Source organism: Saccopteryx bilineata, chromosome 1, assembly GCF_036850765.1.
Source record: "Saccopteryx bilineata isolate mSacBil1 chromosome 1, mSacBil1_pri_phased_curated, whole genome shotgun sequence".
In the NCBI taxonomy this organism is placed as follows: domain Eukaryota; kingdom Metazoa; phylum Chordata; class Mammalia; order Chiroptera; family Emballonuridae; genus Saccopteryx; species Saccopteryx bilineata.
The window spans coordinates 319,175,785-319,752,500 of record NC_089490.1 but is presented as its reverse complement, the minus strand read 5'-3'; the positions used below and the strand labels follow the sequence as shown (position 1 = coordinate 319,752,500).

At 38.3% G+C, this 576,716-nt stretch overlaps 2 protein-coding genes, 2 non-coding genes and 1 pseudogene across 5 annotated transcripts; 3 read left to right on the top strand and 2 right to left on the bottom strand.

The window, feature by feature from the left end:
- Window positions 1-133,916: 133,916 nt before the first annotated feature.
- Window positions 133,917-428,353, top strand: ARHGAP42 (Rho GTPase activating protein 42). The gene is made up of 24 exons (XM_066248014.1): window positions 133,917-134,607; window positions 200,810-200,905; window positions 246,156-246,217; window positions 306,727-306,798; window positions 358,396-358,497; window positions 368,415-368,525; window positions 379,100-379,204; window positions 381,413-381,542; window positions 386,927-387,027; window positions 388,709-388,818; window positions 391,227-391,305; window positions 392,667-392,706; window positions 399,739-399,801; window positions 401,130-401,204; window positions 402,425-402,509; window positions 403,063-403,121; window positions 405,712-405,817; window positions 410,354-410,513; window positions 411,704-411,848; window positions 413,112-413,489; window positions 413,868-414,024; window positions 416,711-416,773; window positions 422,491-422,570; window positions 423,017-428,353. Exons 1-24 carry the CDS (start codon window positions 134,454-134,456, stop codon window positions 423,103-423,105), a joined length of 2,622 nt encoding a protein of 873 aa, XP_066104111.1. The 5' UTR covers window positions 133,917-134,453; the 3' UTR covers window positions 423,106-428,353.
- Window positions 335,276-335,453, bottom strand: LOC136321351 (small nucleolar RNA SNORA81). The gene has a single exon (XR_010728612.1). It is a non-coding gene; the product is annotated as a small nucleolar RNA SNORA81 (small nucleolar RNA).
- Window positions 428,354-445,295: 16,942 nt separating the features above from the next.
- On the top strand, window positions 445,296-445,483 carry LOC136321116 (small nucleolar RNA SNORA73 family; annotated as a pseudogene).
- A 25,858-nt stretch (window positions 445,484-471,341) lies between these two features.
- PGR (progesterone receptor) lies at window positions 471,342-572,642 on the bottom strand. 2 transcript variants are annotated; one of them, XM_066253669.1, is made up of 8 exons: window positions 571,027-572,642; window positions 569,837-569,988; window positions 544,562-544,678; window positions 522,292-522,597; window positions 491,191-491,335; window positions 484,379-484,509; window positions 476,533-476,690; window positions 471,342-471,497 (listed from the first exon to the last, which is right to left on the bottom strand). In XM_066253669.1, exons 1-8 carry the CDS (start codon window positions 572,640-572,642, stop codon window positions 471,342-471,344), a joined length of 2,781 nt encoding a protein of 926 aa, XP_066109766.1. The 2 variants fall into 2 exon arrangements, with proteins under 2 accessions (XP_066109766.1, XP_066109767.1); XM_066253670.1 differs by lacking the exon at window positions 522,292-522,597.
- TRNAM-CAU (transfer RNA methionine (anticodon CAU)) lies at window positions 548,583-548,658 on the top strand. The gene has a single exon. It is a non-coding gene; the product is annotated as a tRNA-Met (tRNA).
- Window positions 572,643-576,716: the final 4,074 nt, after the last annotated feature.

Here is a 576,716-nt window from a genome sequence, read left to right as displayed (position 1 = left end):
GGAAATAATCCCCTCCACTATTACAACCAAAAAAAAAAGTACCTAGGAGTACATTTAACCAAGGAGACTAAAGACTTGTACTCAGAAAATTATAAAACATTGATAAAAGAAATCAAGGAAGATACAAACAAGTGGAAGCATATACCATGCTCATGGTTAGGAAGAATAAACATCATGAAAATGTCTATATTACCCAAAGTAATTTATAAATTCAATGCAATACCAATTAAAATACCAGTGACATACTTTAAAGATATAGATCACATATTCCAAAAATTTATATGGAACCAAAAGAGAACACAAATAGCCTCAGCAATCTTAAAAAAGAAGAATAAAGGGGGAGGTATCACACTTCCTGATATCAAGCTATACTACAAGGCCATTGTACTCAAAACAGCCTGATACTGGCATAAGAACAGGCACATAGATCAATGGAACAGAACAGAGAACCCAGAAATGAACCCACAGCTCTATGGACAACTGATATTTGACAAAGGAGGTAAGGAAATACAATGGAGTAAAGACAGCCTCTTCAACAAATGGTGTTGGGAAAATTGGACAGCAACCTGCAAAAAAAAAAATGAAACTAGGTCCCTGGCCGGTTGGCTCAGCGGTAGAGCGTCGGCCTAGCGTGCGGAGGACCCGGGTTCGATTCCCGGCCAGGGCACACAGGAGAAGCGCCCATTTGCTTCTCCACCCCTCCGCTGCACTTTCCTCTCTGTCTCTCTCTTCCCCTCCCGCAGCCAAGGCTCCATTGGAGCAAAGATGGCCCGGGCGCTGGGGATGGCTCTGTGGCCTCTGCCTCAGGTGCTAAAGTGGCTCTGGTCGCAACATGGCGACGCCCAGGATGGGCAGAGCATCGCCCCCTGGTGGGCAGAGCTTCGCCCCTGGTGGGCGTGCCGGGTGGATCCCGGTAAGGCGCATGCAGGAGTCTGTCTGACTCTATCTCCCTGTTTCCAGCTTTAGAAAAATGAAAAAAAAAAAATTAAACTAGACCACCAACCTACACCATTCACAAAAATAAACTCAAAATGTTTAAAAGACTTAAATGTAAGGCGTGAAACCATAAGCATCTTAGAAGAAAACATAGGCAGTAAACTCTCCAATATCTCTCGCAGCGATATATTTTCTGATTTATCTCTACGGGCAAGGGAATTAAAAGACAGGATAAACAAATGGGACTATATCAAACTAAAAAGCTTTTGCACAGCCAAAGACAATAAGAACAGAATAAAAAGACAAACTACACAATGGGAGAACATATTTGACAATACGTCTGATAAGGGGTTAATAACCAAAATTTATAAAGAAATTGTAAATCTCAACACCAGAAAGACAAACAATCCAATCCAAAAATGGGCAAAAGAAATAAATAGACACTTCTTCAAAGAGGATATACAGGTGGCCAATAGACATATGAAAAAATGCTCAACATCACTAATCATTAGAGAAATGCAAATTAAAACCACAATGAGATATCACCTCACACCAGTCAGAATGGCACTCATCAACAAAACAACACAGAATAAGTGCTGGCAAGGATGTGGAGAAAAGGGAAACCTCCTACACTGCTGGTGGGAATGCAGACTGGTGCAGCCACTGTGTAAAATAGTATGGAGACTCCTCAAAAAATTGAAAATCGAACTGCCTTTTGACCTAGCCATCCCACTTTTAGGAATATACCCCGAGGACACCATAGAACGGCTCGAAAAGGAGAAATGCACCCCCATGTTTATAGCAGCATTGTTCACAATAGCGAAGATCTGGAAACAGCCCAAGTGTCCATCAGAGGACGAGTGGATTAAAAAGCTTTGGTACATATATATTATGGAATACTACTCAGCCATAAGAAATGATGACATCGGATCATTTACAATAACATGGATGGACCTTGGTAACATTATACGGAGTGAAATAAGTAAATCAGAAAAAAACTAAGAACTATATGAATTCATACATAGAAGTGACATAAAAATGAGACTCAGAGACATGAACAAGAATGTGATGGCAACAGGGGTGGAGAGTGGGGGGAGGGGAAAGGGGGCAAAAAAGGAGAGAGGGGTTGGGGGAGGGAAGGGGCACAAGAAAACCAGATAGAAGGTGACAGAAGACAATTTAACTTTGGGGGAGGGGTACACAGCACAATCAAATGTCAAAATAATCTAGAGATGTTTTCTTTCAACATATGTACCCTGATTTATCAATGTCACTGCATTAAATTTAATAAATAAATTTAAAAAAAACCAGAATACAAAGAATAAAAAAAAAGAAGCTATGACCAAAAAAAAAGTTTTGGTACATATATACTATGGAATACTACTCAGCCATAAGAAATGATGACATCAGATCATTTACAATAACATGGATGGACCTTAATAACATTATACGGAGTGAAATAAGTAAATCAGAAAAAACTAAGAACTATATTAACCCATGCATAGATGGGACATAAAAATGAGACTCAGAGACATGGACAAGGATGTGATGGTAACAGGGAGTGGAGTGGAGGGGTGAGGAGGGGGCAAGGAAGGAGAGGGAGGGAGTGGGGGGAGGGTAGGGGCACAAAGAAAACCAGATAGAAGGGGACGGAGGACGATTTGACTTTGAGTGAGGGGTATGCAGCACAATCAAAAGTCAAAATAATCTGGAGATGTTTTCTCGGAACATATGTACCCTGATTTATCAATGTCACTGAATTAAAATTAATAAAAATAAGATTAAAAAAATAAAAATAAAATAATAAAATAATGTGTATTGTGCTGTTTTGGGATGAAAGACTCTAAAAATATTAAGTTCATTTGGTTTATTGTGTAATTTAAGGCCACTGTTTACTTGTTTATATATCTATCTGGAAGATATATCTGTTGATGTCAAAGGGATGTTGAAGTCCCCTTTAATTACTATATTAATGTCAATATGTTCCTTTGCATCCATCAATATTTGCTGTATAGATTTAGGGGCTTCTATGCTGGATATATAATGTTTACAAGGGTTATATCCTCTTGTTAGATTTATCCCTTTATCATTATGTAATGTCCTTGTTTGTCTCTTATTCTAGCCTTTGTTTTAAAGTTTATTTTATCTAAATTTATATTGCTACACCAGCTTTTTCTTCATTTTATTTGCATGAAATACCTTTTTCCATTCTTTATTTTTAGCCTGTGTGTGTCTTTCAATCTGAATTGAATCTCTCACAGACAGTATATACGTGGGTCCTGTTTTCTTATCCATTCAATCGTTCTGTCTTTTTATTGGAACATTTTATCTCTTTACATATAAAATGAGAGTTTGTGTGTTAGCCTTTTAAAATGACACCTGGGTTTTCAGCAGTTTTCCATCTCTTTTATATGGACAAAATCCCCACTGATTTTCACAGCCAGATGTTATGTGGCTTCTCTTCTCAGCACTGGTGTTGAAAGCTGGGGTGTCTAGAGTGGAACTTAAAACCCTTCACTCCTCAGGAGGAACATCTGCAGCTGAGAAATCCCTCTTGATTCCCAACCACCACATGTGGGTGGTGGGCCAGCCCATTCTGTGTCTCTCGCCCTCCTACCAATCTCAATGTAGCTTCTCTATATCCTTAGTTACAGGACTTCTGTTCAGCTAGTCTTAGATGGTTATACAGGTAGATTGTTCTATAATTCAGTTGTAATTTAGATGTTGTTTGGGAGGGGGTGAGTGCAGTTTCCTCCTATTCCACCATCTTGACTGGAACACTTAACACTGATTATTTCTAAACAGCCTTATTAAATGTATGTTTTCACAGTGTTTGAAACGTATGCCTTACTTCAGGAAATGCACAGCACTATCCATGCAAGGTGTTGTGGAGATTGGTACAAAGAATGTAGTAGTGGCCCTTTACCATGTGCGCATATGAAATATATTGCTTTTCTTCATTTTAAAAAAATCCGTAGGCTTCATAACCTGTACTACTAAACAAAAAGTCCCTGTTCCCTTTTTCTCTTCCCTAATTCAGCAAGATCTCTTCACCTTTCTTCCAAGGTTTTAATTCCCTCTGATGTTTTTCTCTAGTTCCCTGCAGTTACAGCTGGGTTTTATCTTTTCTAGCCAATTTAGGTTGTCCCATTCTTTCTCTAACTTTGCAGAAGCAATGCTATTTGCTGGATCTTAAAGGCATATCACATGGTAGTGACTGACCGAACCATGAAGGGGAGGTGTACCTGCTTATTCTATCCAGAAATTGTCTTAATCTGATTAGCTGTGGTTGAAATTGAAAGTATAGCAAGACATTGCCAAATTAATAGTGTACTTCACAAAACCTATGCTACTGAAAACATGTCAATAGATTTCTATGAAAAAGCTAGGACACCAATAGTGAGAATTTATCATTTTGCTTTTAGAAAGCGATATTTTCACACCTCTTTAAATAAAAAGACATAATAAATTACATTTATTATCATTTTGAGTATCTACATTTTCTAATTATTCTCAAATGATCATGTATTATGAATGGTTGTTAAATTTTGACAGTGAAATACTACCTCTGAAACAGAGGACATTGTATAAGGTTATCATTGTGACCACAAGTCGTCTGTTGAACAAATCATCTTTAACAAGTGTCCATTAGCCTCAGGTTGTTGGCATGACGTAGGTGCCTGGGTGGTATGGAAGTGGAGCCTGGGAAATTCACTCCAGAAGCTTCTCCTTTAGACTTACCTTTTGTCAGCTTTCAGAATTTCCAGGGTTTCAGTAACCTCTACTACCACAGTGAAATCACAGACTTCCTTCTATCTTCTTTTATAACAAAACCAAACTCTCTTCCTGCTTCCCATTTCCTCTTGGGTTTCCATTCCCACTTCCAGACATATCTGCTATTATTTTTAAATGTCAGCATGTCCCTTAGGTTAGACCCAGTTTTTTCTGCCTCATGTAAGATACTTCTATATGGCTCTGGAAAAAAATAAATGGACATGCTTACAAATATTAATATGATTAAGTTTGGTAAGAGCAGAACATAGGAAAAAAACAGGACCACATTACTGCATAATTCTAACCAGATGCCTCTGAAATAGATTCATAATTCATTGATTAGAGAAAAAGGCAGACACAGTCTGTACTATATGATTTCATGGTTTGCCAAAAAGAAATATCAACAATGCTACCTGTAATTTATGTGGAAATCCATTAATTTCTTCCTTATGCTCATTTCTGTTTTCTAATTTTCTACAACCAACTGGTATTATTTTATAATTTTCAATATTTTAAAGAATATTAGCTGAAGCATTCCAGGATACCTTGTGAGGGATGGGACCACACGCTTTTCTAGCTTACTGTGTGCTTCATTTTATTTAACAAATGATACAAACCTAATTAACATTGGGTAGTCACACAGAGCTGGGGCAAATGCAGTAACTGATGGCCTGACTTTCCTCATGCCTGCTTCTCCATGGACCTGGTGATCCCTCTGATTAGCATTTAGAAAACATTTAAATACTTTTATTGAAAATATAAGAGATAACAAATATTGATGAGGATGTGGAGAAAAGAGAATCCTTGTACACTGTTGGTAGGAATATATTTATAAATTGCTGAAGCCAGTCTTGAAAACAATATGAAAGTTCCTCAGAAAATTAAATATAGAACTACTGTATGTTCCAACAACCCCAATTCTGAGTACATATACATAGAATACAAAATCAGTAGCTCAAAAGAAACAAAATCACGACATCTGCACTTACATACTCATTGCAGCATTATTCACAAATCCAAGATATGAAAACAACCTAAGTGTCCATCAATGGATGAATAGATAAATAAAATGTGGTGTGTATATATGTATATTTTACTAAATATACATATATTGGAATATTATTCAGACATAAAAAAGAAGAAAATCCTACCATTTGTGACAACATGGATAAACCTGGAAGGCATTATGTTAAGTAAAATAAGCCAGACAGAAAAATAAGTGCTGTATGGGATCATGTATATGTGGAATTTAAAAGAAGAAGAAGAAGGAAGAGGTGAATAAAAAGAAGAGAAGAACAAGAACAAAAAGAAGAAGGAGAAGAACTCATAGAAACAGAGAGTTGAATGGTGATTTCCAAGGTGTGAGCAGGAGAAAAGGCAAAATGGGGAGATGTTTGTCAAAAGGTACAAACTTGGGAGATGACGTCAGAGTAATGGCGGGGTAGGAAGGGATACCGATAAATCTCCCCCAAAACTCAACAAGATCTTCAACCAGAAACAGAAAAACCTATACTTGGAGCCTCCAGATGCTTCGCAATACACCCGAAGATGCCATTAAGGAAGAGAAAATTGAATATCATGGATACAAAAGAAAGAGAGGTAACACAGCTAGATGAGGAAAAATCTATGGAGAAAAAATTTAATATATTGGAAAGCTTGGAGCTAAATGACAGAGAATTCAAGATAGAAATCCTAAAAATCCTCTGAGATATACAAGAAAACACAGAAAGGCAATTTAGGGAGCTCAAAAAACAAATCAATGAACACAAAGAATATATGTCCAAGGAAATTGAAACTATAAAAACAAATCAAACAGAGATGAAAAACTCAATTCATGAGCTGAAAAATGAAGTAACAAGCTTAGCTAATAGAACAGGTCAGATAGAAGAGAGAAATTATTAGTGAAATAGAAGACAAGCAACTTGAGGCACAACAGAGAGAAGAAGAAAGAGACTCAAAAATTAAAAAAATGAGATACCCCTACAAGAATTATCTGACTCCATCAAAAAGAATAACATAAGAATAATAGGTATGTCAGAGGGAGAAGAGAGAGAAAATGGAATGGAGAACATACTCAAACAAATAATAGATGAGAACTTCCCAAGCCTGTGGAAAGAACTAAAGCCTCAAGTTCAAGAAGCAAACAGAACTCCGAGTTTTCTTAACCCCAACAAACCTACTCCAAGGCATATTATAATGAAATTGACACAAACCAACAGCAAAGAAAAAATTCTCAAGGCAGCCAGGGAAAAGAAGAATACAACATATAAAGGAAGGCCCATTAGATTATCATCAGATTTCTCAGCAGAAACTCTACAAGCTAGAAGACAGTGGACCCCAATATTTAAAGTCCTGAAAGAGAGAAACTTTCAGCCATGAATACTATACCCATCAAAGCTATCCTTCAAATATGAAGGAGAAATAAAAACATTCACAGATACAGAAAAGATGAGGGAATTTATCATCAGAAAACCCACACTCCAGGAATTACTAAAGGGGGTTCTCCAATCAGATACAAAGAACAAAAACAGAGCCACAAGTAAAAGCTCCAAGAAGAACACAATAAAACCAAATTTAAACTGTGACAACAACAAAAAGAAAGGGGGGGGGAGAAGATGGAGATTAACAGTAGCAAAGGACGATGGAGTGCAAAAGTACTCACAAAATAGTTCGCTACAATGAACAGGGTAGGGACCCTTTTCATTACTCAAAGGTAACCACCATTGAAAAAACCACCACAGAAGCACATGAGATAAAAAAGATAAAAACAGAGGAAAGATGTATGGAATACAACCAAATAAAAACAAAAGATAGAAAAGCAAGAGAAGGATCAAACAAGACACAAAATTAACAGAAAGCAAGATATAAAATGGCAATAGGGAACTCACAAGTGTCAATAATTACACTAAATGTAAACGGATTTAACTCACTAATAAAAAGGCACAGAGTAGCACAATGGATTAAAAAAGAAAATCCAACTGTATGCTGCCTACAGGAAACTCATCTAAGTAACAAGGATAAAAACAAATTCAAAGTGAAAGGCTGGAAAACAATACTCCAAGCAAATAACATCCAAAAAAAAGCAGGCGTAGCAATACTCATATCGGATAATGCTGACTACAAGACAGGAAAAGTACTCAGAGACAAAAATGGCCATTTCATAATGGCTAAGGGGACACTGAATCAAGAAGACATAACAATTCTTAATATATATGCACCAAACCAAGGAGCACCAAAATATATAAGACAGCTACTTATTGATCTTAAAACAAAAACTGACAAAAATACAATCATACTTGGAGACCTCAATACACTGCTGACGGCTCTAGATCGGTCATCCAAACAGAGAATCAACAAAGACATAGTGGCCTTAAACAAAACACTAGAGCACCTGGATATGATAGACATCTACAGGACATTTCATCTCAAAGTGACTGAGTATACATTATTCTCCAGTGTACACGGATCATTCTCAAGAATTGACCATATGTTGGGCCACAAAAACAACATCAGCAAATTCAAAAAATCGAAGTTGTACCAAGCATATTTTCTGATCATAAAGCCTTGAAACTAGAATTCAACTGCAAAAAAGAGGAAAAAAATCCCAAAAAATGTGGAAACTAAACAACATACTTTTAAGTGCAGAGATCAAAAGATATATACAGACTAATGAAAATGACAATACGACATATCAGAATCTATGGGATGCAGCAAAAGCAGTGATAAGAGGGAAGTTCATATCACTTCAGGCATATATGAACAAACAAGAGAGAGCCCAAGTGAACCACTTAACTTCCCACCTTAAGGAACTAGAAAAAGAAGAACAAAGAAAACCCAAAACCAGCCGAAGAAAGGAGATAATAAAAATCAGAACAGAAATAAATGAATTAGAGAACAGAAAAACTATAGAAAAAATTAATAGAACAAGGAGCTGGTTCCTTGAAAAGATCAACAAAATTGACAAACCTTTGGCAAGACTTACCAAGGAAAAAAGAGAAAGAACTGATATAAACAAAATCCAAAATGAAAGAGGAGAAATCACCACGGATACCGTAGATATACAAAGAATTATTGTAGAATACTATGAAAAACTTTATGCCACTAAATTCAACAACCTAGAAGAAATGGATAAATTCCTAGAACAATACAACCTTCCTAGACTGAGTCAAGAAGAAGCAGAAAGCCTAAACAGACCTATCAGTAGAGAAGAAATAGAAAAAACCATTAAAAACCTTCCCAAAAATAAAAGTCCAGGCCCTGACGGCTATACCAGCAAATTTTATCAAACATTCAAAGAAGACTTGGTTCCTATTCTACTGAAAGTCTTCCAAAAAATTGAAGAAGAAGCAATACTTCCAAACACATTTTATGAGGCCAACATAACCCTCATACCAAAACCAGGCAAGGATGGCACAAAAAAAGAAAACTACAGACCAATATGTCTAATGAATACAGATGCTAAAATACTAAACAAAATACTAGCAAATCGAATACAACAACATATTAAAAACATAATACATCATGATCAAGTGGGATTCATCCTAGAATCTCAAGGATGTTTCAACATACGTAAAACGGTTAACGTAATACACCATATCAACAAAACAAAGAACAAAAACCACATGATCTTATCAATAGACACAGAAAAGGCTTTTGATAAAATACAACACAATTTTATGTTTAAGACTCTCAACAAAATGGGTATAGAAGGAAAATATCTCAACATGATAAAGGCCATATATGATAAACCATCAGCTAACATCATATTAAATGGCATAAAACTGAGGAGTTTACACCTTAAATCAGGAACAAGAAAGGGTTGTCCACTCTCTCCACTCTTATTTAACATGGTGCTAGAAGTTCTGGCCAGAGCAATCAGACAAGACAAAGAAATAAAAGGCATCCATATCAGAAAAGAAGAAGTAAAGGTATCACTTTTTGCAGATGATATGATCCTATACATCGAAAACCCCAAAGAATCCACAAAAATACTACTAGAAACAATAAGCCAATACAGTAAGGTCGCAGGATACAAAATTAACATACAGAAGTCAATAGCCTTCCTATATGCCAACAATGAAACAATTGAGAATGAACTCAAAAGAATAATCCCCTTCACGATTGCAACAACAAAAAATAAAATACTTAGGAATAAACATAACAAAGAATGTAAAGGACTTATATAATGAAAACTATAAACCATTGTTAAGGGAAATCGAAAAAGATATAATGAGATGGAAGAATATACCTTGTAGGAAGAATAAATATAATCAAGATGGCTATATTACCCAAAGCAATATACAAATTTAATGCAATTCCCATCAAACTTCCAATGACGTTTTTTAAAGAAATAGAGCAAAAAATCATCAGATTTATATGGAACTATAAAAAACCCCGAATAGCCAAAGCAATCCTAAAGAAAAAGAATGAAGCTGGGGGCATTACAATACCTGACTTCAAACTATATTATAGGACCACGACAATCAAAACAGCATGGTATTGGCAGAAAAATAGACACTCAGACCAATGGAACAGAATAGAAAGCCCAGAAATAAAACCACATATATATAGTCAAATAATTTTTGATAAAGGGGCCAACAATACACAATGGAGAAAAGAAAGCCTCTTCAATAAATGGTGCTGGGAAACCTGGAAAGCCACATGCAAAAGAATGAAACTGGACTACTGTTTGTCCCCCTGTACTAATATTAACTCAAAATGGATCAAAGATCTAAACATAAGACCTGAAACAATTAAGTACATAGAAGAAGAAATAGGTACTCAACTCATGGACCTGGGTTTTAAAGAGCATTTTATGAATTTGACTCCACAGGCAAGAGAAGTGAAGGCAAAAATTAATGAATGGGACTACATCAGACTAAGAAGTTTTTGCTCAGCAAGAGAAACTGATAACAAAATAAACAGAAAGCCAACTAAATGGGAAATGATATTTTCAAACAACAGCTCAGATAAGGGCCTAATATCCAAAATATACAAAGAACTCATAAAACTCAACAGCAAACAAACAAACAATCCAATAAAAAATGGGAAGAGGATATGAACAGACACTTCTCCCAGGAAGAAATACAAATGGCCAACAGATATATGAAAAGATGCTCATCTTCTTTAGCTATTAGAGAAATGCAAATCAAAACGGCAATGGAATACCACCTCACAACTGTTCGATTAGCTATTATTAGCAAGACAGGTAATAGCAAATGTTGGAGAGGCTGTGGAGAAAAAGGAACCCTCATCCACTGTTGGTGGGAATGTAAAATAGTACAACCATTATGGAAGAAAGTATGGTGGTTCCTCAAAAAACTGAAAATAGAACTACCTTATGACCCAGCAATCTCTCTACTGGGTATATACCCAAAAAACTCAGAAACATTGATACGTAAAGACACATGCAGCCCCATGTTTATTGCAGCATTGTTCACAGTGGCCAGGACATGAAAACAACCAAAAAGCCCGTCAATAGATGACTGGATAAAGAAGATGTGGCACATATACACTATGGAATACTACTCAGCCATAAGAAATGATGACATCGGAACATTTACAGCAAAATGGTGGGATCTTGATAACAAGATACGAAGCGAAATAAGTTAATCAGAAAAAAACAGGAACTGCATTATTCCATACGTAGGTGGGACATAAAATTGAAACTAAGAGACATTGATAAGAGTGTGGTGGTTACGGGGGGGATGGGGGAATGGGAGAGGGAAAGGGGGAGGGGGAGGGGCACAAAGAAAACAAGATAGAAGGTGACAGAGGACAATCTGACTTTGGGTGATGGGTATGCAACATAATTGAACGACAAGATAACCTGGACTTGTTATCTTTGAATATATGTATCCTGATTTATTGATGTCACTCCATTAAAAAATAAAATTATTAAAAAAAAAGGTACAAACTTTCAGTTATAAGATGAATAAGGTCTGAATATACAGTACACAGCATGGTGACTATTGTTAATAATACTGTATCACATACTTTATATTTATTAATAGAGTAGATCTTTAACATTTTCACCACCAACAATATAGGTGCTAACTATGTGAGGTGGTAGATGTGTGAATTAACTTGACTGGTAATCCTTTTACAATGGAGATGTATAGCAAAGTATCACATTGTACACTTTTAATATATGCAATTTTATCTGTCAACTGTACCTCACTAAAAGTATTGGAGAGAAAACAGTCAAATTTTTGGTGTGCCATTGCCCTTTTACACAGAGGGTTAAATCACCCTTCATACTAAAAACTGATGATCCATGCACATTTTTAAATTAATCAATTGAATTTATTTTTGAGTTGTCTTGGGTTTACAGAAAATTTGAGCAGAAAACAGAGTTTCTGAAGAGTTGTTTAAAGAAACTTCTGCATAAAAAATATTCAAGCACATCAAATTCTCCAAGAAAACTGAGAATATATGTCCACATAAAAATGTATGCACAAAGGTTCACAGTAGCATGATTCACAGGAACCAAAAAATAGAAACTACTGAAACGTCCACCAAGTAATGAATGGCATGTCCACACAATAAAATATTATTCAGCCATAAAGAAGAATAACATTCTAGAGGATCCAAGACAGTGGCAAAATTACTAGAATTACAACCAAAATATAGAGAAAGCAACCTGAATAATCAAATGAAACTATCTGAAGAGAAGTCTTATAACCATGAATTTGCAGAAGAAACTACATCAAATCTGGTAGGAAGAACAGAGACATGAAAAAGGCTGGTCCCACCCCCTTGGGTGTCAGCTGAGATTCTGGAAAGATATCTCAGCTGCAAAGGTTGCCCCTGATAAGTGTGAGGTCTCAACACCAAGCAGGGGCTCCCTGGTCCAGAGTACGGGAGCCAGAAAGAGGCACTCATATAATATCTGGCTGTGAAATCATCAGGGATTCTGCCACCAGGGAGAGACAAGGAGTCTCAGAAATCTGCTAAAGATACAGGCACCCTCTTAAAGGGCCAATGCTCAAAATACTGTTTTCAGACACTCACCCTTGGCTCTAGTGGAGGGAGTAGAGCAGACTGAAGGTGCATTAAGAGAGACTGGGGTTTGTGATAATGAGGACAAAGCTCAAGGGACAGCCCACAAGATTGCTGTGCTGAGTCATTCTCCCACACTGCAGACACCATCATCCTTGGGTGGAGCACTCTACTCCATGCGGCATTAGCCTGGGGGATGCAATTGAACTCCCTGTAGAGCCACCCTGTAGAGCCACCCTGTAGAGCTTGCACCCTGCTGAGGAGTCAGTTTCCAGGGCCTGGACTAGGGTGTAGAGATCTGGGCACACTCAGGGGGTGTCAGTGACTGAATTGTGTGGCTTTGAGATGGGAGCCATTTCCCTCATTTTCCCATGATCCTGACTGGTGTCTCCCCACATAAGAGATTCACTAGCTTCACTCTCCAGGTGGACCCAACTTCTCAACTCCTAGTGGCTCCACCCTGCTGTGGTCTGAATAGAATCCATGACACACTGAGTTGTATGGCTATGGGTGAGGGAAGCCACTATCTCCACCTTCCCTGTAGACTGACTGGTACCAACCCCCATGAATTCCACTAGCCTAATCCTCCTGGCACTTGGTGGCCCTGCCCTGCTGAGATCAGATTCTTGGCAAAATCTGGGACAGACTGAGTTGTGTGATTTTAAAATGGGAACCATTTTTCCCTTGCAACCTGATCAGTACAGAGGCCTCCCTTCTCATGGCCAAATCTTAGATTGTTTGGGCCTGATAAATTTTGCTGGCATCACCCTGATGATTCCTTGAGACCCTTCACCCCACATGGGTATATGAGCACCCAGTAGGAAGAAACTAAACTTGGTTTACTCTGGGACATTTGCTGAGTGACCTCAAAGCCAACACTGGCACCAAGTTTGAACTTGTTTCAATCTGGTGAATATCATTTGCCTCTGCCTGTTGACTCATTGAGAACCTACCCCATGCAACTTCAGTGCCACCAGAAGTTCTTTCAATGACAGAGCCTAACAGAGAGCCAGTAGGCAGAAGGAGCCAGAGGCAAATCTTTGGGTAATTTGGGACTTTTGCCGACATGCCACAAGGCCTAGTGCTGGTAAAAACCAAACTTTTTGAACAACTTGGTCCATACAAAGACATAGAAGCCAAATAACATATTACTAAACAATTAATAAGTTAGCAGTGAGATCAAGGAAGAAATTATGTGGTTGTGTGATAGTAACTGACATATAATTTTCTATTCTATTATGGTGCTTTTGAATTAACAAACATGGATGAAAATAATTAGAAAAAGGGGGAAAAATCAAAAGGTACCTGCAAAAAAAATGAAAATAAGAACACAACAATCCAAAATTTATGAGATTCAGCAAAGCAGCCCTAAGAAGGAAATTAATAGAATTACAGGCCTACCTCAAGAAACAAAAAAAATCTCAAATAAACAATTTAACTTTGCACTTAGAGGAACCAGAAAAAACCAACAAACAAATACTAAAGTGTGTAGAAAAAAATAAACAATAAAAAACAGAGCAGAAATAAATGAAATAGAGTCTATAAACACTAATTCAAAAGAATATATATACCCCATGTCCATTGTGGCATTATTTATAATAGCCAGTATTTATAAGCAGCCCAAGTGCCCATCAGTAGATGAGTGGATAAAAAAAGCTGTAGTACATTTACACAATGGAATATTACTCAGCCATAAAAAGAAGGAAATCTTACCTTTTGTGACAGCATGGATGGACCTGGAGAGCATTATGTTAAGTTAATAAGCCAGTCAGAGAAAGACCAGTACCATATGATTTCACTTGTATGTGGAACCTATTGAACAAAATAAACTAATTAGCAAAATAGAAACAGACTCATAGATATAGAGAACAGACTGACAGCTGTCAGAAGGCGGGAGGAGTTAGAAAGCTGGGCGAGAAAGCTTAAGGGATTGAGAAAAAAACAAAAATTTACAAACACAGACAACCGGTAGGTTGGTTACCAGAGGGAAGGCAGGGACATAGAAATGGGTAAAAGGGAGCTAAATGATAGTAGAAGAAGTCTTGACTTTGGATGGTGAACACACAAGACAATATACAGACGGCATATTATAGAATTGTATGCCTGAAACCTAAATAATTTTATTAATCAGTGTCAACCTAATAAATTTAATTTAAAAAAGAAAAAAGGAATAAAGTTTTATTATGAACTGCAACATGGGTCTTGAAAACATTATGTTAAGTGAAATACAGACACAGAAGACACATATTGTGTGATTCCATTTATTTGAAATGTCCGAAAGGGCAAATCCATAGAGACAAAAAGGAGATTAATTAATGAGTGCTGGCCAGGGTTGAGGAGACAAAGGATCTCAGTGACGGGTGTTGGCTTCAGGGCTTCTTTCTGGGGTGATGAAAATATTCTGCCATTATATTGTGGTGATTGTTGCACAAACTGACAACACACTAAAAAACACTGAAATGTACACTTTAGGAAAACACAGATTCTCTGTTTAGGAAGCAAAGATTTGACTGATTAGGCAACCTTCTTGCTGGGGTGGAAGGGAGAAAATAAAGTCCATGCACAGGGGTCCCCGAGGAGTACCCCCACCTCCTGCTCTCTTGGACCCAGCCAGGTGCAATTCCCCCCCCTTAATCCATAAATGTACACAGGTTTGAGTTTAGTATGAGGATCACAGCCACAGGTTAAATATTGCTGTCAGGTGGAGGTGCTTCTTTTCCACTCTGGCGTCTCTCTTTCTGCACCGGTATTAGACGCTTGAGGAGGGGAAAGATGGTGTCTGTGCCAAGATTTTCCGATGCCTCTTTCTCATGCTGCTAAAGTTTACTCTTCCCTTGAGGTTTCACTACTCTTTTGTGTATTTTTTGCTGTCTTTTAAAATATAACTTCCTTGTTTGAGTGTATTTCTATGTGGCATACAGAACTGACACCGCTGAATTCTGGAGTCATAATAAACAGTGGTGACTCGTTAGGAGCAGGAAAGAAACTACTAATTTTAGTTTTTAAAATCTATAACTGGATTAGCACAGGACATAAGAAAAAGATATTACATTAACAGAACACTTCTAAAATTCTGCTACAGAAAAGATGTTCATGGTTTGTTACGATGGGAAAAAAACAGGACAGAAATAATATGTGCGATGTGATCCTAGTTTTGTATGAAGAGATGGTTATCTTGCTATCTCTAATTAGTGCCACAGTGATTTTCTTCTTTTTAACCTTTCTGTTTTATATTCTTTTCTAAATTGCACATACATCTTATGTAATTCTTGAAATTCAGAAGCAAAATGGTACCAAGAATATTTTTCAGATATCTGTAACAGTTACAGATAAATTATTCTAATCTGATCATCCTAAGAAATCGTCTATTAAGCTCAGAATGAGGATACAATCCTTCCTAGGTACTTGAGGTAAGAGAGAGGTACCAGAGACAGTGAAGGGATGGATAGGCTAAAGTCACGCATGTGGGCTCTGCCCTCCAAGTGTACATTTCTTAAGAAACTGATGCTGTACATCAGAAACAGGGCTAGATCTTCACCAGACTGTCTGCTGCATCCCCTTAGATTCAGTCATTCTTCTATTAAACAACATTTATTGAATGGTCACTTTTTATGACATTATACCCATCTTCAAGAAGCTCAAAGAAACATTGACTTTTTCTCCCACTTTTCAGAGCTTCTTCTCTGGGGTTCCATGTGCTTGTTTCATCTTGTTTATTTTATCGGCATGATGCTATTAGATCCTGCCTAATCTAGACACATTTTAAAAAGTGAGTGATCTGACCCTGGCAGGTTGGCTCAGTGGTAGAGTATTGGCCTAGCATGTGGATGTCCTGGGATCTGATTCCCAGACAGAGCACACAGGAGAAGCATATATCTGCTTCTCTACCACTCTCCCTTCACCCCTTCCTCTTCCCCTCCTCCAGCCATGGCTCCTTTGGAGTGAGTTGTCCCCTGTCACTGAAGATGGCTCCATGGTTTTCACCTCAGGTGCTAAGAAGAGCTTGGTTGCTGAGCAATGGAACAACATCACAGATGGGCAGAGCACCACCCCCTAATGGACTGCTGGGTAATCTTGGTCAGGTGCATGTGGGAATGTGTCTCTGCTTCCCCTCCTCTCACAGAATAAAATAAAAAAAAGAAAAAGTGTGTGATCCTGATAGGGAAACAAGACCCAGAAGAAAAGGAGGCCCCTAAGACACATGTCCTAAATGTACCTCCTCCACACTCACACCCTGTCTGTGGGGACAAGTAAGAGAATATTAACATTAAATAAGCAAACATTTTTTATCCATATCCCCTACCACACATGGGAACCTTAAAATTCCCACTGGCTACTTCAACAAACCCTCAAAGACAAGGCTAGTCTCACATTTCTTCAAGAACAGATGTGTATCTGTACTCTGTCCAGCTTTCTCCCCTGCCCCGGATACTTGGGGCATCCCGATATTCTATACACACCTGGTATGCTCTGGGGAACATCCATGCTACTGAAAATTTGACTTTGAGGCCAATTTTATATACATTTAATTTTTGAAACTTCAGTGTGGAAGATTCAATATTAGAGGAAATTCATAGTGACTCTTGTAAACTGAAGAGTAATTTTATAGCAGACAAATAATATTCCAATCTCAATTTGCAAATTTGCTCAAGTTGAATTGTATAGGAGGTTTGCTTGAAGTGTGGTTCACCCAGGGCTGAAGCAGCCCCAGGGCAGTCACAGAGCTGTGTAAACCTGTGCCTGATGATATTGCAGAAGCGCACTGAGACGAGTGTGTGGGATGCAAAATAAACAAGTGATTTGGGTGATGCTCTTTCAATGTGTCCCTTTAGAATATAATCCACATCTGCCAAGGAGCAGCTTTACTGTGTGCATTTAGTATTTATGCATTTTATCTGCTCGCAAGAAAAGGCAATGGAAACTGAAAATGGCAAGGGTCAATTACTCATCTCTCCCCTTCGCATTCTTTCATACCGTAAAAATGTAATCCCAAAATGACATTTTCCCACACAGATTTATCTCAGACATCCAGCAATGTACACATACATACACAATCCCCACCCTAAATTGTTTCCTCACTTGTGGCATTTCATTTCCTTATTTCTTTAGAAAATAGCGTGGATGTTTTCCTCCGGAAAATAAAATACGATTCCAACTTGAAAGTATAACTCTTCAAGAACATACAACCCCTTTAACATAAAAAAGAAATTCAAGGAAATTTAAGGCCCTTCTAGGTTTTGTTGTTCACAGGATAACATATTACTCAAGTTTCTCAGTTTTTTAGATACTAAAATGCCACTCTAAAACCGATGTAAATTTGAATGTATCTATTTTAAAAATGGGTGTGCCTATCAATTGTTAAAAATGACTACAAATTAACTATATTTTGAACACACAAACATGTGAAATTTCTAGTGCTGTACAAGCAAACCATAAATTGCAAAAGAGAGGCTAAGAACCAGTTTTATACCCTTAGCTTGCGCCATACCTCCAGCCTATCAAAGAGTTGAAGTGGGAAGTGAGGAAAGAGTTTGTGAGAACATTCACCTACACAAAGGAGGGATGGGGTATGGAGCTTGGGGAAGAATGACTCTAGAACAAAATTAGTCTTCTAGAGTTTGGTAGACATGGTGTACTGGGATTCCAAACATGACTGAGAAATCTAGAGTGAGATGCTGATTGGATTGACCTATAGCAGTGCGGTCTCTGGAAATATTTGGGGAGTGAGTGAACTCCCATTGACAAAGTTGCAGGTTTCCTATGGATCATGTGAGGGAGCAAGAGAGCACGAGAGCACAATCATCGTCTCTTTATGACTGCAGCCTCCATGTTCCGCTATTTCAGCATGCTTGTTAATTGATGTACATACAGTGTATCCCCCAATCACCAGGTTTTCTGGAGGCCCCCTTTCTGTGGACTCTATCTCAAATAATTTAAGGCTTCCCTTTTCCTCTACCCCTTAGTTGACTGGCTCCCTGAGGCTGAATTTATTACTGGACTGGAGTGGAGTGGAAGAGAGTGGAGAATTTGTTGGCTCTTGCTATCCTCACCGACTCTAAGAACAGTTATTCCTCAACAATTCTGAAATTATGTTTTCCTCTATGTCTCTATGTAACTCGAACTGAGCCCAATCCTTTCTTATCTTGTTACACTGAGTGGTCAGCTGCCTTGTGCTCCAGAATCTGCCTGGAGATAAGCTATGACACTAGGAGTTTGCTCTGATTGATGAATCTGTCTCAGAAATTTCTGACCAAGAACAGTTTCTGTTTGACGCTTTCCAAGTCTGTTGCTTCAGAGATGGAAGGTGGACCATGCACTCCTCTCTTCAAACCTGTTTTCGTAGCTATTTGAGTTCTTCAGACTTTTAAGACACCTTTACAATGAAAAGCTTCTCTTTTTCCAATATTTTTTCCTCCTGTAGCAAGAACTGGATCCTCTATGGTGTTCATTTTCCAAGAATGTCCCTTGGCCATTTCTCAGTGTTAGTTTGATTTTTTTTCTCTTTTTCTTTTCATTTTGCCTTGAGGTAATTTTATTCCTTTTTTCTTTTCTTTTTTTTTTAAACCAAATATAGAATCAACACTCTGCCAGATAGGAGCAAAGTGTCATCTTCCCTTTCTCTTTTTTCCATTGTTTCATGTAATAATTAAGCTTTATTTATTATAAGCTATAAATGATTCTTTATATATTAGGTGAAATGGAGTCAATATTACAGAGAAATCCCCCAAATTGAAAAGGAATGAAACCAGACCAAGGAAGGGACCGAATATGGTCTGTCTGGGCTCTCAGCCGCAGCCGAGCTGTCTGTCCAGCTACCTGGGTACCCAGGGGGTGGTAATAACTCTCTACGCAAAGAATTTCATTACAAAGATATCTGTGATTAAATGGAAAAAAAGGGAAGGGCCAAAATATCCACCAGTAACCTCTACTAGTTAAGCAAACAATTGCAAATTTACACAATGAAATACTGTGGGTCCATAGCAAATGACATATATGAAGACTGTTAAAACATCAGAAATACTTATAGTAAAATATAAAGTGAAATGCAATTTACAAAATGTATCATAACTGTAGACTTTCTAGTAATTGTGAAAACATATCTAGAAGGTGCAAAACTGTAGAATATAGATGTCATTTTTGTTAAAAATAGAGAAAGCATGCACATTTAATGTTATGTGATTATTCTCAAAAATATTTCTTGAAGGATATACAAAAATAATAAGAGTAGTTATCCATTAGGATTGGGGTGGCATTGAGCATATAGAGTAAAGAAATGGGCAAAATATTTTATTATATAGCTTTCCATATTTTTGAACTATATGAACACATTATTCAAAATATTAAGTAAATACATATATATGTATATGTTTCTGTGTACATATATGGAAGGCAATATACCTAGAAAGTAAAGGTGGTGGCCATTACTCTGTATTGACAAAAGACTTACTGCCTTTTTCCTACATGTGTCATCCAAAATTTCTCTAATAAACAAATGTTTATTTTACAGTTAAAAAAAAGAGAAAGCCAAACATTTTTGTCTAGTTTTTTATAAAACTAATTTCTTGTCAGATAAGCTAAAGATAAAAAAAATTTAAGAAGGAAGAAAGAAACTGTCATTTATGGAATTTCAAAGAAGTGACAATAACTATGCCAAGAATTTCACAAATTTTTCCCTTGGGCAACCAACCCAGCCGGAGCATCAGAAAGGAACCTGGCAGAATGCTGCCTCCATAAGGCTCTTCACATAATTTAGTGTCTATACCAGTCACTTGGGAGCCCGGTTAAAGTGCAGATTCTTATTTCAAAGATCTGGGTGTGGCCTGGGATTCTGCATATCAAACAAGGTTCTGGGGATATGGAGGCTGCTGACCTGCAGACTACACTTTTGAGTAGCAAAGGTTTTGAGTGTCTTTTTTGTTTTGTTTTATTTTTTTCTTTTTCTCTAAGTGAGAGGAAGGGAGATAGACAGACTCCCGTATGTGCCCTGACCAGAATCCCCCTGGCAATGCTGTCTCTGGTCAATGCTCAAATCAACTGAACTATTTTTAGTGCCTGAGGCTAACCCACTTGGACCAACCCAGCAATCCTCAGTGTCCCGGATCAGTGCTCGAACCAATCAAGCCACTGTCTGCAAGAGGAGAAGAGGGAGAGAATGGGGAGAGGACAGGGGAGAGAAGTAGATGGTCACTTCTCTATGTACCATGACCAGGGATTGAACTCAGGATATCTGCACACCAGGCTGATGTTCTATCCACTGAGCAAACCAGCCAGAGTCGAGTGAAAAAGGTTTACTGCAAGGTGTTCCTGCTGCTTCTCATGCAGTAGAGTCTATACCTACAGGGTAGGACTCTGAGTGGCCCACGGACCAATTTGCCTCCTAGAAATGATTAGCAATATTGTTATTTATTTTAGTTAGCTGTCTCATTAAAAAATTTAGAGACAGGCCTTGGCCGGTTGGCTCAGTGGTAGAGTGTCGGCCTGGCGTGCAGAAGTCCTGGGTTCGATTCCCGGCCAGGGCACACAGGAGAAGCACCCATCTGCTTCTTCACCCCTCCCCCACTCCTTCCTCTCTGTCTCTCTCTTCCCCTCCCGCAGCCAAGGCTCCATTGAAGCAAAGATGGCCCAGGCGCTGGGGATGGCTCCTTGGCCTCTGCCCCAGGCCCTAGAATGGCTCTGGTCACAACAGAGCGACGCCCCAGAGGGGCAGAGCATCGCCCCCTGGTGGGCGTGCCAGGGTGGATCCTGGTCGGGCGCATGCGGGAGTCTGTCTGACTGTCTCTCCCCGTTTCCAGCTTCAGAAAAATACAAAAAAAAAAATTAGAGACAAATATAAAAATAAATGAGAGACATCAAACAAAAAGATGTATTTCTTATGGCCCTTGAAACATCATCTCAAGGCTGGGTAAAAGTGGAGTACTTTGGATGAGTGAGTACCTGTGGTTCATTGCTTCAGCCTGGTCTAGGTCTTTAGCAGTAGCCCTTGGCTTGAAGAAGATAGAAGATGATCCTGGCTCTTCTGAGATTAGAAGTCCCTTTCATCCAGAGATGGTGCCAATGAGACACTTAAGTTCTCATCTGAGCTCAGTCACTTACGTACAATATTGCTTTGGGCAAATATTGCAGCCTACTGGCATCCAAGAGTCCTCATTTGTTAAATGTGGCAGAAAAGCTAAGGGTGAGAATATCCAGGTACAATATTTGAGGTTAATTCAACTAGTTGGGCAAGCTGCCATATTTGTACTTTGTCCTCAGAGCCTTGGGGAGCTGTTGAAGGCTTAAAAGTAGAAGAATATTACAATGCTACGTAGCAGGACTAAGAGAATGAGAAGAAATCCCACAGTTTGCCTAAAATTAGCCAAATGATGTTTCACTATGTGCATCTGCCAGATTTAAGGCAAATTTCAGTTACTATCCAGCAGAAGAGAATCATTCTAAAAAGCAAAGCCAGATGTCTGTTTACTCTTCACACAAATGGTTGGTTTTAGCAAATAAAACCTTGATTAGAGGCCATTATGGAATATCAGTTATTGCAAGTATTTAAATTTTTAACGATATGCTTGAATTTTATGACACAAAAATTCCATATCTGTGGACCAAACTCAGGCCTTTCATATGCTAGGGCCTGTGATTAAAGCATAAAAGGTGAGTCTAATTTCCATTTCTCCCTTGAAATGAATAGTAACTGCTGGTATTTAGTAAATAATCTCTTCTGTGCTGAGTGCTTAACAGGCGTTGTCGTACATTTTGCTCACAGCCACTGCAATGAGATAGACATTACTGTCCTTGTCTTATAAAGAAAAGGCAGCTCAGAGAGGTTAATTAACTTTCTAGAGGTTATGCAGGTGGCTGCTGGGCTGGGTTTTGAACTCGGCTCTCTTTGTCTTCTTGACTTTTAATCCAGAGCTGACTTAAAGCAGAAACAAAGGACAAACAAACTTGCTGTTTGTGTGTAACTCAAAATTCACACGGTATTCATCCGTTAACCATCACAAGTGTTCATTAAACATATAAGTTCAGATTGCAATTGCCCATGAGTGCGTCCCATACTTGGTGAGAAGAGTCACAGTTGAGGGACATACCATGTACTTTTAGGATATCTGTCTAAGAATGAGTAACCTTGAATAGAACCTTATGTATTTCTTTAGATTATCAGTTTTATACTACCTTGAAGGCATATAATTAAGATTTTTAAAAATTTTTTCAATATACACCCAAACAAATATGTTTCGCTTTCATATACCTGTATGTAGTAGACATTTGATATCTATGCATCCACTTTTTTCCCATGTGTGCTTAATTTCAGGATCTCATATCTATGTGTAGATCTTTCATAATTGTTTGATTTTTAAAAAAAATAAGGCCACAGACAAATAAATGCATCTGTAATTATATTTCATAGATACCATAGTGACACCTTGTGGGAAAAGCTTGTTGAGTCACATCTGAATATTACTGCTTGTTTTAAAACTACAGTTTTTTTTCTGTTTACAAAGTGGAAACTATAATGGGATTCAGTTTGAGTGCCGACCATTGAAATATAGTTTGGTCTAATACAAATTTAAGATAACAGAGTTTTGTATCTATTTCCAATAACTTGAAAAATATTTCTGAATCAAAACTAGTCTAAATTGGTAGAACTGTTAGAAGTGATCCTGATAGCAATACTGCAACTTTTAAATCAGACTTCTAAAAGTTACTGTTGTTTCCATTTTTCCCCCATTGGTTTGAGAGAGATGAGAGAAGGAGGAGGGAGGGAAAGGGGTAATGAGAGAGAGAGAGAGAAGCATCAACAAGTTGTTCCACTTAGTTGTGTATTCATTGATTGCCTCTCGTATGTGCCCTGACCAAACTTGCACCTTGATGATGCTTTATCCACAGAGCCACCCGGCCAGGGCTGCCATTGTTTCAATTTTTAGAATATAAATGAAAGTTTCCTCTGGACTATATGATTTCACACAGAGGTGGGACACAAAATCAAGACTCGTGGACAAAGATAAAAGTGCAGCGGTTACCAGGGGGAGGGGAAAGGATGAGAGTGAGGGGGGTGGGAAAGGGGAGGGGCTTAAAGAGAAAAAATATATAGGGTGACAGAAGATGATTTGACTTTGGGTGATGTGTATACAGCATAATCAACTGTCCAAATGATGTGGAGATGTTTTCTCTAAATCTATGTACTCTGGTTGGACAATATCACCTTGTTAAATTTAATTGTCTAAGTTTAAAAAAAAAAAAAGAAGAAGAAAGTTTAAGTTTCCTCTGGGAATGATTTCAGAACACAGGCATACTTATTTTATCATGCTTTGCTTTATTGTGCTTCACAGATGTAATTTGCATTTTTAAAAAATTGGAGGCAAGACCTTCCATCATTGAAACTTTAGGGTTGGCTTTATCCTCATACACGCTCTCCTGCAGTGATCCGAAACTGAACCTGCAATTTACTTTGAACAGTAGGCATGCCTCTAGTTGAATTTGAAAGCATCTAGCAAACATTTTCTCCGGGATAGACAGTTTATATTCCTGGAGAATATCTTTAAAAGATTCAAACAGGCCTGACCAAGCGGTGGCGCAGTGGATAGAGCATCGAACTGGGATGCCGAGAACCCAGGTTCGAGACCCCGAGGTCGCCAGCTTGAGCGCAGACTCATCTGATTTGAGCAAAAGCTCACCAGCTTGGACCCAAGGTTACTGGCTCGAGCAAGGGGTTACTCGGTCTGCTGAAGGCCCACGGTCAAGGCACATATGAGAAAGCAATCAATGAACAGCTAAGATGTCGCAATGTGCAATAAGAAACTAATGATTGATGCTTCTCATGCCTCCATTCCTGTCTGTCTGTCCCTGTCTATCCCTCTCTCTGACTCTCTCTCTGTCTCTGTAAAAAAAAAAATATTCAAACAGTCAAGACTTACTAACAGAAGATTGTTTACTGAGTACCAAATAAATATTTATGTGTCCTCACGACATGCAAGGTACTCTGAAAGTTTTTTTTCCTGTGTCCTCAGGTCAGCTGACTAGGGCATGTGTGAAACTGAGGCCAGGGCTGATTTTAGTCATGTGGGGAGAGTTTTCTTACTCTCTTTCTTAGGAAAAAATATGACAACATGGAAAGCCAATGACCTTTTTAATCAGACAAAAACTGAGTGTTTTCCTTTTATTTTTTTTCTCTGTTTATTTCTATTTCATAATCCAGGTCCTGGGTACACACATATTTGTTTCATTACGCTCTATATATTATTTATTAATTTTGTGCATGTTTGTAATTTTACTATTGTTTTAATACTCTGAGACATTTTTAAAAGATGGTACATTAACCGGGAAGACAAAATTATTCTCTATTTCTTTGTTTGATTTGATCTATATAAGTCAGAACAGATGTGGTTACTGACTGTGAAAAGGCCACTACCTAAATTCATTTTATTTTCACCTACGGCGTTGTATCCTTACTCTGTATCACCGCTAGAGGGCATCTGAGGACTGAGCTAAGTACAATTCAAGAGTGAGTAAAACAAACCTCTTAAAATACGACTACATCTTCATTTAAAAAGCTAATTGTGTTTTGTGGCATAGATATTCAAAAATTACTTGATGATAGTTTTATAATGAAGTTAGTAAATATGCATACACTTTCTATTAAAATGTTGAATTAAAACACTTCCTTTTCTTTTTGATACAATGCAACAGCTAATTCTGTAATTAGAATTAAATTTGCAAATGCCAACTATAATAATGGCAATTATGGATCAAATTGTATTTTCAACTGCACCTGCCTACATTTTAAAATTTGGTATGCAATTACCAACAAACTATTGAATATCTTGCAAAACATGCAAAATTAGCTAGGCATGACTGGTCTTAATTATTATAAATGCCCAGTGTGTAATCATTTTTAGTGTATTTCACACAACAATGTATTAAGTACCCACTATGTGTCAGCCATTATCGGTGCTCTAGAGCTCCAGTATAGTCGACGAGATGGACTGTGATCATCAGAGTGCTGACGTGACAGGCGCAGATGAGCTGGGAATCAGGATGAGGAAGATGGGCTTCAGCCCTTCCAGGTAGTCTTCTTTACCTAGGAGGTGCCTGTCTCAGTCTAGAGATTCAGGCTGAAGGATGTGTTGCTGTACAAATTAAGTTTCAAATTCATTTTGGCTTTCTTACTAACTCTGTGACTGACCTAAAGCAAGTCTTTTAGCAGTTCCAAGCTTTACTTTCCTCTCTATATATATTTTTTAAAAGCAGTGGTAATAATAATAATAAGTCTACCATAGTGGGTTGCTCTGAGGACCAAAGGTAATGCCTACATTGTAGTTGATGTAACAATTGGCATATAATAGATGTGAGCTATTGATATTATTGTTACTTTCATGTTATGACTAATAAATAGAACAAATTGGTCCCAAGTTGAGAGAGGCCAAAGTAACACAGAGAGCATCTACTTTCACGCTGTCTTGGTAGATGAGATCTGATGGGGAGAATAAGAGGATCCTCAGGTGAGAGGATTGATGGTTATGTTACCCACAAGAACTTGCCTCCAGGCTCTTGACCCTTCTAACCAATAAGTTTTTGTGCTTTTCCTCATTGAGGGATTCTTTTCTTTCTTTCTTTCTTTTTCTTTCTTTCTTTCTTTCTTTCTTTCTTTCTTTCTTTCTTTCTTTCTTTCATTCTTTCTTTCTTTCCTCCTCTCTCCCTCCCTCCATCCCTCCCTTCCTTCCTTTCTTTATCTCTCTCTCTCTCTCTCTCTTTCATTGTTAAAGAGTGCCAGTGTAGGGTAGAATGATTATTTTTCTCCATTTAACATGGCATTCAAGAATGGAACATGTTTATCTTATATCTGTGAATTGATTTGTGTATTTAATACATGGATCTCTAGCAAAATATCATATCAGTCTTGATTTTCTAAAAATATCAATTTACTTAAAGGGTTGGACTGCTTGATATTCACAAATCATATTGTGCTTTTATTTTCTTAATCTTCTTTTTCATTACATTTACTCAAAACTGGAAAGGCAACCACAAAACCAAAACCAGATGGCAAAAATTAAGCCAAAGGAAAACTAAACCCTGATTACTAATAACTTTTTAAATCATATTTATATCAATCTGTGATTCAGTTATGAAAAACACATATTTTGATAAGAGTCTAATATCTTAAAACAAGACGCTCTGTGTAGGATCATAGATATTTGTGTCATGACAAGAGGATGAAATAATTCAGCAAATTGAGGTGAAGCATTCACAGCTATTTTCCTCCCAGCTTTCAAACTGTTTGCTTTGTAGACCAGTATCATGTGTCCTCTACATACCTCTAGATTCACAAAATTTTCCAGAGTGAAAGGACCTATGGGAAGGTCTAAGACTCTTTTGTATTAAACTGACACGTCAGGGCTGTATTTGGGAAGCAGCAAAGAAGAAAAATAATAATAAATAAAATAAAATAAAAATCTAGAGTGTTTTTTGAGTTCCAACTGGTGTGGGGATGAGGGACTGACCTTGTTTTAAATAAAAGCCAAGTGAAAAGCAATGAAGACCTCAAAATTATCATGTCTTTCCTCTGTGCCTCCTCCCCCGTGAATATCCTAGCTCCCATTTTTTCCAGATGAAAGACAAAAAGGGTTGTTGATACTCCTTTCCTGATCAAATAGATTTGTTTTCAGCTGATATAGTTCAAGTTGATCAAACAGCTTTTTGGTAAAATAAACTTCCCACTGAGAGATCATGGGCTGAGCACAACAGAGAAGGAAAGCTGGGCTGGGAAGAAAGAAGGAGAGAGTGTTATTTGACGATCTATTCTGTTATTTATTTTTTCCCTGTAAAAACAATTGCCGCTAAAGCTATGTCTCTGTCCCAATGTATAAACTAGCTTCTCACAGGCAGTTTTATTTTGGTCAACTACATCAGGAATTTGTTACTGGCAAGAGCTGAGCACACCAGCTCCAGCCGAGACAGGCTGCAGGGGCATCAGGCCAGGGCTTTTATGACCATGACAGAGATTAGAGTGAACCGCTCTAGGTGGAAATACTCCACGAATGCTGCATGTTGTCTGCTCCTCCAGTGATACAGCATAGGACCACGGAAGGAGCAGCCTGAGCCCCGCCTAGCAGGGGTTGATCCCAGCAGCAACCCTGTCCTGGGCCCTCTGCTCAGGCAGCCTGGCCTCGCTCTCTGAGACAGTGATGGGGCCGGGCTTCGCCTGGAAAACACTGATGGTAGTAATCACTGTGCTGGCACCTCTGTGGTTTCCTCTGCATCTCAGCTCTTCTTTAAGTGCTTCTTTCACCCGCATCACTCTTTCGATTCTGAGATTCTGAGAATTATCCAATCCTCTGAGAATTATCCTCTAAATTCTGAGATTATCCGATCTTTTCTTGGGATCAGCAGGGTCCAGCTTCAGAAATTTAGGATTTCTGTTTTTAACCAGAGAATGCATCTCTCTTGCTCTTTCTAGTCGACTGGTTGAGATCTAAGAGAAAACAGCTTCTAAACTTCAATATGTGATTCACCCTGCCTTTGCTCTGACAGCCTTCACTGCATGACCGCGCTCACTCACCTAGCAGCCTGCTACCCGAGAGCCCTGCCTTCTTCGCCACACATCCTTAATTAAAATGGCATGTCTGTTTGGCAGCACCTCATCAAATGTGATTGAATGCCTTCTCCACGCCAGGCAAGGCATTAGGCACTGCAGGGATGCAGAGATTATAAAGTCAGACCCTGGCACTGACTGGCGTTCTCTACTGAATGCCCATTTTAAAGACTGGGGAACTTAATTTGAAAGCTTAAGGATGGAATTCAAGGGGGTGGAGGCAGAAGACATAGATCGGAATTGTGTGTGTGTGTGTGTGTATGTGTGTGTGTGTGTGTACATGAGTGCCTATAAGCATTTTTTTCAGAAGGGTGAACCTTTATTTTCACAGTGTGTAGAAAAGGGTTATCATAAAATACCAGAATGTCCCCTGCCCTCTGTAGTGTAGTGAAGGGACCAGAGGAGAGGTAAGCAAAGGCAGGGCAGACCCAAGGAGATGGAATAAAGAGATAGAGGAGGAACTGTGTGAATACAGAGTATCACAACTCACACGGAATCTACTTCTTCCCCCCCTCCTCCCCATCATCCTCTCAGTGCTGTCAACTGTTGAAAAAAAGTCTGACAAAAACAAAATTCCATTTTATATAAAACATATTTTAAAGGCATATAACTAAAAACACATGTTATACTTATGTTTTGTTATGTTTATGCCTGGCAGCTTTTAAAAATAGGTTTCATAATGCTGTTACAGCTTAACCTATTTCTGAAAAAGATGTTCTAAATAGCACCCCACCCCCAACAAATGAGCATTTCCTCCTCATCAAAGCACCTCGGATAACTGTGGCTAAATGAATTGTATGGAAAGTATCAGACCTGTAAATAATAATAATTTTAAAAATCATATAATTTCACTATTATGTCAGATTTAGGAAGATAGAAATAATATACTAATTAAAACCCTAATTTCTTCAGGGGAAATAAAAAAGTTGAATGAAGTGAGTGAGACCTATCCCTATTCCGAGGATGTTTTTCTAGTTTTATTTCAAGTGGCAAAATTGGATGGGCACATGCCTGTTTTCTTTTAGCCAAAATTGTTGTTTTGGTTGGACTGGCCTGGAGGCAAAAGGCTGGATTGAGCCTGTCCTCTGGGTCTGCACGTGGCAGGGTTCCCCCATGCGTGCGGCCCTACCCGACCTGCTGACCGCTGCTCCAGAGCCTGCTGAGCAGAGCACTTATGCCTGCAAAGGTGAAACTGAGACAGTACAGAGGTAGAATTATTCCCGGGGAAGCCTGTCTCCACGTCCTGTTTGTTGGCCTGGTCTCCTTGCTGACAGAACGTTTGATCACAGCCTGGATGTGTGAGAGAAAGTGTCTGAAGGAGCTGTGCTGAGCATGGCTTGAATCGTGAGTAGCCTGCTGAGCAGCGCTTCTTTGCCTGAGTTCTGATCTTCAGCATCTCCAGGTCTGCCTCTTGGAAGAAGGAGTGCCTGTTCACTGTTCTCTGTGTAGACTCCTGAGGAAAGGCCACAGCCAACTTCCTGGAGGCCCTTGCCCATCTGCAACTCAGCCTTCGTTTTCCTGGGCTATTAAAACCTGTTGCCCTAATTCCTCCCGTTTCTGCAATCCTAGAACTGCTAAAACTGCACTCAAAATGCAAACCTTGGGGATCCTCTCTTCTCTCTTCTTACTTCCTTGGTGCTACCTCTTCGACATTTTCTTTCCATTGCCCTCTATCACCCCTAAGTCTTTCCCCGGGGTCTGCAGAATCTTCATTTGATTGTAAATAAAATTCCCTAAATCTCCTCAAACACTGCCAAGACACTGTCTTCTCTCCCTTCAGTCTTCAAAAACTCTGACACCTGGTGTACTCCTAGTCTTACTGTTATCCTGGGAGATAGCAAGTAGCTTCATCTCCCCCGTTGTTGCCCAAACTCTGTGGTTTGTCTCTTCAGTGATCTTTCCAGCACACCCTCCTGGCTTCGTCACTGTGGCCACTCTCTGAACTCTCAATCTTGCATCAACCCAATCATCTGTCTCTTCTACTCTTACACTTGCTGAATATGACTACAGAAAATCACCCAACTATTCGTGTTAGCATCATTACAAACTATGGTCTCCAGCTACTGTTTCTCCAAACTTCCAACTTCTCAAGCTCCCTCTCCTGGTTTGATCTGACCTCCTAACACACTAAGAAAAATCAAAACTGTTTGGTTCATGTGTTCTCAACTATTATATTTGTAGCTACGTTGCGGTATGTTGGTGTCATAACCTCACATGCATCTCCGTTCCTACGAGCTCCAAGAAAGAGATGTTCCTTGTCTTTGAGGGTAACCAACCCATTCTCCTGAACTCTGATCTTCTCTCCTACCTCTTCAGAGACTTCTCCGTTTCTTTCACACCCCCTTTCCTATAGCTATAACAGCTCTCTCTTACAAATGGTTTTTTATGTCAGTTCATGGATGTATTCTCTTCCCAGTTCTGTAAAGAATACCTTACAATTCTTATCAATTTTGTAACTGCCATCCTTTCATTCCTTCAAAGGAGAGCTTGTTGAAAGAGTAGATGTATATTATTTTATTGCATCCAAGTCCTAACTTCCTTTCACTTCTTGTTGCAAACCACATCCTGCCCTGGGAATCCCACAGACACTGTCCTCATCTCCTTGCTGCTGAGTCATCTTATTCAACTTCCCCTTGCCTCATGCAAGGATTAATCACACCCTCTTACTCCCCTAGCTGCCTTGATGTCATTCTGGCCTTATCTGATACCCACTCTCTGGCCAATCTTTATCAACATGGGCTATTCTTTTTCTACTCACCCCTTAAATGTTGGCTTTCTCAGGTCAGTGCATTTCAAGCTTTCACATCTTAAAACATATATGGATAATGAAATTATTTCTAAAGTGTACTGGAATAAACTGGACATTATTTGGAGGTGTCTAAATGATATTAATAAAAAAATTAATTGCCTTCTTTTTATATTGTGTAATTTGTGATAAGAAAAATAAAATAAACTAGAAAATACATTAAATACTAAATTTGTTTAAAATTCCAAAATATAAGCCCTGACCAGTTGGCTTAACAGTAGAGCATTGGCTTGATGTGTGAAGATAGGTTCCAGTTTGATTCCCGGTCAGGGCACACAGGAGAAATGACCATCTGCTTCTCTACCCCTCCTCTCTCTCGTGGCTCTTTCTCCTCCCCTCCTGTAGCCATGGCTCGAATGGTTTGAGAAAAGTTGGCCTTGGGTGCTGAGGGTGACTTCATGGCCTCAGCCTCAGGTGCTAAAATAGCTCAGTTGCTGAGCAACGAAGCTCAGCCTAGCCAAGTAGAGAATCTCCTGGTAGGGCCTTGCCGGTCAGGGCACATGTAGGATCATGGCTGGGGTACATGTGTGATTCTGTCTCTGCCTCTCCACCTCTCATTTAATTAAAAATAAAAAAAGAAAGAAAAAAATTCCAAAATACTGTTTTAAATTTTTTATTCCTGAAATGACTACTCACAATTTCTTATCAAGACTTTATGGTGATTATTTCTTCATCCTCTGATAGTCACCATGAACAAAAACTTTTTTTATCTCAGTAAGTAATAAAAAAACATTTTCTTAATTTTAACATCCATTCAAATGTTTATAAGAATTGACATATTTCCAGAATATGATAGCTCTTTCTTTTCTTTCATCAACAAGTATAATGTTGAAATTTCTTGTGAAAATATGAGTGAATTTTTACTCTGACTGAATTTTTTCATATCAAGCATTTCAAAATGGAGATGTTCTCATCTGAAGTACTCTCAGTATTAGAGATAGTTGATATAACACACTGGCCACAGAATGACAGACCTGTCCATTGTATTAAAGTCAGAAATTTGAGGCATGACCCAGAGCTGTACCTACCATCCTGTCTGGCATTTCTACAACCCTCCCACCTTCCATCCTACTCAACTGGTCACTCCCAGGGTTTCTGAGGTATTCAGACCGTCAATTTCCTCAGCAATGCCACAATTGGCCACCTTTACTCTGGAAAAAAAAAGTCTGAAATAGATGTTGAGGTGGTAGATTAAATTGTTGACTATATTCTGAGTTTTGCAGAAATACAAATGACATGAGACCCTCACCATGCAAGCCAACTTCAAGAACTGCAACATAAGCTATTAGTAACATAGTGTTTAAACATCCCACTGAGGTGCCGGGGAAATGGCTGCCACATCTGAACAGGATCTGCCTACAAACTCTGGGCACTGATACTTCCGCTCAGCTTTCCTAAACTTGAGGGCATTACTCTGTCATGGAAAAGCAGTACCATGTTACGTCAGGCAGGAAACTCTGCCACTGAACCTCTGTATATGTGGTGCCCTCTTCCCACCACATACTTCTTCCAGAACGATGACATTTGCTTCTATGACTGCAGAAGCCTCCTATATGTTGACAATTCCCTGACCTATATGTCTGTCTTCTAAACTATAAACCTGTTATGTGGATGTCTCCATGTGGGTGTACCACAAGACTAGAATATCCACAATTGAACTGTATTATGTCTGCCCCTGAACTCTATCATTTTAGTGAATGTCCTCTTTCAGTAAATGGCACCATCACTGCCTCAATTACAGAAACTCAAGAGGCATTCTTGGCTCTTCCCTGTCCCTTATCATCCACATCTCGTCAGTCATCAAGTCTTGCCAATTTGCTCTTAAATTTATACTTCCTGTTCTTCAAGTTCTCAAAATGCTTCTACTGGATTATGGATATCACCTCCAAACTGATCCAAATTTTCCCTAGGCTGTCTGGAAGGACAGTGATCTTTCTAAAATGCAAATCTGATCATACAACTCCCAGTTTGGAATTTTTAATGATTCCCCCATTGCCTATGTAATAACGTCCAAGTCTCTTACAAAACCCACTTGAAGCTGGCTCTTAAATCATCTCTCTCTCTTGTGTTTCACCACTCTTTGTGGTTTCTAAAACAAGTTCTGCTATCTTACCTCCATGCCCTGGCCCATGGTGCTAGAAATACCTTTCTCCTGTGTCCCCCTCTACTTTCTTACTTGGAGGATTCCTATCTGTCTTACCAAATTCACTTACTACCTCCTCTGGGAAATCTTTCCTGACTGTTCTAATCTCAGTTGCCTCCGCTAGATGCCCCCATTATACCCTGTTCTATCATAAGACTTAATATATCATCTGCTGCTTGAATGTTCTAAGGAAAATTATAAATATCTACATACCTGGCACAGAGTTCTTACCACCAAGTCCCTACAGCATAGTGTTTGGCCCAGATATCTGGGTATTATAGAGACTCCTAGGAAACTCTTGAATACAAACACGAATACAGGTTTATGTAAGAACTGCATGCTGTATGCTCAGTACAAGAGCCTTGATTTCATGTCTGAAGCTGCCTCTTCTGCACAGTCAGGAGCTAAACCAGCGTCCTGTCATGGTGCTCTTCACCCAGATTTCCTTTTCACCTTAGCCTTGTGTCATTCCATCCATACATTAAGCCATTGTTCCCATCCCAAGTCATTCCCCTACAACTCTTTGTTATGGTCCTACACAAAAGTCACTGTTCTGTATTTGAGGTCATTGTCAAGGAGTTTATATTCCCTCAGAGCCTCTGGGTCAGTTGAGAACATGTAGTCATTCTAATACCGATCCTGCTCTTATCCATGGGCTTCTGACTATGGTCATCCATGCCTCTGCTTGGCCAAACATCATCAAAGAGTACTTCTACCACACACCTGTGACCAGTCTCACTTTGCTATTTAAGCTCAAACATAGCATAACTTGGTATATGATTCAATATCCATTTGCTTGGTGCCTTTCTCTTTTTGGCTCCAGACCTTTTCATTTGCTAGTAAGAAGTGCACTGAACTCTTGAGCACTTGTTGAATGAGTGAGTCCCCTAGCTAGACAAGGTGAAGGGTAAGCTTTGCAGGAAGAAGTCTCAGAGGACAGGCTGGTGCTATTCTTTGAGCTGGAAAAGATAGTAATAAAAAGTAGGTTTGGAATGTGGAAATAAGATCAGTTTACAGTGTTCAGGATTCGCAGTTCCTCTAGGACTCCCACATAATGATATTGGTCATAAACATAGAGGGATGACTTCAAGGAAAGCTGACATTTCTCAGGTCACTATTGCATAATCACCCCAGATAATAACCACTTTTCCTACTGTGAATTTGATCACAGCTTAAGGAAAAACCTACATTTGGAGTTATCCAATAACGGAAAGGACTCCTTCCTGTTGTGTGTTGATAAGGAGGCGGGTGACTGCTTTGAAAAATGTAAAAAGAAATCTTATACTAAGGAAAAGAATGAGCTCAAAAACTGGATAACCCTATAATCATATTATCCAGTGACAATAGGCTTTATTTTTAACTAATATTAAGAACTGCCTCACACAGGGTTCTAAAGAGGAGACAAAATGTGAAGTTTCTAAAATTTTGGCTTGGATGAATGTTGGCATCACGTAAGTTTGACTTTCAGGGCAAAGAAGAGGTACCAAAGTGCAGGGAGGTTTTACAACAATTTCATTAAGTAGTTCAAAAGACTTTATTGAGCATTAATTAATTGTTTCAAGGCAATAATTTGATGATTTAAGAATAAGTAAATCGAAAGCATATGGATTAAATTTTCCTTGAGTTGTAAAGTAAGGAAAAAGGCATTTGGCAAAATCCTATCTGCCTTTGCCAAACCTAAAGTGTTTGAAAAATAATTTGAGAGGTTTTGCCAAACCCCAAATGCCACTGTGTTCTTCCATCCCACCCAGATCTCCAAAAGTGCAACGCTAATGCCTCTACTCAGCATTCCAAATGAGCCTGGGCATATTGGTGGGAAACCAAGATGCTTCTTTAGAGCCTCCAAAGAGATTCCTGAACATTAAAAAAAATCATTTCTTTGAATGATCTCTTGTTTCCCTTCCTTGCTCTAATCTCTAAAATCTCCATCTCAGGATTTTTTAAATTGTCCAGTGGGTGTGCTGTAAAATTAGTTTGGGTTTTAAGCAGAAGGAATTTTGAGCAGAAAAATTACTTCTAAATAAACTTCAGCAAAAATGTCACAATATCTTCTTAATAGAACCATGTGTTGTGTGTGTCTGTGTGTGTGTGTTTGTGTGTGTACTTCCATATGTTTTCATAGTGCTGACAACCCGAACAATCAGTTTTTATTCAAATCATCTCTGAACTAAAATTAAATTTGCAATCAAAGCTGCCAATGGGGAATTCCCAGGGGCCGGAATCAGGTCAGATTGAACCAGTAAACAAAACCTTTGAGAGATCAACAACAAGGATTGGAATGTGGGTGGTACAGGCAAGTCTTTTCACCCTGCAAATGACTCTTTACTTTTGAATAGCAACCTGGGCTATGTTGAATCTCTACCACATAGAGGGTTGCTTTCTTCTGGAAGATTGCCAGTGAATGTCTGTCTAACACACTTTGCATTTGCAAGATGACATTCCCCCACTGAACTGTCAGAATCAATGCAACAATCTTAGAAGCACACAAGGTTTCCAGTTCCCAGGGAAATGATTCATAGTCATTTTATTCGGGGGCTAAAGCAGTTGATTTTCTTCTTTGTTTTCTTACAGTTTATTTGTTTTTAATTTCAGATTAAATTTCTGACATTTTATGACTATTTCATATTATCATGTCTCAAATATTTACTTTTTGTTGAAATTTAGGTGAAAAAAACCCAGAAACGTTTTGACTATTCAGAAATATCTTTTACAGTTTTTGGAACACTTCTGGTTGACATCGTTGATTTTCCTCAGAATTTAAGATTACTTAGAATACATTTTACTCAGGAAAGGAGCGTATTTCTACTTTCTTTACATTCAACTATGAAATGACTGTTCTACACCTTGGACTATATATACCCTGAAGCCCTCTAGGAATGACTTGTCTGTTAGGAGTTAGCTTTCTATAAAAATTATTCTTGCTGGAAGAACAGTTCCATGTATGTTATCCAATCCTGTGTTGCAAGAACTAGCCTTGCTAAGAACATGGTGCCAAGGGCAATTGCTTTTGTTCCACAGATGCTGAGTAGAAGAAATAAGTGATCAGCAACTAGGGATGCTGAGATGCTCTTACAAGGATTATGTGGTTGCAAGGAAGAGAAAATCATTCAAATGATCTCAAACATAAACAGAGCATTTGGAAAGATACCATGGAAGCTTATAGAACCCAAATGCAGAAACATATAGTGGGTCATGCTGAATACTAAGATTTTCATGTAGTTACATCTCAGGATAAAAAGAAAAAGGAAAAAAGGCAGTATCACACTAAACTTCTGTTTATTTTTTGGATATATATATATATATATAACAAATTTTTTGTTTAAATGACAAACTGGTTGGGATTGTTAACTTATGTTTTTGAGAAATTCCACATAAACTAGAGAGAAAAAAGGATCAAACACTAAAATAAAGACCTAAATCTTTTTCATCCAGGAAAGGGTTATATTAAAAAGCCCATGGTTTCTGAGGTTCTTTTGTGAGCCATAAATTGATGCAAGACATTCCCCTTATAGTAGTGATGCAGCTTGTTGGGAATATGAGTTTATAAAATCTGTGTTTTTTTAATTTGTACACTTTTTTTTGTTAAAAATGGCACTGGTCTGTGAAGTTGTTAATTACCTTCCTGCTTGGGAAGGGCCATTGTTATGCTAACATTTGCTGGAGGAGGGGTTTTTGCACCAAAAAGTTTTAAAAAGAAGAGAGAAGAAGGAGGAAAGAAAAAAGCCTTTTTTTTTGCAGAGTGAGGCGGGAGGAGAGAAGCCAAGACTTTGCTGAAGGCAAAGCCAATTTGTGCAGAGAGGAGAAGGGAGAAGGTGTGCAGATGGGGAACCAGAGGTGACTGAGGCTGGTGGGGGTCTTTGATTCTAGGAAAAACCAGAAAAGATTCTCCTGGTTATGGAACCAGAGAATGTGTCAGGGTTTTGGAGCCCTGTGTGTGTTTACTCGCTCATCGGTGCGAGGCTAGAATAAAGGAATGGCTCATCATTTTTTGACTCCACTGTTCCTTTACCGTCTGCCTGAATCTAAAGGGAACCTGCACGTGAATGGCCACAATGGCCGCAAATACTGGGCCTGCCCAGCTCTAGTACTTTAAATTGTAATTTACTGACTAGCCTTAGCCTATCAGTGCTTGGAATCGTTTTTCCCCAAAATTCAAGTCATAGAATTAATTTTGAACTGGGAAGGAATTTAGGACCATCTGTTTTAAGTATTTTATTTTTAAGATAATATTAATTACAGTGATGAGTAAGCTGTTGCTATCCGCCATGCACATTAACTCATGGTTCTGCAGCGGGAAGTGCTTTATATTTTGGAAAAGTAGGAACATGGTTCATTGTAGATACTGTGAGTAGCTGAGCATAACTGAAACAGGGACAATACAAAAGGAAACGTCAGGACATGAGCCTAGGGGGCAGGGAGCCTAGAGGATGATCTTTTGAAGGCACCTAAGGAAGTGCTTTATATTTTATATATAACATGTAGACTGATCTGCTGCCCTGGTTTGCCCAGCACTGAGGGATTTTCCAAGACATGGAGCATCAGGGGTAGAAGAATGATTTAGTCACCCTATTAACCTGCTATAACTAGACCATTGGGGAGTACACATATTTATTCATTCATCTGTTAAACAATTACTGATCACTTATTATGTCCCAAGTAACTTGCTAAGCACTGAGAATTTAACTATGAACAAGATCAAGCCTCTGTCTCTAAGGAGTTTTAGACTAATGAAGAACAAACAAGTAATTGTTATATTTAATGTGACATGTGTTATGTTTGGAGAAATATGCGGTGGAATAGGAGAGCAGATGGGGTGCATCTTAGGATCTTAGGAAAGACTTTCTGAAAGGGGATGTCAAAGCTGAGATCTGAAGGGAAACTAGCAATTGCCCGGGTGGAAAAGTTCAGCAGGTGTGTTCAGGCACAGGAAACAACATGTACAGCAGTGGGAGGGGAAAGCAGGAATGCTGAGTGTACTGAGGCAGGGACAATACAAAGGGATGTGTCAGGACCTGAGCCAGGGGGCAGGGAGCCTAGGGGACGACCTTTTGAGGACAGGTAAGGCACCATGGTCTCCTGCTCCACCATATCCCCCAGGCTATTACTACCAGCTCCAGGAATCTAGTCACAGAGCTTGCTGCACTCACGTCTCTCTCCACACACCTTTCCAGAAAGGGGCTTTAAGGAGAGCATGGGTTAGCCAGCTCAGCACTGTTTGATATTAGCAAAGAAGCACATCATTTGCAACAACCCCCTTGAAAATGTTAAGTTTCTTCACTAAGTTTAGACAAATGTTTGATGAAAAAAGTTATTGGCATACTTGTTAGCATATACTCTTTCATCCCTGGATGAAAAGATATTTACAACTGATGTCTGACAAAATAGAATTGGATATTTTTTCCTCTCCCTAAAATACTTGTTCTATTCTAAACAGCTCATCGCAGTGCATTTCTCCTTGGCAACTTTGTGGTTCCCTGAATACACATCCAAGTACTCCAGTGGCTGCTATTGCACTGTGGCTTCTTTTCACTTTGGGTGGCAGGCCTCTCGGTTCCCTGCTGCTTGCTCTACAAGACATTCACTAATTCCAGAAGTCCTGGGCAAAGAATTCCTCCAGATTAACCATAAGCCTTTTTTTTTTTTCTTTTTTAGTATAAGTGATGTTTGTGTAATAGAAAAATTCCTCCATGTACTTATAGTCATTAGAAATAAGAAAGAGACAATACTTGGTGAATTGTTCCCTCCATCTGGTTAGAGTAAGATTATTCCCCGTGGCAGATTGGCTAAGTCAACTCTACAAACTGAATGAAGTGAAGCCTGCGGCAGCTGTGAATGAAACCATTTTTGAGTGGTTAGTGTAGACCCCTGGACAAGCACTGGTATTGGGCAGTGAGGTCTGTAGCACCTGATGTCCTTCTGGTACATCTGTCAGCAGCTGTGGCCAATTGCTTACAGGATCCAAGGCCAGACTATAAACAGAATGTCTTGGGTTTCTTCCAGTTCAGTTGAATGCATGTGAATATTTGTTTCTGACCTCCTCTAATTACTATTTAAGGTATAGAAAATAAACTTGGGTCTTTGCAACTCTGTTACTTAAGGTTTTTTTGTTTGTTTGTTTGTTTTTTGTATTTTTCTGAAGCTGGAAACGGGGAGAGACAGTCAGACAGACTCCCGCATGCGCCCGACCGGGATCCACCCGGCACGCCCACCAGGGGGCGATGCTCTGCCCCTCCGGGGTGTTGCTCCGTTGCGACCAGAGCCACTCTAGCGCCTGGGGCAGAGGCCAAGGAGCCATCCCCAGCACCTGGGCCATCTTTGCTCCAATGGAGCCTCGGCTGCAGGAGAGGAAGAGAGAGACAGAGAGGAAGGAGAGGGGGATGGGTGGAGAAGCAGATGGGCGCTTCTCCTGTGGGCCCTGGCCAGGAATCGAGCCTGGGACTTCTGCACGCCAGGCCGATGCTCTACCACCGAGCCAAACGGCCAGGGCCAAGTTTTAAGAATAAAAGAACAGCCTGACCAGGTGGTGGCACAATGGATAGAGCGTTGAACTGGGATGTGGAGGACTCAGGTTCGAGACCCCGAGGTCACCAGCTTGAGCGTGGGCTCATCTAGTTTGAGCAAAACTCACCAGCTTAGACCCAAGGTCGCTGGCTCGAGCAAGGGGTTACTCAGTCTACTGTAGCCCCATGGTCAAGGCACATATGAGAAAGCAATCAATGAACAACTAAGGTGTCACAACGAAAAACTAATGATTGATGCTTCTTGTGTCTCTCTGTTCCTGTCTGTCTATCCCTCTCTCTGACTCTCTCTCTGTCTCTGTAAAAAAAAAATAAATAAATTAAAGAACAGACAATAAAGCAAATAAGAAGTACTCTTTAGCCCCGGTTGGATACCTGGATTAGTTGGAACATCATCCTGAAGGGCAGAGCACATACAGGAACAGATTGAGGTTTCCCTCTCTCTCTCTTTCTCCCTTCCTCTCCCTCTAAAATCACCAAATTTAAAAAAAGTACTCTTTATTAAGTGTTTACTATATACAAGCTTTTTGTTAGATGATTATATCATTTCTAATCTTATGACGTGTATAAAGTAGTGATTATCTCCACTTCACAGCTAAGGAAATGGAAGCTCAGAGAAGTTAAGTAACTAGGCTAAGTTCACAGATCTAGTAATCTGATTACAAGATGTGATTTAAGTTCAAGGTTGCCTAACTTTTTAAATTCATGGTCTTTTTACCATGTCATTGCCTCTCAGAGATATTTACCTGTTGGTAGCTCTCCTTTGTTTATTTTGTGTTTTTTAATTTAAATATAATTGAGTGTTTACTGTATGATAATCTGTAGCAATGATTTCCAATCTTTTTCATCTCATTGCACACATTAACTATTAACTAAAATTCTGTGTCATACCAAAAAAATATTAAATTTTCTGCCAATCAGACAAAAAAAACCCGATATAAAATTAATTCATTCACACTAGGTGGGTATTGTTGTGTGGCTGTTGTTATTTTTTATTTGACAATCTAAAGGAAAAGAGGTCAGTGCCCCTGACGAAGTAGTCAGGTTTTGCATGTTATAAAAATTATTGCAGCACACCAGTTAAAAGTCACTGATCAATAGTCTAAAAGAGACAAATAAATATTAAACATGGCTGTGATGCCCAAGAACCTCTCACAAATAAATGAGGTTGGTAAACATGCAAATAGCCAATAAAGAAATATAAAATATGATAAAGTCCATAAAAGTGCATAGTACCTAAGACAATCAGAATGAGAAAGACCTATTCTAAATGAAGTGACCAGAAATGTCCATCAAAGGGAGCATTTAAGGTGGATCGTAACTGTTGTGTGTTCAGATGGTAAAAAGAAGGAAATTCAGGTAGAAGCATGAGCAAATATTCAGAAGCAGGAAAAAGCAAAAGTTTTCCATCTGGTAAACAACAAGTACACTGATGTGTCTGAGGTGTAGGAGATTCCTTACCTGGTCTTTTCCTGTCTTCCTGTTTCCTCTCTGCTTCTCCATTTCTTTCACAAATACACACTCTGGTAAGAATTGTGTGCCTGGCTGTTGAGACACAGCTGCCGATAAACTTGGAAAACAGGAATGAGTTGAGAAATAGACATTATGTAGCATGCATGCAGAATGGGAGAAATAGGAGGGAAAGAGACTCCTGTTAGATCACTCACTTGTCCCTCCCAGTCTTTCTTTCGGGTCCCTAACAAGCAGCTGAACCCTGAAAAGGGTTTTTTAAATCATGCTGAGATGTCTTCTATGAATTCATGCTAACTGATCCCAAATGAGCCCTTACTCATGTTCCACGAGGCTGTCAGTCATCATTCACTGGCTTCCTGTCATATTGCCCTCAAGTGCTGAAGCCAAACCATTTCTGCGAGCATAATGTATCATCCCGGGATATGCACACAGTTCATATGAACTTCTTTGATTTCTTGTTGCTAACCTCAAAACTCTTCTATAATCATAGTCTCCTTTCTGTATGAAATTCCTCCTATTCCTCTCACACAATCCCCTTCTTCCCTCCTGTTTTAGAGAAAAGCATTCATTCATAATCATTTTTCGTAACACTAAACCTACCTGTTTTATTATTATCTCCATCCCTTCCCAGCTTTCGTGGGCCCTTGTTTTTTAATCGTTCTAATTCCTCTTTGGTCTTCCATTTCTTCCTATTTCCTCTCAGTCTACTAACATGCTCAGATCTCATTTATAATTTTAAAAATTAATTATTTTAACCTGTTCTTCATTCCATCAGCCATCATGTTTCATTTTCCTCTCGCTGCCAACAGTTCAAGGATAACACTGGTCTAAGCCTCGGTTTTCTACTTCCTCACTCCCTGAAGCCCTTATAATTTGTCTGGCACTCCCCTCTCACTTCACTGAGGTCACTCTTGAAATTTGCTAGTGGCAATAATTCCACGGCCCTTCCTTCAACATGTTTTTTGATCACCCCTCCAGAAATCTAGCCATACTAAATCAGTCAGAGCTCCTTAATCTGTCATTTACATTCACAGTTCCAGCACTATTTTCTCAGTTGCCTAAAACAGAAACCTGCTCTCACTACCTGTGCTCCTTGGGCCACTATGCTCTTGAATCTCCCTTTTCTTCATTCTCGATGATGCTGCCGTTATTTAATACTCATTATTTCTTGCTTGGATTATTGCAACAGCTTCCTAATTGCACTCTCTGCTTCTTGTCTTGGCCTCTAATAATCCATTATATTAAAGGCTAGTGGAGATATATATATATATATATATATATATATATATATATATATATATATATATATATATATCATGTCACATCCTTCCATTACGTTCTTTACAGATTACTTATAGCCTTCAGGAACTCTTGAGCCTGACATAGTAGGAACTTTTTGTTCTGGTCTGTGACACTCAGTTCAGCCCACTGTCATTTAGACTCCCTCCTCGGCCCCCAACACTTCATATACTGTCCTCCATATCTGAATTTAGTTCTCTGAAAGTGCCAGGCTCTTTCACCTCTCCAAGCCTTTACACATGCTATGTTCTCTGCCTAAATTACTCTCCCTAATCTCTTTCAACTAAGTGACTCACTCTTGTTCTGTAAGAGTCAATTCAGACATTATCTCCTCTAAAACATCTGTCTCTGTTCCAGAGCCTCAAAAAGGAGGTACCAGTCCTATGCAACGCTGTGGTTCTCCCTGGGTATCTCTAGGCTGGTAACCATAACCCTGAGCTCTGATCATCTATAAAAGCTGGTAGTCAGTGATGTGAGTAATTGGTAAGACTACCAAAAATAATTTCAGAAGCGATTTGGTGAGTGATGGCCTTGATATAGTGGTCTAAAAGAGATATTATATATAAAAATTAAGGCATTCCATTTACCCAATTTAAGCTCTGTCAGTAAGGCTGCGGGGCAAGGTGAGATATATTACTCATATATATCCTCTCAGGAGGGTCAAAGAAGGCTAATGTTGCCAATCTAATATGCAGGCTCTGCTGTGCAATGTGTACACATTCAGTGTAATAATGGATCATCCCCTGTGGGTTCTTTGGCCTGTGATATCCTGTTATTATACTGTGTGCTCATTTTCAAAGTGCTAAGATTCTTGCAACAGATTCCTCCCCTAAATTAGACATCTAATTCATAAGCCCGAATGAATAGAAATGGTGTCATATCTGTGCATACGGTGACTACTTGCCAAACAAGTTAATGCTGGTGCTTTTTATTGAGGCAGACAAGGAAATTGGAGAGACCACCTGGGTGTGATCTTCTGTGCTTTGGTTGCATCAAGTGGAATGTCTCCTGTGTGTTCCCAATATAGCTAACATAGCAGTGAGTATGTGGAGGGGCTTAATAAGCGTTCGGTGTTTGACTGATTTCAAATACCATCTAAAGCAGGAAATACATTTTGGAAGCATATTATACACTGGAGACAAAGAAGAGGATGAAATAAGAAATGTCTCTGAAGTTTCAAACCTGAGTCACTGTAAATGATATAGAAAAAATAGAGTGACGTCACGGAAATGGCGCCATGAGAAGCGCGTCCGACAGCTCTCCCCTAAATGACAACAAATTTATCAACTAGAAACAGAAAAATTTATCCTCGGAGCATTCCGGAGTTCCACACAAACTGAAAGCAAAAGGACTGTTATCACTTGAATCTGAGAGACGAGGGTGTGGAGGAAGCTACCGCAGCGCTCATTCAAGCCGCCAGGGAGTGCGCCCGCGGTGAGTCAGCCCATATACTTGGGAACCGCAAGCCACCGCGAGCGGCCGATCGCGAGCCGCCGCGAGACCCCGCGAGCTGCCGCGAACCCCCGCGAACCGCCACCGCGACCTGCCGCGAGCCCCCGCGAACCGCCACCGCGAGCGGCCGCCACGAGCCGCCGCGCGCGCGCCCGGTCCGGTTGAGCACCGCTGACGTTCCCAGCGGCCCGCACACTGCGAGTGGGGGTCGCCGGCCACTGGTGCCCTGAGCGCCCCATTCGCGCGCGTGCCTTGGGCATTCCATGCGCCCAGGGCGCCCTGCTGGCCCGCACACCCAGGGGGCTCCATTATCCTGCGCCTGGTGTGGTCCAGCCGCCAGCAGCAGGGCGAGCGGGAGAGGCTTGGGAGATTCTCTCCGTGGGCGGGGCACCTCACCCAGCCATTCAAGCTAACAATCAAGCGTTGGGGGAGGGGCGCGCGCAGGCAGCCTAAAATACCTTCGGAAACACAGCTACGACCCAATCACTGAAATTAGCTTAACCCATGAAATCTGCGCACCCTCGGTTCTAATTGATAAGATCTCTCTCAGTTCAGCGGTCCAAGACAAGAGGCGTGATATTTTTTAGTGCCTCTCGCTAAAGGGGCGGGGGCAACTTCTGATTGATAGAGCCTCCATATTCAGGGATAAACGCTAACAAGAAGGACTTGGCAGATAATAAGGTCTATACTACACTAGTCGTAAGCAGAGACTAGTGCCTCTTCTTCCCTGCAAAAACAGGCTACAAAGTGTGGAAAGCCTGGGTTGAGAGGACCAACTAAATGATAGGCGCTGAACAGTCACCTTGACAACAATTGACTCCCATCCCCGCCTGATTACACTGGAGGCCCTGACTCTCAGAGCCTTTCCCAAAGCCTTGCACTGAGTGGGGATAGAGTGGGGATTTCCCAGCTCTTTGAGCCTCTTACTCCCCAGGCAGAAGCAGTTGCAGCCTTATAGCTGGATCACCAGGCTGCTAATTCAGAAAGGGGGGACTAGGAGAGAGAATCCAGGAAAGCAAACTCTCTCATCGTTGGACCCTGCAAACGCCAACAAGCCTTTACTTCCAGCAAGACTAAAGCCAATTATATGACATTGCCATAGAATCCCATCAACTGCAAATCCCTAACTAAGAGTGACACAGGGGCAGAGCCTGGGGTACAGAGTCACCGACCAGGAAGAGGGAGAGAAAAGAAAAAGGAAGAAGTTAACCTCTCAAAATCAAGAAAAACCCACAGACTTTACAACTTGATCCACTAATTTTTTTTTTGTTGTTGTTGTTGTTGCTTGTTTCTTCTATCTTTTTGCCTTTATTTCCTCCACCTCGGTCCTTCTATTCTCTGCCCATCTTATGCTTCCCCTTTCTTGAACTACACTACCCATGAGTGTTGCATTTTATTTTTCTTCTTCATCCTCACCCTCCTTTAAGGTTATACTCCAAAACACTTAACTCTCACTCTCTCCTCTTTTGTTTTTTTTTTTGTCTTGCTTTATTTTGTTTTTTTCTCCTCCTATTTTATTTCATCCTTCGTTTTTCTCTTTTTCTTATTTTTTCCTTTCTATTCGTTTTTTCTTTTCTCATTTTACTTTCCTCCCATATAATCCTCAATCACGAACAAATTAGTTAATTTGGGACTCAAGGCTTTTTTTTGGCTTTATTTCTCTTTTTTGCTTTTGTTTTTATTTTTTTTTCTCTTGTTTGTTTATTTTTGTGGAATTTTGGGTCCTCCCAACCCAAGGTCTCCATTGTATTTAGTCTTCGCTCCACTTAATACAACAGATTTTTACTTATTATTTTTATTTTTTCTTCTTTATTATTCTTTTTTGGTCCTATTTTCTGATTCCCTTTTATCCCTCTCATTATATCTCTTAGTTGACCATCACTTACAAGCAAATCATCTTATGCTTGTCTAAGATTTTCTTCCTTTTTTTTTTTTTTTTTTTTTTGCATTTAGTAGGTCCTTACTCCCTTTTTTGCCCCTTGAACTCTTCACCCCAAATCAGGCCCTCCATTATAGGCATGATATTTCCCTGAGGAGGGGAGAGGAGGGAAAGAGAAGAGAGAAAAAAGGGGGAAATAAAAAATTATTACTGTTTTTTTTTGTGGGGTGTTTTACCCTTTTTTTTTTTTCTTTTTACTCTTTATTAATTCTAATTAGTGCTATCTATAAGACCACCCTCAGATGCCGATAAGAAAGAGGAAATCGAATATTATGGATACAAAAGAAAGAGAGGTAACACAAATAGATGTGGAAAAATCTATGGAGAAAAGACTTAATATATTGGAAGCCTTGGAGCTAAATGACAGAAAATTTAAACTAGAAATCTTAAAAATACTCAGAGATATACAAGAAAACACAGAAAGGCAATATAGGGAGATCAGAAAACAACTCAATGAACACAAAGAATATATTACCAAGGAAATTGAAACTATAAAAACAAATCAAACAGAAATGAAAAACTCAATTCACGAGCTGAAAAACGAGGTAACAAGCTTAGCTAACAGAACAGCCCAGATTGAAGATAGGATTAGTGAAATAGAAGACAAACAACTTGAGGCACAACAGAGAGAAGAAGAAAGAGACTCAAAAATAATAAAAAATGAGAAAGCCCTACAGGAATTGTCTGACTCCATCAGAAAGAATAACATAAGAATAATAGGTATATCAGAGGGAGAAGAGAAAGAAAATGGAATGGAGAATATACTCAAACAAATAATAGACGAGAACTTCCCAAGCCTGTGGAAGGAACTAAAGCCTCAAATTCAAGAAGCAAACAGAACACCAAGTTTTCTTAACCCCAACAAACCCACTCCAAGGCACATCATAATAAAGATGACACAAACCAATGACAAAAAAAAATTCTTAAGGCAGCCAGGGAAAAGAAGAGTACAACATATAAAGGAAGGCCTATTAGATTATCATCAGATTTCTCAGCAGAAACTCTACAAGCTAGAAGAGAGTGGACCCCAATATTTAAAGCCCTGAAAGAGAGGAACTTTCAGCCAAGAATACTATATCCATCAAAGCTATCCTTCAAGTATGAAGAAGATATAAAAACATTCACAAATACAGAAAAGATGAGAGAATTTATCAACAGAAAGCCCCCACTCCAGGAAATACTAAGGGGGGTTTTCCAACCAGATTCAAAGAACAAAAGAAAACAACACCACAAGTAACAGCTCCACCAAGAACACAATAAAACCAAACTTAAACTGTGACAACAAAGGAAAAAAAGGGGGGAGAGGATGGAGATTAACAGTAGCAAAGGATGATGAAGTGCAGAAATACTTATAAGATAGGATACTACAATGAATATGGTAGGTACCCTTTTCATTACTTAATGGTAACGACCCTTAAAAAAAACCACCACAAAAACACTTGACTTAAAAAAGGTAGAAACAGAGGAAATAAGTATGGAACACAAACAAACAAAAACAAATGATAGAAAAACAAAAGAGAAGAATCAAACTAGATACAAAACTAACAGAAAGCAATTTATAAAATGGCAGTAGGGAACCCACAAGTGTCAATAATTACACTAAATGTAAATGGATTAAACTTACCAATAAAAAGACACAGAGTAGCAGAATGGATTAAAAAAGAAAATCCAACTATATGCTGCCTACAAGAAACACATCTAAGCAACAAGGATAAAAACAAATTCAAAGTGAAAGGCTGGAAAACAATACTCCAAGCAAACAACACCCAAAAAAAAGCAGGTGTAGCAATACTCATATCTAATAATGCTGACTACAAGACAGAATAAGTACTCAGAGATAAAAATGGTCATTTCATAATGATTAAGGGGAAGTTGAATCAAGAAGACATAACAATCCTTAATATATATGCACCAAACCAAGGAGCACCAAAATATATAAGACAGCTACTTATTGACCTTAAAACAAAAACTAACAAAAATACAATCATACTTGGAGACCTCAATACACCGCTGACGGCTCTAGATCGGTCATCCAAACAGAGAATCAATAAAGATATAGTGGCCTTAAACGAAATACTAGAACACCTGGATATGATAGACATCTACAGGACACTTCATCCCAAAGCGACAGAGTTTACATTTTTCTCTAGTGTACATGGAACATTCTCAAGAATTGACCATATGTTGGGCCACAAAGACAATATCAGCAAATTTAGAAAAATTGAAATTGTACCAAGCATATTTTCTGATCATAAAGCCTTGAAACTAGAATTCAACTGCAAAAAAGAGGGGGAAAAACCCACAAAAATGTGGAAACTAAACAACATACTTCTAAAAAATGAATGGGTCAAAGAAGAAATAAGTGCAGAAATCAAAAGATATATACAGACAAATGAAAATGAAAATATGACATATCAGAATCTCTGGGATGCAGCAAAAGCAGTAATAAGAGGAAAGTTCATATCACTTCAGGCCTATATGAACAAACAAGAGAGAGCCGAAGTAAACCACTTAACTTCACACCTTAAGGAACTAGAAAAAGAAGAACAAAGACAACCCAAAACCAGCCGAAGAAAGGAGATAATAAAAATCAGAGCAGAAATAAATGAAATAGAGAACAGGAAAACTATAGAAAAAATCAATAAAACAAGGAGCTGGTTCTTTGAAAAGATCAACAAAATTGACAAACCCTTGGCAAGACTCACCAAGGAAAAAAGACACAGGACTCAAATAAATAAAATCCAAAATGAAAGAGGAGAGATCACCACAGACATCATAGATATACAAAGAATTATTGTAGAATACTATGAAAAATTATATGCCACCAAATACAACAACCTAGAAGAAATGGATAAATTCCTAGAACAATACAACCTTCCTAGACTGAGTCATGAAGAAGCAGAAAGCCTAAACAGACCAATTAGCAGGGAGGAAATAGAAAAAACTATTAAAAATCTCCCCAAAAATAAAATTCCAGGCCCAGACGGTTATACTAGTGAATTCTATCAAACATTCAAAGAAGACTTGGTTCCTATTCTACTCAAAGTCTTCCAAAAAATTGAAGAAGAAGCAATACTTCCAAACACATTTTATGAGGCCAACATAACCCTCATACCAAAACCTGGCAAGGATGGCACAAAGAAAGAAAACTACAGACCAATATCTCTAATGAATACAGATGCTAAAATACTAAAGAAAATACTGGCAAACCGAATACAAAAACATATTAAAAAAATAATACATCATGATCAAGTGGGATTCATCCCAGAATCTCAAGGATGGTTCAACATACGCAAAACGGTTAACGTAATACACCATATCAACAAAACAAAGAACAAAAACCACATGATCTTATCAATAGATGCAGAAAAGGCTTTTGATAAAATACAACACAATTTTATGTTTAAGACTCTCAACAAAATGGGTATAGAAGGAAAATATCTCAACATGATAAAGGCCATATATGATAAACCATCAGCCAACATCCTATTAAACGGCATAAAAATGAGGACTTTCTACCTTAAATCAGGAACAAGACAGGGTTGTCCACTCTCTCCACTCTTATTCAGCGTGGTGCTAGAAGTTCTGGCCAGAGTAATCAGACAAGACAAAGAAATAAAAGGCATCCATATCGGAAAAGAAGAAGTAAAGCTATCACTTTTTGCTGATGATATGATCCTATACATCGAAAACCCGAAGGACTCCACAAAAAGATTATTAGAAACAATAAACCAATACAGTAAGGTACAGGATACAAAATTAACATACAAAAGTCCATAGCCTTTCTATATGCCAACAATGAAATATTAGAAAACGAACTCAAAAAAATAATCCCCTTCACGATTGCAACAAAAAAAATAAAATACCTAGGAATAAACATAACAAAGAACGTAAAGGACCTATATAATGAAAATTACAAAGCATTGTTAAGGGAAATCGAAAAAGATACAATGAGATGGAAAAATATTCCTTGTTCTTGGATAGGAAGAATAAATATAATCAAAATGGCCATATTACCCAAAGCAATATACAAATTTAATGCAATTCCCATCAAAATCCCTATGAGATTTTTTAAAGAAATGGAACAAAAAATCATCAGATTTATATGGAACTATAAAAAACCCCGAATAGCCAAAACAATCCTAAGGAAAAAGAATGAAGCTGGGGGCATTACAATACCTGACTTTAAACTATATTATAGGGCCACGATAATCAAAACAGCATGGTATTGGCAGAAAAATAGACACTCAGACCAATGGAACAGAATAGAAAGCCCAGAAATAAAACCACATATATATGGTCAAATAATCTTTGATAAAGGGGCCAACAACACACAATGGAGAAAAGAAAGCCTCTTCAACAAATGGTGTTGGGAAAACTGGAAAGCCACATGCAAAAGAATGAAACTCGACTACAGCCTGTCCCCGTGTACTAAAATTAATTCAAAATGGATCAAAGACCTAAATATAAGACCTGAAACAATAAAGTACATAGAAGAAGACATAGGTACTAAACTCATGGACCTGGGTTTTAAAGAACATTTTATGAACTTGACTCCAATGGCAAGAGAAGTGAAGGCAAAGATAAATGAATGGGACTACATCAGAATTAAAAGTTTTTGCTCAGCAAGAGAAACTGATATCAAAATAAACAGACAGCCAACTATATGGGAACTGATATTTTCAAACGACAGCTCAGATAAGGGCCTAATATCCAAAATTTACAAAGAACTCATAAAACTCAACAACAAACAAACAAGCAATCCAATAAAAAAATGGGAAGAGGACATGAACAGACACTTCTCCCAGGAAGAGATACAAATGGCCAACAGATATATGAAAAGATGCTCAGCTTCATTAGTTATTAGAGAAATGCAAATCAAAACTACAATGAGATACCACCTCACCCCTGTTAGATTAGCTATTATCAACAAGACGGGTAATAGCAAATGTTGGAGAGGCTGTGGAGAAAAAGGAACCCTCATTCACTGTTGGTGGGACTGTAAAGTAGTACAACCATTATGGAGGAAAGTATGGTGGTTCCTCAAAAAACTGCAAATAGAAGTACCTTATGACCCAGCAATCCCTCTACTGGGTATATACCCCAAAACCTCAGAAACATTGATACGTGAAGACACATGTAGCCCCATGTTCATTGCAGCACTGTTCACAGTGGCCAAGACATGGAAACAACCAAAAAGCCCTTCAATAGAAGACTGGATAAAGAAGATGTGGCACATATACACTATGGAATACTACTCAGCCATAAGAAATGATGACATCAGATCATTTACAGCAAAATGGTGGGATCTTGATAACATTATAAGGAGTGAAATAAGCAAATCAGAAAAAAACAAGAACTACATGATTTCATACATTGGTGGAACATAAAAATGAGACTAAGAGACATGGACAAGAGTGTGGTGGTTACCAAGGGTGGGGGGGGGAGGGAGGACATGGGAGGGAGGGAGGGAGTGAGTTAGGGGGAGGGGGAGGGGCACAGAGAACTAGATAGAGGGTGACGGAGGACAATCTGACTTTGGGCGAGGGGTTTGCAACATAATTTGATGACAAAATAACCTAGACATGTTTTCTTTGAATATATGTACCCTGATTTATTAATGTCATCCCATTACCATTAATAAAAATTTATTAAAAATTTAAAAAAAAAAAGAAATAAAAGAAAAAATAAAAATATAAGATAGAAGAGTAGTTTTCAGGAATGCAAATAGAGAAATGAATTTGGCTGTAAAATATTATTATATTTATGGTTCTGATAGTATGTTCAGGTAAAGGTATCAGATTTTATATATATGTACACACACACACACACACACATATATATAATATGGTAAAAGAGAACTTTTTATACTCACTACACTGTTGATACCAAATGCATAGATTTTTCCACACCAAACAATTCTCTAACTCTGGATATCATACAATTTCATTCATTCTGACATAAAATGACTACTTGGAGTCAGTACAGACAGGTTAAGGTCACAGTCTCACAAGACTATTTCCCACTTCAGATGCCAATCACAAGTTCTGGGTCCCTCATGTTACCTATACTTCTGTCCAATTTGGCTACAAATTGAAGGTTCCAATGACCCCCTCCTTAGGTTCAATAATTTGCTATAATGGCTCACAGAACTCAGGGAAAGTCTTTATTTATTACCAGTTTATTATTGTCAGCTTATTAGAAAAATACAAATAAACAGCCAAATGAAAAGGTACACAGGGCAAACAACGTCCAGAAGGGTCCTGAGCTTCTGTCCTTATGGATTTTAGGGTGTGTCACCATCCTCACAAGTGGGAGTACCCCAAACTCTTTTTGTTTAGAATTTTTAAGTTTCCATTACATTGGCATAAATGATTAAATCAATGGCTATTGGTAATTAACTCTGGAAATGGAGCTGAAAGTTCTACCCTAATCATATGGTTGGTTACTCTGGCAACCAGCTTCCATTCATTGTTACTTCATTATCATAAATTCAGGTATAGTTAAAGGGGGTTATAATGAATAACAAAAGATGCTCCTTTCACTCCTATCATTAAGGGGATTTTAAGGGTTTTAGGATTCCTGTGCTAGGAGGTAGGCACAAAGACCAAATATGTACGTTTTATTATATCGCAATAGCATATGTAGCATTTGCTAAGAGATGATATGTAAGGTCGTGGACATGGATGATATGTGTGGTCGTGGACCCACAAAGAAAACTATAGAACAAAAATCCCAATTTCTCAGAAGTGAAACATATGTACATATTTGTACTCCATGAAAATTTTAATTGTTCAAAACTATTCATAAACATGGATATTTACAAAAACTGAACACTCCTCTCAGAGTCAATATACAGCAAATTACAAAAGTTAGATTTCCCAAAGACCTCAATTTTGAAAACAAAAATTAATGAAAAACATAGTTAAACAAAACAAAATCACAACAGATTTTGTTAAAGTTATTTATGAGCATACAAACATGATAATATTTATTCAAATATATGAATACAGACAACACATTAAATAAAGGAAACATCAGTGACATTTTAGATATCAATTACAAACAGTAAAAACATCAAAATTACTTTTTATTTACAATTCTATTTTTACCAGATATTTTATAAATGTTTCCCCACCACATCAATAAGTTGCTTGTGAGGTCACTGCATATTATCTATATAAATAAAAATGTAAATGTTCATTTGTTCAAAATCTTAAATTTTCAAAAGTTCTTCATTGATTCCTTTGAAATTTTGACACAATGTTGCATTCAAATATGCACGTTTTAATGTTTTTTATATACCTACTATTATATAGATGTCACACCTGTGACAGGTAAAACCATGCTTTTTTTAAAAAACAGTGCCATCTGTTGAACGTAAAAGCAACACGCGCTATACTAAATATTTTACAATTCCATTTCAATGTTATGGGAGAAATATAAATCACACATGGCTGGAGATATTTTCTGTCGAATACGTAAGGAAAATTCAAATATGAACATGAATTTCACAGCAGAAATCTACAATGAAGTGTTGATAATAATTGAAGATTTGTGCTTAGAAATTGCGAACAAAGTTCTCAATCAATTGAGAATGCCATCACTGAATCGATCTGCTGCTTCTTCGTTCGATGTAGAATTGCGTCGTGAACAAAATTACAACTCGGGTGATCTTTTGTCATATGTGCAATCAAATATTCCTATGCTAATGCTTGGGCAAAAAGGCATTTACGATCAAATAATGCAAATTGTCAATAACAGGGTTGGAGAAATCTTAGATTCGCCAGGAGGAACTGGTAAAACATTCCCAATTAGATTGATTCTGGCAGCAATTTGATCCCAAAATGACACAGCCTTAGCTCTTGCGTCATCCGGAATAGCTGTGACATTGCTACCAGGTGGAAGAACTGCTCATTCCTCTTTGAAATTGCCATTGAACATGCAATTCATTGAAATTCCCACGTGCAACATTTCCAAAGCATCCGGCATGGGAAAAATATTGCAAAAATGCAGACTTATTGTTTGGGATGAATGCTCAATGGTGCACAAAAAATTGCTCGAGGCTCTTGATCAATCATTGCAAGATTTGCGTGGAAACATCAAACTGTTTAGGAACACATTAATATTGCTTGCAGGAGATTTCAAGCAAATATTACCTATAATTCCTCGATCGACACCAGCAGATGAAATAAATGTTTGCCTGAAATTCTGTACTTTGTGGCGACATGTAAAGACGTTAAAATGAACTACAAGTATGTGTGTCCAGCTGCAAAATGATCGATCAGCTGAGATATTCTCACATCAATTGCTGGAAATTGGGAATGAAAAGGTGCTGGTTGATCTGACCTCAGGACAAATTTCATTGCCTCATAACTTCTGCAATTTAGTGACATCAAAAGAAGAATTGGTTGAAAAAGTATTCCCCAATATTCAAACCAATTATAAGAATCACGATTGGCTGACTGAACAAGCTATTCTTGTGGCCAAGAACAAAGACGTCTATGAACTTAACAATATTATTCAGCTTAACATTCAAAGCGAGGTAGTCACAGAAAAGTCTGTTGACACTGTTGTGGGAGCAGATGAAGCAGTTAATTATCCAACAGAATTTTTGAATTCACTCAATCTGCCAGGAATACCACCGCACGTACTGCAATTGAAAATCAGCATGCCAATTATCATGTTGCAAAATATCAACCAGCCAAAGCTTTGCAATGGCACGTGGCTTGCAGTAAAAAATTAATGAGCAACATCGTACAAGCAACAATCTTTTTTTTTTTTTTTTTTTTTTTACAGAGACAGAGAGAGAGTCAGAGAGAGGAACAGACAGACAGGAACAGAGAGAGATGAGAAGCATCAATCATTAGTTTTTTGTTGCAACACCTTAGTTGTTCATTGCTTCCTTTCTCATATGTGCCTTGACCATGAGCCTTCAGCAGACCGAGTAACCCCTTGCTCAAGCCAGTGACCTTGGGTCCAAGCTGGTGAGCTTTGCTCAAACCAGATGAGTCCGTGCTCAAGCTGGCGACCTCGGAGTCTCGAACCTGGGTCTTCCGCATCCCAATCCGACGCTCTATCCACTGCGCCACCGCCTAGTCAGGCAGAAGCAACAATCTTGACAGGACCTTTCAAAGGCGAAGATATCCTCATTCCTCACATTCCTATGATTCCAACGGATATGCCACTTCAATTTAAGAGATTGCAGTTCCCAATTCAATTGGCGTTTGCAATCACCATCATCAAAGCTAAGGGCCAATCCTTAGAATTGTGCAGTTTAGATCTAGACACGAATTGCTTCTCACATGGACAATTATATGTTGCGTGTTCTAGAGTCGGCAAACCAGACAATCTCTATATCTGCACAGACAATGGAACAACAAAAAATATTGTATACCCACAAGCATTGTGAAATTAAACATATTAGAAATGTGCGCTTTCTCTTTTCTTTCTTTTCCATGTAACCAGATTGAGCCACAGCAACACATGGCCGGGTACAGCTAGTAACCAATAAAATGACTAAAAGGCATTTTTCCTCACTCTGGCCTTCCATGGATCTTTCTAAAATCATGGACTTGTTGACTGCTGCTTCCTCAGTTTTAGCTTTTCAAAGTAATCCCCTATAAAAGTCAGTCATAAATCGATCACAATAAATGTGTAATTCCCAAGGCTCCTGCAAAGGTGTACTGATATAAAAGTAATACAATCCTTTCTTGGAATTACAGCCAAGAAAGGATTGTTGCCAATCTCTCATACCTAGTACTAGTCATTGATCAACCATGATTAATTAGTTAGGGTGGTGATATTTAACGGATTGAACTAAATGCTATGGGGAACTATAGAAATGTCCATGGGTCAGAACTCAGTTCTGATTTTAGATTTACATCAAGAAAAATAACTCAGTTTTGAGTTCTGTAAACCCATAGAAAATATACTTTCACAGAGCAAACTGGCTCAAACACATCTCGGGATGTGTTTATTTATTACCTATTCCGAAATTCAGTTTGACCCAAGGATTCATAAACTTGGTCCCAAAATTTTATGAACACTAGAGTTCTTCAGATTTTTCAGATTTTCTTGAAAGTAAGTTTTGCTGTTTGTAAAACTGCATGGTAATTCAGGAACATCCAGGGAACTGCAAAATAATCTAACAATGTGTCTTTTATTCAAAATCTGTGAATGACTTTTGAAATTTTAACATTATATTCAAATAATTCTACATTAGTGCAAAATCCATGATTTTTCAGAGGACTTACCAAATAGAAACTAAGTATAGTCTCCAAGAGCCCTTCGTCCAAATCTGTATAACCAATGTGTGTTTGAATATATGCACTTTCACAAATAAATAATGAACATATAAAATACTGTATCAGTTTGGATGCTTTTGGTTGCAAATGAAAGAAAACAAGTCACAACTTAAACAGTACAGAAAATTTATTATGTCACTTAAATGATACATAACAAGACTCCAGAGCTGGTAAATTCTAGTCCTGATAACATTATCAAGAACTTGGGTTCTTCCCATTTTCTACTCTGCCATCCTCAGAGAACTGTCTTCATCCTCAGTCAAGCTCAGACAAAACTGCTGCCACATTTACATGGTGGAAAAGCTTGTTTCTTGTTAAAGTTTTCTTTTTATGTGAAGAAACACTTTGTATAAATAACTCCAGTAATACTCCTTTATATTTAGTTGGTCACAATTATATCATATGCCCATTCCTAAAACAAATACCTTGCAAGGGAAGTAAACTGGCTTTAGCTAATTAGAATCTTCCCCTGAATTGCGGATAGGTTCACCTCCCCCTGAGCCAAATCTTTATTCCGTTAATAAAAACAAAAATTAAAAAAAAAAAAGTGTTCACTACTAGTGTCCTGACACATCATTTGAGCCAATCAAAAGATCTATCAAGTTGAGACAAAGCAACCTGATTTATTTTCCCAATATTATTTAGTAATACGTATCGAATGGGTCCATTGTGCCATACTCTCTACTAGCTATTTGACCTAACAATATGAGTGCCTTAAAATGAACTGAATTGTTACACTCTGATTCACCCACCTGCAATATTACCATTAACTCTTTATGATTACATGTAGAAATAGGAGGGAAAAATTATCTCTATTCAGTCTTTTCTCACATCAGGTGGTTAAGTCTCGCATGCAGAAATCACAGTAAAGGTTGTGAGTATGGATAAGAAAGCTAGAAAGAGAACTCTGTCTCTGAAAAAAATATATAACCTCTTTAAATAAAATTTTGTTTCTTTCTGTGTGGTTTCCATTTCTGTGGCAAGTGAACGGCTTTTTGTGTTTCATCCAAAAACTTCCAATTTCTTATCATCAGGTGGTTAAGTTGGACAAATTCATGTGGGCTGGCAAATCTTGTAAAACATTTTTGCCAAAAACCTCACACAAATCACAGCACTAGTTTAGATGGCCTGCACTTGACGGCAGGCTCCATGTGGCATGCTCTGGACACTGTGTAAGAGCAGGAATAGAGGCAAAGCCTGTGTTCACTGGCATTCTTCTGCAAATGGAGAAAGAACATCCAAAAGCTTCTTGCATAGCTCTTTCTTGCGATTAAAAGCACTTCCATAGCTCCCATATTTAGACTTGGCGTGTTTCTTTCTCTCCTACAATGTCAGAAACATAGAATCCCTGAGATCATCTGAAAAAACAAAATATACAATAAAACCCACAAAAAAAAACATGAAAAATGTTTTTTATCTTCAAGAAAAACTTGTTACGTGTAAACAATTCTAGAAGAGAAAACACAGAAGCTGGCTCCCACATTTACCCAAACATCTGACAGTTTAACTGAGGATAAACACTGATAAATTACTTATTGTGAAAAGATAATACTTCTGAGGCAATTTACAATTTACCAACACAATTTAGAAAATACCATTAAAATGATGTTTTCATTTCACGCAGTAGAAATCTATAGGAAACTGTAAAAAAGATAAAGAAAGCTCTGTATGTCCTTGATATGAAAAGTTCTTGAAAGTATACAGCTAAACGGAGAGGGAGGGAGAAAGGATCAGTACAGTGTATATATTAGGCCACCTTTTATGTAAAACAAGAAAGGTACAAAATAATATCTACTTATCATTTCCCTGTATATGCATAAATAAATTTTGAAATATATATTTTTTTTAATTAAAGGAAGAAACTGGCTCTGGCCAGGTGGCTCACTCAGCGTTAGAGCATCGGCCCCAGCATCTGGAAGTATCGGGTTTGATTCCAGGTCAGGGCACACAGAAGAAGCGACCATCTGCTTCTCCACCCCTCCAACCCCCTCACCCTTCTTTCTCTCTCTCTCTCTCCCTCTCTCCTCCCCTCCCTTCCCCAGCCATGGCTTGACTGGTACAAGCAATTTGGCCCAATAGTGCTGAGTATGACTCCATGGCCTGTATCAGGGGCTGAAATAGCTCGGTTGCTGAGCAACAGAGCAGCAGCCCCAGAAGAGCAGAGTATCGCCCTGTGGGGGCCTTGCCAGATAGATCTGGTCCAGGTGCATGCAGCAATCTGACTCTGCCTCCCTTTCTCCCCACCTCTCATTTAATAGTAATAATAATAAAAAGAAACTATGGGTGGGACAATGTAAAAATAGGGCAGAAGTTGAACATGAAAGAGAGATTTCACTATATAACTTGCTATAATTTGTTGGGGTTTGTATCATGTAAATAGACTACCTCTGCAAAAAAGTGAGTTAGAAAATTTTCAGACATCAGCTTCCACAACTAAATACTGTACTATGAATTTTATATATAAAATAGATATAAGAAGACCCTGAAAGATTGAGATAAGAAAGCACTCAGTTAGGATAGAGATCATGTGAGGAACCTAGACTTCTGCACACACCCAGTGGAATCAGGGCACTGCTCCCCCTCTGTCAGAGGAGGGCTAATGCAGAGTCAGCACTTTTACCATCAGTGAGCAGTAACAGGTCAGTGTCTCTCATCACCCACCGCTGTGTCAAGTGGAGGACTTATGAGGAATAGCAATGAAGTGTCTCTCTTCCTCCAAGAAATGTAAAATCAACCGATCGAGCAGTAACAAGATGGCACCCCTCCACCCACTAGAGAGGTGTCATAAATAACCCGCTAAAACACAAGATTCAGAATAAAATCCTAAGTTATATACCATAATTCTCGAATTATCCAGGTTTCAATTGAAAATCACTTGTCATACCATGAACCAAGAAGATCACAAACTAAATAAGGAAAACAAACAAAAGACACAAAAACATTATACTGATGCAAATGTTTCCATTATCTGATGGCATTTTAAAGCAGACATAAAAACACTTTAACAACCAATTACATAACTGAAATAAATAAAAAATAAATACATCAGCAAAAACTCTGAGATTTCTAGTAAAGACTAAAAAGGCTTAAAAACAAAAATATATTTGAAATAATAAAATGGAAATTTGAAAGCTAACAAATATAATAGTATAGTAAAAAAAAAACAAAAAAAAAAAAACTCAGTCCTGACCGGTTTATTCAGTTGGTTGGAGTAACATCCCGATGCACCAAGGATGCAGGTTTGAACCCCCAGTTAAGGCACACATGTATGAGTCAGTTGATGAATGCATGAATTAGTGAAACAGCAGGTTGATTTTTTTTCTCTCTCTGCCCCTTCCTCTCTCTATAAAATCAATTTAAAAATTAAAGAAAAAACAAACAGTGAATGAGCTAAACAGCAAAATGGAGAGGAAATAAAAGTCAGTGAATTTGAAGATAGAACAGTAGAATTTGCCAATCCAGACAACAGAGAAGAAATAAGCTAAAAACAAAAACCTGAATAAAGCTTTAGGTACCCGTGGGACTATAACAAAAAATTTAACCTTTGAGTCATTGAGTCTCTGAAAGAGAGGAGAAAGAGGGTAGAGCTGGAAAAGTACTCAAAGAAATAATGGCTGAAGCTTTCCCAAATCTGGCAAGAAACATAAACCTTCAAATTCAAGAAACAGAAGGAGGAGACCCTCAGACATCTCTCATAGCAATATTTTTGCTGATATATTACCTCAAGCAAGTGAAATAAAAGACAAAATAAACAAATGTGACTATATCAAACTAAAAAGCTTTTGTACAGCAAAAGACACTATTAAGATATTAAAAAGACAACCCACACAATGGGAGAACATATTCGCCAATGTGTCTTATAAGGGGTTAATAACCAAAATTTATAAAGAACTTAAAAAACTCAACACCAGGATGGTAAGCAATCCAATTAAAAAATGGGCACAGGATCTGAATAGACACTTCTCCAAAGAGGTCATACAAATGGCCAATAGGCATATGAAAAAAAAAACAACCCAAAACTCAAATCACTAATCATCAGAGAAATGCAAATTAAAACCACAATGAGATACCACCTCAAACCTGTCAGAATGGCGCTCATTAGCAAATTAATACACAACAAGTGCTGGAGAGGGTGTGGAGAAAAGGGAATCCTCCTACACTGCTGGTGGGAATGCAGATAAGTGCAGCTACTCTAGAAAACAATATGGTGTTTCCTTAAAAACATTAAAACTAGAACTGCCTTATGACCCAGCTGTCCCACTTCTAGAAATATATCCTAATAATCCCAAAACACTAATTCAAAAGAAGATGTGCACACTCATGTTCATTGCAGCATTGCTTACAATAACTGAGACCTGGAAACAGCCAAATGCCCATCAGTGGATGAGTAGATAAAAAAGCAGTTGTACATTTACACAATGAATACTACACAGCCATAAAAAAGAAGGAAATTTTACCTTTTGTGATGGAATGGATAGACCTGAAGATTATTATGTTAAGTGAAATATGCCAGGCAGAAAAAGACAAATATCATGATTTCAACTACATGTGGAATCTAATGAACAAAATAAACTAAGGAACAAAATAGAAACAGAGGCGAGGTCACAGAGAACAGATGGACAACTGTCAGAGGAAATGGGAAGAGAAGAAGGGATTAAAGAAGGTAAAGGGATTAGCCAAAAACATATTGTTGGGCAAATAAGTTTGTACAATGTGATTTTTATGCTAATTTTGTTAATAATGGCTGCTGCCCACGTGGGGTGGTTAATTACCTTCCTGCTTGGAAAGGGGCTTGGTTATGCTAATGTGTGCTGGAGGAGGGGTTGTCACTCAAGAAGTTTTAAAAGAGGGAGGAGCTAGGAGGCCATTTTGCCAGAAGGGCCGCAAGGTTGAAAGAAGAAGCAGCCAAGATGGCGAGGTGCTGAAGGAGAAGCCAATTTGTGCAGAGAGGAGATGGGGAACAGAGGTGAATAAGGCTGGTGGGGCCGTTGATTCTAGGAAAACCAAGAGAAAGTCAGTGGCTTTGGGAGCCCAGAATGGAAAGAGAAGTGTTTTCCCGCTGTGTGTATTTACTTGCCCACTGGTTGCAAGCTAGAATAAAAGATGGCTTACCAGTTTTTGGCTCCGCCGTTTCAATACTGTTTTTCTGAATCTAATGGGAACCTGCACAAACCTGGCAGCGGTGAGAGCCGTGACTACTGGCCCTACACATATATACATAACACATATATACAGACAGCAGGGTGGCAATAGCCAGAGGGAAATGGGAATGGAGGTAGTGGGAGGGGGCAAAGTTGGAGAAAGGGAGGTGGAAAGACACTTAGCATGGGGCATGGAGGGGCACAATGTTGTGTGTAGAGTGTGTTATATTGTGTGGAACACTTGAAACCATGTAAACACAATAAATTAACAATAATAATAATAATAATTAAAAAAAAGAAAGAAAGAAAGAAACCATGTGGGCCAGAAGGATATGGCACAGCATTTTTGAAGTCCTGATAAAAAAAAACCTGTCTATCCAGAATTCTAAATGTTTTTAAAATAAAAGAGAAATTATGACATTTCAGATGAAAGAAAGCTAAATGAATTTGTCACCAGCAGACCTACCTTAGGGATTAATGGAATTATATATACATAACACATAGATACAGATAACAGGACAGCGAATCCCAGAGGGAAGGGGGGAAGGAGTTAGAAGGAGGGGGACAAAGGGGGTGTAATGGGGAACATGGGGGTGGGGGTGAGGGTGTTATATTGGGTAGGACACTTTGAATCCAAGTTAACACCATAAATTAAAATTAATAAAAATACCCCTAAAATCTAAAACTAAAAATAAATTTTTTAAAGGTGACAAAAAAAGAATATCCCAAGGAGGAAATTCACTAAACACAAAGAAAATTATAAAAGTAGGAATATTAGAATATCAGGCAAGAAGGAAGAACACATGAGGAGCAAAAATATGGGTAGATATGATACACTTTCATTCTCCTCTTGAGTCTTCTAAACTTATGTGTGACAATTGAAGCAAAAATTATACTATCTGATATGACTCAAAATTTATGCAGAGAAATTATGAAGATAATTACATTATAAGAGTAGGATGAACATAGAGGAAAGTAATACTTGTACACTTCACTTAAATTGGTAAATTGTCAACACTGGTAAACTTGGATAAATATTTTATATATATATTATATAAAATATAATACCTAAAGCTGGATCTGAAAACAAAAAATGATATACTCAAAACACTATAGATAAATCAAAATAGAATTCTAAAAATATCCAAGTAGCCCCCAGGAATTCAGGAAAAAATGTAAATAGAGAAATGAAACCATACAAAAACAAAAAATATAAATAAAATGACACTTACTCTGAATGAGGAGGGAGAAAGCTTGCAGGAATGACTGAGTCAGCCAATTTAATTACAGTTTCCTTATCAGCTTTCTGGGACACCTTGCAGCACAAAACAAGAAAAACAGGATTTTAAATAGTTAAGACAAATGGTCCGAAACTCACCTCACACCCCCTCCCCTCCCAAGACACGAGAGTTACAGATGCTTACAGACAAAGGAATCACGCACCCTGTTCATGAACACTGAAAAGATGTAAGAATTCTGACTTCGGGGAGCTCGTGTTTTGAAGCCTGTTAGGTCTCATGGCTTCACTGACTATATAAATCCCCTATCCTTTAGTAAGTTGCCTGAGCATCTTTTGTCCTCCAGGAGTCACTTCCTGCATTCCTACAACATGAACATATCAATAATTACATTAAACATTAATTGTCTAAATACACCAATTAAAGACAGAGGTTGGAAAAGTGGGTTTAAGAGGGAGAAAAAAAAGACAAAACATGACCCAACTTGTTGTCTACAAGAAGCTCACTTCATATGCATGGATTTAATTCTGGGTCCTCTATTCTGTTTCATTGGTTTAAGTGTCTCTGTTTTTATGACAGTACTATTCTGTTTTGATTACGATAGCCTCATAATACAGTTTGAAATCGGGAAGTGTGATGTTACCTAGGCAGAGGTTCTCAAAGTGTGGTTTCCAGACCAGAGAATCAGCATTTACTGTGTTAGAATGGCAAATTACCTGGCCCCATACCAGACCTATTACATCAGAAACCCTAGGTGTTAAACCATCTATGGTTTAACAAACTCTCCAGGTGATTCTGATGCATGTTAAAGTTTGAGAACCACTGTCCTAAAGAATGGGGCACAGACCACCTGCACAAAATCACTGGGGTGCTAGTGAAATATATTGAGTTCTAGGCCCTACCCTAAACCCACTAAATCAGAATCTCTGAGGTCAGAGCCAGCAACTCCAAGAAATTCTCCTTTCTACTGAAGTCTGAAAATCTGTACTCTATTCTCTCTCTCTCTCTCTCTCTCTCTCTCTCAGAGATTTACTAATAGGGCTTCAGTTATAATTTTTGCACAAATGACCCCTAAAAATCCAGGCTTTGTTTTCAATTTCCTTTTAGTCATGTCCACAAAAATGTTGCTACCACCTCAATGTCAAATAGTATGATCATTACTTCTCTTCTCCTTCCCTCAAAGGACTCGTGACTTTTTATTTCTTTTCCCATTCAGGCCCAACACTCATTAACCAGGTGTTCTCTGTGTCCAAAATAACTCTCATCTTGACCACAAATCTAAATGGTCCTATTGATTTTTATTTAATAACTTTTCTAAAATACTTGTTGCTTTTTATGGATGCTATTATCACGCTATTTCTTGGCTAGAAATTATATCACACTTTCTGTTAAGAACAGTTTCTGGGAAAACAGTAAATATAATTCTAAGATTTGTGTCATGACTCAATTGGACATGGGTATAAACTATGAATTGTTAAATAAAATACTAAAAACCAGGTCTCAGCTTCCAAATCCTAGTATTTTTGCAGCAGACCATGTCCTGCTAAATGTTTGATTTGGGGCTGACCACTCTTTCATTATTTGATGCAGAACAGAGCGTGGTATAAAACAAATCTATCTTGGACTCCAACCATGCAGATTCAGTAACTTCAATCTCAAGTAGGTCTCAAAATATTTTTCCACAAGAAATGTTAGCATATATTATTAGCAGGTAGGGCAACCTTACATTGAGCCTAGTGCATGGTGATTAAAGAAAAAAAGAGTAAACTGTTTCATTGATGAACAGTTTTGGGGGGAGTGATGGGAAAACAACCACATAAACATATGAGAAAACTTCTCCATGTGAAGTGTTTTACAGCATTCATGACATCACTGTAGCATGACCACACAAGCACTTTTATTTTGGATAGCTTTCCTGTAATTATCTCTCACTGCTGTTATTATAATAATTACCGTCCATGTTTCTTAAAGTCACAAATGTTAGGGTTGCAGAGTATTTGAAGGTCATCTATTTCCTACTCTACCTTGTTTTGATGAAGGAAACTTAGGGTAAGGAAGGTAAAAGGACTTGCCAAAGTTATGCAGCTGGTTGGTGACAGAGCTAAGATTATACAAACCTATGTCTCCTAACTGTCGGCCTTTTGCTTTATGGTCTTCCTTCTTGAGCAGACAGGAAACATGACAAACCCCAGAGGAGAGAGGGGCACTGAGGGAGCCGTGGGCAGGAAAAGCTGTGAGGCTGAGTGGAAGACTGGATACGCAGAACACAGAAGAAAGGAAATGGTGTGGCTTAGGTCAAGTATAAGAATATAATTTCAGAGAGGGCAACACCTACATCTTCAAAAGGTCTGCATTCAATTTCACAAAGGCAATAGATAAGACAACAAACCCAAATTACATGGCTTTTGTAAAATAAAAAGCTTTACATGCAATATTTGAACTTCATCCTAAAAATGTCAAGACATTTCTTCACAGCACGTGACTGCATATTTGATAGCCTTCGATGACTGCCACCAACTCTCAGCTCTGTGCTGTGACCAGTGACCAAAATTAGTTCAATAATCTGACCTTCCACAAATGACCTCAAAGGGGTGATTAGTCTAGAAAATAATGTATTTCACAGAAAGATTATAATTATAGAGGATATATAAGGATAAATAATACGTACTTTTTAAAGCCCACAATTATGCCTAGAGTAACATCATATACTCAGTTGCTGCACACTTTATTTTACTTTCCTCACGTGTACATAGATTTTGTTCTGCAACGTTTTTCAGATTCCCAAGTTGGGTACTGAAGGCAACTGTCTTTATCTTTCTCTGCTTTCTATGACCTCCTTCGGTACACAGGGATATATGGGAGACTGTTGCTCATGCCCCCCTGCAAATACTGTCACTAAAAAACAGTGCTCAGATTTTCAGCATCTCTGCATATTCAATGTCATACACACACACTCACACACACTTGCCACCAAATGTTATGCCAATACTCCTTATAACTAAAAATCTTTTCCAAGACATTACATGGGTTCTACATTAAGAAGCCTGGACATCCTCTGAAGGCAAGTGTCCTGGTTGTTACTGCTACTAATCCTCTGCTCTATGTGCTATATGACATTAGACCCAGGAGCCAGCATTGTACGCACCATTTGTCTTTCCGCAGTTTATTATATACTGCCTGGGAGCTCAGAATTCCCATCCTAGTGTTGCAAGGGAACCCTGTAAGGCAAAAGTTCAGAGGCAGGAAATTTGAAGGAATTTTCCATTGCTTTACTGGTCTTCAACCACCTACAATTCTTTTTATTTTTTTAATTAAATTTTATTGGGGTGACACTGATAAATACAATTCATTTTAAATTTCGCTACTGAAGTTGGCTGGCTAAAATACAGATCTAATCAAGTGTCACTTCCATGCTCAGAAACTCAGTAACTCCCCACACTTACAGGATGGAGTTTTACCTCCTTACACATCATTTCAGCTCCTGCTCACCTACTGTGAGCTCTTGTCTTGCAAAATCCCCACCAGGGCTCTTACCACACTCACTGTTTTCTCCCTCACATGCTCCTTGCTTCTCCCTGCACCACACACGTACTATCTCTCTTCTATTTTCACCTGTAGGCGTCACCTTCTATCTTGAACTTGCCCACCAGTTGGAAATAATCTCCTCCTTACACATATTCTCAACTCACTTCTAAGATCTTAGAATTTCTCGATGACACATTCCTTTCTAACAGACGCCAGTGCATGCGTCCAAGTCTCGGGGGTACAGAGGGGGCCTACACAGACCTCAGGCTTGTGGGCTGAGATGTCCGCACACATAGGCATGAGAAACCTCATAGCCTGGAATGGGTCCAAGAGGAGAAAGAAAACATAACTCTTTTTCTGAGCTTGGAGAGGTTGTTTTAAGTATTTAGACACAGGATATAGAGGCCTCTTGCTCTGGGCCCCGAAAATGTTGAGGGCAGGCACACAGAATTGGGAGTTTTGAAAAAATAGCGAAGACCCTGCTTCTGCAAGTGTCCAAGCACAGGTTAGCCAACCACTTGGCTGAGATTGTTCTCCTCCTGCCTTAAAACCTTTTCAAATATAACTTCATGAAAAGCTGGGTTTGAATTTGGAATTCTCACACTTACCTGTGGCCCATGCTGGAACACAGCAGCGTGAGGCCTAGGCTGCCTCCAGACCCGTGGCTGCGGCTCGCCCATATTTTTTTACCCTTATTTTCTTCTCATGCTTGGAGGCATCCCATACTATATATGTGCTCTGTAGAGATACTGTATGTTCAATATTGACAATGTTGCATAAGCATAAAAAATACTTATAATTTCATCGTTCATAAAGATGTATATACACAAATATTTATTTGTTTGTTTCTCGTAGAGCAAAATTAGAAACAACTTAATATCTGTTAATGAGGAGTCAAATAAATGGAGTAATTATAGCCATTGAATGGAATACTATGTTACCATTTGGAATGTGTATTTGACCTAAAAATGCTCATATTATATATAAATTAAAATTTTGGTTAGATGTAATTGCATACTATGGTCCTGCGGAGCTCCAGAATGAGTCACCCCAAGATGTGCCTCTGTGGTGTGTACAGATTGTTTTGAGTTAAAGGCAACTTTAGTTACAAGCTCAAGGGAAACTTCTGCCTCCCACCTTTAACTGCCTAGAAGAATTTGAATTAGAGGGTTTGCCTGTAAGAGATGATGACTGATAACCTTTTAGATCCACCTACGTAGCAGGGCAAACTTTTATTTAATAAACATTGGCTCTTATCATCCTGCAATGACCCTTTGAAATCCCCAAGGTACATTACCTCTTTTCTAGCTCAAGATGTCTAATATACCTCAATCCCCCTTTCTAACTCTGACTATCTCGTGCATGTGGGGTCTCTGACTCTCTCATGTATGTGGGGATCCCATACATATGTATGTATTAGATTTGGTCATTTTCTCTTGCTAATCTGTTTCATGTGTATTTGATTATTAGACCAGCCAGAAGAACCTTGAAGGTAGAAGAAAGTTTGTTCCTCCCTAAAATTTCATGCTTATAAAATGTACATTTTACATTAAAAATAGTCACATTATATCGGTAAATTTAAAAAGCTGGTTAACTGTAGTATGCACAGTGTGATCCCATGGCTGAGTTACAGTGTAGCAACATAGGCACAGGCTTTGGGATTCGTCAAACTTCCAAGGTACCTCCACTTAACTATCTATGGAGGACTTTCTGAGTTCCAGTCTATTCATCTGTAAATGAGAGTAATCATATTTACTTCATAGAATTTTATGAATACTTCAGGAGATGATATATGTAGACTGTCTAGCTCAGTACCTGAAAGCTTAATGAATGATTGTAAAGCCAGTAGCCACAGCCACCATTACAGCTGCCTGGCCAATGCACTTTTTTGATTCGGACAGATGGTAATAAAACAACGGAGCCAAGAACTGGTGGGCCATTAGCTTTAATCCTAGCTTGCACCTGGCAGGTGAGAAATACACACAGTGGGCAAACACTTTCCTTTCCATTCAGGGCTCCCAAAGCCACTGACTAATCCCAGTTTCCTAGAATCAAAGATTTGTACCTCACCAGCCTTATTCACCTCTGTTCCCCATCTCCTTCTCTCTGCACAAACTCTGCACAAATTGGTTTCTCCCTCAGCACTCCACCATCTTGGCTGCCTCTCCTCTCCTCCACATGGCCTTTCTCTGCTCTCCTCTCTAATGCTAATCTCAGGAACCAAGAGCTATCAAGCTCCCAGTCTGCCCATTTTATAGTATAGAAATCCAAACCTTTAATCCAATATACAAACAAGGAAGTCTCTGATACAAAGTCACTTATCTGAGGCATAGTGGGATTCTCATGAGAGTGCACCACCCTGCAACATGCAATCAGTCAAGGATGTGGGGAAGATCTTAGTTTTAAAAGGGTGGGAAAAGCTTAGTCTCAAAACTAAGCCTTCAGCTATAAAGACCCTGCCTGCTTACAGCCTTTCTCCCACACCCAATGCAATGATAATGTTATTGTATGTGCATTATATTGCATACATGAATCAGATTATATTTGATTTGATATCCTCTCTCTCTCTCTCTCTCTCTCTCTCTCTCTCTCTCTCTCTCTCTCACACACACACACACACACACACATTCAAAATACCTGAAATAAGATTGACCAAGAGGTTAACAAAGTGTTACTTTAAAAAAAGTGTTATTTCTAAGCAGTAGGATTTTGAGATTATTTTGACTTTTTTGTTTGTTTTTTCCTTAAATATGTTTTTAAAAGTTTAATGATCAAGTATTTTAGTTATTTATAAAAGATATGTTTTTAAATAAAGTAAAAATGATCATACACAGAGAACACTATCATTGTTTAGATGTGGGGTCATGAATGTTTGAACTAGGGCTGTGGCAATGGGAATGGAAAATAAGGGTGAAATTGCTTAGAAGTAAGTGAGTATGAAAGGAAGGAACAGATAATTCCAAGAATAGTGGAAAAATTAACTCGGGAAAGTAGGGATTGGTTTGAGAGTGGTGAAAATACGAGATTTGGTTATGAGTACAGTATATTGGTTTAACTGACAGAGAACCGAGGGGAAATGTATAAGACGACTTGGCTGAGCACTAGAGGTGGTGGCACATCAAGATATAGACTCAGAAATTTACTAAAAAATAAACTTACACATTTGAACACTCACAGTAGAGATATAAAGGACAGCAGGAAAAGGAAAGAAAACCTGAATCTTGGGCCCAGATTTTGAGCCCAAGCTCAAATATAGAAAGCTGTTAAATCAATGAAGGATGAAGAAAGAATAATTCACAATGGTAACCCAGAGTGGGGAGAAAATGGGTTAGAAAATTTAACACTTTCATGTGCAAAAAACAATGTAGATTTCCCCCTGATATTATTTTGTTCATTATCTCCCACTGAGCTAAGTACCTGGGGGAGGGGTTGAGTGGGAAACATTAACTTGCCTATCAGTACTACATATCCTCAGATAAATACCCTTTCAGACTTGTATTTCCTCTCCCTATCCCTTCTTAATTCTGCATACAGGTATAGGTTATATTTGAGAGTGGGGTTTGCATGAAGTCTGAGACAAGTAAACACATCTCTTTCTAGCTCTGAATTCAGTGGCCTTCTGTCCGTAGCTTGAAATCAGGTGTGGTATGTGGCATAGAAGTTGTCATATGCTGGAAATGAGGACTTTTTATCAGCACGTCATTCTTCACATTCCTTATGACAGTGGACAAGCAGGAGTTGTTTTAATTGTCTTCTAGGTTCCCTGATCTCCTCAGAAATGTTTCTTGTCTGCCTGAGCACTGGTCAGCTTGCTAACAGCCACTAAAGATGCAGCTGGTTAACACAAGACCTAGTCTCTTGGCTTAGTCAGGACCCTGGGGTCCCCCCTTGCTGTCCCAGCCTCACTTTACTGTGAAACCCCCACTATGCCTTCAGTTGGATCTCCTGTTGGCCAGTCTCCTCCCTTGGCCTTTGAAAGGAGTCACCTTGTGCAGTGGCCTACTTTTGTCACTTTCAGCAGTAGGCCTATGCGCTCTCTCTATTCAGCTATTCTCATCTTCTCCCATAGGTCTTGCAAAACTCCCTAGGACATTTATATATCATCTGGGAACTAAAATAGGTTCCAAATTACTAACTTATACTCCATGTCCCCCCAAACACTCTACATCACAATTTGTGCTTCAATGCCACCCCGCCTGATGGTGCAATTCGTATAGTGATAATTCTCTAGACTTCTGACCCAGAAAGAGTGCAAAAGGCCCTCTGATTTGACTTTTCCTTACCCCAGATCTACCTAACATAGCTCTGCCATAAGGTCTCAGGCTAAAGGTGAAGCCATTGCATACACGTCTGACCACTCGTTCCTTTTCCCTTGGCTCTCTTCTTTCCACACCTGCCATCTAGAAGGCTCGGGCTTCTCCTGAGGCAAGGGCAACTTTACATCAGCTCTTTAGATCTCCCTAACTATGGTATGTTATAATCTCATCTTCAACAAAGACTGTTGCTCAAGACTCTTCCTTCCTAGGGGGCAAAAGCAAATGTTACTTGGTAGTCAAAGCAATGCCTTTTCTCTTCTAGTTCACACCCCTTCTCCTGAAGCACTGACATTCACTTCAAAGGTGAGGACCCTGAAGCAACGAGGTATGGAAAAACATCTGGAAATAGTTTTAATATGATCCCATTACATAAATTTTGGAAATGAGCTACTAAACAAAGTTAAACAGATTTCTTTTTTTTTTTTTTTTTTCTTTTTTGTGACAGAGACACAGAGAGAGAGGGACAGACAGGCAGGAATGTAGAGCAGGGGTCCCCAAACTACAGCCCGCAGGCCGCATGCGGCCCCCTGAGGCCATTTATCCCCACTACACTTCCAGAAGGGGCACCTCTTTCATTGGTGGTCGGTGAGAGGAGCACAAGATGTGGCGGCGCCGCAAAGCGTGGCGGCAGCACTTATGTACAGTACTACTTCCAGGGACGCGGGACGTACACGTCACGGCTCCGGAAGCACGTCATATCACTTGTTACGGCTAGCAGTGACAAATATGGAACCGGACATTGACCATCTATCTCATTAGCCAAAAGCAGGCCTATAGTTCCCATTGAAATACTGGTTAGTTTGTTGATTTAAATTTACTTGTTCTTTATTTTAAATATTGTATTTGTTCCTGTTTTGTTTTTTTACTTTAAAATAAGATATGCACACTGCACATAGGGATTTGTTCATAGTTTTTTTTATAGTCCAGCCCTCTGACGGTCTGAGGGACAGTGAACTGGCCCCCTGTGTAAAAAGTTTGGGGACCCCTGATGTAGAGAGATGAGAAGCATCAATTCTTCATTGCAGCTCCTTTAGTTGTTCATTGACTGCTTTCTCATATGTGCCTTGACCAGGGGGCTACAGCAGACTGAGTGACTCCTTGCTCAAGCCAGTAACCATGGGGTCATGTCTATGATCCCACACTCAAGCCAGCAGCAACCCCATGCTCAAACAGGATGAGGCCACACTGAAGTCAGCGACCTTGAGGTTTCAAACCTGGGTCCTCCATGTCCCAGTCTGACACTTTATCTACTGCACCATCTGTTTAGCCTGGTTAGGCTTTTGAATTTTTAAACAGAAGTATAGTATGTAGCATCTTCTAGAAAAAAATTTTAAATAATACGTTGTAGAACTAATTTTTTATGGAGTAAGTTTTTGGAGATAATGAGTTACTTAGGAGAGCCAATATAATATAGTATTAGTGAGAGAACAAGGTAGAATTTTCTAGAGAAAAAGAATAGCTTATTCACGGTGGTCTTTGTCTTCTCTTTTGTTGGAAAAGCCAGAATTATTTCTGTTAGGAAAGCTACACTGGCATTAATTAGACAGATTTCCCAAACATATAGATGGTACGTGCTACTTATTACAGTGTTAAAGACTTTTAGTAGCTTGTTATTGTTTTTTCTGCCATTAGAATTTAACAATTTTGTAAGTTATCCCTTAGAGCATTAATAGTAACCTCACAGATTGAATATATTAATGAAACTTTAAAGGTGCTTGGTTTAATCCTGTTGAGCAATTTATGCAATAGGAAAATCTGAAAGAAGGCAGCTCTATTAGGGATTAGACTAACTCTCTATTATATGCTTTATGGATTACTTTCCTGGAGCCAGGATCACTGTTGTGCTTTTATCTTCTCTGACTTTCTCAATTGCTTATTCTTACTGGGATTCACAACACAGTAGGCACTGGAAGAGTGTGTATGTGTGTGTAGGGGGGTGGGGTGTAAATTGCTATTATGGCAGCCTTTCATTTTAGAGCTGAAACTTTCCTATTATCCTTCTAGCATTCAAATTAATCCACACAACTCCTTAAAAAGTCATTAACTATGCCTAGGGCAGCATAGATTCCACTGCTTTGAGAGTGTGGTCATGATGGTACCAAAGTCAAAGTTTTGGTTGAGCTTTCACTGAAACCCAGCCCTGCTATTCCCCTGGGTCTCCCTATTACGCCAAGGGAAGAGTCAGAGCTATAGTGCCTGTTTTCCTTAGACCACAATGCCATTGTTGCCTCAGCTTGACCTGACACATGGTGCAGGGGCCTCTCACCCAGTCTGTCCCCAGAATGTTGCCATGGAGAGAGTATGCTGGCTATAGGCCCAACCTCACCAACAGGGACATTTAGGACAGGATTGCACGCTTTCACGAACAAAGGGAAACTTTTTAGCATGCAAGACATTCCTTGTACAAAAATACTAATGTTTTAACAACAATCTTCTGCTATTCTTGCTAAGCATTCAAAAACATCAATAGAGTGTCAATAACTATAATTCTGATCCAGTCATTAGCTGCCTGAGAAGCACTAACCTTCACTGGTAGTTCAGCCACATTATTTTTATACATATTATACAAACACCACACAATATGCTTTGTATATAAAAATATTTATAAATATATGCATGACTATGCAAATGTTATATAGGAAGATCTCTATTTAAATGTTTGTGTAGCATTTTTAGAGTTTACAAATTCGTGGCTCAATGACATAAAATTCCACGAAAAAGAAAACTATTCCACCCAGAATATAGAGGACCCTGAACATAGGTGTTAACAAACTCAAAGTGCAACCCAGAAAAGATACTCTGTCATACATCAACTACAGTTTTACAGAAGTACGGGTAACATTATCATGAAAAGAAAGTATATGTTTATTTAAAAGCATTACTGATACCATAGTAGTTTTATGCTTATTGTATATATTTTTTAATCAAAGTACTAAAAATGCAACTATTTTGTGGAAGTATAGGTAATATCAATTTTATTCTTTACACCTCTTTATTTTCTAATTCCTCTAAAATAACTATATGCTACATTTATTATAAAGCAAAATCATTTTTCTCAAAAAAAAATGTGGAAGCCAGTATGATAGGTAGCAAAACTTAGGTAATGAAGCTCATGAGATACAAAGTCTGTGAGATTTGGGGAGTAGGTAAGACTTCAGAGGAATACTTAAGGGAGGTAAAAGCTTAGCAACAGGAGAAGTGAGAAACTAACATTTGCAGTAGATGAAGCAACGTGCACTGTGGCAGGGAGGGTTCTGCCTGGTGGGCCGAGAGACAGCTGTGGCCAAGGCAGGTTTCCTGTGTTCCTCCAGGAGAATGAGACTCACTGCTGAGCAATGTCCAGGTTCAGGAGGGGCGGAAATGCAGTCCGAATACAGCTTTCAGGGAATGAACATCTCCTAGAGGTGCTTGTATCCAGACAGTGACATGTTTTCATTTAAAAGGTCAGTGGGACAAGAAACAACAGGAAAAAAGCAGTGAACAGCTTCTAGCTAGGGTGCTCCTCACAGGAGAGAGGTGAGGCAGACAATCACTCCCAGGACTAAACCGCTTTCATGAAGTGCTCAAGGAAATTCCCGGGCACTTTGGGTTAAATTATATAGCCTCTTGTTCTGCTTAAGGACCTTCACTCCTTCCCCCCACTCTTCTATCTCTTCACATTTCCAAATTGCCTTTCTCTACTCACCTCAGGCACTGAGTAAACCCCTCTGGCCACCCTCCAGGATGCTCCGCCCCCTGGACCGCCACCCCAGGAGTGTTCATCCTCAGGTGATGGGCAAGTCCAAGTGCTCTCTGAAGACTAGAACAAGCTGTCCGAAGGGCAGAAGCCACGAAGGTGCTCCAAGCTGGTGGTCCAGCCTGGGAAACAGATCAGAAGGGCGAGAGGATATTACTGTGTCTCAGACAATAAACTTCGAGCAGATACTCTGAAAGAGAGCCAACTTTTCATTAGTGATGGAGCTGGTTGTGGGGGGTGGGGAAAGGGAAGGCAGACATGGGATGACTCATCTAAAACCAGCAATTTCCATTAAACCGCTAAAGAACAAAGTGAACTGAGATGAATTTCTCATCACCTCCTTTTATATCTTTATTCTCTTATTATTCATTCATGCATTCAGACTGTGTTTAACACATAGTGAATGTCACCTACAGATTACAGACTCCTAGCTGGTCATGGAAATGGCTAATTAGAGAGATGCCTGAAAATAGTACTCTTGAAAGACTTTGTTAATTCTATTCCTTTCTCTTTAATGGCAGCTTTAACAAGTCACAAACATATCTGTGAAGTTCTCTACCTTATACCAAAATATTGCATCTTTGGTGAAATGCTTAAGAGGTATAATGAACATTAAAAAATAAAATGTGTCTCACACAGAGTGATCACATACAGTGATGAAATGAAGCACTGATTCGGTTTGCAATCCCACAAAAAATAATAAAAGAAACAAAGAGAAAGAAAACACAAAAAATAGAACAAAACAGTTTACAGTCTCATACATATCACATTCTATGTGACAGAGTTAGGGAGTGTACCTTCTATAAGATCAACCATGATAAGTTTTCTGTAAGAGGATGTTGATTATCCTGATGAACCACAAGGATTCAAGGTAAGGTCAGACAAGAGAAGCAAAGTGCTGAACTCTATACTTTTTTATGAAAGAGAACAATTTTTTAATTTGCTTAAGTGTTTTGCATGTGCTGGGTCAGATATTGGTTAAATAAACCAAAGGAGACACATACCAAATGCATTTCATTACATAAGCCCCAAGAAACTCAGGTGCAAGCAAAGGAAAGGAGATGCAAGAACCTCAAACGAACCCAGATTAAGTTTCTGCTGTTAGAGGGACTGGAGCTTGCAGTGAAAACGTAAAGTTGAATTTCTTGCCCCCTGATGTTTGAGATTATGATTCACATCTGCTACAATGCTTTCACATACATCATTTCATTTGGTCTTTTTAGTAACCATGTGAGGAAAGTATGACAGATGTTATTACTACAGAAGGAAAAAAAGAAAACAGAAGTTCAAGGATTCAAAACCAGAACTCCAGCCCATGTTCTCTCCCAGCTATGGCCTGTTTCTGTTCTATTCTAATCATCTACTTCCTCCAGGAACCCAACTTTTAGGGCACAGTTTTCTCTTGTGAATGTATGATTTTCTCTCCTTAGCCTTGCCCAAGTTCTCGGTTTCACCCCTAGATCTCTGGAAGAGAAAGGTGTGTTGTTTTGTGTTGCACTGTTTTGGCTTGGCGTGGCTCCAAAGGTTGCCCTGTGTATGGTAGCGAGGATTAACAACGAGCCATTTTGGAAGATAAGTGTCATGGCCCAAAGGGGAGGCAGAAATCACCAGGAAACTGAGGGTAGGATACACAATAAAACTAATTACAGGGTACAAAGAGGAATAGTGAACTTGTCCTTGACTCTACCTACTATTTATATTCTTGGGAATCCATTCTGGGGAGCAGACCCCAGCAACAGGTATCTCTAGGCAGCAGGACTAATTGAAGTCACACAGTCTGCAGCATCACAGTTTAAGAGATCCGTCTGGTGGAAGCAGGACCCTAGCTAGACCAGCAAGTGGAAATATGGAGATTAAGGTTCAGCCATGAAAATAAGACAACTGCTCTGAGTTTAGTATCATGCCAGGTCCTCAGACAAGTGAGTTAACACTCACGACAGCACTGCAGTCTCAGAAAATACAAGGGTGCTCAGTAGGTAATAAAGTAGCCTGGACTTTATTGTTCACACTATTCTTTTTTTTTTTTTTTCCAAAGTCAGAAGAGGGGAGGCAGTCAGACAGACTGGCATGCACCCGACCAGGATCCACTGGACATGTCCACCAGGAGGCAATTCTCTGTCCATCTGGGGCCTTGCTCCATTGTGGCCAGAGCCATTCTAGCGCCTGAGGCAGAAGCCACGGAATGGTCCTCAGCGCCAAAGCCAATTTTGCTCCAATGGAGCCTTGGCTGCGAGAGGGGAAAGAAGAGGCAGAGAAGAAGGAGAGGAGGAAGGGTGGAGAAGCAGACGGGTGCCTCTCCTGTGTGCCCTGACCGGGAATTGAGCCTGGGACTTCCACACGCCAGGCTGACACTCTACCACTGAGCAAACTGACCAGGGCCCACACTGTTCTTGACATGTGACACTGGTCTTCAACAGCAGAATTCGAGTTACACAATGAAAAAAAGTGGCCAGAGCAAACAAAAAAAAACACATAGAAATGCTGTTGAGAATATGGGACTCAAATGTGGGAAGATTATAAGAACCCAAACAGGAAAGAATTAGATATTGTCCAAAAGTGATAAGTCAAGAATTAGAACTATATATACTCATAAATACAAAAATGAATACCCCAAAATACAAAACAGTAAAAAATGGTTAGTCCAGGGAGTGGAACTGGGATATGCGAGGTTCACTAAAGGAAACAGGTAGTTTTTTTATATGGTATATGCCTTACAATACTATTTTTTAATTGTGGTGAAATATACATAACCTAAAATTTACCACTTTTAAATGTATGATTCAGTGGCATTATGTTTATTCACAATGTTGTACAACCATCACCAGTAGGCATTTCCAGAACTTCTTCACTGACCTAAACAGGAGCTCTGTACCCATTAAATAACTTTCCGTTCAGCTTCCCTCCAGCTCCTGGTAACCTCGATCCTACTTTTCATCTCTAGGAATTTACTTATTCTGATTACCTCTTATCAATGGAGTAGTTGCCCCTTTGTATCTGGTTTATTTCACTTAGCATAATGTTTTCTTCTTTATTTACCTTTTCAGCATCTATTTTATTTAACATACTGGATAAAGCTTTTTGAGGATACAAAGAAAGAACAATGTTCTTTGCCCACTGGGAACTTTTAAGTAGGAAGACAGGTTATACAGTAAGCAAAGTTTGATAACAATTTAAAACAAAGCAATAATTTGATTTAATTAACAAAGTGGTCATGGTATATAGCATGTGTGTAATTGCAAAGTGAATGATACACTGTAGGTATTAAAAAAAAAAAAAAAAAAAAAAGAACAGACCACTTGAGGCAGACGTAATCAGAAAAGAATTTACCTAATAGGTAGGTTTTAAGCCAAGCCAACTATCAATAATTGTACAGTTGTGGGCCAGGACTAGAAACAAGTCCTGTTTGGTGTTCGAGTTGACAGCTCTACAGGGATGTTCACCAGTGTAGCTGCCCACGTCCACAGCACTGATCCATGGGGACAGTTTACTGAAGGCTGCTTATCTAGGTATGATGACAGTTACAGGATCAGCATCCTCTTGTGGATTTGGTTGAGCTGAACAGTAAAAGAAGTGCAAATACTTTTTTCAGAAAGTTAAATACTGTCGGTAACAAGCTAATTAAAAATGTAGCTTCTGGCCTGACCAAGTGGCAGTGCAGTGGATAGAATGTTGACCCAAGAAGCTGAGGACCTGGGTGCAAGTACCTGAGGTCACTGGCTTGAGCGTGGGATCATAGACATGATCCCATGGTCACTGGTCTGGGCCCAAATGCTGCTGGCTCGAAGCTCAAGGTCAGTGGTTTGAGCAAGGGGTCACTGGCTCAACTAAAGCCCCCTACCCCGGCCACTGGTCAAGGCATATATGAGAAAGCAATCAATTAACAACTAAAGTGCTGCAACTGTGAATTGATATTTCTCATCTCTCTCCCTCCCTCCTCTTCCTCCTCTCCTTCCTTCCTTCCTTCCTTCCTTCCTTCCTTCCTTCCTTCCTTCCTTCCTTCCTTCCTTCCTACTTGTCTATGTCTTACTGGGAAAAAAATATACAGCTTCTGCTCTGGCTGGATAGCTTGGTTGGTTAGAGCATCAGCCAGTTCGATCCTCAGTCAGGGCACATACAGGAACTGACAGACCGATTTAATGGCAGGCGCACCTGGTGCACGCCCTGGGCCCCAACGTCTGGAGGGTCCCACAAAACCCCAACTTCACACTTTTTTCTAATGACACCAAGTTTGGTTTCATATGTGCAATTTTAACATTAATAGTACATAATATTTTTTACTTGTTTAAAAATATAGTTAACATGTATTTTTATTTTCCTTGTCTCTCTCTTTTTTTTAAGGGACTTTGTGCCAAGGGCCTCAACAGACTTTAATCTGCCTCTGGGAACGGATCAATATTTCTCTATATATATTGATATACCTGTATCTTTCTTTTCTCTCTCTCTCTCTCCTTCTCTCTCTCCCTTCCTCCCTCCCTCTCTCCCCTTTCCTCTTGCATTAAAATCAAAAAATAAAAGTTTCTAAAAATGAATACAGCCTGGACCTTCCAGGCGGCTGTTCTTGTCCAGCAAGCGACACTGGCCGCACTTCCCAGAAGCAAATGGCCGTGCAGTGCACGCCAACTCTGTGGTCTGCAGGGGGCTGGAGAAGGTTTATCAGGCTCCAAATAAGCCAGATCGTGTTGGTCTGTGCACTTAGAGCAGCAAGATTGTAGAGAGAATGTCACCACGCTCCCACAAGAGATGTATCTGTGACAACAATACCTTCAACACAACACTGTGTGTCATTACCCTCTGTGAATACCCACTCTTCTTCATAGAGGGGCATTCTCTTATGTGTTGGTAGCACTGACTTACCCAGAGAACAGGAAGCAGGTTTGCGTAAGAGGTCAAACAGCTCAGCCTGTTTTGGTGAACTTTGACATAAAAGCCAAGTTGTTGAACTGTGCTGCCTTTTAAGAATATATTTGATGGAAAGGGCAGGTTAATGTACTGTATGAACAAAATAACTCTCTCCTAGGAAAACTGTTGGTTCTGGACACTGCAGGTCTGAGATCAGAATGCACACGTTGGGGCTGGCCAGGCCTCTTTAAGCTGCAGATGGCCTTCCTGGTTGCATCCTCTAGGTCACCGGCTGATTGTGAAAGGATATCACTAGGGAACAGCCAGATGAGGAGGTACATGGACGAGGTATGCAGAAAAGGACATGAAGCTTCCATGTCCTCTAAGGCTCCGCTCTCCCCAACCTCACCATGTTCTCCAACCTGGCTTAGTGCTTTCATAGTTCATCCCTGTTGTCGCATGCAGCAGAATTGCATTCCTTTTTATAGCTAACCAGTATTCCATTGTGGGTACACGTTTTGTTTAGTCACTGGGTGGTGGACATTTGGATTGCTTCCATATTTAGGCTCATGGGAATAATGCTGGTATACAAGTATCTGTCTGAGTCCCATTATTTTAACATGTATAAACAATTTTTCATTAATTTTTTTTTCAAATAGTCAAAGAAAGGAGGAAGGAACTGGGAAATAAAGAAAGAAATGAGTGGGCTGGACACTGAAGTGAAGGACCCTGACTACCAGGTCAGCATGCCCCAGTGTGCCAAGCAGAGGCGGCAGTAGTGACTCACACTCCTCATACACAGCCCAGAGTGAGTCGCCAACACCAAGAATGAGATCGGCTGTCTTGGTTCTGAACTCAGGCCAATGGGAATACAGGCAAATAATTTTACCTCTATCATACTCACTTTTCTTACCTGATAAAATGTTTGGATAGCTCTTTCTTTCTTTCTTTCTTTCTTTCTTTCTTTCTTTCTTTCTTTCTTTCTTTCTTTCTTTTTCTTCTTTCTTTCTTTCTTTCTTTCTTTCTTTCTTTCTTTTTCTTCTCTTTCTTTCCCTTCCTTCCTTCCTTCCCTCCCTCCTTCCTTTCCTCCCTCCCTCCCTCTCTCCCTCCCTCCCTCCTTCCTTTCCTCCCTTCCTTCCTTCCTTCCTTCCTTCCTTCTTCTTTTTTCTTTTGCCAAACTTCTATTCAGCCTTCCCTGATATTTGTTACTTTTAATATCAACAAATATTAAGAGACTCTGCATGCCTTTACTATGCCTAGGTTCTAGAGATAAAGAAATAAATAAACATGGTCCATGGATTCATGAGGCTTTCACTTTAGAGGAAGATGGCCTTGGGAAAATTAGCAAAGAATATGCATGCTGGGTTCAGTAGACACATCAGACAAGGATGTCAGATCTGCTCAGGACTGACATATATTGCATTGAACATCAAGTTGTGTCTATCCAGTTTCTCTTCTGATTGGTTAGTGCCCATGCTGTACACATTAAGTTCAGTATTATAAATATCACTGATTTCATCCGAGTATTATGGTGGAAGGTATCAGAGAAGGAACACTTGAACAGAGTGTTGAATGATCAGTGTCATTAGCCAGACGAGTGGAAAGTTTGGGAGGATACTTTCCAAGAAGATGGTATTAATGATCTATAAAGTTGAACACAGAGTCTAGGAACAAAGTTCAGCAAATGAGGTTCTTAAAGAGCTTAGTAAAGGTCAAGAGTCCAGTATGAACTACCTCATGTGCCAAGAAATAAATATTTTCCTAGAAAGTGCAGGGAAGCCGTAGAAGTCTTTGACTGCGAGTCATGGAATGTCTGACGAAAGAGGAGGCCAACTAAGGACTATAGCAGGAGTTTAGATGAGAAGTGAGGAACTCGTGTTATTGACAGAGAAATAGTAACAAGAGTAGCAATCAAAAGGACCCCTGAATGTGCACTGGGCCTGGTAATTACAAAGTCATTTCTGACACTGGCCAGTGATGAAGTGGATGACATACTGCTGAAGGCTGAAGATTAAATAGCTCAAGGCCCATATCATATATTCAACCCTGGGTTTCTTCTACTTTTAAGAAACCTGGGAGTAGCTTACATGTCTCCTAGTAACTTTAGCTCAAAGTACCTTCTTCGGTTGACCTAGTTCAAAGTATAGATTTTTTTTCACTGTTCTGTGCATACTTTCACATTGAACCAAACCTTAATTTTTAACAAATTCTTATCTTGCTTACTCCCCTACAAGACATTACCAAAGCTCTGTTGAGGTGCTGTGCTTCCTAACTGTGCTAAGCAATAAACTTAGCGCTTTTTTAGCAACAGGTAGTATCAGTGATATGGGGGACCCAGACTGACCACCCTACCATACAACTCAGACCAGTTCCTTAGGATTCAGACCTGTTCCTAATTCACATGCACAGATCACTAATATGAGACATTTGTGTAAATAGCTGGCGTCATTAGGTTTGAGTTTACTGTCACAATGCTGCTCAGATCTTACCTCCCCCAAAAGCCTGTGACTTCACACTTATCCTGGACTCTGCAGACAAGCTTTTCTCATACGTACTGTGACTACCAAAAGCAAAGCAATGTAACTCTCCAACTACTCCCTGCCACCACAACCATTGTCACCTGTGTCAGGATCTATCTTTGCAAATCCAGAGAGCTTTCCATAACTGACCTCAACCCTGTAGCTGCCCAGATAATCTGTCAGCGATCTTGACATTTCTGTCCTGAGCTTCCTCACATGGGAAAAGACTGGTATGGATATTTATTTTCCTATTCAGATCTAACAAATTCAGTGAAGGTTCTTAAGCAGAAGTGGCTACAAGTCATTTTAAACTTTAAATTATGAATTTGATATTTTCTTCCATTCTATTTCCCAATATAATTGTTCTAATGGATGTGTGTACAAGCTCAAAGGAGCATAAAGGAAGTTATGCAAGTTGGCCTAAGCAAATCTGGAAAAGCTTCCAGAAAAGCTGAGTTGTGAAAAGTGAGTTGGCTATTTATAGCAGAGGCAACAGCAGTCAAGGGATTAGAGGTTGATATCATTATCATCATCTCTAATGCTTATTGAGTACCCTGTCGGCCCTATTCTAAGCATTTTCATTGATTTAAAACTACTTAATCCTCTCAACCACTACAGGAGGTCAGTACTATTTCATCATCCCCATTTAAAACATGGGGAAAATGAGAGACAAGAGTATTTTACAACTAGCTCAAGGTCACATATGTCATTTCTAGAGTCCAGGATTCAAACCCAGGCGACAAGAGTCTACTCAAACACAATGCAATTCTTGTTCCTAGTACAGGATGAGGTCAAACAAACAAACAAAAACAACAAGGGATCTCTAAGGGGCAGGCAAATCAAACACACAGAAATAAAGGAGGAAGATGAGGCTGTATAGGTTTATCTCCCATCTTTGCGCTTTTGTTATAGGCTTCTTAGATTTTTTTCCTTGTGATTCTTTTCAACTGTTTTAGAAAAAGAAAAGTGCACAGTTCAGGGTCTTTATTTAATGCTAGGACAGGAAAGGTTCCTGTCTCAAGCTGAGATGAGGCCTAGACCTGCAAGATGCAGAAGAATGATTGCTGGATTGAAGTTACAGGACTCGGTGGTGGTATCCAGAGCAAGCTCTGACTCTGGGAGAATCTACTAACTCTCTGGCTAAACCACCATGGGTAGCACCAGGTAGAAAAGGCAACATATCCACCCTCATGCAGTTGGCTGGTTTTCATACATCAAGTGGTGGTGGGGTGGTGGTAGGGAGAAAGATGTAAACTGTTTGGAATAATTGACAACGGCTACAGATAAAGGGGTGGGAAGGGATGAAGCGCTTGAGTGTGGGTTGGTTGCAAAGTCCATCAGGATAAAGTATTTGCTGCTCCTTTGGATTGGTGGCAAGCAAGTTCATGAATAAACAAAAAGGAGAGGTTCCTGGGGTTTGCTGGCGCCTGGCTGTTCTCTCTTTTAGAAAACAGAGGAAAGAAACTCCTGGAAGTTAATGCAAAGTTGCAACACACTGGGGAATGTGATCAGTCTTGGTAGGTGACCCCCAACTATTAAGAGCCTAAATGCTCTGTCTTTATTGTGGTCTCTATAAACTGTTAAATTTAATTGAGAACATCTCAGATTTTTTTATTTTTTATTTTTATTTTTTGCCTGGTTGGAGCTCAGTGGTCTCTGAAATCCCATCAAGTTCTATGTCCATGTTGTCTCCTACCAGCGGCTCCTTGACCTCTCCTCTTGCCTGGTGCCAGCTGAGCTCCCCCTGTTTGCTCTGGCTCCTCCTCCTTGCCCTCTGCTCTGTCCCATCTGCAGTCTCCCACTGTTCTGGCACCATCTGTTGTTTTCATATGTCCTGATAGCTCAGGAATGTGCTTTGACATGAGAAGTTTCTCCTATTTGGGATTAGGCTCTCTTCATGGCAAAGAGACTTTATTAATAAAAAAATGATAAATGTATTCTTCCATTATGGTATATTTTCCCTTTAATCTCAATTTTTCTTCTTTACAATGTTTATGCTATTGAAGATAAGTACAGGTATATGTATTTATTATAGAAAGGTTATAAATTAAGCAAGCCAAAAAAATCGCATATACCCTTCTAGACTCATATATATTAAGTATCTTTTCTTTTCAAATCCCAATCCCTGAAAATTTTGCTAAAACTTCTGTATTAATCGTAAGCAGACTTGCTTCCATGAAATTACAAGAGTCAAAAAGAAAAAGACAGATAGAAGACACACACAAAATATTGAATAAAATTATTTTGGAAGAGAATGGATCAAATGTTGGTCTTAGAAACTCAGCCCTCACTTTATTCTACATCCATTTTAGTCTTGTAAAAAATTAAAGCTGTGCAGTAATTATGCATGAATACCCTGTACCACTTCCAAGAAATGCACAGTACAGTGTAGATACAATCTCATTCCTTTATGCAAATGCTGTTCTTTGCACTTTAGAGGAGTGCTCCTGAACTAAAAGTCACCAAACCTGTTTCATGCCCTAACCTTTTATGCAACAATTCGGGATTAGAAAGAATCTAAAATTCTATTCTCTTTATTCTTAGTTTTCTATTGTCAAAATAACCCCGAGTCTATATAATCTCTCTCTTGAGGGAAATAAATTCATTAGAATTGCAGGACAAGGAATAGATCACAAAAACATTCCGATTTTATTCCAGTCTCATGGAACACAAGCCCTCTCCGAATGTGTCAGTAAAACATTCCTAGGCCATTAGATGAGAGGTGTTACATAAACATGGTTTTAGCTGAGCCTGAAAAAAATGTGTTTACTTACAAACTTTCTATACAATTTTGACTGCTTTCCAGGAAGCAGGCTCCCTTCATCACTACAGGGCTTTCTCCAGAGCCTGCCTGCTCTTGTTTTTCAGCTCTCAGCACGTGACCCTCTCTGAGAAGGTTGTTTATTTATGCTGGGATGCATCATCCATTTTCCCACTGTAAGAGCTGCTTCTGCTCTCCTGTGAATCAGAGATTGTTGAACTGCCCCTGACCTACAATTCTGCAGTGCCCCCTCCCCAACATTTCCTTTACAGAATATTGGCTCTTTTGTTTTTGTTTTTGTTTTTTTTTTACTTCTGCTTTGCCTCCTCCCCTTGTGCTTGCTTTTCTTCCATCCCAAACTTCTCTACCGCTTCTGTCTGCTGTACCCAACGTTTAATCGTGATATCAAGAGGCCATCCCACTTCTCACCGTTAAAAGAAGCTAAAATGAAGTCTCCCTAGGTTCTTGTCTTTGTTTTATTTCCTCAGCATTTCCCAATCCCCAAACACAAAGAAAGAAACAAATGTATAAAGTTCTTACCAGGCGGAAACAATGAATAAGGCCTTGCTTTGCACCCCAGATACCCCTAGCACAATGACTTGCAAGTAGTAACTTATGTTTAATTAGCTCTTGGATTGAATTTGGAGGTATTGGTTTGGCCAAATAATAAAGTGCACAATAAACCATAATAGATTATAATCTGGTCTCCATAGCTCTACTCTACTCTCTCCTTAATTATGATCGTCATTTGCACATGATATACTATTTTCTGGGTTCCATTGCTAAAAATAGACTTTATATACTACAAAATGACAGGATTTAACATTCACTTAGAGAGGCAAAATCTCTTACATGTTAGATGCTCACAAATTCTTTGACATTAAAAAGCATGAAATCACCACATATCTATAATACTAAGACATACCATTCACAATTTAGCATTTCTAAAATTGTGATAAATTTTATAATTGATGCAGACATTTATTGTAGTAGTATTATATTTTCTCCTCAAGCATTAATAATGTTTCAAACAATTAATAAAATTTTAGAATCAACAAATACAGTGTAAAATTTGGATTTCAATGCTTCCAAATGCTCTTTTTGAAAGAATGCTACTTTTTCATATTCCGCTCTACCCAGTGAGTATTTATCTCAGCAGTAAGACTATGCATTTTAGTCCCTGATTAATTTACCCCAACATATGAAATTATGTTACTGCATCATAAAATAACCAATGACACATCCATCTTCCATTTAGTGCCAACACTTGTTTTCTGCATTTTCTAATACTCTGACATGTGTTATGAACTGATATATATTGTTAGGCACTTTCCAACTTGAGCTCCTTCCAGAACTACATTTAACATCTTATTTAATTTAGAGGTTGAGCAAATGCCAGCGGCTGCAGGTTGTGACTACCTGTCACACTGGAACTAATTTAGCCAGAATCAATGTCTTTTGCTTTTCACTTCCCAGAGAATAGTCAAAATTATGGGGATTCTAGAATTAAATTAAGGTATTAAGACGCTGTTTTAGTCTCTTAGTGATATGAAATAAGTGTCGTGGTGCTTAGAATACTGAATTAAAAAATAGTTTAAGAATGTTTTAAAGATATTTTTGCATCTATTAAAATACAGACATTATTATCTAACTTGATAAGAAAGTATGCACATCATTAAGAAAATTACAAATACTTTTGAAAAGAAAAGGATGAGAGATATACTAGGTAACTCACCAAATATAAATGAGCAATACATGTGTCAAAAGAAAAGTACAATATCACTGTTCATCGAAAGCTGATTACCACAGCTATCATTTTTCTTTGACTGCTCAACCTTTCCAAAATAAGTTTTCATAATAGCTTCATTGAGACAAAGAGCATAGCTCAGTGGTTGCAGCATATTCACAGAGTTGTACAACCATCACTATTATCTAATTTTCATACGATTTCATTGTCCCTGAAGAAACCATGTGCCCGTTTGCAGTCACAGTTCATTCCTCATTCCCCCTAGCCCTAGGCAATCACTAACCTACTTCCTGTCTCCATGGACTTGCTTGTTTTGGACATTTCATATAATTAGAATCATACAACATGTGACCTTTTGTGACTGAATTTTTTTTACTCACTATAGTATTTTTGAGGTTCATCCATGCTGTAGCATGTATCAATATTTCATTTTTTGGTTAAGTTTTGACAATGTTCTGATGAAATTAAACTCTCCGACATTATTATCTGGACAATATATTAATTTTGTAAAAAGTTCTTTCTGAAGGGAAGTATGGCAATCCATGTTAAAAAACAACAACAACAACAAAGAACACCTTTTAAAATATATATAATTTTTCACCCAGGAATTCCACTTTCAGCTAATACTCCAAAGAAACCATAGCATTATGTGCTCACAAATCTGCCTGCAGGGCTGTTATTTGCAGTGTTGGGCTTGATATGGAAATGAGGTGGGAAGCAACAATATGCTCAAGATAGTGAATACATTTGATAAACCACAATGTGGCAGTGTTACAGAACACTCTGCAGCCATTTGAAATGGTGTTAGGGGACGTGCTGGAGGATGTACTGGATGTGGGCGTGCCCTGGAGCTCTGGTGTTGCCATCTTGTGCAGCATAGTCTGTCTTCTAATTAAATCAGCTCAGTTACGTTTCTTCAAAATTTAACGTAAAACCTGACTGCCTAATAGCTTAATGGATTATTCTGCTTTAAAAAATATTAGTTTTAAAACAGATTTTATAGGTGAATATTTAAAATTATACAAAGATTTGTGATATAACATGAGTGATAAAAGCAGTTTAATACAGACTATGTACAGTTGAATTACATTTTTTGTAAAAGAAAAAGGAAACCAGTATGTACATGTATGTATGTAAAGTTATATGATATATATGTTAAGAAAAATTTCAACTTTTTCTTGACTCTGTAATTCAAACATATAACACACAATGCTTCTTCTTTTAACATGTCTTTTCTTTTGTCCACTATAAAGACAGTTCTTAGTTTATTGCTCTCAGGAACTAAACTACAGCAGGAGTTTTATTTTGAATCTACTGATTGCACTTCAACATTCTCCTTCATGTTCTAGCTACTCTAAGTATACTATTATCTAGTGGAGTTCATAGATAGAAGCAGCTTTTCTCCCTGTTCCATAAAATAGTTGGTACACACATCCTAAGGAAACTTCGGTCCTCAGAACCCAGGTCTGTGCCTTGACATTGCCAAAGTTTTTTAAATCTCTTAAAAACAAAAACAAAACAAAAAAACAAAAAAACACAGGTCAAAGAATATTCCAAGACCATGCATTATTCTATGACAATGCAAATTCAGGCTGCTCTCAGTAGATGTAGATAGCCAGACTACTTTCTCTATAAAAACATGGAACTACTATTTGTTTTTCTGTAATGAAATATTACTTAATCAGCTGGATCTTACCAAATATCTTAGTAAGTTGGATATTGGAACTTCAGACACACATCTTTTTTCTTCTAAATTATAGGTATCTGAGTAGCTTTTCACTACTCATTGTCAGTATAACATATACAAAAAAATTAACTTTCTACTATTCAACTCAGGCAATACATGCCATTAATTAAATTTCAAGTCAATGACAGCTCCTGAAAACAAATTCTAAAGCAGCAAAATGATGTTAAAGAGAAAATCACAAGCCTAAAATGGAGTCACCTGTGCTAAAGACCATAATGCAAGCCTAGACATAGTACCTGGCTTAATTGCAGTTTCCGTCTACACCAGGAATGGAATCTTAATCTATTTGTAAGTTTCTGGTCAGTACAATAAGATAATCAGTCACGTCAACCCCTCTACATTCCTAAAGGAATTGTATCCTTTATAAATTGTAGATTCCTTATTGTAGTTCATAATAGATATATTTTACTTATTTAATAAGTTACCAAAAGCAGATACACAATTATATAATTAATAAAAGATTGTATAAATGGAAAATTCAATAATCTTCAAAGAAATTGTGTTGATGAACTATATATATTACATTTAGATTTGCTTTTCTGAAATAATATAAAAATGATGAGAACTTTGCAGAGTTTCCAGAAAATAGCAAGTACTTGAAATTAATGCTTTTATTATTAGAACTCTTATTAGCCTCTTATTATGAATGCAATAAGCCAAACACTTGGTGCTGACACAAAGGCAGGCAGCAATTTTTGCTGCCATAGAATTTGCCATTTAGCAAGGGAATACAAATATGGATCGACTTACGACCTATGCAACTTACAACCATTTGACTTTACAACCACAATCGCTAGCCACGACTACTCTGCGTCTGGCAGCGCAAGCATTGCCCAGCTGGGCGTACGACAGTGCGGACCAGGTTCCGGCAGCACTACCAATCTCCACGTGCACCATTTCAACTGTTATCCCAGACTCGGTAACAGCAATTTGTGTTTTGTGTCTTGGATATTTTTCATCAAACCCCTCCCAAGATGTCTACCAAGAGGAAATTGTCCTTGCAAATATTAAACCAGTTGTACTTGTAATGCAGTGTTTTACTTAAACCTGAAGAATGTAAAAATAAGAAACAAAATGGTGTAGAGATGATACAAATGGCATAAAATGAACAAAGAAAATTATGATATATAACAATAATGAAAGAAAATTATGATAAAATATGACTTAAAGATTTTTATAACATCATTTCACAGTACTGGACATATAGCCTACTCAACTTACGACCAAATCATGTTACGACCAGTCTGTTGGAACCAATCGTGGTCATAAGTCGAGCACTAGCTGTAGACATTTATCCAAAATTACTCAAAATGTCCAGATTTACCACAGTAGCACCTATGAAGAAAAGGCAACAGTGCTATGAGAATATAAAGTAAGGGCCCCGAGCTGTTTTGGAAGGTCAGGGGAGGCCTCTTGAAGGAGGTCATGTTTGAACTGAGATCAAAATAAAGAGTAGGAGTCAGAAGACCAAATTTATGAGAAATGGGACTCCTAATAGCATGTTTTGAGCAGTGGAGGTCAGTGAGACTCGATAAACACACACACACATGGAAAACAGAGCAATTTGAGAAATATTTAGATAGTTAAATCAACAAGAGGAAGTTGTGGACTGGATATGGAGGAAGAAAAAAAGCAAGTTGTCAACTGATGACTCCCAAAACCTGGCAGATGCCACCTTAACCAAATAATCAAAGTTAACATCATCAGAAATTAACTAATTGAGAAGAACTCAATGTCACTTCTGTGACATTTTCTTTTTTTTTATTATTTTATTTTTAGATGAGAAGAGGGGAGATAGTGAGACAAACTCCTGCATGCGCTCTGACCAGAATCCACCCGGCAACCTTGTCTGGGCTGATGCTCGAATACCTAGAGTTATTTCTGGTGGCTAAGGCAATGCTCAGACAAGCTGAGCTATACTCAGTGCCCAGGGCCAATGATTGAACCAATCGAGCTGGCTGCGGGAGGGAAAGAGGGAAAGAAGGGAATGAGACAGAAACAGATAATCACTTCCCCTGTGTACCCTGATCAGGAATCAAACCCAGGACGCTGGGTTGAAGCTTTATCCACTGAGTCACCGGCCAGAGCCTGTGACATTTTCATGCAACAGATGGTGCTTAGAACACTGGATATACACAAACATAAAAAGTATTTGGAACCTTAACTATATACTATATATTTTTAAATGATTCAAAATGGATTAAAGGCCTAAAACTATAAAGTTCCTAGAAGAAAACAGGGGTAAATCTTCAGGACATTGGATTTGGCAATGATTTCTTGTGCTATGCCATTAAAAACACAGATATAAGGCCCTGGCCGGTTGGCTCAGCGGTAGAGCGTCGGCCTAGCGTGCTGAGGACCCGGGTTCGATTCCTGGCCAGGGCACACAGGAGAAGTGCCCATTTGCTTCTCCACCCCTCCGCCGCACCTTCCTCTCTGTCTCTCTCTTCCCCTCCCGCAGCCAAGGCTCCATTGGAGCAAAAATGGCCCGGGCGCTGGGGATGGCTCTGTAGCCTCTGCCTCAGGCGCTAGAGTGGCTCTGGTCGCAACATGGCGACACTCAGGATGGGCAGAGCATCACCCCCTGGTGGGCAGAGCGTCGCCCCATGGTGGGCGTGCCGGGTGGATCCCGGTCGGGCGCATGCGGGAGTCTGTCTGACTGTCTCTCCCTGTTTCCAGCTTCAGGAAAATGCAAAAAAAAAAAAAAAGGCACAGATATACAAACTACACCAAACTAAAAAACTTTTGTATATCAAAGAAAACAATCAACAAAGTGAAGAGGAAACCTATATAATAGGAAAAGTATTTGCAGATCATATGTCTGATAGGGTTAATATCCAAAATATATAAGGAACCCCTACACCTCAACAACAGAAAACCAAAACTCTGTTTTAAAATGGGCAAAGAATTGAATAATAGATGATTCTCCAAAGATATACAAATGGCCAATATATCAAATGATGCTCAACATCACTAATCATATGAATAGGGCAGCCTGACCAGGCAGTGGCACAGTGGATAGAGCATCGGGCTGGGACTCAGAGGACCCAGGTTCAAAACCCAGAGGTCACCAGCTTGAGCACAGGCTCATCCTGTTGAGCATGGGCTCACCAGCTTGAGCACAGGGTGGCTGGCTTGAGCATAGGATCATAGACATGACCCAATGGTCACTAGCTTGAGCCCAAAGGTTGCTGGCTTAAAGTCCAAGGTTGCTGGCTTGAGCAAGGGGTCATTCGCCTTGCTGTTGCCCCTGGTCAAGGCACATAGAAGAAAACAATCAATGTACAACTAAGAAACCACAACAAAAAATTGATGCTTCTCATTTCTTTCCCTTCTTCTGTCTGTCCCTGTCTGTCCCTCTCTCTGATTCTCTCTCTGTCTCTATCCAAAAAAAGAATTATATGAATAGGGCAAACCAAAACTCTAATGAGATATCACCTCACATCTTTTATGATGAATACTTTGAAAATAACAAGAAATAAAAAGTGTTGGTAAGGATGTAACTGGAACATATGTAAACTGTTTTGGAGAATGTAAAATGGTATGACCATTATAGAAAATAGTACAGTGGTTTCTCAAAAAATTAAAAATAGAATTATATGTTCAGCAATTTAACTTGTGGAAATACACCCAAAAGAATTTAAAGCAGGACTTTCAAGAGATCTTTGCACACCCAATTTAATTGCAGCATTATTCAAAATACCCAAGAGGTAGAGGGAACCAAATGTTCATCAATGAATAACTGGATAAAGCAAAGGTGATATATACATAAATAGAATATTACATAGCCTCAAAAGAGAAGAAAATCTGTGACACACTGCAACATGAATGAAAATTCTTGGACATTATGCTAAGTATAATAAGCCAGTCACAAAAGAACATGTATTAAATGATTTTACTCATATGAAGTATCTTAAGTAGTCAAAATAATAGAAACAGAAAGTCAAAGGGTGGTTGCCAAAGGCTAAGGAGAGAAGAAAGTTTGATGAGTGCTTAATGAGTATAGAGTTTCAGTTACACAAGATGAGAAAGTTGTAGAGATCTATTGTATAACAATGTGAATATCATTACACTATTGAACCGTACACTTAAAAATGGTAAACGTTGCCTGGCCTCTGGTGGTGCAGTGAATGAAATGTTGACCTCAAATACTGAGGTCTCCAGTTCGAAACCCTGGGCTTGCCTGGTCAAGGCACATATGGGAGTTGATGCTTCCTGTTCCTCCTCCCCTTTCTCTCTCTTTCTCTCCCCTCTCTAAACTGAATAAAAATAAAATCTTTAAAGAAATGGTAAACATAATAAATTTTATATTTTATTATTTTACCACTGTAAAAAACAATAATTGATGTATAGTCTTCAAAAATATCAATGTTATGAAATACAAAAAAAGACTCAGGAAGTAGTCCAGATTAAAAGGGACTAAATAGAAATGACAACCAAATACAACACACGATCTTAGATTTTCTTTTTATAAAGGATATTACAAAAGCCTTAGAGGAAATCTGAATAAGGTCTGTGGACTAGATAATAATATTGTATCAACAGTAATTTTCCGATTTTGATAATGTACTGTTTAATGGGAAAGAATTTCTGTGATTTCAGGAAGTAATGGCTGAAGTTTTTAAGGATGAATCAGCATTCAGTGTACAACTTACTCTTAAAGGGTGCAGCGGAACAAAAGTGTGTGTGTGTGTGTATGTGTGTGTGTGTGTATAAAGAAAAAGATGTAGTCAACTGTTAACATTTGGGAAATGTGAATAATAGTTATCCAAAAATATTTTTGTAGTGTTCTTAATTTTTTGGCTTATCTAACTATGTCATTCACTGAAGTAAGGATTACTATATGAAAGGCTTCCACTCTGCCCCTGCCCAGCAATAACTGGTTCTGGGGCTTTCCATTCCCACCTTCACATTATGATTTGGTGTGTTTGAAGACCCTGGACTTTTGTAAAGAGGGTAAGAGGATAGAATCAAACAACCAGTGTTATTGCTGTAAACAAGGTCCAGTGCTTTCTGTGGAGACACCGGTCTACAGGTTGGATGGCTTTCATGCTATGCTTTGTCTTTCAGGCGGCTCACTGTTGCTGTTCATGAATGAATTAGGCAATGTCCTCATCTTGAGTTCTCTATCTGATGACTGCCATGCACCCAGTTATAAGTGGATTAAATAAGATCTATCTGCCTTGACCTCATCTGAGTTCATACCCTGTGCCCCTTCTCCATTCCCATTCCACCCTCAATCTAGGCATTCTCTTCTATTTCTGCAGAAGCTGGATATAGAGTGATATTTTTCTGCCTCTAATCTTGGTTCAATTCTATTATATTTAAAACCTATGTCCTGTTTTCTCCAATGCAAATTCCTTTTTTTTTATTCAGTGGGGGGGGGAAGCAGAGACAGACTCCTGCATGCACCCCAAGTGGGATCCACCCAGCAAGCCCTCTTGCGGGTGATTCTCTGCCCATCAGGGACCCCTGCTCTGTTAAAACTGGAGCCATATTTTTAGGGCCTGAGGTGGAGGCCATGGAGCTATCCTCAGAGCCCAGGGCCAACTGCTCTAATTGAGCCATCACTACAGGAAGGCAGGAGAAGAGAAAGGAAGAAAGAGAGAGAAGTGAGAGGAAGAGGAGTGGAGAAGCAAATGAGTGCTTCTCCACTCCTATGTGCCCTGACTGGGAATCAAACCCGGAACATCTACACACAGGGCTAATGCTCTACCACTGAACCATCCCACCACAGCCTTCCTCCAATGCAAATTCTTATTCTTGATTTTTAAAAAATCTATCTGGAGATCAGAGGAGAATTCTAGGCTACATTTAAAATTTTGAGTAATGTTTTATAGTTGATAATTGAAGCTTTGTTTTGGATAACTTTGCCTAGGGAAAGAGCAAAGTGTGAAAATTAAAGGGCCGTGAGGATCTCCTAATATTAAATATATTAAATATTTAACAACTTGTTAAATATAGGCATATATATTTTAATATTAAAATTAAAGTCTTTTTATTTTAGGACATTTTATAGTCCTTTCCAACATAGAGACTGTTGGTCAAATAAGTTTGTAAATATGATATATAGTTTTGCTCACTTATAATTTGAATTCGGTGTGGGGGACAGGCTGTAAGCACACAGGGTTGTTATACCCTAAGGCTTAGTTTTAAGACTAAGCCTTTCCCACCCTAAGTGACTTTGTATCAGAGACTTCCTTGTTTTTATGTTGGATTAAAGGTTTGAATTTCCACACTATAAAATGGGGCAGACCGGGAGCTTGCTCTCTCTCGGTTCCTGAGATTAGCATTAGAGGAGAGAGCAGAGAAAGGCCACGTGGAGGAGAGGAGAAGCAGCCAAGATGGCAGAGTGCTGAAGGAGAAGTCAGTTTGTGCAGAGAGAAGGAGATGGGGAACAGAGGTGAATAAGCCTGGTGAGGTAGAAAACTTTGATTCTAGGAAACTCAGATAAGTCAGTGGCTTTGGGAGCCCTGATTGGAAAGGAAAGTGTTTTCCCACTGTGTGTATTTCTTGCCTGCCGGGTGCAAGCTAGGATAAAGATGATGGCCCACCAGTTCTTGGCTCCGTTGTTTCATTACCATCTGTCTGAATCAAATGCAAACCTGCACGGGCCAGACGGCTGTGATGGTGGCCATGGCTACTGGCTTTACAGAGACTCTATGATTTTGTGAGTTACTTTTGGATTACCTGAAAATTTTTTTTCACCCTTGACAGGAAAGAATTGATAAGACAAATGAATCCTCTTGATCAGTTCAACTGACTTAATGACTTACCACAAATACTGTTCAGATGATGAAACAAAACTATAAGGCATGTACAGTAAAGCCAAAATTATGAACATAAGGGGAGGAGTCTAGTCTGGGAAAATTTAGGGGAAGGATAAGATAAGATAAGGATACAGAATCCAAGAAGATCCAGGGAAAGGATTGGATAGGGGGGTGGGCCCAGCACAAACCTCTGAAGAATTAGAAAGAAGATTGGTTAACTTGAAAAAAAGCTTACCATTCCCAAACCCAAGATATAATCAAAGAGATATAATCAGAACTTAACAAAGGCCAAGTCATTTGCTCATTCTCACTCCCTAGCCATTCTGGCCTGTGTGCGGCAGCTGATCAGGGAAGCTCAGCTCCCAAAGCAGGCTGGACAAAAACAGAAACTGTGCTGGACTACTAGAGCCTTGGATACCAGGCTAATGGAAGGGCAGCTCTGGGTCCTGGCCCTCCCCTGGGCTTGGTCTGGTCCCAGAGGTCCACACTTCTTCTACAACCAGACAGAGCTGAGCAACCTGATTGTGGATGAGGCATCAGGCATCTGGGAGCAGTCCTTTGCTTTTACTCCAATAAATGTGACCACTATGCCTCAAGTCCTTCCATGCATGGGTCTCAGAAATGCATGTCCCCTGATTCCACATTATTTCCCCAGGCAACACTAGTATTCCCTTTCTCATTGGCAATGAATTGATATTCAGGACTAAGGATATGACTTAGCCAATCCCAAATTCCATGTTCATGAAGTTTGAGGCAGAGAATCACTTTTGTTATTAAGTACAGAATCAGTCTGAGTTGAAGCAGGAAAATGAAAACCACACTATGTGTATTTAAACAGAAATTGTATTAATTTCTCTTTTGAAATTGATTAGTTATTCAAGAATTGAAAATGTGAAAATAACAGTGTAATTATATCCCAAATTTTATTGAATCCACATTGACTTTAACATGATTATGACTATTGAAATATTTTCATAAAAGCAACTGAGCATAATGAATAAGAGTAAGAACTCTAGAAATAGATTTGAATTTTGCCTCCACCCCTAGCTATGTAAGATCAGTTAAATAATGTCCCCTCAAAGATGTCCTCACCCTATTTTCTAGATCCTATTAATACATTACTTTGCCTGGGTAAAAAGGGACTTTGTAGATATGATTAGGGTAAGGATTTTGAGATGGAGAGATTATCCTGGATTACCAGGTGGGCCCAATGTAATCACCAAGGTCATGTTAATTAAAAGAAAGGCAAAAGAATCAGGATCAGAGACAGAGGATATAAGGTTGGAAGCAGAGCCGGGGGAGAGAAGATGCTATGCTGTTGACTTTGAAGATGGACGAAGGGGCCAGGAGGAAAGGAATATAGATGACCTCTAGAAAATGGAAAAGGCAAGGAAATGGTTTCTGTCCTAAACCCTCCAGATAGAAGCAGACACGACACCATAATTTTAGCTCATGGAAACTTATCTCGGACTTCTGCCCTTTAGTAGTATAAAGTAATAAATTTGTGTTGTTTCAAGAAAAAAAAAGTGAAAAGAGAACATGAAGGTAACATATAGCTAGCAATTTCAAGAAGCCCCATCACCTCGATGACAAGGGGTACAAAGAGAAAAAGATGGAGTAACCGACACCTAAAGCTTGGAGGAGAGGACCCACTGTGCTGGGACTCGGGTCTCTGAGAAGAAAATGCTACCCAGAGGCTGATGGAAACTCAGGAGCTCAAAGGAGGGGCCTGTGATGGGGGAACATAATGTGTTTTTTGCTTATTTTATTTTATATGGTTGTTGTGTGGATTAAATGAGATTATACATGTGAAGCTCTTGGTTATTATTATTGGTGAAGGGTAATGTAGGCCAGTAGTTAAGTCAGACTGCCTGAGTTCAAGTATCATTTCTAGGAATTACTAGCTATTTGTCATAGAAAATCTCTTTGCTTTCTTGTTATCATAATGACTGTAAAATGTATCGGAATTTGCTAAATCTTACTAGAATATCAAACTGGAATATTTATGATAGTGACTATAATTCTCAAAACAACCTTAAAATGAAAGTAGTCTTCTTTTTCCTATTTCACAAAATTAGAAAACTGAGATGTAGTGAGGTCTCATAATTTTCTTAAGGATACATAGCTCATAAGTGGTAGAACTTGTATTGAATCAGGATCCTCGATAACACATCACCATCTAGTACATTATGTATTTTTACTATTTATCTCCCCCTGCCCACTAGGACAGATGCTTCGTGATAATGACTATTTACTTGTTTGTTTATTTGTTATTGTGCCTACTGCTACTTTCCCAGCGTTTTGAACAACGCATAGCACATAATAGCCATTGAATAAATATTTGTTAAATGGATATTGTATGGCCAGTAGTTGCTGCCGTCTCTGCCATTCACACGCAGGTTCTTATTGGATTCGGGTAGACGGTAAAGAAACAGTGGAGCCAAAAAATGATGGGCCATTTCTTTATTCTACTCTTTTTTTTTTAAGACAGTTTTATTTATTTATTTATTTTATTATTATTTTTTTTAACAGAGACAGAGAGAGAGTCAGAAAGAGGGATAGATAGGGACAGACAGACAGGAACGGAGAGAGATGAGAAGCATCAATCATCAGTTGTTCGTGGCAACACCTTAGTTGTTCATTGATTGCTTTCTCATATGTGCCTTGACCGCGGGCCTTCAGCAGACCGAGGAACCCCTTGCTCAAGCCAGTGACCTTGGGTCTAAGCTAGTGAGCTTTTGTTCAAACCAGATGTGCCCGTGCTCAAGCTGACGACCTCGGGGTCCGGAATCTGGGTCCTTCCGCATCCCAGTCCGACGCTCTATCCACTGCGCCACCGCCTGGTCAGGTTCTTTATTCTACTCTTGTACCGGCCAATGAGCAAACACCCAGGGTTCCAAAACCCTGACACATTCTCGGGTTCTACAACCAGGAGAATCTTCTTCGATTTTTCCCAGAATCAAAGGTCCCCCCCAGCCTCAGTCACCTCAGGTTCCTCATCTGTACACCTTCTCCCTTCTCCTCTCTGCACAAACTGGCTTCTCCTTCAACACCTTGCCATCTTGGCTTCTCTCCTCCTTCCACACTCTGCAAAAAAATGGCTTTTGTCCTTCCTCCTTCTCTTTTTTTAAAACTTCTTTGGTGCCAAAACCTTCTCCTCCAGCAACATTAGCATAACAATGGCCTTTCCCAAGCAAGAAGGTAATTAGCAATTTCACAGACTCGTGCCATTTTTAACAATAAAAGTGAGCAAACTCAAAAATCATATTTTACAAACTCATTTGCCCAACAGATATGAACCAAGCACAGGCTCCAGAAAGGAACAACTATAAATGTTATCTCACTTTATAATGGTCACAATGTTGAGCAATGGTAAGGTAGGTATATATTATTTTTGCCTGTATTTGGTATACAATTTTAAAGAGGTGAAATTAACTCATTAAATCACATACATGGAAGATCCTTGGACCCTGGATTATCAGCCTGCAGCTCTATTCTATACTTTTAATTTAGAACAGATGTCAAAAGAGGGTATCAGAGAATGTAAAAAGGAAGGGATAGGCTCATGATGAATCTTTGTGAGCTCAGTGGACTCTGAGGGCCAAAATGTGAAGTCTTACAAGCTGATTGCTGTGGAGAATGCTGTAGTGGGAATAACAAGATATATCTGTGCTATAGTTGCAACGAACTGAACTGTCAACATAGCTTTCTCACTGATCTGAAAAATCTTAAAGCTGTAGTTTCAACTGTAAGTAAAAATCATTTTGTCAAATTTCCTGTGGTCCTTTCCAGAAATCACAAATAAAAACTTTTTTTGAAAACCATGGGAACAAGATAAAAATGAGTCTACTCAAGTTTCGCAGATAGCAGCAGGAGTTATAATCACCAGTTAAATATTCAAAGACTTCAAAGCAGTGGTTAGAGAAATAAGTGGTTAAACACAACCTGGCCATTGTACTTGGCACTTCATAGAGTTTTGTAAATCTCAATTAATTAGTGTTTATAAGCTAGCATGAGATCATTGGATAAATAGTAGATAATAATAATTATGCATTATTACAAAAATACATTATTACATATTAACTCTCATGAAAATTGCTAAAATGAAAATTAAAAGCCAAATGACAAAGCCCATAAAAATAACTTTAAAATGTATATAGCTTCTTCATTATAAGCCACGAAAGAGGCTGGAGATTGGTTAACTGCCAAGAGAAGCTGAAATATTTTGGGGGATGGTGAAATAGAAGCACAAAGAGACACAGAGGGCAGCGAGAAATAAGGCATCACTTTCCTTGATGTCAATCTTCGGGTCCAGCTGGACCTAAGACTACAGATTCATAATTGAGGCAAGACCTACCCACCAAACAAGACAATACAGAAACAGGTTTGCAAATGTTGAAAGAACTAGTTGATAGCAACACGCATAGGTTTTGCTTGCAAAAATTAGCAAACTCTTGTTCTTAAAATAGCTGCTTCTACTGGGAAAGAAGTCAAAGTCCTCACCTAAGTTGGAAACAAATGCATGTCAACATGTCTGTTTGTGAGCCATAAGCTAGAAAGATTTTCCAGTTTTGTAAAATTAAAAGCAATCTTCTGGCTGCAGCTCTCAGATGGTGTATAGAATGAACTGGGATGGTTTGGCTGCCAAGCAACTGCCCAGTTCCTTAGACAATCTTCACTGCAACAAGCTCTTCTCCCTGCATCCCTTAGGAAAAAGAGAAACTTCTTTATTTTTCAAACAGGGGAAATGCCAAGAAGCCTAAAAGAGTTTATTTTTTGTTAGTCTATAGCAATTTGTGCTAATTATGGCCAATACTGTGATCCAATAAGGATTAGGAACCTTCTTTTCCCAACCAAAAATTGGCAAGTTGAAAGTTTATAAAGAGAAACTGATATCAAAATAAACAGACAGCCAACTAAATGGGAAATGATATTTTCAAACAACAGCTCAGATAAGGGCCTAATATCCAAAATTTACAAAGAACTCATAAAACTCAACAAAAAACAAACAAACAATCCAATAAAAAAAATGGGAAGAGGACATGAACAGACACTTCTCCCAGGAAGAGATACAAATGGCCAACAGATATATGAAAAGATGCTCAGCTTCATTAGTTATTAGAGAAATGCAAATCAAAACTACAATGAGATACCACCTCACCCCTGTTAGATTAGCTATTATCAACAAGACGGGTAATAGAAAATGTTGGAGAGGCTGTGGAGAAAAGGGAACTCTCATCCACTGTTGGTGGGACTGTAAAGTAGTACAACCATTATGGAGGAAAGTATGGTGGTTCCTCAAAAAACTGCAAATAGAACTACCTTATGACCCAGCAATCCCTCTACTGGGTATATACCCCAAAACCTCAGAAACATTGATACGTAAAGACACATGTAGCCCCATGTTCATTGCAGCACTGTCCACAGTGGCCAAGACATGGAAACAACCAAAAAGCCCTTCAATAGAAGACTGGATAAAGAAGATGTGGCACATATACACTATGGAATACTACTCAGCCATAAGAAATGATGACATCAGATCATTTACAGCAAAATGGTGGGAACTTGATAACATTATACGGAGTGAAATAAATAAATCAGAAAAAAACAAGAACTACATGATTCCATACATTGGTGGAACATAAAAACGAGACTAAGAGACATGGACAAGAGTGTGGTGGTTATCAGGGGTGGGGGGAGGGAGGACATGGGAGGGAGGGAGGGAGAGAGTTAGGGGGAGGGGGAGGGGCACAGAGAACTAGATAGAGGGTGACGGAGGACAATCTGACTTTGGGCGAGGGGTATGCAACATAATTTAATGACAAAATAACCTAGACATGTTTTCTTTGAATATATGTACCCTGATTTATTAATGTCATCCCATTACCATTAATAAAAATTTATTAAAAAAAAAAGTTTATAAATAGAGGAAAGCTATGAGCAATAGGTGAGCCTATCATCAGCATCCTTCAGCCGGTGTTGTTCCCCTCACCCCTTCCCAGGTGTGCCACTTGCAGTATTTTCAGCCAGTTCCTAGGTGCCTGAATGACCAGTCCAGCTTTAGGCATCAAAGGACTCTCTGGTTGTAAGAATGTGCTTAACTTTCTGGGTGTAAGAATAGAAGAATGCAAGTGTGAATTCAAAAATGAGATTGAGATGCCTGACTGGTGGTGGCACAGTGGAGAGAGTGTTGGCCTGGGACACTGAGGCTCCAGGTTTGAAACCCCAAGTTCACTGGTTAAGCGCAGGCTCACCAGCTTGAGTGGGGGTTTGCTGGCTTGAGCGTGGGACCATCAACATGACCCTGTGGTCGCTGGCTTGAGCAGAAAGGTTGCTGGCTTGAGCCCAAGGTTGTTGGCTTGAGCAAGAGGTCACTGGCTTGGCTTGAGCCCCAACCCCTCCATCAAGGCACATAGGAGAGGCAATCAATGAACAACTAAAGTGACGCAACTACAAGTTGTTGCTTCTCATCTCTCTCCCTTCCTGTCTATCTCTCTCTCAAGAAAATGAGATTAAAATGATAAACTTTTTCTTTTTAACCTTTGGCACTGCTGGTTTTTCTCCCTTCTGATATTAAAAACAAAATTGGTCTGATTTACACAAGAAGAGTTGGCATACTATTAGCTACTGAAAAGTAAGATTTTTTAGAAGTTATTTTGGAAACATTGATAAATGATAAAATAGCCAAGATTAGTATGAAAAGCCCATTCCTCATTTAAAGTTATATTTATGGAGATTCAGAAAACATTTAACCAACACATTTGTTATTTATTGTTGAATATAAATTTACAGACATTGAAAAATCTCTACAGACAGCATGGGGTCAGTGTATTTCTCTCACCACCACCCCCCAAGTGATTGTGAAAATAGTGTTTACTTTAAACACATGTAACATTTCAAAATTGTCACATGGCTGTTTTTTTTAACACTAATAACATTGTCCCCTCTTCACAGTAAAAAGCCACAAGACTATTTTAAGCACTAGGCTATCGTTTTGAGAAGCCTCTTGATTATGTGGTTAAAACGCTTTTATGGCTTATGGAATATTCCTAAATTTTGGTCATTTTTATTCTAAGTCACCTCAAGATATTTGATACATGAATTTGCTTCACTAAAATTATACACTTAAAAAACTCTTGGTTTGATTTTTAAAATAAGGTTTCCCATAAATTCTAACTCATTTTGCTTTACAATCAACATTATATGCCCACTTCAGAGAGTTGCATTTTTTTCCTTTCAGTACAATCTAATACTGGTATTCTCGTCCATTATTTTCTTCACAAAACTTCTATCTATGAGGTTCTAAGTTTTCATTCACTTACTTCTAAATTTCTTGAGATGATAATCATGATGCTTCTGAAGCTTGCTAAACTTTAGAAAGCAAGAAAAGTTAATGATGAAATTATATAATAATCAATATGTTAAATTTGAATATTTAATTATTGATAATTAGGCTTTAGAGATTCTAGGATTTGATGAAGAACAATCCACAGTTACTTCTTGTCTCTAGGAACAAAGAAAACATGTCAGGTATTGTTGTATTAGAACAGTGGGAAGGTAGACATCCTGCCATACCATCAAGAAGCCAAATTAAAAAAATAAAATACTTAGGAATAAACATAACAAAGAGTGTAAAGGACCTATATAACAAAAACTACAAAGTATTGTTAAAGGAAATCGAAAAAGATACAATGAGAAGAAAAAATATTCCTTGTTCTTGGATAGGAAGAATAAATATAATCAAAATGGCCATATTACCCAAAGCAATTTATAAATTTAATGCAATTCCCATCAAAATTCCTATGACATTTTTTAAAGAAATGGAACAAAAAATCATCAGATTTATATGAAACTATAAAAAACCCCAAATAGCCAAAACAATCCTAAGGAAAAAAAGTGAAGCTGGGGGCATTACAATACCTGACTTCAAACTATATTATAGGGCCACAACAATCAAAACAGCATGGTATTGGCAGAACAATAAACACTCAGACCAATGGAACAGAATAGAAAGTCCAGAAATAAAACCACATATATACAGTCAAATAATTTTCGATAAAGGAGCCAACAACACACAATGGAGAAAAGAAAGCCTGTCCAACAAACGGTACTGGGAAAACGGGAAAGCCACATGCAAAAACATGAAACTCAACTACAGCTTGTCCCCTTGTACGAAAATTAATTCAAAATGGATCAAAGACCTAAATATAAGACCTGAAACAATAAAGTACATAGAAGACACATGCTGCAGATGGCTTTTCCAATCTACCTGAATCACTAACAGCTAGAAGCAGCGGTCATTGGGACTTGGATGTGAGCTGCAAAGTATAGAATTGTGACAACAATTCCAGTGCCATGCAGACTTTTCCTGGATGTAGACTTTTCCTGGACTCCTGCTCCTTGTGACAGCTCCTAACAGACTGAACTGGGGTTCGGTTGCTTTTTTCAGGAATTTGGCATGGTGTTGGGACCAACTTGGACTTGGTGAACATGTTAAGGATACTACTCTTTTATGGATTCTTGCTGTATTGGCCAAGAGTTTGCTTTAGGGCTTTAATCACTGTAGAAAAAAATAGAGGACTGGATAAAGAAGATGTGGCGCATATACACCATGGTATGCTGTTCAGCCATAAGAGATGATGACATCAGATCACTTACTGCAAAATGGTGGGATCTTGATAACATTATACGGAGTGAAATAAGTAAATCAGAAAAAAACGAGAACTGCAGGATTCCATACATTGGTGGGACATAAAAATGAGACTAAGAGACATGGACAAGAATGTGGTGGTTAGGGGGGTGGGAGGAGGGAGGGAGAGAGGGAAAGGGGGAGGGGGAAGGGTACAAAGAAAACTAGATAGAAGGTGACAAAGGACAATCTCTCTTTGGGTGATGGGTATCCAACAGAATTGAATGACAAGATAACCTGGACATGTGTTCAGGGTACATATATGTACCCTGATTTATTGATGTCACCCCATTAAAATAAAAATTTATTTATTAAAAAAAAAGTACATAGAAGAAGACATAGGTACTAAACTCATGGATCTGGGTTTTTAAAAGCATTTTATGAATTTGACTCCAAAGGCAAGGGAAGTGAAGGCAAAGATAAATGAATGGGACTACTTTAGACTAAGAAGTTTTTGCTCAGCAAGAGAAACTGCCAACAAAATAAACAGACAGCCAACTAAATGGGAAATGATATTTTCAAACAACAGCTCAGATATGGGCCTAATATCCAAAATATACAAAGAACTCATAAAACTCAACAACAAACAAATAAAGAATCCAATAAAAAAAATGGGAAGAGGATATGAACAGACACTTCTCCCAGGAAGAAATTCAAATGGCCAACAGATATATGAAAAGATGCTCATCTTCATTAGTTATTATAGAAATGCAAATCAAAACTACAATGAGATACCAGCTCACACCTGTTAGATAGCTATCATTAACAAGACAGGTAATAGCAAATGTTGGAGAGGTTGTGGAAATAAAGGAACCCTCATTCACTGTTGGTGGGAATGTAAAGTAGTACAACCATTATGGAAGAAAGTATGGTGGTTCCTCAAAAAACTGAAAATAGAATTACCTTATGACCCAGCAATCCCTCTACTAGGTATATACCCCCAAAACTCAGAAACAATGATATGTAAAGACACATGTAGCCCCATGTTCATTGCAGCATTGTTCACAGTGGCCAGGACATGAAAACAACCAAAAAGCCCTTCAATAGATGACTGGATAAAGAAGATGTGGTACATATACACTATGGAATACTACTCAGCCATAAGAAATGATGACATCGGATCATTTACAACAAAATGGTGGGATCTCGATAACATTATACGTAGTGAAATAAGTAAATCAGAAAAAACCAAGAACTACACGATTTCATACATTGGTGGAACATAAAAACGAGACTAAGAGACATGGACAAGAGTGTGGTGGTTACTGGGGGTGGGGAGGAGAGGCGGTGTGGGAGGGGAGGAGGGAGAGGGGAAGGGGGAGGGGCACAAAGAAAACTAGATAGAGGGTGATGGAGGACAATCTGACTTTGGGTGATGGGTATGCAAGATAATTGAATGACAAGATAACCTGGACATGTTTTCTTTGAATATATGTACCCTGATTTATTGATGTCACCCCATTAACATTAATAAAAATTTATTTATAAAAAAAAAGAAAACATTTAAAAAAATTAAAAAAATAAAAAAGAAATGAGGGAGTTTTTATTAGCTAGCTGCATGCGGACTACATGGAGGCCGAAACCTTTCAAATTGTGTTGTCCCAACTACAGTCTGGGACCAGCTTTTAAACGCAAAATTACATTACTGATTGAGGAATGAGGAGGAGAGAAAGCATAGCAGTAAAACAGAGCAGTGAAACACGCTTTCTTACAATGTCTGTCTATAGGGTTAACTCAGGGAGAAGCATTCTGAGAACACCTGCAACCTTGCAAAGCTAGCCTAAGGCTACACTCTGGGAGACCAGCCTCAAGGCCGGGGTAGGGAGTCCTTTTAGAAAAAGTAAGTTCTGCTAAAAGTCTCTTTGTTTTAGAGAAAGTAAGTTCTGCCAAAAATCACTCGTGCTAAGAGCCTTTCTTTTCTATATTTCAGTATATACACTCAGTTTTTTTGACAAGACACTGCTTGACCTCTTGCCCTTGTTCTTCTGGATCTGTGCTTCCTCTGTGACCAGACCTGCATGAAACTACCTTTTAACAAAAAGCTGCCTAACCTGGTTCTTCCCTTTATCCTGTGTAGTTTTGACCCAACTCTCTGCAACCCCACCCAGGTATTCCAGAAGAATATTAATGGGGAAGTGAGATCAATGCTATAGTAATTTTTAAAGCATACTATGCTATTTTTAGGGGATTTATTTTTCATTTTCTGGTGGTATTCTTTTTAAAATCTATTTTAAAATAAAACTAATAGTAAGATTTGAAATAATAATAATTTGTTTTACAGAATATTTCCAGAAACTAGAAAAGTTACTGCAAAATAGTTGTAGTTCATTTTGGTGTTTTGTGGGGGGGGTTTTCTACAATGTTGTTCTATATTTGTTGTCATTTTTAACCACTTGCAAATGTTCCAGATTTCTTCCTAGGTCATAAATTGAACCAAATTACTCTTTTACTTTGAGATGGTAACTTTACATACCTGTTTATATGTCCCTTTCAAAGAGAAAGAAGAATTTTTTTTAAGTGATTAATGTGTTCTCTTACCTGAAGATCAGCAAAAGAAACCAAATAGATTAGAAGGTTTAGCTTAGCTTTTTACTAGCTGAATTAACTTTGGCAAATCAATCTCTCTAAGCCTCCAAAATAGGGGGAAAAAAACCAATACTTTTTATAGTGTTTATGATAACAGAGTGGACATCTATTGTCATACTTCTAGCAATCTTTTCTCCCTCAGGGAACTGGATCTTCCTTTCTCTTATAGTTCTGACACACTGTTTATTTCTGAGAATCTCAGTCTCTAGAACACAAGGTTTAGCAAGGGACAATAATCTGGCCAATCAGAGTATCCCAACCTTCTCTTTACTTTGATTTGTCCTAGAGATGGGCACATGATCCACAAAGAGCCAATCGGAATCCTTCTTGATCATCATTGCTCTATGACACACAGAGAATCTCTCCTTAAGGTAGCAAGCACTAAGAAAAATGTGAAGCCAAAGCTAGCTCACTTTGAGTTATCAGAGAGAAAGGTTGAGCTGAAAGTTATAGAATTAGAGATAGATGTAGAAAACACCTTAATCCTGCCATGTTTAAAGTCATATCTACCCCTGAAGTTTCCGATTAAGCCTTTACCCTTCAAAAAGATTCCCCTTTCATGCTTACACTAGTTCATGTTGGTTTTTCTCACTTACAACTGAAAAGGTTTTGATTAATAAAGAGGATTGAGTGAGATAAAATATACAAAGTGTAAAGATCTGTGCAAAAATTAAGGGATAACTATCCTTCGAGGAATACCATGACAGCTTCAAAAATTATGAGTATAAATTGGAAACAGAAAAATATAGTCAAAACTGTGCCATGTAGGGTCACTTGATAAATGTGAATATAATAGTTACATGACCTCCAATCATATCTTATAACCAAAAATAAGGGAGTACTTTCTTACTGGAGAATTCTCTGGTTTTTGACAATAATATATAGTCAAAGACAGTACAGGCTGAGCCCTGATAAACCACACTACACGATAAAATTCCAAAAGCGACCTGAAAAGCAATCATTTAGATAAACTGTCTACCACAAAATTGCTCCTATTCCTTTAACTAAAGTTGTATAAACATTGTTTCAGTCTTCAGTGCAACTGTTGAAAAAACACAAAGGGCTGTGACGTTTCGTATTTCTGTCTCTTCTGTGACTGTGATGGCTTTCACCCGCCCCCAAGTATTAAATTGGGTTGCTACCTTAAAAGGAAAAATTTGGTGACTATTTGTCTCTGTTGAAACAGGGAATAAACAAACAGCTGTGGTTAATGCGTAGGCATTTAAGATGTTCAGAATGCAGATTGTGGTTTAGATATCTATCTCAAAAAATGGGATTCCCATGAGAGGAATCCATTTAGAAAAGGACACAGTTTACAGGTAGAACAAAGACATCAAGGAAAACTAGTTTGGAAGGCTAGTTCAGGTCCTTTGTAAGTACAATGCCAGACAGTAAATATGCAGTGATGTTAAATAACCTTCCTCTGACATTTGGGCTGGACAGTTTTCTAACCCATCAGAGAATAAATAGGACAAATCTGTTTGTAGTCTGTGCATCTTCCTCTTTACTGAATGGAAAAGGGCCTGCAGTTTTGTACCAAGGTCTTGTGTGTGAAACCCAGAAGTCAGTATTGGTGCAGTAATAAGAATGCCATGTTTAATTTAGCTCAGTTTCATGAATATTTGAAAACACTCTCATTATGTCAGGGACTGGGTGAGAGAATAGGCATACAAAATGATTAATATTCTATTTCCAAAGAGAAAAATCAGCTGTGGAATGCTAATGTATAAAGTGTATAAAACAAATTTCCCTCTTGGCAATATGAAGGAGAGTTTTGAATTTTTTTAAGACTTTATTCGAGAGAGAGAGAGAGAGAGAGAGAGGAGAGAGAGAGAGAGAGAGAGAGAGAGAGAGAGAGAGAGAGAGAGGAAGGAGGAAGAGCAGAAAGCTCAACTCCCATATGTGCCTTGACTGGGCAAGCCCAGGATTTCAAACCAGCGACCTCAGTGTTCCAGGTCAACGTTTTATCCACTGCACCACCAGAGGTTAGGCAGAGGAGGGTTTTGATACCACATCTTTTGACTCCTTATCAAGTTCTCTTTCCACAATACCATGTATTTAATATTGCACACATCTATATCTAGGTGTTGCTTCCCTGATGAAATCAGGTCAACAAATAGAATGTTGTATATTACGTACCTCCAGGAAGCCTGTACAAGGCATAAAGCTTGCCGGGAAACTTTCTGAATGAAGTAATATCTGGGTAGGGTTTTAAAAATGATTTTTCCTTGGATAGCATATTAGGATTCTCCAGAGAAACAGTACCAATAAGATATATATGAAGATTTATTGTAGGAGTTGGCTCATGTGACAAGGAGGCTGAAAAGTCCCACAATTTGCAGTCTACAGACTGGAAAGCCAGGAGGAGAATGATGTAATTTAGCCCGAGTCCAAGTCCTGGACAAGGGAAAGAAAGGGATTAGGGTGGAGTCAATGCTGTAAGTCTCAGAGGAGCTCAAGGGCGGGAAGAGATGATGGCTCCAGCTCAAACAGAGAGAACCTTCCGTGAACTGCGTTATGTCTACCCACATTGGGAAGAGCCATCGGCTTTTCTCAGTTGACCAATTTAAAAATCAATTTCTTCTAGAAACACCCTCCTATGAGAAATATGTTTTACCAGCCATCTGAACATCTTAGCCCCATCAAATTGACATGTGTACAATTAACCATCATGGACGAGGATGGGCATTCCGGGAAGAATGGTCCAGAAAGAGTAATAAAATCATGAGTTTTAACTACACTTCTTACTGTTAGAGAGTAAAATAAGTAACTCTCAAGGAGCTGGAGGAGAAATCTCCTTCTTTGATTGTTTATTCTAATTAGAGAAATGCTCCATTGAAGTCATACATGAATTAACTTTCCTCCAAAAGCACAGCAATACAAGCTTCTGTGGCTTCTGGGGTAAAAAGGATCTTGTTCTGATAATAAAGTAGCAGCAGCTTTGCACATGAAATAAAAACCTCGTTCTATATATACTTTGCAAGCCCATCTTTGTTCCATCAAAGCTGTTCTCTAAAACAGTATTTGGCCTGACTTGTGGTGGCGCAGTGGATAAAGCATCGACTTGGAAATGCTGAGGTCGCCGGTTCGAAACCCTAGGCTTGCCTGGTCAAGGCACATATGGGAGTTGATGCTTCCGGCTCCTCCGCCCTTTCTCTCTCTCTCTCTCTCTCTCTCTCTCTCTCCTCTCTCTCTCTCCCTCTCTCTCTCCTCTCTAAAAATGAATAAATAAAATAAAATAAATTAAATTTAAAAATAAAACAGTATTTGTATAGTACTACAGTCATATTTGTACATCAGGGACAGAATTGAATAGAATTTACTCTGGGTCCCGGGATCCTCATCCCAACTCCAAACTGACACTGTCCATTATCCTGGTTAATTCAGAGAGATTCTTAGTAGGACATAGGCCTTTATCTATGTAGGCCAAAAAAATTAGTCTCATTATTAAATAAAGTCAAATGTACTTAGGCTATGTCAAACAGCTTCACAACCTCTTCCAGCTCCAGCGAAGGTGCTAACCGAAATCGAATGGCAAACTGAAACATGAGAGAAAACTGAGACCAGAGAACATTCTAGCAGGCTAGTAGGTGTCCCCAAACTATGCCCACAGGCCGCATATGCCCCCCTGAAGCCATTTATCCACTCACCACCCCCGCTGCACTTCCAGAAGGCGCGCCTCTTTCATTGGTGGTCAGTGAGAGGAGCACTGTATGTGGCAGCCCTGCAACGGTCTGAGGGACAGTGAACTGGCCCCCTGTGTAAAAAGTTTGGGAACCCTTAGTACAGTTTTATTCTACAGAACTCAGAGTTGAATGTTGGCCACAATTCCAACTCACCCATAATCTTAAACCATACTTTGGGTGGAGATTTGAGTAAAGATTTTAAGTCTTTTCACTCTATTTTTAGTTCTGATGATGCATTAACCAAAATGTAATCACAATGTTCTTTTCACGATATTTAAAAACTCTCTAAACTTTGACCTCAACAATTAGATCTCTGGAAAATTAGCAAAAATACAGACTTTTCAGCAGATTCTCTAGGAGATGAGTAAGGCTTTTGAATTACCACATTGAAATTAAATTACACATCAAAGAATAGTACCATTATTTTATACTCTTTTTTTTTTTTTTTTTTTTTTTACAGAGACAGAGAGGGGGATAGACAGGGACACACAGACAGAAACGAGGAGATAAGAAGCATCAATCATTAGTTTTTCATTGCACATTGCGATACCTTAGTTGTTCATTGATTGCTTTCTCATATGTGCCTTGACCACGGGCCTTCAACAGACCAAGTAACCCCTTGCTCAAGCCAGTAACCTTGAGTCCAAGCTGGTGAGCTTTTGCTCAAACCAGATGAGCCTGCGCTCAAGTTGGCGACCTCGGGGTCTCGAACCTGAGTCCTTGGCATCCCAGTCCAACACTCTATCCACTGCACCACCGCCTGGTCAGGCTATACTCTATTTTTTTTTTTTATGATAGAGACAGAATCAAAGAGAGAGACAGATAGGGACAGACAGACAGGAAGAAAGAGATATGAGAAGCATCAATTCTTCATTGCAGACCTTAGTTGTTCATTGATTGCTTTCTCATATGTGCCTTGACTGGGGCGGGCTACAGCATACTGAGTGAGCCCTTGATTGAGCCAGAGACCTTGGGCTCAAGCTGGTAAGCTTTGCTCAAACCAGATAAGCCTGCGCTCAAGCTGGCGACCTCGGGGTCTCGAACTTGGGTCCTCAGCATCCCAGTCCAATGCTCTATCCACTGCACAACTGCCTTGTCAGAGTTTTATTTATTTATATTTTTATTCATTTTAATTTATTGTGTTTACATAGATTTTAGTGTTGCCCCGAATACAGCCCCCCTCCCCCATATTCCCATTAACATCTCCCTTGCCCCCCTCCGCATAGTGCCCTCCTCCCTTCCCTTCAGGTTTATCTCATCCTATCATCCCTTTTTCCTCTGTCCTCTTTTCCTCTGGTCGCTTTGGTCTCTCCTCTGTCTCAATTTTGTTCCTCAGTTCACAGTGTTCATTGGATACCTCAAATGACTGAGATAATATGATATTTTTCTTTCTCTGCCTGGCTTATTTCACTTAACATAATAGTTTTCAGGTCCAACCATGTTGTCACAAAAGGTAAGGTTTCCTTCTTTTTAATAGCCCTATACTATTCCATAGTATATATGTACCACTGCTTTTTAATCCACTCATCCACTGACGAACATTTGGGCTGTTTCCAGATCTTCGCTATTGTGAACAATGCTGCCATAAACAGGGGGATGCATTTCACCTTTTGAAACAGTGCTATGGTGTTCTTGGTGTTTATTCCTAAAAAATTTTGATTTTTAATTTTTTGAGGAATCTCCATACTGTTTTTCACAGTGGCTGAACCAGTCTCCATTCCCACCAGCAGTACAGGAGGGTTCCCTTTTCTCCACATCCTCGCCAGCACTTATTCTGTGTTATTTTGTTGATGAGCACCATTCTGACTGGTGTGAGGTGATATCTCATTTTGGTTTTAATTTGCATTTCTCTAATGATTAGTGGTGCTGAGCATTTTTTCATATGCCTATTGGCCATCTGTATGTCCTCTTTAGAGAAGTGTCTATTCATTTCTTTTGCCCATTTTTTTTAATATTTTATTTATTGATTTTTATAGAGAGAAGAGTGAGAGAGAAAGAGAGAGACAGAGAGAAGGGGAGGAGCAGGAAGCATCAACTCCCATATGTGCCTTGACCAGGCAAGCTCAAGGTTTCGAACCAGCAACCTCAGTGTTCCAGGTCGATGCTTTATCCCACTGTGCCACCACAGGTCAGGCTTTTGCCCATTTTTGGATTGGATTGTTTATCCTCCTGGCATTAAGTTTTACAAGTTCTTTATAAAATTAACCCCTTATCAGATGTATTGTCGAATATGTTCTCCCATTGTGTAGTTTGTCTTTTTATTCTGTTCTTATTGTTTTTAGCTGTGCAAAAGCTTTTTAGTTTGATATAGTCCCATTTGTTCATCCTGTCCTTTATTTACTTGCCTGTGGAGATAAATTGGCAAAAATATTGCTACAAGAAATATTGGAGAGTTTACTGCTTGTTTTCTTCCAAAAAGTTAATGGTCTCAACTTACATTTAAGTCTATTATCCATTTTGAGTTTATTTTTGTGAATGGTGTAAGTTGGTGGTCTAGTTTCATTTTTTTGCAGTTAGATGTCCAATTTTCCCAACACCATTTATCAAAGAGACTATCTTTACTCCATTGTATGCTCTTACCTCTCTTGTCAAATATCAGTTGTCCATAAAGCTGTGCGTTTATTTCTGGGTTCTCTGTTCTGTTCCATTGATCTATATGCCTGTTCTTATGCCAGTACCAGGCTGTTTTGAGTACAATGGCCTTGTAATATAACTTGGTATCAGGAAGTGTGATGCCTCCCACTTTATTCTTGCTTTTCAAGATTGCTGAGGCTATTCGTACTCTCTTTTGGTTCTATATAAATTTTTGGAATATGTGTTCTGTATCTTTCAAGTATATCATTGGTATTTTAATTGGTATTGCATTGAATTTATAAATTGCTTTGGGTAATATAGACATTTCAATGATGTTTATTCTTCCTAACCATGAGCACGGTATATGCTTCCACTTGTTTGTATCTTCCATGATTTCTTTTATCAGTGTTTTATAATTTTCCAAGTACAAGTCTTTAATCTCCTTGGTTAAATTTACTCCTAGGTACTTTATTTTTTTGTTTGCAATAGTGAGGGGTAATGTTTCCTTAATTTCTCTTTCTGACAGTTCATTGTTGGTGTATAAAAATGCCTCTGATTTCTGAGTATTAATTTTATATCCAGCCACCTTGCTGAATTCATTTATCAGATCCAGTAGTTTTTTACTGAGACTTTAGGGTTTTCTATATACAATTCATATCATCTGCAAATAATGATAGTTTTACTTCTTCTTTTCCAATTTGATGCCTTTTTATTTCTTCTTCTTCTCTGATTGCTGTGCCTAGAACTTCCAGAACTATATTGAATAAGAATGGTTAAAAGGGTCACCCCTGCCTTGTTCTAGATCTTAAGGGGATTGCTTTTAATTTTTGCCCATTGAGTATGATGTTGGGTTTGTCATAGATAACCTTTATCATGTTGAGGTATGTTCCCTGTATTCTCACTTTGCTGAGAGTTTTAATCATGAATGGGTGCTGAAATTTATCAAATATTTTTTCTGCACCTATTGAAATTACCATGTGGTTTTTCTCCTTCCTTTTGTTTATGTGATGAATCACATTGATTGATTTGTGAGTATTGTATGAGCCTTGCCTCCCACTTGATCATGGTGTATGATTTTTTTTACATATTGCTGGATTCAGTTTGCTAATATTTTGTTGCGGATTTTAAGATCTAAATTCATCATGGATGTTGGCCTATAATTTTCTATATCTGTGTTGTTTTTGCCTGGTTTAGAAATCAGAATTATGCTTGCCACATAAAAGGAGCTTGGAAGTCTTCCTTCCTCTTGAATTTTTTGAAATAGCTTGAGAAGGATAGGAGTTAGTTCTTCTTTGAATATTTAATAGAATTCACTTGTGAAGCCATCAGGCCCAGGACTTTTGTTTGTTGTGAGTTTTTTTTAATTAATAATTTTATTTTTTTTAATGGGGTGACATCAATAAATCAGGATACATATATTCAAAGATAACATGTCCAGGTTATCTTGTCATTCAGTTATGTTGCATACCCATCACCCAAAGTCAGATTGTCCTCTATCACCTTCTATCTAGTTTTCTTTGTGCCCCTCCCCCTCCCCTTTCCCTCTCCCTCTCCCTCCTCCCCCCATAACCACCACACTCCTATCAATGTCTCTTGGTCTCATTTTTATGTCCCACCTACGTATGAAATAATGCAGTTCCTGGTTTTTTCTGATTTACTTATTTCACTCAGTATAATGTTATCAAGATCCCACCATTTTGCTGTAAATGATCCAATGTCATCATTTCTTATGGCTGAGTAGTATTCCATAGTGTATATGTGCCACATCTTCTTTATGCAGTCATCTATTGACGGGCTTTTTGGTTGTTTCCATGTCCTGGCCACTGTGAACAATGCTGCAATAAACATGGGGTTGCATGTGTCTTTACGTATCAATGTTTCTGAGTTTTTGGGGTATATACCCAGTAGAAGGATTGCTGGGTCATAAGGTAATTCTATTTTCAGTTTTTTGAGGAACCACCATACTTTCTTCTATAATGGTTGTACTACTTTACATTCCCACCAACAGTGGACGAGGGTTCCTTTTTCTCCACAGCCTCTGTTGTGAGATTTTTGATAACTGTTTCAATCTTATTTGTCATAATCGATCTGTTTCGGTTTTCTGATTCTTCCTGTTTAATTTTTAAAAGATTATATGTTTCAAGAAATTTGTGCATTTCATTTAGGTTTTCTAATTTTTTGGATTCAGTTCTTCATAGCAATTTCTTACAATCCTTTGTATTTCTGTTGTGTCAGTTGTTATTTCTCCACTCTCACTTTCTAGTTTTATTTATTTGAGTCCTCTCTCTTTTTCTTGGTGAGTCTGGTTAAAGGTTCATCAATCTTGTTTACCTTTTCAAAGAACCAACTTCTTGTTTCAGTTATCTTCTATATTATTTCTTTAGCCTCTATGTTATTTATTTCCACTCTGATCTTTATTATATCCTTCCTTCTACTACCTCTGGGCTATCCTTGCTGTTCTTTTTCTAGTTCTTTTTAATGTAGGGTTAAGTTGTTTATTTGAGCTTTTTCTAGCTTCTTAAGGTATTCCTGTAATGCTATGAACTTCCCTTTCAGTACTGCTTTTTCTGTGTCCCATAAATTTTGAGTTGTTTTATGCTCATTATCATTCGTTTCTAGGATTTTTAAATTTCTTCTTTGATATCACTGTTAACCCATTCATTATTTAATAACATGCTATTTAGTTTCCATGTGTTTTGAGTATTTTTCAGTATTTCTGTTGTGGTTGATTTCTAGTTTCATGCCATTGTGATCAGAGAAAGTGCTTGATATGATTGCAATCTTCTTAAATTTGTTGAGACCACTCTTGTGCCCTAACATGTGGTCTATCCTAGAGAATGTACCATGAGCACTTTCAAAGAATGTATATTCTGCTGCTTTAGGGTGAAAAGTTCTGAACATATCTATTAAATCAAGTTGATTTAGTGTGTCTTTTAAGTCTGCTGTTTCTTTGTTAATTTTCTTTCTTGAGGATCTATCTAGTGATGTTAGTGGGGTATTGAAATCCCCTACTATTATAGTTTTGCTGTTGATCTTGCCCTTTATATCGATTAAAGTCTGCCTTATATATTTAGGTGCTCCTATATTAGGTGCATAGATATTTATAATGGTTATATTTTCCTGTTGGATTGCTCTCTTTTCCATTATGTAGTGACCTTCTTTATCTCTTACTATAGCCTTTTTTTTAATTCCATTTTTTTCTGATATAAGTATTGCGACCCTAGCTTTTTTTTCATTTCCATTTGCATGAAATATTTTATTTCATCCTTTTACCTTCAATCTATGTTCATGTTTTGTTTTGAGGTGTGTCTCTTGTAGACAGCATATGTACGGGTCCTGTTTCCTTATCCATGCAGGTACCTTATGTCTTTTGATTGGATCATTTAATTCATTTACATTTAAGGTTATTGATATATACTAGTTGTTTCTTGCCATTTTATTCTTTAAAATTGCATTCCTCTTTTGCTATATTCTTTTCCCCCTTTGATTTGTTTACAACAGGCCCCTTGACATTTCTTGCAGCATTGGCTTGGTTGTAAATGAATTCCTTGAGTTTTTTTTTTTTGTCTGGGAAGCTTTATATTTCTCCTTCAATTTTAAATAATAGCCTTGCTGGATAAAGTAGTCTTGGTTGTAGGCTCTTGTTCTGCATTACTTTGAATATTTCTTGCCATTTCCTTCCACTCTCAAGTGTTTCTGTCGAGAAGTCAGATGTTATCCTTATGGGGGCTCCTTTATTTCTCTAGCAGCTTTTAGTATTTTCTCTTTATCACTTAGCTCTGGTATTTTCATTATGATGTGTCTTGGTGTAGATTTCTTTGTGTTTCTCTTTAATGGAATTCTCTGTGCTTCTTGAACTTTTGTGAGTTTTTCCTGCATCACTAGTTAGGAAAGTTTTCAGCTATGATTTGATTTAACAAAGTCTTTATCCCTTGTTCTTTCTCTTCTTCTTCAGGAACCCCTATAATGCAGATGTTATTTCTCTTCATGATGTCACAGAGCTCTCTTAGAATTTCCTCAGACTTTTTGAGTATCTTTTCTTTTTGCTTCTCTGCTTCCATGTCTTCGTTTATCTTGTCCTGTAACTCACTGATTTGATCTTCAGCTTCATCCATCCTGCTTTTAATTCCTTCCATTGTAGTCTTCATTTCTGATATAGTATTTGTCATTTCTGACTCATTTTTATTATTTCAATGTCCTTTTTATACTTGCTATCTCTTTATTTTGTTATTCATTATGACCATCTATTGTTGTTCTAAGATCTTTGAGCATCCTCACAATCATTATTTTAAATTCTGCATCTGGTAATTTGTTTATATCTGCCTCACTCAAGTCCTTTTCTGGGGATTTCTCTTGATTCTTTGGGTTGCATTTCTCTGCCTTCCCATTTTGTCTGTGTATAATAATGGTGTGGCCACTGGAGTCCACTGGGTGTGGCCTCTGTGTTACCTAGGTGTAGTCTGTCTGCAGGCCTGCCATTCCCTCTGCCTCTGCCTCTGGCAATCAAGTATGAGTGTTGCCAGTGCCGGCCTGCTGTGGCTGTCACTGTGGTTTTTGCCTCTCCTCCACAGGAAGGGCTGTGTTCATGTGCTCATGTCTATAAGCCTCCGCTGGCCATGGCCTTAGCCCCACCACTGGAGGTGGCATTGTGTGCCACACCCAGGTCCGTAACCCTGGCACTGTGGGCAGAGGTGAGCACCTTTGCTCAGCCGTGAGTTTTCACCTGTTCCCGGGATTTTGCCATGCCCCCATGGGCAGAGCTGTGCTTGTGTTGGGCTATATGCCTCGGCTCTGTGGGCTAGGTAGGGCTGTGTGCTCGCACTTAGCCGAAGGTCTCTGCAGTTACCAGGCTTTTGCCTTTTCCCTCCGGGCGGGCCTGTATGCAGGACTACTCTTGCTTGCCTGGCCCACAACCAGGCCTGACCACTTTTGTGCATCCCCTCATCTGTTACTGGGTGAGACTGAGCTCACCTCAGCTTAAGTAGTGGCTTTCCCGGCTTCCACTCCTGCTGACTGGACAGCGCTTCTGTGTCCCACTGCCCCCTGCCCTCTGGCAAGCCCACAGCACTCTGGGTGGGGGCACTGCAGCTCAGACCCTAGCACTCAATACTGTATTCCTAGAGGCTCCCTCTTTTTAAGTGACTCTGCTCTGAGTGCCATGGGAGAGCTTGTTTGGCTGGTGTCCTGCTTCCCATTGCTGGTATTGCTGGTTCCAGGGGAAATATTCACTTCAGATTTTGGGAGTGACTCAGCCCAGGGTTTAGGATGGTGACCCCTCAAAGTGTTCCTGCCTGTGCCTCCTAAATTACACACTCTTTCTGCTGCTCTAGTCCTCTCCTCCCTTCCCATCCCCCGGAGCCCCAGGTGAGTGGTTGTGAAAGAGGTTTTCTGTGCAGTCCCTTTAAGAAGAATCCTATTTCTGAGAAATCTGTCTCTTTTTCACAAACAGTATCCTGACTTGTTTCACAACTAAATACTGTCTATACACTTCTTCTAGGCTCTGAGGCTGTAGGCTGGGGCTTTGTTCTTGGGGCCCAGGACCCTCCCCTCTCCGCTAAACTCACTTCCCACCACACAAGTCTCTGTGCTGCCATTTTCTCCCAGGAGCTGGGCAGCCCTCTCCGTGTTTCCACCCCACCTACCAGTCTCAATGTGGCTTCCTCAATAATCCTTGGTTAAAGAGTCCTCTTAGTTTAGTCCAAAGTTGGTTTTTCCAGATGATGGTTCTTAAAATTAAGTTGTAATCCACTTTGGTTCTGGAAGTTGGTGCATCCACCTACTCCATCGCCATCTTGTCTATTTTATACCCCCTTTTTTTTTTGCCCACAAATGTGTACATGTGGCATGTTGATACACTTTCTCTATCAAGGAAAGAGCAAGCCAAGTTTTACATCCATTCCTACATTTAGAAAACATTTATTGAGAAAGTATGTTATGCCAAACACTGATCAAACACAATGAATACAAGACCTTTGTCTTTAGAATAGAAGAGATAGCCAATAAAATAAGCAAACATACATAGTCAAGTGTTCAGCGAAGTGTCCCAGATCTTATGAAAGAAATTAGGACAATGCTCCATTTTAATATAAAGTTCAGTATGGGTCTCTGAAAAGGAGCCATAGGGAGAAGGAGCTGTTTGCTAAGTGGACATGGCAGAGAGACAAAATTGACAAGGGGTTAAGAAAGGATACTCCAGGCAGAGGTGATGACAGAAGCAAAGGCAAAGAGATGTGACTTGGCTTAGTCCTGTGTTTCTCAAAATTGTGTCATATTTAGGCCTATTATAAAGGAATACATTTCTCTTATACCTTAGGATCAATAAAATTGTTATCTTAACTATTTAGAAACATCTGCTAAGTATAAATCCTAATGTTTATAGCTATTATATAATTATAAAACCAAAACAGATGGGCAAATTAAATTATAGAATACATACAAAATGAATATCATTCTAAATAACAATATCAATTTAATGGTATGAGTAATATTTCTTGCTGAAATCATATTGTCATCATTGCTATTACTCTTTTGAGCTTAACATATTGATACTACTTTGTGCTAAATAATTAAATTCTTTCAACACCTTTTTTTAAACTAGAACCATTGCCAGATCTTTATTCATATAGCAAACTGTAACATCACTAGATTTTTATTTGTAGTGAATGTATTATTTAAAATATTAAGTCTCCCTTTCTTCTTTATACATTATCCATGACAATGAGACAATTTTGTGATAGTACTCAGTTAGAGAGTGATCATTCTCTGGCCTGACCTGTGGTGGCACAATGGACATAGCACCTGCCTAGAACACTGAAGTCACCTGTTCATGCCTGATTAAGGCACGTATGGGAGTTGATGCTTCCTACTCCCCCCCCCGCCGCCTTCTCTTTCTCTCTCTCTCTCTTTCTCTTTCTCTTTTCTCTCTAAAATGAATAAATAAAATCTTAATAAAGAAAATAAAAGAAAATGATTATTCTTGATCTTTAGTGCACAAAATGTGGCCCACAGAATACTAGCCTGGCCATCACCTCAGAGCTTATAAGAAATGCGTTGGGCCACACAGGATTTACTGGGCAAGTCAACCCCTTAACAAAATCTCTAGATAATTCTTATGTGTACTCAAGTTTGAAAACCACTGATCTAGATGATTCAAAATATGCTTATAGTATTTTAAAAAATAATCATCAAAATTAAAACACAAACTTCTCGTAGAGACCTCTTAAACTTCTGATGATCCCTCTCACTAGTCCATTAAGGGAATTTAAAAAACTGAGCTTGACTGAAGCATAACTCCAAGAGCAAAAGATCAGACAGTCAATAAGGTTTCAGAGATAACAGAGACTGGTTTGGCAAACTAAGGAGTTTGGACTCTACCCATTAATCAATGAGGAGCCACTGAAGTATTTTAAGCCCTGGAGAGAAGGATAAAACTTGGTTTTTTAGAAAGATTACTCTGGCTGCAAGCATGGATTAGAGAATGGCTGACTGGGGCCATGGAGACAACTTACGAGCTTATTTTAATTGCCAGGCAATGAGAGCTGACCTCTCACTGAAGCTGGGACTGGACAAGACAAGGTGGATACCAGTGATACCAGGGAGAAGTCTTGTTACTGCTAAGTTTCTTTCTCAGCCAACTAAGGCAGAAATTTCGATTTGAAGAGCAGGTTTATGAAAAAATATGAGGTTTACCAAAGTGTACATGTTGAGTTGTGGTGTCTTTGGAATAGCCATTGTGGAGCTGTCCAGTGGGCAGCAACTACAAGGGTTTGCTTGGAGATGTAGATTTGGGAGTAGTGAAAGTAATTACAAAAAGAATCACCAAGGAATGACTTATGGGAAAGACACAAAATTTGAAATTAATGCCATACTTTACCATATAATCAACACATTTAAACAGATTCTTGGTGTTTATGAAATACTTACCTCAATTTTGTATTCTTGCACAAAACTGTTGATGGCAAACAGCACCAGATGTTACCGGCAAAGTTACACCTCAGTCCTTGAGTTTGGCTAAGAAAGAATTTAGAGTCTAGAGCTTAAATACTAGTGAAAGTTCATTTAGAAAGTCACAGAGGTAGAAGAAGTGAGCCAGCTGGGCTTCATGCACTCAGGAAACAAGTCAGAAGAAGGACTCTTGGAGCTTAGGAGAAAGAAAACAAAAATATGTGCCTTGAAAGAAAAAAGGGGAAGGAAAGGTGCAGGTGTGCTCTAGAGAGAGATGCCTGAGAAAATAAGGGATAGAAAAAGGTGTGGGCATGAGAGAGAGAAAAGAAAGAGAAGAGAGAGAGAGTGGAGAGAGAGAGCATTGGGTCCTTCATCTTATCGGTTTATAGGGGAGGTCTCAAAGGGACGATCTCAATAGACTATTCATTAACTTTCTAGGGGTGTCCTCTCAGGGTCATGGCCTTCACCAACTGATTGGTGCCAGGGCAGGGGGGTCATTACTCATTGCAGCTGGTCCTGAGGTCAGACACGGACTCCTTTTTACCTGGTTTTGCTGCTTTTCTGGCCCTGGAGCTGAAACATAACTGAGGCTCTCTCTCTGTGGTCCTAAGACCCAAGACTTTTTATTCTTAAGATTATTTGATGCAGGCCAGAACCTCATTGTGCTGAGAGGGCTTAATGCTTAAAGGAGTAGATGTGGAAGGACTTGAATAAGAATCATATGAGGCTATTCTCTGGCCACCTTGTTCTTCCTCTAAGGGGGTCTACCACATAACTAGTGACATGCCAGGGAAGAAAAGGTCAGGGATGGATCCAAACGATGACCAGAGATAGGAAAGGTCAGGGACTCTAAACTGCACAGCCAGTGATATGTTAGGGGAGGAAAGGTCACCCTGGGGGTGAAGTCCTGCTCTAGAATACTTGTTTTCCCAGTATTGCCCGTTGCTAGGCACTTAAAACTTTCCACCCTGGTGACCTTCTGTACGTGTCCTATTGTTCCTACTTTGCTCATGCCTGTCTAACTGCCTACTATTATAAAAATTATATGATACTTTTCATATTGTAAAAGTAAAAATCTTTCCTCCCACATTAATGGAGTAATCATCTTTCTAAAATAAATGCTTCAGCTACTAATAGTTTTTCTTATTTCTGAAAGTACCCTGAAATAGCTTAGAAGGACACTGATTTTTTTTTTCTTAGTTGAGGAGAAAATGTCCTCTTAGGTATCATTTTGTCCTGTTTTAGAGGAGCCTCATCAATAACTCTCTTTTGTATATAAGTAAGCTCTCTGGAAGGGTGGAAGATTGATCATGAGAATATCTCACCAACAGGTGATTAGGGCTGTCCATGGCTTCTGAGAATGGTACAAAATAGTCCTTCACTTTTCCTATTGAGTCATCATCAGTCACTGGAAGTCCACCCGAGACAGAGGAATATCCTGGAAATCCCTCCTCTCTGTTCTTCCTCTCCTTGTCAAACATGCTCTTTCAATAATTTGGTCCTCATTTCAGGTCCTTCTGCAGCTGTCCCATTCCCAGCATGAAAAGAAAAGTCAAGTCATTAGGGTCCGGAGTCACCCTTCTGCCTTCTGAGTGGAGTATCTAATAGACAAGATCCCAACATACCTGTTTTTTTGGTGATACTGACCCTACCACCTGACACCAGGAAGTCATTGCTATAACAAAGGTTCTCCCTTCCCTGTCTTACCTAAGTTTCCCTCTCAGAAGGAGGAATTGGGTCAGGAAAAGAAGCATATCCTGTCACCCAGCTACACCTGTGATTCCCATGCAGTCCTAGGCCCCTCCCCTGCGTGCCTGCTGACCTCTCCTCCAGAACAGGTGGAACTCCACCAGCCGGTATGGCAGACAGTCAGCGAGCAGGCTTCTGTTTCCCTGCCAGTGGCCTGTGAGTGCCTGCAGGGAGCCCCATCTGTGTTGAAGGAACAGTTTAGAATACCTTAAGTGATACTTTGGATCCCTATGATGATTCTTGTCCTGACAGAATACAATCCCTCATCTTGCCTCCAGCCCTTCCCCTCAGTTAGAGAGCTGCCTTGCATTGAGGAAACTGTATAAGTCACATCAGTTCTGCCTGTTTCATTTCCCAGGATGTCACCTGACTCCTGCCAACCTGACTCCTCAAAATTGATATTTTTTTGGATGAGCTGGTTACTGTCCCAGAATGGGTACTCACGATAGCACTTTCTCTGAAACTGAGGTGTCTATGGTTTTAAAACTGGGCACAATGACAGGATAAGAGATTAGACACAGATGAACACCAGTAAAATAGTCTTTTAATTATCATTGCTATTTGAACTGGCTTCCAGGATGTAGCCACAATTTAATTAGATATTTTTTGAAAACAATATTCTTAAGAGTTGTAGACCCTAAAATATAGGAATATGCAAGATCTTATTAGGTTAATTTTTTGCATATACATGTCTTTAATAGAGTCTATCTATTAAAGCTCAGGTTGTCATAACAAAACACCATAAATTAGGTGGCTGAAACAAGAGATATGTATTTTCTTACTGTTTGTAAGCTAAAAAGTCCACTATTAAAGTTCCTGCACAGACAGGTTTCTGGTGAGAGTTCTCTTTCCATCTTGCACACAGAGCCTTACTGTGTCCGCACGTGGTGGAAAGAAAAAGATCTCTGGGGCGTCTCTTTTTCTTTTGTAAAGGCACAAGTTCTATAGGATTGGGATACCACCCTTATCACCTTATTTAACCTTAATCATAACCTTTGGGGTATGCATTGCCCCATAGCTTGTTGTTATTAACTCTGTTGAATGACAGGAAGTGAAAGGGGTAAAGTTAACATAAGCTAGATAATATAAACTATAAGGATTTTAACATGTAAAACAAAACTGGAAAAAGCCTTACTTTTAAAGAAGTAATTGGCCAAAGATCTAAAGGCATAATAATAATATCTGTTTGAAAATAAAACAAGCCAATAAGTAGTTTTTACTTTCACCCACACGTTACCATGAGCCAAGTACTTGGCATTCTTTTTTAAATACGTTTAGTTGTGACTGACCTGTGATGGCGCACAGCCAGCGATATGTTAGGGGAGGAAAGGTCACCCTGGGGGTGAAGTCCTGCTCTAGACTGGGTTTATCCCAGTCCCTATCTTCAATATAGCCACATGGGAGGTTAGGGCTTCAATGTATAGATTTTTTTTTCAGAGGTGACAAAATTCAGTTTGTAACAGAGTCTTAAAATGCAAATTCTATTTAAATGATCATTCTGGAAGGCTTCTTTGAATACACCAAAAAAATAAAAATAAAGTATTGTGAAACTTCACAGATGAGAATTACTTCTTATTAATGTATTATGCAATCTATTTTGTGGGTTGGAACCAGGAATTGTTAGTATAGATAAATAGATAGATCAATAGATCTGCATTAAAAAAATGTATTAATTTTTTTCTATATGAGTTGAGTCAAATAGAACGTATAATATGAATTCAGATTCATGGCTCATGAACACCCACTTGAGTAATGAAACAACAGCAGAGTGACTATGAAAAAGATCATTCAATGCGTCTCTTTCTTATGAACAAGAAATAGCATCATGGCTGAACTATCTGGTCTAACTAACCTCAGACAACTGATATAATAACAGTGTTTCTTAAATGTAAATACATATTTTTAACCCCAGAGAGATTTAGAATGTAATACATGAAAAGTATTTAAAATAATAGAAACTATAGTGTTAAAATTTTAGGTAAAAATTATTTTCTAAAATATTTTATGTTCTTATAATGATTATGAGAGATTTTTATTGTTTGTTTTCTTTAAATAACTCCAATTTAAAAACTTTAATTGTTTGACTTGCAGAGTTAAGCTTAAAGTTTTTAAAAATTATGAGAATATTTAAGATAACTTACAATTGGCCATTTTATAAGTTTACTACTAAATTTATAAGAGTATTTATCATTCAGGAAGATTTTGCTTAGTTAAGACCTAAAAAGGAAGAAGTAAATATTAGATGTTTAAATCGTGGCTCATTACATTGATGTTAATTGGTGCACATGATATGTTGTACAATTGTGCGCCTCAAACCTGTGTAATTTTGTTAACCACTGTCATCCCAATAAATTCAATAAAGAAATAAATAAATTGTCTCTAACTGGAAGGGTGTTTAAATTTGTGAGGCTAAATATTATTCAAAGTTTCCTTAAGAATGATTGCTCCCTAGCCAGTTGGCTAAGCGATAGAGCATCAGCCCAGCATGTGGAAGTCCTGGATTCGATTCCTGGTCAGGGCACACAGGAAAATCGACCATCTGCTTCTCTACCCCTTCCTCGTCCCTTTTCTTCCTGCATTCATGGCTCAAATGAGCAAGTGGGTCCCAGGTGCAGAGGATGGTTCATGGCCTCACCTCAGGCTCTAAAAATAGCTCGGTTGCTAAGCAACAGTGCAGCGGCCCCAGACGAGGGTTGCCGAGTGGATCCTGGTTGGAGCACATGCGGAACTCTGTCTTTCTACCTCACTGCCTCTCACTTGATTAAAAAAAAGAGAATGATTGCTAACATTTGCTATACTTATAGAGAGAACAATGCCATTTGTTAGTTGAATATAGGAACATATGGTAAACCATTTTTTGTGATTGCAATTTTAATATCATCAAATTATTAAAATTTAAAAAAATACTTTCTGATAGTTTTTTCTGTGGAAAAAATACTATTCTCAAATGCACCAAAAACCCCTCACATCAATGATGACAGTAAAAGGAAAATTAGTCCATAACAATAATGACAAACAATGAAATTGCTGGGTGGCTTCTTTGTCTGCTCCTGTGGAGGCCCTGGCTGCAGCTTGCCTATCCTTGCACTGGCAACTAGCTAAACATCTACTCCTCATTCCCTTACCTTTTCTCCCCTGGCTGAATCTTAAAACTATATCCTCCACTACCTTTTCCTAAAATCCCTTCTTCCATATTGACACCTTCTAGGAATTGTTCTAGATCAGCTGTTCTCGAACCTTCACCAGTATCAGGATTGCCAGATAGCTTGTTAAAGCACAGCTACTAGGCCTCATTGCAAGTTTCTGATTTGGCAGGAGGAAGGTAGAGTCCAACAATTTGCACTTCTATTTAGTTCCTAGGTGATGCTGAAGATGTTCATCCCCAGTATTTAATTCATTAATTTAGTAAAAAACTATTCACTGACCACCCACTATCGGCCTGACACATTTTGCACTGCATGCTCTTTCCCTTAGAGCAGTCCTTTCTCAGAAGCCACCAGTAACAAATTCCGGTACTTGAGGATTTGGGAATGGTTCTATTCAGCGCAATCTTCTTCCACTAACTTGATTAGCAAACATTTTCTTCAGGACAGTATCAAAGGAAGCCTCATACAATCTAGGCTCAATTATTCCAAAATCTGAATTAGTAGAGTGATGATTAATAAGCTTGTTTTCCCCCTTATCTTCCAAAGCCATATTTTGCAATTATATAGGACAATGATTAAAACTGAGTTTGGAACCTTGATTAGATCTGATTTTTAAAATTTAAGATTTCGAAAACATTTCTGAAATAATTTGACGATTTTTTCTTTCATATATTAATTTGCTTTAAATTTCAGTTATATTGGAGAACTGTCTTATTCTTTAGTGATGTATTTTGAAACATCTAAAAATTAATGATGTGGTGTGTAATATTTATTTTAAATGTCTCAGAAAAACTATATATATGTGTATATATATACACACATATAGAGAGAGAGAAAAAGAAAGAGAGGAAAAAATATGGCAACACATTGATGTTTATTCAATTCAGGTAGAGAGCATATTATTTTTCAAATTTTCCATATATTTGAAAATTTTTATAATACAAAGTTTGGGAGAAAAGCAAGTTTGAAAGAGTTACAAAAATTCATCAGAGATTCATCTTTTATACCAACAAAATTTTCACTATATGGCAAATGTTATTTTACTTGACACCATAATGTAACAGAGTTAAGAGAGCTTCACAAATCTTTGAAGCATTTTCTTTGAAAGATCACCAGGGAAAGGGTTAGAAGGGTAAAATGTGCAATAAGTGGAATAGAGACTACTTACTTTAAATTATTTAGTAAATTACTAATTTTATTTATTTAGTATATTAAAGTATAATCTTCATTATCCACTCCTGTCTCACAATAAAATTTAATACATTGGCAGCTGGAGGAAAAAAATTCACTAATACAAAGGTAAAAATATGAACTCTACTTTCTGAAAAAATAACTTTGTCATTATTATACACAATTTTGCAAAATTTTCTAATTTCGCTTCAGAATAAATTCACACTGACAGAATTAGGTTAATGTGCATTTTAAAAAATAATATATATTTTACATTATTTCTCATAAAGGAAGTTGCCACTGTGACTATTAGTTGCAGATTCTCTTTCGGAGTTAGTCTTTTTTTTTTTCTTTCCATCTGAAATGTTCAAAGCATGGAGACTGTGGGTCTGTTCTTTTTCAATTATGCTCCTTATCACATTCATGAGTGTGCTTCACTCTGAGTTATGACTGCTCCTTGCTGGGTGTGGAGTCATTTATTTGAGTTAGTTTCCCTAAGCTCCTTCCAGGCGGGTTATTTTCCTCATCACGTTTCTCCCTGCGCCAGCCAGGACCTGCTATAGGGCTGGATGGCAGCAGTTCCAGTGCAGACAGACTTATGGCCTTGGGGTACAGATAATGAGCTCCACTCCGCCTTTTATGCTCGGTGGAGCTCAAGAAACAAGGAGACCTCCTCACTAAATGGGAGAAGCCTGGAGAAGCCTTCCACTGCTCGCCTCCATATCTGCTCAGGGGCCTCTACCAGAGAAGCCAGGAAACGATTTTTTAGAAGACTATAAGGCATTGATGCATTCAAAACATTTATTAGGTATCTTCTGTGGGTTGGTAATATATAAGAAATATACAGAAGGTGGAAGATACAGAGAGTAAGACGTGGTTTAAAAGCTTAGAGTCTAAAAGCAAGGGGTATTAATGTAGAAAAAAACGCTATGTAGCCTGACCTGTGGTGGCTCAGTGGATAAAGCGTCGACCTGGAACACTGAGGTCGCCGGTTCGAAACCCTGGGCTTGCCCAGTCAAGGCATATATGGGAGTTGATGCTTCCTGCTCCTCCCCCCTCTCTCCCCCCTTCTCTAAAATGAATAAATAAAATCTTAAAAAAAAAACACTATGTAAAAAATATAGTATTATAAATTTGTATAAGCACCCTAACAGATATATTCATTATGCTGTGGTACTGGAGTCAGAGTGGGGGGGTGTTACCTGCTGTTGAGCGGGCTCTGACTCTTGATGACCTTGTGAATGAGTTATGTCCACGAAGTTCTGTTCTCAACAGCTCAGCTCCTGCAGACTCAGGTCTGTGGCTTCTTTTATGGAGTCCATTATTTCATATTTGGTTTTCCTCTCTGACTGCTATTTTTCCTAGTACGACTGTCTTTTCCAAAGAACCCATCCTCCTTATGATGTACCTGAATTAGCTTTGTTGTTGTCTTTTTGGTCATTTTTGCCTCCAGCAATTATTCAGGCTTAATTTGTTCTGGACGAGGGGTAGTCAACCTTTTTATACCTACCGCCCACTTTTGTATCTCTGTTAGTAGTAAAATTTTCTAACCGCCCACCAGTTCCACAGTATGCTTATTTATAAAGTAGGGAAGTAACTTTGCTTTATAAAATTTATAAAGCAGAGTTACAGCAAGTTAAAGCATATAATAATAATTACTTACCAAGTACTTTATGTCAGATTTTCGCTAAATTTGGCAGAATAAATCTTTATAAAACAGCTTACTATAGTTAAATCTATCTATTTATTTATACTTTGGTTGCTCTGCTACCGCCCACCATGAAAGCTGGAACACCCACTAGTGGGCGGTAGGGACCAGGTTGACTACCACTGTTCTAGACATACTTGTTCAACTTCCTGGTGGCCTAGGCCCTAGGGTATCTGTAGAGATCTCCTCCAACACTGTGATTCAAGATAATTATGTTTCCCCTATCAGCCTTCTTTACTGTCCAACTTTCATATCTGTACACAGTAATTGAGTCAGAGTCAAGAGTCAACACTATTTACACTGAAGGTTTTGTTAGCTGTGGTTTTTTGTGTGTGTCCTCATCCTCATAAAAGTCCTACCTCCAGAATTAGGGTGACGATGAGTAGCTTAGTGGTAGCCTGTAGTTGCTCATCAAAAGCTTGCCTCCCTTCTGTGTGCCCAGTTGTTGCTATGGAACCCAGCAGCCACCCCTAAAAGGGTTCCAGTAAGAGGTAAGGAGTTACAAAACTTCTTCTTTAAACACAGCTGCATGTCTCTGAGCACACATAGGTGAAGTGTCAAAAATACTACCCATGATTGATTCTCACTGACAGTGTGGAGGAGTGTATCCATTCTGAGTCAGAGAGGCACAGCAATGTGTAACACTGGGCTAAAAAGAACCTAAGTGAAATCATGACTGTAAAGAGCTTAGGGCTCTGTCTGGCACACCACAAGCACTCAACAGATAATAGCCATTATCGCTATTATCCCTAATTTTATACTTGGGAAACCCAGAAGCCTGAAAGGCAAATGCCCCTAAATCTCATAGCTAATAAATGGCCCTTGTGTGACCATTTGACTAATGTCTCTACTATAACACACAAAAATGAAAATTTAATTAAAGCAGGACTGAGGTAAGTTTTTGCTTACCCGTAGATTCTCAGCATCTACCATGGAACAGGCATATAATAGATACCTATGTATATTTGTTGGATATATTTGATTTTGATTTTTTTAAACCATGTTTTGTTGGGGTTTTTTTTTTGCCTCAATAGACCTGGATTGACATCCCAACTCTAGCACCTTCTAGCTATGTTAACCATTTCAGATCATAATTTCCCCACCTGTTGAAAATGGGTCCGACAGTACTTACCTCTTATTGACAGGATTTTGGAGAAGCTCAGATGAGGCAATACACATAAGCACTCTGTGTATCATGCCTAGCCTAGGAGGTGCTCATTACATTTTAGCCTTTACCTTTTGCCATTTGCTTTATAATTTTCTGTCAAAGTTAGCAAACATTATGGTTTGCCACAAGAGGGCAATAGTAAATGGAAATAGAAATCTATGTCTAAAAACAACAAAAACAAAACTCCCCAAACCAAAACAACAACAAATCTCCAAACCAAGAAACTTTTCTAAATTACATAAACTCATAAATTCATTTATCTACTTTCCTATATATCTTTATATCTATCTCCTTTTCGTCTCTGGGTATATGTATAATAGTTAGTTGATAACGGTTTCTTGCTTAGATTTTGTTTTCTTCCTCCATCTTGTCCTTCAGAAATCTGGCATCATAAAAAGAAATTAGTTCTAGAAGGGACTTTAGAAGTCATATTGTCACTGGGAACACCTTCCGACCTCCGTAGTTATTCTTGGTCTTTTAGTTGGTGACCGTGACTTGCTGCTTTCATGGCCCTACTATTAAGCTCAACTCTACACGCCTGAGTCTCTCCCTCAGACAGCACCTCTTAGTTACTCTAACTTTCCCTCACACTTAGCTTGGAAAACTGAGCTATTTACAATTATTCTAAAAAGATAGTACTTCTGAGTTATACAAGCTCAAATCTATGAAAGTTATGTTAGATTCTGATCTCATCCATGCAGTCACATAGTATGTTTCCTTTATATTGATCTGTTTACTGTCCATCTCTTCCCCGTTCTCATGTCTACCGACCTAGTGCAAGTCTCCTCTTCTCACCTCTCAACTGTTTACCTAGTTGGTCTTCCAACCATTATTACATTTATTAGATGATAAGCCCTTGGAGTCAATACACTCACACAATGGGGTCTTATGTTTTATATGCTTCCTAGGAAAGAAGCTTATGTCATAGCTCTGGACAAAGTGAAGTTTCTTTTTTAACCCAGGCTGCATTTATCATTTGTTTGTGTTTTATGACAACAGTGGAAAGGAAAGTGGAAAGAGTTGTATCCATTTGAAAGGAGTTCTGCAATTTATTTTTGGATTGAAAAAACAATATTAGCAAGTCACATAGGCCACTGTCACTAGTGATATAATGTGTATACTTGCCCATCAGAGAATGCAAAAAAAATTATTTTAATAAAGCAAAATAAATAATGCCTGCTATGGATGAGTTTGATCTGAACTTCCTTTTTCCATTAGCAGAAGAGTGCTTTAGAATTTCTCTTGTTCAAAATTTATGTAGGTTCAGATGGTATTAAAAATAAATCTGATTCTTAGTTTTTCTTTGCTTTTCTTATTAGTAGTCATATCATCTAAGTGAGATAAGTCAGACATAAAGACAAATATTGTATGTTTCTACTTATATGTGGTACCTAGAATAGCCTAATTCATAGAGATAGAAAACAGAATAGTGGTTATCAGGAATGAGGGGGTTGGTAATGAGAAATTGTTGTTTAATGGGCACAGAGTTTCAGTTGGAGAAGATAAACATGTTCTAGAAATGAATTGTGCTGACGGTCGCACAACAGTACGAATATACTTAATTAATACCACAGAATTATACATTTAACAATGATTAAAATGATAAATTGCATGTTATGTGTATTTACCACAATAAAAATGTTTAAAAATATTAAATCATATATATTGTTCATGTGGGTTCACCATTATTTTTCTAGACCCGATGGAAGCTTGAATTAAAATGATACAAAAACTACTTTCGCAGAGCATGCTTTGAGAAAAGACAGCACATAGGTGGAAAAGCAAGCAGTGACGGTGTCAGTCTGTGTCTTCTCACTGGAGGAAGAACTCAAGAGTACTGTCTTCTGAGTTGAAGTCACCTCTTGTTTAGTCATTTCTTACCAGGCCTAAACTTAGTCTAAGATTCTGAGTCTGGGAGGCCTAAGTCTACAAAACAACTGAAAAAATAATAATAACCCAATAGGTAACACTTACTGAGTATGTATTAAGGACCAGGCTTAAGTGCTAGATATGATCTAGGTCAAGAAAAAAGTTTGAGGCAGTCTTAAAAATATCAAATATTAGTTTACTCTCCCCAACTCACTATTTTGCTCTTTAAAAGAAACAAACAAAGCTCCACACATCCCATTTCAGGAATAAGAAAACAAACAGACATTTCCCTGTGCCAGTTACCATGCCACAGAGTCTGTCAGCCAATAATATTTGTGAAACTCACCATGCAGCTGAAGGCCCACCTCTTATAAAGTGGAAATTTTTGGAGAGGCTACATTTCAAGCCATTAAAAAAAAAAAAGCTTGCTGGTATAGACACTTTTATTTAGAAAGCCTATTCTCAGAAAGAATTTGGTTCAGTTCTTTGGGTGGGAAAAATAGTACATGAAAACAACAGTTCAAAACAGACCATAAATCTATCTCAAAGCAGAACTATTTCTGGTGTCTCTCAAGTAGCTCAGTTAATGTGGCATAAGACAAAGGCTGACTAACAGGTATAATTAAAGAATGAATCACTAGGATAAGTCATGAGTAATGCTGAAAGTACTTACAGGGAAAAGTGCATTATAACATACTAAACTTTAGAGGCTAAAGGATGAAGGGTAGGAGGAAATTTCCTTATTCCTTTATTTTTTCTTAAGTGAGAAGTGGGAAGGCAGAGAGACAGACTCCTGCATGTACTCTGACAGGGATCCACCTGGCAAGCCCTGTCTGGGGCTGATGCTCTGCCCATCTGGGGCTGTTGCTCCACTGCTTGGCGACCGAGCTATTTTAGTGCCTGAGGCAGGCCATGAAGCCATCCTCAGCGCCTAAGGCCAACTTGCTTGAGCTAATAGAACCATGGCTGTGGGAAAAGAGAGAGAGAGAGAGAGAGAGAGAGAGAGAAGGAAGAAAGGGAGAGGAAGGAGAAGTAGAGGGCGTGGAGAAGCAGATGGTTGTTTCTCTGTGTGCCCTGATTGGAAATCTAACCCAAAATGTCCATATGCCAGGCTGACGCTCTATCACTGAGCCAAATGGCCAGGCTCCTGTAAAGTTCCTTATTCCAGGTGAATGCAATAATGGGCTTGAGTGAAAATATTCATAATGGCATCAGTGCATTATTGGTACAGAGAATATTTTGCCTCATTGTGGGTAATCACCCTCTATGTTTTTCTCTTCTGAGAACTGTTTGAGGTTAGGTGCTATGGTTTGCTCTCTTTATCTTTCCACATAAATAATTTCTCTGCCCAGATCCTAATAATGTAGACAGGAGGTATAAAACATGCAATTACACACATGAATGCGTAAATAATAATCCATATCTCAGAATCTAGAATAAATCTGTCCCACATTTTTAAAGAAAAATGAAAACCAACATCCAACATATTAAGTGGTACTTATCAAAGATTGTTGATGCATTTTTAAAGACTTAATCACAAGACTTTCATTTAATGAAAAACAGGAAGGAATTATTATATTTTATCATGTTTCATATCTCAGCAACTGGCATTGTATTTCGTTTCTTGGAACAGCAACACGGCAAAAGTTGAAAGGAAACTATTTGTTTGGCCTGACTGGTTTTTTGTTTTTTTGGCTGTGTGATGAAAAGATGTAAAATTAACTCAGGTGGAAAACAGCCCTACCACTGCTCCTGTCACTGCATGAACAGACAAATAATAGCATTATTACCCCATCCCCAGCCCAACTACCCAAATGAGTATTTAACTGACAGTCACAAATTAGACACTTGGAGTTAAAATGACTTTAATGGTGATTGACCATTCTTCCAATATTTTGATGTCTAACTATTCAGCGAGGTCTTTAAGTCTAATTTTCCTGACTCAGAAGAATTTAAATCAAAACCATCAAATATACTGTTTACATAATTTTATCTGTCTTCGTTTAAGGTTTATGCACTATCTTTAATGTTTATGTATACTTTAAAAATTTTTGAAACTAAAAGTCTTGACAGTCTCTCAAACTTAATAGGAAAAATGTAAAGAACTTTAATGGAATTTTTCCCATGATCTGTAGAAGAGTTTTTCTTTTCTTTCTTTTTCTTTTTAACTTACACAGATGGTTCAAATGGACAAAGCAGTGAAGACAGAAATTAAAAGCAGATTGTTAAGAAAAATAACTGGGTTCTCAGAAATCCTATAGATGATGGCACGGTTAGATGTAACACAGCAGTTGCTCCTGCTGTCAAGCTCTGGAGAGGACAGAAATTTATTAGGTGATCCTCCACCAGAGGAGGGGTAACTAACTGCCACTTGGTGGGAATTAACTATTCATTTAGAACAACAGCCAACTTCAACAATTTGAAAAATCTCCTTGCTTTTACAGCAGTCCCCTCCAGGTGTCCAGAAAATATGTAGTATTGTGAGGCAAATAGGCTTTCTTCCAGAAGTAGACCACCTAAGTCCGAGGTGGGTATTTGCGGGATGGGGGAGACCTAAAATCTTCCCACCTGCACAACTTGAAAAACGACAGTAAACAGCCCTAAACCTATGGAGCTTTCGCTTTGAAAAAAAAAATATAAAAACCCTGACTTTGTTTTTGGATCAATGAAGTGAGCGGCGGGAAAGAGCCTGGAAAACTTTTCAAAACCTGGAATTTACATGCATTCAGTGGAGACGTGTGAAGTAAAATCTAAACCAGTGCTTTAAAGTAGCATCTTCCAACCAGGCTTCCAAATGTAACCTCAAACTTTAGGAAAAGTGTGCGCTAGGTCCTCTGCCAGATGATTCTAGGGAGTGGGGTGGTGGTGGTGGTGGTGGGGGCCTGGGGAGGTATGTTGGGAGTTTGGGAAGCTTTTGTGGAGTGGAGGACCCCAGAGTGTCACTGTGGGCTACAGGGAGCCTGGAGCCCGAGCGGCCCCGGTGAACGCCCAGCGCGGAGCCTGGGAGCGAAGTGCGGGCGGGCGGGTGGGGGCAGGAGGGTGACCGGGAGAAGGGGCGGGGTGGCGCGGTGGGAGCGCCCGGCAGGAGGAGGGTCTCCCCGCCCGGGTGCTGTTTGCAGGCTCTCTGGGCCTGCGTCCGCGTGGGGGCGGTTCTCCGGGCCGGCCGGAGCGGCGGCTGGACGCCTCGGGCTCGCGGCAGACACGATTGTCAGAGCAGGGAGCGGAGCTGCAGGAAGCGTCTGCGTGCCGGGGAGAGCTCTCCTGCGCCGGCCGCGGCCCGCAGCCTCCGCCGCCCGGGTGCCCGCAGCGACGATGCGCCGTGATGCGAACGCCCTGAGCGGACCAGCGCCTTGGCCCACCCCCGGTGTCTGCGCCCGTCTCGCCGGAAGGGAAGACTGAGCCCCGCGGCGTCCGCGTGCCACGGGAGCCCGGCGCAGGCGGCGGGGCGCGCGGGGCCCGTTTCCTTCGCGCCGTCCCCTCGCGTCCCGGCGCCTTCCCCGCGATCGCGCGTCCCGGCGCCGGCCTCGGTCGCCGACTGTCCCCGCCCTGACTACCGGCCCGGACGTGTCCCCGGCGGCCGCTGGCAGTGCCTTTGCCATGGGGCTCCCTACTCTAGAGTTCAGCGATTCCTACTTGGACAGCCCGGATTTCAGGGAGCGCCTGCAGTGTCACGAGATTGAGCTGGAGCGAACCAACAAGTTCATCAAAGAGCTTATTAAGGACGGCTCGCTGCTCATCGGGGCGCTGAGGAGTAAGTAGAGCGGGCGGCGGAGGGTGGAGACGGCATGGGGGTCCCAGTGTCCCCTCAGGGTGAGGGTCTGAGGAGTGGGATGAAGGAGACGGAGCTTCTTTTGTTTGAATGGGTTTGGGGACAAAAGCTGAAGAGCTCCCCTGCTGGTGGCCAACAAAGTTTGTTTTTAGGTGTTTACTTCCATGTCTGCAGAGAAGGGAAAGTTCAATACTGGACACGAGAATGCACACTGAGTAAATTTGTCCAAAACCCGTCTTTTTGTACCTGAAAAAATGTTGGGGTCTGTTCGTCTGTTTTTTTTTTTTTTTCTTTCTTTCTTTCTTTCTTTCTTTCTTTCTTTTTCTTTTTCTTTTTTGTAATTTGAACACTAAAACAAATCCTTAAAGAAGGAGGCAAGAGTTTGTCATAAATGAACCTAATTTGTTTAGTGATATTCAAAGAATATGATTAATTTCTTATGTAGATCGATGGCTCTTCATTGGACACAATCAATCATTGAGTTGGCTTTTAAAAAAATATATATTTGTAGTTTTACCATTTGGTAAGATGATGGAAGACAGCATGGACCAGTAGCTTTTATCTCTTTACAAGTTATTGTGCATCTTGATTTTTGGTTTGCATTGTAAATCTGGTGTTGGTCGAGTCAGGAAGGATGTAAGTTCAGTAGCTAATGGCCAGTCAGAACTGATCAGCTCTAGGAAGTAAAGCATGACCTCAGGGCTTCTCCTGCCTCCTGTCCCCCACATCTGCTGATCCCTGATCTGGATCTGCACTTCTAATTAGTAAGATTTAGGAAAAGAAACTGTAGAGTTTCTCATATAGCCAATTGAGTGACTAAAAGATACAGCTTAACTTGTTACCTTTCCCAGGACATACTTAGATGTTAACAGAGATTTCTGAATGCATTAGCCACTGACAAGAAGCCCTGGAATCTCTGACCCTCTGATGGCTGGTTAGTGAAGTATTTTCATAAGGTGGAAAGGCCTTTGGGCAATCTAGCAATCCCCAGGACATATGTAAGGGAGCATTATTGTCCATGTCAAGTACAAGTGAAGTAACAACATGATGGGGAGATGTGTTTGCCAGAAAAAGACAACTTTGGCTTCTGATTTGTATTGTGAAGCATATATTAATAATCGTAAGAATGGGCCTTAGCAGGATATATTGAAATTAGTGTGCTTCCAAGACTTCTTTCATTTTAACCATCCCAAATGTTAGAACATTTACTTATCACTTATGTTACTTAAGTGGCTAAAGAAAATATGTTGTATGTCCAGTCCACATTCACTTAATTTATGAATTTGAGGATACTACTGACATGGTGTTTACTGATTTGTGAAAAATATCATTTCCCTCCTGTTCTTTCCATCCTATGTGTAGACAAATGTGAACTCTCCTTCCTTTGGGTTTGCAAATCCTGTTTGAGGTCTTGGAACTAGCCTCTTTGCCTCTTAGAAAGCATGATGCCTCTTCAAAAAGTTTCTCCATCTCAGAGTGCTAAGTGCTGAGCCAGCTCTTGCTTGAGGTGCCAAATGGTCTATAAATGATATTTCTCTACACTGCTTGAGATCAATTTTAGTATTTCAAAAGTTGAAAATACATAGCAGTCAGAGGCGGATTTAACGGTGAGTGCACCTGGCGCATGCCCTGGGCCCCGACTTCTGAAGGGCCCCACAGAACCCCAACTTTACACTTTTTTCTAATGTAAGGAGCCCAGTGTTTTCTTCTGCGCCCGGGCCTCACCAACTTTAATCTGCTTCTGATAGCTGTGTTAAAATCTAAAAGGTACATTTTTTTACTGGTAACATTATGTACTTTTAACAGAGGCCTCTGGATGCTTTAGCCATTGAAAGGAAGCCCTGGAATCCCAGGCCTTGCAAAAATCAGGTGATTTCCATTCTTACAGATTTGTTCTTCCATTCATAAGTGAAGAAATCTTGAGAGCATCAAGTTTCTTAAACATATAGATCCTGCCTTGTTAATTTGGCCGTATGCACTTAAATATACAATGCACTGTCTTTCTAGGATTCTTAGATTTGTGGTGAGAGTGCTTTACAGTCGTGTGCTATACAATGACATTTCCGTCAACAACAGTGGGGCGGGAAGATTATAATGGAGCTGAAAAATTCCTGTTGCTAGTGACACAGTAGCCGTCATAAAGTTGTAGCGCAATGCATTCCTTACGTGTTTGTGGTGATGCTGGTGTAAACAAACCTACTGATGGCCAGTCATATAAAAGTATAGCACGTACAATTATGTATAGTGCATAGTACTTGATACTAAATGACTGTGTTAATAGTTTATGTATTTACTATACTATAGTTTTATCATATTTTATAGTGTACTCTTTCTACATAAAAATAAGTTTGCCGTGAAACAGAAGACCATGTGACACCAGCAGCAGCCTCAGACATCTCCCGTTTATTGTGTCTATTGATTGTATCTTTTCCTCTTGTACTTGATTTAGTCTCATATTGTTTTATAAATTTAGTTTAGCTTAAGTGTTCAGTGTTTATAAAGCCCACAGTAGTACAGTAATGTACTTGGCCTTTACATTCACTCACCCAAAGCAACTTCCAGTCCTGCAAGCTCCCTTCAGGATAAGTGCCCTATACACATGTACCGTATTTTATCTTTTATACTGTAATTTTACTGTACCTTTTATATGTGTAGTTATGTTTAGATAAATATTTCCTATAGCGTTACAGTTGCCTTACGCATTCAGGACAATAACATGCTGTACAAGTTTATAGCCTAGACCAGGGGTCCCCAAACTACGGCCCGCGGGCTGCATGCAGCCCCCTGAGGCCATTTATCCGGCCCCCGCCAAACTTCCGGAAGGGGCACCTCTTTCATTGATGGTCAGTGAGAGGAGCACATTGACCATCTCATTAGCCAAAAGTAGGCCCATAGTTCCCATTGAAATACTGGTCAGTTTGATTTAAATTTACTTGTTCTTTATTTTAAATATTGTATTTGTTCCCATTTTGTTTTTTTACTTTAAAATAAGATATGTGCAGTGTGTATAGGGATTTGTTCATAGTTTTTTTTATAGTCCGGCCCTCCAACAGTCTGAGGGACAGTGAACTGGCTCCCTGTGTAAAAAGTTTGGGGACCCCTGGCCTAGACCATAGAGCACAGGTGTGCAGTAGGCTACACCATCTAGGTCTGTGTGAGAGCCCTCTATAATGTTCCTACAATAACAAAATCAAACTTGCTTAATGACACCATTCCCAGAATGCGTCGCCCTTATCAAGCAAAGTAAGACTGCACTTTAAACGTTTAATTACCACTTCTCTCACTGTGGAAGGAAAACGTTTTATTTCTTGTTAATAGAATTCCCAGCATCAGCTGCCAAATGGGAATGATGTGGGGCAGAGGAACCCTTGAAGTTACATGATGGCTCTGCTTTTTTCCCACAAAGCCACCTTCTGTCCCTTGGGGAGGGATGTTCTGAGGCTAGGATGCAGCTGCTAGCTAAAGGCCTGCTATCTGACTCTGCTAGGATGGGGGGATAGGAGTGTGTTTAGAAGACTAGATGCCTGTTTCGTTCTATCTTCGATTCAGCAAGAACCCCCCTTCCCCCATCCTGCCTCTTCTGTTTTTTTTTCTGCCTGAGAAAGCCTTCTAGCTCCCTATCTTTAAGCTATACTTTCCCATCCTCTATGCCTACTGTTTCAGTAGTGTATTCATTGTCTTTTTCATTTTTATTTTTAGCACTTTGCCTTATGTTCATTAATAATTAATGATTTCGTACTATAACCTTAGTGTATAATCATCAATACATTTCTAAGCATCTTCTATTTCTTTTTCATCTTAGTTAATAACTTTCTGGTGAGAATTTTGGCACGCCCTTTTGTTTAGTTCATGCATGACTGTTCCAATAGGAGTTACATAGGCTCCTTGATCTCTGGTTCAGGATGTAGGTGTCTTTAGTATATATTTGGAAGGATCCATATATAAATGAAGACCTTAACAGGATGATTTCAATTTCAAATATATATAAGAGAATGAACAGATTTTTAAAATGAATTATTGCATTTTGTTTTCACATTGACTCTGAAGAAATGGATGACAGTTTATTAAGTGTATTGACATAGACCTGAGTTTAAATTCTGGTGCCGTCAAATGCTCTCTAATTTGTATGCTACTTAACCTCTCTGAGTCCTACCTTTTCTGTAAAATGAGGGAACATCTATAAAAATCGTACAACTAGGATTATTCGTTCATTTTGTTAAAAGCCACATGGATATTTGATGAGCGATTTTTGAGAATATTTGATTCTGGTGAATTGGATTTTAGTGCATGCTGTTTGACACAAAATCTCTATTCTTTTCATCAAATGTTATTCTGTGAACTTTGTTCTTTAACAAGTGCCAGTCTTAAAACTTGAGTTGTGAAGTCACAGGCTAGTTTTTCTTATTTTCTCCTTTCATATTTTAAAGAAACATTTCAAAATGGCTTTCTCCCTTTACTTTCTCTATACTTTTGTTTTTTAAAGACTTTATTTATTGATTCTAGAGAGAAGGGGTGAGGGGAGAGAAAGAGAGAAAGTGATGGGGGGAGTGGGAAGCATCAACTCATAGTAGTTCCTTCTTGTAAGTGCCTGGACCAGGTAAGCCCGGGGTTTTGAACCTACAACCTCAACATTCCAGGTCGAGGATTTATCCACTGCTACCACAGGTCAGGCTCTCTTTCTTTATATTTTTGAGTTAAAAGAACCATCTTTAAGTGGAGCTTTGTCATTGCAAAAGTAGACACTCTTCCCTCTTTTGGCCCTACCCCACCACCACCAAAAAAAATAAATAAATAAAAATAAAGAAAAAAAAGAATGGACAGAAATAGAATTGTACTCATTGAATTTAATTGATTGGGTGGGGAGAGTGTGTCAACATTCCTGACTCCACCCTGCCCCACAGCATCTGGGCTGTCTCTTCTCTCTTATCTCTGTCTCCATCCTCTAATTGCCTTCAGGTGGAACCATCAGCCCAGCCAGCCCTTTCTTCTGCCTTTAGGGTACCGTTTCTTAAACTTGGATGTCTGTGCTTCTTTTAAGGAAAGATAAAATGTTAGTGGATTCTAATATAGCTTAAATTATTTATTATGATAATTAAATATATATATATATATATATATATATATATATACCAGCATGAAACTATGATTCTTATGCTTATTCATATATTCTTATTTAAAACAAACCAGTTTACAAGTTAAATGTACACAGTACTGTAAAATCAATAAAAATCTTTTTAACTATGTTTAATTAATCTAATGATGTTTTGCTGAAACAAAATTTCCTCTCTTGTAAAGACTGCTTATAACACCGTGTGTGTTGATAATTTATTTTCTCACCATTTTCCCCCAATTGAAACTGCAGTTCTTTGAAATCTTCTTGCCCTGATGATGGCCTTTATTACAGAATTTCCTTTTGTACTGGTCAGGTTGCCTCTGCTCTTACAGCTTAGTTCCTGGCTCTAGTGATCCATGAGACAGTAAGAAGGCATCTAGTTTGAGTGGTAGAAGTTGGTTGTTCATAAGTTATAGAATATGCAGTTAGTGGATACATTAATAAGAGGTCAGCACACAATTTCTTAAAGGTGTTTACCCTCAGTGTCCATAGACCTCAGTTTAAATTACACTGTCATGATGTCTTTGTGATCTGGGGGTTAAGTCATCGTTTATAGTAAAAGAATACCCTAAATGCAAAGGCTACATTGAAATATCTTAGAATTGGTGAGGTAGATATTCCATCCTTTCATTTGCCGTGTTTCAGAAACTCACCTTTAGCCAGGAATCACTTGTTTTTTCACTTTAAGCCAGTCTCTATTTTGTGTGTATGTTCAGGGCCCAATTTGCTACCAGTTTTTGGAAGCAGTTAAGGAGTTAAGTAAAAGCTAAGAAAAAAGACAAGTTTAAGAAATTTGACTTTCTATACTTACAGAGCTATATATTTGATCATCTTTCATCTGTTAGTGAGAACTGCTGTTGTTTTAAGCTAGTGTTGGTGTTTCAATTTGCACCTACGTTTTATTTAGTTTAAGTGGAACTCAATGGATTCTTGCTTACCTTGCAAGAGCTACTTGGCTGCCGCGTGTCCCACTGGCCCTCTCACTTGGTTAGCTGGGCAGCCTAAGCCAAGGTGTGCATGTGGAGTTGCTGCAACCCTTCATTTGGTTCTTCATTAGAATTTGGGTTAAGTGAACAGAAGTTACTGGTTTCAAATGAACTGTGCTTAATTTTAGGAACTGGTAGATTAGGAATGTGGTGCTTTAAGGTTCTGCTTTAGAGGAAGTACAAGTGAAAGCAGTTATACTCACATTCATTTAAATGGGAGCCTTGGGCCTGGTCAGGCGGTGGCGCAGTGGTTAGAGTGTCGGACTGGGATGCGGAGGACCCAGGTTCGAGACCCCGAGGTCGCCAGCTTGAGCGTGAGCTCATCTGGTTTGAGCAATGCTCACCAGCTTAAGCCCAAGGTCGCTGGCTCGAGCAAGGGGTCACTCAGTCTGCTGTAGCCCCCCTCGGTCAAGGCACATATGAGAAAGCAATCAATGAACAACTTCTAAGGAACTGCAATGACGAATTGATATTTCTCATCGCTCTCCCATCCTGTCTGTCCCTATCTGTCTCACTCTCTGACTCTCTCTGTCTCTCCCACAAGAAATAAAAAATAATAAATGGTACCTTTGGCGCTCATCGGAGTGGAATTAAATAGGGCTGGCTGAGTGTTTCCCTCTTCTGGATTCTCTGCACGAGCTTAGTAGGTGCCCCTTAACAGTATGTATCTTTGTCTCCATCGGATTTCCTTTTTTAGAAGGTAGCAATTGAGGGACTGTCCTGTTAGAAGGCCAGGGAGTAGGAGAAGAGAAAATGTTTCCTGCCTAGTGGAGATGGATAGCTTACCAAGAACCATCTTTTATACTGAATCCAATGAGTTATGATCAAGGTACTGTGAAAGTGCAAAAGACTCAGGTAACTACTAAAGTTTAAGACAATAAAAAGGTGCTTTAACAAATATTCTTTCAATTATTAACATTTCGGCCTGACCAGGTGGTGGCGCAGTGGTTAGAATGTTGGACTGGGACAACCAGAGGACCCAAGTTTGAAACCCCAAGGACACTGGCTTGAGCACAGGCTCATGTGGTTTGAGCAAATCTCCAGCTTGAGCCCAAGGTCACTGGCTTGAGCAAGGGGTCACTCGGTCTGCTGTAGCCCCCCAGTGAAGGCACATACGAGAAAGCAATCAATGAACAACTAATATGCCACAATGAAGAATTGATGTTTCTCATCTCTCTCCCTTCCTGTCTGTCTGTCCCTATCTGTCCCTCTCTCTGTCTCTCTCTGTCTCTGTCACACACACACACACAAAAATTAACAATTCTTAGAACACAATGTTAGCTGTGTTGGTGATGCATAAGCGTTACTCCAATTATATAAGAAAAATAATAATAAAGCTTATATTCAGTATTGCTTTGATGTCAAGTGCAGTTTTATTCAAGTAGTGTTTGCACTTGAAACCTATATGCTCTTTTTAACCATCACATACCAGGACATTTATTAAAAAAGGGGAAAAAAGTAGCAGCTTTTCTCTTGATTTATAAAGAGAAATATTAGATTAAAATTCAGTAAATAGTATGCAACAAATAGTTATTATGGACAGATGAGAAAGGGTGAAGGGAAGGGAACTATTTAGTTTTGAATGTCTTTCATGAATATTGTTTCATGCCATAGTTGATGGCCACCTGTTCTGGCCCAGCCATCCCTGCTGTCTGGATGGTAATTTCCGTTCATTTCAGCCTTGTGGGCAGGGGCCGGCCTCCCCTGTCCCCACCTGCCAGTCACCAGTTTTAGCTTGCAGCTCTGCCTGTTTTCCTTTTCCCTCCATCTGGCTGAACATCTGCCCAGCGTCTAATAATCCTGATAGTGTATCCTCAGTGGATCTGGTCTCATCAACCAAGGACTTGTTACCTGCTTCTTGCTGACTTTCACTTTGCAAATTAAAACCAGTTGCTAACCATCTAGTGCATGGAATCTGTGCTCCATCCTCTGCAGCTGCCATGATCTGAGCTTAATGGCTGGGTTCTGTCTACATGCAACTTCTAGAATATGTGTATATCTTAACTGCCCTTGGAGCAAAGAAAAAGGGACTGGATGCTAATAGGACGAGTCAATAGAAATTCACTTATTTGGAGCGTCAGCCGGTGTGTGGATGTCTTGGGTTCGATTCCCAGTTGGGGCACACAGGAGAAGCGCCCATCTGCTTCTCCACTCTTTCCCTCTCACCTCTCTCTCTCTCTCTCTCTCTTTCTCTCTCTCTCTCCCCTCCTGCAGCCATGGCTCAATTGGAGTGAGTTGGCCCTGGGCGCTAAGGATGTATGGTCTCCACCCCAGGTGCTAAAAAACAGCTCTGGTTGCAACAGAGTAGGGCCCTAGATGGGCAGAGCATCACCCCCTAGTGGGCTTGCTGGGTGAATCCTGGCACATTCAGGAGTCTGTCTCTGCCTCCCCTCCTCTCCCTGAATTAAAAAAAAAAAAAAAGAAAGAAAAAGAAATGCACTTATTTGAAGTTTTGTCTTTGGCCATGTGAATTTAAACTTTGGCCTGGATATTTCTGATAATTTGGATCCTTCTGTATGGGATTGCATCAAACTGGAATGTTTTGGCAATTAGAATACACTATTGGTCATATCTATAGTATTCTGATTTTATTATCAAGAATGAAGTTATATTGCTGAAGAAAGTGTTATAGCAAAACACACATGTTCAATACTCTGTGTAAGGAATGTGATTTCCTACAGAAAAAGTGAATTGTGGAATAGTAAGATACTTTAGAGTAGCTAATAATCTCCGTATTTTCCAACCTTTTTTTTCTTTGTTGCAGCGGTGTGTATGCTTAAAAGAAGAAAATATAAACCCTAATTATCTAAGGGTTTGAATCTTTCTTTGAAAGTAATTTGTCTAATTGTAATTTTTTACATGAACATGGTAGGAAAAGGTAGGATAAGACTTATAGTTAACTTTTTGTAGATTATTTTATATTAATTAATTTATATTAATTATATTAATTATTACAGATAATTTAATTTTTAGAATTTATGGTAAAAGTTTCCATTCCTGATGGTATTTTTTTTTTCATTTTTCTGAAGCAGGAAACAGGGAGAGACAGTCAGACAGACTCCCGCATGCGCCCGACCGGGATCCACCCGGCACGCCCACCATGGGGCGACGCTCTGCCCACCAGGGGGCGATGCTCTGCCCATCCTGGGCGTCGCCATGTTGTGACCAGAGCCACTCTAGCGCCTGAGGCAGAGGCCACAGAGCCATCCCCAGCGCCCGGGCCATCTTTGCTCCAATGGAGCCTCAGCTGCGGGAGGGGAAGAGAGAGACAGAGAGGAAAGCGCGGCGGCCAGGGAATCGAACCCGGGTCTTCCGCACGCTAGGCCGACGCTCTACTGCTGAGCCAACCGGCCAGGGCTCCTGATGGTATTTTTAAAATGCCAAGCCATGCCTTCTTTTTTTATGTTGCTTGTTTCATCTGATTAGGATGATTAACTGGTTATAATGGAAAGTGTTTTACATTTTGTGAAGGATGGAGAACCATCCTGGCATAGTTCTAAATGTTAAGTGGAATGAAAAGAAAATTGAGGAAAATGCACCATGCACCTGACTGTGTTACTTTAACAGTACAGATAGCACTCTCCAGAACCTTGGCTTTACTCTGGGAAAAGTGGGTAGACACAAGATGACCCTTTGCATTTGGAAGTCAGACACATTTCTCAGTGGTGGAATTTCTGTATTTCCTCACACGAGTCTAAAAAGCAGTACTGCTTGTGAGTTTATGAAAGACAAGCTAAATAGTATTCCCTTGTGTGTAAACATATACAGAAGCTCATCCAACTGAAAGACCCAGCTTCAGCCCTCTCGTTGGTCCACCAGAAAAGTGATTACTTCATTTAGAAAGCTGGCGGGTGCTCATGTGTGCAGGGGAGTGATAAGCAGCAAATAGAAATGAGTGTCCTGTGTAGTATGTTATCTTTATGCAAATGGAAGCTATGTAAATGGATTTTACTTTGCCATGGTGAGAAATTTCTTTTCATTTATGTAATTTTTGTATTCTTTAAAATGTCTGAATGAAAGATATGCCCCCAACCTCAAAAAAAAATAATAATAAAAGAAAAGAGTGATGGTGGTGGTGAGTGAGATTAATTAGCAAGGAGAAGCAAATTAAAATTACTTGAGAAGACAATTTAAGTATTATTGTTTTGGATCTTGCATTAGACTTTGTGTGCCTTCTATGAAAAAAGTTATGTGACATTGGAGAATCAAAAGAAGAAGAGATTAGCCTTCCAACCAGTTTATTTATTGATTTTAGAGAGACACAGAGAGAGAGAGAGAGACAAAGAGAGAGAGAGAGAAACATCAATTTGTTGTTCCACTTAGTTGTACATTCATTGGTTGATTCTTCTATGTGCCCTGGACTGGGATTGAACCTGCAACCTTAGTGTATCAGGATGACGCTCTTAACTACCTGAGCTGCCCAGCCAGGGCACCTTCCAACTGTTTTAAAATTTAGTTGTGGAAAATTTGAGGGACAACTAAAAATTGTCAACATAAGAGACAATAGGGGTGACTTCTTCTGGGACATACTATTTTGGAAAGCTGCGTGTCCTCATGAAAAAATGATGCCAACATAGGAGGTGATAGGCAGGGATATTTAAAGACTTATACTTACTGCTTGTCAAGCCTGGTTTTCCTTAAATAACCATTTCTAACATTATTATAACTTCCTTGGATCCCAGTTCCATACTTGTACCGTTTTCTCAGCATGTGAGTTGCTGAATTCCTCTTCCATTTGCAGTTATTTCCTCTACTCTCTGAAACGGTGGTGGTGTGCAAGGACTCCTTGTTAGCCCCTTTGCTGTTTGTTTTTCTTGTGCAGTAACATCTGCTCCCACGTTCCAGCCCTGACCTCATTTTTCCGAGCTCTGGGTCTGGTTTTCACCAGCCTACTACCTGTCACCACCTGGGCGTGCTCAAGCACCTGAGATGCCCGCCTGCCCGTGTGTGTCTTCCTTCTCCTCCAGCTTGTTATTTTAGTGTTTGCGTGTGTTCCGTTCTATCCTCATCCATCTGGTCATCTCGGAGAGAAACATCAGGGTCATTCTGACTCTTCCCATCTACTTCAATTTCAATATCCTAGAATTTGGTTAGTCCTGCAATTCTATATCCACAATATCTTAAATTTGATTTTCTCCTACTGTGTGTTTGTGTGTGTGTCAGAGAGAGAGAGACAGAGAGAGAGAGAGAGAGAGAGAGAGAGAGAAGTATTTTTTTCTAGGTTAAAACAACAGGAATGTATTCTCTCAGTTCTGGAGGCCAGAAGTCCAAAATCAAGTTGTTGTCAGGGCCGTTCTCTCTCTGAAGTCTCTACGGGAGGGTCTCTCCTTGCCTCTTCTAGTTTCTGCTATCGTTGGCAATCCCGGATGTTGCTCTCTATGTATCACTCCAATCTGTGCATCTGTAGTCACATGGCATACTCCCAGTGTGTCTGTATTTATTAGATTTTAGTCTTTTGATTCTAAACTTCTAGGTGCCAAGGATATCTAGATTCTAATCAGCTCTGACCACATTGTGGATGCTCAGGAATTGCTAAACATGAACCAGTTTACATTTTGCTAGGAAGAACATGGTATGGAGGAGGGTTTTGAATATCTGTGGAGTGAATAAGCCAGGGAGCAGGGACTACAAGTTTGCCCTTTAATATTACTCCCACCAGGCTTCATGTGTAGCTGGCTCTGGCATGGTTGTACTATTAGGACTGGGTAGTCCAAAGGACAGCAGGGAGCATCAGGACTAGGATTCAGTCCTTGTGTTGCCATTAAGTAGTGGCTTAGGTATAAGTCATTGGTCCTAGACCTTATTTTCATCAAAAGTGGGAATAACATCTGTCCAATATTCCTTGTAGGGTTTTAATGTGGGCTGATGGAAAAAATGCAAAACAACATAATATAAAAAATGTGACATTTTCATTTGCTTTAGGCAGAATCATTGTAATGCTAATAATGTCAGGTTTTTTCAAAACTTTAACAGGTTCTTGTCAATATGATTATCATTCTGTAGAAACAAGATTATTGAAGTGGAGATGCTTTAATTGAATGTTCGAGCATGGGCTTGTTTGTCGACCAAATTAAATCAATTTGGTAGGAAATGATTATAAAATGCGGCATGGTTTTGATTTGGCTCTTTTCTTTTAAACAAATGAATAATTATCTATTGTGATCTGGGAACCCGGAAGGCATTAGGCTGGCATTTGGGGGTTATGAACTGGCAATATAGATTTTGGGACTTCATGGACATTAGCTGCTCGTGCTTTAGTTCTGCTTCAGGTCATTGGTCTATAAGAGTTTATTAAAAATGATGGTTACAACTTGCACTTGTCAGAAGTGGAAAGTTTCACAAAATATAGCAGGCTAAACTACAGATGAGAGATCTTTTTTCCACATTGCTTTCTGCATTGAATGCAGACAGTGGCTCAGGAAAATGGGATACCCTAGGTGTTTCTTGTGCTGTGCAGATGTTTAGTGAATGTAAATTATGTTTGAGGTGAGATCATCCTGGTTATTAGTAAAAAAAGAAAATGATGACATTGGTAGGGCTGGAGGGACAGGGAGTAGGGGGTTTGGGGGGAAAATGAACATTGAGCCTTTCCACATCTGAGCTTTTATAATTTTGTAAAAAGCATGGTGTTCATCACATTTTTTGTTGATGATTTGGTTATGTTGATACAGTAGGCAGTCAGATAGTCATGAGCAGAGTAGGAATGATAGGCCAGGTGCAGAAGGTCACCAGGTCAGAAAGCCCCAAGTGCCTAGCAGAGGGCAAGACTGGGAACACAAGTGTTGTATTGTGGGACTTTACTCCCAGGGTGACTTTTTCTCCCTTAGTATATCACTGGCATGTGGCTTAGACCCCCTGACCTTTCAAATCTCTGTATGTGCAGTTTGGACCTCCACGGACCGTTCCTTCCCTAGCATATGGCTAGTCATGTGGTAGACCACCTTAGAGGAGTTTCTAAATAAACTTTTGCTTGTATTTGAGTCTTGGCTCTGAATTCTTTCTTAGCCAGAACTCAAGGACCAAGGTCTAACATTCTGATGCCATTTGCTGTTAACAATTTACCTGCTTCTCTCCCTAGCAAGTTAGCTCCATAAGAGTTGGCACCAACTCTTACGAGTATGATACATTTTTGTCAATGTCCATTAAAGGACTGGACTTAGAGGAAGTTGTGTCAAACTAATGTTTGGAGATCAGAAGAAGTCCACAGGTTGTCACTAACCACTTAATGTTCGAACTGTTCGAACCAAAGTTGATAGCATATTATGTAGGTTTACCAGGATGAGATTAATTAGAGCAAGCTTATTCAAGGGATTGGTATTTATATTAAAGAATGAATTTTGTCTTGAGCAGTGACAATAGTATGTATTAAATAGAGATATTTCTAAGAAAGTGAAACTGCACAAATGATTTATGTTGTTTCCTATTTGTAAAAAAGCATTGCATGTGTTATTTCAAGATGCCATTTCAGAGTGCTGATTTTTGTTGTGTGTGTGTTTTGTGTAATAGAAGTGCCTTCTATTAAAATACCATTCTTTTTAAAAATACACCATTATTGAGGTATAGTTTAATGCCATAAAATTAATCTTTTAAAAAATGTCTAGTTCAATGTCAGTGGCTTTTGATGTGTTTATAGGGTTGTATAACCATCATCACCGTCTAATTTTATTAAAAATTGTTTTCAGCTTTATTGAGGTATAATTGACAAATGAAATTGTCAGATATTTAAAGTGTACATCAAGATGACTCGACATGCAAATTAATACAGTGTTATCAACTATGTCACTATGTTGATGTTAGATTTTCATACCTTATTCATTTTACAGTTTCAAGTTTCTACCTTTAACAACCCTTCCCTATTTCTCCTACTCCCCAGTCCCTGGCAACCATCAGTCTCCTGGCTGTTTCTATGAGTTTGACTTTAAAAAAAAAATTTCACATATAAGTGATACCATTAAGTATTTATCTTTCTCTGTCTGACTTATTCCACTTAGCACAACGTCCTCATGGTCCATTCATGTTGTCACAAATGGCAGGTTTTTCTTTTTTCTCATCACTGAATAAGATTTTATTACATACACACACACACACACACACATATATATATATATATATTATATATATAAATCTTCATCCATTTATTCATTGATGGACACTTAGATTGTTTCCATGTCTTGGCTATTGTGAATAATGCTGTATTGGACATGGGGGTGCCAATCTCTTTACTATCCTGTTTTTTTTTCCTTTGGTTATATACTCAGAGGTGGGATTGTTGGATCATATGGTAGTTCTATTTTTAATCTTTTTAAATGAGAAGAGAGGAGATAGAGAGACAGACTCCTGCATGCACCCTGACTGGAATCCACCTTGCAACCTCATCTGGGACTGATGCTCAAATCAACCAAGCTGTCCTCAGTGCCCAGGGCCAATGCTTAGACCAGTTGAGCCACTGGCTGTGAGAGGGGAAGACAAGGAGAGGGGAGAGAGAGGGGAAGAGAAGCAGATGGTCGCTTCTCATGTGTGTCTTGAACGGAGATCAAACCCAGAACTTTTGCATGCCAGGCTGACGCTCCATCCACTGAGCCAATTGGCCAGGGCCTATTTTTAATTTTTGAGTAATCTTCATCTTGTTTTCCAAAGTGGCCGCTCAGTTTGCATTTCCACCAACAGTACACAAGGATTCCCTTTTCTCCACATCTATGCCAACATTTGTAAGCTCTTGTCTTTTTGATAATAACCATTATAACAAATGTGAGGGGTATCTCATTGTGGTTTCAGTTTGCATTTCTTTGATGGTTAGTGATGTTGAGCATTTTTCACTCACCTGTTGGCCATTTGCATGTTTTCTTTAGAAAAATGTCTATTCAGGTCCTCTGCCTATTTTTAAATTAGATTTTTTTTTGCTAATGAGTGGAATAAATTATTTATATATTTTAGAATCAGTATGTAATTTTAGAATAGTTTCATTGCCCTGAAAGAAATCCCATACCCAATAGCAGTCACTCCCCATTCTTTCTCTTCCTTAGCCCCTGGCAACTGTTACTAATATACTTTTATTTCTATAGATTTGCTTGTTCTGGACTTTCTGGATAAGTGGAATTATATAATCTGTTTTTTTTTTGTGGCTGATTTCTTTTACTTAGCATGTTTTCAAGGTTCATGTGTATTTTAGCATGTGTTGGTACTTTTTCTTTTTATTGCCAAATATTAAATTATATGACTACAGCACCACATTTTGTAATCCATTTAGGAGTTGATGGACATTTTGGTTAGTTCTTTTGTTTATTCTATTTGAATAATGGTACCTGGTTTCGTGTGGCCATATTTTCATTCTCTTGGATATTAACCTGGGAATGGATTTGCTGGATTATATGGTAACTCTGTGTTGGAACTCACCAATGTAAACAGAAACTTCATAGGTTTATAAGAATGTACATTACATTTTCTATGGTAGGAAGTAGTTTGAGAGCTGAATGTATATTTAAGGCAAAGTTATAACTTCCTGTAACAAATTCAAATATGGCCTTTATATTTGTTGGAAAAAAGCATAATCATTTTAGTGTATCTTTAAGGAGGAAACATTTCCATGGTTTGTTCTTTTTCATTTTCATTATAGATGAATAGGTTAAAATTTCACAATGTAAATATAAGACAATAGCAAATTTTATATATGTGCAAAGAGTGGCAAGAGGAGCGGAAGAGAAAAACACAGGGAGTTAATGCCAGAACAAGGTGTGATGGGCCAGGAGAGACGTGAAGACAGGTGGAATACCAGCTGTGTTTCTCTCAATCTTAAATAACTGACAGCGTCCCTGTGAATTTGTTGTGCTGCAGACAGTTTGGAAACTGTGACCCTACCCTACATAAATAATTAAAATATACTTATCATAGAAAAATAATTAGAAATGACTTAAATAATTTTGTAAACGTTAGCAGCAGTTGCTTATCTAATCAATGAAATATAACTCTTATAAATCTAAGAGAAAGGCAAAGTACAGAATTGTGTATAGGCTTTTGTCATAGGGTTAATTAAGTCTCTTGTGAGATATACCTAGCATAGTGCCTGGCACATAGAAACCAGCAAACGGTCAATATTGTTGGATTCAGAGTCCAGAGTGCTAACCATTACACCATGGGAACTACTAACGGTCAATATTGTAATCACACTATATTTTTTTTAACAAAAATGAAGTAACCTTAAAATGAAAACTGTTTAAAATAGAAAACATTTTCTCTGCCTTTCTATGATAATAAACTTTATTTTATATTTAATTTAATCTTCCAGCTCCACATGAACGCTTAAAATATAAAAACAATAATATATACCATTTATATATAAATGTATACCATTCTATCAAATAGTCCTTGCTTTGGCATATTTTTTATTATTAGCATATTTACAGCTGAAAGTTCTCAGATTGAAGGTGATACTTATGTATAAGTAATTTAAAGCAGTCTACTTATGAAATGTAAGTGTAGCCAGAAAGGGTTACATTTTGAGTAAAGAAACATCTGCAGTTTGCTACAGTTCACCGAAAGGAAATTGGATCATGTATCAGCTATGTGATTGAATACGACTTTCATCTTTTAAAGAATTTTCCTGCCTAAAAATCTACATCCATCTCTTATTCTGAAATGAAGCTTGTGGTATATGCATTGTGACATGGAGTTTGGGGAGCCCCAACATATCCTGTTATTGGAGTGCAGCTGTAGCATCTGCTGAACTTAACTGGAAACAAGCAATAAATATTTTTAAAGCTTCTTCAGGCTCACACATTTAGATTGCTTCATCGTCATCACATGGACAATTCAGCCAGTTCTTGCATGTTTCTTTTTAGGCCTTAAATCATTAGTTTTTAGGAATTATAAATCATGTCATCTTTTATGTATTTCAAACACTGTACTTTTATGGCCCTGGCCAGGTAGCTCTCTTGGTTAGAATAGACATGTTGAGGTTGTGGGTTTGATCCTCGGTCAGGGCATGTCATCAACCAGTGACAGCATGAATAAGTGGAACAACAAATGTATGTTTCTCTCTTTCTCTCTCTTTCTAAGAATCAATAATAATTTTAAAAAGAAATTACTTTTTAAATTAGAGAGGAGAGACTTGTTCCTAGTGCTTCTTTGGGCTTTAGGCTCTCAGTTGTTCTCATTACCCCTGCTGCTCCAGCCCTTCACATTATACATGTATACACATGCCTTAACTGTGGTTTGGGTCTCTTTCTTTGTCTAGTACTCTGCCAGGTACGTATTTATTGTCAGGGAGCTGTCGAATACATGGCTATGTTGAGTTTATGAAAATTTAGCACAGAGATATTTTAAAGCCTAGAACTCTAGTGACTACCTGTCAAATCCGAAGGACAATGTGGTCATCAATTTACTGTATACTTCTGTGGACTTGACCCTGTTAGCCACTCCTTGCTTCCTGAAGCTTGTTGTCCCTTGGCTTCCATGGAGCCACATTCTCTTACCAACCTTTCATAAACTTTTCCACTTTTTCTGCATAGTCTTTAAAAATTCCTTTACTTCTTTCTTCTTTTTGAATGTAGGTGCTCGTATTATCCAGTGAGACCCTTTTCTCAACATATGTAAGCTGGTGATTACATTTATCCACAATCAAAAGGTTAGCATCTGTAAGATCATAGGGGAAGAACAAGAGTAGGGAAGTGAGTGCTGGACACAGGGCAGTTGATTAACAAAAGGGTAAATATAGCTAACTGTTCACCTTTACCAGGAATCAGAGAAGTGCAAATGAATGTAAGAGTAAGCTATCCATTTTTTTTTTACCTATTAAGTTTGTTGAAAGATTTTTTAACTGCCTTTTGCTTATTAGGGTATATTAATCTTCTTACTTTCATTATGCTGCTGATAGCATTATAAAGTAGTAATATGTTCCAAGAACTTGAAAGGGTTTATAAGTACTTCTTCTATATCAGGAAATACTAATTTTCTATCCAGCATATTCAGATGTCCTTTCATCCTTTTCATAAGCACCCAGAATTTGCCTGGGATCTGGTGGCACAGGGGAGGCACAGTGGATAGAGTGTTGACCTGGAATGCCGAGGTCGCTGGTTCAAAACCCTGGGCTTGCCGGGTTAAGGCATATATGACAAGCAATCAATGAACAACTAAAGTGAAGCAACTATGAGTTGATACTTCTCATTTCCCTCATCCGTCTCTTCTCTCTGTAAAATCAATAAATAAAATCTTTAAAAAAATTAAAAAATAAAGAGAAGAACCCGGAGTTTTGTCCAGAATAAAACCCTTCCCCAAATCTGGGGTAAATCTTTATTAGTTGAGTCACTGAAGGTCCTCCGTTTCCTGGTGCCGGAGACTCAGTTCTAACCAAGCAGATATGAGGGATACCAGCTGTGTTTCTCTCAATTTTAAATAACTGACAGCGTCCCTGTGAATTTGTTGTGCTGCAGACAGTTTGGAAACTGTGACCCTACCCTACATAAATAATTAAAATATACTTATCATAGAAAAATAATTAGAAATGACTTAAATAATTTTGTAAACTTTAGCAGCAGTTGCTTATCTAATCAATGAAATATAACTCTTATAAATCTAAGAGAAAGGCAAAGTACAGAATTGTGTATAGGCTTTTGTCATTCTATGAGAAAAAATATGCCTATGGAAAAACTTAGTGAAATCTACCAAAGAGAAATGCTGTATGTAAACGTGCTAGGGTGGCAATGTTAGAAATATGCCCCCCACCCTCCGAGGAGTGGGGTAAGGGAGGTTAGTGAGAGCCGAGTGGGAGGTGCTGGGGAGAGAGCGCTGCTAGTTGCTTCCCTGGCAGGATGTTGCAGCTGTGATTCCAGGTGTGCTCATCCTGTTCTTGCGTGGGGTCAGGGGATGGAGTGGGAGACCACTAGCTCTCAATGTTCAGGCGGTTACAGAAAGTTGAGGGAGAAGCCTGAGATGTGGCAATTTCATTTGCTTTCTCTTTTTCTCATCCAGTTCTTTTTGAGAGGTTTCTCTCTTCAGCCTTTTAGAACTGGTTATAGGGAGGCTGTCAAAGCATTCGTATCCAGGTCTGGGCTGTTCTGTTTGGTTGTGGTAAGCATACTATTTTCCTGTTAACTACACCTGGTGTTCTGTTAAAATATAGTATTAATAATTATAAGGGTCCTCTTGGAAAACAGATTTATGTTATAAAGATGTTGTGAATATATTTCTGGAAGGGTTGAGACTCAGAACCTATGTTGAGTTTGATTTCTTTTGTAAATGTTTTACAAACTATCAGAAGCAAATCTAGATCCTGTGAAAATTCCTTATAGGAAAATATGTCATTATCTCTGAGGTACCAGATACTGAAACAGATGGGGTCAGGGTTAAAAAGAGAAAGTTTGAGATTCAGAGATCATGAAACGAGATTTCCACCATCTGCTAAGAGTCGGCATCAGTTAGAGCAGCCTGGGAATTGATCCTGACTGTATGTCCCGATTACACAACTCCCTAGCTCTCTCTAAAGCTGTTTCCTCTACTTTAAATTTAGGACATCTATTTAATGATTATAAATATTATAATCATTATTATAATAATCATTATTATAATCATTAAATCCATTCATTTGTCAAATAATTATTAATAATCTGTGGACCAAGCATTATGCAGAAACATAGTATTCTAAAGTAAAAGATTAAATAAAAGGATAATTTGGCTTCTCTTTAATTTTTGCTAAAAGTATTTGCAAATTTTAAAACGTTTAGTTGAGAGGAATTTGGTATATAACAAAATATCAGCTATACACTTCAAGTAGTTCTTTAGGGAATCAGCAAAAATTTTTTCCTTTGAATGTATTACTGTCTGTGGTCTGCTGCATTCATTGCCTTTCCATGCCAGGTTTAAATCTGAGCAGATTTTGTTGTATTCTGTTTACTTTGGTAATCCAGGTGTTTGTATTCTTAATGTGGTTTGTATTTTATTGTATTTATTATTCAGCCTTTCTAACAAAATTGTTATGCCACAATCATCTTATCTACTCTTTTTTATTTTTAATGAAAAAGGAAGAATAAAGCAAGAATTTTGGCTAATGGACTCTGGCCACTCTGAACAAGTATGGTTTTGCAATACGGTATCAGTAGCCTACATTTCTGTTATTTAAATCATGAGTAACAATAGTGGGAAGAATGATGCAGAGGTTTCTGAAATCCTGTTTTTGTGAAAATAGGTACAATCTTTTTTAGCAGCGGTTTTAAATGGTCTAGACTCTAGAGACTATGAAATTATTTGCTTAAGGGGGATTATATTGTATTTACCTGTGAAGTCCATTCATTAAAGGTGCAAAGTGAAAAGGTTTTTTTTAATGGCATTTCATGTTCCTAAATTTGCTAAATATTATATAAACACTTCAAAGGATGGACAGTGAATTGAATTTTATGTTCACTTCAGTGTAAAACTCGCAAGTTATTATATGGGGTGTGTGTGTGTGTGTGTGTGTGTGTGTGTGTGAGAGAGAGAGAGAGAGAGAGAGAGAGAGAGAGAGAGAGAGAAATATGAGTAATGCATTGCCAGCTGAAGCAGCCATTCCCCCTAAGCCCTATTTCCAGAGTCGATGGGTCTTTTATCTTTCTCCCACCACGGGGGTGGGGGGAGGAATTCCAAAATTGTAGTGTGAAAGGAATTTTGTTGAGCAGATGTGACAGCTTCTAATATCTGGTGATGGTTCTTGGGCCTGACGAAGAGGTAGTAAACAGCAGTCAGAGAAGAGCAGAGATACCTGGTGAGGCCTCTCAGATTGTCCCGTGGCCCCCAGTCAGGTTGAACTACAGCAGATAGACCTGAAGAATTCTTATTTAACTTTTACTTTGGATTCCAAATCAATTATACCTTTGTGCAGTCTCATTAACTCTTGTCTCTAGTTGGAGGATAGGACAAACGAACTTCCTCTCTCTGTCTTTAAATGTGTAGGCCTCGGACAAGACTGAGAACATGGCGAAAGCAATTATCTGCCTTGGAGGGGGAGAGGACTCCTCCCCATTCCATTTCCTGTTCCACTTGCTTCCTGGGAACGTGTTCTCTGAAGATGGAATGAGAAAGAATAAGCAGTGTAGTTCCTGATGGCGGTTGAGCGTGTTTATCCGGATCTATGGACAGTCACCTCATTTTCACTACCGCTGCTCATACCAAAATGTTTTTTGTATTATTATTAAAACCATACTTGAAAGGGATAACAAAATCTCAACACAAACAAAGCTAAATGTCAATAGGATTTACCTAGTATCTACCAGGAAAATACAACTAGACCAGTTGTTAGGGACCTTTTAAGAGTCAGGAAGTAGTTATTCCTGTTCTTGAAAAGGTTTCAAACTAAACAGAACACAAGTATGTGAAAAGAACTGAAGTGGATGGTTTTAGGGGGTGAGAGGTCACTAGAGGAATTACAGCCAGCATATGTTGGACATTGATGTCTACAGATTGGACTAGTGTCCTGGGAAGAGAGTCTAGCAGTATAGGACAGCATGGGCAGAAGCAGAAATGAATGATCCTGAAACAGGGCTGACAAAATGATTTCTTGTCTTTAACTAAAGTAGCTAACATGTGAGAAATGAGAAGAGGCTGGGAAATGGATATTTATGAATGTTTGTGAAAATTAGCCTCAACTAACAGTCCATGAAGCTTCATCGGCACCTGTGCCTGTTCTGTATTTTGATTCATTGTGGTTTCTGCCTCTTGAATCTGTGCTTGGCCCTTGGATGGTGTGGAGGCATTATGTGTTGAGTATGGGCCATGCCCAGCAATGCAGTGTAGAGCAGTATGTGTTGAGTATGGGCCATGCCCAGCAATGCAGTGTAGAGCAGTATGTGCATTTTATTTTATTAAAATAATTTTTCCAGTGTGTGCACTTTAGTTAAAACCTGTTTTTGATTCATTGCAAGGGCTATTTTTAAGCTTAGATAATTAAGGTACCAGAATTTAATCATATATAAGTACGTAAAAAGCTTTAGTAGATCATAGGTCAATGGAATGTTATAGGCAATTATGAAGAAAATGAAATTGAGGACTTAAGAAATAAACCAATAGAAATATTCTAGTTAATGAATTAACTAAATGTTGACTTCTGAAGCATTGGGTTTTTTTCTCTTGACTTATATGTGTATTATATGAAATAGAGCTGTATTTTATAGTTTTATATCCTTTGAAGTTAAAGAATGTTTTTATTAGGGCTGGAAGATGATAGAAAATGACCTGAGTTTCATCATAAAAATGCACCAAAAAAAAAGAAATTTAAGAAGCAGTTTTTTTTGGACCTGCCCTGTTGTCCAGTGGATAGAGCATCGCCTGGCATATGCATGACCTAGGTTTGATTCCCAGTCAGGGCACACAGGATAAGTGACCATCTGCTTTTTCCTTACTCCCTCTCCCCTTTCTCTCCGCCTTTCTCTTCCACAGCCAATGGCTCAATTGGTTTGTGCATGTCCCCTGACACTGAGGATAGCTCCATGGGAGCAACAGCCTCAGGCAGTAAAAGTAGCTCAGTATTTGAGTGTTGACCCTGAATGGGGGTTGCTAGGTGGGTCCTGGTCAGGGTGCATGTGGGAGTCTACCTCACTATCTCCCCTCTTCTCACCTAAAAAAAATTTTTTTTGTAAGATATGTTGTTAGAGATTTCGGGAAGGATAAGAAAACCCCCTCCCCTGTTTTAACAGTCTCAATATTATTTTTGAGAATGAGTGTGTTGAGTGGGCCAAAAAGAAATATTGAATAATCAAAGGGAGGTAGACAGTGAACATTGGTGCAGAGTCCCTGAACTGAAGGGATTGAATTTCAGGATGAGATCTTGAGGTACTTAGTGCTACAGAATTAAGTATTCATAGGGGAATTCAGCAGCTTAGACATCTGTTGAATAACAAATATCACCAAACATTTATCATCTGAGGATAATTTTGGGTTATGTAGAGGACAAGTTTAGAAAAAGAAATCATGGAGATGCTGGTCTGGTTTTGTTTCATGCAAGTAGGGAAGGAAAACTAATTTGAATTAGATGTAGATTTAGCCCTTACTCTTTACTCTTTACATCTGGGCACTCAAATTCACTCGTGCAGGATATTATGGATTCAGATATTCCAGTGGTTTCCAAACTGTGGGATGTGATCCTGGAGGGTTCTTGAAATCATTTTATTGAGTTGAACTAGTATTAGGAAATGATAGAATAAAAAGGATGGCATAGGGAATGTATTAAGGGAAATATTGTTTAATGGAACTTGTTTCTGTGTTATGAGTACACACGAATGAGTAGGTAACGTTGGATTGTAAAATGTAGTTCTTAACTGTAATTCATGGTGAAAAATGTAAAAAAATCATATGGTTTTTTACAAAAAAATGAGGTACCCTATTTCATGGATTAAATTGTATCCGTCCAGCATGGTAAAGCCTGACTGAGTTTTTTTGGCAGGTAGATGAGTAGACACATTGGGGAAATGCAATTAATTCTCTGGTGTCACAAAGACATTTTGAGGTCACAGAATTTCTGGTAAGTGGTGCATTGCAAGGATCCTGTGAGGCTCTTCAAAGCAGATCCTGCTCAACTCCACGAGACTTAGCTCTTAAAAGGGGTCATAGTCATTGTATCTAGCAACTGACATTAGGGTCAACAAAGAATTTATCTAGTTCTTGAAAGCAGGTATTTTCTCTGCCAACTCCTATACTTCTGAAGGAAACTGTGTTTTTTTCTTTTGTTCTACTGAGAATATTTCAGGATTTTGAAGGAGGATTGCTCGGTTGTTAGAAAAAGGAGGATATACCTTGAGTGAGCAAGTTTGAAAGAAGGCAAAAGGTGATCATATAAAATTTGCAGATGATTATAAATTTCTCACTTAGGGATGGGCTTAAACAGGGGTGGGCAAAAAGTAGTTTTACAGTTGTGAGTACAAAAACCCGGTTTATTCATGTTTTATTATTTATTAATTATTGTATTATTTATTTGTGTTATAACTATAAACTTCCTTTTGCCCATCCCATATATTGAGTGCACAGATTGTCCAAAATCATGTGAACTAATACTGACTCCTACAATTCTAATCTATCATGTAATCTTGTAAATTATTTTCTTGGGCAAGTAGAGGTTCATTATTTTATTTAACATAACTTACTTAAATGTGCATTGTATTTTCTGGCTCTTATGTTATTTGATTAAAGCTTTAAATGATTATTTAATTGATGTTTGTGATGGAGAAAGATGGGAGTTGTGATGCTTCATTATACATTTCTTAGTTATGTGACTTATTTTTTTTTAATTCATTGATTTGAGAGAGAGAGAGAAAGAGAGAGAGAAATATTTATATGTTGTTCCACTTATTTATGCATTCATTGGTTAATTCTTGTATGTGCCCTGACCAGGGATTGTACCCACAACCTTGGCATATTGGGATGATGCTCCAATCAACTGAGCAACTTGGCCAGGACTATTAATGTGACTTAAAGAGTAAAGTGATTCCTTAATAGATTGAGGGGACTACATGTATATCTTTCAAAGAAAACCAATATTACTGGAAAAGGTATTGGAAAAACCATTTGACTAGTTGAGAAACTAAGAATAAGTACTTGGTGCTGGATAAATTTTAAAAATGTCAGAGCACAGCTAAATGAATTCAGATTTCTTGCAGCCAAAACTAGTTCTCTAGCTAACATATTGTCCATTCCTTTTTCCTGAAATGCTGGTCATACTTAACATTACCAGGAAACAATTGAATATTCAATGTGAATTTCATGTTAATCAGGTATGGATTTTATTGAAGACTAAGGCTATGACTGTAGGATATATCCACTTTGAGCTCAGTTGGAACTTCTGGTCATGATAGTTATTTAACATCAGTCTCCTTGGTAACAAGCAGAAAAAGTCTAAGCAAACAAACAGATGGATTCAGAAGAACTTAAGTGATCATCAAGTAGTGGGATCAAGCAGCTGGTCTTTTCTGGGAGGTATAATAGCATTTCCTTAGCTTGCATGTCTGCCTGCACTCCGCAGAAGGCTGGAGGTCAGACCGGTGCTGCAGAGCCGTTGCCTCCAGGTTCTAATGAATGCTCATAGGCAGCCTCTCTTGTCTTTCTGCCTCCCTCTTTCCTCTGCTTCTCCCTTCTCCTCTTTAGTGTGTGTGTGTGTTTGTGTGTGTGTGTGTGTGTGTGTGTGTGTGTGTCTGAGCACATGCTAGCTCAGAATAACAGATGGTAAAACTGGCAGCAAAGGGACCCTTTTGGCCATACCAGCTCTGCCTGTCATTCAGATATTACACATCCTAACTGTTGCTTTACAAAGAAGAAAACTGAAGCCATCTCTCAAATTCACAGAGACAGGTGCTTGAAAAGAGAGAAAGAAGCAGAGAAAGCTATCATCAAAGCTACTTATTACTTCAGTATCCAACACACAATTGCAGGCTGTAAGTTTCACCCACAACCTTGCCTTGCCTCCCACGATGAATTTGGCTGGTGCAGGTCCTGCTGTTGGCTGAGTCATCATGCTACAGTTGGCCTGGCAGGCAAGGTTTAGCCTTGGAATCATTGTTTCTTTGGAGCAAGATCGTTGTCCCTCATCTGTCTTTTTAGGGGAGGTAGCCTCCATGCTCTGGTTGTAATGGGCTCCACGGCATAGTTTCCCTAAATTGGGAATCTGCTGGTGCTGGCTCACACCGTGGTTGCTGTCCCAGTGGTAAGAGGACCTGGTGTATGTGAGACTGGGACAGCCAAACACATCACCTCTTACTGTCGTTCCCTACCTGCTCACCAAATGCTCAGAAACTATAAAATTAAATAGATCATTTTGCTTATGACCTAAAATGAATGGAAGTTTAGTTTGGCCTTAAGGAATTCCATGTTTAAATTGTTTCTCTGTAATGATTGTTAATAATGTTATAAAAATATTGGAAGATAATTCAGACAACTAATTCTTCTGATGGTGAGAATGAAATGATTTTTGTTTTTTTCCCATCTTTCTCTAATGTTTCAGTATGTTTATGTAATAATAGTAATAGTTTTTAATAATAACACAAGAAAACCAAAAAAACTAAAAATGAAAACTCTTTCTGTTCATTTTATTTGACTATATTTTTTGAGGTAACAGTGTTTATTTTTTTTTAAACAGCCTTATATTGACATCTAGTATTCATTGAGCACATACTGTTCTTAACAATTTAAAAATAAATATGAATAGTTGTCTAAGTAGGATTGTATTTTATTAAAAATAAGATAGTGATTTTAACATAAACATTTCACATTTACTCAAAAAGAGAGAGGCTTTAATCAACCACCATGTAATTATCATTCATGTTTTATTCATATTTTTAATACGTTACTTTAAAAAAAATTGAGTATAGCCTGACCAGGTAGTGTGCACAGTAGGTAGGATGTCAGACTGGGATGCAGAGAACCTAGGATTGAAACCCTGAGGTCACCGGCTTGAGCACAGGTTCGCCAGCTTGGGTGTGGGGTCACTGGCTTGAGTGTGGGATCATGGACATGACCCCATGGTCACTGGGTTGAGCCCAAGGTCGCTGGCTTGAGCAAGGGGTCACTCGCTCTGCTGGAGCCCCTCAGTCAAGGCACTTATGCGAGAGCAATCAATGAACAACTAAGGTGCCGCAGCGAAGAATTGATGCTTCTGATTTCTTTCCCTTCTTGTCTGTCTGTTCTTATCTCTCTCTCTCTCTGTCACAAAACAAACAAACAAACAAACAAAACCCCAAAATTGATTATATAATACAGAACTCCCATATTATCCTTCCTTTCCTAACATACACATACTTATATAGTTTCTCCTGTTAACAGCTTAAGTTAGTGTGGTACATTTGTTAGGATGAATGAACCAATGTTGATATTAGATATTATTAGTGAAAGTCCATAGTTTTACATTTGAGTCCACTCTACGTTATGTGGCTCTAAGGGTTTTTCAAATTTGTAATGTCTTTTATCCGCCATTATACTATCAGGCAGAATACTGGCACCACTCTAAAATACACCCTATGTGTCACCTCCCTATGCATCACCTAATAACCCTCTCTCCTTTTCTCCCAAACCACTGGCCACCACTGATCTTTTCACTGCCTCTGTGGTGTTGCCTTTTCCAGCATGTTATATACATATATAGTCTTTTCAGAGTGGTTTCTTTCACTTACCAATGTATGTTTAAGGTTCTTCCATGGTTGTTGTGTGTGTGTGTGCTATGATAGCTCATTTCTTTTTATTGCTGAATAATATACTGTTGTATGAATGTACTCCAGATTGTTTATCCATTCACTTACCCAAGGATATCTTGGTTGCTTCTCAGTTTTGGCAATTATGAATAAAGCTGCTATAAACATGTGTGTGCAGGTTTTTGTGTGCACATAAGTTTTCAGCTCCTTGGGGTAAATACGTAAGGGTGTGATTGCTGAATCATATGGTGAGTCTGTTTAGTTATATAAGAAACTGCCAAACTGTCTTCCAAGTGGCTGTACTATTTTGCATTCCCACCACTAATGAGTGAGTGTTCCTGTTGCTTCACATTTTCTACAGTATCTGGTATTGTCAGTGTTTTGGATTTTGGCCATTCTATTAGGTGTGTAGTGGTGCTATATCTCCTTGCTGTAATTTTCAGTTTGCTATGACATGATGTGGAGCTTCTTTGCCATTTAAATATCTTCTTTGGTGAGATGTCTGTTAAGGTCTTTGGCCTATTTTTAACTGGATTGTTCATTTTATTTGTTTTAAGAGTTCTGTATGTATTTTAGATACAAGACCCTTATCAGATAGATGTTTTGCAAATATTTTTCTCCCAGTGTGTGGCTTATATTTTCTCTTAAGACTGTCTTTTACAGAGTAGACTTTTAAGTTTTAATGAAGTTCAACTTCATTTTTTGCATGGATTGTGCTTTTGGTGGTGGATCTAAAACATCATTGCTAAAGTCAAGGTCACCTACACTTTCTCCTCTGTGCTCTTCTCTAGGAATATTATAGTTTACATTTAGATCTGTGGTGCATTTTGAGATAATTTTTGCAAAAAGTGTTAAGATCTGTGTTTAGATTCAGGTTTTTTGTTTTTGCATAGGGTTGTACAGTTCTTTGAGCATCATTTGTTGAAAAGACTGTCCTTTCTTTCTCCATTGAATTTTCCTCTTTGGTAAAATATTATTTAAATTTAGTTATATGGGCCAATTCTGGGCTCTGTATTCTGTTTTATTGATATATTTGTTTTTTTTCCAGTACCACACTTTCTTGATTATTGCTGCTTCATACAAAGTCTTGAAGTTGAGTGGTATCAGTCCTCTGACTTTATTCTTCTCTTTCAATTCTTTGTTGGTTACTATGGGTCTGTTACCTTTCCATATAATCTTTAGAATCAGTTTGTCATATACACAAAATAACTTACTGAGTTTTTGATTAGGATTAAATCTAAGATGAAGTTGGGAAGAACTGAAATTTTAACAGTATTGAGTCTATCTATGAATATGGAATATCTCTATTATGATCTTATTTTTAAGATCTTCTTTGATGTCTTTCATCAGAGTTTTGTGGTTTTCTTCATTTAGATCCTATACATATTTTGTTGGATTTAAAGCTCAATATTTCTTTTTCTTGGTGCTAATGTAAATGATATTATGTTTTCAGTTTCAAATTTCAATTGTTCATTGCTAATATATGGGAAAACAATTGATTTTTATATATTAACCTGTATCCTGCAATCTTGCAATAATCTCTTATTAGTTCTAGGTGCTGATTCTTTGGGACGTTGTACGTACATAATCATGCCATCTATTTTAGACAATTTTATTTCTTCTCAGTCTGCATGGCTTTTATTTCCTTTCCTTATCTTACTGCATTAGTTAGAATTTTCAGTATGATGTTGAAGAGTGGTGAGAGGGGACATCTTCGCCTTGTTTCTAATCTTATGGGGAAAACCTCTATTTTTTTCACCATTATGTATGATGTTAGCTGTGGTTTTTTGTAAGTGTTCTTTATTAAGTTGAGGAAATTTATTGAAACCTTTCATTATGAATGTATATTGGACTTGGTCACATGCTTTTTCTGCATGTGTTGATATGATCATCTGATTTTTCCTTTTAGAGTATTGATGTGATGGATTACATTCATTGATTTTCAAATGTTGAATCAGGCTGGCATACTTAGGATAAATCCCAACTGATTGTTTTATAATAGTTAGATTTGATTTTCTATTACTTTGTTGAGGAGTTTTGCATCTATAATCATTAGAGATATCAGTCTGTAGTTTTACTTTGTCATATCTTTGTCTGATTTTGGCTTTAGGGTAGTCCTGGCTTCATAGAAACAGGAAGTAGTCTGTTTCTATTTTCTGAATGTACTTGTAGAGAATTGAGTATAAACAGAATCTTAATATAGAAATGAATAGGAGACATCATATCAAGTATTTGAGAACCAGATGCTTGATATGGTGAGAAATTAACTAAATAAAAATGGAAAGTTTAGGCATCATAGGCAAATTAAGTAAGCATAAATAGAGAAATAAGGGATGTCATTGTCCAGAGTTGACTGCTGGGTTAGAGAAGTAGTGTGGGAGGTATGAATTGAGGAGGTGGATAATTCACTTTGTGGTACAGGTGTGGACTTTGAAGGCAGGAAGCAGAGCTGATCCCTATAGACAAATAAGAGATGCCCTAAGTCAGGGTAACTTACCACGGTATCAAAGTGCTAAAATTCAAACCCAGAGTCCTACTAACTGACTGACTTCCCATTCCCAAATTTTCTAAACAACTTGTCCAAATTGTTGATCAAAAAATAGATTATTTATGATTTAATATAACTGAGTGTTAACTGCAGGCTGAGTTAAGGGATACAAATAAAAGGTTCTTACATTACAGATTAAAGTGATGACTTTGGAGGAGAAAGGGAGTACTGTATAAAGCAGTGAGTAGGCTTTTTGGTTCTGCTCACTTGAGAAATTATCCCCCAAGCATTATGGCTAAGGAAAGGGAACCGGAATACAGTTTGGGTCCTGTATCTGTCTTCTAATGAATGTGGAGAAATTAGTGGTGCTGATGGGTAGGATAAATAAGTGATGATGGAAGTGAAGTAATCAAATTAGTGTTTGTCATGTCGCAAGTGCTCATTAAATGGTCACTACTACTATTCAATAATAGTATAAAACCCTAATTCAGCTGTGTGTCACATAATTGTTCTGGGTGAAATATTTTTATACATTTTTAATAAATATAAGCTAATAAGTACAATGGCAGTTATTGCTTTGTTAAGAATTATTATGTAATACAAATGAAAAAAACAAAAGACCAAAACCTTTTTTTTTCCCTTTAACTCTTAAGCAAAATGTTGTTTATTTGCAAAAGAAAGAAATATTATTTGGGGTGCTTATTTCCTTTTTCTTTAATCACATTATATAGATAATTTATTAAATCATGGTAGGTATTTGATTGTTTTCTATTTTGTTTTATTTTTCAGTTATAGTTTGCATCCAGCATTATTTTGAATTACTGTCAGGTGTATAGCATAGCAGTCAGACAGATACACTTTACAGAGTGTTGCTGGGGAGCTGCATTTCTATCTCTGTAAGTCATATGGAACTCTACCAAAGCGTCGTTACAGGGCCCCACAAGGGAAAGCCTGTCTGTTCCAGCTCCTTCAGCAGATGACTGAGCTGCTGCTGTCTGTGTTATTGCGGAGATGCTTGGAAGTACTTTCTCTTAACTGACTCAACTTCTCTGGTACTTTTGATTAGGATTACATCTGAACCAGCTGGGCTTCACTGGGGCTCATCTGACCCTGCTCAATTTGAAGTCATTATTCCAACTGGGAGGTGAGGTGATCCTGGGGAGACTGAAAGTTGAGGAATGTGGCAGAGTTGTTTTGTGGATTTAGAGGAATGATTTAAGAGCATGTTGGTTGCAATTCCTCTGCTGCTCTCAGGGATCAGTGAGAATGAATTCTGCCTGCTGTCATATATTGGAAGAGCCTCAGATGAAAGAAAGGAAAGCTCTGAGGAAATTACTCTTGTTTGATTCTGAAGAGTTTTTCTTTATGTTTTTCTAATAAAGAGTTTAATTTGAGACAGTTTTGTGCAGCAAACCTGGAAAATCATCATTAAAATGTATTGCATGGGTTAATCTATGCTAGTAATTGCTAAAATATATACTGGCTTAGCTGATGCATTTTATTCCCTTCTAAGAAGAAACACAATGTGTATTGATACCTCTCTCAACAAGCCTGCTAGGGTTGAAGCTCCTTAATTGTGCAATTGGCTGTTGAGAGGCTGCACCTGTGCTCCTACCTGCACTAGGGGTAGGGGTGGAGCAAACCATATTGGGTGCTGATTGGGCAGAGAAGTGGAGGCGTATGGGTAAAAGTTTCAGAGCTTTCAAATTTAGCCATAGATTCAGTGACTAGACGGACTTGTTGAGAGGGGTGGGATGACGTAGGGGAGAGATAATAACATTGAAGACTATGGAGTTCCCATCTCAAGTTCTGGACTTCTGAGGCCTCTGGTTCACTCTCCCAGGTGTGCTCACTCTTCTCTTCACCTCTATAGGAGTCGTTGTCTGTTGTAGTTCTTAGAGTGTGCATTGCAATTGTTTACCTTTCACTTTTCTTTGCTATATGCTCTATAGGAGTAGAGAACTTTATCTTTGGCATCAAGCAATGTTTGCACATAGTAGGTTTAAATAAATTTTGAATAAGTGAAATTATACGAACAACTTTCTTTGCTCTGTGTATTTTTTCTACCTTCAGAGTCAGAAAATAAAGTCTTGGAGTTTCTTGTAGTTAAACCATTTAATTGCTAACCTTAACAAAAAATACAGGCCTATTGTAATGCTGGTGGCCAAGGCCAAGCAGGTCCACACTGGATTCAGGCAGATGGTAAAGAAACTGCAGAGCCAAGAAGCGTTGGGCCGTTCCGTTTAATAATGTCTCTCAATGGCGGACAAGCGCACAGGCAGGGAAAAACCACTTCTCAGGCAAACAAATAGCAAATCAGCCCCTCATAGTGGGGGGCAGGCAATCTGCAACCCCCTATCTTTCTGAGTGCAAACACCCATAGCCACTTATAGGCTATGCACACGTGCCTCTGCCAGGTGCTTACACACTAATCAAGAAAGTGCTTGCAGCTGGTACACCAGCGAGCAAGCCTAACACAGCTGCCCCACACCTATATTTGTTTAATTAATGTAGTGGCCAAAGTCTGTCTGGTAACTTTCAGATGATATGACAAACTCACTGAATAGGTATAAAACCTGAATCTTGGCATTCAATAAATGTTAGTAATTGTAATGATGGTGGCTGGGCCCAGATAGGTTCACATTGGAGTTGAGCAGACGATAGAGAAATTGCGAAGCCAGAAAGTGGTGGACCATTCCCATTTATTAGATTCTCCCAAAGGCAGGTGAGCAAACAGGCAGGGGAAAACCTCTTCTCACAGCAGTGGGTGAGCAAAGAAGAAAATCACGCCTCGTGGCAGCAGGCGACTCAACAGGGAAACGGCCCCTCACAGTGGCAGGCAAGCAATCCACGCCAACGGAAAGCACCCACAGCCTTAGATACACACGTGGCTCTGCCACATGCTCACGCACTAATCATGCAAAGTACAAGCTAGCAAGCCTAGCAGTGGTTTTCCCAACAGTAATTATTATGTATTCATTAAAATACAGTTTGTCCGTAAAGTCATGGTGCACTTTTCACTGGTCACAGAAAAGCAACAAAAGACGATAGAAATGTGAAATCTGCACCAAATAAAAGGAAAACCCTCCCAGTTTTTGTAGGATGATTTGGCAGCATGTGCGCATGCGCAGATGATGATGTAACACCGTGTATACAGCGGAGCAGCCCACGGCCATGCCAGTCGAGATGTGGACGGTACAGAGGAAAGTTCAGTGTGTTCTGTGGCTCCCTAAATTCGAATCCATGACCAAAGTGCAACGTGAATATCGGCGCGTTTATAAGGAAGCACCACCACATAGGAATAACATTACTCGGTGGGATAAGCTGTTGAAGGAAACCGGCAGTTTGGTGGAGAAACCCCGTCTGGTAGGCCATCAGTCAGTGACGAGTCTGTAGAGGCTATACGGGATAGCTACCTAAGGAGCCCTAAAAAAATCTATGCATAAGCCCACATCGAACTGCACTGAGTAGGTATGAAACTGGGAGGGTTTTCCTTTTATTTGGTGCAGATTTCACATTTCTATCGTCTTTTTTTCCTTTCCTGTGACCAGTCAAAATGCACCATGACTTTATGGACACACTGTATATAGATTTTTCATGGTAAAAGGAAACCTATGATTCAAAAGACTGAAAATTAACAAGAAAATCATGGCTACTGCCAAGTGAGGAGATTGTGCCCCTGTCATGAATGTGGGCTGGGTTTAGAGAATATGACAGACACTCACATAGTAAGAGGAAGGATTTGACTGAAGAGTTTACATTTCTAGTCTAAGAAGCTATTCGGCTATGCTTCATGTTAGTTTACTCATCACTGATTGGTAAACAAAGCAGCCATGTGCCTGAATTTTATAGATAAATGAAGCTAACTTTAAAAAAAATAGTAAATTTAAAAAACCTCTGAAATGAGTTACTTGCATTCATGTTATCTAGAGCAGGGCCGACTGAATATGTGGAGTCTGTGTTCTCCATGCCCGCAGCGAGCATCGGGACCCTCTTGTGACAGCGGTTTACACTGACAGGCAGCAAAGGCCGCGAGGAGCATGTTGCCGGGGACTCCTTGCTCGGAGCTTCAGAGTCCACTGTAGTTCCTCCATCTCATCGCTTATTCTTTGCTTTCCTTTTTGTTAGAGTCAACTTTCTTGCCTTGGGCTGATCCTCTCATACTGCAGAAAAAAATGTATGCTTTGCTTTTTATTGATTAATAATCCACAGTTAGAACTATTTTACAGAGTAAATCCCAGGAGTTTTTTTGTTTTGTTTTGCTTTTTAACTGGCATTTTACTGAGCTTTACTGTCCCCTTCCTCTCATTCTATAGTGGTGGAGGTAGCTCTTACTTTTAGGGAAATTGTATTCATCATTAACATTTGTTAAATATCAAGATTCGTTTTTTATAAAGAGTGTAAAATCCCTGATTAGTAAATCGGTCATCTAAATTTCAAATCCGATTAATTTGACCTAATATGCACGGTGACAGTTCGTCCTTGGGAAAGGTTTGTTGTGCTGTGGATTGTCGAATTGTGTTTCGCATCTGGTTGCTGTATGTTCCTTTTTCAGGCTCACAGCAGGAAGAGGTGCTTGAACCTCGCCATGTGTTTGCTCCCCAGCAGCTCATCTCTCTGCTTGCTGGTCAGCATCAGCCTCAGCCACAGAGTTCTCTTTGGGAGAGAGACTTGTCTGTATTGCCTCTGGCCTGGGCGGTACACAGGGTCCTTCCACCTTGTGTCTGAAAGCTGTCTGGGTGTGTGGATGAATGCCGGGAGCACCTCTGACCAAGGACGGCCCCTTCAGGCTAGGATTGGGTTACAGCCAGAGAGCCAGTGCTGCTTTCTCACACTGAGATTTACAGTCAGAAACGCTGAGTGTGAACTTCAAAGCTCGAGTTCCTTCACCGTCAAGGACTGTCAGAATGGCATATGCCTTTGATTAAACTTCATGTAAATGGTGATGTAGGCCATGTCAGATGAATTGAAAATTTGGAATTGCATTTTTTCCTTGAAGTGGGTTGCTTAAGTAATGATTTGTTCTTACGCTTTTTCTCTTCCTTCCTTCCTTTTTTTTTCTTTTGCTGTATTAATTTTATATAGTCTTACAGTGTTTTTGCACCTATCAATAAAATAACTTTTTTATCTTTAAAATAACAAATGATCCTTTGGTGCCTTACGATATAACCTAGATTTACATCTGTGTTCATTTAAAGGTTCGAAGTCTAGACTGCGAAGAATTTTTTCTGATGTTTCTAAATAAGTGGGTGGATCTTTTCATTTTGCTGGGAATTCCGCTTTTGTCAATGAAAGATACTGTTTCTGAGGAAGGGTTCTTGAACTTGGTGAGACTGGCTTTTGTGGGTCACTCTGGGGGCCTTGGGTGCAGGATGGGTGGGAGTGTTTGTGTGGGCCTCTGAGTGCATGGGGTTGGCCATTGCTGAGTCTGTACGTGCACTGCTGGGAAGAAGAGAGTCTCGGTGTAGCCAGCTGCCCAATTCAATTAGTTTTTTGAATGCCTGGTTTCAATTTAGTAATCATTGTAGTTCATCAAATCATTGTTCAACAATTGCTTTCTCAGGGAGACCTTCCCTCACCATCTTAAACAAATTTGAACAGCTTTCTTTTCCCCCACTACACCCCCATTAACACATATCACCATCTAACACATTGCACTTCATTTTACTGTCTCTTTTCCACTGAAAGGTAAGTTCCATGAGGGCAGGGTGTTACCTGTTGTTCACTGCTGAATCCCAGTAGCTAGGACAGTGCTCAGTTCATGTCGAAAGAATGATTATTGAATAGCTTTTACTAGTTAGAAGCAGGTGGAGTACATAGTCTCTGTCTCTGTGAACTCATACCAGAAGGTGCATGGCCTTAGACCAAATTTAGCCAAACATATGGGCCTTTAATTGCAGTTGGGCACAAACAGCCATATTTGGCTTTTGGCTGGCAGAATACCTTCTGTAGGTCTTTAGCTGTGGTGACAGTCTTCTTGGGTGAGTCTTTGAAGCAGATGTAGAATGCTCTTTTTTTTTAGAAAGTGGGAGAGAGGGAAGAAGGGAAAGAGATGAGAAACATCAACTTTTAGTTGCAGTTATTCATTGATTGTGTCTTATTTGTCTTATTTGTGCCTAGACCATGGGGCTCCAGCCAAGTCAGTAACCCCTTGCTTAAGACAGCAACCTTGGGCTCAAGCCAATGACCTTTGGCTTCAAGCAGTGACCTTTGTGCTCAAGCCAGTCACCTTGGGGTCATTTTGATGATCCCATGCTCAAGCCAATGACCCCATACTCAAGCTGAGGACCCCACATTCAAGCTGGTGAGCCTTTGCTTAAGTCGATTTAGCCACCGTGCAAGCCTGTGACCTCGGGGCTTTGAACTTGGGACCTCGGTGTCCCAGGTTGATGCTCGATCCACTGTGCCACCACCAGTCAGGCGCCAGGATGTCCTTGCACACAGCTGTGATCAGCTCAGGCACCCAGAACCTTTGCAATAGAGACAGGCCAAGAGGCTGTAAAAAGGTAGAGCTGGGCCTGTGGCACAGACAGTGTTTTATGTCTTATTTAAGAACCGGGAGCTGTTACTCCTCAGCAAATCAAACACTTACCTTAAGCGGTAATATTACCAATGGAAAAATCTCTAATCTTTTTGATACTACTTAGCCCTAAAATATTGATACTTTATATATTAATTAATATCAAGATGGGCTATTCACTTAGGACACTTAGGTTAATTAGTCAACCCCAGAATATTGAGTCAGATTAATTTATTCACACTTCATGTTACTCATAACAAAGTATTTAAACTAAATCATTACAGATCCAATAATAACACATAGGCATGTAAAGCCTAGGACTTAGCACACATTGAATTTATGCCAACCAAATGTAAAAAGAGTGGTTAAGATCTCGTCGGCTTAGCGTGCGGAGGACCCAGGTTCGATTCCCGGCCAGGGCACACAGGAGAAGCGCCCATCTGCTTCTCCACCCCTCCCCCTCTCCTTCCTCTCTGTCTCTTTCTTACCCTCCCACAGCCAAGGCTCCATTGGAGCAAAGATGGCCCGGGCACTGGGGATGGCACCTTGGCCTCTGCCCCAGGCGCTAGAGTGGCTCTGGTCGCGGCACAGCGACCCCCCCCAGAGGGGCAGAGCATCGCCCCCTGTTGGGCAGAGCTTCGCCCCTGGTGGGCGTGCCGGGTGGATCCCGGTCGGGTGCATGCGGGAGTCTGTCTGACTGTCTCTCCCCGTTTCCAGCTTCAGAAAAATACAAAAAAAAAAAAAAAAAAGAGATGATTCTTTGATGTTGAATTCAGATTTAGGTATGGACTCTCCCTAGCTGGGTAATTTATGGCAAGATACTTAACACATTCAAGCCTCAGTTTCTTTATCAAGAGTACTTAACTCATACGATTGTTAAGAGGACTATTATGTTGGCATTCTTGTAAAGCCCATGGCAAAGTACTTATTTGCACATATTAAATGTTCAGTAAATGCCAGCTTAGAAAAAAAATCATTCCTGAATGATTGTTTAAGCGTGTACAGCACTGTCAAGTTAAAAAAGAAGAGAAAACGTGATTCCAGATTCTAAGTACATACTTGGGTAATGAATGGATTGCTCAGTGGGATCCTGTAGACTGAGGATAAGAGCAAAAATATTTAAGATATCCATTGTATGTTTAAAATGAACTTTACACAAATTAGAGGCACATAAGGGCTTCCAGAAAACTCCTTATGGTAAATAAATATACCAGCAATAGCAAAGATTTTAGGATTGTCTTTTCTTTAATTGAACTTTGTCATTAAACCAGAGGATTTAATGTAATCTGGGGTTCTTTATTTTGCTAGGTTTTTTTTTTCCCCCTTCTTTGTTGAGACTAGGAGGAGGGTAAAAAGGAAAAACATAGAGCCGCATTTTCTGGTTTTAAAGTATCAGGCCTGAAAATATTTGAAGGTCATAAAAATGTGGATGTAATTTCTCTGTCTCCTGTCTCTTTATGTGTCTGCCTCTCCCTCTCTGTCTGCCCTACACACATATTTGAGCGAGGCAGCATTTATTTTTAAAACATCAAATTATATAAGTTGTTCACATTATTGTGCAAGTCTAATAACTATTCTGTAAATATTAGCTGTATTGGGTAAAGTTTTTACTCAACAGGATAAAGAACTACGAAACTATAAGATGACACTTTGGTTCTCAATATTTAAAATATTCACTGAGGCCCTAAACTCCAGGGCTAAATCTTATGTCCTTTAGAAAAATCTGCACATCTGTGAAGGCAATCAATGAACAACTAAGGAGACTAAGGAGCTCCGCACGCTAAGGAGACTAAGGACAATGAAGAATTGATGTTGAGGTCTTAATTATTTTGTTTTAAATATGAATACCGAGTCTGCAAGTGTGGCTATACCAATTAGCTTAAAGCTCTGTGAAGTGAGGTGGATATTGAATCCGTTAAATCAACCACTTATACTAAAGGAAAGCACTTCAAGATTTTCAGCGTTTCTCCTACAGTCCTTATACGTAGGTGAGACACCTTGGAATTGTGAAAAAGCTTTTCCCTGATGGCTTCAAAATATCAATGTGTTGGAGGAAAAAAATCACATTTGAACCAATGTGACTTTCATGTTGTCTAATGAATGACTTAATTCACATTTACTGAAAGACAGTTTTGAAGAATAGACTGAAGTTTACAGTTTCTTGTTTTTGCAAGTTTCTAAGTATGCTATGAAACCAAACATGGAACTTTTTTATTTGATGTATTTAGTTTCTGAGCATATAGATGAAGAGGTAGTTGGCTCACAGTGATGAAAGGCAGAGAGTTGAAATGGGAACGAGTCAGAAGGACAGTATGAAATAGCTTTTTAAAAAAGCCACTGCCTGGGGAACTTTGCTCCAGACCCGTCAGGCTCCGTGTGCTGACTGTGGGGTGGAGAGTGGTGAAGTCAGCCCTGAGGAACAGTCCCCCGTTTCCCATCTCGTTCTCTTGTGAATACTTTTTATGATTCCTTTAATTTATTGTGTTTGGAGTTGGGTGCTAAGCCAATGTCAGGGCAAAGGAATTTCTGCCCTGGTACTTTCATTTCTCTCAGTGAGTGGAATCCCCCTTTTTGTCTGTGGCCTCTTTTCTTAAGAGGCTTGCTAAACTCTGAAAGAGGAAATGCCCAAAAGGACTGTAATAGCAAAGTCACTCTACATCATTTTGTTTTTTATTGTTTATTTGGGGAGTGTCTGCATAAACTCCAGTCATACAGGGGTTTTTAGGAATCAAGAATTGGTAAAGGTCAGTGACATGACAATGTTTTATTTATCCCATTTATATGCTTGAAATACTACTGAGTAGGCTATTTCCGTTTGCACAGGTAATGAGGAAGGGCCATACATTGCTCAGAAATCAAAGTAAGGAAAAACAGTAGGAAGGAAAGGGCAATTTTCAGACTTGTGGTATATTTTTCTAAGAAGTCCTGGTTCTATGTTTCTACTGGGCACCGTGTAGAGTGGGGCAGTGGGAGGTGACATACTGTGGTCAGCCCCCGGTTTGGTTTATGGAAACCTGAAGCCTCAATGGGCTTGCAAGAGCAATAGAGATAGAGAGCTTGCACCATTTTGTGGGGCTCTGTGAGCTCTTTCTTGTTCCTCTACCTCTCCATTTTCCCCAATTGCCTCCTGATTTCCTCCCTGTGGATCCATGCCGGAGGCTTCCCGATTATCATTTGAGGATGGCTCTGGTGAGAGGGAATAGTTGGTGGAAATCCCCTTGAGTTTCCTTCCAGGAATAAACCTGGGTTGAGAAACCACAAGGGTTTGGACACAAAGAGTGCCTGGTAGACAGGCCAAGGGGATTCGGCCATCGTATGAAATGTGGCAACTGGGACAGGGCGGCAGAGACAGCCTGCAGCCCCAAAAGGTACCTGTGAGTGTTTTTCTGAAAAGATTTCTCTCTCGGCTAACTAAAACAAAACAAAAACACCCAACAAATTTGTAGCACCTTTTGTAGTAAATAGAATGATTTTAAACACTTAGACCTGGGACCTAGAGAGTACAGATTAATTTCTCTGAAAGGATTTTCTTTCTTTTTTCCTCCCTCCCTCCCTTCCTCCCTTCCTCCCTCCTTTCCTCCCTCCTTTCCTCCCTTCCTCCCTTCCTTCCTTCCTTCCTTCCTTCCTTCCTTCCTTCCTTCCTTCCTTTCTCTCTTTCTTTCTTTCTTTCATTAGAGAGGAGAGAGAGACAGGGAGAGATACAGAAAGACAGGAACATTGAGCTGTTTCTGTATGTGCCCTGACCAGGGATCAAACTGGCAACCTCTGTGCTTCAGGATGAGGCTTGAACTAACTGAGCTATCTGGCCCAGGCTTAATTTTTTAAATTTATTGACTTTCAGAGAGACAGAGTAAGGGAGTGAGAGAGGAAGGGAAAGGAAGCATTTATTTGTTGTTCCAATTAGTTGTGTATTCATTGTTTGCTTCCCGTGTGTACCCTGACTGAGGATCAAACCCGCAGCCTTGTTGTTTTGACAACGCTCCAGCCAACTGAGCTCTCCAGCCTTGACCAAATCTTGGTGTTCTGTTGTAATAAACCAAGCATCTTTTATTTCTTTGATAAAAAATTTTGTCAGTTTGGCCCGAATAAGCAGTTTTCTGTTTAAAGAAAAAGGGCAGGAGAAACACATTTATTCTGGTTTCCCCCTAAGACTAGGGGCCATTCCCACCATGGCCATGCAGGTTCACGTCGGATTCAGGCAGATGGTAAAGGAACCGTGGAGCCAGAAATGGTGAGCCATTCCACTTATTAAAGTCTTGTAACGGCGGATGAGCAAGCAGGCAGGGAAGACCGCTTCCCTCTCTCTCAGCATCCACCAGCCTCTGCAGGGCTCCCAAGCCCTCAGCACTCTCTCTCTTTATGCACTCCCCAGCAAAACCGGCTGAGAGGAAAACCCCTTCTGCAGCAAACAATGGCCCCTCCAAAGCAGGAAGGCAATCCGCAGTTTGCAACCTGCCACCCTGAGAGCGAGCACCCGCAGCCTTCCATAGACTAGATATGCATGACGCTGCCCAATACAAGTGAGCAAACCTAAAATACACGTTACAAACACCCTCCTACCTTTGATCAATCCTCTACACATAACTTCCTGATTCAAGGAAACACCAGGAGTAGAGGAACAAGTCCAGCAACACTTTGGGGAAGCACTCAACCAAATCCCGAAATTGGGGCAGCCTGCGGAACAGCTGACCCAGCATAATCAATGACCAAATATTTGGAACTATTTTATATTAAACAGGACTTAGGAGATTTAAGTGACATAAGTAAATGTAATGAGTAGATTTTGTTAGAATCTTATTTGTAAACAAGCAGAAAACAAAATTTAAAGGTACCTGGGGAAGTTTGAATGTACACTAACTTTTGATATTAAGGAATTATTAATTTTGTTAAAATGATAATAGCCTTCTAGTTTTGTAAAAATGTCTCCCCTGCCCCCTTCCTGACCCCAGCTGCATACAGATGAGGAAAGCCCTTTAATCTCTCTCCATAGTGGTTTCTACATCTACATTTACGAAATGAAGAGGATTACGGTGGAGGATTTCATTTCGTAGGGTTGATGTGGAGGTAGAATAAGATAGTATTAGCACAGTCTGGTTAGGGATTCTGTTCTGTTATATTGCTATAATTATTATTATTACTATGAGTTTCATGTGTCATTTAAATTCTAACCCTAGCTTTTCCTTTAAAACTTCTCTGTTTCCCTTTGTTTTTCTATTGGTGATCCTATTGGTGTCTTGTCAGTCAGTGCTGACAGTTATCCTAGGTGGGCTGCTCCACTAGGCTTAGACATCTTGGCCCATTATGGACTTGCTCAGCATTTTCTCAGCACTGAGTTCTATACCAGGCCCAGTGACTGTCCTGAGTAGAGGCTTAATTATTTGTTTAATGAATTAACTCTACTCTATAAAACTTACAGCAGAAAAATTAATCTTTATTAAAACACTTTTTTTTTTTTTAAGTGAGAGGAGAGGAGATCGTGAAACAGACTCTCGCATGGGCCCTAACTGAGATTCACCTGGCAACCCCTGTCTGGGGCCAATGCTTGAATCAGTTGAGCTATCCTCAGCACTTGGGGCTGACACTCTGAGATCAAGCCACTGGCTGCAGGAGGAGAAGGGGGCGGGGAGAGGAAAGGAAAGAGAAGCAGATGGTAGCTTCTTTTGTGTGCCCTGACCGGAAATCGAACCTGGGACATTTCCACACCAGACCGACCGTCTGTCTACTGAGCCAACAGTCCAGGGCCTAAATCACTTGTTAGTGGTACTAAATGGTAACAGACATGCATTGACTAACCTGCTGGGAGCGTATTTAAAAGGGATCCATCCTCTAGCACTGTTGTCTGGGCACTACTGTTGGGATTTCTCACAGAAGTGTTTCACTCACTAATTTGCTGCCTACAGTCAGGCCCTTCCGTACCTTCTTCCTCAGAAAGTAGTCATGTGGCCATTTCTTTCTTATCACTCAGTAACCTCTTTCTAAGGTGAGGAAGAAATCATACTGGAATCTCTTATAACGCATTGCATGCACATAGTAGGCAGTTGCCAAATTTCAAAAAAGGACTCTATATTTGTACCTGAAATGTTTTTGGATATTTGGACAAGGAATGGGGGAGTTGGGAGAATATTCAGTGCAAGAAATGATTTTTTAAAATAAGTAATTGTACCATATTTCCCCATGTATAAGACGCACCTTTTTGGGAAAAATTTGGAGTATAAAAACTGGGTGCATCTTATACTGTGGTTGTAGTTTTTTTTTTTACTTGCATTTCTCACTTTTTCACTCTTGTTTTTTTGCTAATTGTTGAGGACAGTGATTCATCATCAGGCACAGATGAGGACAAGCTAATGGATGGGAGTTTTGACCGTGATGAGGAGTTGTATGAATTTTATGATGAATAAAACTTGAGTTCAATAACTTTATGTAACACATTTTTTTTTTCAAATTTTCGGCCCCAAAATTAAGGTGTGTTTTATACACGGGAACATCTTACACATGGGGAAATACGGTAGATATATTCTGGAAAACTGTAATTTATAGATTTCAAATACGGATTTATTTATAATTATTATAATACTTCAGAGGTAATTATATATGTTCTTTATCTTGAATATTAATAATTGAGGGTGGGTGGGAAAGGAACATTTCTTTAATGTAGATTTGGCATTCAAATGCAGAAAGAACTGAAATTCATTGAAAAAGAAAAACAGGAGAATCTAGATTCTGATGTTTCAGACAGAGATGTAGTCTGTTCAAAACCTCGTAGTACCGTGATTAATGGGGTAAGTGCTTAATTCTGAATCTAACAGCTAAATGCTATCTTTGTTTTAGTTTTAAAAGGGTATCTATGTAAAGGCTCTGACATTAACCTAAAGACTTACAATATATGTAACTCAGTCATTCTAACAGATGTGTATTTTTTTTTTTCATTTTGCCGTTCAATACGAACACTGTGTGTTGATATTTTACCTATTTTTATGTAAGGAAAGGTTATGATTTTTATCAGTGAGAGTAATATGTGTGAAATTGATAAACAGTGTATTTCCTGTATAAAGTGATGAAGTTTGTTTCAGAATGACTACCACCAACTACTAACTACTAAAGATAACAGCAGGAATATTGTTTCAAATAAAATGAACATGTGGAAATCTGTTTATTATTACATTTCAAGTTTGAACATTTTACTTCCCTTTGTTTAAAAAGAAGCGGGGGTGAGGGTAGGGGTTAGGGGACCCTGCCTTTTGCATTTGATGCCAAGGTCAGTTCTCCAAATTTTGTCTGACTGCTGAATTTAGTCACAAGCATAGATAGAGGCAGTCAGGCCACTCTGATTGGTAAGTCTATGGTTATAAAGGAAGTATGTACTTCAGAACTTAGGAGAAACCTAGTTTGAGGTTTTTTTGAAATGTGTTCATAATTTTCTAAATTACCAGGATTAAAACAAGGAAATAACAGTGACAATGACTTTTTTTCTCCTTTAAATTGAATTATCTTAGAGTTCTCTTTCTTAAAAAAGAGGTAGCTTATATTACTTGTATAATTTCACATTTGTTAACTGGTTATTTTTAGTCTGTAAATTTTAGCAAAGTGATTAAAAAGTGAGGAACTATTGACCTTTGGTACTAAAATGCTCTTGGATTTTGCCCAAGTACAGGATACATTCACCTAGTTCCTAATCTTGTTTTAATGTGAAGAACTCTAGATTTGAAAGTTTGAAACCCTTTGAGAAATACTTTTTATTTTCTTGTGGGTTTATTTTTGTGACAGAGAGAGAGAGAGAGAGAGAGAAGAGGAGAGGAGAGAGAGAGACAGACAGGAAGGGAGAGAGATGAGAAGCATCAATTCTTTGTTATGGCACCTTAGTTGTTCATTGATTGATTTCTCATATGTGCCTTGACCAGAGGGCTACAGCAGACCGAGTGACCCCTTGCTCAAGCCAGTGACCTTGGGCTCAAGCTGGTGAGCCTTGCTCAAACCAGATGAGTCCGTGCTCTTGGGGTTTCGAAACTGGGTCCTCTACGTCCCAGTCCAACACTCTATCCACTGTGCCACCGCCTGGTCAGGCGAGAAATACTTTTTTTAATGACTGAAAAATAGTTTAAAAATTGCATTTTTTCCCTGAGAAAGATAAAGTAGATATGATTGTTTTCTTTCCTAATCAAGTTTCATTTGTGTGATGGACTGTAATGGAAATACTCTCACCTAATTCAATTTATTAAATAGTAAGGGTTAAATATTTTGCAGAGTGATGTATATTATCGAGGCCTTTTAAACTATTTCTTGAGTTGTTAAATAAAGATTTTAAAAGCGTAAGTAATGTGGAATCTGAGCGTATGTGTATGCTGATTTCCCTTGCCCCCCCTTGGTGAACAAGCCCCTTTTCTCGTTCCATTTTGTAAACAGAGTTGCCTATGGCTTATGTACTGAAAATGCCGCCAGGAAGTAGGGTGAACAAAACTCTTTTTCCCATGACCCTCACTCTAATGTTGTTCCAAGGGTTCCCTACTTAGAAATGCCTTGATAACCACATTCATTCCTGACACACCCCACCCCCAACTCACGCAAAACTGCTGAGTGCTTCTGACCCACCCACAGTCCAGCTGCAGCTTTTTAAAACACTCGTGGCGAAGGCTTTTTTACTAAAGCAGTGGATATCTATGTAAAAATTTTGTGTGTGATGTGTTGCATGTATATAGAAAAAAATATTTTTTTCATTTAAGATTCAGTTACTTGGTGTCATCCTGAAAGCTAAAAGTTGATTAGTTTTTTATTTCTTCTAATTTTAGACTGAAGCTGGTATGTATATGTGTGTGTTCATTCTTTTTGAATGATTTTTTGGAACTTTCCCTGTGACAATGAAATCTAAAATAATAAAAAAATTCTTTAGATTCTCTTGTTCCTGACTTTTATCTTGAATATAAACTTTTTAAAAGACCAGGTTTATGCTGTTCACCATCCACCCCCACTCCCCTTCCCATGTTATGCACTAAATTTTTGCTTTCGGAACAGAGGCTGAAAGAGACATATTTACTTAATAAACACTAGGAATTTCTTTAATCTTCCCACCAACACTGTGAAGTAAGCAGCAGCAATCTTTTAAATCTAGAAAATGGAGACTGTGAGGAAAGACACTAACTAGTTTGCTTCAGGTAACAAAACACTCCTCAGTCATGAAACTAGAATTTAACCCATCTCTTTTTTGCTACTTGATGATAGTTCTGTTCATGTGGGGAACATTCTCCTGAGCTGTACGTTCTAGGGGGAGAGAATGGTGGGTGGGGAGGAAAAATGCTTAGAAGGCTGAGTTTTATATAGAGTGGTTCCTGGAAGTGGAGGCAGAGGGTTGGGTGGATATACGGCTCCTGCCAGCTGCCCTTTCTGCTCCCTCCTGTTCCAGTGTCAGACTTGGCTGCTCCAGGGAAGATTCCACCTTGTCGAAGTGAGACACAGGGTTGGGGAAGCTTTGGGGGAAACTTTACTCACTGGATATTAAAACAATATGTATGTAGAGTAAAGGGTGTACTTGTGGTTGTACCTGATTTCCCCTGCCTAAGGAGACAAAAGCTGACAGGGTTATGTGTATGAAGCATAGTTATTTTTGGAGTGAGGACACGAGGCTTCGTTCCAATCCCATGGGCTTGGGTAGAAAGCAGAAAGATTTTTTTTTTTGTATTTTTCTGAAGCTGGAAACGGGGAGAGACAGTCAGACAGACTCCCACATGCGCCCGACCTGGATCCACCCGGCACGCCCACCAGGGGGCGATGCTCTGCCCCTCCGGGGCGTCGCTCTGCCGAGACCAGAGTCACTCTAGCACCTGGGGCAGAGGCCAAGGAGCCATCCCCAGCGCCCGGGCCATCTTTGCTCCAATGGAGCCTCGGCTGCAGGAGGGGAAGAGAAAGACAGAGAGGAAGGAGGGGGGGGGGTGGAGAAGCAAATGGGCGCTTCTCCTATGTGCCCTGGCTGGGAATCGAACCCGGGTCCCCCGCACGCCAGGCCGACGCTCTACCGCTGAGCCAACCGGCCAGGGCCGAAAGCAGAAAGATTCATTTGACTGATTATATGTTACGAGAGAAGTAAAGAAATAATCTATTTTTTTTTATATTTTATTTTTACTATTTTTCAATTACAGTTTACACTCAATATTATTCTGTATTAGTTGTAGGTGTACAGCACAGAGATTGCACAATCATCCACTTTACAAAGTGTTCCCCCTGATATTTCCAGGACTCACCTGGCACCATCCATAGTTCTTAGCAATTATTGACTCTACAGTATTTCCTATGGTTGCCAGAGGGGAGGGGGACTGCGTGAAAAAGGTGAAGGGATTAAGACATAGATTGGTAGTTATAAAATAGTCATGAGGCTAAAAAGGAACCCTTTTCTTATAGTTAGTGAAATGTGATGCCTTGTCAGAAGCCGCAAAGCATGAAGGTTAGCGTGTGTGACCAGAGGATTGTGGGATGAAGGAAATTTCAGTGTGCGTTTCTCGTTAGGGCATGTCTACCATGTGTAACTGACCTGTACACATCCTGTGACCTCTCTCTGTGGCCCAAGCCTACACTGAAGAACCTTGGAGGCCTAGCTTCCTCGTCCTGTCTCAGCTAGTGGGAACCTGAGGATGGCACAGCAGGTAGTGGCTGGCTCTAAGCCTAAATGGACGTGTTAGAGGACCCCTGTTACTGAAACGTGGACTGGGAAGCAGATTTCTCTGTGTGGGAGACATTTCCTAGTGTTCCGTTGTAAAAGCAGTGATTAATTTTGGTAAAACAAGTTAGTGTGAGAAATACTTACATTAATCTTAAAATTGTTATTTTTGTCCTCACCTGTGTTTAGAGGCAGCATTCCTTTGCACGTGTACTAACGCCTGCCTTGTGCAGCTCCAGTAGGCCCCAGCTTAGACAGACACCCACAAGGTGGTCTGCTTTAACCTGAGACTTCCAATCTCTCTATTTTAGTTTTGTGAATGGGGGAAAAAAAACAACTTCAGTGGAAATCTCAGTGATCTTTTCAGGAAACAAAAAAGCGAAGGGCACCTGTTCTGAGTGGAGCTGGAGCTAGTTTTCTCCGCTTTTCTTTCCCTAAGCTCCTACTCAGGCTTCAGACCTCTTCCCCTGCTCATCCAGTTTGATGAACATAAGCTGTTTATTCCCCACCAGGCTAACTCCTGGATGAGCTACAAGCTCTTAGGTCTTGTTTTTTATATGACTAATAGGTAGACTTTTGTGTTATAATGTTAACTGATTATCATTGTGGAACTAGAATCATTGGTTTTCTGCATTTTCTTTGAAACTTTGAAAGGAAGCTAACCCTTGGGCTGCCATGTGGCCACTCTCATTCCGTGACCATTGCCCCCAGCTGATGGTTCTGCAGGAACACAGCGTAGGAACAGAGAGTGAGTTTGAAACTGAAGGTTTTACTTTGCAGTTTTCTGAGCAGCTGTGGTTCTAGGCATGTAACCTGTGGTTGGTGATGGTAATATGTTTGAAGCGCTTTGAATTTGCTTAAGAAAAAAAGTGTTTTATACTTTGAAACAACAGATCCTATTAATTAGAAAGCTTTCTCAGTCAAATTATTGAGCAACTGTTACATGCTAAGCACTTTGCTGTTGATGGCCATTTTGAAAGGACCGTAGATATCACCTGTGGTCCACCTTTTATAGCCTGAAGAAGTCATCACCTAGTCATTTGTCACATAGAGTCATGCTGAGAGGGGAGAAACGAGAAGAATGCAGGAGAAGGGGCCTGCAACGTCTGTGATCCTGTGCTCAAGCCAGTGACTTCAGGGTTTTGAACAGAGGGAGGAAGGGCTCAAACGGCTGACTGAGAAAGTTTGAAAAGTAACAAACCACAACTGTAGTCCCTTTATCAGCTCTCTGAAATAAGCTTGCAGCACCAGCCAGGAAAATGGGATTTGTGAATAGTCAAGGACAGACCGTCCAAACCTCTCCTCTTACTCTCTCCTCTCCTAGAGACACAAAAGTCACATAGGTCTGCAGACAAAGAAGTAAAAGAAATCAGGCACTTGTCATGTAAAAGCTAAAGTTGTAAAGGTATATAAGACTCAGGAAAACTAATTTCAGGGAGTTTGTACTTTGGCACTACTACTAACTTTCTGTGCTTCGCTGGCTACTAGTAAATTCTTTTTCCTTCATTGAGTTGTCTGGGTACTTATTATCCTTCGTTGTGGGCCAATTCCTGCAACAATGTAGTAAATTAATGGCAGTGGAACTGAGACTACAGCCTTTTGCTTTTGACTTTCTGTCCAGTTGTGGGTGAGTAATATTCCAAAGTCTACATATTTTTAAGACCTATGAGGCACAAATGTGTATGTTAGCTGAGCATTTCATTGTTAATCTTTAATTTTGAGTTAATTCCTTTTAGAACTACGTGTAGCCATATGATGAAATGAGTATAAATAAAATTTAAACTGGTTAATTTGGGAGACTTTCCAAAAAATCTTTATCACCAAATTGTTAGGATTCCTGGAGAACTTAGCCATATGTATAATTTTTTTTTAACAGTCATTGTAAACAAGTGCACTAGTAGATTGTGCAGGAGCATGAAAGAACTATTCCTCAATTTGGAATTGAAATACTGAGCCTGGCCCTGACCAGTTGGCTAAATGGTAGAGCATATGCCTGGCGTGTAGGTGTCTTGGATTCAATTCCTAGTCAGGGCACACAGGAGAAGTGACCATCTACTTTTCCACCCCTATTCCCCCTGTCCCCATTTTTTGCCTCTTGCAGCCATGGCTCGATTTGAGCACATTGTTTGTTTCAAGACATCGGCCCTGGGTGCTGATGATGGGTCTGTGGAGCCTCTGCCTCAGGTGCTAAAAATAGCTTGTTGTGAGCATGGCCCTAGAAGGGCAGAGCATCGGCCCCAGACAGGGGGTTGCTGGGTGGATCCCAGTTGGGATTCATGTAAGAGTTTCTCTCTCTATCTCTCCTCCTCTAACTTGGAAAAGAAAGGGGGAAAAAAAGAAAAGAAAAATATTGAGCACTAACTTAGTAATCAGATGTGTTTAAGATTTTAGTGGGAAAAAGGGGGCTTAATAAAAGATCTTTCATTTAACAAGTGCTAACTGTATGATTTATAAAAGGTGTAGTCTATCGAGGATGGCTTCAGTTCATCTGAGAAAGAGACTGGGTATTTTAAGGAACTTTGAGTTCAGGCCATGTCCACCTTTAGGTCGCTGTCTCACTAGCTCCCTTCTCCTTGGCTGAGTTCTGTTCTATACTTGTAGGAAATAAACTGTGAAAACGCTAGTCTTTGGTTATTTGATTCAGGTTAGTTTCTTATTGCTTAACAGTGAAATGCATGACTGGGAAATATTTATTCCTTTTCAGGTGTATTTAAAAATGTGATTGCTTCTGTTGATGATGTTTTAGTTCTGGCATGTACTTCTCCAGACATTCCTACAAAATTACCCCAAGAGGAAACCCTTTCCTTTCTAAACACCTGTCTTCTTCTGCCTGTGATTGTTCACTATATAGCTCCATTCTGTCTACTGCAGGCCAAAATTTTTTAGCTATATTGAAATATATTCCATAATATAGTATTCTATCAGATGTTTTTGTTTTCATACAAAAGTAGTAATAAAAAAGTGCTGCGCTTAGCCCTGGCCGGTTGGCTCAGTGGTAGAGTGTCGGCCTGGTGTGCAGGAGTCCCGGGTTTGATTCCCGGTCAGGGCACACAGGAGAAGCGCCCATCTGATTCTCCACCCCTCCCCCTCTCCTTCCTCTCTGTCTCTCTCTTCCCCTCCCACAGCCGAGGCTCCATTGGAGCAAAGTTGGCCTGATCGCTGGGGATGGCTCCATAGCCTCTGCCTTAGGCGCTAGAATGGCTCTGATTGCGACAGAGCAACGCCCCAGTATGGGCAGAGCATCGCCCCCTGGTGGGCATGCCGGGTGGATCCCGGTGGGGCGCATGCAGGAGTTTGATTGCCTCCCCGTTTCTAGCTTCAGAAAAATACAAAAAAAAAACAAAAAACTGCTGCACTTAAGCTGTGATTTCACTGTAGATTACACATAATCCTATTTTAAGAAGGCCACTATTAGAAGATCTAACTATATTTTAGTCTCATTCATCTGTTTTGTTTGTACAGACTATGTAAATGCTTTTTATGGATCAGGTCCAATCTGTTGAACAGTGAACACAATATGCAAAAATTTGTGTTTTCATAGAAATTATATTCTAATTGGCAGAAACATATAAATAAGATATGTCATAGGGTCAGATGGTTATCATGCCACGAAGAACAGTGAATGAGGGAGGTTTGTGCATAAGGTGTGTGTGTGCATGTGTTTGTGCCCCGCAGGGCTGCTACAGTCTTGGGTAGTTGCCTGGCAAGACCGTCCTAGGATGGTGACCTGACGACCCACAGGGAATGAGGGAATGAGGCTATATTTACATCATTCAAGTACCAATTTTTTCTTAACTTGACAGAAAAGCATTTCATTTTGAGTAAATGCACCCTTACATTAGTGCTTTTTAACTAGTGGGTATATTATTATCACTCATCTTGCACTGCCTTTGAATAATCTGTAGGTGATTCTGAGTGAAGTGGTTTGGCAAACTGACAAACTCTCCTTCGATCTTATTGATCAGGTTTAGAGAAGGTACTATCTTCAAATGTCTTTAATTCTGCAAACTTTGTTTTTCACTTTTCGTTAGCAGTCGAATAGTCTGACATTCCAAATTCACTCTGGTTCCTACTAAAGTGTCTGGGTGATGGGAAGTGGGATCTTCGCAGACAGAGCACTTCAGAAATTGCATAATGCATACCTCTTGGTTGATTAAATGAAACTCTGTGGGAAAGTGTTAATAAACAAACTCCTTTGTTACTTTTTCAATAAGATCATTAATTTGTACTTAAGTGTTTTAGGATTTATTATAGTTGCAAATGGTGCAGGGTTAGAATTTACTCTTGCTTAAGAAAATTATTTCTCCATAGGTGGTGCCAGTTTATAGCATAAAGCAGGGGTCGGGAACCTATGGCTCATGAGCCAGATGTGGCTCTTTTGATGGCTGCATCTGGCTTGCAGACAAATCTTTAATAAAAAAAATAATAACGTTAAAAATATAAAACATTCTCATGTGTTACAATCCATTCATTTCCTACTGCTCCTGTTCATGGTTGTGGGTGGCTGGAGCCAATCACAGCTGTCCTCCGGGACAACACCCAATTTTTATTGGATAATGCGTAACATACACGGGTTGTTGTATGGCCCTCACGTAATTACATTTTAAAATATGTGGCGTTCATGGCTCTCTCAGCCAAAAAGGTTCCCGACTCCTGGCATAAAGTTTTGTTTGCAGGATAATAGTCATGGTATTTAGGAAGAAAATCTCTGAAGCCCTTTAGAAACTACCATTTTCATGTATGTGGTATGCTGATTATATATCAGGTTTACTACCCAATAAAGCTGAAACACCAAGGACTTTTATTTGGTCAATACTTCTTTATTCCCTTTGTTCGAGGGGCTAAGATGAAAGAAATGCACCATTTCATTTTCATTAAAAAGATCTAATAATTTAGACGTTAAACAAGTCTCATATCAAGTGTAACTTTTTGTAATGTTGCTATTATAGTAGATATTAGTCACTCAATAGGCATGATTCCTGGGGAGTCTTATAGAGATATCTGGTTGTATCCTTTACTATTATGATGTAACATAAGTTACTGAATTTATTAGCTAAAGACAGTGTTTAGCCCCATACCTACAACTGATCTGTGGCTGCTCATGTACAAACTGTACTTCATTTATCATAAAAGTCACTGACCTTGAATTACAATGGCTGGCTCCCTATACTGCAGAGCATTGGAACTGAATGTGAATCTTGCCTTATAGAGAATTTGCTATGCTTAAAGTGTTATGGTCAGGGAGCATGTGGAGCAAACAAAACAATTTCATTTCTCACTTGTAAATCCCTTCTTATGAACCTTCATCCTGAAAATACAGAAGACTACAACATCTTTCTTGTTCATTATCTGGTGAGCCCTTGTTAAAATATTGTCCATGATTCTGCTGTTCTGGCATTTCTAGGGGACTCAGGTGGCTTACGTAAGCACACAGCTGTAGGTAGCTCCCTCGGGCTCTTATTTTAAGCTTCAAGTCTCTGATAGAAACTAGCCCAAGGGCCTGGGTAGCTTGAAGGTTTCAGCCATTTAGATCTCCAAGAATGAAAAGCTAAACTAGAGAAAACTAATTTATTTCACACTCTGAGATTGAAAATTTCCAAAACAGGGTTTTCATGGTGTTAGATTTCTGCTGCAAAGAGAGGAATAGGTGATTGAGGACCTTCACTACGTCTTGTTTGTTTCATTGGGTTCCTAGCTCTTTGAGATCAGTGATAATTCTTTACTTGACAATGTCAGATGTTGCGATAGATGTCATTGTTCAGTATGAGTGAAGTATAAAATTCAACGAGCTTCATGGAGCCAACGTTGTACAGTATTTATATTTTAATATCTCTATAATTGGGCAGGAGTCTTTCTTACAATTTAGCATTTTAGAATTGATATGAGCTATGGTAAATGAAAATTAGAATACCTTAAAAATTTTATTAGTTGAGAAACTAATGCTAACAAGTTTTGAAGTAAGACAAAAATAGCAGGTAAGAAGAATGTAACACTACATAAACTTTAAGTTTTTGAATTGTATGGTGACTTAATTATGGGCTGCCTATGTGCTGTCCAGTAAAAGGTTGGCATAAATTGTGTGTATTATTGGTATGAAAAGTCCCTTTATTTGCAGCAATATAATAATTAGAGACAACGTGCATTCTGGAGTGTGGGAAACTCTAAAGCCAGACTTAGTTGCACAAGTTGACACAGTTGGAATTCCTCACTTCTGATTGCTAAATAAAAGTCTTAGCTATTCAGAATCACAGCAGGCACTTGCTGACTCTTGGCAACTCAAGCAGCATGGCATTTATGTGAATGAATTTTAGTTTTTGGAATCAAAAGATTGAGCTATATCTTTTCTGATGAATATAATTAATTACCCCAAAGTAATCATTATCCTTTATAAACATATGATATGTATCTTCCTCAAAGCCACTTAGGCATTTTTATAGTGACTATTCTTATAAATATGTAATACACAGGAAGTGAAAATAGTTACATGATGGTGATACAAGATCTGTAAGAATGAGGGATTATTTTTAAGTGAGAAAATGATAAATAAGTAAAGGAAGATTTTAAACGATCTGGTAAGACATTTTTATTTGGTACTGAGCTTGCCCAGTATGGTAGAATTGTAGATGTGAGAGGAATATTTATTTCCGGTGGTACTGGAAGAAGGTTGACGTGGATGGGGGAGATGAGGAATCCAGCCCTGTGTCTGTTGCTTGGATAAGTCACTTAACCTCGGGCCTTTGTTTCCTCATGTGTAATGTGGAGATAATTATCTACTCAGTCTGTTTTCCCTGTGGGGTTCCAGTGAGGTAAAGGGTATAAACATGATTTGAAAAAAGCTCATTATGTGTATTTATGGTAGTGGGATGGGTGTAGTAAGTCAATTTATTAAAAGCAGAACACTCAATTTAAGTGAGAACAAAAAGGTAATAAAGTGTAGCCCACCCAAGTTATCTTCTTAGTTGTGATAAGTTAAAGATGGGGCGAGGGGTTGGCTCTAAAGTGCACAAGTGACATCTACAGGTTAAAATGAAGTTTTCCTAAAATAACCTGAAAAATTTTGTTGGGGTTTCAAAATGGGTTAGGACAGCAGAAAAATGAAGTCTGTAAACATGTAGGATAACAAGTTTATTGAAAACCACTTACAGAAAACACTGTGTAAATGGAGAATGATGATCTTTGTGCCCTTCCTTCCCTGGCAGCCTGGGCTCCAGCTTTCACAGTGTCCTTCTTTTCTGTTTCTTTTTGGAGGAATGAGGCATGATGCCAGCATACTTCACATGTCGTCCAAGACAGAGGCTTATGTATTCGCCTTTCAATTACTATTCATTGTAAAATATTTCCAGTCTCTCTCTTTCTCTCTCTCTCTCTCTCTCTTTTTGTGAAAGAGACAGAGAGACATACAGAGAGGGGCAGACAGACAGGAAGGGAGAGAGATGAGAAGCATCAATTCTTCATTGATTGCTTTCTCATATATGCCTTAACCAGGGGAGCTGCAGCAGAGCAAGTGACCCCTTGTTCAAACCAGTGACCTTGGGCTCAAGCCAGCAACCTTGGGCTTCAAGCCAGCAACCTTGGGCTTCAAACCAGTGACCTTTGGGCTCAAGCCAGCAACCATCGGGTCATGTCTATGATCATATGCTCAAGCCAGCGACCCAGCGCTCAAACTGGTGAGCCTGCACTCAAGCTGGATGAGCCCGCACTCAAACCAGTGACCGCAGGGTTTCAAACCTGGGTCTTTTGCATCCCAATCCGATGCTCTATCCACTGCACCACCACCTGTTTAGGCAAAATATTTCCATTCTTTAAGAGATTGTTAGTCATGCTGCTATATGAAAAAAAATTATTTTGCCATAACCACAGTAGTCATGTGTAGCTGTGATGTTACATGATGCTATACATTTTTATTTGGCCAAAGAAAATCAGTAAAAATACAATAATGAAAACTCAAATATTACTGTCAAATAAACAGCCAGCCACTGAAGTGGTACTCACCTTCTAAGCTTGTTATTTCATTTAAATTGTGCTTAGAAAATTTTTGGAGGTTCATGGATGTTAGTTTGTTTAGCTTGTTTCTTTACTTGGTTAAACAGATTCCATTATGGGGTCTAGGAATGTTTGAAGGAATCCTGAAAGGCAGATATCTAACCACTGAGATTTCAAAGTTTTAATATCTCAATCATCAGAAGCTATATGACTGTCATAGAACTTTAATGTTGCATGTTGCTAAACAGCTGATTGGAAAATGCACGGAAGTAAATGGTAAACTTGCCCTTTGGAATGAGACAATTGGACTGTAGTGATGTTTATTGTCAATTCAGTGGTACCTTGGTTGGCAGGTACAGAGAGGTAAGCCTAATATCACTCTAGAATATGAGAGCCAGCAATGACCTGTCTTTCTAGTCAGTGATTTCCTACTGAAAAATAATAGTACTGGTAGTTACAATCATGATAGTTTATCTAGCTCCCATTATGTGCTATAATGATTTCATGGGGTCATTACAATTGTGTGAAGCTGGTATATTAATATTGTCTTCATTTTACAGATAGGTAATTTGAAACTCGAAGAGCTTAAATAACTTGTCCACATAACAAAACTGATGATTTTGCTAGTGGTCTGACACCAAAGTCCTTGCTCTTAGCATTTTTAATGGGACTTCTTTGTATTAGAAAGTGATGCAAGGAAATAAGGATTCTCACTTGCTCTCTTCTCTAATGATTTAAGTTTGCAGAACTTAAAAAATAAAAATTTTAAAACTAAATGCTCTCCCTATCAAACTTGATTAGACCACCATAATCATTTTTTCGAATTAGGTGCCTTCTAAAGCAACGCTGAAAAGATAGGTCAGCACCTAAAATACCTGGCTGCTTTGGTCAGCTTCCGCTGCTGTGCTTTTTGCCCAGCTTGCCAAAAGATCTTAAATGACAGAAACTTCTACCATTCTCTCCGGCCCCTCAGATCCATCTATTTGATTTGATGTCCAGATGGCTACATGTGTTTGTTGGCTGAGCCTCTGGCTTTCCTTTGTGCTTCATTGCATCGTTTACAGCTAGAGTCAAGTCTGCCCCAACCTCCTGGCTTCTTATCTCTAATTATTCTTTGCCAGTCCTGGGAAGGCCTTTGCTTACCTTTCCTAAATACATAACTTCGAATTCTGGCATTCTGTTCTGTGTATGGCCAGCGTCCTATTTCCAAGGCCCTATCCTGGATGCAGTCAAGACGGGAGAGTTTCTCTGTCCTCCACGGGCTTCAATGTTTGGTGAGTGTTAGGGGACTTAGGTACAAGTAAAATAACATTAAAAAAATGTAAGGTGTAGCAGTCAACATTCAAAAAAGAGAGAGATTACAATAATATACTACTTCTCAAAATGTTCTGGAGGAAGAGGGGAACTGGACCTGGTTTGGCCCAGACTAGCTACCTCACTAGAAGTAACAAGATAAGAGCTAATTCATATGAATTCTGCTTTATCCAAAATATGTATATTTTAAAAAATGTAAAACAGTATAAAATGACTTAACTTCATTTTCCACAATTTTTTAATATAAGTTGTGGCACCAAGAAGAAGCCTTGGAAGTATCATCCATGGCCGTCCGAATCCCTGGCACACTGCTGTATATGATAAAGCATGTTAGTATTCAGCATCTGAAGATCAGCAGATGCCCTGGTGGCTTTTTTTTTTAGGGTGGCTTTTAGATCAGTTAATCTAGGGAGGCAGTTCTTTAAAAGGATGAAAGGGGCCCTGGCCAGTTGGTTCAGTGGGTAGAGCATTGACCCAGCATATGGACATTTCAGGTTTGATTTGCCATCAGGTCACACATGAGAAGCGACCATATGCTTCTCCTCCTCTCCCACTTTCCCTTCTCTCCCTTTTTCCCTCCTGCAGCCAATGGCTTGATTGGTTTGAGCATTGGCCCTGTGTGCATCAGCCTCAGGTACTAAAAAGAGCTTGATTGATTCAAGCATCAACCCCAGGCAGGGGTTGCCAGGTGGATCCAGTTTGGAACACATATGGAGTCTGTTTCACTATCTCCCCTTCTCACTTAAAAAAAGTAAAATAAAAGGATGAAAGGAAGCTATATACATCATCTTCAAGCATAGCTAGCTGCTCTTGTAAGGTGTGATGCAGTTGCACAGTGGTGCTATGGGTACTTGTTTAGGTGAACTTCCTTAAGGGGTCCAGCAGAGACAAAGCACTGTGTCCAGCGTGGAGAGTGACTGTGTGGATGTTGAGAGAATTAAAGTTCAGTTGATTTGTTTAGCTGGAATATTGAGGGTGCAAACAACAATTTGAGAAAAACGATGGCCTAAAAAACATAGGGGAAAGATGATACACTTGCGTTGCCTAATAGGTGGCAATTTAGTGCTGCGGTACTTTAAGAAATAAATTAAACTAGTCAAATCATGGCTTAACTTTGGTATAGGATGCCAAGAAGGGGTTGCTGAAGGAAAAAGGAAGTTTTAAGAGTTGGCAGTAGGCTGATATGAAAGATAAGGTAATACCAAGTACTTTTTCAGATTTGTCCTCTCTGGTAGACAGCGCTTCAAGCAGTCAGGAGGTAAGCCGGCTGGAAGTGAGGTTAGAACACTAAAACACCTTCTTCACCAAAACTGTTAATAAGAGGCTAAGTTGTAGATTCCTGGAAAACAGTGGGAAACAATTGATTAGACTAGGGAAGAGGGCATGGACAGAAAGGTAGACCAGAAAGCCCAGGAAAACATGACAGGTCATCCCTGTGTTGCCAGGAAGCTTAGGAAAAACTGTGAAGTCCTCTTTCAGGTTGGGTAACTCAGTATTTTCCAGTTAAATAAAAATAATGATCATAATTTTAAAAGGCAAGGGATATATTTTAGGAAATTTTGCTTGGAATTCCAGCATCCAAACTGAAACCACCACTTAGGAGTTGGCTTCATACAGAATCAGATAATATTATTTACAAGAGAGGTGTTGAGGTTCAACACGGTGGCTAGAGGCACACCCCTGGGAAGACTGCGAGGAAGAGAAATCACAGGGGAGGCAGCACAGGAACGCTTACTGAGGCAGGAAGAGAGTCCTGAGAAATTGTAGTGCGATATTGTTTCCTTACCCGCCCCCCCCCAAGTTTTTTCCCCAGGGTAGGAAGACAGGTATTTTATTCATCCTTTGAACTTTCTATTTTTAACTTGGGTTGTAGCAACAATAAAGTCTTTGTGGTACTTTTTTGTTTTCTTTTGTATTGTTTTTAATTTTTATGGGATTTGTAGCTTTATAGAAATTGTGGATAAAATCTGGCCAAGTGTTGGTTTCTGTTTGTTGTTTTTAGGCCAGAATATTTTGGAATGGCTTGCTCGACACATATCATTTATGAGATTGCAAACTATTTGGTCTTCATTAGAAGCTAACCCACTATTTTCACTGAAGTTCTCCAGAAGATAGTAATTTAATGCACAGATTAAATATGTGATGCTTACCATCAAAACATTTTATATTCTGCATTTGCCATCACAGTAAATAGTGGTTTAATAGTTAACATTTGTTGAGAAGCAGTATTTTGAGTTTCTGTTAATTACCAGACACCGTGGTAAGCCCATCTCATGTAATAACATTCATGACTGCCTTGTAAGGGATTAGTATCTTCCTTTTGTAAGTGAGGAACCTGAGATTCAGAGAAGCTAGGTGGTTGCTCTAAGATGTTGCAGTCAGTGGTGGTCACTGGGTCGATGTCACGTCTGTCTGACTTTTGTGCACACGTAATCCATGACATGAAATAAAGATTGATTCCAAAGAAGGGCTTCTTCCCACATCTGAGCACATTTGTCATGTAAGTCTTAAGTTCACCTATAACAGATGCTTTGACTTACCTTGCCTCCTAGAAGAGTGGATGCATCCACTGCAAAGCGGGATGCAGAAATAAGAGCCTGCATACATAGCTGATACAGAACTGAATGAGGCCATCACAATACAGCACGTTAATAGAGTGGCCTGCAGTAATCTGTGCATTTTTTATTTCTGGGGGCATGAAGAACAGCGTTAGAACCATTGGCCTTTGGTGATTCCGTCTCCCCGGACCTCCTGTGAACAGAGCTATGGCTTTGTGGCAGTGTTTCTCAAGACCTCCAAGGAAAGAGAATTCCTTGATTTTATTACTCTTAATCACTCAATTAATTTTACTTCGGCTCAACATACATTTATTGAGTTATTGTTAATATCAAGCTCTGTCCTGTAGCTTCTTTATGAAGACTTTTAATTAATATTGGACAACTATTATTTTGTGGCTATTTATGTAAAATAGAAAATAACAGGGGGTATTTTAAAGCTTTGTTCAAGTCAGAGCCATAGAAATGATTTTTATTGACAAGCCATCCTCATTGTGTTTTTCTTATACCTTGCCACGCCCAGTATTCTTTCCTCTCACTTTTCTCCATCTAGCAATCTGACATTTGCCATTCCCTAACAGAACACTAAAAACATAAACTGCAGGTCTTAAAGAACCAAGACCTATTTAGTACTTCCTTGATATATTCTGCAGTGTACAGTATATATTTTTTTTATTAAGTTAACACATACAGTTATACTCATGTGTGTTCTCAGTACCATAAACTCTTCGGTAATTTATCTATAGTGGATTCTTACATTATGCACATGTCGGTAGTTGGTGTGCACTTTTCTCTTTCTCTTTGGTCCCTCTGGTCTCTTTTGTGTGTTGAACAAACTCAGAAGGAGTCTGGAGGCTTTGCTAGAAATAAATGATAGCTATTTATTCAAGGGTCTTGGAGTTTGCAAACTGGGCAACTAGGCAAAACCCCAGAAGTATTTCAAAGAAAGGAAAGCTAAAAGTTCTTCTACTAAAAATTATGTTCTAAAGAACTACTATTTCTTCACTCTTTGCCCTACCTTGGTCCAAGATGTTATCAGGCAGATGTCAGGCAGTTAGGATGATAGGTACCAGGAGGTCTGGTCACATTCCAGTGATCTGGATAATGGATGTCAGGTAGATGTGCACGTGCGTCCCTCGGGGGATAGATCATTAGAAGGTTACTTGGAGGTCCAGATGTATATCCATGCATTCATGCATGACTGCAAAGTTCAAAAAAGTTCAAGTTCCCAGGCTGGTTAGAACAAGAATGGAGTCCTTCCTTATGTTTGAACCTTCGTAGTATTAATAATTTTAGCAACTTCATTAAAAATGACTCTTCTTTGTATTTCTTATCTTTCCTCTTTCCTCATGTGTTTGCTTTTTGTGCAACACTAAGGGCAAAGAGAGATGAATATATACCTACCTTCAGGAAGCTTAATACCTAGAACATTATTAAGCTATTTTTTGGGATTAGAAAAGTATTTCCTTTGACTTTTAGTGTTGTGTTTCATAATGACCACGTTGTGGTTGCTCATTCCATGCTAATAAGCATGGCAAGCCCTCTCTTATATAGTCCAGTAATGGAGTCTTAGTACCTCAGAATTTATGCAACAGGCAAAGGATAAGGTAGGTGTTGTCTAAAGGTCACGCCCTTCTTGTTTTTATTGCCTGTTGTTTTGGGGAAATTAGCTATGGTATGCATCAGAAAAAAAATATCCAATTTGGGAAACAGAAGACCTACTCTAGCTCTTAGATTTGGGCAAAGTGAGTTATTATTTAACTTTTCAGTAATTATTTAACTTCAGCCCTCATAGGTTTGTGTGAGAATAAAAATATTTTAAGAACTTTGAAATACGTAGTAAAACATCTTACCGACCCTGTTGCTATCATTGTAAATGTATATCAAAGCTTCTTGTAAATAGTAAAACATCTCTATTATTATTGTTTTGGAAAGTGGATAACCCATGTTAACCATGCTTGTGGCTGAAAAAGCCACATGAGGGGCTTGCAAGAATGTGAGGGAAGAAGGGAGGGTGAAAGACATCTGGAGGGTTGCCTTGGGTTTCCTTGGTTTCAACAGTTGAGTTCTGTTGTATGTAAGATATATGCTGGATACTTGGCAGTTTTATAGATGATACAGTCACGTACCTTTACTACACTATTTAAAATAAGGCGGATAAACCATATCTGTGGATAACTGGATGAAAGAAGGCATAACAAGAGAGTCGCAGCACAGGGCGGGAGTGTAAAGGAGACTTAAAGGCTTCTGGAGGAAATGGGGGCTGGAGAGAGATGTTGAAAGAGAGCACGGGAGAATAGTGCAACTGGAGAAGGTGGAATAACAGTACAAACAGAGGTACAAGGGACTGGGCGGTTTGTTTGTGGTAATAACCGGGATCTCAGCTTGATCTGAGTCTTGATAGATACCACTGAGTATCTATCAAAAGGATATGCCTTTTGGAAGAATGTGGACATTTTCTTCATTTGGCCTTGCCTAGTGCATTGTCGCATCTTTCAAGTGCCTGCTTTCATTAATTCTTGAGACGCCTTGCCTAGTGCTCTCAAGCAGAATTGACTGTGTCTTTTTTTTTTTTTTTGGTATCTCTACCTGCAGAGCAGCTGAGCAGGGTGGTTAAATGGGGATTCTGGAGTCAGGTTTCCTGGTGTGAAATTCTGGCTCTGTTATTTACTAGCTTGTGCTGCCTTGGTGAAGCCATTTAACTTCTGTGCCTTAGTTTCTTCATCTGTAAAATGGGACTGACGATATCTAATTTATGTGGCTCTTGTGAGTATTCATGGTTTAATTTACATTAAGTTCATGGAAAAGTATAAGGCACACAGTAAGTACTTTTCATGGTGATGTGTTATTAACCTCTGGTGGAGACTTTATCAATTGACCACTGATAGGATTTGTTTACATGGCTCATGTCCCTACTGGATTCTGTCCTTTTAGAGCAGGGGTTGGGAACCTACGGCTCGTGAGCCAGATGTGGCTCTTTTGATGGCTGCATCTGGCTTGCAGACAAATCTTTAATAAAAAAAATAACAACCTTAAAAATATAAAACATTCTCATGTATTACAATCCATTCATTTCCTACTGCTCATGTTCATGGTTGCAGATGGCTGGAGCCAATCACAGCTGTCCTCCGGGACAACACCAAATTTTTATTAGATAATGCATAATGTACACAGGTCATTGTATGGCTCTCACAGAATTACATTTTAAAATATGTGGTGTTTATGGCTCTCTCAGCCAAAAAGGTTCCCGACCTCTGTTTTAGAGGGAAGGTTTTATCCTGTTTTTACTTTGAATTTCCATTGCTTCTTATTGTGTGCCTTCTGCATGTAGTGTGATGATAATTCTACAACACTGTGTCTGGATTTACTGCTTCTGTGAGTCTTGCTTAAATCTTCCTCAGAGCAACTGGAGTTCAGGAAGGACTGCCTTATACCAGTGGACTGGCTGGTTGTACTTGTTCTGACATAAATATAGCTCACTTCCATAGCTGACATTGTAAAAGTAATTCTATTAACATTTCTAAAGCAACAGGTAGACTCCAGCTCTTAGGTCTGTGTGTCAGGAGTGTTATAATTAAACATTTACTGTTTTGTATTTCTTTAATGAAAGGAAGTTTTAGTGTTTCATTGGCATCATGTAGTCATGGGTGCTACAGGTTAACCCTTTGATATGAAAACATTGTGGAGTAAAGCCCAGTGTGATTTCTTTAAAGTTGTAAATACATGTGAAGACACTCTGCTTGCCTTGCAGTTTGGGCAAATGGAAAGGATGTGGTGTGGACGGTACTTGTAGCACTTTTGCTGTGTACAACCTTGCTCACTAATTAATGTTACTTCTTTACCTTTACCATAGAATGTGGCCGTGGACTCAGATGTTTTTATGTTTGTCCTCAATTTCTAATATAAGCATTGGGTAGAAATAGGGAGAAAAGACATTCTTGCCTAGACTAGGTTTTCTGCTTGTAATGTTTATTCACTTGATCTTTTTTCATTTAAGATAAAATGTTGATTCTATCAATATACAATTTGATACTTTAAAATTCAACAGTAAACTTTAAAACCTTAGGTTTTAGCCTGACCCTGAGGTTGCCAGCTTGAGTGCGGGCTCATCTGGTTTGAGCAAAGCTTACCAGCTTGGACCCAAGGTCACTGGCTTGAGCAAAGGGTTACTCGGTCTGCTGTAGCCCCATGGTCAAGGCACATATGAAAAAGCAGTCAATGAACAACTAAGGTGTTGCAACGAAAAACTAATGATTGATGCTTCTCATCTCTCTACATTCCTGTCTGTCCCTATCTATCCTTCTCTCTGACTCTCTCTGTCTCTATAAAAAAACAAACAAACAAACAAAACACAGGTTTTAAATTCAAGGTCTATATAATCACATGTGAATCAATTTTATTTAAGAAGTTTTAGAACCAGTATATGGTGCAGCTGATCATTGCTTAGAAAATTTAGATTTAGGGAATTACTGTTTCATGTGGTTTTAAAGTCAGTGGAAAGTGCTGGGTTTCCGGTTGAGAACTGCACTCAGTGAGATGGAGTCCTTATTTTACAGATTAGTCAATATGACTGCCAGAAAATATCATAAGTTCTTTACCTTAATTATATTTTGACCTCATCAGTACTTTGAGGATGGAAATGATAATAGTGTATTCACGGTGAACTCTGTGAAAGGACCAAGCAGCTCAGCTCTCTTAGTGAAGCAGGCAGGCCATGGAAAGCAAAGAACAGTCAAGGAAGAAATGATCAGTCATTGGGTGTTGTCAGAAGTTTTCTAAAACAAAGCTTCCAGATAGCTCATGGAGTTTGAGGTGGGAAGAGAAGGAAAGATTCCTGTTCCAAGTTTCTAAGCATTTTCATCTACTCATATAACCCCCTCCCCACTTCTCAAGTCTACTGTGTAGGAATTGCATCTGTGACTTCAAATCCAGTTGAACGTGAGACCTTTATATTGTATGTAGAAAATAAAGTGGCATTAAGTAGAGTGCTTCCCCAGGTCTCAGGGAGAGTACCCATATCAGCTCGGTTTAAACTTATCCTACAAGTCTGCTTGCTTTTTTTGTCTTCTCATAACATCTGGTCTAGGTGTTATGATTCCTCTACCCTTAGCCAGAGCTGGGCACTGTCTTCTGGACAGTGCCCTTCTATCTGGAAGCGCAGTTCACTTTTCCACATTTATGAGCTGGACTTGAATGATAATAACTGAAGCCATTTATTGAGTTGCCTAGTGTGTACCAGGCACATCTTCATTTAGTCTTTATAACAGTTCTGTGCAATAAGTGTTTTCTGTTTTGTAGATAAGAAAAAATGGGTGATTGTTCCATGCTACACAGCTAATTGGGAAAGTCTAGTTCTGATAAAGCCTTTGTTCTTCTCATGGACTGATAGTTCACTATGGCCACTCTCTTCATCTTTCTTCCTGGAAGGCCAAAGTGGGGGCCATTCTTAAGCTGACAGACTTTTCATGCTCTTAAATTGAAAGTGCCTCTCAAGTAGAATGTGAGCTAGTCCCCAAAATTTACCCCCTTATAGGGAAGAAGTGTTAATCTACAAGTAGTATCCTCTTTCCAGAGCATGATTTATTTTTGCAAACAAGATTTAAAAAAGAAAAAAACAAATTCAGTCTCTTGTCTTTGTGTTTATATTTGTTGTTCTTTAAAAGTCTCTCTGAGGCTGAAAGCCTGTGGTCTTCAGAATTAACTTTGGTGTTAGGGCGTTGGTGCATTCTTGGATCCCAGTGGTGCCGAAAGTGACCCACAGATTTGGAGACCTGTTCATGTGTGAATGCTTTCATTGATAGGTACTTGGCTTTGGAGTTTCATGAATGGTAGGTTATCATAATAAGTCATGGGGCCATGTCTAGGCATTGGGCCATAATTGTACTCTTAAAGAAAAAAATATTCCAACACATGTTAAAAGGGTAAGGGAGACTTTATTCAGGACTATTGCAATAGATGCCAAGAGTGTTGCAATGGGTGAGAGAGATCAGGCTCAACTCTGAATACAGTAAGACCAAGTGGAGATTTATAGCCAAGGGGCTGGTTAAGGGTGTTGTAGATGGAAAATCACTAAGAGAAGACAGCAAGGGTAGGAGGATTCTTGGTAAAGGCAGGCCAAGAACTTATTCATCAGAGGTGGGGGATGAGGAGTTTGATCTGATTCCCAGGCTGGGGAGTCTCTCTAAATCGACTTGTCAGTGTTCTTGCTAAAACAGGCCTATATAGGCCCAGAGAGGAAGGGGAGCCTAACTTAGAGACCTACTCAGGAAGAGGGCACCGAGGAGCCTGACTCAAGATTGGTCAGAGAGAGCCATTGTCAGGTCCTATTGCTTGAATTACACGCAAGGGTCCAGATATTGGACTTGAATCCACAGGAGATAACCATAAATGAAGTGTACAGTGAATTCATAAAATACGTTTTCCTATTGGTACAAACTTCTGTGGAAGTGTTGTCAGAGGTGGTCGGAGTAGCTCTGAGAGGCAGGACTTTTTGTGATGCTGCAACAACGTCAGATTGATCTATTTTTAATTGTATTTACCAAACTTAAATAGCGCTTAAATGCCAGATTCTGCTATAAACCTTTTGTAAATATCAACATCATTCTTAAAATAACTCTGTCGGTGGTTATGCCATTGTCACTTTTTACAGATGAGGAGATGGGCCCACAGGAGTGAGATAATTTGCCCCAGGTCACGGCAGTGGCAGGACTGGGGTTTCAACCCTGGCAGCTGCCTCTAGAGACTGCATCTTCTGTCCGTCTGTTGGGTGGCATCCCAGGCTTCTGCCTCCCTGGGATTACTTCTCAACATTCTGGACTTCTCTGTATTCTCTTCAGGAATAAAGAAGAATTCGTCTTTCAGATTCAGCCACACTCCAGACTTTGTTCAGATAGAAGTCAGGATTGAAGAGTATGCTTAATTGTAGGTCTCCTGTAAATCACAAATTATTTGTCAACAACTTTTCCGGTGGCCTTTCCCCTTACAAGAGGATCAACCCCAGTAGATTGCTGATAAAAGTATATTCTGTACCAGCTTCACAGTCTCAGTAGAATAACATCAATGACCCTTTCCAATCAAAGTTCTGCGGCCTTCCGCCCCACGCCCCCCACACGAGCAACCTCAGTAGCATTCCCTCTCTCTCCTTTTTAAAAATATTGTTCCATTTATAGAAAATGAATGGTTAGCCTTTGTTAAAGGCTTTGGGAAGTTGGCTTCCAGATAATACATTACTAGAACCAAAAGTTTCTTAAAAGATCCCCTTTGAGCAGAGCTCATGAGTTCCTGTAATATCTCTTTAGTAGTCTCTTTAAATTCTGCTAGTATTTGTCAAGCTGGTATTTTAAAAGGCTCTAGTATATAGAGTATTAACATCAAAGTTACATAATATTACATGTGGAAACTCAAGTATTTCATGGTACCTTCAATTTATGACTTTTAAACTTTTAATTACAGATCTGTCTATGGCAGTTCAGAAATTTTCCCAGTCACTGCAAGATTTCCAGTTTGAATGTATTGGTGATGCTGAAACAGATGATGAAATTAGTATTGGTAAGTACTAGGTAATACCCTAAAGAATGACTTTAAAAGTCCTACTTAAGATACTGATTTCATTGAAATCAAATGAATTCACAAATATAACTGACTTTGATAAAGTCAGTCAAATAAATTCTGACTTTCATAATGATAAAGGGCGATTTTTGATTATTGTGGAAGAAGAGAATATTATAAATTGTTTTAAAATTGAGTTTGGTTTCTCTATAAGGAAATTTTGTAATCATTCTGTAATTAAACTCAGCCCTTTGAGAATATGTGTATACCAATGTTGGTCCCTGCCTCAAAGTAAATCATTCAAACTTATGCACACTGGACATCTATTATTAAATATACAAAGTACTAATATCTATTATTAAATATACAAGAATTATTTTTTAACTCAGTACAAATTTTCTCTTTTTACATGAGTATTTATTTAGACAGGGAAAGAATCATCAGTCATGAGGTAATAAACCAGTATTGTCACAGGACACAGAGCATTCCTGGGGGTCAGGAGACTTTGCCCAGTAATTTAGCAATCTGACCGTGGGGAAGGCATGCCCCTTCCTGAGTCACACGGTTTCATTTCCCATAAAGTGAATAGGATGGGTTATGTGATCACCAGAAGTTTTATCTGTGTCTGAGTTCACTGTTTGAGGATTGGATTCATGTAGCATTCTTTCTTCCACATTGTAACAATCCCTCTCTGCATGCCAGTTTGTAGATATAGAGTCCATTTCTAGACTAGATTAGAGACATGGCACATAATCAGAAGACTGTATAAAATGTGAGTGCATTTTAGAGAATAATGCTAAGTGTGCTCCCTTTCCGGGTATAAAAATAGAGTATCTCAGGTATCTGGAACAGTGACTCCCAAGCTTTTATGTGCACTTGAAGCACGGGGAGAGCTTTATGAAGTGCAGTTCTGTCAGACGGTCTCAGGTGTAGTGTGCAGTTCTGCATTTCCAACAGGCTTGAAAGTGATGTTGACCCTGCTGGCTGGTGGGCCACACTTGGAATAGCAGAGATTTATGACCCCTGACATGTCTCTCCCCAGTCACACTCTTCTCTTTCCTCTGCCATTTCGTCCATAGTTTTCTCAGTTATATGCATTTTATTATTTTATTTTATTTTTTATTTTACAGAGACAGAGAGTCAGAGAGAGGGATAGACAGGGACAGACAGACAGGAACGGAGAGAGATGAGAAGCATCAAATCATCAGTTATTCGTTGCGGCACCTTAGTTCATTGATTGCTTTCTTTTTTTTTTTTAATTCATTTATTAAATTTAATGCCGTGACATTGATAAATCAGGGTACATATGTTGAGAGAAAATATCTCTAGATTATTTTGACATTTGATTGTGCTGTATACCCCTCCCCCAAAGTTAAATTGTCTTCTGTCACCTTCTATCTGGTTTTCTTTGTGCCACTCCCCTCCCCCAACCCCTCTCTCCTTCTTCACCCCCTCCCCCTCCCCCCACCCCCCATCCCTGTTGCCATCACATTCTTGTTCATGTCTCTGAGTCTCATTTTTATGCCCCTTCTATGTATGGATTTATATAGTTCTTAGTTTTTTTTCTGATTTACTTATTTCACTCCGTATAATGTTATCAAGGTCCATCCAAGTTATTGTAAATGATCCGATGTCATCATTTCTTATTGCTGAGTAGTATTCCATAGTATATATGTACCAAAGCTTTTTAATCCACTCATCCTCTGACAGATACTTGGGCTGTTTCCAGATGTTCGCTATTGTGAACAATGCTGCCACAAACATGGGGGTGCATTTCTCCTTTTGGAGCTGTTCTATGGTGTCCTTGGGGTATATTCCTAAAAGTGGGATAGCTGGGTCAAAAGGCAGTTCGATTTTCAGTTTTATGAGGAATCTCCATACTGTTTTCCACAGTGGCTGCACCAGTTTGCATTCCCACCAGCAGTGCAGGAGGGTTCCCTTTTCTCCACATCCTCGCCAGGACTTATTCTGTGTGGTTTTGTTGATGAGCTCCATTCTGGCTGGTGTGAGGTGATATCTCATTGTGGTTTTAATTTGTATTTCTCTAATGATTAGTGATGTTGAGCATTTTTTCATATGCCTATTGGCCATCTGTATGTCCTCTTTGGAGAAGTGTCTATTCATCTCTTTTGCCCATTTTTGGATTGGATTCTTTGTCTTTCTGGTGTTGAGATTTACAAGTTCTTTATAAATTTTGGTTATTAACCCCTTATCAATTATTAACCGAGAGATGTCGGAGAGCTTACTGCCTATGTTTTCTTCTAAGATGCTTATGGTTTCACGGCCTACATTTAAGTCTTTTATCCATTTTGAGTTTATTTTTGTGAGTGGTGTAAGCTGGTGATCTAGTTTCATTTTTTTGCAGGTAGCTGTCCAATTTTCCCAACACCATTTGTTGAAGAGGCTGTCTTTACTCCATTGTATTTCCTTACCTCCTTTGTCAAATATCACTTGTCCATAGAACTGTGGGTTTATTTCTGGGTTCTCTGTTCTGTGCCATTGATCTATATGCCTGTTCTTATGCCAGTACCAGGCTGTTTTGAGTACAGTGGCCTTGTAGTATAACTTGATATCAGGAAGTGTGATACCTCCCACTTTATTCTTCTTTTTTAAGATTGCTGAGGCTATTCGTGTTCTTTTTTGGTTCCATATAAATTTTTGGAATATGTGGTGTATATCTTTGAAGTATGTCATAGGCATTTTAATTGGTATTGCATTGAATTTATAGATTGCTTTGGGTAATATAGACATTTCAATGATGTTTATTCTTCCTAACCATGAGCACGGTATATGCTTCCACTTGTTTGTATCTTCCTTGATTTCTTTTATCAATGCTTTGTAATTTTCCGAGTACAAGTCTTTAGTCTCCTTGGTTAAGTTTACGCCTAGGTACTTTATTTTTTCGGTTGTAATTGTGAAGGGGATTGTTTCCTTAATTTCTCTTTCTGACTGTTCATTGTTGGTGTATAAAAATGCCTCTGATTTCTGAGTATTGCTTTTATATCCTGCCACTTTGCTGAATTCATTTATCAGGTCCAGTAGCTTTTTAACTGAGACTTTAGGGTTTTCCATATACAATATCATATCATCTGCAAATAATGATAGTTTTACTTCTTCTTTTCCAACTTGAATGCCTTTTATTTCTTCTTCTTGTCTGATTGCTGTGGCTAGGACGTCCAAGACTATGTTAAATAAGAGTGGTGAAAGGGGGCACCCCTGCTTTGTTCCTGATCTTAAGGGTATTGCTTTTAATTTTTGCCCATTGAGTATGATGTTGGCTGTGGGTTTCTCATAGATAGCTTTTATCATGTTGAGGTATGTTCCCTGTATTCCCACTTTGCTGAGAGTTTTGATCATGAATGGGTGCTGGATTTTATCAAATGCTTTTTCTGCATCTATTGAAATTATCATATGGTTTTCCTCCTTCTTTTTGTTTATGTGATGAATCACATTGATTGATTTACGAATATTGTACCAGCCTTGCCTCCCCAGAATAAATCCCACTTGATCATGGTGTATGATTTTTTCCATATATTGCTGGATCCGGTTTGCTAATATTTTGTTGAGGATTTTAGCATCTATATTCATCAGGGATATTGGCCTATAATTTTCTTTCTTTGTGTTGTCTTTGCCTGGTTTTGGAATCAGAATTATGCTTGCCTCATAAAAGGAGCTTGGAAGTCTTCCTTCCTCTTGAATTTTTTGAAATAGTTTGAGAAGGATAGGAGTTAGTTCTTCTTTGAATATTTGGTAGAATTCACTTGTGAAGTCATCGGGCCCCGGACTTTTCTTTGTTGGGAGTTTTTTGATTAACTGTTTTGATCTCATTTGGTGTAATTGGTCTGTTTAGGTTTTCTGATTCTTCCAGATTGATTTTTGGAAGATTGTATGTTTCAAGGAATTTGTCCATTTCATCTAGGTTGTCTAGTTTTTTGGCATACAGTTCTTCTTACTATTTTCTTACAATATTTTGTATTTCTGTTGTGTCAGTTGTTATTTCTCCTCTCTCATTTCTAATTTTATTTATTTGAGTCCTCTCTCTCTTTTTTTTGGTGAGTCTACTTAAAGGTTCATCAATCTTGTTTACCTTTTCAAAGAACCAGCTCCTAGTTTCATTGATCTTCTGTATTGTTTCTTTAGCCTCTATGTCATTTATTTCTGCTCTGACCTTTATTATTTCCTTCCTTCTACTACATTTGGGCTTTACTTGCTGTTCTTTTTCTAATTTCTTTTCTTTTCTTTCTTTCTTTTTTTTGTATTTTTTCTGAAGCTGTAAACGGGGAGAGACAGTCAGGCAGACTCCTTCATGCGCCCGACCGGGATCCACCCGGCACGCCCACAAGGGGCGAGGCTCTGCCCACCAGGGGGCGATGCTATGCCCCTCTGGGGCGTCGCTCTGCCCTGACCAGATCCACTCTAGTGCCTGGGGCAGAGGCCAAGGAGCCATCCCCAGCGCCCGGGCCATCTTTGCTCCAATGGAGCCTTAGCTGCGGGAGGGGAAGAAAGAGACAGAGAGGAAGGAGGGGGGGTGGAGAAGCAAATGGGCGCTTCTCCTATGTGCCCTGGCTGGGAATCGAACCCGGGTCCCCCGCACGCCAGGCCGACGCTCTACTGCTGAGCCAACCGGCCAGGGCCTTTTCTAATTCTTTTAGATGCAGGGTTAAGTTGTTTATTTGAGCTTTTTCTAGCTTCTGAAAGTGTGCCTGTAGTGCTATGAACTTCCCTCTCAGTACTGCTTTTGCTGTGTCCCATAAATTTTGAGTTGTTGTATGCTCATTGTCATTCGTTTCTAGGAATTTTTTTATTTCTTCTTTGATCTCATTCTTAATCCATTCATTATTTAACAGCCTGCTATTTAGTTTCCATGTGTTTGAGAATTTTTGAGCTTTTCTGTTGTGGTTCATTTCTAGTTTCATGCCGTTGTGATCGGAGAAAGTGCTTGATATGATTTCAGTCTTCTTAAATTTGTTGAGAGCACTTTTGTGCCCTAACATGTGGTCTATCCTAGAGAATGTACCATGAGCACTTGAAAAGAATGTATATTCTGCTGCTTTAGGGTGAAAGGTTCTGAAGATATCTATTTAATCGAGTTGATTTGTTAATTTTCTTTCTTGAGGATCTATCTAGTGATGTTAGTGGGGTATTGAAATCCCCTACTATTATAGTATTGCTGTTGATCTCACCCTTTAAATCCATCAAAGTCTGCTTTATATATTTGGGTGCTCCTATATTAGGTGCATACATATTTATAATAGTTATATCTTCCTGTTGGATTACTCCCTTTATCATTATGTAGTGGCCTTCTTTATCTCTTACTATATCCTTTGTTTTAAAGTCCAATTTGTCTGATATAAGTATTGCTACCCCAGCTTTTTTTTCATTTCCGTTTGCATGAAATGTTTTTTTTCATCCTTTTACCTTCAATATATGTGTATCTTTTGTTCTAAGGTATGTCTCTTGTTGACAGCATATGTATGGGTCCTGTTTTCTCATCCACGCAGCTACCCTATGTCTTTTGATTGGGTCATTTAATCCATTTACATTTATGGTTATTATTGATATGTAGTTGTTTATTGCCATTTTCTTCTTTAAAGGTGTATTCCTTTTTTGCTATATTCTTTTCCCACTTTGATCTGTTTACAACAGGCCCCTTAACATTTCCTGCAGCATTGGTTTGGTTGTAATGAATTCCTTGAGTTGTTTTTTGTCTGGGAAGCTTTTTATTTCTCTTTCGATTTTAAACGATATCCTTGCTGGATAAAGTAGTCTTGGTTGTAGGTTCTTGTTCTGCATTACTTTGAATATTTCTTGCCATTTCCTTCTGGCCTCAAATGTTTCTGTTGAGAAGTCGGATGTCATCCTTATGGGGGCTCCTTTGTAGGTGATAGCCTTTTTTTCTCTCACAGCTTTTAATATTTTTTCTTTATCACTTAGCTTTGGAATTTTAATTATGATGTGTGTTGGTGTAGGTTTCTTTGGGTTTCTCTTTAATGGAGTCCTCTGTGTTTCTTGGACTTGTGAGAGTTTCTCTTGCATTAATTTAGGGAAGTTTTCAGCTATGATATGATTGAACAAAGTCTCTATCCCTTGTTCTTTTTCTTCTTCTTCAGGAACCTCTCTGATGCAGATGTTATTTCTCTTCATGTTGTCACAGAGCTCTCTAAGAGTTTCTTCTGACTTTTTGAGTCTCTTTTCTCTTTTCTTCTCTGTTTTCTGCCTTCATTCCAGTTGTCCTCCAACTCACTGATTCAATCCTCAACTCTATCTATCCTGTTTTTAATTTCTTCCATTGTGGTCTTTATTTCTGATATTGTATTTGTCATCTCCAACTGATTCTTTTTTATACTTGTTATTTCTTTATTTAGGTGTTCATAATGACCATCCATTGTTGTTCTAAGATCCCTAAGCATCCTTACAATCATTATTTTGAATTCCTCATCTGGAAGTTTGATTATTTCCATATCACTCAGTTCATCTCCTGAAGGTGTCTCTTGTGGTTTCATTTGGATTGCACTTCTTTGTCTTCTCATTATGTGTTTTTGGGTGTTTTATTTGTAGAGTTGGTTCAGTCTAGGCTTGGTGTTGTCTGCCTCCAGTTTTCAGTTATGTTATTTCTAGGTCTTCTTGGGTTGGTATCAGCTGTTATCTGTAATCCACTTTCAGATTTGGGCAGCTTTGATGTCTTGATTTGTTTGTTTTCTTAACAGGTGATAGTCTTGTTTACTGATCTCAGCAGGGGTCTTCCTTGAAACTGTATCCAGGAATGCGATGGGTGTAACCTGAGACTCTGCAGGCCTCTTTTGCCAGCTAATCTCACTGGGGGCAGGGTGTTTTCTCAGCTTCAGTAGGGGGAGGTGTATCTCAGATCTCCATGGAGACCTGAGTTACAGCCCCTCCTCCCCACTTCTTGTTTTCAGCTGTGTCTTGTTGCGCTGATTGGAGCTGCCTAGATGTCCGGAGGTCTCTGGTCCGGAAGCAGTTCAGCTCTGTTTTGTGAAAGATTTATTCCCACCCCCAGCTATGGCTGCTTCCAGCACAGATGAGTCAGCTTTTTTAGGTTGTCTCTTTCATTCCTTAGCCCCTCACAGTCTGTCTCTCTCTCTTTCCTTTCCACTTGGGAGATAAGCTGGTCTTTTCAACACACCTCGCTCCCTGGTCGCCAGGCAACTGGCTGTGAGCAGTAGTTTCTGCTCTTTTCCCTTGTGTGAGATCACCTCTGGTCTCTCAGCCTCACCACCCCCCCTCTGTTCCTGTAAGTAGGGGAGATTCAGGTGCTCCCTACCAGGTTTGTTGTGGCTTCTTCTTTGCTCCTTGGTTTTTGAGAGCTGTTCTTGCAGTTCAGAGTTGGTTTTTCATGCTGATTTTTCCTAAATTGATTTGTATTCCAGTTTGGTGGTGAGAGCTGGGTGTCTGTGCATCCGCCTACTCCGCTGCCATCTTTTTCCTGCTCCATTGATTGCTTTCTCATATGTGCTCTGACCATGGGCCTACAGCAAACCGAGTAACTCCTTGCTCCAGCCAGCTATCTTGGGTCCAAGCTGGTGAGCTTAGCTCAAACCAGAGGAGCCCGCCCTCAAGAAGGCGACCTTGGGGTCTTGAACCTGGGTCCTTCTGCATCCCAGTCCGATGCTCTATCCACTGCGCCACCGCCTGGTCAGTCAGTTATATGCATTTTAAAATAGTTTATTTTTAGTATTCTTATAAATCTAAGTAGCAGGCCCAAACCTAGCTTTGCAGGGAAGGGCAATGCTATCTCCCCAAAAGAAAGACTAAAGAGTAGATGAGCTGAACGAGTTCTGATTCATTGTGTGACTTTAGCTCGCTCACATTTATGAGCATTTTTTCCTGGAGAAACCATTGAGTAGAGTGCAGAGTCCTTAGACAAGCCGTTTTTGTGTGTGGGATCTGCATTATGCATACGTCATATGGTCAAGTTGGCAGTCTTTCAGGGGTTGTGCCAGGTGCTCACTTTATTAGCTGAGTGTTAGTTCCTCTGAGTGGGGTGTGAAGGTGGCTGGTGTCTTGGGGTCAAAAATGACTTCTTCTGTTCTGTTCTCGAATGAAAGGTGGGTGAGTCATGCCTGTCACGTGCCTGAGGGGTCATTTGGGAGCCTCTAGGAAGAAGGCAGAGAACTATCACAGGGGCTTCAAACAGCATGACTTTTTCCTCTTTTCAAGATGAAAGGGAGAGGACATCAGTGATCATGTACCCCTGACATTTGGAACACTAGCTGTCATTTTGTATGCCACTTCTTGACATTTATCATAATGTCTGTCCCCCAGTGCAGGCTTTGTAACACACATCCAGCCAGACAAAAGCTAGATTACTAAAATATTAATATATTAGCATTATTATTTAAAAAAAAGAAAGAATACCTACATACTCATATAGCTGCAATTATTTTGACTTAGTAATGAAAGCTGTAAATTCCAAGAAGGCAGAGGTCAGATATCTTTTTTTAAAAAAAGTTATCTTTAGTGTCTGACCTATGACATAATCTCTGTTAAATTTCTGAATATATGATAATTTTTGTTATAAAAATTTTTCCACTAATGTGTATATTTTTAAAATAGAATTATATATATAGTTTTCTTATAAAGATTATTATAGCAAATACTTCTGAGTTTTTATAGATATAATTTTTAATAATTTCATGGCTTTAAAATAATCCCATCAGATTCATATACATGACTTTATGAGCTCTATAGTTCATTCAGGTTACTTCTAATTGGTCTTTTGTTATCAACAGTATAGTAAACATACTTCTCTAAATTTCCATGGTGCTTCTTACTTAAAATACCTTCTTGAAGTCACACGTAGTAACTTGCAGAGTTAGGATTTTTAGTCTTGCTGTGTCATGTGGCCGTCAAGGCAGATGTCAGCTGATTTCCCAGGTCTGTTTGTTTCTTTTCACTTTGGCTAAATGGGCATTGCTGTTGCAGCTCTTGCAGATTAGATTGAAAAAGTGTGAATTTGATCAATAGGTAAAGGCTTATTATATGCAGTGAATATTAAATTAAATTATAATATTTAGCGGGTTTTGAGGAGTTAGATCAAGGTGAATACTCTATAGGGTGGGTGTAATATCGTTTCCTACACTTATATCAGGAGACTTACTTAGCTTCTATTACAGGGAATCTGATTTAAACACCAATGCTTTGTTAGGAAAACCTAACTTAGAATCAACATGTGTATAAACATAAATTAGTCAGAAAAACTTAGAGTTAACATATTTATAAACATAAATTATTTCTGAAACAACTAATGTAAAAACATAGATATGTTCCTATATTCTCACCATCTAATACTCTTTATCCTTTTCCCGAGCCCCAACTGCTGTCTATACAGTTAAAAGGTAATGATGTTGTAATAAGGAAATAGTAGACTTAGGAGGATATGGCAAGCTGCTGTACCAAGGCATCCAGGAACCTGTCCCTGAGACAGTGGAGGAGGCTGGTGTGGGTGGAGTGCAAGAACTATCCGTACCCACCTCTGTCACACTCAGCTCAGCGTGGGAAGGTACGGAGTCTCAGCTGTCTCTAAAATAGCTTGCGGAAGCCCCAGCTTCAGCCGCTGCTTTATTCCTCTGATTTAATAGAGAGGAATGAAGTAGGGACAGCTGTGACTCTTAGCTTGTGTAATAGCCACAACTCTCTCTGCCAGAGTTGTCTTGAGACTTAACAAAGGATGTAACCCCTAAAAGAGATGACTTACCAGAAAAGGCTTATTTTAATTTTTTATAAGTGAGCAATGTCAGTGTAAAATAACTTGTAAAATCAGGATGTTTGCAGATTTTCTGTAAGTTGTGGTGATGGGAATGGGGGAAAGGGCAGTGGGCAGATGAGTAAGGAGTCTGCTTTCGATGTGCTTACAGTGAGACAGGGTGGAAAATAGATTTTGAACACAGTCAGGTAAAGAAGAGGCTGTTTCTATATCAATATAATTACCTAAGTAGTGGAAGCTGTTCCAGGATTTTATTTTTATTTTTTTATTTTTTTATTTTACTTACAGGCCTGTGTTTGGTCTGTAAATTGACCCCACTCTTCAGCTGTCCCCTTCTGCTCCCACCCTCCCACCTTTTTGGCTTTGTGTGGCTGGCTTCTCTGTTTGTTTGTTTTGGTATCAGTGAGATGTTGCTGACTTGGAAGGAAGCAAAATGGGAATTGTGGTCTGAGTCGCAGGGGGAATTCCTGTGGCTCCCAGAGCAGGTTCGTTTCCAGAAATAAAAGTCCCAAGCAAGACAACATCCCACACTCTCCTTTTAGCATCCTCCTTTCCATTCAAGAGCAGAAGAGGTCCCTACTCCTCCCTTTTCTAAGGATGAGTGAGCTGCAGGTGAGCTTTTGATGGCTCCCTTGTATCTACCCACTGCAGCACTGGCCTGGTGGGAAGCAGCTTATTGAGTCCATTCAACCTAACTTCCCAGGGCTGCTCTAACTGCCCACCTTGTGTACTGCTCCAGTTTTCAGAACTGAGTAAAGGCATTGAGTTAGGAGTAAGTTAGGAGTTGAGTAGCTGGATACTTGGGGCTTGAAAATGTGTGAAGAGGCAAGGGATTATAAACTATCAATAGTATAAGATTCAACCCTCCTCAAATAATTATATGTGTAGACTAGATACAAAATGTACCATTGTTTCTAAAATCGCACAGTGATATGTATATAAATGCAAAAATACACTATTCACTGTATCAGTCCTGGTACATGTACATGAATGGAAATCAGGTGCCAACGTGAGTCAGTGCCTAGCCTTAAAACCTAGTAAAAAATTAAAGGCTATCTCCATAAAAAGTTAAATCCTATTTTTTTGAAAACATTTTACCATCATACATTTAAACAAGTAGAAGCCCAAAGATACTACTGTGAATCTGCCTATGTGACAAGTTGTTTTGCTAGGATAATTTAGCACAGAGAGTATAAGATAACAAAAGGCTGTAAATCTTAATGTATTAATTCAGAATTTATGTCCACACCAGAGTTGGGGTATGCAAGTTACTATGTTTTGTTCCTGTATTTAGTGCCTATAATTTGAAATTACTTTTAATCAGTCTTAAAAAAAGTCTATATTAAAAAAATATATTATCAAGCTTAACTAGTGCCAATATAAATGTTAGTCATTGATAAGAGGCAGAGCTTGTTCATTCTGCATAATCTTGGAAACCATTGGAAAGTCCAATTATAGTTGTGCGTAAACAATTTGTGTGGTGGCCTGTGTTAACTCTTATGAAAGTCTTGGACAATGTGAACCTTGCACTCAAGAGATTAAACATTTACCAAGAAGGAGAGTCAGCTTGCTAGTAAATATTTTAGGTGGGGACTTCATTCCTTTAGACACACCTAAACAGAAAATTCCTGTGGTAGAGACAGACAACACACAACCACTTGTCAGCTAAGGTTATGGCTCCCAACACTGAGTGGAGAAATGAGGCCATCAATTAGGTAATTCAGATCAAAATATATTTTGCAATAATTGCTCAGATATTTTTGACATAACTCATATATTTCTATTCAAGTATTTACTCCATTTGTATATAGATAGATATACAGACATTGCAATACTGATGATTGATGCTTAATAGTTCTAAAAATGAACATGTTACATCCTAGAAAACACTTTTATATGGAAATCTATATACAAATTGTATGTTTACAGATTGATAGACAGTAAGTTGAACCCAATCCAAGTTTTGAATACTGTGTTGTATGAAATGTACTCGATAGTTTAGATTTTTTTCTGTTCTGTCTTTGGGAGAATATGTTGAGAGGTGAGACTCCAGGAGACCAATTTAAAATAGTCACAGGAACTTTATTGTTTATTCCTGAGTAGGCAGAGCTTTGCCCAGGTGCAAATATTTGGTGTTTGATCACCTCTCCAAAGCTGGGTGTGTGTTAGTGTGATACACTAAAGTAACTTGACCATGAGTCTGAACTCATCTTGTTATACTGACCAAATGTGATCACTGATGCTTGCTTAGAAGGTGTGAAGTAGAAAACATTTTTTAAGGGAGTAGTGGAAACATTTCCTTTGTTTCCTGTTAGAGAAATTACTGTAGGAAAATGCATAAACCTTATGCCAAATAAATCCATTCACTCTGAGGATGCATGTGTTGATCCAACAAAAAGTTATTGTTTGATCCCGTTTCCCAGGTGATCAGTTAGGAATATAGTCTAGCATGGCAGGTATGACAGGTTGCTTCATCTCTTTTGAAGGGATTCCTATAGATTATAAAGACACGTGAAGAGATAGTAACCTGTGTTTCAGGTTAAAAAAAAAATAACTGGCATATTTATAAACTTAGGAAATACACTTAAAAGATCATAAATGAATTTAGCTAAAAAACCCTATTTTCTTCAACTTAAACTAATAAAATTCAACTGTCAACTACTAAGCTATTAAATTTTGAAATGCTTCCGTAAAGATTTTCTTCAGAATTTAGTTTTGAGCTACAAATACTCATCCATACAGGTTACTGCTAATGTTGTCTAATGATAGTGTGATGTATTAGGTGGTGTGTGGGCTTGATCTCTTCTTGAGCATTTCTTTGGACGAAGTTTGCAAATGAGAGACAACACCATTACCAACCACAACTGAAGTCTTCAAAGAGAAACCTGCGATTTTTATTAAATTCTAGGAAACATATTACCTTCTCATGTGCTGAATCAAAAGAAAATCTATCAGTTATTACAGGCCTTCATTGCAACCCACTTAAATGTGGTTATATAAATCAGGAAGTCCTCTTAAAGTAGAACCATTCCAAATGCCTAAGTTGTTTGTACAAATAACATTTTCTTTTGAACTCTGTAGAGAAAGCATATTTTACTTTTTAATGACTCTCAGTAGGACAATTCAATTACTGTTTTCCATTTTTTCCACCCTTATTTTTGCACCCACACAGAAACCACCCACAATTAAGAATTGAAACAGCTGGGAAAGTTGCATATTTCAGGTGGAGTTCTTCTCTAAAACTCATGTCACTTATGAGATGTTTTCATTATATTAGCTGTGTCCTTTAAAGAACATAAATTGATATAATTAGAAATTCAAAGGCTTAGATTTTTTTTTTAAATTTTAGGTTCTGAAAAACAAAGTGAAACTTATGCCACATGCCTCAGAGAAAAAAAATTGTCATAACTTATTAACATATGACAATCCCCTGAAGCCCCTTAATTTCTTTTGTGGTTTCTCCTGGTGAACAGAGTAGCTTAGTCTTCTTCACAGAGAACGCAGCCTCTTTTCTCCTCCAGCACATCTTATGCTCTTCAAGGGTAGAAAGTTTTATTCCCATTTCTTTTCCTGCATAATAATTTAGAGCTTTATCGGTAGCAGAGGCTTAGTAAATATTTGTTGTAATGATAGTCCCCCTGTAAAGCCTTGGAAACCTTTATATATTGATAGAAACAAATCACCTTAAGGCAGGGGTCCCCAAACTACGGCCCGTGGGCCACATGCAGCCCCCTGAGGCCATTTATCTGGCCCCCACCGCACTTCTGGAAGGGGCACCTCTTTCATTGGTGGTCAGTGAGAGGAGCATAGTTCCCATTGAAATACTGGTCAGTTTGTTGATTTAAATTTACTTGTTCTTTATTTTAAATATTGTATTTGTTCCCATTTTGTTTTTTATTACTTAAAAATAAGATATGTGCAGTGTGCATAGGGATTTGTTCATAGTTTTTTTTATACTCCGGCCCTCCAACAGTCTGAGGGACAGAGAACTGGCCCCTTATGTAAAAAGTTTGGAGACCCCTGCCTTAAGGTATATAAATATCCAAGATAGACTAGGTTTAGGAGGATGAGTGGGATGATGAGGTAGGGCCTGTCTGAGGGAGGGCCCCTCTGAGGAAGGGATACTTAAATCAGCCATGGAGAACTGGTGGGTGAAGGGGGTGTAGGGAGAACATTCTGGATATAAGGAAGGGATGAATGAAGGCTTTGAGGAGGAAAGGATATAGCCAAAGGGAAGGTAGCATGAGTGAAGGTTATGGGCAGGTAGACAAGACCCAATAGGCCATGTTAGGGATGTGGACTTTTAAACTAAAGGTAATGGGAAAAGGCGTTACAGGGCATTAATTAGAGAAATGACATCATATTTGCGTTTTAAAAAGGTTAGCCAGACTGTCTCATAAAAGACTTAAAAAGGCTGCCCCAGGTGAGCTTTTCTTTGAACGTTTTACTTCCTCATGGCTTTGGGTTTGTGCTTAGGAGAAAATGGGCCATGGGTAGCCTGACTTTACACTGTGACCTGTGGATCTGTGTGTGTGTGAGTTTGTGTGTGTTACATGTATTTGTGTGTGTGTGTGTTTAATGCACTTGCATTGATCCATGGAGCCACTTTTAGAGTGCATCTCTTTTATGTATGAATAGAATGGTCTTAGTAAATTTGAATCTCGTTGTTAGCCTGTAATTTCAAGCCTTCTGAACTACGACACGCTCTTGATGACGTTTTTGGCATGATGACAGAAACATGTTTTATAGCCAATTGGTAAACATCAGAAAGGTGAAGTAGTGGCCTGTGTGGTGTTAGGTACACAGTTTGCACTTTTGTTGGTAATGCCCTACTTTGTTGACAGAGTTTATCCACCCATGTTGAATATGATGTAAATCCTGCATCTTCTTTGAAAATTGCTCTCAAAGAGTATTGTGTCCCAGTTGTTCTCAGGTGTTTTCCCAGTTGGTGTGGACTAGTTTATATCTTTCTGTCCGTAAGCTGTATCTCTTCCAGGATAATTCTCCTATGTTATTCACATGTAAGGATGAGGAGTTGTCCAGGATATAGTTTTATTTATTTATTTTTTTACTTTGTTTCTTTTGAATTATTAGAAAGTACTACTCCTGATGGAGAAATATTGTCTTGGTTTCTTAGAATCCCAAACTGAGTATCTTAATAGTAGAGACCTTGAAGAACACTGGAGCTATCATTTTGCTTTAGACATAGTGAAATGATTTTCTAAAGTCACACTAAATGCAGAGATCAAAAGATTTATACAGACTAATGAAAATGACAATACGACATATCAGAATCTATGGGATGCAGCAAAAGCAGTGATAAGAGGGAAGTTCATATCACTTCAGGCATATATGAACAAACAAGAGAGAGCCCAAGTGAACCACTTAACTTCCCACCTTAAGGAACTAGAAAAAGAAGAACAAAGACAACCCAAAACCAGCCGAAGAAAGGAGATAATAAAAATCAGAGCAGAAATAAATGAATTAGAGAACAGAAAAACTATAGAAAAAATTAATAGAACAAGGAGCTGGTTCTTTGAAAAGATCAATAAAATTGACAAACCCTTGGCAAGACTTACCAAGGAAAAAAGAGAAAGAACTCATATAAACAAAATCCAAAATGAAAGAGGAGAAATCACCACGGACACCGTAGATATACAAAGAATTATTGTAGAGTACTATGAAAAACTTTATGCCACTAAATTCAACAACCTAGAAGAAATGGATAAATTCCTAGAACAATACAACCTTCCTAGACTGAGTCAAGAAGAAGCAGAAAGCCTAAACAGACCTATCAGTAGAGAAGAAATAGAAAAAACCATTAAAAACCTCCCCAAAAATAAAAGTCCAGGCCCTGACGGCTATACCAGCGAATTTTATCACACATTCAAAGAAGACTTGGTTCCTATTCTACTCAAAGTCTTCCAAAAAATTGAAGAAGAAGCAATACTTCCAAACACATTTTATGAGGCCAACATAACCCTCATACCAAAACCAGGCAAGGATGGCACAAAAAAAGAAAACTACAGACCAATATCTCTAATGAATACAGATGCTAAAATACTAAACAAAATACTAGCAAATCGAATACAACAACATATTAAAAAAATAATACATCATGATCAAGTGGGATTCATCCCAGAATCCAAGGATGGTTCAACATACGTAAAACGGTTAACGTAATACACCATATCAACAAAACAAAGAACAAAAACCACATGATCTTATCAATAGTTGCAGAAAAGGCTTTCGATAAAATACAACACAATTTTATGTTTAAGACTCTCAACAAAATGGGTATAGAAGGAAAATATCTCAACATGATAAAGGCCATATATGATAAACCATCAGCTAACATCATATTAAATGGCACTAAACTGAAGGCTTTCCCCCTTAAATCAGGAACAAGACAGGGTTGTCCACTCTCTCCACTCTTATTTAATGTGGTACTAGAGGTTCTCGCCACAGCAATCAGACAAGACAAAGAAATAAAAGGCATCCATATCGGAAAAGAAGAAGTAAAGGTATCACTTTTTGCAGATGATATGATCCTATACATCGAAAACCCCAAAGAATCCACAAAAAGACTACTAGAAACAATAAGCCAATACAGTAAGGTCGCAGGATACAAAATTAACATTCAGAAGTCAATAGCCTTTCTATATGCCAACAATGAAACAACTGAGAAGGAACTCAAAAGAATAATCCCCTTCACGATTGCAACAAAAAAAAATAAAATACTTAGGAATAAACATAACAAAGAATGTAAAGGACTTATATAATGAAAACTATAAACCATTGTTAAGGGAAATTGAAAAAGATATAATGAGATGGAAGAATATACCTTGTTCTTGGCTAGGAAGAATAAATATAATCAAGATGGCTATATTACCCAAAGCAATATACAAATTCAATGCAATTCCCATCAAACTTCCAATGACGTTTTTTAAAGAAATAGAGCAAAAAATCATCAGATTTATATGGAACTATAAAAAACCCCGAATAGCCAAAGCAATCCTAAAGAAAAAGAATGAAGCTGGGGGCATTACAATACCTGACTTCAAACTCTATTATAGGGCCACGACAATCAAAACAGCATGGTATTGGCAGAAAAATAGACACTCAGACCAATGGAACAGAATAGAAAGTCCAGAAATAAAACCACATATATATAGTCAAATAATTTTTGATAAAGGGGCCAACAACACACAATGGAGAAAAGAAAGCCTCTTCAATAAATGGTGCTGGGAAAACTGGAAAGCCACATGCAAAAGAATGAAACTTTACTACAGTTTGTCCCCCTGTACTAATATTAACTCAAAATGGATCAAAGATCTAAACATAAGACCTGAAACAATTAAGTACATAGAAGAAGACATAGGTACTCAACTCATGGACCTGGGTTTTAAAGAGCATTTTATGAATTTGACTCCAATGGCAAGAGAAGTGAAGGCAAAAAATTAATGAATGGGACTACATCAGACTAAGAAGTTTTTGCTCAGCAAGAGAAACTGATAACAAAATAAACAGAAAGCCAACTAAATGGGAAATGATATTTTCAAACAACAGCTCAGATAAGGGCCTAATATCCAAAATATACAAAGAACTCATAAAACTCAACAACAAACAAACAAACAATCCCATAAAAAAATGGGAAGAGGATATGAACAGACACTTCTCCCAGGAAGAAATACAAATGGCCAACAGATACATGAAAAGATGCTCATCTTCTTTAGCTATTAGAGAAATGCAAATCAAAACAGCAATGAGATACCACCTCACACCTGTTCGATTAGCTGTTATTAGCAAGACAGGTAATAGCAAATGTTGGAGAGGCTGTGGAGAAAAAGGAACCCTCATCCACTGTTGGTGGGAATGTAAAGTAGTACAACCATTATGGAAGAAAGTATGGTGGTTCCTCAAAAAACTGCAAATAGAACTACCTTATGACCCAGCAATCCCTCTACTGGGTATATACCCCAAAAACTCAGAAACATTGATACGTAAAGACACATGCAGCCCCATGTTCATTGCAGCATTGTTCACAGTGGCCAGGACATGGAAACAAGCAAAAAGCCCTTCAATAGATGACTGGATAAAGAAGATGTGGCACATATACACTATGGAATACTACTCAGCCATAAGAAATGATGACATCGGAACATTTACAGCAAAATGGTGGGATCTAGATAACATGATACGAAGCGAAATAAGTAAATCAGAAAAAACCAGGAACTGCATTATTCCATACGTAGGTGGGACATAAAAGTGAAACTAAGAGACATTGATAAGAGTGTGGTGGTTACGGGGGGGAGGGGGGAATGGGAGAGGGAAAGGGGGAGGGGGAGGGGCACAAAGAAAACAAGATAGAAGGTGACAGAGGACAATCTGACTTTGGGTGACGGGTATGCATCATAATTGAACGACAAGATACCCTGGTCTTGTTATCTTTGAATATATGTATCCTGATTTATTGATGTCACCCCATTAAAAAAATAAAATTATTTAAAAAAAAAAAAAAGAAAAAAAAATAAAGTCACACTAGGAGGAGAACTTTGTTTGCTTGGCTTGTAGGTCATGAACTTCGAGTGTACTGGTTTACTCAGTGCTCCAGTTTCAATAAAGCCATATCAAGTTCCTGTGATTTTTCAGATGCTGTTGGGTGCTGACACGCCAGTGTGCAAAAGACAGGAAAAAACCCCATCCTAGTGGGTTTGCATTTGTTGGAGGAATTAGATGGTAAAATATTTAAGTTGTATGTTAAGTTTAACTGTGATAGTGTTCTTGGAGATATGAAAAAGAAGGGAGATTTTAATTTTTTTTCTTCAGTATTTTTTTAAATATACAAATATCTATTTTAAGATAGTGGTATTATTACACACTGCCTATAAACTGAACTTTGATTTATCCTTTATTCCCTGTGTAATTAATCAAATTGACACAACAGTGTAAATATTGACCCTATTTCTTTTTTTTTCTTTTTTAATTTTTTTATTGATTTTTAATTTGACTTGGTTTTACATAGATTCTATGTTTACATAGATTCTAGTGTTTCCCCGAATGCATCCCCCCCTCGCTCAAATTCCACTCAACATCTTCTTTAATCTCCTCCCCACACAATCCACCCTCCTTTCCTTCAAGTTTATCTCATCCTATCTTCCCCTTTTCCTCTGTCCTCTTTTCCTCTATTCCCTTTCATCCCACCTCGGCCTCTATTCAGTTCCTCAGTTCACATTGTTCATTAGATTCCTCAAATGAGTGAGGTTTTATGATATTATTCTTTCTCTGCCTGGCTTATTTCACTTAGTATAATAGTTTCCAGGTCCATCCATGTTGTCACAAAAGGAATGATTTCTTTCTTTTTCATGGCCCATAGTATTCCATTGTGTATATGTACCAAAGCTTTTTAATCCACTCGTCCACTGATGGACACTTGGGCTGTTTCCAGATTTTCACTATTGTGAACAATGCTGCCATAAACCTGGGGGTGCATTTCTTCTTTTGAATCAGTGATATGGTGTACTTGGGATATATTCCTAAGAGTAGAATGGCTAGGACAAAAGGCAGCTCCACTTTTAAATATTTAGAGGAATCTCCATATTGTTTTCCACAGTGTCTGCACCAGTCTGCATTCCCACCAGCAGTGCAGGAGGGTTCCCTTTTCTCCACATCCTTGCCAGCACATACTATGTGTAGTTTTGTTAATAAGCACCATTCTAACAGGAGTGAGGTGGTATCTCATTGTGGTGTGAATTTGCATTTCTCTAGTGATTAGTGATGTTGAGCATTTTTTCATCGGTCTATTGACCATCTGTATGTCCTCTTTGGAGAAGTGTCTATTCATTTTTTATTGCCCATTTTTTTATTGGATTGTTTATCTTCCTGATGTTGAGTTTTACAAGTTCATTATTAATTTTGGATATTAACCCCTTATTAGACATATTGTCGAATATCTTCACCCATTGTGTAGTTTGTCTTTTTATTCTGTTCATATTGTCTTTAGCTGTGCAAAAGCTTTTTAGTTCAATATAATCCCATTTGTTTATCCTTTTATTTTACTTACCCATGGGCATAATCAGCAAATATGTTGCTGCGAGAGATATCAAAGAGCTTATTGCCTGTGTTTTCTTCTAAGATGCTTGTTTTTATGACTTACATTAAAGTCTCTTATCCATTTTGAGTTTATTTCTGTGAATGGTGTAAGTTGGTGGTCTAGTTCCACTTTTTTTTTTTTTTTATAATTTTATTTTTTTAATGGGGTGACATCAATAAATCAGGATACATATATTCAAAGATAACAAGTCCAGGTTATCTTGTCGTTCAATTATGTTGCATACCCACCACCCAAAGTCAGATTGTCCTCCGTCACCCTCTATCTTGTTCTCTCTGTGCCCCTCCCCCTCCCGCTTTCCCTCCCCCATTCCCCCCTCCCCCCCGTAACCACCACACTCTTATCAATGTCTCTTAGTTTCACTATTATGTCCCACCTACGTATGGAATAATACAGTTCCTGGTTTTTTCTGATTTACTTATTTCGCTTCGTATCATGTTATCTAGATCCCACCATTTTGCTGTAAATGTTCCGATGTCATCATTTCTTATGGCTGAGTAGTATTCCATAGTGTATATGTGCCACATCTTCTTTATCCAGTCATCTATTGAAGGGCTTTTTGCTTGTTTCCATGTCCTGGCCACTGTGAACAATGCTGCAATAAACATGGGGCTGCATGTGTCTTTACGTATCAATGTTTCTGAGTTTTGGGGATATATACCCAGTAGAGGAATTGCTGGGTCATAAGGTAGTTCTATTTGCAGTTTTTTGAGGAACCACCATACTTTCTTCCATAATGGTTGTACTACTTTACATTCCCAACAACAGTGGATGAGGGTTCCTTTTTCTCCACAGCCTCTCCAACATTTGCTATTACCTGACTTGCTAATAACAGCTAATCGAACAGGTGTGAGGTGGTATCTCATTGCCGTTTTGATTTGCATTTCTCTAATAGCTAAAGAAGATGAGCATCTTTTCATATATCTGTTGGCCATTTGTATTTCTTCCTGGGAGAAGTGTCTATTCATATCCTCTTCCCATTTTTTTATTGGATTGTTTGTTTGTTTGTTGTTGAGTTTTATGAGTTCTTTGTATATTTTGGATATTAAGCCCTATCTGAGCTGTTTTTTGAAAATATCATTTCCCATTTAATTGGCTTTCTGTTTATTTTGTTATCAGTTTCTCTTGCTGAGCAAAAACTTCTTAGTCTGATGTAGTCCCATTCATTAATTTTTGCCTTCACTTCTCTTGCCTGTGGAGTCAAATTCATAAAATGCTCTTTAAAACCCAAGTCCATGAGTTGAGTACCTATGTCTTCTTCTATGTACTTAATTGTTTCAGTTCTTATGTTTAGATCTTTGATCCATTTTGAGTTAATTTTTGTACAGGGGGAGAGACTGTAGTCCAGTTTCATTCTTTTGCATGTGGCTTTCCAGTTTTCTCAGCACCATTTATTGAAGAGGCTTTCTTTTCTCCATTGTGTGTTGTTGGCCCCTTTATCAAAAATTATTTGACTATATATATGTGGTTTTATTTCTGGACTTTCTATTCTGTTCCATTGGTCTGAGTGTCTATTTTTCTGCCAATACCATGCTGTTTTGATTGTCGTGGCCCTATAATAGAGTTTGAAGTCAGGTATTGTAATGCCCCCAGCTTCATTCTTTTTCTTTAGGATTGCTTTGGCTATTCGGGGTTTTTTATAGTTCCATATAAATCTGATGATTTTTTGCTCTATTTCTTTAAAAAACGTCATTGGAAGTTTGATGGGAATTGCATTGAATTTGTATATTGCTTTGGGTAATATAGCCATCTTGATTATATTTATTCTTCCTAGCCAAGAACAAGGTATATTCTTCCATCTCATTATATCTTTTTCAATTTCCCTTAACAATGGTTTATAGTTTTCATTATATAAGTCCTTTACATTCTTTGTTATGTTTATTCCTAAGTATTTTATTTTTTTTTGTTGCAATCGTGAAGGGGATTATTCTTTTGAGTTCCTTCTCAGTTGTTTCATTGTTGGCATATAGAAAGGCTATTGACTTCTGAATATTAATTTTGTATCCTGCGACCTTACTGTATTGGCTTATTGTTTCTAGTAGTCTTTTTGTGGATTCTTTGGGGTTTTCGATGTATAGGATCATATCATCTGCAAAAAGTGATACCTTTACTTCTTCTTTTCCGATATGGATGCCTTTTATTTCTTTGTCTTGTCTGATTGCTGTGGCGAGAACCTCTAGTACCACATTAAATAAGAGTGGAGAGAGTGGACAACCCTGTCTTGTTCCTGATTTAAGGGGGAAAGCCTTCAGTTTAGTGCCATTTAATATGATGTTAGCTGATGGTTTATCATATATGGCCTTTATCATGTTGAGATATTTTCCTTCTATACCCATTTTGTTGAGAGTCTTAAACATAAAATTGTGTTGTATTTTATCGAAAGCCTTTTCTGCAACTATTGATAAGATCATGTGGTTTTTGTTCTTTGTTTTGTTGATATGGTGTATTACGTTAACCGTTTTACGTATGTTGAACCATCCTTGGATTCTGGGATGAATCCCACTTGATCATGATGTATTATTTTTTTAATATGTTGTTGTATTCGATTTGCTAGTATTTTGTTTAGTATTTTAGCATCTGTATTCATTAGAGATATTGGTCTGTAGTTTTCTTTTTTTGTGCCATCCTTGCCTGGTTTTGGTATGAGGGTTATGTTGGCCTCATAAAATGTGTTTGGAAGTATTGCTTCTTCTTCAATTTTTTGGAAGACTTTGAGTAGAATAGGAACCAAGTCTTCTTTGAATGTGTGATAAAATTCGCTGGTATAGCCGTCAGGGCCTGGACTTTTATTTTTGGGGAGGTTTTTAATGGTTTTTTCTATTTCTTCTCTACTGATAGGTCTGTTTAGGCTTTCTGCTTCTTCTTGACTCAGTCTAGGAAGGTTGTATTGTTCTAGGAATTTATCCATTTCTTCTAGGTTGTTGAATTTAGTGGCATAAAGTTTTTCATAGTACTCTACAATAATTCTTTGTATATCTACGGTGTCCGTGGTGATTTCTCCTCTTTCATTTTGGATTTTGTTTATATGAGTTCTTTCTCTTTTTTCCTTGGTAAGTCTTGCCAAGGGTTTGTCAATTTTGTTGATCTTTTCAAAGAACCAGCTCCTTGTTCTATTAATTTTTTCTATAGTTTTTCTGTTCTCTAATTCATTTATTTCTGCTCTGATTTTTATTATCTCCTTTCTTCGGCTGGTTTTGGGTTGTCTTTGTTCTTCTTTTTCTAGTTCCTTAAGGTGGGAAGTTAAGTGGTTCACTTGGGCTCTCTCTTGTTTGTTCATATATGCCTGAAGTGATATGAACTTCCCTCTTATCACTGCTTTTGCTGCATCCCATAGATTCTGATATGTCGTATTGTCATTTTCATTAGTCTGTATATATCTTTTGATCTCTGCACTTATTTCTTTTTTGACCCATTCATTTTTTAAAAGTATGTTATTTAGTTTCCACATTTTTGTGGGATTTTTTTCCTCTTTTTTGCAGTTGAATTCTAGTTTCAAGGCTTTATGATCAGAAAATATGCTTGGTACAACTTCAATTTTTCTGAATTTGCTGATGTTGTTTTTGTGGCCCAACATATGGTCAATTCTTGAGAATGATCCATGTACACTGGAGAAAAATGTATACTCAGTCACTTTGGGATGAAATGTCCTGTAGATGTCTATCATATCCAGGTGCTCTAGTGTTTTGTTTAAGGCCACTATGTCTTTGTTGATTCTCTGTTTGGATGACCGATCTAGAGCCATCAGCGGTGTATTGAGGTCTCCAAGTATGATTGTATTTTTGTCAGTTTTTGTTTTAAGATCAATAAGTAGCTGTCTTATATATTTTGGTGCTCCTTGGTTTGGTGCATATATATTAAGAATTGTTATGTCTTCTTGATTCAGTGTCCCCTTAGCCATTTTGAAATGGCCATTTTTGTCTCTGAGTACTTTTCCTGTCTTGTAGTCAGCATTATCCGATATGAGTATTGCTACACCTGCTTTTTTTTGGATGTTATTTGCTTGGAGTATTGTTTTCCAGCCTTTCACTTTGAATTTGTTTTTATCTTTGTTACTTAGATGAGTTTCCTGTAGGCAGCATACAGTTAGATTTTCTTTTTTAATCCATTCTGCTACTCTGTGCCTTTTTATTGGTGAGTTTAATCCGTTTACATTTAGTGTAATTATTGATACTTGTGAGTTCCCTATTGCCATTTTATATCTTGCTTTCTGTTAGTTTTGTGTCTTGTTTGATCCTTCTCTTTCGTTTTTCTATCTTTTGTTTTTATTTGGTTGTATTCCATACATCTTTCCTCTGTTGCTATCTTTTTTATCTCATGTGCTTCTGTGGTGGTTTTTTCAATGGTGGTTACCTTTGAGTAATGAAAAGGGTCCCTACCCTGTTCATTGTAGCAAACTATTTTGTGAGTACTTTTGCACTCCATCGTCCTTTGCTACTGTTAATCTCCATCTTCTCCCCCTCTTTCTTTTTGTTGTTGTCACAGTTTAAATTTGGTTTTATTGTGTTCTTCTTGGAGCTTTTACTTGTGGCTCTGTTTTTTTTTGTTCTTTGTATCTGATTGGAGAACCCCCTTTAGTAATTCCTGGAGTGGGGGTTTTCTGATGATAAATTCCCTCATCTTTTCTGTATCTGTGAATGTTTTTATTTCTCCTTCGTATTTGAAGGATAGCTTTGATGGGTATAGTATTCATGGCTGAAAGTTCCTCTCTTTCAGGACTTTAAATATTGGGGTCCACTCTCTTCTAGCTTGTAGAGTTTCTGCTGAGAAATCTGATGATAATCTAATGGGCCTTCCTTTATATGTTGTATTCTTCTTTTCCCTGGCTGCCTTGAGAATTTTTTCTTTGCTGTTGGTTTGTGCCAATTTCTTTATGATATGCCTTGGAGTAGGTTTGTTGGGGTTAAGAAAACTCGGAGTTCTGTTTGCTTCTTGAACTTGAGGCTTTAGTTCTTTGCACAGGCTTGGGAAGTTCTCATCTATTATTTGTTTGAGTATGTTCTCCATTCCATTTTCTCTCTCTTCTCCCTCTGATATACCTATTATTCTTATGTTATTCTTTTTGATGGAGTCAGATAATTCTTGTAGGGCTATCTCATTTTTTTTAATTTTTGAGTCTCTTTCTTCTTCTCTCTGTTGTGCCTCAAGTTGCTTGTCTTCTATTTCACTAATCCTCTCTTCTATCTGACCTGTTCTATTAGCTAAGCTTATTATTTCGTTTTTCAGCTCGTGAATTGAGTTTTTCATCTCTGTTTGATTTGTTTTTATAGTTTCAATTTCCTTGGACATATATTCTTTGTGTTCATTGATTTGTTTTCTGAGCTCCCTAAATTGCCTTTCTGTGTTTTCTTGTATATCTCGGAGGATTTTTAGTATTTCTATCTTGAATTCTCTGTCATTTAGCTCCAAGCTTTCCAATATATTAAATTTTTTCTCCATAGATTTTTCCTCATCTAGCTGTGTTACCTCTCTTTCTTTTGTATCCATGATATTCGATTTTCTCTTCCTTAATGGCATCTGAGGGTGGTTTTGTTGATAGTATTAATGAGATTTAATAAAGAATAAAAAGTTAAAAAAATAACAATAAAAAAATAAAAAATCGAAAAGAGTTATTTTTTTTTAAAAAAAATTAATAATGAAATAAAGAAAAATAAAATAAAAATTAAAGAAAAGGAAATTATTCCCCCCCTCCTTTTTTCCTCTCCTCTCCTCTCCCCTCTTTCTTGAGAAAATCTTGTGGTGGACTGTGAATTATAACAAACAATGCCTGTGATGGAGGGCCTGAATTGGGGAAAAGTAATAAAGGGGCAAAAAAAAAAAAAAAGAAAAAAAAAAAAAGGAAAGAAAAAAGAAAAAAAAAGAGTGTATGGACCCACAAAAAGCAAATAAGGAAAAAATTTGGGTCAAGAATGAAATGATTTGCTTTTAGGTGTTGGTTGTCTAAGAGTTATGATGAGAGGAATAAGAGGAAAATGGAAAAATGGGGGGACAAATTAAAAAATTACTATTGTATTTAGTGGAACAAGAACTAGATAATATGGAGAGCCAGGGATGAGAGCACTGCTAGTGAGTTAAAAAGGTGAAGTAAAAACCCCCCAAAATGCCAGAAACATAGGTTTGAGTCCCAGATAAGATAATTTGTTTGTTATTGAGGTTTGAATGAGAGGAGATGTAAAGGAGAAAGGAAGAAACTAATATAGAGGGAGAAAAGAAAGAGAGAGAGAGAAAAAAAGAGGGAACCACTAAAAGAAGAAAAAAGAAAGGAGAGAGAGAGAGAGAGAGAGAGTTAAGGGTTTTGGAGTGCAACCCTCATAGAGAGAAAGGAAGAGAAGAGAAAAGATAATGGGAGATGTAACACTTATGGGTAGTGTAGTTCAAGGAGAGGAGAGAGTAAGACCGGTAGAGAGTTAATCGGCCAAATTGGAGGAGGAAAAAAAAGACTCAAGAATGAAGATAAGAGAAACAAACGAACAAATATAATAAAATGGGATAGGTTATAAAGTCTGCAGATTATTCTTGATTTTGAGAGGTTATCTTCTTGCTTTTTCTTTTCTCTCCCTCTTCCTGGTCGGTGACTCTGTACCCCGGGTTCTGCCCTTTTGGCACGCTCAGGTAGAGGTTTGCAGTTGATAAGTCTCTATGGCAATGTCATGTATTGTGCTTTAGTCTCGTTGGCAGTCGAAGCTCAATAGCATTTATAGGCTCCGACAGTGAGAGAGTCCGTGTTCCTGGAGCCTTTCTCCTAGTCTTTCCTTCCTTAATTAGTAGCCTGATAATCCAGCTATGGGGTTGCTGCTGCCTCTGCCTGGATAGTAAGAGGCTCAAAGAGCTGGCAACTCCCCACTCTATTTCCACTCAGCACAGGGCTCTGGGTAAGGCTCAGTCAGTCAGAGCTGCTAGCATAATCAGGCGGGCTTTCTGCCCACTCAAAGACCTCTGGCTCTGCCACTCTGTCCGGTAACACAAGCAGGCGCCCACTTCCGGGGCGCTTGGAGGAAACTCTCACTCACTGTCTGCGACCAGGATATCTGGCCAGGAGTCTCACGCTCTGAGTGAAACCCCCAACCGCAGGGAAAAGTTGTAGCGTTGGAATTGAGTCTCACTCCGTCCCCGTGTGCGGCTTTTGCAAGGCGCTGGGGCGGCTCGAGATTCCCCTTTGGCCCACACAAAGGCCCCTGACTCTGCCCCTCTGTGCGATAACACGGGCGCGCACTGCCGAGGCACTCGGAGGAATTGCTCACTCCTTATCTGTGTGCGCAAACCAGGATATGAGGCCGGCCGCGGTTCCCTCTGAGTGAAACACCCTCCAGCACGGAAAATCTCCACCGTTGGAATTAGTTCTCACTCCCTCCCGTGCGTGGCTTTCCCAGGAAGAAATTCTCGCCCACTAACTGCGCACCGACCAGGAGACCGGGTAAAATGGCCGCTCTGCTTTTCTTTCTTTGTTTGGGTTTGGCGCAAGTGTTAGCTTGTATTGCCCGGGTTGCCACAGGATCAGATTTTCCTCGGCTTGGATCTCTGTGCCACAGCCTGGTTCGGCCGTTTGTGCTGCGGCGGCCTGGATCTATTCACCCCCTTTGCCTGCCTCAGTTTCTATATTCACAGTTACCAGAGAAAGCCGCCCTGTTTAGGTTAGTGAGGAAGGATGAGCATTTCTTACTCCCTATTTCCTTCGGGGTTTGGTTATATATTTAGCCAATTTTTCACTCAATCATACCTTTGGGTGTATTGCGAAGCATCTGGAAGCTCCAAGTATAGGTTTTTCTGTTTCTGGTTGAAGATCTTGTTGAGTTTTGGGGGAGATTTATCGGTATCGCTTCCTACCCCGCCATTACTCTGACGTCATCACCTGACCCTATTTCTGTATTGAAACCATTTGGTACAACATAGATTGTCAGTACTTCTGAGGTCTATTGCCCATAATAGCCCTCGATGTTTTTTCTGAAGCATTTAAAATGTTGAAGCACTTTTCCAGTTCTTTGTTTTTTTAATTCAGTGAGAGGAGGAGAGGCAGAGAGACAGACACCTGCATGTGCCCAACCAGGATCCACCCAGCAAGCCCACTAAGGGGCAATGCTCTGTCCATCTGGGGCATTGTTCCATTGTTTAGAAACTGAGCTTTTCTTAGCACCTGAGGCAGAGGCCATGAAGCCATCCTCAGTGCCCAGGGCCAACTTGCTCCAATTGAGCCTTGGGTGCGGGAGAGGAAAAGAGAGAGACAGAGGGAGGGAGAGAAAGAGAAAGAGAAAGAGAGAGAGAAACAAGAGGGGATGGGGTGGGGAAGCAGATGGGCTCTTCTCCTGTGTGCCCTGACTGGGAATCAAACTTAGGACAACCACACACCAGGCTGATGCTCTACACTGAGCAAGCTGGCCAGGGCCCATTTTTCCAGTTCTGTATTTGACCACTGCATCCTTTTGCAGTAGACCATGTACTTCTTCCCTTGCTTGGACATCTTTTGTCTGACTGTGTACTTGAACATTCATTGTCTTGATATGTGCAATATTGCAGAACACTGACATATAATATCCTCTTAGCTGGAATACAAAGATTGAGATTCAGAGCATAAGCAGAGAGGGGCTTATGTCATGGAGTCTAAAGTTTAATTTGCATGCTCTCAGGAGATGCTCAAGACGTTGACTGAAGTTGCCCTTTAGGGGGTTTTTCTGGCATCAGTATATGTGACGAATTCTAGCATGGAAATCTTTGCCAGTTCAGGATGAGTTAAAGATTGCCTTCATCACTAAATCTTTGATGAACCAAGAGAGAACATTTCTAAATGTGAGTGAAATAATAAGAGTGCAGTTTCAATTTTGACATAAAATGTTTGGACCAGAAAGGCAATAGTTCTGAAAACTGTGTCTGAAATATGTGAGTTAGGAGGCAAGGCCTGGACACACAGGGATTCGTGGAAAACTTATTGGCAGAAGGTAAAGACTAGCGTGTGAGCAATGAGGAGGGACTTGGGGGCGGAGGGTATGGGAGGCCAAGATATGCAGGATGAAGTTGAAAAGAAACAAGAGACTTGAATAATAGGCCTAAACAAGAAAAAGAGAAGCTTGCCTTGGATAGTGATCTAGGAATATGGGCCTGAGGGAAAAAAGGCTAATTTCAAATAATTTTTCTGTCACAGATAAAATTCAGGATGGTGTTGAGTCATGACTCAGAGGGCTGTGGAGAGAAGAACTTTTTGGTCATGCTTGATTCTTGAGATTCAGATAATATATTATTTCCTCTATAATCACAGGGTCAGGAGTACTACCTCTGCCATTGAAAGTACAGATGAGTTTCCAGCAAGCAAGTAGAGATGGTCCTTACGCATTTTATTAAAATACATACTGTTTCTTATTGAAATGTAGTTTGAATTGTTAATTCCTTACCCAAAGCATGCATCCCACCCCCACCCCCTTGCCAAACTGCCTACTGTCAGAATCAAGTATGAGGGGGACTGTAGGGAAAACAGGCTTACTTGCTTGCACTTTGCAGGATTAATGCGTGAGCACGTGGCAGAGCTAAAGCTGTGGCTGCTTGCCTTCAGGGCAGATTGCTTGACTGCCATTTGGAAGGGGCCATTTTGCAGATCATTTGCCTGCCACTGTGAGGGGCCACTTTCCTGTTTAATTGTCTGCTGCTGTGATGGGGTGAATTTGCTATTTGCTCACCCACTGCCATGAGAAGTGGTTTTCCCCTGCCTATTTCTTGCCTGTTGCAAGAATCTACTGTTGCAAGAATCTATTAAACAGGAATGGCCCAAAGCTTACCAGCTCTGCAGTTTCTCTACCGTCTGCCTGAATTCAGTGTGAACCTGCCTGGACTTGGCCACTGGCATTATGTCTGGTGCTGTGAGCAGGATTTGGATCAGATCGGTATGGAGCCACTGAAACCCTTGAAGGGTTGGATAGAGGAGTGGCCATTGTTATCCAGCATATGGTTCCCTATGGCTACTCCTTTGGGAACCTTGTTCTGGGTTTTTTTTACAGCTTGGTGAACAGAAACTAAAAGCTGTGTGCAAGGGGCTACATGAGTTTGAGAACTCCATCTTGTCCTGGAAGCTGAATACTGGCACCAGTAGTTGTTAAAAACATAGCTGTGGGTTCAAGTGCTCCAGTTTCAGCTTCAGGCTGAGAGCCAGCAGCCACAAGAGCTGAAGTGGTCACTAAAGAGGTGCCGGTCGAGGGACTCTTGAGTCAGCAGTAGCAGACTTTTTCAATTACTCATCCTCTGAGGAAAAGGTAAAAACCCAGCAGCCAGAAGTGCCTCAGGGGCAGGCACAACCCCCTCCACAAGTAGTTGAGCACTCTGTGGTTTGGCCCTCCACCCAGACAGAGTTGATAGAGTTAGGGATGAAATTCAGGAAGAAACCCACCAAGTCCTTGGCAGTTTGGCTGCTGTGGTTGTAGAACATAGGCGTGGATGGCATTATGCTTTCCAGAACAGAGCTGGCGAAATTAGCCACCATTACCATACAGTTCCTGAGGCAGCATCTTCAGAACTGCCATGACAACCCAGGAAACCATATCCTATTAGAAAGGGTGATGGCTGCCATTCGTATAGTCTGGCAGAATGCTGGAGACTTACTGAGGGCAGTGAGTCAGTGGCAGTCATATACTGAGCTGCAGCAAGTCTTCCAGAAACTAGGTATGAGGAATGCTGCTTTCAACCTGAGGTCCTGTGGGCCAGATGAGGAAATATTTAAGGCAGGGATGAGGGACCTTATTCTCTGTAGTGTCCTGTCAGCCCTTTTTTGGGTCACTAGTGGCTATCTTGAGCCTCTATGTGGGACAGGCCATCAACACTGTTACACAGATGGTGGCAGATTTGGGGGAGGTGGAGGCAGCATGGAACCATAAGATGGTGCTGGCTGCTGCCTATGCTGTCCCTCCAACTAATAAGAGAAACAGGTCTGTAAAGGTTACCTGAACACAGATGTGTGTAGATTTTATTATAGCCAGTGCAGCGAGGGAGAAATTAGATGGCAAATCTAATAAAGTTCTTTTGGAGCTTTGGCAGCAGCTTAAACCAGAATAGAGATTCCAGCTGCTGAAACAAATGACCCCAGCAGCTGCCAATAAAATGGTTTATGCTTGAGTGGCACGGCTGCAAGATTACTTGGAGACAGCTGAGGGAGAGGAGAATCCTGAAGACCTGTTCTTCCAGTTTGAAATGGGGGAATGCTGAAGGACCCTTTTAACAGGGATAGGCAGGGACCATGAAGTTGTGTGTGAAATAGGCAATCCACTAGTCCTCTTTTAATGTGCAGTGGTGTTGGCCTTAGAAGATAATATGTGGTTTTTTGTTTTTGTTTTGCAGCTAAGAGAACTGTCAAGGCAGCACAGGTTTTGAATGTGTTAGAGCCCACTAGGCCCTGTGAGCTTATTGAGGGGTTTGAATGGGGCTTGTGGCAATAGAGTGCTTATAGAAAGGCACTGAGTTCTGTTAATAAAGAGCTATATGGCTAGTTACCTGTAATGGACCTTTACCTTGGTGATTTGCACAGACAGCTGAACTGTCATAGACTGATCATTGAGTGGTATAATGGACTCTTGAAGCAGGGGCAGGCACCAGCTCCCTTACTGGATGGACACACGGCTTGTGGATGGTACTTCGAATTATGAATGAGAGACCTCAGTGGGGCGGGGGCTGCACCTGTGGAGGCTCTCCTGCACTGTGTAGCTCAGGGGTCTCAAACTCAACTCAGCATGTGGGCCGCAGAGCAAGATCACAGCCATTCGGCGGGCCGCACTAGGTCTATAAAAGGCAAGTGTTACGCAACACTTTTCTCACTGCAGTTGAAAACAAAAAAAAAATCAGTACAACAGGCACAATTGTACATGCAGTTTACTCAGTGTCACAAAACGACCAGAAACTGTAGTTCACATCACAACTGCTATTAACTAAGCTAATATCTAGCTAGGATGCTAGGGAAATGAAAAATACAAGTAGGCCCCTAGGCTTACTTAATTTTATCCAAAATATTTTGAACTTCGTGGATTAGTCTGCGGGCCCTACAAAATTGTCGGCGGGCCGCGAGTTTGAGACCCCTGGTGTAGCTGCTCCTATCCAGTTGAAGAGATGTACCAAGGATACTTTTTTCAATGACATGGTCTCAGACTTTACAGGCCCCATACCTACAATGGGTGGCCTTGTTGGCACCATGGGGTAGGAAGCTAGAGGTGGGCCTCCAGTTAACTCCCTGGGCAGAGTGCTTAGGGAGACATTGTGAAGGGCATTTTTGTTATAGCTTGTGCCTTTGTAATTCTGTTGCTGTAGTCTGTACTGCTTCTGTTTATGTGCTGTACCTCACTCCTCACACAAGTACCATCGTGGACCTGTCATGTAGATTGTGAGATGAGCAACCTAAAGGGGTGGAATTTAGGGAAAACAGCTGCCTGATTAGTGCATGAGCATGTGGCAGAACCACGTGTGTATAACCCATGTAATGCTATGGGTGCTTGCTCTCAGGGCGAATTGCTTGACTGCCACTGTGAGGGGCCGCTTGGCAGATCACTTTCCTGCTACTCTGAAGGGCTCTGTTCCTGTTCACTCACCTACCATTGCAAGAACTTATTAAACAGGAATGGCCCACTGCTTTCTGGCTCCAGAGTTCCTCTACCATCTGCCTGAATCCAATGTGAACCTGTCTGGCTTTGGCCACCAGCATTTTAGGGATCTTAAAAATTTGATTCCTGGCACCATCTCCAGACTTGAACTAAGGTGGGATCCCCTGGGTTGAGGCCTTAGGAGCTTTTCATTTTATGGCTATTATTGGTGTCTGATGCAGCTTGTAGGAAACCACTACTCTCAACAATATCCTTGTGGTTTATATCACGGTAGGCACAATGGGGAAAGTAGTAAAACAGGGAAAAAGTCTTTTCCGGGAAGTGTGATTTTTTTTGCTCACCAGTTCTCTGACGCCCAGTGTTTAGCCAGCTGAGCCGTTAAAGCTCTAGCAGCTACGTGTTTGTAGGGAAAACTGGTCATTTGTTGCCACATTATCTTTCACATCCTGCAAAAAATGTTTTGGTTGATGCAGAACAAATTGATACATACCCTGATCACAAAAGATGGTATTCACGGGTTAGTTTAGGTGCTACGCAAATTTTCCAGGGATGAAAAAAAATATCAACTTTTCAAATTCAAGTCACATACAAAATGTGACTTAGTTCATGCTGATATAGACTTTGCATTCTCTAGAATTCTCTGCCAATAATGAATACCTTCTGCGTGCAAAGAACCTTATGGGTAACTTAGAACATGAAATCATAAATAAAGGCTTGAATCCTTATTAGGCTTATAAAATGCAAGGAAGTAAAAAAAAATAGCTGTATGATATAATCACAGTAATACTAAGGAGAATGTGCTGAGTGCTTTAGGTACAGTAAGAACAAACGTGCTGAGAGAGCATGACGGCACAAGAAGGGGCTTCCGGCTGGGCACATACATCGGAAGGTGCGGAGGAGGGTTATTTGTGCTCTGTGCTCTGTCGTAATGGTTAGAGAAGACGTGGCTGAGAAATGTAGGTAAAGGAAAGACAGAGAAATGGGAAGCTATAGGAATGTCTATTTTCAAAGTGCTAAGTTAGAGATTAGAAATAGCATCTCAGGCTAAGATACTTGGAAAGGTACCTATGGCCCCACCATGGAGGTCCCAAATTACTTGCAATGTGGAGTTTGGGTTTTATTTACTGATTCAAGGGTTTTGAGTGGAATAATGACATAATCATAGGTGCTTCCCTTTTAAACTTGAACCATCAGTACATATGATGCGTTAGAGCCGTGGAAGCTGGGAAACCAGTAACTAGGCTGCTGTCATAGTACAGCAGATATGAAGTGGTGTCCTTACGTAGACAGGAGGGTGCAGAGGGAACAGCAGCATTCTGTGAGGGGCTGCATGGAAGGAAGGCTAGTCCGTCTCTTGAGTCACCAGGAGCATGGTGTTGTGAGCCCATTTATCAGTTTATGTGTGGCCAGGGTCCTGAAGCAGAATTATAAGTTAAGGTCTGACACGTGAGGTTTCGAGATGCAGATAAAATCCCTTGTAGAGCCCTGGCCGGTTGGCTCAGCGGTAGAGCATCGGCCTGGCGTGCGGGGGACCCGGGTTCGAGTCCCGGCCAGGGCACATAGGAGAAGCACCCATTTGCTTCTCCACCCCCACCCCCTCCTTCCTCTCTGTCTCTCTCTTCCCCTCCTGCAGCCAAGGCTCCATTGGAGCAAAGATGCTGGGGATGGCTTCTTGGCCTCTGCCCCAGGCGCTAGAGTGGCTCTGGTCATGGCAGAGCGACGCCCTGGAGGGGCAGAGCATCGCCCCCTGGTGGGCAGAGCTTCGCCCCTGGTGAGCGTGCCGGGTGGATCCCGGTCGGGCGCATGCAGGAGTCTGTCTGACTGTCTCTTCCCATTTCCAGCTTCAGAAAAATACAAAAAAAAAAATCCCTTGTAGAATTTCCCAGGAGGTAATTGGACTTGTTAAATTTAGGAGAGTGAGTCGGGGCTGGGGGACTGTGCCTGGAGTAGTGGGAAAGGGTGTATGTACATTTCAGGTGAGCTAATTTGGGTTCGAACCATAGCTCTGCAAGTCATTAGTTCTGTGACCTTGCATCTTATTTATTCTCTGTATTTCAGTTTCATTATTTAGAAAATAAAAGAATAGTGAGAGAAGGTTTGGGTGTTTGACTCCTGAGCTCCCTATGGGGTACTGTGAGGATTAAGGAGCTGCACGTATCCGATAACTCTTCTACCACTCTTCCTTCCTGTGCAGAAAGGAGTACTCTGGAGTGAGATTGTGGACCTGGGGAAGGAGGAATTGCTAGTATGAGGAGAGAATAGTGATGATAGAAACGAGAGGGGAAGAAACAGAAACACAGTTAAACAGAGGAAGGGCTGTGACTAGAATCTTTGTGGCAACTCGTTAGCCTTGGAGAGGAAGAGGGCCTCTTTTCTGAAACAGGCAAGTTTGAGGGGAAGATAATGAATAAATAAAGTGTTGATCAGAGGGTCTTGAACTTCTCTCAGATAAGCAGAAGGCTGGGCCATCTGGTAGGAGGAGGGAAGTTTGGGGCTGGGTTCTTGAGAAAGGAGAAACTTCTTTTTAGATAGCCACTGTGGGAACTAAGATTAGGAGTCAACTAGAGTTGAAGGAAGGGATTGCCAAAAAGCGAAGCCAGGGGTTAGATAGTTTGAACTCTTAGTGTCCTTCTGGGTGTGTGAGATTACAGGGGAGAAGGTCGCCGGAGGCTAAGAGGTTGCAGAAAAGAGAAGCCGGGTATTGGACTCGGAAGCGGATGTTGAAGTTTCAGGAGGGTGGTGGCAGGAGGATTGGGTGCAGAGGAAGAGTGTGAATGGGTGCTTTGGTCTTCGTGGAATGTGAAGGAGTGCTGGGAAGTCAGTTCCTGATGATAGTGGGTGGGGTGGGGGGCTACTTGGTGTAAGTGGTTGTTTGTCAGCAACAGATTACTGATTGCCCTTTGAGCACAAACAGCTCTGACTCTGGTTTAAAGATGATAAGCCTGTTCTTTCCTGTAATGTAGCACAGTAAGTAGGCTGGCACTACTCTCCACTATAACTACCCCCCACCCCCACCCTCACCCCCACCACAGTAATGCTTTGTTGGAAGAAAATAGACCTTGATATCAAGTGATCAAATTTAAATGCATGCTTCTCTACTTTCCTAGCTGTGAGGTCAGGAGGCAAGCTCCTCAGCTGATTGACCCTTTTCTCATCTGCAGAATGAAGGTAACACCTATTTCAGTACCTCATATCGTTGTGCGGATATTAAATGAGATAGCACGTAACATTTTTACCTCCTGGTAGATGTGCTCTGACATACGAGTACTCTACAGCTCAAGAAAATGATTTCTGAATTAGGGGTTGTTTTGGCTTTGGGAAATAGGTCAAACACCACTAAAACAAAAGCAATGTTAAAACAGCATGGTTCTTTAATTTCTAACATGTTATGCTTGGGAAGAAAACAAAATAAATATATGTGACTTGCGGAATAAGTTTTACACAATATTTATTGACTTCACATAAAATCTCATAGTAAAAGATCTTTGCTAGAATTCGGACAAAATTTATGTGAAGTAATACAATACTGTGATGAAGTCTGGAGAAAGGCCAGCTGGAATCAAGTTTTGGAATTGTGTGAAATTGAAAGGCAGTCTTTCTTTATTTGTATGTATTCAATTGCCAAAATTTGGTCTTATTTGAATTATATAAATACACACACACACATTACACATGTACATGTTACATAACATATAAGCCCAATATGTATGTGTGTGTGTGTGTGTGTGTGTGTGTGTTTAATGAGTATACTTGAACTCTCAAACAACCTTATAGTTTGGCAGTTTCAAAGCAGATATTACTAAAATATCCTATCTCAGTTCACAGAGAGTATACAAAGGACAAACCATTAGATACATAGTCTAGAATTATATCTGTGCATCCATTGTGATTTTCATCTTGGAGTCATTTTTTTTTTTTGACAAAGACAGAGTTAGAGAGAGGGACAGATAGAGACAGACAGACAGTAAGAGAGAGAGATGAGAAACATCAATTCTTCCTTGCGGCACCTCAGTTGTTCATTGATTGCTTTCTCATATTGCCTTGACTGGGGGACTACAGCAGAGCAAGTGACCCCTTGCTCAAGCCAGTGACCTTGGGCTCAAGTCAGTGACCTTGGGATTCAAGCCAGTGATCTTTGGGCTCAAGCTAGCGATCATGGGGTTATGTCTATTATCCCATACTCAAGCCAGTGACCCCATGTTCAAGCTTGTGAGCCTGTACTGAAGCCGGATGAGCCCGTGCTCATCCTGGGTCTCAAACCTGGGTCCTCCACATCCCGATGCACTATCCTCTGTGCCACCGCTGGTCAGGCTGGGAGTCATAATTTTTCATTTTAATAGGTAATTGTAATCAGTCTACAGCAGCAGTAGTAGCTCTTTTATAGGTCAAGTCCCTGACTTACAGAAGGTGTCTTTTTTTGAGTCCAGTCCAGTTGTTATTCAAGTGAGGAAAAGAGAAACTAGACTGATTATCCAGTTGACCCAGAGAAGAGTGAAAGATTGACAATTTGGCCACAGTTGCTGACTCTCAGCCCAAATGTGCAGTGTGAACAATGCTGGGATACATGTTGATAGATTAAATTGAAGTATAGCACAGATTAGGGCCTGGGGTCCCATGGAATGTGAAAACCCAACTGTGGAGGGATGCGCTAGGAACAGAAGTTGGGAATTTAAAAGAACATTGGATTAATGGTAATAACTGCTACAAAGAGTCTGGGTGGTATGGTTAGAAGATAAATAGGAACAACAGAAAGCATAAAGAAATTGCTTGGTATTAAGCCTGTGGATTCCAAGGTGGGGATTCTGTCATGTTTCTTATTCAAAGTATGTATTGACATCTGAGTACTGAACAGACCAACTGTGGCACAATTGATGGTATTAGACAAGGGATGGAGAAGAGATGAGGCTGCTCTGAACTCTGTGCAGAGTACTTGGTCAACTTGATAGAAGTTCAGTTTTATGACTCTTTTCATTTGTAGATGCCATGCACTTCTTATTCTTTAATGCTTAGTTAGCAAATTGTGCTAGAGTATTAAATAACATTTTTTTTTTTTTTTTAGAGATGTAGAGGACAGACTGGGACAGAGAGACAGGAAGGGAAAGAGATGAGAAGTATCAACTCGTGGCACTTCAATCTTTCATTGATTGCTTTCTCATATGTGCCTTGGCTGGGGGATCCAGCTGATCTAATGACTTACTTGCTCATACCAGTGATCTTGGGCTCAAGCTAGCGACCTTGGGCTTCAATCCAGTGACCTTTGGGCTCAAGCCAGCAACCTTGGGATCATGTGTATAATCCCGCACTCAAGCCGAGGACTCTGCGCTAAGCTGGCAACTTTGGGGTTTTAAACCTGGGTCTTCAGCATCCCAGGTCGACAACCTATCCATTGTGCCACCACCTCGTCAGGCTAAATAAATTTTTTATGTAAAGTTTTTTTTTTTTAGTTACAGTTGATATACAATATTAGTTTCAGGTATACACCCCAGTAATTAGACATTATATAACTTATTAAGTGATCATCCCAATAAATCTCACACACCCCTGACACCATACAACTTTTTACAACATTATTGACTATATTCCCTATGCTGTACTTTACATCTCATGACTATTCTGTAACCACCAGTTCATAACTTAGTCCGTTTACCTTTTTCACCCACTCCCCAAATCCTCCCACCTGGCAACCATCAAAATGTTCTCTGTATCTATGAATCTGTTTCTGTTCTGCTTATTTATTTTGTGGGGTTTTTTTAGTTTCAATTTGTTGATATGTATTTACTGCCATTATTGTTTATATCCTTTTTTCCCCTTATTCTTCTTAAGTAAAACCACACCTGAATGCAGTGCACTCTAACATTGGTAGGCTATAGAAGAGTTTAAATGCAGGTACTCAAGGACTTGTTCTCAAGATTAATATTTTTTATTTTAATTTTTTATTTTACTTTTCAATACAGTTTACAGACAGTGTTTTGTATTAGTTTCAAATGTATAGCATCGTGGTTAGACTATCATTTACAATAATTAATATCTTTTTGATTTGTGTTTAGTGATTAAAAAAGTAAACCGAACCCCCAGTAGAACATTATAGAGAATCTAGCTTAGTTACCTCAAAGATAATTACATTTCCATGTGTTTTCCATGTGTTTTTCTTGAGACCCTGGACCCCAAGTGTTGTGAATAGCTAGAAAGACCAGTGCCTCTGAGTACTGGGGTTTATTAGTGATCTGTCAGCGTTCCATGCTGCCCTGTGACTTCTTTTTTGTTGGTTTAGGAAGCAATTTATTGGCTTTGCAACTAGGCTTCTGTGAAGCTTGAAGCCACAGATGGAGTGGAAAAATCTTATTTGATGTTGTGGTTCCCAGAGAATAATAACTAGAATTTGTGGTTGCAGATAATGCCAGTATTGCAGACATAGTGGACAGACCATTAGTGGGGTGTGATTTGTTATCAAAGGCAATATGTGGTGGGAGAGCTGGTGTCAGTTTTTATATCACTTTGTCTGTTTTTCAGATTTAATATTTATTATTCTGGCATACCACAAGCTGATTGTGCTTCTTGCTTTGTTTATGGGTTAAACTGTTTCTGAACCAAAACTTCCCCATGGATACCTCAATCCGTATGCAGTCAGCATGCTACCTCTGATCTTTAACATGTACCAAGTCTTAAAACACTTTCCTGGGAGGTCTAAGCATGGACTGCTGATGTGACACCTGCTAGGTGATTGCATGCTTGGTGGCAGTTGGCTAAGTAGGCACAATCTACTTTTATTTTTCTCTTTATGGCCAGATCTAGAAGGATATGACCGTCACCTGCTGTGGTTCATATTCTTATTTAAGTGTTGATCTTTTATTACAGGGTTGGCAAAAGTAGGTTGAATTACCAGCCATCATTACCTAAAAGATAAATCAAGAGTAAAGATATGAAATAATAGCAATAATACAAATAATACAAGTAATACAATAATTATATAAAAATAAATAAGAATGCCGGAAGAAACTCTGCTTTTTACATACTCACAGCTGCAATCCTGCTTTTTCCCACCCCTGTATATTGCCTTTCTTCTACTCTTCATGAGAAGTCTATGCCAGAAGAATACTACAAGAGAGTGACAGAGCCTACATCTCACACCCAAATAGAAAAATAAAGTGACTGTTGGGACATCATCTGGATTTATAAAATATGATCACGTCAGTTTCTACTAACCTTTACAGGTTTTCATTGAGATTTAACCAGATCTAAGTCCTCCTGCTAACCCAGTTCTCCCCTATTTATCAGCGTATCTGAACTTCAAAAATGATAGATTCATTCTTATAAAATGTGTTGTTGACATAACATTGTGTGTATTATGAATTCGTGATTTCTACTTTTGTTTGAGTATGTATTTATGAGATTTAGGTTTTAAGAAGGACTTCTGGGAGAAATATTTAACATACCATTTTCTGATGATGTTGTAAATGTTGGATGCAAGTAAAGATATGCTTTCTCAGTTCTTCTAGTTGTAAAATCTGTAAAGCCCTGGCTGGTCAACTGTTGAGACATTTACTAGTATAATGCTTAGTATTTGAGGTAGTGGAGTTATGTCAACAATGAACAGTGAGTTGTTTTCTTCCTTCTATCTCATTCTTACTTCCAGACCTAAAACAGGTTTTTCACAATCGAAAATAGTAGGGTGAATTTAAGCCTGCTGGAAAGATTAAGTTAGGAAATCAGTATTTTAGACATTTCAGGAATGTTTTGGAATTTGTGATGTTGGTAAATAGAGAAGCCATTATCATACTTCTCACTCTCTAAGTGTAATCCAGCTGTTGGCTTTGTGAATGTTTATCCTCTCAGGATCTGTCATAAATACACCTGAATAATTGATTTCTTTTCTTTCCAAAAGGATTTTTTTACAATCACATTGTGGAGATAAAAAGGAAAGCTTATAGCAATATTCTTGACCTCAATAATTTGTTGGAAAGTTTAAATTTTTATGTGAAACTATATTTTGGTTGCTCTCCAGTAATCTCATGGTTCAGATGGTCAGGAAGGGAAAAGATGATTAGTGATGAATACAGCCAGGAAAGTTTCATACAGGTGACAAGAATGTGGATAGCTAACATAATTTTCCAAACTATCTGGCTATTCTTTTCATAATACTTTATAAAGCCTAGGGTAAGAGTTGGTATGTTTTCCCTTTTGGAATAGACTGTGGTAATGTATTGTTAACTCATTAATTCACTTAACAATCATCTGTTGAAAGCACATTGTGTATTAAGTATTGTTTTTGGAATATTGTTCTCACTAAATCAAGCTCCTCTTGCACCACCTCTAATTAATAAAAAATAATAACAATAAAACATGCCATCAATGCTTTATTTTCCTACTGGCCTAAATTTTAGGAGGATATAGATCACATATATTAATAAGTTTCCCTTAGAGTTAAGTAAATATCTAGCACAGAGAAGCCTGTCAACAAGTATTTTTTGAATAAAAAATAGTATATGACTTGATTTTAGAGTGGCAGGACCAACTGTTACATTCAAAGTTAGTTTGGACCTCCAAAACCAGATAGTGAAATGTTTAGGTAAATATTAATATTGATAAATAAAATATGGAGCATCACAAATAGTTACTTACAAAAGAGTATTTGAGTATTAACTCTTTGCATGTAATAATTAGTTTATGCTTTTGCTTAAGTAAAATCTTAGAAGAAAAGGCTCAAGCAGTCACAAGATCAGTAGCTGTTTATATAGGCACTGTGATGGGTGCTGGAGGAGTCATTTTGTATATATTTTCTGTCCTCGGTCTGGTTTTCAAGGTCCCTTTAAGGCATTTGTGGCTTCCTAGCACCCGAGATTCTATTCTTGGCTTCTCATGGCCAGACAGCTGCCGGGATGCTCTGGGCAGTGTGTTTCTGCCTGGCCACCACTGCCTCCTGCTCTACGGGCCTTGCAGCCCGAGCCCCGGCCTCTTGCTGCTGCTGGCTCTCTAAAACGTCCAGGGCATGCTGCAACTCATGAACCTGTGATTCCTTCTCCAATGGCTCCTCCATTTCCAAGTGAATCTCATGAACCAGGTCGGTCTCCTCTGGTGCTTGCTCCAGGTCCAGGTTCGGCATCTCTTTCTCCCACGTTTGCTCCAGCTCATTCCACTGCTTGGTTTGCAGGTCCCAGACAGCCTCTTCCACAGAGCTCTCAGTTTCCTCACTCATGGCTGTAAAAGTCAGCCAGCCTACAGTCCCCAAAAGGACAACCATGGGAACCATAACAGCAGCCAGTCCTCTACTCCACCACTCAGAGGTGGTGTTGGCTCCATACCGATCTATATCGAATCCTGCCGACTATGCCAAATGTAAGGCCAGTAGCTGCGGCACCATCACAGCTGCTTGGCCCATGCAGGTTCACATTTGATTTGGACAGACGGTAATGAAACAATGGAGCCAAGAACTGGTGGGCCATCAGCTTTAATCCTAGCTTGCTCCCCGCAGGCAAGAAATACACACAGTGGGAAAACACTTCCCTGTCCATTCAGGGCTCCCAAAGCCATGGACTTATCCCAGTTTCGTAGAATCAAAAGTTTCTACCTCACCAGCCTTATTTACCTCTGTTCCTCATCTCCTTCTCTCTGCACAAACTGGCTTCTCCTTCAGCACTCTGCCATGGTGGTTGCTTCTCCTCTCCTCCACATAGCCTTTCTCTGCTCTCTTACAGCTTGGGCTCCTCTGCTCGATTTTATAGTGTAGAAATCAAAACCTTTAATCCAATATACAAACAAGGAAGTCTCTGATACAAAGTCAGTTATTTGAGGCATAAATGGGATTCCTCATAAGAGTGCACTACCCCCTATCATGCAACAGTCAAGGATGTGGGGAAAAGCTTAGTTTTGAAAAAATCTTAGTATTAAAAGGGTGGGAAAGGCCTAGTCATAAAACTAAGCCTCAGGGTATTACAGGGGTCTCAAACTCGCGGCCTACGGGCTGCATGCGGCCCGCGGAACAATTTTGTGTGGCCCGCAGACTAATCCACAGGCTTACTTAATTTTATCCAAAATATTTTGAACTTCGTAGATTAGTCTGCGGGCCGCACAAAATTGTTCTGCAGGCCGCATGCGGCCCGTGGGCCGCGAGTTTGAGACCCCTGGGCTATAATGACCCTGCCTGCTTACAGCCTGTCCCCCACACCCAATGCAAACTATAAGTGAGCAAACATATATGTCATATTTACAAACTTATTTGACTTACAATATATAGCTTTATTTTCCCAGGACTTAGTAATTGCCTTATTTATTTATTTTTTTTAAAAAAAGAGGATTATAAATATCCTGTCATCACATTCAGATACATCAGGATATTGATCGATTCTGCTTTTTTCTTGGGAGACATTTCCTGGAGCCCTCAACCTATTTGCTCCCATCTAGATGAGATTCTCTCTGGACCTTTTGCACAACTGTTGTCCAAGAATATATATCTGTGTCATCCTGATAATTCCATTAGCTTCTTTTCTTTATTGGATCTCCTATTTCTAAATTCCATATCCTCTTCTCTTGCTTTGTTCCCATGTTTTGTTAGAATGCATCATCTAATACATTCCAATAAAAGGAAGCATATATGGGTAAGGTTGTCCTTCTTTCTTGTCTCTCTCTCCCTCTCCCTCCTTTCCTCCCTCCCTCCCCCCTTTTCTCCCTCCCTCCCCCCTTTCCTCCCTCCCTCCCCCCTTTCCTCCCTCCCTCCCTCCCTCCCTCCCTCCCTCCCTCCCTCCCTCCCTCCCTCCCTTCCTTCCTTCCTTCCTTCCTTCCTTCCTTCCTTCCTTCCTCTGTCTCTCTCTCTCTCTGCTTCTATCTTTGTGATCTTTATTAAATATTTTGAAGGCACTGAGTTAAACATCTGGGGTTAAAGTATTTCTTTCAATTACAGTGGCCCCTCGTCTATCGTGGTGGTTAGGTTCCAGAATCCCCTGCTATAGGCGAAATCCATGAAGTAGCGACCTTATATTTATTTTATTATTTATATATATATTAAGGCTTTATAAACCCTCTTCACACTCTTATAAACCTTTCCCACACTGTTATTAACCTTTCCCACACTTATTTTGCCGCAAAGTAATTAAAATAATAAATATAGAAAAATACCTCTATACCACAAAATTGCGATACAGAAAAAATTTAAGATAAAATTAGATATATACGATTTAAAAATCCGTGATACAGTGAGACTGCGAAAAGTGAACCACGATATGGTGAGGGACACTGTATTTTTCTATTTATATTTCTTCTTATTCTTCATGTGCAGGAGGGCCTGCTGCCTCCAATTCCTGTAGCCCAAACTGACTAACCTCTTAGCTTCTTTCTCTGTAGGCCTGTTAATGTGCCCCCCACCACCCAAAGTTTTGTTGACTTTTTTTTTTTCAGGCTCACACACAGAGATCTTCAATGGCAGTAGATAGCTGTTAGAATGAGGACGGAATGCTTTCTTTATAATATAACATTATATTTCTTTAAAATATAATATGTTATTATGTACTCCAGTTAAAAACCGATGTATTTGGAAAATTTCTGTCAACTTAGTATTGTCACATTGATAGAATTATTTTTGCAGAAATTAAGACTTTTAGCTTTTAAAAAAGTTGTCCTTACTCTGAGTCCATTAATGTGCTTATCAGATTACTCTGAGTCTCCTAGGTAACCTTTGATTTCTGTTTTGGTAACTGAATAAAACTTAATGTGAAGTAATGGTTCGGGATAGCATTTCAAACAGCTTAGTTTACTGGAAACCTAGCTGTGCTGAAAAGAGGAAGAAAAAAAAGTCCTAGATTGGAACTTTAAATTCTTGAATGGAAAACATTCTTTTTCTTCTTTAATGAGTTCTGTTGATGTGACTCTTGCTCTTTTTCCCTCACCTGCTTGCCTTTGTTGTGGGCTTTATGCCAGACTTACGAGACTGTTCTCATAGCTATTGTCAACATTAGTATGGATGAAGGAAGGGGCTGAGGAGAGCCTAAAGAATTAGGGGCATAGAAGGGAAGAGTCAAAGTTTAAATGAAAACAAATTTTAGGGTAGCAAAACGTTTTGATTTTAGTTAATAATTCATATTAAATATAAGCTACAAAAATTGATATGGATTAATTAGTCCTCACAATAGCCATTTAGCACTATGCATTTTTAAAGAATAGGCTATGGGACTCCCTCTTTATTTTTGGTTTACTCTTTTAATGTTTCTGAATATTTATTTGCTCCTTTCCCCATGCCACAGCAACAAGGGTTCAGGTAGTTTTCTAAAGCAGTTCTTCATATGCAAACTGCTTACCTGGGGATTTTGTTAAAATCCATATTCTGGATTGGGGCCTAGAGTCTGTATTTCTAATGAGTTTCCAAAATGCTGATGCTAGTGGTCATTCAACCACACCCTCTAGCAAAGTTCTGAAATACTGTGGATATGGAAGGGTTACGGAAAGAAGTCAGCAGGGGACCTTGCATTACTGGCTGTTACTAGAGACATCTAAATATACTGGATTTATTGTTTCTTATAGAATTAATATATTTTTTATTATTTGTAGTATTCTGTTTAGAAGTGATTCCAGTATTCTGCTTAATAATGTGTGAGTTTTATGTGTTAAATATATAAACCATATTTCCCTAGTGTCTTTCAAGAAAAGAATATTGTACTTGATATGTTTAATCTGTAGCGGACAAACATCTCTTATGTATAGCTGTTAGTCATTGCGATTCTATTGTTTATACTTTTTTATGCTTATAAAAACATAAAACCATAAAATATATACACATTTACAACTAGCTTTACTGTAATGTTTATTCCTGTGCAGTTAGATATTAGCAATGAAGAAAGGTTAATACGTCTTTCTAAAATTTGTCTTAAATAGCTCAGTCACTAAAAGAATTTGCAAGACTACTCATCACAGTGGAAGAAGAAAGGAGAAGACTGGTGAGTTTGTTAACTCATTTTTTAATGGATTTTTAGAGAGAGGAAAGGGGAGAGAAAGAGAGAGAGATTTGTTGTTCCACTTATTTATGGATTCATTGCTTGATTCTTGTATGTGCCCTGACTGGAGATTGAACCCACAACCTTGGTATTCAGGATGATGCTCTAACCAATTAGCTACCTGGCCAGTGCTGTTACTCATTTCTTAAGAATAATGCATTTGTTTGGATAAAAATAAAGGAAAGATTAGACCTTCTGAATCAGGCTTAGCCATGTTAGACCTTATAATCTGATGCATGTACTAAATGTTACAGAAAAGAATTGTATCATTATTGAATATTGCTAATAAGGTAAGCCATTTCTATTCACATCATTTGTTAAACATATGTCAATTACATTCATTTTGCTTTTCAGTTAATTTTTCTGAGATTTAAAAATATTGAACAAACTGCCATTAAGAAACCCATTCTAATTGAGCAAACACCTAAATAACCTTAGTGTTATAAGAAAGACACATGGCAAGTGTTAAAGGCAATTCATGGAAGAGCACCTAACTTTATCAGGGCATTAGCAGAAGATTCTTTTAAAAAGGCCACAATTGAATTGGGTCTTGAAGGTTAGGAGGATTTTGCTGGGCTGGGGAGAAAGGGGAAGCCACTCTAGGTTGCTGGGTTAATTTATGTTACAGTGTCAATGCTCAGTTATTAGTAATATACATTTATCCATTTGCAAATATAATTTTGTATCCACTGTGTTCAAATTTCTGTGACATAACCTGTCTATGACCCTTAGTCTTTCCATTAGTATAGGGAAAAACTAGTTTGACATAGCACAAGGATTGGTGTAATGTAGCAGCACCTAGCACATGATAAATGTTAGTGGTAATAAAAACATTGATTGTCAGTTACAGTGAGGGTTACACATTTCTTTACAATATCATCTGTGATATCACAGTACTTCACCATCCTGTTAGTGAATTACACACACATAATAAACACAAGTGTGGACGAAATGTGCTAGAAATGCAGCACAGTTTGGTGTTGTTTATTAACTGGATAAAGGAGAGCAAATTGAGGAAGGTCATTTTAAGATGGCCTTGACTCAGGAGGCATTGCCTGAGCCAGGGAAGAATCACATAGCTAGGATGTGGCAGTCATATAATGAGCCTGAGTAGAGGCTGCAAGGTGGGAGAAAGTAATACATGTATTTGTAGGATAAGTCAGCTAGTTCTTAGGCATTTGTAGAAGATTGATTGGTAGTTTGGGTTATGTATGGGGCTTCAGAAAAGGGCTAAGAAGTTTTGGTGTTTGTTATAGGCAGCAGGAAAATTCTAGAAATTTTTGAATAGGAAATGAGAGGATCAGTATGCAATTTAGGAGAGATTAATTTGGTGGCCATTTAGACAAAGAGAGAAGGTGTGCAAGAAATGTCTGGGAAAGAGGATTACCATATTTTCTTAGGATACATCAGCCTACCCTGGGTCTGGTCCCAGTATGAGGGAGAGAGCCATACAATGTCATCTGTACTAGAAACATATAAGCCATTATGGCAGACTGACTGACCCATTTCGGGGAGAGCAGAGAGAGCTTTTCTGTAAAGGTGACTCTGATTGGAATCCTGAGGCTAAATAGAACTTTTGCTTTATACATAATACTCAGTCCAACTTTCTGAGATTACACAAAAGAAGTCCAAGTTCCATGGGGAGATGTAGGTAGTGTGTGCACTTATAGCCCAGAAGATGAGATGCTCACAGAAACAGGGAGAGAATTGTTAGAGATATATATAAATAAAGAATTGGAGATGGCATGGAAGCCCGGGGAATATACAGTTCTGGGTTGAGTGAGGTTGTGAGTCAAATTCTGTGTAAATAATTCAGAAGAGCGATAAGCCAACAAGCAGGAGCCATAACTTTAGAAAATGTGTTAGTGTGGGAAACTGTGTTGTAGCTTTCAGGGGCAAAAAAAGAGTGAAGGCACTGTTCCTACAGCACTGAGGAGACCTGTAGGCACCAGGTGGGAAAGCTCTTCCTCTGAGCTGGAAGAAAAGAAAGCAAATTGGTTTAAATATGCACTTTGGACAGTTGATTGGGCAGATTGATAAAAGTGTTAGAAGGGAATGATCATTTGCTGTGAAAGGAGTTTGTAGAAATAGTTTAGAATAGTTGGGATCATGTTATAGAAGAGAAAAAGGACTACTGGTCAGTGATAGTCATTGAAGTTAGACATTATAAATATGTCAAATAAAGACCAATTACCATGCTTTCATAGATTTTTCTAGCAATACCCAGCACCTTGGACTATGAGCAGTAAGAACAGTTGGGAGGTCATATTCTAGTTAGTGGTGCTAGATGATGGGACATGAATTTGTATAATATGACAATGGGTCCTGATTGAATATAATGATGATTGAAGTAGGAAGACCGTACTGATAACCTTAGAAAACAGAGAGGCCAAGCATGACTATTAGTCATATTGAAGGTTCACTAGGGACAGAGGAGATGCTAAGAGAGGACAGGGAAGTTGTGAGCAGGAGTGGGAGTTGAAACATACTGAACTAGCCAATGGAGTTGGTCCAGATAATGAAGTTAAGATGTGGCTGAGCAGGAAGTCAAACCTGAGGAATAAAGAAGGCTGAACTCAGAGGTTTGAATGTTTTATGAGCAGGATTTTGAGACATTCAATAGGATGACAGGATAAAAGACAAAGACCAAGGAGAAGAAATGACTGAGGAATGAAGTAGAGAGTCTTATAAGCAATGGAGATGGAGATTAGACCACCAACTCTTAGTGTTTCTAGTATTGTTTTTTCCTCCAGCCATGTTTCACATGTTGGACCAAGTAGGAAATTCTTCATTTATGAGCAAAGTCATATTGGTTATCCTGTTGTTTCAGAGAAGGTCTGAAATAACGCATGCAGAATAATGTGGAAAAGTCTCTACAGATAAAAACCTAATAGATTGCATTTCCACAAAGATTCTATAAAAGTAATCAATAAACACACAAAGCTAAATGTTGGAGCAATGTTATGTTACTATAACTGAAGAAATAGCAGATAGATTTTGTATAAAGATGTGCTGAAGGATTTGTGTTTTAAAAGCTAGTGCTTCATTTTGAAAGTAGAATATTTTAAGTATATATACTAGGGACGTGTAAAGGAGCTCTGTAATTGTATAGAAAGCCATTTAATCATTGTTTGTTTGCTTTTTCAGTGATAAATCATGACTTTCATTATTGGATTTGACCAAAACCTAAGTATGTCAGAACAGTGACTGAGCAAAAATAAAAGCTCAAGAAGATGAAAGAGTTCACTTAACAGTTTAAGAAATTATTCACATCTTTACTGATTAACCATAATTAGTAAGAAGACTATATCTTCTGGGTGACCTTAAAGACTGTTTGCAGAAAAAGAGACCAAAGAAACATTGAATTTTTTTTTTTAAGAAATGAAACCTCATTTTTGCTTTTTATTAACTTTGAGGTTTTTTTTTAAAACTCTGCTAAAGCCAACTAAAAATGCAGTTTTAATGCAACAAAAACATCTCAGAAAAAGTGGAAGGAAGTACTCGATTCAGATACTAACAAATGCTAACATACCAACAGAACCACCTAAGGAAGCATGAAATGCGCAGTTGAAGCGTTCTGGAAGAGACCTTGGTCTCCTCTTGTTATTTGGATTGAAATACTGAGTTTGACTGTTGCCTCCAAGCCTCTGTACTTGCCATTTCCTCTCCTTGAATTCCTGGAAGGATACTCGCCCTCCTAGTCCTCCCTTCTCCACAGTCTCCCTCTTGTACCCTGTTCCTTAGCCACAAGGCCTTTAGATTCTACTAGTGTGTCCCTACAAGCTTCTTTTGGATTTAGATCTTTGCATTGTTTGCATCCTCTGCCTTGAACATCCTGATCCATATCTTCCCATTGGTTTCATCTTGTCATTCAGACCTGACTCCACACATCTCTTCTGGGGCCTTGTTTTTCCATACAGCCTACATTAGTCCCCTTTAGTCCTTATATATTGTGACAGAAATGCCTGTTCATGCAGCTTGCATTCTACTGGGGAGAAGGAGGCATTATAAATGACTTATGTCTTATAGTAGTAAGTGCTAAAGAGAAAAAATAATGCAACTAGTAGATGTTGCCATTTATTGAGGTGAAGAAGGAAATAGGGAAGAAAAAGTTAAAAATTTGAATTTATTTTGATGCCTACTGGATAGCTAAGTTAGTCCAGTCTAGGAAACAGCTGGATATATGAATCTAGAGAGTTCAGGGGTAGCGGATGGGACTAGAAATATAAATTTAGAAGTTGTCAACTTGTATTTAAAGCTATGGAGATGTATGAGAGAGTGCAGACAGAGGAGAAAAAGTGGCCAAATTGAGCCCTGAAATGTATTGAGTCCAGAGTCAGTCAGATGAGGTCCAATCAACAAAGGAGATTTAGATCAGTAAGAGAAGCAGGAAAAAGCTGTTTGGACAGCTTGCTTAAGTCCCATTTATTCACTTGGCTATAATGGGGTTGTAGGATGATATTAAATAGAAAGTTACAGGATGTGGACTCAGTGGCTATAGCTGTTTTTCAGGATAGAGGGTCAAAATTATCTGATTCACCCTATGCTACTCTGAGCATGCCTGGGGACTCTTCTCTTTCTGGGTATTCTGAGTCCCTAACCTTGACAAATTGTGTGTGTGTGTGTGTGTGTGTGTGTGTGTGCGCGCGCGTGCGCGCATGCGCTCGCATGTGTAGCAATGTAGTATTTTATGTTTTGTTTTGTTAGCTGTAACTTTTCCACCAATTGAGGAAGCCTTAAATTCATAATATTTTAGCTTATGTTTATCTTGAAGAATTTATACAGATACACTTACCTTTTGTAGTTTTTATTTTGATTATTTTAAAACCATGGTCACTTCCAACATTTCACATTTATATTGGACCTCTGCCGTGTGTAAGTTTACAGATTTGCTTTAAGTTTCCCAGGATTTCAATTCTTTCAACTTTAATGTTTGTTTCCTTTTTAAGAGTACTAAAACTCCTATTTTCTTTTTTTATACTTTTAAAAAAAGCATAAGCAGGACTAAGTAAGGGTTAATAAAGGGCAGAATCAAAATGATATTAGATTTAAAAAAATTTATTTAGAAAATTAAACATGGTGACATTGATCCATAAGAGTACATAGCTTTGTGTAAACATTTCTATAGCATTTGAACTGTTGATTGTGTTGTGTGCCCGTCATCTAAAGTTAAATCATTTCCCATCACCTTATATTTGTCCCGCTTTGTACCCTTCCCCCTGCCCCTTAGATGTTTATTTTTAAAAAAGGAAAGTGTCAGAAACATAAGTTACTTGATATTGATACAAGATTTTCAACTCTTATTAGTCTCAAGAGATTTTAAAAAAAAATATCTGTGATGCTCTGTACATTAGACACTAGTCATATGAGGCTATGAATACCTGAAATGTGTTAGAAATATAATTCAAGCCAAGCAATAACAATTGGGAAACACTGCTGCAGTAATTGCTTTATATTTTTAACTGATTTAATCTGCCAGCAACTCTTTGAGATGTATGCTCATTAAATACCCATTTTAAAAAGGAGCAAACTCAGACATATATCTGGTAAGTGGTATGCCAGGCTTTTCACCCAGGTTTTGTGCTCCACAACCTAAACATAATCCCTAATGTTTCAAATTAAGGCTCTTTTAGTGAAAAATTATGTAATAATAATAGCAAACAAGTATTGTTAGTATAGTATTGCGATGCTCTATTAAATGCTTTAGTTGTATCCTTTCAATATCCTACAAAAATTAAGGCAGAACAGAGGAATTTTAAGTGTTGGAATTAGATTAATTTTCAAATTCTTTGTTTTTATTTCTTTGATTGAATTCATTGGGGTGACACTGGCTAACATAACTATACAGGTTTCAGGTGCCTAAATGCACAACACATCTCTGCACGCTGTACTGTGTGTCCCTCCCCATCCCGAAGTCATATTTAAACAGGCACATATTTCAGCAAAAACTTAATCCATTAACCCATTGACAGTTCCCATATCAAATTTTGGCATGTGAGAGCCAAAAATGTTCAGTTTACCTACTTCAGTTCTTTCTTACCCCCTCTTTGAACCAAGGATTCATGAAATCGGAGAATATTTTAAATGTTGAGATAATTGCATGTTCTCGTTCCTTTAATGAAAGATTTTTTTTTGTTCAGTGTTTGCCATACATTTCTGCAATGCACATAAGCCATCGGTAAGTGCTATTGATTAATTTGTACTTCTAGCATTGATGTTTTTGTAAGCTTAAGACCAATTACCTGTGAAGTAATTATTGTCTCTGCTAAATGAAGCACGCTATGTTAACATGCCACATGCATAAGTATGGTATGTCTTAGGTTAACGTTTATTAGACACAAACTTGAGGAAGGCTGGCCTGTATACCAGCAATTGTACAGTGATTTCACCTGAAATTTAAAAGAAACATCTTAATGTTCTCTGTATGCTAAGCTCTCATTTTCACATTTATTGAATTATAGGGGCTTTCCCTGATTTCCAGTTATCTGGTAAAATACTGAGGTAGAATTGAGAGGGGGCAGACCATACTGCCAAGATGGTGGGTTTTATTTTTCTCAGTAATTGTCTTAGTACTTACTTGTATTTTTTAAAGTTTGCAAAAATGCTCTTATATTAATTTCTTTCAACTGAGCAGACTGTAAATGAATGACTCAGGATGACAGAAATGACTAGTAAGTGACAGCTGCAGATGAATGAGTCCATGTCCGGCCTTTGGACTGGCCTTGCAGCTCTCTGCGCTGCTGTGTCCTGTCTTCCCTTTTTTATTAAATGTTGAACACGAGTTCGGTAGAGGCCTGGTCTTTATGTGATTCTTTTTTTCCCTTGTATATATTAGGTGTTCCGAAAACCATCTTGGTTGTCCAAAATTTGGTATTTGGTAATAATGAATACAGATCAAGCAAAGGTGGTTGTTGGGAATTATCACAGCTTCCCATTTTCCATTTCTCAGGTTGTTTGACTTAATTCATTATGGTTAAATTTAATAGAGAAATAAGCTTTCTTTGAGTAAAAATTCATTACTTTCGTGAAAAGAACTTGATTAAGGTAATTGCTAGGATTTCAGAAAATATAAGGTCTACCGGAAAGTTCTGTTCGTTTTTGGAATAAAACAAAATACAAATTCTTCTGACTTAATGTATGTGGCACCCATCTTGAATATTTCCGCACTAATCCTATCTTCCGAATATGGTCCGAAATGGTTTGCTGAGCTGAATTAAGCCTGTCTGCGATCTCCGATGTTGTCAGAAAAGGATCTTGCTCCAACATGGTCTTAACAACATCGTCCTCCATTAAAGATGGTCGCCCAGAAAGTGGCTTATCAGAAAGGTCAAAATCACCTGTTTCGAATTTTTTGAACCATCTTCTGCATGTCCTGTCAGAAACTGTACCTTCACCAAACACTTTCAATAAATTTCTACATGCTTCTGTAGCATTTCTTCCTTGTTGAAATTCGTAAAAATACAGTGGCGTAAATGAACTTTATCAGTAGCCATGGGTACACTATTGCTTCACACATAAGACTAACATGAATCAACTTTGTTTTAGTTAATTTGCTACGTCAGTATGTATACATTAAGTGATAAAAATAGAGAGGCACACATGCGCCAAATAAACATGTACTTACGTGTTGAAACTTGTGATAGAAACGGACAGAACTTTCCGGTAGACCTTATACTTCAGTGTTCATATTTGTGAATTTTGCCTTTTGATTCTAGAACTAAATAAGGACCCTTGATGACAACTAGAATGTCTGTCAGAATTCTAAAAATATTTCAGAGTAGGTTTGACATGGTGGTCAGACAGCAAAGCCCATTCTGGAAGGTTGCCTTATAGTCATTTCGCTGCTCGTTAACACTGCTACCCCGGAGTGTAGCAAAGGGGAATGAAAGAGATAAAACCCAGACTCAATTTTCATGCTTCTTATGAGCTCTTGCAAAAGAATAGTTGGAAAGGAGCCTGACGTTCCTCAGTGAAATGAGGTTTGTGTGCCGCTCAAGTTCTGCTGCCGTGGCTAGCCATCAGCAGAGGGAATGAGTGAGTACTAAGTTTTAATTGTTTCTATTTTGGTATATGATTTTCCTTAACATTTTGACATGGATGTTTTCTTCCCTTGTGACTGATGCCATCCACACAGCTGGTGTTTTATTGGTACATATCAAATTGCTAGATTTAAAGATGTATAAATGAGTACGTGACAGTAAGTATCCAGTCTATATTTTCCTGTTTCCCAAGACCCCTTTATTTTTCTAAGATTAACCATGACTGTATGGAAGGATTTAAAGGGAAATTTTCCACCACATAGTGCTATTTTAAAAACAATCAATTTAAAATAGGGTACTTGAATAGAGAACTTTCAAATTTTCTTTTTCCTGTCAAGATATTAACTGAATTGAAAATGTATTTTTCAGTTTATTACTTTGTTACTTTGGCATAAATCTCTGGATGTTAAGGCTTTTGTCACACGCGGCTGTGAATACTCATGGGGCAGCAGTGACAGCTGCAGCCCCACCCCCCCATTTCCAGTTCTTTTGTCTTCCTGCCTTGCCATTTCTCCCGGTTGTATAGGCTTTACTTTTGGAGTCATAAACTTGTACATCATACTGAAATCTTTCTATTTTTACCTCTGAATTTTAAAAAATGTGATTACCCTATGGTGTCAGTCATCATTTTTTGTTGGTGCATTTGGGGATGGGCTGATGTTGGTCAAATAAGTTTGTAAATATGATATATATGTTTGCTCGCTTATAGTTTGAATTGGGTGTGGGGGACAGGCTGTAAGCTGGCAGGCAGGGTTGTTATACCCTAAGGCTTAGTTTTAAGACTAAGCCTTTCCCACCCTAAGTGACTTTGTATCAGAGACATCCTTGTTTGTATATTGGATTAAAGGTTTTATTTCTACACTATAAAATGAGGCAGACCGGGAGCTTGTTCTCTCTCTGTTCCTGAGATTAGCATTAGAGGAGAGAGCAGAGAAAGGCCACGTGGAGGAGAGGAGAAGCAGCCAAGATGGCGGAGTGCTGAAGGAGAAGCCAGTTTGTGCAGAGAGTAGGAGATGGGGAACAGAGGTGAATAAAGCTGGTGAGCTAGAAACCTTTGATTTTAGGAAACCCAGATAAGTCAGTGGCTTTGGGAGCCCTGAATGGAAAGGGAAGTGTTTTCCCATTGTGTGTATTTCTTGTCCACCAGGTGCAAGCTAGGATTAAAGCTGATGGCCCACCAGTTCTTGGCTCCATTGTTTCATTACCGTGTGTTCGAATCAAATGCGAACCTTCACGGGCCAGGCGGCTGTCATGGTGGTCGTGCCAACCGGCCATACAGCTGATTTTTACTACATGGTTTGATGGTATTTGGTGTGTGTGTATTTGTGTGTGTGTGTGAGCATGTGTGTTTTAATAGTAAGCAAAAGAATGCTTTGATATAAAAGATGAATATATATAAAGTCATCATGTAACCATTCCCCCAAACATTTTAAGCTCTTGATAGGGCATTAATTTTAAAGGGCGGAGAAAATAAATCTAAGTAAACATAAAATAGACAAGAAATCAGCAGTAAAAGATATTAAAGGAAATTATAAATAATGTAACAAAGCAATGGATGATTGGAAAATATCAGTTGACCAACAAGACATTCAGAAATAAGAGGCTGAGCCTGACCAGGCGGTTGTACACTGGATAGAGGGCCGGCCGGGGATGCGGAGGACCCGGGTTCAAAACCCCGAGGTCACTGGCTTGAGCTCGGGCTCATCTGGTTTAAGCAAGGCTCACCAGTTTGAACCCAAGGTCACTGGCTTGAAACCCAGGGTCACTGGTTTGAGCCCAAGGTCGCTGGTTTGAGCAAGGGATCACTGACTCTGTTTTAGCCCCTGGTCAAGGTACATATGAGAAAGCAGTCAATGAACAAATAAGGTACCGCAATGAAGAATTGATGCTTCTCATCTCCCTTTCCTTCCTGTCTGTCTCTCCCTATCTTTCTCTCTCTCTCTGTCACAAAAAGAAAAAGAGACTGAGGTTTTCAGTGAGCAAAGGTTTTGTTTCTATGATTGTATCATATTCATAATGTTCATGCATTATCGAGGGAATTGCAAATTTAATTACTATTAAGAGAATTAAGCTTTTTAATTTAAACTTTAACATTTTGAGATAATTATCAATTTTAGGAATCCTGTGTTATGTTTGTTCAGTTTCTCCCAGTAATGATGTTCTGTAAAATTATATTAAAATCGCTGATTACATTTTACTTTAGTTATAAGACTATATAATTACAATAATAAATTATTCATGAACTTGCTGTTTGTCTTAGAATCTAATTCTTGGAAGACAGAAGTCTCACTCTTAGTGGATTTTTATCAAGATGCATTTTGTTATGTCTGGATGAGATTTGTTATTTGTATGTTACCCAGGACACTCATTTGCAAATGAAACCTAAAATCTGCTGGGGAGACACTGAGGCATCTCATTTATATGTAAGTGAGATTCAGGAACAGCTTGAGTCATGAACTCTGAGGACTCTGAGAGACTTTTTGTCTCTGCCTTTTATTTGCATATCAGCTTCATTCTCTTATTTGGCTTCTTCCACTTGGTAAGTCATAAAAATTGCCACCATACTTGACAGAAATGATTTTGGGAGGATTATTTTAAGTTCCCATGGTAAACTTAAAAAAAGAACTGAGAGCTCTGATTGGTCCAGCCAATGTCATTTAAAGACCCTTGACCAATTACCCAAGGTCAAGGGAAGCAAATATGTTGCATGTGTTTCTCTGAATATCAGCATTTTTTTCAAAAAACAAGGGAATTATTGTGATTTGGATAATCACCCAACTGTTGTCTATTACAGCATGTTAATGGCCTTAAGAAATTTCCAGTTAACATTGTTATTTGAACAGAAAATTATGATAGTGAATTGTCTGAAATTTTACAGGAGTTAGAAAACATATGGTATTCATTCATCCAAACATTAGAAACATTCATTTTAAAAACCAGGAATCAGCCTGACCTGTGGTGGCGCAGTGGATAAAACGTCAATCTGGAAACACTGAGGTTGTCGGTTCAAAACCCTGGCTTGCCTGGTCAAGGCACATGTGGGAATTGATGCTTCCTGCTCCTCCCCCTTCTCTCTCTCTCACTCCTCTCTCTCTAAAAAATCAATCAATAAATAAAATATTTTTTAAAAAAAGATCTAAGACTTAGTTTTGTTTTCCCCCTATAAAATCCTAAATAATCTACAGAGAACTTATTAGAAATAATAAGAGTTTAGCCAGGTTGACAGATATAAATCAGCTTATATAAATCACCTCAAAAATTTGTTAAAAGAGAATACAATGCTTAAGAATAACTCAACAAAGATGTTCAGGACTTTGATGAGTGAAATTACAATGCTTTATTTTAAGATAGTAAAGGAGATCTGAATAGAAAAACTAAACCAAGTCAGTGGAAAAGAATGATTTTAACCAACATTCTTCTTTTCCCCCAACTATTCTAGACAGGAGAATTTAGTGTAACAATCTAATAGCAATTTGATTAATTTTTTACTAGTGTAGTGGTAAACCACAGGCTGGTCCTGAGATAGTGTATTTCCCCTTTTCACTGGGAAAATATGGTTACCTTATAAAGACCTTACTTGAACCATATTTCTACACTTCTTGCCAAATCTTTGGATGTTTTAAGCTATTTTCAACACAAACACTGCTGTTTGAAAAACCAATGTATTCTTCATTCGTATAACCATAGTTAACTACCTTGGTGGCAGGAAAGTGCTCTACATAATAATTAAGATATTTCTATTTAAGTATCTTACCGCAAAATAAATTATCCTCATTGATTTGAGACATTTAATTCTGTTCACTTTTTATTTCTCTCACAGTATAATTTTTGCTCGTCATACATAACAGCACTATTTAAGGGATGCAAATAAAATGTATTTTTCATAGTCAGCATGAAACCAGAAGACAGAGTTGGGAAAGTCTTGATTCCAGTTAATTGTTGACATCAAGCAAAGCACTAAGCCCTTGGGATTTTGTTTTCTTTTTTATACATGAAGAGTGTTCTGCGTTTCTCAGACTAGAAAGTAGAAACCACCAGCAATGTGTTACATCTTACGTTTTAGTAATTCCATATTTATTTTAACGTGGTTTGGATAAAGAACAACTCCAGATTTAACTGAAATTACTTTGTAGGAGTCTCAGTAAAAGAAAAGAATAAACTTATAAGGAAAAAAATGTACAAAGGATATCACTAAATCCTGCAAGTACTATGTGAGTGATGGCAGTTTGGGAATCTGGAGTAGGTGATCTGTTTGCTTTAGATATATTAAGTTTTGATTGTCCCCTGTGACTGTATACTCTGTTGGATATTTCCAACAACTAGCGTCCAGGCTCACTGCATCATTTATAGGCCTCATATTAAAAAAAATAATAACTATTCTCATGAAGCTGTCAGATTTTGCTTCAGTTTCTTATGAAAGAATAAACCTTCAGATAGTAAAAGCATTAAAAATGAGGTTAAGCTAGAGTCTGCTTATATCAGATGCTGAAAGGTCAAAGCTGCCAATTGTAGAATTTGGGTACCTTTACAGCAAAGCAGGTGGTAGACCAGGTTTCATTTTTATTTACAAAGCAAAACTTATGTGATTTTCTACATTGAAATACTGTAGTTGAAAAGAATAGCAATCATTTAGTCAACATTTAGACTAGAGCTGTGGGTAAAAAGTATTTATCTTGTCGTTGGCAGATATAGGCATACCAAGGAAGAGTCAGTATATACTAAGAGGTGGTAATAGGTGCTCTGGAAAAGGAAGATAAAGGATGTGTAATAGAGAGGGTGAAGGTGTGGGTGTGTTTGAATGCTAGGTGATGGGGTAGGCCGCAGCCTTAGGTGTCATTTAAGCAGAGACCAGACGGAAACAGAGTGTTAATCTGCAGATCACTGGTGGAGTGCTTTTGCAGTAGCTCAGACGACTGGCCCCTGAGCCTGGAAAATGGGGTGTTTGAGAAAGAGCAAAGAAGCCAATGTGGTTAAAGCACTAGAGCAAATGGGAAAGTGGGAAAAAGCGAACTGGGGGCAGGTGTGGGGGAGGATGTGCAAAGTATGTAGCAGGACCTTGTAAGGAACTAGCTTGTGGACAAGTCTTTTCAGCAGAGGAGTGACATGAACTGACTTATGATTTTACAGGATTACAGGGTTGGATGCTTACATCCTACCTGTGGAGACAGGTCAGGAGGCTGTGGAAGTTATTTCATTAGATTGGAGATCAAGGTAATTCACACCAGGATTAAAGCCATGGAAGTGATCAGTTTCTGGGCTTATTTTGTGTGTGATACTAAAAGGATTTGCTGATTGATCAAATACAGATTGTGAGAGAAAGGAGGCAACTATGCTTCACAGACAGGGTTTCTCCACCTGAGATATTTTTGGCCAGGTAAATTTTGTTCTGCATGTTTGTCCTGTGCATTATACACTGTTCACTGACACCCATAGCCTCCTTATTCTTGAAGTACCCTTCACCTTCCCCCAAGTTATGACAACCAAAACTGTCTTCAGATGTTTTATCCCCTGAGAGGCAAAGTTGACCTGTTGAAAACCACTTATCCAAGTGTTGAAATTCTAAGATGCAGTGATAGTAGTGGGAGCAGGTATGTTGGGTGTTCTCAAGATCTTTATTTCAGACATGTTAAGGATTAGAAAGTCACGGGAGAAGTCAGGCTGGACAAAGAAATTTGGAAGGCATAAATGTAGATATGGTATTTAAATCCACTTTTGAGGCTGGATGAGATTGTGCAGGAGTGAGAGTAAAGTGAAGAGTTATAATTGACAAAATTGTAAATAGGTAGAGAATTTATGGTTTTTAAATTGTGGTAAAATACACATATAATTTACTATCTAGTATGATAGCAATACATTCACATTATTTTGTAAGCAATCTCTAGAACTTTATCATCTTGCAAAACCAGAACTTCATACTTTTTTTTTTCTTATTTAGTGAGGAGGGGAGGCAGAGACAGACTCCATATGCTCCCTGACAAGCCCACTAGGCAAACGCACTAGGGGGCGATGCTCTGTCCATCTGGGGCCCCTGCTCTGTTGCAACTAGAACCATTTCTAGTGCCTGAGGCAGAGGCCACGTAGCCATCCTCAGTGCCTGGGGCCAACTCGCTCCAGTCAAGGCATGGTTTCAGGAGGGGAGGATTAGAAAGAGATAGAGAGAAGCAAGAGGAGGAGGAGTGAAGAAGCAGATGGGCACTTCTCTTTTGTGCCCTGGCTGGGAATCAAACCTAGGACTTCCATATGCCGGGCCTATGCTCTACCACTGAACTAACCTGCCAGAGCTTGGAACTTTATACCTATTAAACAACTTCCTATATCCTCTCCACCAACCCCTGGCAACCATCATTTTTACTTCTTGTCTCTATGAGTTTGACTATGCTAGATACTTCATACAAGTGGATTAATACTTTTTGTGATCATTGTTTTTGTGACTGGCTTTTTTTCACTTAAAGTAATATCCTCCATGTGAGTCCATGTTGCAGCATGTGTCAGATTATATTTATACTTTTCAGCACTGAATAATATTGCATTGTAGATATATACCACATTTTGTTTATCTGTCCATCTGTTGATGGACACTTGGGTTGCTTCCATCTTTTGGCTATTATGAATAATGCTCCTATAAATACATGTATGTAAATATCTCTTTGAGACCCTGCTTTCAGTCTTTTTTATTTTTTTAATGAGCCCATCATACTGTTTGCCATAGTGGATGCACCATTTTACATTCCTACCAAAGATACACAAGGGTTCTGGTTTCTCTACATCCTACCCTAACTCTTGCTGTTTTCCAATTCTTGTTTTGTTTTGTTTTGACAGTAGCCATCCTAATGAGTGTGACAACTTTGGGGTTTTTTAAATTTGCTTTTTGATGTGGTTGGAGTGGCTGAGGATGTTATATGGTATATCTTTGAATTTACAAGGTTAATAGACAGTGAATGTTTTAATGCAACAGGAAATACTGACCATTCCAGAAGACACTGATGCTGAGCTTACTTCATGGTAGGGCAGACATGTCAAAACAAAACAACAACAAAAAAAGCAAGGAGGCAGTTTTTATTTTTTACCATGTGTTTTAAGTTGTTAATGACCAGGGATAATGATCATTGTGGAAACAGGAGTCTGATCTAAAGTATGTTTATACAATGGGTGATTCAGATATTTGCAGCTTCATTATTTTAATTGGCAACAGTTAGATAACGGTGATTTCTTTTACCTTTTAGCCTTTTCAAGCGAACTTTTTCTGCAGCCCTAGGCAAACTATAAAAATGAGAATAGTGTGATATTTTCGTGCAAACCTCCCTTTGTGTTGTAACTGGAGCTGGAATGGGGATGAGATGATCCACAGTGGAGGGTAATAAAACCAGGGCTTAGGCAGCTTCTTAGGGTGTCCTCATGTTGGGCATGTGGTGACACGTGGAAGGGAAGGCCTAAAACACAAGGAGGGAAGGGAGCCATTCCACAACACTGGCAGAGTTCTGTCCTACAAAGGCCTCAGGAAACCTATCCCATGAGAAGGAAATCACGCAGTGGGGAGGGCTGTGGGGCCTGGCACTCCAGGCAGAGTCCTTTACAGTTGGAGGAGAGCAGGGATTCTTGATTGGGCACTACTGAGGGATTATGCAGAATGATTCCTTGCGGTGGAGGACTGTCCTGTGCCTTGTAGGCTGTTCAGCGATATCTCTGTATATAGCATTAAGACTATATATTAATTATGTCTGCCCAACATAAATGAATCTTTGCTAGAATTAAGTGACAAAGTTTCATTTAAGGGTTTAGAGATTTGCATATTGGAAATCAGTACCAGGTAACATTCAGAGTGTTCTGAAAGAAAAGTTGAGAAATCTTATAGTAAAAAGTTCATTCCTGAGGAGAATCAGTTCTGCATTCTTAGTTCTGGATTGGTCTAAAATGGGAATCTTTTAGGTGTTTGGTGGTCTGGACACAAGAACATTCTTTCCTAAGTTTTTCAGAGGGTTATCTGTAAGATCTATCTATCTATCTATCTATCTATCTATCTATCTATCTATCTATCATCTATTATCTATCTGTCATTATATATATATAATATATATATTATATATTATATATTATATATTATATAATCTCCAGACATTGGAGCATAATTAAAAAGTTCAAAAGTTTAAGTTCTTAGGCTAGTTAAAGTAAAATAAAATCCATTCCTCATGTTTCAGAGCATTTTTTTAAATTTTTTAAAATTATTAATTTTAATTTATTGTGTTTACATGGATTCAAATGTTCCACCGAATACAACTCCCTCATCCCCCACCCCCGTGTCCCCCCTCTCCTCAACACCTCCCCCTTTCCTCTAGAAATTGCTGTCTTGCTATCTATATCTCTGTATTATGTATATATAATTTCACGAATCCCTTTACCTTCTCTGGCCCCATCCCCTCAGCTCCCCTTCAGAACATTTTGATTTAAGTGGTTTTGTTAGCTTGGCTATGGTGACTCCATTTTGTTTCTTCATTTTTTTCCTCAATTACTTGTTACATAAACATTAAAGCTGTATAATTTTTTGTTAAGTAACATCAAATTACTTTTCACGTCTTTATCCAAATCTATAGTAATGAAGGGGATTGAGGTTAGATCATGAATGACTTGATTTTCAAGCCACTGAGCTACACTTTTTTCTAATACTCAGGAATTCTTGACTTACAAACATTTCTTTTTAGTTTAGTTGCATAGTACTGCTTTTCTATTCTTGACATTTCACATTTGTTTTTGCAGATTAATATTTGGATATTGCTATATGATTTCTAAAATTCTCACTGATAATTTTTGGTGCAGGATTTCAACCTGCTAGTACTGCCATCATATTTGTTGGCAGTGGGTAGCAAAAACTATGAAGAGCCACAATAATTCTAGAGTTTCATGTTTACATTGGTGGTTCCTAGGCAACACTTGCCATTTAACAGAATGATTGTGATGATAACAACTTTTCTCTAATTTTGCATATAGCTCTTAATTTTTAAAGACGCCACTTTCACTCCTACTCCTGGGCTACCACTGAGGTTATTTGGTAGTTCTCAAGTGGGGAGAGTTACATTAGAAGAAGGCTGAAGTTACAATATGATGTCCTTAAGGTGTTGCAAGGCTGCTGGGGTCATATTTACCCATTTGCTAAGTGATGTCAGTTGGACAATATTATTCTCATCTGTAGAGAGACTCTTGGATATTCTTCCCTGCCATTTGGAGTGTTACTGAGAAAAAAGAAGGCATCTGTTCAAATTTCCCTGCAAAGTTTTAAAGAGGCTTTAGAAAGATAAAGGAAGCTTCAACTCTAATCCTTCTTTAAAAAGAACCTGCATTTTTAAGAAGGAAGAACAAGTAGTAAAATGATTCTTATAGCTAATAGAATCATTTAGGCTCAATCAAATTTATGATATTGTAGAGTAGTATTTTGGTATTATTTTAATCTATCCGTGCTTCATAACAGTACACTGTGACCGTGAGTGTATATATAGACAAATACTTGGGAGTTAGAACAGAGTTTGACTTAAAAAAAATAACATAGAGGATTAGAGTGGTTACTTACTACTTTTATAAAGTATTAGTGCATCTTCTGTCTTTAAATGTTTTTAAATATGAATGTAACTGTTAATTTCTAGATTGGTCTAGTGCATAAAAATTTACTTTACGATTGCTTAGAATGTATTGTAACAACTCATGGTGTTTTGGAAGAGAACTGTTATTTGATTAAATGTCAGTTATGAGGGGTTTTTTTTTCTTTTAAATCATTAGTATTAATTGCTTCTCTTTTCAGCTGTCTGGGAATATGTGAGATAAGGATCTGACTTAGCCTTGCAGTAAGGCCTACTGTCTAGTTACATAGAAAAGCGTAGTATCAACATGAAACATTTAGAAAACACTGACGTGTTGAGTTGGGATGGAAGTACAAAGGGGACCTTGGAGGTGGCCCTAGGGAGATGGACATGGAGCAAAGTAACCGGGACTTGTGGTGACTCGGACAGGGTAGGATTTTACTTTTAAAAAAGAGCAGGTAGATTCTAGGCTATAGGGCAAATGAGTTTGTAAAACTTGTATTTTTTGAGTTTGCTCACGTTTAGTAGTTAAAAAATGGTGCTGTGCAGTGCCAGGTATGTGATCTGTGAAACTGCGGATGACCTTCCCGCTTGGGAAGAGCCATTGTCTTGCTAATGTTTGCTGGAGGAGAGGTTTTCCAGTCAAAAAATTTTTAAAAGAGAGAGCAGGAGAGGAAGAGAAGAAGCCATGTTTGCAGAGTGAGAGCCCAGCGAATGCTGGATGCTGAAGAAGAAGGAGATGGGGAACACAGGTGAGGGGCTTTTGCGAGCTCTGCTGAGACTGGTGGGGCCTTTGATTCTAGGAGAAACCGGAGAAGATTCTCCTGGGTGTGGAACCGAAGAATGTGTGCGTGGTTTTGAGAGCCCTGAGTGCAAGGGAAGTGTTTTCCCTGTGTGTTGCTTGTTGGCCAGTACAAGACTTTAATAAAGGACGGCCCACCAGTTTTTGGCTCCACTGTTTCTTTACTGTCTGTCTGAATGTAATGGGAACCTGCGTGTGAATGGCCCCAATGGCTGTGACTGCTGGTCATACATAGGCCCTTTCAGGTGGGACATCCAAAGCCCTGAGTATTCCAGGAACTTCATATCTAGTAAAGAGACTCGCCCCCTTGAGCCCAGTGTGGCCAAGGGAAAGAAGTGGGTGGCTTCTTTGTTATGTAGTTTGGAAGTGCCACCATCTCCCAGTTTCCAGATCATTACATTTTGAGTGCAAGTGAACTGTTGGGCGTGGGTAGAGGGAGAATAGTTTTTGGTAAGCCTGTTTGAAACTTAAGTATCATCTCATTTGATCAAAGGGAGTAAAATGTAGCTGTAAAAATAGTGCTCTTGTGCATGGTTAAGTTAACCCCACCCCCACCCCCTCTGAAAGCGCGGAAAGTAAAAGAAAGCCAAAGAAGCAGCAGACATAGTCTCTCCCTTTTATTGCCTTCTTTTGACTCAGATTAGTCATCCTTTTTACTACCTTATTTTTCTACTTAATATGCTCTCCTATATATTTACATTTCTTTTCCTTCCAGTGCAGTTTGAAGCACTCCGTTATGACAGCTGAAACATCTTGAGCAATGTTCGTGTGTTCACTCCTATTTTACCTTTCAAAACCACATTCTTCAGTGGTGAACACTGGGCTTATTCCTAATGACTCTAGATTTAAATAATTTTAAGATCAGGAATTATATTTTTCTCTTGATTTCTTCATCTACCTGGATACTGCTACTGATAGTGAATACATGACGACTGTCCTTGAAGTACAGAGAAACATGAGAAAAACTAAGAATTTTTTTTTTTAGAGAGAGAGACAGACAGACAGGAAGGGAGAGAAATGAGAAGCATCAACTTGTAGTTGCGGCACTTAGTTCTTCATTGATTGCTTTCTCATATGTGCCTTGACCAGGGGGCACCAGCTTAGCCCGTGACACCTTGCTCAAGCCAACAACCTTTGGGCTCCAGCCAGCTACCATGGGGTCATGTCTATGATCCCATGCCCAAGCTAGGGACCCTGTGCTCAAGCTGGTGAGCCTTTGCTCAAACCAGTGACCTCAGAGGTTTGAACCTGGTTTCTCAGTGTCCCAGGCTGACTATCTACTACACCACCGCCTGGTCAGGCAAAATTAAGAATTTATGATGGTTGAGTATTTCTCAATGTATTTTGTCATTTATTTTTCTATTATCATTGCCCAGATAAGTTTCTGTTGAATCACTATTGGATAATGGGGTTAGGTAGTCAGTGGTTGTGTGACTTTTTAATATTAATAAATAAAACTTTCATAATAGTGATAAATAAAACTGACTTCTAATTCAGTGTCATTTTCCACAACTCAATTGATTTTTTTTTAAAACAGTTAATTGAATATTCCAAATTTCCTTCTGAAAACCATCCTTCAATTTCCTCAGTAATGGTAAACATGAGTGATTGGTTCTATAGTATGTGTGAGTTGGGATGATTTAATCCAGATGCTGAGAGGAGCGATTATCTGTCATTATAAAATGCTTTGCTCTGTGCCCACGTGGACTGTGTGGTCTGAGTCTACAGGGTACACAATTTTATTTTTTCCAGAGCAGAAAGTTTTGCAATTAACAAATGTGATTACTTATGGCCAAAGAGTTGGAAATCTTTAGTTAATTTAGTTGCAACAAAAGGTGATAGGATCAAGCAAAGAAAAACAACAACTCATAGACACAGACAACAGTATGGTGCTTATAAAAGGGAAAGGGGGTCGAGGGAGGTAGAAGAGGGTAAGGGGAGGGTCAGAGTAATGTCAGGAGACGTGAGTTGGGGTGGTGAACAGAACCGTGAGAGGTACAGATGACATCTTATAGAGCTGTACACCTGAGACCAATATAATTTTATTAACCAGTGTCACCCCAATCAACCCAATGAAAAGGAAGTTATGAGGTATATATAAATATATATTATATATACACGTAGTATATCAATGTTAAATATATACACACATATATAAAATATATGTATATATGTGCATATATAATTATATGAGTATATGCATATATACATATAAATAAATACATGTATACCATATATATATAAAACACGTATATATGTATATTTACAGTGGAATGTTATTCAGCCATAAAAATGAGGGCAAAATACTAAACTCATAGAAAAAGATACACAATTTGTGATTGTCAGAGGTGGGGTTAGCGGGAGGGGGAATGGTAGGAAGGGGGTTAGAGGTACAAACTTCCAGTTGTAAAATAAATAAGCACTAGGGGTATACAACATGATGACTAGTTAAGACTGTTGTAGAATATATTTGAAAGTTGGTAAAGGATAAATTTCTTTTTTTTATTGTATCTCTATGAGATGATGGATGTTAACCAAACCTATTGTGGTAATAAGTTCATAATATATGCAGATTATATCATCATCATGTACACCTTAAAATTATACAGTAATGTATGTCAACTATTTTTCAATAGAACTGGAAAAAAATGGAAAGAAAAGAATGAATTAACAAACCCACGCCTAAGAGTCTGATACAAAAACTATAAAGTTGCTTGGTTAGCCAAAAGTGAATGAGGGTTAAAGATGATTTTAGAAGTAGCGGCCCTGGCTGGTTGGCTCAGCGGTAGAGCATCGGCCTGGCGTGCGGGGGACCCGGGTTCGATTCCCGGCCAGGGCACATAGGAGAAGCGCCCATTTGCTTCTCCACCCCCCCCCCTCCTTCCTCTCTGTCTCTCTCTTCCCCTCCTGCAGCCAAGGCTCCATTGGAGCAAAGATGGCCCGGGCGCTGGGGATGGCTCCTTGGCCTCTGCCCCAGGCGCTAGAGTGGCTCTGGTCGCGGCAGAGCGATGCCCCGGAGGGGCAGAGCATCGCCCCCTGGTGGGCAGAGCATCGCCCCTGGTGGGCGTGCCGGGTGGATCCCGGTCGGGCGCATGCGGGAGTCTGTCTGACTGTCTCTCCCCATTTCCAGCTTCAGAAAAATGCAAAAAAAAAAAAAAAAAAAAAAAGAAGTAGAGAGCATGCTGGTGTTCTCAGTCAGTAGGCGGGGTACATACAGCTGGTGGGGTTGGAGCCGTGACTGGAGCCGCTGGGTTTCCAGCTCTTTCTGTCTGGTTCTCTTTCTCACTGTACTATGTAGCCTCAATGCTTTATTTTTTTTCCCAAACTATGCTATGGCAAATTAAATTTAGATATTAAGCTTGGCTGCCCTGACGGTGGGTAGGTTCACATTGAAATAAGAAAGAGTTAGAAACCAACATTCCATTTAGGTCAAGGAGTACAGTTTGCTTCATTTACTTTGGTTTGTTTTACTGTAAAATTCACATAAGATCTTTCCCTAAAGAACAGCGTGCAGGATCATCTGTTGGTTTTACTTTTACCCCAGGCTTCCCTGAGTTGCTGGGACCACCTCTAGTAGCTACAGGGGTTCCCCTGGGAAAGGATTAGTATTCCAGAGCCATTTTAGTAGCTAAAGTTAGTGCAGACAGTGTGACAGTAGGTTTTCTTCCTTGGTTGATTTCCCTCCACCAAATGTATGTGATTGAGCAACTAACACCACATGTGTTCAACTTTATATTAAAGAGACTGAGTCCGATTGGGGCCTGCATTTCCCTAGTGTCTTAATTGGCCAAAACACCCAAATCACCATTTCAATCCAAGTGTTACTAGAGGGTATATTTTCTTTGGAGTGTTCTGCAAGCCCTTGAACTAAGCAACAGCCAGTGAAGTCTCAGATATTTTTCTAACTTGGAAAAGCCTCTGTTTTATTAACCCTAACTCATGAATCTTACAGACCGTCAATTTAAAATATCGAGATCATTAGGTTACAGAATATACAGCATGATTTATTTGTCTTCATAAGGGCTGCCCTCCTTTTAGAAGATCTACATTTAGACCTATGATTTGTCTCTAATAATCCTTTCTTTCCCCTAAAGCCAAATCCACATTTAAAGTTCATAAATGTTGTTTTTGAGTCCATTTAGACAGAATGTGATATTCTGATGATAATTTAAAAGCAAATTTGTAAAACAAAGGATTTCAGTAAGTAAAGCATTGTTGAAAAACAGAAGGGCATAATTTGGCCAAGAATTAACCACTGGTTCATTAGAGTTTGTTTGTTGTAATTAAAACAATGTTTGTGCTTTTACACACTAACCATTGCTGGAGACAGGCAGGGATGGGGGCGTGGCCTTTGGAAGTAAAGCTACAGGAATGTTTGTGAGAAATTTCCCAGGATAGCATACAGTTAGTATTCACTTGTAAGGTGGCCACATCTTTTCGGCATATGCTTACAGAGTTGTGTGGTCTGCCCTTGGCCCTTTTTATTTCCAAGATAAAGTTTAATGGTGCTTACTTTAAAGTTTTCCTCATTGTTTTTCATTCATAGACTGCTAATGACTTATTCCGATCCTTTCTACTAGAAGGGGGATGACAAGAGAGGTTAGGAGACACAGTTGAGAAATGAGAAGGAAAGGACAGAGCCATTAATATTTCAGAGGATCAGAGCATAGAGAGTGTTGCAGCAGCTGCTAGACTGGAATTCTGAGTGTAGATCTAGGAAGAACATGAATTCAATAACTAGTCTGTGTGATGTTGACTTCCTGTCACATTTTCAGGAACTGTGAAATGCAGCTTCATGTAGAGAAGAGAATATATATGCTTACGTTATTTTAGCTGAGACTACGCCATTGATCAACTGTGTAATTTTGGATGATGGATTTAATTTGGAAGTCCATGCTCTGTAATATTGGGATTTTAAATATATTTTCTCCCTCCTTCATTAGTTATGTACAAATTTAAATAGTGTCTATGGAAACAGCTGGGATAACTTGTACTGTAGGGCATTTCTTGCCATGTTTCACAGTCATTGCTTACTTGTTTCCCATTCTATGTTATAGTCTGCTTGAGGCTGTATTGCTTGTTCCAGAAACCTCAGTTACATAGCCTGGCTGGGTTTATTCAGTATGATTGTATAAATGAACTAATAGAGAAACAAAGCAAAACAGTTCATAGGATTGGGTGTATGGCACATTAATCATGAGAAAACTCTGAGAATAATAGTAATAGATGTGCTTGTTGGAAAAATTTTGCAGCATTGTTTTTACTGATAAAATTAAAAATGGATAGCTCCTGGAAACTTGGAATAAGTTGTAATTAATCAACTGGTATAGATTAGCTACTTTCATTTAATAATTGTTAAATAGTAGAAACACAGCTTTCAAATACCTTGTATTCATATTATATTCTGTGTTTCTCACACCTTGTGTCTAATCCAGTTAGATGTTAATTCTGATAATGTTAGCAGAAGAGAGCGTACCAGTTTAATAATGTAAAGGGTTAGTGCAACTGTAATTTAACTTTATAGGGCAATTGAGAATATCCCATTTAGTTTTTGGAAACGTTAACTCTAAACCCATTAAGTGTAATGGCATTAAAATATATTGTTCGTATTAGCTATTCAAATAAAAACAAAAATTATATCAGAATAAAAGCACTTTTACTATTTCTTTAATGCCTAATTTGCATGTAAAGAATGTTTGGATCTTGGCATCTGGCTTGTGCTACCTAAGGATAGAGAAAATATGAATGTGTACTACTTCTGCTCTGATTCTCTGTTGGCTGCCTGTGCGGTCCTTTCTGTAGGGATGAGATGAGGATGCTGTGTGTCTATTACACAGTGTGGTCCTTAAATCTTTCCGGAAGTGCCCCTCCCAGATTTCTTCTGTTTTTCATTCTTTCGCTGCAGTCTTTACAAGTCCAGCTTGTGTGGGCATGTACCCACATTCAGTGTGCATGTGTTTTGTGGCTTCAATTTAGGCAGCTATTTTTGGAAACAGTCTTTTGTGTATATTTATTTATTGGTTTGGTTTTGAAATGCTCAACATTGCTAGAGAGCTCTGCAGATAATTGGATGAGGAAAGCTGTGTGGTGACTGAGATTCTGTTTTTGTCAAATGTTTCCTTTCACTAGTGTCTTTGATCTCGACCACAGAAGCTTGCATCCGGGAGTAATGAGTCCAAGTGATGAGTTATTTTTTATTCTAGAGGGTATAATGCTATTTTTCTTTTCTCCTTCCTTCCTTCCTTCCTTCCTTCCTTCCTTCCTTCCTTCCTTCCTTCCTTCCTTCCTCCCTCCCTCCCTCCCTCCCTCCCTCCCTCCTTCCCTCCCTCCCTCCCTCCTTTCCTTCCTTCCTTCCTTCCTTCCTTCCTTCCTTCCTTCCTTCCTTCCTTCCTTCCTTCCTTCCTTCCTTCCTTCTTAGGAGGATGTGATGTTGAAGGAATCTAACAAGAACATCTGGGTTTTGCTGATTCTGTGCAAAGAATTTTAAGTAAATTTTGTGGCTTAGTGTAGAATACATCCTGTAATTTCCTGTTGGGAAAACACATGAATCAGATGGTTATTAAATATATATAATATCCATTTTGTGGCCTTTCTGTAGTTTGATTTTGAAATCCTAACCTGACCACCCCTACAACTCAGAAACCTTCTGAATACATTCACTCCCTCCTGGCCCATGTGACTCCTCCTTAGAGGTGTGTACTCTGGGTATCCAAAGTAACCTCAGTGTTTCCCAGGGACAATTCCATTAGAAAGTGAGTGATAATTATACTGAATCACTTAAAACATTTCAAGACCAAATATGTATAACTTTGCATCATTTGTGGCCTTCATTGATGTGCATTATTGAGAATTTATTATTATATTTTAGTAAACTGGATTTATATAGCTCTTACCAGCCCTTAAGTATTAAAGAAATTGTATTAACAGTAAAGTATTAATGAAATTATATTAAGAGTAGTAGCTTGTGTTTTACTGGTTTATTGCCCCAGTCCTCAGATTACATGATTTCCAGAACCCCAATGTCCAGTTCTCACCTAGTAAATTTTGGAAATCCTTAGGGACTGTCTCATATGTTCCCAGAGAAATCCCTGCTGCTGACATCACCTCTGCCTCTCAATTCTTTTTACTGCCCAGTTGGGAAAAATATTTTTCCATTGGCTATACGTAAGTGACATGCCAGAACATTCTACACATTTTCAAAGGGAGTTAGCAAAAACTAATTACACAGTTCTCATATTCCACGTGGATAAACAGCAGTGGTTATGGAGTGATTTTGTGAGAAGGATTCTTTGCGTGAGCTTTGCTGTCTTACATGTGTATACAGACTGACCAGGGCCCTTGGTGGAACCACTGTCTTTTATAATTTTCCAGCATTTAGGGACACAGTGGTGTGGTTCCAGCTCGTACTTTAGGAAGCAGATGTAGTAGTCTGCGACTTGCAGAGCAGACAGCCGAGCTTCTCAGGCAGTGAGTGCATTCCTAACTGATAGCATGTCAAAGATGCATGGATACCAAGGTCCTGTTGGGCAATCCAGGTTGGAAATGTTTACTTGGAGCCATTTAAAAAAGGGACCATGCCAACAGGGAGGGAACCCCATGGGTAGGAGGTCAATGAGGTGTACCTCTGGTCTGGAGTGGCTAGCCAGAGGAAGGGGACACACTGCCCACATTGGAGGAGCCATAGATGGAGGGACCCTCTAGGTAACCGAGTTTCCAAGGGACCTGTGAAACAAAGCAAACATGAGAGGGATCATTTTATTCATCTCCATGGCCAGAGAGCAAGAATACTTTGTTAAGTGTCAAGCAAGAATTTCCTACACAATACCCCACAGTAATCCTGGAAATGTTCAATAACAACAAGAAGTATAAAGGAGAAATGTGGCTAAGGAGAAAGAAGAGAAGTCAGCTAGAACCTACCTTTGACAGAACAAAGGTTCTCCCATACACCAGGTGGGAGTGGATGGGCAGGGCATTTAGAGGTTTTCCTGGCCTGAATGCCCAGAAAAGTTGTGGGGACTGCCTACAGTCTCATCCTGCGAGCAGGTGAAGGACTTACTGCCCTTGAGCAGATTTAGGGATGAGGGGAGGTAAAAGTCAACTGAGTCTTCACATGACCTTCCAGGAGTCCTGCTACGTAGGGTTCCTGTTCTATCTGACGCTGTCATTCCCCAGCTTTCTTTTTTGACCAAAGCTGACATCTAATTAGTGGCAAAACATGAGGGTAATGCTTTTCTCCCTTTGTGTTATACTCTTTAAAAGAGTCTTAAAGGATTAAAAAAGTTACTTTTTTTCTTCAATGCTTTGCATGGAAGAGTTCTTACAGATTTTACTGAGAGCTCTCTTTATTTCAGGCCCTGTAAGCTGAGCCAGGGACAGATTTGAGAAATTGCTGTCAGGCAGTCTGTGTTAGTACAAACTTTTTTTGTACTAGAGTACATCTTGGTTTTAAATAGGCATATGCACTGTCTCAGCAGGAGGAGCAGATAGTAAGTCACATTTCCCAGGCTTGACCAGCATCCTGCTGAATGGTCTTCAGTAAACACTGTCTGTAAGGCGGCAGCAACACATTCTGGCAGGTGGTAAGTAAAATACCAATTTGATAGTAGCAGCTCAGACAAGGATACCAGCCTTTTAAGATTCATGTTGGCAAGCTGTGGCTATCATTGAAGTGTTTTATTTGCTGCTGTTATTTGAAGAACACACCTTTTTCTTGTTTTGCATTAACTGAAAGGTTGCTACTGGAAGTGTGGACTGTGGGGCAGCAGCATCAGAGTCAGCTGATCGCCTGTTAGAAATGCAGAATTGCAGGTTTAGCTCAGCCCTTAAAGAGAACACAGGTCTGTGCTGTGCATGTTCAAGACTGCAAAGCCCTGATCTAAGATAACATCCCAAGTCCTCTCTGATATCATCATTCTTATCAAAGTGTTGCTTGGGTAGAATTTCAGATTTTGGTGAACAGAGAATGAACTAGTTATCTACGTGGCTTAGTGCCAACTATAATAATAATGCCATACAGTGAACTGTCAGCTGGCATTGTTGGGAAGCGATGTACAGGCAGACAATTCATCAGCTCGGGCGAAGTCAACATCCTTCTTAGAGCAACCTCAGAGGGCACCACCACAGGTTACTATTTCAGAACCAAAAGGAAAAAACAGAGGGAAACATTTTTCTTGGAACATAACTTTTTTTTCCCTTCTCAAAATACTGTGAGTAATGAATGTATGGGGCAAGGGAAATATGTATGGGCAAGGGCAAGGGAACTGTGGAAGGACCTGATTTAAACGGGTGTTTTTAGTTCTGTCAGTGGGATTCTCTGTGCTGGCGTTTTGGAATCATACCTGCAACAATGGAATCCTTTTTCCACTATGTTCTAATCGGGTGAACTTGGGCACATTATCAAAGTCCCGAAGCCCGAGTTTCTATGTGTGTGAACTGAGGTCAGTACGACCTATACCTTGCAAGGCTATCACGGGGATTAAATGGATTGAACTTTCTAAGGCAGGAGTCCCCAAACTTTTTACACAGGGGGCCAGTTCACTGTCCCTCAGACCGATGGAGGGCCAAAAAAACTATGAACAAATCCCTATGCACACTGCACATATCTTATTTTAAAGTAAAAAAAACCAAAACGGGAACAAATGCAATATTTAAAATAAAGAACAAGTAAATTTAAATCAACAAACTGACCAGTATTTCAGTGGGAACTATGCTCCTCTCACTGATCACCAATGAAAGGGGTGCCCCTTTCGGAAGTGTGGCGGGGGCTGGATAAATGGCCTCAGGGGGCCGCATGCGGCCTGCGTGCTGTAGTTTGGGGACCCCTCTTCTAAGTGGTAGTTCTATTTACTATCATCAGTGTGTTCTCATGAAAATCACTAGGACACTAAAGAAGGTTTTAATTACACAATGGATTTCTGAGTTTTTGAAAGAAATTCATCTGTTCAAGTAGAATGTACATAAAAGTTAGCAAAAACACAGAACTGACTTAATTTAGATGAGATTGGGCGCGTTCAGGGTGTTATGGCCGTAGACGAACTGACTTAATTTAAAAGGAATTATCACATTATTAGGACGTTACAACATTGCATTAGAAAAAGTAATTAATAGGATTTGGGGGGGTATTTATTTATTTATTTATTTAGGTGAGAGGAGGAGAAATAGACAACCCCCTGCATGTACCCATCTGGCAACTCCATCTGGGGCCAATGCTTGAGTACTGAGCTATTTTTAGCACATGAGGTTGATGTGCTTGAAAGGAGCTATCCTCAGTGCCCAGGGCCAATGCTCCAACCAACTGAGCCACTGGTGTTAGGAGAGGAAGAGGGAGAGAAGGGGGAGAGAGATGGGGAGAGAAGCAGGTGGCTGTTTCTCCTCTGTGCTCTCACCAGGAATTGAACCTGGGAAGTCCATACACTGAGCCAATGCTGTATCCACTTTGCTACTGGCCATGGACTTTTTTTTTCTTTTTCTTTTCTTCTTAGTCAAGAAAATACCAGATATAACATTTTTGTGTAAGTGACTCACGGTATTTCATAAACACAAATGGCCTTGGGAAACTCACACTCCTGTCCTCCGAGCTGCTGTGATTGTGGAGGACTTTGTTCCTCTTCTCTGTGCTTCTCTTGCTGATGATTGCTGGTGAAGAATTTCCCATTTTTGCCCCTAGAAAGAACCAGGGCATGATAGCTTAGGTGGTTTTTACTATTTCTGATCCACTGGGAAAAGATGGGAAGGGCATTCTCAACTTACATTCTTCAACTATAAATAGTTTAAATGTACCAAGAGCTAATCTGGGCACATGGAAGTGTATTTCTTTAATGGGAAAAATGCACTCTATGATTCCTATGTCCTAATTATACTTTAAACTCAAAATTGACATAGGAGTAAACTTTTAGAACAATATCTACTTGGAAACTGAGGGATTTTGTTACTAATTAACCAAATAGACCATTTAATAGATGATTTGCATTTTAGTGGACTTGGAAATTGGTCTCTTGTTTCCATTAGGTCCATTTCCTTTTCTGCAGCTCAGGTTCTGAGCCTGTTATGGTACTGGGACCCTCTTGTCAGATCTGGCTTTGAGAACCCACATCCCGGCCACCTAGCATGCAGCATTCCCTCGTTAGGCACGTGGCTCAGCCGGCATAATCAGGCAGACAGTAAGTATTTAGGGTTTATTGTGTGGTCAGAGGTGTTCTGTTTACTCTACCAGAACTAGAGTAGGAAGGACATAGGCTTTTGGTGACTCTCCTGCAGGGAGCTGTGGGGTGAAGCTGACATTCTGGGCAGCAGAGTGCAGATAGAAGGAACCTGACTTTTTGATGTTATCTTTGAACTTTTAGATCAGCCAAACCTGAAGCTTATCTTATTTCCAATTCTTCTGTTACTTGGATTGATATATTTCTGTCTTGTTTAAACTTTAAATTGGGTTTTTTACTCTCAACAGATATAAGAATTGGAATGAAGTCTGCCGAACACAACATGCAGACTAAACCTTTTATGATCTGGTCATACTTATAACAGTCATGAATTCTCTTAGGATTTTAAAAGTTCAGTTAAAAGTTACATTTACTAGACTCTCTGACAAACTTGTATGAATATGGCAGCTAAGTGCAGTTTGGTTTCTCACAGATTATTGATTATATTCTCTTACTGTTGAACTTCCCTATCTCTCTCTGCGCTTCCCTGCTATCCTGAAACAGTTAGCTCAACAGGGTATGAGTTGGAAGGAAGCAAACCTATTGGAAATAAATGCCTTTCACTGAAATAAGGCTGACCCTTATCCAAGTAATTGATACTGACACGTGGCGTGGGAGGAGTCTCAACTGATGTGCTGAGCAGCAAGCGGGGTCCCGCTTTAGTTTCCCAGAAGCCAGGTGTGCGGCTTAGCATCATAGGCAATGTGAATGTGCGTTTTATAGCCTGTGAGTGCAGGATGCTGACAAAAATCTAATTCTGTGGGGTTTTTTTTTTTGGTTTTTTTTTTTTTTGGATATTTCTACATTCTGAGTTGTCTGAATACCTACTCTTTTTTTGGTCAAAAGTCATTTTGACTCTTAATGTTTTATTCCTGCTGTAAAATTCAACATTGAAAATCAAGTTACTGCCTGACCAGGTGGTGGTGCAGTGGATAGGGCATCAGACTGGGACATGGAGAACCCAGGTTCGAAACCCCAAGGTCGCCAGCTTGAGTGCTGGCTCATCTGGTTTGAGCAAGGCTCACCAGCTTGAGCACAGGGTTGCTGGCTCGAGCAAGGGGTCACTCGGTCTGCTGTAGCCCCCAGGTCAGGGCACATATGAGAAAGCAATCGATGAACAACAAAGTTACCACAACAAAGAATTGACGCTTCTCATCCCTCTCCCATCTTGTCTGTCCCTATCTGTCCCTCTCTCTGTCTCTCTCTGTCACAAGAAAACCCCCCAAAAATCAAAACATCAAGTTACTATTCACAGTGGAAACTGAGGTTTTTACATTTTAATTGAAGCAAACAGGACCAGCTTGCTGCTAAACTTTGTTGGTCTTAGGGAATTTTTAATGCTTTCTTAGTGATTGTTACTTTGTTCACGCTTCTAAGTATCTTATACTTGTGTTGTCCAATATTTTAAAGAAGATATGGAGAAGACAACAGTCTGTTTTTCCAACGCTGTATAACAAATTAACTCAAACATTAGTGGCTTGAAATGATACCATTTACTTTGCCCATGAGTGGGCAGTTGGGGCATGGCTTAGACAGGATGGCTCATCAGGTTTCCACATGGTGGAACCTGCGGAGGCCAGAAGGCTGGGGGCTGTGGTCATCTGAAGGCTTGTGAGCACGTCTTCTGGTAGATGCTGAGCTGACTCAAACAATAGAAGGCTGGCATTGGGTTCCTTGGACATTTTTTTCACGTGGTCTCTCCAGCACAGTTTGATCCTTTAGTCAGACTTTTTATGTATGGGATCAGGACTTGCAGAATTCATTTCCTAAGTAAAATGAGAGCCAGGCAGAAGCTCTATTGTCTTGTTTGATGTAAGTCTCTGAAGTCAACACCTCTACTGCTTTCTGCAGAGTAGAGCTGAGTCACTTAGACCGGCCCATATTCAAGAGGTGGGAAATTGGATTCTACCATTTTTTTAAAAAGCTTTTTTTTTAATGTTAATATTCTATTATATTTTAAGTTTGTGTGAGCACTTAGCCAGACTTCGAATGCAGTAACAGTAGAATAAACTGTTTTTAGATAGTCTATGCATTGTACTCTTATGCTTATAACTTTATTGGTATATAATTTACATACCCTAAAATTCAATCATTTTAAATAGATCAGTGGATTTTAGTGAATTTACAGAGTTGTGTAGGCATCAGCACAGTTTTAGAACATTCTCATCACCACAGTAAAATTCCTCATGCCCTTTGGAGTAATCTGAGGCCCAAGCAAGGACTAATCTACATTTTGTGTGTCTAGATTTGCTTTTTTTGGAATATTTCATGAAAATAAAATCATACATGTAATGATGTGTGACTCATATATTTTGGTTTTGGCTTTTTACATTTAGCACAATGTTTCTGGGATTCATCCATGTTGTAGCATGTATCAGTACTTCATTCCTTTTTATTGATGAACAATATTCCATTATATGGACAAACCAATATTTAACCATTCACAGTTGATGGGCATTTGAGTTAATTTGCATTTTTTTCTCATTACGAATAATACTGCTGTGAACATGTTTGTTCAAATTTTTATATGGACTTATGTGTTCATTTTTATTGGGTAGACACCTAGGTACGAGGTTGCTGGGTTGAATAGAAAATGTCTAACTATTTTAGAAAATGCTTAAGTATTTTTAAAAGTATGTCTACCATCTGCATTTCTTCAGTAATTTATGAAGGTTCTTGTTAAATGTTTTTTAAAAGTGCTTTGAAGGTGTTCTGTGAGTCAAATGAGGGCAGATTTGTGAATGAATTTAGTCTTTGGGCAAATATATCTCTTGTTATTTTCAGGAACAGATGGGTGAGTGTGGCCACTTTCACAAGGAAGATGAAACAGGAAAGGAAGGAAAAATACAGTGGAGGGAAAGAGGGATACCTCATCATACGTCCTGAGAACAACTATTTCATTTTTGTGTTGTTGATAATTTTTTTGTTAATTTAGGTTTTCTTTTAAATTTGAGATAATGGACATATAGCATTATATTAGAGGTATATAACATGATATTTGCATGCATTGTGAAGTGGTTACCACAGCAAGTCTAGTTAACATCCATTACTGAACATATTATATTTTTTTCTTGTAATGAGAACTTTTAAGATACCCCTCAACAACTTTCAAATATACAGTGCAGTATTATTAACTATAGTCCCAAGTTATACATTACATCCCTTGGATTTACTTATTTTATTATTAGAAGTTGGTACCTTTTGATTTCCTCTTTCTCCCACCTCCACCTCGGACAACTACCAATCTGTTCTCCATATCTATCAGGTTTTTTTTAAAGATGTCACTTATAAGTGAGTTTAAATTGTTTTTGTTTTCTCTGTCTGAATTATTTCACTTCTGTGTTGCAAATGGCAGGATTTCCTTTTTTATGGAGCTATTTTTTATATAAATATATAAAATTTATATAGAGAGATATATATATATATATTATCTTTATTGATACATCCAACCATAAACACTGAGATTATTAGGCTGCTTCCATATCTTGGCTATTGTAAATAATGCTGCAATGAACATGGGGGTGTAGATACTTATTCGAATTAGTCTTTTCATTTCCTTTGGATAAACACCAGAAGTGGAGTTGCTGGATCTTATAGTAGTATAGTGGCTATACCAGTTTGCATTCTCACCAACAGTGCACACAGGGTTCTCATTTCTCCACATTCTCTTGTACACTTGTTATTACTTGTCTTTTTTGATAATTTAGCCATTCTAACAGGTGTGAGGTGATAGTTCATGGTGGTTTAGATTTCCATTTCCCTGATGACTCTTGATGCTGAGTACCATTTCATGCACCAGTTGTCCACCCGTATATTTTCTTTGGAACAATGTAAATTCAGATCCTGGGCCAATTTCTAAATGGGATTGTTTGTTTTTCTGCTGTTGACTTGTATAAGTTCTTTATATATTTTGGGTACCAACCCCTTGTCAGATACATGATTTACAGATATTTCGTCCCATTTGGTGGGTTGCCTTTTCATTTTGTTGATGATTTTCTTGGTTCTGCAGAAGCTTTTTTCCCCCCTCAATGTAGTTCTACTTGTTTATTTTTGCTTTTCATGTCAAATGTAAAAAATCATTACCGCCTGACCTGTGGTGGCGCAGTGGATAAAGTGTCAACCTGGAAACGCTGAGGTTGCCGGTTCAAAACCCTGGGCTTGCCTGGTCAAGGCACATATGGGAGTTGATGCTTCCTGCTCCTCCTCCTTCTCTCTCTCTCTCCCCCCCCCATAATGAATAAATAAAAAAATAAATAAATAACAAAGATTTAAAAAAAAATCATTACCAAGACCAATGTCAAGGAGCTTACTCTGTATATTTTCTTCTAAAAGTTTCATTCTTGTATCAAGTCTTTTAATCCTCTTCAATAGCTGTTTGTATATGGTGAAATATAGGGGTCTAGTTTCATTCTGCTGCATGTGGTTGTGGTTTCCACCTTTTGATGGGTGGAGTGTTAATGAAATGGAAGATTTCTTTTTAAAAATTACATTAAGTATCATTAGGAAGTTGTAAGTTTCTTGCATATGATGTTGTTTCAAAGGCTCAAAATAAAACCTTATGTTTGGAAAAATAAAATTACATATGCAATATCTAATAGTTACAAGGTCAGTGTTTTCTATATGGTAGGCATTGTCATAGAACTTTTTTTTTTTAATTTATTCATTTTAGAGAGGAGTGGGAGAGACTCCTCCCCCCCCATTTTAGAGAGAAGGGGGGAGGAGCTGGAAGCATCAACTCCCATATGTGCCTTGACCAGGCAAGCCCAGGGTTTTGAACCGGCAACCTCAGCATTTCCAAGTCGATGCTTTATCCACTGCGCCACCACAGGGCAGGCTGTCGTAGAACTTTACATTTAATCTCATTTAAACCTTTCAAGTCATCATTTGCAGCTATATGAAATAAATTTTTAGTAAAGATAGTACTATACCCATTCTTTAGCTCATAAAATTTGGGCTTAGAGAGGTTGGATTACAGTCTTAGCTAGGTAGGCAGGGAGGAGTTGGGTTTGCACCGAGGTCTGTCTACTCCAGAATAAGCTCTGCTAGCCAATGTGTTATACTCTCTAGCCAGGGTATTTCTTTTATGAGTTGTCTGTGATTAATAGAGAATTTTTCTTTATATGGTCAAAACTCTGTCTGTGCTCTTTTGATCCTTACAGTGTGGCTTCATAATGAAACAGTTACAGAAAGCAAACCTGGGAGAAAAGGAGTGGTTGTTAGGTACTCAGGCTAACCTAGGGTCATAACAGCAGACTGGAAAGACACAGCAGGACTTCAATACTAAAGGCTAAGGCAATGTTGGGGACTGGAAGTTCAAGGTCACAGCATGAAAACCTACTGGAGGCACTGTTAGTAGCAGAAGGAAGTAGGCAGGAATTCAGACCAACTGAAATTAAAGATTGTACATGCCATGACCAAGATATGAACAACATGACTAGTGGATGAAAGCTGTGACTGTGTGTAGGGTCACCCCACTACTCGAACAGGGGGATTCTGCGAACATTTTTGGGTGCTGGATCTAAGATACTGAAGTGATTATTTGACTCTCAAGTAGGCCTTCCTGTGTAGAGAGTTTGCTTTTTAACTTGCAAAGATTTGTAAATTTATTTTCGGATAACTTCATTTATCCAGTTTCACAAACACATGATACTTTACCTGAGTGAAATACTATTTTACATTTAATTGCTCACTTTCACAGAAAGTGTGAAATTAATCAACTAATATAGAGGTTCATCTTTATATCTACATATTTTATACTGTTTTCAGGGGAAGTTCCTGTCCCTAAGGTGTTTGGACAGAAAAGTGAGGAAATCTAACTGTGAAGTTCCACCTCTTCTATGGTGTGCTCTTCCGGCTTGCTCTCCCCCAAAAGACCTCCAGCGTACCATTTGTTGTTGTGTTTCAAAGGAATTGAAATGAATTTCCATCATTTTATATTCTCTATATATTCTCCCTTTATTCACAGTTATACATGGACACTGTTATTTAATTCAGTCTTAAAGATTCTTTTACCACACAGTACTGAGGCTACGGTGATCTTCACTTTGTGTCTCATATTCTGACATGAGTTTTCTGATGGTGATGCTTGTTATTCTTAAATTCTGCTTTGCATTGTAACTTTCTTTAAGATCATTTTTTCTTTGCTAGGTTTATTTCATAGATATTTGAACAGATTAACATAACAGTCTTAGACTCAATGAATATGTTTATCAGGAATCCCATGATAATAGTACCTATCACAAGTATAGTACATATTACTGCTCACAAAAATTAGGAGATATTTTATATTAATTTTGAAATATTCTCTAATTCTGCTCACAAAAATTAGTGATATTTTATAGCTTTATATTCACTTTGAAATATCCCCTAATTCTTGTGAGCAGTATATATTACATATATCCTGAGAAAGACTATTCCAGAAGAGATCATCTTTACTTTATTTCCTTATATTCATACTTCCTTTTTATTCAAATTAAATTTTTAATTTTCGGCCCTAGCCAGTTGACTCAGTGGTAGAGCGTCGGCCTGGCATGCAGAAGTCCCGGGTTCGATTCCCGGCCAGGGCACACAGGAGAAGCACCCATCTGCTTCTCTACCCCTCCCCCTCTCCTTCCTCTCTGTCTCTCTCTTCCCCTCCCACAGCGAGGCTCCATTGGAGCAAAGATGACCCGGGCGCTGGGGATGGCTCCTTGGCCTCTGCCCCAGGCACTAGAGTGGCTCTGGTTGCGACAGAGTGTTGCCCTGGAGGGGCAGAGCATCACCCCCTGGTGGGCGTGCCGGGTGGATCCTGGTCGGGCGCATGGGGGAGTCTTGTCTGACTGTCTCTCCCTGTTTCCAGCTTCAGAAAAATACAAAAAAAAAAATAAAATTAAAAATTAAAAAAAAATTAATTTTCATTTGGTTATGAGTTATGTGGAATATATTTTTATATATTCATATTACTTACATGTATTCAATTGAATTTTCAACTGAAGCAAAAACTAATTGCTCTTTCCTGCTTTTGTCTTCCTCCTCAGTTTAAGTCAGCATTTGTCAAATCTGACTTTCACCAGCATGTTTGGATGTTTCTTATCATATGTATAATTATGGGTTCCAGGCTTACTCTACACCTGTAATTATGCATTGGTGTGATAATGAGTGCAGCCAAAGGAAGGAAACTTTTTTGGTATTTTGAGACATTCATGAAAACCAGGACAAAATAGATAAAAGCATACTTAAAGAGTGACAAGTCATTAGCAGTGGTTCTTAAACTTTTTGAAATCAGGGCGCATTTCAAAACCTACAAATAATTATAGACACACTATATACAAATTTTTGAGAAATATGTTATAATAATTAAGTCAAATATTAAAGAAAAAATATAAAGTCCAAGTGTGCTTTTATGGTAATTAAATGAAATAAATACAACAAATTTAAATTTATTCTGACATTAAAAACATTTTTATGTTACATTTTTTGAGTTATACTTTTTAGAATTTGTAAAAAAGGGGTTAAAAATAAAAAAAATGACAAAAGTTATTTTTTTATATATATAGATACATTCTTAGTAAGATTTAGTAAATTCAGCAGGTCCTGGCGCAAATGTGTTAAGTTTTTTTATTCTTGTGTTTATAAGAAACATGAGCCTAATGTGTCTTAGCAATTTCTTCAATGTTTGGGCATATCCTCCTCAATACATTAAAGAATTCCTCTTTTTTTACTCTTAATTGTGTTGAAGGTAGAAAATTCTAATTCACATAAATAGGATTTTGAAAATTGTAGTAAAATGTTCAAACCTTTTTTAGATATTGCCAGATATTCTTCTTTTATAGAAATCCAAAAGGCTTCAAGAAACAATTCCTATGTTTAATCATCAATCCACGATCAGTGGATATAGCTACCAGTTCTTCTTCCTCTGTTAATGTTAAACCTAAATCACTTGAAGCTTCCATGAATGGTTTCTAATCCAATCGTATTGTTCAGTGTTAAGTGATGGAAAATGCTATAAATTAAATTCTGCCCGTCAGCCTTCAAGTCCTATTTTATTTACACTTAACTTTTGCTCACTTCGAGAATTGGATTCTTCAATATCACACTTCTTTTTGAGAAATCTACCCATTTTATTTGGGTGTATTTATCTAAAAATAATATAATGATGTGTTAATAATAAATATAATAATGATGTGTTAACAAAAAGAGTGGTATTTCCGTAATGAAATGGTATAATAGAGTAACTATATTTATTTTTATATCTGGGCACATGCCATGAACCAGCACAGCTAGTAATTCCAGTTCCCTAGTGGGAGCAGTGCGGAATTAAGAAGATACGCAGAATTTAGAAAATACGGGGTTGGGAGGGCCCTGTAATTACTGCTGGCAAGAACAAAGTGCGCCCAAAACCTGCATCTTGCTTTATTTATGGGGCAAAGTTAAGCCATTAGCAAATCAATGAGATCTCTGATCACGTTTCCAAGACAACCTAAGAATTTTACCAAGTGCAGGAAACCCCCACCATACATATCATCTTAACTTTACACCAAACAAAGGATAGAAGAAACTTCCCTCCAGTCTTTCCAGGGAACATGGGGATAGTGTAAACAATCCAGCACGACAGTTTAACAGCCTTTTGCAATCTAATCAGGCAAGTGAAGTGGGGGATTGGGTCGACTGTCAGCTTACAGTCAGTTCCCCACACCTCTGTCCCCCAAAAATCTAAACTCCAAAATCCCTGTTGGTTTTTTGGTCCCCAATGGGCAAATATTTCTCTGGAATACCACGTGGTAATCTTGAGAACCACTGCATTAGGTCTTGATAATGACTTTTAAGAAATTGGTCAAATCTCATTCTTTTATAGATGAAGAAACTGATCCTCAGAAAGGTCTAGTGGCTTGCCTAAGATCATTCAGGCAGTTATGAGTAGAATTTAATCTTCTAATTTCATAATCCAGACTTTTCCTGTAAAATGTTCACAGATTGTCTTTTAGTTTTCTATGCTAATGAAATTTTATAGTAGTATAAAGTGGCATATTAAAACTTGTTATTGGTTCTTGAGGAAAGGTTAGAATTTAATTATACAAACATTTTACCAATAGAATACAAAACTTTCCGTCACAGACTATCAGCCCTTTGCTATGTTAAATGTCAATTTTTAGGTCTAATTTACCACACAATATTTATGATGTTAGGTGAACTCTGAATTAAAGGAGAACTGTGAAGTATACTTGGAAAATATCAGGTTTAATTTAGTAGGACATTATGTTCCATTTTTCACTCTCCTTTTCCCAATAATTTAAAATTACAGATAAACTTTGCTGTAAATGGTGCTTTGTAAAAACTTTTTATGTATTTATGCTTTTACTGTTTATTGTGGAGTGATTTGTGTTCTCTTTTAAATATAAAACCTGATAGAGACAGGCATTTTTTTTAAGTTCAAGTAATTGAAAGACCTCAAAATACACATACATTATAAAAGATTGGCCCTGGCCAGTTGGCTCAGTGGTGGAGTGTCGGCCCAGCGTTTGGAAGTCCCAGGTTTGATTCCTGGCCAGGGCACACAGGAGAAGCACCTATCTGCTTCTCCACCCTTACCCCTCTACTTTCTCTCTGTATCTCTCTTCCCCTCCTGCAGCCAAGGCTCTATTGGAGCAAAGTTGGCCCGGGCGCTGAGGAAGGCTCCCTGTCCTTCGCCTCAGGTGATAGAATGGCTCTGGTTGCAAAAGAGCAGAGCCCCAGATGGGCACAGCCCCTAGTGGACATGCTAGGTGGATTCTGGTCAGTCACATGCAGGAGTTTGTGCCCCCCACTTCTCATTTTGGAAAAATACAAAAAAAAAACAACCCCACTAAATATAGATGGGACAAAAGTAGGTTTACAGTTGTTTGGAGAATAATACAGGAATCAAGAAGTAATAACACAAGAATAAGCTCTATGTTTTGCATACCACAACTGTAAGCCTACTTTTGCTCCTCCCTATAAATACCTTTTGTAACGTAAATCACCTTGCTATTATTTTCAACTTTTCCCTTATGTACAACTTGTATATTGCTGATTGTTTTCTTTTCTTTTCTTTTCTTTTCTTTTCTTTTCTTTTCTTTTCTTTTCTTTTCTTTTTTTTCCCTTAGATAAAGAGAGAAACAGACTGGAAGGGAGAGAGATGGGAAGCATCAATTTGTAGTAGTAGCACTTTAGTTGTTTATTGATTGTTTCTCATACGTGCCTTGACTTGGGATATTTAGCAGAGCCACTGACCCCTTGCTCAAGCCAGCAACTTTTGGGCTCAAGCCAGCCACCATGAGATCATGTTGATGATCCCATGCTCGAGTCTGTGACCCCTCGCTCAATCTGGTGAGCCTGTGCTTAAACCAGATAAGCCAACACTCAAGCCAGCGACCCCGGGGCTTCGAACCTGGGACCTCAGCATCCCAGGTCGATGCTCTATCTACTGTACCACCACCAGTCAGGCTGTTACTGATTGCTTTTTTTTTTTCTATTCTCTAGAACTAGATCTATCATAACTAACTAATCGGTTCTAGTAAAATATTTTTGGTTTTAAGTTTTTCATATTTTCATTAAAAAATATTTTAAAATTTTAACCTTTTTGGGGGGGAAATAATTTAATGTTTAGTATTTGAGGCTATTTTTTTAAACTAGTTTGATTATATAAGTTGATGTTTAGAATATTTGATGAAGAGAAAATTTGACCAGGATCACACCTACCCCTAAACCCCATAAATTGCCACTTGGAAGGGGTTTAACAAAAGGAAGAGGAATTGTTTTAAAGCTGAGTAGCTGAGGCATTCATCTTTTAGGATTGTAATATTTTTGTAGTAGAGTTTGTGTAAAGCTCTCTATCTCTGATCAGGTGCCTAATTGCTTCTTGATAATGTGGAAGAGTGTTTAAAGTTGTTCCCAAATTTGTATTAAAATTGTTAGTAAGGCCCTGGCCGGTTGGCTCAGCGGTAGAGCGTCGGCCTGGCGTGCAGGGGACCCGGGTTCGATTCCTGGCCAGGGCACACAGGAGAAGCGCCCATTTGCTTCTCCACCCCCCTCCCCTCCTTCCTCTCTGTCTCTCTCTTCCCCTCCTGCTGTCAAGGCTCCATTGGAGCAAAGATGGCCCGGGCGCTGGGGATGGCTCCTTGGCCTCTGCTCCAGGCGCTGGAGTGGCTCTGCTCATGGCAGAGCGACACCCCCGGAGGGGCAGAGCATCGCCCCCTGGTGGGCAGAGCGTCGCCCCTGGTGGGCGTGCGGGGTGGATCCCGGTCGGGCATATGCGGGAGTCTGTCTGACTGTCTCTCCCCATTTCCAGCTTTAGAAAAATACAAAAAAAAAGAAAAAAAAGGAAAAAAAAATTGTTAGTAGGTGATCACTGATTGAGGAGAAACATGAGTTCATTCCAGTTCAGCTAGATACACTGCTAGTGTTGGTTCTATTACATACAAGGGTCCTCGGGTTGCAACACTGTTCCTATGACAGTGATGTAACCCAAATTTTGGCATAAGTCAAAACACACGTTAGCCTAACAGAGTGGTCGGCAAATTCATTAGTCCATAGAGCCAAATATCAACAGTACAATGATTGATATTTCTTTTGAGGGCCAAATTTTTTAAACTTAAACTATATAGGTAGGTACATTCCTTATCGAGGTAGCACCTGCACATGGTGTTTTGTGGAAGAGCCACATTCAAGGAGCCAAAGAGCCTCATGTGGCTCGTGAACCGCAGTTTGCCACCCAGGGGCCTAACACAAATGAACACTTGCGCTTTTAACAATCCAAAATGGCATAGGTAAGCGTCCTGGAGGACGCCAACTCCCTCACTCATAGACCATGTTACTGTGTGTTCTTCTGCCACAAACAACCAAACTAGTTTGCCCATGTAGTCTGTAGGTATGACACTAATGGCGTAAGCTGACACACTCACGTCTCAATTTTTTAAAGTTTTTATGGGAGTGAGCATCCTAACCTCGAAACATTGTATGTTGAGACTGTCATAACCTGAGAATACCCTGTATCTGGCCATGTTTAACCTTTTAGGCTTTATTCTCCTTACATCTAGAAAGGACAATAGGGGATATGATTATCTCAGTGCTGCCCCTTAGCTCTAAATTAATTTCTATCCACGTAGTTTAACATTGACATATGAAAAATATTCAATTTTTAGATATGCCATAAAATAGTCTCTTGACAAGTCAAGATGTATATACTTTTTTGTGTACATTTATGTTATAATTAGATAACATTGAATGTGATAAAGTCACCACTAAGGTGAATTGATATTAAAATTTTACCCTAGAAAGTAGTTGCTTTAACCCTGTAAGCTCTTGTCTGTGTAGAGTCATAGATAAAAGCTATGAGTATTTGGGTTTATTTGATAGGAAGTTCTTGGCAGTTAATACCAAAGGGTTTTTCCATAGTTCTTTGTTGTTTTTGGTTTGTGCAGCAGTTGAGGTCAATGTAGGGGCAGAACTTCCCTTCAAATCTCAGTGGATTTCACTCTTCTTTGCAGTGACGGTGACTTTAAAATCCTCAAGAGGTACAACAATTTCATGAATTGTAATGGCATGTAGTGCAAGTGAGAAGTCTGTGTACAATATAATTTTCATTCCTTTATCATTAGCACATTCTGTACTTCTATGATCTCAATTTCATGCCATGCTTTCCAAGGCTCTCCATGCTCTGGACTCTCCTTTGCTCTCAGGCCATTCTCTATTGCCTTCACTATGCTTTAGTCTTGTGGGCCTTCTTTTCCTTCTGTCAGCAAAAGCAAGTTTCTGTCATAGGGTGTTTGCATTTGCTGTTTTGTCAGCCTGAAACTCTTCTAGATCTTTGGGTGGAGTTTGAGGGAGGTGGTGAGGAGTTCTTTATAATTCATGCCTCAGTTCCAGGGGACCTCTTCACTGAGCCCTCGGTTGACCACTCAATTTAAATCAGTATCCTCACTGCCATCATTTTTGTCACATCAACATTTTTTTTCCATGGCTCTTATCATTATTTTATATTATCTTATTTTTGCTTATTGGACTGTCTTTCTGAATTATAATAGTGCAATCAGAACAGGGTCTTTGTCTTCCACAATACATATTTGCTTGAAACCATTAGACTATGAGGTAATTATAGCTTAATGGTTAAAGTATTGTCAACTACATCATTGGAAATTTCTAGGTTTGGTTTATAAGCAATTAATTTGTGATTAGTTTTAAAATTTCAACTGAGAACTTATGAAGAATAAACTATTTGCTTCTGGTTGGACAATAACCGTGATTGGGTATATACCTATTAATCCTACATTCAGTGTCACCTCTAAAGCATTATTACCATGTTAGCTTGATATGAACCTGAATTACAATAAAGTTATCATTGCTTTTGACAAGAACCCATTCACATTTGGCCATACATGTAGATATAGTAGGCAACTATTTCTTCACCAACCCAATAATCTCTTGTTGGACCCTCTGTGGCACTGAAATATCCCCATTACAGCTAGTGCTCGACTTACGACCATGATTGGTTCCAACAGACTGGTCATAACACGATTTGGTGGTAAGTTGAGTAGGCTATATGTACAGTACTGTGAAATGATGTTATAAAAATCTTTGTCATATTTTATCATAATTTTCTTTCATTATTGTTATATATCATAATTTTCTTTGTTCATTTTATGCCATTTGTATCATCTCTACACCATTTTGTTTCTTATTTTTACATTTGTCAAAATATAAAACACTGTATTACCAATGCAACTGGTTTAATATTTGCAAAATATACAAAATTACAAAATACAGGTGCATACAAAAATACAAAATACAGGTGTAAAAAATACCATAGGAAACATTTTCCCAATTGCAAAACATATCAAAATATATAAACATGTATGAAACATTTTATTGGCCAGCACTGTCATATGCCCAGCTGGGCGACGCTTGCGCTGCCAGATGCGGAGCAGTCGTGGCTAGCGATTTTGGCCGTAAAGTCGAATGGTCGTAAGTTGCATAGGTTGTAAGTCGATCAATACCTGTATTGGTTTGTCCTGCTGTCTTACATGTCCTTAGGGCAGAGAGCTTTCAGATTACAAGAAACATATATTAATACTTGTCAGTAAATCACATTTACTAGTTGTTAGGAAGCACAGAGAAAGGTCTTGATGAAAGAAACCATTATAGTAATATTCTATTCATGGACCAAAGGCTGTGGTAATGGTTGAAAATATTTAGGATTCAGATCCCCTGGGAGCATAGTCCTTAGAGAGGGTTTCTAATGGGAGAGAAAGGGAATGGTGGTAAGTGGCCTGAATAAACACACTAGGAGAAGAAAAGGTCAAATAGTCTAGTTAGGAATAATGGAAGAGGTAGAAGTTTCTGAAAACAAATTTTATCTGCTTTATAATTTGACCTAGGCTTTCCTTTGCTTTTGCCTTTTGGCCCAAGTGCTCTCATTGTTACACAGTAATGTAATTTGGTACCTTAGTAATGGAGATAGTATGTCCCCTGGCTGGTAAGCTCAGACCCCAAGAGGCTTTTTTTTTCATTCCTCATTCTTTCAAGAGTGTTTATAAGCCTAATTGAAGTCTTGGCACAGGGTAGCAAGGCATCAGCCAGTGATAAGATGGCAGACTGTTGCTTATTCACCCCTAATAAATATCTAGGGGTGAGTTGTTTTGCCAAACAGCACTTAGCATGCCTATTCTCCCTACCCTGTCCCAGTGCTTATTCAAGATTCATTTCCAAAATGGTCACTAGAGTTGATAAAGAACCCTAGTAAGTTTCAGAAGTTAATCTCATTCATTCACCTTTTAAAAAGTAGAAATTGAGACTCTAGTGACATTATTAACCTTTTGTTTGCATGGATAGTGAAAATCATGCCCACATAGAAGATGGCCTACTTTCATGGTCTGTTAAAATTCTCACTTTTTCCAACAGAGTCCTTAATATTGAAATCCATATGCTTTGTTTTTACTCGTCCTCCGTGGTTTCAGAACACTTTACATTCAGCTGGCACATGAATGAATGAATGGACTACTGTTTGAGATGGAAACCAGTACATATATGAATAAGAAAATGACATTTAGTTTGCATGAATGCAAAGTCCACCATTGTCCATTTTATTTCAGTTGGATAGTGTCATTTTTTTATTCTTCAACTTCTCTTTCAACTCCTCTCACTTACACGCCCACCCCCACTTACAGCCAAGAGGCTTGTGTCAGGAAATGTGTTTTGGCCTCAGTTACTGCTTTAGGCCCCAGGAGTATAAAGGAAAATCTGGATGCATAGGAATTTCCTAAGAAATACTCCTAATTTGGTTGGGAAGACAGATGAGCACAGTGTGGCCTGCCGAGTGCTGTGAGCTGCTGTGAGAGTGGCATGATCACGATCCTGTGGGGACTGGAGGAAGACCCTTTCAAACTTGCACTGGGAGTGTCAGGGAAGGTGACACTCGGGCTGAGATTTAAAGGATAAGTAAGAGACATTTAGGTGAAGAATAGAGCAGGTGAACCAGGCAAGGAAAGCTGGAAAAGATCACAGTGTGATCTAGGGTTCATAAGTCCTGTTATTTAATCAAAGAGGAGACTTCCCGTGTGAGAATGACAGCAAGGAAGGTTAATGGGAGAAAGGGAGGAAGGGAGGGGCCCCGTCATTAAGGCTGTTGGGATGCCAGGCTAAGGAAACGTTTTTCATATAGAAAGTTGTAGAGAGATGATAAAAGCTGGGAAGTGACCTACTCTTTATTAGGGAGACTCTTCTGGCAGCTGTGTGGCAAATTAAAGACAGGTGGTTGCAAAACGGATGCTGAGAGATGTGCAAGGTAGATGTTGCCATAAACCTGGGGCGAGGTGATGGGCTGCATGGGTAGACAAGGGGCAGATCACGGATTGGTGGGTGAAAGGTGAAGGAGAGGCCAGAGTCTAAGATGTGGGGCAGCTGGCTGAATTTGGTGTCATTCACTGAGAGGAGATAAGTTGTGTGAGTGGGGAAGGCAGGGAGCTTATCTTGAGCACGTGTTTTTAAGATGCCAGTGGGAATGGGGCAAACACTGGGCTTTATAGCTAGGGAGCTCAGCAGAACTGTCTGGGCTGAAGACAGGAGTTGTAAGTCATCACCTGATATTTGAAGTATGAAGCCACGTTAGGTCACCCCTAATGGTGTGCAGAATTCTCTACCATCTTGAAATGTAGCATAAGGGTCAGTTAGTTGAATCTGTCTTTGCCACTTTTACTCGGCAAGAGAATTCTTGAAAACTGATTAGAGCTAAAGGCCACTAGGAAATGGCAGCAAATCTTCCTGACTATGTAAACTGGGCATCTGAGGAGCTAACTTTTCTTCTCCACTAAATACAGTCTCTTTTCATGTTTAAAGAGAAAGCATAAAAAAAAAGAGATTGTTTATATATCTTCATAATCATGTAGGATGACGTGGGTGCTCTGTAGCAAAATGTTACTGCTTGGCATTATGTGGGGTCGTGCTCATCACCTCGCATGCGCCAGAGTCCGAATGTCTCAGGCTGTCTGCTGCTGTCAGGAGGAAAGTAGTTTCCAAGCTTTATTTTCTGGGGAAGAATCTTAAACATCCTTTTAGCCAGTTCTGTGAACTGAAAGTGATTCAAGCCATGGCCTGAAGTTAAGACCAAAGAGGTCAGATGTTAATGATTTATGAAATGATTGTATTTCTCTGTGGGGACATAGTTTTCGCAGATAAGGAAAACTGTGTGTGTGTGTGTGTGTGTGTGTGTGTGTGTGTGTGTGTGTGTGTGTGTTAATGTTGTTTGTCATGTATGGTGAAGAGAATTTCTCTAGTATTGACATCACTCATATTTCACATGATATAGAACCTCACAGAAAGGGCTGAAAGAGGTTCTTTACTTGGCTGGGTAAGAAAGTTTTTGACAGTTGTACAGTGTGGAAAAGTGGCCCATAGTTTATGACCAGACCTGGCTTCGGAGGAGACCAAGGACAAAAGTTATAACATATGGAACTTATTTGAGAAGTAATTCCTGGCCATGACTAAGAGCCTGTGCTCCAATGCCTGGGAAAGTTTAAAAGGAAATCTTTGCAAAATAAATTATATCTCTTGTTTGCTAAATTGTAGGACTTAGATAACTTTTGGGTACTCATGGACTTCTGAAATTCTATATTAAAGCTCTGAAGGTTTCTCTTTTAATTATTTTTTCCTGGTTTTATTTTTAACAACACAGTGATTCAATTTGTTGGTTTATTTAATTAAGGGATTATTTATTTCAAAAGATTATTTTCTCTTCCCCTAACCCCCAGAGGTCCTTAAAATATTCACATTAAGCAGTCACTACAGGGATAGTTTATAGGAATGATATACTCTGTGTGTGTTAGCTTCTGATACTTTTTTTTTTAACTGTACTAGTTCCAATTACAATGTTTCCTGTGTTTATTTATATCAAGATAGGATGTGACATAAACAGCCCAGTAAGTGTTGTACTAGGGAAAGTGGACTAGGAAAAGCAGCACTGTTATGGTTGTTTCAGAAAGATAATACCTCCCTCCCTCTTTTTTTATTTCCCAAACTTTAATTGTGTATGTGGGAGAAACGCTCCTATTTTAAGTTAGTAATTGCTATAATCTCTTCCTAATCTTCTCTGTGTCCATGCCGATTCTTACCTCACCATTACATTGTTCAACTAAGCATTTCATAAGCCAAGAAAAATCATTATTACTCAACTCAGCTTGACTTTTTATCACACATAAATATTGCATCAGCACAACAGTGAAACTGTTTGAGGATGCAATCAAAACTACATATCACTTTTCAAAAAAAATTTATAATAGGGAGAATATCTACGTTTTAAGATTTAGAGATTAGAAAATAAAAACTCACCCCATCACTCTAATCTACAACTATTTTGCTTGTTGGTTTGTTTTCACTTTATTTTTTTTATGAGAGCCATACTCACATTTCATCTAATTTGTTTGGGGGAAGGACTTATGTTTGGTCCTGCAGTGTATTTTTTATTGCCTGATAGTGTTGTGATTGATATAGTAGAGCATTAGGAATATGGACCCTAAGTCAGGCTGCCTGAATTTATGTTTGTGGGCGTGGGCCAATTACTTAGCCTCTATAGGTCTCTTTTCCTTTTTTTTTTTTTTAATTCAGTGAGAGAAGAGGAAGCAGAGAAACAGACTCCCCAATGTGCCTCAACCAGGATTCACCCAGCATGCCCACTAGAAGCTGATGCTCTGCCCATCTAGGGCATTGCTCCATTACTCAGCAACTGAGCTCTTCTTAGCGCCTGAGGCAGAGGCCATGGAGCCATCCTCAGCGCCTGGGACCAACTCACTCCAATTGAGAGAGAGGGAAAGGGAAAGAGAGGGGGGGGAGAAGTAGAGAAGCAGATGGGTGCTTTTCCTGTGTGCCCTAAGTGAGACTGAAACCTGGGACATCCACCTGCTGGGCCGACTCTCTACCACTGAGTCAACCAACTGGAGCCTGGGGTCTCCTTTCTTTATCTGAAAAATAGGGATAATAATAGTACCTTTTTGGTAGAGCTGTTGTAAGGATTCAAAGAGAACTCTCTTGGCTCATAGTAAGTGTTCAGTAATTGTTGTTATGTGTCTATTACTCTGCAATCTATTTCTCCACTTACCTGATGGGAGTGACTTGTTTGCTTTTCTCCTCCTAGGTTTCAGACCTGTTATTCTATAACTTACTCCCCTACCCTAGACCCCTTTCTCGGGTGCCACCTAAAATCTAACAGAGCCGCCATATCATTTTTTTTCTAATTTCCAGTTCAACACAGCCATGAAATGAATCTTCAAAAAAAAAAGGGGTAGGGGCCTGACCTGTGGTGGCGCAGTGATAAAGCGTTGACCTGGAAATGCTGAGGTCGCCGGTTCAAAACCCTGGGCTTGCCTGGTCAAGGCACATATGGGAGTTGATGCTTCCTGTGCCTCCCCCTGTGCTCTCTCTATCTCTGCCTCCCTCTCTCTCTCCCCTCTCTCTCTAATAAAAATGAATAAATTAAAAATCTAAAAAAGTAAATAAATAAAAAAAAGAGTAGGGAAAATTTGGAAGCTGATTGGTATCTCTTTTGAGGGATTACTGTTCTTTTCACTGATATTGGTCAGCCCTTTGTAAAGTTTGGTTTGAAGTGCAATAGTATATATATATATATTTTCCCCAAACCAATTTATAAGTAAAGAACTTTGCGTGACGATAAAATGTCATTGTAAATTATAGTGTTTTTTTTTGTGTGTGTGGTTTTTTTGTTTGTTTTTTTCTGAAGTTGGAAATGGGGAGGCAGTCTGACAGACTCTCGCATGTGCCCGACCGGGATCCACCCGGCATGCCCACCAGGGACGATGCTCTGCCCATCCAGGGTGTCACTCTGTTGCAACCAGAGCCTTTCCAGCGCCTGAGCCCTCAGCACCCGGGCCAACTTTGCTCCAATTGAGCCTTGGCTGCTGAGGGGAAGAGAGAGACAGAGAGGAAGGAGAGGGGGAGGGGTGGAGAAGCAGATGGGCGCTTCTCCTGTGTGCCCTGGCCAGGAATTGAACCCGGGACTCCTGCACGCCAGGCCAATGCTCTACCACTGAGCCAACCGGCCAGGGCTATAGTTTTTTTTATGACTGACTTTTTTCCTAAAAATAATATCAATAGGCTAAGCTTCATGTTGCTACCAATATAGATATATTTATACATTGCTACCTACATTATACCAGATATATCAGAGGATATATTACAGAAATACTTTCCTTATTTAAAAAAATATTTAGTTTCCTATAAGTAGGTTGCCATATTCCGTAATGTTATGAATAACAGTATTTGGTACAGTAACTCATTTTAGGCACTCATTATATGGCTATCAGAAATAACTTTACTTGTCAGTTTAGTGATGGTTTGTGGATGTCTGTATGTCAGGGCACTTTGTCAGTGACTATTAAAAAATCAGTAAGACACTATTTTTACCTTTACAGGCTAGAAAGATAGATATTTAAATAAATAACACTCAGCATGTGCACTGTCAGTCTCGTTAGCAAGAGACATTTATAGCCAACATTTTTTGCTCATTCAGTCTCCAGTTTCAGCTGCAGAATCCTTCTCAACCCCGGCAGCACAGCAACCTGCTGTGACTCAGGCTTGGGAGGCGAAAACTGTTTATCATCAGTGACAGAGTACAAGTTTGTTCAGGGCGTTGCTGCAGAAGGCCACACATGTAAAATCCTAGCTTGTTGTAAAAGTAAGTTTCAGTGTAAAAAAGTAGAAATGAGTTTCATCTTTTGTGTGTTAGGAAAGACATAATAACCTGGAAATTGTAAAATACCACAGATACATGTTTAGAGAGATGCTTTAATAACTAGCTAAAAGGAATCTTGTGAAGTTAGCACATTTTCCTACAGTTTGTAGTTTAATATTTGTGTCTTCCAAAAACATGTTTCTTTTTCTAAGCAGGGATGTGCTGGTAAAAAGTTAACTGCTGTCAAGCACTCAGATGTGTCTATGTATTTAACCCTGATTTGTAATGCCTGCTGATTTCCATGGTGTACATATTTCCTCCCCAGCTGATTTCCACCCCAGGTCACTCCCTGGAAGGAGGTTGGGAAGAGATGCCTGCCGTGGTTCAGGGGCACCAGGCGCCTGCTGCAGGACAATGATAGACCCTCAATGCATCTTCGTAATCATTCTTAATCACTTCCGAGACTAGCTAGGTCCCTCTCTACTTTGCTTGTGTGCATCTCTGTCCAGCCTCATTTGTTCTCCCTTCTTTCCTCTCCCCTCTCTTCCTCTTTCCTTCCATCCCATCCCCTTCATTGTAAAACTGCAATCAGCAATTTAAGAAATTGCATATACATTGAGATGTCTTAAATCTTTCTTAAGATTTTAACAATCTGCATTACATAAATATTGAATAAATATGATTAAAATACATTAACATTCAGCTATTAAAAGGTAATGGCTGTGAAATGACTGACTGGGAATTTAATGGATTTTCATTTTTTAATATAAATTCTCAAAGACTATTAGATGTTTGCTTAAATTCACAAATGAAGAATTTAAAACAGATGAGTGATTTTAATTTCTCTCCTAAGATATATTTAGTATTGAATACCAACAAGGGTAGAAGAATATTAGCAAGAAGAAATAGCATTAAAAGGGAGGGGGAGAAAAACATCAAATTACATAAACTACCTTTCCTTGAAGCTCTCTCCACCTGTCCTCACACATAAAGGTACTGTGATCCCTCAAAGCTAGGAGGTAACACCTGGAAAGAAATCTCTTGAGGCCATAATTGACTCAGCTGATGATATCTAGTGTTTCTGATATTTGAGGTTTGGGAAGGGGACATATATTTTCATTAGAATGAGAACATTGATTTACACGGGAAAGCTGTGTAATGGGGAAGTTTTGGGCCATCTCTTATAGTGTTAACAAACATGTGAGCATCGCTGGAACCTCATAGCAATGCCACAGAGGTATACAAGTTCAGCAGAGCTGGATTTCCTGAGAATTTCCAAAGGTAGAGGCCTGATGAAGTAGCATCAACAGTATCTTTGCAAAATTCAGGAGTTGATTAATTAATTTGTTGAAAGAACTGAGTTTGTAGCATTTATTATATCTTTGGAGCCTGTATTCTCAAAGGTAGATTTAACTTTAACATCTTTTTGTATGACCTTTGAGGTAAGACAGCCACATATTCCATAAAAGTGCTTTGCTAAATATATACTTTTTGGTCAAAATCGATAGCAAAGTATAAATATTTGTCACAGGAATATATGTTCAGAATGTTGGGGAGTGAGTAATTTTAGTAGCTTTTAAGATGTCAACTCTAATTTGACCCTTTACATGTCTTGTGATTTATAGTTGAAAAGCAGCTTTACCTTTTTATATTTTGGCTGATTTTTTAAAAAGTCTTTATTATTTTAGAAGATAAACAAGTGAACAAATAGTAATCAGGGTGGCAATAGTAGATATAAGTGTGTGAGGAGGCAAGGTATGGTTATAGCTGGTGTTTGCAAATGTTTTCCACAATGCTTGGATGATTTATAAATATTCTTAGTTAAGCCTCTTATTAGAGATTGCTGGGTAGAAGAAATGAAGCAAATGTAGTTCAAGAACAACAAATAAGCAGAAATAAATAGCTTACCTTTCTGGTTCAAATAACAGCATTCAGAGAATTTTATTTGGAGTAACCTGGAAGGTGTGACATTATTAGATCACAATGGATTATGTGAAATTTTGCAATTTAGCCCCTCCTCTATTTCTCAGATAGAGTCTGTGAAAATGGCCAATTCCTTCTTGGATGAATGCTTTCCTCTTCGGAGTATCGATGGTTTTATTAAAAAATAGCAAACTTTTTATTCAGGACAGCTGTAAGCTCTAGGAGCAGATGATTGCTCACTGTTTGCCCTGGTAGCCACCTGTTCCGTTGACAAAGCCTTGATACCTGATGTGTGCTGCTGAGATTTCACTCCTGTGCTGCGTGACTGCAGGAGCTACTGCGTATGTCATTTTATTTTTATTTATTTATTTTATTTTTTAAAACAGCTTAGTCACTTTTTTTTAACATTTTTTAAAATTTATTTATTCATTTTAGAGGAGAGAGAGAGAGAGAGAGAGAGAGAAGGGGGGAGGAACAGGAAGCTTCAACTCCCATATGTGCCTTGACCAGGCAAGCCCAAGGTTTTGAACCGGCGACCTCAGCATTCCAGGTCAATGCTTTATCCACTGCACCACCACAGGTCAGGCCGCGTACGTCATTTTAAAGAATGATATTTACATGGAAATTGGCCTGCTCAAAAGAATGTATTTAACAGGAAGCAAGTACAACTTTATATTGAGAAGATCTTAGGATCATTATGCATAAAACTTAAATTTTAACCTTTGTTAACAGGTTATGAGATAAAGGCACATTATCATCTTCCTTATACAGAAAGGGAAACTGGGACTTGGAGAGTTTGTGTACCCTCAAGATTGGACAGTCGTCAGGGTGCAAGCTAACAATTAAGTTCAAACTAGTGTACTCTCCTGGAAAATGTGCTACTTATACTTACTTATCTCCTGAAATAAAAGAAGGGATCATATAGCACCATTCTTCAAAAACTTAAATTTCTTTTCCTGATATAGTCCCATAAGAAAATTATTTTTACTGGTAAAGGTAAAGAAAAGATGAAAATATTATTAAATTTAAATAAGAATTGGATCTAAACCTATGAGGTCTAATGGAGTAGGGTTCATAAGGATCACTGGTTTAATAAGTAGAATCAAAACACTCCATATAGAAGTAGCAAGGGACATTCAAAGTAGAAATCAAATGGAAGACTGTGGTACCCAGATAACCATACATAGCATTTTTCTTAAAAGATAAAGACATGTTTTTTTGGAGTAATTTGCTCACATTAAATGATCTAAAATACAATGTACTTAGTCTTTGACTTTGTATTACTTATTATATGAAGGTCTTGTTTATATGTCCATCCTCCATAGTTTATGTGAGTTTTGGCTTTTGAATTCTAGTTTAAAAGAACTGTGGGTTTACAGATCTAGAAATGACTGTGTCTTGCATAGCTGTGGAGAGTTACCCTGACCACTGTTCAGGAAGGAGCCTCAGGTGAGCCTTACACCATTTGCCATAACTTCATCCTGGGAAATGTTTGGTAGGAAGGAACAGGGACGGGTTGGAACAAGGCAGAGGAGAGTATTTGCCTATAATCCCCAAATGAGTACTCTGATCTGATTTTCCCACTTGCAAAATACAATAGGAAAATGATATGTTCTTGGCCTGGCCAGATAGCCCAGTTTAGCTAAAGCGTCATCCTGATATGTCAAGGTTACAGGTTCGGTCCCCAGTCAGGGCATATATTATACAAGAATCACCCAACGAATCCATGGATAAATGGAACAAGAACTTGATACTTTTCTCTTTCTTTCCCTCCCTCCCTCCCTTCCTTCTTTTTCCCTCTGTCTCTCTTTCTTCTTCCCTCTCTCCCTTCCTTCCTCCATTTCTTTCTCTCTCTTTCTCTTTCACCTTCTCTCTCTCAAAAAAAGTCAACAAATTAAAAGAAATGATCTGTTCTTATTTCAGAGACTTTTTATTGGTATCTTCTGTATTGATTAGGTTCAATTTACTTATTACAACCTTTGTGATCCTTCCACTTTCAACAAGAAATTATTTTTGCAGTGAGCTGTACCATCTGTATAGTTCTGTAATTCATGTGTTCTGTTGTAGCTGTCTCAAACAGTTGCTTTAGATAGCACTGCAGAATATTATTAAATCTTCTCTTCAAAACTTTAGAGTCCTTTGGTACTTTGTTTTTGTTGTTGTTTTGTTTTACTTTGAAAGTTTGAGGTGCCGAGTTGTAATTTTTTTTTTTTTACAGAAACAGAGAGAGTGAGATAGAGGGATAGACAGGGACAGACAGACAGGAACGAAGAGATGAGAAGCATCAATTATTAGTTTTTCTTTGTGCATTGCAATACCTTAATTGTTCATTGATTGCTTTCTCATATGTGCCTTGACCACGGGCTTTCAGCAGACCCTTGCTCAAGTCAGCGACCTTGGGTCCAAGCTGGTGAGCTTTTGCTCAAACCAGATGAGCCCTCGCTCAAGCTGGTGACCTTGGGGTCTCGAACCTGGGTCTTCCGCATCCCAATCCAATGCTCTATCCACTGCGCCACCGCCTGGTCAGGCCCAAGTTGTAATCTTAATATCCTGGTGCTATTGAGTTGTTGCCGATAATGGGACACTGTAATCGTTGATTAATGGTGAGCTGTGGCTGGCACAGACACTAGAACCAACACTTGGAAAGGGGCAAGGAAGTAAAAGTATGAGGTGAATTCCTTTCAGATTTCTTTTAGTGCATTGCCATGCACTTTGTTGATTCTCAGCAGTGAACAACAAGCACTGAAAATTCCTATAGAATAGCACTTGAAAATTCATGGTCTATAGAAAATTATAATTTATGTATACTTAGAGGGGGAAAAATGCAAACATGTTTGGAGAATCATTTGTCTAACCACATCAAAACATTTCTGACCATTAGTTTTGAGTGATTTATGAGCACTCCCTTATGGCTATTTATTAGAACCACTTGAAATGGCAAAAGAAAAATGACAGGAAAATGAATGGCCCGATTTAATGTAATGCACCCACAGTTAAAGTGTGTCTACCAGCCAATGAAGTATTGGAAACCATTAGCCAATATTAAATTTGCTTCTCTGCTATAGAAAATAAGTGAAATAGCTGGTAATTACTTTTGATCCATAATTTAAAGGTGTTTAAACCCAAGGTTTAGGTAATGGTTAAAAGTTGTAAAATAGTTAATAAGATAATTGCATCTTAATTGCCAAAATATGACCTTTTCAACAACTTATATGATCAGTATTTAGGGAGAGTAGTACTAAAATTGCTTTTGTATTTTTCCTAAAGCATCTTAAGTAAGGGTCATTCAAAGTAACACATTCCAGAAATATTATGGGATCTTGAATCCCTGAACTCCGTGACTTTATTTTCTCCGCAGTGTTACCTTTTAGAAGAAGTTTTATCAAGTTTTTTGTGCAAATTTGGGGAGAAAGAGTTCTACCAGAGCCAAAATTGCATTTCTGTAGATTAATAAAAAAACAAACAAAAAAACAGCAGCAGCAAAAAAACAACAACCAAAAAAAACCTTGTGAAAATTAAATCACCAAATTGCACCCTGATTCAAATTTTTAATTGTGGGTTCCACTTATGTGTGTCATTTTCCTTTATTTTTCAGTAGCAACAATAAGCCTTTTAAACCTATAAAAATGTAAACCACCTTCTTTATGTTACACTTGAATTACTCCAAAGTTGAAGAATTGCATCCACGTGACCGAGCAGTGTGTAGGGTGAAAGGTATGCGGTCCCTGGGGTATGTGCCAGATGCAGCCAAACTGGGTTGTAAATCCACTTTGTGCCCTGTGAGTGTTGCCATTCCCATTTTAATCTCTTGAAGTTAGACTCACATATTGTGAACAGCAGTCCATTGGCTGCACACAAAGGGGTCATCATATTTCAGATGTAGAACCACAGATGTGTTACAGTGGTTTATGGAAAAATTAGCTTCCTAGTTAATTACTATTGTAGATGGGTACTCTGGATGGGAACTGTTCTGTTACATTAATTGGGATTTTATTTTCTGCCTTTGAGTAACCACATTTTAAATCACCTCGGGGAGTTCTAAGACTGCTTGTGATAATTCTGAACACATAGACATGATGAGTTCAGTGAGGAAGCAAACATTTATTGAAAGTCTGTTATATGCCAAATGCTTGTTATTTGTAAAAATATTTTTTCCTTTAATTTTTATAAAATCCTTAAGAGATATAGGGGTGAAGACACTGAATCTTAGTGATTTTGGTGCTGAGATTCCCGTGGAACTGGGTCGAACCTGAACACTAACACTCAATATATTCCAGATGATTTTTAAATGTTGAACGTCATTACTCACATAAAATTACCTTTAATCTCGATATTGTGAAGAGCTTTGCGTAGTACTTGGTACATAGGAAACACTCGGTAAATCATATCTATTGTTATCTATCATTCTTGTGTGTGTTTCCCTCCCCTCCTTCCTCATTCTTCTGTTTATTACCTCTGGGACTTATTTTTTTATTCTTTCCGTTTTACATTAATAGAATGAGAAGGGGGGAAGAAAGAGAAAAAATATGAGCAAATCTGAAAACAAAAGAAAAACTAAAATACAAAGAATACAGATAGGAAATATTGTAATGCTTGCTCCTAGGATAGTTGTTAATGATCCCAATTTGATATATCTCCCCAGGTTTTATTTTATTTTCAGCTTCTATTTAGATAACAGCAGCCTAAGGCATTTGTCAAAGATTTAAACTACTACATATGAATGTGGGTGCCAATGTCTTAGTATACTTATCTACTCCTTTTCTTAATCTTTCTCATCCCAATAAAAACCAATTCATTCTTATTCATTAGTTTTGTTTTGAGGTGAGATATTCTGCCAAGGTGGTTCTTAGAGTCTTCCCATGGCATCAAACTAATAGTTCCAAAGTAAAATGCGTTGTCTTAAATTACTTCTCCACCAAACATACCCTCTATCTCAGGGGTCCCCAAACTATGGCCCGCGGGCAGCATGCGGCCCCCTGAGGCCATTTATCCGGCCCCCGCCGCACTTTCGGAAGGGGTACCTCTTTCATTGGTGGTCAGTCAGAGGAGCATAGTTCCCATTGAAATACTGGTCAGTTTGTCGATTTAAATTTACTTGTTCTTTATTTTAAATATTGTATTTGTTCCCATTTTGTTTTTTTTACTTTAAAATAAGATATGTGCAGTGTGCATAGGGATTTGTTCATAGTTTTTTTTATAGTCCGGCCCTCCAATGGTCTGAGGGACAGAGAACTGGCCCGCTGTGTAAAAAGTTTGGGGACCCCTGCTCTATCTCTTTACCCTAGTTCTTAATATGGTGCCAAAGTTTCAAGTGCCTGGGGCAGAAACCTTGGTGCCACTTTTAATTCCTTTCTCTTGGTTCTCCAAAAAAAAAACCAACAAAAAAAAAAACCCACTGTCTCTGCCATTCCCTACCACTCATCTGTCAACACTGTGGACACCTGTTCTAGTTCCTCATCACTTCCAACTTGAGCTTCTTCCCCAGCTTCTCCATTGGCAAAGTATGTCTTCCTTTCTTCCTTTTCAAAGCATCCTACGTGTTACTGGCTTCCTAAAACAAGTTCCTGTAACATTAAAAAAAAAATCCTCTGTTTAGAAGCCAACAGCATTCTATATTCAGGCTGCTTTGCCCTATGATGGGTATACTTCAACCTTTTCTTACTTATTCCAATTGCATTAACTACTAATAATGTATACCTCTTCCCTCCAGTTAGAGAATGTTCTTATTTATATTATTTAATAATAAGAATATATTACTTCTGTGGAGCCTGCTTTGTGCCAGAACTGTTGGACATGCTTCACATTCATTCTGCTATTCTCAGTTTTAAAATGTTAAATGAGGGCCTGTAACAGGTCAGTGCCCTCACAATTCTGACTGATTCTATGATTGCTTAATAAATGCCCTCTCTCTCCGCTGCACCCCCTTCCCTCATGCTGTGCTTAGTTCTCTCTTTTTGCCTTTATTTATGGTGTTCTTTGTTCCTAGAATGATTTTCCCTTTTGGTGTATCCAGTTCACATCCGCTATCCAGATACTACATCTACTCATTGAGTTCTCATGGATCTTTCTGTTATAAGTAGTTCAGCATAGTTAACCATGTGACTCCTTACAATGTAGTCAGTTTTGTCTTTCACGTTTTTCCAAAAATTTTAACAATGTTTTACAAGCATCAAATGCTTGTTGAATGAACACATTCCCCCCTTCTCAAGTATACGTTAACTTTCTGGAAGGTTTGGCCAAGCCTTGACTTTTTCCCATTCCTGCAGATTTCAGACGTGGGCTTGGCGCACATATAAATACCTAGTGACCGGATGTGGGAGAGTCCAAGCCATCTGTCTTTTGGAACAGTCATGGGAAAATTTCTTTGTACACTGTGCACGTCGATACACATCAACACAAAGGGGAAACATAGTAGATTCAGAGATAGCAGTGTGTCTACTAGGTAAATAAAGAATGAGATGCATTATCTATGTTTATTTGGAGATAGTAAAAGCTATAAAATTTGAGCAATTACTATATGTAAGGCAGTGAGCTAAGTATTTTATATTCATTATTTTAGTTCTTAGAGCCCAATTATTGGGTAGACAGGCAGCAGATGCTCAGAAGAGTCACATTGCTTCTTATAAGCATCAGAACCTAGTTTAAACCCAGGCATTTTTTTATTTTATTTTAAATGCATGTCCTTCAGTGTTATACTGTATATCATCTTAATCAGCCTCATTGTTGGAGTTTTCACCCCTTGAGAAATAGCTCCCTGTTGAAGTTAACTTGTTTCCAGCATAAACATTCAGTAAACCTTAGCCTTTATATTTACTATTTTTCCAAATTACACTAAAGTGTTCATGACATTGTCATTTCTCCTTATGCAAACTGAACTTGAAAGGCAGAACCGGCTCTTTATTATGTCTGTGAAATCTGGATGTGGTGTGTGTATGTGAGTATGTTTATATGTATTTGGGCTCCCATGAGAGCAAAAGGATTTAGAGAATGAGAATGAAAAGTGAGCTACTTTGCTACTGTTTCCAGTCATCTCCCTCCAATAAGGGGCCTGCACGGTGTGTCTGGAGGGATGCTGGTGGAGCTCACAGAGGGGAATGAGGTGGTGGGTGTCGGAGGTGTTCACAGATAGCTCCGCAGAGGTATCCAGACACCTCAGTTTTGAGGAAGAATCTTGAACTATTGATCTACTTTGTGTGTTTTTAAAGCACAGGATGTTAGGTTGTCTTTTTAAGGTTGTGTCATCACATTTTTCTGCAAATTGCAGAATGACAGAATCATGGAAGGCATTAATACTGTAATTTTATTTTTCTTTGTACTGTCTCAGTGCATTTAGATTCTTGAATTTAAGAAATTAAAGTTGACTAGAAAATAACCACTTTAGTGTAAATAATTAAAAATAAACCCTTTTATTGTACTTTTAAATTTTTGATATAATTTTGGACTTACAGAGAAGTTATAAGAATAATATAAGGAAACAGAGAAATATATTACAATTTTTTTTTTATCTTAGCATTTGGTAATTATATAATAGATCATGTTGTTGCCAAAATGATAGAAAAAATTTTGTTAATGGGGCCTGCTCTCTCCGCACCCCAAGCTTCATTGAGATGTAATTGACATATAACAGTGTGTCAACTTATGGGGTTCACGTTGATTTGATCCTTTTATACACTGCAAAGTGATTGCCACCATGGCATTAGCTAACACCTTCATTCTGTCACATAATTTCCATTTCTTTTTGTGGTGAGACATTCAAGATTCTACATTTAATTTCAGTGCTTTCTAAATGATTTTTTAAAATCAAGATTTCCTTCCAGCATAATGTTCTCTTAGAAATGTTTATCTTGCCCTGCCGGATAGCTCTGTAGGTTAGAACATCGTCCCACAACACAGATCCCTGGTCAGGAACGGATTGATGTTCCTGTCTCTTTTTGGCTCTCTCTCTTCCTCTCTCTAAAATCAACAAAATAAACATGGTTTTTAAAAAAAGAAAGAAATGTTTGTCTCCTTATGTTCAGTTCCTGGCCCCTGTACCTGGAATCCTCTCACAATGTTTTTACATATCAATATTAAAAGATTTATGTTTTGAAGTTTTAGGGAAATTCCTGTTTGGAGCTGGGGCTAAAAATATATTGAAAAGAAATTAGATACTTATTTTAGTAGGGTTGGAAATAGGAGAACCTTCAAGCAGATCCCAAGTGTAAGGATTCTAATGAAATAGGAAAAAGAACAAGCTTATTTTATTTTGCAGTTATGCAATTTTAACATTCTGATAGTAAAATGGAAGAACTTTTATATGCATCAGTAAAAAATGATTCTTAAATTGACTACATTAAAACAATGTAATTAAATGTATTTGTATATTTAATATTTAATATGCTTATTTCTTAGTTGTAGCTTAAAATAAGAAATTTAAATATTTAAACTAAGTTCTTATCACATGTACTTGTTTTCACATTATTGTTAGGATCAAGTGACATAATTTGTGAGAGCAACTTAATTATAAAATAGAAAAAAGCTACATCATGCGAGGTGTTTTATTTCATTTATAGAAGTGAACAAGAGGGAAATAAGCTGTTTAAGTGAGGTGAATCAAGGAGCCATCTTTTATCAATATTTGTGTGAAATTATACAGAATTTAATGTGAACAAGAGGGAAATAAGCTGTTTAAGTAAGGTGAATAAAGGAGCCATCTTTTATCAATATTTGTGTGAAATTATACAGAATTTAATATATTTGCATTTTTAATTTCAGATTCAAAACGCTAATGATGTATTAATTGCGCCACTTGAGAAATTTCGAAAAGAACAGATAGGTGCAGCAAAAGTAAGTGTTTCACTTTATTATTCTCCAGATATTCTCCTGGTAATTAAAGATGACATAATTTCAGATGTTAATGTTTTTGGAATTAGAATGACCTTTTAAAAAATTCTGTACGTAATTTTAAACTTTTACTCTGAGCCTATTAGAAAGACCAGAATTCTTTTAAACATAAAAGATCTTCTTCAACTGAACAGAGAAAAAGTCAGCCTAAGTGATTTTTTTCTATCCCCACAATTGTAGGAAATTAACTATTTTAAAAAGGGTGGAGTTATGATAAAATTATGATTAATTATGGCAAAATTTGTTCCTACCACCTATAAAATAAAAATTGTGCACAGGGTATGTTGAAAATTCAGGCAGTTATTATAAAAGAACTTTTATTAGTTACTGTATGTTTTTTCATTGTTAATGAAGACGTGTTTGTGGGAAAACATTAGACATGTTTGTCAAGCCTTTGTATTAATGTTTAGTTGATTATGTACCAGTTTAAAGTTTCCCTGAGCCTGATATTTTCTGAAGTTTACTTGCATCTTTTTTCTTAGGTGTACATTTTAACTACCTCCACGACATTATGTAAGGACATAAAATTTAGAGCTTCCAAAACAGAACTCCTCATCCCTCCTTGCCCATCTTTTCTCTGTGTTGGTTTTCTATCTGGTCAGTGACAAACTCCTTCTCCATTTGAGCAGTACTATCCATTCTTTCCTCCTCTTCTGTCAGAAATTCTGAAATAACATTGTAGCTGGTCTCCGTACTCCCATCCTGATCTGTTATCAAATCTTCCCATCTTTGTCATTCTTCGATGGTGAAACCTTTCAATTGTTTTCCTCGAGAGACAGCTAATCCTGATATGAAAGTTCCCCACACTGGCCCGTTTGCTGCGTTTCAGGACACCTCCCTCATCAGGCGCTGTTGTCTGCTCATCAGTCTTTGTCCATGGCCCAACCTTTTATTCTCTCCCTGGGATATTTCCTACCCTTCTCTTGTTAAAGTCTTGCTAGCTCTCCATGGCTTATCATCCAGCAGCAGGAAGAAGCCTTCCTGATACAGACCTTTCCTCATTTGTTCCTCTTCTAGAATTGATTTCTTTTTCTCTCATAGAATTCAGTACTCCTTATGCTTATATCCTGTAAAAAGCTATCACAGTCTGCTTTTTTTTGTACTCTTCTGAACAGTCTGCTTTAAATTAGTTTTATGTACCTGTCTCCACCAATTATGAATAATTATCAAGCCAAAGACTAAGTTGGGACCCCTGTTTGTGTTAACTAATGCAGCAAATATTTATCAAAGTCAGGGTTGGACTACTTGTGGCAATCATGGTGTTTAGGACTCAGGGATCCAGCTATAAACAAGACAGACATGCTCTCTGCACTTGTGTCCCTTTATTATCTTTTGTGGAAAACAGACACCAGAGTAATTGCACATACACTGAGGATTGTGATCTTGAAGTGCAGGGAGCTTCATGAGAGTATAATTAATGGAGCTGCCCTTGTCCCGAGAACCAGAAATGGCTTCTGGAGGAGATATTGGTTAAGCAGAGCAATCAAGGATGAGAAAGAACTAGCTCAATGTTGGCATATAGGGCTGGAAAAGGCAGAACCGCCCATACATACTTAAAGAAGGAACAGAGTGGGTATGGCTCAAGGCCTTGAAGGAGGGAAGTGGCTGGCATTTTAAAGAAAAAGGATCTCATGTGTTTGAAGTATAGAGGGCTGGGGCTTGTAGGACATGTGCACTGATTTGTTAATGTTTCACAGTTTTTATTCCTTATTTTAAGGGCCAAAGAAAAGTTGGAAGTCGAGGAGTGATACTAGATTCACATTTTAAAATAATACTGTAGTTGCATGTCATGAATGAAGCAGAGGAGAACAAGACTGCTTTTGTGGAAACAAGTTTGGGGGCCATAGCATAGTGAGTGTCTTTAGGTTCAGGTGACAGTGGCTGTGGGGACAGTGTAGTTCAGGGGTAAAATGGAAAGGGGTAGGAAATGGGTTACGTATTGAGAAGTGAGGAACAGGACGTTGCAGAGGTGACTCCCTGGATCTGGGTGTATAATTGGGCAGCATTGAAGCCACTTCCTGAGATAGGCGATATTTGTATTTTGATGCAAGGATGATGATTTTGGCTTTTATACATAATGAACCCAAGGTCCCTCTAAGACACTGAAGTGGAAATGCTGAGTTGGCAGGTGTGTAATCAGCTCTGAGTTAGAAATATATCTTTGGGAATTACTGTTCTGTAGGTGGTAATGGCATCCATGGGTGGGGGGGCAGAATAGGTTTCACTGTGAAAGAAGAGTGAGAAAAGAACCCTATCCTATATAATCTGAGAGCTCTCAACATTTGATGTTTGGGGAGAGAAATATAAGTCAGGTAAAAAGACTGAGAAGCAGAGGGCAGAAGAAGAAAGAACAAGAATGTCGTATTTCAGAGCAAGGAAGAGTCTTTTCAGGAGTAAAAATAGCTGATCTTTCCTGACATCCATATTGCAGGGGTTTTCACTGAACTATTAATCTGTGACCTGATTAAGTTCGCAAAGCCACCTGTGATGTGAGTAAGGGTGTTGTTACACTTGCTTCACAGCCAGGACCACGATGCATGAGGGCCACTAGATCACAGAGCTGGGAGGTCAGACTGTGGAGCTAAAACCAAGCCTTTCTACTTCACAGCCTTGATTTACAGCATTTTACTTCATCAAGTTAAAAAGCTTTGGGAAAAAAAATGATTTTTTTTTCTAGTGCAGGATATGACAGGTTTTCTGGCCCATCTAAAATACTGAATTTCATTTGTATATGGATTATTCTTACATAAAGTTTTAAATTAGCTACAGTTGTATGAGGAATGATGCCCATTTTATTTTTTAAACATCTTCCTTGCTGGACAGACCAACAGAGAACACACAGTAGTGTGTTCCACCCGTGCCTGCTCATGAGAGGGTTCAACCTGTGGGGCAATGAATTCAAATGGAATCTTGAGCATAGAGATTATTGCACTTGGTCTTTTGGTGGTGGTGATTCTGTGTATTTTATCTGTCTGATGCTTTTAATATCAAATTGTTTCTAAGTTTCCAAATAGTCTTTTTTTTTTTTTTGTAAAGTGAATTAAAAAACCAGGCATTCTCTTTCAAAATAAACATTTGAGTCAGTTTCCTTTCTTTTGCTATTGCAAAAACATCATGGTAGGAATAGAAGTCCTTGAAGGAGTTCATTTTCTTTTCTGTTGCTTTACACCCTATGTTACTTAGGTATTTTCTTACTTGGTAAATAAAGTTAATTCTACAAATGACACTCTGCCGCTTTTCACCGTCTTTTATGTAGATGTTTCCCACAAGTGCGTTCAGGCCGATGAGCCAGCTGGAAGGCAGGAGTGTCTTATTAAGCGCAGAATCTTCCAATGCAGTCAGCAACCTCCGTAGCTCAGTCCAAGTGGAAAACGCTGAGTCAAAGCGGCCCTCTCCTCACCACCAGTCACTCCTATTTAATTGGAGTGGATAAAGTCCATGGAAAGCAGGCATTTCCTTTGTTGTGTGCTCTATGGCACTTTGAGACACCTGATACTTTGCTATGGAAAGTGAGGCCCTGAGTGAGTTACAGTTGTGGGAAGAAAGCACCAGGAGTCTGTGAGAGGCATTAGAAAAGGTTAACGGCGGGTCATTGACCTCAAGGACAGAGGAGATGGGTCCTGCTTTTGGAATAGCTAAAGATTAGAAGAATTATCTATAAACAGTTGTCAAGAATGTGTTTGTTTAAAGGTTCTTAGTTTAATGGTATTTGCAGAATGGAATTGTATTGCGGGCCTGGCACGTTATGTATGTCTGAGTGCAGAATTGAATGTTTGTGTCTTTAATTTGCCTTGATACACTGCTGCGTAGGTTTTCAGAACTTTTAATACTAAGTAGAATTTTCATGATATGACTATATCTAGGGCATCATTATAATAGAGCAGGATGAATTAAATCTGTTTGTACACTTTTTGTATAAATTGACAGCTACATTTCACTGACTATATTGGAAAAATCCTTTCCCCCAGAGAGAATCAATTGTAAGTCATATCTATACTTTCTATAATTGTTTCTACACAAACTGACTTTTACCAAATACTTGACGGGGAAGTGTGTGTATATGTATACGGTAAACATCTGTGTATTATATGTTTTAAGAGCTGGACTGACTCTCAGGAGGCCAAGCACTCATGTCCCACGTATAAAGAGATTGGGCATCTATCTATCTGGTGGCACAGTGAGGGCTAGAACATAATTCCTCAGACCAGTGTCCACCTAAGAATGTCTAAAAGTGTAGAGAACTTTTAGGAGTTTATTTGAACCCAGCAGTATCTGAAATGCTTCCCGGAATGACAGTCTGCACTTTCTTTCATCCTTTTGTAACTCAGGCGAGAAAGTAAGGCAGAGTACATGGAGGTGGGTAAAAGCAAAGGTCTGTGACTGGCTTACAGGATAGTTAACAGGATTATGTGCTCTTTTGAGGGTGATTCTACTTCTGAAGTGTTTAAAAGAGGGGCATTTAAAAGGCGTGATAATCTTTTTTATAGGCCTGGGGCATGGCTACCCACCATTACCTGCCCAGTGAGGAGTTTATGATCGGATCATCCTGTGAGGTTACTCTTGGTCAGATTTATGACGGCACCCTGTTTCCATCCACACCAACTGTCTTTCAACTCCTTCAGGCTACTCTTTAGAATACTCTTTTGGGAGATAGTTTATTTTCTTTACCTGTAGCAAACAAATGATTTAGTGAAATATAATTATTACAAGGTTTCAAATGTGTGCAAGCCTGCCCACTTTGAATCAAGTGATTTTTTTTTTTTTTTTTTTTTTTTACAGAGGCAGAGAGAGTCAAGGGAGAGGGATAGATAGGGACAAACAGACAGGAACAGAGAGAGAGAAATGAGAAGCATTAATCATCAATTATTCATTGCAACACCTTAGTTGTTCATTGATTGCTTTCTCATATGTGCCTTGACCGTGGGCCTTCAGCAGACAGAGTAACCCTTTGCTCCAGCCAGCAACCTTGGGTTCAAGCTGGTGAGCTTTGCTCAAAATAGATGAGCCCACGCTCAAGCTAACGAACTCGGGGTCTCAAACCTGGGTCATCCTCATCCCAGTCCGACGCTCTAGCCACTGCGCCACCACCTGGTCAGGCAAATCAAGTGAATTTAATATATTTTCCTTGATTTAAAAATCCCCACCTCACAGTAGGGACTCAATACTGATTGGTTTCATTAGTGATAAAAGAGAGTCGAGAAATATTGCTCACAAAAGATAAGTTTTTATTTCTATGGGAAATGTTTTTCAAGACTGGTTTTCACTTTTAATTAGACCTTAATATAAATCATATAAACATTCCTCTATGGTTTAAATACAAAACTAAACAATATAATATAGTCATTTTCAAAATAGAACTGGAGTCTCTTTACATTGATTTCATGTTGAAGACGGTGATAGAACCTGATGATTCTTGTCCCTTTGTCTGTCTATCAGAGTTTGGTTCTGTCATTAAACATTTATTTATTATTTTGAAATATATCTATTTTAGCATTTGGTATTTCAAAATTCTATGGAGAATTGTCATGTTTTTTAATTAATTCCTGATATAGCTTTAGATTTCTTTCCTTTATATGAAGAATGGCTGGACTCTAATTTGTTGTCTCAGATATACAAATGGTTTAGAGAGATTTTATAAGGATTACAGATGCTGTACTTATTCCTAATTATAACATTTTTGTCAATGAACTGAGTTATTTATCTAACTTTATGGTAATACTTTGGAATCATGATGAGAACCATCCCAAATAATATAGTTTATAGGGCCAGACTATGGATTGAGGTCACTGTATTTCTCCTATTGTCAGCAAGTACTAAGAGAATTGCCAGGGTCTGTTTTTCATGTCCTGCTGACAGCCACTCGCTGAGCCTCTGTCGCCTGGTCAGATGCTCTCTGGCAAGGACTGTATTTGGGACTAAATTTTCTGGGCAAACTATAAACCATTTTATAGTTGTTTTGAAACTACTTGTAATTCCCTTTATTGTACATTCAGTTGGTAGAACCTATTATGTTATACAGAGTTGCAGAATTACTGATTTTTGTTACTTGATCTTTTAAGCAGTAATAATATTACCCTTTAGAATGGATAACCAAGTACTGCCCTAAGCACTTTAAATGTAAACTCATTTAATCCTCACAACCAACATATTAGTTAAGAAAACTATTCAATTCAAGAAGAAACTGAGGTGCAGAAAGGCTGAGTAAATGGGCTGAGGTCACCTGACTAGTGAGGTGTAGAGTCAGGTTTTAAATAGAAATGGGATAAAGCCTGCAGAGTTCTTTAGTAGCAGCACCACATGTTCGGTGCTCAAGTGATATTTATTCATTTTAAGAAAATTCTCAAACGAGGAAAATAGGCTAGTTAGCTCATTTGGACAGTAAGATAGTGTCTTGTAGTTATTTAAGAGCAAGTTCTATAGCTGGGGTCCCCAAACTACGGCCCGCGGGCTGCATGCGGCCCCCTGAGGCCATTTATCTAGCCCCTGCTGCACTTCCGGAAGGGGCACCTCTTTCATTGGTGGTCAGTGAGAGGAGCATAAGATGCATCCGCATCCTGTGCTCCTGGAGTACTGTATGTGACAGTGCCGCAAAGCGTGGTATCACTCACATACAGTACTACTTCCGGTGATGTGGGACGCATGCATCACGGCTCCAGAAGTGCGTCATATCACTTGTTACGGCTAGCAGTGACAAATACGGAACTGGACATTGACCATCTCATTAGCCAAAAGCAGGTCCATAGTTCCCAGTGAAATACTGGTGGTCAGTTTGTTGATTTAAATTTACTTGCTCTTTATTTTAAATATTGTACTTGTTCCCATTTTGGGTTTTTTTTTTACTTTAAAATAAGGTATGTGCAGTGTGCATAGGGATTTGTTCATAGTTTTTTTTATAGTCCGGCCCTCCAATGGTCTGAGGGACAGTGAACTGGCCTCCCGTGTAAAAAGTTTGGGGACCCCTGTTCTATAGAGTCATACAAACTTGAGATCAAGACCTGGTGCTCAGTACTTATAGGAAATATAAACTTAGGTAAAAGGATTACCTCTTTAAAGCCTTAGTTTCCCCATCTGAAACATGGAGAAAATAATAGAACCGTTTTAGACTTGCTATGATAGTATGACATGACATGTCATAAATCGCTTAGCGTAATTTCTTCTACATAGTTAAACACTAACACATTAATCGCTTTTGTTTTATAATTAATAATGATTATTGATATTATATACTTTCTGTCAGTATTATCCAAAGTGTTGCAGTAAAAATAAGGTTATTGTTCAGTATGTAGGTTAGTTTGACTTATTTTGTTTCATGGACAGAGAGAGACAAAGCTGAGTTGATGATTAAATATCGATAAGTATAGTTCTCAAGGCTACCACGCAAGAGAGCATTAGATGAACATTACCAATAATTAATAATACTATACAATTTATGGATCACTAGTATTTAAAGCAGTCTTACAAAGTAGGCATTATCATCATTTTCATACACATAACTAATCCGAGACCCACCCACCCTCAAATTAAGTAGCATTGCTAACAACCCAGGGGTAGCTGAGTTCTCTAACCGGGACTCAACTCCAAGTCTTCTGACACCTACGTCAGTAATTTTGGCACCATGCCATACCTGCCTTCATGTAAACTTTTTGTAGTTTCTAGTGTGTTTTCACCCTCCTTACAGTATTTGTGTGGAGAGTATCAGCACTGTTTGACCTCACTGCTGTCACTAGAAAAACAAACCAGATCACATTCCCCAGGGACAGCACGTCGGCAGTGGGCTCTGTACTTGGCAAGTGGCGCCGTTCAGTGTCTCTGCATATTTCAAAAATTGCCAAGGTATCATGTTTTCGTGTACATTTCAAACCTTGCCACTTATAGGGAAAAGCTGAGCCTCCCATAGAGTTGGGAACCTGGGTAGGGACATAACCTGACAGCCAGTCTTCTGAACAATTTAAGTCAATTTATAAACATTATATCATTATATGTTAAATGTGTATGTGTGTTTACATACATATATAGATGATTCAAACATTGTTAACTGGTTACTGTGTGCTTATGTAGAAGGATAAACTCTGCTGTTCTAATTTGTTTTTAATAAATTATAGAGAAGATTATTACAATGTTCCCTCCAAATTATTCTTAGGTTGATGCCTGAAGACTAATACTTAGGAAATGTTTTAAGGCTCCTCAAAATGTGTATTTTTACAAAAGATCCTTATGCTAATTTTTAGATCAGTTTTTAAAAAGATTAATGCAATTTACAATATTATACATAAATTGTAATTGATGAAATGTAGTGGAGCCTCACTAATTGATTCCAAGACTGAGTGATATTGATAGTGAAAACTTGCTATACACTAAGATTATTATCATTTTTCAATGGTCAGCCTTCTTAGATAAGAATCAAGTCCTTTTTCTTGTAATAAAGTCTTCTGTAGCAAATCCAGTTACTTACATTTAACCTGGTGGAGGGAGATATTTTGACTAATAAAAAATTTCTTGGTCTCTTTCCTTTAATAGAGGCAACAGTGAGAAGTTCAAAAGCTCCACTTGGAGTATTCCACACAGCCGATTCCCCATGTAAACTTTGTATCTTCTCTAGAAAACTAGGTGGTTTCCTTGGTTCAAGAATTGGTGGTTTGTTTGTGTTTCTTTGTAGATACATCCTTTTCTCTACCACATCAGCGGGCTGCCCTACTATAGAAGAATGTTTTATGTCATAGTTAATCCTTCTAGATTGGTCCATTTCACGATATGTACTTTGGCTCTGAGCATTGCTATAACACATCACTATTTTTACTGACACCTTCCTTGTTCAAGATCATTGTCTTTTCAGTGGTCCCTGAAGTGGTTGGGAATCTTATCAATGATTCCTGCTTTTCAGAGTTAGATGTGTAGAAATAATCTGTAACACTCAGACTTCATATTGACTTCTGTGGAAAACTCAAACAAGAACACAATAAAATTGGGAACACTTTATTTTACATTTACATTTTAGAATTCAAAGCAAGTTGTAGATAGAAACAGGAGTACATTACAAGCTTGAAGTATAGGTGGGTGTGTAGTATGTATAATTTGATGTTAACTATGGAGCTGTGATAAATGACTACTCTCAGTGAATTAAGCCATCCTGTGTCTAACTCTACTACTGTAATAGTTACTTGTTTGTTGAGAAAACACTAAAAAAAAATATTAGGGTAATCTGGAAAAGAAGAGAAGAGATTAAAGATTTTCCAAATCATTTTCAGAAAATACTAATTTTTGCACTTTTTTAAAATCAATTCTTTGGGTTTGTTGCAAATGTATTATGCCAATATTTGAGTTTAATTGTGTTTTACTGGGCTGTTCCTATTGCCCTTACAAATATTTTATCTGTATTTAATTTGAATTCAAACTTTTTAAGCATATGGAAGTAATGGGAAACTCTATAAAACCTATGAATCAATGAGTTGAATATTTAGGATACTTACATAGATTTAAAAACAGAATTATGAACGACTTCAGTCTACTTTTCCTGTAAAATCAAATAAAACTTTTTGTTACATCTGCAATACACAAATTTTCATGTCTAATCCACCAATTAAAAAACTATGCAGTGCCAAATGGTTAGTATTGATCAGGAAGCTTCCACATTTGCTGAACACCTGTTACAGTTAGTTATTCTTACTATGGCATTGTTTCAACTCTTGTTTTCTATAAACAGCTTCAATTTTATTTTATTTTTTTTTAAATTTTTTAAAATTAATTTTAAATTATTGTGTTTACATGGATTCAATTGTCCCGATCAATATAACACCCTCACCCCTCAATTACGTGTCCTCCATTACACCCCCTTTGCCCATTTCCTCCAACTCCCTCCCTGCCTTCCCTCTGGGATTTGCTGTCCTGTTATCTGTATCTATATGCTATGTATATATAATTTCACTAAGCCCTTCACCTACTCTGATCCTGTCCATTCATCCCCTTTCCCTCTGGCAGCTGTCCCTCTGGTCCCTGTGACCCTACCTCTGCCTCTATTCCATTCCTCAGTTCACTTTGTTCCTTAGATTCCACATATAAGTGAGATCATATGATATTTTTTTTTCTCTGCCTGGCTTATCTCATTTAGCATAATAATATCCAGGTCCATCTATGCCATCGCAAAAGGTAGTATTTTTCATGGCCATGTAGTATTCCATTGTGTATATGTACCACAGCTTTTTTTTAAAATTTTTATTTTATTTATTCATTTTAGAGAGGAGAGAGAGAGGGAGAGAGAGAGAGAGAGAGAGAGAGAGAGAGACAGACAGGGGGGAGGAGCTGGAAGCATCAATTCCCCTATGTGCCTTGACCAGGCAAGCCCAGGGTTTCGAACCAGTGACATCAGCATTTCCAGGTCGACGCTTTATCCACTGTGCCACCACAGGTCAGGCTGTACCACAGCTTTTTAATCTACTCATCCACTGATGGACACTTGGGCCGCTTCCATATCTTGGCTATTGTAAACAATGCTGTAATAAACATGGGGGTGCGTATCTTCTTTTGAATCAGTGATTTGGTATTCTTAGGATATATTTCTAAAATTGGGATAGCTGGGGAAAAAGGAAGTTTCATTTTTAATTTTTTGAGGAAACACTAACACTATACTCTTCTCCACAGCCGCATTAGTCTGCATGCCCAGCAACAGTGCAAGAGGGTTCCCTTTTCTCCACACTCTGTCCAGCACTTATTGTGTGTTGATGTGTTAATGAGCGCCATTCTGACAGGTGTGAGGTGGTATCTCATTATGGCTTTAATTTGCATTTCTCTGATGATTAGTGACATTGAACATTTTTTCATACACCTATTGGCCATCTGTATGTCCTCTTTGAAGAAGTGCATATTCATTTCCTTTGCTTAGTTTTTAATTGGATTGTTTACCTTCCTGGTGTTGAGTTTTAGAAGTTCTTTATAAATTTTGTTATTAACCCCTTACCAAATATATTGAATATGTACTCCCATTGTGTGGGTTATCTTTTTATGTTGTTAATGGTGTCCTTGCTGTGCTAAAGCTTTTTATTAATAGTTTGATATAGTCCCATTTGTTCATCCTGTCCTTTATTTACTTGCCTGTGGAGATAAATTGGCAAAAATATTGCTACGAGAAATATTGGAGAGTTTACTGCCTGTTTTCTTCCAAAAAGTTAATGGTCTCAACTTACATTTAAGTCTATTATCCATTTTGAGTTTATTTTTGTGAATGGTGTAAGTTGGTGGTCTAGTTTCACTTTTTGCATACATCTGTCCAATTTTCCCAACACCGTTTATTAAAGAGACTATCTTTACTCCATTGTATGCTCTTACCTCCTTTGTCAAATATCAATTGACCATAAGGCGTGGGTTTATTTCTGTGTTCTCTGTTCTGTTCCACTGATTTGTGTGCCTGTTCTTATACCAGTACCAAGCTATTTTGATTGCAATGGCCTTGTAGTATAACTTGATATCAGGAAGTGTGATACCATCCACTTTATTCTTCATTTTTAAGATTGCTGAGGCTATTCGTGGAGTTATTTGTTATTTTTCCATATAAATTTTTAGAATATTCTATATCTTTGAAGTATGCCATTGGTATTTTAATAGGAGTTGTATTGAATCTATAGATTGCTTTGGGTAGTATAGATTTTTTTTGTTTGTTTGTTTAAAAGGTTGGTCACTTCTAATTTAATTTATTTATTCATTTTAGAGAGGAGAGAGAGAGAGAGGGACAGAGAGAGAAAGGAGAGAGAGACGGGGGGATGAGCTGGAAGCATCAACTCCCATATGTGCCTTGACTAGGCAAGCCCAGGGTTTCGAACCGGCGACCTCAGCATTTCCAGGTCGACGCTTTATCCACTGTGCCACCACAGGTCAGGCTAGTATAGATTTTTTAATGATGTTTATTCTTTGAATTCATGAACACTGAATATGCTTCCACTTTTTTGTATTTTCCTTGATTTCTTTTTTTAATGTCTTATAATTTTCTGAGTGCAAGTCTTTTACTTCCTTGGTTAAATTTACTCCTACTTACTGTATTTTTTTGTTGTTGCAGTTGTGAAAGGGATTGTTTCCTTTATTGCTCTTTCTGACAGTTTATTGTTGGTGTATAGAAATGCCACTGATTTCTAAGTATTAATTTTATATCATGCCACTGTGCCAAATTTATTTATCAGGTTTAATAGTTTTTTGACTGAGACATTAGGGTTTTCTATGTACAGTATCGTGTCATCAGCAAATAACGATAGTTTTACTTCAGTTTTTCCAATTTGGATGCCTTTTATTTCTTCTTTTCTGATTGCTCTGGATAGGACTTCCAGAACTATGTTGAATAAGAGTGGTGAAAGGGGCACCCCTGCCTTGTTCCTGATCTTAAGGGGGACTGCCTTTTTTTTTTTTTTTTTCATTTTTCTGAAGCTGGAAACAGGGAGAGACAGTCAGACAGACTCCTGCATGCACCCGACTGGGATCCACCCGGCACGCCCACCAGGGGCGACGCTCTGCCTACCAGGGGGCGATGCTCTGCCCATCCTGGGCGTCGCCATGTTGCGACCAGAGCCACTCTAGCGCCTGAGGCAGAGGCCACAGAGCCATCCCCAGCGCTCGGGCCATCTCTGCTCCAATTGAGCCTTGGCTGCGGGAGGGGAAGAGAGAGACAGGTCGGAAAGCGCGGCGGAGGGGTGGAGAAGCAAATGGGCGCTTCTCCTATGTGCCCTGGCCGGGAATCGAACCCGAGTCCTCCGCACGCTAGGCCGACGCTCTACTGCTGAGCCAACCGGCCAGGGCCAAGGGGACTACTTTTAAATTTTGCCCATTACGTATAATGTTGGCTGTGGGTTTATCATAGATGGCCTTTATTATATTGAGGTATGTTCCCTGTATTCCCACTTTGCTGAGAGTTTGATCATAAATGGGTGCTAGATTTTATCAAATGCATTTTCTGCATCTATTGATATAATTATATGCTTTTTATCCTTCCTTTTGTTTATGTGATGAATCACATTTATTGATTTGTGAATATTATAACAGCCTTGCTTTCTTGGAACAAATCCAATTTGATCATGATATATGATCTTTTTGATGTATTGCTGGATCTAGTTTGCTAACATTTTGATGAGAATTTTAGTATCTATGTTCGTCAGGGATAATGGCCTATAGTGTTTTGTTTTTTTTCCTTTTTAGTGTCTTTACCTGGTTTTGGAATGAGGATAATGTTTCTTTTATAAAAGGAGCTTGGAAGTCTTCTCTCCTTTTGAATTTTTTGAAATAGTTTGAGAAGGATATGTGTTAGTTCTTCTTTGAGTGTTCTGTAAAATTCCGCCTGTGACTACTATATCTGGTCCAGGACTTTTGTTTGCTGAGAGTTTTTTGATAACCGTTTCAATTTTATTTGTTGTAATTGGTCTGTTTAGGTTTCTGATTCTTCCTGATTGAGTTTTGGAAGATTGTATGTTTCTAAGAATTTATCCGTTTCGCTTAGGCTGTCCAATGTTTGGCATATAGATCTTCATTGCATTCTTATAATCCTTTGTATTTTTGTGTGGTCAGTTGTTACTTCTTTCTTTTTTCCATTTCCAATTTTATTTATTTTAGTCCTCTTTTTTTTTTCTTGATTAGTCTGGTTAAGGGTTCGTCAATCTTGTTTACCTTTTCAAAGAACCAACTGTTGATTTTATTGATCTTTTGTATTGTTTTTAACCCCTATGTCATTTATTTCCACTCTGATCTTTATTATTTCCTTTCTTCTATTTCCTCTGAGCTTTATTTGTTCTTTTTCTAGTTCTTTTAGATGTAGGGTTAAGTTGTTTATTTGAGCTTTATCTTGCCTTCCCCCCCCCAATATTCAATTATTTATTTATTTTTAAATTATTTATTTTTATTCATTTTAGAGAAGAGAGACAGCGATAGAGGGGGGGAGAGAGAAGGGGGTAAGAGCAGGAAGCATCAACTCCCATATGTGCCTTAACGGGGCAAGCCCAGGGTTTTGAACCAGTGACATCAGCATTCCAGGTCGACGCTTGATCCACTGCGCCACCACAGGTCAGGCTTATCTTGCTTTTTAAGGTATGCCTGTATTGCTATGAACTTCCTTCTCAAGACCACTTTTACTGTGTCCCTTAACATTTGCAGTGATGGTTTGGTTGTAATGAATTCCTTTAGTTTTTTTGTTTGTTTGTTTGTTTTACTTTTGGTCTGGAAAGCTTTTTATTTCCCCTTCAATTTTAAACAATAGCCTTGCTGGATAAAATAGTGTTGGTATAGGTTCTCGTTTGGTATCACTTTAAATATTTTTTGCCAGTCCCTTCTGGCCTCAAGTGTTTCTGTTGAGAAGTCAGATGTCATCTTTATGGTGGATCCTCTGCAGGTAATTTAACTGCTTTTCTCTTGCAACTTTTAGTATTCTTTCTTTGTCTCTTAACTTTGACCTTTTAATTATGATATATCTTCATGTAGGCTTCCTTAGCTTCCTCTTTGATGGGATTCTCTATGCTTCTTGAACTATTGTGACCATTTTCTTCATCAATTTAGGGATATTTTCTGCTATAATTTCTTCAAAGAGATTTAGAGATTTTCTATCCCTTGTTCGTTCTCTTCTCCTTTAGGAACCCCTATGATGAGGATATTGTTTCTCTTCATGTTGTCACGGAGGTCTCTTAGAGTTTCCTCACTCTTTGTGCACCTCTTTTTATCATGCAGCTCTTTTTCTGTGCTTTTGTTTATCTTTTCCTCTAAATCGTTGATTTGATCTTCTGCCTCATCCAGCCTGCTGTTGATTCTTCCTAGTATAGTCTTCATTTCTGATATTGTATTTGTCATTTCTGACTGGTTCTTTTTTATGATTTCAATGTCTTTTTCGATGCTTGCTATCTCTTTATTTAGGTGTTCATTATGTCCATCCACTATTGCTCTAAGATCTTTGAGCATCCTAAAAATCATTATTTTAAACTCTGCATCTGGTAGTTCAGTTACTTCCATTTCATTTAGTTCTTTTTCTGAGGTTTTTCTCTTGTTGATTCATTGGAGAATCATTGTATTTTTTTGTGTATGCAGTAGTGCTGTCTGACTTTGAAATTTATTAGTGGTGTCTTTATGAGGAAGATAGGCTCAGTGGTACTAACTCCAGGCCACCTGATTTTCTTGCTTTATGAGTGCTCCTTGAGGGTAGTATTTTCCCTTCTGTTGTATGTGACTATTGAGGGCAGTGGTCCTTTCCTGGGTGTGGTTATCGCTTCAGGCTGGCTGGCTCTATGGGTCAACCTTGATCATGTGTATTAGACACTGTACAGTGTCTGTCCCATTGGGTTTATTTCTTCTCCATAGTGTTTGATGCCTGCTGGCTTCCTCCTTTAGGGGTGCTGCTTGTGTAGTTAGCTGAGTCTAGGGTTGATACTGTCTGCCATCCACTTCCGGTTGTGTTGGTTCTAGGTCTTCTATGTTGGCATCAGGCCGTTCTTTGTAACCTACCATGGGCTACCTGTCTGCAGCTACTGCTCTTTTCATTGTTTCTGTCTGCATTGTCTGTGCCTGCATAGTGGGGGAGGGGCCAACCGATGTATAAGGATCAGCTTTCTCCTGCTTAGAGATGACAGCAGCTCCATAAAAGCCCAAGCTCCATAAAATTTGTCTCCACTTATCAGCTTCTCCTCCTCCTCTTGCAGCTGCCTGGTCTTCCCACAGAGTCTTCTGTAGAAAGACTGTAGGGTGGGCTCAGACTGGCCTCACCCAACCAACCCCTCTATAGGTTGCAAGCTTGGTGGGTTAGGGCAGCTGAGGGTGAGAATATGTTAGTGGTACCCCCTACTTCAGGGTTCTCCTGGTCAGGAGCTCAGTACACGGAAAGTGGCTCCTACTCCAGAGCCTAATCCCTCAGCCACTGTCGGATGCTCAAATTTTATTTCTCCCCTGCAAGGTGAGAAGCAGGTTCAGATTGAGCAGGGCTGACAGTCCTCTCTGCAGAAGTTCTTACAGCTGGTGAAATCCTGTTCTCAGAAAGGAAGACTGAGATAGTCCTCTTCTGGAGCTGACTCCCCCCCCGCCCGAAAGTAGCTAAGCCCCTTGACCTGACTCACAATAGGCTCACAGGAACCCATCCTTTAAATGTCCATCCTCCAAACCTCTCTCACTTCCCCCTGTGGAATCTAGCCCAGCAGGGGAGGACATCCAGCATTTGGCACAGCTGACTGTGAAGTTCCACCCTGTCCAATGCACATGAGCTACTGTGCAGAAGCTGATCTCAGAACGTGGAACTCGCCTCAGCTGGGTCAGGTATATGGAGCCCTTCCTTAGGATGCCCCACTAGCTAGGCTTGTTAGGTCCTGAACCAATGCTCTCTGCAGCTGTTCATTGAATGTGCCAGCTCTGGACCTCCCTGGAGGGAACCCAGTGCAGACCAGTGGAAGACCCTGTTCATGACTGACCCTCAGCAACCTTCTTGATGGTACAAGCAATCCAGAATTTGGGGCTGCCTCTGCTGGGCCCAGGTACACATAGAAATACCTAGCTGCACACCTAGGCTGGCTTTTACTTACTCTGGGCCTGGGGGAAGGTCCACCTAAAGAGATAAGGTTCCTTGAGCCCTGCCTCCTACAGCCTCTTTCTGCTGGCTGCTTGTTGGGCTTGGCCACCGAGAAAACCTGTGGTGGAGCCTAGAGCCTGCAGCAGTTCAGGGATTAGGAAGGGTGGTGGGTGTAGCTTCACTCCTTGGCCCCAGATGTCACTCTGTCCAAACTTTTCCACAGACCTCTGTAAGGTTTAGCCCTAGGAGCCTGGTGGGTGTGGCCTCTTAGACCCAGAGATGTGGTCTGCCTGCAGTCCTACTGAGTCCTGGGGAAACACCAGTCATAGACTCTGGAACGTGCAGGGAAAGCTCCAGCCTCAATGCCAGCTAACTGAGTCATTGACGTGCCTTCTGCTTTCTGGTGGACTTATCAGTTCTGCCAAGTCTGCATGGGGTGGGCAAGAGGGATCCACGAGTATGGAGCAGTTGCTTTCCCCCAGGTGATATTGCACAGAGGGGATGCTCTGCCCAAGAAAGATGGCAACTGCAGTATTGGAGAATGATTTGGCACAGGGGTTCTGGTGGCTGTCCCCCACAGTGTCTCTTCCTGGGCCTCCAACTTTACACTATACTCACACAACTCTAGTACTCTCAGCTCTTCATCCACTGGAACGCCCGGTAAGTGGCTGTGAATGAGATTTTATGTGCTGGCCCTTTAATACGGAGCCTGAGTCTCCGAGAGATCCCTTCTCTTTCCTGCATACAGAAACCTTAGCTCTTTTCACTGTCAAATGCTGTGTGGGTGCCTCTTTTTGGCTCTGGGTCTCTAGGCTGGGACACCTAGCTTGGGGCTGGGGAACCACACCTCTCAGGGTGACCTTTCCCACAGTGAGAGTCCCCCTGAGCCCTCCACTGCCAATAACTCCTGGGAGTGGGGTAACTCTTTCCACATCTCTGCCTTTCATACCAGTCTCGATGTGGCTTCTTCTGTGATCCTTGGCTATAGACTCCTCTTCATTTAGTCGAATAAGGTTGGTTTTTCAACATGATTATTTTTTTTTATTTTTTTAATCTTATTTTTATTAATTTTAATGCATTGACATTGATAAATCAGGGTACATATGTTCCGAGAAAACATCTCCAGATTATTTTGACCTTTTTTTTTTTTTTTGGTATTTTTCTGAAGCTGGAAACGGGGAGAGACAGCCAGACAGACTCCCGTATGCGCCCGACCGGGATCCACCCGGCATGCCCACCAGGGATGATTCTCTGCCCACCAGGGAGCGATGCTCTGCCCCTCCGGGACGTCACTCTGCTGCGACCAGAGCCACTCTAGCGCCTGGGGCAGAGGCCAAGGAGCCATCCCCAGCGCCTGGGCCATCTTTGCTCCAATGGAGCCTTGGCTGCGGGAGGGGAAGAGAGAGACAGAGAGGAAGGAGGGGGGCGGGGTGGAGAAGCAAATGGTCGCCTCTCCTATGTGCCCTGGCCGGGAATCGAACCCGGGTCCCCCACACGTATTTTGACCTTTGATTATGCTGCATACCCCTCACTCAAAGTCAAATCGTCCTCCGTCACCTTCTATCTGGTTTTCTTTGTGCCCCTCCCTCCCCCCACTCTCTCCCTCTCCTTCCTTGCCCCTTCCACACCCCTCCACCCCACTCCCTGTTACCATCACATTTTGTCCATGTCTCTGAGTCTCATATTTATGTCCCATTTATGCATTGGTTCATATAGTTCTTAGTTTTTTTCTGATTTACTTATTTCACTCCATATAATGTTATCAAGGTCCATCCATGTTATTATAAATGATCTGATGTCATCATTTCTTATGACTGAGTAGTATTCCATAGTATATATGTACCAAAGCTTTTTAATCTACTCGTCCTCTGACGGACACTTGGGCTGTTTCCAGATCTTCGCTATTGTGAACAATGCTGCTATAAACATGGGGGTGCATTTCTCCTTCTGGAACTGTTCTATGGTGTCCTTGGGGTATATTCCTAAAAGTGGGATGGCTGGGTCAAAAGGCAGTTCGATTTTCAATTTTTTGAGGAATCTCCATACTGTTTTCCAGAGAGGCTGGACCAGTCTGCATTCCCACCAGCAATGCAGGAGGGTTCCCTTTTCTCCACATCTCGCCAGCACTTATTCTGTGTTTTGTTGATGAGCGCCATTCTAACTGGTGTGAGGTGATATCTCATTGTGGTTTTAATTTGCATTTTCTAATGATTAGTGATGTTGAGCATTTTTTCATATGCCTATTGGCCATCTGTATATCCTCTTTGGAGAAGTGTCTATTCATTTCTTTTGCCCATTTTTGGATTGGATTGTTTGTCTTTCTGGTGTTGAGATTTACAAGTTCTTTATAAATTTTGGTTATTAACCCCTTATCAGACATATTGTCAAATATGTTCTCCCATTGTGTAGTTTGTCTTTTTATTCTGTTGTTATTGTCTTTGGCCATGCAAAAGCTTTTTAGTTTGATATAGTCCCATTTGTTTATCCTGTCTTTTATTTCCCTTGCCCATGGGGATAAATCAGCAAATATATCGCTGCGAAAGATGTCAGAGAGCTTACTGCCTATGTTTTCTTCTAAGATGCTTATGCTTTCATGCCTTACATTTAAGTCTTTTATCCATTTTGAGTTTATTTTTGTGAATGGTGTCAGTTGGTGATCTAGTTTCATTTTTTGCAGGTTGCTGTCCAATTTTCCCAACACCATTTGTTGAAGAGGCTGTCTTTACTCCATTGTATTTCCTTACTTCCTTTGTCAAATATCAGTTGTCCATAGAGCTGTGGGTTTATTTCTGGGTTCTCGGTTCTGTGCCATTGATCTATGTGCCTGTTTTTATGCCAGTACCAGGTTGTTTTGAGTACAATGGCCTTGTAGTATAGCTTGATATCAGGAAGTGTGATACCTCCCACTTTATTCTTCTTTTTTAAGATTGCTGAGGCTATTCGTGTTCTCTTTTGGTTCCATATAAATTTTTGGAATATGTGATCTATATCTTTAAAGTATGTCACTGGTATTTTAATTGGTATTGCATTGAATTTATAAATTACTTTGGATAATATAGACATTTTCATGATGTTTATTCTTCCTAACCATGAGCATGGTATATGCTTCCACTTGTTTGTATCTTCCTTGATTTCTTTTATCAATATTTTATCATTTTCCGAGTACAAGACTTTAGTCTCCTTGGTTAAATGTACTCCTAGGTACTTTATTTTTTTGGTTGTAATAGTGAAGGGGATTGTTTCCTTAATTTCTCTTTCTGATTGTTCATTGTTGGTGTATAAAAATGCCTCTGATTTCTGAGTATTAATTTTATATCCTGCCACCTTGCTGAATTCATTTATCAGGTCCAGTAGTTTTTTGACTGAGACTTTAGGATTTTCTATATACAATATCATATCATCTGCAAATAATGATAGCTTTACTTCTTCTTTTCCAACTTGAATGCCTTTTATTTCTTCTTCTTGTCTGATTGCTGTGGCTAGCACTTCCAAGACTATGTTGAATAAGAGTGGTGAAAGGGGGCACCCCTGCCTTGTTCCTGATCTTAAAGGGATTGCTCTTAATTTTTGCCCATTGAGTGTGATGTTGGCTGTGGGTTTGTCATAGATAGCTTTTATCATGTGGAGGTATGTTCCCTGTATTCCCACTTTGCTGAGAGTTCTGATCATAAATGGGTGCTGGATTTTATCAAATGCTTTTTCTGCATCTATTAAAATTATCATGTGGTTTTTCTCCTTTCTTTCATTTATGTGATGAATAACATTGATAGATTTGCGAATATTGTACCAGCCTTGCCTCCCCAGAATAAATCCCACTTGATCATGGTGTATGAGTTTTTCCATATATTGTTGGATCCGGTTAGCTAATATTTTGTAGAGGATTTTAGCATCTATATTCATCGGGGATATTGGCCTATAATTTTCTTTCTTTGTGTTGTCTTTGCCTGGTTTTGGAATCAGAATTATGCTCGCCTCATAAAAGGAGCTTGGAAGTCTTCCTTCCTCTTGAATTTTTTGAAATAGCTTGAGAAGGATAGGAGTTAGTTCTTCTTTGAATAATTGGTAGAATTTACTTGTGAAGCCATCTGGCCCAGGACTTTTCTTTGTTGGGAGTTTTTTGATAACTGTTTTGATCTCATTTGGTGTAATCGGTCTGTTTAGGTTTTCTGATTCTTCCATGTTGATTTTTGGAAGATTGTATGTTTCAAGGAATTTGTCCATTTCTTCTAGGTTATCTAGTTTTTTGGCATACAGTTCTTCATAGTATTTTCTTACAATCCTTTGTATTTCTGTTGTGTCCGTTGTTATTTCTCCCCTCTCATTTCTAATTTTAGTTATTTAAGTCCTCTCTCTCTTTTTCTTGGTAAGTCTAGTTAAACGTTCATCAATCTTGTTTATCTTTTCAAAAAACCAGCTCCTAGTTTCATTGATCCTCTGTATTGTTTCTTTAGTCTCTATGTCATTTATTTCTGCTCTGATCTTTATTATTTCCTTCCTTCTACTACATTTAGGCTTTACTTGCTGTTCTTTTTCTAGTTCTTTTAGATGCAGGGTTAAGTTATTTATTTGAGCTTTTTATAGTTTCTGAAAGTGTGACTGTAGTGCTATGAGCTTCCCTCTCAGTACTGCTTTTGCTGTGTCCCATAAATTTTGAGTTGTTGTATGCTCATTATCATTCATTTCTAGGAATTTTTTTATTTCTTCTTTGATCTCATTCTTAATCCATTTGTTATTTAACAACCTGCTATTTAGTTTCCATGAGTTTGAGAATTTTTGAGCTTTTCTGTTGTGGTTGATTTCTAGTTTCATGCCATTGTGATCGGAGAAAGTGTTTGATATGATTTCAATCTTCTTAAATTTGTGTAGAGCACTTTTTTGCCCTAACATGTGGTCTATCCTAGAGAATGTACCATGAGCACTTGAAAAGAATGTATATTCTGCTGCTTTAGGGTGAAAGGTTCTGTAGATATCTATTAAATTGAGTTGATCTAATGTGTCCTTTAATTCTGCTGATTCTTTGTTGATTTTCTTTCTTGAGGATCTATCTAGTGATATTAGTGGGGTATTAAAATCCCCTACTATTATAGTATTTCTGTTGATCTCGCTCTTTATATCCATCAAAGTCTGCTTTCTATATTTAGGTGCTCCTATATTAGGTGCATAGATATTTATAATAGTTATATCTTCCTGTTGGATTGCTCCCTTTATCATTATGTAGTGGCCTTCTTTATCTCTTACTATATTCTTTGTTTTAAAGTCCATTTTGTCTGATATAAGTATTGCTACCCCGGCTTTTTTTTCATTTTCATTTGTATGAAATGTTTTTTTCCATCCTTTTACCTTCAACCTATGTGCATCTTTTGTTTGGTGTGTCTCTTGGAGACAGCATATGTACGGGTCCTGTTTTCTTATCCATGCAGCTACCCTATGTCTTTTGATTGGATCATTTAATCCATTTACATTTATGGTTATTATTGACATGTAGTTGTTTATTGCCATTTTATTCTTTAAAGCTGTATTCCTCTTTTGCTATATTCTTTTCCCACTTTGATCTGTTTACACCATGCCCCTTAACATTTCCTGCAGCATTGGTTTGGTTGTAATGAATTCCTTGAGTTGTTTTTGGTCTGGGAAACTTTTTATTTCTCCTTTAATTTTAAATGATAGCCTTGCTGGATAAAGTAGTCTTGGTTGTCGGTTCTTGTTCTGCATTACTTTGAATATTTCTTGCCATTCCCTTCTGGCTTCAAGTGTTTCTGTTGAGAAGTCTGATGTCATCCTTATGGGAGCTCCTTTGTAGATGATAGCCTTTTTTTCTCTCACAGCTTTTAATATTTTCTCTTTATCATTTAGCTTTGGTATTTTAATTATGATGTGTCTTGGTGTAGGTTTCTTTGGGTTTCTTTTTAGTGGAATTCTCTGTGCTTCTTGAATTTGTGAGAGTTTCTCCTGCATTAATTTAGGGAAGTTTTCAGCTATGATATGATTGAACAAAGCCTCTATCCCTTGTTCTTTCTCTCCTTCTTCAGGAACCCCTATGATGCGGATGTTATTTCTCTTTATGTTGTCACAGAGCTCTCTAAGAGTTTCCTCAGACTTTTTGAGTCTCTTTTCTTTTTACTTCTCTGCTTTCATGCCTTCATTCCAGTTGTCCTCCAACTTGCTGATTCGATCCTCAGCTGTATCCATCCTGTTTTTAATTCCTTCCATTGTGGTCTTCATTTCTGATATTGTATCTGTCATCTCTGACTGATTCTTTTTAATATTTCAATATCCTTTTTTATACTTCATATTTCTTTATTTATGTGTTTGTGATGACCATCCATTGTTGTTCTAAGATCCCTAAGCATTCTTACAATCATTATTTTAAACTCTGTATCCAGAAGTTTGATTATTTCCATATCACTCAGTTCATCTTCTGAAGGTCTCTCTTGTGGTTTCATTTGAATTGCACTTCTTTGTCTTCTCATTGTTCCTACCCAGGGTGTTTTCTTTGTAGAGCTGGTTGAGTCTAGGCTTGGTGTTGTCTGCCTGTAGTTTTTACTTGTGTTTTTTCTAAGTCTTCTTGGTTTGGCATCAGCTATTATTTGTAATCCACTTTAGGATTTGGACCTCTTTGAAGTCCTGATTTGTTTGTTTTCTTAACAGGTGATTGTCTTGTTTGCTGATCTCAGCAGGGGGCTTATTTGAAACTGTATCCAGGAATGCAGTGGGTGTGACCTGAGGCTCTGAAATCCTCTTCTGCCAGTTAATGTCTCTGGGGGCGGGTTGCTTTCTCAGTTTCAGTAGGGGTAGGTGTATCTCAGCTCTCCATGGAGACCTGAGTTACTGCCCCTCCTCCCCACTTCTTGTTTTCAGCTGTGTCTTGTTGTGCTGATTGGAGCTGGAGAGATGTCTGTATCTCTGTGACCGGGAAGTACTTTTGTATTATATTTTGCTTTGTGAAAGGATCAGCCTCTCCCCCAGTTATGGCCACCTCCAGCACTGAATAAGTCAGCGTTTTATGTCATCACTTATATTCCTCTCCCCCTCGCCATCCGTCTCTCTCTTTCTCCTGTTTTTGGAAGACAAGCGGGCCCTTTCAACACACCTTGTTCCCTGGTCACCAGGTAAGTGGCTGTGAGCAGTACTTACTGCTCTCCTCCTTGGAATTGAGGGCCCAGCCTCACCCCCCCCCCATTCCTGTAAGCAGGGGAGACTCGGGTGCTCCCTCCCAGGTTTGTTGTGGCTTCTTCTTTGGTCCTTGATTGATTTTTGAAAGCTGTTCTTGTAGTCCAGATTTGGTTTTTCACGCTGATTTTTCATAAATTAGTTTATAATCCAGTTCGGTGGTGTGAACTGGGAGTCTGTGCATCTGCCTACTCCGCTGCCATCTTCAGGTCTCTCAATATGATTATTCTTAAATTAAGTTGTAATCCAATTTGGTCCTGGGATGTGGCAGTTGGAACATCTGCCTACTCCATTGCCATCTTGGAATCTCCCAACAGCTTTAATTTTTCATTATTCTGATTAAATTTAGCAGGAAGAGATGAAAATGCAACCCCAGAAAAGCATCAATATTGAACAATAAAATGATTTAACTTGTCACCATTTATGTCACATTGTTTATTTAGATCCATACAAAACCTCAGCAGTTCTTAAGTGGACCTCTTTGATTCCATCGTTCCCTAAAAGACCTTTTGCATTTGATGGTGAAACTTTTACTGCTTTAGTTACTTCATTCCAAAGTAGTGAGATCTTTGGCATCTAGATTTTATAATCTAAAATATTGATATATTCTCCTCTACTACCTCATTCTCCTTTCCCAATCATGAGTCATTAGAAATTTTATTAGCATGCTATCATACATCTTGTCTTAAGTCACTGATACATATACGTTCATTCAGTGTCAGCAAACTCATTAGTCAACAGAGCCAAATATTAACAGTACAACGATTGAAATTTCTTTTGAGAGCCACATTTTTTAAACTTAAACTATATAGGTAGGTACATTCCTTATCGAGGTAGTGCCTGCATGTGGTATTTTGTGGAAGAGCCACACTCAAGGGGCCAAAGAACCACATGTGGCTCGGCAGCTGCAGTTTGCTGACCATTGAGACAGTTTTGATCTGCTTTGTATTATATCTGGGGCTAAGTTTTGGGGAGGCGAAAATAAAATGTGATACTTGCCTTCATGGTTCTTCCAGTGTAGCAGAAAAAACCCCAGAGAAACATAATTACAATGGAATGTGATTAGTGATGTATCTTAAATATACCCTTAGTATTTTATAAATACAATAGAAGAGACACTTCACTCTGCTTAAACAGGGGAGGCTGGTGGACTTCAGTGAAACTGTAGCATTCAGCAGGTGCAATTTAAAGGCTGGCAGAAATGGTCTATTCAGTGCAAGGAAAAACTGTATGCCAGGCAAAAGAGAAGAATCATGGTGGTATAAACTTTTTTGAAGTGGCTTAGAATTTTGATATGCTCTGGTGTGATTAGAGCTATATTTTAAAACATGAACCACACACACACAAAAAAAATGTATTTTACATCATAATTGAGTGATTATATTTGCTAACATACTTCTGTTTCTGCATGTGATATAATTTGGTGTTTTCAATTTACTCTGATCCATTTTGTTAAAACGAATGCTGGTGGTTATAACCCAAGAAAATGATCGGAAAACCCACCTGTATTTCATAACCCACAGTATGAATAAATACTGGGCCAGAGGTTGGCAGATGTATGGAAGTGGAAGATGAAGTCAATTGAGTGAGAAATGAGGCAGGAAGTATCCAGCTGGGGCAGAATAATGGAGAGTTTTGTGCTGTGCCAAGACAATTATTTTATTTTATTATTTTAATCAAAACTATGATGATTAGGATTTAATAGATAGTCTGTGTGTCAGAGAGTATTCTGGGTTGCTCACTATGTTTATATTGATCTTTACAACAACACTGTAAAGAAGCGATTGTTTTCACTCTCTTCCTACCAGTGAGTAAACTAAGCCTTAGAGAGTGTGATATAATATGCCTAGGTCTAGGATTAGGCAGCTAGTAAGACACAAAGCAGGCAGTTTGGCTCTAAGGCACATGTTCCTAATCACAATGCTACATTCGCTTGGCACTCGAATTTTGAACCTATATTTCAAGAAACTAGTTTATGGGCATTATAAAAGCTGGAGTCAGAGAGACCAGCTACTAGGCAATGATTCATCATTATTTGGGTTAGAATGCACATGATAAATTTTGTTCTGCCATTGGGGGGGGGCAATCATTTCTTTGTACCTGCTGGCCACACAGACTTGCTGACCAGAAAATCCCACCAGCAAGGGAGCAAGGGGAGACCACCTCAGGCCTGTGTTACATCACAGAGTCTTTGACTCAGTTCCCACCAGTTACACTCTAGTAAGTTACAAACTGGTCTCTTCCATGGGGTTCAGAGATGAGCCTCTTTAGCCCTTATGTTTCTTCTGTATCCTTAAGGGCCTCATCGCTCTCATTTTCTGTGTTCATTCAGCAGTACCTGCCATGGGCGTGCTTTTCTAATAACTTAATAAGAAAGCTCTAGTAACTACATCTTCTTAACAGTTTACTTCTGTCCTTGCCTTCGGTCAGAAGAGGCTTATCTCCCCATCTGTGAATTCCTCTGTTATCAGGTCTCCAAAGGAAGAAGAGCACAGGACTGAGTCCACCATTCTGTATGGCGTTTTTAACAATTCTATCACACTAGCTTAGCTCAGAGTGTGTATCTCAGTGAAGGGTCCAGGGGACTCTATTCTCTTTCACCTCAGGCTGAGTGTTCCACCCTCCTCAGTGGAGATGTATTCTTTGTTTCCTCAGCTGAGAATGTTCATTTTTCTGCGTTAAGATCAGGATCAAACTGCAGGACAGATCTGGCCAGCTGCCTGCTTTTCTGTGGCTCATGATCTATGAATGGGTTTTACATTTTTAAATGGTTTTCTAAAATTAAAAGAATAATTGTGACATGTGACAATTTTGTTAAGTTCTGATTTCAGTTCTGATAAATAAAGTTTTATTAGAACACAACATTACTCATCTGCACATATGTTTCCCTTGGCAGCTCTCATGTTACAATGGCCAAGTTGGGTGGTTGTTTCCAGAATCATGTGACCCACAAAGAACTGAATGAATATTTATTATCTGGCCTTTTGCAGAAAATGTTTTGCAAACTCCTGGTCTAAGGCCTGAAACAAATGTCACTTTTCACCCTCCTGCTATCTTTTAGGTCTTCTTGTAAATGGGACCTCCTCTAATATTATAGCCTTTGTAATGCGCATTTGATGAGCTGCCTTCCCACCTGGGAAACCACAGAGTTTATAGTAACATTAAATTGGCCATGACCTGGAACAGATTAGTAGTTGAAAGTCATCTTTGTAACATAAACACCAAAATTTTTTATTTTAAATTTATTTATCTTCATGGAAATCTTTTACCATTGAAGCCAAATTTATATTCTCAGTTTAAAGCCATGGTTTTGCACACACGTTTAGAAGAAGAATTTTTTTTTCTTCTTAAATAGGATGTAGTTAGATATTTAAGAGAAGGCCATGTAAAAACCACTTTACAATCTCATGCTTTGGTTTAGGTGTTGCATTGCAACGTGAACTCCAAAATATGGTAGATATCTCCACAGCAGTGCTTTAAGTGGGAACATGGTAAATATCCTCATGGAGCCTGACCTGTGGTGGCGCAGTGGATGGAGCGTCGACCTGGAAATGCTGAGGTCGCCGGTTCGAAACCCTAGGCTTGCCTGGTGAAGGCACATATGGGAGTTGATGCTTCCAGCTCCTCCCCCCCTTCTCTCTCTCTGTCTTTCTCTCCTCTCTCTCCCTCTCTGTCTCTCTCCTCTCTAAAAATAATAAAAATAAAAAAAATTAAAAAAAAAAATATCCTCATGGATTTAAATTTCTTTTGGCCATATGCATTGTTTCTACACTATAAAAAAAAACAGTTGGTGAATAATGAAACAAAAAAATTATTTTGCTTTTGGGGGGATGTGTAGATGACTCCTTCGGTAGCCAACATTATTGGAATTTGTGAATGTATTTGTATAGACTCAGTGCTAGATAACAAGAGGTGTGCTTGAAACATTGAGAGAAATAAGGCAAGGTCTGCCATTTTTATTCATAAGAGTAAACATCTTTCATTGACTTTATTAATAGGTTTTGCTTACTATAGCTTCCTACCGTTCTGTCATTAGAGTACATTCTGCATCTCTCTCTTCTCTATACACTCAGTAAAATGAACGCTCTCCAGAGATCATCAGCCCACGTTTGCATGGAGTGCCTGGTGATTTACTGACTCGGAATTAGGGAGATGACCTCTACAGTTCCTGTAGAAAACCCAGTGAGAAGTGAAGTGATCTCACTACAGAAAGATTTCAGGCATTGGAAAAACTGGCCTTATTTGGTAAATGTGGTTAACTGGTCCCAGCTGGTTATGCTGGTGAGCTCATTGTGAGATGCATTGTCTCTTTAAGCCAAATTCTTGTATTTTTTTTTATCCATTACAATTAGTGTTAAATGGTATTTGTTTAGATTTTCTTGATGTGTTGGACTAAATCAAATCTGAAAGAGCAACGTTTTATTTAAAGCTAAAAATCATTGACACTTTAAAAAGGTTCTATTTGTATTTTTTAGTCTATTATGTTATTTAGCCTGTTTAAACTGTGGGGAATTTTGGGTTAATTTATGCTTTGAAGAACAAGACTCCTTTGGGAAGCAAAGGCATGCCTACTCTGACTTTACTATACTCTAATACATGCTTTTATTAGTTTACTCTGTACATTAGAATTTTAGGATAGAAGCTGTCGACTACATTTTCTTTCATAACTAAGTAGACCTCTGTGTTGTTGATGAAAGAATGTCCAAACCTATAGAAAAATATTTTAAGTGTATTTATTTATTTATAACATATTGCACCAGATCTTAAGACAAAGGATACTGGACATTAAAAAAGAGGTCTGCTCCAGTCTTTACAATCTAGTGCATTTACTTGTCTTCTTGTGTGTACTCTGCTAGCATTATTACAAAAACCAAGATGTGATCCTAGTTTCTGTGATTTTAGCACAGTGCTTATACAAGAAGGCATTATGAGTTTATTTAAGCCAAATTTTGAGGACATCCCTGGAGCTAAGAGCTCATGTCTTGAGAAAATGTTGCAGACCATGGGAGTTTTGCAGTTCAGTTTATACATTTAGACTCAAAGGAGGAACCAAAAGGAAGAGCCATCAGTGGTGGATTAAGGAAGGTAGGAGGACAAACCCAGTAAGTCTCGGGTTGGATCAAGCAGAATAGAGAGACCCTTCTTTTACATTGGTGGGAAGAGGATAGTTCACAGTTAACAATAAATAGTGGGTATGTGGGCAACAAGAGAGCTATGAAAAGTCATGTGGTCTCCTGTTCTGGTGATTTTGTGCTGGTGGTGATGCCTCCAGGGGGGCTGAAAAGGAAAGTTACTCTGACCTGTCAAAGGAGTGTTATCCTAGTTACTACCTAAGAACAACAAATTAACAGGGCTAACTTACTCAGGATCGCCCTTTGCTAAGGAAGCCACAGGCCTGGGACGGGACTACCGCTGTGCCCTGCCCACTGAGGAATTTGTGATCAGACCAATCTCCGCAGTCACTCTGCTTGTCTGGCCTGCCAGTGAGTCCCCTGTGCTGGTCAGGTTTCCTACCAGTGAGGGGAATTCACAATGTGTAGAAAAGAAAAGACTGTGGCTTCTCAGGGCTTCTCCTTAACATTTCTGTCTCAGGTTTGGCTTTTCTGAGAGTCATCCTGAAGTTTGCTCTTTCAGAGAGTCAGTTTTTGGAGAAGAAGCACAGGCTTTAAAGTCCAGCAGGGCTGGGTTTGACTCTTGGCTCTGCCATGTGTGAATTTGATAACTTCAGGATAATTCCTTAACTTTTGTTACAGTAAAAGGTGATATGTATTCTTCCCAGAATTTGTGAGAATTAATATATGTATGTGAAGGTGCCTGGTACTAATTAATAAGTGTCAATTTTCCATTCATTCCATTCCAACAGTGGACAGATTTCTTGGCCTCGCTTTTCACCGCCTCCTTTTGGATCATATCTGTCTCTGGTTGATCCCTCTGTCTCTGTCATCAGTTTTTCTTGTGGTAGGAGGAGAGAAAGGTTCTCCATAGTCTTATCATTCAAAACAAATTCCAGCCACATCAACTAGCTCATTAGAAATGCAGACTCTTTGCTCCCACCCCAGACATAACAAATTACTATCTTCATTCCCACCAGATCTCTGGTTAATTCACAGGAACGATAAAGTTTAAAAAGCACTGCTCCATATCACTTACTTGGGTTCCACAGCTCGAATGAGGAATGTGGTTCTCTTCGTGTTGGATATCATCCTTGGGTCATGAAGTGCTTGAATGAGTTCAAAAAGGAGACTCATGAAAGAATTGTGGAAGAATTATTTCTCTGTTCTTCTGTGCTTATCAGTCAGTTCCCCACATATGTGAACCTCTCTGCCTGTCTTGCCATCTTGCTTGACTGGACTGTGATTGTCAACTCCTTCTGAGAAGGACATTCTGTACTGTTCTGTTCCTGTAAAGATAGTAAGTGCTTATATATGTTGCTGTGGGTTTCTTCCTGGGACAGAGTCTAGCAGAATTTGATATTACTATTCTTTTCTGTCTGATTCTCATCTGCCACTCTCAGTTCCCCAGTTCACATCATCTACTTTGTTATTTATATCCTTTGAGCTGGTGCTGGGGGCTAATTTCTCTCCTCCCACCATGGTTGTTACTACAGGAGCTTTTACTCCTTGCCTTTAACAGTTGCTGATCACTTCTTCTTCTCTCTTCTAGTTTCCCCACTCAATGTTTTCTTTCACTTTTTATTTCTTTATGTTCTCATGGTTTTTAGGTGAGAAAGTCATTTGGCAAAGGGATTAAAATCTAAGAAATCTTTGAGCCCAAATGATAAGACTACCTCTTAGCCCAGGATCTGTGGGTTATCGTAGTTACTGACTCCATGTCTCACCAGGTGTACAGTCTTTGAGGTGAGCTATACTTTATCCTTCTGCCCTTTCCCATTTCTCAGCTGAGCTCCTGAAAGACACATTTATTCATTTTTACTCCCCCCAGTGTCTAGCAATATTTACATGGTATAAATAATGGAATTGATAAATCATGTCTGTTTGCTCATTAGTGGCAAAATTCTGTAGACTGAAAAGACTGGATGCTTGATTTGGGAAACTGCATAGAAAAGATTGTTAATAAAATACTTATTCAGACTAGAAGAAGGGGCAGGTTTAGTCATTGGGATCTATATCAAGGAATGGTAGGACCCCCTGTGGGTATGAATGGGGAGCTTGAATAACCCATAGATGAGTGTTGTTCTCAAACGGCAGTATGTTTTTAGAAGATAATAACCAGGATACTTAATCATGTCTGGACAACACTAAACATTTTGATGCTAATAATTGACAGTGATGACCATTTGTGTATGGTTTTCATTCTTAAAATTAATCTTATGAGTTGAATGTTACTTTAGGTATAACTAGAATGAGAACTCAGATGGTAGGTATTTCCATCCCTGCATGTTACCTTTCTCTTTACTCACCTGTTCTAGGTGGTTATGCCATTATATGTGGTTGTCTTGTATGCCCTCATTAAAGGATATATGATGGTTTAGTTTCTTGATCATAATATAAAACCTACCAACTTGGGTTTGATATTAGTTGGTTTTCTCTAGTTACTATAAATTGTTCAAGTTACCATTACATGAAAATGTATAACAATTGTTATTAAAACTTGTTTTTAAAGCAGTAAGGTTTTGTTGTTAATGGTAGTGGTTTAAAATAAGCCATATCAGTCCTTTTACTCTAAATATCCCCAAATCCAATCCAAGGCTTTCGTGGAGCATTCATTCTTTTCTCTGTCATGTTTATTTTCAAGAGCTCAACATTTAGAAGCTAGGAATTTATTTTCATAAACAATTCAATAAACCTAATAAACTCAAAAGATGTTGAAAAGAATAATGTAATACTAGCTGGTAAATTGTCACAAAAATGTTCAATAGAAGCCAGAATGGAATCAATGGATGATGAAGTCACAAAGATGGAAATGTCACTGATGAAACAAAACAGTGCTGCCACACTTGGCCCCTTAATCCGAGTTTTGCCTCCATCCAACCTCTCTGAATTTTTTTTTCCATGTGACTTAACTTTATAGTGAAATTTATTGTTCACATGTCAGAATATTTCTGGGTACTTTCCTCTATAGAATTAATAATGAGACAAAGCAATTTCTGGATTCAGGAGAGATGTGGCGTTTTCATATGGTACAAAGGGAGCCAATTTCATTGCAAGGCCCATCCCAGAAAGAATGCTAAACAGCAGTCAATCCAGAAAGTGCCAGAGTAGAGAGAGAGCATGGGTGGTCATGACAGTGAAAAATAAGAAATTTTGGGATTGTGTATCTTTTGGGTGTCATTGTAGATTCAAGCTTTTTGTGTCTGTCCCTGCCTGACCATTAGCCAGGTTGTGGATGCAGGAGTGGCTTACCTTAGAAATGTTCCTTGTTCATTGAGTTGCCACATGAGATCTGACAGCACTCAAAGATGGCTTCCTCTGCTCATAGGTGAGGGGGAATTTTGCAAATAGTGGAGCCTGTGATGTTCTGCAGTGCCCTGTGACAAGAGCTTGAGGAAAGTAAACAGCCACTTTCCCTGATGTCTGATAGGGCATGGGGCATATCAAGGTAAACAGCCCAAAGTTTGGGTCATCACATTTCGTTATCTTGATTGCCACTAGAGAGTTTAGGGAGCAAAATAATATCGGTTATGTTATACTGAGTTTATTTCCTATAGAATCTTACAGAACCTTTAATGACAACAATTTTCTTAGGTTCTTTATGTAGCTATTGTCCTGCTGCCTGAAACTTATACAAAGCAAGGTGTCCAATTCCATTTACCATGGAATCAGTTTAAATCAATCCCATACTTTTCACTACAACATCAGGTACTTTGTTCTATCTTCTACTTTATTTGCTTTTTCTTAAATTTTTATTTTATAGAGACAAGACAGAGAGTCAGAGAGGGACAGATAGGGACAGACAGACGGGAAGGGAGAGGGATAAGAAGGATCAATTCTTCATCGTGGCATCTTAGTTGTTCGATTGCTTTCTCATATGTGCCTTGACTGGGGCTTCAGCAGAGTGAGTGAGCCCTTGTTCAAGCCAGCGACCTTGAGTCCAGCTGGCGAACCTTGTTCAAACCAGATAAGCCCACACTCAAGCCAGTAACCTTGGGCTTAATTAAGCTGATAAGCCTTACTGAAACCGGATGAGCCCGCGCTTAAGCCAGCGACCTCGGAGTTTTGAACTTAGGTCCTCTTTGTCCCAGTCTGATGTTCTATCCACTGCACCACTGCTTGGTCAGGCAATTTTTTTTTTAATTAATAAAAAGACAAACCTGTATTTGCTTTTGAGCCTATTTAAATTTGAAATGGTCTCTAGAGTTCAATTCATAAAAAATATTTTACAGGACTATATTTCTCAAAATCTCTTCAACATATTTTGTAGACATATCATATATAAATACTTGGATCAATTTTAAGAAGCAAAGAGTCTCATTGTTTATAAACTGTCATTACCAACATTTTTTTTTTTTGTATTTTTCTGAAGTCGGAAACGGGAAGGCAGTCAGACAGACTCCCGCATGCGCCTGACTGGGATCCACCCGGCATGCCCACCAGGGGGCGATGCTTTGCCCATCAGGGGCGTCGCTCTGTTGCGACCAGAGCTATTCTAGCACCTGAGGCAGAGGCCATGGAGCCATCCCCAGCACCCGGGCCAACTCTGCTCCAATGGAGCCTCAGCTGTGGGAGAGGAAGAGAGAGACAGAGAGGAAGGAGAGGGGGAGGGGTAGAGAAGCAAATGGGCGCTTCTTCTGTGTGCCCTGGCCAGGAATCGAACCCGGGACTCCTGCACGCCAGGCCAATGCTCCACCACTGAGCCGACCGGCCAGGGTCCATTGCCAACTTTTGATTGATTTTTTAAAAATAATTTTGTTGCACATGCATAAATGCCACTGAAATAATAAAATATTTTTTAAAAAGATTACTGGAACCAAAATTAAATTGTAAATTTTTATAGAAATACAGTGTGTCCGTAAAGTCATGGTGCACTTTTGACCCTTCATAGGAAAGCAACAAAAGATGATAGAAATGTGAAATCTGCACCAAATAAAAGGAAAACTCTCCCAGTTTCATACCTATTCAGTGCAGTTCAATGTGGGTTCATGCACAGATTTTTTAGTGCTCCTTAGGTAGCTATCCCGTATAGCCTCGACAGACTCATCACTGACTGATGGCCTACCAGAACGGGGTTTCTCCACCAAACTACCGGTTTCCTTCAACTGCTTATTCCACTGAGTAATGTTATTCCTATGTGGTGGCGCTTCGTTATAAACGTGCCGATATTCACGTTGCACTTTGGTCACGGATTCGAATTTAGTGAGCTACAGAACACACTGAACTTTCCTCTGTACTGTCCACATCTTGACTGGCATGGCCGTGGGCTGCTCTGCTGTATACACGGTGTTACGTCATTATCTGCGCATGCGCACATGCTGCCACATCATCCTACAGAAACTGGGAGAGTTTTCCTTGGATTTGGTGCAGATTTTACATTTCTGTCATCTTTTGTTGTTTTCCTGTGACCGGTCAAAAGTGCACCATGACTTTACAGACACACTGTAGTTTGAATTACAAATATACTTTTTAGATTCCACAAAGAGAACTAAGTAAATGCTTTGGGAAAGGAAGTACACTGTTTCTCTCTAAAAGCACTATGTATTAAACTTATTTTCAGTGGAACAACTTTAGATCCAAGAGCACATCTTGACTTTTTTTTTTAACCTCTTTAGTAGGTGGCATCTCCTACATGTGTTCAGATCCTTAGAAGTCTGAGCTCTCCATTTTCCATTCTAAGGCTTTATAGTTGGATAACTTTGGACAAGTCAGTATGAAAGGATACAGATTATAGCCATTGCTTTATATTTTGAGAGAATTCAATAAAATTCCTAATGTGAAATATTTTTGTGAAATCTGAAGTGTCATCCAATTGTTATTTATTCTTCTCCATTGTAACGAACATATTTCCAGTTTATCTTTTTTTTCAAAACAAGCAATTTTTCAAAATTTGGTTTTATCTAAAAAGCGTAACTGTCCTTCAGGGAACTGGCTTCTTGAGAAGTGGTGAGGGAACAACGTTCCTGCAGGGGCTGACTAATATCTGTGGGGAATATGGAACAATACGTTTCTTCATAGAGTTGAACTGAATGACCTCTTAGTTTCCTTTAAACTCCTGGGTTCTCTGATTGCTTAATTTTTAGTTATGTAGAAAGATCCTTCCTTTTGCTATTCCTTGGTTTAGAAATTATCAGAGGACTTCTGGAAGTAGCTCTTTATTCCTTATAATTTTGAATGATAATCACAAAGAATTCCATTTGGTATCTGCACTGGTTTTACTTAGCACAATGAAAGCCATGTTCCTGTTTGCAAGTTACATATTATTGCAATAATCAATGCATTATCTGTGAAATGTAACATGAGAAATGACTGTTCATCAGTGCAGGTCTACACTGGATAACCTACCTAGAGCCAAATTAACAACAAGACTTGTCACTATTTGCAAGATGGCAATGATAGTTTAACTTCTTTGAGAAGAAATAAAAAATAGAGGGTAGAGCACTGAATTCAGTTTAGACTTTATGTTGACCCTCTTTGATCTCTTTCTGAGCTGTGTTCAGTTGGATAGTTTAAAAGAAAAGCACTAACTAGAAATTAAAAGACCTAGAATTATGAGTCATCATATCATTCAAATGGGGGTTATTAACCTGTAGTCCAGCTACCTGTCTGACATGTAAAGCCCTTTACAAACCCTCCACTTAGTCGTCACCTGTCTTATACTTAGGCCAGTGAGGCAGACACTACGTGTGAAGACACCCATTCCATGTGTTTGCAGCTCTGAGTTATAGTTCTTCCTTATTGATCATTTCATCTCTGTTATAGACCTAGTACTGTACTGAGTATTGGACATGTATTTATGATAATACACATTGTGATTATCCTTGCTCTCCTGTTCACTGCATTTAGAACCGTGTCTAAAGCAGTTTCCCATGATGTCCTATCAGATATTTGTAAGATCCCCATTCCTAATCTTTACTTGAACTCTTTGAAACCTTTCATCTTTATTTTCTACTTTTTTGAAATGAGGAGATCAGATCATTTCTCTGGGCCTTTCTAGTTCACAACTCCTTATGGTTCTTTTTGTCTCCTTTTTATTGAGTTTATTGGGGTGACACTGGTTAACAAAATTATACAGGTTTTAGGTGCAACAACTCTATAACACATCATCTATACATTGTGTTGTGTGGTCACCACCCCAAGTCAAGTCTCCATCCCTCACCATTCATCTCCCTCCCCACCCCCGTACCCTTTGCTACCTCCTCTTTTTGCCCCCTCCGCCCTTCAGCCACCATACCAATCTTTATGTTTCATTTGAAGCATTCCTCTGAAGATGTGAGCTTTGATGCAGTATAATCCCGTAATGGACACAGAAATGCTCCACCCACTCACCCCCTTCAGGGACAGGAGTGCTGTAGCCTGCAGAGGCCAGCGACTGTCAGCTCCTCCCCGAGCATGCTTGCCTCTCTTGGAGCAGGCCAGGACTCAGGCAGCTCACATCCAGTGAGTATGGGGCAGGGCTACAAGGTGCAGCCTGTTAGACTCACTACCAGAGAGTTTTGAGAGGTGATTCGAGCTCCAGAGGGCGCCACTGAGTGAGCCCAGCCCGCCTCCATGCACCACAGTCTGACATCACCCTCGAGCCAGTCCCGACGCTGGAGAAGCCAGGCAACAGCAATGTGGTTTGTAAAAATGCTTTGTTCCCCCCCTCAAACCCTGTATTGTATTAAAAATTGTATTTTTAAAAGGCTATTTTCATAGTGGTCGAACCTTTCTCCCAGTGAGAAGGGGTCATTACTACAATGAGACATGCCAGCAGTTCCAATGAGAAGGAACATGTGGCTGTGAGCTTAATGCCTCCGACGTTATTTAGAGCTTTGATGTCTGTGGCTGCATGGAAAACAGCCTTTCTTTTTAAAATCTTGTCCTAATTTCACTTGACATGTATCCCCAGGCCTCCAACAAACTGTTTACAAGTAAATGATAATTTCGTTCCTGGTCAAGTGACTTCAAAATGAGAATGTAGACTTTTATTTTAGAGAAAAATGCGGTTTTGTAAAGTGTTACACAGGGAAGAATGGAATTACTGACCTAAAACAAAATGGGTCATGCGGTGATGATGTGTGCAGAGAGGTGTGAGTGGGTGTGTTTGGGAGTGATCTTTCTCCTTTCAGCTCTCAAACTCTGTGGTCTCAGTTCATGTATTAGTAAATCAATTGGCATTCATGTCATGGCATTAAACATGAATCTGTTGACCAAAAGTAACCAATTTCCTGCTTTTATCATTAAATGCATAAAATGACTTACTCCACATAATTTACCTTCCAGAGTCATAAAAATAACAAGAGTCCAGTACTCTTTATGGAGGAAGAGGGACTTAGTGTCGATCTTGAAGAATGTGTAATATTGTAGAAGCAGCACCGGCATGGTCTCCGTGCTGTGTGGGCTGGTGCTGCCAAACAGCCGTGAGGCATGTCTGTCTCCTCAGTGGGCTTCCAGCATCACCTCATGGTTAACACTGTGTTAGACTCTGGGGGGTGCGGTGCTGTCACATGTGTCCCTTTTCCATCCTCCTAGTAAGGCTTCTAGCATCACCACAGCAGGAACCGATCTCATCCTCGAGTTCCAAAGCCCTTTTATCAAAATGCTTCTTACGACATTTACTATAATCATTTCTACTTTGCATTGTGGCATTATATTCTCTTCTCTAATGATGAGACTTTGCAACAAAGACCATATCTCAAGTAGCACAATTAGAGGTGTTCAGGAAATATATAATGAATCCCCGAGGGAGTTGACTGTATCGGACAGCGTGGTTACAGATGAGGAAAACGAAGATCAAAGAGGTTGTCTCTCATGTAATTAGCATGTTTACTAAGTTATCTGGTGTACACCCTGTTTTTCTGATTTAATCCAGTGCTCTTTTTCTGTTAGCTAATAGATGTTATGCATGAGAAATGATCTCCGGAAGAAGAAAGTCCGACCAGTCCTGACAGCCCCGCTTCTCCCTGCCATGTTCCCTCACTCCTGGCTGTGTGCCCTGTGCCCTGTGCACACAGCACTCCCGCTGCTTTTCCTACCCCCCCCCCAACTCCATTCTTGGCCCTCCTTTTCTACCTTTCTATGACCAAACCACTCTCTATAGTCCCTTTTCCTTGATCTGGGTCAAGTGGCAGATAGCCAGTGCCAGCTTTATATGCCTTTACCAGGCTTAAGGGATGGTGTTCAGCGTCAGAAGTGAAGTCAGTTAAGAAATGGGATGCTAAGGAACAAATACACAGAAATAAGACACAAAATCCAGGGAAACTTCAAAGGCTCAGTCTTCGGAGACCTAAGGAACAGAGCCAGCATCCAGAGGATGGCAAACATGAGGGGTCTGGGGGCAGAGTTGTCCTTTGCTGTCATGTCCTCTGAAGGTCCACATTTCTGCTTCCATCAGTGTCCCTTCATGGGCTGAAACTCACTCAGCTCTGTGCAGCCAGCACCAGACCTCCTGGAGATGTTCCAGAAACCGGTCTTGTGAAAGTTATATTGTATTTGTTTCCTTTTCACATCTTAATAGTTTAATAGTTTTTGATGGCTTTCTACATTATCCTATAAGGTCTGTGAGGATTGAGCTGGGAGATATAAAGCCCTAAGTTATTGCAATGATTTTTGAAACAGAGGTGGCAGAAAAATTTGAAATATATTTTGAAAGCAAAAGCCATGGGTAGAACCTATAGATACGAATGTTTCGGGAAAGGAAGGAGTCTGAAAGGATGACAGGGTTTCCTAACTTAGTTCATACAATAACCATACAAATGTTTGTTTTCTCTATCTAGAAACCTTTGTCATCTTTCACACCTATGTCATTCCTCATGGCCAGAGAGTCACCAAGTCATGAAAGATTTCATAAATTGGTACCTTTGTACTTACTGTATATTTTTTTTAACTCAGGCCCTAGTGATCTCTTGCCTATACTGTCCTTCTCAAATGCTTTCTTCATTTTGTTTGCAAAGTAATCTCCATTAAAATAAATCTGATCTTTCTCTGTCTCTCAACCTCCCTTTGAGTAAAAAAAATCTCTGAATGACCTAAACATCAAGTTAGAAGGCTGAGGGCCTTAAACTTTTCAGGATGTACAAAATTGTTATTCTTTGGAAACTATAATTTATCTCCCTAATTGCCTTTTATGTACTTGAAGATGGTCTAATAATTTTTTATTCTGACCCTTGTCATGTTTACATTGATCATGAGTGATCTCCACTGCCTGGCTGATACATTTTATTGTATTTTTGTTATGCTTTGTCTCTTTCTCCTACTAGACTGGAGCATAGGCAGTATGTCTCGTTCATGTCCATTTAGTCTTCTGAGTGTTCAGTATTCACTGAATAAAGAAATGAGGATGTTTTGGCGGAAAGTGTAGGCTTTCTTAGATCACCTCCAGAGAAAAGTACTAAAGAAAACCTACATAGTAAAATACCCTGAACCAAAAACCCTGTGTAATATGGGTAGCCTCTGGACAAGTTTCAACAATCTCAATACCGGAAAGTTAAGCCTTTTACATTATATATTTTGGAACTAGTACTGTTGGGTAGGCTAGCTATGTGCTGGGAATAGTCTGTTGTTCAGAAAACAAATGCACTAATGGGTCATTATTTAACATCCTTGATAGGTTCTTGGAATTGTGGCGGGAAAATATATAATGAAACCAATTTTACCTTAGGCTTACTGGTATAAGGAAAAGTTAAGTTCCTACAGCATCTTTTCTGTGTTGCAATGAAATAGTGTTGAACAAAACAGTGTTATTCAAGGACCTGCTGTACTTTGGTGGCTCCTGATCTGTATCAAATTATAACCAATAGCAGTATGCTTCTCGAATATTCTGTTTGCTAATTTATTAGTTGTATTCTATTGATTCAAGTTCTAAAAAGTGCTGCTGTAAGCTTATCTCTGATTCATACTATAAAATCTGCTGTTAGGCCTGCGTTTAGAAAATATGATAAAAAGAAGCTATCCTTATAAGTACAAATGGAATTGATTATACATTTTATCTGTAAAAACTAAAAAAGAAAATGACATTTCATGAAGGATGCCTAATAGATGCTTCTAGAAAGGCTTAAAATGTCAGATTTCTAGTCAGTCATTATAATTCCCAAACACTGTCAAGTTAGCTATTGATTTCTATTACCCTTAAAACAGAAGTACATTTTATTTCTGGTTTTTCATATACACCTGTGACCGAGCTCTCGGAAGGAAAGATTTCTGACTCAGCTAGTCACATTCCTTAAGTGTAATTACCTTACCTCATGTCTTATAGCATAGTCAGGTATACTGAGTAGTTTAAAAATTCTTCCTTATGACTAAACTAAATATCTCAGATTCAGTCCATTTCCTTCTGTTATTTCCTCAACTGAAGATGGAGAACAGGTGGTCACCATGTGACATACTTTGGATTTTACAAGCAACAAAAACAACTTGTAATTTTTTTTTGTTTTCGTTTTCTTTTTTTTCTTTTTATTGAATTTATGGGTGACACTGGTTAACAAAATTATATAGGTTTCACGTGCACAATTCTGCAACACATCATTTGTACACTGTATTGTGTGTTCACCACCCCAAGTCAGGTCTCCATTCATCATTCTTTATTTCCCCACCCCTTCCTCCACCCCCTCTCTTGTCTCCCTTCCCACCCTTCCCCAGGCAATCACCACATTGTTGTCTATGTCCATGAGTTTTTTCTTTTTTTTTTACAGTGTTAGGTGTGATAGCCCTCATTTAGTTTGCACAATTATAAACATACTCTATCTAGACTTTAGTGACCTGTAGGAATGGTAACATTCACAAAAGGCTAAATAATGACTCTGGACTACACAGACTACATTTCACAGGCACTCTCACCACATTTACATGATACAACAAAGAGGCTTCTTGATTATAAAGCAATAGTGATATGTAGCGATTTAAACTTCTGGTACATAGATGAAAATAAAGTGGTTACCAGTAGGAGGGAGATGTGGAGGAGTGGTAGGGGAAAGGAAGTAAGGAGGGACAGATATAAGGTGATGGAAAATGATTTGACTTTGGGTGACAGGTCAAATTAACAGTTCAAATGCTATAGAAATGTATACCTGAAACCTATGTAGTCTTATTGATCCGTGTCACCCTGTTAAATTAAAATTTCTGGTACAAACTTACAGTGAATACTGAAATTTTTAAAAAAAAGTATATTTTGGTGAATGAAAATTAAGATTTGTTTCTGAACTTGTGGCATAAGCCATATGACTTGTTAGTAGCTAAGTGCCAGCCTTACCACTCAGCCTTCACTTTTACCTACCAAGAGGACAGCTTTCAATGCCAGCAACCATTGACACTTTGAATTCTTCATTGCTCTCATTAGTTATTATGAAATATTGAGAATGGGATTGTGTCAGTGGAGTTTAAAACCCCAAACTAGTAAGGCTAAGGAGCAGTTGAGATAGCAGTAGCTGAAAATGCAGGAGTAGGTGTTTCTTATGGTCCCCCATGTCCTGACTGTTGACGTTGCTGCCGTTAGGTTATCTTGTTGCATCAGGGGTTGTTTGCCCACTCACCGGGTCACACCACCAGTGGTCATCAGCCTGGGGTATGTCTTATGATGTGTGTGCCTAGGAAAAACTTATGCAGAGCAATAACAGAGAAATCACCTTGTTTGTGCTTTAAGTCGGCTATTTTCTGTATATATTTGCATCTAGAATGTTTAAGCTGAAATCATTGAATCCAATAGTTATTCACTCCTAAGTTAACCATGGCCCCAGAGTGGTTAAGTGTCCCAGGTAATACACCTAGTAATGAAAACCAGAGGGATGGCTATGACTGTTTGACAATGTTTATAAAATCGGCAGATTATATTTCATTCAGCATTTCTGCATTGAGCCTTTTTTATGTGGGAAGTACCACATTAGCTTTTAGTCCAGACCAGCATTTCTCAACCTCTGTACTGTTACCATGTTGGGTTGGATAAGTCAATTAAAAGCGATGTCCCATTTTCTCTCTCTGACACACATACAACCCTGTCTTTCTCCTTCATGTTTATCCTGGGGAGCCCTTCAATCTGGTTGTGTAAATTAGAGTTTAGACAGAAAATCTGCCATAGTGAGTTTGCTCCTAAAACCACTGTGTGAGTTCTGGCAGCTCTGGGTCACAGGCTCAAAGGCCCCTCCCATCACCACTAGACTCCTGATGGAGTAAGGAGCACCTGGGCTGGTCCGCTCCCACACTGCTGGACGGTCCAGTCTGAAGTGCCAGACAATTTGTATCCCATGGGGAAAATTTTGACCAACTATTGGTGATAAATCTTGCTTCCTCCTTATTTACCCAATGAAGTCCTGAGGTGTGTTGGTTTTGTGGAGATTATTCCATAACCTCCAGGTACCTGGCATAATGCCTGAGTAACTGGATGTTTTTCCTCCTCCTCCTTCTGTGGTCAGTTCAGTAGTAAACACTTATATTTCCCTTTTCTCCTAGTCTGTCTTCCCATTTTCTCCTCACTTGGCTCCCCAAGGATTGTAAGCAGACTTCAGTTGGCAAGCCTTGCCTTGGGCTGTTCTCTGGGAATTTTGGATGAAAATATTATATTTAATATAATATGTAAAATTAACTTGTATTTGCTATTGCTTTCACCCTAGGAAGTAAGGAAGAGACAGCTCCTGTGTTGTCGTGAGATGCAGTAGTTGTCATAAGCAGTCTTTGTCACATGAACTCTTTTGAATCTTCATATTTGGTCTGAGGATGGAAAAACAAAATGCTCTGGTGTTTTTCAAAATGGTTACTTTTCCTCGTGTACCTGCAGGAATAGGAGGAGATTTCTCTTTAATCTTCACTGTGAGAACCTAGTAGAGCTCCTGGAGGTAAAACTAACAAAACTGTGAAGGGCGCTGTGTAGGAGGGACCCAGGGAGATCTGTCACTCAGACTTCCCCATACTCAGCCTCCTGCAGTTCTCCACTCACAGTTCAGGGGTTCCCATACCTGTACAGACTCCCAAGGGGCTTGCTCCTCCAGTAAATTGGGATTATCTGCTTCTGCCTTGCTGGCTCTCCAGTGTTAGGGGCAGTGGTTTGCTTTGTGACCTCACTACTCTGGTGGATATTTGTACAATTTTCAGTTTATTTCTCTTTATACTTCTTGTTAGGACAAGGCAGCCAGAAACCAGAAGTCACCTCTGTTCTTCTATTCTCTTTATTTCCCATGAAACCTCACTCCCTGTGTTTTTTTGTTTATTTGTTTGGTTGGTTGCATTTTGTTGTTTGTTTGTTTGTTTCTAAGGGGAGGAAGTTAAAATGAATTTCAGGCTTCTTCAGGCTGCATTTTACTATCCAAATAGCATGAGCTTTGAAAGCAGGCAGTTGATTTGGCCTGTCCACTTTATGCATGGTAAATTCTGAGATTTTGTTCACATTACTTTTCTTCTTTGATCATACATTTATGTTTGTAAAATGAGGATAATTATTCCTACCTTGTGATCTTGTGTGCAGAAGCCTACTATGCAAAATTATTTGTAGCCACTGAAGAAAGTTTGGTTCCTTCTTTCACTTTTAACCTCAGTCTTGGTTGACCCAGGCAGCAGTTCTGGTCAGAAAATGACCATTTACTAAAGGCCAAAATGAATAAAGGACTCATAGAAAACGAATTTGTGGGTAAGCTGTCAGTATACTGGGATGACTTTCTCTTTCCGGTAATCTAATTTCTGTTCTCTTGGTACCCTTCCAACTTCTGTGTTTCTCCTTCTCTCTGTATATAGCTCATCTCTTTAAGTAATTTCTGCTTTCCCTTCCCATTTCTTCTGACTGAATTTAATTTTTATTAGAGACATATATAGCTTTTAACAATTTAATAATATGAAGTGCTTACCAATTATAAAATAAGTCAGCTCCCAACTCCATTCTTCTCCTCCAGAGGTGCACTCACCAAAGACAACCACATATAATTTTTGAAGCTGTTTTATATTTTCCTCTGTTTTACTAAATAATATACTCACTCTCATTTTTCTTTCTTTAGTTTTAGGTATTATTAAGTTATTTAGCTACCATAGAACATGAATATTTAGCACCTTTATCACACCACAACCACCACTACTTGGCAATATATTTCCTCTCCTACCATCCTCCAAATATATATATAGTTAAATCACATTTTCAAAAATCAAGGGTCAGTGTTCACATAATGTTAATTATTGTTCATAGATGAGCCATGCCAGATTCTTTGATTATGGTTTCTTTCTTGCATGTTTGTTTTATAGAGTAAATAATTGTCTTCTAAAATTTACAGAAAATTCTTTGTTTCCCAGTGCACAGGTGTGATTGCAAACACATCTTAATATGTTCAAACACATTAGATATCTTCTCCACTTTATTTTCTTTTCTTTTTTTTTAAATAAATTTTTATTAATGTTAATGGGATGACATTAATAAATCAGGGTACATATATTCAAAGAAAACATGTCTAGGTTATCTTGTCATTAAATTATGTTGCATACCCCTCGCCCAGAGCCAGATTGTCCTCCGTCACCCTCTATCTAGTTTTCTCTGTGCCCCTCCCCCTCCCCCTAACTCTCTCCCTCCTTCCCTCCTGCGTCCTCCCTCCCCCCACCCCTGGTAACCACCACACTCTTGTCCATGTCTCTTAGTCTCGTTTTTATGTTCCACCAATGTATGGAATCATGTAGTTCTTGTTTTTTTCTGATTTGCTTATTTCACTCCTTATAATGTTATCAAGATCCCACCATTTTGCTGTAAATGATCTGATGTCATCATTTCTTATGGCTGAGTAGTATTCCATAGTGTATATGTGCCACATCTTCTTTATCCAGTCTTCTATTGAAGGGCTTTTTGGTTGTTTCCATGTCCTGGCCACTGTGAACAGTGCTGCAATGAACATGGGGCTACATGTGTCTTTACGTATCAATGTTTCTGAGGTTTTGGGGTATATACCCAGTAGAGGGATTGCTGGGTCATAAGGTAGTTCTATTTGCAGTTTTTTGAGGAACCACCATACTTTCCTCCATAATGGCTGTACTACTTTACAGTCCCACCAACAGTTCTCCACTTTATTTTCATCTTTCCTCTAGAGACATTGCTTTCAAGTTCATCACCTTTCTGGTCTGTTTTCATGGACATTTATATTATACTGTATGTGGCTGGAATATCCTGGGAATTCCCATTGCCACCTGGAACCGATGTTTTCCTAGATCTGATGCCTTCCGTTTTGGGTTTATTACTTCCTTTTAGTGGACCACCTCCCTCCGTGTCCTTCCTGAGAAATGATACAGAGCTGGTAAAATTTTGAGACCTTCTATACTTATAAATATTTTTATTTCACCCTTAATCCATACTGACATTTGGACTGGATGTTGAAACCGAGGGTTGGAAATGATTATTCCCCAGAATACTGAAGGCCCTGCATCTTTGTTTTATAACTTCCTGTGAATTTGTTGTGGAGTTTTCTGATGTTTTTTGTTTGTTTGTTGTATTTTTCTGAAGTGAAAAGTGGGGAGGCAGAGAGACAGACTCCCGCATGCACCTGACCGGGATATATTCAGCATGCCCACCAAGGGGTGATGCTCTGCCCATCTGGAGTGTTGCTCTGTTGTGGCTGGAGCCATTCTAGCACCTAAGGCAGAGGCCATGGAGCCATCTTCAGTGCTCAGGCCAACTTTGCTCCAATGGAGCCTTGGCTGTGGGAGGGGAAGAGAGAGACAGAGAGAAAGGAGAGGGGGAAGGGTAGAGAAGCAGATGGGCGCCTCCCTTGTGTGCCCTGGCCGGGAATCAAATCCACGACATTCACATGCCGGGCTGACACTCTACCACTGAGCCAACGGGCCAGCGCCTCTGATAGTTTTTATTTGCCCTTTGCTTTTAGGTTTTCATTTTTATCCATAGTTTTGTAATATTTTATATCTTTTGGGTATTTTCTCATTTATTGTACTTTGCATATATTGTATCATTTTAATATGTAAACATTTTAAAAATCAGGTCTGGAAAGCTTCATGTATTTTTCAGGTAATTCCTATACTCCTTTTTTCCCTCCAGTAGTTCTATTAGTCAGATGTTGGGCTTTCTGGTTAAACTCCTAATGGTCTTATCTTTTTTCAGTTTATTTTCTTTTTTAGTTCACAGCCCTCTTTTGTGTTTTATTAATTTATTCATACCTCATTCACATTTTTCTCTCATAGCAACCATTCATATGAGTTTTATGTGTATTTATTTTGTTTTATGTTCTTGTAAAATTAGTATCAATTTGTAGGCATGGCTTTTTAACTTCCATAAATATATATTTTTTATTTTTCACTGATAATTGTATTTTAAGATCCATCCACCCATAATATTTTATTCTGACTTCTGTGTCGCTCTCCATAGTGTACCTCTAATTCGTTTCATGTCCACTGATGAAGATCCTGGCTGTCTTCTTGTTCCCACAGGTGCTTGTCCTCATCCCTGTTTCCTTATGGACTTTTCTATAAGGATCTTTTTAGAATGTACACCCAGAAGCTGGTCTTGGGCATCCAGGTGGCTACTCAGTAGCACAACATTTCTCTCTAGAAAGGTGTCACCCTGCTACAAGCCCCTCTTAGTACCTAAGGCTTCCTGTATCTCCGCATGCACTCAACATGTAGTGTCATCCAACTTTCTGACTCTTGCTGGTGTCAGATAGATATGATATGATATTGTAATATTTTAATTTGCTTTTCTCTTGCTATTTATGAGTTTGAAAACTCTCCATATGCTTGTTACCCTTTTGGCTTTCCTCCTCTGTGTATTATCTCTTCACATCTTTCACACATATATTTTTCTTGGTTTTTCTGTCTGCCTAGTTTGTAGGAGATCCTTATAAATGCAAATATGAAACCTTCAGTTCTTATGAATCTGATCACCTGGTGGTGACAGTGGTGAGGTCAGTGGGACCAGGAGAGATATGGTGAATAATGCTAATGCAATTAACTCTGGAAGGAGCCCTTTTGGAATGTCTATATTTCAGCATATTGAGGAGGAGGAAGGACAGGATGGAGAATGGGTTGGAGAGACTGGGAATCTTTGGGTGCAGTCCCCACAGGGAGACACTGCTGTATAAGCTTACTGAGAGTCTCAACAACTTGGGCTTCTGGATACCAAGAATCTCTTGGGCCTCAGGAAACTCCTACACAGTATGTGGTTGGAGTAACCTACCATCTGGCCATTTTGGGGCTTAGAAATAGTGATGTCACTCTGGGCCACCATTTTAGGCAGTGAGTTAACCCCACCATCAGAACAGGAAGAAGTCTAGCCAGGATTGGTGTAGTCCTCTCACAATGCAAACCACAGTGTCAGTTTACAAGAATTCCACAGACTTTTGAAATAGAAATGTAGCCATTGGCATTTATTACTCTTCATATTACTTTTTCTACTACTATGAAATCTTTTGAAGGGATTTTCAAAATATACTCGTAGGGCTTATGGTTACACTGACATGGTGACACATTTGCATGGGAAATTTTGTAGTATCTTGTGTCTCAATTATAGCATGTGGGCTGTCTTAAAAATCTGATGCATAAATTCTAAATATGTGCTCCATTTAAAAATAAATAGAAAATAAATTGTCCCTGCCTTCATTTAAAAATTATATAGCATGATAACATTAAAATAAAGGTTGCTAAGACAAATTGTTTAAACAAAACTCTGTAGTAGTCTTTTATAGAAAAAATGCAATTAAAAACCCCAAGAATTTCTATTTATGATTTTCTAAATGTTGTGGTTGATATTTATCTTTGTAAACCTCTTGTGGTCTATGGAAGGCATTGGTTTGGTCTAGTTTTTAACAATTGTGTATAATTTAACATTTTTATCTGTATGATATACCTATAGTTAAAACTATTTTACTGTGTTTTGTTTGTTATATGTAATAGAATTGAATAAAATTGACACCTGGATTTCCTCCTGTAATGATTTCCTCCTGTTGTAATGGTTTCCTCCCATTCCTCACTTCAGTGTGTAAAGTGAAGGTGTGGCATGACCACAGCTGCTAAGCTTAGAAGCTCAGTGACAGTATGATCACTATGCTTAGAATAAATGCAGTGTAGTTTGGAAAACAAATTGTAGACTCAGAATTTATCTCATATGTTCTCCAACTCTAATAAGGTTGGGAATCAGTTTGCCATTTCTGAAGATCTGTTTTTAAATATTTTATCACGTACACACTTATCACACAAGCATACATCCATGTCTTCATTTTTTAATAGTTCCCTAGTTCAAATCTACTCACAGTTGATTTACAGAAAATGTAATTAGTATTTTATGGATCATGCCACAAAAATAAGAAGACAGTTGACCATGCACAGCATGTAGTAAAAGTTCATGGGTTATTTTTCCCTTCCCTCTGCAGCACTGGTTTCAGAGGAAAATCTTAGGTTGATATCCACAACAAGTAAAGAGAGACAAGTTAAGTTAGTAAGTTCAAATAGACTTGGCTTACATGAGCAGTAAATTATGACTTTTAGGGGAGATGCGAGTTACAAGAAGTATGTATTGTTTTCAGGAATATGCTTCTCTAGATTATAGTTGTCCTTCATGTGGTCTACTCTTCAAACTTAGCTCTTTAATTTTATGCTAGACCTGAGTGTGTTTTGTTGTCTTTATCATGGGAACCTTTGAATAGACCTTTTTTTGCTGGCTCGATGGTGTGAAGGGCCTGGTTTTGGACAAGAGTCCAAGAAGTGCTTCTGGGAATAATTTTTGCATTGCCAGGAATGCTGATGTGTTGGCCCTGAATTAACATTTCCAAAAATGCCATCAAGCACTGACCAAAAACAAAGATGCAAGTGTAGTCACCACAGCTGTGTTCTCTTCTCCTTCAACCAGTTTATTCGTCTGTATACAGTGAGAACTGTTAAGTCCCCATTGAAAGACAAAAGTGAACCACTTTTATGTACTATTCTGTAATGCAGCTGGTGGCCCCCAACGGTGTATATGCTATTGGGTTTGAATTAAGGCCATTCATGCAGAATTGTCCCTTGTAACACGGACATTGGCTTTTTGAACAAATGGAATGTCAATGAGGCATTATGGTTGACCAGTGTTATAATGGAAAAGTTTTATTTTTCCATTAAATATTTATTGAGCACTCTGAAATATTCAGTTTTAAGGGGAATAAGGTATACATTAATTTCTCTGCTACAATGTAGAACATGAACAGTATGAGAAACCCATAAGCTACATGAGCATTCCCAAGGGAGTGATGATGGAGAAAAGAGGTTTATTTGAGTTGGATACTGAAAGGAGATATAACTTCAATATGTTGAAATTTGAAGAAATGAGCATTTATATCAAAGGGAAGATGACTTGGAGAGGAGGGAAACAAAGGAATAAGAGCTCAAAAGGGATTAGTGAGAGAGACTTTTGGAGAGGTAGATTGGGCAGGTGAATTGTGGGCATGAAACACCAGTTTAAGAGTAACACCACTAAGCAAAGGATGAAATGTTCAAGCCACTGTTCCCAGAGTGGAGAGGACAAGGCCCTCCCATCCTGACCCTGGGGCTTTCTGGCTTCTTTTGGTCTGCACAGTTTATATGAGTTTCTCAACATTCCTTTTTTGGATTTATTTTTCATTAGTATTTCTCCTACTAGGACCACATTTTCTCCTTAGGTAATGAAAATTCTTTGAGGGTTTTGACTCCCCCCCTTCATCTATAGATATGATATTGTAAAGTACAAACATATCAGTGCTTCTTAAATGGTCTGAAAGTGATTTGAACTCTTCAGTGCAGCTTTACCAATTAACTTTCTAACATTCCTTGTATGGAATTAGGCCATGCTGAATTCCTTGAAATATAATTGAGGTATAAAAATTTCAGAGTGCCATCAAGATAGAATTACCTAGATGTATAAACCTGGATCTGACAACCTCAGAATAGTGGGAAAGACAGTCCAGAGTTCTGTCTGTATTTTCCTCCCTTTTTCCCTTCTTTCCTTCCTTGCCCCATCCATCCATCCATCCATCCATCCATCCATCCATCCATCCATTCACTTATCCATTGTTTTTAATTAACCTCTTCCAAATACTTATGCAAATAATGAAGCAAAACATTATGCATAATAATCATACAGCTTGTTTTTTAATCTTTCTTTCAAACACAGCTGGCACACAAGCTTATATTAATTTAAGGTATACAACATAGTAAAGCTTTTTTTAAAAAAACAATGCTTGAATTTCTGGCTGAGAGAAATAGGAATCTGTATTTTGAATAAGCTTAAAAATACTCAACTCTAATTAAAGTGGTTCGGAGATTGTTCTTCCAGAAACACTGAAATAAAAGCAAAGAACAGTACTACTTTTTAGCCAGTGAAATTTGAGTGTGGTTACCTAGTATTTATTTCATATGGACTCATAAATGGAAAAAGCATACATATTTATGCCTGGAGATTATATGCCCATGCATGTCCTGTTCCTTTTAGGATTAATTTCATTTGCATTTCTATAGAAGCTTGTGTTAGGATGAAAGATAAAGTCCTCCTCCTGCCTGACCAGGCGGTGGCGCAGTGGATAGAACATTGGACTGTGATGCAAAAGGACCCAGGTTCAAGACCCCAAGGTTGCCAGCTTGAGCGCAGGCTCAACTGGTTTGAGCAAAAGCTCACCAGCTTGGACCCAAGGTCGCTGGCTTGAGCAAGGGGTTACTCCTTCTGCTGAAGGCCTGCCGTCAAGGCACATATGAGAAAGCAATCAATGAACAATTAAGGTGTCACAACGAAAAACTGATGATTGATGCTTCTCATCTCTCTTCATTCCTGTCTGTCCCTATCTATCCCTCTCTCTCTCTCTCTGTCTCTGTAAATTAAAAAAAAAAAAAAAAAAAAAAGTCCTCCTCCTCCTTTGCAAAAGACCGAAAGACATCCTGGTTATAGCTGCCCCTTCAAAACAAAAACGTTATTTTAGGGGTAAGTGAAGGTCAGTTATTAGTTATGTTGAGTATATGATGCAGATACTGTTAATCCTTTCGATTTGACTTTGAATTAGCTGGTTTAATAATTTTACGCTTTTTTTTTTTTTTTTTTTGACAGAGAGAGGGATAGATAGGGAGAGACAGACAGGAATGGAGAGAGATGAGAAGCATCAATCATTAGTTTTTTGTTGTGACACCTTTGTTGTTCATTGATTGCTTTCTCATATGTGCCTTGACCGTGAGCCTTCAGCAGACCAAGTGACCCCTTCTCGAGCCAGCGACCTTGGGTCCAAGCTGGTGAGCTTTGCTCAAACCAGATGAGCCTGCGCTCAAGCTGGCGAACTCGAGGTCTTGAACCTGGGTCCTTCCCGCATCCCAGTCCAACACTCTATCCACTGTGCCACCGCCTGGTCAGGCTGATTTTACGCTTTTAAAGTCTGTTTTCCTTCACTGTTGAGAACAAGTTTTTTGAAATATCAAGTCTTTTTATGCCTGGCAAATAATGATTTCTTTAAAAGACTCTGCACCAGCAGTTCTCCAAAATGATTATATATTATCTCATCCAATCACCAAATAGCCTAAATCAGATATTTTCTCTTGTTGTAAATGTGCTAAATCAGCATCTCTAATTGAGAACCAGTTATAAATTGCTCCAAGGGATTCTACTGTCTCCAGTCTGGCCCCCTCCAGACATACAAGTTCCATGAGCTTTTTTGAGAGAACACATATTCAAATGACTTGGTTTTTTGTCCTTCTTTCTATTCCATGTAGTCTTGCACATAGATAGAGCTCACTAAAGATTTTATTTGATATTTGATGGGATTGGTAAACATCAAAGTTTTCTTCAGGCTCTAATTTGAATATTTCATTATTATTGTTATCTCCTAGGATGGAAAGAAGAAGTTTGACAAGGAGAGTGAAAAATACTATTCTATTCTTGAAAAACATTTAAATTTATCTGCAAAGAAAAAGGAGTCTCATTTGCAAGAGGTAAGCTTTTCCAATTGAAATGTGGAAAGGGCATTAGCACTAAGTCATGTGAAGTCCAAATTTACAGTAGTAGAAGAATCTCAGAATCTGCTACTCTTTAATTAAAAAAAAAGAGGAACAGGTAATTGAACATTTACTATGGACAAGCTCTATGCTGAACATTTTGTATTTACTACTAACAGTGCCAAATGAAAGATAAGTATTTCCTTCAGAAAAACAATGGAACAATTTTTTTTTGTTTTCTTCTCTTGGGTATACATAGCTTTTAAGTGAAGTTGAAAATACTTGTTTTTAAGGTATATTTTCAGCATTGGGGGGGAGGGGACTACAGTTACACATTTTAAAATGTCAATTATTTTACATCGATTTTCTTAAAAAAACAAGGCAACAAAAATATTTTACTAACATGGATGCAAACAAGCAGTCCAGTTCTTTCTTTCTTTCTGAAATATCTGTCCTTTTTATTTGTAGTGCTTTAACTATAATTAGTAAAATCTTCTAGGCCTTTTACTAAGGAAAAATGCAGTTCAAGTTCCAATGATGGGATATGTTTAAAAAAAATTGGACTTTGTCATTTTCTTTTTTTATTTATTTTTATTTTTATTTTTTTCTGAAGCTGGAAACCGGGAGAGACAGTCAGACAGACTCCCGCATGTGCCCGACCGGGATCCACCTGGCATGCCCACCAGGGGCGATGCTCTGCCCCTCCGGGGGCATCGCTCTGCCGCGACCAGAGCCACTCTAGCGCCTGGGGCAGAGGCCAAGGAGCCATCCCCAGCACCCGGGCCATCTTTGCTCCAATGGAGCCTTGGCTGCTGGAGGGGAAGAGAGAGACAGAGAGGAAGGAGGGGGGGTGGAGAAGCAAATGGGCGCCTCTCCTGTGTGCCCTGGCCGGGAATCGAACCCGAACCCGGGTCCCCCGCACACCAGGCCGACGCTCTACCGCTGAGCCAACCGACCAGGGCGACTTTGTCATTTTCACCTCAACAGCAAAGATATCTTGACACTCTGCCCACCTTTCCCCTGAATCTACCATGGTTGTCTCAGAGCATCAAGACCGGAGTTAACATCCTTTCACCTGGCTCGTTACTGCTCTTCCGGCTGTCCTAGGGAGTCTTGTACCATGCTGAGTCTCCTTTAGTCTTTTTTCCCTTCTCCCTCTGCACTTGTAGGTATCTTTTAAATGCCTCATCCTGAGCTAGCAAAACCAATGAGCTGCTTTTCCAGATCAACCTGGTCCTCTGCATTCTGTGTTCTTTCTTTTGTTTCTCTTACCTCCACATTCATCCACAGGGGTGCTTGACCTTGTGAGAGTAGGACTAGAGTTTCACTGTGTCAAAAAGTCATTCAGGGGTTGGTTTTGCTTCTGATTCCTTTCTTCTACACTCTCATGAACTCTTGAGGGATTTGAACTTTTTCACTTAAATGGATTTAATTTTGGGAAGTTTCGTTATTTAAACATGCGTTTATTAAGACCTATATTTTGTTTATTAAAACAGAATAATTGAATGTATAATTGTATGCCTGTGGAAAGCTTTTGCAGCTAAAGTGAAATAGAAAAAAAATCTGTCATTAAGAAAAATTAATATTTTTAATTTTCAAGGGTATTTTTAATCTTATGAGGTATTATGTTACAATTTAATATTATGTTGACACATTCCATACTACTACTACCTCTTTTTATTCTCCTTTTTCTTTCTTTTCTTTTTTTTTCTTTTTTTCCTCTTCTGACTCTTTCTTTACTCCATGCTTTGGTTATATTAACTTTTGATCTTGCCCAAACAAGCCAAGACTGGCATGCCTCAGGGCCTTTGAACTTACTGTTTGTTCAGCCTGGAAACTCTTACTATGCCTGCATTATTCCCTTCTCAGTTTTTCTTATTTTTAAAATTTTTTCTCCTCTGTCCCATCCTCTTGCCCCCTGACTCTAGCAACAACCAGACTCTTTATTTATGTGCTTTTATTTATTTATTTATTTTAGATTCCACATATAAGAGAGATCATATGGTGTTTTTCTTTCTTTGTTGACTTTTCATTTAGCATAATGCCCTCAAGGTCCATCCAGGTTGTCAAAATGGCAAGATTTTATTCTTTATTTATTTATTTTGACTGAATAATATTTCATATATAATAATATTATACATTTTAAACATATGTACCACAATTTATTTACTTATTCATCCACCTATGGAAGTTTAGGTTGTTTTCATGTCTTGGCTATTGATACTAATTCTGCAATGAATGTGCAAGTGCATACATCTTTTTTCTTTTCTTCAGATAAATACCCAGAAGTAAAATTGCTGGATCATATGGGAGTTCTATTTTTTAATTGTTTGAAGAATGTTCATACTATTTTTCATAATGGCTGCACCAGTTTACATTCTTACCAACATTTGTTATCTCGTCTTTTTGATGGTAGCCATTCTAACAGGTGTAAAGTGCTATCTCATTGTGGTTTTGACTTGCATTTCCCTGATGATTAAGGATGCTGAGCATCTTTTCATGAACCTCTTGGCCATCTGTATGTCTTCTTTTGGTAAATGTCTGTTCAGATCCTCTCTCCATTTTTTTAATAAAATTGTTTTTGTTTTTACTATTGACTTGTATGAGTTCTTTATATATTTTGGATATTATCCCGCTATCAGATATGTGATTTGCAAATATTTTCTTCCATTCAGTACATTATTTTTTTATTTTGTTGATTGTTTGCTGTGCAGTGGCCTTTTAGTGTGATCTAGTCTCACTGATTTATTTTTGCTTTTGATTTGAGATTCAAAAAGTCATTACCAAGACCTATGTCAAGGAGCTTATCACCTACATTTTCTTATAGGCATTTTATGGTTTCAGGTCTTATATTCAAGTCTTTAATCTATTTGAGTAAATTTTTGGTATGGTGTAAGATAGTGATTGAGTTTCACTTTTTTGCATCTCTTTGTCCAGTTTCCCAACACCATTTATTGAAGAGACTATTCTTTCTCCACTGTATATCCTTGACTCCTTTCTCATAAATTTATTGACCATTTATGTATGGATTTTTTTCTGAGCTCTCTAGTGTTTTCCATTGGTCTGTTTTTATGCCAATGCCATATTGTTTTATATACCTTAGCTTTGTAATATAGTTGAAATCTGGGTTCCTGGTACTTCTACCTTTGTTTTCTCAGATTGCTTTGTCTATAAGGGATTTTTTGTGCTTCCACACAAATTTAATAATATATTCACCTATTTCAAATTTCTTTTATGCTCACAGTTCTCTAAACATTGCACTAGAATAAACCTAAGAGAGAATGCGGTATGTAGGGGAAGTCATGTGTAGACAGGCTTCTGTAATGACCACCTACATACTGCACACCAAGCCAAGTGTCATGGCCAGGTGCTATTTTAAAATTTGCCTGCCTCAAAATCAAGAGTGATTTTTAAAGTCTCTACAGGGTCAGAGGTTCACCAGTTGTTGGTGAATATGCAAGGTCACACCTTGACAGGACACTGCTTAAATCTTTTAAGCAAATGCTAACTTGATTCTAATTTTACTGTCCTCTAGAGGATATATTTTCATTTTCCCTAGACCAATATATAATACTTTGCTTATGAGTAGTCTTCAGTCCCTTAGGCTCTGATACTGGCTCAGTACTGCTCCTCAGGCTGTCCTAGGGAGTCTTGTACCATACTGAGTCTCCTTTAGACTCTCTTCCCTTCTCCCTCTGTACTTGTAGGTATCTTTTAAATATCTCATTCTGATTTAGCAAAACCAGTGAGCTGCTTTTCCAAATAAACCTGGTCCTCTGCATTCTGTGTTCTTTCATTTGTTTCTCTTACCTCCACATTCATCCACAGGGATGCTTGACATCCTGTGGTTTTATCCATTCTGGCTTTATATGTAATTGGAAGTTAGTAGCATGGTTAATAACCTCTGCTTGTCCCACTCCACACAGTCACATACAAACATATACTCACGCATGTGCATACATGCACATATTTCTTTTCCAGGAGGCACAGCCTGCTCATCTGGCTCCTTGTTCATTTTTATCATGGGAAATAAGTGGCTGCCCATTTCCAGGATTGAATGAGGAATCAGTTGTGTTGGTTCATCTCCAAGACCATCAGTCAGGTGGTCATTGGAATAAGCAGAATTGGAAACAGACTTGTCAAGATTTTAGATTTTACACTAAATGTAAAATACTAATATTTAATACGTGAGAGTTTAATTTCTTTCTAAGCATAAAATAAGAGGAAGAGATCATGAAATGTGGAAAGACCAGAATACATAAAAATAATGTCTGTTTTAGAAGAAATTAAATTAAATTAAATTAAAAGCGAAGTGTTAGGGAATTGATATAGCATAATGGATAGGGTTACCATCAGTTATACCCAAGATGTGTTTGCAAATCAATGTGAAATTGATAGTCTTCAGTTGAAAAAATAGGCTAAGAGTATGAATGGGCATTTCATCAGAGAAGAAATACAAGCCATAGTGAATATTGTATGTTTCAACATCACATGTATTAAAATAGAATGAAAATTAGTAATAATGACAGGATGTTAAGCTTATTAAAATATATCCACTATTGGTGACGGTATTGGAAACTGAGCACCCTTTTGTTTGTCTGGTAGAAACAAAATTATTCAATCATTCTTGAGGTAAATTTGATGGCATATTTCAAAAAATTTTAAATGTATGGGATAGTGAAAATTATTTCTATTGATAAGAATTTACCCAAGAGAAATGGTCAGAAATGAGCATAAAAATAAATGGTGTAAATATGGTGACCCAAGATCCCTCTTGCAATGCAAAAAAATTAATCATTTTTATGTTTTAGTTATAGCTGACATACAATATTATATTACTTTCAGGTGTACCACCCAGTGATTAGACATTATATAACTTACTAAGTGAGCATCTTGATGTCTCATATCCACTTGACACCATACTAGTTATTAGAATATTACTGACTATATTTCCTGTGCTGTACTTTACATCCCCATGACTTCTGTAACTACCAATTTGTACTTCTTACACTCTCCATCCTTTATATTCATTCTCCCCAACCCCCTTCCCATCTGGTAATGATCAAAATGTTCTCTGAATCTATGGGTGTTTCTGTTGTGCCTTTTTATTTTTTATTCTAGATTCAAACATCTGAAATGATACAAAAGAATGATTGGGGTAAATACAAGAATATAGCCTGATGAAAAATGAAATGTGATTTGTCTGGGATACAAAACTTTTATTGGGAAAATCATTTAAAGACATTGGGAAATATTCATTAGCTTAAATGGCGGGGCAGGGGGCAGGGGGAACAAAATTTAAAGCAGAATGTACAGACAGTATTATTTAGGTTTAAAGTAGCTTTGTGTGTGAGTGTTACACATTAAAATGTTAATGGTGGGAATGCAAGCTTTATTATCTTTATATTTCTTTGTTATAGTAGTAAGTAATGAATAAATTTATAAAAATGAATGTGTAATATTTTTATAATTAGGAAAAAGTGAAGAAGAAAAGAAATCCTTTTAGAATCTCAGATTTTGGGTTTCTACGTATCACTAAATATGCTTCGAACAGCTCCCTCTAATCTCTACCTCCTAAATGAAAGCAATCCCTCAGTTTCTGCCCTTATACTGCTATTCTTATCCTTCAGTCTGTGTCCCCAGCATCTCTTCTATCCATACTGTGTGTAATATCCCGAAGATGTCTCTCGGTTCATGATTTTATCACGCCTGACCACCTTTCCACTGCCCAGGACTTGACCCACGTCTTAGTGACACATTGAAATCTCACACATCACCATTTTCTTAACTTTCCTCTGACTTCTCACTTCTTTCATTCTGTCAGTGCTGGTATTTCATGTATTAGAGTTATCTTTGACATTTCCTCCCTTGTTTCTCACACCTGCATCCTCTTTTCTTCTCTTTCTTGCTGAGATATACCAGACATCTTCACCCTGATTAAATAAGCTCTTTTACTGAATAAGAGGTCTCCTTATATTCACATGCGCTCAGCCACACCATTGAATCAATGTCTTCTACACTGTCCTCACACTCATCTTCTTGAGATTCTGCTTTGATCTTGTCAACACTTGACTCAGGCTTTTGCAGTATCTATAGTATGAAGTTTGCGCTCATTCTCTCTTTTCTGCCTTGACTGTCATTTCTGACTGTGTCAGGCAAACTTTCTGGTCTACCAAAGCAGAACTTTCCTGAACTCTCTGTTCCCTCACTCAGACTCTTCTCCTTGTGTCTCCACCTAGTCAAACCTCCCCATTCTTCAGTCTACCTTAAATCTTTTTCTCTTCTGAGAAAAGAGTTTTGTTTTTATTTTCTTCTCTATTTTGAATTGAGATAGCTTATTGTAGGTGAGGGCTAATTTAGCTTTCTGCAGAACTCTCTGGTTTTCTTATATAATTAACTTGGTTTTATCCTGGGATGACTTTACTGTCCCCTTTGCCCTGTAAACAACAATTTATACCTGCTGTTCTGGCCTAGTTATTATTGGTGCTCTCTTTTAGTTTGAAGAGGTTGGTCAAGCCCTGGCCGGTTGGCTCAGCGGTAGAGCGTCGGCCTGGCGTGCAGGAGTCCTGGGTTTGATTCCTGGCCAGGGCACACAGGAGAAGCACCCATCTGCTTCTCCACCACTCCCCTTCTCCTTCCTCTCTGTCTCTCTCTTCCCCTCCCGCAGCCAAGGCTCCATTGGAGCAAAGATGGCCCGGGCGCTGGGGATGGCTCTGTGGCCTCTGCCTCAGGTGCTAGAATGGCTCTGGATGCAACAGAGCGACGCCCCAGATGGGCAGAGCATCGCCCCCTGGTGGGCATGCTGGGTGGATCCCGGGCGGGCACATGCGGGAGTCTGACTGCCTCCCCGTTTCCAGCTTCGAAAAAAAGAAAAAAAAAAAAAAAGAAAAGATTGGTCAGTAAGTGATATGGTTCTCCTACTTGTCCAGTGTAAAATACAAGGCAACAGGCGCTAGTGAACAACACACTATGTGAGTTTCAATATTAATGGGACTCATCTCAAGTAAGGAATGTCTTTCAAAAAATTGTGCACTGAAAAGAAATTAAATTGTATGCTTGAAGCACTGCACATTGTGGCTGACCTTTCAGAGCAAATTTGGTGTAGCAAATTCATCTTGATAGGAGACAATGGGCAATATCTGTGACTGGCAAATGGCAGGAGTCACTATTTCTTTTATCCTTCTGTATGCCCCACACCCCTTTGATGAGATGGGGTTGTGTATGGCACATCAATCTCTGAGGAAATAATAACCCCAGATTTAGTGATTTGCTAGGACTCGTGGCTACGATTTATTACAGTGAAAAGGTACAAAAACATCAGCAATGGATACATAGGGCGATGTCTGGGGGAGACCAGGCACAAGCTTCCAAGGGTCCTTTGCCAGGAGAGACACACCGCACACACTTAATTCCCCCAGTAGTAGTAAGTTTGAAAAAAAAAACATGTGAAATGTTGTCTATTAGAAACTCCTTAGACACTGAGTGCCCATGGCATTTACTGGGAGCTGGTCACATAGGCACTTTCCATTTGTCATGTACCCAAATTCCTGACTCCCATAAGGAAAGCAGGTGTTCAAAATAAGCCATATTGTTTGCACAAACAGTTTTGACAAAGTGAACCACTCTTATCAATTAGGGCAGTGGGAACTCACCCAAAATCAACATTTCTCAGATGCAACCAAGAGCAAACTCATAAACCTGCCTTCCAGTGGGTGGCATCATGCCTGCTGTGCTCTCTTCTGCAAAGCTTTGTTGACAGAAATAATCATGTGTGTTACAGAGGTGGCTCAACATTCTAGTTTGTCCATGTGTGCTCATTAGAGCAATCAGTGACATTATCTTTAAAGTAAATAAAACTTTCAGAAATAACTTGTGCACTAGGATGATATATATTATCTCTGGGACTAGAAATAGTCTGTATCCTTTGCCTCCAGTGCTGTCCTGGTGCTCTCAGAGAGCTGGGCTTCTTTCTCTCTTTCTGACCCCTTCATTCACTGATGTTGGCTTTGTGGTTTGGAACTGCCTGTTTTGGGAATATTTACACCACAGAAGCCAGCAAATATTGCAAATCCAGCTTTCTCCCCTCGAGAGCCAGTGGTTAAACATCTATTAGCATACCACTAAATATGCTTCCTTACCATTCCTTCTATAAATAGCGCAGTCTTCTAAGCAGTTGGTAAGAACCAGTATATGATTTGTGTAGACAACTGATTGCCTTTGTGTTGATATGTATATCTTTTCTTGTTTAGAAATTATGTTTGGGAGCTGAAAAGCTTCTGGTTCACATTCCCTACCTGATTTATACATTCTTTTCATATGTTGTTTAGAAACTTGTAATTCTCAACTTTAAAAAAAATCCCTATTGAGTTGCTTATAATATTGGATTATTTTTAATTACATGAATAAATGCATAGCAAGTATATGTAATTATTTTAAAAGGTGTTTCAAATGAATTTTGAAGATGCCATGATATCCAAACCAGCAAACCTAATTTTATCTTTTTTTTAAAGCTTCTGTTGTGAAATCATCATTGTAAAATGGCTCCAAATCAAATAGTCTACTCCCAAATTGTTGTTGGCAGATGCTGAGTACTCCATAGGGCCCAGTCTCTTTTTTTCCGTCTGCTTTTAGTAATGTCATCTGGCAGTGGGGAGTGTGTAACTGGACAAGAAAAGTAAAATCACGCCTCTCTGTTGAATCCCAATCAGGTTAAAATAGGACTCCGGGGATGGCTATGGCCACAGAAGAGAGGAGAGAGGTCATGTCAGAAAGAAAATGAATTACCTCAGTAATACTTTTCACACACTTAACAATAGAACCTTACTGTAGTCGTGAAGAAGAAACGTATGTGGCATCGATGGAGAATGAATCATTAGGTTACAACCATTCAAGTTTTTTGGCTCTGCTGCCAGTATTATCTTTTTAAGACCTCATGATGTGGTTCGCTGCTTGACATTCTAAGATGATTCTTCTGGGGTGAAAATCCAGATTTGCCAGGCAGTGTTCGAGATCTTTCATAGGGTGATGCTAACATTACTTTCCCTTCACTCATTTACTCAGTGGACAGACTCTGTCAAACCATTTCAGGCCTCTTTTCATCTCTATGGTAGTGACTTTTCTTTTTAAATCTTTGACGACTCACTGCCAGTTGTTCATCTTAAAATTCAACTCAAACCACCACCATTTTCTCCTAGAACTTAAGTCTCTTTTTCTGTGATCCCACTGATTTTCAAATACATTTATATACCTTTCCTGTAATTATCTTTAAAGTGAACCGAATGTGTATGCTTATTCTGTTTTTCCTTTTCCTCCTACCCCATATACTATAAACTCTTGTGGGCAAAGACTGTGTTTTCCTGGCTTCTGTATTCATGATAATAATTGCTGTAATAAAACTTTTGGCGGCACATAATGTTTAATAAAGATTTCACGCTAGAGGCCCTGGCCATTTGGCTGAGTGGTAAAGCGTCGGCCTGGCGTGCAGAAGTCCTGGGTTCGATTCCCAGCCAGAGCACACAGGAGAAGCACCCATCTGCTTTTCCACCCCTCCCCCTCTCCTTCCTCTCTGTCTCTCTCTTCCCCTCCCACAGCCGAGGCTCCATTGGAGCAAAGATGGCCCGGGCGCTGGGGATGGCTCCTTGGCCTCTGCCCCAGGCGCTGGGGTGGCTCTGGTCGCAACAGAGCGACGCCCAGGAGGGGCAGAGCATCGCCCCCTGGTGGGCGTGCCAGGTGGATCCTGGTCGGCGCATGCGGGAGTCTGTCTGACTGTCTCTCCCTGTTTCCAGCTTCAGAAAAATACAAAAAAAAAAAAAAGAAAAGATTTCACACTAGAACCAGATTTGGGTCCCTCTTTAACATAGAACCATCGGCAGTTACTCCCCTGGGTCATGATTTGCCTTTTTTGTGCTCTTTAGGCAGACACACAGATTGACCGAGAACATCAAAACTTCTATGAAGCATCACTAGAATATGTCTTTAAAATTCAGGAAGTTCAAGAAAAGAAGAAGTTTGAATTTGTTGAACCGGTAAGTTTTAATTTCCTAATAAAATAGTAAGTTCGGTATATCCTGTGGGAAAAATAATGCAGTGTTTTTCTATTGAAAATTTTGATTCTTTAAAAATAAAATGGGAGGAAGGAGTGGGGGAAGGGCAGATAGGGGGAACACAGGGCACTTTTAGGGCAATAAAACTATTGTATTTGACACTGTACTGGTCATTATAGGTTTGTGAAAAACAATAGAATGTATGCACAAAGAGTGAATCCTAATGTAAGCTATGGACTTCAATTGGTAACAATGTATCAGTATGGGATTATCATTTGTAACAAGTGTGCCTCACTAATACCAGATACTAATAACAGGGAAAACTGTGCGGAGGGTCTAAGAGTATATATGGGAACCCTAATTTCTGCTCAATTTTTCTGTAAACCTAAAATGTTCTAAAAATGGCCTATTTTTTTAAATGGCCTATTTTTTAAAAATTGAAAGTTAAAGGGTATATATTAGATCTACCTAAGCAGATAAACCTCACCGCTAAAGTGACCAAAGGTTTGGGTGACAGGAAAAAACATAAGGCTGTGTTTCTTCCTTTGTTCCACCCCAGTTCCGTGCAGGACTGGAACCTGTCTGACTTTCCAATGAAGTCATTTATTTTCCAAGTCGGTATAAAAAGTAATGGATCCCCTGATATAAACCACATTACAGAAAAGAACAGGTGGCTGGTCTTTATAAGCTTACTTCATTTTCTTAGCATTTTCCTCCCAAATAATACCCTAATATGTTCCAATATTGGCTAAGTAGGCATATTCATGAGGCATCATCTATGATAAATAAGGTAAGTTCTATAATCAAGATAGTCTTCTGTTAGTATACAATGCCCAGTTCCCATGAGATGAGAGGACAATGATAGTAAAATATGCAAGTAATCAAATATATAACGTAAATCATACTTTTCTTCCTATGTCAGTTTTTTTTAAATCTACTTATAATAAAATACCCTCTTCCCATTTTAGTGGAAGTGATGGGAAGAGGGAAGGAAAAACACATTTTAAAATATATTTGCCAGATTTTATCCCGAGGGAGACCCTCCTGGGACTCCCTAAAGATGATGGACACTGCAACAGACAGAGGCCGGCAGAGTGGCCAGTCCCTGCCTGGCTCGCAGCACCCCGCTTTCCCTCTCTCCCTTCGGCCTGAACACCTGATTTCCTTTGTAAACCGGGCACTTGGAAAGGGTTAAGACCAGCCCTTCAGCTAGGGGGATTTAAGGAACTGGAAGCCACACACAGGCTCAGGGATTAACTTTTACCTTTTATTTGGGAGAGCAGCCTTAACTTCAAGTTCTGTTTGCCAAGCAGCCGAGTCCTTAAACCTCTCAGAATGACTTTGTAACCTCTATGTAGCAGATGCTTTGAGGAGCTGAATAAACATTTTTAGTGGCCTTCTGAGGCTCTGGGTTTCTTGGAGAGCTGGTCCACCTAATAGCCCCGTGCCTGGGATAATACGACTCCTCCTTCTTAGGAACTCAGTTCTGCCTCGGAATCCTGCAGGGTTTTTGACGCCTCTCTACTTAGTAGCATACTTCTTCCCGAGGGCCTGCCTCTTGGGATTTCTGAATTTTAGCTCTTCTCAACACCAAAACATTAGAGTCCTCCCATTAATTCTGATAGTCTTCCTTCATACTTCCTTTCCTGCTCCCATTCCCTTCAGATACTGTGCCCGTTAGCTGCACTCTCCTTCCTCACCTGGAATGATCCCTTTGCACCTGTAATAACTACTTTTACATCTGTAACACCTCTCTGTTCTGGACGCACTTTCCCACCTAAGCCTCTTTTCATGGTCCATCCTGTCTGGGAACAGACTAGACCATTCTGTCATATGACATCAGGTCCATAAGAAGGAGCCTGTAAAATCGTTTACTCACAGGTGACAGAGGAATGGTAAGCCTTTATGACTTCCTGTGATAACACATGTGGAGAAGTGGAAACTGTCCTTCAGCTGAAACGTGTTTCCTTTCTTCCCTACCATACCCCACACGGGGACAGTCTGACAGGCCTTCTGTAAATGCATGCCTTTCTTGTGACACCACAATCAAAATTGAAGTTTAAAATTTGTCTTTCTTCCAAAATATTTTCTTGGCTGCTGTATTTTTTTCTATTAGAATGTCTGGCCAAATCAGACAGTCCTGTCAGTTTAGTCTCGTTTTTATTTCTAGTCACAGAGTATCTTCCGTGGGGTTTTACTTCGTTTCCATTTCAATAACGAGAAGTGTGGGGATGGAGGCAATGAAACGTGGGCACTGGCTCTTTAGGTTGTGCAGTTGCAAATTAATGTGGAGGAAAAAAGTTTTTAAAATTTCCAAAACAAAGCTCCCAGGAGCTATAAACATAAAGACATATGAGGATACTTTAATATCTTCGCAGTTTTTATTCTGCAGAAATCCAATCCTGTTGCATTAATGTTTCATATTGCGGAAATCTGGCAGTCTATTCTAGTTTAGCCCCAGATTTACTTAACATGTATTAGAGTAAAGCAAAATACCCTCAGGATGTGACTTTATAGAGATTGTAAGATACCCAGTGGGTAATATAAAGAGTCCTGATGATTCACATTAAATAACATTCTTTATAACGAGCATTTGAGATTATTTTACATGGTTTCAATTAATATCAAGATCCCACTGCCTGTGATAAAACTTCTACAGAATATTTAGAAGGTATTAGAAATGAAAAAAATACTTCTACAGCATCATTATTTTAAGGAAGGGTTTGGGGGAAAAGCTAAAAATGGAAAAAAGGGGGGCATTTACATATCTTTAAATAATACACTGTTTTATTTTAAAGTATACAGTAAATTAGCTATTTAAGCCCACTTATCCATTTATTATATAATTTTAATGGCAATCTTTATTTTCTATGGTTTATCACATTTTACATAATTTTTTTTTATGATATATTGCATTTTATAGAGATGGTAAGTGTCTGGTGATCTCCAGACCTGCACTATTGAGTGTGCTAGCAACTCTCCATGCATGCTCTGGTTACTGAGCATTTGAAATGAGGCTGCTCTAGACTAAGATATACTGTAAGTGTGAAATACTATTAGATCGCAAAAGTTTAGTACAAAAAAAAGTTATCTCATTAATACCTATTTTATATTAATTACATGTTTAAATAATAGTATTTTGGATATCTTGTGTTAAATAAAATACCAAAATTAATTTCACTTGATTTAAATTTTTTTAAAACATGACCACCAGAAAATTTAAAATTTCATACATGTGGTTCCCATTGTGTTTTGGTTGAACAGTGATAGGCCGCATGTGCCCAGGTTTGCCAACAGGATATATGAATTCAGGTCTATAACGAAGGGAAGAGAACAGAGAGGAAGAAACATCTCTTGACCTTTAGATTGTACCATCTTGCCCCTTCTCAGAGTTGCCTGGAGTTTATGAGAACTTTGAGGAATTAGGGGAGAAAGCTTGAGACAATACATAGACACAAGGAGCTTCCATAGGAGAGTTAGCCCTAGTACATCATAAGTGTATTATGGTGCATGAAGTTTTGTGGATCAGAAAACTAGAAGAATCTTTATATGACTGAACTCACTTATGGTTCATTCAGCTGCAGTGTATGTGTATTTTCATCCTGTCCTTTGAGCCTACTTTGCTGGGACTAATGTTTCACGTGCCACTACTGTGTACTCTGTGTTTTCTTACATAAGCCCCACACCACTTTACTGTTAGGTAGCTGTTGTCCTTTCAGATGAGGAAGTTAAGTCACAGAAAGGTAGTTGTCTGAGTTCACAAACCTAAAGAAGGGAAAAGTCTGGGGTCTAGAACCCAAATCTGAAATAACTGTTTAGTATCATTGATTGCCTTATTGGCTGCTTGATTACAAAAATTAGTTTTTGTAATATTTGCTTTGACCAAATGAAATGGATGATCCCAGAAAATTGTATTGTAAAGCTATTACAATTTTTTAAAATTAGAAAATGATAGCAAGAGATTGACTTTTGCTTTGATAAAGGTAATTGACTCAGTGCACATATCTATCCATTCATCCTTCTGTCCTTCCTTCCTTCCTCCTTCATGCTATTTTTTTTATTATTTTTTATAAATAAATTTTTATTAATGTTAATGAGGTGACATCAATAAATCAGGGTACATATATTCAAAGAAAACATGTCCAGGTTATCTTGTCATTCAATTATGTTGCATACCCATCGCCCAAAGTCAGATTGCCCTCCGTCACCTTCTATCTAGTTTTCTTTGTGCTCCTCCCCCTCCCCCCTCCCCGTAACCACCACACTCTTGTCCATGTCTCTTAGTCTTGTTTTTATGTCCCACCAATGTATGGAATCATGTAGTTCTTGGTTTTTTCTGATTTACTTATTTCACTTCGTATAATGTTATTAAGATCCCACCATTTTGTTGTAAATGATCCGATGTCATCATTTCTTATGGCTGAGTAGTATTCCATAGTGTATATGTGCCACATCTTCTTTATCCGGTCTTCTATTGAAGGGCTTTTTGGTTGTCTCCATGTCTTGGCCACTGTGAACAATACTGCAATGAACATGGGGCTACATGTGTCTTTATGTATCAATGTTTCTGAGTTTTGGGGGTATATATCCAATAGAGGGATTGCTGGGTCATAAGGTAGTTCTATTTTCAGTTTTTTGAGGAACCACCATACTTTCTTCCATAATGGTTGTACTACTTTACATTCCCACCAACAGTGAGTGAATTAGGGTTCCTTTTTCTCCACAGCCTCTACAACATTTGCTATTACCTGTCTTGTTGATAGAGTTGTCACCCCAGGCCACCAATGACCAACTGCTTTCCATGTAAAGTCAGGGAGGTACAGAGGCTGAGTAGGAATAAGATGGAATCTGGCTCCAATCCTATAGCTGTGCAATTGTGGCACACTTTTAAAACTCTCTGTGCTTCAAGTTTTTATTTATAAATTGTGGGTAAAAATTGTATGTAGTTTCGAAGATTGTGGTGAGGCTCAACAGTTTGTGCCTGGTGCACTGTTAGCATCTGGGAGGTACTGGCTGTATGAGCTCTCACCTGGGCCACTATCACTAGATATGATGGCTACATTTATTAGTGTAACTTCAAAGCCAGGCATAGCTTTTCAGAAACAAAATTTTAAATTTTTCATGTTTCAAGATACACGTGTAAATTCTATAAGAGCAATTTCATATGAGAGCATTCTTTTTAGACTTAAATCTTTTTGTTTTGTTTAAAATTAATGTAAAAATGAAAATAAGCCATGTTATAGAACCTAAAACATACCACTTTTGATCCCTTCCCTTGCTCTACTAAGTTTAATTTTACATCATTTGCTGAAGAAAATTTCATTTCACTTGCTCAGTATACTTTAGCTCTTTAGCTTATTGCATTATGAGGTATACTATAAAATACCTTTTGGGTTCTCTCAAAAAGGTTAAATAATTTAGAGCAGTGGTTCTCAACCTGTGGGTCGCGACCCCAGCGAGGTCGCCTAAAGCCATCGGAAAATACATAATGCATATCAGGTATTTACATTCCGAATCATAACTGTAGCAAAATTACAGTTATGAAGTAGCCACCAAAATTATTTTTTGGTTTGGGGTCATTGCAACATGAGGAACTGTATTGCGGGGCCACGGCATTAGAAAGGTTGAGAACCACTGGTTTAGAGAGTGAACCACAGCCATTTGCCAAGTGAATAAAATGTCTATCAGGTAGTGTGAAGACCTACAGGTCTTGAAAGTTAAAACTTTTTGTATTCTTTTTCAGTCAGAAAATTTAAGGTAAATCAAAATGAGCAATAAAACAATAGCATTCTTTAAAAAGCTCTGTTGGCCTAAAGATTAAATTCCTATCCTGCTAAAAACCTAAGTGCAGTCAATCATTCTATAAAATTAAAACAGTAAAGCTCTCTTTAGGTCATATGTACACCTTAAAATAAAATCCATATTGGCCCTTTTATTTAATTCTAGTACTATTATTTAAAAATCTGAAATTTGCATTAGTAGTTAGATAGTTCATAAAGTTTTGATGAAGAAAAATCCATTCTATTTGTTTGGCTGACTCAAGCCTCAGAACTTCATTTTAGAACGCCATCATGGACAGATTGGGTCTACATGTCGTTTCTGCTGGACTTGAATTACTTTGCTGGTTACTGTACCCTCTCCATTTCTGTTGAGCTAAAAAGATAAGCTGACTTTATTCTTCATCGCTTCTGTTTCTTTACCGTAGAATTTTGCGTCTGGCCACATCATCTGAATTCCATCCCTTTGAATGCTTTAGAAATACACCTTTAGGAACTCCTGAGGTTGAAATTGTGTATATAATCACAACTTCAAAAAAAGTTTTTTGAAATAATTGAATCAGCATATATATTTATCTATTCATTTATTTTTTCTTCCATCCTTCTTTCATCATCCTGTTTTAAAAGTTGTCAGGCCAGACTTCAGTGGACCAACTTCTTTCTATCCTTGGCCGTCTTTTCCTTTCAGATTTCTCATTTATTTGGTTAGGTTTTAATACTCACTCATTGCCACTCAATAAATTCCTCTGAACATCTATGTATTAGACTTAAAGTACTTTATACATAAATACATAAATACATAATGACTTTATAGTCATTTTGAGGCTCTCCTCTAAGATATTCATCCCTAAGTTTCCTCTAAGTACAGAACAGCAGAGACTACAGGCTGAACTCAGAGGCACAAAACATGTAAGAATTGATGCCTTGCCTTTGCTCTACTTTTCCAATCTTCTTAGGGGTTTCAGTAGACAAATGTAGAGGGTTGCATAAGGTTTTGATATCTTTTAGTGCATTCTAGTGCTCTGTGTATGAGAAGTGTTTATTTTATTTAAAAGCAGTCTTATTGGGATGTAATTCATGTATCATACAATACACCTATTTTTAGTTAATTTTTATCTGTGGTGTAAAGTCCAACTTTATTCTTTTACATGTGGCTCTCCAGAGGTCCAAGAATTATTGGTTGAAAAGACTATTCTTTACTCATTTTATTGTTTCGGTTCCTTCATTGAAAATAAGTTGACCATAGGTATGTGTGTTTATTTCTCGACTATCAATTCTCTTTCATTGTTTTATTGGACTATCATTGAGTATCACACTGTTGACTACCATTGCATTGTATTAAGTAAGTTCTGAAATCAAGACATGTGAGTCTGACTTTGTTCATCTTTTTCAAGATTATTTTGACTGATTTCAGTCCATTGTTTTTCTATATGAATTTTATAATCAGTTTGTCAATTATTATAGAGAAGTCAGCTAGGCTTCTGATAGGGATTTCATTGCATCTGCTCATCAATTTGGGGAGTATTGACATCTTAACAATATTGTCTTCCAATTCATAAACATGAAATATTTTCCTTTTATTTAGTCCTTTAATTTCTTTCAACAGTGGTTTGTACTTTTCATATTCTAAATTTTGTACTTCTTTTTAAAGCACTTATCCCTAATTATTTTATATATATTTTTGAAGCTATTGTAAATTGAATTGTTTTTAAATTGCATATTCAGGTTGCTCATTGCAAGTATATGAAAATATAATTGTTTTTTGTATATTGATTTTGTATCCTGCAACCCTACTGAACTTGCTTATTAGTTCTAGTAATTTCTTTAATGGAGTTGTTAGGATTTTCAGTGATTAATTTCGTAGGAGATGAGGACTGAATCACGGTATGAAAGCCCTTACTCACCACGTGCTCTGCTCAGTTTGGATCACAGTCATCTGCAGTTACTGCAGCAGGTGCTTGGGGTTCTCCCCTCACTCCCATGCCAGCCGAAGCCCTTTCTCACTTTTCTTTGCCATTCACAGTGTCACTGGGAACTGTGAGCCCTGAAAGCTTGAAACCTGGTGATTAATGGTCTGGGAAATGGTGAACATTTGTTCCTTTGCTGAGTTGTAATGGGTTTTCTAAATGATTACTTATCTATAAATGCAGTAACAATTTTCACATTTGGTCAGGTTATTGGAATGACAAAATGTATTTGATTCTAAAACCCTTGGGAATAATAAAGCGCTACATGACATTTTCTTGATGATAAAAGTGACTGACTTCCTTAATATTATGATAAAACCTAACCTATCTAGTAGTTTGTAGTTGTTATTGTTACTATAGTGAAGGTCAGGACTGGTCTCAATGCGATAGTCTTTCCCCACCACTCTACCCACTGAGGCGGACTGAGCAATGAAAATGACGTGGGAAATGCAATTCTTAAAGATTCAGGCTGTCTTATTAAGTTCTTTTAATTTAGCCTCATGGAATTTGTTGTGGAGAAAATGAACTTGTATGTATTTAAACCTAAAAAAAAACAAAACCATTTAATTTTGCTACCATCTAGAGGCAGTTATTTCATGCATGCTGTCTTTATTAAACTTTCCCAAATCCTGTTTGCAAAGTAGATGTGAAACAAAAGGAAAAGGTAGGTGGTTCTTTGAATATAATTTTTCTGTACCTTCCAAAGAATTGTATATTCTCTAATGGAGACCCTGCATGAATTGTGAGAGTAAAATATATTTATGTGCTACTTAGAGCATCTGAATTCTGTTAGAACATGCAAATAAAGACATTTATTTAGATGGGTCTCAGGGAATTGGGTGTTCTATAGAAAGGTTTATTGCAGATATTCTTAAAATATATTTTTGTTTCATTCAACTCTTTGTCCTTAGGATGGTATTAGAATAGCATCTCCTTGTATCACATTTAGTTCATAAGTCAGCCTAAATTTGGATTAATTATAAAACATGAAATAATAGCCTGACCAGGTGGTGGCACAGTGGATAGAGCATCGGACTGGGATGCAGAGGACCCAGGTTCGAGATCCTGAGGTCGCTAGCTTGAGCACAGGTTCATCTGGTTTGAGCAAAGCTCACCAGCTTGGACCAAGGTCGCTGGCTCAAGCAAGGGGTTACTTGGTCTGCTGAAGGCCCACAGTTAAGGCACATATGAGAAAGCAATCAATGAACAAAAAGGTGTTGCAACAAAAAACTAATGATTGATGCTTCTCATCTCTCTCTGTTCTTGTCTGTCTGTCCCTATCTATCCCTCTCTCTGACTCTGTAAAAAAACAAAACAATAAAACATGAAATAATACTCCTTTTAACAACTTCATAACCTGTTATTTGGATATTTAGAACACCAATGTTCTCTTTTTACTTCAAAAGTATTTTCTTATTTTATCTCTGAAAAACTGTACATCTACATATCCAATCCCAAATTAATTAAAAGTATGTTCTAATTCAGTTTTATAAGCTATAGTTCTTTTTAACTGGGCCACAATGTGTGCAGTTTGTATATTTTAAGTTACTGAATAATTTGAGAAATATCATAGTATCACTTTAGTAAAGGATAATCTATTGACTTTTAGTTTTGGTATTAATTTTCAGTTGGTATAAAATTGACAGTGTAAAATAGTTCTCAAATTGACAAATGATATACTTCGACAACATTGTTAGGAACTGTTGAACAAGAGATGCACAGTTTTTAAAATATAACAGCTTAAAACCAATCTGAATGCTTCCTGAAATGAACATAATATTGTACGTTGACTTGTGATAGCAATTAAAGCATACATTTGTTTTCAGATGAAACCAGAATTTATTTGTTGCAAGTCTTAACACACATACCAGTCAATGTTTAGCTCAACTTCCTTGCTTTTCCAGATGTAAATAATTTCAAATGGTTTCTTCCTTAATTTAAAACAATAGATTACAGATGTATCAAGCTATTTGAATCAGAAAATCATTAGCCACTTCTCAGAAATATTTTTAATTTTATTGTTAAAAGAGGTTGAGGTTGAGATTGAATTGGTGGACAAGTCTGTGGAATGAAATCCTAGTGAACTAAATTTAAAAAAATAAACAATTTTTCAGTAATAACTTATCAACAATTTTGTCCTATAACTGCGTAGAGAGTCACTTTCACTGCATGAATTAAAACATTGTAAATAAGCATATAAAAAGGCAGTGATTGTTGAAATTGTGGTTTTCTAGGAAGTGTTTTACTTTATCTCTTACAAGAAATACCCTATCTGTATCTGTCTTATCTTTCCTGGTTTGCCCTCTTCCCACTCCGAGGAAAAATACGTTCCATACCCAAGTCAGTACTGCCACCTTGTGATGCTTTCCTTCATTTCACCTGGCCAAAGTAATTCCTTCTCTCGGGTGTCTCTTATCTCTAACTTCCTATTTCGTCTTCCTCACATGCACGTTTTATTTCCCTGTTTTGGTTAGCTCTTCCAGAGTAGAACATCTCTCTCTCTGGTCTTCATCGCCAGTAAGGGTCTCTCCTCAATAACCCATGTATTTGAATATTCAAATATTTAACATGACAGCTGTCCATGGCAGGACTAAAAAATTAAATCACTGTCTGCTAAAAAGGAAGTAAAAATCAGCTCTCGTGGTTTGTGTTTCACATCCATCATTTTAGTGCCAGCTTTGTCAAAGAGATTGAAAATCTGTTAGCTAAGGAATTCAAATTAAGTGTCTTTTCCCCAGTTTATTACATTTGATGGTCCTTTTTTTAAAGAACATGTTTTTATGGTTTCTTTTTTATCTCTTTATTTTTGCAGCTTTTGTCATTCCTTCAGGGTTTGTTTACTTTTTACCACGAGGGATATGAACTCGCCCAGGAATTTGCACCATATAAACAACAGCTGCAGTTCAACTTGCAGAATGTAAGCCTATCCCTGTTCTCACTGCCTCCGCTTGGCGAACCGGTGAACACAGCGCAACTAAGTTACAACCAAGCCAAATGGTGGAGTCTATCCAAAACGTAGCAAAGTACAGTAAAACCTCACTAATTTTGAAAAGCCACAATATAAGTTTATTTACAAATATTTTGATTTCTAACTATTGGTTGAAAGTACACAAGGAAAAGAGCCGATCTTAATGTCAGAACAATGTATGGTAGAAAATATCACAAAAGTAAAGACTACTGAGATATAAACACCTGGAAATATGGAAACTTTTGCCTTTATACAGTGTTCTCATTACTTAACTGGGTGACCTTGGGTAAGTTTTTTTTTTTTTCTGAGAGGGCAGCATTTCTATATTTATAAAATGAAGATTGTGCTTCAGCACTTTAAGATCCTGTTTCTGTATGAAATTGCATATAATATATCTGATATTTTTATTTTCAAATAATCTGAACATAATTTGAAATATTTAAAACTAACTTTTAAAACTGAAGTGAGAATTATTTACAAATATTCTATCTGCTTTTGTCAGGGTTTATTATTTATTATTTTTTTTCTCACTGATTTGAGAGAATGGGGAAGAAGGGAGGGAGGGGAAGAGAGAGACAGAGAGAGAAGCTTCAATTCATTGTTTCACTTAGTTGTGTACTCATTGTTTACTTCTTATATATACCCTGACTGGGGATTGAACCTGTGACCTTGGTGTGCAGAACAGCGCTCTATGTACCAAGGCTAGAGCTTATCAGGGTTTATTTTGTAAAGTTGTCTAATCAATTCTTTTAGTGTCTGATTACAGAGTTATATAAATTATGGTTTGCAGCTGCTGAATACCACATTAAAAAAGAAATATTAGCCAACCCATTTTCTTATTACCAAATGTGACAAATAATAAATTTCTGATTATTCAGGATTTTGTATAAACGAAAAGCTATTTCTGAAACCCTGTCTACTACTCTATAGCCAACATAATTTGGAATGCTCTCACTTAATATTCAATAAAAAGCTTGGCAATAGAAAGCTTGGCTTTCACTGTTTATCGGATTTTTGCCATTGTGGAGATGTCCAATAAATAGAGCTACAAAGTTGGAGTGTCCCATGAGCAATATGTAATTGGATTTATTCTACTTGTGTTTTGAGTTTTTCCTTTTTATTTAACCTAGATTTTCTTGCAGAATCAATTTCACATGCATTTCATTCCATTGTTTTTCAATATGGAATGCATTTGGGCTTTTTCAGTAAATATTAAAAGAGAAAATTATTAAAGTCAAAGTATTTTTATGATTTATCTTCCTACTAAATGCAATTATCTTAAGATTCCTGGGATTTGACAACAGCTAAGGAATAAGAAAAAATTCTGATCTTTATGTTGAAAAGAGTATAAAGTAGCAAAGGTGGCAATTTAGAAAAATCAGTTCTTTTATTATGGACCAAAGCAAAGTCTTAGAGTTAGGTAGTGATGATTTTTATGATTCCAAACATGCATTGTTGAGATAATGTGGCTTTAATACAAAAGACCTTTTCGTAGAGAAGCCTCAGGCTTTCTATTTTTTTACCCTAAGTAAACTTGCTGTAACATGAGTAAATTATTAGTTGCAATACAAGAAGTTAGACCTTGAGTACCTATTTATTTTTATTAGTTAATTTATATCCTGATCTCTTGATAACTATGTTAGGATTTCTGGAAATCAAGCTAAGGGATATTTTTTCAAAAGTGTTTGGAATAAGGGCAATGAATTTATTTTTTATGCATGCTACATGTATAAAAATATGTGAATTTAATTTGCTTTTATTCCCCAAAAGAAATATAAGTCCCTGTGCATCTGCTTTTTTTTACCCTGATTGTTAGTGATTAAAAAATTTTATTTAATAAATATAGCATATTTATAATGCTTTAATTGGTCACTAAGTAGTAATGTTAGAGTAGGAAATAGGAAGAAACATATAACACACACACAGATTGCGATCAAGATTGAGAAATTTGATGAGAAGCATGCAGAAGTTTCACTAAAGCCATTCATTCAAAATTAGCTGTAAGGGCTCAACACAGCGGGTCATGGATGTGGGTCAGTAGTGCTGAAAGAATCAAGGCTATCCTTTGCGTAATTTGCAGTTTTGGAACTTGAGATTCTCAGTTCTTCCAAGCAGGTAGGAAATAATGAATGAAATTGTTCTTTTTATTTACTCAAGACAAGAAATAATTTTGAAAGTACTCGACAAGAGGTAGAGCGGTTGATGCAAAGGATGAAATCTGCCAACCAAGATTATAGACCACCCAGCCAGTGGACGATGGAAGGCTATCTTTATGTCCAGGAGAAACGTGAGTCACAAAGCCATACCTTAATGCCTCCCATGGTTAGCATCCCGTTTCCACTCTATGTGACTTGGTTGTATTTTTTCCTTTGAGTAGGAAGCCTGGGGTCCCTTCCAGCTTTGTCTTATTTAGTCTGCTCTGCCACTGTCACCACCCCAGTGGCAACGTTTTTTCACATTCAACTCTCAGGATCTCCCTAAGTTGGTATATTGTTGAACTGGGAACTTAACCTTTTACTGATGATAGGGTACCATGAGTTTGGTTTTAGAATTTAATTGTGATATCTCAATTAAAATTTTGATGGACAATTTAAAACCAAAGCCTTTATCCAGATTGTATGGCCTGTGGCTACCACCATCATGGCCATTCACATGCAAGTTCCCATTGAATTCGGACAGATGGTAAAGAAACAGTGGAGACAAAAAATGATGGGCCATTCTTTTATTAAAGTCTCGCACTGGCAGACGAGCAGACACACATTCAGAGCTCCCAAAGCCCTGACACAATCTCTGGTTCTACAACCAGGAGAATCTTCTCCGGTTCCTCCTAGAATCAAAGGGCCTGCCAGTCTCAGTGGGGTCACAAAGCCCCTCAGCTCTGGTTCCCCATCTGTACTCCTTCTTCTCTGCAAAACTGGCTTCTTCTTCCACACTCTGCATATTCTCCTCTCTTTTCAAAACTTTCTGGTACGAAACTTTTCCTCCAGCAAACAGTAACAAAACAACGGCCCCTCCCAAGCAGGAATGCAATCCTCAATTTGCAATCAACTGTCCTGCTCTGAGGGAAAGCCACACATGGCTGCTCAGCGCCATTTTTTAACAATAAGATGAGCAAACTCAAAAAATACAAATTTTACAAACTCATTTGCCCAACACAGATGAATTGTTCCGGTGACTGTGATCATTGTTTTCCCCTCCAGCAGCATTCTTTCATTGACTTCTCTTTTTCTCAGTTTTCAGGAGTGAAATTGGCAATTGCATAATGTCAGACTGGCACCTTTTACTTCTTCAGGTTAGGAAATGAGCATTAGACCCAATAGAGCACTATTATCCTTGCCTCATACACACTAAGAAAGTTTTTCTCACAAAAATAAATAAAAAGCCATTCAAAATTGTTTTTACGAGAGTCCTTTCTGCATGATACTTGTCACTAAGTGGAACCTGTCTGACTAAATCAGCTATTTCAAACCAGATATACCTTAAAGCCCCATTCTCATACACTTTGTGGTGATGGAACAACTTTTTTCCCCCAATCCATCATGGACCAATTTCTTGGTAAAACACAAAGACACGTGCTTGGATTTTGCAATAATGTCAAATTGCTATAAAATATTTGAAGTGCTTATTTGCACTTGCTGTTCTTTTCTCAATTTTTGGGACCTACCAACCACATGAAATAGCACTGCCCTAACGTCTCTCTGCCATTTTGGTTAGTACTATATTATAGTTAAAGGATTCGGGATGGGAAAGCTGGAGGTAGGTCAGCTGTAAAAGTTTTTGACATAGGGCAACATGATCACTAAAACGCAACCCGTTCCCCTTTGACATGCTCAGGTGGTGCTTGCTTGTTGGTAGCATAGAAGCAAATGATGATTCGATCCAGCAGACTTGGAATTTATTACTGCGTGGATTAGATGGTAGAGGGCTGCTGGCCCAGGAGGGCTGGGGTCTGGGGCTTTCTCTCGTAACTCTCTACCTTGAGCAGTCTGTTTTCGGATGTTAAAATGCCAGCTCTGATGCCCTCCTTGATGGCCCCTCAGCAGTGCGAGGCATGCAAGGCTTCCACGGTCAGACTCTGCCTCTCTCTTTAGCATCCTCTTGTTTTATGTTTCCTTCTTGCTCCCAAGACTCTTTCTATCTTAATTTTCTCTGTATCCCCTGCATTATTTTTACAGCTTTAGTGTGCTTCGATTAACAATTAATAAATTACATGTTTAAAATGTACAGTTCAAAAAGTTTTGCCGTAGCATGTACCTGTAATACTATCACCTTAGTCAACATAAGGAACATATTCCTCACCTTCAAAAGTGTTGTCAAGCCCTGATATAATCCCTCCCTTCTTCATTTTCCCATTTATCACTCCCCTTCCCCTTCCCTAGGGATTTAAAAAGAAAAACTAATGGATTTATATGCCTTCAGAATTATTTTTACATGAGGGACAAATATTCAAAGCCCCTTTCCATTGGAAGTCTTTGAAAACATTTGTAATTCAATACTTTGACCGGTCCACTAAGATGTATCTATTGTTCTGTTGCTATCACTGAGAATAAGTTCTGTGGGGGACAGAAAATGAGATGAGGAATACAGCTTCAGGGTGTTTATTCTGTAGTGAAAGGCAGAAGGCAAACTCATGCAGTCAGCAACCAGTGATCAATAGTAACTCTCAGAGCTGTAAGTTGAGTGACAAATGGAGATGGCTGTGATGGGGCTGAGACTGATCATTACAGTTTGGATACAGAGCTCCACTTTGTCTGAAGATGTGGTTTCTAGGTTACCCACCTCTAGGCACGCATTACATTACATTCTCACAGACTTGAATTTAACCAGGAAGAGCATGGGTTCAAAAGCCAGACAAAACTACATTGGAATTTCATGCCTGCCACCTGTTAACTGGGTGATTCTGGGCAAACAGCCTTCTGAGCTCAGTCTCCTCATTTACAAGAAGGAGACTTATGTCTATCTTGTAATGATGTTGCGGCAAGAATTGGAGAGAATGTCTGTAAAATGTCTCTATTAGCAGTAGTGTTGCATAGTAATACGACTCTGCTTACCATGAGCTCTAACTCTGTGCAATTTATACTTACTACTCTGTGCAATTTATACTTATCTCATTTAATTCTTATGACCACTCTTGAGAAATAGTATTCCCTAAAAAGAACAACTGCAACCACTTGCTTTATTGATGAGGGAAGTAATACCATCTGAAGCTCTGATGCGGTGTGTGTGTGTGTGTATATAAATACATGTAAAGTAATATACATTATGTGTGTGTGCGCACATACACACATACATAGGTATATATGTAAAATAATATACATAAGATCTGACCTAAAAAGTTCTTAGATAAAATTTTGGCACTTAGTAGGTATTCTGTGAATGTTCATTTCCTCCCATTTTGTAAACAGCATCTCAGCAATCTCAGATGATTATTGGGTAAGATAATTAAACTTGTTTTATTTTGCAAATTCAGAGTTATAATAAATTTTTATTTTTCAAGACTGGTTTTTTACGGACTTCGAATTGCTAGTCTAAGGATATCTGCCCTGGCCTAGTGCCCGGCAAACTTTAAAGCGAGTCGCATGTGTGTGTTGCAGACTTGAGGATTGAATGCTTGAGGTTCTGAATTTAGGATGGAGGCTGGAAAAAACAACTGAGGTTTAAAGCATCACCAGAGCATTATAGCAGCCTTGCTTCAAAATGATGGCTAATATTGCTTCATAAATCACAAAGTAGTAGTCACTGTAAGGATTTCCATCCAGCCACTTCTGGCTAATCAGCTCTAAGCCTTTGAGTATTTTACACAACATGTAATGGAATTATCAACAAGTATTGTTAAGTAATATGGTGTAAAATGTTTCCTAAAACAGAATTGAGGTTAACAGCAATAATCCTTTATGATTGCAAGCATACAGCTGAACCCACTAATTTAAAAATCTGTAGTGGTTTAAGTGCTAAAGCCCTGACACCAAGGGCACTGTTATTACAGGGGGAAAAAATTCCAATTGCTCATGAAACACGTTTCTCAAGAGGTGCACTTTTACACTTCCATTTCGTGCTTTAAATATATGGTTGTGAAACCAAAGCAGCAATAATATCGTATGTAATTATTGCTGGAAAGATCCAGGTGTTGAGCAGGATGGGTCCCTTAATGGAGAAGTTTCATAGAAAACAAGCTACACTTGTTTCAACCCACTCAGCCACTGTGCCATTCGGATACAGGATCAGTGGCTTGTCTATGCGAAAACTGAAGGTCTCCCACCTTGGTCATGGGAAAACTGAACTCACGATGCATCCCTACACCCTGGTGAAGCAGCAGCATAGGGAAAACTGAACTCACGATGCATCCCTACACCCTGGTGAAGCAGTAGCCTACCCCTCCTTAAGGAGAATATAGGATGATAACATGGTGTGCTGCAGGAAGGGTCGTAGAGTACTTATGGGGGAAAATTGAACTCACGATGCATCCCTACACCCTGGTGAAGCAGTAGCCTACCCCTCCTTAAGGAGAATATAGGATGATAGCATGGTGTGCTGCAGGAAGGGTCGTAGAGTACTTATGGGGGAAAATGTGAGCATTATACATATAAAACTTTCTTGTTCTGTAAACAGTGAAACATTTTCATTTTACAAAGTTATTTGGATTCACTTTTTTTTTCAGATTAGTGGTAACAGCAAATAACTCCAAAATCAATAAAGTCTTAGAGAAAGATGAGTGATTCATTTCTTCATTTGTCAAATATTTATTGAGCGACAACTATATATCTGGAGCTGTTCTAAGGATTAAGAATATATCAGTTAGCAGAACCTCACATTTTCCTGCTCTTAGAGACTTAGACTCTAGTAGCAGAGAAAAACAATAAATAGGATAAATCAGTAAAATTTATCATATTTTAGACAGCGATAACTGCTAAGAACGTAAAGCAAGAAATACCAAAGTGTGGGTGTTGATAGGCAAGCTATCTCTACAAGAAAGGTAGTATCAGGAATGTGACATTTAAGAAGAGACCTGAAGGAAGTGACAGTGCAAGTCATGCAGATACCTGAAGGAGAAGCAGTGCAGCCTAGGGGAACAGCAAGTTCAAATGCCCTGGAACAGAAATGCATTCACTGTGTTTAAGGAGCAGCAAGGGGCCAGGGTGGCTGGAGCTGAGTGTATGGAGCAGAAGGTAGTAAGATGTGAGGTGAGAGCCACAATGAGGGATAGTCATAGGCTCTTTGATATTTATCTGGAGTGACATAGGAGACCACTGGAGGGGTTTTCACAAAGGGGTGAAATGATCAAATTTTAGCAGGGTATTTCTAGCAGTTTCAAGAATGGAGGACAAGAAGGAGACCACTTATAGTAACTCAGACTGTTATTTCTCATTCTTTCTACTTCAGTGCAATATAAATATCCCACGTTTACAGATGAGATAACTGAAGTTCAGATCTAAAGGAACTCTTGACTTTACAGAGTGTCAGAGCTGCTAGTGAAGCCAAATTGTTTGATTTCAAGACACTCTGCCCTCTATCACTCTCCCTCCATATTGCCTTTCTCACTCTCACTCAGTAAAAGTTTCCAACTGACTTAGTCTATGGAAATGCTCAGTCGTGTATCATAGCGTCCAAAACTGTGCAAACTCGATACCAGTCATTTATTAACAACCCACACTGTTTGTTTCCTTCCATTAGGACCACTTGGTTTTACGTGGATTAAACATTATTGCACATATGATAAGGGAAGTAAAACATTCACAATGAGTGTTTCAGAAATGAAGTCCAGCGGGAAGATGGTGAGTTTTTGTTCTTTGTTTTTATTTGTACTGAGGTTATTTAAGAAATAGAAGTAAAACAAACAAAAAATTCATGTGTACTTGTTTTTCTAATAAACATGTATGTAATTTATAACAATTAAACATTAAAAAAGAGTTTCTCTCACTTTAGTGACCTTGGTCACTTAAAAAAATAAAGTGGCCAGGATGTTGTTTGTTTGTTTGTTTGTTTTACCATGGCCATGGGATGTTTATAAGCAGTTGAATCAAAGGTAGGGATCATTCAATAGACTACTGAGGTAACATCTCATAACCTTGGTAGCAGATTTGTTCCTGTGCTGTTGCTTGGCCAGTAGCCCAGGAGGGACTGTCAGTGGCTGGACCAGGCCCAGGGATTGTGCATCTTTCCCCCAGATGGCCTCTATGGGAGGCCGCTTCCCCTCTGCAAGCCTATCACCTTCCGCACTGTTGTGTACTGTTTACTGAAATGCTGGCCAATGAAGTTTGTCAGAAGAAATCGATCGACGCTCATTTACTCCAAGAGTAAATTGGTCCCTGAATGGCTTGCATGGCTAGTGAACAATATGGAACACAGTGTGCTTTAAAGATTATTTAGTCTGGCCTTATTTTAACAGATTAGAAAATCAAGATGATAGAGAGTAAGTGACTCGCCCATCATGTGGTATGGATCATGGCAGATAAACTTTGATCCTTAGACACATGCTCAGATATGTACATCATTTGAAACTTCTTGTGCTTGGTATTCTTTAGAGTTTAATAATTCAAGTGGAGAGACAAAAAGTAAAGGACAACATACCAGAGGAAAACTTAGATTGCCACCATCATGAGAAGTCATTAAATGCTATAATCACTCATAGTTTCTACTCTAAAAGTTTCATGAGAAAGATTGCCAGAAATTTAGCTCATGTGACAGTCAGTGAGCTAATATCAAATAGACCCAGCCATAGTTCTCTTAATAAATCTAAGACTTTTGCAGGCAGAGAAAGTAGAATTAATCAGCCATTAGGCAAACATTCCTCTTAAAAGTGGCATCTCAGGTATAGAAGAAAATTCCTATTTATTGAGCCTATGTTGGATCCTGTTCAAAGTGTCTTAGTGTTAGTAGCAGAGTAGCAGTTGTTACCAACAAAGAAATCACATAGTATGTATGATATAGCAATAGCATCACAGCAACTATATGTGAGACCTATATTATTTTAGTAGCTCTCTTAAGGTTTTTTGCCAGCTGTCCTTTAATATTGTAAGGCTCTAATACAGAGACACACACATACACATACAATAGTAATCTCTCAGCAACCTAGGAACTTTTGATACAGAGCAACAGTGTTGTATCCTGACAGGCATTCTGGATATCTAATTGTGACATTACTCTAACTCTAATTTCATGCCTTCTCTAAATCTGAACTTAATATTATAAGTAAATATATTGAAGTGTACTAAACAGACATATCACAGACTTTGAATAAATATATACATAAATGCAATGAATTTGTTAATTAATAATTTGGTATATTATAATTGGGCAAAATGTCTCATTCACAGGACAGAGTGTGATTATGGCCTTGAGACATAGCCTATACTCTTAAGTTTACATTTCAGTACAGTGCTTTTAGGTGGAAGATGTAATATTTTTGAGTTCACCTTGTCATTGTATCAACACATGTTCCCCTTCTTGTTTCAGAATGGCCTTGTTACCAGCTCACCAGAAATGTTTAAATTAAAATCTTGTATACGTCGAAAGACAGATTCAATTGACAAACGATTCTGCTTTGACATAGAAGTAGTTGAAAGGTTTGAGCTTTTCTCTTTACTTTATATTTAGTTGTTTCTCTGTTTAAATATAAATGTGAAACACTATACAAGTGCTTATTCCAAATCTCTTTTTAAAACTATACATGTTTGTTTCATTCTTTTACATGGCCATTCAACAAATGCATATTGCATGAAGCTTTCAAAAAAATAAATCAAATACCAGATGCTAGCAAAAAAGTAACATTACTCAAAGAAGAATCTGGAACAGGCGTCCCCAAACTGCGGCCCCCTGAGGCCATTTATCCGCCCCCGCTGCACTTCCGGAAGGGGCACCTCTTTCATTGGTGGTCAGTGAGAGGAGCACTGTATGTGGTGGCCCTCCAGTGGTCTGAGGGACAGTGAACTGGCCCCCTGTGTAAAAGGTTTGGGGACCCCGAATTCTGGAAAATCAGTATAAGTGACCGCATTCAGGGAAGTCCATCACAGTGAAGGTGCCTGAGAACATTGGCAGAACTCCTGGCTCAGCCTCTCTGTAGACTCTTTTTTTTTTTTTTTTTTTTTTTTTTTTAGAGACAGAGAGGGAGAGGGAGGGAGAGACAAGAAGGGAGAGAAATGAGAAGCATCAACTCATAGTTGTGTGACCTTATTTGTTCACTGATTACTTCTCACACTTGCCTTGACTAGGGGATTCAAGTTGAGCCAGTGACCCCTTGCTCAAGCCAGCAACTTTGGGCTCAAGCCAGTGACTATGGGATCATGTCTACAATCCCACACTCAAGCTAGGTACCCTGCATTCAAGCAGGATGAGCCTGCTGAAGCTGGCGACCTCGGGGGTTTTGAACCTGGGATCTCAGCATCACATGTCGCTCTATCCACTGCACCACCACCAGTCAGGCAGCCTGTTTGTAGACTTTTGTGAAGCCTGAAGGTCTTGCTTCCAAGGACTACTAAGGCACAGCTGAGAATTTCACTAGCTCCTGCAGCCAGTGAGATTCAGTGTGGACCCTGTATAAAGCACTGTCCTGGACATCCTTAGCCACAGGATATTGGGAGAGACATAAGTTATACCCGAGGTTATAACCTAATGAGAATATTTAACTCTACTCCTTTCTTGGATCAGTATAGCAGAATAGAAACAAGAAGTCATGTACTTTTTGATTTTTGTTCTATTTCATGATCTGTTTCTCCCCTTTTGCATTACCGTATTTTCTCAATACTGTAGCTTTGTGTGTGGCCTCTATATATACTATGACATAATATATACACTTCTACATACTGTATGTACTGTTGCTTACGTATATGATAGCTTGTACTACCATAGTGCAAGACCCCCATTCTTATGCGTCTTTAATATTGTGTTACCTGTTTTGGACCTGTGTTCTCATATGTTATGAAACCACTTACTAAGTTTCTCTTCCTCTTCAGAAAACTCCTTTGGGATTTTTGACCGGTGTTACATTAAAGTTATTAAATAATCAATGGGGAATTGAACTCACTTTGGAGAGTTACATACTATTTTTTAGATTTATTCTGGAACATTTTCTTTTTATTACAATTTTGACTAGACATATTTTCATTAGTAGAAAGTCTTTTTCTGTTTAGATGGTTGGTTGAGACTATATTATATAGATAGGTTATTATTTGCCATGTATATCAATTCTTCTTGATGTTCTCATCATGGAGCCCTCTAATTTCCTGTTTAAATTTATTTTCTGAACAGTCTGCACTGTTAATTACTGCATTAATTCCACTGTATTTGGATCACATATCTTTGTCTTTCTTGTATCAGTTTCCTCCCTCTCTTTGTCCACTCTGTTTCTCTTGAAGTACATCCTCAAGTAATTATTTCAGAGTGGGTGCATGGGAGATAATTGTTTTTAAATGGGTAATTATAATATTGTGATCATGCTTTAGTTAAACACTTTAGTTTTAGTATCTTCTTATTAATTAGATAGTTACGGTATGAGGCTTTCTATATTGCTATATACTCATCGTAATTATGATATTTTTAGTGACTAGGTTGTACCACATTGGGATCCTAACCTCAATTATTCTCATATTGTAGAACGTTTAGGTGGTTTTGAAATTGACTGAATTTAGCTATCAGCCTTTTTGGTAGTTTCAGGGAAATAATTTAAAACTACTTCCTTCAGATACTCTTATACCTAGAACATTAAATTGCTTTACCACCTGTGATCAGTAGGATTAAAAATATTTGTGTGTGTTGGTGTCTACAGTGATTTTCTGAAAGATAGGTGTAGGTCATCTTTTTTTTTACCTTTTTAAAATGTTTTTCTTCTTTTCTCTTTTCTATCTTTTTCTTTTTTTCTTTTTCCTGATTTTTCTTCAAATTTTACCTTTATAGTTAAATAAGAATTTTAAAAATGATGAATGTGTAAAGACATAACAGGAATAAGTTGAATATATAAAATATGTGTTTCTATTAGGCACGGGATCATCACATTGCAGGCCTTCTCAGAAGCTAATCGGAAGCTCTGGCTCGAAGCCATGGATGGGAAAGAACCAGTAAGGATATAATACATTTTATTTAGGTTTTACTGTTTTAATAATCACAAAGGACATCTGAAAAAATGCATCTGAATTTTTTTCTATGTCTGTAGTGTATTTGAAAATATTAAAAGAGCAAATCAGAGGAGTGGAAGCCTACTGTATTCCTAGTGTTGTCTCAGTACTGACACGTCTACCAACTCTGTGATTTGTTTCTCAGGAGGACATGCAGGATAGATTTAAAACCCTAAAAATTATTTTTTAAATTCACTTACAGCCATTAATTTGGTTGCTGATTGGATTATTCTGTTCAGCTAATGGTTATTGAGTGCCCACTCTTTGCAAGTCCTATCTCAGCTTTGTTATCAGTGTGATAAACAAATTCAGGATAAGAACTAGTCCTGTAGTCTTACTTGATAAAACTGCCTGTGGGTTGACACTTTTCCCCTCGTCCATATCCTTATTTTTCTAATAGCTATTTTAATGTCAGCGTGCTAATTTATAATTCCTGGGAAGGCTTTTGTAAATAGGAATAAACTATTAACCACTGTTTTCTTTATGAAGAACATGGCATTAGATGGTCAGGTGGGTGAGCCTGCAGAGCCAGTGGGACACCACATTCTGTCCCTTGGAAACTGTCCTTGGATGGTGAAGAACCTGTGAACAGTCTCATGTAAAGTACCTGTGTAACAACAGAGCTGCCCAAAGGGCAGCCTGCAGACCTTGAGACCATCCTTCTCAGGGGTACTGGTCCCTGGCAAGATGAGGGCAGAAATGATGTTTAAGCATCTGGAAAATGTAACAATTTGAAGAAACCATTTTGTATTTGTTCAACCTCACAAAAACTTTGGACTCTGCCTCTATTATGTTTTTAGTATTTATGTTATTTTAATTGTATGTATTGTAATATGCAACAACAGCAGTCAATGACAGATGGAAAATTAAACAAAACAACTTTTCACCACTAAATTGAGAGGCAAGACCTGCCCTAGAGCAGATTCAGAAGACAGTGTGATAGCTCAGCAAGTACCAGTTAACATTGTACATGTTGAGAGGAAAACACTAAGTGAATAATGCGAGTAAAAAGCAACCAGGTAAACTCCATCATGACCTACTTCCTCAAGCAGGGCTATCATACATTAGGAGAATGAGATGCACAAGTCAGATGGAAAGAGGTAGACTTCTCCCCAGGCCAGGGCAGTCAGGGATGGAAAGGGAGGGGAGGCAAGGTTAGGTACAGGGTGGGAGGTGGCACTGTGGATGCAGCAGCTGTAGGACCTTGAAATCAAGACAGGCTCTCTGTGTATCATTGTACCCTGGTAATTTTCTCCACTAGGTCATTAACTGCAAGTAATTGATTGACTTCCTGTGTTTTTTAGATTTATACCCTGCCTGCCATTATGAGCAAGAAAGAAGAAAGTAAGTCATTTTAATGATTATTTGTAATTTTATCACAGTTATTTTTAGTTTTTTAACTCAATTGACTCTACTCATAATGTCTAAATTTATTCTTTAAATAGACTTGATAACCTTGACTTTTAAATTAATAAAAACTGATTTTTTTTTCAGCACTCATCTGAAAGTCATAAATGCTGAGTGTCTGAGAAAACCCATCATTTTAACTGAATAAAATTATTGGTAGTGATTAATTTCAAAAATTATCAAAAGAAAATATATGATTTAAAATCCCTTTAATATTAAAGATTAAAGAAATATTTCCAGTGTTTCGTTTTGCATTTCTTTCTTTATTGCTAATCAAGGAAAGTGATTAGTATAAAAGTCTTTTTGCCCTGGCCAGTTAGCTCAGTTGGTTAGAGCATCGTCCCAAAACACAGTTTGATCCCTGGTCAAGGTACAAACAGGAACAGATTGATGTTCCTCTCTGTCTCTCTCTCTCACTAAATTCAATAAATTAAAAATAAAAATAAAAACAAAAAATTATTTAAAAAAGAAATTCCATTACCCTCTTGTATCTAATCACAGAAACATTAACCAATGAATTAAAGACTTTTGTAAGTATTCAATGTTCAATCTAAACCATTACCTAAAAAATAACCTGTTATATAATTTGCATTTGAATATAGTTTGAAATGTGTTTTCTAACATTGATTTCATTGCATATCCATTATAAAGACAGTTCTTTCAAATTCAAATGACTTACTCAAGGATGGACCCTTAGAACACAACTGAATCTAGACATGGTATTAAATAATGCTTTCTCTGGAATTCTTTGTTGGTGCCATGAGCCTTGTCACCGGTCAAACATCAGTTTTGTGTGATTATTTTTTTAGCTGATCTTTCTACTCTTCGTCTGGAGAAAATGAGAAGTGTGAAAGAAAATGTTCTTATTTTCTCATGCAATTCAATTCTACAATATGTATTCCATTGTGTACCTACTTTATTCCAGGCATCTGATCATAACTAGGAAGAAGGAAGTCCTCTCAAATGATGTTTCTGCTAATTAAAGTCGCAGTGAAAGTGTAATGACAGGCAGCTAACGTTTGCTTCTTATGTACAAAATCAAAGCGATTGGACCAGAAGACACGTTCATAATTTCCCAACAGTTCTAAGTTTCTGCCACTGTGTGCTTCAGTGACTTTCCCCAGGTGTGCCTAGGGAATGTATTGTCCCAGCAGTAAACAGAAAGGTTATGCTCATTCTCCATATCCTAGGCAACTGACATCTGTCACAAATGTTCCTGAGCTTCATACTGCTGTTTAGATAGTTTAGTTCTGGAGGTTCTCAGACATCCATTGGTTATAGTTCCTCCTTCACCACCACCCCCACTCCCACCCCCAACCCCAGGCCACTGATCAAATACAGTTTTGTTTCCACCACTGAGACCCAGGCAGAGGGGCAGATAGTAGGTTCTCTTCCTGAGCAGAGCAGGAAGAAGGAGCATTCTGGGCCAGGTCCATGGAGAGTTACCTGCTTATCCCTTAGGGAGAAGAGAAAGCATCCAATGGGTTTCACAAACACCAGGAGATGTGCTCATTTCTCTTTCCTGTTTCTTTCAAGTCACATATAGTGCGGTTGTCCATGATCAAGGGCCTTTTAATCTGGAATGGAAGGTTAGGAAAGTGAATTAGAAATTTAAGACAAGTATTGTTTTGTTTTGTCAACCCTGAGAATGTACTGTAAGGCCAACTAGATTACATCTGTAAGGACATGCTGGGTTTTTAATTACTGGAAAATTGAAAGTACAAGGACTTTTGCTTTGTTAGTTGTATGGATGACTATTCTTTTTCTTTTCCTCATGGCTGTTTGAATTCTGTTGAGATTAATAGCTTTTGTGCCGCCAAACTGCCTATAGAAACTTTTATTTAGTTTCAATAAAAGCTTTAGCCCTGCATAGTTTCAGCGGGGAGGGGAGGCGACAATGTTTACACTTAACTTTCAATTGAATAAAAATGTTTTTAAGTTAACCTGTCTTCTGTTTCTACCTCTGAAGTCCCGGTATCATTAATATTACAGAATTTCAGTTCCTAAAATTTGGTGGTAGTTGAATTCTGTGTAGTCCTCTGGTCCTCTCTGTGACAGGGAGATACAGAGCAAGGGTAGGGGTCCCGGTGAGGAGTTGATAAAGTCGCTCCTGTGAGGTGATAAGCACTAACCTTTATAGAAGCCACCAGAGAAGGTACTTGAGTAAGCCAGGTACAGACCAGTAATTACGAAGCCGTCAGTCAGTAAGCACTCACTGGCCATCTGCCCAGGCCGGGCACTGACTGACTCAGCAATCCCTACTTCCCTGTCCTCTGCTGTTGCGGCACGAGTACCTCCACCTCTACTCCAGGAGAGTGGTGACAAATTATAAGCCTTTCACAGTGAGAGATATGATTTGATTTACTAATACTTTTTTGTTGACATTTCATTTGAACACTAAGGAGTTCCTAGTTTCTCCTTTTTAAGCTCTAGAAGATGTATTTTTGTTGAATTTACATTAGCATTGATATTAAGTCTAGTAGTCCTTTCGTGGCTTTGGGAAGTCACTTGTTTTCCTTTCAGAGTTTGTGTGTGCTCCTGACTTCCCTCGGAAACAACACTCCATGTGGCCACCTTTCTGCCAGTCACCAGGGGACAGGGTGTGCAATTGCCTGTTTAAGACACGTTGCCCTCTTCTTGTGCGACCTGGGCAGAAACGTCTGGGTGCTTAAGGGAAAGCACTGTTAAAGAGTAGTTGGCAAGGCAGCCATGAGTAGGCACTGCTGCTGCTGTCCTTTGCTGCCTTTTTGTATGACTCGGTAAGTCAGTAGCCTAAAACAAAAAGATGTATTTCAGTTAAGCATGGAACAGTTAATGGTATGGTACAGCCTTTATTTAATTTATTCCTTTCTGTCACAGCAAACTGTTTAAGTTGTACAATATTAATTTGAACTGGCCAGGTTATGCTGTGGTAACAGATGATCCTCAAATCCCAGAGGCTTACCACAGTAAAGGTTTGTTTCCTGACTGTAATACGTGTCTATTCAGGTCAGCTGTGGCTCCGGGTCTCACACATAGTGGTCACTCTGGCACCCAGGCTCATGAAGTAGCCTCTCCCTGTGTCATTGTTGATCTCGAGCCAGGGAGAGAAAGACCTGGCAAGCCCCACACTGGTTCTTGGTGTCCACCGGATGACACTGGCCACTTCCATTCCTGTTTCACTGGCTAGTGCTTACGTGTGGCCATGCTATCTCCGTGGGAACTGGAAAACGTAATCTTCCTGTAGGAAGGTGCAGCATATCTGGGTGAAGAGTAATTCCAGACTACTTCAGTCTGCTCAATTCCAATGAGAGGATATGTTTGTTCATTGTGATTTATTAACGGATAATGAGAATATAGGAACTTTTCTTAATATACAAGTTACTTTTTTTTCAGTAGCCAGCTAGATTCACAGGGTTCCGTAGGGGTTATGCCTGATCTGTGTTTATTTAAAGAAACAGAGTTTTCCTCTAGCACAAAATATTTTAAAAATAATAATACATGTCTCTTTGAAAAAATAACAGTCCTGGCAGATAATTCCTCAAGCCTCAGGGACTACAGGCATGCCCAGAAAATACCTTGTTCATGTAATTTACATATGTAGGTATTTCTATTCTCCCATAGCCAATAATGGTGGCGATGGCAGTAGCCAACACTCTGTAGCACCTACTGTATTCCAAGCGATATTCTCGGAGTTTTGCAAATGTTTCGTCTGAAAACAGCCCTCTGAAGAAGATACTGCTACTGTCCTTACTATTTCGAAGAGGGAACTGAGGCCCAGAGAGATTAAAAACTATGCCTAGTAATACAACTAGAAAGTAGGAGAATAACTACTGTCCCTTTCATCTGGTTAGAACTAAGGATTGACATATTTATTTCTTTTATTTTCATTTGTATAGCAGTGATGTGTGGACAGGTGCACATGGAAAAGGAAACTACTCTTTATTTAGGTTAGTTTCCATGGTAGGAACTCTTCAGTGCTTCATGAGGCTTTATCTTTATCTTCAACAAACATTTAACATGCTTTATTATCAATATTTCCCTTCATTGTATAAGTGAAAGAACTAGGGTTTATAAAAATTAGTAAGCATATTCCCATTTATAGTCTAAACTAGAGCTGAGATCCAATGCTGGGTTTGCCTGGCTCCAAACAAAGGCAGGTGCTATCTCCACACTACAGAACCTCCCTGTACTCTTTCAAGCAGTAGCAAAGCTGTTCAAAGGAAACAAGCAAAAGCATGGATATTTTTGCCGGCATATGATACTCTTCCACATCTCTGGATTGATTGATGGCATTTTATTTAGTCAAGTGGCTAGAACTAAAGCACAAGATGCATTGGACACATCAGATAATGGCGCACAAGGAATGACCTGGCAGTCACACTGAATGCAAGATTGCATTCTTCATAATGAGCCTGTCCTGTTGGTAGATTGAAACAGGCTGGGGTTTTGCTGCCAAAAATCTCAGTGTACCCTCAAATACATATAGCCTTGTTATTGCTTATTTTTCTCAATGTGGATACTTAAATTCTGTTTTCTATATCACAGTTATATTCACTCATTTTGTCATGGGCAAGTTTTATTGAAATTTTTAAAAAATTATTTTCTTTCACACTTTTATTTTTATCAAAAAGTTGAACAATGTGACCTTAGGAACCAACCATTATAAATGCCAGGAACTTGCAGTTTTAATTGATACAAAAATACTACTATATTGTTTTTACCTAAGATTACATTTCTGGGCTTGGTTTTTGCTGTTAAAAATGAAAATTAATCATTTCTTTCTCATTTTTAAAATTTATTTTATAGTAGTTCCTCACATCTTCATCCACTTGTTTTTCTATTTTCCAGTAACTACTTTAAAATTTTCTGAACGTATAATGTATAAATACGTAGCACTTTGAGTTATTGGAAACAATCACTTCTTGGTGTTCAAATGGAGCTCCACTCTCGTGTAGGTTGTCAACTCATGTTCATGGCCGTTCATCTTTGTATGTTGAGCTCACCCAGAGCATTCAAGTTCTGTTCACTTGACCTGCAGACACATAAATAAATGAGCCAGTTCTTATTTGGTGACAGCACATATTTTAGTTTTGGCATATTTCTTAATATGTTTTTTTAAAATTTCTGAACTATTTATTTTTTAAAATATTAGATAGTTCCTATCCTGCAAATAAAAATGAGAATTGCTACATTTATCCTCTTCTTTTTTTTTTACTTGTAGTTTGCAAGTAAAAAGTTAGTTTTTTCCTAAGAAAAAATATTCTCAAATTATTACATATTAATCAAATTGGGTCATATCATGCTGTGGATTAGTTTTTTCACCTAACAACACATAATAAACATTCTTTCATGTCAGTACCTATAGTTTTTTGAGCCATAGATTTTTCAAACCATTCAATTATTCAGTTTCAGTGGTATTCTATGCGTAGGATTGCTTCAAGTTTGACTGTTGCTGGTGCCCCTTGTGATTTTTTTTTTTAGCATAGTTTTCTTTTTTTTTGAGAGAGACAGACTGGCAGAAAGGGAGAGGGATGAGAAGCATCAACTTGTAATTTCAGCACTTTAGTTCATAGATTGCTTCCCCTACATGCCTTGACCAGGGGCTCCAGCAGAGCTAGTGACCTTGGGCTCAAGTTGGTGACCTTTGGCTCAAGCCAGCGACTTTCAGATCATGTCTATGATCCCATGCTCAAGCCAGTGACTTTAGGATTTTGAACCTGGGACCTCAGTGTCCCAGGTCGATGCTCTATCCACTGCACCACCACCGGGTCAGGCTAGCATAATTTTATGATACATATGTTTTTTTTGGATCTGTGTTGAGTTATATGAATATATTTAACATATATTTAAATTGAAGCCTGTTTTAATTTTTTTATTAGTTTGAATCATCTTCAGATGTTATTTGGTAATATTAAGAAATACCGTATCTCCAGAATGTGATAAAAGTTTTCATTACATTTCATAAAATTTTTGAGTTGTTTTTTCCTGAGTGTTACTTGGTATTCTTAAATTCTTTCTTTTTAAACAAGTACTATAATTTTATCAGGACCCAAAACCTTAAAAGAAAGTAAACTGATTTAAAGAAAATCTGACATAAAGCAATGAAAATAAATTGTTACTTCATTGTGTAATAATAATCATAATAACCTTTGGGGATTTTTAGTATCATGACTAAGGTTATTTTGAATTACTTTTTTAAAAAAAATTGTATTTAGAAAATTAAATTTAACAGGGTGACATTGGTCAATAAGAGTACATAATATGATACAAATTGCAATAGCAAGAACATTGGGCTTGGAATCGAGAAACCTAAGTTAGAATCCTGGCTCTAGAGCTTAGAACAAAGAAAATGAAGTTTCTAGCAATCCAATGAATCATTTTAAGATTGTAAAACCTTCTCTCTACTTCATAATGTTGTTTTGAGAATCCCATGGGAAAGAATATATGAATAGCTTTGTAATATAGTTATTAACATACGAGAAAAGTTTATTCTTATTGATTTTGCTTTTGTTATCTGTAAAAACCTGTAGTGAAGGATATTGCTAATTTTATGAAAAATGGATAGGTAAATGTAACTTATTTATTTATATATTTTAGAGAGAAAGGAAGTACGAGTGAGAGGGAGAGAGAGAGACATTGGTTTGTTGTTCCACTTATTTATCCATTCATGGTTGATTCTGGTATGTGTTACCAGGGATCAAACCCGTAATCTTGGCAAATCAGGACAGTGCTCTAACCAGCTGAGCTACCTGGCTAGGGCTCAGTGTAACATGTTTACTTTCTAAAAGAATTTGTATTTCTAATGAAGCAAGTTCATATAATAACTTTGGTGAATGTGAACCATCTTCCTCCACTTCTACCAATGTAGAAATGTAAAAATTCAGACTCTATCCAGAACTACCATTAAGTCATAAACCAACAGAGCCAAATGATGGGGAAATGTCAGGTTCATCATAAACACCTAATATGATTTTCTTTTAATTTCAGTGTACTTAAATGAAGCAGGGTTCAACTTTGTGAGGAAATGCATTCAAGCTGTGGAAACAAGAGGTCAGTATAGCCTGACAAACATATGGTTACCATAGTGTGGTCCCCATTCTTATATAAAAATGCTCACAAAATGAGAATGTATTTAGCCATTAACATGAAATTAATTTTAAGAATTATATGAATATATAAAATACATAAACACATAAATAGCTCTACTTTCAACTTCAGTTTATCAAAAATCATTCTATAAACGTATTTCTCTTAGTGACATTTCCCAAAATAGCCTCAGTGTACTTCTCCTTGATGGACTCCGTATTGTTTGTTATTGTATGTACTTCTTTAGTTTTTTGGATTTTTTTTTCAAGCTATAGGGAGTTCAATAGGACTCCCAAGTAATTTTTCTTCAGCCCCTCCTTCCTACATGAGTTCCTTCAGTGACATCAGTCACTGTCCCAATTTCAGCACCTTTTCCTCCTCTGCTCATCCCCTCCCTCCTGAAGCCTACTCTGATTACCTGCTAGACAATTACACTTCCAGGAAGACTTGTCTAAAGCAAAACTCATATTGGGCTTTGCAGTTCTGTAAACTTTGGTTCAAAATTTGATGCGGCCACTTAGAAGTTTTGAGAGGTTTAAGTAGTTTCTTAAATTCTTTGAATCTGTTTCCTCATTTTTTTTTATAAATTTTTATTAATTTTAATGAGATGACATTAATAAATCAGGGTACATATGTTCAAGGAAAACATCTCCAGGTTATCTTGTCATTCAATTATGTTGCATACCCATCACCCAAAGTCAAATTGTCCTCTGTCACCTTCTATCTGGTTTTCTTTGTGCCCCTCCCCTCCCCTCTCCCCCTCCCCCCCCTGTAACCACCACACTCTTGTCCATGTCTCTTAGTCTCATTTTTATGTCCCACTTATGACATCGGATCATTTACAACAAAATGGATGGATCTTGATAACATTATATGGAGTGAAATAAGTTAATTAATCAGAAAAAACTGAAAACTGTTTCCTCACTTTTAAAGTGAAGATTTAAATGCCACAAAACTGTTTACCCTGCAGAACTCCATGACTGAAGAAATAGATGAGCAATGCTGTTCATCCCTTTCCATGTGTAATACATTTTTTTTATTCAAATAGTGGTGAGTAGGCAGTGTACTTTGCTACTTCGAACGTCCTCAGAGACTTTCAAATCACTGTTCAATGTCTGCTCTGAGAAATGTATGTCTGGTGGGAACTTTCCGGGTAGATTTTCTAAAGTTAGATTACAAAATTGGATAAGTAGCTTTGAAATTCTGTGTAGGCATGTGTCTGAGTCTTTAACATTCTGTACTTGGGAAGTTGTGTCTCAATCCATTTCTCTGTGGTTTTTCTTTCTCATTAGGCATCACAATTTTAGGCCTCTACCGAATAGGAGGAGTGAACTCCAAGGTTCAGAAACTCATGAACACCACATTTTGTAAGTTTTGGATGAAGCTGTTGCTTAATTAATTTTTATATTCTTATATATAATTTAAACCATGAGTTTTTTTTAGATAAAGACTATGCTTGTCCTAGAGTTATTTTCAAGTAATATTTAAAATTAATATTTGTATTCAGTTTTCACTGTTTAGTTATAGTGGATGAACAGAATTGAGGGAGGGGATCTTTTTATAACATTGGTCTTTTTTCTCAAGTGTACTTTGATTAGCTAGAGCAGGGGTTGGGAAACTTTTTAGCTGAGAGAGCCATGAACGCCACATATTTTAAAATATAATTCTGTGAGAACCGTACAATGACTCATGTATGTTACGACGCATTATCCAATAAAAATTTGGTGTTGTCCCGGAGGACAGCTGTGATTGGCTTCAGCCACCTGCAACCATGAACATGAGCGGTAGGAAATGAATGGATTGTAATACATGAGAATATTTTATATTTTTATCGTTTTTTTTTTATTAAAGATTTGTCTGTGAGCCAGATGCAGCCATCAAAAGAGCCACATCTGGCTCGCAAGCCATAGGTTCCCAACCCCTGAGCTAGAGGGACCAGATTTCTGTATGCTGCATTCAGATTGCAGCTTGAATCCTAGCTTAAAGCTTTGTGATCTTGGGTAATTTGCTTAACCTTTCCATGCCTCAGCCTTCTCATCTATAAAATGGAGACAATAATAGTGCCTGCCTAAGTAAGAATTGTGAGGACTGGAAATTTTTTTTTTTATAAATTTTTATTAATGTTAATGGGATGACATTAATAATTCAGGGTACATACATTCAAAGAAAACATGTCTAGGTTATCTTGTCATTAAATTATGTTGCATACCCTCGCCCAGAGTCAGATTGTCCTCCGTCACCCTCTATCTAGTTTTCTCTGTGCCCCTCCCCCTCCCCCTAACTCTCTCCCTCCCTCCCTCCTGCGTCCTCCCTCCCCCCACCCCTGGTAACCACCACACTCTTGTCCATGTCTCTTAAGGACTGGAAATTTTAATTCATCTGAAGTACTTAGAAGCATGGCCAACACAAGGCACAGCTCTGTGATATTAGCAATTAGCAATAATTTGATTTGGGTAACTGTCATTCCACACGAAATATCTGAGATTGAGTTTCTTTTTCTTTGACCTACTTATTTATCTATTTTCTTAATGGTGTGAGTAATATTTTGAATTGAACGATTGAAACATTTTATTTTTACTCTTTTTAGCTCCCAAATCCCCTCCTGATATGGACATTGATATTGAACTGTGGGATAATAAGACAATAACAAGTGGACTGAAAAACTACCTCAGGTGAGGAAGGTGGGGCTCCTGGCACTCGCCCGTGACCTCTCCCGGGCCTGGGCACCGCCGGCCATTCCGATCACCGGGGCTGCACTGGCTCCTGAGGTCTAGCGGGGAAAGGGTGCCAGGTCATAACGTGTGTGTGCAGTGTTCTGGAGCTTGTCCTTGACTTCTCGAATAATAAACTTAAAAGGCTATGGTAGTTTATGGATACTAAATAATGTCTGCTTCATATTAAATTTAAATATGGGGTCCATGTGTAATTTTAAAAGTAAGTTGAAATTGGAAGTTATTTTTCTTAAACAATTACCCCCATATCTGAGAGGAATTTTGTCACCAAGTGAAAATAAAGTGTCTCTCAGTATTTTTTTTAATGTGATTGTGGCAAGAAGTGCTATAGGGGGCCTGGTGTCTCTTGGAGCTGCATTTTCGCTCTGCCTGGAGCCTCCCCAGCCAGGACTTTATCCTGCAGCTCCATCCCCTCATTCTCAGGAAGCTCTGAAAGTTCAGAGGAACTAAAAAGATACTGCCTTTCTGAAGTGTGCTTCATTCTCCATTGTAGGTGCCTTGCAGAACCACTGATGACTTACAAGTTACACAAAGATTTTATTGTTGCTGTCAGTAAGTATGCTTCCATCAATGTCATTTTAGGCTGTATTACTTAGAGGCCTAAGTTTAAATGAGCTGGTTAAGATTTCTCTAAATATTGTCCAAGATATTGTCAATCCGATACTTAATAGCTTACAATATGGCTTATTAACAGATAAGAAATTGCAGAATGAACTAAAATATTTGATCATTTCATAAGACCTCAGTGGGGTGAGTCTGGGATGATTAGAAGGAGATGTAATTATTCTAATTACATTTTAATTTGATTGATGGATGTCATTTTTTTTTTTTTTTGCAAGAGCAACTTTGGTTAAATAGCTAAGACTACACATATGTATGCTCAGTTATGCCTCTACCATACACATACCCACATACTCTATCCCAGTTACTGTTGGCAGGCAACAGATACTTCCATCAATCTCCTCTCCCCCCATATTATATTTACAGTATTGGTGATCACATAGCTATGTCATTTCTTGAGATCTGTGACTGTTAAAATATGTTGTGATAGGTTTAATTCACATCTGATAGGTTTAATTCAAAACTGGAGGGGCAGTGGGGATAAGGGGAATCTGTGAGGAACTTGTAATCTGAGAAGTTAGAAATACTTACTTGTAAACCATTTGAACCAGAGTGCCAAGGCGCCATCAGAGCCCATCACAATGAGCTGTAACAATTAGGGGTTGGTGTTGCATTGTTAAAATGTATGAGGTGTGACTGTAACAAGAATATTTTTCACAATCCAAGAAAGAAATCAGTGGCATTATTTTATTACCACACATTGTAATGTCACAGGAAATGTTGTTTGCTGATAAAAGTGTCAGATGAAGTTGAGTGACCTTGGTTGGTTTTTAATCCAGCATACATGACTGACCACATGATCTTGTAAATAGATATATACTGCTATACTACTAAGCTTTCTCCTGAAAGCTATCTACTCTACATTCTCTTCATAAAAATCTATCTTTATGAGATGAACAAGACCATAGAATGTATATAATCCGACATCTCATTTCATTGATTAAGAAGTCAGGATCTAGAGTGGACAAAAGGACATTGTCTAAGGACACTAGTAAATTCATGGGAATACCAGAATTACAAACCAGTTTGATGGACTCATAATTTAGAACTCTTATAAAAAATTTGTTTTAATAACAAATGGCATTTGAACCTCTTAGCTAAAATGACCCAGTAAGCTGGTGGTTTTGATACAAACATTTTTTTTTCTACTCTGTTCTCTGGCAAATAATGATCATATTATTCACTACCATGATCCTTAGAATATGTCCTTGTCTATAAGAATTCACCTCTTGTCCGGGTCAAGGATAATCTTACTTTCTAGATGTTAAATTAATAAAAAGTAGGTATTCTTTGGTTTCCAGCCACAGAAATCTAGCTCAGTAAAAAGGGGAAGTTATTGATAGGCAAGTGGTGTTGTGCAGAACTCCTTGGCAGAGGCGGGGTTGGCTGCCATGGGTCTGCAACTCAGAAGTGCAAAGTTGGGCATTGACGTTTCTCTCCCCCCTTTATCTGAAGGGTCTCTCATCTCTTTGCTTCGCTGCGTATGTGCCTCAGTTTAGTCTCCGTTTTGAGTCGTATTTTCTTGATTGGAGCACATTTGTTCGTGGCAGCCTTGGTGTCCCATGGTCTGCCTTTTCACGTGTCCAGCAGACAGCTCAGTTTCAGTGACGTCATTTTACCTCCTGGGAGAGCGCATGTCTGGTCCAGCTTCTCCTCACTCCTTTCTGTACTCTTCTAGGCGATCCCATAAGAGCCCCATTGGTTGGTCAGTTTCCAGAGAAGGGTCTTGGTAGTGTGGACAGTCACCCCAGAATTTATTAAAAGAATGTTAAATAGCTTCCTTACTCTGAAATGTTAGGAGTTTGTGTAGCTAAGTTGTTTTCAACTATTGGTCCACCAGAAATGTCAGGCTGATCTGCAAGAGTTAACCACCCTGTTGCTGTATGAAAATGATAGAAAACTTCTGTTCTAGTGGACATGTCTGCATCTTGATTTTCGGCTGGCTGATTAGACTTGCTGTGGATGATTCTTCACTTTTCAGATTTACCATTATTAACATCGGCTTAAAATTGACCAGGTGTCTGTTTGCACAGTGATTCTACCCCTCAGAAAAATAACTCCTGGTTGTTTTTGAATCTGTAAAATTTGGAAAGCAATGCCTGCTTCCCCCAGTCTGATGGAGTCACTGAAGGTTTCAGTGTGATCAAGTGTTATGGTGCTTGACACATTAGGCAGGTTGTGACAATTGCTGTGATTACTCACATTGTTAAAGGTTTGGTTCTGTACTTGTGTAGCAAAACCAAAGCAGGTGATGAATTCTGGTTGTATGGAAGTATATAGGTCCGTGGCTAAGAGTGCAGGTGTGGATTAGGTAGACCTGGACTTGTTAACTTTCTTACTCACTAACTTACTAACAAGTTACTATGCCTGTCTCAGTCTTAGGGAATGATATGAGATAATACCACATGAAGCAGCACTTTTATGGCATAAGGGGTAGATGTGGTTATGCTGACTATTCATGTTTATGTACTTATCTGAGTGCAGTTAAAACTTGAAATTTGCAACCTTTTTTATGTTACAGAATCTGATGACCAAAACTACCGGGTAGAGGCTGTACACGCACTGGTGCACAAATTGCCGGAGAAAAACAGAGAGATGCTGGACATCTTAATAAAGCACCTTGTCAAGTAATTCTCTGACTTTTATTATTTACTTAACTACTTGTTCAGCTGGTAAAGTTAAGCTTGTTCAGGTCTTATAGTGTATGATGGTGCTGTGACATTGCTATTGCTATTATAAAGAGAATCCATAGAATGTGCTTTAAAAATAACTGGCAATTTATTTTTAAGATATATCTGTACGTATGTGTGTATAAACCTATATATAGCTACAGTACACAAACAATTATATCCTTTGCAATGCAAGGCTAATGAAGAAAATTATATGTCAACTTAAAAATATATGTATAAGTATATAGTCCCTCCTCCCCTGCAGTTCTTTTAGATATATTGTAATCTCTAAGTTTGAAGACTAGTTCTTCATATTACCAGGATCAGCAGGTTCTGCTAGGTCAAACTTCCATTTTAATATTAGCTTCTTTCTTTTGATTCATAGTATCTCTTGGTCTCTGAAGATTTCTCTGACTCTGCTGTTAGTTCATTGATATATTTTAAAATCTCAATAAATAGATATTATAGTAGTAAAGTTTCTCTAGAGAAACAGAATGAATAGGATGTGTGTGTATACGCACTTATATATACACCTATATACACATGTGTATGTGTGTATGTATCGATTGATTGCAAGGAATTGGTTTACATGACTAGGAGACTAATAAGCTTGAAGCAGCAGAGCAGGCTTGAAGGCCCGAGACCCAGGGAAGAGTGATGTTGCAGCTAGAATTCAAGGCAGCCCAGAGACAGAATTCCCTCTTCCTTATGGGACCCTACTCTTTTCTCTTAAGACCTTCAACTGATTAGTGAAGCCAGCCCAAATTATGCAAGACAGTCTGCTTTACTCAAAGTCTACTTATTTAAAGGTTATTTTTATGTAAAAAAATACCTTCACTGAAATATCTAGAATTATGTTTGACCAATTATGAGGGTACTGTGGTGTAGCAAATTTGACCATAAAACTAGCCATCACATATCTATCTATCTAGAAATTTAGACATTCATGTATACACACACACACACACACACTCTCACTTAATCCAGAAATTTATTTGCCATGCTTCTGAAAACAAAAGTCCAAAATCAGATTTTAAACTTACTTCAGAATCTCCTTACTATCTTGTATAAATAGACATTTTCTATATTAATGAATACCGTGATTCACAATCAAATGATTAACCCCTTCTTTGTTTGCCAGAAGTAGTAACCCAATTTCTGTTAATATTAGCTGTGTACATTTGAAATAATTTGCAGGCTTTCAGATAATATGAATTTCCTCATAGGAACCCACTTGCAATGGCACAATTTCAAGCGCATTGTTAACTATTGCTCATAGCAATACCTCTTTTACCTAATGAGCAAGGACGTATCCTTGGTCCAAATTAGTATTGAATTATGTTTCTGAATTGTGTATAACCTCTTTATGAAATTTAACCACACTGTATTTATTGAACATTCTCTTGCTATATTCAAGCTAGTTTTCTAGTAAAGTCTTTTTAAATATGCTTTTAAAAGTGACATGAATGTCACATAAAAATGTTCTTGTTTAATTATCCAGAGTATTAGATGAATACAAACTTCACCCTTAATTTGAGTGTCTGATGTTCTGATATAGGAAATAGCAGGACAGAGTATCTGGTCCTGGAAGACTGCTTAAAATTCTCTTGCTCATACTTCACTACCATTCCGGGCTCTTTTTTTTTATTCTCAGTTGTTTACTGACTTTTTGAAACTAATTTTGTAAAGTCTCTATTTTAAAAAAATAAAATTTATTCAATTAAAAAAAACAACACCAGTTCACCCATTTTTCCCACCCCTGTTCCCAGATCCTCTTACAACCACCAATCTGTTCTCTATATCTATGAGCTCTTTTGGTTTGTACCTTAAAATTCGACATATAAAGGAGACCATCTGGTATTTGTCTTTATTTGTCTGACTTATTTTCAGCATAATGCTCTTAAGATCTCTTCATATTGTCATAAATGGCAAGATTTCATTCTTTCTTATGTCTGAATAATAATCTAGTGTTTTATATAGCACAATTTCTTCATTAATTCATCCATTAATGGACACTTAGGTTGTTTTTGTGTCCTGGCTGTTTTCAATAATGTGCAGTGAACGTGGAGGTGCATCTGTCTTTTCAAGTTAATGTTTTGCATAGGTGGAATGTTCACCCATGCCACTGATGGCTTAAATAAACTGTAAACAATGAATGACACTCGTGGTCTCTAGCAACCTTGTATGGCTAAAAAAGAGAGAGAAAGAGAGAGAGAATTTAAGACCTGTGACCTAGCTTGGTTACTGGTCAAAAGAAACAACAGCTTCATGACTAATTCCAAATCCCCATTAATTAGCTCTGAGACATGATATAAATCTTCTAGTTTGAGAATCCTTTTCTTTATCTTAAAACAAGGCCATCTGTGGTCTCTTCTTTGATTCTAACTTTATATATCCCAAAGTGCCATTGAATGTCATTAGCCACAGGATGTGAGGGAATGAGCCACAGAAATGGATGAAATGTGGGTGATAATGGTTTATGTTACCTCGGTAGCCCAGCAGAAGGAAAATTCAATGGAGAGTAAATTGGTGACCAAAATGTTCCAACTCTTGAGCAACAAAATCATCAACTGTGCTTTTCAAAATAGATCAATTTTTTCAGATTTCTAAATTTAGTTCCAGTGAGCTTAATATTAATCACTGTCCAGTTTACTTACACTACCAAGCACTTTTATATTTTAGCAAAAATGCCTAATGCTAATTTAATTACAGGAAGAATATTTTGATATATTTTACTTCATTTAACTCATTATTTAATTTTCTTAACCCTATTAGGATTTTGTACTTAATAAATGAGGAAACTGAAGCCTAAAGCTATTAAATAACTTGGCTAACTACACCCCACTTCCAAGTTGGATGGATCCAAGCTTTGATTCCAGATAGACTCAGTGCCTTTACATACTATTATCTTAGTACATTCTCTAATACAGATCAAACAATCTTTACATATATATTTAGTTATGTGAGAAGGAAACTTGGAATGAAACTCCTTTTACTCTAACCCAGAACTTTCTTAGACCGTGCTCTCATGGGCACAGGGAAATTTTCAGTCAATGGGACAGTCAGCCTTCCTGTCCTAACCTAAGAACTGCACAGTTAACCCCAAATCCTGGATTCCCTATAAAATTTTACTTTTGGTTTTAGAAAGTAGTTATTTATGCCTACTCAAATATAATGTAATCTTGTGCTGTGCTTATTTCTAGAACTTTACATTCAAAAAACCTGGCCAAGAGTAACAGAAAAGGCAGTGGTTAACCCAGGATATTGGTCAGATGCATGTGATTTCCTCTTAAGAATATATCCAGCCTGAACAGGTGGTGGTGCAGTGGATAGAGCATTGGCCTGGGATGCAGAGGACTCAGGTTCTAAACTTGAGGTTGCCAGTTTGAGTGCAGGCTCAATAGCTTGAGTGCAGGGTCACAAGCTTGAGCATGGGATCATAGATATGACACCATGGTCGCTGGCTTGAGCCCAAGGTCGCTGGCTTGAGCAAGGGGTCACTGGCTCAGCTGTAGCTCCCCAGTCAAGGCCCATATGAGAAAACAATCAATGAACAACTAAGATGCCACAACAAGGAATTGATGCTTCTGATCTCTCTCCCTTCCTGTCTTTCTGTCCCTTTCTCTGTCTCTTTCTGTGTCTTTTTCTCTAAAAAAAAAAAAGAATAATAAGAAGATAACCAGTTTTCAAATTAGTTAATAAGCCAAAGTAATTTTTGATACTGAGATTACTTTGCTAAGGTCAATAATATCAGAAGTTTTTGTTTCATTTCCATTTGCAAGCCAGCACTAATGCTTTCACATTTCCTGGTATGACCATTTGTCTAGCATTGTGCCCAGCACTAGGTAGGCACTCAGAAAGGCTTTGGGAGGATGAAAACATGCATTGACCAGTTGTCTTATGTGGAGGGCTCAAGGAAACCTTTGACTTGTAATCGGGAGACCTAAATTGAAATAGCGTCTATGTCGCTAATTTGCTGCGACCTTGAGTACAACATTTTTACTTTAAGAACTTTGGTTTATTGTACCTGTTCTTTTGGAAAAAACTGACTGCCTGGGAGGATTAAATGCAATAAAAACTGAAAGTGCCTGGAAGTAGGTTTTCAATAATATGTTTGGTGAATCCAAAAAAAAAAAAAAAAATGCAACCAGTCCACTCTAAACCATCTATTTCAAAGAAAGTATAGTACTGTACACAATGCCAAAGCTGATCATCTATCTCTCTAGGGTGATTGCACTCACTTTATAAAATCAATATGTTTTTCTTCAGTATATTAACCTTCGTAATTATGTTTCACTTTGGCTATATTAACTTTTCATATCATTTTAGGCTATGCTCACTAATGCCATTTGGGAGTAACTGTACCTGACTATTCGGAAAAATTAGCCTATAATGGAATACTTTACATTTTATTTATGTTACAATGTTGGTAGATAAGAATGTTTTACAATTATTAAACATCTAACAAGATATTTCTGTTGCTCTTATTTGCAGAGTATCACTACATAGCCAACAAAATCTCATGACTGTCTCAAACCTTGGTGTCATATTTGGCCCAACTCTCATGAGAGCACAAGAAGAAACTGTGGCTGCTATGATGAATATTAAATTTCAGAATATTGTGGTTGAAATTCTGATAGAGCACTATGAAAAGGTAGGCTGAATTTTCATGTGGAAGTATCAAATTTTGAATCTTGCATTTGTAGCATCTGTGACCTTCACATTGTGATCACAAATTCTTGTAGTGTCAATCCTGTAAATTTTGTATAAATTGGCTCTTCGTGAGGACTTCGGTTTTCTTCTTTCTAGTTCAGATTTTAAGCCCTCCTCTATTATTGCTCTGGGCAGATGGCTTCTTTTCCTTCTCCATCCTTTACCTTTCAAGACTTCCTTTTCTAGCATTTGTATAATCAGTTTTTTGCTCATATTCAGAGAATACTTTAGAATTACTTTGTGGTTAAGTCTATTTTAACCTTTTAACCTCTCTGGAATTAGACTCTTAATTCCATAGCGGAGGTGATATTCTAAACAAAACTAAAGAAAAAATTCAGGGAGCGGTCTTGAAGTCAGTCCCTAAGGAGGGTTTCTTTATTATAGTGAGATCTAACTGTGGAAATTGGGAAAGCCAAATTGATTGAGTTATTTAATGAATTTGACCATTGAGGATTTAAACATTTTGTGATGCTTTTATGTCTGATCTAGTCCTTGTGTGAGAGAGAGACTATGCCTCTTCCCTTCCCTGGACCCCTTCCTGGTGCCTATGGAAGGCCATCCTTAGTGCCTGTCTCCAGCTGTAAGCCTCCTCACAACCAAAGAGCACATGGCTGCCTCCTGTAGCAGTGCTCAACCTCTTCCTGCAGCTTGTCACACTTGACAGTGAAGAACCACAGCATGGCAGCACCTTCCCCTAAGAAACAAGGGCCCATTCTGCTGGAGAAGTGACACAGAGTGAACCTCTTCCCCCAAGGCTGTGCTCAGCATGAATGGGGAAGGACGATGTCACAATAAAAAGAATCTATGTACCTTGAAAGAGACATTTGTTCTTACTTGAAAAGTTCCTTAAAATTACTGGGAAATCTTCTGAATTTCACTGTTGGGGAGTGGGAGAGCATAAAAGGAAACCCAGAGAAGAGGCATTACTCACTGTCAATGGAAAAGAAAGTTGTAATTATTCTGGGATTTTTTTTGTTGGTTTGTTTTTGTTTGTAACAAGCCTCTGTTGCCATTCAATTGATTAAATAGCATATAATTCTAAGATTATTTAATAACTCTCAGAAGTACTTTTAGGATGAAAATGACTATTTCACCCTTTTGTTGACCTCAGTCTGTGCTTTTTCTCTGTAGATTTTCCATACTGCCCCAGACCCAAACATTCCCCTTCCTCAACCTCAGTCTCGATCTGGATCCCGAAGGACACGTGCGATCTGCCTCTCCACGGGCTCCCGGAAGCCCAGGGGGAGGTACACCCCGTGCTTGGCGGAGCCTGATAGTAAGTACACCCGCCTTAGGGAGGAGCTTCCTTCATTCTTTAATTCAGCCTTTCCAGTACTAATTTGGTAGAAGGAGCAGTTGTTTTTACTGATGCAATCATCCCAGTACCTCCCTTACTTCTAGCATTTCTCTGTTCTCTGGCAGTATAGTTTGTAGGCTAAGGTGGACAAGCAAATTCATTACTGCCATGAAGGAAATAATTAGTTGCTCAATGTCATGTCTCCCCCCTCCCCCCGCCTTTTTTCTGCAACTTTGATTAAGTACATGAGGTGCTACTTTGTAGAAGGTTTGTCCTATTGTTGCAGTGATAGGGAAGAAAGCTAGAGAAAGTCTAGCTGAAGCAGTCATTTTCTTTCTTCCTTTCACATTATGTTCTTAAAGCACCATCTCTTAGGTATCAGAGTATCTCAAAGAGAGAAAGGGAAGAAATGAGGGAAACTGCAGCACACATTATCATCAATTCCCTGCTCTGAGCCAGGCCCCAGATGAAGCGGGTGCAGCTTGTGCCCCGAGTATGTGTTAAACTGTGGCACTTTTTGTTTTATTTTGTACCCTGAAGCCCCACAATTGTTTCACAATCAATATTTAATGGAAAAAAAACACACTGTTTTTAAAGGTAGACGTGTGTAAACACTCTATTATGGTTTCTATGATTTTTTTCTTATACCTTATTTTTAGGAACATTAAAAAATACACTCAGTTAACCCAGTTAAATAGCCTGTTTATTCTGTTGCTGTATTCTTAGCAGGAAAAGTCCTTTCTTTAAAAATAGGGAGCAGCTTATAATTTGCAGCTGACATTTAATGGTGCCTTTGATGCACTGTAACTCAGAATCACCTAAGAGCAGAAAAGTAAAAAAAAAAAAAAAAAAGCAGAAATATGTCTCTAATATTACCCTCTTTCATTGATTTTTTCTTTTTTTTTTTCAATACCATTATGGAATCATTTTTCTTACTTGTGACTCCTGTTTTAGAATTTTGCCTGAATTCAAGTCAGCCCATTCATACTTCAAAAAGTTACATTATTGCATAGGGGCAGAATACATATAAAATCTCCCTTGAATAGTATTGAAAAATGCATCCACCAAGTTCACATGGGTATTCTAAAGCCTTTCTCCAGTGTTGAGGACAGTTCTCCATGCCAGGTAAAGGCATCACTTCATGGCCACAGAACACGTGTGAGCGGGAGAATGGAAGGGTTTTTGGTGATGATGTTCTCAAGCCAAAGCCACTATTCTTTCCTCTCTCCTGCTCCTGCTCAGGCGACTCCTACAGCAGCAGCCCAGCCAGCACACCCATGGGCAGCATCGAGTCCCTGTCCTCGCACTCCTCTGAACAAAACAGCACTACCAAGTCTGCTTCCTGCCAGCCCAGGGAGAAATCTGGGGGGATCCCGTGGATTGCATCCCCGTCCCCTTCCAATGGACAGAAAAGCCTTGGTCTCTGGACGAGTCCTGAATCCAGTTCCAGAGAAGATGCAACCAAAACGGATGCAGAATCTGATTGCCAGAGTGTTGCCTCCGTCACTAGCCCAGGGGACGTTTCCCCACCCATGGACCTGGCCAAGAAAGGGCCTCATGGGATGTCCGGACTGAAAAGAGCCTCAGCTACCTTTCTCAGGTCCATCTCTACCGCTGAAGGTGAGCCAGCGCGGAGCCTGTGCAAGATGTTATCTCTATGTCACTTGTCTGTGTATTCAGCATGATTGAGCACAGGAAAAGTTAATGGTGAAGGGACTGATGAGGCTTTTCTAGGTTGTTCCAGAAATAGAATTTTTCAGACTCCTCTGCGCTGTGGCTTCTTTCCTGGCTCTTTCTTTATCTCTGTGCGGTGATGTCTTTGTAATTGCCATAGATTCTGATTTCCCTGAGCGATGGGCTGCTCTGCTGAAAGAACATTCTGTACCTTCTCATTTGGGCTCAGAAAAGAATGCTTCCTTTTGTTAGGCACGTGTGCTGTGTTATTGCTATTATTTTGTCTAATAACTCCTTGCCCATTTTCTTGGGCTTTCTTTTTAGGAAACAAGAGCTACAGTGGTTCCATTCAAAGCTTAACTTCCATCAGTTCCAAAGAGACGCCTAAAGCCCCACCAAACCCAGACCTGCCTCCAAAAATGTGCAGGCGGTTAAGGCTAGACACTGCCTCAAGCAATGGCTACCAGCGACCTGGCTCCATGTAAGTGAGCTTGTGTTTTCTGTGTGTGCTGGGGGCTGCATAGGGCTGAGACATCCAGAGGAGCCGTTGGGACTTCCCCAGCTGAATGTCTCATCTGTGGAGTGGGTACAGTCAACTCTAGGATCTTGTCATCTTCCTAAAGTGAGGTGTAGGTTAGAGTAGGCTTAGGATATATATATATATATATATAAACAATGTCATAGGCAGACACTTCAAGTAATTCCCTTAGAAGCAGAACTGTGGGTTAATTTAAGGACATGAAGATAGACATATAATATAGTAGTTATGGCTCTGAAGCTAGAAACCTTCCTATAAAAGCTAAACATCAGCTTTGTAGCTGTAGCTGAGGAGACAGCTATGCCCTGTCCAGATTCTAGCTCCACCCCTGCCCCCCCCCCACCTCTCCGTTAGAAATACAACTGCTTTCTGGCTATGAAGGTTGGCTTTCTTTCTCTTCCTCACATGTCTCGCCACCTGAGAACTCACCAACTTAAACAGGCTCATAGAACACAAGGAACATGATAGGCAAAAGGGAGCCAGTCCTTCTAATCAAAAGAAATGCCCTGGAAGTGTAAAGGCCGATAAGGTTGGGGTGCATAGAAGCGAACAGAAAAGGGGTCAAAGATGAGGAGATAAGAACCTGGATAAACAAACCCCAAAGAGGAGAAATCTCTCTCCCTTTCAGTTTATTTTGCAGCATTTGAAAATGCTATAGTGGCTATTATTAGGCAGCTTTACATATGTTATCTCTTTTAAAGTCTGCAGTATCCTTGTGGAGGAGGCAGTGTAAACCTCATCTTAGAGATGATGGGAATCAATACGCAGAAAATTTAAAAATTACACAATGTTACATGGCAAATTAATTCAATTAAAAATAATAAAATAAAATTTTAAAAAGAGAGTTTAAGGAACCAGTCCACATACTCTCAACTAGGAAGTGAGAGAGTTGGGGTTCCAACCCAGGGTTCTCTAGCGTGAATCTGTGCTCTATTATGCTATGCCCATTTTTAATATGGTGGTAACCCTGACATTTAAATTATTCCTAAAAAATCCAGTTAGACATATTCCTAAGCTTGTTTCCATATAAAGTGTCTTAAATTCATGTGTTTCTCCTTTTTTCTGATTAAAAAAACCTTTTGATTTCAGAGTGTGTTTAAAATACATTATTTCTCTTGGTCAGATATTCATCTATCATGATACAGGCAAAAATATGTGTAAATCTGCCTACTCCTCAGTATGTAAAATTCTAACCACTAAATAAATTAACTTTTTATTAATTGATTTTAAAGAGAGAGGAAGAAGAAAGGGAGAGATGGAAACATCAATTTGTTGTTCTACTTATTTATGCAATTATGGGTTGATTCTTGTATGTACTTGACCAGGGATCAAACCTGCAACCTTGGACATTAGGACAATGGAGCTAACCAGCCAGGGCCAAGGAAATTAAATTACATAATAATACAATTTGTCAAGGAAGATGGGTGAAGAGCTTCTGTTTTGTAATTATACTGATAGTAAAAAAAAAAAGTAATGAGAGAGTGTATGTTCTGTGTTAGGCATACATGATCCTTGATATTATCAAATGGTTCATTTCTGGGAGAAGTTTTTCAAAGAAATAAAATAGACTTTAAAAAATCTAGACTATCATCATCAAGGAATATGATATCTCTTCTAATAACTATAGAAACTTTTCTAATTTTGAGGGTACCTTAGCTTTCATTCTTCTCACTCTCTAATTATCTCACCTCTTTACAGACCTTCCCCCCATCATGATTTTTTTTATGTGTGTATTTTTCCGAAGCTAGAAACGGGGAGGCAGTCAGACAGATTCCCGCATGCGCCTGACCGGGATCCACCCGGCATGCCCACCAGGGGGCGACGCTCTGCCCCTCTGGGGCATGGCTCTGTTGCAACCAGAGCCATTCTAGCGCCTGAGGCAGAGGCCATGGAGCCATCCTCAGTGCCCAGGCCAACTTTGCTCCAATGGAGCCTTGGCTGCATGAGGGGAAGAGAGAGACAGAGAGGAAGGAGAGGGGGAGGGGTGGAGGAGCAGATGGGCGCTTCTCCTATGTGCCCTGCCCAGGAATTGAACCCGGGACTCCTGCATGCCAGGCTGATGCTCTACCACTGAGCCAACTGGCCAGCGCTCCCCCCACCATGATTTGAACCAAGACTTCAATCCTCATATTTGTTTTATTGGCCATATTTTCAGAATTATCTCTTTCCATATTATAGGAACTGTGTCCAAATATTAAAGAATATATGAAAGAATTTTAGAATTGTTTTTATGTTAACTATCAAGATGAACAATGATTCTTTTGTCATGTTAATTTGATTTTTTTCTCTTGTGGCTTCACAGGAGTCAATAATATTGCTGCTGGAGCAAAGTAGGAAGAAAATGTTCCTTTTTGCTGCTCCCAGGTTCTGAGGTAGAGAAAAGAAGGACAGTAAGGTCCTCTGAGGAGGTAGCTCTAAGTTTATTACAATTTAACACTCTGGGAGCTGGAGACTAGAGCTAAAACCTTCTTCCACATTATACCTTAAAACAAAAGTCAGGTTATATTTTGGGGGACAGTTCTTAAATAATCATTTTTGTTTTGGTTAACTGATAACTCTGAATTTCATTTTGAACTGAATGATTTTCTAATTGACTTATTGAAACTTGCATTCAAAAATTATTTTTCAGTGTGGCAGCAAAAGCCCAACTGTTTGAAAATGTTGGTTCAGTTAAGCCAGTTTCTTCTGGGCGGTAAGTTTTCAAAACAAAGTAAAAAATAAAATAGTGGTGACATTGTTACCTTGTGTTGACATGGTGGGTCATCTTTGATAGTTCTGCCCCTTCATTGTTCAGATAGTCAAGTTGACATTCACTGTCTCTTTATGGGGAAGAGGTCATGTCCATAAACAACACTTAGTGTCTTAGACTGTTAAGGTGATGCTTTATTTGCTAAAATCTTCACAAAGGAAGGGTTCCAAAAAACAGTTTTCTAGAAAGGCACAAGTTGTTGTAACCTTAACCCTTTGCACACCACAGACTCCTTTCATAATAGTTCGTGGAAATTTTTTAAAAGTATCCTCTTGAGTTTGAAGCTTATAGAACTTTTTCTGGAAGAAGCTCTCTCCCTCTCCTCCAAAGCCTAGAAACTGATCCTATGCATTAGTGTTTTTAAGTCTGCAGCGTTGTTACCTTTCTAGGATGTTGGTTAGTACGTTGCATTCTTATAGCAGATTTCAGAGTACTTGCATGGGTCTCACCTGTGCTGTAATATCTTTACCTTCTTCCTATTTTATCAGGGCATGGTGAACACTAGGCCCTGTGCATGTCAGAGCAAACATTTAAATCTGAAACTGTTATCATTCTTAGGCCTTAGTGGAAGAAATTTGACCTTGCTACTTCCGTCTGTCCGTCTATATGGTTGAGTTGTTCCACTAGATGGAGCCCTTTTATTATCTGTTAAGAACTCAAGTACAATACAGTACTCTGATCAAAGAAGAATTCTAGAGCTTTAAAAATGCAAGCTATTGAAGTAATTAAAAATGCTGTCACACCATAAAGATATACTCAGATATTCAACAGTCTATGCATTTTTAATATGCTTTTACATTCTAAATACTACTCTAAATCAATTTCTAATGGCTGTCAGCATAAACTTAGAGCTCATTCAGTAGTACATTGGAAATTATAGTCTTTGTCAGTTCAGACACAGCACTGTGGACCATGTGGTAACTTTTCACCTAGAGACAGGGACAGTGGAACACAATGTACCTCATTCAATTATTAGTCTACCACTTTCTATGTGTATAACCTTGGAGTTAACATATCTAAGTTACATAAATCCACTGTCTTTATAAAATGAAGGTCATACTTGTTTTTGCCAAATTGTAAATTTTAGATACACACCAATCTTTTGGTAAGCTCTCCACAGATGGTCTTTATAATAACAACTATTGTTATGATAATTTTTATTGAAACTACTTTCTAAAGATATTCAAGTGCCTAATCAATATGCTAATTATATTTAAACATTAACTCTTAACAGCCACTACTACCTTTTGGTACCATTAAATACAACTGAACAATAGAAAGAAGTTGGAAGTATTTCTATTACTAATCTCCTACACTGCTTATTTTGCACTTCTTCTAGGGAACTCAGGTTACCCTTGAACTGGACCTTGAAGAATGATAGAACCAGTAGTGGGTAGTAGGAAGACTAGCTATCTTTTTTTGAGACCAATCAGGAGATTTTAGTGGATGACCTTGAGCAACAGAAAAGTAACATCTCTGGAAGTCACTGAATTCTTTGGGAGCCACTGAGCAAACGGGTGATCTAATCAGTTCAGATGCACCTGAAGAGATCATTCCAAGTGGCGTTCCTAGTGGTTGTAAATAGGAGAGTACCGTCAGCCATGTAAGATGGAATTGGTATGATTTAAAAGGCCTTAATTAGGGCAGTAGCAAAAGCATGAAAAGCAATAAGGAGAATTTTATAGCTAGGATCAGGATTGGGCAACTGCTTTTGACACCAGGAGTGGAAGACAGATAAACAAGATTCCAAGTCTTCAGAAAGAATGACAATTTGTTTTCTGGTCTCAGCTTGTAAGAAGTACATGGGGGAAGGGGAAGTTTTGGCTATAACGTTTGAGAAGACTGAGGAACACTGAGAGGCAGTTAGAAATGTGCAGGAAACCAGGAGAGTGTGGGGTTTGCCATTTGAGAAACTTCTGCACAGCAGTCCCTCTGTGTAGATGAAATTGGGGCTCATTGAATATAAAGGAAAAATAGTTGAACACTGATCAGTCTTTGGGGAATGGTCTCATGTAAGGGTCTGGCAAAAAACAGTGTGAAGGACTGATCAGAAGGAGCAGGCATAGTCAACATGGTAGAAGCTGTGAAAAAAAAAACTGAGGAGATCATTAGAGGAGGACACTGGGCTTAACCTCTCAGGCATGTTATTTCTTTGGGATTTAAAAAAATATTATCTACGTGCATTTCTACTTCTGTCAGTGAAACTCAGCACACAGGAAGTGTGAGAGGATATGTGTGTATGTATGTTTATCATTGTTAAATGACTCCCCAGAAATTGTATCCATTTCAATTTGATAAATTTTTTATTTTTATTGTGAATTTTGCAAACTGACCCTATCAAACCTTTGAAAATCTACCCATCAGCATTAGACAGCATATAGCTTTGCAATGGGGCATGTGATCAGATCAGCTTTCATATGATAAGGGGAGAAATGGCTTTCAGGACAGTAAATGTTATTACCTTACTCTCCCATGCAGTAAGAAGCAGGATTTTTAAAATCCTTTTCAAAGGATATTAGAATCTTCTGAAGAGAGACTCAATAGGTGACAGTGTTATTTTCACATCTTCTTCAATACAGCAAGGCAGCAAAAGAGGAAGCATTAGCGCCTGGAGAGAAAACTTCACTGTCACAGAAGTCTACATTAAATCATCAGAGCTCTCTGCTGAGTTAACACCTGTAGTTACAGAGCTCAGCATAAGAAAATTATACCTGTCTAGACACATGCACAGATAATTGAAAAGCCATGGCAGATAGTTTTTGTGCTGTATATTTTTGACACATTTAACAATATCCATTTATTTAGTGATATAATTATTCTGCTTGCTTCTTTCTGCCATGTAATCTTATAAAATACTATTAAGAGAACTTTCAGGTCTGAGATATTAATAAAAATAGTTGAGTCGCCTCTTAAAATATACTTTTAAAAATTATATGATTTTAAGGATTATTATCTCAGTGATTTCTATAACTCTGGAAGTTGTTTCCTTATGCTACTCTTAATTTATTTTAAGCAATAAGACAATATTTATTGAAGGAAATTGTTGCTGTTAGGAAATATGAATTTTTGAAAATTATTTACATATTTTTAGAGAAATGGCTCTGCAACCTTTAATTATTTCAGATATTGGATCAAATGGTTATATTTATAAGGAAAGATTAATTTTTGAGGGGGTGACAGAGACAGAGGGACAGAGAGAGGGACAAATAGGGACAAACAGACAGGAAGGGAAAGAGATGAGAAGCATCAATTTTTTGTTGTGGCTCCTTAATTCATTGATTGCTTTCTCATATGTGCCTTGACTGGGGGGCTCCAGCAGAGCGAGTGACCTCTGCTCAAGCCAGCGAACTTTGGGCTCAAGCCAGTGACCATGGGGTCATGTCTATGACGCCACACTCAAGCCAGCAACCCTGTGCTCAAGCTGGCGGCCTCAGGGTTTTGAACCTGGGTCCTCTGCGTCCCAGTCTGATGCTCTATTCACTGTGACACCACCTGATCAGGCAGAAAAGATTACATTTTTGTACTTAAGTTTACCATTTTATGATTCTTAGAAGTCTTCAGAACTTGGTAGCATCTTTTCCCTCATGTCTCAATCGTGTCATCCACACATCCATGTGCATGCACACGTGCACTCACGCACACACAGCTCAGCCAACACTCCCACGAGCATGCAGACATGCAGATGTGCACATGCAGCTCACCCCACACCCACGTGCATGCAGACATGTGTGCGCTCATACACACAATTTAGCCAACACACCCATGTGCATGCAGACATGCACAGTCACACAGACACAGATGCTCTTCTTCAGGATATAGCCCTGTCTTTATCTGGGTGCCTTCATTTCCTCACTTCTTCCTAAGGCAATGTTTCATTGGAATGTAGGTCATTCCCAAACCTGACTGCTGTAGGCTCCCCTAGCAAACTTTCTGAAAGTACAGCCTGAGACTCACCTTGTATGAAGCAGACTCTGGGGGCAGGGCCAGGATTTTCTTCCATAAGCTTTCCAATCTTCAGCTAGCCATTTGGGAACCCTGGTTTAAATGCCCTCGCCTCATTCGGGAAGTGTAGAGGTAAGACCTGGGGTCTAGCTCCACCAGGGAAGTGAAATAATGTAACACCTGTGCTTTGAGGGGTCTGCAGTGGCAACTACTGCTCTTGCTTGTTTGCAGATACTGGGACCAAAGAGGGGAAAGTCAAGGTGCCTTGAATTTCTAAAAGGACTCACTACCATGTAGAACAAGAGCCTAGAGCATTTTCCTTTTTTTTTTCTACTCACTTAATTAGGAAATATTTACTGAGTTACTACTAGGTATCAGGCATTGTTCATGGAGGTTACATTCTGATTAGGAGAGAAAAAATACCAATAGTAACAACAGAATAACAGATGTTAGCACCATGCAGACTTAGAAGGGTATAATTGCCCGGGCAGCCATTTTATTCAGAGTGTGCGTGGTCGGGGAAGACGTGACCTTCAGCAGGCAATTTACAATGAACTAGAAATACATCGCCAGGTGAAGATCAAGAGGAAAACATCTCAGAGCAAGGACTCAGCTGCCCCAAGGTGGGGATGAGTTTGGTGTGTTTGAGGAGAAAGTGGGCAAACGAGAATGGAACACAGCAGGAGAGCAGAGGCAGGTGCAGGAGCACTGATGGGCACCTGACTGTGTGGAATGGAGCTAGAGTTGGAAGCCAGTTAGTGAAAGGGTTGTCACCAGGGAAATAACATAATCATCAGAACCTTTTTCCAACTGTCCTCTGGCTGCTCGGAACAGGATAGATTGCAAGGGGACAAAACAGAGAGCCTAGAATTTTTAGGATGATAGGAAGCCATTGAATAAGTCACAGAATACCAGAAATAGTTTTGGCTTGGACTCTGGTGGTGGTAGAGGTGATGAGCAGTAGGCGGAGTCAGGAGGAGTTTACGTCTTACCAGGTGAATGGATGTTGCAGAGTAAAGGTGGCTTGACTGACGACTTGATTACCAGCCTCAGATAATGGCCTTTTAGTGTTGGCTCAAATATTTTTAAATAGTAAAGTCACATAAAACTCTGAAATTCTGGCTTCTGTTAGAAAACTAGAGTATCTGTGTCTGAGGAGCCTGAATTCCCATATGATACAGGTGTTGGAAGCTGAGTGTTGGCTTCCCTTTCCAAGAGATGGTGTTCTCCCTTGTTTGCAAAGCTTCTGTATGTCCCCATTGTCTCCCTGACGATAAAGCTGTTGTTGGTTGCCATTTATCATCAACTTATCCATCATGCTTATCTAACTAATTTACTAAACCTTGAAGACCTTTTAATTTGGTTATCTTGCCTCTGGTATTCTGAAATGAAAATGGAAAAAAGCCTATGAACCTCAATATAGCTGTAAAAACAGCCTGTTGACTAACAGTTAAATAACAGCATTCTTTAAAACAAACGTAGGCTATTTAATGCCCTTAGAGGCATTGCTTGGAAAACATAAGAAGGGCTTTTAGTTTGCTATCAATGTTTTCTGATTACATACGTGTGTTCAATTTGCACTTTGCACACTTACATATGCACTTTAGATGTGTTACACTCCAACTCCAACTAAAACTAATATTCTTAAGAATAATGTGAAGTATAGATGTATTTACTTTGATTGCTGTGGTTTTGACCATTGTCCTTTGCTCCTTCAGCCAAGCCAAAGCCATGTACTCCTGTAAAGCAGAGCACAGCCACGAGCTCTCCTTTCCACAGGGGGCGATCTTTTCTAATGGTAAGTGCACCTGTCGCCTCCCCTGCAGGAACAGGGGAAGCAGGAGACTCAGAATCTAGTCCAGGCGCTGCCTGTCATAAGCTGCACAGATGAACACATCAAATCCCTCTGGATCCCAGTTGCCCCTGTGGTGTGTGTGTGTGTGTGTGTGTGTGTGTGTGTGTGTGTGTGTGTGTGAGAGAGAGAGAGAGAGAGAGAGAGAGAGAGAGTGTGTGTTTGGGAGGGAAGGGTGGGGGGATCAAGGGTGGTGGAGGGAAGATGCGAATGATTATTACATGAACCAAAGGACATTTTCAGCTTTTAAGGTGCTGTGACATTGTTTTGATGAGTGGATGCATGTAGTCCGATGTGGATTCTTACCCATTTGTGTATGTAATTATTTGAAACTAATGTTGATTGAGCGACATTAATTTTTTATTTTATTTTATTTATTTATTTTTTGCCAGTATACCCATCAGTGGAACCAGGATGGTTGAAGGCAACTTATGAAGGCAAAACAGGACTGGTCCCAGAAAATTATGTTGTCTTCCTCTAATATTATTTAGTGGATGGCAGTATCTTCATGGTATCCATGGTAACACATAATACGTGCTATGATTTTATCTGACACAGATATGGGGATCAGCCCACTAAATGAAAACAGACAATTTCTATCAAGTCCTACACCAGCAGACTATGTAGCTCCCTATTAATGGAAAGGAAAAAAAATTATTTGCCATTCTTTTTATTTTTGGCTGGTTTCTTATTTAAAATAATCCTTCATTTTGATAAGTAACTCTCTACAATGTCTCTTCCATAACAATTAAGAATCTCCAATACTGTATAAATACTATACCCCAGAAATTTGAAGACTAGAAATCTGATATAAGGATTTAGGGATTCGCCCATAACTGCCTGGCATTCTCTGAGGAACCCTGAAATTATTACTTAAAATTGTAATTTAAGTAGTTCATTTACTATATTTTCTTAAAAATATACTGCTTTTATATAATGATTGTTTTGCTGGTCCTAAACATTTCAAGGAGATACTTTCTTTTTAATGTAACTCTATTTTTGTTTACCAAGTAGATGATAATACTCAAAAACAATGTTGTATATGATGTCTATAAATGAAGCCAAATTAAGTCATACACTGAGTCCACTATAAACACTCCATCCGGCATTCCAGACACCTTTTGTTGGCTTTGAGTCAGCATCAGCAAACTATTTCTATAAAGGCCTGACAGCAAATATTCTGTCCTTTGCAAGCCCTGTAGTCTCCATCACCGTCCTCACATCTGCCACTGGAGCACAAAGCAGCCAGACACAATAAGTAAACAAGTGTGCGTTGCTGTGTGCCAGGGCCGCTTTCTGTGTGGACCCTGACATTTGAAGATCATAGAAGATCATATAATTATCAAGAGACACAAAATAGTCCTCATTGACTTTTTAAAATCCACATTAAAATCTAAAGGCCATTTCAGCTGATGGATCATACAAGAAAGGTAGCAAGTCAGATGTGACTCATGGACCATGGTTTGCTGACCCTTGACTTAAAGGATGTGTACAACTACCTTTATAACTTTGGGATTTTTATGAAATTTTACTACATTAACATAAATACTGATAAATCATATACATATAACTTCTGCTAGTAGCGTTATAATGGCATCACAAAAGTATAATATTACCATAGAAGGAAAACAATGTAAAAGTGTAGTATTAGGGCATACTGATTATACTTGTAACACTAAAATTTAACTAGTGTTAAATTCTATTTATAACACTAAAGGGTCAAAGAATTTTGATACCTGATTTTGCCTGATGAGAAATTCTCTACAAATGACAAGGAAGTTTGAAGACACCAGTTGAGAAATTATGCATTCTAAAATCTATGCTTAATTGAAACAATTTAAACATAAAGGTACAGGATTCTTAAATTAATTTGAAAGGCCAAATTTTTCATTGATTTTTATCATTTTTAGCAGGAATAAAGTGTGTACATGATTCTTTTAAAAATGCCATTTAATTTACAGTCTTTATTAGGAATTTCACTGAATTTAAAGAGTATAGAAATTTACCACCCATTTATATATACATATATACCATCAACATCTGGTCACACATCAACTTTTATTTCTGTTATTTCAATAATTCTAATATATTATTTCTTTAAATATTTGCATGTGGGAGAGAGCCTTTCTTCTCAAGATTCCTAAAAGCTGGTTTTACCTGTCATTCAGCGGCCACAGTGCTGGCCCACTGGGCTGCATTTTACTTGTCACTTCAGAGTTCTGCACTGTACAGACACTCAGGTACTGACTGTATAAAACTCCTTTTATGTGATATTATAATCTGTAATCTCAATCTCTTCTACTTTAAATTAATGTTTCCAGAATTAATAGATTATATGCTCACACATACACATGTACACAACCACACCTTAGAGCATTTATGCTTTTATAATTTAAAAAAATGGAATAATAGAGTAGAATTTAAAAGTAAAGAAAATAACAGTAGGTGGAGTCACAACCAGAAATCAATATCAGTGCATTGGAATGAAAAATATTTAATATTATAAAAATTAGTAATATAATGAAAAAATCTGATGGTTTTTTTTTTCTTTGCCTTCTGCTGTTCATTTTTGTGCACAACAGTTGGGTGTAGCTAGAGCTTCTTGATCTCTAGCTCCTTGGTGGTGGCCCTTACTGGTAATAACGGCATTGCTGACACCCTTGGCTACCCTCTGCTGGAACAGAAGGTTGTCTTTCCTGTGTCCTTGTCCCTTAGTCTTGACAGCGCTCTCCGTTTAAGCACCTTGCCATCATTTGGCATCCTACTAGATTAGAACCTCTTAAAGCAAATTGGTTTTCTTTCAAAGACCAACTTGACTCAGAAAAGAGATTCAGAATTCTACTATACTTGCTGCTGCATAAGGAAATCTCACTCTTCATTTTATTTTAACACAGACCAGAGTGTTCCTGCCTGAGTCGTCCGTGAGCTAATTTTCCCCAATGCTCAGTCAGGAATTAAAGCTTTTGTTGTTTAGGATGTGGGTGCGGAGCCCACCTCTCTCTCCTGGTGAGGCATGTCTGTGGCAGGACTTGCTGTGGTCCTTATTTTTTCCCCTTTTTTGGAAACAAGCTACAAAATTGCTTCTTCAGATTATGTTTTTGTTTGAAGTTTTAATCTTACAGATTTATGAGGATGGTCCTTTTTCCTTCATACCAGTTCTGTGGGTAAGCAAGTCGTGGCCAAATATTGCAGATAGACTAAAGCTGCTTTACTCAAGACATAAATTTCCTGCAGAGAAGGCATTTATGAACGTAAAGAAAATCAAGACATGTGCTCATTGTTAGTTACACAAGAAGATGCCAGTCATTGGAAGATCATACTCAAAATTGTAACAGCATTTCAATAATGAAACCTTTTTTCAGAGACAATGCGAAGTTATATAAGAATCTCTACATCCGCATCCTCCAAGCACAAAATGTGGACCCCCTAATCACTGGTTACAGTATAATCGATAGGAAGATGAGATTGAAGAGTCTTAAGTCAATCAATCAGCTTCTGTGTTGTGTGAAAATACCCCCAAGTATAAAACATTTATGTATTTAACTGGTGACTCCTGTGCTGTAACTCTACCAAGTTAAAAGAAACTAGTCCATCAACTGAAGATTTTTTCTGTTGTGTTATGTGAATATATATGTCTGAACAGTGAAATAATGTTTGTATTCCTGTAAAGTCTATGAAGTATGAGGAAGTGCCATTTCTCCTTGTTTGATGTGAGTGGTTTTGCTAATTGCGTCGGCAGTCTGTGCTTTGTAATATGAATGAGCGTAACCAGGTTTCTCAACAATGGCTTGATTGCTGGCTCTTTCAGGGATGGTGGAGGGGAAAAAATGTACCTTACAATCCTGAACGGTTTAGGTTTCCAAGTAGGAAAAAACAAAGATTCATAATGACTTTTATTCTTATTCTATCTAGATACTTGGTTTTACATCTTGTAGCATGCTTTCTAAATTTCCACTATGTTGTAAGGAAAATAAACCTGGTACCTTGATCCAGTTGAAGGTAGCACCATTCTGGCCTCACTGCCGTCCTAAATCTTTAGGTCTGTGTGTCTGATGTGAGAAAGGATATCACCCACCTGGATGCCGACGTAGGAGACTCTCGTAGAGCGTTCTTCAAACAACTTCCATTTGTAGTGAACCCCTAAATTATGTATGCAGGATGCTTTCAGTAACATTTAAAATTCCAATTTGATTTATACTTTATTGACTGAAGTTAGAAAGTTAGAGGCAGAGTAGTTTAGGAACAGATTTTGTTTTTTAGTTTTACATTATTTTTATCATTTGCAGCTGTGACTATGACCTAAAATCTCTTGGGTGGGACCCAAAAAACATATCTTCTGGCAAAGAAAAAAAGAGAGAGACTTGACAATTGTCCAGAAGTTACTTTACTCTTAACTAGAGCTTTTTCACTTGGTGCAGAAATTGCTGTTTAATTTTGCCTCCTACCTTTTTGTGGTTACCTTCCAAAATCAAAACCTATTTCATAAATAAGGTTAACTTTTCAGAATAATATATATCCTAGCTGTCTTGTGTTGATCCAAACTTAATAGCAGGTATTTATCAACTAGTCTCACATCTCCTGAACACACTCATTGTATCCATTGTCACCAGTGTCTTCCTGCTTCAAATGTACAGGTTCTACTTGGTAGTAAGTAGCCTTGTACAAAGTCAAGCTTATGAATGTCATGGGCTTTAGAGGAACAGATCAATAAATAAGATTTTTCATTCACTTTAGAGCAGCTGCATCTAAGGAATCTCAAATAAGAATTGTTGACAGCATTCACAGCAAGCCATTTGGCGGAAAACTGATCTGCATATTCTAGAGCAATGCTTAGAAGCAGTTGTATGAGGTACAGAGTCCAATAGGTCACTACTTCTTCCCCTAGCACTAATGAAAGAGATTCCAAGTTGAGAGGTGAATATTTCTTTGTGCTTTAGTGAGAGATGGAGTGTGTGTGTTTACTGAGAAATCCCAAAAGGCAGGGGCTATTTGCAATTATTACAGACATAGATATGCACCATCATCGTAGATGTTCGTGTATAGGGCTATGTAAAGAACTTAAGGGTTAGAGGTGAGTGGGACTGAAGGTGCCAAGACCACCTTAATTAGAAGACTACTTTCTCCCCTTTTGTATCTTGTGCCACTTCTTAGCAGTCTTGATGCTTCCAGGGTTGGGAGTAAACCAGCTTTGCCTTGGATCCGCTCAATCTGTAGATTAAAGTGTGCACTGTCCTACACACGGCAGCGTTGTTCAAGGTTTTGTATCTGCATCTTTGTCTTCAGTCACCCCTTTGTTACAGAGCACACTACCTGCACATGATGTATGCTAAACTCTGAGTTATCGCCACATATTGAGAGCTGTGATTTCAGGAGTCTTCTTGAACTCAGAGCTGAAACCTTTACAAAGGGAGTTTGTCAGGGAAGACAACTATTTTTTGTTTAATTCAGAATCCTATTTATATGCTGTTAAAATTTGAGGTACTATAGTTTATATAAAAGTTGAATATTTAGATATATTTCAGCACTAGGAGTTTCTTTGTAATCATTAACATACAAAATTAATGTGATGAAAATGGTTGTCAGTAAATTATCATATTGAATTTTTTGTTTATTTTGTAGTGTTTCTGTATTTGCACTTTGTGTGTATATATCCATATCTATATACATACATACACAAATATGTAAATAACTTCATGCTATTCCTAATCTAATTGCCACAATATCTTTGATGTATGTTTACACTGTATTTTAAATTACTTTTAAAATAAACAATGTAAGTACATTTTAATTTAGTCTTTGTATTTGAAGACCTACTCATTAGAGAGCAGCTGTCTTGGATTCATATGAAGAAAAAAACAAAGTTCAGATACTGTGAATGGTCATTTTGGTGTGGCTGAGTGGAAAAATCATAGCAGAATTAATAACTTTTTCTTGACAATTGAACCATTTCCCGAGAAATTAGCATTATGAGAGATCAGGAAAATGTTAATGTTGGCACTGACTAATAAAGCAGGTGTCTACAGAAGAAGGAAGTATACAGGCCATAAACAAACTAGCAACCATAATAGGTATGCAGGCATACCTGAAAATATATTTGCCAAAGTTTACAAGCGTGCTGTGGAAGTATCAGCATACAAATACCCCCTTAGATTGTCATTAATTTTATGTCTCTCTTTGTCATTATTTTACTTCTAGCTAAATGCTAAATTTTTTTTTCTGACTAAAAACAAAAAAGAATTATGTATTTTGTGATGCTAAACTGATTGTGAGAGTGCAGCATATCAGCTAGCAAAAACTAAGCCTGACAGGTTAATAACAGGGCATCTGGGCATAGAACCTGATTTCCCCAAATGGATTATAGCTGTCACCAATATGAGAGGAGAAACAGTAAAATCAAGCCACAAGGAGATGGTCCCATCAACATGGCAGTGTAGGTAAATGTGGTACTCGAATCCTCCCACCACCACATTATGATTACAACTAAACAAGGGGGACAACTCTCATTCAGAAATACCTGAAACGCAGCCGAACAAAACTAAGGATATAAAGAAGCCACATCAAGACTGGCAGCAGGGGCATGGAGACACAGGCTGGTCCCACACTCACATGGAGCAGGTAAAAATCAGATGGATATTTTGGATGCAGAGGTTCCCCATGAGGAATAAGGGGTTCCAATTCCACCTCAGCCACCCCCCCAGTCCAGATTTCCAGTGCCAGGAAGAGAAACCCCCCATGACTATTGGCTGTAAAAGCTAGCAGGGGTTGTGGCTGAGTGAAGTGGAGGGCTGCTGGAGTCCCTGGACTTCTTCTCAAAGATCCCACACACTGACTGACTTGGACTTACTTGCTCTGACTTCCAGGTCTGGGGAACCAGGGGCTTATGGGGAAGAACTGAGTTGTGTGTCATAAGACCAAGAGCTGAAGGGGCCATGTTCTCCTAGACAGGATGCTAACTGAGGCCATTGTTCCTTTTCTGGGCCCTCCCCCCGACAGAGCCAGCAGGCAGGTGCCATATCTGAGTCCATCAACCAGGCTAACACTGAGCCCCACCCTGGCGATTCCCTGAAACACTGCTACACCCAACTTGTGGGCCCACCAAGCTGTTTCCAGTGACTTTTCCATACAAATTGCCTTTCTTGTGTGGAATCAGCTCTTGCTTCAGGCTTTCCTAAAATCCCTCCAACAAGAAACATCAGACTATGGCTTGCTGTGCACCTCTCGCTAAGTGGCCCCAGGCCTGACACTAGTGGCAGCCAGCATTGGTTTGCTGCTTGTCCTCTCCTGGACACCTCCAAGTCCAGCACAAGTAGCAGCCATCTGCAGGTCACTTTTCATGCCGGGTGGCTCCAGGGCAGGGCACAGGTGGCAGCTGACCTTAGCTATCCCCTCCCAGGAGACACCAAAGCCAGTGTACCTGGTGGACAGCTTTAGGCCACGTTGGAGCACCACCCAACCTTCTTCATAAAGCACACACAGGGAAGGGGTGGACTCAGCAAGCACCAATAAGTTCTGTTCCCTGTGGTCAGCTTGATCCTCCATGGCAGTCACAGCCTGTCCTCACAGCTAATAAGCCTGGAGTTGAATCCCTCCCATTGAGGTGCCAACAGTGAACACGGCTCAACTATACATGAGGATATACACACACAGCTCACACAGAGGTGCCCCTGAAGTGCATAACCCAGGTGAGTGCAGAGGCAGTGCCACTGGGCCTTATAGGGTAACCGCTAATAAGGCCACTGTACCAAACCCGGGAGACGTTGCAGCTCTACCTAGTACATGGAAAAAACACAGGGACACAGCCAGAATGAGGAGGCAAGGAAACATATCCCAAATGAGAGAACAGAACAAAACTCCAGAAAAAGAACCAAACAAAATGGAGACAAGATGCAGAGTTCAAAACACTGTTTTTATAAGGATGCTCAATGAACTTAAGGGAAGAGTACATGTACTTAGTGAGAACTTCAACAAAGAGATAGGAAACATAAAAACCAAGATTAAAAAAAAAAACAAACAGAAAAGAACCAGTCAGAACTAAAGAATGTGCTAACTGAAATGAAGAATATATTACAGAGACTCAACAGTGGAGTAGATTGATGGTTTCCAACTGCTGGTCCACAGACCAGTACCTGTCTGCCAGAAATCTTGTGCTGGTCTGCAAAAGAGTTAACCACCCTAATGTCATATAAAGATCATAGACTTATTTCTGGTTAACTGGCAGTGGTCCACAGACCCACAGTTAAAAACCACTGGAATAGATGAAGCAGAGGGTCATATCAGAGATTTTAAGATAAAGAAGCAGAGAACATCCAATCAGAATAGCAAAAAGAAAAGAAGAATCTAAAAAAAACAATAAGGATAATATAAAGAGCCTCTAGGACAACTTCAAGCATACCAACATTTGCATCATGGGGGTGCCAAAAGGAGAAAAATCAAGAAATTGAAAGCCTGTGTGAAAAAATAGTGATGAAAAACTTCCTTAAACTGGTGAAGGAAATAGACATATAAGTCTAGGAAGTGCAAAGTCCCAAACAAGATGAACCCAAAGAAGCCCACACCAAAACTCATCATAAATAAAATGCCAAAGGTTGGAGACAAAGAATTTTAAAAGCAGTAAGGGAAGAGCAGTTATCTACAAGCGAGCTCTCATAAGACTGTCAGTTGATTTCTTTACCAAATCCTTTCAGGCTAGACAGAATTGACAAGAAATATTCAAAGTGATGGAAAGCAAGAACCTACAACCAAGATTACTCTACTCAGCAAAACTATTATTTAGAATCAACGGACAGATATAAAGTTCCCCAGACAAGAAAAAGCTAATTATCCCCACTAAACTAGTGAAATATTAAAGGATCTTCTTTAAGAAGGAGAAAAAGGTAAAGAATATGAATAATAAAATGGCAATAATACATACCTATCAACAATTACTTTAAATGCAAATGGCTTAAATGCTCCAGTCAAAAGACATGGAGGCTGAATGGATAATAAAACAAAACAACATGCTGTCTACAAGTGACTCACTTCAGATCAAAACATACACAGATTGAAAGTAAGGGAATGAAAAAAGATATTTTGCCTAACCAAGCAGTGGCACAGTGGATAGAGCTTTGGACTGGGATGCGGAAGACCCAGGTTCGAGACTCCGAGGTCACCAGCTTGAGCACGGGCTCATCTGGTTTGAGCAAAGCTCACCAGCTTTAGCCCAAGGTTGATGGCTTGAGCAAGGGGTTACTCGATCTGCTGAAAGCCTGCTGTCAAGGCACATATGAGAAAGCAATCAATGAATAATTAAGGTGTTGCAATGCACAACAAAAAACTGATGATTGATGCTTCTCATCTCTCTATTCCTGTCTGTCTATCCCTCTCTCTGACTCTCTGTCTCTGCAAAAAAAAAAAAAAAAAGATATTTCATGAAAATGGAAACAAACAAAAGCTGTGGTAGCAATACTGACACTAGACAAAGCAGATCTAAAAAACAAAATATGCTGCTCACAAAAATCGGGATATTTCAAAATGAATATGAAGTGATAAAATATCCCCTAATTTTTGTGAGCACTGTACATGAACAAGCAGGCCAGACACAGGCTAATAGATACGGAGAACATTTTGATGGTCACCAGATGGGAAGGGGATTGAGAGGATGGGTGACAAAGATGAAGGGATTAAGAAGTACAAATATTAGTTACAGAATAGTAACGGAGATATAAAGTACAATATAGGGAATATAGTCAGCAATATTATAACGATATGGTGTCAGATGGGTACTGGAAATATCAGGTGATCACTTAGTAAGTGATATAATGTCTAATCACTGGGTTGTACACCGAAACATAATAGTGTATTTCAACTGTGATTAAAAATGAATAATTTAAAGTAAAAAAAAATAATAATGACACAAAACCTGTTCAAATAAAAAAGATTAATGTGAATAATTTCCAGTATAATTAATACGAAAAGACTGTTAGGATAGGTATTAGGACCTATTGTGGAGCACACTGAAGGAATTGGCCTAGATGAAACCTCTTATAACTGTTAATATAGAAATAATAGGCCATGGCCAGTTCGCTCAGTGATAGAGCATTGGCCCTGTATTTGGATATCCCAGGTTCAATTCTCAGTCAGGGCACACAGGAGAAGTGACTGTTTGCTTCACCACCCCTCCCCCTTCTCTATCTCTCTCCCTCTCCCCCCATCCCACAACCATAGCTCAATTGGCTCAAACAAGTTGGCCCTGGAGGATAAAGATGGTTCAGTGGCCTCACCTGAGGTGCTAAAAAATAGCTCGGTTGCCAAGCAACTGAGCAATGCCCCATATAGGCAGAGCACTGACCAATAAAGGTCTTGCCAGGTGGATCCCAGTTGGGGGCATGCAGGAGTCTATTGTCTCTCTGCTCCCCTGCTCTCAATTAAAAAGAAAAAGAAAAAGAAACTAGCTCCCAACAGCCAAAGCTGTTAAATGTACAATAGGAGAAAAAAGACAAATACTCCTTAGAGAATAATTACAGATAATAATTGCAATTGCACGACTCTTCCCCCTAGGGAATAGAGTTTCACCATTCTCCATTCGAGGATGGGCTAGACTTAGTGATTAACTTCAAAAAATAGAGTGTGGAAAACTATCGTAACTGCAGAGAAGCCTGACAGATGCTATCTTAATCAAGCGGTAAAGATTAACATTAGCATATCATGTGGTTATCTTGTAAATCATAATATGATGTGATAGAAGAGCATATCATTTCCCCCCAAAACTCATAATTCCAGTATAATCATAAGAAAAACATCAGACACACCCAGATGGGAGACATCCTATAGGACAGATACTAGGCCAGTACTTCTCAAGAATGTTAAGGCCATGAAAAATAAGAAAATGCTAAGAAACTCACAGATCAGATACCCGAGCACAGTGTGGACCCCTGGACTGGATCCTGAAAAGGAAAGAAGACATAAATGATAGCACTTGTAATGTCCAGATAAAGTGGAAAGTCTAGTTAATACTGAAGAAATTTAACAACAAAAAGTAGCCACAAGATAGTGACATGAACTGAGGACACCTAATCTGCATTTTTGAAATTTAAGCTGCTTTTATTCAAGACTTAAATATTTTCACCTTTCCCCACTAAATCAGGACCTGTGGGAAGTACATGTCCCCCCATCCCGTTGATCATTGCTGAGTCCAGGCACTAGGTCAGAGCGTGGTTTATAGTAGGGTCAGCCCCTTTCATTAAATGAATGAATTCATTAACAAAGGAACCATCATTGTAAATATTTTCCAAATTTAGAGGATGCATTTGCAGGCTTGTGTTGTTTTTATGTCTGTGCTTTCTTGCCCAGGAATAGTGGAATTCATTCTTTAACATTCTGCTTATGCATGGTTCTGGAGTTTACCATACTGATGGAGAAATATATCCCCAAACACATGAACATGACGTGTTCTTAAGGACAGAGATTAGACACAGATTGCTCTTCTCATTGCCAAACCTATAAAAACTTGGTTGATGACCTGGATGATTTGGGAGTGATGTTGAAAAACTCAATTTTCTAAACAATTAAATATAAAATCATCTTAGTATTTGAAAATTAATCTGTGTTAAATTTATAGTTGAATTTTTTGGACCAAAGAAGTTGTGTTGTTAAAATTGAAATATTGCCCTGGCCGGTTGGCTCAGTGGTAGAGCGTCGGCCTGGCGTGCGGGGGACCCGGGTTCGATTCCCGGCCAGGGCACATAGGAGAAGCGCCCATTTGCTTCTCCAAACCCCCCCCCCTTCCTCTCTGTCTCTCTCATCCCCTCCCGCAGCCAAGGCTCCATTGGAGCAAAGATGGCCCGGGCACTGGGGATGGCTCCTTGGCCTCTGCCCCAGGCGCTAGAGTGGCTCTGGTCGCTGCAGAGCGACGCCCCGGAGGGGCAGAGCATCGCCCCCTGGTGGGCAGAGCGTCGCCCCTGGTGGGCGTGCCGGGAGGATCCTGGTCGGACGCATGCGGGAGTCTGTCTCACTGTCTCTCCCCGTTTCCAGCTTCAGAAAAAAAAAAAAAATAGAAAAAAAAATTGAAATATTACACAGGCAAAATTCAAGAAGCAAAAACTTTTCTAAGTTTCTTTCTCATACAACAGCCCCAGGTGGGGGTTGCCAGGTGGATTTTAGTCAGGGCACATGTCGGATATCTGTCTCTCTATCTCCCTCTCACTTGGAAAAACAAAAATGTGTGGATGAAAACATATGAAATCTCTGTATAGGATACCCTTGAGAACACAAATCCCAAAACTACCGATCAAATGCTTACAAATGCTGTTTCTGGGTGTTTTTGGGTAAAGGAGCCAAGCAAGGCAGTCAGCCAAACTCTATTGACAGAACTAAGTTTTCTGAAATATTCTACCTCTCCAAAGTGCCAGGAGCCAGTCTACAAAAAGGGATTCCCAGAGTCAGCCTGGGCTAGAGAAAAGAAAATGATCACATCTATCTACAAATTATCATAGGTTTTAATAATATTCACTGAGTCATCTATCTACAGACAAGCAGATTTTTCACAGATTGAATCATAAGTTACCTTGGCAAGTTCCAAACATTTTCACACCAACTGGAACAATTCTGTCCTCAAATTTTACTTGGAACCCAACATGTTAAACAAATACAAGTTAAGCTACTAGTAAGTGCTCCTACCCGTTTGTTAGAGAATGCCTTCTCTTCCTCCCCCCAGGCGCATAGCCTCTGTGGCATCTTTATAGAAGCCTTAGGCTTTTTAGAGCAAGGTTTAGAAATGACTTAGTCTAAACCACTCATTCTGCTAATTAGGAGACTGAAGGTCATATCAACATGTTTTCAGCACAGTCATGGACTCCTATCTCTGCTGTGATCTGGCCAGTCACTTTTGAATATGTGAGAAAGGCAGGCAATTTCTCATATGCTTTGATCCTTGAAGAGTCTAACTTTATTTGCAAAGTCTCTATACGGGGCAAGAAGGCAAAAGGTATGATTCAGCCAACCTTGACTGTTAAAAAAGAAAGAAAAATATTTTATTTTTGGTATGTGAAAAAATTTTAAAAATAGGTATAAAATATCTAGCCTGGTGCTTTGTACCTAAGTGGGTGTTACTGGGTAGCAATTATTAGAGACTTGAGGAGTTTTATAGTAGAGTTTGCAACTTCTGATGCACATGGCAAAAGAATTGGGGAACCCTTAAACTGCAGTAATAGAAGTTCAATAATGGCTCCCAAACTTTCGGGACATAGCCACAAATCTCACACGTTCTCCCTACACTGCCACACAACCCTTTGATCCTCCCAACAATCAGACACAGTCACTGGGTGTGAAAAGAAAACAGACTGAAAGTTTAATTTCTCTGACTTACCTGAATGTCACGTAGTTGGTCATGGCAGAGCTTGGACTGCAGCCCAGGTGTCCTGCTTTGAAATGGCGCTCTCTACCAGGAACCACCTTGTTACCGCGCTAAGGGGAGGGTGGGAAATGTCACGTACCACCACACTTGGAAGATGGCTTTGGCAAACTCAGCCTTTTGCAGAAGAGGGATGAAGGTGGTGAGGGGACAGGAAGCCTGATCCTGTGAAAACTGTTTTAGGTCAGAGCATTGCTACTCCAACTGTGACCTTTGGACCACCTAAGAGTTCATGAGAAATGCAGAATCTTAGACCTTCTGAATCAGAATCTGCATTTTAACAAAATTTCAAGATGATTTGTATGAACAGTGCAGTTTGAGGCCTTTGGGGATATCTGAGGACAAAGAAAGACAGGACTTAACATCGTATTTTAAGACCAAAGATAGGACCCATTGGAAGAAGTCACAGAAATTGATGCTTAGGTTTTAAAAAAAGTAATTTTTATAACCAAGTCATCTAAAAATAGAACCTAGGAAACAGCTTTTCATCGCAGGGAGTGTTGAAGTGTGTCTGGATGATCGACTGTTTGTCAGGATTTCACAGCAGAAATAGAAAAATAAAATGAGTATTTAGATAAGTCTCAATTATTGCGCAACAGGACCTAAGTCATTGGCTATCCTGAGTAACTCAGATACCCTTACTTTCAAGAAGACCTTATTTTATTGGGATAACAGATAATTAAAAGTCAATGAAATGTAATATGATAAAATGCTAAAAAAGAGGAAGTATCGGGTACCATGGGGGCACAGAGAAAGGGCACTGTTCTGAATTCAAGAGACGAGACGGCCGAAAGGATGGGAAAGAAGACAGGCTGGGTACAGAGAAAAGACTGGGAACAATGGTCCCTGGGTGGAGGATGTCATCATCCAACCCAGTTTTGGCCAAAGTGAGAAGCTGCAGGGAGTAGGGCTTTCTGCATGCACTAGGTCAGGTTCCACCTTGCATAGTGGAGGGGCGTAATGAGGGGCGGTGGGGAGGGATGGAATAAAGCAGATGATAGGGAAGGGCTGGGGTAAGCTGCATTTATTCTTTTTCCATGTTTTTATCCTTTCAGCTAATATAGTGCCAAACACTCTTCTAATTGCTTACCATTTTATAAAGAACAAGACAGTCTTTGTTCTTAAGGGCTTCATAGCTCAACAAGGGAGGCAGACATAGCCACAAGAATTAAAAACTGCAGTGCAAATGAGGTAAGTGAGATAGAGGCACAAAGTGTGAAGGGAGTAACTGTAAGGTATTTTCCACCGAGGAAGAAAGAAGGACGTAGCCAGCAAGCGTGGACAAGCAAAAGCTTTATTTAGAGCGCTCCTGGACGAGGTTCACTGGTCTGCAAGACAGGGGCCAGGGAAGTCGTGCAGCTTCTCCCGCCCAGGGGTAATTTATAGCGTTGGTAGGGTGGTGGTGGGTGGCGAAATTTCATTGGTTGACAGACAGTTGTTCTTTTTCAAAATGCTCCTGGGCTTTCCTTTGGTGGGCATGGGTGTGGCCATTTCTTTTGGCAGTCATGGGTGTGGGTGACCTTCCCCCATTGCCAACCGTCCTCACAGTAACGATAACCCAGAATTTAGAGGGAAAAGGAAGTTAGGCAGAAATTAGTTTTTATACCTGAAAAGAAACATCCTAAGAAGACCTTAAGGGATAGGGCATTGAGAGGGAATGAAGGTTGCAGAGACCCAGAGTCTTAATACTGATGGGACTTCTCATCAGTTCTAAGTAGCTGGGAAGTTGAATGCTTGCACTGATGTATTGGCAGGAGACTGTGGATAAGATGAGAGAGAAATGAACAGGAGGGATTGCGTGAGGGCCAATCTGGGGAAGTATGGAGGGTACAGGGAGCAGAATGCTGTGATCAGGTTTACCTTTAAGAAGAACTGGAATGGAGGAGTGAGGGTGTTTGAATGTAGCATGTGTGTCAGACACCACAAGAGTGGAGCCGGAGGCAATGTTGCATAAACCTTAGAAAAGATGAAGACGGCCAGAACAGGGAAATGACTCATTTCAGAGGTCAAAGTGACATGACATGGCCACTATTTTTGAATGAGTAATTTAGGGGATTCAAATATGTCTCAGATGTCTGTAGGATGCTGAACAAGGATCAACAATAAAGAATGAGCCTGCCCAAGTATTAACATATAAAATCGTGAAAAACAATAAATCCTTTTAAGCCACCAAATTTTGACATAGCTTTTATGGAACAATAGGAAATTGGAACAATAATGACAAGACCATAGCATTGGAAATCCCTGAGCTCTTCTGGCTTGGAGTTGAATGTGATAAGATTGTTGGGTGTTTCACAATGCTCTCAATGATTGCTTTTTTTCTCACAGTATTAGAAATCCCAATTTTTATCTAGTGACATAGCAGTTCTGGATAAAGGTGTTATATTATCTAGCCTCTTTTGGTGTTATATGTGGCCATGTGACTAAGTTCTAAGCAATGGAAAGAGAATAAATACATAAAACTCCCCTTTTGATTCTTAAAGATAGAAAAGCTGTTCTTTGCTGCATGCATTCCTTTATCCTGCTGCTTGGAAACGTTTTACCACACAGATAGGTGCACTCTGCAGGTCTGATGGAAAATAACTTAGAAGTCTGGGTCCCTGCATGACTTCATGGAGCAGAACCAACATTCGACCGTCTGCTTATTTCATGAAAGAGGAACTAATATTTGTTCAAAAATCTCTGTTCTCTGGGACACGTGGCCTAATTTGTGTGCTAATAATACATGTGGTTTCTGCAGACCTGGGAAGCAGTAAGACCCAGGAGATGGGTACAAGAGCTGCCCTAGCAGCTTTCCATGAAGTCAAAGTACAGTAAAGGAAAGAATTTGGAAGTAGGTATGACTGGCTACTTAGCTTGGGCAGTTAGTCTCTAGCAAGTGTGATCCTCATAGGTAAGGAAGAGCTATGTGCTCCAGCTGAGTGTAGATAGTTTCACTGTGTGCTGAATTCAGGCAATGCATTCTGGATCTCATCCTATTCAGGTATCTGCATGACACCCCTCTTTTAGTTTCATCGAAGCATATAATACATAGGTTGTGTCTATCTGTTACCTGTTTGTGATCCACAAGAATGTGAGCTCCATTAAATCATATTCTATGGGCTAGGCAGGAGCTCTATATAAGTTGCCTACTAAAACCTGGTCTTCTTTATTCCTTAATGAAACTTGGACAGTGTTTAAAGTGACAATATATACAGTTGAAGAACTGTATTTCTTAAACTCCTTCACAATGTGGAGATTATCTGATACAATTTCTGCCATTGAGATATAAGTAAAAGTCATAAATAGAAAATTTCTGTGAAAGTTTTGTTTTCTCTTTCTCTTTCTTTCTTTCTTTTCTTTTCTTTTCTTTTCTTTTCTTTTCTTTTCTTTTCTTTTCTTTCTTCCCTCCCTCCCTCTCTCCCTCCCTCCATCCCTCTCTCCCTTCATCCCTCCATCCCTCTCCCTTCATCCCTCCATACTTTCCTCCCTTCCCTTCCCTTCCTTCCTTCCTTCCTTCCTTCCTTCCTTCCTTCCTTCCTTCCTTCCTTCCTTCTTCCTTCCTTCCTCCATCTTTCTTTCTTTCTTTCTTTCTTTCTTTCTTTCTTTCTTTCTTTCTTTTCTTTCTCCCCTCCCTCCCTCTCTCCCTCCCTCCATCCCTCTCTCCCTTCATCCCTCCATCCTTTCCTTCCTTCCCTCCCTCCCTTCCTTCCTTCCTTCCTTCTTTTCTTCCTTCCTTCCTTCTTCCTTCCTTCCTTCCCCTCTCTCTCTCTCTTTCTTTCTTTCTTTCTTTCTTTCTTTCTTTCTTTCTTTCTTTCTTTCTTTCAGAGGAGGGGAGATAGTGAGACAGACTCTCACATGCGCCCCAACCAGATCCACCCCACAACCCCCCCCATCTGAGGCTGATGCTTGGACCAAACAAGCTATCCTCGGTGCCCTAGCTGATGCTCGAAAAAAATCAAGCCACTGACTGCAGGAAGGGAAGAGAAAGAGAAGGGGGAGAGGGTGGGAAAAGAGAAGCAGATGGTCACTTCTCATGTGTGCCCTGACCAGGGGCTGAACCCAAGCTCTCTGTACACCAGGCCAATACTCTGTCCACTGAGACAACCAGCCAGGGCCAAAACCTTATTTTTTTTAAAGATTTTATTTATTAATTTTTTTAGGGAGAGAGCAGAGGGCAGGAGAAGGGGGGTAGAGCAGGAAGCATCAACTTATAGATGCTTTCACAAGTACCTTAAATGGGCAAGCCCAGGGTTTACAAGCAGCAACCTCGAAATTCCAGGTTGGCACTTTATCCACTGGGCCACTGCAGGTCAGGCTTTCACATTCTTATAAATAACTGTGATCCTCTTCTCCCCTGTTATCATCCTCCTATTCTTCCTGACTAGAAAATGAAGAAAAGTTGGAGGTAGAGCAACCATTTTGTAGCTGTAAAAATGAAAACAAGAAGAGACCTGAGATATTTGCATCACCGTGGAATGTGGACTAACTCCAGATTGTGCTGTTTTGTGAGAAAAGCCCATATTTGGTTAGTCACTGTTATAGAGTTTTTGTAAGAGTCAGCCAAGTGAAATACCTTGCTTCCTCGTCATTTTAGTAAACCAAACCATTTGCCCAACTAAAGAACATTAGTGATGGAGAAATGCCATGTTAACATACATGGTGGCTGAGTTCTGATTCCAGCTGTGTCTCTCAGGAACCGGAAACTCAGATATAGAAGGGTCTATGTTTGTGAGCTGACTTACCATACATACCTATGGTATATAAATGTACACATTTTAGACCTTCACTGAGCCACGTTTCTTCCCATTTATATGTTCTGTGGCTAAAAATCAATCCAATGATATATATAGATTTGTATACCTTTTAGCCTTAAAAATCAATGTTTTATTCATATAAAGAGTTTTGTTTATGATTCTATGAGAATACAATGAATTTGCTTTAAAAGTTATGCATTACAGTAGATGGCTCATAGCAACACAGTGCATCTTGATACATTGTATGTAATAAATACTTGGTCAATCCCTGCCTAAATACTTTCCAGAAGGCTGCCCTCCATGAGATAGACAAGATAGACCTGCGGGCGGGAGAGCAAGGAAAACATTGGAGTAGGAAAAGACTGACTTGGGAGACAACACAGTTGAAAACATTTAGGGGCAGCAGAGTGACAGAGATGAGGGGTCTGAACAGGAGATGCTACCATTTATGACCAAAGACTGTTACGAAGCTCTGAGCTCACACGGAGACACAGAGTGAGCAGGAGAGCTTTTTGAGTGTGAACACGGCTGAGCGCCGTGGAGGGGTCTGGCACCTGCTCCCTCCCGGCTCTCAGTTCAGCGATGCTCTCTACACCTGGGTAGCTGCAGCTCACCTATTCCCAAGGAAGATGCATTTCTCATTAGCTTTACATAACATTTCAGCTAATTTGTCAGTATAAATTGTATTTTATTCTTCATTCTACTTATCTAAGTATAAAATGTGCTTATTCTTGTGCACATTTTGTTCTCATACCTTCACTGGTCAACAAGAATTGTAATTTAATGGAAATGGAGCTGGGCTTGGAGTCATAAAACCTAGTGGGAATCCTGGTTGTTTGCAATTCTTATCTGTAATTCTCAGTTTTTCATCTGAAAACTAGAGATAATATCTATCTTACAGTTTATTTCAAAATGTTTTGAAAAATAATGAACGGCTCTTCCCATGGTGCTCCCCAGCAAAATTGAAGAGATGAAAGACAGAAACGTTAGACAGGAGGTGTGGCCAAAACAGGGTGGGTTAGCAAGGTTCTCATACACAAATGCCTGAGTCCAGACAGGTAATTTAAAAGTGTCAAGTGAGGCTGGGATGACTTAGCAACTCCTGGCCCTAAATGGCACAGACTTATTAACCTTCAACTGATTGTTAACATGCAAAAATGCAAGCTAAGAATTTCTGATTTTTAAACAGATGCCAGAAATCTGGGTGTTTGTGTGTAATCCTTTTTCTTCAATATATTAGCAAATACTTCAGCATGTTAAATGATTTGTTGGTCCAAACACAATTTGTATGTAGCTAGTGGGCTGTCTGTTTGTGGTCTATGGTTCCAGCAAATTTTAGCGTATTTTCTTTTCTTCTGGCTGAAGAATAGGTCCTCTTGAATGAGGAAAGTTGCAGATGTCTGCAACTCTTGTCACCAATACAGCTTCATCATTCACCTTACAAGTAATCAGGCTCCATTTAAAAAAAAACAAAACAATTTCTTTCTGACAAAGTGCTGAATGCAGACAGCTGCTAACAAACAGGAGAGCTCACCTTTAAAGCTTTAGATTTAAAGGTGTTGGGAAGTCGCATTATTTCATGGGAACAATGAGAGAGCTAAGGAAATATTGGCTCCTATGTTGGAAGTAAGGATGATTGCATATGGCCAGGAAGTGGCCAAGAATATGAACATTTAAAAGAGATGATCTAAAATAGCCTCACTGGGGCTTCAGAACAAACTAACAAACAAAACCATGAATGTTTTACCCAATGTCCAGCATCTTTTAGTCTGAGATCCTCAGGTTTAGTACCAGTTGTCATTATCCTTAGGTCTTTGTGAATATGAAACACTTTAGTTGTAATCGTATTGCCTGGACGTTTTCATCCTGCTCTCTATTTCTTGTTTTATTTTTAGGAGCACACTTCAGAGGAGAGATAAGTTTTCCCTGCTGTTGCTTTGTTCTGACCAGGAAGGCCAAGTACTCATGCTGAGGTGGATTTCGCACATGCTTCTCTAAACATAGATCAAATCTATTAAAATCAACCTTGAAAATCCAGATTCTTGGTGATGTGCAATTGCATGTTTCTGAGTAGGATTAGAGCAGTCATGGGGTGAGAAGTAGCCATGAGAAAAAAAAAGAGGGTGCTGACTCTGTTCCAGGTCCAGTGCTAGGTCTGTCTGCTGTGAGAATTTCACTCCTGGTGTGCGGACTTCTGCGGGACCTCCCCACTAAACTTCCGGGAGAAGAAACTCCGCAGCTGCTGCTTTCTTTCTTGGTCCAACAACAGGAGGGCTCGATAATAAAAAAGGGGGGAAACCTTTCTGTTTTATGAATGAGAATTTCTGCCTATATTTTCACAAAATCCTCCTTCTTGCATTTTTTTAAACTCTTTCAAGAGCCTCCCTCTATTGATTGTTTTACTCTGTGCAATAGATGATCTGACAGGGTGGCAGATGCAGTCATAATTAAACTCTGAAAATGCACTTTCTGATTATCATCCTGTTTTTCTAAACCTCAACACCCTCACCTGAACATGGAGGAACTAATAAAATACCTCCTAGATGGTTACTATTCCATAAAACATGATCTAGTCCTTGAGGAAGAGTAGGTATTATTCTTATTAATTAGTCCTTTATACCGACACTAGAGAATAGCCTAAAATTCACATTTTACAAATGTGAACACAATTTAAGAAACTGCAATAACAAGAAACTAAAGGAATCTTAAAATTCCTTTATTTTTTCTTTAGAACCAGTGCCTCTCATGAGGGGTTACTGATTTCCATTGCTGCTTTTAGCCCCAGTTTAAGGAACAGAGTTTTCACGAAGACGGACGATAATGTCCTGTTCATGGTGATGCCAGAGCGAGGCAGATGGTGTGCTGGGTTTCTTGTTTGAAGCAAGTGATTTGGTTTAAAAATGCACAGTTCGAAATATAAAGGTAGCAGGTGCACGTTGGCAGGTGCAGTCAAACCCGCTAAATGAGCACCTTCCGTGCTGCTGGCACTGCAAGGTGGGAGCCCGTGGGTGAAGAGGCGTAGTATCAAGTATCAGACTTCCAAAACAAAAGGTATTTGTTTAAAGCAGTCTCAGTTGTTTTTAAAAAATTATAGAAGAGAATTTGACATGGGATACATCTCTGTAGTAGACAGCTTGTGACTGGCAGCCAGTGTCTCCCTATCAGGTCAGAGGAGAGAGTTCTTACTGTTTTCCAACCTGACCTGCTAGAAAAAGGAAGAGGCTAGTGCAACCTCTTGGCAAACGTGGAGCTGAGAGACAGAAAGGAAATGGGCCAGGAGAGTGGCCAAGACCGCATTTTCCTCTCCAGCTCAGCTATTGCCTTTGATAAGACACACTATCTCTCTGAGCTTCATTTTCGGCACTTCAAAACAGCAGTGGTAATAAACGCCTGCTTTCTACCAGGGATGTTTTTTTCGGATGAGATAATGTACATGAGACAGTGATGGTGAAAATGTTCCAAATGCTAGAGATCAATACAAACAGGAGTTATTAATAGTTCAGCTGCAGCTTGAAAAAAAGCAAAGAAGGCAAAGTAAGTTAAATTTTTATTCTAACGGTATAAGATTCCCATAGACATTACATAGGGCCATAATTTGAATTACTATTTCTATGTCATTATAAGATTTAATACCTATTTTGTTTTTATTTCTGCTGCTTTACACCTCAAAGGTATCTGAGCCTTGTCATAAATGAATCAGTAATTATATAGCAAATACAATGTTAACAGATGAGTAGAAGAAATAATATGAGGAAGGAAAAAACCTCTTTATATATTTAGATCATAAGCTTTAAAAAAAATAAAAAATTTGTAAGCAAGCTAAGAATCTTATTTGCTAAAACATTTCTATGCTTAATAGATATTTCATGCAATATTTTAATAAAGAGACATATTGTTTAGGAGAAGCAAAATTCACCCAGGAGTGTTGGCCCCCTAGTTCTCAACAAAGTCTCTGTACGGTCCTATAGGCCATGCAGGTTCTTATTGGATTCGGGCAGACGGTAAAGGAACAATGGAACCAAAAAATGGTGTGCCATTCCATGTATTAAAGTCTCGTGATGGCAGATGAACTAACAGGCAGGGAAGACCATGTCCCTTTCCGGGCTCCTGAGCCCCGACTCGGTTTCCAGTTTTGTACCCTGGACTCATTCTCTGGACTCAGCTTCCAGACTCCTCTCAACTCGCTCTCTCTCTGCACTTTAGTAAAATAGGCTAGGGTACACAACCCCTTCTTCAGCAAACAATAATAAACAGCAGCCCCTCCCAAGTAGGAAGGCAGTCTGCAATGTGCAATCTGCCCTGAGAGCAAGCACCGCAGCCTTCCATAGACTGTACACACATGATGCTGCCCCAGTACAGGCCAGAAAACCTAAAGAACACTTTTCTACCCAACAGTCCCTTTGTCTTTCATGTCAATTTTCTGTGGCCGCCATATTTAAAAAGGTCTTCTTAAAAAGAGATGAATTCTTACTATGAGGATTTAAAAAATCATTATAAGAAAGGAAATTTTGATGTAATCCTTGAAGGATAAAAAAGGTTTTTTAAAAAACAAACAGCACTCCCTGGGGCTCTGTCCAGGTGGCGAAGGGGAGCATAGGGCTCTGCCCCATGATGTACAGTCCCTTTCCACAACGTTGGAGAGAAAGCTGGGCCCTGAGTCTGCGCCTGCATATTCCTACAGCTTCTCAGAGTCCTGTGGACAATGACTGAGGAGACAAACCATGCAGGAAACATTCTTCTAGAGCACCTTGTGTGGGTATGGGTTGATCAGAAGTGAAAGTGTAATCAATTGTATTGTTCCACTGGATTAAGCTCTTTAAAAAACAAACAGCAGAGCAGAAGAAAACATGCTAACTTATAGATACATAAATATTCTCATATGTGCCTTGATCATGCAGCTACAGCAGACCGAATGACCCCTTGCTCGAGTCAGTGATCTTGGGCTCAAGCTGGTGAGCCTTGCTCAAACCATATGAGCCCATGCTCAAGCTGGTGATCTCGGGGTCTCGAACCTGGGTCCTCTGCATCCCAGTCCAACGCTCTATCCACTGTGCCACTCTCTGGTCAGGCTAGATACATAAATATTCTGACATGGGGGAATTTTATCATTGCTTTTATTGTTCCTTTTCCTTACCTACTTTAAACTTAAGAATTATATCTAATTTAGTATGTCTTACTTGTACATTTTTCCTGGACACATGAGCCATTGACATAAATTATGACTTACTTTTATGTAACCAAATGCAAGTATACTTGAGTTAAGGTACTTTTAAAAAGCATATTTCTAATTGAGGCACTTCATTTTGACCTTTAAGAAGAATGGAAAAACAAAACAAAACAAAAAAACATCACCACTCACCAAAAGCTCCAAGGATAGAGCAGATGGTAGATATTGGTGGCCACTCAGAGATCTGAGCTGCATATTGATTCACTCTGGAGTATACTTGGTCCTTCAAAACCCAACTCATTGTACCTTCAAACCTCTCAAGGGTAAAGGATAAGGTTCGATTTTGGTGTCCTTTAAAACATCCTCCAGTTTTAATTATTTTTCTTCCTTTTTTTAGAGAAGACCAAGGAGAGAGACAGAGAGACAGGAACATCAAGCTGTATGTGCCCTGACTGTGAATCAAACTGGTAACCTCTGTACTTCAGGACAAAGCTCCAACCAACTGAGCTATCTGGTCAGGGCTCAATTTACAGAGGCAGAGAGCGGAAGGGAGAGAGAGGGGAGGGGGAAGGGAAACATTAATTTGTTGTTCCACTAAGTTGTGCATCCATTGGCTGCCTCCCGTGTGTGCCCTGACCAGAGATCAAACCTGCAACCTTGTCATTGTGGGATGATGCTTTAACCAACTGAGCTGACCAGCCTGGGCCAAGTGTTCAATTCTTTATACAAAAGACAAAGGAACGGTTTCAGCCCATTTTTTTGCTCTAGAGCCTGTTATTTGTAAGATGTTTGGACACTTCCAAAAAATAAACAGGAATTGTGGACTCTCAAACCTATTGAACTGCCTCATTTATCTCTCTAGATCTCAAACAGACCTTTAAGAAGTAAATACCAATTGTATGTAGAAGTGTCATCGGGGCCCTCTTGTGGGTGAATGCATAGATATGCGCAACATTTTGAGCCTCACTGAAAAATATCTTTATCTTCTCTCAGGGCTGTAATCGGAAAAACATTCAGCTTTTATCATTCTCAAACAACTTCTAGCTATATAGTTCCTATCATCCACAAAAAAAAATCGTTTCAAAACACCTTTTTATTACCTGAATTCAAAGACTCTACCACCCAGAAATCTTTTCAAGAGGCTCGTGCCTTGTAACAGAAATACAGCATTTCCTATGGATAGATGAACCATGTTTTCTTTTAACAAATGCCCCAAGAAGGTGTATAATTTTGTTTCCTTTCTTTTTTTTTTTAAGTGAGAGGCAGGGAGGCAGAGAAGCAGGGAGGCAGACTCCCACATGCACCCCTACTAGGATACTCCCGGCAAACCCACTAGAGGGTGATGCTCTGCCTATCTGGAGTCACTGCTCTGTTGCTCAGAACAGAGCCATTTCAGTGCCTGAGGCGAGGCAATGGAGCCATCTTCAGTACCTGGGGCCAAATTGCTCAAACCATTTGAGCCATGGCTGCTGGAGTGGTGAGAAGCAGAGAGAGAGAGAGAGAGAGAGAGAGAGAGAGAGAGAGAGAGAGGAAGAGAGAGAAAAGAGAGAAGGGGGAAGGGTGGAGAAACAGATAATAACATGTCTTGTGTGCCCTGACCAGGAATCGAACCCAGGACTTCCACATGGAGGGCAGATGCTTTACTGCTGAGCCAACTGGCCAGGGTCACTTTTATTTACTTTTTAGATAATTGATTGAACAGCTATTTCTTAATGAGGTAATTCTAAGAGTGTGGGTTTGCAGGGAGTGAATGTGGACAGGTACAGGTGTGCAGCAAGTTAGGCTGTGCTGGGGAGAGGCTGGTGCAGCCTGGGGCTGACTCAGTTTACAGGGACCTTGCAGACACGTGGCCAATACCCTCAGGAAGAAGAGGTGACAACCAGGCCGTCATGGGTGAAAAAATAAATCTCTACTTTCATAGCTGTCTCTGGGATCACTTCTAAGTCTTTGGGTGCCATTTCTAAATGCATTCTCTAATTCTTTAGCAATAGTGTGAAATTAGCTAGCTTTCAATTGTATTTAGAGTAACAACCTAAGAAGCCCAGCTCACCCAAAGCCACTTCCTTTGCCAAAGTTCACATTGTGCTTTTGTTATAAACACGCAAAGATTCATGGGAATGCTCATTGACCTTCAGATCTAGAACACAGAGGAGACTTAAAAGTACTGTACATAGGAAGCTGAAACCTTTGTTAATGTAATTGAGAAGCTGAGTTGTTAGATTTTCTTTCCATTGTTGTTCCTGGCAGTGAATGAAATGTGACCTTATAAGGGACCACAGTCTGCTAGGAGCCTACCGCCCACCACTTGGTGCATGTACGCACTCTCTTTTCTCTCTCTCTCTTTCTGGGTGGGCTGTCCTCAGAGAGTGAGTTGCTGCTCTATTGATTTACTGTAGTTTGAGTTCCTCAGATGGTGAAATTTTTGTTTGGGAAGGAAACATAAAAATAAGTCATAATAGCAGCAACAGTTTCAAAAAAGAAATAGCTATTCAATAATTTCTAAATGAAATGCCATTGCAGATGTCTGCAGGGGCAAGATTGTTTACCAATTTAAAATTTTCAAGTTCTAAGCTTTCTTTTCTCATTCAGCATTTCATATTTTTCTCACTTATTTACTATCTTTTTAATAATACAGTCCAACCGTGGTAGTTTTCCTACCTAGGATGTTTTAAACCCCTCTTGCTAAATTAGCTTACTGTTGTTTTCTTTATAACATGAAGTTCTCCGGTAGACATGTTTTCTATTTTTATTGGCTCTTCATTGCCTTTTTCTGAAGAAAGTTTGCACCTATGAAGAGTTTCATGCCATAATTTTGACTTGCTCTCTCAATTTTAGTCAACTATCCAACCCCAACAGACCCAGTTCCAGACTAGGTTTCTTTGCTTTACACTAGCCTTTCCCTTCTCTGAACGACAACACTAGAATTAAAGTCTATAATTTAAGATTTATTTATATGATGGCTGAAATTTTCTTGAATTTCTGTGTATAATATTCTTCATCGCTAAGAAGACCTTGCTTTAATTGTGAGTGAGCATTGCCTTCTACTTATATAACCCTGTAAATTCTCAGATGGTAAATAGTAGGAGCTCAGTGCATGTCAGTGCCTTAGAAAACAGAGGAACAATTCTTACTGTCATTTTCAGGACCTTCTTTGGTCTGAAAAAAATATTTTGTATTTTATTCCTCCCATCATTTTCATCTAACTTCGGACTTCATTCATTAAAATAGAATTTAATTTTAATGATCACCAGATTAAGCATTTAAATACTAACCTAATCCTTCTTTTTTTTTTTGGAGCATGGTCACTTTTGAAAGACAATGCAACTTCAGTCTGCTTCCAGGCCTACTCAACTGTTTTAAATAGTTTAAATATTTTAAAACAAAATGTATAGTCTAGAGATCATTAATCACTTCACTGTATATTTGGAATCACCCCCACTGACTTTTGTACAAATTAGTTGACGAGATATGCAGATAAGATGTAAAGTTCCAGAAATGATAATCTCTTTATTAAAGCTTTATTCTGACTTTTGTTTTTGTTTTGTCTCCTCTCTAATCACAAAGAATAAGAAAGAAAAGATTACACATATTTACTAGTGAGCAGGTTACAGATTATATCATCAGGAGTGCAGAAACGCCTGCTACTATTATTTCTTTTGATTGAGAAAAAAGAATAATCAGAAGTTTATTGCATCCCTAAAGAATGCCATTTATCTGCAGAAATATAAGTTCATTTCAATTTTACATATATTCACATTTTAAGGCATAAAATATGGATAACAAATTATAATTACATTATAGTTTTAGTGTAATATTGTGATGCTAACTGAAATGGAAGGTTAACTTTACTACTTCAGTTCTATGTGAACAAACTTAAGGGAACCCACAATTTACTGCCTCTTTGTCAGTTGGTAAACTGATTCTGTTGGGAACTCTACTATATCAGCAACGTTCTGTGATCAACCTGTAGATCAGTGCCTGGATCCAACTCTTAACGTTCATACACTCTATGACCTTGGATGACTTGCATGCTCACTTGAATCTCAGATTCTCTATTAGTAAAACAAAGTGGTGAAATTGATTTCTGTCTATATTGTTTTTTTGCTGACCTTTCTGAGAAGTTAATGAAAGCAGCGGATTAACACATGTGCACACAGGCACCAACATTATACATGGACTGTGTTGGGATTTCGGCTGCTTCAAAGCCAGTCCTTGAACCACAAAGAACCCATGGACCAAATGATTCTTGGGGTCTCTACAACTCTAATGTTCCTATGACTCTCTGGCCATATTTTTATTTTAAATCAGCTCAAACAGTATACTGAGAAGAACAGACAAAAAATAAACATACAATATTTATAAGTAATAAAATATTTCAAATGCAACACATAGCTGAGTTAGAGGAATCAATTTAGATACTAGATTGTGGAGTTTGAAATGTAGTAAAACTGTCCACTGACCAGGCAATGGCGCAGTGGACAGAGCATTGGACTGGGACATGGAGGACCCAGGTTTGAAACCCTGAGGCCACCGACTTGAGCGTGGGCGCATCTAGCTTGAGTGCAGGCTCACGAGCTTGAGCGTGTGGTCGCTGGCTTGAGTGTGGCATCATAGACATGATTTCATGGTTGCTCGCTTGACCCCAAAGGTTGCTGGCTTGAAACCCAAGATCACTGGTTTGAGCCCAAGGTCACTGGCTTGCGCAAGGGGTCATTTGCTTTGCTGTAGCCCTCCACTCAAGGCACATATGAGAAAGCAATCAGTGAACAACTAAGAAGACAAAGGAACCGCAATGAAGAATTGATGCTTCTCATCTCTCTCCCTTCCTGTCTGTCCCTATCTGTCTCTCTGTCAAAAAAAATTTTTTAAACTAATTTATACAGGGGGTAATAGTTCTTTGCTGTTGTTCAAAAATTTCATATAGAAAAATTTACTTTAAAGAACAGATTAAAACACGACTTTCAAATTAATACAGGAGACACTATTATTTGAAATACATATTTTGAAAATGACTTGAAGAAACTAATTTTTACATTTAGCACACACAATGTCAAAATATTTAGCTGAAGTTATTTCACAATTAATTTTGGTTTGATCAATAAAAACTTTTAGGCTCTGGCTGGTTGGCTCAGTGTTAGAGCATCAGCCGGCATGTGGAAGTACCAGGTTCAGTTCCTGGCCAGGGCACACAGGAGAAGTGCCCATCTACTTCCCCACCCTTTCCCCTCTCCTTTCTCTTATTTCTATCTTCCCCACCTGCAGCCAAGGCTCCATTGGAGCAAAGTTGGCCCCAGCACTGAAGATGGCTCCATGGCCACCGCCTCAGGCGCTAGAATGGCTCCAGTTGCAGCAGAGCAATGCCTCAGATGGGCAGAGCATCGCTCCCTGTTGGGCATGCCTAGTGGATCCAGGTTGGGTGCATGCAGGAATCTGTCTCTCTGCCTCCCTGCTTCTCGTTTAAGAAAAATGCCAAATAAATAAATAAATAAGTAAACTTTTATATTTTTGTTTAAACAGCTTATCCTTGGGGTATAGTTTAAAGTTATTTACTTATTATTTTAAGCAGTTAAAATAATGGCATTATCTTTATTTTATAATTAACATTATTTCACCACTGGGTTAAATCCTTATATCTTAAGTGTCACCTAGAAGCATTATTTTTGCAATTGAGTTGTTCTGAAAAGCCTTTTAAACACAATATTTACAAAGAAAATAATAAAACACAGGCATGAAAATAAAAAACAATAGCATTGTCTGTAAATGACTGGGAAGAATTAAAATGAAAGTTAACATTTTGAATTGTAATGTCAAATTCAATTTTAAGGAAGTATAATGGAAAACATGATTTGCTCTTTAGAAGCAATGGTGCTATTAAAGGGAGTGGGTAAAGAGGAGATGGAAAGACGAAGGAAATTTGTTTTTGCATACCAAACAAATACATCTAATAAAGGATAGTTAAAATTTACTAAAAATAGAGTACAGAGCAAATAAGATTTAATACAGGGAAAATACATTAGGTTTCAAAGTATCAAAAATTGAAGGATAAATGTTTTAAGATTCATTAGTGTCGTATGCTATAGCTAACCAATTTTATAATGGAATGGGAAAAACTAGCATAAAGTGTTTGGGAAATTTGTAAATACCATAAATTGCTTCAAATTATTAATAAATAGGTAAGAAATAAAAGGCCAGAAAGGGTAGGTAAGTCACACCAGCTCAATAAAAAGTATCAGAGTGTAGCTTAGAATCCAGGATTTTTCATTCAAGTTTCCAAGCTCCCCTGTCTATTAGCCTGCTTTGGTAAGTTGTTCTCTTGTAAAAGAGATGTTTACGTTTCTCTAGATTGCTTTGTACGTAATTTTGCACTCATGCATTCATGCGGAATTAAAAATAGATATTTTCAGCCCTGGCTGAGTAGGTCTCAGTTGTTTAGACCATCATCTGGGTAAGCTAAGGTTATAGGTTCAATCCCCCGTCAGGGCACATACAAGAATCAATTGATAAATGCCTAAGTGGAACAACAAATTGGTGTTTCTCTCCTTTCCTCTCTCTTTCTTTAAAATTAATTTTAGAAAAGAATACACATTTCCCATTCCAGATTAATTTCAATGTAAGCCCTAGCTAAGTAGAGAGAACTTGGGATAGCAATAAATTAGAGAACTATAGCTCCAGATGATATATGTAATTTAATTCCATGCAAAAAAAAATTTAAATATGAAAATTATGTGAGGTATGAATAACCTCTGAATGTAAGTTCAACATTTCCTTAGTTCCTGAAGAAATAGATTTTGTAGCTCTGCAGTAAAAGTGAAATAAACCACCAGACAAGAATCCTGTGAATCCAGCCCAGTTTAGATAGCCAAATGAGATAATTTAGGAATGAACAATAACCTCTTCCTGTCTCCAGGTCACCTGCACATAGGCCAGTTTCCACACAGCAAACACACACAAGATGGAGCAAAAGTAGGTTTCCAGTTGTGAGTACACAAAACAGAATTTATTCCTGTGTTATTATTTATTATTATATTATTTTCCATATGAACAATTGTAAGCCTACTTTTGCCCCACCATGTATGTGTTGTTTAGAAAATATTCTATTAACTGAGCTACTTCTAGGGAATATTTTTGTTTTAAAGGATATACAAACGTTACATATGAAATGTGTTTTTGTTTAATGTTTATTTGAGTGATTTTAGAGAGAGCAGGAGGGAGGAGAGAAAGAGAGAGGAACATCGATCTACTCCTGTATGTGCCCTGACCAGGGATCAAACCTGCAAACTCTGAGCTCCCAGATGATGCTCTAGCCAACCAAGCTGTCTTACTAGGGCAAAATATGTTATTTTCATAAAATTTGCTTAAAAATGAAGGTCTCTTAGTAGTCATGAATATGGTTCTCTATGTGGAAGGAGGAAACTAAAAGTTCAGGCAGATGTGCAAACAACCATTTTTGACACCACATTTTCCAAGAAGCAGCCCCTCAGCAATCTCCCATTGCAGGGCACGGGTCTATAGGGACAGTGGCTGCTCAAGCTGCAAAGGAGAGGAGCCCGCCAAAGGGCCCAGAGGACTTGAGGACCCCGTCCTGGAGACGGGCTTCCGCCCAAACGGCCTTCTCTCAGTGCCACGACTTCTTTGCCAGGTGAGCATTCTAATTCTTTTGGAGGGAGGGAGGAAGTCACAGTATTTTAGGGGTTTAAAATAGATAGGTAGGTGTATCAGTAAGTTTAATGGTTTTGGTAATTAAAACTCGTATGTGGCCCTGGCCAGATAGACAGTTTGGTTGATTGAACTTCATCCCAATATGCAAAGGCTGTGGTTCAGTCCCTGGTCAGGACACATGCAGGAACAGACTGTTTCTCTCCCTTTCTCTCTCTCTTTCCCTTTCTCCCATTCTCTCTTTAAAATCAGTAAATAAATTTAAAAAATCATATATTCATTTAGTGACTAAGATTAATTTATTAATGTTATCTACTTACCTTGTGGAATGTACGCTCTGATAACGATTTTTAGAGTGTACTTATCTACTACTTAGAAAATTTATATTTGCCTAATGTTTTATAGTGTGCAAAGGAATTTTACAAGCACTATTCATTTAAACAGAAAACTCTTTTTTGAAATGTTCTCTCCTCATTGAGGAAGACACTGAAGTTCAGAGAACTAAGATAGACTGCTAAGATCACAAAGCATTACATTTCAGGGGAGTGATAAGCCTATTTTGCAAGCCTGAGTGGCATACAGATGTTTGTTTTCCTACATGGATTTCAGTGCTAGTAACAACCGTTTGAAGTGGTTCTTAGGCTAGCTTGGTTGATTCACAGGTCTGTATGGTCTGGTTCACTAGTTACTTCCATTCATACTATATACCTTAACCTTTTATCAACCAGGTTATTGTTATTTTACATGTTTTAGAAATTTTTAGTGAGAATTATCTTTTAAGAAATCAACAAAACAAATATTTCCACCAAACTTCAGAAATTTGACCAACCTAAATGTAAACACCTGCTGGCTAAACTAATATGTTTATCCACATAATAGTTTTTCCCTCAGTTTAAATTTTGTTGCATAATTTATAATTTTTCACCTTAGTTATTGTATATTTTCTCAAGTTTTGTAGTCATTTGCATGATATGTTTCTTAACTATGAATAATTTCAACATGTGAAATGTCATTTAAAAACTTGAATAACTTTATTAATGGTTTGTTTGTAAGTCATAAAAATTTTCATGAAAATAGAACCATTTCTTGACATTAGTCCATTTTTAAAATTAAGCTTTTCTTTGATGAATTCTTCATGACTCTAGATAAAACATTACATCCTTTAAGCATTGTGATCATTAAGAAATGTGTAAAAATCAAAATAAATCTGACAAGTTAAAGCATTTCCTGTGTTCTATATCATCTGTATTGGTCAGATTTAAGTCTTATTTAAGGAAAACATTTTTATTGTTTAGTTCTGCTAAAACTGTTTTAATAAATTAAGGGAGCATTCCTTTCAAAATTTAAATATGAATTCTATGAATAATCTGATATGTATTGCATTTTTCTACTTGTTCAGTATGTATGTGGACCAACTTTAAGTGTTTTTCAACAGAATTATTTGGTATCTATTTGTCTTACCTTTAAATAAGTATGAGATGGTTGTTTATCTTAACCTGGTACAGAAGAATTAAAACATAAAGAAAGGCTGGACCTGGACAGTGTTATGCTAAGTGAAATAAGCCAGTCAGAGAAATATAAATATCATATGATCTCATATGTGGAATCTAATGAACAAAATAAAATGATGAACAAAATAGAAACAGAGGCATGGATACATGGAACAGACTGACAGCTGTCAGAGGGGAGAGGGGAAAAGGGAACTGGATGAAACAAGGTGAAGGAATTTGCCAAAATGTATATACGTAACACATAGATACAGACAACTGTGTAGTGTTGGCCAGAGGGAAAGGGGAGGGGACTAGATGGAGGTGGGCAAAGGGGAGAATGGAAATGAAAAGCGACTTTGATTGGGGCGACAGGTGCATGATGCACTGTTTTATCAAGCTGTACAGTTGAAACCTATATGATTTTGGGAACCAATATCACCCCAATAAATTGAATTTAAGGTCATTAGCAGTAATAATTTTTGGCCTATACATCTCACAGGTTTTTCCAACTCATATGTAAAATATGGAAAGAACTTAAAATAGGAAACTTATAATATGATACTAATAAAAGTCTTACCTGCAAATATTAAAAACATAAAGAATGAAAACTTCAAAGTAGGACAAGCATTAAGCCATCAATTTTATCTTATGTGGTAAAAATAATAAATACAATATTGAAAATATTAATTTATCCTCAAATTTCTACCCAGCAAAAACCACTTTTTTATCAAGTCGTTTATTTGGAGCTAGCCCGAAGCTACCAGTCAAATCAGAGAAACTGACTTTCTAGAATGATACATTTATTCTGTATAATGTTCTAGCATAGGCTGTGGTCTAGTAACTATAGCTATTTATATTTTAGTTTCCCCAGAAAATTGACTTTTTTCCCTTAGAAGCTTTTTATAGGTTTATTAAAGATTACAGAGATGATTCATTTTTATGAAGCTTAAACAAGCAGCCCATTTATTAATATCAATTAGTTTAAGTTTCTAAATTTTTTTCAATAAAACAATTAGAAAATATTCAATATGTATTCCAGAAAAAAAAATTAATTTGGGAAAGTGACAGAAACTCCTTTTCTTTTTGGAAGACCAATAATGCGAGAAATTGTTTTTCAAATTTAATGAACTATTCTGAACCTTTCTTTCGTCTTCTGTAAGATGAAACTCATAATATTTAGATTGAAAGATTACTGTTAGCAATGAAGATAATATACATATCACTCCTTCTGTGTACAAGGTTTGGTGCATAGATCTACTCAAATAACTAACAGCTAAAAAAAGAAAATACCAGTAATACCTATTGAATGCATATTGATGACTGGTCTATACTAAATAGGAATTGATATTAACACAGATTAAAAGAAGTAGAAGCAATGACATTTTAGGAATGAAGATTATGCACAGCATTTCATTGATGTTAGGGATAGTTTTGTGCCCTACTAGGTGGTGTCAAGAGAAGGTTTTCACACAGCTGGGGATGACTTCCACTTGGCTGAGCTCATTGTAATATAACATGAATTATAAGATGCATCTCGGTTTTAGATATCTTAAAATGTGAAAAAAGTCAATGAAAATGTGTACTAGTTCGCTTCCACCATAGGAAGAATATAAAATACACTAGGCAAATCGAGAAATATGCTACACACATTATCATACACCGTGGGTAAAATGGTTCATGTTAGATATTATTTTATTCTTCTTTAAACATATTTTATTCACTAATCTGACCCATTTTTTAAAATGAATATTTAAAATTTGCAGGCTGTTTATCATGTGTAAGAACAAAGAACACAAAACATTTTTCTCAAAATAAAAACATTTCTTTTTGGTCCTATAGTAATTTTGTTGTTGTTGGGTTTTTGTTTTTTTTCTGCGTTTTTCCAAAGTTGGAAACGGAGACAGATTCCCGCATGCACCCGACCGGGATCCACCTGGCATGCCCACCAGGGGGCGATGCTCTGCCCATCTGGGGTGCCGCTCTGTTGCGACCAGAGCCATTCTAGCACCTGAGGCAGAGGTCATAGAGCCATCCTCAGCACCCGGGCCAACTTTGCTCCAATGGAGCCTCGACTGCGGGAAGGGAAGAGAGAGACAGAGAGGAAGGAGAGGGGGAGGGTAGAGAAGCAGATGGACGCTTCTCCTTGTGCCCTGCCGGGAATCGAACCCAGGACTTCTGCATGCCAGGCCGATGCTCTACCACTGATCCAACCAGCCAGGGCCTCCCATAGTAATTTTTAAGATAAATAATATTGAAGTCCTTTAATACCAACAGAAAAAAAAGTTTTATTTATTTATTTATTGGTTTTAGAGAGAGAGAGAGGAAGGGAGAAAGGAGAGAGGGAGAGAAACATCAATTTTTTTCCCCATTTATGTTTGCATTCATTGATTGATTTCTTCTTGTGTGTGCCCTGACCGGGAATGGAGCCTGCAACCTTGGTCAATCAAGATGATGCTCTAACCAACTATGATACTCAGCCAGGACCCAGAATATAATTTTAGATTTATAATTTAAAATTAAAATCGGTATTTTGCAAGTAGATTTCCCAATATTATTGTTTTATTGAGTATTGTAATACATTCAAAAATTGTTTTTTTTCTTTTCCTACATACCTTTTTTCAAAGAAACATTATTCATTAAGGAGAATGAGAAGAGCTGCTATAGATTTGGTTAGTCCAATCTACCTTAAATGTAAACTGTCTCAAGTACAAGAGTTGAAGAATTGTGGCTATGCTGGTAGATAGTTTTATTGATTTATATGTGACTGTTTTTCATTTGTAACAATCCATCCTTAATTACATTTGCTGAAAAAATTTTGTTTGATGAGAACCATGCTATTGAATTTCACATAATGTAGAAAATTACTACTGCTTATGAGTTTATGTAAGATAAAATCTAAATGTCCTCTGAATCCTTAATCACCTATCTAGTACAGAGAAAGCCATTCAAGTTGGACAAAACACCTACACAGTGTGTACTATGCCAGGCAGAGTACTTATACTAACTCATTTAATCCTTTTTACATAAAACTTATGAGAGAGATACTATTAATGTGCCCAGTTTAAAAATAAGGAAACTGAGGCAGGGAGGTGGAGTTAGCAAATGGTGCAGCCTGAGAGCAGACGGACAGGCTCCAGGATATGTGCTCTGACAGGTTTAGATCACAGCAGCCATGAGCAGCTGATTTAATTCAGACGGAAAAACAGTCTGCTTTTTCATAGTGTGCTTCAGTTGTTTCAAGTTTATGAATTCCAAACTGCTGAAAATAACTTCTCACAGATCTCTGTATTTTATAGAGTCAAAGTATTCTATTTACTTGATTTAGATCATTTGTAAGATGAAATCTGACCTCATCTGATCAAGTAAATATAACATTCTACTATTTGAATAAAATGTGGCTTTTAAAAAATAGGTAGATGTGGTGGCGCAGTGGATAAAGCGTCGACCTGGAAATGCTGAGGTCGCTGGTTCGAAACCCTGGGCTTGCCTGGTCAAGGCACATATGGGAGTTGATGCTTCCAGCTCCTCCCCACCTTCTCTGTCTCTCTCTCTTCCTTTCTCTCTCCTCTCTAAAATGAATAGATAAAATAAAACTAAAAAAAAAATAGGTAGAATGATCTATCCCCTTGTTAGCTTGTTATAGTGACTCTCACATCAGAGAAGAGTCACACATGTACACCCAGGGCATTTAACATATTCTTCTCTTTATTCATTAGTTAACTTAAATGTAAATTACAAAATGCTCCACAAACTTTCAAAATCAGATATTTACAAGAAACATAATACACTGTTTTATAAGCAAACAAGTTTCTCAACATCATTTAAGTTTGTAAATCTGAATATGACATGTTTAATTAAAAAACAGAAAACAGCACTGAAGAATAAATGAAAACAATTTTAATGTTATAGGAACATTTTCATGGTCAAATAATCCAATAAAACTTTCTGGTTTCTGCAGTCTACTCCAAATGTAGCTTCTTGAATAAGAAAAAAAGTACATTGAAATTTCAAACAATATCTGACATCTTTATCACCTGGAACTTAAAAGCAAGAAATATGTTTTCCTCTTTTATCTTCAGGTCTCCAAATTCCTAGCATTTAAGGCCTTAAATAGGTTCCATATACATTCTTATACATGAGGTTTCTCATACATTCTAGGCACTTATTTTATTTACTAAAGAAACATATTTGCATATTTTCAGTATTATATTGGAATATATATAAAATATATAAAAATTATATTCTTAGTAATGAAACCAATGCACAATAGTCTGAACTAGTTTCTTATTAAGTTAGGTTACATTCTCTTTCACTTTAATGTTAAGTACATTAAATTTCATATGAAAATTTATATATTTGTATAAAAATATCAACCTTTTTACTTTACCAATGTAAATACCAAAAAAAGTGCTTTATTAAAACTTACTAGATACCAGTTGAGTGTATTCTTTTCATGAACAATCATTTGAATTTAATTGTCTGAAAATCATTTCTTGCTTCACTAAAATGTATACACAGTCAGGATATTAATAATATTCCAAACCACCCATATTAATAATATTTCACCTTATGCCATGTATACTATTGTACAAACTGAACTATTGGTTTTAAATTTAAAGTGATTGGTAAAGAAGTAATGTACCAGTGATTTTTAAGTAAGTACCTTGTATATAACTATATAATTGTATCAAGGTTTGGAACATTCTAATTCATTAATAAAAAAATATGTAGAAATGAGTTTTCTTTCTTATCCTGCAGAATAGTAATAAGAGTAATAAGAATTAGTGGTAAATTATTTTTAAGAAAATAAGTTATTTGAACATGATTCATTTCAAACCACTAGCCAATATAATGTAAGACACTCATCATGTAGAATAGACTGACTTAGTTTTCTCATGTAAATCACAAAATAATTTTTCCAAAAGCCACCTTAACTTTAAGAACAGAAATTAGATCGAAAATAAGTATATGATAATGTTGTTAGATACCCACTATCAACTGAATATTTCATCAATTTCAACCTAACAAATGTAAAAATTTGCTATGTGCAAAGAAGTCTGTTAAATATTTTAGGTGAAGTACAAAACACTAAATTGAAAATAAGCATGTGATGATGTTGTTACACATCTATTATCACCTAATTTTTCTATGATGCCTTTGTCACCAGCCAGTGCCAGAACTCTTAGGCTTACACAGATGACTGGAGAGTCACACCTCTTGATAGAAAACCTTATCTGAATTCCCAGAGCATATCAAAAGAATATATTTGTTAAAATATATTACTCTTTGTGTTTTTCCTTTTATCACATGACCCTTTCCTGTTCAGTTGGAAGCAGTCATGTTGTTCTAAGAATTAGGATTGTTACAGCAGAAATGCTTAAAGAAAGTCAATGTTAGCTCTGCTGCCACACTGGTCTTTGAGATCCAGAGCAAGACAAATCTGGAGAATGGGGCTTTCTTAAGAGGATAAACTTCTAAGTCTCAAAGGTATCCTCAGGAGGGAGACTCAACAGGAAAGTTACTAGAAATAGGTGAAGAGAACTCAGTGTGAGACCCAAGGGAAGCCCGGGACAGACAGGAAGAGGAAGTGAGAGTCTTCTGTGATTCAGAAGAAGGAGGGTGTAGGATTAGGTCAGATGACAGTGTCCCAGTTTTGAAGGATGTGGACTAAGCACAGAACATCTGGACAAGTAATGGGGAGTCCAAGAGAATGTGGCTTTTGTACATGGTGTAAAATCTGCAAGCTTCTCAGAGAAGCCTGGATTCTGCATGGTGCCAGCTGGAGGAGGACTTAGCAGGTGGTGAAGTAGTGAGCCATGGTTCTTCTCAAAGGGCAAGGTATCCCCACCCAGAGGCCAGATGGGGAAAGCAGCTGGGCCTAAAAAGGATGTGCTAAGCCAGCAAGGAATGGAAGGTATCAAGTTAGAGAAGTACAGCACCTACCAGTACTGAAGAAAGCAGGTGAGTCTATTGAGCCATAGACTTGACTGTGAGGTGTCAGCAGTGGGTTCTATGAATAGACATGACAAGGGACTGACAAGGCCCATGAAGATGGGGAGAAAGAAGCCCCCTTCTCTCTGCCACTGCCTATTTATAATAAGCTTTTTTCTCTTCCAAGCTGGCACTGGTTAATCGAAGAAGAGAGGAATAGTTCTTGATGGAATTTGAATGAAGTCATCAAAAATAAGGTCTGAAACTAAAAGAGATGGATATGCTCAACTGCCAAGTTTATTCCCATTCTATCAGTCACCAGTCTCCCCATACCCTGTAAAGAATTCATGAAATCAAGACCCCTTACAGAGAATTAAGCATTTTTTATGTGTACCATTTTATAATTATACTAGATAATGACATCTGAAGAAGGAATCTTTACAAGGATGTGTTTATTTTTTTTAAACTCAGTTTTCCTTCCTTCCCCATTTGCTGAATTATGGGCCATTTCTAGTCTTTGTGCTGGGACCATGAGGTTCAACAGACATGCAAAGGTGGGGATGGATATTAGGGAAGCCTAAAGATTGTTTGGTTAGATAGGATTCTTGAACTTAGTGAACTAAGTTACTTACTTTTTATTGTCTTTCTTGATTTAAAAAAATCTGAAATTTCAACATAAAAGAATAGGTATCTGATCTTGTGTTTGACAATTTATTAGGCATATTTAACCTATGTTCCTAAACTCTGTCAACACTGTTATGTTTCTAAAAACTTCTGAAAAATCAAGGAGGGGGTTATGAACATCTCCAACTTGTCATTGTTTATGACTATCATTTTCATCAAACTATTGCAACTTCCTCAAAAATTCTACCTCCAGATTTAGCCATTTCAAATTCTTTTCTCCATATTGCAGTGAGAGTGAATTTTTTATATATATATACTAATCTGAATTATAGAGACAGTGCTCTCCTGTTTACAACAGAATTAAGACCATACAACCTAACATGGTGTACAATACCTCTGATGAGCTGGACCTTGTTTTCTTCTTCAGCCTCCTCATCAGCCCCCACTCTACACTCTCTCTCAGCAAGTGTGTGCATATAACTGTTACCTCTGTTTGGAATAATCTTTTCCCCTTGCCTTTGACAATCATTTGACTCTGCATGCTCAGCTAATGCCTTTGCCCACTCTTATAACAAGCCAGGTGTCCCCCTGAGGTGCTCCAATAGCTTCCTGGATTTTCTCCATCATGGTACCCACCGAACAATATTATAACTATATTTACCTGTCCCTAGTCCTTATCCAACTGTGGACTCAGAGATGGTAGTAACTAATATATTCACTGGTTATCTCTACAACCTGGCCAAGTGGCACACAACTCAGTAAATGGTCATAACTAGTTGTTGAAGAATAAAATGATATCTAAAGTAAGTCTTTTCAACTTTTCAAAACAAATCCACTTATTCTTTCAGGGAATATTTTTCTTTTATTAACATAGGTAAGTGAGACTTGAGTACTTTATATTGATGTAGATTATTAACAGAAATTTGTAGTTTCAGACTTGAAAGGCTGTCTGCTTTTTCTTTCTTCTTCCCTCCCTCCCCTCCCTTCCCTCTTTTTCTCAATTTCTTTTATTTCTCTTCACTTTTCCTCTTTTTTTCTGTTAAAACACCCAATTAACTGGCAACTAAACAGAGACTTAGAGATTGTGATTTTTTCCCCTTGACCATGTAGTCTTAAATTTAAAAATGAAGTATTTTCTTAAGAAGCAAAAAGCAAGTCTCTGAGCATATTTACATTTTGTTTGGATAGTGAGTGATGATTTCTCTAACATTTAGTTTGTTAATACTATAATCACCCATGTTTTATGTCATCTACACAATTGTTTACTCAATACTCAGGGGGAAAATATTTAAGCTATTGCTTAGAGAAGCTCTCCATTTCACTTTTGTTAAGTCATAGTTACTTCTTCAAAAATACAAAGAACTGCCTGACCAGGCGGTGGTGCAGTGGATAGAGCATCAGACTGGGATGTGGAGGACCCAGGTTCGAGACCCAAGGTCACCAGCTTGAGCGCGGGCTCATCTGGTTTGAGCAAGGCCCACCAGCTTGAACTCAAAGTTGCTGTCTTGAGCAAGGGGTCACTTGGTCTGCTGTAGCCCCGCCCCGGGTCAAGGCACATATGAGAAAGCAGTCAATGAACAACTAAGGTGCCGCAATGAAGAATGAATGCTTCTCATCTGTCTCCCTTCCTGTCTCTGTCTGTCCCTCTCTCTGTCACACACACACACACACACACACACACACACACACACAAAATACAAAGAACTTTTCTATTTTTCTTCTGTTTTTTTATCTTCCAAATTTCAATAAAAAGCTTTTTTTTAAAAAATCTCTTTAGTTTTTTGTGTGAATTTGCACATATCAGGAAAGTTAAAGTGCACAAAATACTCAGGTCATAAAGAGATGCTTCATTAGTTGAAGTAATGAATTCTAAAAACTGCCTTGTGAAAATATCTTTGCACTGGTAGTTATCACAGATACATTGCTGACCATTTAAAGAAAATTCTGGATCAGATTCTTACCCTGTGGTAAACAAGCAGAGCTGCATATCTCTGTTTTGACAAGAAGGCAGCATGCTTATATTAACTCCTTATAAAAGTTTTTGGTCTTTCTCATGAGTCTTAAAGTCTGTAAAAGAATAAGACTTACTTTTTATATAATATATTATGACCTCAGATCTCTGCCTCTTAACCTGTTTTAGGATTGCTGGGATAGATGTTCGTTGATTATTTGGCTATTATTTCCCCCTTCAATTTTGTATCTACTAAGTTAAAGCTGCATAAAATATATCAAATCACTATGAAATTCAGTGTTATGCTGCTCAACAGCATGAAATGACATGTCTTTGAATAATAAAACATAAAGAAAACAAAACCACCATGTCTTAATAAGAATATAGTTTGATGGGGAGAGACTTTAAATTATAAGGTTTTCTGAAGGAAGAGAATAGCAAATGATATCTATAGTGGCAAAAAGTTTAAAACAACTGCTTTCTATAAATAATTTTTAACAATAAGAACTCATAGGTAAGTAAACATCATAGAAGAGATGTTAAGCTTTATGTATAAATGACTAAAGAGAAACATTTTTAACTGGGTTTCATTTAAAATAATTTGTTTGCTAAACTGGATATATCAGGGTTTGATGTATTAAGATCAATTTCAAAAGATTATAAAAATAAGCTACAGTGTATGACTTGACAACTATTTACATTACCATTTAAATATTTTTCTCATATCTATCTAAATATTGACCATGATGCTGATGTCACATGGCAAAGTTAATAACACCATACATTTTCTTTAAAGAAATGGACAGGGCATGCTTTCTTAGTTGCTTAATTTTCATTTCCCTGAAAGTGCTTTGTCAGTTAAAGCTTTCAACTGGCTTAAAAGTAATGCTTTTCCCATTCTCCATGAGTGGAAAAAAAGCAAACAAACTTGTGTTTCACGGTAAGGTCAGCATGACATAAAGCAACAAGAGCCAGTAAATTGAAAATGAGGTTGACATTCTGGGACTAATCCAGCAGTCCAGCAACAGTCTTCCAGACTCCACAGCTGCACAAGGCTGTGACAAGCCCAGGCGCAGCCTCCAGGCATGTGCCCGGAGCCGTGCTCTGGAATGTGGTCAACTCTAAAGAGAGAAAGAGACCTTCCTTGCATGTTTTCCCTTGCTTAGACTATAGGATATTCAGAGAGCGTAGGTATTAAATCACTGTTACTACGACCTGTTGCTTTTTAACTTATCACCAACATTTCCAAAATTCTTAAATCTTCTCTAGTGACAGAGAGGACAAATTATTAAACTACTTTTGGCTTCAATATTTTCATAGCCACATTATTTCAAGCTAAAGTTATATTAGCCCTAGGTAACTTAGAGTCTATAGGGCCTTTTATTTTATTCTTATTTAAATAAGATTGGATGTGATTCTGATTGTTCAGCCTGGCTTCAGATTATGGATGTAGACCAGCCCAGGTTGAATCAGATTCCATAATATTGGGCCAGTAGACATTTATTTTACTACTTTTGTTCAATTTTTGGATTTGATAAGGTCCCAGGAGTAAAAAATAATGGCCATCAAATAGATAGCAGATACTAGGCAGAGATAGAGACTGCTGTCCTTTCCATGAAAACTTGAGTGAAGAAAAATAACAGTTAAACTACAGACCCTGAGCAATATTTTCATTGAAATCATTGCATGACTTAGATTAGTGAAGATAAGCAATTTAGAATTTGGCAAACTTTTGCTAGATTATCTGGCTATGTATTTCCGGTACAATTTAAGGGATGTGGAAATTCCTCATATCCAGCAGCTATTTAAAAGGCATACTTTGGTGCCTGACCTGTGGTTGTGCAGTAGATAAAGCATCGACCTGGAATGCTGAGGTCGCTGGTTCAAAACCCTGGGCTTGCTTGGTCAAGGCACATATGGGAGTTGATGCTTCCTGCTCCTCTCTTCTCTCTCTCTCTCTCTCTCTCTCTCTAAAATGAATAAATGAAGTGTTTAAAAAAAGGCATACTTTGGGAAAAAGAAAGTTATAACTTTCCATGGGCTGTCTCCTTGTCCTTTTCACTTTATCAATAAAAGCATGGTTGTTGAGTTCTTGAATACAAAGATGAGACAAATTTAAATTTGAAGAAATAATTTCTTTGAGTGTTGAGTGATTATACACAATGCTCTGGAGACTGTAAAGATCTTTTTTTTTTGTATTTTTCTGAAGTTGGAAACAGGGAGGCAGTCAGACAAATTCCCGCATGCGCCCGACTGGGATCCAACCAGCATGCCCACCAGGGGGCGATGCTCTGCCCATCTTGGGCGTCACTCTGTTGAAACCAGAGCCATTCTAGCACCTGAGGCAGAGGCCATGGAGCCATTCTCAGCGCCTGGGCCAACTTTGCTCCAATGGAACCTTGGCTGCAGGAGGGGAAGAGAGAGAGAGGAAGAAGAGGGGGAGGGGTGGAGAAGCAGATGGGCGCTTCTCCTGTGTGCCCTGGCTGGGAATCAAACCCGGTACTCCTGCACGCCAGGCCGATGCTCTACCACTGAACCAACTGGCCAGGGCCTGTAAAAATAATTTTAAGAAATTCATATTCTATCCTAAAATCTGGTTGTAAAGGATAGTACGAATGAGAAATTAGGCATTCACAGCAAAACTCCAGAAATATAACAGCCATCTCCCCAAAGGAACCAAAAACATCAGGTCCAGGCAAGCATCAAGATATCTTGTGAATATTTTGTATTATAACGTTCTCAAAAATAGGAATGTTACTTTTTTTGGGGGGGGGTTGATGATTTCATCATGATTTGTAGACCTATTGTTCCCTTTTGTGGAATTACTACCATAGTAAAAATAATCTGAGCATGAATATATAACATTGAATTTTGGAGGGGCTATGTACTAGTCAAGCTCTCTATTTTAAAGAGATATTTAAAAACTGTCAAAATCACTACCATTATTCTTAATATATTTATAATAAAAAAGTGATAAGCTCTTCTAATAAAACAACCCCCAACCTCCAAAGACTATGAAAAAAGTAATTGACTACTTCTAGCTCTAGTTTCAAATAAAATACATAAAATATTCACATGTACATAGAGATAACAAACAGCAATTGCATTTACTAGATTCCTTGATTTCACTATAGAATATACCAGATTAACTTGATAAAATAATAACTAAGGCTTAATGAAAACAATAGAGTTACCATTTCTGAACACTTGTATGCTTTTTTAAATTTATCACAAGACAATTCAGCAAAGGCAGGTTTAATCAGAGAGGTTAAATGAACTTGTTCAATCTCATTCCGGTAGTTGATGCCAGAAAGGTGGGGCACAGGCCTAGGTCAGCTGTTTCCACAATATCCATCATAATTATATCACTGCAGTTGGGATTAATTTAGAAGTTACAGATTGACATGCCATAACAATATTAAAGGCATCGTTTTGGCAGAAAACACATTGCCTATCCTATTTGTCTATTATCTGTGTAGCAAAAATTATTTTAATGTTAAATAAATGAAAAATAATAGCATTGGCTAATTAAAAAGTGTCATTTTAATGAAAACATACAGAAAAGTTGTTACATAGCAACTGATATTGAAGGTACAATTGCTTCATACTCAAATGGCTTCTCAAACCTTTTAAGGGGGAAACATTTCATTAACTCAATAATCTATTTGAGTAACCAAGTATTTTATGATATATAACCTGTCTTCTCATGATTTAATTTCACTTTAGAGCTACCAGAAAGAATATGACCTATAAAATAAAATTTATAATGACTTCATAAAAATAGAAGTATTAGTAGTCAGGAATTTATACAGGAAAGGATTTAGAGACTAGATATTATTCATTTGGTGATGTCATGTTGTTTTTCAGAAGCTTTTTTTTTTTTAAAAAAAAAGATTAGCCCAAAGTTTTAAATTCTAGTATATAGACATCTACATTGTGAATTAAGATAACATTAAAAATATCAAACATTTTCTAAGGTTGTAAAACAATAATAAAGACAAGGAAACTCAACCCTTTTGATCACCACATTCTGTTGTCTCATAGGTGAGTAGAATCAAGAAATTAAAAATTATATTAAAAAATTTAAAAATTACGTTGGAATTTAAACTTGTGATGAAAAATATTTGTGTCATCAAAATATTGTTTTAATTCAAAGTAACAAGATAAGAAAACAAAATGATCAATCATATCATTAACTGTTCTCTTTGGTCCGTTTTTTGAGTATAAAAAACTACTGATTTGTTTTTAATTTTTTGGATAAACCTACATTCATTTACATATGTTACATAATCCATTCTGAAAGGTATCACTCCCACATTGGTAGATTTCCTTTATTATGTATGGAAGAAATTTAAAAATGCATTTATTGGGATGAAATTTCAACAAATACACACACAGATTCAATGCAAATTAATTTCTGATCTGACTAAACTAAGGCATTATTTGATATTTACTTTAAAGTTAGTATCTTCTTTTGTGCTTCATTTGCCTCTAAAAAGTTATGCATAAGCAATGCTTTGAATCTATCAAGTACACATTGTATTTTCATTTGTAAACTCAACAGATATTTGAGTGCCTACTATCAATATTTACCAAGCACTATAACTTATACCTACTACTGGACTGTAACTTTCTTGAGTTACAAGGGAAAATAACAGAATAATAATGCTTATTAGCACATTTTCTTGTGATAATAGCAGGTAATCACTAAATATTTGTTGAATGGGATCAGATATAAGGAAAATTTGTATATTGAGGTTTATAATACAAAACTATTTAGGGCTACCTAAATATAAGAAACAATTATATTTTATTTGTAGCATTTTCTTAAGGATGGAAATAATATTCCATTTATTCAATTTTAAAATTTAGAACAAGGAGTATAAACTGTTCTTAATAAGTACAAAATTTGCCTATGTTAAAATCAGTCTCCCATGTTAAAATCAGTATAAAGAGAGATCCCACCAAGTATTGAAGAAAAGAGTGAACATTTTAAAAAGATAAAAAGAAATGAAGAGCCAGACATAGGGACTGTGGGAAGAGAAGGTGATAAAGTCATGTGTGCAAAGACACAGAGTGATGTAACAAAGGAATGACAGAGATCCATGGTAAAACCGACAGAGAACATGCCATTGAACTCAGTCAAGAAATGTTATTGTCCCATCTCAAACTGGCTCCCAGACTTGTAGAAGAGTTGGAATTGTAGAATAACACACTATTATAATTCAATTGTGCACAAAATGCCCGGTAAACCTTTGGAGGAAGCAAATAACTATCTGGAAGATGCAGGGAAAATATTACAGAAATGATGTTTGTCTGAGTCATGAAGGTTGAGATACAAATGGGAGAGGTGTCAAAGGGTGAAAATTTAGGCAGAAGACTGATTTACATGGCAGGAACAGAAGATGAATGATAAAAAGAAGCAAGGTATAAGAATTGAGGTTTAAACATTTCAGATTCCTACTATATGCTTGCGTTAATAAGAGAGATAGACCAAGTAAAATATAATCTCTAAGGAAGGAGCTCAATTAAGATTTTTTTTAAAGCTCACTTGGAGATTCTAATGTGCAGTTATAGTTGAGAATCACTATAATAAGTGACTGGAAATCAGTGAATGTTTTAAATGAATAATTGCACAATTAGATGATTTTCAGGAAGATAACTTTGGCCTGGATAACGCAGAGAGAATGAGTGTGTGGGTGTATAAAGACTTTGAAAAACTGAATACCAGTGGAGGCTATTATAACAGACATGTATTCACAGAAAAGACATGTAGACAGACATACTAAGGTTGAAACCACTTTTATACTGACATTAAGACTATTTAGAATATTTAGGTTAAACTCTTATTCAATCTTATAACCAAGAGTTATACAATTTGCATATTATTTATTATATCTGCCCCATATATCTAATAAACTCAAGTCAAGGACCTTGGTTGGAGCTTGTTTTAATGCTCATTTCAAATGTCTTATGAGCATTTACTATTTATAGATTCTCATGGCTAATTCTTTTTTTGTAAACCTAAGAAATTATTGTTAAGAAATAATTATGGTAACACTATTTTACCAATTTTTTTGATCAGATGAAACCACTTTATCTTATTTTCGGGGTTATACTAGTATTAATAAAATTATTCTATGTTATTGTCCCTTGGTAAAGTGCAAGTATTTATCAGTTAAAGAAAATGGGTAGTTAAAAATGCATTAAGAAATCAAACTTCAGTGCTTTCTAAATTGTTTTCATACTTTGATTTTCTCATTAATAAGTATTAATTTGCATATGGTGGTATTTTTATTTGTAAGGTAATATATATTTTAAAGAAACTTAGAAAAAGAATTAAGTCTAGTTTCTCTGAGTTGTTAAAAATTATATATGTATCATATATATGATTTGCAATAGGTACATATATGTGCCTAATATTGGTATAAATTTATCTAGAAAAGAAAACAATGATTGGTTTCAATGGAATTTTACCAATGTCATAATCTTGGTTCTTCCTGTTTCTTTCTATCTATCTATCTATCTATCTATCTATCTATCTATCATCTATCTATCTATCTATCATCTATCTATATAATCTCTCCTTTAAAAAAAATAGATCTCCAGTCACTCACCTCAGGAAATAACTGTTGTGTGTCTTATAAAAGAATACTTTCAGTTCATATGGCAATGTGAATTGTGTTTCTTCTAGTTATTATAATTGGTTGCATTATTTTAAGACAGTATCTAGTACTCCCTGAATATCTTTCTTAGAATTAGATCAAAGGCACTCAAAGTTTCAACCTGTGATTAGTCTATTATGCTTCACTGAGCAGAGATAGAGAATACTACTCTTTTTTTCCCCTTCCCCTCCTCTTCCCTTTCTCCCTCCTTTTTTTGCTTCTTTTATTTGAGATGTTAAGAAGCTCTAATTAAAAGGAAAATTTTGCAGTAAAGATATTATTACACCAGTATTAAAGGTGAGGAAATTGAGAATCAATCAAGTGACTTTCCACATGACCCCGAATAAGGAGTGGAATTAGGCAACTGACTCTTCTCCTATTTCAATTCATAATACCTTATTAGAGGACAACTCCCAAAAAAGGTTAGTAAAAAACTACAAAACCCACAATACTATTGTCAGAATGATATGGCTCTACTTAATAACTTCTTTAAAGATTTATGTTTCCAATCTGGGAAATGAGCTACTTTTCCTCATTTGAGAAACACCAATCTATTTCAAATATTTTTAAACTTTTTCTCTTTATATTTTTTTTGTATTTAAAAACTCTTAAAAATCTGATAAAGGTTATAAATGTCCTTCTAACAAAAATGTATATACACTCATATAGACAACATTTTGCATACCATTTTCTAGGTCCATTTCTGTAAAAATAATCAAGGAGATGAGGGAACATATGTCATAGCCTTTTAGGTAAGATTTTTCTCTCTCTAAAGCAGATTCGTTACACAAAAGTTTCAACTGTCACCTAAATGGCATGAAATAATATGGATAAGATTAAGTTTACTTTAACCATCAATTTTAGTACTTTTTCAAACTTGTAAACTCTTAAAGAAAATATGAGTACACAAAAACACTTAAAAATTCTAATTGTACTATCTAAAGAAAACAATTAAAATCTCACAATTTTCTCTGGAGTTTATACAGTAAGTATGGCATGATATGAATATAAGGCTTTGAGAACATTGTAAGAACTTGAGACCTCACAATCCTGACTCAAACAAAATCAGACATATCAGAAAATGGAATGTTTTAAAGGTAAAAATGCCATTCATTTTTTATGAAAAAGAAGATGTTTCACCATCCCTGCCAAGATTTTGGGTAATTGTGCAGCAATAACTTCAGACATCATTTCTGGAAATTCAACACTCAGTGCCCGGGACTGGATAAATGTATTCAAGCAGTACAGATGAAGTTGTTTGACAAGCTGTTGATTTAACAAATGGATAAGAAATATGTAAGAAAAGTAATAAATTCATATACTATTCAAACATGGCTACTTATTTTTCTAACAATATAGATACTTGCCAGGATGTTTTTTTCTTACCAAAATGAAAAATTACTCTTTTCTATTATCTAGAATATATAAAATATCACATACAATAAAATGCTGTGATAGTACAAAAAGATTTTTTAAAATGAAAGTAATTCATAGTCCCACAGGATAACCAATATGAATATTTTGGCATATTTCTTTCAAGTTTTTTTTATTCAAGTATACAAACATACTGAGGTATAATATACAATATGCAAATATGCATATAATTTTTAAAAATAAAATTATATTATAAAGTCTATTTGTTAATCTAGCTTTTTCATAATACATTATATTGACTTCCTATGTCAATAAAAACCTTACATAATTTATTTAACCTAATTTTAATTTTTGTCAAAGTAATTCATATACATAATTTTAAAAGTCAAATAGTATTGTAAGATTTATAACAACAAAAACAACAGCAATTAACTATATTCCAAGAAACCAGACAACCTAGAAGAAATGGAAAAATTCTTAGAAACTTACAACCTACCAAGACTGAATCAGAAATAAATAGAAATCTGAGTAGACCCATTGATAGTAGTCAGATTGAATCACTAATCAAAAATCCCCCAATAAAGAAAAGCCCAGGACTAGATGGCTTTATTGGTGAATTTTACCAAACATTTAAAGAAGGATTAACAGCAATACTTCTTAAACACTTTTAAAAAATTGAAGAGGAGGAATGGCCACAAAAACCTCAAATAGTCAAAAAAATCCTGAGAAAGAAGAACCAAGAAGGAAACATTACACTTCCTGATTTAAAGCTATACAATAAAGTGATAGTAATTAAAACTGTGGTACTGGCATAAAAACAGATAAATAAATCAGTGGCACAAAACCAAGAGCCAAGAAAGAAACAGAGCATAACAATCAACCAATATTTGACAAGGACTCAAGACTACTCAATGAGGAAAGACAGTCTGTTCAATAAATGGTGCTGGGAAAGCTCGATAGTCACAATGTAAAAGAACGAAACTTGAGCCCTATCTTACACCATTCACAGAAATTAACTCAAGACCTAAATGTAAGACCTGAAAACTCATAGTAAAACAAACAAACAAACAAAACAGGAAAAAGAGTTACTTTGAGAAATCACACCTAAAGCACAAGCAACAAAATAACAAAAAGTGGAATTACATCAAATGAAAGCTTCTGCATTGCAAGAAAAACCATCAGCAAGGTGAAAACACAACCAAAGGAATGGGAAAAATATATGCAAACCACATAACTAGAAAGGGGTTATTATCCAAAAAATATAAAGAACTCCTGTAATTCAACAGCAAAAATTTATTTTCAATTAAAGAATGGGCAAAAGACAAACTTTTTACAAAGAAGATATATACAAATGCCAACAGATACATGAAAAGATGTCACTAGGGAAATGCAAATGAAAACCACAGCAAGATACCACCTTTCACCTGTTAGAATAACCAAGATAAAAAAGACATGAGATAACAAAAGCTGGCATGGATGTGGAGAAAACAGAACCCTTGTACACTATTGTTGGAATTGTAAATTGGTACAGCCTCTATGGAAAACAGTATGAAGTTTCCTCAAAAAATTAGAAGTCTAAATATCACGTGATCCAGCAATTCTACTTCTGAGAATATATCCAAAGGAAACAAAAACACTAACTCAAAAAGATATCTGTATCCCCATGTTCATAGCAGCATTATTTATAATAGCCAAGACATAGAAACAACCATAAATGTCCATCAATGGATAAATGGATAAAAAAGATGTGGTGTAAATATAATATATACACAATAAGATATTATTGAACCATAAAAAATAAGAAAATCCTACTATTTACAACAACATGTATGGAACTGAAAGGCATTATGCTAAGTGAAATAAGTCAGACAAAGACAAACACTGGATGATCTCACTTATATGTGGAATCTAGTAAGGAAAGAACCCACAAAACTCACAGAAGAAAAATATCGAATTTCTGGTTACCAGAGTGCAGAGATAATGGGGAAGTTGTAGGAAGATGGTAAGAAAGTACAAACATTCATTACAGAATAAATACTAGGGATGTTTTGTACAACATGATGACTACAGTTAACAGTGCTGATGAGATATAGGAAATAAGATTTTAAGTAGATTCTGAGAGTTCTCATCACAAGGAGAAATGTTTTTTTCCTTTTAGAGAGAGAGAGAGAGTGTGTGTGTGTGTGTGTGTGTGCATGATGACAAATGTTAACTAAAGCTTTTGTGGTAATTATTTCACAATATATGTATATTAAACCATGATGCTGTAAACCTTAAATTTATAGAGTGATGTATGTCAGTTACTTCTCAGTAAGACTGGAAAACAAAACAAACAAGAAAACCCAACAGCGACAACAGAACCCAGCAGTTTCCTGATGTACTTCTTTCCATCCATATTCCAGCAACCACTCTCAACTTTTTTAGCCTATTCCTTTAAAATTTATCTCTGTATTTCTAATAAATTTTGTTTTCCAAATTTGAGTTTCTATTCTGAAAAATGAGATTCCGTTCTCTAACACTACATACCACCCTCCTTAGTTTCTTTACTGTCCATTCTCTTTGTAGCTATATTTTAATTTTTGGCTAACTTAATATCCAGCATTTATATTATAGAGATTTTTATTATTTCCTTTTATATTACATTTCCTTATTTATATAACTCATTTTTATTTTGCTGCAGCTAATCACCTTGTGTTTTCATTTCCTTCATTTTCTCTGTATTTATTGTAAAGTCATAGTCAAATTCTCTGACAGAATTATAAAACTCATGTCAATACATTCATACATACTAGTAATCTCTCAGTTCCCTCTTTTTCTAGGTACTAGGTCCTGAAACCATACGCATTACTTCTCCAGTACAGCCTAATGATTGCTTAACACAGTTAATGTGCTAGGACGTCCCTTTGCATCTCTCTCAGATTGACTTTGAATTCTTTGGTTTACTTTCAATTTTTCCTGTGAGACATCTTGTAGACATCTTTGAGAAAGACTGTATTTGAGGAAGCTCTATGGGACCTTGCACATCTGAAAATACTTTTAGGGGTGCTAGTCTACTTGTTTGATAATTTGGCTGGGTCTAATGTCGATGAAAATTTTTTGTTTCTTAAAAATTCTGAAGGCTGTGAGCCATTGTTTCTGGTTTCCAGCATTGCTGTTGAGAAGTCCAGCATTTTTCAAATCCTGTAAATTTATGTGACTTTTTTTTTTCCTAATTGGTATACTTTAGGATATTTTCTGAAATGATATAATAATGTACCTCAGTTCAATTGTGTTGTGCCTGCACACAGGGCCTTTATATTCAGATAACTCATATTATTTAGTTTCAGCAACTTTTCCTCTATGATTTATTAAATAATTTCTTCTCCTTGATTTTTTTCTATTCTTCTAGAAATTCCTATTAATTGAAGAATGGAACTCTTTGGATTAATCCCTAAATTTGCTCTCTCATCTCTATTATTTTCAGATCTTCATTTTTTTTTCTGAGAGTTTATTGAGATTCTTATTTCAGCCCTTCTGTTGATTTTTAATTTCTGGTCTTCTATAGTTAATTATCCAAAAGTATTTTCTTTCTCAATGTTCCTTTTTAAGTGTTTCTTTATTCTTGTTTCATGGATACAATATCATTCATTTTTCTGAGTATCTTAATTTTAAAAATATCTTTCTACTCTTCTCTGCATTGATGTTTTCTCCTTTAAGCTGCTTTTTTTTTCTTGCTTTACACCATTTATTTTGGAGGCTTTACCTAAATGGCTAATAATTCTTGGCTGTCTGTTTATATTCAAGAGTAAGGTCTCAAATATAACCTGGTAAATAGATAACTTCTTTTATTTCTTTACTGTCATTCAGTGTGGTTTCTGAATATAGCAGCAAGAAAAGCTTATATTTAATATGTTCTGACTAACCACATAAATCTTGTTTTAGTAATGCAGTTCTAGTGTTGGGCATTTCCATGGCTTTTTCTCTTGTATAAGCAATGCTATAGTGCACTTTCTTGCATAACTTATGTAGGATAAATCCTAAAAGTGAAAATTTAACAAGCAGCAAATTTTAAATTTTGCTATATACTGCCAAATGTTCATTAGTATTGTGTGAGGTTCAGATCAAATCACCCATGATGTGCCTCTATGGCATGTGGAGATTATTTTCAGCTAAAGGCAATTGAGACCTTGCAGTCTCAAGAGAGACTTCTGACTGCCCCCCCATCCATAACTGTCCTAGAAGAATTAAAATCAGTGGTCTTGTTCATAATAAAAATTGTTAGATATGACCTTTTTGACCTATCTGCATGGCAGGGAAAACTACTAATTTCTGAACCTCTGCTCTTCTTATTGTCCCTTGATTACCTTCTTCCCCTCTAAAGACCCAAGGTACCTTACTTACTTACCTCATCTTTGGCTCAGAGTGCCATATATACCTCACTTTAACTTTCTGTCTTTGAACTTCCCATGTATGTGGTGTCTCTGATTTTCTCATGCATGTACATATGTAATTAAATTTGGTTAATTTCTCTTGTGAATTTGTCTCATGCATATTTAAATGTTAGACCAGCCAAAAGAATGTTAAAGATTAGAGGAACATTTTATCCTCCTCAATTGTTATTAACTTATAATTCCATCCAAGATGCTATGAGTGTTATTTTCTATATCCATACTTTTGCTTTTCCTGTATATATGAGTGTGTATATATGCAAATTATACAAATATATAAAAATTATATAGGTACTACCATAAGAATATTTTGGTGCTCTACATCAAAAATAAAAAAAGAAAAATATAAATTCTGAGCAATATAACTCAAGCACTGTTTTAAAATATAAGTACAAATGTAAATGTGAGAAAACAGTAAAAGTAAAAATTAGATTTAATAGTTTCAAAGTTATAGAAATTCATAAAATAATCATAGATATTCTAGAAATCAAAATACTTACATCATGCAAGTTATCAAGAAACTTTGTAAGTTGGTAGAAACGCTGTGAACTAGAGACAACTCCTTTTTGCCTCAAACCAATCGCCTTGATGAGCTCTCTAATGTAGCTTGATCTCATTTCTTCAAACTGGTTTTGACTTCTTAGTCCTTCCAAAGGAACTGTAAAAAGACAATTACAAGTGTCAGTTATGTTTAAAATGATGACACAAGCTATTTATAATATTAATTTTTGAGCTGTATAATTTCTTTTGATATGTAACTCTAGATACGAACATCTTAAATAGGAAATAGTGTTACTGATATAGTTTTAGGACATACAAATTCCTAGTTCTCTGGAAGAATATGATAAAACAAGGAAATAAGATAAAAAATGTTTCAGATTACCTATTTTAGAGCTGTGTCAATATATTATGTACTTGAATTAGAATTTGCTTAATTAAAAGGGCACCTGAGCCTTGGCCAGTTGGCTCAGTGATAGAGTGTCAGCCCAGCATGTGGAAGTCCTGGGTTCAATTCCCGGTCAGGGCACACAGGAGAAGTGCCCATCTGCTTCTCTACCCATCCCCCTCTACTTTCTCTCTCTCTCTTTGCTTCCTGCAGCCAAGGCTCCATTGGAGCAAAGTTAGCCCGGATGCTGAGTATGGCTCCATGGCCTTCGCCTCAGGTGCTAGAATGGCTCCAGTTGCAATGGAGCAACCACCAGATGGGCAGAGCATCGCCCGCAGTGGGCTTGCCGGGTGGATTTCTGTTGGGTGCATGCGGGAGTCTGTTTTGCTGCCTCCCCGCTTCTCACTTCAGAAAAATACCAAAAAAAAGGGCACCTGACAGTATTCTACAATTTTGTCTTAAATACTTGATTTAATTTACAATAGCATGTAGTCTTTTCCCTTTCTTTCCTTTTAACAAACACTTGAATCTCTCTGTGAAGTCTTGTTTTCTACAGATGAGAAAGGTGTGCTATAATAAATCTAACAGAAAGTAACCTTACAAAGTTGTTCTGATCATACATTCTAATTGGGCAGGTCATAGTGAGTAGTCAAGCCATGGCCTATAACTTCCTTAGTGAAGGTTTTTATGCCAGCCTTACCCACTGTTCTTGTGCAACTAGGTTAACACATCTTTAATATGCTAGAAGTTATCCTCTTTTCCAGACCACTGGAAGGTGTAACCACCCCCAAGAGAGCACATAATCTTAACTATCCTGTACCTTGCTTCCTCCCACCGTCATATAATCTTCTTTGTTCTCTCCTTAATTCAAAATGCATTTAGAAAAACAGACAAACTGTGAACTGTCATTCTCTGGAGCATTTGAGATCTGTGTCCTGGCAATTGTCACCCGTTGGCTCTTACTGTAATTGTTTTATGCAATTGTCTAGAGATTTGGATGCTTCTTATACTGACTTCATATAAACCTCAAATATTTCTCATTAAGATTATTTCTGGGTAATTTATCTTTTTGTTGTCATTTTAACATTGCTTCATTATATTTTCTTTTCCTTTCTCTTCTCTTTTTTAAGTGAGAGGAGGGGAGATACAGAAACAGAGTCTTGCATGCACCCTGACTGGGATTCACCTGGCAACCCCTGTCTGGGGAGATGCTTAAATCAACCCAGTTATCTTCAGTGCCTGAGGCTGACACTTGAACTATCAAGCCACTGGTTGCAAGAGAGGGAGAAAGCGAGAAGGAGAGGGAGAGAAAGAGAAGCAAATGGTCACTTCTCATTTGTGCCCTGACCAGAGAGATCAAACCCAGAACATCTGCATGCTAGGTGGTTGCTCTATCCACTGAGTCAACCGACCAGGGCATGCTTCATTTCCTAATTCCTTCCTGCTGATATGGGAGGAACTATTGCTATTTGAATATTTCCCTTACATCCAGCCACTTGATTATACTCTATTTCTATTTTATTTTTAATTTATATTTTAATTCTGGTTAGGTGTTGATTATCTTTTGTTTTCTTGGTATACAACAATAGTATATTCAAATAATATCTTCATTTTCCTCTTTCAAATACAGTCATGTACCACAGAACGGTATTTCTGTCAACAACAGAGGGCATATACAGTGGTGGTCTCATAAGATTATAATGGAGCTGGCCTCGTGATGTTACAACACATTACACAAATAATTATCTGTGCTACAATTACCTACAGAATTTAGTACAGTAACATGCTGTACATGTTCGTAGCCCCAAAGATATAGGAGAAGAGAATTTGACACCAAAAAATATGTCTTTTGCATAAGGATTATTTTAGGCTGATTAATTTTAAGGAACAGCAGACATGGGAGAAACTCTGAAAACCCAGTAGAAGTTACCCTTTGTAAAAGACACTTACATTTCTAAGGGACATCTCCAAAGGGTGTCTCTTGCTCTCTGTACCAGGAGGAGGGGGATGATTTTATATGGAGAGGCTCTTATTAATGCAGAATCCAGAGACTTAAATCTGCCTAACAACCTTCACCTTGTTAATACTACTTTCCTGGTTACCTCCCATAACTGACTTCCCCACCCCCAATGTCTTTTGTCTCAGCTGAAGATTGTATTTAAGGTGGTAGTTTCAGCCATCTGGCAAGTTACTCAGTCTTCCTGGGTTTATCCTATGTATTCAGGAGGGATACTTGTTATTAAACCTTTGTTTTTCTCCTTTGAATCTGTCCTTTATTATAGGGATGTCTCTGTTGCTGCCAAGAACCAAGAAGAGTAGAGGGAAAATTATTTTTCCTCTATAGAGCTGTAGGCTATATCCCATGTAGCTTATCTGTATAGTAGGCTATGCCATCTAGGTTTGTAGAAGCGCACTCTACAACGTTCACACTTGATGAAATTGCCCAATGTTCTTATAAGCAGTGCCTGACTGTAGCTGTAGCTCTTATTTCTGTTTCATGATTCAGTGCATTGTTCAGAACTTCCAGAACAATACTAAATAATAATAGTGATAACAAATGTCTCTTTTTTGATGCTGATTTTAATGGAAATAGTTCATATTATGATGTTAATTGCTAATTTAGATATTTACCTCAGAAATATTTAATTCACATGTATAGATCCTAGGTACACCTTTCCATTCCTATGGCTTGGTACACTACATTGTTAATTAACCTACATCTTTTTTCTTAAATCTATTAGGTCCTTTTGGAAGTTGTCTGAGATGCCCTGGTTGATTTCTTCTTGCTCTTCTTCCTTTTTTTTTTTTTTTTTAATCAAGTGATAGGCAAGGTGGCAGAGAAATAAACTCCTGCATGTGCCCCGACTGGGATCCACCCGGCAACCCCTGCTTGGGGCTGATATTCTACACATCAGGGGCCACTGCTCCATTGCTTGGCAACAGAGCTATTCAAGTGCCTGAGGCAAGGCCATGGAGCCATCCTCAGTGCCGGGGGCCAACTTGCTCATTGGAGCCATGGCTGCAGAAGGGGAAGAGAAAAAGAGAGAGAGAGAGAGAGAGAGAGAGAGAGAGAGAGAGAGAAAGAAGGAGGAGGAGAGAGGCTGAGAAGCAGATGGTCACTTCTCCTGTGTGCCCTGACCAGGAATCGAACCTGGGACTTTTACATGCCAGACTGATGCTCTACTGCTGAGTCAACAGGTCAGGGCTGTGATTTCTTCTTTTATGTATTTTTCTGCTCTCTCTTTCTAGACTCCAACAATTTGTGGGGTGAACCTCCTTCTTGACTTTGATTTTTCACATTTTTTTATGCCCTACTTTTGAGACATTTTTTCAATGGTGTTTTCCAATGCCCCTACTGAGACGTTTAAATTCTGCATATATGTGTATGTGTATATAAAATGTTACATTACATTTATATATAAATTTACATATATAAGGTCTACCGGAAAGTTCTGTCCGTTTCTATCACAACAAGTTTCGACACATAAGCACATGTTTATTTGGCGCATGTGTGCCTCTCTATTTTTATCACTTAATGTATACATACTGACATAGCAAATTAACTAAAACAAAGTTGATTCACGTTAGTTTTATGTGTGAAGTGATAGTGTACCCATGGCTACTGATAAAGTTCATTTACGCCACTGTAATTTTTACAAATTTCAACAAGGAAGAAATGCTACAGAAGCATGTCTGTCGCATCCACCATATTCCCCGGACTTAGCATCCTCTGACTATCACTTGTTTTTGTCCTTACAAAATTTTTTGAAGGGCAAAAAATTCAAGAATGAAGAAGATATCAAATAAGCACTGGTTCAATTTTTCGCATCAAAAGATAAAACATTTTTTCAAAAATGGGATATACAAATTGCCCTCACGCTGGCAAGAAATCATTAATAATAATGGCAATTATATTATTTAATAAAGTTTATTGACGGTAAGAAAAATTTTGTATTTTGTTTTATTCCAGAAACAGACAGAACTTCCCGGTAGACCTTATATATATAATTTTAGTGTTTAGGGCTCTTTTTGTTATTCCTTTTATCATAGTATTCAGTTCTTCATTTTAGCAGTACACCACATTCTCTTATCTTTCTAAGATGGGTGAACTTTCTTATTTTTCTGAAGTTTTCGTCTCCATGGTTTCCTGGTCTCTATCTCCTCCAAGTTCTTTTTTTCCTGTTTTATCTTTGTCTTTGATGTCAAAAGTATCCATCAGATGACTTGGTTGTTTACTTATATTCAAGAGTGGAAAACTAAAAAGCTGATTGACAGTTATATTTGAATGGGTAGTGTTTATTGACTGTGAGCTTTAGTGCAGGGCAATCTGTTTGAGCTATTCCAAAGAGAAATTCCTGCTATTAGCATATTTAGTTCTTTTGTTTCTGGCTAAACAGATTCTGCAAAGAAGAATCTTTCATTCTGGAGGATCTCAATTTAGAAGGCAATGTACTGGGAGACATGTGGGAGATGTGTGCTGTCTCAATCTTTGGTCTATAAATCCTCACTCTCAACAGTACCTGTGGTTCACCATTACAGCTTTCCTCCGTTATAGCCTCTTCAGGGTATAAATTTACAATCTTTGTCCCAGTTGGAGAGAAACAACTGGCATAGGTGGGTGATACTTAGAAACAAACTTTCAGCAGACATTCTTGTTTTTAACTTAACCTTCATTCTACTTTCAAAATATCATTAATGACACCAACTGAAGAATGTGCCAGGGGTTCAGTGATACAAATAAAGGTGCTTCTTGGATTTTCTTACTTTGGCTTAGAATTCAATCTTCTTAGGTATGCTAAATTGCTTCTGCTTGCTGGCTTACAAAATTTTATTGCTATTGATTCTTCTCTCTCTCTCCCTCTTAATTTTTATTTTTAAAAATCTTATAACTAATATTTTAGTGTAGTTTTAGAGGAATCAATGGAAAATGTCTCTGTTCAATTTACCATATCTTCCTGGAGATTTCTATTTTAGTTTTTCATGGCAAATGGGGGGCTTAACTTCTTATGTATCCAATCATCAAACTTTCTTTCCCTTTGCCAACTTTCTCATTATATTTGCTTTTAAAAAGGTATTCCTTATTTGAGATGCCAAAATTATATATATTACTGTCAGTTTATTTTTTAACAATATAAGTATTCACATATAACCTGATTATCTGGTATTTATTTTAGAATATAATTTCAGCTAAATATCCAAATGGAGTTTTTTTAAAATATACAGCTATTTTTTCCCAACAATGTTTATTCCATTCTCATTGATTTGTGATGTTTCTATTACACGATATGAAGTTCAAATAAACACTAGCCAGACTTGACTAACAATCCAAAATACCTATATTCTTTTTATTAATTATTGTAGCCTTTTAATTCCCTTCCCTGCTCCCAAATTTTGTAATGCTTATCTATTTATTCTTTTCCTTTATACTGCTCTAGTGATTGCAGAAGCATATGTCAAGATATAGCTTTTATTTGCCTGAGCACTCGAGTGATAACAATGAGCAGAGCCCTCCTGTTGACTGGCATTAGACATGTAATGAGAAGAATAAATACTTAGAATTTTTTTGTTGTTGTTGTTAAATTACTGGGATTTTGGTATAGTTTGCTCTACAGCATAATGAGCCTATCCATAAACACAGAATTATGTTAATGTGTTTATGGATATGTGTTTATGGACTATCTAGGACATAACAGCTATCAGATTCATTACTATCAAGAAAGAAATTAACTGCATAAATTTAATATCACAGAAGTTAACTTCTTTCTTGACAGTAATGAATGGTATAGCAGCTATATCATACATGATACATAAAGTGGACTAAGCTTATTGACATAAGACTTCATGTACTTTATCAAATTAAGCTTGAAGGTCTTTGCTCCAAATAGGGTTTTCAAGGGGGAAATAATGCTATGGTTCCTTAGATTCTGAATTGGTCCCTGTCTTTGCAAAAATTTCATGAGGGTTTAGCTTTTCTGTCTTTCCTCCTGATGTGTTATTCCTTTACCCCCCACCATTTGAGACATGTGCCACTAGGAAGAAGTTCTGCAAAGATACTGCTGAGAAAGACCCTAGGCTTCCCTTCTACCTAAGATCTTAGCTGTCTGTTGTTATCCTTCAGATTACAATGAATAAAGGAAAGATCCATTCAGAGTCAAGGGCTGAGCTTACCTGTGCATGGAAAGGGCACAGAAAAGGGCAAAAGGTAAAGCAGTTTTAAAATTTTTCTTACCCAGACCCTTGTGGATCCACCGTGGCAAAGGTACATGTGTTCTTTTTTTTTTTAATAATTATTATTTTTAAGTGAAAGGTGGTAGGCAGAGAGGCAGAGACAGACTCTGGCATGCGCCCTGGCTAGAATCTACCCGGAAAACCCCCTACAGGGCAACACTCTGCCCATCTGGGGCTGCTGCTTGGTTGCTCGGCAACTGAACTATTTCAGCACCTGAAGTGAGGCCACGGAGCCATCTTTAGCGCCCAGGACCAAATTGCTCAAACCATTCAAGCCATGGCTGTGGGAGAGGAGGAGGAGGAGGAGGAGGAGGAGGAGGAGAGAGAAAGAGAAAGAGAGAGAGAAAGAGAAAGAGAGAGTGAGAGAAGAGGGAAGGGAAAGGGTGGAGAAGCAGATGCTTGCTTCTCCTGTGTGCCCTGACTGCAAATTGAACCTGGGACTTCCACATGCCAGGCAACACTCTACAGCTGAGCCAACTGGCCTGGGCCCATGTGTTCTTTGTGTATGAAAAAAGTAATGAAATAAAATGCCTCTATCTTCTGGTAACCAATGCTGTGTTTTATAATGTACTATTTTCTTTTTCTTCTGAGTTTACAGCTCTGGTGCATTTCCATGCCTCTCTTGCAGTTAAGGTGGGCCATGGAAAGTGGTTGTAAATGTCACAGATGCTTCCAGATTACCCTTCCAAACCTTTTCTCACTTAGTATTCATCTTCTAGTCAGAGCCAATGGAAGACTCCAAGCTGCTAGAGAGGGTGGAGTCCCTGCATGAAAGGAGCATGGGTTTTCCTGCTAATCCACTGCACTATGACTGTGAGTGATAAACCACTACTGTATTATGCTGCTGTTCTTCGTAGTTATTTGTTTTAACAGCCTATCCTGACATAGGGAATATTCCCAAATTTGTGTAGTTTATATAGGAAATCCTTTGTGGGATGGGGTAGAGAGAATCATAGGCTGTGTTTATGCAATATTAATTAGTTTATAAAAAAGCCACTTAATAATTTTTTTTATCAAAAAATGAAATTGGTTGAATCGATAGGTTATTTTAGTATTATGTGATTGGTAAAACCTGGGAAATATGAAGAAATTTTATTAATGTCTATGACAGTACATTGGGTGTTTCTCCTTTGCAGTTACAATAGAAGATTCATATCTCATATACAATCGTATGATCATATAGTTGTTTGGGACTTTCCTAATGAATTAAAAATTAAGTTACTTATACTCACTTGTATTAAGAAGCAGCAACACTTTCATACAGAGAAACTCTTCTTGGCTAACTTGAAGCTTCACAAACTCTTGTGGAATCTGCCACATGGTAAGGCATAATGAATAGAACGATGATTCCTTCATCCGCTGTCTTCCATCACACGCAATATCCCAAAGAAGAAGCAACAAGAAAAAACACACACACAGAATGTTGGCCAGTTTGTGTAATTTGTCAAAAAAAATATGAGATTTAGTAATTATCTTCTTTATTATTGAAAAGAACTTTAATAAAGAAACTCAATATTTGGGATCTTAAATGTCAATTTTTTCATAATACTGAATTGTTGAAGTTAATAAAATTTAAAGTTAAAAAATCATATTAAATACACAGTGACCAACGTTAACATTTCTCGTTTTTATCATCACAGTTTAGACACCTAAACCAAGAAGCTATAGGACTAAAAAATATGAAGCTAAGGAATGCTCAGCAAATTATTTACTAATGGATCCTTTTTTCCTGTGCAAAACAATACATGAAATTTGGTGTACAATCCAATAGAAAAATGGATTTACTTTACAGAGACTACCGTATGTTATAGTTCAGTGTGCACCTGACCAAGTGGTGGCGCAATGGATAGAGTGTTGACCTGGGATGCTGAGGACCCAGGTGTGAAACCTCGAGGTCGCCGGCTTGAGTGTGGGATCATAGACATGACTCCATGGTCACTGTCTTGAGCCCAAGGTTCCTGGCTTGAGCTATAGGTTCGGTAGCAGGATTCAGCCAGTTTGCACTGGTTTGACAGAACCGATACCTAATGTTTTGTTGAGTTCTACGAACCAGTTGCTAAAATGGCACTTGTAATTAGGGTTCTCTTTAAGGTGGGCACCTGGGCAGCCGCCCAATGTGGAAATCATAAATTCACATTCCTTACTCTTTTTTAATGTTCATCTGCACAACAGTGTATTCTTCTTTTTTACCCATCACCCAAAGTCAAATCATCCTCTATCACCTTATATGTATCCCTCTTTATGCCCCTTCCCATCCTCATCCCCCTCCTTCCTGCTTTTCCCTTCCCCTGGTAACCACTGCACTCGTATCTATGTCCACGAGTCTCAATTTTGTATTCCACCTATGTACGTATGGAATCATACAGTTCTTAAATTTTTCTGATTTACTTATTTCACTCAGTATAATGTTATCAAGGTTCATCCATGTTATCTTAAATTATACTATGCCATTGTTTCTTATGGTTGAGTAGTATTCCATTGTAATATATATATATTACAATGGAATACTACTCAACCATATATATATTACATATATATATATATATACACTATGTCTTCTTTATCCCATCCTCTATTGAAGGGCACTTTGGTTATTTCCATGTCTTGGCCATGGTGAATATTGCTGCGATGAACATGGGGATGCATGTGTCTTTATGTACCAGTGTTTTTGAGTTTTGGGGGTATGTACCCATAGAGGGATTACTGGGTCATATGGTAGTTCTATTCTTAATTTTTGGGAAACCACCCTACCTTCTTCCATAGTGGTTGCTCTAATTTACATTCACACCAACAGTGAATGAAAGTTCCTTTTTCTCCACAGCCTCCCAAATGCTAGTTATTACCTCTCTTGTTGATAATAGCTAATTTAACAGGTGTGAGGTGCTATCTCATTGTATTGTAGTTTTGATTTGCATTTCTCTAATAGCTAGTGAAAATGAACATCTTTCCATACATCTATTGGCCATTTGCATTTCTTCTTGGGAGAAGTGTCTGTTCATATCTTCTGCCCATTTTTTTTATTGGATTGTTTACTTGTTTGTTGCTGAATTTTGGGTTCTTCATATATTTTGGATATTATCCCCTTATCTGAGCTGTTGTTTGAAAATATCATTTCCCATTAGGTTGGCTGTTTGTTTTGTTGTCAGTTTCTTTTGCTGTGCAGAAGCTTCTCAGTTTGATATAGTCCCATTCACTTTGCCTTTACGTCCCTTGTCTTTGGAGTCAAATTCATAAAATGTTCTCTATTGCAAAGGTCCATGAGTTTAGTACCTATGTTTTCTTCTATGTAATTTATTGTTGCAGATCTTATATTTAGGTCTTTGATCTATTTTGAATTAGTTTTTGTGCAAGGGGACAAACTGTAGTCAAGTTTCATTCTTTCACAAGTGGTTTTCCAATTTTCGCAGCACCATTTTTTTGAAAAGAAGAGGCTTTCTTTTCTCTGTTGTGTTTTTTTTTTTTTGCTCCTTTATCAAAGATGATTTGTCTGTATAATGTGGTTTTATTTCTGGGCTCTCTGTTCTGTTCCATTGGTCTGTGTGTCTATTTTTCTGCCAATACTATGCTGTTTTGATTATCGTGGCTCTGTAGTATCCAATATAATTTGAAGTCGGTATTGTAATGCCTCCAGCTTCTTTTTTTTTCCTCCCTCAGGATTACGTTAGTTATTCGAGTTTTTTTTATGGTTCCATACAAACCTGGTGATTTTTTGTTTCATTTAAATAAAAATGACATTGGAATTTTGATGGGAATTCCATTAAATATGTATATTTCTTTGGGTAATCGGGCCATTTTAACTATATTTTATTCCTCCTATACAAGAACATGGGGTATTTTCCATTTCATTGTGTCTTTTTTGATTTCCTTTTAATGCTTTGTAGCTTTTGGATATAGGTCTTTTACAGTCTTTGTTATGTTTATTCCTAGGCATTTTATTTATTTTTTGTTGCAACTGTAAAAGGGATTTTTTTCTAGTTCACTTTCTGAAGTTTCATTGTTGGTGTATATGAAAGCAATAGACTTCTGTATATTATTTTGTATCCTGAGACCTTACTGTATTGGTTTATTGTTTCTAATAGTCTTTCTGTGGAGTCTTTGGGGTTTTCTTTTTTTTTTTCTGAAGCTGGAAACAGGGAGAGACAGTCAGACAGACTCCCGCATGCGCCCGACCGGGATCCACCCAGCACGCCCACCAGGGGGCGACGCTCTGCCCACCAGGGGGCAATGCTCTGCCCATCCTGGGCGTCGCCATGTTGCGACCAGAGCCACTCTAGCACCTGAGGCAGAGGCCACAGAGCCATCCCAGCGCCCGGGCCATCTTTGCTCCAATGGAGCCTTGGCTGCGGGAGGGGAAGAGAGAGACAGAGAGGAAAGCGCAGCGGAGGGGTGGAGAAGCAAATGGGCGCTTCTCCTGTGTGCCCTGGCCGGGAATCGAACCCGGTCCTCCGTACGCTAGGCTGATGCTCTACCGCTGAGCCAACCGGCCAGGGCCTGGGGTTTTCTATATACAGAATCATGTCATCTGCAAATAGTAAAACCTTTACTTCTTGGCCCTGGCTGGTTGGCTCTGTGGTAGAGCATCGGCCTGGCGTGCAGAAGTCCCGGGTTCGATTCCTGGCCAGGGCACACAGGAGAGGCGCCCATCTGCTTCTCCACCCCTCCCCCTCTCCTTCCTCTCTGTCTCTCTCTTCCCCTCCCACAGCCGAGGCTCCATTGGAGCAAAAGATGGCCCGGGCGCTGGGGATGGCTCCTTGGCCTCTGCCCCAGGCGCTAGAGTGGCTCTGGTCATGACAGAGCGATGCCTTGGATGGGCAGAGCATCACCCCCTGGTGGGCGTGCCGGATGGATCCTGGTCGGGCGCATGAGGGAGTCTGTCTAACTGCCTCCCCGTTTACAGCTTCAGAAAAATAAAAAAATAAAAAAAATCTTTACTTCTTTTTTCCTGATATGAATGCCTTTTATTTCTTTCTCTTGTCTGATTGCTCTGGCTAGAACTTCCAGCACTATGTTGAATAGCAGTGGAGAGAGTGGGCAGCCTTGTCTTGTTCCTGATTTTAGAGGAAAAGTTTTGAGTTTTTTACAATTTAGTATGACGTTAGCTAATGGTTTGTCATATATGGCCTTTTTTATGTTGAGGTCTTTTTATTCTATACCCATTTTATTGAGTGTTTTAAAATAAAAAAAAATGTATTTTATCAAATGCTTTTTCTGTATCTATTGATAGGATCATATGTTTTTTGTTCTTTGTTTTGTTAATATGGTATATTATAATAATCGTTTTATGTATGTTGAATCATCCTGGTGCTTCTGGGATGAACCCCACTTGATCATGATATATTATTTTTTAATGTATTGTATTCGATTTACAAGTATTTTTGTTAATTTTTATTAATTTTAGTTTAATGTGTTAACATGGATTCAAGTGTCCCACTCAATATATTGATAACTCCCTCACCCCACTCTCTTATCTCCCATTACCTCCTTGATCCCCTTCACCCTAACTCCCTCCCCCCTTCCCTTTGGGATTTGCTGTCCTGTTATCTGTATCTATGTGTTATGTTTATATAATTTCACTAATCCCTTCATCTTCTCTCATCCATCCCCTTATCCCCCTTCCCTCTGACAGCTGTCCCTCTGCTCCCTGTGACCCCACCTCTGCCTCTATTCTGTTCCTCAGTTCACTTTGTTCATTATATTCCACATATAAGTGAGATCATATGATACTTTTCTTTCTCTGCTTGTAGTTTTCTGTTTTGTTTTGTTTTTTTGTATGTCCTTGTCAGGTTTTCCTATAAGGGTTATGTTAGCCTCACAAAATGTGTTTGAAAGTATTGCTTCTTCTTCAATTTTCTGGAAGATTTTAAGAAGGATGGGAACACATCTTCTTTGAATGTTTCGTAGAATTCACTAGTGTAGCTGTCTGGCTCCAGACTTTTATTTTTGAGGAGGTTTTTTGACAGTTGTTACTATTTCCTCTCTGCGTATGGGTCTATTTAGGCTTTCCACTTCTTCATGATCAGACTAGGAAGATTGTATAGTTCTAGGAATTTATCCATTTCTTGTAGATTGTTGAATTTGGTGGCATATATACAGTTTTTCATAGTATTCTACAATGATCCTTTGTATGTCTATGATAACTGTGGTAATTTCTCCTCTTTCATATCAGATTTTATTTATATGACTCCCTTCTCTTTTTTCCTTAGTGAGTCTTGCCAAGGGTTTCTCAATCTTGTTGATCTTTTCAAAGAACCAGCTCTTTGTTGTATTAATTTTTTCTATAGTTTTTCTGTTCTCTATTTCATTTATTTCTGCTCTAATTTTTATTATTTACTTTCCTATGATTTTTTTGGGTTGCCTTAGTTCTTCTTTTACTAATTTTTTTTTTTTTTTGGATTTTTCTGAAGCTGGAAATGGGGAGAGACAGTCAGATAGACTCCCACATGTGCCCGACCGGGATCCACCCGGCACGCCCACCAGGGGCGACGCTCTGCCCACCAGGGGGCGATGCTCTGCCGCTCCGGGGCATCGCTCTGCCGCGACCAGAGCCACTCTAGCGCCTGGGGCAGAGGCCAAGGAGCCATCCCCAGTGCCCGGGCCATCTTTGCTCCAATGGAGCCTTGGCTGCGGGAGGGGGAGAGACAGAGAGGACGGAGGGGGGGTGGAGAAGCAAATGGGTGCTTCTCCTATGTGCCCTGGCCGGGAATCGAACCCGGGTCCCCCGCACGCCAGGCCGACACTCTACCGCTGAGCCAACTGGCCAGGGCCCTAGTTCTTTAAGATGTGATGGTGTTTACTTTGGCTTTCTCTTGTTTTTCGATCTAAGCTTATGATGATATGAACTTCCTTCTTATTACTACTTTTTTTACAACAGCGTATTCTAAGCACCCATAGTAATTCCATCCATAGGTGAAAAAAGTTGCAAGTGAGGATGCCAATCAAGAAGCAATATAGAATATTTTAAATAACAGTTTTATTGTTTTCTGCCAGGTATTAATATTTTTATTAATATTTTAAAACTCTTATAATCTAGTTTTGTATACCTCTTTTATTATTCTTATTTAAGTATTATATGCATGAAATAATTACCTTTTGGTATATCCTTTTTTTATACTTAAAACAGTCATTAGGGCAGAGAACCAGTTGATAAATTATTTGAATCCCACCACTGAATGGGTTACTGGCTTGGCTGGAGCCCTCCAATCAAGGCACATATGAGAAATAATCAATAACTAAAGTGCCAGAACTACAAGTTGATGCTTCTCATCAGATCTCTCCTTTCCTGTCTATCTTACTATCTCTCTCTCTCTCGCTCACTTAAAAAAATAAAAAAAAGGTTATATATAGAAAATTAACCAGTGTAATTTAAATGTAATCAAGCAAATTGGGATATTTATCTTTCAGTTTTTCAAATAAATCCCCAGTATGTTTTATCCTCTAAAGAGAAATGTCTACCTTTTGAAGGTAAATCAGTACTTTCAAGCAAATTATTTAGAATTACTTTATTATCTTCATTAGTACCAAGTTATAAAATTTTAATTTGATAGATTTCATCTTTAAGTGCATTTCTTGAAACATTCTTAAAAGTTCAAATATTGTCTTTCAAACAACTCTATAATGAAACAAAAGGAAAACTCCAAATATCAAATTTACTTATAAAATTGTAAAATTTTATTAATATTGTCAAATCAAGTTGTAAGTGATATGATGTAGTAATATCAATTGATATGAGGTAATTCTAAGAAACCTTTCAGGAAAACTAAATTTGTGATTATCTCTTGAAATGTAATTTTCTTTTTTTTTTTTAAATTTATTTATTGATTTTAGAGAGAGAAGGGGGAAGAGAGATAGAGAGATAGAGAGACAGGAACATCAATTTGTTGCCGCACCTGCCCTGACTGAGGATCAAACCCACAACCTTAGTATAGGGGGATGATGCTCCAAACCACTGAGCTATCCAGCCAGGGCTATTAAAATGTAATTTTCAAGATTATCCTACATATTCATTTAGAATAATAAGAACAAAAAAAGTCATGTTACTACTTACTCATTTAGTATTAGATCAGGTGCAAAATATAGCATCTTCCCACTGACATGTTTATAGGATCTCCAACCTAGTCCAAATACCATTAAGCTCATCCAAGAATACTGTATGAGAGTTATCTGGTCATCAATATGTAAGTTTCTAAAGCCTGTAAAACAAATTAAAAAAATGAAATGATCACTTGTGTCAAAGTGTTGAAAATACATAGAAAATGGAAAATAAATATAAGTAGAGTAATATAATATTTTCAACTTCAATATATTCTACATTAAAAATCATGTAACAAATGATAGATCCTGAAAAATTTAAAAGGAGCAGCAATTTTGAAAAACATTAAAATTAGTCACTGTGATTTATCATTTTTGAGAATTCACTAATTGAATCAATCATCCATCACTCACTCATGCAACACACATTTATTGAGAAACATTTGTGTACTGAGCATTATGTTAAAATGCTTGGGTTACAAAGATGGATCAGATGCATCTTCTCCTTATTTTTTTTATTCATTTTGAGAGAGAGAGAGAGAGAGAGAGAGAGAGAGAGAGAAAGCAGGAAGCATCAACTCCCATATGTGTCCCAACCAGGCAAACCCAGGGTTTCAAACCGGTGATCTCAGCATTCCAGGTTGATGCTTTATCCACAGGCCAGACACATCTTCTCCTTAAAAGAATCTCACAAGTCAATAGAAGAAACAAGCTCATGAGTGCAGTGATAGAGAAGGTTAGAGGGAGTACACTAGGAAATTGGAAGATCAGGGAAAACGCACTAAAAGAGAAAGAGATAATGCCCAAGCAGAATATAATCAGTTTGTTGAGGAAGCTAATTTTTTTAAAGAATTAAACATAAACTGATTTCATAGTATAAAACCACTGTTTTTAATTGTGCTGCATCTAACTTTACTTTACATTCCTGAATTATGAGTTGGGTAGATTGCATAGTTTTCTGGTCATTCATTTATTTTTTCAGATGGTTTAAGATGTGTGGAGATGTGTGTGTGTGTGTGTGTGTGTGTGTGTGTGTACGAGCCGAGAATGCTCTGGTCTTTCATACCTTCACAACCTCCTTTTTTAAAAACCTTTCTCCGGTATTGCTGGCAGAGGGAGGATAACAGAGAAAAAGAAAATGTATTGTGATATAAATGATCAAAGTCTTCTATCATCTCTTTCCAATTCTCTTTTTCCCTTCTTGGATGAAGATCACCAGCTCAGCACCGATGCATTTAAAAGAGGGAGAACTAGAGGTAAGCTTGGAGATGTAGGCTAAACTAAAGTCACATGTGGATAGTCTTTATGTCTATTAAAGGAGCAATGAGAGACAAAGAGTCTAATTTATATTATGGATGCTCCTTGGTAGCTATGTGGAGGGTGATTTCCAGGGAATAAGCCTGGAGTTAGGGAAAGAATTTGGGAGTATTGGCAAAGGTCAGGTGAGAGATGATAAAGCCTGATAAATGTCACAGGTAGGAATAAAGAAGACAGGGTGCAAAAAAGAAATAAAGAGTAAACTAAAAAAAATTTGGCAAATGAATGTATATAGGTAAGAGGAGAAAGTTGCAAATAGATTTTTCAGTACTTTACTTGAGTGAAAAATTAATGTGATAAAGAAGAAAAAACAGGCTAGAAAAAAAAAAAGTAAGTTTTAGATATGTTTGAGGGACCTCCGGAACATCCAGATGGTAGGTGGACATATGAACTAGAATAATGAAGAAATTGCTGAGCTAGAAATATAAATTTAGAAATTATTTGTATTTGAATGTAACTGCAATAATGAGAGTGGATGAAATCTTTTATTATAGGTATAGAGAACAACAAGTGATTTGGCACATCAACCACTTTCCATAAAGCTATTTAATAATGTCTATTCCCCCTAAGAATCCAGAATCCATTGAAGTTCATCTAAAGTGACCAATTTAAAAAGTAAAACCAAAGCAGCCCTGGCCGGTTAGCTCAGTTGGCTACAGTGTGATCCTGAAACACCCAGGTTGTGGGTTTCATCCCTCATCAGGGCACAGAAGGGAAGGAACAAATGAATGCACAACTAAGTGGAATAACAAATGAATGCTTCTCTCTCTCTCTCTCTTCCTCTCTTTGTTTCTCGAAAATCAATAAACAAATAATTTTTAAAAAGTCAAAGCAAAGCAATTTCTTAGCTCTCAAGGGCAAAGGATATTTATTTCCTGATTCTGTTAATCATCTCAAGCTCAGTGACAGAAAAGGTTATCTTCTCTTCCTACACACAAATAGCCCCATCTTCACATGAATAGCAGGAATGTATATATTTCATATATATGTTATATACCAACAAATATGTATTTGTCCAAAATATATGTCCAGAATATATTTCATATGTTATTAGAGATATATAACAAATTATTATATTCACAGCAAGTTAGGTTCAATTAATCAGATGTATTAAAACATTAACATATTTTCACCATCATTTCTGATATATATTTTACTCTCTGTACCTTTCTTTTACTTCTTGATTGATTTTTGAGAGAGAGAGAAAGGGAGATAAAGAGAAATATTGATAAGTGTTTCACTTATTTATGCATTTATTGGTTGATTCTTGTATGTGACCTGACCAGGGGTCAAACCAGCAACCATGGTATATTGGAATAATGCTCTAATCAGCCAAAGTCTCTGTACCTTTCTTAGTCAATGTTATAATTTTCTATAGAAAGCAGTACATGTAATTAAGTATTAGACTTACTATACATACATTCTTTTTACTCTACAGCTTTGTTACATGTTAATCTGAGTAGTTTTAAAAATCTGACAAAATTATGTAAAAATTCATTTGTTCTTTAAACAACATATTTTGCTTATATTTACATACTTGTATTTATTTTATCCTTAAATTTTTTTTTTGCATTCTGGGACTATTAAGGCCTAGATGTTATGAAACAATTTTATTATAATACAAAAAGCAGATCTTGCTGAAATAACATAAAACTTATAAAATTATCAATATTTATAGCAGAAAGTGTACTGTTTTCATTTAGCAGAAAAAAATATGACTCAGAAAATAGCTTTATTCACTCTATTCTTTAGGGAGCTTATCTGTGAAAAATGTACAAAGTTAAACTGATTTGAACATGCATAGTCCAGAAGTGAAATTTTTTCCCAATTAACTACAATACCATTTATTACTTTATACTGAAACAAAGACGGGAACACTGAGATCAAATTCCTATTGATAATGATCAGGTAAACTCAATAAATCTGAGATGATTATCAAAATGAAAACCTTCACATAGAGAAGTGATGGATGATCCCTAATTGTGTTTACTGAGTTGTAAAGAAAAATACCCCCTTCTTTTGTGTGACTTGACCTGAATAATTTTTGACAAAAGCCTTGTTACAAGCTGTCCAATACTTAATATTTTAAAATATTTAAAATTAAAAGAGTACAGAAAAGACATGGCTCATATAACTTTCTAGGTTCTCCTATCTTCCAGAATTCTGATAAAATATATAGGTTTGGCTTCTGCAGAAACTGTCATATATTGAAACAGTAAATGTACAACAAAGGCAGAGCATTAAATACCTCAGCACCTTCTGACACAAAGTGTAAACTTTGAGCAGCACAAAAGAGTTTCAGCACAGTAAGAGCAATCACTAACATAGGTGTGTGACTTATTAATTAAGAACAAAGACTGGATGCTTAATGGTCTAAGGCAGCTCAGTTCTTTTCATATCAAAGCCTTAAGTTTCATAGATAATCTTTAAGCACCTTTTTGAGATGAAGCATTATGCTTGAAACTAGGCATAACGATTGGGAAGATGCTGTTTCTGTCTTTAACACTGGTGGTGGTGAGACAGACAACAAAAGGTAGAACATAACTGCCACTCGGAGCAAGAGTGGTGTGGTTGGTAAAGGTAAGGGTGAGGAAGGAGAGCAGAGGTCCTTCGACTTAGTCTGGAGGCTCAGGAAAATCTTCCTTCGCGGGAAATCACAGGTGATTATAATCCTGAAGGCAAATCAGGGATCAGCCAAAAGAAGATGTAGGAAAAGGGAAGGGACTTCAGGTGTCCCACAGAAGCAATATGGGCAAAAGAGAGCAGGAAACTGAGCAAATAGCATTATGGGACCTGAATCTTAGAGGTGTTTGAAACACTGCAAATTCAGGAGCCATATCACAGAAGGGCCTTGGATAATAAAAGAAAGAATTTTGGGCTTTATTCTGAAAAGGGTGTAATATAATTAATTACTATTGTTTTAGATGATTTTGAGGGCAGGATAGGGGATTATTTCGGGACAGTGTGGAAACTGTCTCGTTGTGGTAACTGGCTCATTGTGGGTGAAGAGAAGAGGGGTACAGTGCAAATTAAGGAAAAAATTATGAGGATCTAAACTAAGGGCAGTAGCAGTGGAAGTAGCATGTATAATGAATCATATAATTAATAAATAGAGATGAAAGAATTTGATAACTCACTGGACAGAAGGTGATGGAGAAAAGTGAGCTGAGAGATATAGTCAAGATTCTATCTCAGGGTGCCATTTCAAGAAACAGAAAATGGTTTTAGGTTTATGGAATAGGTTTTGGCTGACTTGGAAGTTCATCCAGGTGGAAATGTAAAATAACCAGTTGAAATAAGCTCAGTAGATGGTCTGGGTTGATACTATATATTTAGGACTTACCAGAATATGATTATTGAAGACAGTCTAGGAATGAGTTCATTCAGACTGTGTAGAGTAAGAAACTAATGCCATATTTATGGTGTGCGTGGAAGAACACATCTACAGAGGAAACAAAATATTTAAATTGAGAGAAACACTATCTACCTCGAAGGTAAGTGATGAATGCCAAAGGAATAGTTTCAGCAAGAAATGGTTTTTGTCAATGGCCTAAGAGGCATGTGGAACATGGTAAGGACTGGTAGTATTTATTTGATTTGGTAAATAATAATTTTGTTAACACTGGAAAAAAATAATTTCAGTAAAATAAGATGTTTGGAAAATCATTTTTTGAAAGTCTTTATAAAGTATTATTAAAGCCTAACTTTACTCTTTATAGGCTAATCTCATTTCTTTCCCATCACTTATTTTGGGGGAAGTAATTTGATTTATTCATTACATTTCGGAGGAAAAAAACCCTTTGTCAAATATGCAGTGGCTGTCACTGACTCAAAAGATATTTTGGCATCCTTCAAAGGCAGAAAATGAGGCAAAGGACTGGTCAGCCTTATGGTACTGATGATTACAAGCAGTCTGGCTGAGACCAAGAAGTACTTATTCAAAAATGTAGTCTTTAAATTTGACAAAGCATTGGCCTGAATAGACCTTTTTAACTAAATGAATAGAAGAATCAAAATCAAATTTATCAAAAGGAAATAATATCCCCAAACCTCCTGCTACAATCTATTGATATATAGGATGAAGAATATGTAACAGTGAAACTGATTTAGGAATGAGTACCTATTAATTTAATTATCAAAGCCTACCCTGACTTGTAAGATTCTGCTTGATTTACCCATCACTATGCCACTAAATTTATGTCTGCTACTCTCTCCAATATAAATTTATTTTCACTGTTTTTTCTTTAGTACTTGGATGATAAGACCCCCCCCCCAGAAGGCTAGTACTTATTGTAGTCATGTTTGAGCAATAAGCACAAATATACTTTCTCAATCAGCAGCTAAAGAAGGTTGTGATATTTTTTATGTTATTAAGGAACTCTCATATTTGAAAAAATTGGGAACCATTATGCTGGTCTGATTCATTCTTCACTAAACTAACACTTTCTTTATTTCACATCAACAGCCCCAGTATTCCTTCTGTCTGCAACATTTTCTCTTCTCTTCATGAGTTATCAAAGTCTCATTTCCTTTTCTTTTTTTATTAAATTTAATGCAGTGACATTGATAAATCAGGGTACATATGTTGAGAGAAAATATCTCTAGATTATTTTGACATTTGATTGTGCTGTATACCCCTCCCCCAAAGTTAAATTGTCTTCTGTCACCTTCTATCTGGCTGAAGGTCCAATTTAACTGACACTTTGTCTCAAAGACTTCTGTAATCTGTAATCCCTGAAGCCAAAAATGTTCTTCTGTCCCCCTTTTCTTTTTATCTGTATCTTATGTCACTTTCATTATAGTTGTTTGGGTATCTTATCTATCCCATTGGATAGAACATTCCTTAACAGAAATGTATGTCTTGTTCATTTTTAAAATTTTGCAAACACTTGTGTTGCTTCACTCTCTAAATAAGAATTATTAGAGAGTGTTGCTTCACTCTTTAAATAAGAAAATATTATCCATTGAAGTTACAGCAAAAAGTATATGTAAAGTTATTCATATATGGATATATTTTGTCAGATGCAATGTATCCTTAAAGGTCATTTGTAAATGTGCTGTCTTGAGGCTAAAGCATCCTTCAAGTCTCCATTAAATAGTGACAAGGGGAAAATTCTGAGATGTCCTAAATTAAATTATAGTGGGCCAGAGAATGAAAGAAAAAGTCAAGAGTAATCAACTAGTTATTAGTTGTAGGTCAATTAAGCCACTGCTTCACATTATGTTGGAACTTTGAATCAACTACCAGGTGGCTATTTTTAAAAAGGTAGCCAGCTATCACTTCATCCTGCTTCCGCAATGACTGTTGCACACAACCAATCAAAAGTAGTAAATGTCTTCCTTATGGACTGTACGCCAATCCTAAAACTGCCTGACCATCAGGTTTTCCTGCCCTCCCCCTTATCTGTTGTCAGTGTAAATTGTCAAAAACAACTTATATCTTTCTTCCTGAAAATGTAAAGCATAAAAGAGCCCCTCACCTTTAGGATGGCGGACATGACTTCTCCATGTAGCCCTGCTGTTGAAGGGTTATACTTCATGCCCCAGGACCTGGTCTTTTTCTGACTACCTTTGGCTAAATAAACCCTTTCTTTTAGAAATGCTTTCAGCTGTGAAAGTTCTTTCTGTTTGTTAACAATAGAAACAAAGATATCTCTGAAATACTATGAGAGAGATATTAGATAAACTACAATTAATCTAACAAGTCCAAGAAAATAGAAGAGCTAGACAAAAAAGAAATGAGGAAGTCTTGACCTGGCAGCAAGAACCCTCTCAGGGACCTACAGATCCATGCTCTGGTGCCCTCATGCCTACTGTCACCATTGTGATGGTTCTCATCTATAATAAATCTGATCTTAATCTAACTTCCCAAATACATTTTCTTATTGTAAAAGAATGACCTGAATGTCTAACATGTTTTCCTAACAGTATCTCTTTTGTTTGTACTTTAAATAAGTAAACTGACATTCTGGTGCATTAGTAAACTTCATTTAACAAAGTCCAGCTTTCACAGAGCAATAACACATGAGTAAATGGAGATTCAAACAGAGTCAAGATGGCAAGAGTAGTTATACTCTGAACTCACCACCTCTCACAAACACAGAAAATTACAACTAAATTATAGAGTAATCATCACTAAGAACTTCCTGAAGACTAGCCCAATAGAATTTCTATAACTACGGATATAAAGAAGCCACATTAAGATGGATAAGAGGGACAGAGACGTGGTCTAGACAGATCCCACAACCATGGTGTGATGATTAATAAGTGGGAAGAACAGCTCAACTATGTAGGTCCACCTAAGGAGTGAGGGGTCCAATCCCCAGCTTGGGTTTCCCCCCTGGGGCACCTGAGAAGTTCCATAACATTTTTCTTCGAAAGTCAGTGGGGATTATATCTGAGAGAGACAAAAAGCTGCAGAAAATGGAGACACTACTATTAAAGGATTCACACACTTAGTTACTCCTGTAAGTTGCAGGGCAGAGGCAGCAGTTCAAGAAGCACCTGGGTCATGTAGGGAAAGGAAATTAACTAACTTTAAGTTGAGGGCTGGTGGGGCAGAATTTGAATTCTCAGGAGACAAAAGCACTGGCAAGCACCATTGTTTTTTTTTGCTGATCTCTCCTCTCACTCAGCTGGCCCTGTGAAGGCTGGTACAAAATGTGTCACTGTCCATTAACCTAATACCACTTGCCAAGCCCACATCATTTTCCCAGCCTTGGCATCTCCTGAGACACTGCCCTACTCAATCTGCTTGCCAAGTAAGAGCCTCTTCCAGTAATTCTAGACCCTCCACATGAGCGGTGGCTTGCCTAGGCTCGGTTTTCAAATAGTCTCAAAGGTCTGCAAACCCCACACAAGTGGCAGCCGGACTCACATAACATGGTAAACTCTCCCAAAGGACCACAATCCTCATACAAGTGGTGGCTAACCTCAATTGGAATTGTAGTTCCCACCAAGTGCCCCCAAAGCCTGGCACAAGTGGCAGCCAGTCTCATATTTCAAGGTAGCTCCAACTAAGCAATGCCAACCCAGGTTCAAGTGTCAACCATACTCATTGTAGCTTCTCTCAAGCCCCTCCAAGCCTGGCACAAGCAGCAACTAACTACAGATCATGTTGTAGCTCTTACTAGGCAACCCCAAACTTAGCAAATATAGCAGCTAACTTTGGCCCCCACAAGAGCCCCTGAGAAGAGCCTCCATACCCTACACACCTAGAAGCTGGCTTCAGACTGCACCAGAGCCACGGCCAAGCAGCTCCACAACTGATAAACCCAAACAGCAGCCATGAATAGCAATATAGCTCTGCTAAAGTGACCCTCACTCCCTGGAGTCAGCACCCACACAGCAGCTCATCAAATGTAGTCACAATCAATCCTTAAAGTCAGCCTCCTGAGGGTTAACTCACCCACTGATGTGCCAGCAGCAGTTGAGCCCAATTATAACAGGAGGACACAGGCAACCCACACAGGAAAAACAACTTGAACACCTGACTCAGGTGATAAGAGGTATTGTACTACTGGACCCCACAGGATACGTTCTATATAAGGCCATTATTTCAAGCCTGAGAGATGTATTTCATATACCTAATCATAGAAATAACTACACAGAGCCAGCCAAAATGAGAAGATAAATATCTCCCAAGTGAAAAAATAAGACAAAACTCCACAACATAACTAAACAAAATAGAGACAAGCAATATGGCAGGTCAAGAATTCAAAACATTGATGATAAAGCTGCTCAGAGAACTCAAGAGAATAGATAAACTCAGTGAGAACTGCAACAAAGAGACAAAGAATATAAAAAGAACCAATCAGAAGAATAACTGGATTGGAAAAAAAGCACAGTAGAGGAAATCAACAGCAGACTAGATAAAACAGAGGATCTAATCAGTGATCTAGAAGGTAAGTAATGATGTACACCCAATTATATAGAGACAGAGAGAGAGAGAGGGACAGTTAGGGACAAACAGGAAAGGAGAGATGAGAAGCAGCAATTCTTCATTAAGACTTCTTAGTCTCCTTAGCTCTTCATTGATTGCTTTCTCATATGTGCCTTGACTGGGGGGGCTGCACCAGAGCAAGTAACCTCTTGCTCAAGCCAGTGACCTTGGGCTTAACCCAGCGGCCTTGGGCTTTAAGCCAGTGACCATAGGGTCATGTCTATGATGCCACGCTCAAGCCAGCGACCCCTGGCTCAAGCTGGTGAGCCTGTGCTCAAGCCAGATGAGTCTGTGCTCAAACCAGTGACCTTGGGATTTTGCACCTGGGTCCACTATGTCCTAGTCCAATGCTCTATCTACTGCACCACTGCCTGGTCAGGCCACCATGACATAAATGTCCATAAATGTCCAGGCCACAATGTCCATAAATGACAAATTTATGGAACAAAACAATATTAGTCTAAGAGGAAAATTCCTAGCAATTCAGGTCTACCTCAAGAAACAAGAAAAATCTCAAATAATTTAACCATATACCTAAAAGAACAAGAAAAAGAACAACAAATCCCAAATTGAGAAGTTATAAAGATTAAAGCAGAAATAAATGAAATGAGTCTAAAAAAACAATAGAAAAGATCAATTCAACTAAATGCTTGTTTTTTCAAAAGAAAGAATTGATAAACCTTTAGACAAACTCATCAATAAAAATAGAGCCCAATATATATAAAATCAGATATTAAATAGAAGAAGTGACAACTGACACCACAGAAATAGAATGGATTGTAAGAAAATACTAAAGACAACTATATATGTCAACAAGTGGGACAGCTTGGAAGAAATGGATACATTTCTAGAAAGATACAATCTTTCAGAGTGAATCAGGAAGAAACAGAAAATCTGAACACACCAAATACTAGTAATAAAGTAGAATCAGTAATAAAATATCTCTCAATAACAAAAGTCTTGGACCAGATGGCTTCACAGATGAATTTTACCCAAGAGTTATAAAAAAGAAAAAGAAAAAAAGAATTCCTACCTTTTTGAACTATTCCAAAAAATTGAAGAGGAGGCAAGGCTCTTAAACTCATTATACAAGTCCAGAGTTACCTTAATACCAAAAATAAAAATATTACAAATATAAATAAACAACAGGCTAATATCCCTGATGAACATACATGCAAATCTCCTCAAAATAATCTTAGCAAACAAAATTCAGCAATACGTTAAAAGGATCATAGTTCATGATCATGTGACTTTTATTCTAGGATGCAAGGTAGGTTCAATATCCACAAATCAGTTAATGTACTATATGTATCACACTAAAAAAAAAACCCCAAAAACCAGAAACTCAGCAAAGTGGGAATATAGGGAATATACCTCAACATAATAAAGGCCATGTATGACAAACCCACAGCCAACATGATGCTCAGCACTGAAAAGCTAAAAGCTTTCTCTTTAAGATTAGGAACTAGATAGGTATGCCCAATATAATCACTTTTAATCAACCTAATAATATCCTAGCAACAGTTTTAGAAAGAAAAAAAAAAGAGGCATCAGATTGAACAGGATCAGGCAAAACTATCATTATTTGCAGGTGACATAATACTATATAAAGAAAATCCTAAAGATTCCAAAAAGAAACTGTTACATCTAATAAATGGATTCAGTAATAAACAAGATACAAATTAATATTAGAAATTGGTTGTGGATTCCAAGATGGCAACAGAGTAGGCAGCAGATGTACCAACTGCCACCTCCCAGGGTCAAATAGGATTACAACTTAATGTAAGAACAATCATCTTGTCTATAACCAAGGATCACAGAGTAGCCACAATGAGACTAGTAGGAAGGGTGGATATGTGGAAAGGGCTGCCCCGATCCCAGGAGCAAGTGGTGGCAGAGAGTCCAGTGAGAATTTCACTGCAGGGAGGGTCACCCTGGGAGGAGAGGGTCCTAAGCCTCAGGCCAGGTGCCCCAGCCTAGAGCCCCAGAGCCTAGAGGAGGTGCCCACACAGCATCTAGCAGTGAAAAGAGCCAAGGTTTCCTTCTGTGAGAAAGAGACAGGACTCTTGGAAATGCATGGTCCATCTTAAAGGGCCAGCACAGAAAATTTCATTCACAGTCACATACCCGGGGCTCCTGCAGGGGAAGGCTGAGGGACTAGAGTTGCGTGAGGAAAGGGTAAAGTTGGTGTCCCAGGGAGAGACTTTGTGGGGTATAGCCACTGGAACCCCTGTGCTAAGAAATTCTACAATATTGCAGCTGCCATCTTTCTATCTTTCTTCTCAGAATGACAGGGCCATTTTGAGAAGTCAGCCAGGAAGGAGGTGGCGCATCAGTGACCCAGTTCTCTGGCATTGAGACTGGCACTTTCCCCTGCATGCTCCCAAATATATGACTGGTGCTTTCCCTTCACAGGAGACTCAATAGAAACTTTCCGGACTTTAGCCAGACCACACCTCTGGGTGTCTGAGGTCATACCGACTGGACTCCTGGGCCACACTCTACTGAGGTCTGGGAATAAGTCTGGACAGATTGACACCTGGGCGGAGCCACAACCACCACCCTTCCTGATCCATGAATTAATGCTGACTCTAGAATATATCAGAAGTTGTTTCAGTGGCTGAACCCAACAAGCAGCCAGCAGACAGAAGCTGCAGGAGGCAGGACTCAGGGAACCTTGGCCTTCCCCCCAGCTACAGTGTGAATAAAAGTCAGCCTAGATGTTCAGCTCAGTATTTCCATGAGCACCTGGGCCCAGCAGAGACAGCCACAAACTCTGGATTGCTTGGGGCCCCAAGAAGATTGCTGAGGGCCAGTCATGGGCAGTGTCTTTCACTGGTCTGCACCAGGTTCCTGCCAGGAAGGCCCAGGGCTGGCACATCCAGTGGCCAACTACGAGAGCATCAGTTCAGGACCTAATAACCCTTGCCGGTGGCATGTCCTAATAAAGGGTTCCTCACACCTGGCCCAGTTGAGGCAAGTTCTGCTTTCTGTGGTCAACACCTACATAGCAGCTCATGAGCACTGGACAGGGTGGAGCTTCACAGTCAACTGGCCAGGGTGCTGAATGTCCTGCCCTGCTGGGCTAGATTCCATAGGGGGAAGGGACAGAGGCTTAGAGCATGGACATTTAAAGTATGGGTACCCACATGCCCATTGTTGAGTCTGGTTCAGGGACTTAGCCACTATCTTGGGGGGCACAGTCAGCCCGAGGAGAAGACTCTCTCAGTCTTCCTCTCTGAGAACAGGGTCTCACCAGTAGGAAGAACTTCTGCAGAGGGGACTATCAGCCCTATTCAATCTGAGCCTGCTTTCACCTTGCTGGGGGGAAATAAAATTTGAGTATCCAGCAGTGGTGGAGGGATTAGGCTCTGGAGTAGCGGCCACTTTCCCCGTACTGAGCTCATGACCAAAAGACCCCTAAATTAGGGGGATCCACTAAGATTGTATTGCCAACCTCAGCTACCCTAAACTACCAAGTTTGCAACCCATAGAGGCGTTGATTGAGTGAGGCCAGTCTGAGCCCACACTAAGCAGTATTTCTACAGAAAACTTTGTGGGAAGACCAGGCAGCTAAAATAGGAGGTGGAGCAGCTGAAAAGTGGAGCCAAATGTTATGGAGGTTGGGGATTTTATGGAGCTGCTGTCATCTCTAGGCAGGAGGAAGCTGATCCTTATACACAGTTTGGCCCCTCCCATACTACCCAGGCACAGGAAACACAGATACAAACAGTGAACAGACTGGTAACTCCAGACAGGTAGCCCACGGCAGGTTATAAACAATGGCTGATGCCAACCCAAGAAGATCTAGAACCAACACAACTAGTAGTGGGTTGCAGAGAGTACAAACACTAGACTCAGCTAGCTACACAAGCAGCACACCTAAAGGAGGAGTCCAGGAGGCACCAGACACTGTGGAGAATAAACATGCCCAACAGGACAGACACAGCACAGTGTCAAATACACATGATCAAAGTTGACCCTTAGAGTCAACCAGCCTGAGGGGATGACAGCACCCATGAAAGGACCAAATATATTCAATACTGACATACAACAGGAGAGTAAATACTAAGCTCAAGAAGCATTCCTAGAGCAAAAAACTCAGGTGGCCTGGAGGTCAGTACCACTGAGTCCATCTTTCTCATGAAGACACCACTAACAAATTTCAAAGTCAGATAGATCTACCTAATACACAGACAAAATGGGCAGACAAAGAAATATGACTCAAATGAATCAACAAGATAAATCCCCAGAAAAAGAGATAAATAAAATGGAAGAAGCAAACTATCAGATACAGAGTTTAAAATAATAATTTTTAGGATGCTCAGGGATCTTAGAGCAACAATGCATGGTTATAATGAGAACTTAAAGAGATAGCAAGCATCAAAAGGACACTGAAATCATAAAAAAGAAGTAGTCAGAAATGACAAATACAACATCAGAAATGAAGACTGCACTAGAAGGAATTAACAGCAGGCTGGATGAAGCAGAGGATCAAATCAGTGATTTAGAGGACAAGATAAACAAAAGCACAGAAGCAGAGCAGCAAAATGAAAAGTCTCAAAAAGACTGATGAAACTCTAAGAGACCTCTATAACAACATGAAAAGAAACAACATCTGCATCATAGGGGTTCCTAAAGAAGAAGAGACTGAATAAGGGATAGAAAGTATGTTTGAAGAAATCATAGTGGAAAATTGCTCTAAAGTGATGAAGAAAAAAGTGACACATGTTCAAGAAGCACAGAGAGTCCCAATAAAGAGGAACTCAAGGAGGCCTACATCAAGCCACATCATAATTAAAAGGCCAAAGTTAAGAGACAAAAAAAAAAAAAGATTACTAAAAGCTTCAAGGGAAAAGCAGTTAAGTACCTACAAAGGAGCCCCCATAAGGTTGACATTTGACTTCTCAACAGAAACACTAAGGCCAGAAGAGATTGGAAAGAAATATTCAAAGTGATGCAAAACAAGAACCTACAACCAAGACTACTTTATTCAGTAAGGCTATCATTTAAAATTGAAGTTGAAATATAAAGCTTCCCAGACAAAAAAAGACTCAAAGAATTCATTACAACCAAACCACTACTGCAAGAAATGTTAAGGGGTCCATTATAAAAAGAGCAAAGGAATAAAGAAATCAAAGAATGAGCATTGTAGATTTAAAGAATAAAATGAAAATAAATAAGTATATGTCAATAATAACCTTAAATGTAAATAGATTAAATGCTCCAATCAAAAGACATAGGGTAGCTGCATGGATAAGAAAACGGGACCCATACATATGCTGTCTACAAGAGACCCACCACAGAGCAAAAGTTACACATAGACTAAAAGTGAAGGGATGGAAAAGAGTATTTTATGCAAATGGAAATGAAAAAAAAAAAGCTAGCGTAGCAATACAGTGGTCCCTCGTCTATCATGGGGGTTAGGTTCCAGAATCCCCCACGATAGGCAAAAATCTGCGAAGTAGCAACCTTATATTTATTTTATTATTTAAAAATATTTTAAGGTTTTACAAACCCTCCGCACACTCTTATAAACCTTTCCCACATTTCCCACACTTAAAACGTTCTATGCTCTTAAACACTTTCTACATTCTTAAACCTACACCCAGGGTACTGAATACAGTGCTGTGGTTGGTCCCCTCCCATACATCAGCCAATAGTGTGCTGTGTACGATCTCATGTGGGCAAACTAGCTCACTTGGAAATGGCCGTAGCTGCGTTTTCCATAAGTGCAAGTCTTTGTCTACTCATCTGCTATACGCTACATATTTTATTTCAAGTTAATATATATTTTAATGTGTTCTAATTAATATTTTTTATATATTTTTAATTGTTTTCAGTTTTAGGCTAGAAAATCCTTATTTTACCACATAAAGTTAAAATAATAAATATATAAAAATACCTATATACCACAAAATTCTGCAATACAGTGAAAAATCCATGATACAAAATTAGATATATACAATTTAAAAATCTGCCATACACTGAGACCATGAAAAATGAACGGCCACATGGCGAGGGATGATTGTAGTTATATCTGACAAAATAACCTTTAAAACAAAGGCTATCATTATAAAGGACAAAGAACGTCACTACATAATGATAAAGGGAGCAATACAGCAGAAAAATATAATCTGTAAATATTTATGAATCTAATAAAGGAGCATCTAAATATATAAAGCAGATTTTGAAGAACATAAATGGCAAGATCAACAGCAATACTATAGTAGTAGGGGATTTTAAACACCACTAACATCAATGAATAATAGACCCACCCAACAGAAAATTAACAAAGAAACAGTAGCCTTAAATGACACACTAGATATACTGGATTTAATTGATATTTTCAGAACATTTAACCCCAAACCAGCAGAATTTTTTCATGTGCTCAGGGTACATTTTCTAAGATAGACCACATGTTAGGACACAAACACAAGTCTTAATAAATTTAAGAAGATTGAAATCATATCAAACATCATCTCTGATCACAACGGCATGAAACTAGAAATCAACAACAGAAAAACTGAAACACATTCAAATACTTGGAGGCTAAAAAGCATGCTATTAAATAACAAATGGGTGAACAATGAGATCAAGGTAGAATAAAAAATTTCATTGAAACAAATAAAAGTGAGCATACAACAATGCAAAATCTTTGGGACACAGCAAAAGCAGTCTTTTGAGGGAAATGCATAGCATTACAGGCATACCTTAGGAAACTAGAAAAAGTGCTATAAACCACCTAACCCTGTAACTAAAAGAATTAGAAAAAAGAACAACAAATAAAGCCCAGAGGAAGTAGAAGGAAGGAAATAATAAACATCAGAACAGAAATAAATAACATAGAGGCTAAAAAAAAAGTACAAAAGATCAATGAAACCAACATCTGGTTCTCTGAAAAGGTAAACAAGATTGATGAACCTTTAACCAGACTCATCAAGAAAAAAAGAGAGAGGACTCAAATATGTAAAATTAGAAATGAAAGTGGAGAAGTGGAGATGACGTCAGAGTAATAGCGGGGTAGGAAATGATACCGATAAATCTCCCCCAAAACTCAACAAGACCTTCAACTAGAAACAGCAAAACCTATACATGGAGCCTCCAGATGCTTCGCAATACATCCGAAGGTATGGTCGAGTGAAAAATTGGCAAAATATATAACCAAACCCCGAAGGAAATAGGGAGTAAGAAATGCTCCGCCTTCCTCACTAACCTAAACAGGGCGGCTTTCTCTGGTAACTGTGAATATAGAAACTGAGGTGGGCAAAGGGGGTGAATAGATCCAGGCCGTGGCACAAACGGCCGAACCAGGCTGTGGCACAGAGATCCAAGCCGAGAAAAAACTGATCCTGTGGCAACCTGGGCAATACAAGCTAACACTCGCGCCAAACCCAAACAAAGAAACACAAGCGGGGCAGCCATTTTACCCGATCTCCTGGTCAGTGCGCAGTTAGTGGGTGAGAGATTTCTTCCTAAACCCCGGGAGTGGGTGCCCGTGTTACCCCACAGAGAGGCAGAGTCAGAGGCCTTTCTGTGGGCCAAAAGCAGAATCTCTGGGCAGCCCCAGTGCCCTGGGAAAGCCGCGCATGGGAGGGAGCAAGAACTAATTCCAACGGTGGAAATTTTCCGTGCTTGTGGGGGTTTCACTCAGAGGGAAACGCGGCCGGCCTCATATCCTGGTCTGCGCGCGCAGATAGTGAGTGAGAGATTCCTCCGAGTGCCTCGGCAGTGCGCGCCCGTGTTATCGCACAGAGGGGCAGAGTCAGGGGCCTTTGTGTGGGCCAAAGCGGAATCTCGGGCCACCCCAGCGCCTTCCAAAAGCCACGCACGGGGACGGAGCGAGATCCAATTCCAACGCTGCAACTTTTCCATGCGGCTGGGAGTTTCACTCAGAGCATGAGACTGCTGGCCGGATATCCCGGTCTGCGCATGCAGATAGTGAGGAGAGTTTCCTCCAAGCGCCCCGGAAGTGGGTGCCCGCCTGTGTTACCAGACAGAGTGGCAGAGCCAGAGGTCTTTAAGTGGGCGGAAAGCCCGCCTGATTATGCTAGCAGCTCTGACTGACTGAGCCTTACCCAGAGCCCTGTGCTGAGTGGAAATAGAGTGGGGAGTTGCCAGCTCTTTGAGCCTCTTACTATCCAGGCAGAGGCAGCAACAACCCCATAGCTGGATTATCAGGCTACTAATTGAGGAAGGAAAGACTAGGAGAAAGGCTCCAGAAACACGGACTCTCTCACTGTTGGAGCCTATAAATGCTAATGAGCCTCGACTGCCAATGAGACTAAAGCACAATACATGACATTGCCATAGAGACTTATCAACTGCAAACCTCTACCTGAGCGTGCCAAACGGGCAGAACCCGGGGTACAGAGTCACCGACCAGGAAGAGGGAGAGAAAAGAAAAAGCAAGAAGATAACCTCTCAAAATCAAGAATAATCTGCAGACTTTATAACCTATCCCATTTTATTATATTTGTTCGTTTGTTTCTTTTATCTTCATTCTTGATACTTTTTTTCCTCCTCCAATTTGGCCGATTAACTCTCTGCCGGTCTTACTCTCTCCTCTCCTTGAACTACACTACCCATAAGTGTTACATCTCCCATTATCTTTTCTCTCCTCTTCCTTTCTCTCTATGAGGGTTGCACTCCAAAATCCTTAACTCTCTCTCTCTCTCTCCTTTCTTTTTTCTTCTTTTAGTGGTTCCCTCTTTTTTTCTCTCTCTCTCTTTCTTTTCTCCCTCTATATTAGTTTCTTCCTTTCTCTTTTACATCTCCTCTCATTCAAACCTCAATAACAAACAAATTATCTTATCTGGGACTCAAACTTATGTTTGTGGCATTTTGGGGGATTTTACTTCACCTTTTTAACTCACTAGCAGTGCTCCCATCCCTGGCTCTCCATTTTATCTAGTTCTTGTTCCACTAAATACAATAGTAATTTTCTAATTTGTCCCCCCATTTTTCTGTTTTCCTCTTATTCCTCTCACCATAACTCTTAGACAACCAACACCTAAAAGCAAATCATTTTATTCTTGACCCAAATTTTTTCCTTATTTGCTTTTGTAGGTCCATACCCTCTTTTTTTTCTTTTTCTTTTTTCTTTTTTTTTTCTTTTTTTTTTGCCCCTTTATTACCTTTTTCCAATTCAGGACCTCCATCACAGTCATTGTTTGTTATAATTCACAGTTCACCACAAGATTTTCTCAAGAAAGAGGGGATAGGAGAGGAGAGGAAAAAAGGAGGGGGGCAATAATTTCCTTTTTTTAAAATTTTTATTTTATTTTATTTTTCTTTATTTCATTATTAATTTTTTAAAAAAACACAACTCTTTTCAATTTTTTATTTTTATTTTTTAACTTTTTATTCTTTATTAAATCTCATTAATACTATCAACAAAACCACCCTCAGATGCCATTAAGGAAGAGAAAATCAAATATCATGGATACAAAAGAAAGAGAGGTAACACAGCTAGATGAGGAAAAATCTATGGAGAAAAAATTTAATATATTGGAAACCTTGGAGCTAAATGACAGAGAATTCAAGATAGAAATCCTAAAAATCCTCCGAGATATACAAGAAAACACAGAAAGGCAATTTAGGGAGCTCAGAAAACAACTCAATGAACACAAAGAATATATGTCCAAGGAAATTGAAACTATAAAAGCAAATCAAACAGAGATGAAAAACTCAATTCACGAGCTGAAAAACGAAGTAACAAGCTTAGCTAATAGAACAGGTCAGATAGAAGAGAGGATTAGTGAAATAGAAGACAAGCAACTTGAGGCACAACAGAGAGAAAAAGAAAGAGACTCAAAAATTAAAAAAAATGAGATAGCCCTACAAGAATTATCTGACTCCATCAAAAAGAATAACATAAGAATAATAGGTATATCAGAGAGAGAAGAGAGAGAAAATGGAATGGAGAACATACTCAAACAAATAATAGATGAGAACTTCCCAAGCCTGTGGAAAGAACTAAAGCCTCAAGTTCAAGAAGCAAACAGAACTCCGAGTTTTTTTAACCCCAACAAACCTACTCCAAGGCATATCATAATGAAATTGACACAAACCAACAGCAAAGAAAAAATTCTCAAGGCAGCCAGGGAAAAGAAGAATACAACATATAAAGGAAGGCCCATTAGATTATCATCAGATTTCTCAGCAGAAACTCTACAAGCTAGAAGAGAGTGGACCCCAATATTTAAAATCCTGAAAGAGAGGAACTTTCAGCCACGAATACTATACCCATCAAAGCTATCCTTCAAATATGAAGGAGAAATAAAAACATTCACAGATACAGAAAAGATGAGGGAATTTATCATCAGAAAACCCACACTCCAGGAATTACTAAAGGGGGTTCTCCAATCAGATACAAAGAACAACAACAAAAAAAACAGAGCCACAAGTAAAAGCTTCAAGAAGAACATAATAAAACCAAATTTAAACTGTGACAACAACAAAAAGAAAGAGGGGGAGAAGATGGAGATTAACAGTAGCAAAGGACGATGGAGTGCAAAAGTACTCACAAAATAGTTTGCTACAATGAACAGGGTAGGGACCCTTTTCATTACTCAAAGGTAACCACCATTGAAAAAACCACCACAGAAGCACATGAGATAAAAAAGATAGCAACAGAGGAAAGATGTATGGAATACAACCAAATAAAAACAAAAGATAGAAAAACGAAAGAGAAGGATCAAACAAGACACAAAACTAACAGAAAGCAAGATATAAAATGGCAATAGGGAACTCACAAGTATCAATAATTACACTAAATGTAAATGGATTAAACTCACCAATAAAAAGGCACAGAGTAGCAGAATGGATTAAAAAAGAAAATCCAACTGTATGCTGCCTACAGGAAACTCATCTAAGTAACAAGGATAAAAACAAATTCAAAGTGAAAGGCTGGAAAACAATACTCCAAGCAAATAACATCCAAAAAAAAAGCAGGTGTAGCAATACTCATATCGGATAATGCTGACTACAAGACAGGAAAAGTACTCAGAGACAAAAATGGCCATTTCATAATGGCTAAGGGGACATTGAATCAAGAAGACATAACAATTCTTAATATATATGCACCAAACCAAGGAGCACCAAAATATATAAGACAGCTACTTATTCACCGTAAAACAAAAACTGACAAAAATACAATCATACTTGGAGACCTCAATACACCGCTGACGGCTCTAGATCGGTCATCCAAACAGAGAATCAACAAAGACATAGTGGCCTTAAAGAAAACACTAGAGCACCTGGATATGATAGACATCTACAGGACATTTCATCCCAAAGTGACTGAGTATACATTTTTCTCCAGTGTACATGAATCATTCTCAAAAATTGACCATATGTTGGACCACAAAAACAACATCAGCAAATTCAGAAAAATTGAAGTTGTACCAAGCATATTTTCTGATCATAAAGCCTTGAAACTAGAATTCAACTGCAAAAAAGAGGAAAAAAAATCCCACAAAAATGTGGAAACTAAACAACATACTTTTAAAAAATGAATGGGTCAAAGAAGAAATAAGTGCAGAGATCAAAAGATATATACAGACTAATGAAAATGACAATACAACATATCAGAATCCATGGGATGCAGCAAAAGCAGTGATAAGAGGGAAGTTCATATCACTTCAGGCATATATGAACAAACAAGAGAGAGCCCAAGTGAACCACTTAACTTCCCACCTTAAGGAACTAGAAAAAGAAGAACAAAGAAAACCCAAAACCAGCCGAAGAAAGGAGATAATAAAAATCAGAGTAGAAATAAATGAATTAGAGAACAGAAAAACTATAGAAAAAATTAACAGAACAAGGAGCTGGTTCTTTGAAAAGATCAACAAAATTGACAAACCCTTGGCAAGACTTACCAAGGAAAAAAGAGAAAGAACTCATATAAACAAAATCCAAAATGAAAGAGGAGAAATTACCACGGACACCGTAGATATACAAAGAATTATTGTAGAATACTATGAAAAACTTTATGCCACTAAATTCAACAACCTAGAAGAAATGGATAAATTCCTAGAACAATACAACCTTCCTAGACTGAGTCAAGAAGAAGCAGAAAGCCTAAACAGACCTATCAGTAGAGAAGAAATAGAAAAAAGCATTAAAAACCTCCCCAAAAATAAAAGTCCAGGACCTGACGGCTATACCAGAAAATTTTATCAAATATTCAAAGAAGACTTGGTTCCTATTCTACTCAAAGTCTTCCAAAAAATTGAAGAAGAAGCAATACTTCCAAACACATTTTATGAGGCCAACATAACCCTCATACCAAAACCAGGCAAGGATGGCACAAAAAAAGAAAACTACAGACCAATATCTCTAATGAATACAGATGCTAAAATACTAAACAAAATACTAGCAAATCGAATACAACAACATATTAAAAAAATAATACATCATGATCAAGTGGGATTCATCCTAGAATCTCAAGGATGGTTCAACATATGTAAAACAGTTAACGTAATACACCATATCAACAAAACAAAGAACAAAATCCACATGATCTTATCAATAGACGCAGAAAAGGCTTTTGATAAAATACAACACAATTTTATGTTTAAGACTCTCAAAAAAATGGGTATAGAAGGAAAATATCTCAACATGATAAAGGCCATATATGATAAACCATCAGCTAACATCATATTAAATGGCACTAAACTGAAGGCTTTCCCCCTTAAATCAGGAACAAGACAGGGTTGTCCACTCTCTCCACTCTTATTTAATGTGGTACTAGAGGTTCTAGCCAGAGCAATCAGACAAGACAAAGAAATAAAAGGCATCCATATTGGAAAAGAAGAAGTAAAGGTATCACTTTTTGCAGATGATATGATCGTATTCATCGAAAACCCCAAAGAATCCACAAAAGACTACTAGAAACAATAAGCCAATACAGTAAGGTCGCAGGATACAAAATTAACATACAGAAGTCAATAGCCTTTCTATATGCCAACAATGAAACAATTGAGAACGAACTCAAAAGAATAATCCCCTTCACGATTGCAACAAAAAAAATAAAATACTTAGGAATAAACATAACATAGAATGTAAAGGACTTATATAATGAAAACTATAAACCATTGTTAAGGGAAATCGAAAAAGATATAATGAGATGGAAGAATATACCTTGTTCTTGGCTAGGAAGAATAAATATAATCAAGATGGCTATATTACCCAAAGCAATATACAAATTTAATGCAATTCCCATCAAACTTCCAATGACGTTTTTTAAAGAAATAGAGCAAAAAATCATCAGATTTATATGGAACTATAAAAAACCCCGAATAGCCAAAGCAATCCTAAAGAAAAAGAATGAAGCTGGGGGCATTACAATACCTGACTTCAAACTATATTATAGGGCCACGACAATCAAAACAGCATGGTATTGGCAGAAAAATAGACACTCAGACCAATGGAACAGAATAGAAAGTCCAGAAATAAAACCACATATATATAGTCAAATAATTTTTGATAAAGGGGCCAACAACACACAATGGAGAAAAGAAAGCCTCTTCAATAAATGGTGCTGGGAAAACTGGAAAGCCACATGCAAAAGAATGAAACTGGACTACAGTCTCTCCCCCTGTACAAAAATTAACTCAAAATGGATCAAAGATCTAAACATAAGACCTGAAACAATTAAGTACATAGAAGAAGACATAGGTACTCAACTCATGGACCTGGGTTTTAAAGAGCATTTTATGAATTTGACTCCACAGGCAAGAGAAGTGAAGGCAAAAATTAATGAATGGGACTACATCAGACTAAGAAGTTTTTGCTCAGCAAGAGAAACTGATAACAAAATAAACAGAAAGCCAACTAAATGGGAAATGATATTTTCAAACAACAGCTCAGATAAGGGCCTAATATCCAAAATATACAAAGAACTCATAAAACTCAACAACAAACAAACAAACAATCCAATAAAAAAATGGGAAGAGGATATGAACAGACACTTCTCTCAGGAAGAAATACAAATGGCCAACAGATACATGAAAAGATGCTCATCTTCTTTAGCTATTAGAGAAATGCAAATCAAAACGGCAATGAGATACCACCTCACACCTGTTCGATTAGCTATTATTAGCAAGACAGGTAATAGCAAATGTTGGAGAGGCTGTGGAGAAAAAGGAACCCTCGTCCACTGTTGGTGGGAATGTAAAGTAGTACAACCATTATGGAGGAAAGTATGGTGGTTCCTCAAAAAACTGAAAATAGAACTACCTTATGACCCAGCAATCCCTCTACTGGGTATATACCCCCAAAACTCAGAAATATTGATACATAAAGACACATGCAGCCCCATGTTTATTGCAGCATTGTTCACAGTGGCCAGGACATGGAAACAACCAAAAATCCCGTCAATAGATGACTGGATAAAGAAGATGTGGCACATATGCACTATGGAATACTACTCAGCCATAAGAAATGATGACATCGGAACATTTACAGCAAAATGGTGGGATCTTGATAACATGATACGAAGCGAAATAATTAAATCAGAAAAAAACAGGAACTGCATTATTCCATATGTAGGTGGGACATAAAAGTGAAACTAAGAGACATTGATAAGAGTGTGGTGGTTACGGGGGGGAGGGGGGAATGGGAGAGAGAAAGGGGGTGGGGAGGGGCACAAAGAAAACAAGATAGAAGGTCACAGAGGACAATCTGACTTTGGGTGATGGGTATGCAACATAATTGAAAGACAAGATAACCTGGACTTGTTATCTTTGAATATATGTATCCTGATTTATTGATGTCACCCCATTAAAAAAATAAAATTATTAATAATAAAAAAAAGAAAGTGGAGAAGTAACAACTGGCACCGCAAATACAAAGGATTATATAGAAAATACTATGAAGATCTATATGCCAAAAAATAAGACAACTGAGGCAAAATGGATAAATTCCTAGACAAAATCTTCCCAAACTCAATCCGGAAGAATCAGAAAACCTAAATATACTGAATACAATAAATGAAACTGAAACAGTTATCAAAAAACTCTCAGCAAACAAAAGCCCTGGACCAGGTAGCTTCACAGCCAAATTTTACCAAGAATTTAAAGAAAAAGTAGCACCTATCTTTCTCAAGCTACTACAAAAAATTCAAGGGTAGGGGAGACTTCAAGTTCCTTATATGAGGCAAACACGATCCTAATTCCAAACCCAGGTAAAGACAGTATAAAAAAAGAAAACTAGAGGCCAATATCCCTGATGAACAGAGATGCTAAAATTCCACACAAAATATTAGCAAACCAGATTCAGCAACGCATCAAAAAGATCATACGTCATGATCAAGTGGGGTTTATTCCAGGTAGGAAAGGCTGGTACAATATTTGCAAATCAATAAACGTGATTCATCACATAAACAAAACAATAAAAATCATATGATAATATCAATAGATGCAGAAAAAGCATTTGATAAAATCCAGCACCCATTCATGATCAAAACTCTCAGCAATGTGGGAATACAGGGAACATACCTCAACATAATAAAGGCCATATATGACAAACCCACAGCCAACATTATACTCAATGGCAAAAATTAAAAGCAATCCCCTAAGATCAGGAACAAGACAGGGGTGCCCCTTTTCACCACTCTTATTCAACATAGTTCTGGAAGTCCTAGCCAAAACAGTCAGACAAAAAGAAGGAATAAAAGACAATGAAATTGGAAAAGAAAAAGTAAAACTGTCATTATTTGTTGATGACACATAGAAAACCCTAAAGTCTCAGTCAAAAAGCTACTAGACCTGATAAATGAATTTGGCAAGGTGGCAAAATATAAAATCAATATTCTGAAATTAGTGGAATTTTTATACACCAACAATAAACTCAGAAAGAGAAATTAAGGAAACAATTCCCTTCACTTTTGCAACAACAAAAAAATAAAGTACCTTGGAATAAATTTAACCAAGGATGTAAAAGACTTGTACTTAGAAAATTATAGGACATTGAAAAAAGAAATCAAGGAAGATACAAACAAGTGGAAGCACATACTGTGTTCATAGTTAGAAAGAATAGACATCATTAAAATATCTATACTACCCAAAATAATCTATAGGTTCAATGCAATTCTTATTAAAATACTAATGACATGCTTCGAAGATTTAGAACAAATATTCCAAAAATTTATATGGAAACAGAGAAGGACACGAACAGCCTCAGAAATCTTGAAAATGAAGAACAAAATGGAAGGTATCATACTTCCTGATATCAAGTTATACTACAAGGCCATTGTAATGTAAACAGCTTGGTACTGGCATAAGAACAGGCATACAGATCAATGGTACAGTCCAGGGAACCCAGAAATAACCTATGCCTTTATAGTCAATTGATATTTGACAAAGGAGGTAATAGTGTACAATGAAGTAAAGACAGTCTCTTTAATAAATGGTGTTGGGAAAATTGGACAAGTACATGCAAGAAAATGAAATCAGACCACCAAGTTACACAATTCACAAAAATTAACTCAAAATGGATAAAAGACTTAAATGTAAGTCACAAAACCATAAACATCTGGAAGAAAACACAGGCAGTAAACTCTCCTATATCTCTCATAGCAATATTTTTGTCTATATATCTCCACAGGCAAGTGAAATAAAGGACAAAGTAAACAAATGGGACTATAGTAAATAACAAGCTTTTGCACAGAAAAGGACACCATTAACAAAATAAAAAGAAAACCCACATAATGGCAGAACATATTGTTTTCACTGATATGTCTGATAAGGGGTTAATAACCAAAATTTATAAAGAACTTCTGACACAACCCCAGGAAGGTAAACAATCCAATTAAAAAATGGGCAAAGGAACTGAAAAACACTTCTCCACAGAGGATATACAGATGGCCAACAGGCATATGAAAAAATGTTCAACATCACTAATCATCAGAGAACTGTAATTAAAAACCAGAGTGAGATAATACCTCAAACCTGTCAGAATAGCTCTTATTAACAAATCAACACACAACAAGTGCTGGTGAGGGTATGGAGAAAAGGGAACCCTTCTGCACTGCTGGTGGGAATGCAGACTTGTGCAGCCACTGTCGAAAACAGTATGTCATTTCCTCAAATAATTAAAAATGGAACTGCCTTTTAACTCAGCTATCCTAATTTTAGGAATCTATCATAAGAATTCCAAAACACTGATTCAAAAGAAGATATGCACACCATGTTTATTACAGTATTGTTTATAATAGCCAAGATCTGGAAACAGGGCAATTGTCCATCAGTGTACGAATGGATATAAACCGGTGGTACACATACACAATAGAATATTATGCAGCCTTGAAAAAGAATGAAATCTTACCTTTTGCAATGGTATGGATAGACCTGGAGATTATTATGCTAAATTAAGTAAACCAGGCAGAGAAAGAAAAATATATGATCTCACTTATATGTGGAATCTAATGAACAAAGTGAACTGAAGAACGGAATAGAGGCAGAGGTGGAGTCATGGGGAGCAGAGGGACAGCAGTCAGACAAAAGGGGGATAAAAAATGGGATCAGAGAAGGTGAAGGGATTAGTGAAATTATATATACATAACACATAGATACAGATAACAGGACAGCAAATCTCAGAGGGAAGGGAGGAGTTAGGAGGAGGGGCAAAGACGTGTAATGGGGGGCATGTGGTTGGGGGTGAGGGTGTTATATTGAGTGGGACACTTAAATCCATGTTAACACAGTAAATTTAAAAATTTAATAAAAGAAAAAAAAAGATTTTGGTTGTGTTTTTCCACAATAAAAATGAACTATCCGGAAAGAGAAATTAAGAAAACCCTACTTGCCACAGCTTTTTTGAAGCCTGTATAATTTTGTTAATCAGTGACTCTTCATTAAATTCAATAAAAATAAATAAAATTTAAAAGAAGCATTCTATTTACAATATCATAAAGAATAGAATAACTAGAAATAAATTTAATAAATAGAATTCTCATACCCAGCAATTTTACTTCTATTTATCCAAAAATATTGAAACACTAATTCAAAAAGACATATGCACCCTTATGTTCACTGAAGCGTTAATTACAATAGTCAAGATATAGAAGCAACTTAGGTGTCCATTGATAGATGAATGGATTAAAAAAATTGTGTTACGTATTTAAAATGGAATATTGCTCAACCATAAAAAAGAACCAAATAAGATAGAATTAGAGGGTATTATATTAAGTGAAATAAGTCATATCAAAAAAAGACAAATACCATATAATTTAACGTATACGTGGAATTTGAAAAATAAACAAAAAAAAAAACAAAATTCATAGATACAGAGAATAAATTGATGGTCCCAAATGGGAAGGTATATGGGAATGCGGAAAATTTTGAAAGAGATTCAGAAGCTCAAAATGCCTATTTTAAATGCAGTTTTAAAAATAGTTATAGGAAGTAAGATACTACAAAGAAAAATATAGACAATAATATTGTAATAACTATTATAGTATCAAATGATTATATAAATAATTAATCACAATGTTATACACCTGAATCAATATAATATTGTATATTAACTTTTATTAAAAAATAAAAGAAAATAAAACAAGTGAGTGGATAAAATACGTTTCTCTTAAGTGAAAACTGATGACCAGATACTAGGATGTGGTCTATCAAAATGCATTCCCATCATCAGCACAGGCTTCTGGCTTCTATTTCTAATACCACTGTGTATTAGGTCCTGCCACAGCAGGTAAGCAATAAACATTTATTGAGTGGATCAAATAAATAAAACCCATACTCTGGTTTAAAGTCAACTGAAAGGCTTTGAATAGCTAACGATACCACATTACTTTGCTTACGTATGTCCATCCAAGTCCTTTCATTCTGGTTCATTAGCCATTTTCATCACTCATTCATTTGACTTACTACCAGAATGCAAATATTAACATCATGCGATACCCAATACTTTGATAATCTTAATGCTTTCCTTATTGTACAGTTAATGAAAATAGTAGCAGTACATGTAATACTGGTAATGCCATCATTCCTATTTACTTACAGATTAATTATATTATGCAATATTAAAAACGTTGCCACCAAATTCAATGTAAAATTTTTCTCTTGCTCTTTTTGAGGGTGTGCACAGGTTAAAAATCTTGACAGATAACAGGATTTCAACTTTAAAAGCTCACTCAGCTTTTAACCAAAGTTAATAAAAATTATCTTTTAAATTGTAGCTGGTTATTTTTGAACTTTGCTAATTAACAGCAGAATTTTTTCAAACAGTAAAGAACCTCCAAAAAAAAAAACAACAAAAGAAATATGAGCTTTATTAACAAAAAAATCAAAGAAATCACCCGTATTATGGAAAGGTATACCTGAAATTTATGTAATGTTATTAATCAATGTCACCCCAATAAAGCTAATTAAAAATAAAAGATAGGTCCTGGTTGGTTAGCTCAGTGGTAGAGCGTTGGCTCAGCATGAGGATGTTCTGTGTTTGATTCTCTGCCAGGGCACACAGGAGAAGCGCCCATCTGCTTCTCCACCTTTCTCCCTCTCGCTTCTCTCTCTCTCACTCTCTCCCTCTCCCCCTCTTGTTGTCATGGCTCAATTGGAGCAAATTGGACCGGGCACTGAGGAGATGGTTCCATGGCCTCTGACTCAGGTGCTAAGAAGGGTTTGGTTGCTGAACAATGGAGCAACGCCCCAGATAGGCAGAGCATTGTCCCCTAGTGGGCTTGCTGGATAGTTCCCGGTCGGGGTGCATGCGGGAGTCTGTTTGCCTCCCCTCCTCTCACTGAATAATAAATAAATAAGTAAATAAGTACATAAATATAGAAGACAGGCCCAGGATGAGGGGGCTAATGTCATACCTGGTCCCTCACATAAAACAAGCAGCAACAATATGTTATTACACTGCTCACTAAAATTAGTGAATATTTTATTGCTTAACATTTATTTTGAAACATCCCTAATTTTTGTGAGCAGTATATTTACATTGCACTCAACTATTTTATGCTTACAAAAAACCAAGTTATAATATTGAAACACATTTTTTCTTGGAAATAATTTTCAGAGTTAAACTATTATCAATGACCTTCTGAGAATACACAGTAGTCTGATTTCATTTATCTAGGCATAAAAAATCTATAATGGCAACTAGAGACAAAATGGATGTTTTTATTTCACATTTGCAAAATAAGTAAACAAATTAATAACAGAAAAACTAAGAGAAGTTAAACATACATTTAAACACTTTTTAAACAGAAAAAGTTAATTCAATTTTAATACTTTTATTTAATAAAGATTTATTAAATTTGACAACCACTGTACTGTAAGTTTTAAACATTCAGCACTTTTCTAATAGAAAAAGTATTACATGTCCAAGGCCTTTCAGCAAGACTGAAGTTAATAAGAACCCAGGCATTTTAATTTTTCTATAAAACATCTCTATTACAAAATGTGAGTTTTATTAATTTTTCTTAACATGGATTTTCTAAAAGATATTCAAAAACCATGATCCTGTTTTTCTTTATGTTTCATGTAACCTTGAATTTTCAATAACAATTCATCTATTTATTTCAACCTTTTCAGGTAGAATAATAACTGAGAAATACATTAAAGCAAATTGGAAAGAAATTACATTTTTAAAAGGCCAAATGGATGCTCAAATGACATCATATGTTTAGTTCTTGATCAGATATTAGAAAAATTAATTAGTCTAAATGAGTCTAAGGATATTACTGGTGTGAACAGAAGTAATTTTTTTTTTTAAAAAAACTTCTATTTCTCATTGCAGGATTAATACCTCCTCAAGTAATTGCTACCCACACCTTCTCCTCACTCTGCAGTTTAAGATTTAGTTAAACAAGCAGGGCATCCTTGTAATTTTTTCAATCTCTTAGCTCCTAGAAAGTGGTGCTGAGGGAGCAAAAATAACTTATGAGACAAAATCCTTTCATAATATGTTTAAATTTTAATTGTCATCTCCTTTGGGAATAATTTAGGGAAAATAATGTCTGGAGGTCCATTTTCCTTTGTCAAAATTATTTATGGTTAGAAATTTTGTTTCTCAATTGCCTGTATAGACTGCTGTACTCTGAATACTATTTTGATTTGTTATATAACAGATCTGTTCAGTTTTATTTTGAACCAATTGAGCTTGGTCGAATTAGGGTTTAGAATGACATTTTAAAGAAGATGGTTAATTTATCATTCTCCAAATTACTATAATTTCTGTGGTTTAACACATAAACTTATGCTGTTTTTAAACTGTTTGATGTGTGTAATTCTTTTATTTATTTATTTATTTATTTATTTATTTATTTATTTACTTTTGACAGAGAGAGGGACAGATAGGGACAGACAGACAAGAAGGGAGAGAGATGAGAAGCATAAATTCTACCTTGCGACACCTTTGATTTCATTGATTGCTTTCTCATATGTGCCTTGTCTGGGGTGTTACAGCAGAGTGAGTGACCCCTTGCTCAAGCCAGCAACCTTGGGCTCAAGACAGCAACCTTGGACTTCAAGTCAGTGACCTTCGAGCTTAAGCCAGCAACCATTGAGATCATATCTATGATCCCATACTCAAGCCATTGACACTACTCTCAGGCTGGTGAGCCTGCATTCAAGCCCATGCCTGATGAGCCCACGCTCATGCCAGCAACCTTGTGGTTTTGAATCTGTGTTCTCTGCATCCCAGTCTGATGCTCTATCTACTGTGCCACTGCCTGGTCAGGCCCTAGATAAATATTTTGAATTGCTGAAACACATACTATAACTGGCTGTTGAATTACAGTTTAATTTACTAGACTGACTTATATTTAACAATCGACTAGTTCAACAAACATAGTAAGATGTGTTTTACTTGGTTCTATTTACAAATGATTCTTACCTGGCAGTGACTTAGACCACTTGACTACTGAAAGAAGTTGTCTCTCCCCTAGTTGATTAAGACTTGTCAACAAAGAACTGGAAGTATCAGGTTTGGTGTTGTCATGCCCTGCGTAGACCACGTCTGGTTCAATGTTCATCAGCAGGTTGATCAGTGGAGGCATCAAGTGTATATCTTGACTTGGTGAAAAAGAAATTCTCTGGCTTAGGGCTTGGCTTTCATTTGGAATGCCCACCGGCTGTGGGAGAGCAACGGCATCCAGTGCTCTCATAACTCGGACTTTATTGAACTTTTTAAACTTTCGACCTACATAGAAGAAAAAAAGTGAATGTAAATACATAGCAACTGAATTGTCCAGCAGAATATTATGATTCTAGGATTTCAGAACATTCAGCATCCATCTAACAAAATATAACTGAATAAGAGAAAATGTTACGTCTTAGGCTGAGGTTAAAGAATTAATTACACCAGCATTAATTGGGTTACTGTGGTGTAGGTAATTACAAAATTATCCAGCAGGAGGCTACAGACCATTGCAGCAACACATATGAAAAGACAAATGGCTTTTAGCAGAGGCCAAACTCAGTCCTGCTCAATATTGTGATAGGACTGCCTCCCAAAAGCAAGTGCTACAGACTACATTAATTTAAACAGTCTTTAGTAGCTGTTGAATCTTTTTATGGGGTTTAATTCCTTTAAAAAGATCTACAGATATGTATGCAAACCCCACAAAATTTTGTACACAATCTTAAGTGGGTTTGTAGATTCTGTGAAATGCCTTGAAATAAATATTTATGTACTATTATGAGATCTAAGAACCCAAAATTAAGAACCTCTTTTCTTAATAGAAAGAGAAGAGATAGTCTACACCACATGTTGATCAGGCCACATTTGTATTTCTAGACAATTTCTAGAATTTATGCTGTGATAAATTGTGATATATCAGTAAGAAGGAAAGTCCAACGGTGAGATGACTAGAGGATCTGCGTCATGAAGAGTGGTTGAAGGAGACCAGGATGTTCAGCTGAGCTGATGCCTGTTGACAGTTGATAGGTGCCTTGGGCTGAATTAGAGAAAGTACTGGTGATCAGAGGACAGGCTTGGATTTCAGTGATCCCCCCTACCCTGGTGTTATGCCAGGCAGATGCTGCTTAACAGTAGAAAGTGTCTGTGCTTGTTACCTAGGAAAAAAGGGTAAGGGAGGCATGATAACTGTTTGCAATGATCTAAACAGAGGATGCAATCGGATGGTGCTAATGCCTAATCTGGCCCATGGACATATTTTGTTTGGCTCATACAGTGCTTTCCAAAATTATGAAAACAGCTCTGAATTATTTAATGGCAGTAATCTGTTAAGTGTTGAATTGCAGCTGCTGCTTTTGAATGGTACATGGGCACTTCAATATGCCCTGGTTCCTAACAAAAAATGGTAGTAGGTCATTTGTCAGTTTTCTTCAGTCTTTCTACCCAATTATGTTACCTGCCCAGTCTCTCTAAGCATTTGCCTTTGTGATTTCTGAGCTCAGGTATCACCATAAAGAAAAAGATTACACTTTGTATAAAGTTCCCACGGATTGAGCTAGAATCTGTAGGTGAAAGGGAAACAAATTCCAGGGTCAAGATACAAAAAGGATTTAGACTGTTTACAGGGACCAATTTGGGCTCCCTGGGAAAGGAATGAATCACTAGAGGGAAGGGAAGTCACATTTGGGTAAAATGGAAATTTTAAGAGAAGTAAAAGCTGCTAGATAAAAAGTTTAAATAACTATTTTTACTTTGTCTAGATCCTCCACTATAAAAGTTTCTAGACAAAACTGGAAATAAAAACAATTAAAGTAACATCTATGGAGTACCTCCTATATATAGGAAAGGTAGGTATTATTAACTCTTTGTAGACTAAGAAATTGAAGAGTAGAGAAAGTGGCATGCCCAGTGTCAGATTCTAGAGCTCAGATTTCTGAGGGACTACATGTTCATTTGCTGGGATTCTGGAAAAGAGGTATAGACAAGATATCTGAGAAAGAGCACAAAGGTTGAATTAAATGATTTTTAAGGTTCCTTCCAATCCTAAAATACTATGGTTAACAGATAATATAACATACACCTTCCCCTCTCTTTCTCTGCAATAAAACCTCTAAAATGTCTTTCCTTCCAATTTACTTTAACCTCTTGTCTCCCCCCCTTTCAGTTCCTTTTATCAGGATTTGACTACATTATGAAATCACAGAATCTCATTGTAAACCAAACAAGTGTTTTACACTTTGATCAGATTTTAGAGTCTTATACCCAAAATAAATTCCAAGATAATTTCCTAACGTGCTGACCACAGGAAATGCAGTCTGAATTAATATAGTCAGTATTCATTTTTGCTTTTGATACAGTCTTTTCATGAGTTCCAGTGGGGAGAAAAAGGGGAATATGTGCTAAAAGCACAGTTGAAAGGTAAATTAATATTGAATTAGGCCATTTATATATCTATCTTATTTAATTTAACTTGCAGCTCAACCCTTTGAAATAAGATTACCATTTCAATTTTAAAGACAGAGAATAGATTTAGAGAGGCTAATTGGCCAGCTTGTAAAGCCAATAAATGCCTGAGCAAAGATGTTAATCAAGGGTTATCTTCCTTTATTGTTTTCTTTCATTCACTCATAAAACATTTATGGAGTGGTTTTATGTGCCACACACGGTTTAAGGTTCTGAAACTACAGCTGTGAACAATCAGACAAGGTACCTGCTTTCAGGGAGCTTATATTCTTGGAGAAAGATTGAGAGGACCACTACAAAATAGAGTAGAAATACCAGACAAAGGGATGCACTATGAGTAAAATGTGTATAATGTAATAGTGATTTGTGAGACTGGGGCAAAATTAAATAGTATGGTCAGGAAAAACTGTGGTCTTTCTGTATCACACTACTGCTCCCTCAAATAGCTTTTATTTCTCCAAATCTTCAGGCTATTGATTCTTTTGGAGCTAATCAAACAATGTATGTCAATGGATGACTTTGGACACCAGGAGGATTATGTTAAAAAAATGTATTATTAAAGGTGTTTTCCTAAAGTGCTGAAATTGCTACAATCTTGACACCTCTACACAATACCCAACTACAATAAATGTCAGTTTGTTCTTCCAAAAATACATCTTAAGAGATATAATTACTCTTTGGCTGTATATGGGTATGAATTCTGTCATTTAAAAACTTTGTACCTGGATGGATATCTTTACTAGTCCAGATATCACTTCACACATTTTTTAAACAGAGCATTTACCTCTCAATACCACCATTAGCTAAGATAAGATAATACGTAACGTTCTGGTACAGTGCTTGGCATATAGTAGACATTTTATAACTTGGTTGGAAAGATGTGAGAGTTATATAAAAATATAACTTTATTATGCATTTATGGTATTAGTAAGGGTTCCTAACCACCTATTCTCCCCTACCTCCAAAACCCAAAAAACAAATAACAAAGGCTTCTATGATCATATATATTTAATCAATGCTGAATTAGAAAAGTTAGAGAAATATCCTTACCTTACTTCAAATATCGCAGAACTTTTCAATATATTGTATGTATTATGAATCTCTAATATACGATAGAATAGTATTAATATGTAGTATTTTTACTTTATGAGAAACCTATTTCTATCTTATGGAATTAACAGTTTAGAAAATACTATTTTAGAATACTTTTCTCTATAAAGTTTTGCATTTCATATCAACCCTATTGTTTGGACCTCATTAGTTCCATGGTCAAGGATCTAGCCACTGTTTTTCTCTTAGTGAGTTAAGTAAAAACACCTACCTTTTATTAAAAATGTAGTTAACCTTAACTCCTCTTGACATTATATAAAATAGAAATTGTAAAGGCATGCATACATCTGCACTCATCTTACTTTTAGTTGTCTTTATCATCCATTACAGTGAAATACAAAAAGGATTGGTTTCCTTTATTGTTGCCACAGCTGACAATTTTAAGTAAATGTCTAGAGCCCCAAAGTGGTTGAATTTAAATGTAGAAATTTTGCAGCCACAAACACAGTTGTAAATAGAAATCAGATCCTCAAGGGAAGACAATATAAATAGAAAAAAAAGGTTCAAGACAAAGATTCCCTGTCCTTGATTGTGATCTTCAGTAAAAGTACCACCTCTTTCTCAGCTTTATATCTTCTTTGGTGCCTCAATAAATGTCTGCTGCGTGAATGAAAGGATACATGATGATGTCTTCCTGAACCCCACTCTCAGCAACTTCCTTGTTGTTAGCTTCTGTTGCTGCATGTTTCCCTCAGAGCACCCAGCCTCTCCCACTAGGCTACAAATGGCCAACAGATACATGAAAAGATGCTCATCTTCTTTAATTATTAGAGAAATGAAAATCAAAACTACAATGAGATACCACCTCACACCTGTTAGATTAGCTATTATCAACAAGACAGGTAATAGCAAATGTTGGAGAGGCTGTGGAGAAAAAGGAACCCTCATCCACTGTTGGTGGGAATGTAAAGTAGTACAAACATTATGGAAGAAAGTATGGTGGTTCCTCAAAGAACTGAAAATAGAACTACCATATGACCCAGCAATCCCTCTGCTGGGTATATACCCCCCAAACTCAGAAACATTGATATGTTCATTGCAGCATTGTTCACAGTGGCCAAGACATGGAAACAATCAAAAAGCCCTTCAATAGAAGACTGGATAAAGAAGATGTGGCACATATACACTATGGAATACCACTCAGCCATAAGAAATGATGACATCGGATCATTTACAACAAAATGGTGGGATCTTGATAACATTATATGGAGTGAAGTAAGTAAATCAGAAAAAACCAAGAACTACATGATTCCATACATTGGTGGGACATAAAAACGAGACTAAGAGACATGGACAAGAGTATGGTGGTTACCGGGTGTGGGGGAGAGGGGGGGCATGGGAGGGAAGGAGGGAGAGGGGGAGGGGCACAAAGAAAACTAGATAGAGGGTGACGGAGGACAATCTGACTTTGGGTGATGGGTATGCAACATAATTGAATGACAAGATAACCTGGATATGTTTTCTTTGAATATATGTACCCTGATTTATTGATGTCACCCCATTAACATTAATAAAAATTTATTTATAAAAAAATAATTGCTGATAAAGATGGGGAAAGGTCTGCTTTATTTATCAATGTAGACCTGAAGCTTTACAGTCTATCATGCAGTGGACTCCCAGTAAATATTTGCTGATTATTAACATTGTTTTGGCCTAACATAGAGCTTTAAATAAGGCTATTACAGCAAGAATACTAAAAAAAAAATGTGAACAGAAATGAGCCTTATTAAATTGATCTGGTGGATTTTATATAAAATATTGTTTTTCAAAGAAGTGATTCCTAAACTTCATGTCTAAGAGTCACTATTCAATGGTATAATAAATACATAAATTTATAGAACTTCATTAAATTATACTTTTAGAATTTGTTGATTGAGAAAATAATGTCAGAAAGTACTCAGAATTCAGAGATAGTTTTAGAATGACTTTGGTTAATTACAATACTATTTATGTACTTCTGAAAAATCATGGCACTTGGTGTTTTGGGTAACCAGAGTAGAGACTAGGTGTGTGGGTCTAGGAAGCACCTTCACCTTACTATTGCCCTCCCCCTGCAACATTTATCTTTAGGACATGATATGCATGAGAGCTTTCACTGTTTTGTTGGAAGAAGGAAACACTTAGGCTTAGACACTAGGGAGTGGACATTGGGGTATAGGAAAGCAGATGGAGAGAATGACTTAATAGTTGTCTTTCAACCTAATGGGTGCTATTTTGAAAGATTGACTCAGAAGCAAAATAACTGATTTTATTTTTGAGGCTTAGGTAAATAGAAGACTTAGCCAGAGACATATCTTTTTGTAGTTCATCTACAGTGTGGGTGCTCTTATACTCTGCCTTTCCTATTGTTACAATGCATTAAGTGCCTGTGTTCCCATTGTTTCAGCACTAAAATTTACTCCTCACCTAATCAAGGACTTTGCTCTGATATCACCTGCCTTCTTGTCTGTGTTCTTTAATAGATCCTCTTATGCATATTCCACACCATGGAGACACATGGCTCTCTCCATTTCCTCTGTTTCTATTTTCCCTTGAATCTACACTAATTAGATTTTTCTGCTCTCTACTTCAACAAAATTGTCCTCAGCAAAGACACCAATGATTTCTACCTGTCAAAAAGCAATGGGCAAGGTCACCAGTGATTTTTATGTGTCAAACAATGATCAATTTTCAGATTTCACCTTATTCTATCAGGGGTACTTGATACACTCTGTCCTTTCTTTTTTTTTTTTTTAACACGTTGCTCATTTGGGTTCCACATAATTCAATCTTGTGGCCACTCCTTGAGTCTCCCTGGCTGGCTCTTTTTGATCTTCTTGATTTCTAAATCTTGGAAAGCCCGGAGCTCAATTCTTAGACTTCTCTTAGATATCTACATTCTCTTTCTAGTTGTTTGCATCTAGTCCTTTACCATTAATCTAGATATGGATAATTAACAAATTTATAACTCCTACCTCAACTTTTTCTAGGAACTCTGGACTCAACTATTCAACTATCTATTCAGTTTCTCCACCTGAATGACTAAAAATCCCCTCAAACTTAATACTGTTTAGAGCTAAACTTGGATGCACTCACCCCATAATTAGAGATTTCCATTTTCATACCTGCTCTGGCCAAAAACTCTAGAGGCATCCTTGATACCTCACTTAGTTTCTCACCTCGTATCCAATTCATGAGCAAATCCTGGTAGATTACTATGAACATATAACCAAAATCCAATCCCTTTTCCTCATTGCCACTTATTCCACCATAACTTCAACCACCATCATTATAGTTGGGCTATTCCAACATGTGCTGTTTTTTCCAGTTTTCATTGTTGTATTTCTATAGTCTATTCTCTACACAGCTGGTCTTTAAAACCTAAATCATATTATGTCATTCCTTGTTCAATACTCTTAGTGTCTTCTCATTATGCTTAGAATGAAATCCAAATTCTTGATATCAAGTCTTACAAAACCCAACATAATCTTATAAATAGAATATAGTTTCTCTCATATTCTTCCTCTTGCTTTGTCCATTTTGACTCACATGTTCTTGGAATTTGCTAAGTGTGTTCCTGCCTCAGGGCCTTTACACTGTTTCCCCTGCCTAAAATGAGTTTTCCCTAAATATTTGCATTGCTTGCTTTCTCATGTCTTTTAGATTCATGCCCAACTGTCACTTTACCAGATAGGCTGTTCTTTCCTATTCTAATTAGCTATTTGAATATATATATCCAGAATATACAAACTGTTTCTACAAATCAGAAAGAAAAAGCATACAAAACCATTTCACAGAAGAAAAATAAAATTGGCAACAAAAATATAATCTCATTAGTAACCAGAGAAGTGTAACTTAAGAGCACAGTGAAATACTGCCTACCCGAAATGGCAAGGACACATAATACAGCAACTTTCATACAGAACTGTTGTGGAGTGTTAACTTGTACAACTACTCCGAAAACAATTTGGCATTATTTTAGTAAATCCAAGTTAACATATGTTAAAATCAGCAATTCTACATCCAGGTATATATCATACCTGGAGAAAGTGTTGCACATAAGCAACACTTATGGAGACAAGGGCAAGAATGTTCAGAGCTATATATTATATATGTAATAGCCCTCGAAGTAGAAACAAATGTCTATCAAGGTGAGAATGAATGAATAATAAATATTCACAGGATGGATTAATATAGTGCAGTAAGCCTGAATGGTGATAGTGCAGTGCATAGAGCATCAACTATAGATGTTGAGGTCCCTGGTTCAAAACCTGGAGGTTTCTGGCTTGAGCATGGGCTTGTGAGTTTGAGCAAGTGCTCACCAGCTTGACTGTGGAGTCATTGGCATGAGCGTGAAATCATTGACATGATCCCAAGGTCACTAGCTTGAGCTCAAAGGTCGCTGGCTTGAAGCCCAAGGTCCCTGGCTTGAGCAAGGGGTTGCTGGCTCAGCTCAAGGCACATACAAGAAGCAATCAAAGCACAACTAAAATGAAGCAACTATGAGTTGATGCTTCTTACTCTTTCTCACTCCCTTCCTTTCTATCTCTAATATAAAACAGAATAATGCACACCAGAATGAAATGATATATAATGTTTGGGTAATAAGATCAAATTGCATAAATATACATATTATATGATATTTATTTTTTTTAATGAGAGGAGGGTAGATAGAGAGACAGATTCCCATATGTGTCAAATCAACTAAACTATCCTCAGCACCTGAGGCTGACGCTCAGACCAAATGAGCCACTGGCTGCAAAAGGACAAGAGTGAAAAGGGGGAGAGGGAAAGGAGGAGAAGCAGATGGTCGTTTCTCATGTATACCCTGACCATGATTGAACCCAGGATGTCCACACACTGGGCCGATGCTCTATCCATTCAGCCAATCAGCAAGGGCCTATATTATTTCAATAAAGTAAAAAAAAACCCAAAACCTTCAAAACTAAAGAACAAGACTGAATCAGGAAGAAAGAGAAAATCAAAACAGACTGATAACTACTAAAATCAAGCCATTAATCAAAATATTCCCAACAGAGGTCTGGACCAGATAGCTTCACAGGTGAATTTTACCAAACATTCAAAGTAGAATTAATACCTATCTTCCTTAAGCTATTCCAAAAATTTGAAGAGTTAGGAAAGCTCTCAAACTCATTTTATAAGGCCAGCATTACCCTAATACCCAAACCAGATAAGGATACTACAAAAAATAAAAAAAGAAAGAAAGGAAATTTTAGGCCAATATTAGTGATGAATTATAGATGTGAAGATCCTCAATAAAATATTAAAAAGCTGAATTTGTCAATAAAATTTAAAGGATCATAGACCACAATCAAGTGTGATTTATTCCTGGAATGCAAGGTTAGTTCAATATCTACAAATCAATTAAAATGATACACAAAATAAACTGGAGGATAAAAATCGTATGATCATAACAATAGATGCGGAAAAAAGCATTTGGCAGAATCCAAAATTCATTCACGATAAAAGAAAATTTCTGCAAAGTAGAAATAGAAGAAACTTCAACATAATGAAGGCCAAAAATGACAAGCCCACAGCCAAATCATACTCAATGGTGAAAAGCTGAAAGCTCTACTTTAAAATTAGGAACATGCCAAGACATAAATCTGTTGTATTTTTATACACCAATAACAAACTATCAGAGAAATTAAAAAAATAATCTCATTTACAACTGTATCAAAAAGAAGAAAATACTTAGGTTTACATTTAACCAAGGAGATTAAAGACCTGTACCTGGCAAACTGTGAAACATTGAAGAAAGAAATAGAGGAAGATACAAATAAAGGGAATCATAAATTGTGCCATTTGGAAAAATTATATATCATACTTCTATTAAAAACCAAAATTAATTTGGTACATAACACTTTCTAATTAAGTCCTTAACCACGAGAAAATTAACATTAAATTAATCATGTAAACGTTAACAAAAAACCCACAATTCTTCACATCAAAATCCATGGGATGCAGCTAAATGCAATACACTTTCTATGGCATTGTATCATTTTGTTGCAGACTTCTGGCCTCCAGACCATAAGATAATACATGTATGGTGTTTTAATACACTAAATTTGTGGCAAGTTATTACAGCAACAATTGGAAACTAAGTAAAGGCTTTTTGTTAAAATCCAGGAGCCATTACTAAAAAAAAAAAAAGAAAAAAATAAATGTAGACACATATCATATAAATACCATCTCCCTAAACCCAACAGCAAATATTATATTAAAAATGAATACTTTAATTTCAGATATGATTACATATCTAGAAACCTGTGTAATTTTATCAACCGATGTCACAGCTAAATTCAATATAAAAATTAAAAAAAGAAAAAAACAGTGGTCCTTCACTGATGAAATCAATAAGGTGTCTGGAAAAATAAAATAAAAATTCTCATAGCAGAGACATTCCCTTCATAAGGCCACTCAGGTTTCAAAAAAATAACATGAGTTTATAATTCAAAATTACAAAGGATAAATGAAAGTAGCAGGAACAAAAAACAGTGTGCTGAGTTTGGCTCATACTGACTTGTAAAAATTTATTAAGTATTCAAAGACTTTTAAAGCCAATTGTTAGAAACCATTGGTAGCATAAAAATTTTTTTTTCCTTTTTTTTTAATTTAATTTTATTTTTTTGTATTTTTTATTGTATTTATTTTTAATGGGGTGACATCAGTAAATCAAGATACATATATTCAAAGATAATATGTCCAGGTTATCTTAAAGTTCAATTATGTTGCATACCCATCACCCAAAGTCAGATTGTCCTGTCACCCTCTATCTAGTTCTCTTTGTGCCCCTCCCCCTCCCCCTTCCCTCTCCCTCTCCCCCCTCCCCCCGTAACCACCACACTCTTATCAATGTCTCTTGGTCTCACTTTTATGTCCCACCTACGTATGGAAAAATGCAGTTCCTGGTTTTTTCTGATTTACTTATTTCACTCCGTATAATCGGAGCATAAAATTTTTTATAAGGGATTATTTAAACCACAAATCATTGAGAAACTATAAATAAAGTGTTTTGTTTGTTTGTTTTTTTACTACCAGTATACTACAATGACACAACTAGATCCTAAGTTATGGGACTTTAGAATTATTGAATACAAATACTTACAATAAGCATGTTTATAAGTATGTTTATAATTATTAAAGAGACATGAAAAAGAATAAAAACAAGAAAGGGGAAGAGAGGAAAAAGAAACAGACAAATTTATAAATAAATCAAATAGGACATCTTTTTAAAATACTGTCACTAAAATGAAAGAATGGTGAACTGGAAGACAGCTGACTAAATTACACAGAATACAGCACAGACAGGTAAATATATGGGTAATATTAAATAGGATAAAGAGATATGAAAGATCAATGGGCTAGCCTATTCTATGTCTCATACATCTTCTGGAGATGGAAAGAGGCAATGAGAAGGAAGTAATACTTGAAGACTACTGGGATGGTTTTGATCCTCCTGGTATTTATGAAAAATATAATCTCGTATTTAGAAATCATGATGATTTCCAAGTAAAAATAAAACTACACTTATAACTTAACATTTAGTAAAATTTGAGAACTAAGTATAAACACATTTTATACAAATATAGAGAAAATCTTGCCTCAAAAAAATTATTAGATCTACAGGAGAGTTCTCAAAATTAAAAAAAAAAAAGATACAAAGGAGAAGATATATGTGGAGAAAAAACAATCTAAAATTTTATGATCAGCAATATCATTGAAAAATGAAGTTGAGGCCCTGGATGGTGGCTCAGTGGATAGAGCATCGACCTGGCATATGGACATCCCAGGTTCAATTCATGGTCAGGGCACACAGGAGAGTGACCATCTGCTTCTCCCCCCTTCTCCTCCCCTTCTCTCCCTCTTTCCATCCAGTGGCTCTATTGGCTCAAGAATGATTCCATGAGCTGAGAGGATAGCGCCGTTGGAGCACATCAGCCGCAGGCACTGAAAATAGCTAGGTACTGGAGCATTGGCTCCAGGTGGGGTTCCCAGGTGGATCCTGGCCGGGTTGCATATGGGAGTCTACCTCACTATCTTCCCTCCTTTCACCTAATAAAATAAAATAAATACATAAAAAATAAAATGAGATTGAAATACAGTATTTTCAGTGGAAAAAATGAATTTATCATGAACAAATTTCCACACACACACAAAAAAAAACTTAAAAAACCACTTATTTCAAAAATAAGGAAACTGAGTGAAGGGTTGAGATGGAAAAATACTGAGCAAACAAATAGGTAACTATGTAGGTAAAACTATCAGATTGAATAAAATAATGACTACTAATTCTGAATATTGTTCTGAAGTGCTGTTTATTTTGCCATGGCCTTTCTGCTATTTGTTTTTATTTCTGGCAAAAATATTTTATATTAGATGATATAAGGTATTTTTGTGATAATGCTGGACCTGTTGCATAGAAGCAAAGGGAGAATATTATGTTGGACATTAAAATGTAAATTGTATGGCGGCCAGAGGCTTTCTGGGAGTTGGATGAGGAAACAGAGGGTAAAGATCAGCAGGTAGTTAAGGAATGGTGCAATTCCTTCTACATTATGAAGCTCATAATAAGAATCGCTGTAGTTTGGAAGGACTTGTAGGTAATTATCTCAGCTTTAGCTGCCAGAAATTATGTAGAGTTACATGTTATTATCTTGAATTAGCAAAAAATGATGTTGCTAGAATCAGTGCAATGGGACCATACTCTAAAATCTTGGAGTACTAGCTTTAAGCAAAGAAGTGAGAAGAAATACTCTAAAGAATATCCTTATTCAGGGTGTGTGGGATGGCATTTAAGATGGACAATCAGGCAGTGACCAGAAGATATTTTTTGTTTAGCTGTAGGTTTCAACGCAGTGAAGTGGGGGAGCAGTATGAGGGGTTCTGCCTCTGGGGGAATCTGATTCAGAGAGACTGAGTAGGAGAGGCTCCTAGGTGGAAGACGATGAGAGGTCTAAGGGGGGCAGTGGCAGGCATCAGCCACAGCAATTCTGCATTTAAAAGAGTACAGATAATTTCAGTTTTTGTAGTAATTAAAGGCAAAGATTAAGCTTCTACTCTCCCAAAAAGGTACTGTTGAGTGTCCCAAATTCAGGAATTTTGGACCCCTTCAGGAAAGGAATTGAGGTGTTGTTGGTTTCAAGTAGAGTAGAAGGGAAAAAAAAGACAACTTTACTACACAGCCCATACTCTGTAGCTCAGAAATATTACTCTCTTTGCCAAGAGAATTGGAGGTGAATCTAGATGTAGGAGGAGGTAGGAGAGAAACTGGCTTTCTAACCTAACCTTTTACAATGTGAGGATAAAGCTCTCTACCAAAATAAAATAAAATAAATAACAAACCTATAAAAATACTCAGAAAAATTTTTGTGAGTCAATACACAAAAATGTTTTCTAAAGGAAAGAAGTTAGAAGCAGAACTCCTAAATTAGAAAATATATTACCACCTTTCAGGGTATAACTATCTTTCTAGCTCAGTATTGTACAATGAACAAAATGCAAAAAGATCACAGTGACCTGATAATGGTAAGGGAAGTGATTCATTACAAACAAGAATCATATGCAACTATGAAACCAAATAACTCAAGCATAATTCTTATAAGAACATAGCTGTTGTAGCCAATTAAGAACCTGTAAAATGTATGCAGTGACATATCAAAAAATCAATATTTTGACCTCTGATATTCTACCACAGTTTTTATTAAGTCTTTTAAGTATTTTTCAGTGTTCTCTCTTATTTCATTCTTTTATTAATCAAATTCTTTCTATATCAGAAGTGAGAAATCTCAAGAAGGGGTAATGAACAGGAAGGGATGAAAAAGAAAGGGAGGGAGGGAGGGAGGGAGATTAGGTGCCATTTTCAGCAGTGTGTAGGCAATTATTACCTCAGTGAAACTTCCAATTATGGAAGAGTTCAACCATGAGCAACACTGATTATCATTCCAAAGAAGGCTCACATTCTCAGTAGACCACAAATATACCCCCACACACCTTACTCCAGAAATTTAATACAGAATCTAATCCTATGAACTACCTTCTTCCAGGTTTACCAGACCAGACTTTTGCCACTGCTTCTCACAGGCAGAGCAATAGGACCATGATATATCAGAGTGTGTTGCCAGCTTATTTCCAATAAACCTCTGTGCAAATCTACTTATGAAATAAAAGTACCACAGTTACATTTATCTATTTGTGATGCTGACCATAGATAACACTAGAATTGAACCAAATTTTCTTTCATATAAGGCTGAAATAGTGTAAGAGCTTTTTAATCCCAGAATTAGCTCAGAAAATACTGTATGTTATACTAGTCCTTAAAAGCCATCTATATTATGAAATTTCTAAATTATTTTTAATGACAATAAGTTGTTTGGGAAAGAAAAATGAACCTGAAATAACTTCAGTGGTAGTTTGCAAAGTCTGTAGAGTTATCTGATGGGAAAAAAAAAGAGGCAAAGAAATTTGATCTATAACTAATTCCTAGGGATAAGAAATCATGGTTTTAAGTGTTAGATACTATTGTGAATAATCCTTCTAAGCATAATTTTAAAAGAACCATATAGAAAGTCAAGAAAAGCCAACAATTTGGAAGAAGTGTAACTTAGGGAGAATTATTCTACTAGGTATCAAAATGGATAAAACTATATTATTTAAGATTGTGTGGTAGTGCCTGACCTGTGGTGGTACAGTGGATAAAGCATCAACCTGAAACACTGAAGTCGCTGGTTCAAAACCCTGGGCTTGCCTGGTCAGGGCACATATGGGAGTTGATGCTTTCTGCTCCTCCCCACCTTCTCTCTGTCCCTCTTTCTCTCTCCCCTTTCTAAAATGAATACATAAAATCTTTTTTTAAAAAGTATAAATAAATAAATAAATAGACAGATTGTGTGGTAGGTATTGCAGGGGTATGCAATGGAGGATAAAACAATTTCACTATGTAACCCATACTCTGTAACACAAAATCTTGTAGAGTGTAAAGGTTAAAGAAAGCAGGAAGAGGAGCAAACCCATATGGAAATTTGACATATAACAGAGGTGGGACTATACATTCCAGTGGAATTTGTAATTATAAAGTATCTTTATAAAAATATCACAATTAAAATTTTTATTTTTAGTAAGGAAATAAAAAGAAATTAAGCATCATAACATATAATTTGATAGTAGTGAATATGTATCATTTACTTGTAAATAGACCTATGTTGGGGATGAAAACTCTAACATTTTTACTTATGTAGAAGTATACTATCAAAAAATTTTAAGCCTGACCAGGCAGTGGTGCAGTGGATAGAGAAAGAGTCAGGAAACTTTTTGGCTGAGAGAGCCATGAACACCACATATTTTAAAATGTAATTCCATGAGAGCCATACAACAACCCGTGTACATTACGCATTATCCAATAAAACTTTGGTGTTGTCCCAGAGGACAGCTGTGATTGGCTCCAGCCACCCACAATCATGAACATGAGCAGTAGGAAATGAATGGATTGTAATACATGAGAATGTTTTATATTTTTAAGGTTATTATTATTATTTTTTATTAAAGATTTGTCTGTGAGCCAGATGCGGCCATCAAAAGAGCCATATCTGGCTCGCGAGCCATAGGTTTCCGACCCCTGGGATAGAGCATTGGACTGGGATGCGGAGGACCCAGGTTCGAGACGCCGAGGTCGCCAGCTTGAGCACAGGCTCATCTGCTTTGAGCAAAGTTCACCAGCTTGGACCCAAGGTCGCTGGCTTGAGCAAGGGGTTACTCAGTCTGCTGAAGGCCCATGGTCAAGGCACATATGAGAAAGCAATCAATGAACAACTAAGGTGTCGCAATGAAAAACTGATGATTGATGCTTCTCATCTCTCTCCATTCCTGTCTGTCTGTCCCTATCTATCCCTCTCTCTGTCTCTGTAAAAAAAAAAAAAAATTAAGACTATTATGTCAATAAGTGTGTTGCAGCAATTGGTTAACTATATGGAATATAAAATAAAGTTATATTTGTGCCTGTCTACATAAAAAAATAAAAATAATTAAAAACATGTAGACATTTTAAGTATATAAATGTGAAAAATAAACTTTTTAAAGATTTTAGGTGATTTTTTAGATTATCTGCATGATTTCAGGGTATAAAAAGATATAAAGGGAGGTTATTTATATATATATATATATGACATGTAATTACAGTACATTAAAATTAGAAAAAAGAACATCTAAAGTGAGGTAAAAAGTAAACTCCTAGACTACATGTGACTAACAAAGAATCAATATGGAGTATAGATGTAAGTTGTATGAATGAATCATAAGAAAATGGACAACCTAGTTGAAAATGGCCAATGGATATGAACAGCCAATTCATGGAAGAGGAAAATAAATGACCAATAAATATATGAAACAATGTTTACCCTCCCTATTCATTCAGGGACACAAAATTAAACTAAAATTAGATATCAAACTTATGTTCATTAAGTTAGAAAAATTTGAAAGTCTGAAAATAGCAAGTATAGGTGAAGATACATATTAACAAGAAATCTCATACATTGGAGGAAATAAACACTTGGGATAGTGATTTGGTGATCAGGTAACATTCAGTAAGATTGAAAAATTTTAATGAACCAGAAGTTCCATTTCTAGATATATAGCCTAGAGAGGTTCTCAAACATATACACAAAGATACAGATACAAAAATGTTTATTGGAGCACATTTTATAATTATAAAAAATTAGAAATAATTATCCATTAACACAAGAAAGGAAAACACGATGGAATGCTCATAAAATATATCACAGAGAAGTTAAAATAAGACCCTACTTACATGTATATATATGAATAAATCTCAAAACCACAATATTAAGTGAAAAAAGCAAGCTGAAAATGTATATTACATCCCATTTATATAAAGTTTAAAAAGATTCAAAATAATACTATATTACCTAGGGATTCATACACATGAGTTACAAGTATGAAGATTTAAACAATAATTTAACAAACTGATCTATCTGTGAGGAAGAAATGGATCTAATGGCTTCAGAAAAGAACACACTAGAATGTTCAAAATATTTTTAATATTTCATTCCTTATAAAATATCAATATATTCAAAATAAAGAAATTATTTAAAAATGGTCTGCTGTTAAAACTGAGTAATAGAGACATAGGTGTTTAGTTTTATTTATTTACTTATTAATTTTTTATTGATTTGGTGAGTACAGAGACAGAAAGATAGAAACAGCAATCTCCTTCCACATGTGCCCCATCCAGGGACCGAATCAGCAACATCTGTGCTTCGTATGACATCCCAATCAACTGAGCTATTATGCCATGGCTAGGTTTTTTTAAAAAAAATATTTTTGGAAGGCTTAATATATTTCTTAATTAAATAATGCAGTAAATTGTTATATTATGGGGAATCACAAAAATATTACCTCTTACAGGGCAAATATTAATGTTTTTATATACATATTATGTAAATGTTCTTAGATTAGATTTTTAATTAGATCAATTGAATACATCAGTTAAAAAAGTACTATATATTAGACATCTTAGAGTGATGAATGCTAAAGAATGATTAGCTGACTTGAAAAATGGCTCTACTTAAGCAAAAACCTTGCTGCCAATGGATTGTGAAATTAGTTTGAATAAAATTGTTCATGAAATGTGAGAGCAGAAATGCAATACTTTTAAATTAATACTTGTGTTTAACTAAATTTAATATACAATGTGTCCGTAAAGTCATGGTACACTTTTGACCGGTCACAGGAAAGCAACAAAAGACGATAGAAATGTAAAATCTGCACCAAATAAAAGAAAAACTCTCCCAGTTTCATATCTATTCAGTGCAGTTTGATGTGGGCTCACGCACAGATTTTTTAGGGCTCCTTAGGTAGCTATCCCGTATAGCCTCTACAGATTCATCACTGACTGATGGCCTACCAGTACGGGGTTTCTCCACCAAACTGCCAGTTTCCTTCAACTGCTTATCCCACCGAGTAATGTTATTCCTATGTGGTGGCGCTTCGTTATAAACGCGCCAATATTCACGTTGCACTTTGGTCATGGATTCGAATTTAGTGAGCCACAGAACACACTGAACTTTCGTCTGTACCATTCACATCTCAAATGCATGGCCGTGGGCTGCTCTGCTGTATACATGGTGTTCTGTCATCGTCTGTGCATGGGCATATGCTGCCACATCATCCTACAGAAACTGGGAGGGGCCCTGGCCAGTTGGCTCAGTGGTAGAGCATCGGTCTGGCATGTGGGAGTCCCAGGTTCGATTCCCGGCCAAGGTACACAGGAGAAGAGCCCATCTGCTTCTCCACCCCTCCCCCTCTCCTTCCTCTCTGTCTCTCTCTTCCCCTCCCACAGCCAAGGCTCCATTGGAGCAAAGTTGGCCAGGCACTGAGGATGGCTCTATGGCCTCTGCCTCAGGCGCTAGAATGGCTTTGGTTGCAACAGAGCAACACCTCAGATGGGCAGAGCATCGCCCCCTGGTGGGCATGCCACGTGGATCCCGGTCGGGCGCATGCGGGAGTCTGTCTGACTGCCTCCCTGTTTCCAACTTCAGAAAAATACAAAAAAGAAAGAAAGAAAGAAAGAAAGAAAGAAAGAAAGAAAGAAAGAAAGAAAGAAAGAAAGAAAGAAAGAAAGAAAGAAAGAAACTGGGAGCGTTTTCCTTTTATTTGGTGCAGATTTCACATTTCTGTCGTCTTTTGTTGCTTTTTTGTGACCAGTCAAAAGTGCACCATGATTTCACAGACACACTGTATTAATATTGATATATTAAATATTATATAAGTAAACATTTGACTGGTTCATTTACATCTCCAGAAATTTTGGCCAGAACATATTTGTATATTTTAGTGGGAAAAATGGGAGAGCTTGCCCTATGGTCCAATTAGCCTGGGAAAGTCTTGGTTTACATGTTACCCCAGTTTTAGTTATTGATAGTACTCCATTTCATTCTCAGAAATGTACTGGTTGGGATGATAAATTTTGTGGTCATCACCCATAAAAAGTGGTTCATTTGCTGAAGTAAATTTCTCAAGGGGAGAAAAATCCATAAGATTTCAGGAAAATTGGGCTTTAGGACTGCCCCACAGAACCTTGGGAAAGTGATGGGAAAACAGTAAAATTAAGGACAGAATGATTGGACAGTGATAACTGTCTGCTAATATTTCTGCTTATTTCCCATTCTAATCTCTGAGGCTGGGTCTATTTAGCTCTGGATTAAACTCTGCCCTACAATGAAACCAGTTTTGCTCTGCACTGAGATAATATAAGAAAACTGAAGTCAATGAAAACACCTTTGCACCAATGAGGTGCTGCTGGTGACCCTGCATTCTCCTCTGAATGAATCCCGGTGGTGTTTCATCATTTTACTTGGCTTGTTTTTAATTACTTTTCTATTTCATTAGTAAGGTGATTAAAATAAATGCAATTGTAGAATGAAAGACTACCTCAAGAATTAGTACCCTTCCTCAAAAAAAAAAATCCAAAAAACAAAAACAAAAACAAAAAAACAAAAACCACTACTGGAGACCACTTCCCCCATCCCATCTTTAAACACTCTTTCAGTGTCCTGGAAATGACTTCTGGTGGATTTTATGTTCAGGAATGTACATAGACCTATACTTCAAATGACTTCAAAATAATAGTCACAAATATGTATTGAGCACTTAATCAAATATTTAGGTGATGAGAACATTAATGAAATTCCTGCTTTCAGATAACTCAATCTTGGATAAGGAAAAAATCCTTGAATTAAACCCAATAAATAGTTATTAAACAGTGAGGTAAGTCCTATAATAAAGGTGTATAAGAAACTATGGTCAGAGAGAGAGGGAGACAGGGAGAGAGGGGTAGAAGACGGGCTGCGATGTGGGCTGAGACAGGGTAGGGTAGCTGCATTTCATCAAATCCACTCTAGCCAATTCATTCATCTTCCATTTTAAGAGAAGGAATGTTGAAGTGAATAAAGTCAGGGCAAGGGCCTGACCTGTGGTGGCGCAGTGGATAAAGCGTCAACCTGGAATGCTGAAGTTGCCGGTTCAAAACCCTGGGCTTGCCTGGTCAAGGCACATATGGGAGTTGATGCTTCCTGCTTCTCCCTCCCTCCCCCTCTCTCTCATTCTCTCTCCTCTCTAAAAATTAATAAAAGTGCCTGACCAGGCAGTGGCGCAGTGGATAGAGCGTCGGACTGGGATGCGGAAGACCCAGGTTCGAGACCCCGAGGTCACCAGCTTGAGCGCGGGTTCATCTGGTTTGAGCAAAAAGCCCACCAGCTTGAAACCAAGGTCGTTGGCTCCAGCAAGGGGTTACTTGGTCTGCTGAAGGCCCGCGGTCAAGGCACATGAGAAAGCAATCAATGAACAACTAAGGTGTTGCAACGTGCAATGAAAAACTAATGATTGATGCTTCTCATCTCTCTCCGTTCCTGCCTGTCCCTGTCTATCCCTCTCTCTGACTCACTCTCTATCTCTGAAAAAAAAAAAAAATTAATAAAAGTAAAGTCAGGGCAAGGACCAATCCAGGCTGTTTCAAGGGCTTTCAATCTCCCAAATATGAAAAGCACTACGTTAATTCTCCACAAAACCCCTGCCCCTGCAGTGACTGGGGAGATGGGGAGGTTTCTCACACACACACACACACACACACTCAAAATCATGCAAGAACAAAAAATGAAGAATAAGTGTTATAAGAAGCAAAGGGAGAATAGTGCAGGCAAAATAAAAACAGACTCAAGGCCAGGTGAAGGAGCGTAGCATTCCCAAAGGCTTGGTGGGAGAAGGGCTCAGGAAAAGAGTGCAACTTCTAGGTCTGTGATGGCGAACCTTTTTATAAAAACCACCCACTTTTTTTTTTTTTGTATTTTTCTGAGGTTGGAAACGGGGAGGCAGTCAGACTCCCGCATGCGCCCGACCAGGATCCACCCGGCATGCCCACCGGGGGGGGGGGGTGCTCTGCCCATCTGGGGCGTCGCTCTGCCACAATCAGAGCCATTCTGGCGCCTGAGACAAAGGCCACAGAGCCATCTTCAGCGCCCGGGAGGGGAAGAGAGAGACAGAGAGGAAGGAGAGGGGGAGGGATGGAGAAGCAAATGGACTCTTCTCCTGTGTGCCCTGGCCGGGAATCGAACCTGGGACTCCCGCATGCCAGGCCGACACTCTACCCCTGAGCCAACCAGCCAGGGCCAAAACCCACCCACTTTTGCAGTGCTGGTCAACCTGGTCCCTCCTGCCCACTAGTGGGCGGTCCAGCTTTCATGGTGTACCAATCATGGCGCCATTTGGTTGCTCCGCTATGCCCACCATGGAAAGCTGGAATGCCTACTAGTGGGTGGGAGGGACCAGGTTGACCAGCACTGCAAAAGTGGGCGGTTTTTATAAAAAAGCTCGCCATGACAGTTCTAGGTGATGAAAGGCCCCATGTCCTGCATTTAGAAATCTGGGCTTTATTCCATGGATGGTTCACAAGTAGTTTCTCAGAAAGATCACTGGTTCCATTGCACCTACAGAATAGAGTTCACACTCCAGATCCCTGCTGGTCCAAGGTAACTTTCAAGTTTCATTTCTTGCTGTTTCCATGAAATAACTGAAAAGTCATCACTGGAATGCATGTTGGTTTGTTTTTTTCAGATACTCAGGATTTTCACTGTGAATACCTTACTCTTTCTTCACTTACAAAGTTTCTATTCATTCTTTGACAGCCTCCTTTCTGAAGCTTTTGCCAATTCCCTCAGATAGAATTAGATTTTTTACTTTTCTCTATTTGCTAGCAATGTATGGGCAGCAGGACAGAACTAAGCAGGTGCTTAACACTGTAGGCACTCAAAATATTAGTCTAATACACTCTTCTTCAGAAGGTAACACAAACTGTTTATAGTACACTAGCTGTTTTTAGATGGTATATTGAATATACATTTAAATAGAAAAATTTTAAATGTGTTTTAGAAAAATTATAACTACCACATCAAACTCAGAATTTCAGAAATATTATTCCTTAGGAAATAGCTAAGTGAAATGATACTATATTAACCAAAAAAAAATGTTCAGGAATGAGTAACCTCTCGATATTCCTTATTAACTCATCCTGCTTACAATTTTCTACAGCGCTTATTATTGCCCTATGACATATAAATTTATCGCTCTTCCCTGCCCCCTCCCCAGAATGCAGGCTTCACAAAGTCAGGAGTTTGGTCCATTTTGTATGGTTCTATACTCTAGAACTTGAAATAGTACCTGATAAGTGTAGGGGCTTAACATACAGAGAACAAGGGAGGTATTAATGGAGAATGAGAGGGATAGAGATTAATGTACTGGACCAATCCACAGAATCAGTTTTTGATCTGGAAGGGACTTCAGTGCTCTCATTCTACAGATAAGGAAACTGATGCCCAGAGTGGGTTGGTGGCTTACTGAAGGCAGTGAGTGCAGAGCCAAGACTCCAACCCATATCACTTAATGAAAGGTTGGTGAACAACCCATAACATCTACTTATAGTCAATATAGACAAATGAAGGTTTATTACTTCTCATAACAGACCTTAACAGTCTGGGACTCCATTAAGAGAATGAGATAGTATCGCTTGCTTCATTCAAGAACAAAGATGAACGAGAAAACTGGGATTTTCTGTCCCACAGTTTTCTAGTAAATACCAGTAGATTATTGATGAAAACATCAGCATTACCTCCAAGGACCATACCAGCCTGACAGCACTTTCTTAGGCGACATGCTGGGCAGTTTTTTCTGCGGATTTTATCTACAATGCAGTCGTTTCTTCCAGCACATAAATAATTATGCTGCCCTAAAAATATAAAAAGGTAAAAATTATTTACATGATCTAAAGACCAATGAACATCTTATGCAATTACAACTGAAAAAGAGGACATGTACACGTTAGCGAGTGTATGACTGTCCCAGCCAGCCTCTTGCTTAGCATAACTGAATGTTGGTAGCGCTCCACTCCCACTCAATACTTCACCTGTGCCTTTGGGAGCCTCACTGAGGTGAACACAGCTGAGAAATCAATTCCAAAGTTCCTTTAAAAATCTTTTGTTCGAGATTTGTGTATCTTAGTGGTGTCAGGATCAGAATGCCCTTAGACCTTTTGCCATGTCAAGTTGCTCATAAGAATTAGTCATATATGTTGCATACCCATCAACCAAAGTCAGATTGTCCTCTGTCACCCTCTATCTAGTTTTCTTTGTGCCCCTCCCCCTCCCACTTCCACTCTCCCTCCTTCCCTCTCATGCCCCTCCTCCCTCCCACCCCCGGTAACCACCACACTCTTGTCCATGTCTCTTAGTCTCATTTTTATGTCCCACCAATGTATGGAATCATGTAGTTCTTGGTAACTGAATGACAAGATAACCTGGACATGTTTTCTTTGAATATATGTACTCTGATTTATTAATGTCACCCCATTAACATTAATAAAAATTTATAAGAAATAAATAAAGTCATGCAGATTCTTCCATTAAAAAAAAAAGAATTAGTCATATAAAATAGTCAAGTTCCTTTTTCTCATCCACTGTTGATGGGAATGTAAAGTAGTACAACCATTATGGAAGAAAGTATGGTGGTTCCTCAAAAAACTGAAAATAGAACTACCTTATGACCCAGCAATCCCTCTACTGGGTATATACCCCCAAAACTCAGAAACATTGATACGTAAAGACACATGCAGCCCCATGTTCATTGCAGCATTGTTCACAGTGGCCAGGGCATGGAAACAACCAAAAAGCCCGTCAATAGATGACTGGATAAAGAAGATGTGGCACATATACACTATGGAATACTACTCAGCCATAAGAAATGATGACATTAGATCATTTACAGCAAAATGGTGGGATCTTGATAACATGATACAAAGCGAAATAAGTAAATCAGAAAAAACCAGGAACTGCATTATTCCATACATAGGTGGGACATAAAAGTGAAACTAAGAGACTTTGATAAGAGTGTGGGAGGGGGGAATGGGAGAGGGAAAGGGGGAGGGGGAGGGGCACAAAGAAAACAAGATAGAAGGTGACAGAGGACAATCTGACTTTGGGTGATGGGTATGCAACATAATTGAATGACAAGATAACCTGGACTTGTTATCTTTGAATATATGTATCCTGATTTATTGATGTCACCCCATTAAAAAAATAAAATTATTTAAAAAAATAGTCAAGTTCTATTAAAACCGTTCCTTTTTTCTAAAATATAAACCTTCAAGGAAACAGATACAGACTACTGAATTAAAGGAGTCTCTAGAATAGACCTTGGATAAACTGGTGTTTAATTCTATTGAAAAACCCTGGAGCTAGCTCACTCTTAAAGAGTCTAATGATCATGAATAGCATGTAAAGAATGTCACTAGTTGTACTGACTTTGTTGCCTGGTTTATCTCGGCCACAAATTAGAAAACAAGATGAATAGAAATAAAGATAAAAGGAGAACAGTTTAAAACAATGAAAAGTACTCAATGAAGGAGAGGACAGAAAAAGTATAGAAGAAATATGGATATATGACCCCAGGGTTATTTTGTGTAGGGGAAACTACATTTACCCTTAAAAAAGTCTGGAATATGAATTTACTATTCAACAATGATAATTTTCTAAACGAAAAATGTGTTCTTTTTAATGAGTCATGGAACAATCTAATTCAGTTTGAACAAAAATGAACAAATATTTCAGCTTAAAAATGTAAGCATTAACTAAGTGGAAATTTCTATAAAACAGACTGTGAGTCTTTTAATGTTATCAGCTTACTTATACTTCTTAAACATGAAAAATAATTTAAAAATATTATAGAATTTTCCTATAGTATTTTATATTACTTGATATTAAAATCAGATTCATTCTTCTGGTGGAAGGAACACAGAGGTACCTTAAATGTGTGCTTAACTAAGTGGGAGAAAGGATCTGCTCAAATGGCAAAATGCAAAAAGGCGAAATCTATGAGACAGCTAATAAGAAAACAGTCCTTAACAGAAGCATTTTTGGAAAAGCACAGATAGTCTTTTCTTAAAAAGATATTCCTCTATGAAATTATGTTCATGTACTGTAAGGTATTTTTCCCCGCCAAGAAGGAAGTAACAGGGCTCAGAGCCACGAAGTGTGGAAAAATAAAAGGCTTTATTAAGTACAGAGCGCGCATCCCACCCGGCAAGGTTCCCTGGCCCCGAGGTAAGATGGAGGCCAGGGAAGTTACACGGATTAAACCACATGGGAGATATTTAAAGCAGGGGTCCCCAAACTATGGCCCGCGGGCCACATGTGGCCCCCTGAGGCCATTTATCCGGCCCCCGCCGCACTTCTGGAAGGGTAGCTCTTTCATTGGTGGTCAATGAGAGGAGCATAGTTCCCACTGAAATATTGGTCAGTTTGTTGATTTAAATTTACTTGTTCTTTATTTTAAATATTGTATTCGTTCCCGTTTTGCTTTTTTACTTTAAAATAAGATATGTGCAGTGTGCCTAGGAATTTGTTCATAGTTTTTTTATAGTCCGGCCCTCCAACGGTCTGAGGGACAGTGAACTGGCCCCCTGTGTAAAAAGTTTGGGGACCCCTGATTTAAAGGGTCCCTCTAGGGAAGTGGAGCTAACATAACATGGTGAAATCCCACTGGCTGGCAGACAATCGCATTTTTCCAAACGGTTCCTGTGAAGCCTCCTTTTGGCGCACTTGGTTGTGGGCGGTTCTAGCCAAAGTTCCTGGGTCTGAGTTCCCCACGTGACCATCCCCCATTATCCACCGACCTTACACGTACTACATACATACTGTCGTTCATTCTTTTGCTTAGGAATCCTGGGCTGTGCCGAGAGATTGAAGAAAGAGGCTGACAACTCCAGAATTAGAGAGTTTATTCAGGAAACTTATAGACAAAAAGAAGCAGTTTCTAGCAACAGCAAGATGGTAGATCTCACTGGAAATCCCATGGGACTTGCTAAATAGAGCCAAGTGGCATGTGCTAACACTGGTGGCTTGAGCCATGTGGCACATGCTTCTTAAGAGTTGAATAAACCAAAGCAGTAAAAAACTTATCAGGCCCATTTACCAATGCAAGAATATGTCCTTTAAGTGATATGGGCAACCCTTCCTGGTGTGAACAGATGCTCACTTTGCTCTGTAAAATGGTTTGGGTCATGTTAAGTACTCAAAATCTTGTGTCCTTCCTCCCTTCCTTCCTCCCTCCCTCCCTTCCTTCCTTCTTTCCTTCTTTCCTTCCTTCCTTCCTCCCTCTCTTTCTTCCTTTCTTCCTCTTTCTTTCTTTCTTTCTTTCTTTCTTTCTTTCTTTCTTTCTTTCTTTCTTTCTTTCTTTCTTTCTTTTACTTTTTCTTATTTCTCTATCTATATCCAGCCATCCAGCCATCTCCTTTTATCTAGACCCTACACTGGTTTCTCACAAGAGGAGAGAACAAAAATAAGAACAAGATTTTGCATCCTATACAAAGGACAAACTTAAACAATATACATGGATATAATTGTTTGAAAGAATGCTGTCCTATTCTATACTCCTATGCCACAAATATCCAAGGGGAAAAAAGCCTAAAACACCAACAGCTGGAATACAGCAGGCTAGTCTCATTTCTACTTCTTAATTAATTTTTAAGAGTATCTCATTCTTCAATGTCTCAGAGAAAGACTGCCCCTTTGCCAGGACTCTCAGAGTATGTTCTTAAAACCATTTCTTCCTGCCTGCTTTCAAATCTTCCCATCAAAGCCCTGGCCGGTTAGCTCAGCAGTAGAGTGTTGGCCTCATGAGTGGAAGTCCCGGGTTCAATTCCCGGTCAGGGCACACAAGAAAAGCACCCATCTGCTTCTCCACTCTTCCCCCTCTCCTTCTTCTCTATCTCTCTCTTCCCTTCCTGCAGCCAAGGCTCCCTTGGAGCAAAGTTGGCCCAGGCACTGAGAACAGTTCCACAGCCTCCACCTCAGGAGCTAGAATGGCTCCAGTTACAACAGAGCAACACCCTAGAGGGGCCGAGCATCATCCCTGTTGGGCATGCCAGGTGGATCCCGGTTGGGTGCATGTGGAGTCTGACTGCCTCCCTACTTCTAACTTTGGAAAAATACAAAAAAAAAAAATCTTCCCCATCAATCTCCCATTTTCTCTTCTAAAATCTTCAGTCTCTTCTTCCTCTCCAGTGATGTCCTAGTGTCTCCTCAAGTTTTTCCATTCCCAAAACTCTAGTATCAAGAGGAAAAAGAAAGGAATTCTGTAATTCTGTCTCATTCTAAATTTTCACATCCTCTTTTTGTCATCTATGTTGTTGCAAAAGTCATCTTAATATGCACTCTAACTACCCAACTTTCTTTACTCCTTAGCAAAATGTAATTGGTTCATAAGGCCCTGACCAGTTGCCTCAGTGGTAGAGCATCGGCTCAGCATGTGGAGGTGCTGGGTATAAATCCCGCCCATGGCACAAAGAAGAAGCGCCCACCTGCTTCTCCATCCTTCTCCCTCTCCTTTCTCTCTATCTCTCTCTTCCCCTCCTGCAGCCAAGGCTCCATTGGAGCAAAGTTGGCCCGGGTGCTGAGGATGGCTTGACGGCCTCCACCTCAGGCACTAGAATGGCTCTGGTTGTAATGGCGCAATGGCCCTGGTGGGCTTGCTGGGTGGATCCCGGTTGGGCACATGCGGGAATCTTTCTCTCTGCCTCCCTGCTTCTCACTTCAGAAAAAAAAAATTGCTGTTTTTCACTCTCATTATAAAATAGTTTAACATCATCAAAGATTTAATTCCTAAGTAATGTGGGTTCTTTCCTGAGCTCTGTGTAAGTTCCCACTGGCAATTTCACTCCCCACCTGCTCTTCTGATTTGTTTTTTGGGAGTAGGACTCTTCTTCTGTGTTTGCAACAGTCCCTTTGCCAATCCCTCTTCCTCTGACTATTCTTTGTATGTTGTTTTCCATTGTAAACACTATGTGGGTAGTTTCATCATCTTCTTAGTGTTCCAAAATCTCATCCTGAGCTCTGTCCTTCCAGTCATCTCTGTAGATAGCTCAAACTCAGCACATACAAAGAAGAATGTAGCAGTTATATGGTTAAAATTTTGATTTAATAAATTGTATTATTAGAGAAATTTTGTAGCAAATTAAGAAAATTCAAAATGAAAAATCATCAACAACCATATTAGCATGTGACTATTTTCAGTTTCACATTTCCTTTCAACCTGCCTATACAGACCTAAAGAGTACATACTATCTATTTGTTAATATTTGTTATGTGAATGTATATATAGTTTTACAAAACCCTCATTGATTCAATGAGTATTGTTTATCAAATATATCCCAACACTATTTTTCAAATAGTCACTTTTCCCCACTAAATGAAGATGCCATTTTAATAGCTGATACTGGATGTTGAAGAACAGTTATTGAAGTCAGACTGCTTGTTCAAAGCTCAGATCTGTAGCTTTCTATCCATAAGATAATAATAGCAATAGGCAATTTTTAAGCACTTACTATATATTAGGCACTATTATAAGATATTTGTATATATTAACTCATTTAATCATCACAGCAACCTTTGAAAGTTTTATATATTATATATAATGTAATTATAATATATAATGATATATATATATATATATATCTCCCATTTTATAGAAAGTTAACTGAGGCACCGAGAAGTAACATGCTTAAGACAACACAGAAATTTTGGCTTATTATCTAGTATAGGAGGTTAAGAGTAGGAAGTAATATTGTGTAAGTTCAAATTTCAACCCCACTATTTACTAGCTGGGTGACCTTTTTTTACCTTTTGGTAAGTTAAATAAAGATAATACTAGTATCTAGGGTTGCATTAAAGGATTATATCAGCTCATGTAAGATCTTAAAATAGTCTGGCACATAGCAAGAACTTAATAAATGTCTCCTATAATCCTGATTATTACCTCATCCCTAAATTTCAAATATAGTTAGATCTGTCTTAGACATAAAAGAATTCTATACCTAGTCAAGTTATTCAATTTTAAAAGCAACTGAAAGACACTTTCAAATATGCAGAAAGTCAGAAAATAAGGCCCTGATATATTCTTCCTAAACAGTGTCCTAAAGATGCTACTTAGTCAATAAATGAGTGCAATAGAGAATGCATGAGGGAGAAAGGCTGGTATGAAAGAACTAAAAATGAGTCCTATGTAAATTTAAACATATACAGATGCTCTTTGACTTATGCAATGGGGTTACGTCCTGGTAAACCCAATGCAAGTTGAAAATACAGTTAAATTAAAAATACACTTAATACATTTAACCTGCCTAACACATAACTTAGCCTAGCCTACCTTGAACATGCTCAAAATACTTACATTAGCTTATAGGGCAAAATCATCTAAAACAAAGCCTATTTTATAATAAAGTGTTAACTATTTCACAAAATTTATTATGTACCATATATTGCTTTCACACCATTGTAAAGTTGAAAAAATGGTAATTGGGGCTTAAAAATCATGAGGGGCTAGAATTTGTAACCTCAGGTCCACTGTGAGAAAGGGGAGTGAACTGAGGTCTGCATAAATGGGGAGACTCAAAGGCTGTCTTATCCATGGAAACAGCACTAGAAAACACTACAAAGACATGCCAATGAAGCCAGGGGTCACTTACAAGTTTGGGTGGGGAGAAGAGTCATCCATGACTGAAAAAAAAAAAAAACCAAAAACATTTTGGGCTTCATGTGAAGTAAATTTCCACTCCTGCATGGTGTTATCTAAAGAACAAATACCAGTCTAAGTCCATTGAAATTCCCAGGGTTCTGGGAGGATCAAATGCAAAACTCATGCATAAGAACAGGTATGCACATATGGAGAAAAAAAATTTATACAAGAATATCTACAGAAGCAGTGTTCATAATAGCCCAAACTGAAAACAACTTAAATAATCATCTATAATATAATGTATAGAATGTATAAACAAATTCTGCTTTATTATTTATTCAATGCATTATTAAACTGTAATGAGAATAAATATCTCATCCATGCAAAAATGTGGATGAACTCCCGTGTAAAGTAAATAGACATAGAAAAATACTGTATGATTCCATTAAAATAAAATTCCCAAACAGTCAAAACCATCTATGATGTTAGAAGTTGTGGTGGAGGTTACTTCTGGGAGCAACTGGAAGGGGTGCAAGGGAGCCTCTGAGAAATTACTTATTTTTTTTAATTTTGTGACCTGGGTGATGTTAGTAACATGGTTTAATTTATTTAGTGATAATTCATTAAGCTGTATAATTTTATTTGAGAATGTTTCTGAGAATATTAGTGTCAATAAAATGGTTCCACCCAAGAGGACAGCCTACATTGCAGTCCAGTATAGGCTGTCTTCTGGAAGACACCACGTATGGCTGACCACTGGAAGAGCAGAGGCTGAGGGCTGGAGTCAGAAATGTCCAGAGAGAAGAGAGGCATCACCTGCATTCTCAATAAAATATCCCTAAGAATCCCACCAAAATGTATTGCTAGAGAATCAGCTATAATCATCCATTAAAGATGGAGAATCCCAGTGACCTACCCTACCTGCTCTGTAATGCTGTCCCCTCTCTGTCAGCCCTCTACCTGTGCCATCATCCTGATCCACCTCTAGTGAGTCTTAGGAGTGTGAGCAGGGTAAACAGAGAGGAAAAGTGTCCTTGTTCTTTTCTTCCCTGAAGGCTTCAGGCCCCAAGTAGGACTGAGCTGGGGCAACAGAGAAACCCTCAAGTAGGTGAGAATTGGAAGTTTGACAATAATGCTGACCTGTGCATTTTGATTACTAAAATGAGATTATTCTTCTGATTAAAAGCTATGTGATGAGCCTAAAATTTTATGCAGAGAATGAAAAACTAGCCCAATAAAGCATGTTTTGATAGATGTGTTGCTGAAATTGGTATTTTGAAAGATATATATATTTATACACAACTGGATAAAACAATTAGGGAATTGTTTTAAGGTTGCTAGAAATGTAAGTGTAAACAAGTGGCTCTCAACTAACTAGAGGCAGTTTTTCCCCCTTACCCGAATCTCGCTCTTGAATATTTCACAATGCATAGGAAAAACTTGGGTGTACAGAACTGAGGGGTAACTGCTACTGAGGAGATGCCAGGGATGCTGCTTAACATCTTACAATATACACAGGACAGTCCCTACAACAAAGGATTAACTGGCCCAAAATGTCAGTAGTGCCAAGGTTGAGAAATGTTGGTGTAAAGTCACGATCATGCCATTTTTAAAACAGATTTCTTTTCTAGGTCTGTCCACTGAATATGTCCAGAAGTAAAGACAAATGTAGCAGCAATAGATGCTAGGGTCCAGATTGTTATGTCTAATATTTTCACCTAAAAGGAACCAGGGCTCCTTAGAGACATGGCTGGGACTGGAAACGTACAAGTTGACCTTGGGATACTTTGTTGTGACACAATTTGATGTTATTGAGAGCTAATAAAATTTTGTAGAAGACAAACTGACCAAAGATAAGACAATATGAACATAAAAAAAGAATAGTTTAAGTGAATGGAACACAATGACTATATAAAAAGCCACAAGTACATATAATATGAAAGAAAAAAAGAAAGAAAAAGAAAAAAAAAAGAACTCACTAAAAACTACTGGAGGTTGCTAGGGCACAAACTCATTACTTTAAAAATTGATTTATAACGTGAAATAATTAAATATCTAATAAGCCTTCCAGCAAAAATTATAATTTAAGATTATAAAATTACTTTTGGAAGAGAACAAGAACTATTAAAAAGATTTACAGCCTATAAAATTAGAAGAAATATAGTAGAATATCACCCTTTAGCAATCCTTAATTAAAAGACCTCCACTTCTCAAATCTAAAAAGACAAATTACTTCACCATTTTCCAACTAGTCATCTGTGTGACACATTTTCTTCATACACTTCAACCAAAACAACAGATTGCAACAGACTGATGTAGATGAAGGTATGAAATACAGATGCATTTTATTAAGGCAGACATTAAAATGACCTATAAAAATGTAAAACAATGTTACTCTGTCATTAACATTTTTTGGTTTGAAAACTGAGCATCTAATGAGTTTGCTTTTTTAAACAAGTTAATAAAAAGTTTGAAAAATATGTTTTCATTTATCATATGATAAATATTAATAGATATAATCCATAAAAACAACTCTTTAGGTTCTTAATAATTTTTAATTATGTAAAGGATACATGAGACCAGATGTTTTGGAACCACTGGCCTGTGTAAGATTCTTGCCAGGGTGTTTAATCTGAGTCTAATAATGTGGAAAAAATCAGACAAATCCAGATTGTGGAGAATTTCTACATAACAGCTGCCTTGACTCCTCAAAAATATCAATGTTGTTAAAGACAAAAAATGATGATAATTCTTTTAGATTAAAGAAGGCTAAAAACCAAATGAAATACAAAGTTCTTGATTTGATCCTGCTAATAAAATAATATATAATTGGGTAAATGTAATATTGGCTATATAATAGATAAAAGTATTATATCAATGTAAAATTTTTGGGTATAATGATATTGTGGTTATATTGCAGAATGTTCTTCTTCTTAGGAGATACAATTTGAAATCTTGGGAGGTGAAATTTGATGTCTACAACTTACTTTGACATAGTTAAGTATGGATATTCACTTTACTACTTATTCAAATTTTCTGTATGTTTTCTAGAATACAAAGTAATCTAAAGACAGAATAACATATAGGTTTGAATCAGTGTTTCATATTAGCCAATCTGGAATTGGTCATGTAGAAAGTGAGTGAAAATGGAGAAGAATGAATATTTGGCAGAGTGTGAAAGAGAGCCAGATGATGCAATTTTGAAAGTATCTTAAATGTAAGATTCATGGGTTTCTAATTAAAGTCAAAGAAAATGTATAGGGGCAGAAGAAGAAAGGAAACAAAATTTTATTGAGAATACTCAGGGCCAGTGTACTAGGAATTTAACAGCTTTATTTCATGTAATTCATATAACAAAATATATATTATATAGATATTTAAAAGGTACACGGAAATACCTATGGATGGGGTAGACATAAAGATTCTTGGTCTGGGAACAAAGTGGGCACAAGATATGATCCTTAATAAGAGAGACATGGGCACTGGGCACCAGATATGAACATATGACATCTGAAAAGAGTCATCGGGAGAGTTAATCTCACTGGTGGGTAGCCAGGGCAGAGAGAATGGCACCTCCCATCTCTGATAAGAGAACATTAATAAGCTTTATCCTGAACAAGAGGCCACCCCAGGAATTCAATTTCTCCCAAGTATCAGACAAACATGTACTTCAGTAGAGACTGGGCATATTCCTAAAACTTTATTCGTGTGTATGTGTGTGTGTGTGTGTGCGCGCGTGCGCGCGCGTGTGTCTGTATTGCTTTCACCCAAGAATGAATGGTGGCTCACCTTAATAGAATTCTTGCCAATCTCATCACGTAGTGTTTCAAAGAGAAAATCTAATGTGAGCCCAAGTTGTATTTCTTGGTAGGTAACCTGTTTTCTTCCTGTTTAAAATCATAGAGGGTATTTTCGTTCTGTGTGACACTAAAAATTTTTCAATGCCTGTGGAAGTGTAGCTTTATTTCATTATATTTGTTTGGGACAATATAAGCCCTTTTGATGTATAAAGTAAAATTTTTATTTAACTGTTAAATTTACTTCTGCTATCCAAGTTCTACCACCTATTAACTATAAGACCTTGAATAAATCATTTAACCTCTTAGTGTTTCATTTTCTTCATGTATAAAATAATAGTTCAAAAGTTGTTTGAGAGTTAAGTAAAATGTGTTAAAACATGTAGAACTAAGACAGACTAAGTGCTTAATAGGTATTATTATGATAGTTCAGTAAACAAATATTTTTTTTATATCTCCCATATCTGACATTGTTCTGGGTGCTAATGGTGAGATATTAGGAGGTTACTTTCCACAATCAGTTAATACTTTTGCTAAACTTATTTTTTGTTTATTTTCCAGAAACACTGATTATTTATGGTTTGAATATCTGTTCTGTTTATGTTTGCTATTCAAAAGCACAGTGATGAGACCATATGCTTTATAATCAAGTGGACTTTCACTCATATTCTAGCTTTATCACTAACTAAACCTTGAGAAAACTATTAAGTCTTAGTTTACCCATCCATAAGATGGAAATAAAAGATAAATGGTATATAATTAAATGAGTCTAAGTTAGATAAATTACTCAGCATCTTGACTGGTACATTGTAAAAATACCATATCTCCCCATGTATAAGACGCTTCCCATGTATAAGATGCACCTTAATTTGGGGGCCAGAAATTTGAAAAAAAAATGATTATATGAAGTTATTGAACTCAAGTTTTATTCATCATAAAATTCATGCAACTCCTCATCACTGTCAAAACTCCAATCCATTAGCTTGTCCTCATCTGTGTTCAACAATGAGTGCAAAACAAGCACGAAAAAACGGGAAATGCAAGTAAAATAATCTACGAGCACTGTATAAGACACACCTAGTTTTTAGATGCAAAATTTTTGAAAAAGGGTGCATCTTATATGTGGGGAAATGTGGTAATAAACCATAGCTTGATATATGAACTCTCCATAACTGATTTTATTCTCCTCTCCTTATGGTTTCCAATATAGATTTTAACTCTGCTACTATGGTTTTTGGACTTTTACCATTTTCTGATCTCATCATCTATGTTTTTATTTCACCTCGTTGTTTCCTTTGACACTTCCTTGTTCTGTTGTCATCTTTTGTCTTAATACCTCAAAATACATTATTACCTAAGTTTTCTTTTGTTTCCTTTAGCAAATCAAGTTTAAGTATTACTTTTCCTAAAATCTCATCTACTTATTACTGACAGAGGAGTTAAATCAAATAATATGACAATATTCTAGTGGGGGAATGTGACTATTAAATGAGAGACTGGCAGTTTGGTATGTTCCGGGACACTGACCACAGCTGAAAATTAGAATGAGCTGGATGAATGTGGAGTGTCAGAAAATGGAATGAGAGAGGAGAGAGTCAATTTTCCAGACCCTGAGAGGTGGCCTGGATTGTCTGAGGGAACTAATAGGGTTGGAGCTGACTGAGCCAGGGAGAACAGGAGAGGAAGGGAGGTTCAGAGTGTGTCTGGAGTTAGTGGAGACCACTAAACACTTTGATTTTTCTCTGACAGAAATATAGAGTCATTGCATAGTTTTGAGCCAAATGACATGATCTGGTATACACTTTAACACCAATCATGTTGGCTCCTAGGTTGAGTACAGATTCTAGTAGGGCAAAGGTGGGTACAGTTAAGAGGGGGGTAAATCCAAAGGAGAATAATTGTGGCTTGAACCAAAGTGGTCAGTGGAGGTGGTGATAAGAGGTCAGATTCTGGGTATATTCCAATAGAGGAACCAAGTTGTTCATAGAATCTTACTATGTAACATTCCAATATTTAGTTTTTTAAAGTCCTCCTCAATGTTACCATTCAAAATTATTTCCTCTTTTTTCTGCCTTTTGTCTCTTTTAAATTTAATTTCTTTTTAACTGTGGGTCAGTTTCTCATCTATCCTTCCTAAAGCTAGCCCTACTGCTGTCTTTATAGACAAAATAATGCTTGTGGATCTCTCCTAAACTTTCCTAATTATTTACATATCTTTTAAGTTGGAAAACACCAAATTGCATGCAGCATCTAACTACTTGCATCTACCCTTCCAATTACATATTTAGCTAACAAGTAGGCATTTAGGGGAGATAAGAAACTACACATAGCATTTTAAAAACCGAAACAACTATCTGACCTAGAGAAAATTTCATATACTATTGAGTAAAGAGGTGTGTAAAACATTTATATAACACATATGAAAAAGTTACAAAACTATATGCTAACAAGGTTATTTAAATCACTGTGTGACTCTGATGTAAGATTATGACTTTTTACATGTATAAATGGTTTTTCCTCATTTATGAAATTTATTTTTATGCAATTTATTTTTCTTCTGCATATAGCCATCTCCTGGTAAGTCAACAGGAGACTGGACCTAGTTTGCACAGTGACAGGACTGGCCTTGAAGAGGAGCACAGATCCCTAGAAACAGGAGGAAGAGTCAATGATATGGCAGATGCCACATGAGAACATGTGGTGGTAGCAGTTTCATGGAGTTTTTGTAGAAAATGAGGAAGCAAGGTCATCAGAGCAGAGTAAGGATGGGACAATGCTGTCCAGCTTAGAAGAAAGAGAGAGAAGGGGAAGATAGTCATCCAGACACCAGGGACAATGAATGAATGACCCATATGTAATGCAAATTACTTAGTCACAATAAATGTTTTTCAATTTCACCTAACAATTATGCAAAGCTTCTTTTCCCCTAAAATTCAGCCAACAAATTTCAACCCTCCCTGATGAAAATCAGTTTTCATTACAAATAATTAGGACAAAGAGACATTAGTTAATAATAAGATGCAAGGTAGTGAATAAGAGAGAAGGTTCTTTGGGTTCCAATCTCAGCTCCGACATTGCTTTGCTATTTGTCTATGCAAACGATTTAACCTCTTTGTGCTCAGGTAACACAAGTAGCCGAGTACCCGCTATGTGATGTGTTGCAGGAATGCCACTATTATTAATAAATATGTATAGAACCTAATCATTGATACTCTTTGGAAGGTTTTTTTTAAGAAGTTAGAAAATCCTATTTCTAAGTGTTCTAAGTATGTAGTTATGAAACTTTTTCTCTATAATATACTTATAATGCCTTCACAACAAAATCAAGTAACAAGAGTCATCTGTAGATACTTGTTTTTCAAAATGTTCTGTACATCCCAAAATGTCTTGCGAAAGGGAGTGACTTTAGTTTTTCTATCAAAAACATTGTTTTTAACCTGAAGTGAAAGATGAAGTGTCTTTTCTGCTAAATACCTTCTAAGTAATATACTACCGAGACAGTTGGCATTTTGAAAAGGTCAGAGATTTGGAACACATATCCTTTTATAAAGGAAAGCATGTAGCTCATCTTTGAATCTGACCAACTTTTTAAGTACCGTCCAGTGAGAGAGCCAGTGTGTCATAAAGGAAGTTTCCATTAATCTGCCTCATTGTATTGCAAAGTATCATTAACATTTTGCAGTATTCTAAGGGCCTTGTGTTAAAAAACCACCTCAGCAACAACATCTTGCAGAGCTTTGTTAATTTATTATTTCAATTTGTTTGCTGCAACATATAGCATGCCTATGAAAAAAGCAATGTATGAATATAATGTATCTTACCTGCAATTTTAACCTGAAATCATTTTTTTTAATCTCACAGCAACATTACTATTTGTGGTTTGTGCAGTCTTCCCACAACACATTATTTTAGTAAGGAAGGCAATTACTATGGAGACTCTATCTTCTCTATCTACCTTTGCTTTATTGAGACATCAAAAACATAGTTTTTTTGTATACTTCATTGTCAAAAGAGAAATTAGCAACCAATAAAGCCCCATCATAAAACATCTAGTGATGATGGGATAATGTTAACTCAGAAGATATTTAATTGTCAAGTGGCTCCTGTCCTCCAGTTAATACCTCTTCTCAAAAATCAAGAGCAGAGTGAAGCTGGGCAGAGAAAAGGGAGGCAATTTTATCAGCCTTAATCTGTGTTAACCCCCAGGAGGGCCAAGCAAAAGGGTCCTAAGTAACCAGATTTCCTGGACTCGCTGCTCACAAGATCCAAAATCTTTTCCTCTGCTGCTTAACATGGTAAAACAACCACTGAGACTAGATGGGTTTGCATTGCACAGTAGACCCCATGAGCTCCAAGCCACCAGGCTGCACAAGCTTGTTGTTCCAATCATTTCATTAGTTCATCGTAATTCAACCTCGCATTTTACTGAATTGGATTTTTTGATGATTACTTTTTGGCAGTAATACACTGTACTATAAACCAAGACATATGAAAATCTACGTTTTTTCATCTCTAGTAGACTTCCACATTGTAAGTTTTTTTCTATTTATTTCTTTAAATTTTGAGCAATTGTTTTCTTCATGTCTTCCAAAAGTATTTGCTGAATACATTTAGTTTGCCACCAACTTGTTTTTCATGTATTTTTGGGGGTTTTTTCCACATGTATTATTTCAGTCATTTATACTATGATAGCAAAAACAGCAAGAACCTTAGTATGTAGAGACAAGCCTTCAAAACATTTTTCATTAGGTTAAGTGAAATTTGTGAATGACTAAATTGAATGCCGCATGACCTTAAACATGGCTAAAAAAACTGTAGCGATTTGCTTTCAGGTCCTGAGTACTCTATTTAAATGTCTTGTTTACAACAATGGCTTCATATAATTACTAGCCAATATCTCTAGAACAACATAGTCTTAAGAGCAAGGTTCATCTTTTATGATAATGTATATAAATTCGTATTTCAAATTGACATTCTTGAACATTTTTAATTCTTTTTTCAGTTTCCTGATAGGTCTTATTACACTTTCTAGTTTTGAGCTCTACATCGGGTTAGTGAGTGGCTATTATTGGAAGTAGAAGATGTTTCAGCCCTGGCATTTTTCTTGTTTACTATGCTTAATTTAATTTGTATTATTTTCAGTCTGTGATTTCTTTTTGGGTCCAGATAATCTGCAGTCCATGGTCACAAAGGAAGGACTTTCACTCATCAAAGCCCCTGCATCTTGAAACCTGGGCACTTCCATTGGAGGCCTTGCACTCCATAAGCCATCTCTGCCCCTAATGTATGCATTGAGAGAGTGTGCTAGGATAGATACTATTGATATCAATGATTCATTTTTTATTTTTCTAGTAAAAATAAAGATAAGGTTTTTTTGGTTTTTTGTGTGTGTATTTTCTGAAGTGAGAAGTGGAGAGGCAGAGAGACAGACTCCTGCATGCACCTGACTGGGATCCACCCAGTAAGCCCACTAAGGGGCTATGCACTGCCCATCGAGGGCATTGCTCTATTGCAACCAGAGCCATTCTAGCTCCTGAGGTGAGGTCCTGGTGCCATCTTCAGTGCCCAGACCAATTTTGCTCCAATGGAGCCTTGACTGTGGGAGGGGCAGAGAGAGAATAGAGAAGAAGGAGAGGGGGAGGGGTGGAGAAGCATAGGGGTGCTTCTCTTGTGTGCCTTGGCCGGGAATCGAACTTGGGACTTCTACACACCAGGCTGATGCTCTACCACTGAGCCAGCTGGTCAGGGTTAAATTTTAACATTTTCTTCACACATTTCAAGGCTCCAACCCTAAATTGTATGCATATTAGAAAACTGGTGCTCTAGTATCTTTTGGGTTAAATGGCCCATTCCAGCCCAGTTTATGGTCTTGGCTCATGCTGCTGCTGTCCTTTCTTGCCAGCCTCCATTGCTACAGGTACTGAACATCACCACCTTCCTTAATTTCCCCAAAGCAACAGTAAATTCACTTAAGGTTTGGAAGGAACTAGAGGAAGTAAAAAGATAGGGTAGTAAATAATTCCAAAGTTGCTGTCAGACATCATCATTCCTAGGGATTCATCAATTGTTTCCTACAATAGGGCATTTCTCACAGGCATTTATTTCTTCTCGAGTATTTGCCCCTTTGCTGTTAGTCCCTCTCTTCTATTTCCTCCTCTGCCTCAGCTGCCAGCCAATAACACCCTAATTTATATTACAGTTGTACACAGAGAGGAAAAGTCCTTCACACTTACATTCCCCACAACTCCTATAACAAAAGGTGGGCTCTAGACTGACTTTGATTAAAGAAATATTCACCGAAGTGCTCTGCTAAACAAAAGATCAACCACTGTGGTTTCTATACTGTTAACAATGCAAACACTGTGACAGACTTTGAAATTATAAGGATTTTCAAAATTTAATATTTTTTTAATCTAACGCTTATGTAAGATTCATACTTTTCCCCTCTGCCCTCCAGAAAGTAAACACCAGAGTTGGCTGCTCGCTAGCCTATGCTTCCAATATCTCCTATAAATATTACTAGTCTGTATTTTAGTGATGTGTTTACATTTCTTTCTCCATAAGTTATGTACTTGACTTATTCATTTCTGAGTCTTAATATTTAACACAAATCCTGGCACAAAGAAGTCACTGCATATGTGTTTTTGTTTTTTTGTATGAATAAATAAATGAACAAAAAAAATGAGCAAAATGACAGGACATCTTTTTTCCATGTTTTCAAGTGTTACTTTCCATCAAAAAACCCCCAAAACACTTCAATTGTTAACCACCTGAAATTATTTTTTGCATAAGTCCCAAAACCATTTATTGAATAATCTATTTGAAAAAAAGTTTTCTTAATTATCATTTTTTGAAGATTGTAATTTTATCTCCAATAAATCACCTTTTTAACTATTACAAGACAATATAAATAATCTTGTCCATTACTAGCTACTTCCTTTTTGGAATATTACTGAACTTCTGAGTCTCTGCTCACACACATAAAAAGTGGAAATAAAATAAAGAGATAAGGACTATAAAGAATTGAGTACAGTTTCTGTTTCATAGAGGCTGTCAGAAAAAGAATGTGTCTCAGGAAATTTTTGTAAAGGGTAAATGAGTTAGTACATGTAAAAAGATTAGATGAGTGCCTGAATTTAAAAAAACAATAAATGATAAACATTATTTTTACACTTAAGTTTTTGTATCTTCTACAAATGTTATAGCAAAGTTTTGACCTCATGGTCTATACTCACTATATGTTTATTCAAGTTCATAAATAAATCACTTTGCCATCAAAGAGTAAATAATATTAAAAGTATTTTTTTCCTGAAGAAATATTGATTATGCCCTGACTGGTTACCTCAGTGGTAGAGTGTTGGCCTGGCATCTGGAAGTCCCAGGTTTGATTCCTGGCCAGGGCACACAGGAGAAGCACCCATCTGCTTCTCCATCTTTCCCCCTCTCCTTCCTCTTTATCTCTTTCTTCCCCTCCTGCAGCCAAGGCTCCATGGGAGCAAAGTTGTCCCAGGCACTGAGGATGGCTCCATGGCCTCCACATCAGGTGCTAAAATGGCTCCAGTTGCAGCAGAGCAATGCCTTAGATGGACGGACCAAGCATCGCCCCCTGATGGGCATGCCAGGTGGATCCTGGTCAGGTGCATGTGGGAGCCTGTCTGCCTTCCCACTTCTCACTTAGGAAAAAAAAAATGACTATTATGGGGTACTATGCTTCAAGAAAAAGTTATAGCGTTCTTTAAAATGTTATATAAAGTACATAACATCAGAGGGTGTAGCAACAGTTAAGAATGAAATTATATGCCTGATCAGGCAGTGGCAGAATGGATAGAGCGTCTGAAGAGCATCGGACTGGGATGCAGATGACCCAGGATTGAAACCTTGAGGTTGTGGCTTGAGCGCAGGCTCATTCTGCTTGAATACAAGCTTACCAGTTTGAGCGCAGTCCCTGGCTTGAACATGGGATCAGAAACATGACCCCATGGTCGTTGGTTTAGCCCAAAGGTCACTGGCTTAAAGCCCAACGTTGCTGGCCTAAGCAATGTGTCACTTGCTCTGCTGTAGCCTCCTAGTCAAGGCACATATGACAAAGCAATCACTGAACATCTAAGGTGTTGCAACAAAGAATTGATGCTTCTCATCTCTCTCCCTTCCTGTCTGTGCCTCCTATATCTGTCTCTGTCAAAAAGAAAAAGAAAAAAGAAAAAAAAAAGAATGATATTAAAAACCTGGGTCTGAATCTTAGCCTCTACACTTTCTATTAACCTCTGTGCATACTCATCTGTGAAATACAAGTAATGAGTGTACCTCTACCTCACAGGACTCTTGTAAGGATTAAATGAAGTAAAATACTAAAGCACTTAGAACAATGCCTGGATTATAGTTAAGGATAGTTGTTTGTTAAATAAATAAGCTTTTTAATCAGCATCAGGATTCGTTAGTGGAACAAACTGCAATCCTTCTAGATTTGTCTAATTGAATACTTGGTGTGTCATCCAAAATTTTGGCATAGTTCATATTAAAGTATTCTTCTGTTCACTGATTGTACAACAGGTTTTTGTTTTGTTTTTACTTTCTGGTGTTGTACTTCTCTTACAAAGTGATGACACACATATTCATCTATTAGTCCCAGCACAAGGAACTGTAGTAAGTATCAATACACATTTCTGGAGTAAATAAATCAACAAATTAAATCATTTTAGCAACATGAAAGAAGCTAATCATGTAGTGCACTTAGAGCTGTTATCAAAATAATTATATTCCAGAAAGAGGAACAAGGCATGAACCCAAAAAGTCAAGAGCAAAAAATACTCAAGTAATGCTCTAATAATAATGCCTTAATAAGATGAATTTTATACTATGAAATATTATGCAATATTTAAGAGAACAAGCTACAGCAATGTAAAACACATAGTTTCAAATCTGTGTTGCATAAAAAATAAGATAAAGAATACAATGCAAGTTATAGTATATTGTACTAATTATATATTAACATATGCAAGACAACATAGTTCACACACACATGAAAAACTGAGATAGAAGTATAAAAGAATGGTAGGGAAGGGAATAGATTAAAGGTATTGATTAAAGAGGACTTAAGCCTTATTCTTGGTAATATTTTAATTTTTGAGAAGAGAATGTATTGTGTGTTACTTGAGTAATTTAAGTACAACTCAAATGTTGGGATTAGCATTAGCATGTATGCATTGATATTAATGCTTCACCCTCAGATTCATATAGTGGTATGAGGTGCAGCTTCTGAAGGATCATTAATAATTTGGGAACCCTATATAACCAAATATTGAGCAGATTATACCAAATACTATCTTTTTAACCTTTTTTTTTCCAGTAAAGTGAAGGTTTACTTGAATAGGTCATAGTGCAAAATTGTGCTTAAAGGCAGACTACTATTCATACTAAATATTAAACTGAGAGATTTACAACTTGAGGATAAATTACCAAATTTATTATTTATTAATAATAATGTTTATGTTTATTTATAGAGTTTAAGTGTGAAGTCCAGTGGATTACTACATGTTTAATTTTAGGGTAATATGAAAACTACTATAGCCTGACTGGTGGTAGTACAGTGGATAGAGCACTGACCTAGGATGCTGAGGTCCCAGGTTCAAATCCTGAATGTCGTCGGCTTGAGCATGGGCTTATTTGGTTTGAGTGTAGGCTCACCAGCTTGAGTACAGGGTTGCCAGCCTGAGCGTGAGGTCATAGACAGGATCCCATGGTTGCCAGCTTGAGAACAAAGGTTGCTAGCTTGAAGCTCAAGGTTCTGGCTTAAAGCCCAAGGCCACTGGCTTGAGCAAAAGGTCAGTCGCTCAGCTGGAGCTCCCCAGCAAGGCACATATGAGAAAGCAATCAATGAACAACTTAAGAGGTGCAACTATGAGTTGATGATTCTCATCTCTCTCCTTTCTTGTCTGTCTGTCTGTCTCTCTTGCAAAAAAGAAGAAAAAATAAAAACAGGGAACTACTGTATGTTAAACTCTATTGAAGAGAAAATCAAATTAAATAAGATTATTGGCAAAATTTCTTCTCAAAAGCCCAAATATTAACGAAATAACGGTGAAAAGAATTGTTAGATAAATTTGTAGATTACAGAAGATGAAAAAAGCCTTACAGAGCTCTAATGAAAGTAAAAACAACTGACAAATTTGTAAATGCAAAAACAGGGCAGACATCAAAGCAAGGATAGTTAAAGAGGGTTACTATGTAATGATAAAGGGATCAATTCTCCAAGAATAATATGTATGCATCTAAGAACCTAGCATCAAAATTTTGAGAGGCAAAACTGATAGAACTGCAAGGAAAAATAGATGAATCCACTTTTATAGCTGGAGATTTCAACACCTCTGTGCCAAAAATGGAGAGACCCAGGAGGCAGAAAATCAGCAAGGACTAGTTGAACTCAAAAACACTATCAATCAACTGGATATAATTGATATCTCTACACTACTTCAGACAGCAGCAGCCCAATACACATTCTTCTCAACCTCACATGCAATATTCACCAAGATAGACCACATTCTAGACCATAAAGCATATCTAAACAAATTTAAATCATACAATGTCTGCTGTCACACTATAATAAAATTAAACTAGAAATCAATAATAGACTATTTAAAAATCTCAAAATATGTGGAGATTTAACAACATATTTTTAAATAATACATGAATAAAATAAAATTTCAAGAGAAATTAAAATATAATTTGAATTAAATAAAAATAAAAAGATAAATTATCAAAATCTGTGGTATACAGCAAAAGTGCTAAATGGAAAAAGTATAGTATTAAATATATATTCAGAAAAAAATATCTAAATTCAAATATCTAAGCTTTCACATTAGGATAGTGGAAACAAAGAGCAAGTTAAGCCAAATAAAGTGAGAGGAAATGATAATACAAATCAGATCAGAAATCAATGAAACTGTAAACAGGAAATTAATAAAAAAATAAAGCCATATGCTGATTCTTTAAAAAGATCAATACAATTAATATTTCTCTAGCCAGGCTAATTATGAAAAAAAGAGGGAAGGCACAAATTGCTAATATCAGAAATGAAAGAGAAGACATCACTATAGATCCTATAACCATTAAAAGGATAATATGGAAATAATATGAACAACTCTATGCTCACAAATTGGTCACTGGATAAAAAAGACCAATACCTGGAAAGACACAACTTGCCAAAACGCATGCAAGAAAAAATAGACAATCAGAATAGGCTCATATCTATTAAATGAATTGAATCAATAACTAATCACCTTCTAAAACATAAAACACCATGTTAAGATGAGTTTATTGGTGAATTCTACCAAACATTTAAGGAAGAAATTATAGCAATTCTCCACAATCTCTTGCAAAAGATAGAAACAGAAGAAATATTTCCTAATTCATTCTATAAAATCAGTACTACTCAAATACAAAACCAGACAAAGACATTACAAGAAAACTATATTCTAATATCTCTCATAAACATAAATATAAAAATCCTTTGAAGAATATTAGCAAATGGGATCCAAAAATTATAAAAAAAATTATACACCATGACCAAATGGGATTTATCCCAGGTAAGCAAGGCTGGCTCAACATTTGAAAGACAATTAGTGTAACCCATTATAGCAATAAGCTAAAAAGAAAACAAATCATGTATTCATATCAATTGATTCACAAAAAGTATTTGACAAATCCAACACTCATGATAAAAACTCAAGATAGAAATAGAAGGGAACTTCTTTAACGTGATAAGAGATATCTATAAAAAACTGTAACTCATGTAATTCTAATGGTGAGAAACTAGAAGTTTACTTATTAGATTAATAACAAGGCAAAAATGTTCACTCCACTACTTAATTTCAACATTGTAGTAGAAGTCTTACTATACAGTAGGACTAGAAAAACATATAAAAGGTATGTTCATTGGAAAGAAAGAGAAAAGTAAAACTGTCTTTGATTGCAGAGGATGTGATTGTGTAGAAAATCTGAAAGAATTGACTAAAAAAAAAATTCTTCTGGAACTAATAAGCTGTTAAGCAAGATTGCAGGATACAAGGATAATATCCAGAAGTCAGTTATTTTCTTATACACCAGCAACAGGCAAGTGGAATTTGCAAGTAAAAACAATTACATTAGCATCCCCCCAAATAAAATAGGTATACATGTAACAAAATATGTACAAAATCTACATTAAAAAAATCACAAAATTCTAGTGAGTGAAATCAAAGAACTAAATAAATGGAGTGATAGTCCATGTTCATAGATAGGAAGGCTCAATATTGTCAAAGTGTTGGGTTTTTTTAATATGATTTACAGATTCAATGTAATCCCAATCAAAATCCCAGAAATTACTTTATGGATATTGCCAAAATGATGTAAAGTTTATATAGGGAAGCAAAAGACTCAAAGCAGCCAACACAATGCTGAAAAAGGAAAATAAAGTTGGAAGACCGACACTACCTGACTTTGAGACTTACTATAAAGCTACATTAATCAAGACAGTGTGGTGTTGGTGAAATAATAGACCAATACATCAAGAGAACAGAATAGAAAGTCTACCAATAGACACATGTATACAGTCAACTGGGGCACTTGACTCTATATGCAAGTTTTTGAAGTAACTTCCAAAGATTAAACACTATTTATCATATATCTACTTGTGTACACAATCCCTGAATAAGAAGCACTGCAATAAAAGAATATCTAACCTATATTGACTAATGATCAGCTACTACTGGTGTGCGCTTTGGAAACTCAGATTTAAGTGAGATTTTTTATCTGTAAAAAGAGGGAGTTGGGTTAGATTAAACTGGCTTTTAGGACATTATAAGCTGGTCATTCATTTATAAAATTAATCTATTCTAAGGAAACTGTAAGAATGAAGGAAATTATACTAATGCAAAAGGAAATGTTCAAGAAACCAGAACCAAAGTCAGATGGGAACAGTAATTCCAAATATTCACTGGAGAATCAACTCTTCCACACAAAAAAACTTCCATCTGTATCTATGACTAAAGGATGTCAATAGGAAAGTTAAGACCACTCTTAAATTGTCTTATTTTTTTTCGTGTTCACTTTTACACTGCCTCAATTAATTTACAATGGAATTAAAACTCCCTGAAGCTGAATACTTAATGTTTAACATCAATTAAATACATTCATCCTTAGTGGAACAAAATCATTCTAACAATATACAAAGCAAATATTTTTATGAATAATTTCAGTAGAAGGAATATAAATTTATTAATAAATATGTAGTTGGGAATCATTTTCATCAAAAAGGCATAATAGTTGCAACAAATCACCTGTTATGCATATACATGGATAAGGAATATTTTTGGTTCAATGTCATTTAGGCTAGTATTAGCATAAATATGCCTTCAAAAGACTCTTTTAGGTAAAAATTCCCCACTCCTTTCTTTCCCACTTGTAAGTGCAAGGCTCAACAGAAAAAAACAAACAAACAATAAAATAACCCTCCAGAAGTTCACATTGTTGGTCCCCTGTTTAGTTGTGATCTCAGAACTCCAGAGGAAAATCTAAACTCATTTCAGCTCATTATAAAATACACTTATTGTTAGAATTAAATGTGAAAAGACCTTTAAATGTATTTTGATTTTTCAATATAAATGTGATTGGCTCTTTAGCATTTAGTGTAGCTAGAAAGACAAATTAAGAAACATTTCCTATGGAAGTTCAAGTCTGAAATACACTCTGCAAGCCAGTTGAAAATCATTAGCTAAATATGTAATTCTTATGAATGTCTTATTTAAAGCAAAATACTTCTTTAGAAATTATATTAATGTGATGTCCAAAATTTTCATTTTCTTTAAACTGTTTATTCCTATCTTCTCACACACTTACACAAATATACTGAACAACAAAAAAATTTTTTAAGTGTTTAGAGCCTGGCTGGGTAGTTTAGTTGATTAAGAGAGTTATTCAGATACACCAAGGTTGCTGGTTCAATCCCAGTCAGGGTACATACAGGAATCTGAATGCATAATAAGTGGAACAACAAATCTATATTTCTTTTTCTCTCTCATTCTCTCTCTCTTTCTCTTTCTCTAAAATCAATAAAAGATTGTTTATAATTACTATTATTTAAGTATTACATACATATGCTTATAGGGAAAAGACAAAATCATCAAAAAATTTAAACTGCATCATATACATATGCATATATACACACATACAGAATTATATATATAGAATTTTGACTTATACTATTTTTCTTTTGATCAAAAAATTAAATTTGATATATACTGTACATAATATATAATAAAAATATGACTAGAACAAAGCTATTTTTTAAAGTTAAGTAGTTAATAAAGAATGGTAGCATTGTTCCCAAGATTAATATGACTTCTAATATTCAAAGTGTTAGTCACATATAGTATGCAATTATAATGTCCAACTACATTCAACTTTGAGTATCGTAAATAAAAAGATATTGCTGAAAACATCATGTTTTAAGTTATATGGAAATACCTCTATTTCTGAGAAGAAAATGAAAATCAAAATCTATAAAATAGATTAAACCACCAATAAAGAATCAGGGGAAAGTAGCCTACCTTCCATTGCCCTTTTAAAGAAGACCTTACAGCTCCCACAGGTAAGGACACCATAATGACATCCTGATGCCTCATCCCCACAGATTAAACAAATCTTCTGAGGTAATGACTCGAAACTGTACTGTGGGCTCTGGCTGGCTTCTGAATCCGGCCTTGAAAAGCAAAACAAAGTACTCCATTTATTTTAGGTGTAACACCAATTCCAAAGTTTTCTTAACCCCAGAACTGAAAGAATGAAAGGGAATTTTAAAAAGTAGAACTGTATATACACACATTTGAAACACATGCAAATTAAACTCTCAAACTAAAGCCGCTATGGGGTTCATCAAACTTCAACTTTTTAGCCATTCATTCATCAGCAGCACTATCGTAAAAGTACAATAAATAACATGTAATTTTTGTTCAGGAAAGTTCTGTCATACTTACCAATGCTTTTGTACTGAGTTTTAAAACTGAACCCTGTACCGAGTGTTTACTTAAAGAAGTTTGTGTTTGTCATTTTAAAGTATCGTTCAACATATTGACAATTTTGCGTATTCACCGTACTAAAAATTCTTTTTCTTTAAAATTTCATTCCTTCAGTATGTAAATTAAAGTTGTCTGAAAACTTGTAGAGAATCCGAAATAACATTAGACTACAGTGCAGTGCAGTGATGGATATTTAAACCCATAATTTAAATATATTGCACAAATTAATTTTAATCTTGAGATTCGTATGACTACTGAACGGTTCTAGCCGGGTACCCTACGTCAAGTGCCACCCCTCCAGGGCCACTGGTGCCTTAAGGTTTCGTCTCAAAGACAGACATTTCCAGGGAAGTCCTTCTAAGAAGAGAATCATTTTATAAAGTCCCAAACTCGCTGCGCCCTTGGCGCTCCGCGGGGCTACAGGGGAGCTAGTGTGACGCTGCATGTTTTAAATCAGGGCTGGTCCTGCCTGGGAATCTCACGTCTTTGCAAGAAAAATGTTTTCGGGATGCATGCTCCGAAAACGGCATATTCTGCGCACCCTTTGTATCCCCAAAAAAAGCGAGGAGAGGAAGAAAAAGGAAGCCAAATTAGCGCGGTGCCCCGCCCCGGCCACCCACCCTCTCACGGCCGTGCGGGGCGCGGAGGGTCGGAGCGGCGGCCACGAGCGCCGGCCCGCTACTCTCGCGACACGGGCGCGCCCCGCCCGGGCCGGGCCTCACCTCAGGTAGTTGAGATAGGGCGGGTAGACCTGCGACAGGCCCTCCTTGAGCACGGCGGCGGGGTAGCCGAGCTGCGGGAGGCCGTTGATGCCGAGCGGCGGGTAGAGCGCAGGGGCCGCCCCCGCCGCGCAGACCGCGGTGGAGGCGGAGGGCAGGCAGTCCCGCGGGAGCAGGCAGGGGCCCGCGCCGGGCGCCTTGCAGGGCGGGGGCGCAAAGGGGCCCTGCAGGGGCGGCGTGGCCTCCGCTTTGTACAGCATGCACTCCAAGGTCGACCCCGACGGGGATGCGGACGAGGCGGAGGCAGAGGCGGGCGCCGCCGCCACCGCCGCCGCTTCTCCGGGTCTGGACGACGGCGCTCGCGGAGGAAGCGGCGGCGGCGCCAGCTGGAAATCCGGGAAGACAGCGGGATTGGAACCCGTCACCAGGTACGGGCGCGGGGAGCGCGCCGAGGCTTCGGCGCCTTCCTCCTCCTCCTTGATCTTCAGGGCGGGAGGCTGGAAGTCGCCGTAGAGCGGGAACGCGTCGTCCTTGGGCTCGGAGTCGGGCGGGTACGCGCAATCTGGGAAGTCGCCGGCCGCGACCGGGGTGGACGAGGCCGAGGGCGAGCCCCGCGGCGTGGCGAAGGCGCTGGCCGCCGGGGCCCCGCCGTCGTAGCTCTCCCCTTCCAGCAGCTGCCGGGTGCGGGCGGCCAGCAGGGCCGGGTTGATCGGCAGGATTGGCAAGTGGATAAAGTCCATCACCATGGTGGTCATCGGTGAGCGCCCAGGCGCGGCCGGCGGGTCTGGCTCCGCCAGGGCGACCCTGGGCGCGGGAAAGCGGGGATCTTCCTTGGGGATCAGGGTGACGCCTCCTTCGGCCGCCCCAGCAGAGGTGACCGCGCCTCCTCCCTCGGCCGTCGTGCCTCCCAGAGGCTGGGCTTTGCCCTTCAGAAGCGGACCCGCCACCGAGCCCTCGGACTCGGAACCATCCTCCTCCTCCACCTCCACCACAGCGGGCTGCGGAGACGGCCGCACTGCGGCCCCGGGCCAGTGGTGGCTGCCCGAGGTCGAGGGCAGCAGCTGCCGGGACGGTGACAGGCCCCTGGGCAGCACTTTATAAGCAGCTGCCGTTCCGGAACTGTCGCCAGCCTTGCTCTCTGGACGGCTCATGAGCGAGGGCAACACCCCCTGGGTGGCGGGGACAGCCCGAGGCTCTTCGGGAAGCTCGGGGCCAAACAGGCACCAAGGGCTGGTGGCCTCGTAGGCAGGAGGGCTGGCGTGGCTCTGCCCGGGACCTGAGGGCTCCAGGAGTGTGTCCAAGACACTGTCCAGCAGCCCACTGTCCTTCTCTGGGGGTCTAGAGGTGCCACCACCTGCACCTCCTGTGGCTTCAACTCTGGGATACACCCCCTCCACGTTTGACAGCGACTGCTGGTCCAGCGTCTTCCTGTCCGGGTCCTGTCCCTGGCAGGGCCGCGGGAAGAGCAGCCCACCTAGGGAGACTACGGGCGAGGCGTCCGCGGTCCGGAAGGGGCCGGTGTCTGCGCGTCCCAGCAGAGAAGATACGACCTGGGTAGGGGAAGGCGCGCCGCTCACCACGTGGGGAGCCCGGGAAGCCTTTGCCTTCAGCTCTGACATAATGGCCTGACTCCACTTTTCTCCTCCCCTGTTTTTAGGGAGGAGGGATAGGGGAAGGAGGAGGTGGTGTCGGGGATCTAGGATCAGCTGGAGGAGAAAATAGATGTTGAATTTGGCTTGATCGGGCGGGGTTGGGGGTGGAGGATCTCCACCTCCTGGGTCAGAAGGGGGCGGCGCTGGTCAGCTACTGCCCTTGGCCTCCATTTGGTATTCAGGGGGAGGGGGGCAGTTGTTCCGTCCCTGTGGCAAGTGGCAAGAGGACAGGTAGGGATCTCGTGCCCTAACTGGGAGAGTTCTCCGACATGAGTCTGAGGACGGGAGACGCAGAGTACTCACAAGTCGGCACTCGAGTGGCGGAGGCTTCGAAAGCAATTAGATGCGGCTCTATCTCCCGACTTTTTCTCTGGCTTCAAACCCGTGCTTGCCGTGTAGTTCCCAATCCCTTCTCACTAAAACCCTGGGGCTACTTGGACTTCTCAGTACAGCCATTGACGAGAAGAGAAGTGGAGAAAAGTGATTCTGCTGGCTCCCTATAGCTGGCGACAGTGATCTTTGCAGCTCACCTTTCTGGGCAGTGCAAGAGTCTCCTGGGGTTGCAGATTCCACGTCCCCTCACACTCAACTAGTACCGGGCTTGAGTAGTAGTGACAGCTCCGGACTGGCCCCACAGCTTTCTAATAATGCCTCCTCCCTATCTGGAGGCTCCGCCCAAAGCCCCTCCCTACCCCAATTACGGACCTGAACTAAAATTCTGGAGTTGGTGTTCCCAAATGCTAGTCGGAATTCCACTCTGAATAGCAGGTGCTGTGGGATGGAACTTCATAAGCATATTAGATTTTGTGCTACCAGTTAAGAATTATGCCCAGTCTAACTGGGAAAACAAATGGATTTCACCAAAAGCTGAATTTTGGATTTCAGTCATGTAAATATCGATCATAGAGGGAGATATTAGGCTATATTACCTTTTAGAATAAATGTATCAAGTATGGTCCTAAATAATTTATGAACTTCTGTCTCTTAAGACTTCCATAAAAAGGAGTACTTCCAAATTTTTCTTACTACAGCCAACATGTCCTGCTTCTTTTGAACAATGTGGCAGAGAAGTCTGTGAGTGGAAGACAGTTGACAACACCTCTCTACCTATGCAGTGTGCTATACTTTGATTTGTCCTAAGGAATGCATTCCATTTTAAAATAAATAGCAGTTTACGGATAGTGTTTTTTAAACTCTAGCTTATATTCTGTGCAAAATCATAAGATTCTTAAGAGATACACTGAACAGTATTTTCTCCCCTCAACATTCTTACTCCTTTTTTTTTTTTTTTTTAAGTGAGAGGAGGGGAAATCCTGAGACAGACTTCTGCATGTGCCCTGACTGGGATCCACCCAGCAACCCTGTCTGGAGCTGATGCTTGGACCATCCGAGCCAACCTCAGCACCCGGGATGACACTCAAACCAATTGAGCCACTGGCTGCGAAAGGGGAAGAGCGAGAGAAGGGAGAGAAGGAGGGGAGGAGAAGCAGATGTTCACTTCTCATGTGTGCCCTGACCCAGGATTGAACTCAGGATGTCCTCACACTGGGTTGGCACTCTATCCACTGAGCAACCGGCCAGGGCCAACATTCTTATTCTTGAAAATAATTATCTTACAGTTTAAAAGCACCTCTTATTTCATAAAGATATGATAGAAAGAGGGGGACATTATTGCAATATATTTGAGATACAGAGTCATAAACTAACAATCTCTGTGCGGAACCCAAGACCATTGTGCATCTTGACATCATCTAAAATATACCGTGTTCAAAACTTAATTAATCATTTGGAAAGTTCCTCAAAGTCTTCTCTGTGCAGATGCCCCACAGGTTCTCTCAACCAGATGTAGAGACTGCAGTGAACACTCAGAGACTCCAGGATGGACAAAGCCACCAGAGGTAAGAAGTCTGGATCTCTGAATCACCTGAGGAGGGTCTACATGAGTGGGAAATAAATATATATCATGTTAGGACACTAGATTTTGGAATCGATTCCAGTAATTAGTTTACTCTGACTAATTTTAGGTAGAAAGGAGTTAGGCATGTAGAGGAAGAGTGAAGATAATTTCAAGAAGCAGATATAATATGTACATTCACCGGACCTCAACTAGGAAGACATAATATAGGAACTGAAGCATATCATTATGGATAGAACATAGAATAAGGTTAGGAATGGAAGGCAATGAGGCTAGAGAGGTGAACTAATTTATTATTATGAATACTGTTATTTTCAGGCTTCCTTTTTCCCCATCCATTTTAACCACTTAACATGCTTTATTGAGATATAATTCATGTACCATACAGTTTATCCATTTAAAAATGTACAATTTAGTGGTTTTTAGCACATCCATAGTTGTGTAATCATCACTACTATCAATTTTAAGACATTTACTTACCTCAAAAAGAAACCTTATGCCCATTAGCAGTCACTCCTCATTTCCCCTGAACATTTCTCAGAAACAATTTTTCTATTTTTTTCTCTCTGTGGATTTGCCTATTATGGACCCTTCATAGAAATGGAATCATTTAACATGCGCCCCCCCTTTTTTTTTACTGGCTCCTTTCACTGAGCATATTTTCACGGTTCAGCCATGTTTATAGCATGTCTCAGTACTTCATTACCTTTTATTACCAAGTAATATTTTAGCAGGGATATACCACATTTTATTTATCAATTTATCAGTTGGTTTTTTTTTAGGCCATTATGAACATTCATGTACAAGTTTTTGTACAAACATATACCTTTATTTTTCTTGGATATATATCTAGGAGTAGAATTGCTGAGTCATATAGTAATGCTAGGTTTAACGTTTTGAGGAAATGCTACACCTCAAAAGTGACTGCACATTTTACATTCCCACCAGCAGTATATGTGTATGAAGGTTCCAATTTCTCTACATTTTTGGCATGTCTTATTATGTCTTTTTTATTATAGGACTGATAGTGTGTGTGAAGTGCTATTGCACTGTGGTTTTGATTTACATTTCTTTGATGGCCAAGGACATAGCATCTGCAGAATCTGAATAGTATAGCCAGGTAGTCTTCTAAGACGTTTACATGTTTATTTAATCCTTCAGTAGTTTCATGAAGTAGATGATATCATCTCCATTTCATAGTTAGGAAACTGAGGCACAGAGTTGCCCAATATTATAAAGATAGTAAGAAGCATAGACAGATTTGAACCCAGGCAAATCAAATGCCAGCCTTCTAACGAGTGTAATTTTAAATAGCTGATGACTTGGAATTTGGTTTCCAGGTTGCTATAGCTATAAACTTGGCACTAGGCTTCATTTTAAAGGACAAACTGTGTTTGGCTTAATTTTGATTGGTTATAAATATTCCTCAAGCCAGACTATCTGGTTAGGTTGATTCCATAAGATTGAAAATCTTTAAATGGGAACACATTAGTAAAGATGTCCAGCATGTCCTAAATCAACATTATGCCATGAAAGTTGATGCCGAGTGATTAGCATTAGTGGTACAGGAATTCTCAAATATGAGAATCTTTGAATGAAAAATAACTCTCTGGTTAAATTCAGGTGTGATTGATCTGACTCTAAACATTTATATTTCTGAAAACTATTTGGGAGAAGAGAATTTAAATTTGGAAATTTTTTGTTTATATTTTGCAAAAAGCTTTATTAATATGTAATAGTCATACAATAAGCTGCATATATTTAAAATGTACATTTTGTTTTGACATAAGTATACACCTATGAAGCCGTCACCACAAACAAGATGATAAATGTACCTTTTTCTTCCAGAATTATCCATGCCACTTTTTAATTCCTTCTAATTTATCTCTGTCCTCTCCCATCCCTGCCACTCCCCATCTAACTGTAGAAAACCACTAATCTTTCTGTCACTATACATTAGTTTTTTAAAAAAATTTCATGCATTATTTAACTTACTAAATGCATGAAATTATTCATGCACATTTGTCTGCTTTAAAAATTTTTATTACTAGACTTTACTTTTTAGAAACAGTGTTAGATTTACAGAGAAATTAAGCAATAGTATGGAAAGTTCCCGTATATCCTCA

What these genes read in the sequence shown, in the direction of transcription:
- ARHGAP42 (XM_066248014.1), top strand. Translation starts at nt 134,454, where the DNA reads ATGGGGCTCCCTACTCTAGAGTTCAGCGATTCCTACTTGGACAGCCCG. An exon ending in AGATGATGAAATTAGTATTG is followed by an intron (nt 200,906 to 246,155) that starts GTAAGTACTAGG and finishes TGTCTTAAATAG; the next exon opens with CTCAGTCACTAAAAGAATTT. An exon ending in CCATGGATGGGAAAGAACCA is followed by an intron (nt 391,306 to 392,666) that starts GTAAGGATATAA and finishes TGTGTTTTTTAG; the next exon opens with ATTTATACCCTGCCTGCCAT.
- PGR (XM_066253669.1), bottom strand. Translation starts at nt 572,642, where the DNA reads ATGTCAGAGCTGAAGGCAAAGGCTTCCCGGGCTCCCCACGTGGTGAGC. An exon ending in CTTTAAAAGGGCAATGGAAG is followed by an intron (nt 544,679 to 569,836) that starts GTAGGCTACTTT and finishes TTATATTTTTAG; the next exon opens with GGCAGCATAATTATTTATGT. An exon ending in TTCTTGATAACTTGCATGAT is followed by an intron (nt 471,498 to 476,532) that starts GTAAGTATTTTG and finishes TTAAATCAACAG; the next exon opens with CTTGTCAAACAACTTCATCT.